Source organism: Cydia splendana, chromosome 7 (genome assembly GCF_910591565.1).
Source record: "Cydia splendana chromosome 7, ilCydSple1.2, whole genome shotgun sequence".
NCBI classification, from domain to species: Eukaryota; Metazoa; Arthropoda; class Insecta; order Lepidoptera; family Tortricidae; genus Cydia; species Cydia splendana.
Window position 1 is genome coordinate 9,354,180 of NC_085966.1, and position 487,587 is coordinate 9,841,766.

At 37.5% G+C, this 487,587-nt stretch overlaps 11 protein-coding genes, 1 long non-coding RNA gene and 1 other non-coding gene across 29 annotated transcripts; 8 read left to right on the forward strand and 5 right to left on the reverse strand.

The window, feature by feature from the left end:
• The first annotated feature begins 5,303 nt into the window (after window positions 1-5,303).
• Window positions 5,304-5,951, forward strand: LOC134792337 (uncharacterized). Its single transcript, XM_063763605.1, has one exon. The coding sequence runs from the start codon at window positions 5,304-5,306 to the stop codon at window positions 5,949-5,951; it is 648 nt and encodes a 215-aa protein (XP_063619675.1).
• A 42,453-nt stretch (window positions 5,952-48,404) lies between these two features.
• Window positions 48,405-55,277, forward strand: LOC134792119 (molybdenum cofactor sulfurase). Its single transcript, XM_063763320.1, has 7 exons — window positions 48,405-48,535; window positions 48,632-48,736; window positions 49,437-50,244; window positions 50,610-50,904; window positions 51,700-52,318; window positions 52,682-53,109; window positions 55,045-55,277. The coding sequence occupies exons 2-7, from the start codon at window positions 48,664-48,666 to the stop codon at window positions 55,264-55,266; spliced, it is 2,445 nt and encodes an 814-aa protein (XP_063619390.1). The 5' UTR covers window positions 48,405-48,535; window positions 48,632-48,663; the 3' UTR covers window positions 55,267-55,277.
• A 5,465-nt stretch (window positions 55,278-60,742) lies between these two features.
• Window positions 60,743-65,312, forward strand: LOC134792485 (ras-related protein Rab-27A). Its single transcript, XM_063763764.1, has 5 exons — window positions 60,743-61,060; window positions 61,829-61,896; window positions 63,257-63,371; window positions 64,218-64,414; window positions 65,122-65,312. The coding sequence occupies exons 1-5, from the start codon at window positions 60,917-60,919 to the stop codon at window positions 65,225-65,227; spliced, it is 630 nt and encodes a 209-aa protein (XP_063619834.1). The 5' UTR covers window positions 60,743-60,916; the 3' UTR covers window positions 65,228-65,312.
• A 6,455-nt stretch (window positions 65,313-71,767) lies between these two features.
• LOC134792116 (uncharacterized) lies at window positions 71,768-318,206 on the forward strand. Of its 15 annotated transcripts, none has more exons than XM_063763309.1 (23): window positions 71,768-71,929; window positions 121,019-121,229; window positions 126,656-126,688; window positions 147,001-147,152; window positions 153,668-153,723; window positions 158,866-159,867; window positions 185,086-185,151; window positions 246,077-246,124; window positions 276,431-276,627; window positions 277,914-278,073; window positions 283,201-283,296; window positions 284,220-284,371; window positions 284,937-285,003; window positions 285,203-285,238; window positions 285,702-285,924; window positions 287,203-287,317; window positions 287,934-287,966; window positions 289,242-289,307; window positions 290,851-290,948; window positions 291,287-291,456; window positions 292,411-297,045; window positions 297,323-297,382; window positions 305,688-306,157. In XM_063763309.1, the coding sequence occupies exons 2-23, from the start codon at window positions 121,134-121,136 to the stop codon at window positions 306,026-306,028; spliced, it is 7,902 nt and encodes a 2,633-aa protein (XP_063619379.1). In that variant the 5' UTR covers window positions 71,768-71,929; window positions 121,019-121,133; the 3' UTR covers window positions 306,029-306,157. The 15 variants fall into 15 exon arrangements, with proteins under 15 accessions (XP_063619379.1, XP_063619381.1, XP_063619380.1 ...); XM_063763318.1 differs by lacking the exons at window positions 71,768-71,929; window positions 121,019-121,229; window positions 126,656-126,688; ... (3 more) ...; window positions 185,086-185,151; window positions 292,411-297,045 and adding exons at window positions 191,284-195,182; window positions 310,408-310,458; window positions 311,208-311,462; ... (3 more) ...; window positions 314,527-314,672; window positions 315,869-318,206 and having other exon boundaries at window positions 305,688-305,848; XM_063763311.1 differs by lacking the exon at window positions 246,077-246,124.
• Window positions 191,178-487,270, reverse strand: LOC134792123 (abl interactor 2). Of its 3 annotated transcripts, none has more exons than XM_063763330.1 (9): window positions 487,124-487,270; window positions 486,589-487,028; window positions 484,816-484,986; window positions 474,578-474,702; window positions 473,974-474,049; window positions 473,575-473,642; window positions 472,807-472,920; window positions 471,710-471,788; window positions 470,558-470,880 (listed from the first exon to the last, which is right to left on the reverse strand). In XM_063763330.1, exons 2-9 carry the CDS (start codon window positions 487,019-487,021, stop codon window positions 470,717-470,719), a joined length of 1,230 nt encoding a protein of 409 aa, XP_063619400.1. In that variant the 5' UTR covers window positions 487,022-487,028; window positions 487,124-487,270; the 3' UTR covers window positions 470,558-470,716. The 3 variants fall into 3 exon arrangements, with proteins under 3 accessions (XP_063619401.1, XP_063619400.1, XP_063619399.1); XM_063763329.1 differs by having other exon boundaries at window positions 471,710-471,812; XM_063763331.1 differs by lacking the exons at window positions 470,558-470,880; window positions 471,710-471,788 and adding an exon at window positions 191,178-191,330.
• Window positions 319,955-335,449, forward strand: LOC134792133 (centrosomal protein of 290 kDa-like). Its single transcript, XM_063763349.1, has 32 exons — window positions 319,955-320,166; window positions 320,310-320,382; window positions 320,919-321,184; window positions 321,601-321,736; window positions 321,987-322,123; window positions 322,242-322,343; window positions 322,438-322,725; window positions 322,805-322,992; window positions 323,118-323,387; window positions 323,550-323,695; window positions 323,798-323,972; window positions 324,108-324,940; window positions 325,030-325,192; window positions 325,266-325,404; window positions 325,508-325,617; window positions 325,697-325,873; window positions 326,121-326,382; window positions 326,797-327,037; window positions 327,155-327,824; window positions 328,002-328,136; window positions 328,595-328,700; window positions 328,780-328,953; window positions 329,366-329,565; window positions 329,744-329,893; window positions 330,020-330,154; window positions 330,357-330,511; window positions 330,704-330,879; window positions 331,092-331,252; window positions 331,504-331,631; window positions 332,153-332,250; window positions 334,536-334,676; window positions 335,321-335,449. The coding sequence occupies exons 1-32, from the start codon at window positions 319,984-319,986 to the stop codon at window positions 335,384-335,386; spliced, it is 6,384 nt and encodes a 2,127-aa protein (XP_063619419.1). The 5' UTR covers window positions 319,955-319,983; the 3' UTR covers window positions 335,387-335,449.
• On the reverse strand, window positions 335,917-342,087 carry LOC134792112 (putative sodium-dependent multivitamin transporter). The gene is made up of 9 exons (XM_063763298.1): window positions 341,947-342,087; window positions 340,390-340,952; window positions 340,208-340,304; window positions 339,662-339,826; window positions 339,325-339,482; window positions 338,774-338,978; window positions 338,314-338,508; window positions 337,436-337,609; window positions 335,917-336,071 (listed from the first exon to the last, which is right to left on the reverse strand). The coding sequence occupies exons 1-9, from the start codon at window positions 342,061-342,063 to the stop codon at window positions 336,039-336,041; spliced, it is 1,707 nt and encodes a 568-aa protein (XP_063619368.1). The 5' UTR covers window positions 342,064-342,087; the 3' UTR covers window positions 335,917-336,038.
• LOC134792113 (putative sodium-dependent multivitamin transporter) lies at window positions 351,641-360,434 on the reverse strand. Its single transcript, XM_063763300.1, has 9 exons — window positions 360,299-360,434; window positions 359,526-360,088; window positions 359,332-359,428; window positions 358,720-358,884; window positions 358,174-358,331; window positions 357,110-357,314; window positions 356,121-356,315; window positions 355,644-355,808; window positions 351,641-353,918 (listed from the first exon to the last, which is right to left on the reverse strand). The coding sequence occupies exons 1-9, from the start codon at window positions 360,413-360,415 to the stop codon at window positions 353,898-353,900; spliced, it is 1,686 nt and encodes a 561-aa protein (XP_063619370.1). The 5' UTR covers window positions 360,416-360,434; the 3' UTR covers window positions 351,641-353,897.
• Window positions 368,337-381,780, forward strand: LOC134792297 (uncharacterized). The gene is made up of 4 exons (XM_063763567.1): window positions 368,337-369,351; window positions 371,320-371,416; window positions 371,810-371,923; window positions 381,604-381,780. Exons 1-4 carry the CDS (start codon window positions 368,420-368,422, stop codon window positions 381,778-381,780), a joined length of 1,320 nt encoding a protein of 439 aa, XP_063619637.1. The 5' UTR covers window positions 368,337-368,419.
• LOC134792132 (uncharacterized) lies at window positions 391,743-416,900 on the reverse strand. The gene is made up of 5 exons (XM_063763348.1): window positions 416,338-416,900; window positions 407,567-407,630; window positions 396,842-397,050; window positions 394,674-394,830; window positions 391,743-392,264 (listed from the first exon to the last, which is right to left on the reverse strand). The coding sequence occupies exons 1-5, from the start codon at window positions 416,489-416,491 to the stop codon at window positions 392,180-392,182; spliced, it is 669 nt and encodes a 222-aa protein (XP_063619418.1). The 5' UTR covers window positions 416,492-416,900; the 3' UTR covers window positions 391,743-392,179.
• Window positions 438,161-444,455, reverse strand: LOC134792487 (uncharacterized). The gene is made up of 3 exons (XR_010144432.1): window positions 444,332-444,455; window positions 440,971-441,162; window positions 438,161-438,389 (listed from the first exon to the last, which is right to left on the reverse strand). It is a non-coding gene; the product is annotated as an uncharacterized LOC134792487 (long non-coding RNA).
• On the forward strand, window positions 444,904-466,695 carry LOC134792118 (cell division cycle and apoptosis regulator protein 1-like). Its single transcript, XM_063763319.1, has 16 exons — window positions 444,904-445,684; window positions 446,099-446,250; window positions 449,274-449,499; window positions 449,606-449,901; window positions 450,283-450,577; window positions 450,909-451,065; window positions 451,191-451,468; window positions 452,217-452,387; window positions 452,808-452,978; window positions 453,387-453,530; window positions 456,324-456,559; window positions 457,257-457,359; window positions 458,790-458,904; window positions 463,310-463,545; window positions 464,537-464,652; window positions 465,303-466,695. Exons 1-16 carry the CDS (start codon window positions 445,007-445,009, stop codon window positions 465,475-465,477), a joined length of 3,549 nt encoding a protein of 1,182 aa, XP_063619389.1. The 5' UTR covers window positions 444,904-445,006; the 3' UTR covers window positions 465,478-466,695.
• Trnaa-agc (transfer RNA alanine (anticodon AGC)) lies at window positions 475,297-475,369 on the forward strand. The gene has a single exon. It is a non-coding gene; the product is annotated as a tRNA-Ala (tRNA).
• Window positions 487,271-487,587: the final 317 nt, after the last annotated feature.

The window sequence follows — 487,587 nt, forward strand, 5'->3', positions numbered from 1 at the left end:
GTGGACTTAAGGCCACAAGTCTTGCTAGAACTGGGTTTTGTGGCGCGTTAGACTAGACACAGCTCTTAACCCCATGAGCTAATCAATGTGGTATGCCAAATAGGCCGTCTCTTCATATATACTCATCTTCAAGTAGGTGAATTAAAACATTTATTCTTATTTCAGCAAGCAACGAATTAAGCGAGTAAATCTTGACATCGTGGGACGGAGGTACCAGAAATTTGGATAGGGAAAAATCCTAATAGGACAATCTTGTTGTTTGTTTTCAGATGTATAATTAAGAACATTACAAAACCAGTATGCCCAAACAACATTATGCAAAAATAATCTGCGCTGAAAAATTTTATTGGTGCTCTGAAGATGAACCCAGCGACTTAAACTGCCGCTGGTGAGATTCTTGTCAGTAAGGAACAAGGCTAAGTATTGAAATGAAACAAAATAAGTTTCCTGGTTGCTAACTGTGATGATTTAGCTCTCAATCAATTGTGTGCTGTAACCGGCTATGACAAGCTGGTGTCGCTTTTAAGTGACTCTGACTTTCCTTTGTGTGATTATTATCACTGAGAATCTCGGCTAAGGCAACTGTCCTTTAAATACTAAAGCACAATGCTGTCGACAAGTGATAGTATAAGAAAATCTAGCAGAAAAACTAATGGCTTATAAATTATTGTAAGTCCTAAGAAGATACAGCCCGGTACTTTCAACTTCAAGGGTTCAATTATCAATCATATTTTCCAATATATGTTTTTGCTGTTACTTGTATTTGTTTCATACAATAAAGTTTTTATTTAACATAACAACATACAAAAGCCCTGGTCAAAAGCATAAGGAAGCGGAGCAACACTTTTCTATCTACAGTCACCACTCAGCGACATTACAACAGCCTGTGTTAATTTAGAACAAATTCTTAAAAGCTGTGGTTTATTTAAACACACTCCTTTAACCGCAGTGACATCATATTTGCAAGGATTTTGTCATACAACATTCATTTTTTATTTTTGTCTGTGCCAATACCTATAGGTATTCCGAAATATGATCACTTCTGTGAAATTGATAGTCAAATGCTAGAAAACTATGTGACTGTGATATGTACTGTGTGTATGACTACGATGTTCTTATAAATATAATGTACACTCTATACAACTTTATATTGACTTAAATATTTTCTGTACAAAATCCTAAAGGAAATAAATACAGATATATTTTCAAGACAAGTAAATTTATTGCAACTAAGCAGTTTAAGTCAAAAGGGAATCGAACTGCTATGAAACTAAAGAAGTAATGACACAAAATTGTTACTTATATATCGGCGTTAGCTCAAAGACGTATTTACTTGATTTCTTGAATGTAGGAAACATCTCGGTTTCATATTTAAAGATGAGATTTCAGTTTTAAGTCCTGTCATTAGACTATTGGACTAGATATCTCTCTAGCTAGCTATATGTGTAAGACCTTTCCTGAAGTGTCTAAGATCTAGAGGTCACACAATGAGCAATTGTTTAGATGATATTATTTATATGCTACTTATGTAGGTTCCTAAACAAGATACATTTAATTAGTCTTGATACCATTACCTATATGGAACTTTAATCAAATGGATAGCTCCTTAGTACCTCGTGATACCTCAGAAAGCTGGCTAATATATAGATTTATTTCTTTACCTGATAAGAAAAAAGTCAAAGCTAAATAAAAGATAATGTCCTTTACATATTGGTCACACTTCTTTATAAGTTTATAACATTGCTCATATAAATGGGTTATTTGTATAGCTATAAGTTGGCTAATGAATATGGCTATGTGTATGTTTAAAGAGCTGAAAAGACAAAAGTACATATACTGGATTTAATATATGTCAAAGAAACCTTGTGACATAATTTGGTGGCTAATTATAATAAAGGGTTATAAATATACTTTTTGCAGATACCTATTTATTTACAGTAATAGTTTATCGACACGCTGGGCCACCCGATTGGAAATAAGTTAGCTGTTGGATTTTGGAAGGAGTCTAATAGAATATATATTACATTAATTTTGCTCAGCTTATCGTGGTGTTCTATATGTTTAAAGACCTTTCTTTCTGGTTTACCAGACTGTGAGATAGGTACTTCTGAGAGAAGACAACACAGCTATCGCAATTATTTATAAACCAGTGAAATGAAATACAGTATTTTTATGTCTAGGAACATTAGCAGTGGTGTGAGAAGAGACATTACAATATTATACTTAAATGCTATATGTAGGTATTACAATCAGCTTATGACACTTAAGGCACAAGTGTCATAAGCTGATTGAGAGAAAATAATGTAAGATTTCAGAGATTTAACGCAAATTAAATTTGAAATTTCCTGCAATATTTTGGAAATCCATATACCTACCGAGTTATTGGTTATTATACAAATATCCTGGTGTAGTAACCCAGATGTTTTTTCTACATAAGTAGATGCTTTCATGGATATAAAAAATATTTTATCTACGTTTTCCTTCCAATTGAAATGAAATCGAAGGTATTAATGTTTTAGGAAAAGCAGAAGGCATCAAGGCACGGTCATTGTAACTACTCAGTTTACTAAATATTTATATGTATATGTACATATAATTGTATAGATTAGAGACAGCGTATTATCCTGGTTACCCCAGTGTTATCCAGGAAGTGCCATCAGCCATCACTGAAGGAGAAGAGGAGGAGGAGAAAGGAGTACAGTACGGTGTAATCCCTTGCGCCCAACACCGTCAAGCACACACACACTTGAAATACTGGTGTATGTTATGTAAAAATAATTACATTAATTATTTTATGGCATCTGTTCCAGAAGTGCTTGCCGTTTTAATAGCATTACTTATGTAACGAGGGAGCTAGGTATAGATGTGTAAATAATTGTAATCTGCTCTTTTGTGCTTTTATTGGGGAATAGGCTCTCCTAGTCTCCTCAAATGATAGAATAAAACACTTTATGAGGAACGTTTTTTCGATTACACCAACCTCAACCTTAAAGTGTGACCTAGTACCTACCCTTAATCGGTCTTAAATAGAACCGTTTTTCCCCCGAAGGGTAAAAAACGGATATTTAGGTTCCTGCCGAAGCTTGAACCACATTATGAGATAACACCCTTGTAACTCAGCCCTAATCAAGCGAATTCATCAACTAGTAGCGCCATCTATCGCGCTACCCAAGTACTAATGTCGCCCGGTTGCCAGCGCTCGGCTGCTTTCTCTTCAGTACCACATAAGCCGGCAAGGCCCTTAGGTGTGGTTCAAGCTTCGGCAGGAACCTAAATATCCGTTTTTTACCCTTCGGGGGAAAAACGGTTCTATTTAGGTGTCCATGCCTTCGCTTGAACCACATTATGAGACGTGTTTAAACCTCTGCCGGCGCTGGCCCGGGCGTACTGTGACTGATAATATTTAAATTTATGCAAAAATCACATGATAAGAATATGGGCTTGAAATTTATTCCGTATTGATATACTAAAGGATTGTTTACGTCAAACCTTACTAGATTTTCCTTATTTGTAATTACCGATAGATGAGACAATTGTTAGCACGGACTGGCAACATAAGTTATCCATTGTGACTATAAAACTTTTTATATAAAACAAAACTGTGTGACTATTAGTTGAAAGACTGTCCCTAATATCATAATTAAAGACATAAGTAGGTACTTGTAGGTCGTACAAATTTAAGTGTAACCACTATCTGAAGTAGTAGCTCTGATGCGTGTAACGTGAACCTCATCGAGTGAGTTTTACATTTAACCCGTCCAAACTACCTGATGCTTTCCTTACAATAGCCACTAGGTGATAAAAAGGTTTTGTTGTATGATGTAATGATATTACTACTACTTATCTACTGCTTAACACAAATATAGCACTGCCGGCCCATCCACTGTTTAAAATTTTGTAACTAATTGGAAAAGCTTGGGTCCTCTCTGATTTATTGTATTTTCCAACAATTTAATGTAAATTGGTAAGTTGCATCATAGACCAGATGTAATGTAATATGACTTTTAATGTGGACAAATAACCAAATGTTTGTATCTGTACCCACTAGAATACGATATTAACATTATTTAGATATTAATACATAGTTATTGACTACTAGGTATACCAGGTTTATTTGTTAATGGGCTATACTTACATAAGGACAACATATTCCGTAAATGTGTTAGAAATTATAAACATGATGTTCTTATTTCTTATTTGTGGAAGTAATTGAGATTTATTTCGAATCAAGTACTCCTCTGCCTGAAAGTAGCGTCAGAAAGTGAAGAAGAAAATACAACACTTCATGATTTAATGTATGCGTTACTAGTAACAACTCTCAACAACCTAGCAGTAGTTTCAACTGAGGCGATAATACATTCTTCCTTACTGATTAGTTTTAGGTGAGGGTTGCTTTAAAAACTACCATATTAATAGTAAGCCATGAAAAGATATTAATTCTTATATGAAATGGTAGGCTCCTACTTATTTTAAGTGTCATTTATGCTGCTAAATTTACTACTCCCCACAGATAACTGAAAACTTGCCAATTAGGCTGGTGCCGGGTCAACCAATCTTTAAATGATGTGCTTGTCAGTCATACAAGCGAATAAACGAATGAACAGAATCACTGACACGCAGGTGACAACCGTATGGAGGCGATGATTATGAATTTAAAGTGATGCTGACAACTCTAGTTGTTGTGGATGGCATCTCACCATGATGTTGTGCGTAGACTGAAGATCCGTCTACCAGGTAGGATATTTTAGAAGATTTTTTAATCTTTGAATAATTCCAATGCCTTCACCTATAATTTTTAGGCTAGTTATAATAAAGGCTTGTAATTGTAGGTTGTTTAATGTTCACTCTTTCTGGTGGCAAGCTGATTCCCAAACTGAAGATTATATGCACAGTTTGGTTTCCGTCCCGGTCTTTCGACAGATGCCGCCATATTTAGCTTAAAAAGCACCGTCAGTCACTACACGTCGCGCAAAACATCGATCTATGCGTGTTTTTTAGATCTTAGTCGCGCATTTGATCTCGTCAACTATGACATCTTGTGGGCAAAGTTACGTGCATCCCTAGTGCCTAATAGAGTGGTTAATCTGCTGAAATTCTGGTACGGAAACCAAACAAACGTTGTGAAATGGGGCGACGCAACCTCTAGCAAGTATAGGCTAGAGTGTGGGGTCCGTCAAGGGGGGGTTACCTCTCCGGTCCTTTTTAACCTGTACGTGAATGGCCTGATTGAAGAGCTGAGGAGCACCAAAATCGGCTGTCATGTAGGAAATGTTTGTGTAAATAACCTTAGTTACGCGGACGATATGGTGCTGCTCAGCCCTTCAATCAAGGGATTGAGGAGGCTACTTTCGGTCTGTGAGCATTATGGTAATGCACATGGACTGAAATATAATGTTTCCAAAACCGAGATGATGGTGTTCGCGTCGGGTTCTGGGCCGGACAGCGTACCTCCGGTGTATTTAAATGGGTCGGAAATCAATGTTGTTAGGCGGTTCAAGTATTTGGGGCACTTGTTGACGGAACGGCTGCATGACGATGCTGACATTGAGCGCGAGCGGAGGGCCCTCGCCGTCAGAGGCAACATGCTCGCTCGGCGGTTTTCTAAATGCAGCAAGGATGTAAAAACCACACTCTTCAAGGCATACTGCTTAGGCATGTACACCTCCCAGTTGTGGATAACGTTCACGCAGAAGGCAATGAGCAGAATAAGAGTTCAGTACAATGACGCGTTCCGGGCTCTTATGCGGCTGCCGCGGTGCTGCAGCGCGTCGGGCATGTTCGCGGACGCGGGGGTCCCCGACTTTTTCGCGGTAACGAGATCCCGCGTTGCCTCGTTCTGGAGGAGACTGCGCCTTTCCGACAACAAAATACTTGTGGCTGTTTCTGACGATATAAGGAGTCCGGTGTTTAAGCGCTGGATTTCTGTTCACATGGACCAGAATAGAAAATGACTTGCACTTAAAATGTGCGATCTTGATTTATTTTAACATGAGTGGCACCCCTCTACAGTGTCAGTATAGTTTTAGTTTTTAAATTAGTTTTAATGCAATTTGTATATGGGTACTGCCTGAAATAAAAGCTTTTTATTTTATTTTTATTTTATTTTATTTTTTATATGGTTCGCGCGCTGGTAATGGATTGTGCTTTATTGTTAGACTTAGCACGATTTGTGAGTTTTTAATGCTTTCGTATACATACGATCTTCTAATAAGAGTGTAAAAACCTCTTGACCGACGATGAAAGACTCTTTGAGTAAGAGTAGGGGAGGTGGACCTATCCACTTTAAATTGTAGTGCAACCTTTTCAAACCAATTGCGGAACTTTCTTAACACCCAGACAAATTAAAACATTATTATTATTTATATATGGTCCGAACCAGTAAGTTCTTGGCATTATACCATTGCAGTGGCATAAACCACGGGTGTCTCATGATGTCATGATGTCATCTAATCTCAAGTGCTGCCAGCACCGGCGCGCGCGGGCGATGCTGTGGCACAATTCCTGTCAAACCTTAACACGTGTAGACGCGTTCATTACCAAATATTAATTTGATTACTTAATTTGTACTTTGAAGCCCCAATCCGCATTAGGCCAGCGTGGGGGCTATAGCCCAAGCCCTCTCGCGAGTGAGAAGAGGCCTGTGCCCAGTAGTGGGACGTATATAGGCTGAATTATTATTATTATTATTAATTTGTAGGTACTTTTAGGTATTAGAAATTTAGCAATACAAGGACGTTGTATGTTGTTTATTGGCTTTCGTGCAATTAAGTTGTGTATCATTTGATTATCTTGAGGGAACCCTAGGGTTAATTAGGCATCATGATGCCCACAAATAAACAATTATTTGATGATCTAGGCCTTTCTGCGACATATTATATTTATGTCACTACCTTGACGTAATCATAGTATAAATAATAGTATGTACTATTACGACAGATTTTGACCACAAGGTGGTGCAAGCGCGAGCAGGCGTCCATTCTATAGCGGTGCGCGGCAACTACTAGTGCTAGACACCAAAATTGGTGTGGGCCGCATGTACTTGTAGCGACGCGACGAAATCGCGGAGTGAGCTACGCCTGACGTAACGTTGATATATGTCTACTGACATCTCATATATACTGTATTTAATGATATAAGCATATTATCATGAATATATAAATATATGAATTGTAGTTGTCTTCACAACTAATGCTGTAATTCGATTAGCGGCGCATCTGCCCTATAACCAAGACACGATGATTTTGTAGGGTACTACACCTGGAATTGATTGCATTGAAGATGACGTTTCCAATTACATGCTCTACGAGACCTGTTACAACAGTATGCTGTAAACCCTGGACTACAACCTTTCAGCTAAGCTTATAATACTTAGATCTGGCAATGACTGCAGAACTAGTGTTGATTTTCAGAGTAAATTGCAGGGTCTATTTAACCGGCGAACATATTTGTAGTCATATTTCGCTTAGATCGTGCATTTTGCCTGAACCACCGTATGTTGTTATTCTTCTATAAAATCACGCGAGTACTTCCTTATCTGCAAAGGGAACCTCTCATCTGGAAATCGAAAGAAGGATATTTCTGATCCGTGTTCTTTCAGAATCCGGTATCTGCTATCGGTGACTGCCTGCAAATATTTTCTACATATTACGCATGTGTGTACGTTTACGTACGTTATACGTTTTTCTGTACGTTGGCTTGCCCCGCAGTCCACATGGTTTCAAAGTTTCTGAAGTGACTTCATTTTAATTTGTCTATTTGGAAAAATTTAACAATCATCGTTTAGATTTAAAGCCGTGGACCGTGGCTGTTGGTTCGACAGCTTAGTTCCCTTAGTCGGCTTCACCTCTAATTCAATTCGCGATTTTTCGAAACAGAATCAGTAACACCACTCTAACTACCGAAAAATCTTTTCATAAATTCTTTATTTATTTACATAACTTGAAGGAGCGCTTCATCTTCTACATAGGCATAACATTTACCACTAAAGAAACCGATGTTTCACCTATTGAACAATCATGGGTAACTATGCGGATTGCCATACTAAATTAATATTTTACTAGTTGGTCCTTTTAGACATATACCGCCTGTTTCCGATAGTTATATTACCAGTAAGAGTTCATTCATTTCCTTTGAAATTTAACTATGTAACGTTTATGGTCAACGTTTTATGACGCATGATTGTTATACCAACGGCAGGTCGATAACACAACCGGCTGCTTAGATAATCTTCCGAAGTGGAGCTTGTTACTTACAGCATTTGAACCTAATTTCACAAGTTTCTACCTGACTGATGTGAATGGAGCACTAATTACATTATAAATGCCTTTGTCAGTTCGGTCTATTGGACGGAATGCGATGGAAGGTACTCGCTGTTTTCTACGTGTTTCTCTTAGTTCAGTGGTCTCTGTTTCACAGCTACATAGTAGACGATTTAAAGTAAGTAAAAGATTTCTCTTTGTAACAGGCCGCAATTTTTTAGCTAATGGTCAATATTTAGAGAGTATACAGGAGATGCTTCAGTATTCCCAAAGACACTATCAACCTGACTAGTCATTCATCATTCAAAAGAGGGATTTAGTGCGATGATTTTTCACTAATATATACGAGTATCATAAACTCTATTCTTTTCAGGTTTAGAGCCGCAATAAAGAGATATCTCTTGTTAGCCTATGACAGAGCCGTAAATGAATTGGCATTATACTTGTATTGGTATTCCTATTCAGAAGAGGGAGTTTTAGTTTTCTTTCCTTCTTTAAGGCTAACGTCAATTTTCTTGCCTCCCCCTCTCTCTTTATGGTATAGGATCTAGTTGGGCAAAGTATAACACAAGGTTTTTCACTTTGTACTTTTCCCTTTTCACAGTTTCTTAACTGCTATTTTTCATGGCCAGTCATACAGTTTAGGATCCTCAGAATGTATATTTTTGGTTTGTTTGGTATCTCACGGCAACTGTTTGTTATCGACCTAGACCAACATTTGTACACGACCAAGACGGAAACCTTCCTTTTTTCCTGGCAGGTTGCGACAATTACTGTAACTGCATTTCGTTATCAATATCGCGCCAAACCCGCTAATAGCAATTCTGCTGCTCGTCGTTCTAAAATAAGGTGACACACCATTTGGTCGGCTACAATGATGATAACGCCCACTAAGTCGTGCATTGGTTCATGACCATGCAGATCTTAAATGCGAGGCCGACTGTGCAGACATCGAACGATAAAGCGACCAATAAGACGTCCGCTACCGTATTAATGGTAGACCAAGAGACAACGGTTTTTGTTTAACAAGACAACATCATTTCAATGTCATTTCAGAGGACGATGCGATATCATCTCATAGGACGACGTATTAATGTCTCACGATACGACAAAATGTAGTCTTATGGAACAATGCAATGTAGTCCTATGGGACGCAATATCCTCTCACGGGACGATACCACAGGATGGCGCAATGTCTTCTCACATGATGACGTAACTCATCGCGATGCCTGTCGTATCACAGGATGACGCCTTATTGTTTTACAGGACGACGCTTGATGTCCCACAGGACGATGTCATGTCATCTCACGGGACTGAGTGAGACGCGCAACGATGCTTGTCGTCCAACGGGACGACGCTGTGTGCCATTTATACCCGTAGGTATTCTTTTTATGATGATGGCTATAAGAGCTCACTTAGTCTCATCGCTGGGCCACGGGCACTGAGCGGAATGTCACAAGGTCTTTTAACGAGACGATGCTCGTCGTCTTACAAGACGCTGCCATGTCGTCTGTCAGGACAATACCATGTCGTGTGTCAGGACGATACCACGGGACGACGCCTTGTCGTCTCACAGGACGACGTCTTGTCGTCTCACAGGACGACGTCTTGTCGTCTCACAGGACGACGTCTTGTCGTCTCACGGTACGACGCCTTGTCCTCTCACGGGACGACGCCTTGTCGTCTCACGGGTTGACGCCATGTCGTCTCACGGGACGACGCCATGTCGTCTCACGGGACGATGCCATGTCGTCTCACGGGACGACGCCATGTCGTCTCACGGGTCGACGCCATGTCGTCTCACGGGACGACGCTTTGTCGTCTCACGGGACGACGCCTTGTCGTCTCACGGGACGACGCTTGTCGTCTCATGGGACGACGCCATGTCGTCTCACGGGACGACGCTTGTTGTCCCACAAGACGAGGCCATGAGGCGTAAGTACCCGTGTACTTTTTATGACGGTGCCTGTAGGAAGGTAACTGCGTCTCGTCGCTGGGCCATGGGCACCGAGCGGAATGTCACGAAGTCGGAGGTTTTCAAAATATTTTTACGATTTAAATTTCTTGATCTTTTTAAACTTGCTTTGTAAACGTGTTGCTCGGCTGAGTTACAAAAGCGTACTGAAGAGAAAGCAGCCGAGCGCTGGCAACCGGGCGACATTAGTACTTGGGTAGCGCGATAGATGGCGCTACTAGTTGATGAATTCGCTTGATTAGGGCTGAGTTACAAGGGTGTTATCTCATAATGTGGTTCAAGCGAAGGCATGGACACCTAAATTATTTATTAACAATGTCACCAACTACTGAAAATCATTCATTACAGGCTTAAGAAAAAGTAATAAATTACTTTATCACTTTTACTAGCTGTTGTGATTGTACACAACATGCAAACCCTGTCCTTGATAAAATATCAAACTTTACTGTTATTCTGATTGAAAAATTTCAGCAACCCTTGCTATCCTTAGCATTAATTTTTCAGGAAAAAAACTAATTGTAAATTGAATGAATGATTACCTGTATATATAAATAACGAACAATAATATTCGTGATGGTAGTTATTAACTTGTTAGTGATTATTTATTGCCTTCAAAAATCATGAGAAAATCACTTCCCAAACGATTTGTAGAGGGATTAAGTCAACTCTTAAAGATTTGTATTGATATATTTTTATTTTCACCACCTATTTAACCTGTTATGTGTTGGTGTCAACCGTAAATCGTTTAGGAGTTAATATTGGTGGAAGAAAAACATCAAGTAGGAGGGACTCTTATAATGATTTTGCTCAATTTCATAATCATTGTTCCATCCAATAATTTTGGTAAATCCTTACTATGATAAATGAGAAAATAAGTGTTACTAAAAGTTGTACCCAGCAACACACTGTCAAGAGTTGCTTGTAGTTGTTGTATTCGCTTATAATTGCATCTCATGCTATCCTTTGGTTTCTTTGATATTCCTATAATAATTAAGTTTTTATGTGGTACTTGGTGGTATAAATGAAATACTTACCGATTAATAAGGATCAAATTATTTTTTGTTTCAACTATGATAGACAGTTTGATGAAATGATATCACTAGATCTCTAAATAATGTTGTAAACTAAATATACATATATTTTGAAAATAGTTAATGATAACTAAAAAGGTACCTACTTTAAAATGAAATCATAAATCATTGTTAATCAATGATTTCATTGTTGCAACACAAAGCCAAAACAAACTTTGAATACTTATCTCTAAACATCTACAAGTGTTATTTATCATTGAAGAAGTTTGTGCAGCGTAATAATAATTGGAAATTAAACGAACTTACCTGTAAGTGAAGTTCTATTTCAATTATATTAGCTGCACAAACTTCGAAATGATAATCCCTCCCTCCCAGTACCCACGTTGTCCTGAGACAACCAGGGATTCATGTACCTATAATCCCTGTCAAAGTTATGGTAATATTGGCTTTGCTGAATCGTTGTTCCATCTATTGGCATATTCACTGCCAGCGCGAGCTACGAGCATAGCGGATACCATGTGTTTTTTCCGCTTTGTAGCGATAAGTACCTAAGAATGGAGAACCCCAGAGGGTTACTGGCAGTGAAAGTGTTATGTCTTGGCTTGTTATTCTAAACTAAATGAGGATGACAGCTGACAGCGTCGCCCGCGCTGCGTAGTCGTTGCGTTCAGAAAGCTGATAATTTTTTTTTAATTCTCGTTGAGAATTTTTAACTTTTAACTCTAAAATTTCATGGAAAAGGCTGGATGATAAACCCTACTACAAGTGTTATTTATCATTTCGAAGTTTGTGCAGCTAATATAATTGAAATAGAACTTCACTTACAGGTAAGTTCGTTTAATTTCCAAAAATTATACAAGGCAAAAGTGAATTGGACAAACCCTAATAAATCTAAATCATTCATAAAACTTACCATAAACCTAAACAGTAAATTTATATAATATTGTATCCCTGTCTAACAAACACAAATATCAAAATGACAGATAAAAACAAACGAATTATTAATATATAAACTTACCTACAGCAAAGAGAATAGATAGTATAGAGGGGTCCTGTCATAGTAAATTATGTAGTCACAGTAAATTTACTGCCATCTATCGACACACGACTACAACTCAAAATGAAAACGTATAAAACTATCGAAAAAATTTATACATGGATAAATGGTTTTATTGACCGAAGCGAAGCGAAGGTCTACGTTTTGACTCGGGCATTTTGCTTTCGTATGTCCGGATGTTCTCCTCTACAGGTCGCAATTCTTAACCGATTCTCGTGAAATTTTGTGACCGAATTTTATGACTAAATAAAATTTTTTTGTCAATCCGGTTTTTGGAAATTTTTAAAAATGGCGGAGTCGTGATACCTGGCGCCTAAACAAATAGTCGTATCGATATCATAAGACTTTTTTCTTTTTGAAACATGTTTACAGAGTTAATAGCAAAAAATGCAGAAAAAAATTATCGCTGGTTTAGGCGGTATTTAGATATTTAATTTTAACTAATTTTAATTTGAGAAGGAGTAGCTAAATTTCGTCAACCCATCTAAGAACTATTTAGCTCAGTTAGTAAACGTTCGCTTTTTCTGTTTGCACAGAGGGTCTGGGTTCGATCCCCAGTAATTGTATGCTGGGATATTATAACTTTTTGTATTTTTTTACACATAAATTTCGTATTGTTTTTCTTTAATTTACTATACACCGTGTTTTTATTGAATTCCGTTAACTTCGGGGTATAGTTAAGTACGTTTATAAGAACTAAACGGCATAGTTAATTTTCAAAAAAAAAATTTTTTTTTGTTTTCTTTTTTGTTTTTTTTTTGTTTAAAAAGTAATTAAATGTAGCATATAGCGTTGTTGTAACACGGGCATTACATTTAACTCAACCAAACAATTGAAATCTGTGACATATCAATGTCATTTCGTACATCAATCGACCGAGATTGTACTTAAGTTTAGTAGCAAATGTATGAACTCATTCTAAACACTAATCAATATGTAAGCCGGCCCTAAGGCAAGTGTACACGCTTGTAGAGGCCTTATAGTAAAAAAATAAATTATGGATTATCTCCGAAATGGACTTAATTAGAACATCGGTGTCTTTGAGAAAGTTACTTGATTTAAGCTCAGGAATGCACCCTTGAAATTAACGGAAATCAAAAAAAACACGGTGTATTTAAAGCTCTTAGCACCATGTTATTTCAAGCTCTGCTCGCGAGGTCTACAGCTCACAGAGCCACTAGTTATTTTTATATCATTTTGACCCATGTTCATTCACTGATACCTATGTGTTAAAATTGTTAAATATGAAACGGTGTCGTCAACGCCATCTAGCCGACCATAGGCCAAAGGTGTGTGCGCCATGTATCCGAGAATGACTTTTTCTTGATTTCCGAGGCACGTTTTTTTCTTAGACTTTATTCATCTTATACGGAGTTACATATGTCTTTGCCTACAGCTAAGCATTTGGTTAAAAACAGGTAAAAAAATAATACAAAATTTTAACTTTTACCGGTACTTACCATTATTTACATATATAACTTTTGTGTTCTAGTATAACCAGGGTTGCCAGCTTTAGACGGGACTTGACATTCCAATTTCCGTTCAATTGAATTCTCTCCCGCTACCAAATTTGATTCCGGACGAAACAAAAGCCCTTCCATCAAAATATCAAAAAAACCGTTTCAATAGCGCCTGGCTTGAATAGTATAGCAAAACAACGATAATTGTTAGTTTTTCTAAAGCTACTTGTTTATTTTTTCAGAATTTCTGGTTAACGAGTTATTTTTTGTTTTATTTATTGTTAGTGCTGAAAGGTTTTCACAAATAAAGCTGAGTTTTAAATTCTTTCGTAAATCGTCAAATAATAATAAACTTACGTGTAAACTTTCATTTAAAGATTAGCAAAAGTAATGTTGAAGAGGACTGATGCTGAAAGAAGATGAAGTTACTTAAAAAACATAGGTACTTTAGCTGGAAAATCTTATTAGTTACGTGTTGGTACAGTCGACTTCACAATCATCTTTATAAGCCAACACGTTCCAAAAATATATGTGCTCGTACACGACCATACTAAGCTGATGACAGTATTTTAGAGGCGGGTAAATATATTTTTGAACATTGCCTTGTGTGAACTCCACTGTACCAAAAGATGTGGCATAGCTACTCATTGGCAGAAGACTTGACATTATACGGATGGTGTTTAGCAAAAATGAGTCATCCCACATCCATTTTGCAATAAAATGTCAACTTTAAGCGTCAATTTTTTGAGTTGACATCTTATTGAAAAATTAATGTGGGTTGACATATTATTGCTTAACAGCATCCGTACAGCCTACGTCATTTTCTGACAACACTTGGTAGCAACAGATAAGCGCTATAATATACTCATGGACAAATTTAGAAGAACGCAAAAATAGTTAATTACTGGATTACAGCACCTAGAGTTTTGTGCAGCGATTTTGATAGCATACGCAATGTAAGTGTTATTTATACGTCATAATTTCAGCGAAGTGTGACGTTTAAAATAACACTTACACTGCGTGTGATGCTATAAAAATCGTTGCAGACTTTTCTTGGTCTAACTCGAAATTAATTTCAAAATTAGTAATTAATATTTTTTTTGCGTTCCTCTAAATTTATCCATGAGTGTTTATCAATGTCTCGTTGTGCGCGATAAACGCAACCATACGCCTGTAGCGCTCTCTAAAATTCCATTGCATACAACTTTATCAATAAACGCATCGGCGACAAACGCCGCACGTACGCGTTTCACAAACCGGAGCCGTGTTTCTATTTCGATTACTGAAATATTGGAAATAAAATATAACAGCTATCGCGTTTCCAGGCGACGGCCGGAAATAAAGCCCGCCGACAAATCGCAGCCGTGTCACCTATCCCACGTATAGTCATAGCATAGATTAAACAAATAAAATGAAAAATCTGATCGTTTTTCACATAAGAGGGAAGTATTATAGCTACTGACAAAAGTAGCTTTCTTCATACAATTTCCATTTTTTCCACTAACTAAATCTTAACATATCACTTGTCGACCGCTTCAGCATTATATTCTAGGTTTATAGGTCTCGCTTTAAAAAAAAATTCACAGATTTCGTGCCTCACACGACTATCGAGCACATTGGAAATGAATCTACGGAATTCGAAAAAATATTGTCGCTGAGCGACGAGAAAGTCTGGATAAGGAAAAAGTTACAAAATAAAACTACAACGTTGAATGATAATTATTTTATTCTTAGACTAACACAAGTATCCTGGACATAACGCATGTGAACAAACAAATTGCAAAATTTCCACACGCGTATCCAAGTTTGAATAATTGTCGCCGTGGCGCATAAGTATAGGTACATATTTCATTTTTCGATTAATAAGCAGGATATATTAATGTTCAAAGTACAAGAAAATTATTACACGGCAAATCCGTAGTCAACTCGAGAAGTGGTGATCGGCAGCGGCGCCAGCGGCCCATTTGCTGCAAGATATGAAATTTTCTTGACAGCAGTTTGACGCGACGAGAGATGACCATAACAGCGTTTGTCTATGTTGCACCAAACCTGAGTTCCAATAGGTACTACCAGGATTCAGCATCAGCTATCTTGGGTAATGCTCATCATGACGAATCGGGTGTCCAAAACAGCGTGTGCCTATGTTGCACCAAACCTGAGTTCCGCTAGGTACAACCAGGGTTCAGCATCAGCTCTATGTTGGGTACTACTCTCCTAAGTGCTCATCAAGACGAGTCGGATGACCAAAACAGCGTGTGCCTATGTTGCAACAAACCTGAGTTCCTTTAGGTACAGCCAGGGTTCAGCATCAGCTCTATCTTGGGTACTACTCTCCTAAGTGCTCATCGAGACGAGTCGGATGACCAAAACAGCGTGTGCCTATGTTGCAACAAACCTGAGTTCCTTTAGGTACAGCCAGGGTTCAGCATCAGCTCTATCTTGGGTACTACTCTCCTAAGTGCTCATCGAGACGAGTCCGATGACCAAAACAGCGTGTGTTTATGTTGTATTAAACCCGAGCTCCACTAGGTACTGCCAGGGTTCAGCATCAGCTATCTGCTAGCAGCCGCCAGCAACATGCTGAGGTGAGACCATTTCGTGGCACTTTTTCTTTTTTATGTTTCTCTGTATAAGTTTTTATTTTGTGTTTCTCCCTCTCCCTCTCCCTCTCCCTCTCCCTCTCCCTCTCCCTCTCCCTCTCCCTCTCCCTCTCCCTCTCCCTCTCCCTCTCCCTCTCCCTCTCCCTCTCCCTCTCCCTCTCCCTCTCCCTCTCCCTCTCCCTCTCCCTCTCCCTCTCCCTCTCCCTCTCCCTCTCCCTCTCCCTCTCCCTCTCCCTCTCCCTCTCCCTCTCCCTCTCCCTCTCCCTCTCCCTCTCCCTCTCCCTCTCCCTCTCCCTCTCCCTCTCCCTCTCCCTCTCCCTCTCCCTCTCCCTCTCCCTCTCCCTCTCCCTCTCCCTCTCCCTCTCCCTCTCCCTCTCCCTCTCCCTCTCCCTCTCCCTCTCCCTCTCCCTCTCCCTCTCCCTCTCCCTCTCCCTCTCCCTCTCCCTCTCCCTCTCCCTCTCCCTCTCCCTCTCCCTCTCCCTCTCCCTCTCCCTCTCCCTCTCCCTCTCCCTCTCCCTCTCCCTCTCCCTCTCCCTCTCCCTCTCCCTCTCCCTCTCCCTCTCCCTCTCCCTCTCCCTCTCCCTCTCCCTCTCCCTCTCCCTCTCCCTCTCCCTCTCCCTCTCCCTCTCCCTCTCCCTCTCCCTCTCCCTCTCCCTCTCCCTCTCCCTCTCCCTCTCCCTCTCCCTCTCCCTCTCCCTCTCCCTCTCCCTCTCCCTCTCCCTCTCCCTCTCCCTCTCCCTCTCCCTCTCCCTCTCCCTCTCCCTCTCCCTCTCCCTCTCCCTCTCCCTCTCCCTCTCCCTCTCCCTCTCCCTCTCCCTCTCCCTCTCCCTCTCCCTCTCCCTCTCCCTCTCCCTCTCCCTCTACCTCTATCTCTATTTCTATTTCCACCACCACAAGAATGCATAGATTGTCGAATAGTGCGTTATCTACGCCCGTCTCAAACAGGATAGATAGAGTTAGACCAAGAAAAATCTGCAGCGATTTTGAAAGCCCACGCAGTGCAAGTATTATTCTGCCGTCATAATCCCGATAATTCACAACAAACACCGATAACGAACTCTGCGAAACATGAAGTCATAAATGTCCTGTGAAAAATGTCGTTCTGACTTTTTGACTATTTTAAGGTTAGGCTACAGGGCAAACCCTTAACCCGATCGTCTTTGTTTTAGGCTCAAATTGTAGCTGACTAAATTGCCCAGAGCCGTTTTTCTCAAATTTTTGATATCATTCTTCGTTTCCAAATTATCGAGCACCAAAATCAAAAATTCGGAAAAAATTGAATTTTATTTTCACTATTTCGACCATAACTTTTTTTGTTTTTGACTTTCTCGAATAATTATTTTTGCATCTTACAGCTCTCGTGATTATGCGTCTTTTGAGCCTATTTTTTAATATCATATCTTCACAACTTTCCGAGATATAAGGGGATCGCACTTTTTCGTGAAATCGGACCGTATACTGGAGCGAACGAAAAGACATTTCCAATGTCAAAATAGTTATTGTATGGAAAATTTAGAAAAAAGGAAAACCTATTTGTTTTTCAGTGTGTCGATAACAAACTTAAAAATCATGGAGAATGGAAAATATTTAGAAGTGAAAAAATGTTTTCTCTTTTTGTATGGACGATCACGTGCTATACTTCCCCTTAACTGAATTAATTATTGATTGTGCGTAATATACCTCTATAATAATAATGTATAGTTAGCAGCGTTTTGTCAGTCAAATTGTATCTGTACGAGCGAGAAGCGTTGAGAGTGATGTCAAAATGAGATCAAATGCTAGTCCAGCTGTGGGACATGATGCCTACAGCCCACAAATGTACCTACATCTACTTAAGTAACATAACAAATACAACTTAAGTACATCTACGTAAGTACATGTACTTAAGTTAACAACTAATTTGGCAATTAGCTAAGTCTACCCATCTATGTTTTAAGGGAGTTCCCTCTGCCAACAAACTGTCCTGCAGTTTGGCAGAAGAAAAAAACTGTACAAATAGAGTTTTATTCGCCTGAATAAATGTTTTTTTTTTATCTTTATTCGTCACTCTTAAAAAAATATGGTTCCTTACTAATGTAGTGCGGGAGAGTGACTGATTGTTTAACCTTTTGGCCGCCGGACCTAGTCCGCAAAGACGCTCACTCACACGCCAGAGCAAATTTTAAGTAAACAACTAATAAAAAGTTTAGAGATTGCAAATAGTGATCTCGATATTAACAATTTATGGTAAACGTCTTCTCAATTTGGCTTTGTTCTTAAGCAACTTTCATTTATATCGAAAATGCCAAAAATTAACATAATTTTGACACACGACAATGTTAAAAATAAAGGTCTATAAGGACAATATCGATTCATGACGTAATATCACCGCACTAGGCTGTACGAGAAGTCTTTTATACAAGACAACGGCGCGCATGGACTGCCCGCAGTGCAGACAAACAAGGACTGTCTCCGCGCGGATTAAGTAATAATAGTCTCTAGGTCAACGGCGTAAGCGCTTGTCGGTACGTAAACTTTATAAGCGTAACGTTAGAGGCGCGCATCGTGTGTCGATAATATAAATACAAGTACCGGAACTGCATTGGGGAAAATTACACGTGGGTTAATTGAATTGTCAATAAGTGAAGAACAATAATATTGAAAAAGGGTGGGGATCGGAAATGTTCGGGAATGCATGTTTCACATTCGACATGTTCCTTAGATGAGCTTCTCATTTCGCGTATTACATCCTGCCTAACATGACAATTTTTCGTCAATTTCAAATATATAACATTCTCATAGTTAGGCGACACTGACTAGTTCTAGCGTCCGCCTGTACCATTCTTGTGCGAAGCAGTCACTGCAGGGTATCACTCCCCACTACACTATCATGAAATGAATCTTTTGGTCTGCAAATAAATCACAAGTACAGATTTACTTGTCTGACTCTACTATCAACAGCTGAAGAAGCTCCCTGAACTTCAGCTATAGTTATGCTTGTCTCTCTCTCGTTTTACGTATTCTAGTTACTGGTTACCACCAATTGGCATTTAACAAGTGTTTTAATGCTTAAATAGAACCAGATTTGCGATTTGATATTTATTTTGAATATTCTCATATCGAGTTAACATTCCCATCCCTAGCTAGGAATTGGGGGCTAGGGCTCGTCACCGTTGTCTTTTATACAAGACAGCTGTCTTGTATACAAGACAACGGCGACGAGGAACATGAAAAACGTTGTAATCTGGAGCAATTATTTTCATAGCCTTATAATAATAGAACGAATTTATATAGCTGCTTTAAATGCCTTTTTTTTAAACAAAGACCTAAAACATTAACATGAGTGTAAAAAAAAATACAATTGATATTTTTTCCACATATACCGAGCGATTGAATTTGTGTATTGTATACAAGACAGCGGCGCCAGTGTATCGTTCTATCGCTGTCTTGTATACATGGCAACGGCGGTCAAAGGGTTAAACGCGTCCACGTTTATGACCAGTACATTACAGTATAATTAGACGTTGCAACGGACCACGCTGTACCTACCTAAGAATGATTCAGTATTAGTGTTTTCATCGTGACATTGCCATATCTGCCATCGTGCTTTGTAATCTGTGGTCATAGTGTTTGCTGACACCGTCACGTGAAACGCACTGTAGGTAAGTGCCGGCAATCTTTGATCCGCCGCGGTGTGTGATTGCTAGTTTGATGTGCATTAGGTACTCGTAGCTTTCATCATGATTTAGAGACTATCGGCCGAGTCATTTAGGTTAAGACTGCCATACTTAGGTAAGTAGGTATATTCTGGGGCCCGATTCTTGATTTCGAGCGCTCGATTTCGTTACTCGAAAATCTGTGGAAAACGGCGAAATGATCATTTTGATAATTCGAGCGAAATTGGGAATATAGTGGTTCTATTAGTAGAATTAGTAGAATTAAAATGCCTAGTACCTAGTGGAGATACATTGAAGGGATCCACACAAAATCGTGCGCTCGAAATTCAAAACCGGACAAGTGCGAGTCGGACTCGCCCGCCGAGGGTTCCGTACTTTTTAGTATTTGTTGTTATAGCCGCAATAGAAATACATCATCTGGGAAAATTTCAACTGTCTAGCTATCACGGTCCATGAGATACAGGCTGGTGACAGACAGATGGACAGTGGAGTCTTAGTAATAGGGTCCCGTTTTTACCCTTTGGGTACGGAACCCTAAACTTCGGCCCCCTGTTACTACTACTATGTAGACCGTACGTATAAATCCGTCAACAAAGTTTCTCAACCTATAAATGCGACCTTTAAGAGAACCGCCGGACAATCGAAAGCATTTTTGCGCAAGCTGAAACGGAGGCTCTCTCACACGCTACAGACTCAAAAAAAATCCGGGAAAGATAAGAAGAAACCATTACAACGTTATTTAATTTGGTATCTTATTATTTTGAGACTGAAATAAACATTAGGACGATCACATACATCAGCTACACTGAGCTGTCTGTCAAACCCCCCTGTATGCAAGTTTATGTATATTTAAGCAGGGCTGGTGAAAAAATATTACATTTTCATTTTTCATTCGGCGTTCAGCCAGGCCCGAAGCAATGAGCACGCGTCGAAAAAATTATGATAGACATTTGTTGGCCAATCATTTCGGTTGCAGCATCGACGCATAGGTAGTAGACCAACTGAGGTATAATGTAAACTAGAGTCGACATCTCGAACAAAATGTTTCCGCACTTCATAGAAGTGCATGCACTTCTCTGCTTTTAGTACGTCATCGACCACTGAAAAGATGCCACACATGTACAATTAAAAAAAAAAAGTAAAATTAACTAAAAAGTTAAAAATTAAAAAATGCCTTCGTGCGTGTTGAAAAGTTGCAACAATAGCACAAGAAAATATAATAAAAGCGATGGAATAACATTTCACCGGGAAGCAATCGAATAACTGTTGATTTACGATAATTTAGTTTATCACGAAACGTCACTTTCGAACAAACGCGGCTGGAAGCCATTTTCTTCGGCGCAAAGATTAATTTTCTCAGACGTGACACATTGGTAATACCCACCTACGAAATGGTTGTATAAGTTGTTGGTTAATTGCACAAAAGTTACGAAATATATTTTTTTTTCGTTATTTATTGAATGTTTTAGTTATAATAACGTATTTTATAATATATGTATGTTGCATTAAGGATGGTAAGTGCAAAATTGTTACCGAGAATCAAATAGAAAATGTGATGAATCGTTAAAAAACTGAATATAGTCCATGATACAAGTATGTACTTAGAATATTGTATAGAAATAATATTTTAGGAAAGAATCCTTGTCTTCAGCCGTGCGATATATAATAAAAGTTTATAACTTATATATAAATATTATATGTTGGCTTGACAACATAAAAAAATGGACGAACATGGATAACGCAGCCACGCTGGCAAGAATGGCTAAGAGCAGGAGAGAGATGGCAAAGGTGGTCGCCGACGTCCGTTAGGGCATGGCAAATGAAGAAGAAGATAAATATTATATGTACATAGAGGGGTCCTGTCATAGTAATTTTTGTAGTCACAGTTAATTTACTGCCATCTATCGACACTCGACTAAAACTCAAAATGAAAACGTATAAAATTATCAAAAAAATATATATATATGGATAAATGATTTTATTATTTTTATATCATTTTGACCCATGTTCATTCACTGATATCTATGTGTTAAAATTGTTAAATATGAAACGGTGTCGTCACGCCATCTAGCCGAGCATAGGCTAAAGGTATGTGCGCTATCTATCCGAGAATGACTTTTTCTTGATTTCCGAGGCACATTTTTTCCTTAGACTTTATTCATCTTATACGAAGTTACATATGTCTTTGCTTAGTACCTACCTACAATCAGCGGCTGTCATCATTTTATTAGAGCAAATTTCAATTGAACTCTTAAAAATGTTTCTATTCTACCGGTCTCCTCTTACATGTAACATCTACTAAGAGAGAACAGTCTGTGGAAAGCAGCAATATACGAATTCGAGTGCTGCGACGTGTAATGGCCAATAAGAATAGTAAGCCTGGAATATAAAGGACTGCCATCGGTCACTTTTATTATTATTTCTAACGAACATTTTCGGCCTCTATTGTACTCGGACGGTGCGAATGAAGCTGTTAAATTTGTATTTGGGATTTCCGACTTAGGGCCATTGAAGCCAAACGATTATGCACAATATCGCTTTCGAAACGAAAATAATATATAAATACCCGTATTCCATAACCTTATCCACGTTAATTAACAATAAATTAACTATTATACAATTTGATCTTTAAACCTAAATTGGAAACTAGTCCTTGTCGAATAATATCAATTTCGAGCGGTCAATTTCGTCACTCGAAAATCTGTGAAAAACGGCGAAATGCTAATTTTGGGAATTCGAGCGACCACTCGTTCTCAATTCTATTAAAGCCTGACCAGTAATATATGATCAAGATCATTGTCAAGAGGGCGCTGTTTCTCTCTTTGTATAGGATGACAGTTACTGAACTGTCATCCTGTCATAGGTACTGACCTATAGTATGAAAAAATTAGTTCCAGTGAAATTCCGCAACATGGCGCGTGATCATTTATATTCCTGGCCCCAATTTCACCACGGTGACAGGTGCGACAATTGTAAAACATCACTGTTGCTGACGTCACAGGCATCCATGGGATACGATTACCACTTACCATCGGGCGGGCCGTATTCCTGTTTGCCACCATCATTGTATTATTTAAAATCTTTATTATATCGGAAAAAAACAGATATTTCTCTTGCTAAGTTTATGACGATTGTCACAAGAAACACTACAATTGTCACGAAATTCCAACATATAACTCATTACCTGTCAAGAATTACCTACAATTCTTCTAAATCTTTGACAATTGTCAGAAACTTCGCAAGAGAAATATCTGTTTTTTTCCGATATACTTAATAAAGATTTTTTAAATAATACAATGATGGTGGCAAACACGAATACGGCCCGCCCGATGGTAAGTGGTAATCGTAGCCCATGGACGTCTGTGACGTCAGCAACAGTGATTTTTACAATTGTCGCACCTGTCACCGATGTGAAATTGGGGCCTGGTCAGGCTTTAGTAGAATTAAAATGCCTAGTAGATGGAGATATATTGAAGGGAGCCACACGTAATCGTGCTGCGCTCGAAATTAAAAACTCGGCCCCCAGGTGCCACACGACCACGAGCGCTTCAAACTAGCGGCTCGATTCGGGAAATGAATTAGAGATTCACTAGATATGAAATAGTAAAGATATGTGACGTTCCACGGCAAAAGGTACCTTATGGCGGCTGGCGCCGCGATTCGGGAAATGAATTAGAGATTCACTAGATATGAAATAGTAAAGATATGTGACGTTCCACGGTAAAAGGTGCCTTATGGCGGTTGGCGCTTACGCTATTATTAACGCCGCTCCAATATTATTGCGGCGCTATGCGACGTAAGCGCCAGCCGCCATAAGGCACCTTTTAATCTCTAATTCATTTCCCGAATCGCACCGTGAGTTTATTCACGATAAAATTACATGATGATGATGATGATCTCCTGACCGATTTCGGCCACAGCGACTGCGTGCTCTGGAGTAGGCAATTTTTAACTCGTGTTATTAGAGTGTAGCTGATCCACTCTCTGGTGCGCCCTTAAGTGCCTCACATACCCTATCTTCTTGCTAAATACTCGAGCGCATTATGGGCACGTCAGCACACCACCTATATAATTGTAGGAAATTGAGGCTGGCGGCCGAGCCTTAAGCTCATCTCGTTTTTTGTCGAGCTCACTGCGGCGTTCAGCCTCAAAAACGCTAACTCGATCACGAATGAGGCGCCGCCATTCGGGCCGCTGCGCTGCCTTCCGCTCCCAGTCAGAGGGCTCTAGTTTGCATCTCTTCATATGTCTTTTCAGAACATCCTTATATCGTAAGTACTGGCCACCGCTTTTACGCTTACCATTCTGGAGTTCTGAAAAGAAGATACGCTTCGCCACTCTGTCTTCTGACATCCGAGACACGTGCCCACACACACCACCGCATTACAACCAGTTAAGCAAGGACACGATATGGAGCGTAGGTCTCATTAATTTCATGCGTTATGCATGAGCAACTGCAGTTTAAGGTGAAACTCTCTATAATTAAACGTTGAAGATCATAACGTACCTATTGTTGAATACCTACAATCAAACCTAATGACCCAATTGAAAAAATGAAATGACGTCATAGTTATGAAATTACTCTTAATAAATAATGTACACTACACATTTAATTTCACGTATCAATCTATAGAAAATAATCTTAGTTAAAATTTTCACTCACTCATCATTATTTATAACACAAACGGGTCTACCGCCATGTAATTTCATTGTGTCATTGTGGAATTAAAGGTAAAAACAATGAAATTATATCGCGGTAGACCCTTTTGTGTAATTAAATATGTGTACAAAACGCGAGAGTTTAAAGTATTATACCCTCTGAATACAACAGATGATAAAATACAATAAGAGATTTACGCAGAAAACGGCAATGAAATCACGTTTGTTGTATTTGTTGTTATAGCGGCAACAGAAATACATCATCTGTGAAAATTTCAACTGTCTATCACGGTTCATGAGAGACAGACAGACGGACAGCGGAGTCTCAGTAATAGGGTCCCGTTTTTACCCTTTGGGTACGGAACCCTAGAAACTATAAGCTTCGAGAATTCCTTTATATGCATAAGTATAACGAGGGTACGGAGATACTGTCAGTGGATATCATGCTGTTGTAAAGGGCAATAAATAATTAAACCCCTTCACAATTAGGGGGTTATTTTAAAACTTGACCTTTATTCCCGACCGATCATTACTGTCCCATCCAGCAATGAAGGGCCTGTCGTCCGGCTTACGGCCGCGTTCATTATGTGGACAAAGCAGAGTGTTTTCCACGTTAAATTGAGTGTAGAGAGGCAATACGGCCACTATCCCTCACAACCTCATATCTCTGTGATACGATTCGGGATTACTAACCTTAAAACTAATAATCCAAGATTGTTTTTGCGTCAAAAGGCATAAGTGGTATACGAGTTTGACACAGAAAATGGTGGAATTTGAACTGGACTGCTGTTCGCGACACCGGTCGACAGCGGGGTTTTTTAATTTTTGGCCCGGCGCAGGTAACTCATGTTTGTTTTACTTTTACCTACCCACCCGGTTAGAAATGAATGTTGGCATAACCCGTTTTCCAATTAGATGTCAGAGACATACAGGTGATTTTCTTGTCTGTCCATACTCTGAGGGGTGAATAATTATGTTTGTCATACATGGTCATACTGAACATTTTTTACTATGGACATGGAGCTAACCCCATAATCGCAAAAAAAAAATCAAGTAATGTGCCTAGTAACTGATTTATACAACAAGAGGTATAGTAAAGTTGTGTACCTAGAGGTATAGTCATGTCTTACCTGATTGCATTTTCAAAATATAGAAATAGCAAAATAATTGTGCAAAATTGTGAAAAGTTGTGGATTTTCAGTGTTACTAAATAATTAATTTATTTTACTGGTAAGGCTTCGGGGTAAGGCGACTCTTCGACAACAGACGTTGAAAGTCATCGAATGTCACCGATGTTAACACGAAGAAAAGATTTCGCAAAAAAATACTTTGAATTTTTTAATGCAATAAAACATTAGGTAACATAAATAAAAAAAGGACGAAGACCTGCGTAGCATTACAATAAACTAGTAGTTCGCCCTGAACTGAGAACTCACGGTTTGGCAAAAATTATATACTTAGAGCGATTTTGTTGCACCTACTTACTCGTATAGTGCGACATAAAATAGTAGAAAATAATTTTTAAGAAAATAAACCGGCTTTTAAGGAGGTAAAGCCACCCACTTTTCTAGTAGGTAGCATTTCTTTTCTGTAAGGGTCGCAGTTTTAGCCTAACGAACCCACTTCTGTGATAGCAGTCGGTTCTGTGAGGATTGCAGTTCGAACCTAACCAAACCCACTTTTTTTTTATAGAGGGGAAATGCGTTACACATACCACCCAGGCGCGGGGACGGGCCTGGGTGGTCCCAAGTAACACACAAGCCGGATAATAGAGTAAAATTATCATCTTATTCAAATTATGATTGTATAAATTTTGTGTATATAAGCGGTGGAAATTACTAAATTCGGAATAAGAAAATATGTGGGCCTAGTGGGGCCTATATACCAATAAATGCTGAATAAATTTTGCATAGTATCGGTTTTGCATATTAAAGCTGAATAATACTTATTTCTTACACAGTTAGTCAGACATTATTCAGCTTAAAGCATTTGTGGTTACTAAAAGCTGCATAATAGCAGCATTAGCAGCAATTAGCTGTATATACTGTGTTGTGAGATATTAAGCAGACAATATTAAGAAAAATGTGATAGTGGTTACTAAATGCTGAAAAGAAGCGTCGGTGAAGACTTTCAACTGTATAAAAGCGGTTGCAGTTTCTGTTTTAATGCTAGTTTTTGAATAAAGGTGAACGCTATTACTGGAAGCTGTAATGAAATCCACATATTATTTGTTATTCAATAGCTGCATATATGGGTTAGTTATGGCTTTTATAGACATAACGTCTGAATAATAAATACTAAAACAACACTTATACTTAAGTTATAGCTATTTTAGTACACATATACTATCTTTTCTTGCTAGAAGCTGCAAAATGAACGCAATGAGAAGCGCTATTCAAACTACTGCTTAGTATCAACAAGTGCGCGGTGGAGAGGGTTCCGTAGCTTTATACACGGTCAACAGTGCTACTTGAGCCTGATTCCTTTGAGCTTGAGCGTGTTTTTATTTTATTTTGAACGCATCTTGCGTATTTATTCTTTAATCCAGTGGTGGGCAAACTTTCTTCATGGGGGGCCAGAAAGTTAAGAAAATTTAAGCGGAGGGCCAGAATTGTAGCCAAAATTTATTTTGATTTGTGATAAATTGATAATCGTGGTCCAATGCCACATACTAATTATTTCATAGGACCGACGGCGGGCCGGATGAAATCCATTCGCGGGCCGCAGATGGCCCGCGGGCCGTACTTTGCCCACCACTGCTTTACTCCAACCATTATTTAAAAAATCGAGGTTTAGTTTTCTTAACAATTCTCTTCGATTGGTTATGCACAAGATGCATTGTCATTTTAATGACGTAAAACAATTGCTAGCTACCATCGTAAACACTGTTAACTGACCATTTGCATACATTACTGCAACGAGATAAAGTTTACCAATGCCCATTTAAGGTTGTTGCTAGTTGGCAAACAAGGTGTCCAATGCTAGTTATTGATATTGTTGCATTAAAAACTTGTAGACTGGACTGGGTATGAGAAAAATAAAATAATCATCCCCATTAAAATATAGCGAAATCAATTCTCCTGTCGATTTTGAACAGACTGTTTTTAGGTTTCAAGTGGGTCTACTCATACCCATCCCACACTATACTCGTACTCATACCTAAACAATACTGCCCATACCAAACTATACTTGTACTCATACCCGTGATACCCGCTGCTAAATATACACCTTCGCACCTATACCATATTCATATTCATACCATACTCGTAACCATACCATACTCATACTATACACATCTTCGTACTCACGTCGTACATCTTTGCGTATACCTTTACCTACTACATATTTGTCGGAACTGATAACGGAAAAAATAACTGTGTAATCTGCCGTGCCCCCAGATTTATCATATAACTTAAATATTATATCGCGTTTATAATATTAGTAGGAAGTAGGATTGAATATTGCCCGTGTTACATACCTCTAATGTTTCTCATCAAACTAGTGAGGATCTATGTGGTTTTTACTATTTGTGTATAGAACCCTAATAGGCTTTAAGATTGAGAAAACAATTGCTATTATACAGATGTTACCCAAAACTTGTTGTTTTAAAACCATTATTATCTAACATGTAGCTTAGTAACGCGAATAATGTGAATGCTTATTCAGAAATTTAGCACAATAATAGCTGTGGCAGCAGCTTATATTCAGCACAGTCGGACGCCATTACGGTTGCTCATATTCTAACCTCTACAATTATATAGGAATTGAAAATGAACTGAAAAACCCATTTTTATCATTTATAAAACTAGTTTTATCATAGCATAACTTGTTAAAGTACATTTTCTATCACTAAAACATCTAAACACCGCAAAAAAATTACAAATTTAAAAGTGGAGTAGTAAATTTTCTATATTAACTTTTTAAACAGTGCAATTATTTACGCGGCGCTTTAAAATTTTAAAACAAATGTATATTATATATATATATTAACAGTAAAGTCGCATGCGCAATGAAATTGAAGTTATGTAAACATCAAATAAATATATGGGTGATATCCTCCTTATTTTGTAAGTATTCACTTCAGAAACTACACTTTGACACGAGTTCACAAATTAAAATGGAAGACAAATCATTGATTTAACACAAATATCTGAATATATTTTCTGTAAAAATGCACTTTGGAACCAAAAGCTTCATACCGTGTGAATAAATGATGCATTGTGTACAAAGCTGGATAACTTTGGTTTAAAAGCGGTATAGAAGCTTTTGACAGCCTCTATACAAGTCCCAACTAGCAAAATAGTCGTATAAGAATTGATTTACTCAGCCTGTAATCGTATAACAGCCGAGTTACGGTTGTTGAAGCACCAATATATCGTATAATAGCGGTTAACTCGACTATTTAGCAATTTTCGCTAATTAGTGCTATAATCATGTCGTATAAACGTTTATAGCACTATCTTTTAGCACTTTTATTCCACCTTTTAATAAATGCTGAGTTAGCGCTACTAAATCACTTTTATTCAGCATAATTGTTCTATTAAAATCATATAACAGCTATAGATTAGCTAATTGTCTGAATAAGGCGCTTTAATACAACTGTTACTCAACTCTCTTCTCTGTTGCTATAAAAGCCTATTAAAAGCAATCAAATAACCATTTGGCAACAATGCTGCTGTAACAGCGCGCTTATATCATAATTCGGGTAATGGGGTTCAAACCGCTGTTATAGGAGCTGAAGTGTATTTACAGGTTTTATTCAAAATGTATTCAGCTTAGAGTACTTTTAAAGAGTTTTGAACTACATTAACAGCACAAGTCAGCCATGTCGACGTTTCAATATAGTCCGGTGGCCAACTGCATGAAACCCTACCTGACAAAAAAATAGAATAATCCTACTCTGTAGGGGTAGCTGACTTTTAGTAGCATCAACTGTTCTTGGTCGGCCGCGGTTAAATTTGGAAAATTTTGCGCTAATGGCAAAATAGTGGCACAAAAATTCATTAAAAAAAACCCATCGTATAATAGAATGAAACTTGCATGGTAGGATAGCTGCCTTTGAGGACAGCAAAACAAAACTGGTCAGCTACATCCTGTGTTGGCAGGTTCTTGTGTCCGACCGAATTTGTGGTACCACGTGACAGCTATAATTTACCTCATCGAAAAATAGAATCAAAACAACTGATTGTAATACCTACATTAAATTTGTTGACATATGTCTTGGTCGGCCTCACCTTAGCCTGACAGCGTTTTCAGTCCGTCCGCATTAAAAAAAAAGTCAATGGCAGCTATCCTACCATACAAGTGACATTCTATTTTTCGATGAGGTAAATTGTAGCTCACTTGGTACCACAAATTCGGTCGGACACAGGAACCCGCCAACACAGGATGTAGCTGACCACTTTTGTTTTTTTGATGAATATTTGTACCACTTTTTTGCCATTTGCGCAAAATTTGCCAAGTTAAGCCACGGCCGACCAAGAGCAGTTGAAGCTGCTAAAAGTCAGCTACCCCTACAGAGTAGGATTTTTCAATTTTTTTATCAGGTAGGGTTTCATGCAGTCGGCCATCGGACTATAAATCCATAAACATGGCGACATCATGTGCTATAAGTGTAGCAGTAAACGCAGTTACTCGATTTATAGTCGAATTAATGAGATATAACAGAAACTAGATCGTGTAAGCAAATTTTTACTTATTTTTATTAATATTTTTTTTATTGAAATTTAAGAAAATAGGCAGCCCATGAATATATATGAACCAGTGCCTTTGGTTTTATCAATAAAGTATTTTTCGCGCTGGGTTTTACTGTATTACATGTACTTACAGACAGTAAAAACTTATGTACACAATCACGGTAAAAATAAATGTCATGGATGACAGCAGTAAAAAATACTTAAGTACCTTTTTGTTTTATTAGACACGCGAAGACGATTAGGCCTCAAACTTAATCATGCATATAATAACTTACCTGAGATCGTTTTTAGCACATATTAGTTGAATAAAAGCATTTACTGCACTCTTACACATTTAAAATGCCGAGTAAAAGCAATCCGGCTACCTTTACGAAACATTTTTGCTGAGAAAAAGCAGTGCGGCTGCTTTTATAGAACACTTTTATTGAGTAATAGTAAATTGCTAATGTTTACAGAACAAATAGTCGAGTAAAAGCACTATCGTTACTATTCAAACACTAGAAGTGCTTTTATCCACTTTTACTCAACTCTTACAGCATCGATTTGCTTCTTATACAGCGCTTACTCGATTTTTATAACACTTTTAGTCTGTATAAGTGCGCCTTTTCGCGTTGAGTAAACGCTTACAGGACTTTTACTCGACTGTTTTTACACCGTTTATAGCACTAAAAAGCGAAAATAAAAACGTGCTCTCGACTTTTATAGCACATAGATTTGCTAGTTGGGGTGTTATTCAGCGATTCAATGTGTGGGCACACACTTATACAGCTATTACATTACTGTTATTCAGTAATAAGCGGCGTGGGCACTGCCCACTTTACGCCCAAACCTTCTGTATAACGTCTGTATTAGCGCTTATACAGACGATATACAGCTACCTTATTCAGCTTACAGTACGGCATGCTCTATTATTCAAACAATATTCAGCTACTTTTGTGTTACTTGGGTTATGTGGGACTCCCGTATAGGCTAATGAGGCCCACGGTATACCCACTAAAACCCCTCTTGGCCGGCTCAACGCTATAGGGCGAGGTCACAGGGACACTGCGGCACTCTTCCGCAACCTCGCCAGCGGTCGTCCGGACTCCGGACACAACTCTGGAGGAAATTTAATCTACCCACTGCCTCCCTAATAGCGCGCCATTATTACGGCGTGCTCGCCATCCCAGGGACCCTTGTGTAGGCGACAGACGTCCCCGAGCCTATCGCCCATAGGAACCCTTAAGGGGGAAGTCGGCAGTCATATGCGAGCCGCCGCCGCCCCACGCGCTTGCGAAGCATCGGCTGGGAAGCTGGATCGTCTTCCCTGCCGCGCTCCGCCATCTCTTTCTGCACCATGACCGCCTCGCAGAAGTCCAGCACAGCCTTCCACGACCTGTCGCTGTCCACCATGTTTCGGACCACGGAGGGCAGCGAGAGGTCTTGTCCCACTAAAGCGCTTAGAGTGCGGCGCTCTTCTTCCCAGGCTGGGCACACTTCTAGTGTGTGCTGAGCAGTGTCCTCCGGGCAGTCGCAGTGATGGCATACTGCAGTTATTTCTCTTCTGGCTCTGTCCTTAAGATACCTCCCGAAACATCCATGTCCCGAGAGGATCTGAGTCAGTCGGAAAGTTAAGACGCCATGTGTCCGGTCTAGCCACTTTTTAAGAACCGGGCGAACCGCTTCAATAGTCAGACGGCCTGCGCTAGGGTGCGCCAGCCGCTGCTCCCAAACCTCTAACCTAACCTAACCTAACCTAATCTAACCTAACCTACTTTTGTTCGGTTCAGTGAGGATCGCAGTTCAAACCTAACCTAACCCACTTAACGGCGCGTGCGGTGCGGTGTACGGGGGTTTGAGCGGGAGGGGCTAGTAAGTTTGGCATCATTATACTTTATAAGTACCTACATTTTATGGTAGGTAATCATAGTGGTTTATTTAGTTTAGGTATCAGTGGTTTTCCGGGTCAAGGTCCGAGTCCGGGTCCGAGTCCGGGTCCGAGTCCGGGTCCGAGTCCGGGTCCGAGTCCGGGTCCGAGTCCGGGTCCGAGTCCGGGTCCGGGTCCAGTTCCAGTTCCAGGACCAGGTCCAGGTCGAGGTCCAGGTCTAGGTCTTGGCCCAGGTCCAAGGCCAGGTCTAGGTCAAAATCCAGGTCCAGGTCCGGATCCAGGTCCAGGTCTGGGTCCAGGGCCAGCTCCGTCAAAATCGAAATTCGAAATCGCCAAACGTGTACTATGCGTCGTTGAAGAGTTCCGTTCTGATCATCATCAGCAGTTCCACTTCATCAAATGCGACAGTTTTTAATGAAAATACTTGATTTTCTGATGAAAATACAAAAATATCTATACGCATGCCTTTAAGATTTGAGGAGTTCCCTCGATTCCTCATGGATCCCATCATCAGAACTCGAGCATGACAAAAATGTGGCTTAATAACTTAACTTGCTTAACAAACATAACGAAGAGGACAAATCGCCAAACGTGAACTACGTGTCGTTGATGAGTTCCGTTCTGATCATCATCAGCAGTTCCACTTCATCAAATGTCACTTTTTTTAATGTCTGTGCTTGATTTGTTGATAAAAACAAATAGATCACTATATGTATGCCTTTAAGATTTGAGGAGTTCCCTCGATTCCTCATGGATCCCATCATCATAACTGGGTTTTGACAAAATCGGGACCAATCTGTATGTATATACATACAATCAACAAAAGAATTTTCAAAATCGGTGTAGTAATGACGGAGATATGGAGTAACAAACATTTAAAAAAAACCGGTCAAGTGCGAGTCGGACTCGCGTTCCAAGGGTTCCGTACATTACCCAATTTTAAACAATGCATTTTTTATATGTGAATCTCGAGTGAATTGCCTTTAAAAAACCCGTAGGGGTCAGATCAAAAACTAAGTAATTAGTCCGACTCACACTTGACTGCACATTTATTTATTTATTTAAACTTTATTGCACAAAATATATACAACAATGTACAAATGGCGGACTTAATGCCAAATGGCATTCTTTACCATTCAACCATAGGGCCAAACAGAGATATATATAATTCTAATAGGTTTTCCTGTCATCTATAGGCAAAGAGAAGCCGCCTGAAGATGAAGAGGCCTCCATGATTAAAATTGTGTGATCCTATAAGGGTTCCGTTTTTTCCTTTTGAGGTACGGAACCCTAAAAACACACAATCGAATTGATATCTCCTCCTTTTGAGATTTGGAAGTCGGTTAATAAATGAGAGCGCCACTTTCTACGTAACTGTCACATTTTTGACGTAAAATGCTTACACATGGCAACAATTTTGTATGGACATTTTTGAATTCCATTTTATTTAATTTCTACTATTTTATCTCGCACTATAGGCGGCATTGGATCAAAAATCGCGTGGATTTATTGCAAGGTCTGTGGAGCCCTTAACTGATAGATTTAAGTCACCATATAGATTAAAATAAACTGTATCTGTGGTAAGCCGAAATATTTCCTGTCAAATGTCAAATACCTATATTATGTTTATTTTTATCTTGCGAATTATTTCAAAATTGTAAATTTAAAAACGATATTATAAAAGTGTAAGCCGAGCACTTTCATTTGATACCAAACTCGACCATACTTTCTTGCAAATAAAATGACCAGAATAGCAAGCCCCCTCACAAACAGCATTTTGGCCTTCTAAGCTCTTCTAGCTCAATAACCTCTTGATCGAGCCTGCTCATAATATAATGACTAAAATATAATGCCCTCGACTACATGTTTACCCAATTTCATTTAAATTAGAACAAATTTACTTTAGTTATTGAGTATCAAACTATCTTCTGACAGTTCAGCTTAAAAACATCCAAATGCCGGGACGTGCCGCTAGCCAGCCGCGTGTTCAAAGTTGAATGTAAGAACTTCGTTCGCTTCGCTCGCTAGTTCGACAATGTTTTGAAATTAGTCGTTGCGTTGACATGACTGGGATTGTTATTTTATTTGACTTTACATGAAGTAGGTACGCACATTATTGCCATACAATGTAAGCTGCTTGTAGCGACACTGTCTCAGGTCCAAATCTTCGAGCAACACCGGCTTCCGACATGTCGTCGGAAGGGAGGGGCCCAAGCGATATCTTACCGTACAAATCTTTCTACTATTTTTTGCGGGGGGAAAGGTGCACTCAGTCGCACTTCTCACACACTTACATACAAAATCCAATCTGTAATGACGACACAAAAACATAGAAAATGACACCCTACACAGACAAATCTTGCACACCTCGATCTGTTTTTTGTACGGACGAGTCACAAGTGTCACAACACGCACACTAAAACATTTTCGTCGAAGAATTTTATTGTTTTCTGAGAGATGAGAAGTCGGATTTGTCGCTCGACCGATCCGCAATTTATATCTACTAGGCGAGCCAAATCGATAAATCCAACAATTACATGAGACTAAAATATAATAATTGTGTTTAAATGTAATTAAACGTATGCTATGTAAAAAATATTACATGTGAAATGTAACACCTTCTTTTTGTAAATTTGATGTCACCGACCTCTTTTTATAACAAAAAACCGAGCAATTAGGCATTTTTTCTGCTGCTGTCTCGGTCTAGTTTAAAATCCTAGCGCAACTAGTTTTATTACCCGCGCTAGATCAGTTGATCTTGTACCTAGGCAGAGGGGAAATAGTGCGAATGCCGCCTCCCTTCCGTGTTGATCGAAGGTCCAAATAGTATCTTGTCAGGCTTTATAAAAGAAATTGAAAGATCGATCGTCCCGGTAAAATGACAAAGGAAGCAGGAAGATAACGATTTTTATTGTTTTGCGCATGTTTAATTTAATAAACATCAAGGTCCCTCGGCTTGCGAAATAATTTAAGTGATAATTTTGGCCAACAAACCGTAACAGCCATATTAAAACTCATTTAATTGTTGCCCGTATTGTCATGCAACAATTGTCAAATTAAGTATACGTGGGTGAGTGAGAAGAATAACCCCCTTATTCATAAACGCGCTACAAGAATCAATTTAGCTAATTGTCCTTTGAATTGTCGTCGACTTATAATGTTTTAAGGAAGGGATAAAACATAAATTAACAAATTGAGGCTTATATTGCGTTTATGTATGGAACCGAGTTGAAAGTAGGTAATAACTAATAATATTGCATTATGGAACTTTACTAATATTAAACAATATGCCCCAAATTGTTAGCGTTTTCAGCATCGTAAACGTAACGTAGTTTACCTATTGAATTTTCACATGCTCAGGTATAACATTAATTTAGTTTATGGTCTCATATTTAATTCACTGCTATTGTATAAAACCAATACATTGATCGCATGCGGCATTTTAAGCCAAAATATACTGAATACTAATTGTGTTGTTTAGTACTTAATTATAAAATTAATATTATACCAAACCAGGTCTTTATCGCTATTATTTTTTAGCTTTCATGACTTAATTTATTAATTTAAGCTTTATTGCACAAAATACAAAAATATTCTCTACCAGCCAACCATGGCGCTAAACAAAGACGTGTAAAAAATATGCAAGGAGAAAAGTAAGAAGATATTTATGACAAATTAGAACCATCGGAAACAACTTAAAAACTTGATAAAGTAGGTACATAATATGTTATTATTTTATATTTTATAAAATAATCACTACACCTTATAAATCAAAGTCCCCCGCCGCGTCTGTCTGTTTATGTGTTTGTTTTTGTATGTTTGTTCGCGATAAACTCAAAAATTACTGAACAGATTTTCATGCGGTTTTCACGTATCAATAGAGTGATACTTGAGGAAGGTTTAGGTGTATAATTTGTAAACCCGTGTGAAGCCGGGGCGGGTCGCTAGTATACAAATAAAAATACTGATTAAATTTTATTAAATCTAATTAAAATTGTTAACTATTGGCTAAAATTCTCCAATATTTTACGAAACCTAGTCTGTACTTGAATTATGATTAGGTACCTAATCTGATGATATGATGATGGTAGAAAGGTGTTGTCACTTATTGAAAAGGTTAATTTTATGTAAATTATTAGTGGCTACTGTTAGTTTTAATCTGTTTTAGGTATTGTTGTGTTTATGATCCTTGATCAGATTCGTACTGGGGCTAAGTGTTAATTGTTCAATGATCCGGTGATCGCATAGACCGCATAGTCGCTAGCATCCAAATTAAACCGCCCGACCCAAAGCCTTCCCTCGGGGCGATGTCACTCATGAAATATTTACACTTAGGCACCAAACTTAGACTGGCGCATAGGAGTCATAGCCTGGAGGTATTCCTGTGCGGTAGAAAATACCTTACTAATTGAAATGTATTTTGAGCCGTACAACCGGTAAACTTCAAACAAAGACTTCGACGCCCTGTCATGAGCATCCAAATTCCAAATACAAGCTTCTGTGTTAGGCCAAAGCCAAACTTTAGGGTGGCTGACATCGGACACCTAATTCTCACCTTCGAGCTGCTCCGAGGGCTTAAAACCTGGAGCCGCCCAGTGTGGTGAGCGTCCGAGCGAAGGCGAGCTGCAAAAGAGCTGCCAAGATCGGTCGCGCAATAAAAGACGTTTCACGTATTTATGTGTAACTGATATACCATTTTTCAAAACCTGTTAGATGAAATGATAAAAATTTGACTTGCCTTTAACAAGTTAAACAACAGGTACCTATGCAAATGTAGTAGGTCCCTATCTAGTAATTGATAACAAGAACAAGTACCTAAGTAATTAGATTCCAATTACAATTGATGAGTGAGTAGCGTTTCAACAGTGCTCGTTAGTTGTTCGCCGGAAATAACTACTTCCACTACAGTGTTTTCGTATAAAACTATTAGTCGCACCAAACATAAGTTTCTAATATTTGTAAGTGTAACATATTATTTCAATGTTATTATGTGCAACATGCTGGGTTAGTGATCCAAAAGACTCGAGCCTTTAAGCTCTTTTTTTAGGGCTCGCCTCATCTCTTGACGCCTAAAAGGCTAAAAGCCTATTTTACTAATCGAACGAGCGAGTGAAGCGAACGAAGTTCTTACATTCGACTTGGGACACGCGGCTGGCTAGGGGCACGTCCCGGCATTTCGATGTTTTTAAGCTGAACTATCAGAGGATAGTTTGATACTCAAGAACTTAAGTAAATTTGTTCTAATTTAAATGAAATTGGGTAAACGTGTAGGGGGCATTATATTTTAGTCATTAAATTATGAGCAGGCTCGATCAAGGGGTTATTGAGCTAGAAGAGCTTAGAAGGCTAAAAAGCTATTTATTTGTGAGGGGTCTTGCTATTCTGGTCATCTTTTTGCAAGAAAGTATGGTCGAGTTTGGTATCAAATGAAAGTGCTCGGCTTGCACTTTTATAATATCGTTTATAAATTTACCATTTTGAAATAATTAACAAGATAAAAATAAACATAATATAGGTATTTGACATTTGACAGGAAATATTTCGGCTTACCATAGATACAGGATCAGTTAAGGGCTCCACAGACCTTGTAATATATCCACGCGATTTTTGATCCATTGCCGCCTATAGTGGGACATAAAATAGTAGAATTTAAATAAAATGGAACTCTAAACTTTCCATACTATAGTCGGTCAAACAAGTTTGTCAGTAGAAAAAGGCGCGATATTCAAATTTTCTATGGGACGATAACCCTTCGCGCCTACATTTTTAGCCGCTTTTTTCTACTGACGGAAATAGCTTGACAGACTATAAAATGTTGCAGGTATATGCATACAGATTGGTCCCGTTTTTGTTTAGTTCTCAGTTCGGGGCGCACTACTAGTTAAATAGAAATAGGCTTTTAGCCTTTTAGACGTCAAGAGATGAGGCGAGCCCTAAAAAAAGAGCTAAAAGGCTCGAGCCTTTTGGATCACTATGCTGGGTGTAAGAACTAAACGCTAAAATGTGTATTTTCATTAACCGATATAAATGAACTAACAGTCAATAACTAATGTGACCCATAACTACCAGGCACAGGCATGTACCTAATACCTACCACTTTCGTGCACACAGATAATTAAGTACCTTTCTGCCATGGAGGCTCATACATTGTAATGGCACAGAATAACATTTTCCTAGGGCGTATTTAAGTAGGTACAAACTGGCGGAATGAAATTTCATAGGCTTCGCAGATTCGGTCACCTAGGTGTACGGAAAAAGGGTGGCGAATCGGAGGTCGAGCTTGGATATTAAATAAGTACTTAAAAACTTAATACCTACCTATTGCCATAGCTGAGTAGAAAAACTGGAAGCGCTGGTACGCTAGCTGTAAGAGCGTGCGACTTGCAACCCGGAGGTCGCGGATTCAAACTCCGGCTCGTACTTTTTGCTCGGAGTTTTTCGGAACTTATGTGCGAAATATTATTTGATATTTTCCAGTCGCTTTTCGGTGAAGGAAAACATCGTGAGGAAACGGGACTAATCCCAATAAGGCCTAGTTTACCCCCTGGGTTGGAAGGTCAGATGGCAGTCGCTTTCGTAAAAATGAGTGCCTACGCCAATTCTTGCCCCAGGCTCCCATAAGCCGTAGAAGATGATGATGATGAGCTAAGTAAAAAACTTGCTTTAAATTCGGAAGTAGCTAACTTTACGAGTATTTACTACTAGTAGTTCGCCCCGAACTGAGAACTCGCGGTTTGCCAAAAATTATATAGAGCGATTGACTTTGTTGCACCTACTTACTCGTATAGATCGACATAAAATAGTACAAAATAATTTTCAAGAAAAAGAAACCGACTTCTATGGGGGCCGGTGAAAGATTATTGTATCATATACCATCTATGTACATAGATGGTGCACTATGGGGTAGTTCAGAATCATGTGATCATATTTGGCCTATTTTTGACTCCATCTCCCCCTTGGTGATATTTGGTGATTTTAACGCAAACCCCCCCCCCCCCTGCCACAAGATCACGTGACAATTATAGAATATTTTTTATTGGGTAAATCCGGATACAAAATAGAGCGGATTATTTGATCTGATTAAATTTTTGAGTAATATTGTTGTTTTTGGCTTTCCCGCTTTGAAAAAAAAATTACACGTGATATCTGCTCTGACCCCCCCTCCCCCATCGTGGTCATTCGTGATATTTTTCCTACCCCCACCCCCCTCTAAACGATCACATGATTTCTGGACGACCCCTATGTAGAAAAGGACGTAAAACCACCTACTTTTCTAGTAGGTAGCATTTCGTTTCTGAAAGGGTCGCAGTTTTAGCCTCACGAACCCACTTCTCTGATAGCAGTTCGGTTCTGTGAGGATTGCAGTTCGAACCTAACCAAAACCATTTTTCTAGTAGCATTTCGTTTCTGTAAGGCTCGCAATTCTAACCTAACCTAACCCACTTTTTTTCGGTTCTGTGAGGATCGCAGTTCAAACCTAACCTAACCCACTTAACGGCGCGTGCGGTGTGGTGTACGGGGGTTTGGCATCATTATACTTTATACCTACATTTTATGATAGGTAATCATAGTGGTTTATTTAGCTTAGGTATCAGTGGTTTTCTGGGTCAAGGTCCGAGTCCGGGTCCGAGTCCGGGTCCGGGTCCGGGTCCAGTTCCGGGTCCAGGACCCGGTCCAGGTCGAGGTCCAGATCTAGGTCTTGGTCCAAATCCAGGTCCAAGTCCGGGTCCAGGTCCGGGTTCAGGTCCAGATAAGATCCGGTTCAGGTCTGTCTCCAGGGCCAGCTCCGTCAAAATCGAAATTCGAAATCGCCAAATGTGTAGTCATTGAAAAGTTCTGTTCTGATCATCATCAGCAGTTCCACTTCATCAAATGCGACAGTTTTTAATGTAAATTCTTGATTTTCTGATGAAAATATACAAATCTCTATACGCATGCCTTTAAGATTTGAGGAGTTCCCTCGATTCCTCATGGATACCATCATCAGAGACCTCGAGCTTGACAAAAATATGGCTTAAAAACTTAACTTGCTTAACAAACATAACGAAGAGGACTAATCGCCAAACGTGAACTATGCGTCGTTGAAGAGTTCCGTTCTGATCATCATCAGCAGTTCCAGTTCTTCAAATGCGACGGTTTTTAATGAAAATGCTTGATTTTCTGATGAAAATATAAAAATCTCTATACGCATGCCTTTAAGATTTGAGGAGTTCCCTCGATACCTCGTGGATCCCATCATCAGAACTCGAGCTTGACAAAATTGTGGCTCAAAAACTTAACTTGCTTAACAAACATAACGAAGAGGACAAATCGCCAAACGTGAACTATGCTTCGTTGAAGAGTTCCGTTCTGATCATCATCAGCAGTTCCACTTCATCAAATGTCACTTTTTGAATGTATATTATGCTTGATTTGTTGATAAAACACATAAATCACTATATGTATGCCTTTAAGATTTGAGGAGTTCCCTCGATTTCTCATGGATCCCATCATCAGAACTGGGTTTTGACAAAAACGGAAAGAAAGAAAAGAAAAAATTTGCATGTACATACAATCAAAAAATAATTTTCAAAATCGGTCTAGTAATGACGGAGATATGGAGTAACAAACATTAAAAAAAATCACAACCGAATCTCCTCCTTTTGAGATTTGAAAGTCGGTTAATAAATGAGGGCACCACTTTCTACGTAGCTGTCACATTTTTGACGTAAAATGCTTACACATGGCAACAATTTATAGTCTGTCAAGCCATTTCCGTCAGTAGAAAAAAGCGGCTAAAAAATGTAGGCGCGAAGGGTTATCGTCCCATAGAAAATTTGAATATCGCGCCTTTATCTACTGACATACTTGTTTGACCGACTATAGTATGGAAATTTTAGAGTTCTACTATTTTATGTGCCATTATAGGCGGCAATGGATCAAAAATCGCGTGGATATATTACAGGGTCTGTGGAGCCCTTAACTGATACTGTATCTGTGGTAAGCCGAAATATTTCCTGTCAAATGTCAAATACCTATATTATGTCTATTTTTATCTTGCTAATTATTTCAAAATGGTAAATTTAAACACGATATTATAAAAGTGCAAGTCGAGCACAATCGTTTGATACCAAACTAGACCATACTTTCTTGCAAAAAGATGACCAGAATAGCAAGACCCCTCACAAATAGTTTTTTAGCCTTCTAAGCTCTTCTAGCTCAATAATCCCTTGATCGAGCCTGCTCATAATTTAATGACTAAAATATAATGCCCTCAACTACACGTTTACCCAATTTCATTTAAATTAGAACAAATTTACTTAAGTTCTTGAGTATCAAACTATCCTCTGATAGCTCAGCTTAAAAACATCGAAATGCCGGGACGTGCCCCTAGCCAGCCGCGTGTCCCAAGTCGAATGTAAGAACTTCGTTCGCTTCGCTCGCTCGTTCGATGATTACGGTTCTTGCAGTTATATCTTAATAGTAACATTTGTTTGCCACCAGGTTCACAGTATCCAGACCAAATTATGGAGCAAAGGCGTGCGCAAGGTAGGTAAACGTGCTTTACACATACGTGTAACACATACACGTGTATGGATACCCATTGCGTCTCAGATCTGACATTCCTTGGCTTACATGTTTGCTTGTGAATTCGTGCGCATGTAGACGTCGTTGCGTATACACTGGATAGTTACCTTACTTGACTCATAAAACTATTAGTCACGTCTGCAGGCCCGTACCAAAATAACTTGACCCCTAATGGCACAAACTATACACAGTCAATAGTCAGGCTTATGCTGGACAATTGTGGCGAAGACGATAAACGTTATGAACGACCTCTGTGTAAACTTGTTAGAGAACCTTCGTCATAGGCAATGGCGGAGCATATCGACAGAATTTGAGTTTGCTCTGGCCACAGGTTTCTACGGAGGTATTGAATGACAATTAATAAACCTGTATAGATACCTAGTAAATGTAAATATTTACGATAGGTATGTTGCATGTTGTTTAAATGTGTTTAGTTACGATTATTTAGGTACCTACTTTATAACAGTTACCAAAACACCTAAGAAAAGTAAAACATATTTTTTAGGTTTCGCAGTTTTCATTAAGTAGGCAATAATATTATAACTAAATAGGCCATAGGTGTTCCAAAATTGAAGCGCTTAACTACCTTGTACAAATTGTACAAGTTGCTTTTAGTCGCGCCTCGCCTAGCGGCGCGATTCGGGAAATGAATTAGAGATTCACTAGATATGAAATAGTAAAGATATGTGACGTCCCTCGGGTAAAGGTACCTTATGGCGGTTGGCGATTATTAACGCCGCTCCAATATTATGCGCTATGCGACGTAAGCGCCAGCCGCCATAAGGTACCTTTTGCCGTGGAACGTCACATATCTTTACTATTTCATATCTAGTGAATCTCTAATTCATTTCCCGAATCGTGCCGTAGGCAAGCGAGTAATGTGCACGAGCTAACTAGCTCCTGCACACCAAAATAGAAAGCTACAAGCTGATGTTTAACAACGAGTATAAACAAGATGGATAATGCGAAAATTTATTTTTGTATTCCATATATGAGTATACCTAACCTATTGTAAGTAGGTGACAATGGTCAATTGAATTAAGTTAACTCGTAGAAGCGCAATTACCTGGAGTCCTAGACCAAAGCCGTAAAGAATTTCTCTATCATTATTGGAGTAATGGCATCATCAGCATAGTTTTATTTAATTATTGGTTTCTGGGGGCACGGCAGTGCCCCCGCCAAGTCGAGCAAAACAAAGAGGCACGGCCGTACCATCCTTTTCTCGAAGCGATTCAGGCCATTTTCTACGGCCTGTAATTTTGTGCTGGCTGAAGCTAGAACCCTGAATTTTCAGTGACATATAGGGCTTAACATGCCTTAGATATATTCTCAAAAACATTAAATCTGAACTTGTAGTTTAAGAATTATTGTACGTCAAAGTTCCTTAGTTTCGACACTGACACACTCACTCACTCACCGATCATCACAATTCTAAGGTACTTTTCTAGCATACCCACACGCTTCAAATTTTAAACATAAGTAGATTTCAGCTTATCAAGCCATAGAAAATATAAAAATATTGCAATATCAGCCACGTTTTAAAGATCTAAGAACTGCATAAGTAAGTTTGTAATTCCATATATATATATGCTATTACAAAGTTACTGTTGCAGTTCCTACAAATAGTAGGTAAAGTAAAGGTACACTACGATGTACGATGTGAGTATGAATGAAGATGTGTTTAGTTATGATATGTGTATACATATTATGGGTGTGAGTACCCGAAAAGAAGGACTGCCTACAAAAAGAGATGAGATCCCATCAAAAACATTACATGTAAAAAGGTGCAAGTCTCGCAACGCTTCTACTACAAAAAAGTTTTGAGATGTAATGTGAAACCAAGTCGGTTATTTTAATCAGTGCCAGGGGGTATTAAAACAGTATCAATAAGATATCTTTAATTTGTAATACATATAATGACTTGGCAATCGCATATAATGCTTTACTCGTACCGTACTCGTAAATATGTGTAATACTCAAACTGCAATGAGCGCTAGCGTTATGTTCAATTAGAATTATTTTTAATAGGTCACGATTATCCTTATGTCATTATGCAGCCGTGCGATGGCCAGGTCATTATATGTATTACAAATTAAAGATATCTTATTGATACTGTTTTAACACCCCCTGGCACTGATTAAAATAACTGACTTGGTTTCACATTACATCTCAAAACTTTTTTGTAGTAGAAGCGTTGCGAGTAGTGATGTGCCGTTCCCGGGAAAATTCCCTTGGTGGGAAATTTCCCATATGAAGGGAAAGTAGGGGAATTTTGAAAAGGCGCATAGATATACTATTTTATTATTAGAAATTCAATCAACACTTAGCATCTTAAACTTTTTTTAAAAACATCATAAACTGTATCTCATCCGCCTACAAAAATTCCTTATACTCCCGGGAAATTTCCCATTCTTCCCGGGAAATTTCCCATTCTTCCTGGGAAATTTCTTACAATAACACGCCATTATTCAACAAAATCGATACAATTCATCACAGTTTAAACAGGGTCAAATAAGTTAGGTACTAATAAGAATAGTGGAGTTCCGTAAGCTTTTTACCAAGAAATTCTTCTACATACGAGTGTTAAGGACGGGTTCTTGTGAATGTTTTTGCATTACATTATCAAAATATCGAATAAAAAAAATTCTGTAGCCATAATTTTTTGGAGATTAAAACAAAATTATAAGTATCTATTTGTATGGAGAAAATTTCGAAATGATCTGACTTCGCATTCAGGTACATCGGGGGCTTAAAGTGATGCCATATATTTTTTTGAAACATCCAAAGTGTCGAATGTTGTAAGCAAATCCACTTTCCAAGTTTTTTTTTTGGGAAGCCACTTTGCATTTTACGGTTTTTGGCTACTTTATTTTACTAAACGCAGTTACTTGTCGTTATAGCTAGCTTTAATTAAAATTGTAATACACTTAATCTGTTTCAATATTCCCCTGTTTGGGGAATTTTCCCGGGAACACTGGGAAATTTCCCAGGAATTTCCCATATGGGAATATTCCTTGTTCCCGGGAAATTCCCACGGCACATCACTAGTTGCGAGTCTTGCACCTTTTTACATGTAATGTTTTTGAAGGTAGTTTGATTTCTCAAATGACCTTCCATTTAGGTATTGGCCTTAAACTACCTAATACTTACATTTTTTCCGTGAATAGAGAGACTGGAATATTTTAATTAACTGAAATAGTTATATCTATATTAATCTGATTCGGATGTGTTAATTACATTAAAACCGTAATTTGAATTAACCAGTATTGTATTCTATCGCACAAATTAAATTAGTGGTTTAATATTGCCCATAACAACAACATATCCCGAACCAGTCATCCTAATAATCTGTATTATTTTGTTTGTGTACAATTACACTATTATTTATTTTAGTAAAAATTACTACACAAACAATAATGTTGCATCGATGAATAACCATAATGATATGCAATCGAGTTATACTCAGCAAAGCAGATTGGATGGCAATTGACGATATGTTAATCAATAGACAATACCTGCTGGTATTATCCATACATAGCATACCAGCTGTTAGTACACAATAGGGCACTAGTGACCTATAAGTAGGAGCCACTTGATAGGGGTAAATCATTTACTATCGGAGTGGAAAGAGTGCAGTGTGGTAGGCAAAAGTGAATAGACAAGTTAATCAATAACGTTTCATTTTTGTTAATATGGTGAAATAAGTAAAGATCATACCATTTTTATGTGTGGATTTAAGAGGCAACAAAGGACTAAATAAATAATCTTCCAGCTTGTTGTTGTTCTAGCTATTACCTTATTAATCTCCTTGTGTATCCTTTGAGTGGTGTGTAATTTTTTAGAAGGACGTGAATTTGTGATCGTTTTACAAAGTGAACCATTTACCCCCGTCTCTGGATCGCATTTTTGATCCTGTTTACGATAAAGTGTGGCCTTACTTTTGTACGAATTGTGAAATTACTGTGGTAAGTTTTTTAAAATTTTATTTTCTGCAAAAAAGGACGAAAGTCTGCAAGAAAGTCTTCATAAAAAATGTTGTAGGCAACTTGTTGTTTAAATTGTAATTTAAAAACTAATAACGATTGAACGCTAGCCTAGACACATTAAATGCATTTCGATGAGATAATGATACATATCACCACCTTTTTGCTAAAGAAGAATGTATTGTGACTAGATATAGATACATTGGATTTTGATTTTTGATACATTGCACTAATCTGATAAAGGCAATAAGACATTCCTCAGAATGAGCGAGTATCAGACAGACCAAAAATATACACATGCAACATGCAAACACTAGTTACATGGGAATCCTACTAAGAGCGAACGTCCTCAGAGATGCACGCAAATCTTAAAAAAGCCATTTTAAAGACATTTTCCGAATACCATACTCCCTTTATCTATAAACAGGGCAGCCCGGACGTCAATTCACTTAAGGGGAGTCGATCACGCCACCGCTTGCTACTAAAAGCTACTAAAAGCCCTCCATAAAAGCAATAATTAAATTGGTGTAACGCAATTTAGTAAGGATGCTCTAAAGGTACTACGGATATGTGCGCTGCAGCTAAATCGTAAATGAATACCTTTAGATAGATACGCTATTTGACTATGTCTTACCTACGTATTTTCTATCTGCATTTAACAGGCAAGTCATCCTTCGTTGTATAGCATAAGTATTATTGCAGGTGACTGTACACCGTAATAATTAGTTGGTATTCGGACCGGACTGTAGATTGATAAAATTGCAATTGCCGTAACAGACTTATTACTGGTCATTACTGTCATTAGGTATTATTAAGTACCTAATTATCGAAATTCTGGCTTCGTGCTCATTGTCCATGTCCATGACAACAAATAACCTAGCATTATGTCATTTGTACTTCTCTTGTACCGAAAATTCATACATTTTAACTAAATGTACAGTCGAGTTCACAAACATCTTTACAATAAGCTAACGTTTCAAATTATTACCCATTTACACGCAACTAAGATACTGACAGTAATGTCTTGGAAATATAACGATGGCTTGTAATGCGTGCGAGGCATAGCTGCTGTATTAGCTGTAGGTATACGCGTGTAACTGTGTGAAATATGTACCTACCTATACTACGATCTTTAAATAAAAATAAACAAAATCTACCCTCAAATGGCTCCTTAACCCAGTTGAGTTGAGGGTAGATGAAAACATTAGGTACATGATCAAATAATGTACCCATGGTATAATAATATACTCCGCCTGGTACTCCATTCCCGTCTTTTCTAGGTCACCTAACTGACACGGGCTTACGTCATCATGCGACAGCCCTATATGATAATATGCGATAGCGCTATATATAGCGGCCATGTTGTTGTGACGTAGCCCCGTGTCACTCTGGGAATGGAAGACCATGTTTTATTAGACTATGAATGTACCTAGGTTTAAAGTCAGGTCGTTCAGTGACTGATCCAGGCGGTTTGTATTTGGTTGGTTAGCCAATAAAACTTTTGTTAAAACTTAAAGCTATGCTATAGGTAAGTACATATATACATACCTACGTACCTAGTTACCAAACCGAACCGAACAATGGGGTTGGAAACTGTCAAAGGTTTGTATAGATGGCGCCAGCATACTTAGGTTTTATAGCTTTGGCAAGCAAGCTTTGTCAAAGAACAAGGCGGCAATTTTGAAAAATGTATGCGCCAAGGTTCGATCTCCCACACAAATTTGAATATCGCGCATTTTTCTACGAACAAAGTTGGCTTAGGTACCAGAGTATACCAGTCTCTAGTTTTGATCTAATTGTAAGAGATTTGGCTTAAAGGGCTAGCATCCAAGCTATACTTAACATTCCAAAAAGAAACAAAAGTTTAACATTATTCGTAGGACTGACAGGTAAAACCTACGCTGGCGCCATCTGTAAAATACTTCGACCGGCCCAAACCCACTGAATGGAATACCAGCAAAAATGTGCAATTAAACTGTGTAGGTATCTACCTACTACTTTTAAGTGCGTGCCTATTCAATCTTTTTTTCACAAAATAAATTAAAATAGCTCGACGTCCCGTAGCATTCACGTCCAGTATTTTTTTTAAATACATTCAAGGGATTACCCGAACTGGGGCTACCGCGAAAACCGAAATTCGCAAATTGCGGGGATCTTACTCTTTTACTCCAATGAAGGCGTAATTAGAGTGACAGAGAAAAATGCCCGCAATTGACGATTTTCGGTATTGGCGGTAGCCCTACAGTCAGAAGCGCTACCGCGAAAACCGAAATTCGCAAATTGCGGGGATCTGTCTCTTTTACTCCAATGAAGGCGTAATTAGAGTGACAGAGAAAAATGCCCGCAATTTGCGAACTTCGATTTTCGCGGTAGCCCCTCTGAGCCCGAACGCCCGAACAACTAGTGCTGCCTTGTAGCAGTCGCTGTTTTACGTTCCTATCTGTCAACTTTGATTCATTTTATAATAGACCTTATTTATAGATAGCTTGAAGAATCATTTTAGAGTGCTTTAAGCTTAATTTATTAAAGAAAAGTATCTAGTGCTAAGTTATCACATGTAAACACATACTTAAACCTGCCTGCTCGTATGCGTATGTCATTTATGATAATAGATACCTAAGTCTGTGTTGAATTAAATGTTTACTGCAAATACAAGGTTGCAAAACAACAAGAAATTATATGTAATGGTTTCATCAGTTAAACATCAGCCGCCGCCGCTGTCAATCGTATGTTTGGTCCCTGAATTAATAAAAAAAAAGAAAACAGTGGAGTGAAACTAAAAAAAGAATGTGTGAAGTAAAGGTGACTTTATTTTGTTACAGAAACCGTTAATCAATGCCAAAACAGTGCCAAGATGACGACGTTAAGTAAAGTATTTAGTAACGATCAGATGCAAAATATATGTGGAGAGTTTAAGCGATTAAAAGGTGAGTTGCGCACATGCGAATATTATGTAAACATCTTTCATTATAACTTCACTTTATAATTTATTACTTAAAATATTTTTAATCACTTGTTTACATAACTGTTACCATAACTTGAGTACAAAATACATGTAGATATTATTTTGTTTGACTTCAAATTCGTTGAGTACTAGTTATTCTGTGTATTGCCCATAATATGAGAAATTCAGAACCTTTATTAAGTAGGTCATTTACTGAATGACTATCAATGTCCGTCTCAAATGTCATTGACATTAGAGATTTTTCGGAGTCGGCAAGAGAGTAATATCATTTATAACTTAACACACTTACATATGACATTTTAAAAAGTATAAAAACAATTTTTCTTCTCTTTTGCTAATATATTTATTTACATTTAAAATTCACCCAAATAGTTCCTATATTATTTTATTGGAGGCCAATGGGGTTGGCCAATCGAAGAATTAGCAGATGGCGCCAGCATAGCTTGCCCTGTCAATCCCTAGAATACAGTCAAATTTTTGACTTTTTAATGGAATTTTATGCCCTTTAAGCTAAGCTTAATGCTTGCATCTACAGATATTTTTTCCTTTTATAGCCCATGGATGATTTCAAAAGAATTCAACCTCTTACTGTCTAATTTTATCATTCACTTGTGTAAACATTATTAATATTTTTCTCATGACTGTTATTATGCTAATTTCAGGTAGATGTTACCTCGACAATGCTGGCGCTGCTTTGTTCCCAGAAAGCCTTTTGCATCTTGTCAATAATGACTTACTAAATAATATGTACATGAACACACATACGGACAAATATACAGCAGACTGTGTTGAGCAAGTGAGATGTATGGTTTTAAAGCATTTTAATACAGATCCGTCAGAATACACTTGTATATTTACCTCGGGCGCCACTCAGTCACTCAAGTTAACTGCAGAATCATTCCAATTTGCTAGTGATGACGACTGTGGTTCATTTGTATACCTCCAAGAAAATCATACTTCTGTTCTCGGACTCAGAGAAATTGCAAAGAGTAAAAATGCAGATGTGATTCACATTTCACACGAAAGCTTCATAGATGCTTTGAACACTTCAAAATCTCAAACCTGGGAGACACAAAATAAAAATACCGGCAACACTCTTCTGGCATACCCGGCACAGAGTAATTTTAATGGATACAAATATTCTATAGACTGCATTGACGATATTAAAAATGGCTGCCTCAATCATTGTTTAAAGAAACTACTATGTACTTTAAATAATAACTGGTATGTGCTACTTGATACTGCATCATATGTGCCTACAAATAAACTAGATTTATCTAAGATACAACCTGATTACCTGTGCCTATCTTTTTACAAAATATTTGGCTACCCGACCGGGTTAGGAGCACTATTGATAAAGAATAGTAGTGCAAATGTTTTAAATGATAAACAGTACTTTGGCGGAGGTACAGTGGATATTGTGTTGAGTACTGAAGATTTCCATATGAAAAGGACAGTCCTTCATGAAAGGTATTCAATACTTACTTTACTGCATTGCATGTTAGAAAATGTTGTACCTATCCGAGAGGAACTACTTCAACAATAATATGGACTCAAACTCAATATTATTGTCTAAAGGAGATTAAAAATGACATCTCATGACCCAGGAAGCAAATCCTAGTCATTTAGATGTCAATCATTGACCCTAAAATGATCCTTAAATGACAAAGACTAAAGTGACCTGTGAGGTCAGTCAATGTGACGTCACTTTGCTACCTGATTTTGCTTAAATTCTTTTCAACTCAAATTAGTTTTAACTTGTGTAGTCGGTACTTATACAGTAGCTCTATTTCGACATATTTGCATTTAAGAAACTAACATCTTTGTTTTTACAGATTTGAAGATGGCACTGTCAACTTCTTATCAATTCTTGCCTTGAAACATTGTTTTGATACAATGCAAAGCTTAATACCAAAAGTAATAAATAATGACATTATGGATTCTATATCATATCACACATTCTTCCTGGCTCATGACCTCTATGAGCAACTGAAGAATCTCAAGCATCCGAATGGCGCACCAGCAGCTGTTTTATATATGGATGACCAGTTTATTGATATTAGAAAACAAGGAGCTATTGTAACATTCAATCTGTTGAGAGAAGACGGAACATTCATTGGATATGCAGAGGTAAAACCATATTCAAAACATTCACTATAAATGGTATGCAGAAAAGGTCAATAGACACGGATACACAACAACATACAACGTTTTTTACTCTGAAGTAATAACTAGCTGCGCTCGCGGCCCCTTCCGTTTGGAATTTAATCTACGTCACTTAAGGTATAGTTTCATTGGTCGATATACAGCGTGCGGTGACTCTGTAGGCGGTATAACAACAAGTGAAACTCATGCGTTAATGCGCAACTGCTTAAGTATTGCATGCGTTATGGAAATCGCCCGTAACCCTTATATTTACCAATGAAACTGGGCCTTATCTTTAAACGATAATATAGGTAAGCTAGACACACCAACACCTTTTATACCACACCACACCACACACCAATATATTTTAACCAGTGTGTAACCGCCATACGATAAATAAATAACCAACACCTTTAACTACCCTGTAGACTGGACCTTATTTCTTTGCAATAAGCTATGTATATGAAATGTCAGTTAACATCAGTGCATAACCATCCACACTGTTAAGTTAACCATGCCCGGCAACAATCCGACCTTATACGAAATCTTGAAATTAATTGATTTCATTTATTTCGACCTCGATTATTGCTTTCTGTTACTCCATCACAAACTTCGCGCTGCATATTATGTTTTTGCACGCCGCGCCTATCATGTGCGGCGTGCCATCGTGAACCTTGTGGGAATGCACCAAGGTTGATATTGGGCTGTAGCCGCGCACGTCAGTTACCGTCATTGGCGTACAAAGGTAACTTTTTATATGTGTTTTCATTTATTTTTCAGTTCCAACATATGGCGGAGCTTTTCAACATAAACGTGAGAACTGGATGTTTCTGCAACTCAGGTGCCTGCCAACGCCACTTGAAAGCATCCAACAAGGAATTGAAAGACATGTTCAAAGCTGGCCACAAATGCGGGGACCAAGTAGATTTACTTCACGGCAAGCCTACTGGAGCTATACGAGTTTCTTTCGCGTATTACAACACGTATAATGACGTCGATACGCTAGTCCTAATGATCTGCCGTTGCTACCTCCAGAACAAATACAGGAAACCAAAGCGTTACGCTACCAAGAATATCATAACTGAAAAGAATACACTGTACAAAGACGACACTTTGAAAATTCCAATTGAACTCTTAGAAACTCGTGATGTTACTGATTCTCCTGAATTGGAATCTAAAATAAAATTAATAGAAATGAATATATTCCCCGTAAAATCATGTGGGGCATTCAAAGTTACAGACAATTGGGAAATGGGGCCGAAAGGCTTCGAATATGACAGGGAGTGGATGATTGTGAAAGACAATGGAGTATGTTTGACTCAGAAACAGAATTTGCTGATGTGCATGATAAAGCCAATAATAGACTTAAATAAGAACTTGTTGATATTGAATTTTAAAGGTAAGTTTTAACATCTTTCTCTGTAATAAGTTTTTTTTTCAGAAAAATTCTGGCACCAGCCTTTTTGGCTAAGAGTAGGTAGTGTAGTAGGGAGTTCATTCCGTAAAGAGTCTGTGCTGAAAGAGAAGAGTCATAGAATGTGTGGGCTCCCTTACATTCCACCACTCTTCTCTTTCCGCAAAGACTAAGATCAGGTGGAGCAAAATACAAAAACGTACAGGCCTGTTCTAATTAATACACGTATGTATTGTATTCCTTTCCATAATAACTCCTACGAAGCATTTTTTTCTTTTTATTTCACGTTCTCTCAGCACACCTAGCATACAAGTTTGTGGCTGACTGTATCTTAAATTTCTGTTTCAGGCAAGGACCCCATTTCGATACCTCTGTACCCCTCACCAGAAAGTAAACTAAAAGAATCCAGGATTTGCAGCTCCAAAGTCTGCACAGACATTGTCCAAGGCATAGATTGTGGAGACGAAGTGGCTGACTGGATATCTGAAGCTCTAGAAATCTCTTACTTACGCCTAGTGAGACAGTCAAATGACAGAAAAATAAAAAAGAAAGGCGAATCAGTAACCAAGCTACTGTCTCTAAGCAACCAAGCACAATTCCTTCTTATAAACAAGGCAACAGTCAGATGGCTAAAGGGAAAAATTGATGATCCGTGTTTCACTGATGACGTGGATCATTTAACTGATCGGTTTAGAGGAAATCTGATTATAGATATGGATGAAGAGCTGGTTGAGAGGGAGTGGAATCGAGTCATTATTGGGAGACAGGAATTTAAGGTAATAAAAATTGCCTACTGCGTCATTGTTTCTTCGTTTCTTGCTTTACACATCAACAGACCAAGGCAAACACTGTTTTTAGGCCATTCTTAAAAGTTCTCGTAGGTAATAGTCTCTCATGGCTATGGTGCATTGAATTAAAATATTCACATCAGCCAAAAACCTTCGTGACCACTGGCTGACGATAGCTCTTCATATAATGTTTTTTGCATAATCAAGTCACAAAAGTTGTGAAAGTGAAAGAAACACAAAATCGATGATTTTAGAGAAACCTTTAACCTTTTGAACGCCAAACGGCGCATCCATTTGCCAGGGGTAAAATTTAGTTTAATGAATAAATAGGTAATGCCAACCTAAAAGTGGGGTTCAGTAGATTTTCATCAAAAAACGATCGACGTCAAATGCCGTCTTTGGCGTCGTCATGATTTTGCGTTGACGTCAATTGCCGTCTGTGGCGTTCAAAAGGTTAAGTTTGCTGAACATAGGTATGAGTACTATTGAGTACATGTGGGGTTAAATGAGTAGTACGGTAGTAACGGTTAGTTACGATACAAGTGCGAAAAATGGGAAACTTAAACACGACCGAAGGGAGTGTTTTAAATCGACAGGAGTTGCGAATTACCTATTCGCACGTGTATCGTACGTTTTACAGTACCCTGGCCCTTAAAATTTTCGACGTAGTTACGTAATGTGTTTATTATAACACAGGGTATCGTAATGGAGCACCAGATGTACTGTAAAGTATTTAACCCTTTACCAGGCGAAGGGATATATTCCTCCCACATCTTATATCGGTTACCGTTAGGGTTGCCAGATCGAAAGGCGCTATTATCGGGAAACAATATAATTTTTTCGGGATTTTGGGACTTAAGTCGGGAAAAAAATACATTCAAATTAAAGTAATTGTATTAAAAACAACGATATTTTGCATTATTGGGACTACGTCAGCTGGATCGCTCGACGACAGTTCGGAACTTGAAATTATTCTTTTATAACGTGAAGCTGTTTTTCGGGTCACTTTTCACTTTGTCGGGAATCGGGAACACATGCTAAAAATCGGGAGAATCCCGCCAAATCCCGACCATCTGGCAACCCTAGTTACCGTAGTCAGGTTTTAACTCCAAACCTCCTACAAAATATTTTGTCAATCCCTGAAAATAGTATTTAATGATCTTCATTCACAACACGTTTCTAAATCGCGTAAAATATCTTTGGCAGCCGTTTAAATTCACTTGAACTCTAATTTCAGTAAACTACGGAGAAATTCGAACACTTTCCTTAATTTCTATGAAACAGAAGTACATAGGTCGAACAATTTTTTGATATTTTGTAGATTTTGAGTGTTGAAAGGTAATGTAATCGTAAACATTGCTAAATATTCATGCATTATTGTGTATGGCCAGAATTAGGACGTGGGTTGACATTATCCCATGGCCTTATTAGAGTCTAACTGTGCGGGAGCTATTCTTCCCATGGCCCGGTAAATTGTCTTGTCATGTCACTTTTCATGTCATAAAAACTCACGTAAGTAATAAAACTGTTTTTGTGTTCAACCTAGAGCGATGCAGTGATTGATATAATGTTTCGTAGTAGATTTGGAGTTAAACCTTGACTATGATAACCGATTTAAGATGTGGGAGGAATATATCCCTTCGCCTGATCAAGAATATAATAAGACAAAATCGAGTATGACAGTTAATTACTTAGACAGGCGATGGGATAACCGTAACCCACCATTTTTATTTCTGGTTTAAAGGAACATCTCCGACTTTCGTAAATACATTTTTTACAAGGCGTTCAATACGGTTGTAACAGTATATGCAGTACGTATGAAGACACGCTAGTTCTTAGGGGCCTGGTAAAGGGTAAAGTGGGCATATAAATCACGTATTCAAAAATGTTTTGAAATGGAATACCAATCTTGTTTTTTTTTAGGTGGAAGGCCAATGTAACCGCTGTCAAATGGTCTGTATAGACCAGTCTACAGGCGAGAAGACTGTGGAGCCCCTTAGAACAATCTCAAAACAATTTGGCGGGAAACTGCGATTCGGAATATATTTAACATATATTGGTGCAACTGACGGGTCTAATGATAGCACACTGAAAACACAATCACCAGTTAAACCAATAATCAATGATGATAATATAAGCAGGTGAAATTAATTAGGAAATTATACCTACTGTGAAATTAGTAATTAGTAACACAAATTAATTTTACAGGTAGATATGTTTGTATGCACTTTAGATATTTACTTGTGATAAAAATATGTGGTCTTCACTAGAGTTAACTCAAAGGCACTAAAACAGGTCAAAGCTAAGAAAACTGGCCTCCGAGTTTGCCAGCTAAAGGAGATGGCGCTGTAAGGTAATTTAGGGTAACTGATGTGTCAAAACATCAACGTATACTCCTAAGGCCCGAGGTCCTACCTATAATACATCATCAGTTCGATGAAATTTAAATCCTATTCAATGGGAACAGAGTCGCTTTTGCTTTGTGTCGTTCAATTTACCAACAACGCAAAATCAACTCTATTTCCTACACTATAGGTTCAAATTTCAATAGCAAATTTTGTATTTTTGCTGGGCTGGGCCTTAGGAGAGTATGACATTGACAACCGCATAATGTATGAAGCTGTACAGTTGTCATCTGCATAAGCTGTCTGACTCAAAGCCCTTTGTCTTAGGCTTAGAACGCACTGCGATTAATTTCTTGCGGTTTCAGTCTAAGTTCTTGCGGTTTCAGTCTTGCAAGCGTGCGCTTATGAAGCATGTCGTACATTTTTTGCGGTTCTGAACAAGAAATTAATCGCAGTGCATTCTAAGCCTTAGACATTTTATAAATTATACAATCATTGAATCTCTAACTTGGCCTATTTTTATTGCACTTGAGTGTATTTTTATGTAAGTATGTTGTAAAGTTTGTAGCAAAGAGAATTTGAAATAGTCCTGGTAAATTATGTAGCTACAGTACATTTACTTAACTGCCATCTTCCGACAGAAGATTAAAACTGTTAGAACGAGAGTAGGCTGAAGGTTATAGCGCCATCGCTCGAAAAGATTGCACCATACCTTTGGCCTACAGTCGAGTAGATGGCGCTAATATTAATATTTAACAAGTTAACACATATCAGTGAAAGAATAAGGATCAAAGTCAAATGGCGTTCTAACAGTTTTAATCTTCTGTCGAAAGATGGCAATAAATTTACAGTGGCTACTACTTTGACAATCCGCCTCTATACACTCTGTTCTCTTTGTTTGTAGGTAGCTCATGTTTAGCCTTAATATTTTTAGGTATATATGTGCTAACAAATATGCAAGTCTGATTTATATAATAAATGTTATATGGATTAGTGAGTGGACTGTGATTAGTGAATAAATAGAATATTTAAACTGGACAAGCTCTGAAGACATTCCATGTTAGAAGCAAGTTTGCACATGCTATGACAGTTTGTAGACTATTTATTACATCATTGCACCTCATAGTATTTTTATATTTGGTCTATTATTGTTAGATAGTTTATGTAGCAAGTAGCTAGACTCTGACCACGCATAATTTTGCACAAACTTCGCAATAAGGATGCATATTAGGACAGTAAAATTAGATTTTTTCCAGGGATTCATTCACAAGCTGGAAATCGTCTTAATACCTTCATTTGGTTCTAAATTAGTGTAATCCGAGTTTGCTCCATTCCAGGAGTTGTAGAAAAATATTTGCTCTTTACAGTTTTTTGCTTGTAGTTCAAAAACGGTACGTCCAACGGAAAATTTGCTCTTATCCGAAATCTGATGATCCGAAAAGTACCTTAATATGAGTTAGTAGTCAAAGATTGTAAAAATAGCCGCCACAATAATTGTGTTAAAATCTGAAAAAAAATTCATCAGTGTCTGATCCACAACAACCTTGCTGGTAGTGACATTTTAATTAATGATGGCTTCCTTCTGCATCGAGTGGTTTTGTCAATCCAAGGTAAAATGTATCTCCCAAGGCTCCCAAAATTTATCCACATTTCCTGGGATGGAGCCAACTCGGATTATACGCATTTAGGACCAAATTAAGGTATTAAAATGATTTCCAGCTTGCTGGGAACCTTTTGAACGCCAAACGGCGCATCCATTTGCCGTGCCACTGACGCCACGGGGGTAAAATTTAGTTTTGTGAATAAATAATGTCAGCCTAAAATTGGGGTGTTTTTCAGTAGATTTTCATCAAAAAACGATCGACGTCAAATGCCGTCTTTGGCGTCGTGGTCATGATTTTGCGTTGACGTCAATTGCCGTCTGTGGCGTTCAAAAGGTTAATTCCTCAAAACGCTTTTTTTGGATCTAATTTTACTGATATTCATATCATATGCATATGTATATGTCGTAGTCAGATCGTATAATCCGCCGTATTACATTACGGCTAGCCGTTATCAAAAACAGGGGCGTTTTGAAATGCGGCGGTTCGACGATTAGCCGGATTGTCATTGCGATACGTTCTTCAATAAGGCGGCCAACGTTTAGCCGCATCGTACTACTATTTTAGATTGTAGAGTGACCAGTTCTTTCGGTCGCCTACGTAACCGGAGCTTGACAATGTTTGCAATTTAATTTATTTTTACCATGGTCCCACCGCACTACATGTGTTTCTTTTCCAAAACATTTCCTTCACAACTTAAATAGACGGAGCCCCGCAAGCGGGGCTCCTATTTCTGGGCGGTTTGCCCTTCGGGCATCTGAAGCTACCTAACGAACCTAACCTACTTACCTACCTACGCTTTTTTCCCCAAAGTGTAATGTTTTCACGGACGTCTCACTAAATCAATAGGTAGGTAGGTTAGGTTCGTTAGGTAGCTTCAGATGCCCGAAGGGCAAACCGCTCAGAAATAGGAGCCCCGCGAAGCGGGGCTCCGTCTATTTAAGTTGCGAAAGAAATGTTTTTTGAAAAGAAACAGTCCGACGAACTCCAGATTTGATGGACACCCCAGCGTTTGTCAGGCAGCGCCACGGGTGTTAAAAATGGGAACTAAAAACTGTCAAAGCGGCGGCTAATGACTCGCTGTATTACATTACGGCTAGCCGTGTTGAAGAACGTATGGCGCCGAATACATTCCGGCGGATTCTCATTCAGCCGCATTCAATCCGGCTAATCGTTAAACCGCCGCATTTCAAAACGCCCCTGTTTTTGAAAACGGCTAGCCGTAATGTAATACGGCGGATTATACGATCCGACTGCGACATATACATATACTTGATATACTTAGGGCATACTGAAAATTCCTGGACTGGCCACTTAAAAAAAATAAGTCGTCTCATATATCAGAATCCAGAAACTTTCAGTATGGCCCATGTATAAGCTCCATACTTGATGTAGCACTTGACGTGAAAACTTAGCGTGGTCCGACTATAGTATTGTTACATATTTATAAATACATAGCCTATATTCTATATATTTTTCATCCTGGATCAGCTATATTTAAGAACACTGCATATTGTATTACTTTATTTATGCACATTTTGTGTAGCTCTAAGATTTATTGCTATTTTATTTATAATACAAAAACTATCTTATATAAGAAATAAATTATGTATTGGGTAATTTTATAGGGTTCCGTACGTCAAAAGGAAAAACGGAACCCTTATACGATCACTCGTGCTTCCTTATACGATCACTCATGCTTCTGTCTATCTGTCCATCTGTCATAGCCTATTTTCTCGGAAACTACCAATTAAGTTGAAATTTGGTACACACAGGTAAATTAGTGACCCAAAGATGGGCATTAACATAAACAAATGAATTTTAAACATGAGGTGCACTTTTGGGGGGTAAATGTGAAAGTTAAAAAATAAAGTTTTTCAAATTATATCTTGTTACATATCAAATAAAAGAGCTGATTTTGAGAATTTCTAATATATTTTTTTATAATTTTAAAATAAATAGGTTAGAAGTTATTTAAGAAAATAGCCAAAAAATTACCATTCCCCCTCTTTTCTCCGAAACTACTTGGTCTATAATTTTGAAAACATTACACAAAATAGTTCTTTACCTATAGATGACAGGAAAATCTATTGGAGATGTGCAGTCAAGTGTGAATCAAACTTAATGTATGGAACCCTTGTTTTTTGTTATTTTCACAGATGTGTATTTTATTCTATTGATTTTATTGCAAATGTTTGAGTAAATTTCTTATTTGTTTACAGGGTCAAATATAAGTTGCTATGTATTTCATAGCATAAGGTACTATTATTCATCAAATACTTTGGAATGTCCTTACTATGCATGGATTTTTTGGATGACAGTAAAATGAAAATCATTCCTATTAGATTTGAACTTGCCTTATTATTAAGATGAATTTAAGACTAGTTTGTTACAGGGATTTTCAGAGTTATAGCTAAATATATACATTATATATTTTATAAATACATATTATGATATTACACAGTTGATTGGTTGTTGTCCTTTTATCTCCCTTGGTGCGTTTCCATTTGATACATCATTCACTACTTGAGACACTTCATTGTAATCAGGTAAAGCCATGGTTTGGAGTTTTGAATATACCAATTTATCATTTATTACTACCTCAAAACTGCCTGGAAAGTAAGAAAAGTATTTTAAGTCCAAAATAAAACAAAAACACTTGGACTTTTACAGGGATATTTTGCAAGAATTATCTTATCATAAGTGAAAATTGTCCTTTTAACATTAAACTTCAGAAGAAAAAAAAACACCTTTAGGGTCAATTACTATAGGTATGTATTATCCCAACCAGTAATAACTAAGAACAGTTTAAAATTAATTTTACTGAACAGTTCATAAAAGCTGAACCACAACAAATCTCCCCTACGAAATCCCCTAGTGTTGCTAGAGATGCAGGAGGTCTGTGGCTGGAGATGATGATTACATAAATACATGGTTTAAAAACAAACCTTGTCGTCCTCGCTTACAGAAGACTGTAGCATTTGGAGTACTTTGTCGAATAGTCTGAGCAAGTGCAAGGCAATGTCCCCCATAGTCACAGACACCGCTGAAATAAAACAAGCATTAAACATACCTTATTGTATTTTATGGTATTTATGACAAGTGTAAATGTACCTAATAATATGGTTACCAATATTCCACGTGGACATTTACACTATGTGTAGTATTTGAGGATTCTTTTTTTGCTAATCCTGTCATTACTGCAAACTTTTAAATAAAAAATGCAAAGATTTTAAATATTGAAAGTGGTAAATGATAACAACCAAAACAAGACAAACTTCAAAAAAAAAATCATATGAATATGACATTTCGATTTGAGCACGTTCATAATCAATCATATTTTTACATATTTAGTCCGACTTGAGGATACCGAAGATTAACGAATTGATGTACAGCCATCTAAAAGCCAGCCATTTATAAGTAAAAATATAGAATTAATATGTAGAATATGATTTGTGAAGTAAAAGTATAAGCGGTCAATTTGTGATTTATTTCTTAGCGAAAACTCTTTTCTGGACTTGATAATAATGCGACATTGCGACTTCCCGATGTAAACTGTCAAGCAGACACTGATGCTACACAAAGAGAATATAATCACTACAAGTCATCTACAAGTGCTACAACTGCCACAAAAAAAAAAGCTACAACTGCCACTGTCATTGTGACAGTCTTTGCAACGAAACTGGGTGTGTATGTTGTTGTGATTTTAAGTTTATCATTTAAATTTACAATTTCAGTGAATTTTAAACTTACAAACACTAGTAATTCCGTGAAAAATACTATGAATCTTATTTAGTGGCAGATTAAACCCCTGCATTTACCTTTGGCTTAATTGAAAATTCGTTCAATATGGATTACGACTATCTTATAAAACTACTGTGCGTTGGCGATTCAGGAGTTGGAAAGACCAGTTTCCTGTATAAATATACCGACGGCGTTTTTCACACTCAGTTTATCTCGACAGTTGGTATTGATTTTCGGGAAAAGTCTGTGGTAAGTATGTTACATTTATTTGTTCGATGGTAAATGGCATACACTTAATTTCGCGGTTTAATTTCGTGATGAAAATGAATACAAACAGGCAGACAATTACTTTCGCATTTATAATATTAGTAACGAACGAAGAAAAATATATAATGAAGCAATACAAGATCACAACTTGTCCCAAAAAAATGTATGTAATTTTCCGTTGAGTTACAAAATACCATACTATATCGTAACTCATTGGAAGATTATTTAGAACATATTATGGTGATATTGTGCTTATATTGTACAGAATAGGGAACTCTATCTATGGGGTTGGCCAATTGAAGTATTTAGCAGATGGCGCCAGCATAGCTTGCCCTGTCAATCCCTAGAATTGTGTCAAATTTTTACAATACACTACTCTTTATTGCACACCTCACATACTCGTAGTTTACAATAAATATAACAGTAACATAAACAAAGACAAATTGAATTTTGAATGAATTTTTGTTCGGTTAATGGAATTTTATGCCCTGGATGCCAGCCCTTTAAGCCAAATCTCATAGAAAAAGCGGCAAGCTATGATGGCGCCATCTATGCAAATCTTTGACATTTGCCAACCCCATTCACAAATTTTGTTCAGATCTGATGAAATTTTTTTTTTACTACAAAATAAATATTGGCCTTAATAGGGATGTGATTTTTGTCAATACTCAATATCTGTATTTCAATATTTTCAATCTAGAACAGTGATTTTAATATTTTACATTGTTTATGAGTATGTTGAAATTGCAGATTTATCAACAGAATGGAAGGCAACACAGAATACATCTGCAATTGTGGGACACCGCAGGGCAAGAGAGGTATGGGGAAATCATTTTTACTTAAATTTATTTACTTATTTTAAACCATACAAAAAAGTTTCATCTACAATGTAATAGTTTCATATCATGGCATAGTAACATTGCATGTAGTGTCACCTGCATTGCTGCTTGGTAAATTTTCATAAATTTGTTACCAAGTGTCAGTTATGAGTAACTTCATAAATCCACCTATTTAACATTTATATTACTAAAACCTTTCTTTGGTAATTTTTTTGACTGTATTGCATTTACACCCTGCATGTAAAACCTGCACAACCGTTGATTTGTATCATACCAGTACATGTTGCAACTGTAACATATTCCATGAGTATGGCATGAGTTTTTTTTATATATGTTAATGTGTTGGCTTCATTTCTACTTTTCGACATATTTTTTCTTAAGCAGTCACATAAAGTCATGGATGTCATAATGCACTGGCTTAGCTTCCGTGTTAGTACAGGTTTGCACCCTTAGACTGAAAAATATATCTCTAGAAACATGACTGTAACCTACTTATGTCAAGAGACATGGAATATATTTGTGGTATTCTTGAACTTAACAATACTTCCAGCACACCAAAATTTAAATGTGAGTTGAGAGCCTAAGGGCTGATATAGACGGACTACAACCCAACTACAAATAGCAGTCTGTCTGTACTGGCTAGGGCCGGGCCGGGTCCGGGGACTGTATTAGGATACAGTAGCATATTTTTTAGCGGTTTTTAAATGATTAAAAAATTAAATTAAGCAGCATAGCCTTCCTTTATTAACAAGCTTTTATTAGGTCAACCTGTATGTAACTAATTGTAATGGAATCTAAGGTAACTAATTTAACCATCTTTCAAGGATCGTAGCGTCATGAAAATTGGCAGCTGTATGTAGTTCTGATGACAATACAATAATATGGTACTGTCGAACTGATCTGATGATGGAGACAGGAGGTGCCCATAGAAACCCTGTGATGAAACAACGCAACCTAATTGTGTTAGGGTTTTTTAGAATTGTCTCGATGAGTATTAGTTGTCTGTCATATGAAAAGTACAGTCAGCGATAAAAGCTTGTACCAAACATGAAATTTTTGTCAAAAACTTATTTTCATTGTTCACTCATTTGTCCATTATCTGCATTTGTAAGTCGTCTGATGTGTAGCATGTTTAAAAAAAATTACAGAGAGTATTGGTAAGTACTTTGCCTATAATATAATAATCTATTTAAATCGATGTATCCATAATATCATAAGCATGTTTATTATTTAGCATGTATAGGTTGACAAATTTTTTGCAAAAGATTTTGCATGAACAAATTATATAGATACAGTACAGATAAGCCAACATTGAAATTTTTATTACAATTAATTTCAGGTTCAGAAGTCTAACAACAGCCTTCTACCGTGACGCAATGGGTTTTCTGCTTCTCTTCGATCTGACGAATGAGGCCTCTTTCCTGGAGGTCAGGAATTGGATTGAGCAGTTGAAGGTAATGTTCAGTACCATTATAAATGTGAAAGTTGTGTGTATTTGGACTGTATAATAGGTTACATCAAAAAAAAAAGTTTTCAATAATCCGTAATCATGCAGCGGTATTTTAATTTCTCTCAATTGTTCACGCGCTCAGCTTATGACTGCTTGAGTAGCAGCCATTAAGGCACGGTCTCATGAGAGAAAGAGAACGTGTCATAAGTACGACTTTTGCTTTAGAGAGAGAGACTACGTCATTCACTCTAAAACATCGGTTTTTGTCGGACCCATGCTATACAAAAATATTTTAAATACATTTGCGTAAATCTAAGCTTTAAGCTTTGGCCAGATTAAAACTGCCTGTGATTATTATCCTTAATATAGATGGTCAAGCAAATCTTGTCAGTAGAAAAAGGCGCGAAATTCAAATTTTCTATGAGACGATATCCCTTCGCGCCTACATTTTTCAAATTTGCCGCCTTTTTCTACTGACAAGATCTGCTTGACCAACTATATAATATTTGCAAACGGGAACCAACCCACACCAAAAACTCATTGATAATCGAACCTTAATGTGAAAACAATGTAGTAAACATTTGAATGAGTATTTGGTGTGGGTTGGTCCTCGTTTGCATAAAATACCTACGTCCAATAGTCGTTGTATTGAATACCTCACTATAGTTATTGTTTTTAGAGCTCCGCACAAAACTGTCCGCGGAGCTCTTATGGGATCACTTCGGTCTTGCAAATCAGTTAAATGCGTTTTTCTCAAAGACCGTTTGATGTAGATACCTAAAATTTGGAACAGTTATAGCGTACCATCACTAACACTGTGTATAAGTCAAAACCGCTTCTTTAATTCCAGACACACAGTTTGAGCGAGGACCCCGACATCGTCCTCTGCGGGCACAAATGCGATCTCCAAGAGAAGCGCTTGGTCAACCAGAATCGAGCTCGGGAGTTCGCTAAAAACTACAACTTGCCTTATTTAGAGACCAGCGCTAAATCCGGACAGAACATAGACCGGGCTATTGAGATACTGCTAGACAAAGTGATGATCAGGTAAGTGTATTTATTATCGTATCAAACAAAAAACTAAGTATAGTGGAGTTTTTGGCACGAGTCACTGGAGCATAGACAGAGAGTATCATAGGTAAGGACAATGTGAAGAAGACCAGCATATAAAAATTGATTGCAGGTAAGAACGTCATATAGATTGCGGGCCAGGAGCATATATCGTCAGTCATCGCCTCCCGGCTGATAGGTAGGCTGCTATTATGAATAAATAAAATAGTCAGCCGGTTGTATCGCGGTGGAAAGATCGTCAGTTGATGACATGATCATGTAAGAACAAAAAAAAATTCAGTCATCGCCTCCCGATTGATATTGTGTCAGATGATAGCTAGCTGATTTTTCACCTGGTCAATGTTTGGCAATGATGATTCATCAGTGATGACGTTAGCGGGTGTTTCCTAAAATGCCTTGACGTTATAAATCAACGTCATCTTGCATACAAGCTATATATTGAGCTATGGCTATAATGATAAGGATGGCTATGTGACGCGAGTTTTGTGACACTGCTGTGTCGTGCGTGTCGTGTGTGAATGTGGCTTACGCGGTCATAACACAAGTGAGGATCCGCACGCAGCTCCGGTGTGAGCTAGACAGCGCTATGCACGTATATAGCACTGTCCCGCTCGCATACCGGATAAGCGTGCGGGTCAGCATCCTATGTGCAGACGCCTAATATTTCGTACCGTATCTTCCAGAATGGAGTCGTCAGTAGAGTACGCGATGCTGTGCGCGTCGGGACGGCGGCGGCAGTCGCTGCAAAGACTGCAGGCCAAGCAGGACAGCAAGCCTTGCTCCTGCTAGACTTAAGGCGGTCCCACTGCGACGCACACTACAGAAGCTACTAGAATGACGCACGAAGCTAGGTAGGGGTGTGTAACGCCAGCCGCATATTGCACATGTTTACATACGAAATTTGCGCAACCGTAAGGCTGCCGCGCTAAGCATAGGAGCAGGAACTTATTTTGAAATATCTTTCAATTGTAGAAAGGTATACGATTGAATGACATTTCGAAATGAGTTACTGCTCTTAGGCTTAGCGCGGCAGAAGGACGATCAAGACGTTTCGTAGAACATGAATGCGCCCTCGTTTAGTTAAGTACTTAGGCCTTGAATTTGTTTCAATGTGCCACCGGCTAAAGAATAACACTAATGAAAGTTGGAGAAATCAATCTTCATTATAATACTAAGAGAATCTTTAAAATGGACGTAGTGTGGCTGCGCGCCGCAGTGGGTTTTCGTATTTATTATCTGTGATTTTATACACTCCTAATATTTTACAATCATTTTTGATTTTTTGTCCTAAGTGCCAAAGACACAATTATCGTGAACAGTTAAGTTTCAAAATTTTAAATGAGAAAGATATATTTTAGTTTAGCCATAAACAATATTGGGACTAAATACAGTATGTGAGACTGATTTTGATTTTAATAGTACAAATGAACTATTTATTGGCAGGCAAAAACGGTCATAGGTAGTGGAAAATACTTGAATACGGTAATACTACTGCTAGTGTTGAATACCTTAAAGGATTTTTACCTGAGAGAAACTTTTACCTGGTCGCAAAAGGCTATATGGAAACTGGGTAAAATGCGCTATTTCTGTCCACTCCGAACTATTTGGCGTTCGCCATCTCCCATCTGTTATGTCGTATCGCTATACACCTACCTATCAAAGCGACCCTGCATTTGAGAGGAATACACATTCCACACACTAGAGCCTCATTCACTCCCTGAGACTATTTAGGTGTAAAGATAAATGCCGTACATAGCGGGAAGAAGTTGATAACTCGAGATATTCTGTTGAAGAAATTTAAACTTAAAATAAAATTACATAAGGTTCCAATTTCTTTAATTTTTTCCCGCTAGTTATCATCTTCTTCCCGCCGTGTACGGAATGAAAGGTACACGGAAAGATCATGTCTAGTCACTTTTTCAAAAAAATAGTTATTTATCTCAAAAGGTAGAGCTCTTAATGAACTATTAATTATATTTTTTGCTACCACTGTATAATATATGTAACACAACTTTTTTTTGTAGCTAAAATAACCTGCTCACGGAATTAATACATTTTGACCTAGTTCCAAATTTTAAAATCGCGATTAGGTACTACAAATGTTAGTAAAGTGACTAGACATGATCTTTCCGTGTACCCTTCAAACAGTGCATCCTTCGGAGTTCTATTAAACCTAATTTGCTGTAGATTTTTTTAGAAAGTTGTATTATATAAACAATTGTTGTATAATATGCATTCCAGATTATTTACTTAATTAAAAAGGGATCTAAAAGTTCAATTTTTTAAGCACAAGTAGGATTTTGTGGAGTTGTAAGTGGTGTTTAAAAATACCCTCTATACTTATTATTTTTTTTTACCTTATTGTAACGATACCAGGGTTTTTTCTGAACCAAATTATATCTAGTCAATTTTTTAGATACATACCTACCCTTAATTATTTTTTGTGGCACAAAGTGTTTTTATGATACCACATTTTGCACGATATTGTTTTATGTGCATATAATTGTATACATACATATTATATTAAAGTAAGTATACGTAAGTGAAAAGATCTCTAAACTTTTATGTATTTTAATAAAGCTAGTCGATTTTAATAATCTTTTTCTACGTATAAATACATATTTACGACCAAATTATTCCTTTGTCAGGCCTATGTACAGGTCCATAATTTAATACAAATTTATTATATGAACACAATATTTAATTATACTGTAGATTAGTACCTAAGATAATAATTATCTATCATCAAGTCAACTATTTTTTATTGTATTACTTATTCGATATATTTCATCAGTATTCTAACTTTGACAAGGTTAAAAACGAATGAATTGAGGGTAAATGAAAAATAAATATAAGTGTGCACTTATCAATACCCATATCAAGGAAAGTGAGTATAGTACGTTTTCTAAAGGTATTTATTATTGTAATATACCTACTTATTAATAAAAGTATAATTATGACTGTTTTGAGCAGGAGAGTCGAGGTGGATGATTACACACACAGCGACGAGTAGGTACTAATTGCACAAAAGCCAGAACACAGAACGAACATGGGTTAAGCCCATCAAAGGAATATATAATAATACCAAAGAGAATTTAGACTAGATGGATATTGTCAAAGTAAATTATGTAGTCAGTACATTTACTGCCATCTTTCGACACAAATATGATTACCTAACACTTTTAGAACGCCATTTGACTTGGATCCTTATTTTTTCACTGATTCCGACGATAGGCCAAAGGTATGGTGCCATCTTTTCGAGCGATGGCGCCATACCTTTGGCCTACTCTCGAGTAGGTGGCGATACTTTTTGACATTTAATAAATTTAACACATCAGTGAAAAAATAAGGATCAAAGTCAAATGGCGTTCTAAAAGTGTTATTCATTTGTGTCGAAAGATGGCAGTAGATGTACTGACTACATAATTTACCTTGACAATATTATATTCCTCTAGTCTAAATTGTCTTTGATAATACGAAGCTCTCAGTGCTTTTTTGGCCTTAAAAAACGATCCATAATTGATGGCTCTTATCTGACAGTTATCTCTTCTCAATAAATATACCCCACGCGCAGCTTTAATTATTACCAATACACAATTTCCCGCGATTAAAATAAAATTGTAATTGGTCAATAGAAGTTTTGATCAGTAAAAAATAAAATTCTATTTTCAAACTTCTTGTGCGGCATAACAACAATTTGATGTTGTCAAACTGTACAATTCAGTCGCTCGCGTCGCGGCACAATACAAGTGAGGTCATTTTTGAGCTCTGGACTTCTATAGATACTCTAGTTCGTTGGTTAAGATTTGAAGAATCTTTTTCGTCAACATTGTATTCGGCTGACAAAAACTGTGTGATCTCAATTCTGACCTGCTAGTATGAGTTGCGTTCTCGCGCGCGAGTCCATATATGGAGTCGCGCTAGATGTATGGAGTCGCGCGCGAGAAGGCAACTCATGCTGTCTGGTGCCGATACCACCTATCTCTATACCTACTTTAAGCTGTTTATATCCTATCCTATCCTAGTGATTTGAGTAAAATTTTATGAAGATTTGGTCACTGTACAGACAAAATCTTTATTTTACAGTATTTTGACTGATCACAAGTATTTCTACAATATAAAATTTTATAAAATCGTATAGTACCATTGGATATTGACATGATATGTATTTGTATGAATGTAATAAGCGCCTATATCTTCTAAGCTAGATTAGTTTATGAGAAGAAACGTTTTGAATATAGGCTTATATTTATGTAACTTTATTGAGGGGGTGTTACATATTAATCCGTATTTGTTAAATGCACAAAGGAAGGTGATAAGAACATGATTTTGCTACATTTGTTAAAATTTACATTCGCTATGGGCACATACAGTTTAGAACATTCCGTTTATAATGTTAAGTTAACGCTATAATTTATTGTTTGTGATAACCTCCTAAGGCTAAATTTCAGTGGCTTTGGATTTTTCATTTGTATGTCTGGGCCTTAAGAGGATAAGACTCGGTTGTTGGTGATGATTTAGACAGTTTAGAACTGTGTGTGTCGATTGTGGGTGAAATCATCAGTCATTGCTACAAAATCTCAGGATTCTAAGGGTTTATTATAAGGAACTTTGTGTCTGATTAGATTTTGTACAATCAACCATTTATTTTACAAAATCAAAATTAGGTCAACCATGACCAATATGATAAATCAATGTGTATTTTGTATATATTATTATTTCCACTGTATACATAAATAAGATTGTATAAAAATCGGCAAACAAAGGGCGCTGTTGGTGGAACTATATACCATTATGTTATTTATGTTTCTTGAAATTCACGAGGAATTTTTTTATGCACGCCTAATGGATTTGTAAGTGCTTATTTATATGCATTGTATCTACCGATTAAAAATCACTTGCAATCAAATTCAGTTTTTTTTCTGATCGTGATAGTTGATTTCGGATTCCTTAGCTTGAAACATTTTGCATATCCAGATAAATGCACGAATCTTGCAATACTGCACTTGGAATAAATGAATTTTAGGAACAAGCCGTAAAGTGGTTTAAGTAGTAACTGTTAGTTGAGCGAATCAACTTTTTGACCTACAGTTTTGAGTGTCTCTTGCGTTACTCAAAATGTCTCTGGGGTTACCAAGAAATCGGGTTTCTAATATACATAGGTAGTTTATGTTTATTAGACTTAACAGTTGGGGCCTTGAATGTTTTACACCGCCATTGTAGGTATAAAGGTAAAATTTTACAACGAAGTTTAAAAGTTGTGGACAGATTTGTTCGGTCAATAAGTTGATTCGCCCAGTTACCACTCAAGGGGCTACCCGAGGTTTTCATCGGTTTTTGACAAGTTTTGAATCGTATCTCCTTTTTTCGCACTACAGATAGAATTATAAGACAAACGGTTATTGGTTTTTCAATCTTTTATCTGGTTTTGTCCACCGGATTTTGAAAAAAATTAATACTTATTATTTTATTGTTTTGTGTTAAACACTTTTTTCGTATCTAGTTTACAGTGAAAGATCTTACATGTACGAAATCTACATATTTGGGTTCGTCTTTGACGTCTCGAAAAACGTGTCCAGGGTTTTAATTTTAAACTAATTAACACAAAAGTTATGGCCAGAAAAACAGTTTTTAGCCTAAAATTGTTCAACTTTGATGCCAAATATCTCGAAGACAATGAACTTTGAAGTAAAATATGGGATACTATATTGCTTAAAGCCGTTGCTGTTAATATAATAAGCTACAAAAAACATTAGAAAGCTAAGGGATTCAGATCGAAGGTCATTGGCGTGGGGTAGCCCCTTAAACCTCATATCAAAAAAAAAAAACTGTAATTTTAAGATTATTTTATTCCATCCAGTCTTATCCCATACTTAATCAATGTAAAACCAAAAAATACATTATCATAAAAATTGGGTTTCGTATAACCAATTATAACGTACCTATTAAACGGATTGGAATCTAATTGGGCAGCTGATCAGATAGGTAATAGAATTTTTTGAGAGCCATGGTTTTAATGGAAATGGAACTAGGTATTTAGTGAAATCGTTGCATTCAATGAAACTAGTAAATAATTATTATGGAAGACGGATAATGTAGATACCTAACTAAACTAGTGTTAATAGCAGAAAATTGAATTTAAAATTAGAATTATGAATGAAATACTAATTTTATTGGTGAGTATGTATGCCCAGACATTTTAAAACATTTCTAAGCAATGTTTTGTCTATTGCTTATACATTTACGAACTTAACCCGTAGAACCAAATTAAGCCCTAAACATTTAACAGATGAATAAATTAAAATTCATTCAGAGCATAATGTAGGTTAACTACAAAATTACAATTTCCTTGAAACTAATATAATTCCGCAAACCGGCATAACACATGTGAATGCAATTGGAACTTTGTAGCTTTGTACGATTTATTTTAAAGCCAACCATATGGAACGGGGAATGCAATATATCTCATCTCATGAACACACACGGTTTTATTTAGTTAGCAATCCGAAACTTTTAGGGGCTAGTTGAAGCTCTGCACTGCAATCATCTGGCCCCTCTTTAAACGCACGTGATATACACCTACGAAATGCGGGTGCAGCATTTTTTTCACAATCCTCAAGCGAGTTTCGACCTAAACGTGACGTCATAAAGTTGTTTTTTTATTTGGTTTTATCTCTTGCGCTGAAATATAGGGTGACCATGCGGCGCGTCAAATATTGCGTAGACTTTATTAAAGGGGCGGATGGTATAAATTGGCGTATCGAAAATTGCGAAGCATCGGGCGACCCCAACGCGCATCGCGCAGACGCGGAAGCGACGTCACTGTAGCGCTAATCTGGGGCCTACCCAATGTCCCGGTTGCGTATCGGTGTCGCTAAAACTGCATATAGACACATTAAAGCTTATAGACAGAAATAATCAATCGAAAATGTTTGTGGCTCTGAGAATGTTACAAGAAAAATATTTCATCTGTGCGAATTTCTTGTCATAGTGTTTTTGGAACTGTCCATTTCAGTTAAATAGTCATAGTATTTATTCATGAACAATATAGGCTTGAGTTTGAAAATACATGAAGAGAGAGAATAAAACAACAAAAAAGAACTTATGGAATATTACAAACAATAATTTTAGTAATAAAACACTGTTTTTTTATTTATGTGCATTGAATATTTGGAGAAATACGACCAAACAAATTGGCAGACTCATAAAAACCGCACTGTTGTACTATCATTCGGCATCTCAGTTTCTAGCTTCAAATACAGTATCTCGACAGCAGAATTCGTGGTAGCCCCTCAAACGCTGCTAGCTTCAGTCCGCTCTGAGTTTGTTTATGTATTGAAAGACAACAGATTGGTACAGCCGCCGGCTCCAGGCACGGATGTAAGATGTTCCGATTTCATGTGCGTTTAGTACGGTGTAATTATAACTGAATAGTGTCGTGACTCAGTGCTGTGTTGACGTTTTGGACTGTGTTATAGATAGCGCATACAGGTAAGTGTTGCTCGGTTTAATTGTTCCATATGCGATGTTCACTGCGGTGTAAGCTGATGTTGTGTACTTAACTTCAATTTTTGGGGCCCGACCGGCTTTTATTTCAGCATGTTTATTGTGTTTTGAACAATTCTTAGTAGGAACCAAGTGTTGTATCAGTTATTTGGTTCTTTAGCAAAAAATAATAATTATTATACGAGCAATTAAATTAAATTTAAAGTCAATGTGTATTATGCGCCTAGTTATCTTGATAAATACAATTCTTATTCGAAAAACATTGTGTGAAAACCGTATACTTTATTGACAGACACGGGGGTTAAGATGATAATGTTTCGGTATTTTATCAGTAGATCTAGGTAATTAAAGCTACATAATAAACTTTAGTTTTAAGAGTTCTGTAGAGTTCGTTATTATCAAAGCCCGGACTAATTATCGCAAAACAATTGCAACTGTGACCAAGCTACTTATGACAGAAATGATAATACCTACAGGCTGGCTAAAAAACAACTGCGTTCTCGTTGCCAGGGAGGTTTTGGGATTATACTGAGCAACTTTTACTATGGGACCAAACCCGTCATCGCGAAAAAAAATGTACCCTCCCTTAGAAAATGGACCAGCCAAAATGTATGAAACAGCCAAATTTTTTTTGCGATTTCTGGGTTGGGTAAAAGTTGCTCAGAATAATCCCAAAAACTCCCTGGCAACGCGGGAATGCAGTTTTTTAGCCACCCTGTAGATATATAGAATTGCAATTAAAATAGCTTAAATGCTTGTTTTGCGATGATTAGTCCGGCTATGATTATTTTATTATCGCATTCTTACTAAGAAGCGGATTATTTTCTTCAATGGCAGTCCGTTTCAAGTATAAAGTATTTTTAGATTTCACTACTTTTCAGTTAATTATGTAAAAGAAAGTTAAAGTCTTAATCGCAATAGTCTATTTTCGAATCGATAACGTTTTATGAACTGGGTGTCGCTAAAGTCGATACCTAATATTTCACCCTGAAAGGAAGTGTTTTGTGTTAAGTACATGTAGGTAACGTTACTCTGCCCGTCATTCGCAGCATGTGTAGAACCTTTCCCAAACTTGGTTCGGAGCCGTTTATTAACTTGAAGGGGAACACAAACAATTAGTTCCGTCGTGTTTAGCACTTTGGCGGGTTTATTCATGTTTGAGGGTAAAGATAGATGGGTATAGTTTAAATAAGAAACGTTTGAATTTCATATATGAAGCTAAAATACACTTTAAATAGTTTGAATAATTGAAAACCACATTGTCCAAGTTATGTTGTGGATAAATAAACCTACTAAAATGTTAACCAATGTCAAAACCTGAATAAAATATGGTAGGTAACCTTGGTACCTACCATCTTCATGCTCGACAAATGGTTGTAAGATTCATATATCGGCATGACCCGTTTCTGGTAATTTTCAAAGTGCGGTAGAGACCCCTAAAATGTCGAATAAATCACAGTAGTTATTTAGTGGCCGACACCGCAGAGTAGGCACATTAAGCGGTTGAAACGTAGATGATTTTAATTTCAATGAAATTTAAATCACCCTAATAATCGATACAGAATAACATTAATTACTTTTGAAATGACATGATATGAAAAATGGAATGAAACGAACAAATCGAAAATTACTATTTTACATGAAATTCTTAATTACACAAACGGGTCTACCGCGATATAATTTCACAAAACAATTTTTTTTTATATGTGTACAAAACGCGAGAGTTTAAAGAGTTATACATGAAATTCTTACTCATAATGCCTGGCTCTTGGGTGTATGGCCTACAGAATAGGGAATATTACTGAAAACTCTGCGTAGAGGGCGTCAGTAACTCAATCACCCATGTGATTGGTTGAAACACGACAATCGGAAGTTCGGTTTCTGCCTCTCTATCACTCTTGCGTATTCGATCGATAGAGAGGCAGATAACGAAATTTCGATTTTCGCGTTTCGCGGTAGGCCACCTGTAAACAAACCGCCTTGATGCATCAATGTTATAGTAAAAACTTGTCAAAAAACTGTTTAAGGCCTAATATGTACCTTTAAGTTACTCTATGGTTTACTAAACAAATTAGTGCTGCACTCTGGCGGCAGAACATTGCAGTAATACTCCCTATTAATAAATAGGTATCTAAGTAGTTGGGGGCTGTCCATAAATTACGTCATCGATTTTTGACGATTTTGGACCCCCCCCCCCCCACCCCTATAATCATCCAAAAATCATGCTTCAAATGACCCCATTTCCTCCTACTTCATGCTACCGTCATCCGATGTCCAGACCCCCCCCCCCCCCCTAATTTGAAATGACGTAATTTATGAATAGCCCCTTGGCAGCAAAAACTACGAACACGAAGTACCACAACTGCCTACAGCCATATGAAATTTGCCTCATTTTCTTCGATTATCTGTTACATAAAGATTAAAAAAAAACAAATAAATTACTGTCTGTGTAGCTTCCGCTGTCATAGGTACCTATCCAGTGTTAGAGTTAACGGTCAATTAAACAGTCTAAATTATAATAATTATGATTGATGTCTCGGCCCTGAGTTTTATTTTGAACGGGTTGGCGTCTCTGTTTTATTTAATTTTTTATAACCTTTACTAAGATTATGGAGTAAATAAACAGACACTGTAAATCACATACGTCGTGTTACTATCTGAATAGATAGGAACATTAAAATTTGAGTTACGCACAAAGTTTCAGTCCAAGTTATTAGGCAGTGATGTTCAGAAATCGGTAAAAGTTTAATGTTTCCGGCCACGTGTTTCGATAAAACAAGTAACCAACTGACCCTAACAATATACCAATTAGTAATAACAAACGCTTCTTTGTGACTGACATATCGCAACCAATATAAATGTCTTATCATTTTGCACAGATGCACTTCTAAAAAAGGCTATATACATACATATGTAGTTAGGTTTCTTAGGCTGCCTTTCCACTGAGGCGGAGACGAGCGGAGATGAGATAAATGAACCAATAGGATGGGCTGTAACTTGTAATCCAGCGGAGCGGAGAAGAGATATGGATGCTATTCCTCTCATCTCTGCTCGTCTTTGCTTCAATGGAAAGGCAGGCTTAGTCAGCGCACACGACATTTGCCGCGATTCAGCTGCAATACAAGTACCAGGTCAACCGGGATAAGTGCGCTTACAGGCGGCTACTCTAGATAAAATTGTAGGTAAATTAAATAAAACGTTAACATAAAGACCCTCCGACCTCCGACCGTGACCACAATTTTCCCAGTACACCTGGTTTGTTAGTGCACGACACTCCACTAAATTTTTTTTTTTTTTTTTTTTTTCGTATGGCTTTTGTGTACTCTACTTCAGAGATTTACAGATCTACTCCACTAAATGAGACGTGGCTCTCGATGTCTACCGGTCTGTATCTGCTCAAGACCAGCTAACAATCAACTGTGCCAAGTTTCAGCGCATAGTCTCAAAGTGCAAGGTCCCCATACAACGGTGTGCACTAACAAACCAGTAGTAAGAAAATTAAGGGAAATTTGGTTAATGGCCACTAACTCTTTACTTAACTCATAGGAGCGCACTTGATCCGACAGTCCTGCTTATACGACCATCTGTTTCGTGTACATAGCCGCCATAGGGTGAAAACAAATAAAATCATACTTCAGTACGGAGTTTACATTACAAGTTCAAATTACAGGCACATTCCAATTTTAAAAATAAAGATTATTTGATATTGGTTCCAGCCAGCGTATATAGAGGTATCTCGCTCGCGCCTTGCGAGCAAGATGCACTGAGAGAGCAGCGCCACTCGTCGTATAGGGGGAAATACCTAGACACTTGAAATGAGGAGCTGAAAATGTAAACTCCGTATTGGATTAAGATTTATTTGTTTTCTCCGTACGCTGGATGTTCAGTACTGAGCACAAAAGGAAATTCCACAAAAAGGTCGGGGACGGGACGCGTATGGCAGTTAGTTTAATAACCTGCAGGAATCTGTATTATATACCGTTGAATTTAAAGCTAAGTTATAATATATAAAAACAATCACGCCAAATATCTGCTTATTAGCTTTAGGTATCAGAAGTACGAAACACTTCTGGGATGCCCTAAAGACAGCCGCTACTGTCGCGCTACGTCATGTGTGCGATGACGGCAGTGAATCAGAAAATCTTCAATCAAATTAAATAATCAAGATTCAGTACCTCAAGTAATTAGTTGATAGAATTAGTTGATTCAACGATTTAGTACCATTATAAAAATAAGTTTTTGGCAAAAAATTTATTTTTGGTACAAGCTTTTATCGCTGACTGTACTTTTCTTTCCACAGGCAACTAATGCTCATCGAGACAATTCTAAAAACCCCAAACACAATTAGGTTTCTTTGTTTTATCACATAGTTCCTATGGCCACCTCCGGTCTCCATCATCAGATCAGCTCGATGACACCATAATATTGCATTATCACCCGACTCAATCGGAAACCGGGAAGTGGATCAAATTTAACTTGCAAGATTTGATTACAGACAACGGTCAGGTGAAACTAAATAAAAGCTTGTAATTACTCTCTATTTTAGAACCGCTTTGATGATAGAAAAATTCGACAATCGTGCAAGTTCTTATAAAAGAAAAGACAATAAGCTTATTGAGAAAAAAAATCTACACTGGATACTGTTACCAAGTCGGTTTTGTACACTCATAAAGGTTCCCCTGAACAATAACCTCGTTTTATGATCGGTATCAAATGAACTATAAACTGAAGAATGACGTAAATGTATCTAACAATGAACAAGTGTTCGTTCATCGACCTGATATAGACTCTAATAATTACTAATTGCTCATTTTTTGTTTAAGAAGCAAATAGAATAGTTATTTACGATAGAAGTGCGGAAAAGAGGAAATTCGAAACAAGTGGCGATAAATTAAAACACGACCGAAGGGAGTGTTTAAATCGACACGAGTTGCGAATTACCTATTCGCACGTGTATCGTACAACGTATTACAGTACATATAACTTTTGACATACACACGAAAAGTGCTATTTTACGCACTAGTGCGGGAAAATAGGGCCATATGTACTGTAAATGTTATTTGTCGTTTTCTAGAAAATAGGTTTTGTTAAACAATACCTATTGTCGTAGATAATTATTGAGGTAGACAATAAGGCACGACAAGAATAGAATAGGCACGCAATTAGAAATCGATCACTAGAATGTTAATGTCTTTTAACTTAAAACGTCGCGTATTTACAGCACTTAATTACCATTGGATAATAAACCCGATGTTCAATTCCTGGCTTGTGGTGTACGCTTTTGGTTCATAAGGGATGTCAATTTGCACGACATTTGCTTCGCTTCAATATTTCTAATGAAGCAGGGTTTCCTAATACATAGAATTACAGTGAATGAAAACCGAACTGGAATGTTCCGACTGTCCCTGCTTGTCCCTGCTTGCGTAACCAAGTTTCCTGGCAACTATATATACCTACTATACCAGGTATTAAACTAAACGAAGTTTACATATTTCACATATTTGGGAATAAAATCGAGAGTAGTAAATTTTCCAATCTGTCATTTGTTGAAAAAGTAAATATGTACCTACTTACCTAGACTTAAAACTCTCGCGTTTTGTACACACAAACGGGTCTACCGCGATATAATTTCATTGTTTTTACCTTAAATTTCGACGTTTCAGCCGAGATGCACCAGCAACAACAACAATGAAATTATATCGCGGTAGACCCGTTTGTGTAATTAAATAAGTGTACCTAGACTTGCTTCCTGACCTTCCTGTTCGTTTCATGTTCTTATATATAATTGCTTACTTCTGCTCGTGGCGGACCGAGAAATAAAGGTCGTTAAGTATTCAAGTGCCTACTTAAGTGCTCTATTACTAAAGGGCATCACTGATAGGAGTCTCGATCGATAACTACGGCTTCGTCGTCTGTTTCAGGGTTTCTATTCGGGATTTATTATGTTTATTTTCTTTTCAGTGACAAGATAAAAAGCAAGTGTGGCCGCGTCATTACAAACGTCATATTTTCATAAATCAATTGACATTATTGTTGACATTGACACACTTTGTGATTGCACATGCCATGAAGAGTTCAATTGAAAACGCTTTTTAAATATCAGTAACTATTTACTTATGAAAGCAAATCGTATGATTCATAATTTTTACATACATATTTGCCGTGACTTATTTTTAAAAAATGTTTTTCAGTAAAAAGACAGGTGAAGATTTTTTACCTTTTTTTTTTGCAAATAAAACTAACTAATATTATCTGAAAACGATAAACGATACTATCTGATAGGATCGAAAACGTAACAATGCTTGCTAGCTTTAGCTTAGCAAGGAGATATTTTTTTAGTCAAACATAAGTCGATAAATAGATATAGAAAAATCGATGTCCAGCGATTTTTTACGCGCATTTCAGTAGGTAGTGCATCCATTAATCCAACAAAATAATTCAAACGTCTGTCTACAAATTCTACATGAAGGAGAATGCGATTAAAAGCAACTTAAATACATAATGTAATTATTTGGCAAAAACAGAATAGGAAAGACAATATTCATATTAATTTTAATTTTTAACAAGCAGAAACGTCTGCGCCTGCTGGTCGTGAGTTCAAGTCTCACCCAAGACAGTAATTTTTCCTCTTTTAAATTTATTCTAAGCTTAATATTCATATTATTAGTGTAGCCAACCAACCGAGTTTAAACTAATCTGCCAATAGTGCAAGTTAAAGGAAGACTATGATTCTGCGTGACCCAGATACTCAGTTCCAATATCCGCAGAACCAAGCTAAGCAAACGCCCCATTTCCCCGCATTATCTCTAAGCTTCATGGAAATCATTTCAATATGCAAAAGATTTGCGATAAACGGCTCCGGTGATAGCTTTACGATCCGTCGACGACCGTCCGGCGTTATCTGTCCCAACCCTTTTCACTGCCACTCATTTAAAACGTACCGTATAGCTCTCCACTTATCTATTAAGAACAGTAGGCGCCACGTCAAAGATTAGGTATATTTTTTGGTGACAGGAATTCTGACAACTCTGACAACAAAAATCTCTAGATCACACCATGCACTCGATATTTTAAGGAAGATTACTAAGAAGAGAATATATGTATCTATTCAGTAGGGCTAAGATGGCCGCCTTTTTATCATCTGTCACCATGCCTGTCACGTTCTAACAAGAATGAAAGTGCGAAAGTGACGCATAACATGACAGGTGATATGCGACCATGATATCCGTGCTGGTCGAAGTCGAAGGTCAATTATGATGACTGAACAATTTGTTTCGACCGATTAGTCGTAGTGTTGTTTTATATTAGGTATTGTGCCGTAGTATTGAAATGGTAGGCTAAAAAATATATTCTACTATTTGTAGGATCTTTAATATCTTTATAATCGATATTAAGTTCGCTTGTTATGAAAACAGATATTTTCTATTATAAGAGTAAGAAGCCCAAATAATGTTATGGACGCAATAAACTATCAATAAAATGAATTAACTTACACTGACACTACTCTGATCTAATCTGAAATAAATATTTGATTTTGTATTAATACCTATTTCGAGTATTACTCGTATAAGTAGGCTCATAATAGATAAAGATAACATCAGTACTATATAGGTAGGTACCTAGTGTCTTATCGTGGACATACTTAAACCCCGAAACCCGTAATTCTTGCCACTTTCTTCCCTGCAGTCTAGTAATCTGCCGCGCTTAGGGTTGCCATACGTCCGGATTTGTCCGGACATGTCCGGATTTTTGACCCTTTGTCCGGATTGCGGCCGGACTTGGCATGTGTCCGGATTTTTGGGAATGACCTGATAAAAATAAAATGCGCGCCCGGGGAGGGGGCTACGGGATCGGGCGAAGGGAAAGGGAAAAGTAGATCCACGATACAGTACATCGCAGAGAGGGCGTCGGGCCGGGGCGTCGTTCAAGTTACGCCAAATCTCTGCTACAAGAAATGTCCGGATTTTTAGGGTGATGGTCCGGATTTTTATCAGGACTTTTAATTCTTCCATATGGCAACCCTAGCCGCGCTAAGCATATTCTACGCATTTGCATTTGCAAACTCATTAAATTGTGTGCCTTGTTACCATGCCACAAGTTACATAGCCAAACGAGTTTTAAAATGCAGAAACAGCGAATATTCTTTACGGGGCAGAAAGTAAGGAACGTTGCAGGAAAACTAAACGAAATAATTATCTACTCTAGTCCAAAACGAAGTTTGCTAGCCGTAAGGCTAGTAGAATTAGCACTTCGTGAAATGTTAGCAAGTAAGTTAACAACGAGCTAATTAGGCAATCCATTCAGGGCATTGAACGAGATTCTTCGTTAATTTCCAGGTGGACTTGTAGGTACGTAATGTAAACTTTACTAAATGTCCGTCATTGTTTAGATTGGAATCAAATTAGTATGTCACTTACATACTGACAACTATTTAGTAAAATGTCTCAAGACAATTGTACATCGACAAACTCAAAAAGAAAATCAAAAATGTTTCGGGACGACAAATGCTTCGAAAATTGAGGTGATTATTTCCATAGCAAATATAAAAACATGATTTTCGTAATCGAAAATACAAATATATAACAGCATGAAAGTAGTTAAATAGGACCCAACAAATGGGTCGCCGAGGGTCGTATTGTTACACGGTCAACTACAGATAAGTGAAAATAAGGGCATATAGCCCTCATAAGTTTTACTACCCGTTGAACGCTATTGTCGTTTATTTGTGACTCACTTAGCTGGGATGCGAAAGGGTTAAAAGGAAACGGGCAGTTTTCATCTTCGAAATCATTGTCAGATCTGAATCCGGCAATTGCGAATAATTTTGCAATTGGGAGATTTGAATGAATGATTGGCAAAATTATGACTGATGACTAGTGATGACCAAATTCAGTAGGGTGACTAAGTTCACCTTACGGACGTACTTATAGCAACGAGCTGCTTACTCTAAAATCCAACTTCAAAGATCAATCTAACAATCATATGATAGATACCTTTTATGTCATATGTGCCTACGGAACAGCGCTTGAAAGTTTTTTGAACTGAAACCGCAAACTTAAGATAAAAGAAAAATAGCTTAATACTTAGGGCATACTGAAAATTCCTGGACTGGCCACTTAAAAATAAGTCGTCTCAATCATATATCAGAATCCAGAAACTTTCAGTATGGCCCACGTATATTAAAGGTGTTTGAAGACATAATCGTATTTTTGGAGCAATCAAACTGCTGCTTATGCTTATTAATTAACGCGTTTAGTTGTTAAAGACGGTCTCTCAACAAAGTCTCTTTCGTATTCACAGAATTTCTCCTATTATCTGTCCCGTTTTATCAAAGTAAGTAAAATCAACCACTACATTTTAGAGGAAATGTAGGAAAGTAAGTTAGACTCACATTAATTAAACGTGTATACGCCTCCGAACTTTTGCCAATCAGGTTTCGCTAAGTTACCAGAAGTATTTGTTTTGTGACGTTTTCTTACACAAGTCTCTCACCGAATAGAAGTTTTAAAAGCGTAACACGATTTTTCTTATTTAGTTAGGCACTCAAGAACACGTTACTTAAGCAATCCATTTTCGGGGAATGTAAAACTACTACTACTACTAGTTTCTCGTTTTATTTTCCATTAAATACAATTGTAGACTAGACAAAAAAATTCAAAATCGCTCTCCTTGATGCGACCGGCAAATCATATTACTTTTAAGCAACCGGGTTTTTTAACCTAATTAGACCCCGCTGAATCCGAATTTGCCGGTTGCTTGATCGAAATCTTGACAGGAAGTGAGATATTTGACATTAAAGGTCCCTTTTTTAGTTTTTCTTAAATAACTCTTAAACGGTGGGGCATAACAAAAAATGTTCTATTACATAAGTAATCTGCATAAAATTGTCTACAAGAAAGGTTCAGTACAATTTTTCGCTAGGATCAAAATTCAAGGAGATATTAACGCGGGAAATTTAATTATAATCACTTCTAAGGTACCTTTTATAGTTTTTCGTAAATAACTCATAAACGGTGGCCAATATCAAAAAATGTTGTTAAACGTTAATAATCTACATAAAATTTTGAACAAAAAAGATTCGGTACACTTTTCGCAGGGATCAATATTCAAAAAGATAATAAAGAGGGAAAGTTAATTATAATAAATTGTAAGGTTCCTTGTTTTTTTATTTTTTCGTTAATAATTTGAAAAGTATGACTCATAGCAAAAAAAATCTTATACATAAATAATAAATATAAAATTTCCTACAGGAAACATTTAGAACACTTTTCGCTAGGATCAATATTTAAAAAGACAAAGCAGCGGGTAAGTTAATTATAATCAATTTTAAAGTTCCTTTTTAGTTTTTTGTAAATAACTCGTAAACGGTGTCCCATAGCAAAATAGGTTTATAAGAATAAAATATCTACATAAAATTTCCTCGAAAAAACATCTGGAACACTTTTCTCTAGGATCAATATTTAAAGCGATATTTAAGGAAGAAAGTTAATTACAATCAGTTCACAGGTCACTTTTTTTTAGTTTTTCGTAAATAACTCTTAAACGGTGGCCCGTTGCAAAACAATATTATACATAAATATTAAACATAAAATTGTCCACAAAAAAGGTTCTGTACACTTTTTCGCTACGATCAATATTTAAAGAGGTTTTAAAAGGGCTGTGTTAATTATAAAAAAGTGACATGTGAACTGATTGTAATTAACTTTCTTCCTTTAATATCGCTTTAAATATTGATCCTAGAGAAAAGTGTTCGAGATGTTTTTTGGAGGAAATTTTATGTAGAGAATTTATTCTTAAAAACCTATTTTGCTATGGAACACCGTTTACGAGTTATCTACAAAAAACTAAAAAGGGATTTTAGAATTGATTATAATTAACTTATCTGCTGCTTTGTCTGTTTAAATATTGATCCTAGCGAAAAGTGTTCTACATGTTTCTTAACGAAAATGTTATGTTTATTATTTATGTATAAGATTTTTTTGCTATGAGTCATACTTTTCAAATTATTAACGAATAAATAAAAACAAGGAAACTTAGAATTTATTATAATTAACTTCCCCTCTTTATTATCTTTTTAAATATTGATCCCTGCAAAAACTGTACTGAATCTTTTTGGTACCTACAAAATTTTGTGTAGATTATTATCGTTTAATAACATTTTTTGATATTGGCCACCGTTTATGGGTTATTTACGAAAAACTAAAAAAGGGACCTTAGAAGTGATTATAATTAAATTTCCCGCGTTAATATCTCTTTGAATATTGATCCTAGCGAAAAATTGTACTGAATCTTTCTTGTAGGCAATTTTATGCAGATTACTTATGTGATAGAACATTTTTTGCTATACGCCACCGTTTAAGTGTTATTTACGAAAAACAAAAAACAGGGACCTTTAATGTCAAATATCTCACTTCCGGTCAAGATTTCGATCAAGCAACCGGCAAATTTGGATTCAGCGGGGTTTAGTTAGATTAAAAAACCCGGTTGCCAAAAAGTAATATGCTTTGCCAGTCGAAATCGATTTTATGAAAAATATGACCAGTCTATTGAGTTTTTTATGTTCGATTTTCAACTTCTGATCTGTTATGTCACAAAGGTTTACAAGTTTGTTATAATAAATGAATTTATTCATTATTTATTTACAGTTGTGACCAAATAATCAAACAAGATTATGGCCAAGAGTAACGTAACTTTAAAATGAACTTAACTCTTAGTTTTTACTTGGTCGCGGCCGTATTAAATATAATGTATTATTCGTTTACAAACCGTTTTACAGACGGTCGAAGATTGTGACCGTAGGTACAATGATTCACCCAATCTTTGAATTTAAACAACGCATAAAAAAGATAATATGCCTATACGTTCTAATACTTCTAACACCTAAGCTCAAATCAAACAACCAAATTTTATAGAAAAAGATTTTCTTAAAGAGGGGTGTTAATCTGAGACTGTACACCAAATAATTGAGGTACTATTCTTGGTTGTTTGAACTGAAACTGTGTTTTTCTCGCTTATGAAATAAAGGAAGAAGGTTGCTACGTACAGCGACAGCACTGGTATTTATCTGTTTTAATTTTTCACTGCGCTATTGAATTCTGCATTTCCAGTTGGCACAGAGCCAAGCAATTTTTTGGCTGGAATTTACAGATCCTTTGGACTTAAATGAGCCAACTGAATAATGGTTTTACAATTTATTTTATACAGCGTAGCCAATTTAAAGAGATCGTTATTAAGCTCTTTGATAACCGTAACTGTATCTTTTAATGGTTTTGTAAAGCCGAACAGAACTGTTTTAAAGCTACTCGATGTTTGTTCCAATGCTGAGTTTGTGGGAAGAGTAGGTACCTACTTTTTTTGCTTTAGTTTAAAATGAACGTTTACCTCTGATCGAATAATTGTCTTTGCCAATGGCTACCAAGCCGAATAGAGATACTTAATAAAATACCTTGAAATATTGCTAACATTTGAATTCTGATAATGTAACCATTGTTGTTGCATATTTGCCTCTTCAACTTCAACTCTTACTCTTGGCAATTGAACGAAGGCTAGGTTAAGGCGATGATATAAGGGTTACTTACATTTTAACATTTTATTTTACCAAGATAAAGCAATTACGAAATGTAAATATTTTTGGTTGAAGAAAATGTATTTTTGTAAATGGTTTAAACCTCAAATTAATAGTGTCAACTTTTAGTCTCTTCTTAATCTCAATAACAGTAATAACTATACTTGGTCAAGCAGATCATGTCAGTAGAAAAAGGCGGCAAAAATGTAGCCGCGAAGGGATATCGTCTCATAGAAAATTTGAATTTCGCGCCTTTTTCTACTAACAAGATTTGCTTGACCATCTATATATCGAAGATCACAAGTTTACTACTTATCGAAGCTATGCGATTGGAATACCCTGCGCTCAAGGATGTCTGTAGGGCCTACAGTGTAGGCTTTTACTTACAAATGTCAATGGAAAGAGACAGTTGTCAAGTGTACGATAAATTTGATACGGTCGCGCCTGAAACACCCTCAAGTCTTCTAGTACCTATTACCTAACCTGATGGTAATATGAGACAAAATGGTGGCGTAATTCCTACTTTTTTGAGGTACCTACATAATTTCAGAGTGACGTGACGTGACATTTGGACAGACGCACGGACAGTAGATGATGTTGATGATTCATACACGCTCTTATGTAAGTTGTAACTAGTACCTAACTTAACAAGCAACGTAGGTAGAAATTTTGTTATGAAAGTATTCCAATTTAATAAACAAATGTTTTATGCAAACGCAATTGGAAGGCGAACCACCAAACAGCTCATAAATCCTCTTAAAATATTCAAAATGCGAAGCTGTTTTCTTTAACTGTAAGTTCGAAAACTTTCACAAAGAAAATGATTGATAAGTTCTAGAAAGACCACTTGCATTTAATATTAAAATAGTTTGAAACGTCGTTCTCGTCCAAGTAGGTGCCACTTCAAAGACTTATTGTGAGGGTATTGACCGCAGCCTCTTTGTACCACAGTGTGGCTTTGTATGCTGGTAGCATGATCGATTACAGATATTCGTTATCATTTACATAACAATATTAAGTTATAGGGTTAGGATGATATCAAGTGATGTGTGTGCAGCTCGGCATTTTTCGGATAGGAATAGCTGGCACTTTTCATCCTTATAGGAGAAAAAAAGTGTCCTAAAATTTCCATACATTTTTCAAACTTTCCTTTTTGTTACCGCCATACAAAGTATATGGGGAAATATATTAGTAACACAATAGGAAAAAAAATCTGGGTCATTTTTTTATGCCATTAAGATCGAAAGAGCTCGTGATTCTGAGTAGAAATAACACAAAAGTGGCAAAAAAGGTCTCAATATATAAAGATGGCAAAAAAATAAAAGAAACGCTCTTACATAGAACACTTTCCCCCTACCCCACCCCTTCTATGTGCCCAGTTCATAATTTAATAACCAATTTTTTAAAACTTATTTATACTTTGCACGGTGTTTAGACGTAACTTCAACTAGCCATACTCAATAGTATTGCGTTGTGTTATTACAGAATTGCTCCGGCTACATTATCAGACCAGCTCTATCCCATACTTCGTATTTGTAAGCGGGTTAGTATAAAATTACGGGGGATTTTTTCCTTTTCCATATTTTCATAACTTTAAAGCTATTATCGCTTGCAGAAGCGAAACAGATTACCATTTCGTAAAAAAGGTATGCTGCCAATGTAATATATTATTCAGAGTGAGCGTAAAGAAACGTACCTATGCAAAAGTAAAATTGTAAATGTATGCTTCGCAGCTCTGCGCAGAATTCCGCAAGTTTTCCGGTCGACCAGTTGCTGGACTTGCTGGAGAATTTTTAATAGAATATGGCCTAAATAAATGGATCGGTGTTTATATTCTCGTATCGCGATAGGATTCTTGCCGTAGGCATAAGTTAGTTATAGAGCAACTATAGGTACTGTCTGCGCCGCTGCTTACAACGTCATCAGACGACCGCGGGGGGAGGAACCCCCGCCACCAGCCGCCGGCGCGCCCGCTACTCATCCTATTTGCCTCAGGTCGCCGGACCGAGCACACGCGGCCGCGACCCATATTTTCCATACAATTTTTATACTTTGTAATACCTAGCTATTAAGAGCGCTCTTACAAGAAAAGTCGAAATAATGCAAAATTGATGATACTAGTCGACGAAATTCAGGACTTTGCGCTCATTATTAGAAACAATGAGTACTTGTTCCAGTAAAAGCGTCTTCTTATCTTTATAAATATCGTTGTAAATATTAGAAAAAGGACTTATTAAATTAGTAATGATTTTTTTTCTGATGGTCGTTTCCGAAAAACCCCGTGAAGCACTAAATGGCGAGCTCTTATTTGGAAATGTTGAGAATTTTACTCTGCTAAACCTGGCTATTTTGTATTACTAATACCCTGTACTTTAGGCATATCAAACTATATTTTTCCTACATACCTTTGAGAAAGAGAAAATCAAAGTAAAACGAACTCGATTTTCTCTCCGAAACAAGTGTCAATTCCTACGAAAATCTACTTAATATCGAAGTCATTTTCATACTCAAGCAATCTGCAACGTTTGCTTATACTGTTGGTATACATTAGTGTTTATGAAATTCTACTATAATTTTTTGGCAATTTTTTGAAAACTACTCTATATTACCGATGACGCGCGCTGCGCCAGCTCAGTGCCGCGGCAGAGCTTGTAGAGGCAGGACGTGTGTCGGTCGGCTCCGCACATTTTCAACGGCGACGACGAGGTTTTTTATCATTGTGTGCGGCGGGCGCCGTGTAAAACGCTATACTGTGTGCGTGTAAACCGCAACGAGAGACTTTGATCCTAGCACCGTTTTTATAGTATTATAATTTATAATGGTACAGTTTAATAAACTACCGGACAGGATTAAAAATATTTGAAACGACCTGACATTCTATATGTATTTATTTGACTCAAGATAGTACTCAGGGTCTGATGATGGAGCCGGAAGGTGGTCACCGGTACCAATCAACCATGCAACTAAACCACTTCGTGTTTAGGCTCGTTTTATTCATCTCAACAAGATCTTTGACACAAGATAGTACTCAGGGTCTGATGATGGAGCCGGAAGGTGGTCACCGGTACCAATCAACCATGCAACTAAACCACTTCGTGTTTGGGCTCGTTTGATTCGGCTCAACAAGATCTTTGACTTAAGATAGTACTCAGGGTCTGATGATGGAGCCGGAAGGTGGTCACCAGTACCAATCAACAATGCAACTAAACCACTTCGTGTTTAGGCTCGTTTTATTCGTCTCAACAAGATCTTTGACTTAAGATAGTACTCAGGGTCTGATGATGGAGCCGGAAGGTGGTCACCGGTACCAATCAACCATGCAACTAAGCCACTTCGTGTTTGGGCTCGTTTGATTCGTCTCAACAAGATCTTTGACACAAGATAGTACTCAGGGTCTGATGATGGAGCCGGCAGGTGGTCACCGGTACCAATCAACCATGCCACTAAACCACTTCGTGTTTAGGCTCGTTTTATTCGTTTCTATAAGATCTTTGACACAAGATAGTACTCAGGGTCTGATGTTGGAGCCGGAAGGTGGTCACCGGTACCAATCAACCATGCAACTAAACCACTTCGTGTTTAGGCTCGTTTGATTCGTCTCAACAAGACCTTGGACACAAGATAGTACTCAGGATCTGATGATGGAGCTGGAAGGTGGCCACGGGTACCAGTCTACCGTGTAACTGAACCACTTCGTGTTTGGGCTCGTTTGATTTGTCGCAACAAGATCTTTGACACAAAGTAGTACTGAGGGTCTGATGATGGATCCGGAAGGTGGTGACCGGTACCAATCAACCATGCAACTAAACTACTTCGTGTTTGGCTTCGTTCGATTCGTCGCAACAAGATCTTTGACACAAGTTAGTACTCAGGGTCTGATGATGGAGCTGGACTGTGGCCACGGGTACCAGTCTACCATGTAACTGAACCACTTCGTGTTTGGGCTCGTTTGATTTGTCGCAACAAGATCTTTGACACAAGGTAGTACTGAGGGTCTGATGATGGATCCGGAAGGTGGTCACCGGTACCAATCAACCATGCAACTAAACCACTTCGTGTTTGGCTTCGTTCGATTCGTCGCAACAAGATCTTTGACACAAGTTAGTACTCAGGGTCTGACGATGGAGCTGGACTGTGGCCACGGGTACCAGTCTACCATGTAACTGAACCACTTCGTGTTTGGGCTCGTTTGATTCGTCGCAATAAGATGTTTGACACAAGATACTACTCAGGGTCTGATGATGGAATTGATGATGACAGACAGGTACCCGTCGCCACCTTCACGCTCCATCATCAGACCCTGAGTACTACCTTGTGTCAAAGATCTTGTTGAGATGAATAAAACGTGCCTAAACACGAAATGGTTTAGTTGCATGGTTGATTGGTACCGGTGACCACCTTCCGGCTCCAACATCAGACCCTGAGTACTATCTTGTGTCAAAGATCTTGTTGAAACGAATAAAACGAGCCTAAACACGAAATGGTTTAGTTGCATGGTTGATTGGTACCGGTGACCACCTTCCAGCTCCATCATCAGACTCTGAGTATCACCTAGTGTCAAAGATCTTGTTGAGACGAATCAAACGATCCTAAACACGATGTGGTTTAGTTGCAGGGTTGATTGGTAATGGTACCTTCCAGCTCCATCATCAGACCCTGAGTACTGTCTTGTGTCAAAGATCTTGTTGAGACGAATCAAACGAGCCCAAACACGAAGTTGTTTAGTTACATGATAGACTGGTACCCGTGGCCACCTTCAAGCTCCATCATCAGACCCTGTGTATCTTCAGTGTCAAAGATCTTGTTGAGACGAATCAAACGAGCCTAATCATGTTACTACATGGTTGATTGGTATCCGTGACCACCTTAATCATCATCAGATCCTCAGTACCAGTTCGTTTTTAAACCCTCGTTGATACAAACTTTACAACCTATAGGTACCAAATGCAATGACGAAACATGTAAATAAGCGAGTAGGTACCTATAATTTCTTTCGAGTAATATACCTTCATAAGTACAAGTATGGGGCTATTCATAAATTACGTCGTTTCAAATGGGAGGAGTGGGGGGGTCTGGACATCGGATGATGGTAACATGACGTAGGAGGAAACAGATTCATCCGAAGCTTGATTTTTGGATGATTTGAGGGGTGGGGGGGGTCAAAAATCGTCAAAAATAGATGACGTAATTTATGAACAGCCCCTATGTACATTTGCACTGCATTTAGTATTTTCGTACTTACCAAATAACAGTTTTAGAACTTTAAAAGTTAAGTACAGTTAGTGTTGTTATGGTTGATTTCAATATGCTTCGCGAAGGATCAAGAATGTTTAATCCATCATTGTAGTGCGAGTGTGGTAGAAGGGATCGGCGTACTGAGCTCGCACGGCCTGCCGCAGCGCGTAAAATACCTAAACTCGCTCAACGCCGAAATGTAATAGCGCTCTTAAAGGCTAAGTCCTATATTAAATCTTCGTTCTTCATTTATTAACCTTATGTGCGCTCGCACATAATTTGGCGCCCCCGGGTGGGCACGGACATCAAAACGCCAAGCCGAAACGTAACCCGCGCCGCGACGCCCGCGACACGCCACGACACGCCCACGTGTCGCCGACCTGACTGCGGACTTCCAGCCAAGAATCTTCCTTCCTAACTGCCCTGAAGCTCGTCAATCGCGCCAACAGCTACAGCGGTCAAGAATACGACGGGAACCTAGACGAGTTAGCAACTACTTTAGAAGAAATTCGTGCGCCGGAGACGTGGCGTCTACATACAAAGGTCGGCCGGACGGTGGACACTGCGCCGCACGCTTGGATCATCCTTACAAGGAGAGTGCCGTGAGCTTACCCATCTTTTCCTTCTTTTATTCCCCCTCAATTTGAGCATATAAAGGCGATAGCACTTCATCATAACGTGTGTGAACTTAGTACATCTTTCTTGCATCATTTATGACCATATTATCCATCTTCTTTGATTATTGCATCGTAATTTAATCCTATAAACTATAAACGCATCTTATCAATTGTTATTTTGCATAAAAACGCTACTTTGCTTCTTAAGCTGTTTGCACCGCCACATGTGCTTAATGGCAGCTCTTCTTTGAAAAGTAGCTACATCGTGATTAATCTGTACTTTCTTACAGCATCTTACAATTTAAATAGCGATTTATTGCATCCTATGTAGTCATCTGCTTGTCCATTTATTTATTTTTGCGCAAATATTTTCCTTAAACGTCTTATCCAAGATACCTATTTTCTGCCTGCCAATTCTACGCCGTAGCATACTTTTTCACGCGCCTTTAATTATAAAGCATAAAATCAAGCCTTACGTCTTATTTTTCATTCATTTAATTGCACAAAGCCCTGCTTCGCACTTCGCTTCATGCTTACGCTCGCATAGCCAATATTTTCTTCATACGCATTTCAGTGATTCCGTGCCCCGGGAACGAACCCGCGTCGAGCCGGCCCTGAGGTGCATCACCCCAGCGCGTGCGCGATCGGCGCAGTGCTCCGCCGCCACCTGGTCGGCCGCATTCCAGAGCGCGATAACAATAAGGAGCGTAAGCCGTTTTTTGCAATTTTAGTTATCTTACATTTTAACGGTGATTTATTCAACTTGTTTACTTATTTTATTGCCGCAATAAGTTTCTTCATTGATTGCATATTTTTATTGTTTGACGTTTATAACTACATTTAAACATGGCGAATCATACAACTAAACCTGTTTCACCACTGTCCCTTACGATACCACAGTTAACGACGGAATCCTTAGATGTTCTCAAGGTCAAACGGAGTTCCGTAAAGGGACAGATAACCAAATTCACGCGGTTTTTGGATAATTATGATAGGGAAGCCACATTAAGTTCTGTTCAAATCAATGAATTAACTTTAAAGTTGAATAAATTCCTAGAACTTAGCAACAGATTTGAGGTCATGCAAACTCGTATAGAGGTCCTGAATGAAGGCAACCTTGCGGATGAACTTGCCGAAAGGGACAGTATTGAGGAAAGTCTTCATCTTGCCATCGCCACAGCCCAATCTATCATTGAGGTATGTAAACCTAGGGAGACTTTTCATGATGCCGACCAAGATTCATCTTCAAATTCGCATTCCAATTCACACCGGTGTCATGATCACGACTCTTTAGGTTTTAAATTGCCGTTAATTCAAATACATAAATTCGATGGAACCTTCTTTAAATGGCTTGAATTCCGCGATACCTACGAGTCTCTTATTCATAAAAATGACCGAATCAAGGCAATACATAAGTTTCATTATTTGACATCATACCTTGAAGGTGAAGCAGCGCGCGTCATTTCGAATTTAGAAGTATCAGCTGACAATTATTCTGAAGCATGGGACCTTTTGTGCGATCGTTATAATAATAATCGTCAACTTATAACTAATCATCTTAACTCTTTATTTAGCATCGAACCTTTGCAGCGCGAATCAGATAAGGCACTTAGGTATCTTAGTGACCATGTGACCAAAAATTTGCGGGCGTTAAAGACGCTCGGACAGCCTACCGATCAGTGGGACACTATCATCATACATATGGTTACAACGAAGTTGGACCAAGCTACTCGTACAAAATGGGAAGAACATCGTAATAATTTAGTCGAACTACCCTCTTTAGATGAATTCAAAAAATTCTTAAAATCTCGAGCTGACGTTTTGGAATCTTTGTATAGGTCCAAAAGGGATAAACAAGTTACGCCTCAATTTAAATCAGAAATGCCTCAAAGCAAATCCTTTGCCATTTCAGCTACCGAAAAGACACCGCGGCCGTGCGTCGTGTGCCAGGGGAAGCATCGCATCTTCGATTGCAAGGTCTTCAGCAGTCTGACGACCGACGAGAAATGGGCCCAGGCTGCAAAGCTCAAGCTCTGCTTCAACTGCTTGCGCCCGGACCACGACACGGCGCGCTGTCGACTGGGAGGATGTCGCGTATGTAAGAGGCGTCATAACACATCACTACACAAACACACCACTGACACACTCACATCACCAGCTTCTGTTAGCCCTTCTGGCGACAACAATGGTGGTGCTGAGAGCTCTCCCTCTTCTTCTTCGACTGTCATGTCAGCAGTATCCTCGTCTGCGGTTTTGCTAAGTACTGCAATAATAGATATTGTTAATCCGCGGACGAATAAGGTAGAAACAGTGAGGGCAATGGTTGACAATGGTAGTATGATCTGTATGATCACTAATGACTTAAAACAGCGTCTTCAGCTGACTTCTCATCGTTCCAATGAAAACATCACGGGCGTCATGGACACCCCTATTAACATCATTCCAGAACGCTGCTCTGCCCTTATAAAATCAAGGCAGAGTACATTCGTTAGCGAGCTCGAATTTGTAGTAGTTCCTCGTGTAACTCAACTTCTTCCTGAGAACCTCATGTCTGTAAAGCATCTTAATATACCATCATCAATTAAATTAGCAGACCCGACATTTAATCAGCCTTCGCAAATTGACGTCTTATTGGGCGCTGAAGTTTTCTGGGACATCATCGGTACAGAAAAGCGCCGTCTAGGGAACAAACTTCCCATTCTTTTCAATTCCGAGTTTGGTTGGTTAATAGGTGGCCGCATGCCAAGTAAGGGCAAAACTGTAAATAAAACGATTTCGTGCAATTTCGTGGCCAGCCAGAACGATACTGACCCAGACTCACAACTTCAAAAATTCAGGGAGTACGAAGACTTTCCCAAGCATCACGAAGCTAAACCTATTTTAACCGAAAGTGAATCGCACTTTATTGAGAACACAACTCGTTTAGAAAATGGCCAATTTTGTGTTAGGTTGCCCCTTATTGACACTCCCGATTGTCTGGGCGACTCTTACTTCTTCACAAAAAAGAATAATATTAATTCTGAGTTAGGAAATATACAAAATGATAATCTCGTACTAAGTCAACCACTTCATACGTTAGGATTGTTATGGAGTCCTACGCAAGACACACTTCATTTTAATATTGACGACAATAGTTCTTCATCAGATAAAGTGACTAAACGGTCTATTTTGTCCACCAAATTTAAGATATTTGACCCTTTGGGCCTGTTGACCTTGTGCACTGTCAAACCCAAAATTCTCTTACAGAAACTTTGGTCTCTTAAATTAGACTGGGACACTCCAGTGCCGCCTGAAATTCAGCGCGCCTGGGCACACTTCATAGATAACATAAAATACCTAAAGCTTCTTACTGTGCCCAGGAACATATTTGATACCAGTGACTCATCTTCATTTATTGAACTTCATTCCTTCTCTGACGCCTCGCAGGCTGCGTATGGCGCTTGTATATATGTCAAAGCCACTTTTCCCTCGGGCAAACAAACTGTAAATTTGCTTTGCTCTAAATCACGCGTGAGTCCGACACGTTCTGCGACTATTCCGAGATTAGAACTTGCTGCGGCGCTTCTTGCCAGTCGCCTTGCTTCGACGGTAAGCAAAGCGTTTCGCAAGCCTATAGCACGCTGTACTTACTGGTCCGATTCCAGTGTAGTATTAGCATGGATTAATACATGCCCCTCAAAATTAAAAACGTACGTCGCAAACCGTGTCGCAGCTATTCAAGAGCTCACCGAGAGCTCGGCGTGGCGCCATGTCCCCACAGCTCAGAATCCTGCCGATCTTGCATCTCGCGGGATCGACCCTCAGCATGTACAGTCTCAACAGTTGTGGTGGCATGGCCCGTCCTATCTTCTAGAGCCCGAGGAAAATTGGCCAGTTCTTAATACCAACCATATGGCCCATTCTTTACCTGAACTTAAAACAACAAGCTCTTCATTTCTGACCAACGTAGTAGAACACAAAGAGGATGCTCTCATAGATTTCCATAAATACTCACAATTAAGTAAACTTAAAAGGGTTATTGCCTATGTATTACGCTTCATCAATATTAAATGTAAAAAACAATGTACAAGGGGCCCGCTAAGTGCAATAGAGCTTGAAAAGGCTTTATCTGTTTTGGTGAAGTTGTCACAACAACAATCATTCTCTGTAGATTTACCCGCACTTGTAAATAACAAAAAACTAAGCCCTAAATCACGTCTCATGTCATTAGCTCCATTTGTTGACTCTCAGGGGATCCTGAGAGTAGGGGGCAGGCTAGGTAAATCTAGATATGACTTTTCGGTAAAACATCCCATACTTCTTTGTTCTAAACACACACTCACAAAACTAATCTTCACTTATGAACACAAACGCCTCTTGCATGCGGGACCTCAACTCATGTTGGCATCCGTGCGTGAGCAGTTCTGGCCCATTGGGGGTAGGGACTTAGCACGACGCACGGCTCACAAATGTGTCATTTGCATTCGGCAATATGGCCGAACAATGACCAATATAATGGGCAATTTGCCATCACAACGAGTCACGCCCGGCTTCCCATTTTCTACTGTAGCTGTCGATTTTGCAGGTCCATTTTTGATCACTGATCGGCGAGGCCGTGGCTGTAAGATAACAAAATGTTATCTATGTCTCTTCATCTGTCTTAGATTTAAATGTGTACATTTGGAGGCAGTGAGTGAACTTTCTAAGGACGCCTTCATATTGTCCCTGCGCCGCTTCATTTCGCGTAGGGGCAAGCCAAAAGAAATGTACTGTGACAACGGCAAAAACTTTGTTGCCGCTGCCAAAGAAATTACTGCCTTTTTCAAACAACATTCTGGCCCTATTTTAGAGTTTGCAGGTGATCACAATATTGAATTTAAATTTTCCCCGGCTTACGCTCCTAATTTCAATGGCTATGTAGAGGCTGGCATTAAATCAGCAAAATTTCATATTAAGCGCATTTTAGGGAACACGCACCTCACCTTTGAGGAACTTTCGAGTTTATTTGCTCAAATTGAGGCTGTCCTTAACAGTCGTCCTCTCTGCTCCCTTTCCTCATCTCCCAATGACTACGCAGCGCTCACACCCGGGCACTTTCTCCTTGGCAGGCCACTGACGTCGCTTCCGGCCCCGGACCTGACAGAAGCCAACACTCGCAACCTGGACCGCTTCAATCGGCTGGAGCAGATAAGGCAGCACTTTTGGAAGCGCTGGCAGGCCGAGTACGTCATGGAGCTGCAGCAACGTTCCAAATGGAAAACGCGAGCCAGGGATTTGCAGCAGGGAGACCTAGTACTAATAAAAGACGAGAATCAACCCCCACTGCTATGGCGTCTGGGCAGAGTGGTGAAGCTTCATACAGGCTCAGACGGAGTACCACGGGTTGCAGATATTGACACCGTGCGGGGAGTTGTCAGACGGGCTCTGAACCGCATATGTCTTTTACATGATTCTTGAAAGCAGGGCTTTCAAGGGCCCCCAGCATGTCTGCGCCGCTGCTTACAACGTCATCAGACGACCGCGGGGGGAGGAACCCCCGCCACCAGCCGCCGGCGCGCCCGCTACTCATCCTATTTGCCTCAGGTCGCCGGACCGAGCACACGCGGCCGCGACCCATATTTTCCATACAATTTTTATACTTTGTAATACCTAGCTATTAAAGGCTAAGTCCTATATTAAATCTTCGTTCTTCATTTATTAACCTTATGTGCGCTCGCACAGGTACTTATGATATTCTGTAACTAACCACAAGCAATTTTCGTTAGTAGTGTATGTAATACTAAGTACGGTATTAATTTATTGGTAGACTACAGCATCAAAAGTAACGGATCAGACTACGCTTCAAAAGTATATATCATTATCCAATTATAATATATGAAAGATTTCACAAAATTGCAGACTTGAAATTACAGAGGGTACCTACTCTCTTCTGTAAATTCAATTGATGTCTTTTGATTTTGTTATTAGTATGTATATTTTTACTCTGTCAGTAATGTGTTATATTGTATCTTCGAATTTTAAGTGTGTTTTGTATTTCTGAAACAATCTGTTTACCAAGTTGTTGGACATTTCGCCGGGGTCAGTGACGAACTATTTTAGATTTTGATCCAGTTCCCATGTTGCAATGATCGGATGCGGTTATAAAGCAATTGCAGCATGATTCATACTCGGCCGGTATTTGCGTACAACGGCCCGTTCATGCTGATGACCCAATAGCAAATATGGGCCGTTCCGCACGTGGTTTGTACTGGGAGTATGCACATATTCTGTTATATTCCTTGTTCAAGACCGAGTGAGGATTGTCGAGATCCGACGTCGCACCAAGGTGCAAGACGTGGAATACGTCTTTACCATACTAAAATGGAGTTCGGCGGGTCATGTTGCCACTGTTGCCAGGCAGAGGGATGGCAGGTGAACCAAAATGTTAACTACATGCTGGTAGATATGGTTATTCTGGTCTGGACGACACTCATTCAATACTAGCTAGATTAGCTCAGCCGGCCTAGCCAAGGTGACAATCGCTATCGCTACGACAACGAAACTCTTTGTGTCTATCACTCTTCCATATTAGTGCGACAGTGACAGTTGCGTTTCGATCGCTACGGAGTGAGATGCGGATCGGAAGAGTGATAGATAGACAAAGCGTTTCGTTGTCTTATCGCAAGCGGTTGTCACTTTGGCTAGGCCGGCTGGACCGTGATAAGGCGTAGTACCCTAAGAGAGGCTGAAGGGCTAATTTAGACGATGCGAGAACTCGCTTGCCAGTTTCATACCATTGCGGGTTTTCATTGGTCGGTTGAAATGGACGTAACCAACAGTCCGCAATGTAACTAAAATCGCATGCGAGTTCGCGCGCCGTCTAAATCAGCCTTAATGCTCAGCAGTGGGCAATAAAACGCTAATATGAAGATTCGTTGTTGACGTTATGGTGATGTGAGAATTCACTAATTAATTAAATATGCTTGGTGTTGTAGGTATAATAACCTCTGTATATTTGATTTTGATTGTTTACGGTAAACAGATCTGCTTCACAGGAGAGAGCACAACAACCTTATGATTTGTAGTGACTTCTACTTTGAAATTCTTTAAACTTTAAATGCTTTTGTTACGCCAGATCAGAGAAAGATGCGTTGCTCGCTGCGCTTTAACTTCTTTTGTTTCTACTTTTGTTTACTAAAAAAAATACTGCATTTATATACAATCTTCGAGCAACACGGAAGGGAGGCGGCATTCGCACTATTTCCCCTCTGCCGAGGTACAAGATTAGCGCGTCAATCTAATCTAGCGCGGGTAATAAAATTAGTTGCACTTGGATTTTTCACTAGACCGAGTCCAGACGCGCGCGTGAACACTGCTGCACAAAAATGCCTGTTTGCTCGGTTTTTTGTTATAAAAAGAGGTCGGGGACATCAAATTTACAAAAAGAAAGTGTTAGTTACATTTCACATGTAATATATTTTTTTACATAGGGGCTGTCCATAAATTACGTCATCGATTTTTGACGATTTTGGACCCCCCCCCCCCTATAATCATCCAAAAATCATGCTTCAAATGACCCCATTTCCTCCTACTTCATGCTACCGTCATCCGATGTCCAGACCCCCCCCCCCCCTAATTTGAAATGACGTAATTTATGAATAGCCCCATATCATACGTTTAATTACATTCAAACACAATTATTATATTTTAGTCTCATGTAATTGTTGGATTTATCGATTTTGCTCGCTCAGTACAAATTGCGGATCGGTCGAGCGACAAATCCGACTTCTCATCTCTCAGAATACAATAACATACTTCAACGAAAATGTGTTAGTGTGCGTGTTGTGACACTTGTCACTCGTCCGTACACAAAAAGAGATCGAGGTTTGCAAGATTTGTCTTTGACGTGTGTCATTTTCTATGTATTTGTGTCGTCATTACAGATTGGATTTTGTATGTAAGTGTGTGAGAAGTGCGACTGTGTGCACCTTTCCCCCCGCGAAAAATGGCAGAAAGATTTGTACGGTGAGATATCGCTTGGGCCCCTCCCTTCCGATGTGTCGGAAGCCGGTGTTGCTCGAAGTATCATCATCATCTCCTAGCCGTTTTCGGCTACAGCAACTGCTTTGCTACAGCTGAGAGCGTCGCTGGTGCGCTCTCAGGTGACTGACGTAGCCAATCTTTGCAGCAAATGTGCGGCCACATTCGCTGCATGTCAGCACCCCTCCGACGTAATTATACGTGATGGCCACAGGTGGTCTGGCCTTTAGCTCGTCACGCTTAACGTCGAGCTCTGTGCGTCGTCTGGCTTCAAATTCACGCACCTGCGTCTGCACAATATGTCTCCACTGTGGACGGTCACCAGCTAGTGTCTCCCATGTTAATGGCTGTATATGAGCTCTTTTCATATGCCGCTTCAACACATCTTTGAACCGCAGAAACTGGCCGCCTTGCTTTCGCTTACCAGTTTGCAGTTCGCTGTAGAAGATGCGTTTCGCGACTCGGTCTTGGGACATGCGGGAGACGTGACCGCTCCATCGTAGCTGTCGTCTCATTAGGTAGGCCTCTATTCCGGCGACATCAGCACGTCTAAGGATCTCCGTGTTCCGAACACGGTCAGACCAGTGGACGCCCATAATGTCGCGGAGGCATCTTAGGTGGAATCCGTCCAATGAGCGAATATGCTTCCGATATACGCACCACGTTTCTGAGGCATAGAGGAGATTTGGCAGGACAATAGCCATGTATACAGCAACCTTTGTAGAGAGCTTTATGTCGTGCGACCGAAACACCTTGGAACGAAGTTTTCCGAACGCTGCTGCAGCGGCTCCTATTCTGCAGTTTATTTCATTGTCAAGGTGGCACTTGGCTGTAATAGTGCTACCCAGGTATTTAAACTGCTCTACATGCTTAAGCGAGTCCCGGCCGAGTTTAATGTCAATCTGGGAATTGGCAATTATGTCAAGGGCCAGAACTTCAGTCTTTTTGACATTTATTTTTAGGCCAAATCTTTGACATGACTCATCAAGACTCGACATAAGCTGTTGTAGAGCACCTGGAGATTCGGCCACAAAACACAGGTCATCTGCATACATCATCTCTGTTATGACTGCGTGAGACACCTTGGTGCGCGCTTTTAGCCGGGCTAGGTTAAATATGCCACCATCGGTGCGATAGCGAATACGAATGCCATCAGAAGAAATTTGTAGTGCCTCCCGAACTACTACTGCGAAGTACAAGGCGAATAGAGTGGGCGCAAGCACACAGCCCTGCTTCACGCCACAGCTAACAGAGAAAAACTCTGATTGTTCGCCCTTGACACTTACGCAGCATTGCATGTTGTCATGCAATAGCCGGATCATCCTAACAAACTTTTCCGTACATCCCAGTTTCGCCAAAACCACCCATAAAGCTTCGCGAGGCACGCTGTCGAAGGCTTTTTCTAGGTCAACAAAACACAGATACATTGGTTGACCTTGCTCTCTACACTTCTCTTGCAGTTGCCGTATAGAGAAAATAGCCTCGCAGGTGCCTCTATCTGGCCGGAAGCCAAATTGGGTCTCAGGTAGAATGCTTTCCGATAGCGGCATCAAGCGGTTTAGTAGAATACGGGCAAAGACCTTCCCCGGAGAAGTTAGAAGGGATATACCTCTGTAGGAGTTACAGTCAGCGCGGTCTCCTTTGTTCTTGTATAAGGAACAGATGCGAGAGACTCGAAAGTCAGCAGGTACTCGCTCTTCGTCCCACATTTTAGAGAACAGCTTCCAGACCGCCTCATGAAGCTCCGTCCCTCCGTACTTTAATAGCTCTCCAGGTACATTGTCGACGCCCACCGCTTTCTTGTTTTGTTGTTGTTGTATGGCAGTGACAACCTCACGCAATAACAAAGGCTCATCCAGTTTTTGTTCAGTAGGCAGAGCTGGTATCGAGTCAATATGCTGCATATCTGCAGCACGGTCAATATTTAACAAGCTGTTAAAATGTTCTGCCCACCTCTTGAGCACGTCAAGCTTATTGGTAACAAGTTGAATTCCGTCGGAGGACTTTAACGGTACAGAACTTCGCTTTATCGGACCAACAAGCTGCCGGATCTCATTATGAAACGCACCCAACTGGTTCGTGTCAGAAAGCCATTGTATGCGCGCGGCTTTGTCATGCCACCACTTGTCCTTTACTTCCCTGATTTTTCTCCGAAGAAGAGTTCCATTCTGCTTGACTGCGTCTGCTTGGTCACTATGATTCAAACGCAACAACAATACATAAAGCACGTAAAATGTCATCGAATGTAGAATAAAGTCTGTTGGCTCCGATATCGATATCGTGTCGGATTATGTGAAACGGTTTGAACAGGCGAGGATCGGGGACCGAGCTTATGTGGTATACTTAGATCACTACTCACCACTAGATGGGGCATTCAACTCGTGTTCATTACTAGCACGAGTTTCGTATACGTATTAAAAGACGCACCGCAAGCTGGCGTTCACTTATATTCCGCAGTGTTAGGTATGCTTTAACTTACGTCTATCCTCGGAACAAAATTTTATTATTGATAAGAATTTGGATTTCAACTAAAATATCATTTGATAAATATCCAACAGACCAACAGTACCCCTTCGGTTAAAGAAAAAAATCGTGTCTGAACCCGATCATTCAACAACTTCTAGTTTCTCTTTGGTCAAAATAAAATACAAGATCAAATAGCAGTAGCTAGATTCTGTACTAACCATCGTGGTTAGATTGCCAAACGATCCTCCAAACAACAAACAGATAAACCTCAAAGGTAGAAAGAAATTCTGGCTTTGGTTTAGTGTTTATCAAAACAAATGTTTCAATGAAATATTTTAGATTTAAGAAGATTTAACTGTTCGTTGTTAAATAAATTTAGTTTTGTTGTAGGTACTAACAGGATCTAGTGTGAGGTAATCTATGTTCTGCGGTAAGTCCACGCTGTCAGCCTGATTTATACCGGTCGTATATTCGATTCCCACATACGTACGTACTTATTATTTAAAGTGCATCCCAAGTACGTAATCCATAACGTCACTGAATGCCGATACATTTTGGTGCATTTAGCATTTTCTATTTTGCGTTTCTGTTCGGTGGTATATTCTGCCCTCCTAAGCCGAATAGCGCTATCTCAAAAACAAATGATTTTGAAAATGGAATTTTCAGTAGGTAATAGAAACTAAAGTATAAGTTAGCATTGAATTTTCTTTTGAGATAGCGTTCTTTGGCTTAGCAGGGCAGTAATGACGTCACGAAAGTTCTTGGTTTTCGCTCTACCAATAGTTTAGTAGTTTCATAATAGTGTAAAGAATCTCATCTGTTAATTCACTAGGTAGATTTTTATTTTACGGCAGGAGCCAGGAAAGTTTTTCGCCCGTGGGCCACGGCCACATTTCCTCTTCCTTTTAGGAGGCCGGCCTATATGGATGTGGAATTTGGGTTAATTAGCCGGCCCGTAGCTTGGAGTACCTGCCGTGATTTAGAGGGCTTCATCGTTGTCGATCTACTTTTGACAAACTTGTCGGGGTCGTAGTTTCAGTTACATTACTTTAGGATGGTCCTCAGATAACTGTTGTTCTTCTGCATGCATGCATATCTCTTTACCTAAAAATAATACCAGATTTCAAAGAGTGCCTCAATATCCTTGCCGCCCCAGCTTATTCCCGCAACCTTCACTCATATTTCATCGAATCAAATTGTGGATGAAGGGTATTGAGGTTACGGGACAACCTGCCGAATCGACCCGAAGCAATGGAAAAATGCCGCTATGTCGTCAAACTTGAATTAGATGTTAAATGATGAATAAAATATGAGCCTCTGATGCCTGAAATAAACGATTTCATTTAAATTAAATTCAAAATCGTTGTTCCTTTACCGTCTAAAATCCAAACTAACTATTTTGGCGAAGTGATCCTAAAATAATCTTGGCCTCCGAAGTGAAATCTAAAATCCAAAGTTTACAAAACTTCTGTAAGCATTGTTATACCACAATACACTCGGGTCATTTGTTTCCAAAACTTCGCAAACTCTACTGATATTGTTAAAGGTACACTGAAAGCAAATCAAAGTACCTTCGGCGTGTTCTTCATAAACTTATTACTAACAACAGGGAATAAACTCGGTCCCTTTATACCGACCCTTTGCCAGAACACTAGGTGAACCGACCAAGCAATAAAATACCAAATTCTTGACAATTTCGATACAATTTCATACAAAATTGGCGACTAAAGTGAGGGTAATAAGGGTGAGATTGGATTGGATATTGTTTGTTCATAGATGCTTTCTGCGCCCGCGGGTAAGGGTCAATTTAATTAATTACAGGAACCACGACATGCCTCCTATTAAACCTTTGTTGCGCAGTATTATTTTGCTGTCTACGACCAATAATCTTATTGTTATTGTATATATATTGCGGAGCAAACGATAACAGCTTGGATCTCTTTTAATTACCTCAACAAATGATAATTGTAACCCCTGGGGTTGTTTGAATTCAGTAAAATCATTAGCAGACATCGGCTTAGATGTGGCAAAATTTATCTAGACCAAATTATCTTGGTCGAACTTTGTCTATAAGTACTTTTTCTATATATTAGTGATCGATTCAAGTTTTCTCTGATCATTAGCTTTTAAAAATAATGTATTGTGCTTCGACACAAATAGCTATAAATAATGTAGTTTCTTCCAAAGACTTCTGCAAGGTTACCTTTTAAATATAATTTTTCTTATGGTTGATTTCAAATAACCGCAAAGGTTTCAAATAGTTCCACTCGGCGGTATTGCATTACAAAACTATTCAATATTCCAGAACGTTTTCCATCCATAAAACATCGACTGAAAATTAACATTGAACCGCGGAATGTTTGAAATTCATTCCGTATGATGCAAGTTTAAAACTGGACCGCGTTCTTTTATAAACGTAACGTAATATTGATGTTATATTTAACCTTCGATTAGCCAAATGTAAGGTGAGTCAGCTTCTATTATGAGCTAGCAACGTCTTTGTACTGACACTTGGTTTGACGCAGGTCTATTCACGTCTCCAATAAACATGGCGATCCGTCAGCCATTGGACAGGTACCTGTATGTGTAGATGTTCGCTATTTCGACGTTATTACATGCCTCTATTTGCTTTCACCTGTCCCGGTGTTTTCGAGCACTCGGAAGTTAGATTATTATTTCATATATGGGCTTGTAGGAATTGTATGAAAGTCTTGATGTGGTTAACTGCGCCAGTACAGTCTACAATAAAGGCTCGCGACAAAGTTATAAAAACTTAAGTTAGCAGGTACAATTTTATGACGTTGGTGGAAAAATGCCTCATAGAAAGTGCATACTTACTGTAGCATATACATACTCGTAGGAGTACTAGAACTACAGGGGTGTTACATGCGCGTTGCCGACTCTTTAAAGTCCTTTTTTGAAGAACCTCATATGTACTGTAGTCCCTCGAGAAAACCTCGGCAGGAAGCCCATTCCACAGCCGGAGCGTTCCAACAGCAAGATAATGTAAAGTCAAGGTGGCGAAGACCGTCTTTCAGGTAAGACTGTTTACAAGCTCGTTCGTCGCTTCTATTTTTTGCGTTTGTATTGTACACATACAGATCGTCGGACAGACTGGAGGAGGAAAGCCCTTCCTTTCTGTTCTGACGGTGTCTGAGCGAAGTATGTATGTAAGTACTTATACAAACACGAGAGTTCTTGCCATATAACGGTCTTGTCCATATTAACCTTAGAGGCTAGACTCGTTACTGCAGACTTGCAGAGTAAGAAGCTGTAAGTCATATTCTTCAGATCTCTGTAAGGAGGAGGTACTTCCTTGGACAGCTCCATAATCGAGTGTGACTTCACTGCGCTGCACATTTTCTATGCAATGCAGGGAACAAAAGCTGTACCAGTTGGCTTTGTTAATTTAGGAGCTTCGTACTGAGGCAATTACTCACGCAGAGTTCTCGACGTGTTGGCAACAGTTTAGCGCAAACTGTAGGTAACCTTATTTAGCGAGTTAGGTTTTTGTGCGTCAGTAATTAAATTAAGGGTCCTTTAGAGAAATATAGCTACTTCCTCATCAATCTTCTCAAAAAAAGTAGAATTAGATTGCTTATATGGCAGTTGGCTGGCATTGGCTGTACAAATTTGGACTAAATTACTTCCAGCTTACCATCAGATTTGTATGACTCGCCACTGGTTCTCCAGATAGCTAACTTATCATGAATTGAGCACGCCTTTTTGACATACTTAGAATGAAGGCAATCGGATGTTAATGTCACAAATACAATTTTGCCATGACGTAACTTTTCCCACTTCTACCCATTCCCAAAGGAAACGAACAAAGTTTAAATAAAGGTAACTGAACGTGAACAGGATAGTAGCTTGAAAAGGCCATTGTGGGTGACACGTCGCGATGGGTGACAGGGCCGATTCAGCCGTCACTCGCACGCCGCCATCGAGGCGGGATGCAACGTACGGGCTCAAAGAGATTTCCCAAGTAGTTGGGTTTTGTAGAAAATACTGCGTCACAAATTGGGGTCATATGAGTGAATTGACAGTTTCACACGTGTCTGATCGAGAGATGAGGAAGAAATGTGTAGTCAGCATCAATACTAGTCTATAGAATATTTTTCCAAATAGAGAGATATGTATACCTATCATTGTGTATGTATCAACAGTACGCGTTCAAAAGTATTTACAACAATTTAATTGTTCTATTTACAGGCATATTTCTCTTTGTCAAGCTATCAGAGAACGGCAGACACTTTTGCTGCATAGTTTTTGATACGCCTCTTTTGATGATGCTGACTTTTGTACCTACGTCTATTTATTTGACGGCATTGAAGCAGCAAGCAGTTTGAGGAAATCTTAATCTGATATCTGAGAAGTCGTTTTTTAGTGGGTGAGAATGTATGATACGAGGTTTGAAATTTTCTTTCATTTGTACTTCAGCAGTTTTATGTTATTGTTGGAGACATCATCACATCACATACGACATAAAAGGAAGTTATTTGTCGAGGCAAGAAACGGAGTTAGAATGCAGAACTATAAACAAAACATAAAATAAAATTATGTGCAAACTGCGGGTAGGTTTAATTTAAAAGACTTAGACGGAAACGAAGCAGTTCCCGACACGCCTTTTTAATAGTGCCGCCTCAAGCAGTTGCATTTACTTGCAGGTGATTGCTCTCCACAAGATACAGCATATAGAGCAGTGGCTCTTAACCTTTCAGTGATGAGGGACTATTCGGCAATTGTCTTTTTGCCAGACCACCAACTCTTTGGTACTTGCACTTGCACGAACAGCTAATGTAAAATATAACTTGACTTGAGCTGGTTATCTAAAATCACATTAACGAACAGTTAATGGACAATTAAATTAAAACTATCCTTATTATTCCTACCTACAGAACGTTATGTTAGGTTTTTTTTACCATCGTTAAATAGGTACGTCATCAGACCTATTTCATGGTACATTTTGACTATCTCTTAGTACTTACTAAAATGTACCATGAAATACGGGATTTTGATACACGTTCTTTTTCCCGGTCAAAGCTTGGGCGTGATTCGACCGCTGAAAGATAAATGTAGCTGGAGGTTCACCCTTTTTTGGTACGGTAACGCGCTTAATAATTGCGCCGCTTATTGTGCTCATAAAATGCTATCCCATGAGCGATAGATTGAGTTGCATCGGACAATGTTTTACAACGGTTTATGTATCTGTCTGAAACCTAGATTTTGTTGATAATAATTTCCGCTACAAAACTTATTACAGCTATAACATTAGAGGATAATTACCCATGTAAATTTGTTGTGATGAGTTCCCAGTGCTGCAGCACTGTTACAAGTGTCCCGTTCACGAAACTGACGACATGAAAGTTAGCCATTTCCATACACCATTTTAATGTGAATTAGCGTGTTAATTCAATTGTTTATTTCCGCTATATGAGTGCGAGTTCCGCGCGAGTTGTCGTAGACTCTACATAGTACGAAATCTAGTGGGAAGTTATCTGTACTTGCACCATAAATTGAGCCTTTACTATCACAACGTCTGGTATATTGTAGGTATAAACCAAAGTCCGCGAGCGTCGGTGTGCCTGCTTGGGATAAACTAGGAAAGAATGAAACTGACATCAAATAGATGTTACCTATCAGTTTGATACCTGAGGGTAAAAAAAGGACCAGCGCTGTTTACCGACTTTCGAAATAAAAGCGGAGATTAAGAAATACGATCTTTTAACGGAATTCTATTATTTCTTAAGTAATCATTATGTCTTTTGTGGGCTGGTGGGTTTATAGCTGTTTTTTATCCGTCATCAATGTATAATAAAGTTCATCTGAACGCTATACTGATCCTACGTAGTGCTCAAAGATACGAGTATGATTGAGTGCAAAGCAGGGATGTTACGGAGCTCCGTTTCCGTTTCCGTTAAGGCGGAACTTCCGTTTGGTATTACACATCCGTTTCTGTTCCGGTTCCGTTATGTTTGAAACGGAAGTTATAACGGATGTCAATGCTTCGCGCGGCGGCGGCGTACATCAAAAACAAACAGGTTCATACCAGTCATTCGACTCATTCGCTCATCGCCCCGCTTGCCACGTGCTACGCTAATTTGTTGTTTGTTTGTATACTTTGTTTTATTCGTGTTATTAAAATTAAAGTCGTATGTGTTCTGTTGTGTACTGACTACTGACTGTGTGTAGTGTGTATGGTGAATGTTAGTGTGTAAAAAAACGCACAATGAAGCCGAAATCAAGTTCGATTTGGAACTATTTTGATGAAGTTAGTGGGGACACGGCTAAGTGTTAACTTTGTCTGAAGGTTTATTCTAGAAAGGAGAAAACGGCTACATCGTTAAAAAGTCATTTGAAGTGTATGCATTTTGCAGAATATGATTAATTTAACCAATCAGAAGTTGAAAAGATAAATAGTTAAATACGCAGCCTTCGACATCCAAAGACACGCCGCTTCAAGAGGCGAAAATACAAATGACCCTTAAAGAGACTTTGCTAAAAAATCAAAAGTGGTGCAATTCCAATCCAAAATAAAGGCCTGGCATAATAAAGGCTGATTAATATTTGGAATTTTTGTTTTTAATAGATCTACCCTTAACATCTCGTCCACCTATCACTCAGGCTCCGATTCTGGTTCCGGTTCCGTTTCCGTTTTCGGTTCCGTTTCCGTTTTCGGTTCCGTTAAACTAAATTGAAAACATCTGTTTCCGTTTTCGGTTCCGATAAAACCACATCCGTTACATCCCTGGTGCAAAGTATCCGAAAACGACGTCGAGGATAGGGCAAAGTGGAAGCGAAAGATACGGAAAGCTGACCCCATCACCATGTGACACATAGTCATGTCATGGAGTAGTCATGCGCGAGTGTTATTAGATTTAGACCTATTTTAGTGCCAAAATTAAGTACAGAGTCTATATCGCCACTTTTTTTTAAAGCATAAGCATCCAAAGGTGAAATTATACTCAAGTGATCAGTGTAGCGTTCTCTCCCTCTCTCTATATATATATATATATATATATAGAATAACACTCGCGCATGACTACTCATAAGTTAGATTAAAATATAAATTTTAACGCTCCCTGTACATTTTAATATTCTGCGCCATACGAGACAAAATTTAATTATAATCTAAACCCGATAACGAAACCCTATTAAGATAAACACATTAAGTACTGTTACGTTAAGGCGTTTAAACTTTCATGACGTTACTATATGCCTAGTCAATGAAACCATGCACTACCCAATCAATATCATCTCGATCCGTTTCAATAAAAAATACTTCACCAAATTGCAACTCGGGCAACATGAATGATTGATACAGAAATATTTTTGACTGCAGAGCTGTTATTCCTAGCGCCTCGCTCACACAAGCATCGACTCAGATGGTTCAGTGTACGATACTCGTAATTAAATCACCGTTCATCATCATTCATTAATTCATTCGCTGATTTATCATCAACGTCTTCATCATCGCCATTAGCAGCATATTAGCCAATTGTCCGATCCGATATCAAATATCGGATGACCCCTTGGAAAAAGAGCTGCTAGAGAGTGCCCCGTGGCATCTATTAACGCTTTTTTATATTTTACTTTTTGTGTTCATTCGATATCGGCTAGGATAATATGAAAACGCTCTTTACCTCCTCCGGTGATCCCCACGTCACTCGGTCTTATGCTGCCCTTATCCAGCGCTCGTTGATCTTATATGTATATCAAGTCACGTCGTGCACGATAATAAGCTTCAAATCGTCTTATCTACGCCTACGTTTTCCCACCCACGTTGAGCTTTTCGGAATTGCTTTTGTAATATCTAATTACTCATTATTACTGGTTCTCTATATGGTTCATATGTTTACGTCTATTTCAATAATTAGGGCACAGAAAAATGTCCTCTTCCTCGAATCTAGAGCAGCCTCACATTAGGACAAGTAATACATTACTGAAGACCACACCGATAATAACTAGGTACTTACTTTTACATTGTATATTTTTTTGTTTTCTAGAAAATGCAGCGTTGACGCCGTTGACGACAAGTGACTTATTTCAACCTCTATCAACTCAAATAATCCTCGTATCTCCTGTAAAGGTTTGACAACGAGTTAGTGACCCTTTGTGGTAAGCGTTCATAATTTTAGGTTTCCGCTTACCACCAGACGACCGTCCGCTGGTTTGCCCACCGGACCGGGGTATAAAACCTATAGATTTGCTTGCGTCGATCACTCGCTGGCAATAGGAATTCTGAAAGGGTAGTGGCGTAAAAAACACATGGCTACAGCTTCACCGCTCTATAAAAATCATTAGCTTTATAAGGATTTATGTGCCATTGGAAATGTGATACGTTTTCATCTCTCCTTACTAGTATAAAAGTATACAGGGCGGACCCAAATAACTCTACCAACTTTTCGGTTGATTTGCTTAATTTATTAGAGCAATACTTAATGTATCATCTATGTTCGTTTAGTTAGTATAGGCGAAAAAACGCTTAGATTTTCGAAATGATTTATTGGGAAACTCATGCGATGCTTGCTGTAAGTATCAATTGTTATTAAGGCGATATGTTTAAAGAGCTACCTACTTGTTTTTTTATTTTATTACTAGGTAAATTGAATATGGAAAAACTTTATCTATGTTGATATATCATTACCTAATCATAATTCTGTCAAAGAATAAGGGTTAATCATCATCATGTTCAATTGTATTTTGCAAATGCTCCTTTCGGTATTTCGATATACTAATGGCGCCCACCTTGTATTTAAGCAAATATAGTTACAACACTTACAACCTTTTACAATAAATGAGTTCATTGCACCGGCTTTGTTTAATTTATTTAGTTTTCCGCTCGGTAATTTATTGTTACAATTGTGATACATGATAAATGACCCGGTCAAGTGCGAGTCAAATTCATAAATATTGGGCCGAGTTTCATTTGTAATTGAATTATAGGGGTTAATGCGTGTTAGCTTGTCACTTCAATATAACAACTAGCTATTAGTTCAATAGTCTTTAGACATTATTTGAATAAGGACATCACTACATCTTATAAATCAAAGTCCCCCACCGCGTTTGTCTGTTCACGATAAAATCAAAAACTACTGAACGGATTTTCATGCGGTTTTCACCTATCAATACAATGATTCTTGAGGAAAGTTTAGGTGTATAGTTTGTTAACACTTTCCGTGCCGGGCGACCTGTTTCCAGTACAAAATGAACACACATACGTGTTCTTGTCAGTGAATGTGTTAAGGTTTTGTGTAATCCGTGCGAAGCTGGGGCGGGTCGCTAGTATAGGTATTATTGGTTAAGTAAAGCGCGTTATCCTTAAATTCTAGATATTACCTAGATCACATATCCCATAATCCCCATATAATATATAATCCCACACCTAGTGTAGTAAACACATTTTGTTGTCTTATACTTAGAGTATACTTAGAGTTAGATGAAATAAAAGGTCGTCCTTTAAAATAATATTTATCTCCACGTCTGCCTAATTGAATCTCAATTAAATTGGATTGGGCAAATGTTTTGGTGAAAACGTACACCTATGCAATCTGACAGGAATAGATCTATGTATAGGTACCTATATATACGCGATTACGCACAATACGGCCTTGTCCCGCTGACCGATCGTAACCCTAAATAATTCTGTACGGGCGTACTGCAAGTAAGGACACGCCTTACATTGAGCGTTTATATATAAATACATTTCGGAGTGAATGCATAGTAGGTATATTACAGTATTGTACACGCACATGTTGTTTCGTGGTTGATCGTAACTTTGTTATAATTTTGAACGGAATCCGGTAAAAACATATTTCTTCAGTTATTTTTAGGGTTCCGTACCCAAAGGGTAAAAACGGGACCCTATTACTAAGACTCCGCTGTCTGTCTGTCGTTCTGTCTGTCTGTCTGTCACCAGGCTGTATCTCATGAACCGTGATAGCTGGGCAGTTGAAATTTTCACAGATAATGTAGGTATTTCTGTTACCGCTATAACAACAAAAAGTCCAGTCATTATATCCAAAAAACCGACCCTACCCGTGAATAATCAGTTCTTGGATTTTTTTTGTAGGTCCCTCGGGGGGGTCACTGGGAGTGTAAATTCAAAAAGTAGACTGAATCAGGGTCCTGTGTATATTCGAAAAACGGTTTTTCTTGAATAACTCGGCCATTTTCGTCTCGTTTAGTCCTTTTCATTTATGCCGTAACGTTGAAAATAAACGAGATGATGAAAATATTTTGAATTTGTCGCTTTTTTCAAATTTAATTTCCAAAATATCGATCCTAGAAGAAAAATTGTGAGGACCAAACTTGTAGAGAATCAAATTTCATACAATTTTTGTCCTCACGGTTTTACTGTAAAATCAAAAATGGCCGAGTTATTCAAGAAAAACCGTTTTTCGAATATACACAGGAGCCTGATTCAGTCTACTTTTTGAATTTACACTCCCAGTGACCCCCCCGAGGGACCTACGAAAAAAAATCCAAGAACTGATTATTCACAGATCAAAATCTATAATGACTGAACTACCAATACTAAACACAAACAGACTATAATAAATATTTTAGTGGGGCTCCCATACAACAAACGTGATTTTTTTTCGTTTTGTGCGTAATGGTACGGAAATCTTCATGCGCGAGTCCGACTCGCACTTGGCCGGTTTTTTTAAATTAAGCCCTACCAAATGAGACTTGAGAAGGAATTGTCATAGGGATAGGGACCATTATTCGGCGCGAGAGGTATAGTGAGCGAGAAAGAAAACGCCTTACGCGAATCGTGATGCGTTTGGGAGGGACGACGTGATTTTAATGTCAATTACGTGAATTGTGCTATTATCTATTCTATGTTAAACGTGCATGTATACTATGTATAGGATAGGATACCTATATATATAATTAGACAATGTAACGTAATGTTCTGAAACACAATATAACGAGAATAGCCTACGTGTGACGCATACAACACGGCGGCCTTGTCATGCATTCTGTTTATTTCAAACTTATACATATCTAATATCAATCTGATTATGTTATGCGTCGCGCTCACATTCACAATCTGTATGATGCCATAGTTCTTCTTTTTCCTCGCGTTATCCCGGCATTTTTGCCACGGCTCATGGGAGCCTGGGGTCCGCTTGACAACTAATCCCAAGAATTGACGTAGGCACTAGTTTTTACGAAAGCGACTGCCATCTGACCTTGATTGGGATTAATCCGGTTTCCTCACGATGTTCTCCTTCACCGAAAAGCAACTGGTAAATATCAAATGATATTTCGTACATACGTTCCGAAAAACTCATTGGTACGAGCCGGGAGCCGGGGTTTGAATCCGCGACCTGCGGATTGAAAGTCGCACGCTCTTACCGCTAGGCCAGCAGCGCTTTTTTTTATGTTGCCATAGTTACTCGAAAATAAATATTTTTTATTGCATTTCATATATTAGGTTCTCACATAGGCGAAAACGGTTGCACATTGCACATAAATTAATAAGATCTGCACGGAGGTCGTACCTACTTGTCTACGTGACAGCGTGATGAAACGGTATTCGTCACTTTCTATCCAGCGGTGTCAGGCCTGGCTCACTCCGCGATTTCGTCGCTTTGCAACAGATAGCTAAAGTACATCCGTTCCACACCAATTTTGGTGGCTAGCCATAAGCCGCGCGTGGCGCTGTCCCCACCTAGCGGCCATATCTGTCCTGATCGTAACAGACGCGTTTTGTTAGAGAGTGAGTCTTCTGTACCTAGTACTATTATTTATTCTGTGGCGGTGTTAAAAAGTGTCAGTTATTTTATCACGTGGAAAGCCATCCATAATACGCCTGAATCGCCTGATGTTCATGCCTACGTCAAAATATTTGAGAAAAGGAGCCCAATTCAGATTTAAACAGCTTGTTACGCTTTTGAACTGATGTTGACACAAAAAAGAGCGTACTCACATCTTAAAGGCCGTCAACGCACTTACAATCCTTCTGGTGTTGCGGGTGTCCATAGGCGGCGGTAATCGCTTACCATCAGGTGATCCGTCTGCTCGTTTGCCTACTATATAATAATAAATAAACCCCCAGGGCAGCTTGTGGCGAGCTGAATGGGAAGTGACGTCCCTTGGGTCCCATACCCCAGAGAGTCGGTCAGGCCCCTCTCTCCGGCTTGCCTTAATTGGCCGGCTGGAGTGAACACTGAGCAGGGGCCGCAGGACTCTCACCTCTGGCTTGCCTTAACCGGCCGTCCAGAGTGGGGTGTCAGAGCTATATGCTCGCAGGGCGGAAGTGAAATATGCCTAAGACGCGAGTTGGCACAGTGGCTGCTTACAGCCACTGGGTAGAAAGCGGTGCACACCTCTCCACGTACTGAGCCGCTCACGTGATGTTGTCCCCTTGTCGCTCCGTGCGAGCGGCCGTTTTCGGGGACCCATATTGTGAGTTGGCGAGTCACCACCTGGCCCATTTTTTCATGTTCGTTTTTAACATATGAGCAGGGCAGGTGCCATAGTCTCCTCCATAGTCCCGGTTACTAGTCCACTAGCAACTCAACCCAATAGCCCGGTTTCTTTTTGTACCTTTTTCTTACAATAGTCCTACACTAACCGGGGCTTGTCCTTGGGTGCACTACTATAGTTCAAACAGGGATAATCGTCGGTTGGTGTCACATTACATTTAGAGTAAATTGTCTTATTACAAGGGGCCTGTACGTGTTGGCTTCGGCCCCACGCACGCCTTCCAAATGCCCGGGACCCCATGGTCCAGAGAATTTGTAAGAGACATACAAATAATAATAATGATTCAGCCTATATACGTCCCACTGCTGGGCACAGGCCTCCTCTCAAGCCGACCACTGACTAACAGTCCGCCGGACGATATCGGCCGGTCAGTTGTTCGGAACTGTCAAATTTTTGTTCTAACTGACAGGCCGATATAGTCCGGCGGCCTGTTAGTCAGTGGTCGGCTTTACTCGCAAGACGGCATGGGCTGTAGTCCCCACGCTGGCCCAATGCGGATTGGGGATTGGGGCCTAACTATATCATAAAAAAAACCTTGACGATCGTGTTTGGCGTGTATCACACCTTTCACTTCATTTCGCATGCATCAATCAGCGGGAGCGATCTTTAAGGTCGTATTAAAATAAAATCAAACATTTTTGTTAACTCTCTGGTCTCCTGCTCTGGTGCCCGATTGTAGACTCAAAATAATTTAACCTTTTGAACGCCAAACGGCGCCACGGGGGTAAAATTTAGTTTTGTGAATAAATAATGCCAACCTAAAAGTGGGTTGTTAGGGTTCCGTACTCAAAGGGTAAAAGCGGGACCCTATTACTAAGACTTCACTGTCCGTCCGTCCGTCCGTCCGTCCGTCCGTCCGCCCGTCCGTCCGCCCGTCCGTCCGTCTGTATCTCACGAACCGTGATAGCTAGACAGTTGAAATTTTCACAGATGATGTATTTATGTTGCCGCTATAACAACAAATACTAAAAACAGAATAAAATAAAGATTTAAATGGGGCTCCCATACAACAAACGTGATTTTTGACCAAAGTTAAGCAACGTCGGGCGTGGTCAGTACTTGGATGGGTGACCGTTTTTTTTTGTATTATGGTACGGAACCCTTCGTGCGCGAGTCCGACTCGCACTTGCCCGGTTTTTTTTTCAGTAGATTTTCATAAAAAAATCGATCGACGTCAAATGCCGTCTTTGGCGTGGTTATCACGATTTTGCGTTGACGTCAATTGCGGTCTGTGGCGTTCAAAAGGTTAAAAGTAATGCGCCTAAGGTTACATTCTTACATATGTACAGCGTTTTACTATAAGTACCATTTTTTCCTAGTAAATAAATTGGACATTCTTTCTGAAGACGAATATGTTGTGCAGTATTTTTGTAATTATCTTTTTTTATATTTGTGGGTTTTACTTAATTACAAAAATAAAGTATCTTACCAACTTTTAACATGTGCTTAATGAAAATAGGATAAAATGACTGCATTTACATACAATATGATTATAGAGCAATCATTAATCTGTCAAAAGCATACTTGCACGAGGGGTGGAGGGACTTAACTTACATAATGCCAATAGGTACCACATTAAATGCCTTTGACGTCACTTGCAAAGCGGAAAGTTGTAAAACCCTTCGAACTGCTTGATAGACTCTCCTTTCACTAAGTCTAAAGTTTGTCATATTTGTATACGGTTTGTGAATCTGAAACCAACTATCAGGATCAGAACGCCTATTCTTTCAGCGCGTTTTCTAATTTACAAGAAAATACTGTCACTGAAGTGTGAATTAAACTATACATACTTATATTAAACAATATTACAGCAAGATTTATTTTGAATGAAGCGCTTTAAAACGGTAAAATTATACCCTTATTTATTTATTTATTTACAGACTCGTTGACGATGATATGACTCTCATTTTAACAGTTATTTTGCCTAAAGGTTTAACTGAACTATACTTCTCCCTTCTATAGTCTGTTCGGACAGAGAAGAGTCGTGGAATGTATGGGGCTCAATACTAGTATTTGCAGCACTGGCAACAAACACATATTTGATCGAATATTACATAACCGCTTTTAGCAAAATATTTTAACATTTTCCCTCTAAGAGCCGGTTGCACCAACCACGGTTGACGGACTGACTGACGTCACTAATCAGTGGACTATGAGATTTCCCATACAATAAAATACTCTTTAACGATGACAGACAGTTTGGTGGTACCCGAAACTAATTACCCTCACACTCGGCAAGCCTTGTCCACATTACTACGATTTATACACTGACCGCGGCCGTGTATTCAGATTGGTTCCGCAAGCACGGGCGATTCCGGATTAGATTAGTGTGACTCGTGTGTGACCTGACCTCGCGATGCGTAACAACGAGATGGAATAAAAGAATACTCGGTCCGGGTACCCTCAATGTGGGTTCATGATGCTCTTTTCAGGAGGCCGTGCTTCCACTATAAGGTCACAACCAGGCGTTTAAGATTGGAGTACGCTCATTTCTTGAAGATTTGAAGGTCGTATCTATTTTTTTGCAACCGGCTCTAAGGTCTCGTTAGCTCTCGTGATGGTGCTTGTATAGCGTACCCACTCAACAAGAGCCTACGCTCGCCAGTCTCAGGGACCACAGGGCGTCTCTTCCAGTGTGTACAGCCATTATACTGGGTCCCTAGAGCAAACAGCACCCACGAATTCAGAATGCGATTGGAATAACATTCCTCCTGAGCTGTGCTTTTAGAACCGTGATTATACTGTTGTTTATGCAGTAAATTAGGACTTGATAGCGTTAAAGTGGCCTAGAAACCAGGTGGGTGAATGAGCGAGTTAAACTAGATTAGCTTTTGGAAATACGTAAGTTAGGCAAGCATAAGAGTTTTGTGTACAAAATGTATTTAAAAATATCACTTACGAGCTGTCGAGCTGTTGGTGTCAAAACATTTCCACATGTACATACTATAAACACAACACAGCAAACATCATAGGAATCAATACATTTTTTAACGTATTATGGAGGTGTTATGACTCCATGCAACTCAAAGTCTTCATGACTCCACCAATAATAGATAAATAACTCACTCGAAACTCGTATCAAACGCACTGACACAGTCATAACATGACAGTCTGAAGGGAATAGTCTGTGGTTGTATATTTTTGGCTGCCAATATCAAAGAGTAAGTAAAGTTTGTCAAAGGACTGTCTCATTTCAATCATAGACAGAGAGAATCATACTATCTTTGTCTTACACTAGTACTAGCACCCAAAATAAAAGGATGAGTATAGTTTTCCTGGTTCTTACTGAGGGACAAATTGGTTTGACCAACTATATAATATTGCCAATATTTATATCACTACCTGCAAAATAGTATTAAAAAAAAGTTGTTGCCCACCAAGCTTTGGTGATACTTTGGTGTGGAATAACAAGACGTCTAGAGTTAGACCAAGAAAAGTCTGCAGCAATCTTGATAGCCCACGCAGTGCAAGTGTTATTTAAACGTCATAATTTTATAGAAGTTCGACGTATATAATAACACGTGCACTACGTGGGCTATCAATATCTCTGCAGACTTTTCTTGAAGTTAAAAGAGACTGTCACAAGCTTAGTGGATATAACCAACGGAGACGCCATGTCTATAATTTTCGGTACAAAATAGTCTGCCGTTTTTTGCGGGGGAGGGGCACATCAAATGACACGTAACGTAAACATAGCCATGTCAGATAAACGTCAGTCCATACATGTGGTTGCAATGTGGTTGACCATTGGCCGCCTATTTTCGACAGAGGGGAACGCCTGTTAATGACCACTCCGTTTGGTTATATTCTCTAAGGTCACAAGGACATACAATATACAATACCTAATAGCGCTTTCTCTGCTACTTCTCTTGAAAGTTCCATAAAGCCGACCACTGACTAACAGGCCGCCGGATGATATCGGCCTGTCAGTTAGAACAAAAACTTGACAGTTCCGAACAACTGACCGGCCGATATCGTCCGGCGGACTATTAGTCAGTGGTCGGCTTAAGACTATCCCGTCATCTCCCCCTCCCCCTTGTCTTCTTCATACTTCCTTAAGTTTTAGGTAGGTACTTTTCCAAAGCGGTGGTAGCCGAGTGGATATGACGTCCGACTTTCAATCCGGAGGTCGCGGGTTCAAATCCTGGCTCGTACCAATGAGTTTTTCGGAACTTATGTACGAAATATCATTTGATATTTACCACTAGCTTTTCGGTGAAGGAAAACATCGTGAGGAAACCTGCATACATCTGCGAAGAAATTCAAAGGTGTATGTGAAGTCTCCAATCCGCATTGGGCTAGCGTGGGGACTATAGCCCATCAAGCCCTCTCGCGCATGAGAGGAGGCCTGTGCCCAGCAGTGGGACGTATATAGGCTGAAATGATGATGATGATGACTTTTCCAAAAGCGTGTTGGAATTTACGCCCACGTTGTCGACCTTTGCGGACCTGAACTTTCAATGTTGTGGTAGTTCTGCTAGTTTTGAATACAAGCTCAGTCTGATTTGCTAGTCTTGAATAGAAACACGTCTGATGATTACCAGAGGAATAAACTCACACTTTCAGCTATGCGCTATGTAATCAGTCTCTGGTTTTCTTGTAGGCGTTCTGAAGCAAACATTTAAAATAACCGTCAATGACTTTGAGTCATAATAATATAAATACTTAAGCATTAAAAGTGTACCTTTTGGATTTATGGTGTATACTTCAGTCGTTTATGAGGTAGGAATCCAAGAACAAACCAGCTGAGCCATAAAACTATATATACACTTGCCACCCATGCATTAAGTGATTTAGTAGCAATGCGTCATTTAGTTCTCAATTCATAATTAGTTACAGTAATAAACTACCTAAAGTTAGACCATGAAAAGTCTGCAGCGATTTTGATAGCCCACGCAGTGCAAGTGTTATTTTAAACGTCAAACGTCTATGAAATTATGACGTATTAAATAACACTTGCACTGCGTGGGTTATCAAAATTGCTGCAGACTTTTCTTGGTCTAACTCTAGTCAACTGAAAAATCGTAATGAGAAAAATATTTTCGTTGCTGGTAGATCGATCACTATTGTACTTCTTCTTTCTAAGAAGTAGGTGCATAGATGGTGCATAGTGCCTAGGTCTAAACCAAGGTACTAGGAGGATATATCCTCCAACCCTAGAGTTAGACCAAGACAAGTCTGCAACGATTTTGATAGCACACGCAGTGCAAGTGTATATATACGTCATAATTTCATAAAAGTTTGACGTTTAAAATAACACTTGCATTGCGTGTGCTATCAAAATCGTTGCAGACTTCTCTTGGTCTAACTCTAGGTGCATAAGTGGTGCATAGTGCCTAGGTCCAAAGAGTATAATAATATATGTATAGTAAAAGAGAGCCAACTCGCGAGTAAATGTCAAAAAACGTCGACACTAACGCTCCTAGCGGATTTCTGTTACAAACCTTTACGTATGTGTGCGTGGCACACATGCATAGTAATAAAGACTATGGCGCCTTTTTCCTTGACCGTCTACAGTGAACTACAATGAGGGTTCCATTCTTTCACCTTCTTGCAAAGCAATCACGTGAAAAATGAATACACCTCCTTGTAGTGCACTGTACACGGTCAAGGAAAAAGGCGCCAATATATTATGTACTATAATACCTATTCATTCAGTGACGATTTACTACCTAGACCAGTATTTTTATAAATGTTCATACCAAAGAATAGTTTAGTCGCAAAAGTAAAAACACGATGTGCAAAAATATCATTTATTTTTCATTACTTACATGCGTAACAAACCAAAAAAATATTTTCTAAGGGGTCCACTTATTATAATAAATTAGTTCGAAATAATACAAATCCACTATTAAAACTTGGACTTAAATTTGACTAGCTAGCACGAGCCACGAAGCATTGATGCGTTTTGGAGTCATGTTGTTTTAATTCGCACAGCCGAAAAGGCAATAACATTTCTTTCTCCCAGGCGCACTCATTTTCATCAATTTATAGTGATTATACTTTAAATTATTAATTAAAATTACAAAAAAATTGAATCTTCTGTTTGACTTTTATAGTTTGACGGTTACTATGTTTTTTTTTTGTTTTAACGTTTCCTTTCACGTAAGGCACTTGGCGAAACTATTTAGTTAAATGTTCTTAATAAAAACGATTATATTATTTTAATATAAATACAATTATATTAAGACGATAAAAAAATGTGAGGTACCTAAATTACTGAAAATTTTAAACGTTTCATACTTGAAACGGAATTTGTGATAAAAATGCAAACACAAAGTTTTTTTTCTTTTTAACAATTATGGCCTGGATTCGTGTTTTTTTAAGACACCACAGACAAAGCGGTGATACCATCTAGTTGATTTACATGGAAGCATCAGGTGAGGAAATGTTGCTGTAAACATAATGTTGACTGCGCTAGTTTCCATGTATAAGGTACCCCTCTTTGAAGTTTCGCCCCCCTGCCTAGGTCTAAACCTAGGTAAGTACTAGGTAAAAATATATCCTTTTGACATCTTTATTATTTTCATAGGTACCTCCAAAGAGTATAATAATATTATCTTGGGTACCTCTATTATTTCTGCTTAGATGCAAATAAAATTTAATCACTACGTCAGTGTCATAATATCCAATATTTGTTGGAAGATTTATTTTCTGAAATTGGTATTAAAAACTTGAATACGAGGTTAATTCACAATGATACTAATGATAGTCAGTGGCGTCTGCGTGAGAAGCGTTGGCAATGTACCGACTTTTAATTTACACCATGGTCTAATAAAACATGGTCTTCCATTCCCAGAGTGACACGGGCCTACGTCACAATAACATTGCCACTTTATTTCAACATAACATGTTACATGGGTACATTATACCTATGGTTAATAAGTTAAAATATTTCTTTATAATTTTATAATTTTCATTTATATGTATTTTAGCTTAAATTTTACAATAACACGTCATTTTTAATTACTCGTTAGCAATATCTTCCGATTCACGAAAGAAATTTCAGACTTTCGGGTAATTCTGTTTATACTACTGGCAACACAGGATAGCGCTGTGCACATTTGACAATTCGGATCTAGATAACTTCATGCCCTGACCGTCATCCTTGTCGAATGCGTGTTAATTGTTATTTCCTTCTCGCTCAGTGTCAGCAGTCGCAGTGTTTTCCAAAGTTTTCACGTCGTAAGCTTGGTAATTAATGTGTAACTGTGAATTAGTTTTTTAAACGTTTCTCTTGTATAGATAAATAAAGTTTAATTTAATACATTAGATTTGTTTTATTTTACTATGTTTCTACATGAATAACTTAAAATTAATGCCGTTTAAATAATTTTCACCGTTGGTTAAAATTCTCCCACATTTCAAAGTTTGAGAACCTGTAAACAGCATGATGACGTAGGCGCGTGTCAGTTAGGTCATACGCGAATCTCGGAATGGAGTACCAGGCGGAGTATATTATTATACCATGATTTACACTGGTAAATGCACAGATCTAGAATGACGCTAATGCTTGTTTATATGCTTACATTGTAGTTCTGTGGGCAAATAAGTACTTGCGTAAATGCGTATATTACTTTACCTTAATACCTAGATGTCATCTAGATGTCCTAAATCCTGTAACCACCTACCAAATTATATATGTACCAATACTCAGTAAAATTATCTTTCATTATGTTTTATGTTTTGTTACAGATCATCAAAGTATGGAATCTGACATCACAAACTAAGCGACAAAATGCGCGCTCTGTACAAGGAAGGTTTTCATCAGCAGTGAAAAGGAATTTCGGGACAGCAATGGTTTAATAACATGACGGCGCGCGAGGTTGAGTTGACGGGCGGGGCGCCTTGGGGCTTCCGAATGCATGGGGGCGTTGATCAGAACCAGCCTTTGAGGATATCACGGGTAAGTCAGGCTTAATTATAATATAGTACCAATGTATTGTACAGTTGCATGAACACATTATTAATGGAATTCATTCACAAAGTGGTCATGCACTTTTGCAGCGCATACAGGGGCGTATTTTGAAATTTGGCGCCCCGGGCCAATACGTTTCGCCGCCGCAGAAGTCAAGGAAGAAAAACAAAATGCAATCCGCCAAGGGCGGCATATGCCGCCCCATGCCGCCCCCGGGGGTTGGCGCCCCGGGCCATGGCCCGAATGGCCCTAGGATAAATACGCCCCTGAGCGCATACCGTAGCAGTATTATTTTAACATAAAATAGCTCGGCTGATATAGCCGCGGGACCTGTCGAGCAAAATTTTATGCCAAAGTATATTTTCTAAGGAATCGAGGTACATAAAACGTTAAGCCCGCGCTATAGCCTGATCATCCGTCGCAAGATTCGCGCGGCGCGCCATAATTTATTTGTTTCCTTCTTTTCTGGATTTACACCCCCTCTGATGTCGTGGACGGTCTGGCAGACACGAATATGACGAAGCTGCGGCTCCTAGTTGACTACGGAACCCTAAAAGCCTAATATGATTTCTCATTACTCAATGAACGTCCTTTTGGGGCTTTGAGCTCCTTTGCCGTAAACGTAAAAAGCCTAACTGCACTGGTGACGTGCCAGAACTCATCTTCATTAACCCAATCAACCTGAATAGTATCATCATGGTACAGGTTCTATTCCCGATGGATTAGGAAAGTTAATTACTTAGAGCGTGCTCCGATCGCATACTGCTTTAAATTTTAAATGTCCACGTCCGTACATTTATTTGAGGCAATTTATATTAGCATTACAAACGTTTCTGTTACATATATTTGAAAATATTAATGTGCGGAATAAAAGGGTTAGGTATCTACATTAGGTGTTCATATGTGAAGGCTATTGAGAAAACTGAAATTACTCGTTCTATATCTAGAATTAGATTGTAGTATAAATCTAATACTTTAAACAATTTAAATTTTTGAAGTGAAAACTTCTTTAGCGGCGCTGTGCACTTTTTGTGATGGGGAAAAATGTTAAACTCGCGACAGGTCACGTGACCGACAGATTGAAAATTCGTAAGACGGACACGTGACCTGATCGAAAAACTGTTACAATGTCATTGAGTTTTCACTTCTGCCGGCACTCTCAGAGTACAACCCGTTGTTTTTTAGGGTTCCGTACCCAAAGGGTAAAACGGGACCCTATTACTAAGACTCCGCTGTCCGTCCGTCCGTCCGTCCGTCCGTCCGTCCGTCCGTCTGTCTGTCACCAGGCTGTATCTCACGAACCGTGATAGCTAGACAGTTGAAATTTTCACAGATGATGTATTTCTATTGCCGCTATAACAACAAATAACAGAATAAAATAAAGATTTAAGTGGGGCTCCCATACAACAAACGTGATTTTTGACCGAAGTTAAGCAACGTCGGGCGGGGTCAGTACTAGGGCTCCCGGTATCCGTGTTACACGCCGAAACGAATACCCGTGTTCTTAAGACCGGCGGTGCTAAGAACACGGTTTACACGGAACCGCCGGGATCCGGATACGTATCCAAGAACCGTTCCCAAGAAACGTTTCTCAGATACGTATCTCCGTTTACACGGGTACTTAAGACCGGCCCGAACGGATCCGAAACAGTTTGAGCCAATCAATGCTCTAGCTCTGGGTATGCAAGGTCTAGTATTGAATGTTGACTTCAGATGAACTCGTTTAGCGTACGAATTTTTTTTAAATTATTTATATCAGTTTAGTTATGTGTTAATATAACATATTTAACAACTATACAATACAGGGTCATTTTTGGACCGTTAGCCATATTGTGCGAGGTGATTAGGTAGGCCATACTGAACAACTTTTTGTATGGGACCAACTCCGAAATCACCAAAATTTTTTTGGCCGTTTCATACATTTTGGTCGAATGGATGTCGATGTCGACGTTTTCCATGGGAAGGCCAAATTTTTTTTGGGATTTCGAGGTTGGTCCCATAGAAAAAGTTGTTCAGTATGACCTACCTAATCACCTCGCACAATATGGCTAACGGTCCAAAAATGACTGTATATGAATGGAAGTAGGTGTCCCTATTCTATATAGTCTACTATTTTTAATTTTGAACTAACTCGTCCCTAGTTTAGAACCTTAATTAGGGTTCCGTACCCAAAGGGTAAAACGGGACCCTATTACTAAGACTCCGCTGTCCGTCCGTCCGTCCGTCCGTCTGTCACCAGGCTGTATCTCGTGATCTGTGATAGACAGCTGAAATTTTCACAGATGATGTATTTCCGTTGCCGCTATAACAACAAATACTAAAAACAGAATAAAATAAAGACTTAGGGTTCCCATACAACAAACGTGATTTTTGACCGAAGTTAAGCAACGTCGGGCGGGGTCAGTACTTGGATGGGTGACCGTTTTTATTGATAATGGTACGGAACCCTTCGTGTGCGAGTCCGACTCGCACTTGGCCAATTTTTTTTTACTATTATTGCTTTTAAGTTAATTTCATTACATATTACATTTCAATCAAAGAAACACATTTTATATATAATGGTGTAAGTTATATAGTTTCGCGAAGAATAGGTATGCAGACAAATACTACCTACTACTACTTTGTGGTTATTTGTTATTTTTATCAATTACCTAACTGTTAGATTAGTTACTAATCTACCAACGAAGCAAAAAAAGTACAGCGGCATTTGAAACGCAGGATTTCACGCGAGAACCATAAAAACCCATGCTACCTTGGTTACCTTGCAATTATATTGCTAAATACATTAAGATAGATCTCAAAATTGGTAATCATTCATGTTGACTGGAGTCACTTCACACTAGTGCTCAGGTAATAAATGCTGGCCGGTGGCGTTCCATTCATTAGAACGTGTTGTTTTCCAATACCCTTTTGTCTGATATCGCCGAAAACAAGAAGTCCCAAACCATTATCAGAACTGCCATAGCTAATTATAAGCTTTATGTCGGTGTAATAAGGAGAACCTGTCTACACATATATGAAATTGTAACAAATGCAGCGGCTAAAATTAAAGAAGCAAATGTATCTAAGCAAATGAACACGAAATAAATATGACTTTTAAGATATTGTGTTTAGGTAAGTAGGTATGACTCCAGTTCGCCACTTAGTCGGCCAATTCGTAAAATACAGTCTTTCCAAGTTACTTTAATTTAAAATCGTTTTGTTGTTTTGTTACTAAAATTGTAAATAATATTTATTAGTACAGTCTTAAAGTTCATTTTATATGATAATAAGATAATGAATTTAAGAAAAGTCTTACTTTTCATAAATTCATACTAAATTATATTAAAAGTTGTAAATACATTACTTATTGGCAGATACACATGATTACAGTGTAAACTCTTTATAACGTCACTCGTTTTAACGACAAACTTAAAATGTCGAAATTGCTTGACTTTGGTTGGTTTACCTTGTTTTCTATACAGTAATACACTCTATATAGCGTCACGCTCACTCTATTTAACGACAACAATACGGCATAATACATCATTAAGAAATACTTTCTAAGTTGCCGAAATTGATAAAAACTGCAGCTGTGTACGTTTTTTTGTTTGCTGTTTTGTTGTTTTATTATCTAGCACGTGTTTACTTCGACTGACGTACCGGAGATTCTAAGAAAATTTGTCTTTTGTTTTTGTATGATCAACTTGCACATGTTTACCTCGGGCACTAGACTTTTGACAAGATGTTACACGTTATAAATTAATAGGCGTTGTTATTTGTATGAAATGAATGTTCTTCTTGTGCAAAATGTGTCCTAAGTATATTATAAACAGATACATTAGAATATTTAGAATAGTAAGATGACCTTTTTATTTCACTCCATTTAACAACCGCTCTCTATACTTAACGTCGAAAAATCCGCAGTCCCTTCAGTGTCGTTAATGTCGTTATATGGAGTTACACTGTATTTATTAATTTTTACATGGTTTACTATAATATTACTAAGATGTCTGGCTTACGTAACTTAAAAAATAATTAGATTAAAAAATATACATTTCTTATTGACAGAATATATTCGTAAAAACTCACCCATACAATATACAGAATACAAATTATTAAAAATATAAGAACTGTTTAAAAATATGCAATTGGTAAGAATATTGTATACTTACCTACCACCACCTACCAGATCATGCATGGCCAGATTTTAACGTAAAGTCTTTATACTCTTTATTGCTTTTAATTTTTTTAAGCACTTTAATTTTATTGCTATCAAGTTATATTAATAAACCATAAAGTATTAGTATTTGAAGTCTTATATAAAATACTATTTTGATAAGTAGCATAGGTATTTCTAATTTTCTATTCGTATTGCAACATTGCAAGCAAAAACTACCTGCTCAGAAACCGTTTATTGAATTTCGACTCTATGAACCACGGAATAAGGTTAAATATGACGGAAACTCGTCATGAATCTTGCGTCTACTTGTTTCTAACTCTTGAGTACGCCGCGCCGGTTCGTTCCTTCGCTACTCTTCAAGGACGTGTCCGGAGCCACGGGTAAATAAGATCCGTTTCTCCGAATACCCGTTTATCCGTGGAGACGGATCTTAATTACACGTTTCTTAATTACACGTGCGGAACGGGCCAGAAAACCGTGTACGTGTTATTCGGAAACGGGTATTCGAAACGTGTAAACGAAACACGGACTCGACCGCGAGCCCTAGTCAGTACTTGGATGGGTGACCGTTTTTATAGATAATGGTACGGAACCCTTCGTTTGCGAGCCCGACTCGCACTTGGCCGGTTTTTTATTTCATATAACTACGGCCAACCGATTTTTTCCATTAGAATGCCTAAATTAAAAAGTTTTCAGTTTACTGATTTTACATATCTACGAATGTAGGTTTATATCTGTATGACCTGTAGAATAATAATTATTCTCCTCTCAGGCTCTCATCCTTAGAACCTATTTTGTACGCAAGAAGATCCAGAGTGTGATAAACCACGTTTTCGCTGCCTGACGAGTACCTACCTATTTATTGTATCGATAAAGAATCACTTAAATTGATAATCGAAGTAATTGATTGGTGTTTTAGAAACTTCATATAAGTACATATACGAGTATGACTATCGCTATATTAAGTCTAATAAGCATGTATTACTTGACGAATATAATTATAATTTTAGATGAACTCAATCGTCATAAGGATACCTAGAGTATCGAGTTCAGATATTTGCGAACACTTTACTTCGACATACAGTCTTGGTGGCTGTACTGTTTATTCCAAATAATTTTATTATTTGCTACCAATTGTAAGTAGGTATCTAATGTATGTTTACGTTACGTCGCAATACACATTTATTTTTCCATCAATCTCCTTGTGTTTTCCCTCGGTAATGAATTTTCTACATAATTTATTTTCTTCCAGAGCTTGAGCGATACTCCGCGGCGCACATTTGATGTGAGTAAGATCGTGACGACTGTTTATTCGGAAAACAATAATCAATCATTTCGGAATCAACCTGCTTTATTAAAATTAACATATTAACCGCGATGAGAATGAGAGAGGGAACTTTATTGCCTACTGAATTAACTGCTATCATTGTTATTGTCTATAATATAATAACATCTATTACGCTTTATTCATTCGATGTCGATTCTTTTTCTGGATTGTTTGTATTTAATTAGGTAACGCTTTTGTTTTCCGCCATTACACTTTTATAATGAAATTAATCATAACCAAAATTAAAATGAAAAGTTATAACTTTTGCTAAATGATTTTTGCTTATAACTGCTTGTATTAGGTAATACCTACCTATAATGACATTAAATTTAGATATTCCATTAACTACTGGATTAAGTGCCCATACAATTTCGTAACTGTTTGATTTGGTGGGTACCCAACCTAATCTATTTAGTTTATTTTATTTTATTTTTGGCTAAAAATGTGATTTGATGAATATTTATTACGAAACATTTTAGTCTGCTAAATGAGTAAATAGCTTTATTTTAATAAACAACGTATTGCACATTCTACAGGAATATCCATAAATCCTATAACTAAAACAAATTACGTTCATTCCGGCATGGTGTACACATTTTTATTACAAACTCCTTCATCTGCAATAAATAGCGAATACGAGAGAACAATGTTAATAAATCAAAACAAAATAAATACGAAAACACAAAACTGACGCCCAGAATAATCTGCTAGGCGGCGGTAGTTCGACAGGCAAAGTTTTCTTATAAAACTTAAGTATGCAGGTGCCATTTAAGAATTTTCTAAAGTGGCTCGGGGACGCTACTTTTAAATCGCTTAAATATTCCTTTTAAATGCAAAACTTAGTTAACGATTAAGTAATTCAATTAGTATAAAAACATCTGGCCCCGAAGGTTGCCTTAGTTGTAACAACGACTAATGACTAGGGCGGGACAATCGCTAGAAGTGTTTATTATACGTAACTAAGCAATTAAGCTTATTTGAGTTAATTGATGCTTGTTTATTTCATCAGTGGAGTCGGTTTTTACAAGCTATCCTTCAATAACATTGTTTGTTTTTGTTGGGTCATTACTCATTATTATGTTTAGACTGAAACTGTCTTCTGAACTACATTAAACCATTGGTTTTTTAAGGCAAGAGAGGTTGATCTTATTAATGGACCAGTGAGCTACAATAAATAGGTTCAATATTACATACTAAATGGATCGATTGTTGGTGGTGGAACGAGGGTTACTTTGATTCCTAAGTATCTACGGTAGGTATCATAATAAAAATCGTTTCTTAATAATATTTCGAACTCTAAGATTTTGACATGTATTATCTATCTTGTATATTATGGAAATACTATCACAAGTCACAACTTTTAAGTCAGTTAGAGGAAGAAGAAAACTACTGACATGTCCAATTCGTTTAGGTACACACAAATACCATCTGTGCGCTATATCTTTAACAAAGAAATAAATGTACTCGTATGAATGCTAGCCTTTTTCCTTGATTACCTAAATGTCTCTAAGACGTCCGAGCGCGGTTAATCTGTCCGATCAAAGCGGTTAATTTGGATTAAGGGCCTTTCCATCTACCTCACTCAGAAGTTGCTAGTACTAGTATAACTTGACTTCTCTTTCCGTAACTACTATTCGTTTTTGAATGGCACATTTATACTGAGTCGTCTAAAGAGAGGCTAGTATGAGAATACAGGATTCATATTCCCGTTGTTTCCACGAGTACGTTAAGTTTTTGTAAATTAAAATAGATGTCATATACCTACGAAAGAAAAAGTGACCAAAGCCTTCTGTGCCAAGGGCTGGAATCGAACCAACGTCCTCTGCATTCGAAGCAGATGCCTAGAAAGGCCTCCAGTGCTCCCAGCACTGGACATTTTTTCTTTCTTATTATATTTATGACATCTATTTCAGTGTATATTTATATATTATATACCTACTGCTTCTACTTGAGATAACGCAAATTAAAATATTTTCCTAATAGTAAATTTATTAAGTTATAATAATACGTATAGTTTATTTAAGTTTGAATTTTTCAAGTTCATATGTTTTGTTTAATATTCAAATGAGATTAAAAGGAGACAGTGACTAGGGTTGCCAGACATACTATAATATATAGTATTTTACTTTATTTGGCCTCCGTATACTTTAATAAATACGAAACACATAAAGTATGCTAAAATACTTTATTTTAAACTCTTATACTTGATTTTTTCTGCGTATACTTTATTTTTTGATCCTTTAAAAGTTTAAACCACCAAATACTATATATCTCAAAAATCTAGCAACCCTATCAGTGACCGTCAAACACGTTACCGACCTCCTCGTAAACCATCATACGAGGCGTTTAGAGAGCCAGGAGAAAACCTTACCCTAATTTGAGAATTTCTTGTTTTCATACATTCATTTTGGCCCAATATAAACATTTTATGTTTAGAGGAAAGTGCAGTGTCGTCGCATTTAGTTTTTTACCACCACACACTTCGCGTGACTTTGTGGATATCTATTGGTTGGTCTTCTCGCCCATTGTTGCAGTATGCGACTTCCGCGTACTGATATTTCTCGCATCGGAAAACTTCCCTCGCAACATACTTCGCGCTTAGCTAAATACTGGTGGTCGAGATTATGGGTTGACACTGACATCAGTATTGTGAAATTTCTATCGCTATTAATAGTTTCCTCGGAACATAGATCTTGCCTAGATACTGGTAGTTGTGATTTTGAGTCTTCATGTCTCGGTAAGCGGTTACAATGACAACAGTCCGATCTCCGCGAGGTCATAGCCGGGCATCATTACGTCGAGATTGCGGGTTGACAGTGCTTTCTCGTGTGACGGCGCGTTAACAATGCCAAGGATTCGTAAGACGGATCAAATGAGCTTCCGTAACGGATGAAATAAAATATATGGTAGCAATTATTTGGTATATCATTACTTGGACATCGCTTATGTCTCATGTGATGGCGCATTTTCTTATGTTGTCTTTTGTTGGCCAGATTTTTGTCATTATATTTATTAATCTTTGCTAATGTACGTACGTTGCCTCGTCCGTTAAAATCTGACTAAATGTATGTACAGTGTTCAAAACATTGACATACAAACATTTTAAGACATACATCCTTCGCTTCTCATATTTTTCTCTAAACTTTTATCAATCTTCTCGGCCATCAAAAACCAAATCTTCAGGAATTTACTACGTGTATAAATATCTGATACAAGATTAAGTGCGAAATACGGAATGCCTTTAAATAAATAGAATAAATTGGGCATGGGATTTCAGTAGATACGGGTTTATATCGTATAGGCAACCCACGTGCGTCGCGGAGTCACGCGGCAAACGTGTCCCGCCTGCTAATGCGTCCGAACATAACTAGACCAGATATACTTGACACCCAATACCTCACTACAACCCTCTTTTCACACCCTCTGCACTTTCACACGGGACGCCCGACAGGGAGCTACTAGCGATGGTCGTGTAACGCTGCCTATGCCCATACAATGCGACAATATATTCCCTATCCTATCACACATAGGCAGTATTACATTAGCACGCAGAGTTTCCAAGTAAGCAAATATTATGGTCGCGTAATCACCTCTTCAATCGTGACATTTTTAGCAATATAAATTCAATAAAGATCTCTATATTTATAATTGTTTCTATTATCATATTTTTGCAAAGACACCGGTCGTCATCTTGGTCGTCCAAATTTGCAGTGCAGTATCACATCTCGAAAAATAGAATTTAAGATTATGTATAAGTACCTGAACTAATTAAGATTTATAAGCAATCATGAAAAGTATTTATAAACATTTTAACGCCCATAACATGATCCCATATGTAACTTACAAACATCCTGTCAGGACATTGCCTGTCTGTGCGCTATTCGTATTTTTCGAAAAGCGCACTTCAAGGCGTGGCTCACCTACTACAATAATTTTGATTAATTATCTTTTGAGAGTTTCGTCTAATTGCACTAATTTCTCAACCATACATATACTTACTTAGTTTACTTAAATAAGGTCAGCCAGGGCAATTGCAGCTATGGGGCAAACGCAATTACTCTAACATACAACATACAAGAATCGAGTCTAGTGCTATAGTTCGTTTTTTTAGCATTAGAAAGAACTTGAAAGAAGGTAAGCGATCTTGACACGTCTTTTAATTGAAAAACGCTTTTTAAAAATCAGTAACTATTACTTATGAAAGCAGAAGAATATAAATGATCGTATTAGATTCATTATTGTTACATATTTGCCGTAACTTATTTTTAAAATGTGTTTTTCAATTAAAAGACACATCAAGATTGTTTACCTTATTTCTAATGCTAAAAAAACCGGCCAAGTGCGAGTCGGACTCGCACACACACGAAGGGTTCCGTACCATTATCTATAAAAACGGTCTCCCATCCAAGTACTGACCCCGTCCGACGTTGCTTAACTTCGGTCAAAAATCACGTTTGTTGTATGTGGGGCTCCCACTTAAATCTTAATTTTATTCTGTTTTTAGTATTTGTTGTTATAGCGGCAACAGAAATACATCACCTGTGAAAATTTCAGCAGTCTAGCTATCACAGATCACGAGATACAGCCTGGTGACGGACGGACGGACGGACAGCGGGGTCTTAGTAATAGGGTCCCGTTTTGCCCTTTGGGTACGGAACCCAAAAAAATGAACTATAGAGCCACATATTTAACCATTGGTGAATCTTTTTATGACTGGCGAAAGTGTGGCATGAAAGTAACTCTATCTCTAGACTCACTTCTTGTACTTTTAGAGTACCTACTTGCATTTGTGTCATAGTTGCAATTGTCCTGGCTGACCTTACATAAAACATGGATCACTCAGAAACTTAAAATACGCTAACGCGTGACGCAACGTTTTCACAGTCACTGCGTCAAGTTTCGGTGTGGTCGAGTCGAGCCTTTATTGATTGAATTAACGGCAAACTTTCCTTTGGTAGCAAAACAGTTTGCAAACTTTCATTTAAAAATATTATTTTAACAACAACTTATTTAAGTTATTTAACTTCAAAGGCACCGGAATGCGGGGAATGGCGCAGACGAGCCTCTGATCTAGTTTTGAGTTAAAGCAAGTGACAATGGCGGAAACTTGCGCATTTCATTACTTATAACTGTTCGTAGTGCTCCGAGGAATTAGCTAGCATTTTATCCAGTTAGCTAACGGCTTAATTATGATTGCTACTTCAATTTTCCGAGATTTAATGGATCTTTGGAAAATAACGAGACCGTCTAGAATTGTATTAAGTTGGAGAGTAAGTTTTAACCTGATAAAATTAGTATTCATTAGATACTACAACAGTTTAATGGGTCATTTTATTTGAAGTTGTATAGGTACCATCTTTAAACAGACTAACTAACTAACTAACTAACCTAACTATTTTGGCTCAGCGATCCAAAGAGAATCTTGGCCTCCGAAACGAGAGCGTGCCACCTGTCCCGATCCCGCACAACTTCCTGCCAGTTACTGACGCGAAGCTGAAGCAGATCCGCCGCCACACTGTCTTCCAAGCGATACCTGGGCCGACCCACCGGACGGCTACCAGTCGGTCGTCCCAAGAACGCCAACACAGCTCTAAAAAAAATGACATTCATGTCTTCTTTTTGGTGTCCCCACTAAAATCTTAATTTAAAAACGTATTTTTCCCATTACATCAATTTCTTGTCAACTTGGAATTCGTTAAAAATTCCCATTTTGCGGGACCAAGAAGTGACATGGTTAAGCTCTTTGTTGGAGAACTTACTTACACTTGGGACAATTGCACTTGCACAATTTGAATTTCCTTTACCGCGAAAGCCTTTCTTTTCCATATTCAACGGCTGGGAGCTCCGATGTGCTGGAGGACGATTTAAAACATTTTCTAAAGCCTTAAAGATAAGTATGCAGACGGTTTTCTCGTTAATGACTTTCAAAACTAAATTAGCACGGTAGATAGACTACAGATAGGTCCCGAACGCCCCTCAGGGCTTGTTTAAGCTAAATCAAATCAAATCAAATCAAAAATATTTATTTGCATAAATAAGGGTACAATGGGTGGTATACAAAGTTTTCAGTCTCATTCCTTATTTTACCATAATATGGCGTACAAATATTCAATACGTTACCCATAGAGCTATATTCTGGCTATATTTACATACATGCATTCTTATAATCTAAGTATATGGCACAATTTTACACAAAGTCAAAAAAATAATAATTTAAAATTAAATTGATAATTAATGTCTTACTTGGTAAAATGTCTAATAAATATAAAATAAATAATTTCATAATCAATAAATACTTTATCATGCTTACAAATTACAATTTTTCAAAAACTCATCGAGTGAATAATAGCAATTTTCAATTAAATGTGTATATAATTTTTAACAGTTTATTATAAATTCAAGTCATAAAAGGCTTACAATAATCTCGACAATTTTCTGATCGACTTTTAAAATCTCCAAAGTTACTTCTACAATTTTTTGTTTTGAAGAAAAGCTAAAGTATCATCTTTAATTTTTTTTAGCGAGAACATCTGTTCTAATTTCTGTATCTGACAGGAGCAGGGATAATTTTTTATAACAGTTTCTTTAGGAGTATTCTGCTCTTAAATAAATTGCCAGTTTTTTACTTTTTACCTATCGAAATTTTCCCAAGGACGTGTGGAAGTATCAGAATCTCACAGGATCAGATTCTGCGATTACAAGTTCATTGGTCTAGGTACTATGTCTCCTGGACAACACAAGCTCACGGAAACCACCGGTGGTGTCATTTTGATCGCTTATCGGATACTGGCGAGTTTACCTGTGGGAGTACCAATATAAGAGCTCTTTCCGATTATGCATATTTGCTACAGATCACGAGGTCTTCTTATTCTGGTTTGCACAAAAACTTGTGCAATGACAATACACGATTCCTCACTCAGCTTAGTGGAGATTAATATTCGACGTGAGTACTAGCCCCCGACATAACAATGGGTGTGTGTCGTCACGAGGCGCATGCATTTTCGAATAATGCCCATACGATGATTCGATAAAATTGCCTATAACACACCTTGAAAGCTCAGTAGCGCTTCGAGCTTTCTTACGACCAGTGATTTGTGTTTTTTGTAAAACGTTGTGACAATCGCGTGTTTCCCTTAATTATGCCATCAGAGTTAAGTCATTAAGTAGTTAACTTTTTTGCTGTGTAATTTGTGTGTCGTTAGTCTCCGGATCTGTTTTGTTTATATTGAATTAAAGTCATACTGTGAGTTGCATTTGTGATTCGACCAAACAAAATAATGACATGACAATTTAGAATATGTAACAGCTAATTGTAATAAAACCTTGAATCGGAAATTTTTGTGTAAATTTCTAGATGCCTCGGTGAAAATGCTGCCTTAATATAGCTTTATATTTATCGGAACTATGTTGATCGTGCCGGCGCGCTCAGCGATCTAAAAGATTAAAAGACCTACCTCAACGGTTTAATTGTGCTCATGTTAAAGCACATTGTGGTGTGCTAAGTGTGAACCGGTGTGGGTCGGGGTGGCCACAGGCAGGAAGTGGGCGGAATCCTTTCCGGAAGGGAACATGCTGAAGTTTTGCTCTCCGGCGGCTCGGCGGCGGGAACCCAACGCGGTTTGTAAACGTCATACACATTTGCTTATGAAAGTGGGAAAATGTTTCGTAAATTATACTTGAGATAAAAATAAATTCACTCCGAGTGTCCGATACGAGGCACGAACGTGATCAAAGTGAATTCAAATATCGCACCGTTACTCGCATACAAATGCCGGATGTTTTTTCGCTTTAAGCCAAACAAAATACCTATCCACGGTAAAACGTATCGCTGGGATTAGCTGGTGTTTGGAAAAAAAATATTGTTATTAGTATTTTATAAAACCAATTGATGATACAATTTTGTTAAACAAAGGTGTTTCAAAGATTTATCATATGCAAATGTCACATATTATATTGAATTATTGTACCTACGGATTATTTAATATTTATTCGATAAAGTTGGAGTAAAATAGTTGAACATTTAAGATATAATTACATTATGTTACTTAATCTGTCTTCTATTCTACCATACCATATGGTAACCGTACTGAAATCTTCCTTATTACCTTATTAATATGTATAATTTAAGAAATGTTGGTAAAGAACCTTTTTCCAATGAAAGGGGCTGCCCGAGCCCGACCTTACAACCTGAAAAAGGAATATTATTGTAATTAAGTTTCTGGAGTTTGTCAATTTGTTATTTACGGCGTATAGGTACTTAGGCCCGGTTGCACCAACCACATTTAACACACCGATTAACTTCAAACAACAGTACCGTAAAACGGGGTAAATAGGTCCAATATTCACATTCAACTGGAATTTTAACCATCTTCCGTAAGTCATAGAGTATTTTATAGTACTACATAAACATGTATGGTAAGCTCTTTTAGATGCTGAGTAGCCTTAAATTCCCGACTTATTGCCATATTTTGATATATTTTACAAAAACCCTATCGGATTCCAATTTACCCCTGACGGGGTAAATAGGTTCGAAAGTGAGGTTAATTGGAATTTTCACTAGGGTTGTCACTCAATCTATTCAAAGCTAGATAGGTACCTACCATCATCATCATCATCAGATACCTTCAAAACTAGTCTTGGAAAATCTTTACAATAGGCACTAAATTAAAAATGCTTTGTGAGATCATATTTTTATCAAATATTTATTAAGAAGTATTACTTATGGTACCTATTTTTTTATTCAAATGTTGGATACCTAATAAGCTAAACATTTTTTTAAGTAATTATGTATCTAATTACAAGTAATTATGTATATAATTAACTAAACATTTTTTAAGTAATTATATACATAGTTACTTTAAAAAAATGTTTAGCTTAATAGGTATCAAACATTTGAATAAAAAACAGGTACCTACCTAATCTGGTAGATAACATTAAACAAAAACAAAACTTAAAAAAATCTTCTTATATAAATCAATGGCAAAATAGCTTAACTTACTTCCTATATTTTTGGACGGTAGAGATGAAAATATCTTCATATAATATTTTCAAATTCTTTCGTGTCTTTTAAAACACAGTCTTCTTTCTCTCTTTGGATTAAGTAAATAATACCTACGAGTACCTATATACTAATATTAAACGTTTCTGATATAAAATCACATAACTTAAAAAAGTCTTCAATTTAACGAATTTTTTACTCCCTGTAACTTGTAGAAATAAAATTATTCTTCCTCTAAAATTTTTAAGATTTCTTCGGTGTCTTTGTAGCAATTCAGAATTCTACCTCTCTTGGGACGGGTAGAGATACTTCTTTTGTGTATGTTGGTATTACTATCTTTCTTCTTCAAAGGCAATGGTAATTTAAGTTTTACATCTGATATTATTTTAATTTCTGACTTCTGTATGTTATTTGATTGGCGATTTTCATTTTCTTTCTTATAGTCTTGCTTATTTTCTTTTTCGCATTTTTGGTCTTGATCATCAGTTCTCACAATAACTTCTTGACAGTCAAGATTGTCAGCAAAAACAATTGGCATATCTTCAATGCAAAACTCAAAAGGTTCCGGATTCACTATTACATCAACTTTGTTTAATCCCACGGGAACATCAATTATATTAAAGTCATTTACTGCTTCACTTTGACCGCATATTTTTGTTTCGGAATCATCATTTTTAACGTCATCTTCCTTCTGCACTTTGTTACTTTTAGGTTTTGTTTTTTTGCCGATACCTTTTTCTTTTAAAGGCGTAAGTTTTGAAGTTGATTTATTTGTTTGCTTTAGTGTCCTTTTCCTTTTTTGGTTTACAGGTTGCTGGTCTTCATTCGAAAGGTTCAAATCAGAAGGTTCCGGAGTCACTACATAAAATTCATTTAATCCCAAAGGCACATCATTTATATCACAGGCATTTACTGCTTCACTTTGACTGCAATTTCTTGTTTCGGAATAGTTATTTTTAACGTCATCTTCCTTGTGCATTATGTTATTTTTAGGTTTTGTTTTTTTGCCGATACCTTTTCCTTTTAAAGATGAAGTTGTTTCATTTGTTTGCTTTAGCGTTCTTTTCTTTTTTGGGTTTACAGGTTCCTGCTCTTCTATTTCTTCAAAACTTACACTTCTTCCGGATACTACCTCTAGCTTTCTCTTCTTGATAGGTTCTCTTATATTTATGGATCCATAACGCATATCTTTTAGCAATGTCACAAAACTATTATCCACAGCTGCTTTTTTCGCTTCTTCATTACCTTCCTGCAAAGGAAGTCTGGCTAAAACTTGATTGCAATCCAATGGGACAATGCCACATTTTCTAAATCCGGCTTTAATATTTTTTTCAGCATTTGCCTTTAGTTCATCCATTAACAATTTTAGCAACGATGGGAAACAACCCTTCGGGACACAAGCTTGCATTCTTCCTCCTTCGCTTTTCTTCCATTTGTCCAATAGGCACCGCCAAATCATCTTCATGGGTCTAAATACTGCCACGTCTAAGGGCTGAGTAAGGTGCGTCGAGTTTGCGGGCAGAAAAATAAAATGGATGTTCTTTTCTTGGCACAATTTGATAATATCAATTGACAAATGTGACGATAAATTATCACCTATTAAAATTTTTTTACCATCTTTTCCTTCCAGAAAAGGTATTACTATTGTCTTTACCCAATCCTCAAATATGTTGCCATCAAACCAGCCAGATGAGGACCTGTTATACCTCACATTTTCCGGCCCTCTCGTTGTCCACGAATCGTATAAATGAAGTGCCTTGTAAACGACATAAGGCGGCAGGAAATTACCATCTGCTGTGGCTGCCATCATTACAGATGTTGAACCTTTAGAATGATTGACAATACGTTCAGGATACTTGCAGCCTCGCCTTACTATTACCTTCTTGCGGCCGGGATCATCCGTTAGATTGGTTTCGTCGTAGTTAATTATATTTGCGATTGGGACGTTCTCTAAAGACTTTTCCAATTCGCCAAAATATGTCTTTATCGTGTCTGAAGAGATTGCCGCCCTTGATCGTTTAATGTTCTGACATATTCTTTGAGATATTTTATCTGCATGTCTCTTCAAAAATGCGTTAGCATAGTCTTTGCCAGGGAAGTTATTTTTGAATAATTTGTGCTTGATATTCAATGAGTCTAGGTACATTTTTATTATATGCCTGAGATCTGTTGTATCTAGCGGGTAGCCCCAGTCGCCGCAGACATTTAAATTTTCTACTATATATAGCTCTTCTTCTTCGGATAGTGCCGTTGGCCTACCATGTGGTTTCATTTCACGGTTTTTATGGCGGCATAGTACTGATTTTGATATGTTGTATTTTTCAGCTACATATTTTAAGCTTATATTGGTAGATGCTATCTCATCGAGAGCTTGTTTTATTAGTAGATTATCATATTTTTTATAACGCTTGGCTCCTGGCTTGGGTACGTAGTTGCGAGGCATCCTGAAAAACATTAAAACATTAACTGATTTCATAAATAAATGTTAACATCGCGTGTTAAAGAAAAAATCTAGGAATGTATCTAGGTAGGGGCACAGTAGTAGGTAGGTACCTACCTAGGTATTATATGTCTAATGCAATGTTCACTGTTATATACCGGGTGTTTCCTGTAATAGGAGCAATAAATCAAAACGTAGATTCTACTCCTCAAACCAGACAACGTTTGTTCAGCGACTTTTAAAAATAACTTATGGTTTGATACGTATCCAAGCCAGGAGCCAAGCGTTATAAAAAAATGATAATCTACCTACTAATAAAACAAGCTCTGGATAAGATAGCATCTACCAATATAAGCTTAAAATATGTAGCTGAAAAATACAACATATCAAAATCAGTACTATGCCGCCATAAAAACCGTGAAATGAAACTACATGGTAGGCCAACGGCACTATCCGAAGAAGAAGAGCTATATATAGTAGAAAACATCGGTGTCTTTGAGAAAGTTACTTGATTTAAGCTCAGGAATGCACCCTTGAAATTAACGGAAATCAAAAAAAACACGGTGTATAACAGCAAACATTGCATTAGACATATAATACCTAGGTCTCTAGGTAGGGGCACAGTAGTAGGTAGGTACCTACCTAGTAGGTACCTAAATAAAATTTCCTTAAATTTACTAAGATTTTAATTTTTGACAACCCTATTAGGCAATGCCAATTTTCCCCATTAACAAACCAAATAACCCCCACGTTGTTCCAATTAGACCTGTTGACGTGCCAATTTCCCCCTTCACCGTTCCTATTATCTCAAAAATAACCTAAAAACGAGTGGTTATCGAAAAACTAAGATTTATAATGAAATATTACAATTATTTACTTACTTTTTGATTTATATAAACCACAATACACTATTATGATCGATATTACACAAATTTCAACACTTTTCACAATATTACTTACCGTAAAACGGGGTAAATAGGTCCAATATTCACATTCAACTGGAATTTTAACCATCTTCCGTAAGTCATAGAGTATTTTATAGTACTACATAAACATGTATGGTAAGCTCTTTTAGATGCTGAGTAGCCTTAAATTCCCGACTTATTGCCATATTTTGATATATTTTACAAAAACCCTATCGGATTCCAATTTACCCCTGACGGGGTAAATAGGTTCGAAAGTGAGGTTAATTGGAATTTTCACTAGGGTTGTCACTCAATCTATTCAAAGCTAGATAGGTACCTACCATCATCATCATCATCAGATACCTTCAAAACTAGTCTTGGAAAATCTTTACAATAGGCACTAAATTAAAAATGCTTTGTGAGATCATATGTGACGTTCCACGGGAAAAGGTACCTTATGAGGGTTTCTAGTTTCGGAGATATTAAATGTTTTGTAAAGAGGTGAAAAAATGCTCAATTTTTTTTTATTGTGTGATCTGAAACCTTAATGCCTAACGTTTGTTTACCTGTTTTTATTTTTGTTATAAGTTAGTTATAAGCCTAGTAATGTCGTCTCAGAGTTTAGTAGAAAAGGTACCTTATGGAAAAAAGATTGAAAATTCCCAAAAAAACTAGTCAATACGGGAAAAGAAGTTTGGTAGAGAACTGTATTAGCATTCTGCAAAACTAATTTGATAATTTCAGTTCTGGTTGGGGCGCCTCGCAAATATTATAACCGTACATAGACCGACATCACAAATCCAAGTAGACTGCTATTATACCAAAGTTACTCTCGTCAAGTCTTTCTTAACTAGAATAATCTTCATTTGGTTTGGTCGCATGCAGTAAATCAGCCATTGGTTTGCTGAAAAATGCCAATACCCGACGCATTACCTTATGGAATATCTGAGGTCATTGAATCTCAATGCCGCTTATCTTCAATAGCAACCGAAATATATTATTGATAAGAAATAGACGATTTATACCATCTTAACCCCAAAATATTATTAGTTTATCCTAACTGTTCCATCATCATCATGCCTCATCATGTAACTTGACCACAAGGTACCTTTTCATTACATACAAATTATTGGTCTTTTTTAAGATTATTATGACGAAGAACTAATTAAATTGGGGGCAGTTTAATGTAAATTAATATTTTCTATTCATAAAAGCTAAACTATAATATGATTGATATTTTGTAGTGATGTATTATTAGATTTATTTCCATAAGGTACCTTTTCGTAAATGTATGGAGCAAATACTGTTATTGTTATGTAAGTTTAAAGTGGCATAAGGGGTTAAATATAGTATTTAGTTGGGGTTTTAGTATTTATTTCATTTGAATAACAGAATTTCTTTCATATGTGCTCAGAAAAATTGATTGTGTGTCACATTAAAAGTAAAAATATTCAATTTTGTGATTTTATATGAAAAAGTCAGAAAATACATTTTCACCTCTAAATCGGTATTGTTTTTTGCTTAAACTGTCTGTCAGTGTCGTTTTCTAATAGATAAAATTTAAATCTTGAGAGCTCATTGCAATCAATCGTGAAAATGAAATAAAACTTTATTTTCAAGAGATTGGTTAGTATACACATAAATCAGTCGATATCAAAAGTTTCTATTTGCATTACAGAACAAGTCGCAATATTTTTTTAATCTCAGATATATAAGGCATTATTATTTGTAGTCAACTATGTAACTTACTTCAGGAACATAGTTTTTTAGGCGGCTAAACTTAAAACTTCTCTATCGTAAAGTTGCTCATTTCACAACATTATTTTCAAAAAATCATATCTCTGTAACTACGCAACCTAGAAGGTTGATCTTTTGTGTTATCGATAGCTTATTTATTGTAGATTACTGGGGTATGCATAACTCCATACCCGCCATAAGGTACCTTTGACCGTGGGACGTCACATATTTTTATCAAATATTTATTAAGAAGTATTACTTATGGTACCTATTTTTTTATTCAAATGTTGGATACCTAATAAGCTAAACATTTTTTTAAGTAATTATGTATCTAATTACAAGTAATTATGTATATAATTAACTAAACATTTTTTAAGTAATTATATACATAGTTACTTTAAAAAAATGTTTAGCTTAATAGGTATCAAACATTTGAATAAAAAACAGGTACCTACCTAATCTGGTAGATAACATTAAACAAAAACAAAACTTAAAAAAATCTTCTTATATAAATCAATGGCAAAATAGCTTAACTTACTTCCTATATTTTTGGACGGTAGAGATGAAAATATCTTCATATAATATTTTCAAATTCTTTCGTGTCTTTTAAAACACAGTCTTCTTTCTCTCTTTGGATTAAGTAAATAATACCTACGAGTACCTATATACTAATATTAAACGTTTCTGATATAAAATCACATAACTTAAAAAAGTCTTCAATTTAACGAATTTTTTACTCCCTGTAACTTGTAGAAATAAAATTATTCTTCCTCTAAAATTTTTAAGATTTCTTCGGTGTCTTTGTAGCAATTCAGAATTCTACCTCTCTTGGGACGGGTAGAGATACTTCTTTTGTGTATGTTGGTATTACTATCTTTCTTCTTCAAAGGCAATGGTAATTTAAGTTTTACATCTGATATTATTTTAATTTCTGACTTCTGTATGTTATTTGATTGGCGATTTTCATTTTCTTTCTTATAGTCTTGCTTATTTTCTTTTTCGCATTTTTGGTCTTGATCATCAGTTCTCACAATAACTTCTTGACAGTCAAGATTGTCAGCAAAAACAATTGGCATATCTTCAATGCAAAACTCAAAAGGTTCCGGATTCACTATTACATCAACTTTGTTTAATCCCACGGGAACATCAATTATATTAAAGTCATTTACTGCTTCACTTTGACCGCATATTTTTGTTTCGGAATCATCATTTTTAACGTCATCTTCCTTCTGCACTTTGTTACTTTTAGGTTTTGTTTTTTTGCCGATACCTTTTTCTTTTAAAGGCGTAAGTTTTGAAGTTGATTTATTTGTTTGCTTTAGTGTCCTTTTCCTTTTTTGGTTTACAGGTTGCTGGTCTTCATTCGAAAGGTTCAAATCAGAAGGTTCCGGAGTCACTACATAAAATTCATTTAATCCCAAAGGCACATCATTTATATCACAGGCATTTACTGCTTCACTTTGACTGCAATTTCTTGTTTCGGAATAGTTATTTTTAACGTCATCTTCCTTGTGCATTATGTTATTTTTAGGTTTTGTTTTTTTGCCGATACCTTTTCCTTTTAAAGATGAAGTTGTTTCATTTGTTTGCTTTAGCGTTCTTTTCTTTTTTGGGTTTACAGGTTCCTGCTCTTCTATTTCTTCAAAACTTACACTTCTTCCGGATACTACCTCTAGCTTTCTCTTCTTGATAGGTTCTCTTATATTTATGGATCCATAACGCATATCTTTTAGCAATGTCACAAAACTATTATCCACAGCTGCTTTTTTCGCTTCTTCATTACCTTCCTGCAAAGGAAGTCTGGCTAAAACTTGATTGCAATCCAATGGGACAATGCCACATTTTCTAAATCCGGCTTTAATATTTTTTTCAGCATTTGCCTTTAGTTCATCCATTAACAATTTTAGCAACGATGGGAAACAACCCTTCGGGACACAAGCTTGCATTCTTCCTCCTTCGCTTTTCTTCCATTTGTCCAATAGGCACCGCCAAATCATCTTCATGGGTCTAAATACTGCCACGTCTAAGGGCTGAGTAAGGTGCGTCGAGTTTGCGGGCAGAAAAATAAAATGGATGTTCTTTTCTTGGCACAATTTGATAATATCAATTGACAAATGTGACGATAAATTATCACCTATTAAAATTTTTTTACCATCTTTTCCTTCCAGAAAAGGTATTACTATTGTCTTTACCCAATCCTCAAATATGTTGCCATCAAACCAGCCAGATGAGGACCTGTTATACCTCACATTTTCCGGCCCTCTCGTTGTCCACGAATCGTATAAATGAAGTGCCTTGTAAACGACATAAGGCGGCAGGAAATTACCATCTGCTGTGGCTGCCATCATTACAGATGTTGAACCTTTAGAATGATTGACAATACGTTCAGGATACTTGCAGCCTCGCCTTACTATTACCTTCTTGCGGCCGGGATCATCCGTTAGATTGGTTTCGTCGTAGTTAATTATATTTGCGATTGGGACGTTCTCTAAAGACTTTTCCAATTCGCCAAAATATGTCTTTATCGTGTCTGAAGAGATTGCCGCCCTTGATCGTTTAATGTTCTGACATATTCTTTGAGATATTTTATCTGCATGTCTCTTCAAAAATGCGTTAGCATAGTCTTTGCCAGGGAAGTTATTTTTGAATAATTTGTGCTTGATATTCAATGAGTCTAGGTACATTTTTATTATATGCCTGAGATCTGTTGTATCTAGCGGGTAGCCCCAGTCGCCGCAGACATTTAAATTTTCTACTATATATAGCTCTTCTTCTTCGGATAGTGCCGTTGGCCTACCATGTGGTTTCATTTCACGGTTTTTATGGCGGCATAGTACTGATTTTGATATGTTGTATTTTTCAGCTACATATTTTAAGCTTATATTGGTAGATGCTATCTCATCGAGAGCTTGTTTTATTAGTAGATTATCATATTTTTTATAACGCTTGGCTCCTGGCTTGGGTACGTAGTTGCGAGGCATCCTGAAAAACATTAAAACATTAACTGATTTCATAAATAAATGTTAACATCGCGTGTTAAAGAAAAAATCTAGGAATGTATCTAGGTAGGGGCACAGTAGTAGGTAGGTACCTACCTAGGTATTATATGTCTAATGCAATGTTCACTGTTATATACCGGGTGTTTCCTGTAATAGGAGCAATAAATCAAAACGTAGATTCTACTCCTCAAACCAGACAACGTTTGTTCAGCGACTTTTAAAAATAACTTATGGTTTGATACGTATCCAAGCCAGGAGCCAAGCGTTATAAAAAAATGATAATCTACCTACTAATAAAACAAGCTCTGGATAAGATAGCATCTACCAATATAAGCTTAAAATATGTAGCTGAAAAATACAACATATCAAAATCAGTACTATGCCGCCATAAAAACCGTGAAATGAAACTACATGGTAGGCCAACGGCACTATCCGAAGAAGAAGAGCTATATATAGTAGAAAACATCGGTGTCTTTGAGAAAGTTACTTGATTTAAGCTCAGGAATGCACCCTTGAAATTAACGGAAATCAAAAAAAACACGGTGTATAACAGCAAACATTGCATTAGACATATAATACCTAGGTCTCTAGGTAGGGGCACAGTAGTAGGTAGGTACCTACCTAGTAGGTACCTAAATAAAATTTCCTTAAATTTACTAAGATTTTAATTTTTGACAACCCTATTAGGCAATGCCAATTTTCCCCATTAACAAACCAAATAACCCCCACGTTGTTCCAATTAGACCTGTTGACGTGCCAATTTCCCCCTTCACCGTTCCTATTATCTCAAAAATAACCTAAAAACGAGTGGTTATCGAAAAACTAAGATTTATAATGAAATATTACAATTATTTACTTACTTTTTGATTTATATAAACCACAATACACTATTATGATCGATATTACACAAATTTCAACACTTTTCACAATATTACTTACCTAAAACTTGAAGTTAAAACGCACCATGCACACGTGTTGACGACTACCCTGACTTTAAATGTGTTTTTCTTACTGAAACGCCATTGGCTGATTTAAATGCTCAGTGTAGCCAGTAGCAAAAAATACCATGTTCGTTCAGAAATTAATAAGTTGACCTCCTGTCTGGTTGTAATGGAACTAACAGACCAGTTTAGAAAAGCAGACTTTTATTCCAATTTACCCCGCGATTCCTATTTTCCCCGTTTTACGGTAAAGTATGAAATTTCCCACGCAATAAAATTTTGCGAACGCTTTAACGGTGACAGGCGGTTTGGTGCAACCGGCCCTTAAGCGTTAAAATTACCACCGACCTTTCGATAACGGCATTAATTGTCCCCGTGGTCTCGGAGAAATAGGTACGAAGGAAAAATTCCATTATCAACTAATCCCCCATCTCGCACCGAAAAAAATAATTTTCTACAATACTACCAGAACGTATAGTAATTAAAAATATAGTTATACCTACTAAAATCCGGTAGTAATAACAAAAAATGTTGTATCGTGTAAAACTTGTTTTTTAAACATCACTATTTAATTCTAGTTAAATGCAATTTAGTACTGCTTACAATTTCGTTGTATATGTAAAGATGCAAGTGTTGTAAATATTAAACGTTTGTCTCGTTTAATATATGCATCGTAACACTAACTATTGATATGTAAAAATAAAGATACGAGTGTACACGTTACAAGTTATTATGTTGTGGTTACTATAATGCATTGTAGTCTGAACGAATCAAACAGTTGTGCCAACACCACGGTGTATGCGCGGGTGGCGGGGGGCGGAGAAAGGAATTGCGCAATTCACAGAACGGCAGCCATTACGCCAGCGTCTTACGTTCCGGCCGGTCGATGTTTTATTTACGTAGATCCTGTCCATAATTTTATTGTAAACTAGTACAAGTGTATAGTATAAGTGCGTGTTGTTTGCGTGTTGCTGACACAGTGAAATGTGCGGGTTCCGATTAAGGAAAAGTCCTCCCGCACCGATGTGGATAAGGAGGGATTCAAACTGGTGGAAAGGAAACGCAAGGCGCGCAGGGCGCCTCGTAAAACTCTGTGTGGCACTGCGGAGCCGGTTAATTCTGGCCTACGAGTTGCGACACCGAGTAAGGCGCTCTACGTGTCTCGCCTGCATTACTCCGCCGGGGCCGACGAGGTGGTGGAGTACGTCCGCCGGAAGACTGGCTACACGCTGAGGGTGCACCACCTACAGTCGCGTCACTATGTGCACTTCAGTTCATTTGTAGTGCGCGTGCCGCGGCCTCTGCAGGACACCATCGCAAGCGCGGACTTCTGGCCGAAGGGTGTGGTGTTTCGGCGGTTCCGGGGCAACCTGCCGAATCCTACGCCGAGTCAGACGACGCTACGGAGCCACGCTGTTACGTCGTCGCCCAAATCCAATGTTTAATTTGTATGTCATTTTTGTGTCTATTGTTTTCTTTGTGGAGACAAAATGTTTTTTTCTTTTGTAGTGTCACAGTGCCTTGGTTTTACTGTAATGCTGTGTTACTTATTTGATCAATAAAATAAAAAAAAATAAGTGTGTAAAACTTGTCTATATTTACTAGAAGAGCAGTGTACTGGTTATATATTGTTCACGTAACCAGAACCCACTGTGCTGAAGGGACTTCTAAACGGGCCATATGTTCACTGCAATATGTGGCCGGCAACTATTAGTGTCCCTCTCTAACATGTGAGTAAGAGGACACCAATAGTTGCCGGCCACATATTGCAGTGAACATATGGCTCGCTTAGAAGCCCCATTAGCGCAGTGCGTTCTGGTAACGTGAACAATATAAAACCAGTACACCGCACAAATCGTTCAGTTACATATACTGAATACCTTGTTATAACAACAGGACAGGAACGTATATGTTACTGTATTATTTAGTAACCATTAACAGACCGGCTAGTTGGGTTTACTAAAAGTCTTATACCCACTACTATACACTTCATAGAATTAACAAATTTAATTTAACAAGAATGGTCTGGTTATGTTTACAAAGTGTCCTGTCGTCACATATACAACAAGACAATATAGTACAGCTAACCAGATTCTGGTTACCAGTACCAGGTTTTTTTTTCAGTGTCTTGTCCGATTTTCGTGACCTTACCTTACTTACTCTGCGATGAGCAATGTTAGTCTTTTACAGGTGCCAAAAAAACCACGAGCTCATTGACCATCATGGTTAATGATTTTTATTCTATTCCAGGTGAACCCGGGGCGGAAGGCTTCCCTATGCGGCGTGCGGGAAGGAGATGTCATCTCATCCATCAACGGGCGAGCCACGCGCGGCATGAGCAACGCCGACGCGCACGCCATGCTGCGCGGAGCGGGGCCCGTGCTGCGGCTCGGGCTTAACGAGTAAGTGAAGATGTTTCTATCTTCGTCAAAGCTATGTGGTGGGAGGGAGACGTATCATTTATCAGAGGGCCAGTCACGTGTGGCATGAGAAACGTTGATGCTGCGCGGAGCGGGGCGCGTGCTGCCAGTCCATCAACGACTCGACCTGGCCACATAGTGGCATGAGCAACGCCGTATTGGCTGATATGGGCCACAAATAATAATTTTAATTAAAATAATAATTGGAAGTATTGAAACATACTAGACGAAGTAAATATTGCAATGTAATCCTAACTTGCCGACGTAGCCCTGACAGTCGCCAAGCTTAAATGGGACTGGGCCGGACACATCTGCCGTATGCCAAACGACTTGTGGGCCGAGAAAACTACCGAGTGGACACCAAACATAGTGCGGCGTCACGGCAGACCTAAAAGGAGGTGGCGGCACGATCTTGACGTCTTTCCGAAAGATTGGCCTAATATTGCCATATAACAAGACGCGTGGAAGAAAGAGAGGGAGGCCTTTGTCCAGCAGTGGGACACAACAGGCTAACAAATGAATAAATAATAATTCTAACTTTATATAAAACCATAACTTCTGTGGATAAAATAAGCGACCACGCCGCACTATTTACCACCACGTAACGCCCCCGTTTTTGCCCTAGCGCTCCATAATTTATAGCTTACTAAAATCTAACACGACCCCAAAGGATGCAATCCGAAAAGGGTAGATAGTAAAACATACAACGTCAAATAAAGTTAGAAATTAGTTGAAATCATAATATGATGATGCTGCTTTGCACTATGCACCGATTTAATGATACAATCGGACATTAGTATTTAGAGCAGCGCCGAGAACCGATATTCGGACCCCGGCTCGTACCATTAGGTTTCTCGACTTGTGATGTACCTACGACATTTCTTTTGATATTTATTTTACTTGAAGTGTAAATAAGCCTACTTATTCCCCTCTATTGAAAATTTGGTTAGCAGTCATGTAGTAAAAACTAGTGCATGCTCAAATTTTTGGGTTTACCAAATGGACTCCGGCTTTCTTAGGGTGCAACCGAGAAATCGTTAATATGAGGCACAGGCCAGGCATCAATATTTAGAAACGCTGGCTCTTTTGCCGAGTAATTTAATCGAAAAAGTTTTCAGAGTTTCCTCGTAAACAAAATCACAACGAGCGTTTTTGTTTCCAGGCCTTATTAATTATTTTCACATACGAAGTTTCCGCTTTAAATGCGGAAGATTGGTTCGCGAAAAAATAGAGAGTAGAATAGAATGGGGACGGAGAAAAACAAGGGAAAAGAATGCGATGAAAGCCATAAATGGAACGTTATTCGTATACCTGATGGAGAGCTTTAGTACGGAAATGTAATACAGTAGAGTCCGGTTATAACGACGCCCAAGGGACCGCTGATATTACGTCGTACAAACCGGACGTCGTACTAAACAAACTTCAATAAAAAAAATCAAAATAATTACATTATTTTGTATTTCTTACAAACTTATGCGACAATCAAAGTAGAAAAAAAAATCATTTCATTTATATTAAAATATCTATTTACGTCAGTTGTTTAAACAGCAGTGTGTTGTTTAAGTTGTTTTATGACACAGTTCCTATGGCCACCTCCTGTGTTCATCATCAGATCAGCTCGAAGGTACCAAAATATTGCATTGTCTGTCACCCAACTTACATAATTATGTATGTGAAGTTTAAGCTCAATTGAATAATGGGAATTGGGTTTTATTTAGTTTGCAATAAACGGTTGTACTTTTATAGTAGCTCATACTAAAACCAAACAAGTACCTATACTTACGCCTCTATAAGCGGTTGGTCGCTATATGCGAAGTCGTACTAATCGGACTCTACTGTATTTCCAATGATGTTGATTTTTCACTTGCTTTTAATACCTAGTTGGAACTTATTGTGTAAATTGAAAATCGTGTGGTACATACACAGCTACGTAGAACACAAATTGTAAAAATAGGTACATACCTAGTGAATAAATAGTGAATACTGTATGTTTAATATTATTAAATGAATATCATATTCATATAAAAATATTTTTAGGGTTCCGTACCCAAAGGGTAAAAACGGGACCCCATTATTAAGACTCCGCTGTCCGTCTGTCCGTCTGTCTGTTTGTCACCAGGCTGTATCTCATGAACTGTGATAGCTAGGCAGTTGAAATTTTCACAGATGTATTTCTGTTGCCGTTATAACAACAAATACTATAAACAGAATGAAATTAATATTTAAAAGGGACTGCCATTACAACAAACGTGATTTTTTTGCCGTTTTTTGCGTAATGGTGCGGAACCCTTGGTGCGTGAGTCCGACTCGCACTTGGCCGATTTAATTTTAACAATTTTTATATGAATATGATTTAAGTGCACGATATTTAACCTCTTTTTCTCAAACATACTCCGAAATGTATGCGTTAATGTCACGAAATGAAGACATGAAGTTGCTCATTTATGGCTCCTTACATTAACTTCTTGACCAAGAAGTAATGTAGGGTAGGGAGTTAGTATGAAACTAGGGCTTGCAATCCGGATATCCGGATAACCGTTTTATCCGGATATCCGACCAATTTACTATCCGGATTTTGAAGAGGTTGATATCCGGATAAAACGAATAATTCGAATACCATTTATGACAAAAATATCATTCAAATTTTTAAGAAAACTATTTCAAAAACGTTGGAAATTATAACATAAACGATGTCGGTTGATTTATTTATTTATTTAGATACATTTTTACGATATAAAAACTGATTATTTAAGTATTTCTCCTTGATTGTCGTCTACTCTCTTATTTTTTTTTAAATATTTGGGAACAATCTCATGCAGATCGACCTAGCTCCGTAAAAAGTAACAAGTAACTTTGAATGTACTTGTACCGTGTTCCTGTCAAACGCGCTGCGCTGCATTATTGTTAGCGTCTGAATACATTGTTAATAACGTGCGAAAAGAACTAAAATGGGTCCAACGGAGGAGAACTTTGGTTGATATTGAACTGCCGAACGAGATGCAGTAGCTGTTCAGATATGATAAGAAAGTTTTAGCATTCTGCATTTGAATAAATCTGCAATGAAAGCCTTGATTGACCTTAAATGCAATGTAATATCTCAGCAGTTAGAAGACGTAATCGATTCTCTAAATATGATCAAAACCACGGCCAGTATATATCAATAAGACGCCAATTTCTTCACTGAAGAAGACTTTGACCATAATTATATAATTCATGGTTGTAAAATTTTAATGAATTAAACGTCAAATATCTTGTGATCATCTGAAGTAACTTAAGAAATGAATTTCGCAGCGCAGGGTGCCAATATTAAGCGGAGGGTTGAACTATCTCCATAAACTATATATTGTTAAAAATAAAATTTGCCGAAGGTTGATTGTCATGTCACTGTAAAGCTTCAGAGAAAATTTTACCAAGTAAAATTCGGACAACAAAATTTCGACGAAAAGGTAGATCTCCTAAAAATACCTCAGCATTTGCTGTTACGCAAACTTTTATACGTAAAATTTGATTCTATTAAATTTTTTTATAAAGTTCGTGTGAGTTTTGTTAAATAAAAAGCAAGTATTCGAATTATCCGTTTTATCCGGATATCCGAATAGTAAAATTATAAATATTCGAAATATCCGGATACAAAAAATAGACGGATAATGCAAGCCCTATATGAAACGTACATTATTGACCGCTGCTCTAACTTTTTAAATTTGCTCACTAAGATTAGACTGACAAAGGAAATATTACATACAGCCAACGACCACTCTCTCTGTAAGGATACTTGCAACATTAACATTAAAAAAAAAAAACTATGGTACTATATTTATAAGCCGTTAAACATGGTGCTCGAATAGCTTTTTCAAATGTCAAGTATAAAAAATAAAAAAGGCGGCCATTTTATAAGCTGTTAAACATAGTGCTCGAATAGCTTTTTCAAATGTCAAGTTTAAAAAATAAAAAAGGCGGCAATTTAAACATTTTTAGGGTTCCGTACCCAAAGGGTAAAAACGGAACCCTATTACTAAGACTCCGCTGTCCGTCCGTCCGTCCGTCTGTCACCAGGCTGTATCTCATGAACCGTGATAGCTAGGCAGATGATGTATTTCTGTTGCCGCTATAACAACAAATACTAAAAAGTACGGAGCCCTCGGTGGGCGAGTCCGACTCGCACTTGTCCGGTTTTTTATTACTTGATTACTTAGTAGTTATTTTAATTGAACGAGCGAGCGAAGCGAAGTGAAGTTCTTATCAAACGAGCGAGCGAAGCGAAGTAAAGTTCTTAAATTCAACTTGGAACACACAGCTGGCTAGGGGCACGTCCCGGCATTTCGATGTTTTTAAGCTGAACTATCAGAGGATAGTTTGATACACAATAACTTAAGTAAATTTGTTCTAATTTAAATTAAATTGGGCGAACGTATAGTTGAGGGCATAATATTTTAGTCATTAAATTTTGAGCAGGCTCGATGAAGAGGTTATTGAGTTAGAAGAGCTTAAAATGCTAAAAAAGTATTTGTGAGGGGTCTTACTATTCTGGTCATTTGAATTGCAAGAAAGTATGGTCGAGTTTGGTATCAAATGAAAGTGCTCGGTTTACACATTATTTTTTTTTTAATTATGATGTTAAAATAATTAGCAAGATAAAAACGAAATAAAATAAACTTAATATTAGTATTTGACATTTGACAAGAAAGATTACGGCTTACCACAGATACGGTTTATTTTAATCGGGTGTCATTCTGAATCCCTAACAACGTTTGTCCTAAAGTCACTTGCCCTAACTGGTTTGTCCTAATGGGCACATGCCCTAACAATCAATTGTCATAACGATTATTTTCCATAATGTAAGGTTCTGAAAAATGGTTAAGTTTTAGAACTTGCTGCCACAAAAGTGGGTTAGGTTAGGGTTAGAACTGCGACCCTCGCAAAAAAGAAAACATGATTAATAACATTAGGATAAGAAATCAATAATTAGGGAAATCAAACTTAGGGATTTTAGTGTTAGGACAACTGATCATTATGACAAACAATATTAGGGAATGCAAAGATAGGAGAAAAGACTTTAGGGATTCAGATATAGATCCATTTTAATCTCTATGGTGACTTAAATTTATCAATTGAGGGCTCCACAGATCTCGCAATAAATCGCACGCGGTTTTCGATCCTTTGAAGTCTAAGTAGCACTGCATTCAATTGATCTTTTTGGCGAACCGTAAGTTCTCAGTTCGGGGCGAACTACTAGTTATAATATTTTCTTACATTGTTTGAGAAAAGCACTATACAATCCTTGGCCGGAACAGGGATTGCAAGACTCGCTTTATCCTACCGCAATCTCGTCCTGCAATCCCTTACTTCACCTCTGCAGTAATGTACTATTATTTGACTGTTGAACTTACTATAGATACGTAAAATGGCGTTAAAATGTAGTCAACTTCCAAAACAAAGCGACGTTGAACTTTGTAGATATGTAAATTTATTGAAGTTAGAGCTTATATAAAGGGAAATAAATTAATTTGTTGCTATAACATTAAACGAAATAACTGTAACCATACCTGGCTCGTGTATTTTGTAACACTTCATAACTTGTATCCGCGAGCGAAGCATTGCTGAAGCTTCTATGCCTTCCTACAAACTTTAGGTACTGATACGTTGGCGTATTCAGTTACGCATCAGTCCAGATTTAATCCGATCACTCTTCAGTGTTTCACGGGCACGGACATCGGCATCGGCCCATTCGCAGATTAGCCGGGGCCGCAAATTGAAGCACTTAGCCTAATCTCTGTATGACGGGCCAAATGGACTTTCTCGTGTTACTTGCGTGCGTCTGGCGATGGGATGCATGTGAATCTTGCGATAGGGTACGAATTATGTGCAGTTCAAAGTAGTTTTAATACATGTACCTATTGAATACTAGCTACTTATAACTCCCAGAGGTGATGACAATCTGGCGGACGAATGTTTGAAATGTCATTTTTCTTCGCAAGTGTGATGAAAAACATTGTGTGTAACTTCGGGGGTACGAATATTCCAAACTCGAGTCTTTAAAAATTCACCCCAGCCTACCCTCGTACTGCCCACCATACTCAGTTTAAGCCATTGATATTTAAACCAAATTATTTTAGAAAATAGAGTTGATTTTCCTTTGGTTCACGTTTTAAGTAAAAAAAAAGAATTATCAGTGTCACCTCAATTATCAGTCTTTTTATTCATAACTTGCTAAAAATGGCATATGTCCTTTAAACATCACATTGGGCAGGACGACGCTATGGCTGTGAATCTAAAGACTCTCGTTTACAATATTTCACTTACCCCCCCTCGTTACACAATGTACCTACCTAATAATGCGCTTTTGTAAACAAACAAAAATATGCAAAAGGGTTTGACTGACCTAAGTTTATGCTTATAGTATTTATAAATATTGTTATCAATTAACTGTCATCTTTCCGGTGTCCCACGTCAGGTTCTGTCATAGACAAATATTTATTAAAACAAGTTTTTCCCCACAGGGACCGAGAGATGTCACCTCGGCGAAGATCAATAAGCAGAGGCAGCGAGTTGAAAAGTAAGTTGTTGAATGAATGTTATTTGTGTTGTTTACCGTTTGTGCAAATAAACACGATGGTCCCTTTTTAACCTTTCGTATTTTACTTTTGAAATAATTACCACATTGTACAAGTTTTATATGGAAACGACGCGCATCGAATAAAGGACTAGACACACGAAAGGTTGAAGACCAAACGCTGAATTTGATCACTGCTGTATTTGCTCAAATGGGTACAGTTACCTACAATAATATGTTACTCTTCGAAGGCCGCAAAAATAGTGAAACGCAATTATGGGTGGGTGTGATATCGTGTCAGATATTTCTGCGGCCATCGTTGTGTAACTTTGACTGTACGGTTCTGTTTTTTTTGGTATTGTATTATACATGCTGCGCCAAAGTTTTGGTATTGCATCTATGTAGTTTAAGTATTTTATTTTGACATACTTAACACAAAAAAAAACTGTCTTTGAGAAAAACGCATTTAACTGATTTGCAAGACCGAAGTGATCCCATAAGAGCACCGTGAACAAAGTTTTGTACGGTGCTCTAAAAATCAGTAGCACACAGCTAAGTCTTCATTACCTATCCTTACCACGAGTTTGATACTGACATTCGCTAGCCACTGCATAAACTAACTCAAAATGCATCTCCCCCGTACTGATAGTCAGTACGAGGATGAGGTCGTTAGCGTATAAGGCCGCGTTAAACTCATATAGTAAGGGTAATAGTTACCCAGTCCGTAGTTAACTATAGGTACCTAATACATTCTTACCAACTGCTCCAGGATAAATGGTAGATATAATTTGAAACATCAGCTTGCGAATCTAGTGCTCCACCTGGGCGTGTTTCTATTAGTTTCGTAAATGAACTCAGATACTATTAAGTTCCCTGCACATTGTTGTTTCTCACGGCGCCGGTTACATACAAACTAGGACACTGACACTACGTTCAATGCACGGAGCCGTCGCTACGCCGCCGGCGAGACACGACTGTGGGCACAGAATTTTAACACGTTCATTGGCAATATCCTCGGTAATGGCAATTGGAATCGGAATGTGCTGTTAAATTCCAAATTTGATGGCAAATAAATACCATAGCTATTCAATACAATAATACACTCATACCTATATCGTGAGCAAGGGGACTTAAATATCTAGTATGTATCGTGAGCAAGGGGACTTAAATATCTTTTCGCATGAGAGGTATGGTATACTGTTTCCAAGTACTTACTGCTCTATAGCGGTGCGAGTCTTTATTTGAAGGCTCGAGTCCTTTTAAGTTGCGTTTAAAAGACTCAAGAAAAGATTTGACTTGTGATTTAAGAGACTCGGATTTTTTTAAAGCGCTAAATCTCGTAAAAAAGAGTCAAGTTCTTCAAATTTATACTCAGAAAACTTGCAACAAACACTAAACCCGTGCTAATAGCTACCATTTTATTGCAAAGTGCAGTTGCTGCTCGTTAGAGATCGAAACGGTGCTGGTCTTAGCAGCTTTACTTTACAATTAAGACTAGAAGAGTTTTAATTGCGATTTTACACAACAAAGGTCGTAAAAGAAATTGAACTAAAGATCACACCGAAGTAGCCCGAATAGGAAACCAAATGCCTATAACCGACAAAGGAACGTGTAAATTGCGAATGATGACTTTTGCTGCTTTTACCAACTACCCTACCTTATTCCTATTAGAAAATATCAAAACACAAACAATAAGAACTAGTCGCAGAAGCTTTCTGTTTTAGAAATGTAAAATTTGTTTCCCCAATTTTCGCATACGGAAAAGAAAGATTTTTTCGAAATTTTTCTACGCAATTTTAGTAACTTTCCATCGATCGTTCCGTTAATGTTTTAAGGCATTGTATAGGTACCAATCATCTAAAGGGACAAACAGAATCGCATGAAGGATTAGTCGAGAGAGTGAGGAAATATAGGAAGCGAACTAATTATCGCTAGATAAATCTCGGACTGCATACAGAGTTCGATTGCAGCGGTCTGTCAACGCCATCGGCAAGCTAAGCGGGGACCTATTATCAAATACTGCATTATTATTATTTTTTTTAACTCTTATTTCACATTTGAAAAGTACGGTTAACTCAAGCACGAGCATCTGTGACCATGCATACGAGGTATACTCGTATGCATGCTCACAGATGCATGCTAGTTGAACAAGATATATTTTCTGCAAGCAAAATCTTCTGCCTAGTTTGGCTTATGAAAAGCCGTCAGACAATGGATGGCAGGAGCGACATAGATTATATTTGTATATAATCTGGTTGACTGACGCCGTCCGCCGAAACTGATCGTAAAAAAACTCAAGATTTATCACCGTTATTGCTTTGCAGAAAACCCTCTTACTTACTAGGAATAAAACCAAGCTACAATCAAGAACAGATACAATTTTATATTGCATTTCCAAACAAACTAATCTCCGTTTTTCACATCCAATATCCAAGTATGTATGGAAAAAGCGTTTGCTTATTCTATTTCTTACAATTTTATCGTGTGGTATGCAATAGCCTCGTAAATCCCCGTGTACTTGTACAAGTACAAATTAAATTCGAGTTTTGAACTCATATAGAAATAAAAGAAAGTTCCAAATTCAAAAGCGCCAAAATTGCCCTGGGTCTTACGAGGATAGCGTCCGTTCGGATTCCTCTCAGCGCTAGCCGCAGCACGATGAGATTAGTGACAATCTCCCGACAAGACTTCCGATTGCTATACGAGTACTTACCTTGGTTTATTGTTAACAGTTGTATTGGATTGAGTGACTGGTTGTTATTTTTTATCGCTTCCTCAGATACTTCCTACACTAACGGTTCTCTAATAGATGACTCTTGACAGTTGTTTGATCGATTACTTATCCGACTGTACCTCATTTTGCAGGGGCGTATTTATCGTATGGCCAAAAGGGACCATAGAACGGGGCGACGCGTTTCGAGGGGCGGCGAAAGTAGAACCTCGCTCTCAGTTTTAAGGTCCACACTCCAAAACTTTAAATATACCACTGTTGTTTTGATTGTCCGTGAGAAGGTGTACATGACTATGGGAGCGTAAGATGTGAATAAGTTTATATTGCTAGTGTATTTAAAATTTTGTTTATTATTAGATTCTCCCAATTTAATATTGTTAGAGATAATATTGTGAGATTTTTATATATATCGACTGATTTGCAATAGCGTCCGGTCGGATGCATCCCAGATTTGGCCGCGGATGAGATTAGTCGCAATCACTCGGCTTGACGGAGACTCCCGGCTATACTTTACTTGGCTTATTGTTAGAGATTCATAGTGGCCCCAGTAGCAGGATTATGCAGTGTGGTTCCTTATGTTTAGCTAATGAAATAGCAGAACTTGTACATACATGTGGTCATATCTATCTGTATGTATTAAGATGCGTGATCAGAAGCACAACTAAGAAATTAAGTGAAATGTTGGCGATAGATGGATAAGTTTGCCGGTTGTCGCTGCAGTTATCAATCCAGTAGTAAATCATAGGTAATCGCGCTCATTTTGTGAATATTTTGTCCAGTTACCTGCAACTGAGATGAACCTAACGCCGCTTGGGCTGTAGTGTAGCCAATTCCAAAGAATAACATTAAGTATTAAAATTTTACTCTCTTCTTTTATCACTCAAGCAATGAGTAGGTAAATAGTAATGACTATATTTCTGTCACGAGTTTATATTATTCTGGTTAAGTATTTCTTAAAACCGCGAGCCCCGTTACGGCCACAGTTCGATGCTTGGGTCCGTAAACATCAGGACCCGAGATAAACACGAGGATGTATGGTATTGCCTGTATAGATGCGAAATGTCTTTGTCGTAAATTTCGTAAGATCGTGAGCGCGAATGTATTACTGAATTGATAGTTGCCGTACTATGTGAGCCGGCTCGTTATTATTTTTTAAACATAATCTTCACAAAATTATTGTACATAAAGTCAGGGGCGAAAAGAAACAACGCTCCTAACTGAAAGCAAGTTGGCAATATGTACCAAAATATACAACAGTATGTAGGTACTAAAATAAAGGATTTTCCTTTCGCACAGTAAACCTTATTGTAATGATATAAGGTCTAAAGAAATAGACAATTAGGTATGTGCTACGGCATATTCCCAGGGTACCTAGGTTTATTTTTATTACTTTTGAGACTAATCCAGTCTAGAATACTCCGCGCACATTAGTGCCTAGCTTATGAAAATCCTTCACGTACGCCCGTCTGTTTTAAATAATTTAAATCGCAATATGAATCTCTAAATATTCACAAGAAACGTATAATTCATATACCGCCTCCTAGTGTATTTCCTTTCGTTGTTTGCTCGTACTTATCTCAAGTCCGCATATGCCATGGTGTTTTATTCCGATTTATCTGCGAACACGAGCGAATTGAACCAGTAACTACTTATAAATATTCTCTACGATTAGGCATACTTACCTAATGAATTAAAAAAAAGCCTATTTAATGGAGTCGCATCATGCATATTTACTCCAGTGTCCTCCTTAAGTGTCTATTACGGGCCCGACACTATCATGAATAATTACAGCGTTTGGTCCAGTCCGGTCATGACATTCTTAAATCTACGGTAGCAGCTTACCATCACGCATCAGGCTTTAGGCTTATTTGCGTTGACATAAAAAAACCTTTTAGAAGATTTAAAATCTCACCATCGTATTCATTGACAATAAGTTCTCGCGGCCGCATACGATTCGCGACGTTATATTTCGCGACTTACGACTAAAAGTCACAAGTACCTACTCTTGAATCAACTATGCATATGCCTCCGTAGAATAACGGCTCTATTACAGTTTACAAGGCGGCGACTTTATCGCTGTTTGCTTGGAATGTTGGAAGGAAATATAACTATGAGGACGAGTTAGCGGAGGAACTTCCACAATGAACGACTAGAGCAATGCTCAAGTTTATGTTAGATTAAACTTTATGATATAAAATCGTTCCTGTACTTTGGAAACTAAAGTCTCTGCCTGTATTTACTCTTGCTGTATATTTGCAACTACACAAGTTTATTTTAAATCAATTGATAATGTAAATTGAGAGTTGTTGTATGTTTTTTCTTAGGCATCTTATTTATTTATTTTGTTATCGATGTTATTATCATTTATCATCTTAGAACAGTTTAGCAATTAACATATTTGTGTTTGGTTTCAGGGCCTTCACAGTTGTTGTCATCAACAGAAGAAGCCACGCTACAAGAGCCAGTCTATGCAACCATCAAGCCTCCGATAACGCAAACCTGGACCCCGTCATCGCCCCTTCGCTCGTCACTAAACTCATTACCCTCTCTCAACTCCACCCCTCTGGTGAAATCGGCCGCGCCCGTCGAACAGCCTCTCAAGTTCCATCCAACCAACCCCTTTTATACAACATTGCCCTCGAATTATACAAGTGCTTCCAAACTTCCTATATCGAATGGGAAATCGTCAATATCTACTTTAGATAGAAATAAAACTAACAAACCCAATGACTCTAGTCCAGATTTAAAATCCCCTTCGTACTTTGCCTCAAACGATTTTGGATCCAGTAGTCACCAAAATTCCTCAAATTTTACTGAAATAATTAATGGGTTTGGATTAAATGCTAACTATACTGCCAATGGTAAAAGTGATAATTCTTATGATAACGTTAATCGAGACAATCCAGGTCTTCCAAATGAAAATGAAATGAAAAACCCATTTAGATCCAACCGAATAAATAGTGACCCATTTGAAAAATACTTAAATCCACAGCACAAATTTAACGGAACATTTGAAAGTGAGACTAAAAATATGACAAATTCCATGAGCGATAATAGTTTTCATAAGTCGAAGGAAATAACGGAGCGTTCGACGATCACTGAGCATAAGATAAGTGAAATAGAGGAAGTGAAGACTATTCAAAAAATTGTTTTCAACGGATCAGGAGAGGAAAATGATCGAGAGGCAAAAAGTTCGTATATAAATGGGGAAAGAAAAAGTTTTGGTTTACCAGAACCGCAAGCATCAAAAGAATATTATCAAAGCTCCGCACAACAATCGACAAGACACGAACATTTCCCGACAACGCCTACTCAAAACCGATACGATAATTTGAGAGCGAATAATCAGGAGCAAAACTCCGCATCTTCAAGTGCTAAATATCACTTTGTGCATCTGAACAACGATGTCGCTGAAGGTAAGTTTAGCTTAAGTCCTTAAATAAGTAGATTTAGAAAAATGTCGTTACGTAAGTGACCTTTTCGTGGAATGCCCCTTTTAATGGCATGGATGCTTGAGCAACATTTTTACAACAAATACAATTGATTATTTATAAGTATAACTCATTTAAATTTACAAATGCAATAGCATATTAAAATATCGATAAAGGCAAAGACAAATGTAATTTTGACCCTTAAATTAAAACTAAATAAGTAGTTAAAGTAGTTGTTGTCGATGTCAGTCAGGAATCATGATACATTATGTCAATGATGAGAAGCTCCCCGGAGGCCTAAAGCATCAAATATTACATAGTTCTGCCGTAGTCACGTATGCAACGCAGTTAATTTTGAGCGAGACGTATTATGCGGAAGGAAGGGGCGGTTGTTAAAGCCCCCGGTTCCGATACGACGGATTTATGTCGATGACTTTCCTCAAGCCTGAAGCATGTCGCGTGTACGCACGTTTGTGAGTGCTACTCGGGAATTAACGCTTGTAGATACCTGCGACACAATTTATAATCGGTGATACGAGGCAATACGTATCTTGAACTATAATATACGTTTACACGGCTCCAGTACGGCTACCACCAGTTTTGACATTGACAGATTAACTCGCGTCTACGTAAATTACTTTCTATACATCTCGCTTGCACTAATATGCGAGTACGAGCGAGATGCATAGAAAGTAAGTTACTTAAACGTGAGTGAATATGTCAATGTTAAAACTGGTGGTAGTGCTTCAGGGGCGGCAGCAATAATTTACCTTGGCGACACGCCCGTACACATTAAATCATGAGAAATTGTACTGTTAAATTATGGTGCATGCCTCTTTTAAAGCGCAGATTTATACTCAGTGCTTTAAAAGGGGCTTGTACGAAACATGTAGATAGACCGCACTAGAGTGAAAAGTTTCAACATTTCGCACGGAATTTTTCAAGATTAATCGGAGCGATGAATACGAGTCTTCACGAAATTGTATAAACTGAGCTTAAATAAGATAAACAATTACCTAGAATAGTTTTGGTAACTATACCGGTTTGTAATACAATATATAGCTGAAAGCATATAGACACGCGGTAGCGTGTCCAGCCAAGTTCAAAGATATAATTTAGGGTGAGAATAGTTTCCGTAAAACATGATTTTGAAGGTTTAGCGACATACCGCAGTCTTTCGGGACCCAGACATCACAGACATGGGTACTTGCCTAGTATAAAGCTGATTATGACATAATAAAGTATTTCTAGCGTTTTATAACCCTTTGAATACCATACGTCATAATTAAAAATGTCCCTCACATGCCAAGATTATAGGCGTAAGTGTTAACGTAACGTTATAACACTTAAAAATGTTCTTGGTGTTTATGGCATTTGATATCGGCCGCTGTCAAAAAGGGACTAGTTTTGGGGAAGATATTACGATTCGAATAAAACATTACTTAATATGTGATAATTTTTAAGACATTTGGCTTAGACCTTAAGACACCTACCTATTGGTAGGGTCAAATGCCTTTAAAATTATTGAAATATGTGTATGATTGACCTGCTTATTCTGATGTCATGTTTTCACTATGAACTCATGTAGTGTAGCGCGTATTAGCTTCTAGAGAACCTATCAAGTTGTAAGACTCGCATCATTAGTGGAACTTTAAGAAAGTTCCTTCGCTAAAACCTCCGAAGTTACGAGTCACGTGTGAGTACGAGAACTGTTCCAGACTTGTTTAAAGAGCTATCGGAGTGGCTGAGAGGCGCGCCTGAATGCAGATCACAGCATTTGTTTTCAGAAAAAAAAATCCTACCTACCGGGTAAAAGGCATTGAAATATTAATGAGTTCTCTGCATACTGCCTTTGAAAGTAGCACCGGTATTTCGGACAGATTTTGCCAATTTGCATCTATGCATTTACCTATTGCTGCATTTACAAATTCTATTAGGAATTGCCATTCGATTTTCGAGAGATGAACGGATTTCCACCTGATTTCTAAAGTATTTTCTGGATAACCCTAATAATTACGAATGCAATTTTGTTTCTAAAATATACAATACCGGGTCAAATGGTCTGGTTTACGTTTGCAAGTATTTTGACGTATTTAAGAAATGAATATATACAGACGCCTACTGGAGTTTTTATAGCAACAGATGATACGAACGATTGCCTTCATACTGCTTACAGGCGTTACATAGGAGTTGAATAACTACATATTTTTAAGAACTGTAATTTTATTTTATTTTGAAGAAGGTGGTTTGGTTAGGTTTTTATTTATCTTTGGCACTTTCGTTTACATTTTGGACTCTGATTATATATAGGATTTTCGGTAGGAAACGCAATAATAATCACCCCACAATACGTGATCATGATTAGATCAGTGAACGATTAGATAAACAACTACGAGTATCAATTAGTGTGACATTGGAAGATTTGACGTGATATAGAAAGATCTAAAAGCTATTGTATTAAAAATTTCAGCCACTTCTGTTTACATAACGCCCAAAAATAAAGCAGCGTCATCCGTCCACAAAGACCTCATTTATCCCAACGAATGCTGTAATAGTTTTTTTTAAGAAGTCATTGAAACGGAAATCATTCCCTCGAGGAAATCTATCTTATCCGCGTCGGGGCAGAAAATTATCTTCACTCCTGCCTAATTACTTTTTCGGCTGTAATGTTTATTGTTTCCTTTTGTTGTTGTCGACACTGTTAGCATTCTGTCGGTTTATGGCTTAACTCTGAAATTGCAGATAACTCGAAGACTTGAAATGAATAAATTTGGTATGAGGTTTTATGTCTTGACTTAGGAGAGTATGTTTTCGAGGATCAACACATTTTAAGAAACAAATAAATGATAGATTCAAATTGGAATCTGAGAAACCGATACCTTAACGGTGAATGAATACAGACGCAAATTGAAACAAACCACCTCTTTCTTGACATTAGTTAAAAATGCTACGTAAAAGATGTGCCGGACGACGACCAGGCACACCAGCAATCTTGCCTGTTTTTTGAAGTTGTGTTTACTTAACTGTCTTTAGAATGGGCAAGCCAGTGAATAAAGTTTTGTGAACGCTCCATCACTGACACATAATATACGTAATATACGTAGGTACTTATGCATAGATATCCAGTATCCAGATCAGTTTGTTATGCCGAATATGTTGCACGCCGGTGAAGGTTTTGCTGGAATACACCATCTATTTAGTTGCTATATTAATATCTATTTAAGGGATAGTGTATCTCTATATTATTTATACTATCAAAATCGTTACATCATATGAGCTCTAATATTTGAATTATCGCAATCTGTCATAGAACAATGCCATTAATCGTAATGAACAAACGATGTAGGACCAAGGTGCGGCCGGGAGCGCCCGCCACGCTCCACAGGCCAGCCGGGCTAGCGGCCCAATCTTAAGATCGAGTGTCTTCGCCGACTTTGCCCTACAATCATCTAGACTCTGCTCAGTTTGGTTGCTCCTTAAATCCCTGTGTTTCCTACTTATTAGCACCTTAGAAAACAGTGTCTCTCTGTTAGAATAGCGTTCCCCCGGTTGCATTTTTGCTAAAATAGTGTAGTGTATTAATGTGCCACCATGAACTCTCCTTGTTTCTCAAGCAGCCCTTACATTTTCCATCCAGTATCAGACTCCTCTGCCACCGAATCTGACGAAAGTTCGCACTCGGGCCGCGAAAAAACCGTCAACGGCGAATCACTAACGAAAAAGTACATCGATCCGAAACGAAGGACTATTAATAAAGTCAGCAAAAAGATACTGAAAGCTATCGAGAAGTTAACCTGTAATATCAAGAGGAGTAAAAAAGGGAGGAAAGTTGTTGAGCCCACGCCCGTGAAAAATGGTAGGTATTTTAATAATTTAATATTACCTTAAAATATTATTATGACTTTTTCAAAGGTTGACAGCTAATCTGGTTCTTCAAATATTACGTAATCCCAGGAGAGATAAAAATGTATTTGATTTTTTTACGTCTAGTTACTTACGGATTAAAAGTACCTACTTATTACGTACCTAATACTATATATGAAATGAATTATGTGGTGACTTTGGAAAATTTAGGGTTACTTTGATAGATTTAAAACGGCCATAGAATTACCATTATTCATTATTTACTGAAAATGTTCCTGTAACTAGTTAGATTACTACCTATAGGTATATTCATATTCACCTACTGTAAAAAATCTCGCATAAAAATATATTATGGCATAAAAACTAGAATTTTAAAGTCGCCCCTGCATTTGAAAGTCACCCCGTTCTACCGTACCTGATGTGTTTTTCTGAAAATATTTGGATTTTGATAACTTATCGAGTCTTAATAGTTTAAGTGAACTGGTGAAGTTGTAAGGTAAATTACTCAAGTTGTAATGTTCAGAAAAATCTAATATATATACAGGGTGGAAAGGCACGACGATCCTTCCCGGAAGTATTAGGTCGTTTAAGTGATACAGAGACTATTGGTAATGGTAAGAATCGTTAATTGAGTAAAAAATAAAAATTGCAAAAATACTACTTTTTAACTGTGGTGATAACCCTATAGCATGTGCACATGACGGCTAGATTAAGGATCTCCGTCGGGAAAGCTCGGGACTTTACACTTTTTTCCGATCGTTGACAGTATCGCAATGATGTATGAATGACGCATAAATGTCAAATAAATCAAATGCATGCAAAAATATTACAAACAATTTTATTACTTTCTTAGATAATTACTTTTTTCCAATATTTAATACTATCTTCTTTTCACATACGGTGTTCAAATGTACCTCCGTGTATTACAACGCCGCCGCAGCCCGTACCCGAGTATGTCGATGCACATGCGATATAGTGTATGCTCTTCGTCATTTATCCTCCGCAGAAAGGACCAATTAGCCTTTGTCTCATTTCGTCCGCAGTTTCACATTCCGTTTGGTTTGGTACACCATATCTTTTACACAGCCCCACAAATTTAAATAGCCACGAGCATCTAACATTTTTATTTGAAGAATATGACATTCAATAAGTATAGTTCAATGAAAATTTAATTTCAAACATCAGACGTCTTGTCTATTTCCTACCACGCAAGAAGGTTTGTTAGTTTGGTATTGAAGAAGTATTTATTCTTGATTTATTCTTAGTATTTCATTTTTGCAAGTTCATTTGGTGCAACTAACACAACCTACATGTAATTTTTTATTATTTTAAATAGTTTCCAATTATTCGAAAATAATTTTGTGAAACGTGTTAAGAAACTAAAACCTTTTTATCAGTCAAGGAAACCAGAGATATTTATAAGACGATTGCGTACTTTTGAGTGGTTGTCAATGTCACCATTTGAACTGTCGTTGTAAACAATGTTGTGGTTAGTATTATTAATATTAAGGAATAACATAACTATTTCATTCAAGTATTGAACAAGTGGAACCACTAAGAAAGCGAAAATCCTGCAATGATTCTTACCGTGCTGTAAGCAGACCTAAAAATGGTTAGATGGCAACAAATTAGCATAATTTCCTGTCGAATACTGATTATTTACAAGTAAGTTCATTGACCCTGTCACCTGTTAGGGTTAGAACAAAGTAGTTTTTTGCGTGGATGTTTAAAAGGTCATAATTTAGAAACGGTTGCCCATATTAACATAGTTTCTATGGACAAAATATAGAGCTTAGGCTAAACTATCTCCCATTTCCGGAAAGGATCGTCGTGCCTTTCCACCCTGTATATCTGCAGCGTAAAAATATCCTGAAAGAAAATTATATATCAAAGATATTTTTAGAGCATGCTTGAAAGGTAATTGTGTAACTTTAATATCCCAAAAATATCATGTCACGGTTTTCCCTCGAGAGTTGGCGGAAATTCTTTTATGGGCGCTTGTAAAAAGGCGTAAGGGTCGTAAAGTCCACACATGCGATAGCCAGATTGTGTCGGTAATAACTTGGCGATGATGGAGGTCGCATATAACTAAGTTGTATTAAGTTTCCTATATAGCGTCGTTAACTGTAGGTGGTAATTAATAACAGTCATGTCCGTCGGACCACCAGTGTAACTACGGATACGTACCTACCTATATTATTAAAGCCCGAATTGATGTTGTTAATATAAAATGTGACGGGCTTATGACATACACGAAAGGTTTGCACATATATTATTCAACTGGCATGGCGTTCCTTTCTGTTATATTTAATTTACGAATCCACCTCCTTAATCCTTTATCGAAAAATTTTATAAGTAATAGGTAGGTAAGGTACATAAGTAGGTCAATGAGACGTACCTATCGAACTTGTAAGCTTTATGGACTTATTAGCCGGCCTTTTCAGCTTAGCTGGTAGCGAAGATTTATTTAATTTAGATGACTTCTAAATTCTAACAATTCCTCCTAGTTAATAATCCTCCTTAGTTGTTCCCAATCCTTCAGTTGTTAGTGACCTGCTTACAACGCTTGTGTACGAATTATATAGTTCGTTTTTTTAGCATTAGAAAGAACTTGAAAGAAGGTAAGCGATCTTGACATGTCTTTTAATTGAAAAATGCTTTTTAAAAATCAGTAACTATTACTTATGAAAGCAGAAGAATATAAATGATCGTATTAGATTCATAATTCTTACATATTTGCCGTAACTTATTTTTAAAATGTGTTTTTCAATTAAAAGACACATCAAGATTGTTTACCTTAGGTATTTCTAATGCTAAAAAAAAACGAACTATAGTAAAGGGAATATGTTTGTGCGATAAGCAAAAGGTAATCTATGTTGCCATTTCTATTGAACTGTAGTTAAGATAGGTAAGTATTTTAGACACTGACTACACACACACACTGAATATACATACCGTCAAACCCAAAGATATTTTTACTTATACTTTTGCACCTTGGTAATAAATAGTGAATAGAATCAGGCGTTACTTTGCGGAAATCCATATTAATTAAAACGAAAATATTACTTTGCTAATCCGCGAAAAGATAACGTGCTAGTCAATCAGTGCTAACCCGTTATACCTACTTACTTGCGTATTTTTACATGCAATTAATATTCCCACCCTCCCACCGCAAAAATAAATACGCAAATAAATATAACAAACCACCACCAAAAGAATAAACTTCGACACGTGTTTCGCCTCTCTACGAGGCATCCTCAGGAGTTGTTGACGGTCTGACGCCCGGCAACGGAAACCGTCCGTTCCGTAGCTTAGCACACCTAAGCTAAGCTAATAGTTTTGCTGACTGTACCTATCTATGACTTACAATAATTACAGAAATTTTTATTATTCTCAATGTCTCAAATTAACCAAATAAAATATACATAATACTAAACGCGATAAAATATACGGGTAAAAGTGGGATAGATGCCCCGGGGGTATAGTTGCCTTGATTGCAATTACTCTAGTTTCGCGAATGAAATAAATGTTATTTTATTTATCTATCGACAGACTCTGCAACTACAACTAAGTTGACCGTGTATCTCTATGCAATTGCATGGGACGGCTAGGTGCGATCAAAGTTTTTGCGGGATAAGTATCCTCTTTCTCGCCGCGGCATCTATCCTAAACGTAATTATTAGGCAAGGTTTGTTATATTTATCCCATATAGGGGATAGTTGTCCCAAAATTTAGGGGTCCCCAATAATCGCCAATACTCTGGAAATATCAAAGATAATGTTTATTCCTTTCATAAAATTAAATATTATAAACCTAACTACCTACCCGTTTTACAAATAAGGCATCTTGCTTTTTGTACTAAGAGATAACAAGTAATTTCAAAAAGTGGGGCATCTATCCCACTTTTACCCTACATAATACATTAAGGGATATTTTTCTTTAGAGCAAACACATAATAATGTTAATGACCAACCTTTTTCTAAGAACTTGAGTATACAATTTACGATTTTTTTTAAACAATACTCTCTTAGCGTATTAGCTTAAGTGCTCGTTTTTCATTGGCCTATTTTAATGTACCATTCGGGACAATTTTGCAACTCTTTTCTTGTCTTTCTTCACATTTAAATTACACAAACAAAATATTTGATAAATAATAATTTGTTAACCTAAAATTATATTATAGTATCTTCTCTCTAAATGAACAAATGAATAAATGTGTTATGAATCCTTTTCAAAAGAAAATAAAGTAATGCTTTTAAATTTTTCGCGTATTAAAATTTCAAACTGAGTAAGTAGATTTACGTTTGTTATTTTTAAAGAAAATATAATAATATTATTGCTTACTAAGTACATAAAATAAGCTCTTAAATGTTAATACTCAATTACGTAAAAGAAAATATGCAAAAATGCAAAACACTTAAGTACAGGATTTCTCAACAAAATTCCTATGATAGGAGCCAGAAGCCCTCCCTTCTCGTGTATGGGGAGAAAATATTAAAATTCTTAGCCATATTTTCGTTACTGTTTTTATTATGGTGAGTGGTAACTTTTACGATATTTTTTATAAGCTTGTAAAATAGGTACACCCAAGAGTAATGAATTGATAACTGATTACTTTGTATGGATATTTCCATACCTATTTATTAATAGGTATGGAAATATTACATTACATATTCTCTTTTCCTCGCGTTATCCCGGCATTATGTCACGGCTCATGGGAGCCTGGGGTCCGCTTGACAACTAAACCCAAGAATTGACGTAGGCACCAGTTTTTACGAAAGCGACTGCCATCTGACCTTCCAACCCAGAGGGGAAACTAGGCCTTATTGGGATTGGTCCGGTTTCCTCACGATGTTTTCCTTCACCGAAAAGCGACTGGTAAATATCAAATGATATATTATTTCGTACATAAGTTCCGAAAAACTCATTGGTACGAGCCGGGGTTTGAACCTGCGACCTCCGGATTGAAAGTCACACGCTCTTACCGCTAGGCCACCAGCGCTTCATATTCTAATGAATAAAAAAATATTAAGTCTCATTTTATATTTTGTCACTGCTGCTACATTCCGCTCAGTGGCGTAGCGTGAACTAATCTAGCCGTGGGCGAAGTAGCATCTGCGAGGCCCTTTTCTTTCACTGTGCCCGATGGCGGCTCGCGCGAGGCTCCCCTTGGGGCGCGAGGCCATAGGCGACGGCCCACTTCGCCCTAAGTCTAGCTACGCCACTGATTCCACTTTTTTTAGGATTCCGTTGCCAAAATGGCGAAATCGGAACCATGCCATCGCCATGTTTTTAATTTTGACTTGCCTACTGTTTTTATAGTCTTATTTATCTATCTATGTATCTAATTATCATTTATTTATCTGGTTGTTACGATATTTGGTGTTCTATTCGTTTCTATATGTTCTGATTGTCACGCGGTAAACACTTTACATATGACATTCGTTGCTTTGTTATGGTTATGACATTCCATCAGTATATTATTTTAACCCTATATCCGGGCTGATAGTTCAAATTTTTGCCCGTAGTGTACTTTTTACGAGACCGTTTTGACATGTGCTATAAATAATGAAACCCCGTTATCAAGTCGACCCACTGCTGCACTGGAGGCTTTAGACACTTTTTCCTTTATAATATGTGACATTTATTTCGGTCTATTATTGTTGCAGTGCAATTTAATAAGGGTTCAATATCAGTATAGTAGTATCATATACAGACACTATAAATTGTATCATATGGTTCAAGGGCATATTTAACATTGGGTGAAGTTAGGCGTTATTCGGGTTCTCTACGGTAAATACTTTTGTCAATTCTGAATGGCCAAAATGTAGGTATAACGTTAGGTAGATATGTACATATTAGAATTTGAAACACGTTGGCAATTCAGTTACGAAGTCTCAGTAAGAACAATAGTTCTATAACTAGGTGTCAGCCGGGAGCCGCTGTGGGACAGAAGTTTATAAACTGAATCGAATCGAACGTCAGGATGAAGGGAAATTAGTAGTATATCTCGGACCCTTTAGGAGGTACCCGTAAATAATGCAACTTTTCAGAAACAGAGCTTCATATGATCTTCATTTTATTGTATTTACCTATTAAATATAAGAGGTTACTAAATGTAGTGTAGGTGATTCTGAGAGAGCATTACCCAAATTAAATTTCCACACATTTATAGGTAGTACCTACTTAAATTAAGATAGAAATTCTAACCTCTTTATTAAAACATGATGTCTGTGAATGTTGATTGGACCATTGAATATTTTATTTAACCCAAATATTTTGAATAGGTATCTTCGCTTAGTTGGCAAGTTTTGTGCCGACGTGCGGGTTTTGCGGTTCGGCCCTTTGGTATTCGCAAAGATTATGATAAAGAGACCCTCTCTGAAAGATATTGGAATATTATTGAAATATTTTTTTTTTGTCCTCCGTTGAATCATTTATGCTGAGTGTACAATCGGTACAGAATTTAGAAATATTAACTGCTTTTAGTTTTATTATTTTGATTAAAACTTACGACTATTGGTGATACGTTATTTTTTTAATTTATTTGAAAGCCGCCGGCGTTACCTTTTCATAGTTCATATTTTCGTGAATCCGCTTAAAAGGCTCTATAATCTTATTAGCGATCCTTTTAGGGCAGCTATGGCTCCGCCGCACACAGGCATTATTTTTTCATCCTACCCTACATCGTGTGTTAAAAAGGAGACGTGCAATATTGAATGAAAATGAAACACCAACGCGCAGAATAAGTAATAGCCAACGTTAAGTTTCCAAGGAATTATGAAATGTTTGGGCATTTAGTACGACTAACAAAACGGTAAGCAAAAGTCTTACTCTGGTAAGCTGTTTGCAAAGAAAACTTGAACATTGTTATTGTAATTTATATTATACTAGCGACCCGCCCCGGCTTCGCACGGGTTAACGAATTATACTACACCTAAACCTGCCTCAAGAATCACTCTACTGATAGGTGAAAACCGCATGAAAATCCGTTCAGTAGTTTTTCAGTTTATCGCGAACATAAAAACACACGAACAGACAGACGCGGTGGGGGACTTTGTTTTATAAGGTGTTGTAGTGATGTCGCCGTAAAAATATAAGAATATAAATTAAGAATTTGTTAAATACCTAGGTATTTAGCAGATAATCGTTTCATGCGTTTCTCCAGAAACTTCCTGCCTCGCACAGCTAAACTGTGGAATGTACTGTCGCCTGCGGTATTTCTGGACCGATACGACCTTCAAGAAAAGAGGTACTTTTGTACTCCCATCTTAAATTCCGACAACGCACTTACAACCCTTCTGGTGTTGCGGGTGTCCATGGGTGGCGGTAATCGCTTACCATCAGGTGATCCGTCTGCTCGTCTCCCTCCTATATCATTAAAAAAATTAAAACAACTGTTAATTGTACTCAAAATAACAGCTATTAAAAGCACTTCAAGTACAACCGTTCCTAAGTAAGACGTCTACCCGTAAAATGTGCTTACAATAATATTTACCGTAAAAATACATTGTAAGTTGTTCGTGAATGATCGAAAGCACACGTATGGACTATTTGTTTGTCGGGTCAACGCTCCCGGGCTAAGTTGCATATGGTTGTAATGTAGAGAGCACAGTTCACTAGGCTTGCATTTGTACATGAATGGTCGCGTAATGCTGGCATAAATAATGTTAAATTTAATATGTCTATTTTTCTCGCGGTCGAAGTGAAAAGCAGCAGCAACTAGAATGTTATCCTCGACTTCTGTCTGTCCACGTCTTCTTGTTCTATTTTACAATGTACCATCTATGTAAACTTTTATTAATGTTTTGTGATGTTTTTATTTTAAGAAAAGGAAGCGTACCTATTTATTTATATAACAAATATTAAAAAGTAACTTATCTAATTATACAGTAATTTACAAATTTAAAAACTAAATATAAAAATTAGGGATACTATGTAGGTATATACTAGGTCGATAGGTACCCGGGTTAATGTACCTAATGATTACTTATTAATATTTTTTTCAAAATAAGATGACAATATCTCGACAACTCAAAGAGGCAAAAACTGCGAATATGCTGTTATGAACACACATGCTGTTATGAATGTTGCCAAGTATTTTCTTATATCATTTATACCTATGTCACTTTTTAACTAAGTTTTATATGAAAAATTGTTGAGTAAGTAAGTATTATGAATAGGAAGTATAAAACCCAAAAGTCCCTTTATAAGATTACATTGAAGGTTGCTTTGAGGCATTGAAAAGCTTTCCCTATTAAATTTTACTCATATTCCATTACTGAACGCAGTGGACAAAGAGATTAACTACCTGTTTGAAATACAGAATATTTGATGTAATATTCAAATTGCATTTTTATCCGTCTTACTTGGCATCCAATTGGCATCATCATAATGGAATAAGTACTAGAAAAGTTGACATACTTACATAAGTGGGTATACGGAGATAGTAAAAAATACAGACCGACATCAGAAATCTTAATAAAAGCTACTAAAATCTATCTAATAATAATAATAATCTATAAAGTCCACATTCAAATATTACACATGCCATGCCTTCTAGCAGGGGATATGTTGATGTACCTATGTATGTAGTTTATTGTGGCGTCGATTGTATCTGAAATGCCTGAAAATTTTCGCAATTTACCAAATGTGAAACCAACCAATGAAAGAATCAATGTACACATTGCAAATTACTCCACCGGATATAATACAATAGTACACACGGTACTTTTCACTATCGAAAATATAAAAGGTGCGTCCACGCAATGCGTTGCCCTGACAGGCTCAGTTCCGTCCTTTTGATTGGTCCAGCGATTTCCACGCTCCATTGAAAACGTACAAAATAGTATTTTGTGTTTGGACAATCAGTGTTGCATAATCAAAATCACCTATGCATTGATGATGAGTATCACCAGTTTACATAAGCCTGTACAGTCTATGGCAAAATGGAGTTGTTAGGATCAGTTTGTGCTGGATAAAATTTAGGCTGATTGTGTGAATGGGGAGAAGGAACGCCACACATCGGCTTCCCACGCGAATTTTATTGAATAGTAATGATGCAATTTGGTCTAGTTACGGCTGGCGGTATCGTTATTCATTGGATATACACTTATTTCCATTGCTTTCAGAGCTCAGACAAGCGTTTGTCTCGGGCATAACACTATAAAGTATAATCTCCAATGATGAGTTATTGTGGTTTCTGTGGTCACACTTAAACTGGATGTCCCCAAGCGCACATTTAATTGCGCTTGGTAAGAGAATAGGAATAATTCTGGCAGTTGTTATTTGCACTTCTTAGTTTATTTTCTTCGCTAATATCGCCTACGCCTCGATTTCGCAGAAGCGTCACAATTATAATTTATTAATGAATTGACTACTAAGATATTTGTTTGTGTGCTGCTTAAAAAAACGATATTATTTATTCGCAATATTGCGTCGGTTTTAGAAAAAAGTTTTCCTTTTTATCTGAAGCTCGTGCATTAAATATATTTTATTTAATATAATATAAATTAGGTATAAAGCGTAAATCCCACTCTTATTTCTTTTGATCCCAACAAGTTCAACCGGTTTTCCGAAATAGTCTGGTTGCTCTCTTTCCTTAACATAACGCAGACAAAAAACGCCATACTTTGAAAGCCGTAAAATGTTTTGCGGGCATGAAATCGCATATTCTGTACATTAAAATGAATAATTTACTTTTTACGCCTTAATCCCGACGCGTTCTCAATATTGGCTATTTTCATAAAACCTGTCAACTTAACTTTGACCCGGAATTTCTTCGAAGTCTTCATTGTGAGCCAGCTGTAGCCGGTCCCTCAAACTGAGCTTAGTGCTTAAATCGGCCAGGAAACTTCGTCCGTCCTGAAAGAGACCGCTTTAATCCGAAGCTCGTGCTGCGGATATTATTGCTTTTATATTTTATTTTACTCACAATTCTGTACTGTTTTTTACACGTGAGGCTGATCAAAGGGGTTTTAGCGTCCAAGCATAAGTAGGTAACTAGGTATTATTGAAATCGATCAGTAACCTAGCCTATGCCCGTTGAGTTGAGAAATTCATGAGTTTCAGAAGATTTTTATTATTTTTGTTTTGGAACTCTCTGTTAACCTATTGTGTATGATGATAAGGAAACTGTTAGCATTTTTTCGAGAACTGGTTTTTCTGCTTTACGAACACAACCGATTCCGAGCTTGGAACCCACGATTTTTGACCACCACACACATATGAAATGTTAATAATAAAAATAAGTAATTTTAACATAGAGAAAAAAACATAGAGTGCTCACTCCATACATCAATTTTGGTAGTTACCTAAAAGACTATTATTTTCATAGTCGACATCTAGCATCGAGTAGCGGAATTATCAGTACTGCTACTTGACAATAGACGTTGTACCGACCGAAAAGTCTAATGCTCAACAATTTTCAGCTAATATTAGACCAGAAGGAGTCGAAAATAGAGTTCCGGTTAATCCGGGTATAGGATTAACCGGAACTCTATTTTCGACTCCTTCTGGTTTCATATTAGTTGTAAATTGTTGTTCAATACAATTTTCGTGAGTCGCACTTACAAGACATCTAGTATCAAGTAGCGGTACTGATAATTCCGCTACTCGATGCTAGATGTCGACAACGAAAATAATAGTCTTTTTGGTACCAAAACTGATGTATGGAGTGAGCATTCTATTCTAACTATATTTCTGTATGATTTTAGCTAGATCTGATAAAAGTTTTGGTCGCTTTAACTCCGTGACTCTTTGTAGGGATATATATTATTATCTAATCTCTGTTTTCTGTTTAACTCGAAACCAAAGTTCACAAAGCTAATAACGCCGCACTGACAACAAAACAAGACCGTGATTGAAAACTTTTAGAGCTTCAGCGTATACCTTAGCGAAGCATTTTCACTATGACTCCGTTTAGAAATTCAGAGTTTACAGTCACCTAATTATCTTTTCAGACATTTGGGATAGGTATGTAGAAAGAAAGAAAGAAAATATTTATTTTCAGGCAACTATTGGCCCATAAATAAATACCTTAAAACTACCTTTTTTTTTCTTAGCCTATTTGTGTGTCCCACTGCTGGGCAAAGGCCTCTCCCCTGGTTCTCCATGACTCCCGATTTAGCGCTTCCTCCGGCCAGTTGTCAAGGAAGGCGTCAAAACAAACATACCTACATATAATTATAAAACATATCTTAAAACTAAAAACACACAATAATGGCTGCGATGTAGTTCTCAACCCCGCAGTGTCAGGGAGCCGGCCGCGGAACCGTCGGAACTTGACACTCTTCGGCCAAAACTCCTCCTTGGTGAAGGTCGTGATATACAGGGTGATTCATGAGACGTGAGCAGGACTAAGCCTACACAATCAGTAAATGTTAATGAATCATTCACCACAATATTTAAGTAAAACAATCACGTTTTTTTCTGTTGTTAAACTTTTTGGTAACGACAAATTTATTTATCTACAATCACGGAGACCCTACAACATTTAATTAACAAGGGTGACCGACCATAAATGTCGTAAATAAATTAAAACTTTTTTTTAAACAGTATAAAATAAATTAAAGTTAATCTCACAAATACTGGTACGAAACAGTTGCTTAAAATAACTTACTGTATGCGTAGGCTTGATCCTGCTCACGTCTCATGAATCATCCTGTATGTTCATGGTATATGTTTATATGTGATAGTATATATACTGTGATGATATATGTTTTGCTTATAGATTTTATCTTGTACTTACTCTATTTGTTACGTTCACATTTCTGCAGGACTTTTGAATCTAAATTAGAAGAATTCGACTAATTTTTACGACGCGCCTAAAAAACTTGCGAGACTGTTTTTTAAGTCCCGAGTCGAGTCCTTTACTACTAAAATAATATGATTCAAATCTTTCGTAATTTAGTTATTTATTTATTTAAAATTTAAGTCAGGCAACAAGGCCCATATTACAAATACCTTAATTACTAACATACATATGTATTTGAGAAACTTAAAACTAAACACTATTTATGCGACAAAACGGCGTGGCTCCGATGAATCGAGCTCAAACAATATATGATATCAGTGTACATTCGAATAGGCATGTAGGGGCCCGATTCGGATTTTGAAATAGACATCTATTAGAATATCTTTTAGACATCACCAAGATACGATAACGATATGTTTAAGATCTAACCTGTCAAATTTGACATTTGCGCGATTCTGGAGATCCAATTCACATCTAATAGATATCTTACTCTATCTAACGTAAAAGTGACATTGGTTGCCCGAATTGCGCTGCAAAAGAGAACTAGTTGATATCTAAACTATAACGTATCTAGAATGGATCTAGTACGTGTCGTCTCTTGTGAATATCTCGAAGTTCGAATACGGCAGTAGGTATGTTATCAAGCTGCAGACTTACATTAAATCAGGTTCCAGAAGATCATGCCCTCAACATTAGAGAACAGTCGATTAATTTTTTCATTGTATACGAAACTGCAGTTGACCTGTACGGATATGACGGTCATTCTTGTCTACGACGTGACAGCGTGATAAAAAGGTATCCGTCACTTTCAATCGCGCTCTGTTAAAAAGTGACGGATATTTTGTCACGTTGATAAAGCCACCCATAATAGGCCTGCCGAAGGACTATTTAGCTGCAATTCAGCTAACCAATTGAAACTTTTTCATTCGCAAGGCGTCCGTGTCCCACTTTAAGGTCGGTCAGTACCGCTGAATGCGTGCGACGTGGATGACGCGGGTGATGGATGGATGTTTGGACCCGGACAATTAGCCTGACAGCCGCCACACCTCGTCTTTGGACAATATAATTGTATGTCAATCACGGTGCACGGAACTGCGCATTATAGTGACTTAACAAAGAGACTGATATACTTACAGGCATCTATTTTAATGTAACCATAGCGTTGACACATTATTTGAATGAGGTGCTGACATATTTCTAGATCTGCGTCCAGATGATGGAACGCATCGCGAATAAGCATGGGGGCCTAGCTGAGATAATAATGATTGCCGTTTTATTTATTATTTATTAATACACAATACAGAGCTTAAATCTATACAGAGTGCAAAACTGTATTTACAACGATTGCCATCTTGACTAGGCCCCCTGTTTTCGAAAGGCCTTGAACTCGCGACTCCAGGATACCGCTTTATCAACTGAGCCACCGAGACTTACCCTTTGACAGCGATTACAGCGAATATTTCCACTCTGTCCTTCATATACGCCTTAAGGGGGCGCCTATTTTGCTATCAACGGGTAAGTCCCGGTAGTCCAGTTGGTAGAACGGTGGGTACCAAGTCGCTAGTTTGAGTCTGACCCGAGACAGTGAGTTTTTCCACTTTTCCTTGATTTCTAAGCATTAGGTATATTTTTAGGTTTCGTTTGCAGACGTTTCTGCTATAAAATGAATCTTGGAAAAATTCACAAGTTCCCATTTCTTTTTAGTCTCATACGCACTAATATCTTATTCTTATAATATACTTATTTTAGGAGCAGAGTTATAAGAATTGTTTTGGGTTATCTAATTTACCTATATGTTGTATTTTATCGGGGTGTTAGTATATAGAGAAGCGTCGGTGGAACTGCAATAACATTGACGATCTGTGAATGTTATTGCAGTTCCGCTATATAATTATATCATACATATGGGTTGCTATTAGCATATTAGAATAGATTATTATTATAAGTTTATAAGCAACACGATACTTTTGTCATTGCAAACTTTTATTTAGTTTCACCTGTCCCGTTGTCTGCATGTGGGCATACAATCAAATCTTGCAACTTAAATTTGACTCACTTTTCGGTTTCCAATGAAGCTGAAAATTTACATACATATTAAATCAAATCAAATCTAAAACCACGTTCAAATATGTAAGTCGGGTGACAATGCAATATTTGTGATGGTACCATCGAGCTGATCTGATGATGGAGACAGGAGGTGGCCATAGGCACTCTTTGATAAAACAATGCGACCTAATTGTGTTTTAGGGTATTAATAATTAAGTATTAAGAATTGTCTCGATGAGTAGCAATAAAAGCTTGTACCAAACATGAATTTATTAGAAGCTTTTATTTGGTTTCACCTGACCGTTGTCTGTCTGTCTGTCTGTCTGTCTGTCTGTGTGTAATCAAATCTTGCAAGTTAAATTTGATCCACTTCCCGGTTTCCGATTGAGCTGAAATTTTGCATACATACGTAAGTCGGGTGACAATGCAATATTATGGTGTCATCGAGCTGATCTGATGATGGAGACCGGAGGAGGCCATAGGAACTCTGTGATAAAACAACGAAACCTAATTGTGTTTAGGGTTTTTAGAATTGTCTCGATGAGTATTAGTTGCCTATGGAAAAAAAAGTACAGTCGGCTATAAAAGCTTGTACCAAAAATGAATTTTTTGCCAAAATATTATTATTTCAAATAATTATTTAACGATTTAGGATTGTAAATTTCGCGCATTGGCAAAAAATACACGTATCTTAATAACATAACTTCCATGAGACCTAGTTACCTATTACATATGATTTCAAAAAAATCGCTTGTTTTATTGTTAAGCTCATGCAAAGATACCATCGGCCGCAAAAGTGCATGGCCACTTTATCAATGAATTCATTCATAATTTCTTCATGCAATTTCGCAGCTCCCTGTACAATCGCCATATCTTACATCTTCTAACTTCTAACTACACTTGTCTCTTCCTCATTGTAAACAATAAGCAGCTTTGAAAGTTTAACTCAGCAGTAGCGCTGCACCGAGACAGTAAATACTATTGTCAGCGTGGGAAACCCGTATTGGTCTTGTACAGACAACTAATATGGATTTATGTTCGTTCACTAAGCCGAATCTGTATTAGAGGATAGTAGCTCGTGGTTTGGACAGCTTGTATTTGGACTTAGTCCAGGAATATCGTTTGTTTCACTATGAATAATCATATGGAATTATTATAGCAATTGTTAGCCGCGCAAAAGCCAACATAACCAACATAGGACACAAGTAATTATGTTTTATAACACTTTAAACTCTCGCGTTTTGTACACATATTTAATTACACAAGCGGGTCTACCGCGATATAATTTCATTGCTTTTACCTTTAATTCCGACGTTTCATATATGTAATTATGTTCCAACATAATGTTTTTAATATTTTAATTAAAATTAAAATCTTTTATACTCGCAAAACTGTAAATGTTAATTGTGCTTAAAAAGTAGGTACTTTCCCTTTAGAGGCAGGATAAAGCTTAACCTTTTAACGCAGAATCACATGTGTTCAATAATTTCAATATGTAATGTGCAAATGGTGCAATCTTATTAGGCACATCTAAAGGCCAGTAATTAATTCATAAAACTCGCAATGTTCACACGCAAAACGAAACCAAAATGCGTACCATATTAGGTGTACTGTCATTTGATTAGTATACACGAGACCAGGACAGTCGGGTGTTTAGCCCACCATGTCGCAATCAGTGTACAAAGCGGGTATTTTATTGTGATTTACATATAGAACTCCATTGTGGGCGCGTGCCCTGTGACAGTCGCCCCCGACCTCGCTGCCGGTGCCGTGGTCTCTGACCTGACCATTTTTTTACGGATTTGTTAGTGATCTTATAGAAAACCTGAGGAATCATATACAGAGGTATGTTTTAAACAATTACTTCTATTTTCAGTAAAGGCTCGGCGTAATCTCTACAGCACACGTAATATTTGTTTGTAAACAGTAGACGCGATACGTACAGACTCATACAGGTACTCAATATTTGATTTTCTGTTATAGGTATACTGTTTTGTTATGATAATTTCTTTTAAAGGCATTCGAAGAACACACACTCTACAAATCAGTATAAAATTATCAATCAATCAATCAATCAATCAATCAAAAATATACTTTATTCATGTAGGCCTAGCAACAAGCTCTTATGAATCGTAATTAATCTTAATCTAATCATAAGAGCAATTTATTGATGTTAATATTATTCAATAATAAAATTGGATTATTATACATATCAAATTTAACACTAAGAATTTCACAAAAGGATCGTCAAACATTAAAAAGATTGTATAAAAAAATACTAGTCTAAATGTCAAAAAAAAACATAAGTAACAAAAGAAGTAGATAGTATTACATCGGAATATCCATTTCCTCATCAATAATCAAATATACCTAATAAATAAATAATCATTTCGAATAACAATTAATCCCACGTTGTAATATCATTCATGTAGTAATTCATGTAGTTAAGAAGTAAATTACATTGACATCTCTATAATATTTTGTTTACGCTATCAAAGTGTAACATAATGCAGCGCATAGAAGTGCACGTAGCTGCTAGCAACACTAGCAAGTCGATTAAATTGTGCCAAAAGTTATAGGTACAGTCAACGGTAAAAATAAACCAATAACTCTTATGTCAGTGAAGTAAGAACTATGGGACATATTTTTGAGTAAGTTGTCTACACCCATATTTTTACCGTTGACTGTACGTATTGATTCTATGGTAAAAGAGGAATGTTTTTCAGTAGAAAATACATATACCTATTATATGAGTTTTCAAAATACCTGCTCGTCAAATTTATCGATATGAAAACTAAAATAGCAAACAGATTGCAATATTTACTCCGTAATTAAGGTACAGCTATATATAATACCTGAAGCTAATTGCTTCAAAATCGAGCGTTGTTTATAAATAGCAAACTACGTTTAAAATTTCCTTTTCCACTTTATCTGTTAGAAATTTAAAACTAATTACGCCTGCAGCGTACGGATAATCTGATTTCATTGAAACAAAGTGCTACCGGCCCGACCCTAAATACATTATTTGCAAATTTCTCCGATATCTGGAGGAGTCCGCTTGATTTCTTCTCTAACGTAGCGAGAGTTGAGGTAGTCTGTTTAACGATCGGCGAGTATCGTTTATACTTTGAGTTCATGTTTATTTATTTACAGACTATTTTTCTGACAAGTAGCTCTACGTTCAAAGACATGCGTATTTAGTGACAAACTTTCAATTATTACTAATATAAGCTAGGGCGTGTTAACATAAATACCTACTACATGTTTAAGTATGTACCTATGTAGGTACGTGTTTTTTCTTATCATCCCTGTTCCAGACAAGATTTAGGTTTTATTTAAAACAAAATACTTACAAATGAGTTCAAATTAAACAAAAATCAGCAATTCAGATTAAGAAAAGGGCCACTAAGTCAACTGAGCCTTTTCCTTACTACACACAAAGGGTTAGCGGGGAAACAGCGCTTTTTCCGTAGTCAATGGAAAATAGGCTTTTGAAATCTTACTACTCGTAAAATTCCCGCTCCTCGTGGAGGCATATTCCACTTGCTTGTCAGCCGCAGGCAAGTCGAACTCTCAAGAGAATCAGTATAAATAATGGCTTCTATTTACGCATAGTTGTTTTGGATCTTAAGATTACGGTTACAGTGAATGAAGTGAGTGTTCGACTCGCTTGCGGTCGATAAGCAATGAGAACACAAGCCCAGTGCTCTCAAAAATCAACCCATCGTTTTGTCGAGACTTGAGAGATATCCTTTCATTAAATTATTGAGTTGTAATAAAATTTCCTTTAGATGCTTCGCTGGAGCTTTAATTAAGACTTCGACAGATTTAACAGTGATTGAGACAGACAACTTTATTTGAAAATGTTTGCCGCTCCTAAGGGCTCTGTCAATAATGTGGGCAGGGATTTTGGGTCGCTCGGGCCTTGCGGGACGAAAACAAATTAGAAGTAATTGCTTCAAATAATTTATGAAGGAGACTTGTATTTTAGGAAATGGGATTTAAGCAGATTTTTATTCCGGATCTTTGAATTCGTTCATCAGGCTTGTTAAGGTAAGTGATAATTCTTAATTGTTATGAAGATGTGTCTTTATAAACACGCCGTTTACTCACCGCGCATATGAACTTTTGAATAGAGCTCTTATAGTATAATATTTTTTAAAGCCCTCTCATTTTTGGTCAACGAATTTGCAACGCAATTTTTTGGCACACAATGGTTACGAGTTGCAGTCCAGTAGCGACAATATCGTAAAAAAGCTGACATGTTTATTGACTTTTCGATACTGTTGCCATATTCCAAATGTCAGTCGGCGGGGTAGTTGGCCGCTCGCCCGCAGCTACTCCGTAAATCATGTCTTTTTGTAAGTAGGTACAATTTACCTTAGTAGAACTGAAAAATATATGTGTCGCTTAACTTCAAACTCGGGTAAATCCATTCGACCCTCTCAGCAAATATCTACCCTATTGCCTTTTCTTAATACCAAAATCGCATAATCTGACAATTGGATTTACCCGAATTTGAAGTTAAGCGACTCATATGTAGTGAAAATTAATATACCTACTTTGGAAAATACGATGTCCTTTCTCATTTTATCTGTAGGTTACTAATACAGCTATCGATATGGATACGTGGCACGTGTTTAAGCCATTTTAACTTTAAAATTTTCCAATAAATTCTACTGCGCCAACCATAAAACTAAATTGACGAATTCTGCACTTTTACGATTGCATTATTTCAAAGCGCTCAAACTTTTATTTTTACTGAACTAACCCGGTGCCCGAGAGCCCTGGGTTCTTATTTAAACCGCTTGCCAAGTGTTTCGCCTCACTAAACCGTTTTAAGTGTGAACTCCGACTAGTCATAATTGTTAAAGAACATAAAGTCAAGTTAGACAGGTCAGTCGCGATAAAATGTTTTGTGAATTAGTTAGCAGTTAAAGTGCACTGGCTCGGCCGCGGCCGTGCCAAAATGTTAGGACAGTACTTCCTGGTTACGACTGTTTCTACTACAGGAACCCGGTCTGAACGCACTTTAGTACTGTCAACTGAACGGCTCAAACACATTCGCCGAAAGTGTCAATTCAAAAGTGGTTGCATTATAAATTTAGACTCGATGACGTCTTAATTTAACACCCAGCTGTGGCCCAGCGTCTATTCAACAAAAACAACGAGCTAACTAAAATATGTAATTTTAAACTGATTGGTTTCGCAAATGTTTTGCTAAATGTTTACAATTTACACTAAATTCACGGTGAGTGTTTTTGTATCATAAAATTCATAAAATAATCAGGCGTGTGTTGAAATTGCAAATGTGGTAACTTTTTGCGGACTATAAACATGAAGTTGGACTTAACTGAACTTTACGCAACAGATAAGAGTTGGGTCATAAATAATAACAAATTTAACGGAAAGGCAACCGAAATATTTATTTAAATACTGTCAGTGATTACGATGATAAAGTGCTTTTTAAAATCATTGCAGCCTTGGGATCGGGAATGCATTAACATAAAGAAATGTAACAACATCAATCTTATTTTCAAAACGAGGCATAATATATAAATAGTTACAGTAAGACAGAATTTCATTACTTCTTCTTCTTATGATAAAAGTACACAGTCGATGCTGGCAAACAAATACAAACGTCATAAAACCCTAATTTTCCGGTGTCAATGGTGCTTATTCGTTTGCTATGATAATATTGTTAAACAAGGATTGAAAGCGACCCTTTGCTCCAAAGAAAATTGTTTGTTGTGTCTAGTGAAAAGTAGGTAAGTATATGAATAAAATGTGCTTTCACACTAGCGTCTTAGAACAATAAGAACCTAAGAAGCATAGTGGAAACGCTGACGAATCATAAACAAAGCGGAGCGAGCATTCCTAGTTATTGTTTGCCAAGACGTCGCGACGCGATATTTGTTTTGTTTGGGTAAATATTTTTACCATACTTTTTTATTATAATTTCCTCTCAATGAGAAAGCATCGACTTCTTTGTATATGGCAATCCTTGACAGATGCATTGATTTCAACATTTGTTATTATTTGAAACGCAGCATTGCATCGTCAGCATTTGACAGGGTTGTTTAATACGACGACGAATAAGACGGGTTTCCTATTTAAAATATCGCAAACAGAACAACAGAACAATAATAAAATTGGCAATGTAAGTGGAACAATACCACAAGGTAAATTCTGTCCATCGAAGCTTACACAAATCATTAATGAAATTATACAGACTGAAAATGGCCGCTATTAACTTTTGCGAAATTCCCAATGAATTTCATTGTATTCTTTAACAAAAGATAAGTCGCACTGGAATCAGCTTTAATAGATTTTCGTTAATTGAGCTGAAAAGTAAAAAGAGGTTGAGAATTTTCTAAATTGTCGGCTGCAACTTTGTTTCGCAACTTTGACGTGATGCCGCTCCGGAAAACCAACTATTTAACCTTTAAAACTCTTATACGACTCAACTTTGACATTACAAAAGCGTCCTTATTCCTTTCATTATATAGTTCGTATTAAAGATAACGATAATATTTATATGAAGTTGAGTAAATAAGTATTCAAAATGGATTCGCTCGACGTAATTAATTCCTCCCGCTTTTCAGTTCGTCGTTCATATATTTTTTGCTTTGGTCTTTTGGTGAAATTAAGTTTAATAAAGTTTACCTATGCAAGTAATAAAATAGCTCAAATTATGTACTTGTCCTTTTCTTACGAGTGTATGTCTCTATGATCCTTTCAGAATTTGTTTTGAACCTATCGAATGGTGTTTCACATGTTTATATTTACTTATTGATATATTTTTCACTTTTAGTAACATAAATTTATGAGTGCCTAAAAATAATTATTTTATAATTTTAACTTATATACTTAGTAGCGGTACACCTACGCTACGAGTATATTTCAAGTTTCATTAAAATATACCTACTTATACTTATAGTGTACTAGCGACCCGCCCCGGCTTCGCACGGGTTACACAAAACCTTAACAACCTAAACCTTCCTCAAGAATCACTCTATTGAGAGGTGAAAACCGCATGAAAATCCGTTATTAGATTTTGAGTTTATCACAAATATACATACACACACACAGACGGACGCGGCGGGGGACTTTGTTTTGAAAGGTGTAGTTATACTAACCATATATTTAAGCTTTATTTTTAAGTAATAACAATAATAATCTCAGTTGGTCTCTGAATAAAATGAAATTGAAAATTGAATTAGTACCTAGTTGTAGTTTATGTTTTATTAAGTAAAATGGCTGTGACACATACGGACAGTCAGACGGACGGATGGATGGACAGACGGATATGACATAAATAAGGGTTCCGTTCTTGCCAGTTTGGCTACGGAACCCTAAAAATTGGTTTTAGACCTTTATTTTCATCCTTTGTATCTGTATAAATAGAAAATGGCTTGACAGAGTTACCATTCTACTTACATCGTGACTCGTGACATACATACTGTTCAATAACAATATCTTTGCTCTGTAAAATATGATTTAAGTAATATAGGTATTTGACAGATGTTCTGTTTCAGCCGAGCCGAGCGAGCCGGTGACCGCCAAGCCGCCGACGCCTGCGCCGGCACAGAGCTCCGCGAAACGTGAGTACTCATTTGTTTCTTTTTGGCTCGTGTTACCGTTCCGTTTGACCCCAAACCCTTTGTTCAATTGACTTGTTTTCACAAACTTAAATAGAAATAGATGCCCTTGGAGTGTAATGTGTTTAACGGATACTGTGACAGGATAGAACTTACTACGGTTACGAGGACTGGTACATTCTAGGCTTTGATATCTATGCTTCAATATAGTTCCCAAATTGTTCTTCTATTTGCCAAAATTTTTATTCTAGCTTCGCGAAACTGTCATTAGGTACCTTAAAGTTGATTTATCGTATGAGTGTCAATATTTGCCAAAATAAAACTTGAAAGCCAAATGAAAAAAAGCTCACAAAGAAATGTGCCATGAATACTGGTATTAAACCCATATTTTCAGCTCAACAATATTTATATAGCCTTAGAACTGTTTAAAATACGGCACATGACGTATAAACATACACAAAGAGACACGGCGTATTATGCGGCCGTATTAGCAAGTGAAATGCCCGATTGTGATACGACGACCTCCCGCTTGGCTTGTCCGGTCCTGAAATCATGTGCCTTAGTTTTGTCCGACTGTACGTTGATGATGTAAAGTTATTCGTATTCAGGTGTGATGGCAGTAAACTAACCTATGCATTTGTTAGCATTGTAGTCATATTGTAGACGGGGAATAGTTTCAACAATCTGTGGATATACTCACTGTGTTTATCTCTTATCGTAGCTTATATCCCAGTAGAATCGTCAGGTACTTTAGAGTTCAGGCTCCTCTTTAAGGTATCATAATAATGTATATTTAAATGTGTGGTTATCCGGGAAAATAAGGTTGTTATCTCGGAAGCTTAATTAGGTCCCAAGGCGTCGCTTTGTTATTAATATCATTATGCATCTTGACACAGCATCTTCGCCATTCACATCGCGCCTTTGTCTTCAACACAGATATTACATTTTTTTTTCTGTGTATTTAACACACGTTTAGTCAAAAAGTTTGATGTTATTAGCTTCGTATGAAACTTTTTCTCGGAAAATCGTTTAAAAGTTATGAAGGCTTTAGTCAAGTTTAGCTTGTTTTTACATATAACATTTCCAGAAGTACAGATCAGACAGCAAAATAAATTGAGCTTGATAAAATATCACTAAGTTCATAAATAGGTTATAAGATTAATGGAGATAGATAGAAGAAGAATAATACAAAATAAAACTCTTATATCTAAATCATTCAACTACTTACGTATGTACATATGCTCTTACAATGAAATGAAACATCATATTACGTAAACATTTTACGATACCTGAATAAGAGTCAAAGGTTTTTTAAACATTAGCTTTCGTGACCGCAGCTTACAATGTCAAAGCTCTTGCAAGTTCATTGTTTCGTTTACCGACGGTTAGTTTCAGTAAGCTTCGCCTTCCTTGCAACAAAACATTCGGCGGCGGCTTGGAAAATTAATAAATCTTCAAGACATGTTGATGTTCCTTGCTGAAAAATAAGCCCTAAAAAGCCGTCGAACCAATCTTCCCAACTACCCCTGAAGATTAATCACGGCGCGATTCGGGAAATGAATTAGAGATTCACCAGATATGAAATAGTTGATATATTATCTTAACTATTTCATATCTAGTGAATCTCTAATTTATTTCCCGAATCGCGCCGTGAGTCCCTTTCGTCCAGCGATATGAGCATTGTGATTGAAGTTCATTCATAAGATAGCCATAACACTTTTCAGCTCTATGTAGGTACATAACAAGTAATAAATTACGCAATAGGTAACACGAGTATTGCGCTCAAAAACAAATACAATATCAATCATATTCCAGTCACGTTAGAATTGTCACCCTTATTACACGGATCGACGGATCACATCCCAGACTAATTGATGTCAATTAATGGAGTTGATACTAATAATATTGTCAACGACGTTCCGACTTAAATAATGTATCGGGAAAACATTTGAGTAACCCGTAATCCGTAATCTCTGTCAAAATATTAGAGAAAAAGAATCACCTACCAGATGTTTCGGCCTTGTGAAAATGTCGCGAATGTTTTGCGCATTGCTTGTTAATATCATTGATTTCAAAATACAACCTCCGACACTGCAAAACCAAATGCAAAATTGGAAAAATATTTTTGTTAAAAGAAATGATGCTGCCCTTTTCAGAGTTTTAAGAAAATTGTATTGTAATAAATGACTAACTTTATTGACTCTACAACAAAAGCTTAGTCTCGTAAAGCGAAAAAGAGCGACCGCGGCAACCGCCATTGGTGACCCTTTCGACCGTCAGGCCTAGTTCACATAAAGTTGCTGAATTTGATGTTAAAATTCAATTGTACCCATAACTTGCCACTATCCCAGCGTTAAATAGAATTTGTGATTGTTTTCGCAAAAGGTTTCACAGAAACAGTGCAAATGCTTGCATAGGTACCGGTAGTAAAACTAAATTATGTAAACTTTTCGGCTTGTGCTGGTGGAGTGAAAATCATCTGATAACTAGACACGCTGCAACTTCGGCCGGCATGAACGTCTCTTTAAAACATTATTTTTTAAATCTATAATATTAATTTTCAATATCAGGACCACTTTTGTCGAACGCAGGCCTGTCTCACACAAAACACATTCACCTTATAACCCCTTGACTGCGTGCCAAAAAAGCGGTCGGTGGCAGTCGATTTGGCACAGTGGCCCGGATCCGTGCGGCGATTATGTCATGCACCATCCGAACGTGCGTTTGTTTTTTCACGGCGCTAACAAATAACCAGACTTTTTATTGCATTTCGTATTTATAGCAAAGGTCGTCCGTTGGAATGCAGCTGCAACTGCAGTTAAAGTTATTGGTCTATGTTTTCAGTGTCACGATCTCACGATTTGTTACAATTTTTTCATTTGTGTCGCCTGTCTTTTAATATTTGAAATACGTCAAATCTCTAATGTCGAAAGGCCAACTTAAATAGCGGTACGTATACATCAAAATATTTTATTTTTGTTTTAACAAAATAGCGGCTGTTTTTTCGTACTTTTATGCAATTTTAAGGTTCTTATAGATCACGTCATTTTAGGAGCGTAGTTATTAATACCCATTACATGCGTAAAGAAATAAAGCTATTTATACTACAAAAACTAAATTTAGATATCATATAAGATTATTCACGAGTAAAAAGAACAATCACTGAAAACTGAATTGTCAGTGCTTGGTATATATTGCTTGCCATAAAGTTCGTACTTGACCTCTTTTCTTTGAGAGCAGGGCTAATACATGTGTACACTGTACAAGTGGACTGAGGAAAGTCATTGTCTAAAAATAGTTTTCATACATATTTGTCTTGACATAAGTAGTATTTTTGTGATACAAAAGTACTAAACAGTCCACTCGAAATACTTTCATATAGTCGAAGTCGTTGCATATTATATTTATAATAAGGGATCGGTATAATGTACACAATAATTACCCTCTAGATTTACAAGCATATCTATACAATTGCGGTATCTGCTTACCATTAGGAGGGGTGTCGTGCATTCTTGTTTCATATCAGCGTGTAATAAAATGCAATTAAATTGATTTTTATTATTTTACACGGGCATGCATATAAACTACCTATATGTTTAATAAAATTCATGTAACGACTGCAACGGACGAATGAAACAATCATAATCTGTGGAACAGTCACCCACAATAATATGTTACACAACGAAGGCCGCAAAAATATCTGACACGAACTTATTTGTAGAGCCATAAGAGCGAGTCACATATTTTTGCGCCTTTCGAAGAGTCGACAAACGATAAACCTAAGACGTGATCCCATAGGTCTTTCATTTTTATAAATTTCCACGGGATAAAATGATGACAAAATGAATATAAATCGATTATGTATCGAGTGTGTCGCCACTCAAGTTTATTTATACCTCTGACGGAACGCGCAAACATCTCGCAAACAAAGCTGATTCAGATTAACTCCAATTTCATTAAGAAAGTTTACAAATCGGAAATTGTCCATATCCATAATAATGGCAATTATTACATTTTGGACGGGTTCATACGAGTATGAAGCTTAATGTCGAAGTTTTTACTTTCTAATAAGTGAGTTTACATAAGTAGACTTATCTGAATGCTTTTTCGTATGTATTCATTATGGGGTGGGGACTAACGAACTAGGTACCTATACGTTCTGCGTGCAATACCAATCTAAGCTAAGCGGGTTAGTGGGAGAGCGCAAGTAGCCTTTTAGGCCCACTTAGACCATCCCACTAACCCGGGGTTAAGCGGTTAAATCGTTAACCTAGTGTCAAATTGTACTGGTAACCATGGCAACTCCAGGTTTAACCGGTTATCCCCGGGTTAGTGGAATGGTGCAAGTGGGCCTTAGTGTTTTAACGAAATCATTTATTTTTAATTATTATTTAATATTTTAGATTTTCCATCATTAATAATAGGTATTCAGAATTTGAAAGTTCCTACTAGTTGCATTGTGTAAATAGATAGCATTAGACATGTTTGTTGATCCAGGCATCATTCCAAACTTTACTGACGTTATTTCTATGTACCGTTATTGCTTTAATTTCCTAGAAATCCTGCAAATGCGTTGTTGAAATTGCAATCAAATTTGATTGTATGCGGTTTTAAATTCCTCACCTACATTTGACTCAATGGTAAATGCAAGCGTTTTTGTCGTTTAGGTATTTTTTAATGTATTATTATGAAATAAAACCAGAGCGTTAGTGCTATAAATATCTTTAACATCGACATAAACGTTGCAAGCGTGGAAGTGTTCAATCAGTCTAGATGCAGGGGCTAGTTACTCTAGTTAGTCCACTTTAAGTCTACGAGTACCTGGCTACGTAACTATATTTCCTGAGTAAGCAAGCCGCACCTACGTCCAATAACGTTTCTTTAAAAATAACCAGGGCGAGTGTGCGGCACGGCCAGCGTCAAATATATCTACACGTATTTTCACCTTAGTGGTGCGAAATAAGGTGCAAAATAGTAAAGATATTTTTGGTGCCTACGTTACGAGCATTTTTAAGTTTCGCAATTTGGCCTAACTTCGTATGTAGCTTTTTATAAATAAACTGAGTTTAGTGAGCGTGAAATGCACCTCTAAACGGTCTATTTCGGCAACTCACATACCTGTTGTATAAACTTTGATTAAGGTTATTGCACTCTCGTGATACCTTTATACGAGTACTTAGGTCTTAATTCTCGTTAGTTTTACTCCTCAAAACATTGTCTATTAAAAATCATTATGAAAATTGTATCGCTAATTTGAGTGAATACGGGGAAAGGGATCATTAAATAAATCGTATTTTTAATTAAGTTATGTTACCGGCCACTGCCTGTATGTAAAATTAATAAAAAAATTATAGGTATAACTAAAATATGAAAAGGTTTAAATTACATTTTGTTGGCTTTAGCCGATGATTCTTATCAACAACTCTGAATAATCATAAGTACTTACCTACTACATAATTTATTTATGAAATGTAACCGTAATTCTTAAATTAATAAATATTTGAAACTGTAATTAAAATTGTATAAATTATTCAAAATGTTTATCGTTTGATAACATGTATTATCAATTCGATAACCGCAAATCGGTAATAAATATATTTTATCTCAAAAGGATTTCACAAGCAAACTTATAATCTCAGGTTAATATCCTTACAAGATTTTTAAGAAATATTACAAGACTTAACCTATTCTCAGACGTCGGGAACGAGAAAACGCTCAAAGAGTAATTTCCATATAATTGCGGAAATAGGTCGGAGCAAGGAAATAAAGCCTTAAAGACTTTTTTAAACCCCCGCCGTCGGTCGTTCAAGATAATGCATGGTCTGGATAAGTAGAAAACTACATTGTGTTAAATACAATGTACATTTTGTCTTACACTTTTTTTGTTTACTTTGTGTTCATGTTTGGAGTGTCAACCTTCACAAGTAAACTAACATTACTCCAACAAAGCCAACCCTTATACGTCCTGCAAAGCCTATTGTTTTGAATGTTATGCCCGTTAGGCGTCCCTAAATAGTGGAAGTGTGTGCGTGCAATATTAATTAGCAATATACGATTTACATAGTGTACGATAAACCCGGCGCGCGGGCGCAAGTGGCCGGCGCGCTCACTCCCCTCGGCCAGCGTCGGCGCGCGCACCGCTCGTACGTCCGCGTAAAAATAAAGTCCACGGCGCTCGTGTACTCCAAACATTTATAATTATCAGTAAATCGCCGCGAGAGCACACGACTGGCACGGCCAGTGACCGCTCGCTGAAAAACCGCGATCTGTCTACCCGAGCCCTTCAGCCCGCATACCACGAAATCCCTATACGCGACGTAACTAACCCGTCAAAATCGCGACTCCTACGCAGACACCGGTGTCGGGGGCGCGAGCCGCGTTTGATTGGACGCCGCGTGTGATTGTGTGATAACGTTGTGACAGTGATAACGATTACAATCCGTATTTAAATATGCCTGAAAAACCTAAACGACGCAAGCCAAATAAAAATCAACGCAATAGGAATAAAAATAAACAAGAACAAAATAAAAATAACAATGTAGAAAGCGTTTTGAGCTCTGAATCATGTAGTGCTGATGTTGAAAACAAAGAAACTTGTTCAACACTTAATGAATCCAAACCTGAAATTACAATACCTTTAAATGACAAGGCGACAATAAAAGATGAAAAAAATTCTAAAAACACTTCCGACAATGAGTTAACCACGAATCAAGATTTGAATAGCAATAGTACTGAATTGCCGGACTTAAACACTGTCGACAGCATGAAACTCACAGTGGACAGCGTTACTAATGACCCGCAATACGTCGTGGAATCTCCTGAGCAGTCACTTAAAGGCAAACCCAAATTAAACGCAAATGTAAAAAGCAAGAGCTTAGATAATGAGGAAGCTACGAAAATTGTTGAGATAACCGAAGAATGTGGCTTACAGTCTGATGATGAAAGTACATTACATTTAATTGATAGCAGTAGTGTTTTAGTATCTGATGTTGAGTCAGATATAGAATGGGAAAAGACAGATGATTTAGAAGAAGGCTCGATGGTTTCACGTGATTTAACTAAACCTTTAACAACTTGTGATATTCCTATTACATTTACACCAAGTGAACAAAGCAGGACGTTGACCCCTGAAGAAGAAGAATCTTTGCGCAACTGTTTACAAAATCTTCCACTGACTAATTCAACTTATGATTCATCTGAAGTTATTGTTCAAACCGTACAAGTTGTAAATCATGGAGTTAAGCATAGACTACGCAAAAAAGCATCTGCTGATGACTTGATCTTTAATAGACTGGGTCCTCCAAGAATACTAGACGTGATTGATGAAGAAGGAAGTGGCGAGTCGTCAAAAAGCTCAAGGCGCCAATCATATTTAAGCGAAAGAAAAAATGTCAATGACGATTTAGACGATGATGTATTTGAAGATAAGACAAAAACTAATAAGTTTGTTACTAAAATGAATCACAATAAGTTTGGAAGGCAAATTCAACAACAATGCATGCTTCTTGATACCAAGTTAAAAGAACCGGAAATCAGTGAAGCACGAGGAGACTGGTCAGTGTCGAATGTGGAAAAAATGACTGGAGCTGAAATTGTATATTTAACGGATACGTCGAGTAGCACAAGTTCAATTTATGATAATAGTGAAGAAGGGGATGACGGAGTTGAGACAGATGCTTCAGTCAGAATGATAACGCCAACAATTGAAGTAACGGATACCGAGACCTTGCTTAAGGAAACATTTGCTGCAAGTCAAGAAGCATCCACGCAAAACATCCCTCAAGTAATTGAAATACCAACAGAAATCAAACAAGGCGACAATCAGTCAGTTCTTCACTCCCATGAAATAGTAGTCTTATCCACTGATCAGATAAAGACTAATTTAACTGTCAAAGACGTTGAGTCTGATAATAATGTAAATACAACGTGTGATACGAACAATACTAATATCAGTAGCGATTCAGAAACACAAAAATCAAATAACGGATACGACCTAGAAATGAAAGTTTTAAAATGCGAATTAAATGATGCTATAAATACTTTAATAAAGGAAGTTTCGTCCGATACTGAATCCTCCGAAAAATATGGAAAAGAAATGTTAAATAGACAAGATTCTTCTAGCAGTGTTGGTTCCTCCCAATGCACGGCCAAATACAACCCCACTTATTCATCCCTTAACGATGTCTCTAACATTGTGCATGATGACATGAGCGAACTCCCCATCAATATTCAACACACAATTGAAACTAGTAATACAAGTCATGTAAACGATGTATTTAAATGTGTTACAGGGAACGCCTCACAAAATAAAAAAGGAACTTTAGACGAGCCATCCACATTGAAAGATCTATGTGTTCAAAAGATCGCAGCATTTCCTTATGGTGATAAAATACTAGAAGAATTGGCATCAGTGTCAAAACGACTCCAAAATATAACAATTTATAGTCAGAACTCTAACAGTGAAACCAAAACAACTGCTGTTGGTTCACAAAGAATTCCACAGTTTCAGTCTAAAGAAAATATGCCTTATTATCCTTTGCCTGATGTTTCATCTATTGAAAGGGTAACATTATCTTCTAAGAATAATGATCATAATCCACCTCCAGTGCAGCCTCGCAATTCCTCGTTGAAATTGTCTCAAGATGAAAATCATTGGGTAGGGGTGCCAACAGAAACGGAACCGGTTTATGTTTGCTTATCACCATCTCAAAAAATGTTAATGGAAAAAACAAACACAGTAATAACTAAAGAAGATGCTAGTCAACTTGTTGATATGCATAAAAAGTATGTTGATAGAAGAGGTTATAACGAATATTATGACAAAGAGCTCAGAAAAGAAAACCAACGGCCAGATAACGCTCCTGTTGTGCCATTCAAATCCCAAACTGGGTCTCGGTTACTGGCGTTGATACGTGACCCAGCTGTCACTGATAATATTAATTCTATGAAATCAAAGAATCAACTAAAAATATTAGACCAAATAGAAAGTATTGACAAAAAATCTCAAGCCATGTTTAAAAAACAAGACCGATACAATTCGGCCAGAAATTTTACAAGCAACTTAAAACCTGTTCCTCCCCCTAGAACTCGTAAATTTTCGTCATCAATATATGAAAGCGACGAAAGTTCTGATTTTACAGATAGTTCATTTCGCTCTTTTAAAAATGAGAGAAAATCATTTCACTACTCAACTGGTAATTTAAGTAAAGAAATTGAAAATGATATATCTTCAATTCAAAATATGCATCGATATTACACAGATTTTAGAGATCAGTTCAAAGAACAAAGTGCTCCAAGAAGACCGTCTTTGCCCAAAGATTTGTGTGACCAGCAAATGGAATATATACGACAAAAAGAAAAAGAAGTAGAAGCTGAAATACGTCGACTTGAAAATGAAAAGCTTAGTTTCCCTGTACAGCTGAAACAAGGGCCCAGGGCTCCGCTACTATCAGAAGCCGAAGTCTATAACGAAAAAATTACTCGTACTAGTAGTCACAGCATGCTTCTTAAAAAAGATTCGGAGTTAAAACTGTCTGCTCTTAAATCGCCAAAAGTACCAGAAAAACCAGATAAAGGAAAGTTGTCTGTTTTCAGCAGTAGTCAAGAAGAACTACTACGTGAGAAAATGTATTCAGAATATGTCAATCAAATGGCAGAACGCGAAGAAAGAAGGCAACAAAAAGTAATTAAAATAACCAACAATAGTAAACCTGTGGCATCAACTTCGGAAAACCCTTTTTCTAAAAGTATGCCAGCCTTAGATTTTCTTGATTCTAAAGTAAATAATAGAATCGAAAAAGAATTTATTTGGAAAGCAAGAGAAAGGTGGAACAAATTAGGTATTAAAGATCCCGAAACAGAGGATGAGAGAGATGAGAATAATAAAGATGTTTATAAAGAACCAAAAGTAATTGAGCACAAAATTAAAGTTATAGAAGGAGGTGAAGAAAAAGATGTCAAGAAGTTGCCTAGCCATCTGCAAGACTTCGTTCGTTTCACTGTGAAGGACACCGATCAGGGAAAAAGCAGTCCGGGTGAGTCCAGTAATGGACCAGCATCCCCGCACGTTATGATATTGTGTGCAGTGATTATTCTAGTGATAGCTGTTGGCAAAATGTTTTTTCGATTGTTGCGAAACAAGTGAATACTAACAAATCTTTAATAAGACTTAATTTAACATTTGTATATATTCGTTTGTGTGTAGACGCTGTGTGTTTTTGCATGAGTGTAGTTTGTGAATGCGAAATGTATTTTTAGTTCTACATGTGTTCAGATAACATCAATCAAATCTGTGTACTTTATTGGAGAATCCAAATGATCAGCTCTAAGTGGTGAGTATTTCCCGTTTATGCATTTTCCCAGTCCCAATGTATTGAGCATGAGTCAGTATTTTACGTCAGGATATACATCATATCAGTATTGGATTGAAGCAGATTTATTACAGACGTGAATGGAGTTATCTAATGCAACATTTACAGTGAGCTTGGTATCATCGATTTTATATGAACATGAATAAATAAACACACATCTGTGTGTATGTATTTATGCCATATTATTATAGGTCGTTAGTGCAAAAAATCAGGCGGTCGAAATTTATTGTTTTGATGTAGGTCATTTTGAATTGACTTCTGCAGGCGTATTATGGATGGCTTTATCCACGTGATAAAACAACTGTCACTTTTTAAAACCGTGGGATAGAAAGTGACGGACACCGTTTTATCACGCTGTCACGTCGACAAGAACGACCATCATATCCATACAGTACTAGCATTTCATAGTAAACCTATTTTTGTAGCGTGACGTAGGATACTTCCGATGAAAAATATATATGTAATTGGTTCAGACTAGCAGCAATAGTGTATCAACCCACGGCCACTTGCGACTGTCAAAAACTAGAGCAGCTGGATTAATCGCACGACGTTCGTATTGTTCATAATAGACTGGACTGACATTACGTATAAAAACATACGGATTATACTTTCATATAGGAACATACAGGTATTTATTTATCAAGTAACTGAGTACGGCAACGAAATACAAAGAAAAACATATCAACCCCCTCGGGCTTGAAGCCACATCACTCCGACTCGGCTCTCCGGGTCACGAGGGCTTCATCAATTCATTCACAGCTCAAGTTGGTGTTGACTATTTGGATAAAAATACTGTTTGGTCATTGCCTTAATACCCTATATAACAAACTAGTTGGTTAGCCAATTTTAATCATAATAGTGCAACATAAGGAAACAAATCAAAATGAAAACGCATAAAGTTAATGACTTATACTTCCACGATGCGAAATTACCCTACACATTATAAGCGAAAATTGCTAAAGCCAAAGAGTAAAGCTACGTAATCGGTAGCAGATCAAATTCCCGTCAATATTTTCCTGGAGGATTTCCACCCGTAATTGATTTCTGACAGCGGCAACATGTGTTTGTATCGACGGCTATGTGACTGGAATTGGGACACGAAACACCCACTCAGTAATCGTATCTATTAGTCTATCTCATATCTTTGTTCGTATATAATCGTTTTTCATAAGCTTACCTAAGTATTTAGTTTTTTCGTGAAAATCATCGACTTTACTAGACAAATAATATTTTTTATGTTTCGGCCGTTACAAAACAATACGTAATCTTAATTGATAAGATAGTTAGAAATGCTTCAATTGAGTGACTGATAGAGCTCACTAGATTAAAAAGTAATTAGAAGTACGTAAGCAAATTGTAAGGTAATAAAACATAATATATAATGAATTGCTGTTACCTATGAATGTCGTTAAATAATTCAAAATGCACTGCCGTGACGGAAAATTATATGAATATGACTCGGATAAAACAATGTTAATGCTCTAAAGGTTGTTTACAATGTCAATGATTATTGTGATAATGATACAGTGTAGCAGGTGACAGCCATTGCCCCTGCGGCCCGGAGATAAATGCCTTATCACGTGACACACACTAACAGTGATAAACATGATAATTGGATTAGAGCTAGCACCAAACCGCGTTAATTAAGTGATTAAAGGAGCATTTCACCTGTCGATAATGTGGTTTTGATTACAACATAATTGGATCTTCGAATGGCCCTAAAATCAGAAATCATATATTATTATATGGAGGCGCATTATAATATTTGTTTGTGCGACGACGTACGGCTTAATAAACACATTAAAAATACATATCCTTTGGACTATGTTGGTGTTTGAAACCTAAAGAAATACAAAAAGGCTAAAATTACTTAGTCAAGGACAAATAATTCTTTCAACAGCAAAAAGTGATGATGACAGAAAAAAAAATATACTAAGAAAATGAAATTTTTAAACTACGTTTATTTCAAACTACTCGTAAGTGTTGTAGATTTAGTTTAAAGTGCAGATTCAATCCTCACAACTGTACTTTGAAGTCTGTGAAGAACTAACATTTGGTCTAAACCGAAAATGTTGAAGAATTCCTCTTGAGGAGTCAAGTGCATCGTCCCTGAAAATATTTAGCCCGTCTAATTCCGTCCGGTATGGCCTTTGGTGACGTGCGTACATACTCCGCGTATGACCACCGCTCGATCTTTCACTCCGGCTATTCTTACCTCATTCATTATGGCCTAGTAAACATAAACTAGCTTTTATGTCTAACGAGATTTTGGACTAACTATTCTACTTTTGTCTCCAGTTCGCACTTATGTCATAACTCATAATAATAATGTTATTGTGACGACCCCATCGCCCGCTGGTTTTACCAGTGCAATCAGTCAACGCAGGGCAGCTTGTGGCGAGCTGTTGGGGATTAGCGACCTCACGTACCCGAGTGCTCCTGGAGAGTTCTGTTACCCGCAAGGAGGGTGGGTGGGACAGGATTCTCTGCCTCTGGCTTGCCTTAGCCGGCCGGCCAGAGTGGAGTCGTTAGAGCTATAAGCTCCAGGGGTGGAAGTGAAATATGCATAAGACGCGAGTTGGCACAGTGGCTGTTAACAGCCACTGGGTAGAAAGCGGCGCACACCTCTCGACACCCCTGAGCCGCTCACACCGGTGTTGCCCTTGAGCCATCCTAGATGTCGCTTTTTGTGGGGGCCCATCTTGTGAGGGCGAGTCACCGTCTGCCGGAAATAAAATTGCATACCGTTTTATTAGGCAGGCGTCCGGTTTTTTACCCCATAGCTCAGTTCTTAGTCCATCGCTTTCACCCAATAACCTAGTTCATTTTAGATTCCATCAACTCTCAATAGTCCTTACACCCTGGCGGGTGCTGCCTCTGCGTGCGTCCCATGACACGGGCAAGGGCAGCCTCCGCTCGGTGTACCCCTTACATTTCATTAAAGTGTCAAAAGGGCCTCTACGTGTTGGCTTCGGCTCCGCGCACGCCTCCCAAAGGTCCGGAACACCATTGTTCCGTGATGGGAAAGACATGTTATTGTTATACCAAGAGTTGCAGTCTTTGGTTCCCATTATACTCATTCTATTTAAGTAAGATATAGATGCGAAAAACATCATTTCCTTCGCTTAATATCACTTAAACTATCTAACTCATTGGAACATACTTAGACGTGTATCATTTTGATGCCAGACAAATGTTACGATGCAATCATCACAATTATCACAAACAAGTTTTTTAAACACTAATGTACAATTTTAGCACAAGGTCATTCGTTAAATACATTGCCAAATACCATTCGAATACATTTCAAAAGCAGTCTCAATAAACAACCGGGCTTATTCCACGTTGGGTTGACTTTATAAATCGACCGAACCAAAGGAATAGACGGCGAGGCCAACCTAAGGTTTATTTAATAGAAATTTTATTGCTAATGCGTCTCTACTCCGACACAATGACGGACCGAGGGGTCCGTAGTGGCACTATCTAAATTTATCAATCGCAGTAAATTAAACTGTTCAGAACCCCTGACCCGGGGCCAATAACGCAGGCATTTCAATTAACTTCGCAGACGACTTCATAATAATGTAGGTACGCTGTAGGATTATTCTGAAAACAAAAATCAATTTAATATTACTATCGAACAATTTGAATCCTGACTCCTGATGTTATTGACACAATGAAAAACTAGGTTTATAGGTTTTCCTTTTTTTTCAAAATTTGCAATACAAACTCATTTTATGTAAAAAAGTGAGGCATATAAACCTACAGTATATTATGTTGAAGCGATCGACATCAAAATCAAAGTGATATGTTAGGATTTAGTTAGTGGAAAAGGTTTTCCCCCGTAATGGAAATTGTATGAAAAAAGTACCTTTTATCAGTAACTATACTTCTATTTTAACTTTTAAACCGTTCCCTGGTTGGTCATAGGGCTTGCAATATCGGACGGTTTCCAATTCCGGAACTGATTTTCGATATTCGGTCCTTATTCCGGAATTCCGGAACTGGTTCTGGAATTAGGGTTAATCATATTTTTATTAGATTTTTTAATAAAAAAACAACAAAAAATGTGAAATTCTGATACTTTACGTTTATTAAAGACAGTATTGTTTTAGTGGAATTTAATTTGGAGTAATATTAATCGAAAAATATTAATCAATTGAGTAGTGCCGTCCTGCACTGCACCTCTTATTTTAGCATCTTATTATATTACTATGGTCACTTTTATTCACTTCAATGATACGGCGTATTTATTTGGGGAAACTACGACTGCTGGCAAACCATTTGATGCCTATTTTTATATAATGCCTAAATATAACGGCTTCGTAGCCTACCTAGGGACTCTCTGTTTACGAAGATCAAGGTCCCGATGGGGTTCCGATCTCGGTAAGGGCATTTATTGTGTTAAGGTACCTATAACGATTATTTATTCCTGAGTTAAGGTTGTTTTTTTATATATGAGAGTACATTTTATAGTTTTATATATGAGAGTGTATTCAGCTATACTTAACCTTTACATACACAAACGTTACGCTTTCCAAGTTAGGTTTTTCCTTACTATAGTTCCTAATTCAGAATTTAATGTCCTGCTACACTACAAAAGCCGAAATCTTACATTGAGGAAACTTCTTTCTGAATTGAGAATAAAATATCCAAATATTTATAAATTTTAATTCAAAGGTTTCGTGTAGGTAGGATTCTGGGCAAGTAAATGCAGTTTTGTTTCTTTTTAAAAATAAAGGAATGTCTCCTATAAGTAAAATGAGCCAGCTTAAGGATTTAAGGTAGTTTCCCTCCAGGGCCCGACTTATCTTTCCACACTGTATATTTGGCGACAAGGTTAAGCTGTATAAATATTTTTATTGTACATTCTACCAGGGGCTCGTTTTTCAAAAACTTGTAACTTGTAATACAAGCGGATGCCACTTTTTGACAGCTTTTGTTAGAAAGGGACTTCCACTTGTAATACAAGTTACAAGCTTTTGAGAAACGGGCCCCAGGCGTTCTGTTAGCTTAGGTATTTGCCATCATAAACCATAAAACCAAAAAACCGGACAAGTGCGAGTCGGACTCGTCCACCGAGGGTTCCGTACTTTTTAGTATTTGTTGTTATAGCGGCAACAGAAATACATCATCTGTGAAAATTTCAACTGTCTAGCTACAGCTACAGATACAGCCTGGTGACAGAGTGTCTTGCACAGACGGAACTGCGAGCAAGTGCATATGCACCAATAAAATTTCGATATCATTCTGATACGTCAGATGCACATTCGAGAATCGGGCCCCAGATCCGCTGTCGGACAATTTAAATTTAATCATCCATTATTTCGCGGAGGCCTGATTAATAAAATGACAAATATTCATATCGGTATTACTCGCAATAAAGCACCTGCGTATCAAGTGAAGCGGCAGTTGTTGACAGGTAATTATTTAAAGGGCTATTTTATATGGCTACCACGAGCCAACATTCAGTTACATTGTTTTTTTTTTGTAGTTACCTGTAATGATATGTTACACAAAAAAAAACCCAAAAATATATGATAGGATCTTAGTTCGAGACTTGGAGAGCCATAAGAGCGTGTTACATATTTTTGCGGGATTCGAAAAGTAACATACTATTGCATATGACTGTACGTGGACTGTACTTACTAACCTAGCCCCGGCCATCGTTGAACGCAAGTAATAGGTAGCGTAGTAGAAGTAGGCAATGATATTTATAAATGTGATAGTTCAGGTTATAAACTACCTGGGATAGGTTATAGAAAGTTATGCAAAATTTTACCCAGTTTTAATTCATGTTTGTGATTGAATAAAAATCGTGCACAATATTCACAATTTCAATTATAATGTGTGTAAAGGAAGTCAAATAGTTCAGCTTCAATCTTAAACTGACTTTGAAGATAATATTGACATTATATGTTATGATAGTTAGTTATGACGCCCCTAACCTTGACTTAAGACTCGCATTTAACATGTTGGTTATACTTTATACCTACCTTATCTGTGATCGTCTATTGCATTATGTAGATATACTTAATATTTATTATTTATACCTTCTACAGAAGCGGTTTCTGACGTCTTTTAATGGCATCTTGTAATTCGGTGACTTGTATCCGTACCATGAGTCACTAACAGTGTCAATATTCACATAATACATACGCTAACGTCTACGTAATTTACTTTCTACTATACATGTCAGTATAGTTAATTGTTTTTTTTTTTTTAAGCTGACTGTTTAAGACTATGAGAGCTCATAGTTGTAAACGGTCAGCTTAAACAATTTCAACTATAGATACGAGCGAGATGCATAGAAACTAACTGCCGTATTCGAACTTCAAGATATTCACAAGAGACGACACGTACTAGATCCATTCTAGATACGTTATAGTTTAGATATCAACTAGTTCACTTTTGCAGCGCAATTCGGGTAACCAATGTCACTTTTACGTTAGATAGAGTAAGATATCTATTAGATGTGAATTGGATCTCTAAGTCATATCCTGTGGAAATCGTTCAACAGTATCTCCAGAATCGCGCAAATGTCAAATTTGACAGGTTAGATCTTAAACATATCGTTATCGTATCTTGGTGATGTCTAAAAGATGTCTAATAGATGTCTATTTTAAAATCCGAATCGGGCCCTAAGTCACGTTCACGCTAGCGTTTACGTCAGTGCCAAAATGGTGGTAGCCGCACTGGTCAGTTATTAAATTTTATATTTCGTCACACTCATTTTATGGTACGAGTACCTATGTAATGGTCGCAGCAAATGTTTCAAAGAAAAACGGACTGAGTTCAAAGTCACTGAAAGTGAAATCCATTCATGTATCATACTTTAGTGATGTCAGAAGTTGACATAAACAAATATACGAATACAGCTCCAGCCAAACGTATTTCTGATGGCGTAAATAGCTTCCTTCCGTTCACGTCACATCGCGAACGTCAGCAGAGAATGATACAGTCAATTTGCGCCCATAATGCATATCCATTAGCGAACAATATGCCATGCCAATGGCAGTCGTAAAAATGAATCTGCGTGCTCGTATTGTATAGTCACATCTAATAATATATGTTTAGATACGTTCCGTAACTCGTGTCTGGGGAAATATTACGAAGAAAATATAGATACACATTTTTTACCAGTCCAATCAAGACCTTATAAAACAAAGTCCCCCGCCGCGTCTGTCTGTTTGTGTTTTTAATGTTCGCGATAAACTCAAAAACTACTAAACGGATTTTCATGCGGTTTTCACCTATCAATAGAGTGATTCTTGAGGAAGGTTTAGGTACTTACATATATAATTTGCTAACCCGTGCTAAGTCGGGGTGGGTCCCTAGTTGAAAATAAGGATATTTATTTTACAATTTTAAGGAATCTGGAAATAGCGCCATGAATATTTAAACTGGCGTGGCGCACCGTTTATGTCTAATTACCATCGCTCGACTTTATAAAGTAACAAGTTATAATTTCACAAGTCTAATAGCGTCATTCATAAATCATAAACGATTGTCAAGTCTAACAAGCCGTTGCTAATCGTTTGTCCTTATCTGTCATTTTGACATTTGTGTTTGTTAAAAAGGGACAATTTAACAAATGTTTCCTAAGTCTTTTTTGAATAACTTGAATAAGGGGAGGAGGGGGGGAGGGGGGTTAATTGGCAACTCTAGTCAAATTAATGAAAATGTGTTTCACCTTTGCTCACGTTGCCGGTTTACACTAGGTAGGTACACTACGAAATTGCTCTTTTGAAGCTCTGGGGTCCTGGGATTAGACTCTGTGATTGGACCAGGGGCCCATTTCTCGAACGGTGTTAGTCTAATATTATAATATTGGTGTCTTGCCATGGTAACCCATATGATTTGACAGTTCGTGGACCGTTCCAGAAATGGGCCCCTGATGTGGCCACCATAATTTATTCATATATTTTCTGATACTTTACCTATGTTTAAAATCACTATATGTGACGTTCCATGGAAAAAGGTACCTTATGGCGGCCGGCGCTTACGTCGCATGGCGCCGCAATAATATTGGAGCGGCGTTAATAATGGCGTAAGCGCCAACCCCCATAAGGTACCTTTACCCGTGGGACGTCACATATGTGAGTATGTATATTATGAAACTAGTGATTTGTTATGGTTTCGGTTCGGTTTTTATACGACTTTGACGATCGCTTAAGCTGATTGGTGCACGTGGAATATAATGAATCGTGTCATTACCTACTCATTGACTATCTCGCTCGCACTTATTGGTGCGCGTGAGATGAATGACGTTCGTCGAGGTCGTGTCAAAACAAGATAAACCGTAACAAATAGAAACGTCGGAATCAGCCTCCATATCTATTCATACTGCATGTAAAACATGTATAAATGTATGTGTATATTTATGTGACTACTACATCATGAAAGGCAATAAAATAAAAGTGTGGGTTTATGAAACGAGCTGAAATTAAGTTTCATAAAAACATCACACGAGTGTTTTATAAAGCGTAATTATGTACAGTTACATACACTGCTTTATCTACACACATATTATAAGCTCTCTATGATGTGTTCAGGAACCGCATGTTACGACCGCCATTGCGGCATTTGATCACACACTGAATAAAACGTCTTCTCGACTGATATAAAAAATAGTAGGGTCAAAATGAATTCCTTTGTTTTTCAGAGTAGTTTGAAATTAGAATGTCATTATAAAATCGATTTTGATGTTATTATCACGCAATAATACCATTCTCACAGATAAGAAATTTGTAATAAGTAATAACAAAACAATTCCCCCCTTATTCATAAAACTTTACGGGCTTGATTTAGTTAAATTAAGTTGTATCCCTTTCTTACAAATACATAAGATAAAGACGAACGATTATTAACTAATTGAGGTTTGTAGCGTTTATGGTGGTCGTAATTTGCGATATTTGAACGCATCATAGAGGATCTACGTATTTATGTGTACCTAGATAATAATACATTACCTATTCGCACATGTATTGTACAACGTTTTACATTACTTACATAATATGGCCCTTTAAATTTTCGACATAGTTGTGTAATGTGCTAATTATCGCACTAGTGCGGTAAAGTAGCCCCATATGTACTATATAAATAAATTACAATATTTTGCTGATAGTCAATTGCTGCCGCTGTTGTCGTTTGAGTGCAAAACAAGACAATAATAACAATATTATTGAATCATGTTACCTAGTTACAAGTCTTATCTTAGAAATGTCGACAAGGTTTTTCTTATCTGTTTATCATTCTATCAGCTATTAATTCCATACCTATTTGTTTTTAACTTTAAGTCTATTTAGCTATTATGGCATGATTAAATAAAAAACATCCAACCACAAACCATAATATTAATTTCGTAGGACAGTAACACTTATGCAGTAGCATTTATACTTTAAAATATCAAAACAATTTATTCCTACCTGCTTTAAAGCGAACTTCACGTTTATTTAAAAAAAAGCAACAAAAAAGACACCCGTATTTTTACAAAGTTTATAGACTAGCTATTCGTCGTAAATGCTTCATTACGAAAAGCCGTTTTATACTCATTACCTTACGTTTATGTTTTAAATCGTCGATATTTCAATCTGTGTGACCATCACTTTATCCTTACACTTCGGATAAAAAAAAGATACCTAATAATAATATATAACTGCCGTTGGTGACATCAGCGGCTTGTAATACTTGTAAAATTGGCAAGGTCGCAAACTCTTAGTCTTGCCCCAGATGCTACTTACAGCATCCACCTTGATTTTTTATCACATACAGCTTGGCAAAAAGAGTTGAAATTAAAAAGTGGCAACACTGTAATGTCGTCCCGTTTTCTTATATACTTAAACTGGTTTAAAAGGGACAACACTACAGTGTTGCCACTTTTTAAGTTCTACTGTTTTTTGCCAAGCTGTACCTTGTTTTGTGACTGTCCATTTTAAAACCTAATCAATTTCAAATATCAGAAATTGATAGTTGACGAAACAGTAATTTAAATGGTAAATGCCTACTTAATATTTCCTGAGAAAATAAATGTCAGGCATTCATAGGCCGAAAGGACAATGAAATACAAGGCTCTACATATGTATGTACCTATTTATATAAATACGCATTTTCCAAATGAAACTCATTTTCATTGCTTGAAGTATATTTGTCTTATTTTCCTCAAAGTTCAATTTCTAAACCATCCAAAGACTCAAACAAAACTGTGCCTCAATGCCTTTGGGCTTGTTCCACAATGGTGGAGCACAATGAGCCCCACCGGCGTGTGACGTCACATCCGTGGCCAAATCGCTTCCGGCGCGCCCGCGGGCTTTTCGACAAACTCTTTGTTGGATCCCTGACGCGTCATGTCGCGTCCTGGCGACACGTCCGATTAGGCACGTGAAAAATTACTTTACAAATTGGGAAAATAGACACAGAAGGTGGATTTCCAATTTTAGGTAGAGTTGTAGCTAGCCTTTATGTCTGTTTGGGATAGCGGTAAAGGTAGATATGATGTTCGACCTAATGCGATTTCATTATAATTATTTGTATAGTGTTGTAATAGTTATAGAGCTCAAGAAGACTGCTTAAAAGTCACCAAATCCAAACGATCGAAAGGTATCATTTATATTAAGGACTTTTTTTTACAAATAGAAGGTTGTAATATTATATCTAATATTTTATGCAACTCAAGAACAAAGGTAGCAAAGGTTGTTTCCATAGAAAAGCGCCCTCGTCACGTTAAAAAAGTAGGAAAAGTTTGATTCGATAAATTGAAATCAACGCTATGAAAACAATCGAAAACTGTTATAAATGTTATAATAAATCTATTATTCCACAATTTCTCATACCATTTCCGAGTTTTTAAACTTTCCTTCAAAGATTTCCCAGTAGGCTGCCAATATTTTTCATCGTTGACATCGGCTACGACAACGCCATCTATTTTCGAAACACCGCACTCGGCGACGGAAGTTCGCCTCGCCGCCACTAGATGTCTAGTGACCTAAATTTGAAAGGAAGTTTCTTTTCTCGCCCGATGACTAACAGTGATAATTTTAGTTTCCCAGAAGAAAACTTGCCAATATTATTTTTTATAACAAATGACAGTCTCTTTGGCAGACTCGGATGCGTATTGTATAAGTTTCGAAGCGATGAGTGGCCTTGGCCGTACGCTGGATAATATTTGTATCAGATTTTAATACTGAGAGTAACTGTTCACATTCATATTAATACACATTTAAAACTTCCATAAAAACCTAGTAGATATTTAATTTTGTCTATGACTAACTAATAATTGATCCAGTATTTTTGTCCAACACTTATATGTATAGTTATAATTTTTAAAGTGTGAGAGAAAAACAGACCTGCTTATTGAGAGACTAATATGTGACTTTAGTAAGTCTTAAATTTTTTTGTTGCTTAGATATTGTATATAAACCAGAACTCCGAAAATTCTCATTTAAAAGTGTTCTGTTTCGGAAATTTCGTACAGGATACTTAAAAATAATTTTCTAAACTTTGTTCGGCGAAGGGTTTGTTAACACATTCCGATTATTAGAATATTCAGAAGCCCAGTTGCCTGTGGGGGATCCAAACGACGCTAAGTTTTGATTAGGTGCCCCCAACAACGGAAAGTCATGTTTGAATTCCCGGACCTTGCCCTCAATTTCTAATAGTAAAATTATTTTACCCTGTAATTATTTGTGCTTTCACTACTTGGAAACATTTTAATTATGTTTTTACAGTAGGTACAGTTTAATTACATCCCTACGTTCTATTAGGGAGCAATTGCTAACACAAAATGTACAACTTACTTAATTAAAACAGGCGAAGTATGAAAAATAAAGAACCCTAGTTTTTTAGGGTTCCGTACCCAAAGGGTAAAACGGGACCCTATTACTAAGACTCCGCTGTCCGTCCGTCCGTCCGTCCGTCCGTCCGTCCGTCCGTCCGTCCGTCTGTCACCAGGCTGTATCTCACGAACCGTGATAGCTAGACAGTTGAAATTTTCACAGATGATGTATTTCTGTTGCCGCTATAACAACAAATACTAAAAACAGAATAAAATAAAGATTTAAATGGGGCTCCCATACAACAAACGTGATTTTTGACCAAAGTTAAGCAACGTCGGGAGTGGTCAGTACTTGGATGGGTGACCATTTTTTTTTTTGCTTTTTTTTTTTGTTTTTTTTTATATGGTACGGAACCCTTCGTGCGCGAGTCCGACTCGCACTTGCCCGATTTTTTTCACCATTATTACTGTGTGCGAGGAAACAATAACCTGTAATATTATATATCATGTAATTAGTACAAAGTTAACGTTTCTCGTTATGATGATGTTAAAAAAAAAACAAATGTAAAATGTCTATGGCGCCTACAGCAAGGCACTGAGCACGTTCTTGCTAAAAACAAACAGAATAGAAACAAAAAACTGGCCAACTTCAAAAGTTATGGCATTATTTTCTATTCTTCAGCCGCAAATCTATATTTCTGTGCCATATTCATAATAACACCCGTTATATTAAAAATGGTATATCTACGTTTCTATAAAACTGTCTTTGATGTTCCGCACATCGTATAACGCTTGCAAATACTGGACCTTTCATCACGTACAAATCCTTGCTTAGTTTAGTTTTGTTCATCATGTGAGTAGGGATTATATCCCTCGAAATGGTTTAGCTTTAGCGACGAATTTTGTGGCTCATACGAATCTTGTTAGGTATATGTAGGTAATGTAATGTAATATACCTACATGAATGGGCATTGCTGCGTCTTTTATGATGTATTGCGCTATATGTTACTGATAACAACGAACGAAACTACAACAACGAAAAAATAAGAAATCTTTGTTAAATAAAGTACTTACATATTTACAAATACACCAATTTAACTATCTAAGACGTAGGTTCAGTAAAATTATATAAAACGTATAAAAAAACAAGACGTTCTCGGTTAAGGTTTTGACCTTTATTAATGACAGAATAAGTTAACAAAAGGGTTCGTTAGGATACACAGTTAGACTGTTGATTATTATCGTAGGGTTTTGTCAACACAAATGTCTCCAGGCAAATTATAGTGTCAGCCTGTTTGATGTCATGTCGGGGGAATAGCCGACATTTATTGGACGCGAATGTTTACCACATTACACATTACCAAGAAAATTACGTCATAAAAATATAGTTTTACTGTTTTTCCTTCGAAGTGACGAAAATGTCCTCAGGGAGTTTAAGACAGGTAACTGGTCCCGTGGCGTTATGTTCAATATTAAAGAGTATAATGTTAAACAAAGGGTAAGTATGGCGATGCGAAGATAAGTGGTATCAGTAAACGAAACAAGCGAGTGGTTACGAAATAGGACTGCGATGAGCTATTTGGGCATTTTCGCTAATTTAAAAAAGGTTTGGTTTTGACTTAAAAGAGGTTATTAGTAGTTATTTATTACATATTTCCTTTCGCTGATCACTTTTCACTATCTTGCTGTTAAGAAGGACTGGAAAACAACACATACCATTCTTTGTTCTTCTTATCAGAAACTGTCTTAAATAAAATTAAGGAAGGAGTTAAATAATTCTTGATTGATAACAAGTGAACCTAATTGACAGCGCTGTTCATTGTAAGGGTACGTAGATTTACCGGTAATAAATAATATAGTTTGAATGCAATGTGTATATCATAATTCATAATGTTTTGTTGCAAACAATGTGTTTTTGACCAAATATCAATAAGTCAAAATCACATACGAAGTAAATCAATTCGAAAATGGACATGGCTATCCGGCTTTAAAGAGGGCATTCTATACTATCCTTGCTTTGATGTAGTCGAAACCGTACCGCGTATTTACTTGTAAACCTCGGTTCAAATACGCCTGATCCATGCTGGATCCTACCGTGGGAGAGTCCGCAGCGGGCAAGATTAATTAGGTCTGCGGTTAAATTAATAACACAGCCGACACGCACCCTGGACGCTGGGCGAAGAAGCTCTGTGCGAACCAATTGTATTGTCTGAAATTGGAACGTGAAATGTCTTAAGTTCTAACTCCTTTCGCTTGAAAACAAAATGTTAAACATATGTAGGTACTTAATTAATATCTTTAGTCGAAATATAATATATAAAAATTTGATTATTCTTATTTCAAAGTATGTAACCAACCGCTATCGGTTAGGTTAAATTAATAGAGTTCAATTAATCATAAAATGCGTCTATATCTATATACCTATATGGCTACTATTAGTGTTGTTTCGATTTATAAGTAGCTAATACTGTATTAACCTATGACGACTTCATATATTACTAATACTATTTATTTATAAATATCGTTTGATATACCTTACTGCCAATTAAACGTCAGTAAGTACAATACACATTTTTTCCACATGACATCTCCATCAACGGAACAGCTTAAATTACTAGAGTGGCGTCGAAACGGCAAAACTCCGCAAATAAAACGGGGACTCGTTTTACCAAACAACGCACCTATTTGCCGCTGAACACCCTGTAATCGAATATGTCAGATGCACTAACCCTTATTCGAAATCACCGCTGGCCGCAGAAAACAATAGCTACCTACTACAAAAACTAATGCAGGGATTATAGTATACCACATTTGCATTATATCTTTGCAGTGGCGGATTTGCCCTAAGGCCCAGTAGGCCCGGGCCTAGGGCGGCAAGATATTGACAAATTGTGACAAAAAATTCGCTGATGATAACAAGAAATAACTCAAAATGTAGTCAATATATGATGGGTGCTGGGAAAGGGGCGGATACAGGGCCTGGGGCCTAGGGTAAAGACTGCAAATCCGCCACTGTATCTTTGGCAAAATATATCCGCATGTTTTGCTTTCTCCATAGTGTACAGTAATCGTTGTTTTAGTGGGCAGAACATGGAATATTTCGCTTGTTAATTAGATGCTCGCACATGACGGGACTCGTGCCGGGCGTCTCAATGAGATGCAAATCGCATTACCTCTCTATTACGGCCGCTAATGAGCTGATACCGATAAACAGCCGACATCTGACCTGGACCGTTACCATTGCTTACAGAGTTTACTGGCGTTTTTTACTACTACTACTACTACTACTACTGCTACTTTTTTACTTTTTTGGCGACGTTTACTGTGACCACGAGATTTATAGCAACTATTCGTAGTTGGAGAGCGGACTTAGACATACTGATTCATTTTTAACACCCGAAGCAAAACGAGGAGTGTTATACGTTTGACGCTCAGGTCTGTCTGTGTTTGTCTGTGGCATCGTAGCTTTCAAACGGATATACTGATTTCGATGTGGTTTTTTTACGCGAAAGCTTGCAAGATTTGTTTACATAGGTACACACAACGGGGCAGGTGATAATGATAAGTAAGATGGTAAATATTTAGGGACAATCTTATACAGATCGACCTAGTCCCAAACTAAGCAAATCTTGGATGTATCTACCTTCCTATTATTGGTACTAAAGTACTAAGCGACGATATACCGAGACGAGTCACAGTCGTTTTTAGGTAAATATAAGTTTCTGCGAAAAGTCAGGCACTTCGATCACGTTGTATAACCAGATTTTCCTGAAAAGGCATATTTTTAAAATACGGCTTTTATTCGCCGAGCGGGTTTTACGAGAACCATCTGCAACCATTCGACTGGAGCGCCGTTGATGCTCATCTGTTCTGGCATTGCGCGCGGATGGGCACGAGTGTGATCCTGCCGCCACAGATAACATAAGAGACTCATCACATTTGTTGATGTGGAATCAGCTTAGACCATTTGCGTTGTTGTTATAGGTAGGTAAATGTAAAATAAAATAACTTTAATTCAGACAAACGTCCATAAATACATAACGACAGTACAATACAGAATAAAAGAAAAGAATCGAGCGGTTTAAGGCATCTGCCGCGATTGCAGAAGACGCTGGTTCGATTTCAACCTTAAGGCTCGGCACTGGAGGCCTTGGTTTTTCTTTTATATACCTACCTATGACATTTATTTCAGTTTTTAATTTATATAGTAGTGTTCCTACTTAAAATAACAAAATAACACAAGCTAAAATATTTTCATTGAAAGTAATTATGTATGTGTAAAGTACATATGTAAATTTGTAAATTATAATACATTTAAATTAAACTTAGGTATACTGAGAGATTGCTTCAATTACGAGTATATCTTCGGCGTCATATATTATATATTTATAGACAATTAGACACGAAGGTGCATGTTCTCAAATGAGTTCAGTTGTTCATTGATATACAGCTTTTTTGTATCGGTAGAAACCGATTCTACATCAAAAAGTATATCGATTCGTTAGTATTCGACCCCAATTTACATTGTTATCGTAATTTGCATTCTTTTGCCATTTCTCTTTTAAGCTAAAATTTACATTGATTGTACGCTCGTCGAGAGAGAGATCACTGATGACGTGAGGTGATAATAGTTCATAAGCGTATCTGCTACTATAGATATTGTATAATCTGGCCCGCGTGCAGTCTGCCGTACAGGAAAGTAAACAATAGTACTCCTTCACAATAATCATAAGGATCCACATACGTATACGACGAACGAGCCATAGTTCCGCATACAATTATCAGAGATTACTATCCATACGAAAAAAGAAACAATAAGTTCTTCGCGCAAAAAATACTATTTACTTTAAATTCACAAGCACCTACAGGGTACAATAAACTGGTATTTTGAACTTTCTGTCCTCTCGTTGCTATTTAAACTAAGTGATATTCTGTCAATCTTGTCCATCTGGCGCCGAAGGGTCAGGTATTACTATGTATTTGGTGCGGGATGTTGCGGTGCTAATTGAAGTACGGAAGTACTATTAAGTACTTATTCCGTACGTAACATTTCAAAATACCTAGTGATGTTTTTATAACTTTTTTAATTAAAATATTTTCATATGTCTCATGTTGCTGTAGGTATAACAACTACTTACTTGGTATACTTCCATCATACCAATACGTCGGAAAGGGACAAACGATTATTATCGGCTTGTCAACTTTAGTAAACGTTTATGGATAAGGGGTAAACATATAAAATAAATGTTAAAGAGCCATAAATGTGGTGGTAACTGTACGTTATGTATTTGAATAACAGTAAATGTGTTCTCTGATTGAGTAACATCGATTTTGCTCGAGTAACGTTGTTTAGTCTGGCCGTTTGTTCCCAACAACAGCTCAGCAATCTCTTAACAATGAAACCTCTTGCTCTTAATATATCAGAGCCCTTATTACGTAATGTACGAGTATTTCTGATTTATATAAGCGTGAAATTGACGACAATACGGCACAATTATGGGATGACTGCAGTATCCATCTTTTTTGTGGGTTCGACCGGTTTTTTATTACATTACTTAATTGTTAATGGTTGTGTAAATAAACTGATAACTATCTGACAGAAAAAAGTCCGTGAGTATGTACAGTCAAGTGTAAAAATATGGGTGCACATATCATACTCAAAAATATGTCCCATAGCTTATGTCAGCGAATTAAGAACAGCGAATTAACCTAAACAGTATTAAAACCTTAACCCGCCATGAAAAACCCTATTTCATATAAAAGCTACTACTTTTTGAACGTCGCTAAAATGCATCTATCACCTTACTTCAGCCACATAAACGCACCGATTGACACCTCACACATACATTTTACATTTTTTACACATATGCCCCGTTCTAGACTGAAGGAGCAAAATTTCTGAATTCTTGTACCTACTGTTTCTTTCTCTGAATCAAAAGTTCTACGGAACACATTGGGTTTTGGGTTGCATAACTCGGCTAATTAGATCACTTTAGTTTTGTATTGAAGCCCCGCTTAATTCAAGGGTCAATTGGTTTATAATTATATCTTCTAAACTTGAACACAAATAGCATTAGGTACTCAAAAATTGTCCATGTAATAACCACACAATTACTTATTTTCAATGTGGAAACCTCGTTTCCCTCCTTACTTTGTACTTTTTCATTTAATGCGGCTTAATGTTGGCGAGGCTCATAGTTTTTAATCAGTATCCTGAAGTAATATTACGTCGCTGTGAGACAAAATCTCTCAACGAAAATGTGGGGAAAAATAGAAAGGCGGTTTAAGTATTTTTTTCTATGAAAACTTTCAACCTAAGTGAAACAAACTTTTACCTACGCCACTGTACAAACTAATCTGGATAAAATTCCCATGATAACTCAGATGTGTAAATTAAGCTTTACCTCTTCGATCAATATACGTTAGGCATTTCTATTTGCCTTTTCTCAAAGCACGGCCAAGTCTTGTGTGAATCACGCACATTATTTGCTATTTGGCAAAATACCTGTGATGCATCACTCACGTAGGAAGGCGTAGGCCGCGGATGTATCGGATTGAGTTACTTAAACTTCCCCGGCGTTATAAGTGTTATAACTTATATGTTTCGATAGCTACTGATATAAAACTGTACCGTTTCTGACGATAAGATCCATGAGGAATCAAGGGAACTCCTCAAATCTAATAGGAATAAAATTGTATAGTGATTTTAATTTTATTTTCATCAACAAATAAATGATTTAAATAAAAAAACTAACAAATATTTAATGAAGTTGAACTGTTGTTGAAGACCAGGACAAAACACATCAACGACATGACCGTAGGGCCTATTTCAGTTACTGGCTAACCCTGTATGGCCCAAGTAGCCCTTAAAGGTCTCTGCCACTACACCGTATCATACCATGACCGTAGTAGGAACGTGTCAGGCAAAAAAATATTCTTTGTATTAAAAAGTATGAGACTATGCCCACTAGCCCGTTCCGTCACCGACCATGCACGGACCGTTAAAAAATTGTCGGCGAGGATATTTCGCCGGTGCCAAAACGCTCCGTGCACGTTGCCAGAACGGTGCGTGCAGGCGGCTTAACGGTGAGCATACGGGTTATAACCGCTTATGGTGACCGTTCTAAGCCCGTTATAAACGCGTTGCCATATTTCTGGCTCGCTCTTGCCAGTCTGATAAACTATTCGCTCGCTCTTTCTGACGAGTCTTGCTATCGCGAATAAAACGCGGGTACCTACTAAGGGGATGAAACGCGTATGCTACGGGGATTATAGGCGGATGCTATGGGGATGATACGAGGTTACTACGGGCACAAAACCCGGTATGTACGGATATGAAACAATGTGGACACGGTGTAGTGGGCATAGTAGTCCGTATCGCGTTACATTCCGTGCCCGATACGTTCAGAGCACGATCATGGTATGATACGGTGTAGTGGGCAGAGACCTTAAGAGTTAATAACTGACTTAAAGTATTCAATCGTAAACCAAAATTTTGCCTTTCCTATAATAAATTTGAGAACAATTGTGAAAGTTTAAGACAAAGTATACAAAGTAGCTGTCACCCACGCTTAACTGCCTACCACGGAAATATTTAACAAATTCCAAGCGAGTATTCCGCGAGTCTGGTTTGCCTCGGGACCTAATTCCCCTTCTGGGATGTCATTAAAATCGCTTATCGTGCCGTGGACTCAGGCAGACCAGTATAAAATGCTCTCCGATTACATAATATATAAAACAAAATAAATAAATACAATGAGGTATTAGAGTAAGTTGTACCAAGCTTCAACTAGTCACTAGAGCGCGAACTGTTTTCTTGCATTTTATTTCAATAATTATGAAAATATACCTCTGTTCAAAATGTTGCTCGTTAGATCCCTCGGCTATATAACTACCTATTTTATACTAAAATTATACTTACTGCTATGTTATGCAGCGGAACGAGAATCTAGAACTGAAAATAAAAGAAAATTTGACATAACTTCGCGATCTTTTTCTATCAAGTCAATTTTATTGTTTAAATTTTTGGTTGAAGTCTGGGCTTGCAAATACATATAGGTATAGTATTTTTCCGTGTGATTTTTTTCATGGCATTTGCCCAATTAACAATGCTATAAAAACTACAATTTTGCGTTAGTCTTAACAGACAATTTAAGTATAGATAGTAAATACAGCGCCGCGGAAATTTTTCCTGGGTTTTCCCGCTGTAGTGCGATTACTTTATCACCTTGCGAGTATGATGAATAACATGAAGCGTTGGTCTCAGGCTGACGCCGTATGCTGCGCAGCGTCATATTTCCTGGGAAGAAAGCAACGTTTTTATAGACCGTAATGATGTCCTCAGCGCTCGGTGTCAACCGTAGACCGACATAGATCTATACTGTAAGCTAAAATATGTTGTCACGCATCTATAGGCCACGTTATACTGGCTAGCCTGAGAAGTCGACTCGCTTGCTCTTGGGTAACCAATGGTAACCCACGGCCTGCAGTCCAAGTAGGTACCGTAGTGGACTCCGCCTGAGTTTATTTCGAGATATTTTGTTTCGGTCTATTCTCGGCCCTTCCTGTCTCGACGAACGACGTGCGAATTTAAGGGCGACTTTAATGTGAGTTTCAGTCTATTATTTGTTCGACTGCTATTTTATTATATTCATCATTACGCTGGCCTCCGACGGTACCGTCGTTTGCTTGTCAAGGAGATGCTTTATTTCGGCCGATGTGTTTTGAAGAGTCTTACAACGAAACATTTTCCAATTACACGTTTATCTATTTATTAGCTTCTCCTGGAGTGATTTTATTCTTAAAGAGGATTTCAAGCGATTAATAATTGTACACTGTTCTTGAATTAATTATTTAAGTAAGTATAATGGTAGGTAATTTAAATAATTTCTTCTTAACTATTCCAACGGTATAAAAACTGCTTAAAATTCCTATAGTCATCCAGGTAATGGGATCTCTTTATATTCCCTATGGTTCGTAGATATAATTAGAACAAAATTAATTGCTGGTACTCCTTTAATTAAGTTGAACTATTCCAACGGTATAAAAACTGCTTAAAATGCCTATAGTCTTCAGGTAATGGGAGCTCTTTATATTCCCTATGGTTCGTAGATATAATTAGAACAAAATTAATTGCTGGTACTCCTTTAATTAAATTGAACTATTCCAACGGTATAAAAACTGCTTAAAATGCCTATAGTCTTCAGGTAATGGGAGCTCTTTATATTCCCTATGGTTCGTAGATATAATAAAAACAAAATTAATTGCTGGTACTCCTTTAATTAAGTTGATTTCAAAAATCAAGCACTGGCGTATATTTCATTACATAATCCCAGCGGATCAATTCTAGCCGCAAAAATAATAAAACCAGACAAGTGCGAGTCGGACTCGCTCACCGAGGGTTTCGTACTTTTTAGTATTTGTTGTTATAGCGGCAACAGAAATACATCATCTGTTCATAAGATATCACGGTTCATAAGATACAGCCTGGTGACAGACAGACAGACAGTGGAGTCTTAGTAATAGGGTCCCGTTTTTTTTTACCCTTTAGGTACGGAACCCTAAAAAGGCAGATATTTGAGAAACCCGCAATATCAAAGGGAATGAGAGCATTACGGCAAGATAATTCAGTCAATAGGGACTCGGTCGACTCGAAGTGACACACGGCCCGATTCGAACTTTAAGATACGTCAATTAATAGATTTTAAACGATATGGATTAGTTGTGTCAGTGTCAAAAGTAACGTTTTGGTTTGAAGAAACGTCACAATTGACACTGACATATCTAATCCATATCGTTTCTAGATCTATTAATTGACGTATCTTAAAGTTCGAATCGGGCCGTCGGTGGACTCGAAGTAACACAGTATTAGGTAGGAATAGAGGCAATCCAAATAGAAAAACATAAAGGAATAAAGGGAATTCTTAAATGGACTTTTATTTTATCTACTGCCCTTGGGACGATTTATATCCGAATACGTACGAGTATAATGGGTTATAATGGTTTCAACTGTAAAGATAATCTAGAATATACACTGCTTTAAGATATGTCTAGATACCATAATGGGTTAGATATATCAGCGCCACTTGCACCATCCCACTAAACCGGGGTTAACCGGTTAAACCGTTAACCCAGTGTCAAATAGTACTGGTAACTCCAGATTTAACCGGTTAACCCCGGGGTAAATGGCGCAAGTGGCCGTCAGTGTCAAAAGTGACGTTTTTGTTTGAAGAATGTCATTTTTGACACTGACATCTTGTCCATATCGTATCTAGACGTAATATTTGACGTATCTTAAACCGAAATTCACCTAAATCTACGATAAGTAAGTAATATTAGGCTGACTCTAATAAATAAACCCTGTCTTCACAATAGAACCAATCAAAATAACATCGAAAACGTATTGGTAGCGTAGATACATACGTTGACGACGATGTGCATAGTACTGCTTTAAAATCCTATTATTTATATGTTTTTTCTGCATTGGTGGGCCATTTTATTTAAAGTTGTCCGCTACACTTTTTTTTCAAAATTGGGATTTTTTATGTTATTTCTACTCAGAATCATGAGCTCTTTTGATCCTAATAGGAGAAAAAAAGTGTCCCAAGATTTCCATACATTTTTCGATCTTTCCATAACGAAACCGCCATACAAAGTCTATGAAAAAATGGTATCGGAATGGGAAAAAAACCTTGGGACACTTTTTTTCTCCTATTAGGATAGAAAGAGCTCGTGATTCTGAGTAGAAATAACATAAAAAAATCGCAATTTTGAAAAAAAAAAGTGTAGGGGACAACTTTAAATAAAATGGCCCTGGTATAAATTGGAAAAGTTTATAAAAGTGAAAATAATATTTTCCAATAAACAACAAAATTGTTTACGTTTTGGCGAGCGAATTAAGTTATGACTTATGTCGTAGCGTTATATACGGGTAATTTTAGTAGGAATATCATTACCTTAGGTTAGAACCTAGTTCTATATGCACTAAAGATCTAATAGATTTCTAGGCTTTATTATTCTGAATAGATACGCTTCGATGTCCTTTAACCAATATCCGAGGAGTTTCCCTAATACTAATACACAATATGGCAGGGGGCGGCACGATAACATCCAGAGGGGTAATCGTGGATAAATATCGTGACCCCATTTTTAAAACAGCTGGATTTTGGGGGATGGGGTGAAGGAAATTCATTAATATAAAATCAATTTATGACTCATCTCCTTTGTAAGAGTTATGAAATTAGGGATGGAATGTTTTTATGTGAAAACATCACAATTTTGCGGCGTGTCCGGCCGTATGGTATATTAGCGTTTCATACTATCTGATTAGGTTATGTCATGTGAAAGGAAGGTGTTTCTAATTGATTTATCAAAAGGTATCTATCATCATTAGTCAATACAGTAGCCGTGCATCCCAGCGCGGCATGGTCACTGGGCAGCTGGTGCTGGTAAAGTTGACGAAATATAAAGTGAGCCGATCTTGTTCAAACTTGTTCCAGAGATCGGCTCACTTTATATTTCGTCAACCTTAACTACTCGACTCTGTAGAGTCCTTATAGTTTAAAACACTCGACTCAGTTTTTAGCCGACTTCAAATCAAATAAGGAGGAGATTATCAATTCGACCGTATTTTTTTATTTACTCTAATAGGTACTCATTTAGTCAACGGTATTGATCCTTGTATTTCTAGCCTTCTTAAACTTACCTATATCTTATTTAAAACTTGTTAGACTGTAGTGCTTTATAGAGAGTTGTTATAAGTAGGTACTCATATTTATTATACTTACTATTTTCATGACGCACTTTCAATGCCTACAAACAAAGCCTTTCATTAACGACGATTTTCTTTTTTCTTATTTAGTTTCTATATTAGATAGAATAGAAATAAAAAGTAATTGATTGTCTACCAAGTCTTTTTGATGAGATTTGTGTCATTTTGAGTAACGTATTAATAAGTATCGTTTCAGTAACCAAATTTTAGGCGCATAGCCACAGAAATGCTGAGTTCATAGAGTCCTTAAAATTTAGCCTCGTATCATTCGAGTTAAAGAACACTATGGTGAGCACGGAGCAGTAACCAAATGCTTACTATAGGTAACATTTCATAGCTTTATTATACGATTCAAGTAACTTTTCAACACGCCTTGAATAACGTACTCCGACTGAAAGAACGACTGTCTTTTCAGCGCAGAATTGTACAATTGAGTACAGTTCTTCAAAATTAGCCTTTTACCAACTATATAGTGAGCAGTCAAAATGACCATTATGTCGAATTTCCATTGTTTTCCATTTTCCGCGTCACATCGTTATCACAGCCCGCCAGTACGACCGCGGCCGTCTAGCACGACGCACGCCGCACACGCCCCGCCCCCCTCTACCCGCCGCTCCTCGACCGTGACGCGGAAAATGTCACCGTGATATAACCGTGTATAAACAAATAGTGATCGTGTTAAATGTGATCATCCCGGGCTAAAGGATTGTTATTGAGAAAGTAAGTAGGCAATTTATTCGATTTTTATTGAGATATTTGTTTAGATTAGCGATAAGATGGGAGGTCGCGATCGTTTTGTTTATCTTTACCGTTTATTTTGAATGACGTTATCTCTTGTTTCTAATTCAATGCGCGATTTATAGAATACTTCAATGTTATTGATAACTATCGTGACACGAAATTAGGTGTTTTCTCGTTGTATTGATATTAATCTGTGATTAATATTAATGAGGGATCATTGGAGTAAATTAACATAAATCTGAATACTTGTGACGAAACTGGAATTGCTTATTTTACTATCAATGAATCGAATTATTTGGTTTCTATGAATGTCAAAACGTGTATTTAATTATTTATTCACATATTATGCGAGTTACATATTCATTTCAAATTCCTTGTACTTCATAAATTAGTACTTAACATTTGAAATAATATTGACATACCTAACATTGAAATTATTTATACTTGGGTGGGTATTCAATATTCATACGCTTACATATCAGACTGAATGGCGAGACAAGTGCGTATTATTAATGTACATAGATCTAGGAAAGTCGAAGACACAATTCCACATATTTTTTTGGTAATTTGAGACATCGGAAAGTTGCACCATGGCGGCCATATCACTAAAAGCTCCTTTGTTACAACTTTCCTCGAATTAGTTAGGTAATTGGAATAGCAAAGTTGGGCAGGCAGTCCACCGGTGACATCGTAACTTTCCCAAAATCTAAACAAATATTGGCTATGTCACGAGGTAAAACACGTTGAAATATCAATGCTAGTATGATAATACTATGAAACAGGAATTAAATTATTTTAATGTAAAAATTAAACTGTATTCTATGCATACGTTGGTTTAGTATTGCAACCAATAAACCGTAATTCATAAACCGCATTAACTATTTTGACATTCACCTACATTATCCTGTCTCAAGGCGCACATTAAATCACTATTTAGATCTATCTGGGTCTAGACAATATACTTTACTATACTCTTTGGTCTAGACTCAGTCCATTGTCATGTTCAGTAGTACAATGGAACTATTGAAAATCATATTAATGCTTTGTCATAAATACTAAAGTTTCAATTTAACATACAACGACATCACATTTAATTTTTTTTCGGCAATACAAGATAGGTATATATTACTGTGAGCAACTTTTGTTATGACACTTATGACGGTAACCCTGAAATCTTACTATACGTCTACCACCAGTCTTTACATTGACATAACGCTCACGTCTACGTAATTTACTTTCTGTACATCTCGCTTGCACTAATATGCGAGTACGAGCGAGATGCATAGAAAGTAAGTTACGTAGACGTGAGAGTATATGTCAATGTCAAAACTGATGGTAGACGTACTAAAGTTCAATTCGACAATTGTATGGAGACCGGAATGTATTTTGTGTTTTCAAAGTTGCTGTATTATGCTAAATATTTTCGTTGATAACTGTGTAAACTGTAAGTAACCTTATACCTACCTTTATAATTGACCTCAAAATTCAAATCAGAACAACTTCTACCTCCTTGAATGAACAAGTGAACTGTAGGAAAATACTTCAAAATTTTCGCTGAAACAATTTTAGTTGGTTTATTCTGACTGAAACAAAGATTATTTTTAATCCTAGTGGCATCACTAATTAAGCGTAACGGTACGCGCGTGGACGACTGGACGTACCAAAAGCCATATTGTTAGCCTTTTTCAAATTGGAAATGCTCATGAATTTAAAATATTGCCGGCCGCAATGTATTCAGCAGTTGAAACAATGAGGCACCTTCAAAACCTTAAAATATGGTACCTACTAATTGGATTTCGATATCGGCGCATCACATTTGTATAAATACATGGGAATGAGCGAGATGCACTGATGCATTTTGAAATCAAATCGGTATCTTATTTCCGAATACGTCTCTAAAGTTGAATGAAATTTCCAATATTACATTCATAGAATCACATTATGATTGGTGGATGAAAAAAAATGTAAAAATGTTTTGTACAGTCAGCAACAGAAGTTGCTAAGCGAGCGAGGTGTTCAAAATTATCTTGACACGCTCTTATTCTCTTAACAATAAAGTCGTGTCAAGATCATTTTGAATACCTGACCCGCTTAGCAACTTCTGCTGCTGACTGTATATGTATAAACTAAATGTGAAAACCCTCCCGGAAAATTCTCACAAATAAAACTAACTTAACGTCATTTTCATATCATACGTCAAAAATGTACGAAAAAATACCTGAAGGCATAAAGATGTTAGCCAACACTGTCAATATAATCACATTGATCGCGTAACATATTAATTCAATTGCATAATAGTTATTCTGAATTGTGCAATAAATTAGTATATAAATTGAAAATGTGGGCGCGATGACTAATCATAATAATAATAATAAAGCGCTTGGATGACGCGACACTTGATCGGCTTCGCCAGGAGGCTCTCTCTGCTCGCGCGGACCCCACCTCGGTGCGAGATCTGCCCGCCACGTCGCCGGATCCGGTGCCCGCACCCGACCTGGCACCGGGGGCGCCACGGGTTGATTTCAGTACCGACGAGGGGAACTTCGCGAGTCAGAATGTGAGTACAACTGCTAATGAGCAACTGAGGAGGACTTTGGAAGAGGCGATTACGCAGTATCGCGCCACAACAACCTCTAGGCCCCGATTACCACGTTTGCCTATGAATAGACGCAATCTAGCGCTAATGGGAGCCCTAAACGCTTTACTAGAGCCATATTTACGGACTAGTAAAGATTTAGATGATACGCACTCGATCATGTACTGCGGAGCCATCGCGGCGTGCCGTGTTGCTCGCATCAAGTTCCCGGACGCTGAACGTGCACCTAGGACCGCCGGAGGTGTCCCTGCATGGCAAGCTCGGATCGAGCGACGTATCAGCTCGTTTAGGACTCTCATCGCAAAGCTGATCTGCTTCAGGGGGGGCAACAATCGCCCCCGAGTAATGCGCTTTGTGAACCAGGCGTTCGCGGGGACGGATATCAGGCCCCGCGACTACATGGCCAATGTCACAGAGCGCATCGACTTTCTAAAGCAGAAAGTCTATGCATGGGCAAACCGTATTCGCCGCTACAGAGAGCGTGTGGATCGATTTCAGCAGAATCGCCTTTTTCAAAGTGACCAAAGGAAAGTGTACCGAAGGTGGGAGGAAACCAACCTTCGTACGCCCGACACGCAGCCGCCGGATGCTACTGCCATGACCAACTTCTGGCGTAGCATCTGGTCGGTGCCTGTCGGACACACCGAGGGGAGTTGGATGAGTGTTGTCGAGCGTGAGTGCGAGTCCATCGAACCTATGGGGGCAGTCACCATCAGCCCCGATGACGTCAGTTGTGCCATCCGCACGGCTCAGAACTGGAAAAGTCCTGGGCCGGATGGATTGCACAACTTCTGGCTAAAGTGGTTCCGATGCTCGCACTCGCGCTTGGCAGCACAATTTCAACAAGCCCTCGAGCTTGGTTCTCTCCCACCTTCCTTAACAACTGGTGTCACCTTCCTGCTCTATAAGTCCGGTAGTACCACGGAAGCGAAGAACTACAGACCCATCACATGCTTGCCTACACTCTACAAGCTCCTTACATCCATTTTGAGAGCAAAAATCAACGCGCACATTGTCGCAAACAACATTCTGGCTTCCGCTCAAAATGGATGTAGGGTTGGGTCCCGTGGTGCTAAAGAGCTCCTCCTCATAGACATGACCATTTGCCAACAAATCTGGCGGAACAGGGGTGCCCTCTCGGCCGCTTGGATTGACTACAAGAAGGCCTATGATTCGGTGCCTCATTCATGGTTGGGGAGGGTCTTAGAGCTGTATAAAGTTGATGCAGCTTTGAGAGCCTTCCTAAGCGCGTGTATGAGACAGTGGACCACAGTCCTTCGTCAACCAGGAGGCCGGGATGACCGCCCTGGCCCGCAGGATTCTATAAGGATTGAGCGTGGAATCTTTCAGGGCGACAGTCTGAGTCCCCTGTGGTTCTGCCTAGCTTTGAATCCCCTCAGCACCCTGCTGAAGGATTTGGGACTAGGTTGCCGGCTTCGGAGAGAGGGTGAAGTCATTTCTCACCTTCTGTACATGGATGACCTCAAATTATTTGCACCAAATAGCCAAGACTTGTTGGAGCTACTGAAAACCACCGAAGTCTTCAGTAGTGCCATCCACATGGAGTTTGGTGTCGATAAATGTGCGGTTATGCATGTACAGCGGGGGAGGGTTGTAAATTCAACAAATTTACAACTTTCTGAGACAATGTCTTTCAGATCTATCTCTGAATCAGAAACCTATAAATACCTTGGTATGTCACAGTCGTTGGGTATTGAGGACGAGGGTATTAGACGGTCGGTGAAGGAGCGCTTTTTCAGTCGGCTCACAAAAGTCCTTAACAGTCTTTTGTCAGGAGGCAACAAAGTGCGCGCCTTCAACGCCTGGGTAATGCCCCTACTCACATACTCCTTTGGCATACTAAGGTGGACTCAGACCGAGCTGGACGCCCTGGATCGGAGGGTCCGGTCACTGCTCACCACACATCGCATGCTACACCCACGCTCGTCAGTTATGAGATTGTACATCCCACGGAAGTGTGGAGGCCGAGGCTTCCTAAACGCCAAGGATCTCCACAACCGCGAGGTGTACAATCTCAGGAATTATTTCCTTAACAACGAGTGTGGGATGCATCGTGATGTGGTGGCAGTAGACAGGAACCTCACGCCGCTCTCCTTGGCAAACGAGAACTGGCGCAAACCTGTGGTACTAAGTACTGCGGATCGCAAGGCGGCATGGGAGAGTAAGGTGCTACACGGGCGGTTCTACAAGGCCCTCACGGGACCCGATGTGGACCTGCTCGCGTCGGTGAACTGGTTACGATTCGGGGACCTCTTCGGAGAAACCGAGGGTTTTGCCTGTGCAATTGCGGACGAAGTGATGATGACGAATAACTATCGGAAATATATCCTGAAGGACGGTACGGTCGACATTTGTCGAGCATACCGCCGTCCCGGAGAGTCACTCAGGCATATCATTTCCGGTTGTTCTCATCTTGCTAACGGCGAGTACTTGCACAGACATAATCTCGTAGCCAGAATTATTCACCAGCAACTTGCTCTTCTATATGGCCTTGTGGACCGCGAAGTACCGTACTACAAGTACTTACCTGCGCCTGTTCTCGAGAATAATCATGCCACGCTCTATTGGGATCGATCTATCATCACAGACAGGACTATTGTAGCCAATAAGCCTGACATTGTGATAATAGATCGATCGCAACGTCGGGCCGTGCTCGTTGACATCACCATCCCCCATGATGAGAAACTCGTGAAGGCCGAGAAGGACAAGTCCAGTAAGTACCTAGACTTGGCTCACGAGATAACCGCCATGTGGGATGTTGATTCGACGATCATTGTCCCGATAGTCGTTTCAGTGAACGGTCTAATAGCGAAGAGTCTCGACCAACATCTTGAGAGACTCTCGCTAGGTGGTTGGATCAAGGGTCAGATGCAGAAGGCGGTGATCTTGGACACGGCGCGGATAGTCCGCCGGTTCCTCTCTCTGCAGCCCTGACCACCGGTAGCTTGGGCCTTGCCCCGCTGCTGGCGCCACCCTAGGTTAGGTTTTTTATAATGTGTTTATATTCATTTTTATTGTTTTGTATATGTTTTTATATTTTACTTTTATATTCATATTATAAATAACCTAACTTAAGATGAGAAATGAATAAAGAGAATAATAATAATGATCAATAAGACTAAAAGATCCAGACTGCATCGGGTCACGGTCGAAATACTTAGCAATAACAAAAGACAAGACAATAATAAAAACTGTCAATCTCCATATAAAATCTTCTACTTTTTCATTTCACGGAACTACTTAGAGAATTTTTGACTTCCATTTTTTGGTACGGAAGAGTAAAAGGGAAACAATGAATGTGTTAGCAGAGTACCGCCAACTCGTATCATATTTGTGAAAGCTGAAATACTTTGATAGTGCTTCGATGTTAACCGCCTATTAACGTGCCTTACATTACAATACTACAAATATCACTAATACGACAATTGTTTGGCTCTATAGCTCAGTATAATAACACTTAATTTCTCAAAACTATTAAGCACATTATTTATAAATAGAAAATTACAATGTAGGATTCTAATATGACCCCAAAGTCGCCAATGAATGAAACAAGTTTGTAAACAGACTGCCAAACTTTACTTTTTTCCTGTCTCTACCACTAAGCACTCTATCTACATAGTCATCAGAAGTAAAAGACAGGCGTCTTTGTGGACACTCTCCTTATCTCCTTAATCCTGGGAGCAGTTCTTTTGTTACCTTCAAATTACCTATAGGGAAGATTAAGAAGGTAATCCCGGGGGATTTTCCGGGAATTTGTTTCTTCTAATCTATCCGAGACTTTTATAAATATAATGATCATTTTGGAGAGTACAAATTAGAGTAATCGACTTGAATATTTACTGTAAGATTCTGTAACTTTAGTTGTATCACGTGATGGCTAAAATAGAAAATAATGTTTGTTTTTAATTCCTCAATTTTTTTTTTATTTATCACTTTACTCTTTTGCTCGCAACTTTTTTGAACTTGTACCTAATAGGATAATGAATGACACTCCCATACATACATTACATATCATCGCCCTTTCATTAAAGATTGATTCCTAAAATAAAAAAGTATTTTAAGTCTTAATACAAATTATAAACTCTTAGGCCAATTTTGATTCCAATATCATTCTAATATCGGTTTGATGTGAACGTTCGCATTGTCCTGTATGTTGTTTTTATGCAAGTTGCGTTTATATATAAACATCTGTTTAAATATAAGGTCACTGTGGGCAAGTCCGTCTACAAGGCAAGTCCGTCAACACGTTATAACTTTTGAATTTGAAGGCGTATGCGACTTTGGAGTCCAGTCGATTAACCAATTTTTCGCGCTAGTTCCGTCACTGTAAAACAGATGGCGCTGTGACAACCAACTTCAGAGCAATCCGCCTCAACAAGTAATTTCGTGTTTTGAACTCGAAGTCATATAGTGGAGTAAACGAAGCAAGATGTTGTATGGAGACCCATGCATTAATTCCTCAGTCGATGAAATTTTGCTTGGTTATTGTATAGTATGAGCCGAAACTAACATATGAAATATCCAAAAAAAAAAGCACTCCTAAGTTAGGTTTTTATACGTAAAAATACAAATCTGTTTATATATTGAACCGAGTAATTCCTCCGTCCAAAATTATTTTACCAAATAAGTTATTTGTATCAGTATGTGATACTAGAAAAAAATCTAAAACTTTTGTCAAACATGAGAATATTTTTTTTATGATAATTCCTTTTTTGACGCTCATTTTCATCGGAAAATTGCTCTGCCATTTTTTCCTTCTTATATGATCTTAGAATATAATTTGGCGTAGTGGGTAAGAAAATCCAAAAAAAAATGCATACCCAAGTTTATGTATTTTAGAACTATTAAAAACTGAGAGTGGAAAATTTCTCAGCCTGATTTATTTTTAAATATATACTAAGTAGTCACGTATATACTTAAATCCAAAATATCCATAAGAAATATCATCCCTTGTACACCCCGCTCCCTATATACTGCTCCCGATATGTTTAGTTTTTAATACGCTCGTTTTTTTTTTTGGATGTTTTTATAGTTGAATGGAAAGAAAACTGTGAACTTAATTCAATAAATAAAATGGATAGAGAAATTTTCCACAGCGAGTAAAAAGGCAATTTCTGAAAAAAGTATAGTTACATGGTAACTTTTTTAGATTTTCAATTTGTAGGTATAAATCGGCAATAAAATGGCATTCCAGTGAAAAAATTAGACTGAGCAATTTTCCGGTCCAAGACACGCCAAAAAATTATATTTTGTTAATATTGGTATTTCTACGGGGATTTTTTTTTTGATATTTCATATATTGTTGCAATACGTTACATGAATATGTCCGGAGAAGAAAGTTTAAACGGAGCATTTTTCCGTAAAAAGATATTAACGATTTAAGACTTTAGGTATTTACTTAAATCCTATTATTATTATTCTTTGGAAATTTATACAATACTTTTTATTTATTGATACTTTATCATACTGTAAAGTTTTTTCTGGCTGAGGAATTACTGCGGGGTCCACTACTTTTATTTACTACACTAATAGTGCAACAGCCGTTCGAATAAAATTTGTTAAAAATAGTTTTTGAAAAAATTGTGCATCAGAAAGTAACTACGTAGGTAGCATAAGAACCAGTTATCTTTATTCTATTTTTAAAATATCAAAAATTAGCTTAGTTTTGTAATTATGTGTTCCACAATTTATCATATTAAAATTTGACTAAGTTGGAAAGTCCGTCTATTATGTTCAAGGCAAGTCCGTCATGTGTTGCCGACTTTCGTTAAATCAGAGATTACCTACTGTTTTTGCGACTTTAATATTATAACGATTTGATAAGGTATCAAAAAATCCTACTGACTTTGCGCATGATGTTACTTTATTAAATTTTGATCTCAGTAAATTAAAAGAAACGATTAAAATTCATTTTAAAATTACTATTGATCTTTTATTTCGGAAATCAAAAAAATAATTATGTTTAATTATTTACCAAAAAAGGTTTACCACCCCATTTTGGTAGACTTGCCTTTGTTTTAGAAAAATGGTGTTTATTTCGAATCTGAACCGTATATTAACAAGTTTAAAATACACTTTTCATTGTCTTGATCCGTTCTTTTTAGGAATTTGACTACGAACATATACGCACCCATAGATTGGCAGATATCATAACTAGACGGACTTCCCTTAAACTGCACGGGAAGTCCGATTACTCGCCGAATTTTAAAAAATGCCATTGTTTATGCTTAATTTGTGCTTGAAATGAGCTGTCACTAAGGCTAAACTTTTAATTATTAAATTCTTCATCGTATGCGATTACAAGCAGTAAACATAGGTGAATAATTAACGGAACTAGATCACTCCAAAGTCAAAAAAAAATAAAGTATGCCGGACTTCGCCACAGCTCAGTGACCTTACATCCATTATTTATTATTTTCACATAAAAAAAAACGAAAAAACTTAAACCTAATATTTGGCCTGAGAAATAATCTAGAAACGAACATTTATAAACAAAAATATCTAACTTAAGCATTATTTTAGTCATTTAAGATTATATTTAAGGAAGTTTCACAGTAAGTCCTTACTGCAAAGCTAATTTACACAAACTCAGCAGGATGTGAACGCCTCAGTTGCATGACTGTTTTCATTTAAGCAATTAATGTTAATTAGGACTAGTAACGGCGCTTTTCATTAGCGGGATGATATTAAATATGCAAATTGGACGCATCATGATACATGTGGGATGCATCAAATTAGGATTAGAAAACAATCAATATTTTCCTGCTAATAAGTAAAATTTCACTTATTTTTATTTGCATTTTTTCTTTTTAAGGTGGTTCGGTTTCCATACAAAAAATAATTGCGTTATATTAAGTAAGTGAAACTTTGTTCTTTACAGAAATCACGCAAAAAAACGTTTTATTTTTTATCACTGCAATACCAAAATAACATATTTTGCGTGATTTCTGTATAAAATAAAGTTTTACTAACAATTTAGCGCAAATAAACATTCGAAAGTAGATAGATACGCACATATTTATATATTTATTACGTAGTAATAAATAGTGTGTAATTACTTAATATAACGCAATTATTTTCGAATGGAAAGCGAACTACCTTAAACCTATCGTATAACGGACAACTGTACGGTTACCATCAGTTTGTCACTGACATAAATACATCTCGCTCGCACTCGCATATTAGTGCAAACGGGATGTATAGAAAGTAAATTACGTTCTCGACGGCGTTTATGTCAGTGACAAACTGATGGTAACCGTACTGGTGTACGATAGGTTCCCCGCTACACCGTTAGTAATCAAAGAAGTTGCAATCGTAAATAGAGAATTTGGGCAAATGCCGAAAACTCTGCTTGTAATTAAAGTCGTAATTATTCGGTGCCCCGAAAAGGTTCGATAAACGGCCGACAACATCGAAGTGAAATTAAATACCTGAATAAGAAATTACAATACGGCTTTAAAATACAAGTACCTATCTATTTTGTGTAAACGGAATTTTGCCCATTGTTTAAACGTGATTTTAACCATTTGTTCACTCGATACAAAATATTTCATAAAATATTTAGTACATAATAACGAAAAACACAAGTTTAAAGTATTCTATGTATTTTAATTTATTCCAAAAATGCATTAATTTTGGTGATTATTTAATTAATCTGTCAATGTAGCTTTAGCTTTGATATTTTATTTTATACTCTGCCACTCCTTTCGCCAGTATCAAAGCGGCTATAATTATTAATAGAGCTTTTTTCCCTTCACACGACCCATAGAGCACTAGACATAGCCGCAAAGTAAACAACGCAAGCGTTTCCAATCGCTTACCTAGCGTCAGCAACTGTTCGTCACAGAAACACTAGGTAGTAAAATTATATTCTAAGCGTACTTACCACATTTTATTGAAAATTTCCAATAATCATGAATAATTAATATGACAATATCACAACAAAAAATACATAAATTTACTTATTCTTATCTTACGAAAGATTTTTACAAGTTTTCAGTTATTACATTTTTAAGTGGTCTCTGTATCTCTCTTAGTCGGTGTAATCAAATCTTGCAAGTTAAATTAAACGTGCTTCCCAGTTTCAAATTGTGTTCATACTTACGAAAGTTTGGTGACAATACAATGTCATATAGTAATAGCTCATATACAATTATACACTCATGGACATATAGTAATATGCTCATATATACTCATGGACACATTTAGAGGAACGCAAATAGAAGTTTAATTACTAATTTTGAAATTACTTTAAGTGCTGTAATTAAATAATTAAACCTTATTTGCTTTCTAATTTGTCCATGAGTATATAATTATAGTGGCCATAGGGACTCTGTATCAAAACTACGCAGCATAATAAATGTTAAGCTCGTTACTGTTATATGGACGAGTATACTAGTAAATTTCCATCTGAAGAACAAGAAAATCTGATAAAATTATTTTTAACAAGTATTGGATCGGAATCGTTATACTTAATATACTTACTTAATACACTATTTTTATAACATCCCAAATGTGGTCAATAATTGCAACAAAATGTTGAGATCGTAGTATACTGGTTAGTACTGAGTGGATTTGTCGTCTGTGGTCGTAAAGGAATACAAGGCAGCTCTGCGGACGATGACGATATTTAGGTCAGGGCTCGGACGCCGCCTTGCGGGCATTACACTGATGACTGATAATCTTCTATTACACAATTAGTGTCCGATAATATGTGATTAGGATGTGACGTTAACCTGAAGTCTTGCCCGGTAAAAGTTCCAATAAGATCCAATTATTGCAGTGCTGTTGCTAATAGAAAGGATTCCTCGCTCTACTAGTTTGAACATTTTCCGTTTGGCGATACAGCTGTTAATAATGGTTGAGGAGACCTAGTCCTTATAAGTAAATTACCTACTAGATGTACTTAATGTCTTTCCTCACATATTTATTTGTGTATTAAATTATTTAATTAAAATTAATACACCAACTCTTGGAATTAGTTACCAAGCGGATCCCAGGCTCCCAAAAATCCGGGAAGTTAGAGATGATACATTCAAACATAGAAAACCAACTTGTGATTATGATTACTTTCTACGTTGCACGAATTATGTAAGCAGTTTTTTTTTTTAATTAATTATTTTTATAACAGAACGCTTTAGGGATTACCTATTGATAATATCAGTCTTAGCATAAAATAGTCATATTGCCTAATTAAACGTTGGCACATTAAACAAGTTTTGATTAAATCTCGTGCCATTAAGCTAAAACAGTAGGAGTAAGATAAAAAATATAGATAAAGTTACAATAAAAATGTAGTAAAAGAGCGCGTAGGCGTGAGATGAATCGTTCGTTGTATCAAGTACTTAAGAGGGCTCTGGCGTTCCTTCCAAACAAAAACTTATATTTTGAGGTTTAGTTATTGACCGCCGCGGTTTCCATAACGAATGTAAAACATATTATTATTTTTTTACAAAAAAAAACAAGAAATTAATTTTATGAATTTTTAGTGCTCCGTACAAAGCATTTCTCACGGAGCACTTATTATGGAATCACTTCGTTCTTCAAATTGGATACTTAAATGTCTTTTTTTTTGTATTTAGGAAGGACTTTAGTACGGGAACTGGACATCGATGTTTTGTACAGATGGGACGTTCGCTCACAAAAGTCACAAACCCCCTAAGACCTCTGATCTCTTGAATTGGTACCGTGAAATCGACGAATCAATTTCCACGAGTGCATCTTGCAACTAACGTAATTGCCCTTTGAGGCGCCGCTTATGGAGTGCTATGTCCTAGTCTCGAGCCCCACGCATGGTGCCGGCTCTTTAGATGTAGGTACGTGGACAGGTTGAGTAATACTGGCTCTTATGCTTGGTTTACACGAGTATAATTAGTAATTTAGTACCTATTTTTAATTCAGTAATCATTGGTAACACAACTATAAATTTACTTATCGTGCTATTTGCGCAAATTTTTAACTGTCCGTACAAATACCTTCCTGATTTGAATTTTTTAATGCATATACATAAACACAATACCTAATTTAACATTCTATGTGTTTATTTAACGTAAATAATACAATCGTAATACTTATAAAATAAAATAACTAAAACTAAACCTAACCAAAATACAAAAATCCCTAAAAACTACCTTCAAAGCCTAGGTCCCTCGGCAAGGTGCCCATCGCGCATACCTAATTACTTTGTATGATTTGAACGTCAAATATCTACGTAGATTTGTTCACATTCAGCCTGAGTTTATCCGTATAATTCACCCATGTAATACATTATTAATTACAACTAATGGTTAACTACATACATAGGTACCTAAATAATAGGTAGGTATACTTGTCTACACGGTTATAAGTATAAGTAAATAACTACTAAGCACTTTAACTTTTTTTTATTGTGATTTAAGCTTAAACATACAGGATACTACATACATATATTTCCTTCAAATTGCTTTTTTTTTTTGCAATATTTTACTATGCTTACACTATGGTCTAGTCTAGATAATGCTTAGTAATATGCCTATAGAAGAATAAAATAAAATGTTCATTTTCTACCAAGCGATAGCAAACCTCATGTTAACCCAGCATTAGAGTTAGTACGTATCTAAGATATCTTCTTAGATACCTATTGGTATCTACATAGCAGTATTATGACTAATCTTAAGACTCAAGTCTAAGTGCCTTGTTTGTCCAACTATTAACTTTGATAATAGCCAGTTACTGAATTTCCTTACCTAATTAAGCTTTGAGAATACTCGTCTACAACAAAGTACTGAATATTTTTAAAGAGCGACTCAATTTTTCTCTTGACAAGTTTTAACGAACATCGTTATCTATGTTTACGGAGTTGGTAATATAACTCTATTGCTTTTTCATACGAATGAAAATACAAGCCATTAAAAGCATTAGTAGTTTAAAAGTTTGAAACTTTGAGATGAACTAAATATGTATAACTTTATTAAATGGAAAAGAAATATGTACAATACAAATCGTGAACATCCCAGTGCTTGGTATGCTAATGCCCTATAGTTGATACCATCAGTGTTGGCCGAAAGTTAATGCGAATTGAAAATGTTGGCCATTAACCATTATAAATTGAACCTTAAACCGTAACGGACGATTACAGATTACGGTTCAATTTATAATGGTTAATGGCCAGCATTTTCAATTTGGATTAACTTTCGGCCAACACTGGATACCATGCTGTCACCTCTATTGATAATGACATAAGTTTCAAGATGACATGTACTGGGACAGTGACGAGCACTCTTTTTAATATAAGAGGTGATTTTTCAGTCCCCAGATAAACAGACGGATAGGATTTATTCCATCGATAACACAATTTTCATGTGTTTATTCTCATAACTGAATTCGTTGGAATGGTTATCGGACAAGCTAAATAAAACATTCCGTCGCTAATAGTTATTATTTATTTATATTAAGTACTTAATTTAGTAACACAGTATTAGGTAGCATTAGTAAAACCAAGGCACTTTGACACTTTATGGACAACAGGTACTTAACAGTTATGGACATTTTGACATGGACATGCGACCTAGACATTTATAATACACCTACCCTACCTACCACCACCACCTACCTAATTACACTACCATCCATTATTATACCATCACCATTATACTGCCATCACGGTAGAATATGATGGAACTTTCATTAATTCTAATTAAAGATCACATAAATGTACTATATTGTGACAAATGAATACATTTCATTTCACCTTCGTGATTTATCTTTCGAGAAAATCTTTTGAATATAAAGTCCAATGGGATCTCTAGGGTAATCTTATAAGACTTGCCTAATATAATAAGCTAGGTAATCTCAGTGGATATCGTGCGCCAAACCTCATTTACAAAAGTACACAAACTATCAGATTCAACTACAGCGTAATACAAATTCAAACTTGTCTGTACAAGTTGCAGTAAACATTTACAGTATACATAAAGGTATACGTGCTCTAACTGCAACACTGCATCTGCAAACAGACCAACAAAGCCAACTGGGGTAGTCAACTCCGGGTAATTCTGCTAATGCCGCAAATTCGACACTACACTGCCCTGCCTTTAGCTCGCTATGTGAAAAGTTCGGTACGACGTGGCAATTAGGTGAGAACCGAAAATCCTCATGGAGCCAAATTAGAAGCTTGGTTTGCTTCTATGAGGGACTTCACGTAAATTTTTATATTCATGTCAATTAAAACACATTCATAGTTTTGTTTTGGTTTTTATCAGGGTTTTGTCTCCAAATCGAGTAGAGGACAATCATTTTTTTTAAATAAGTTCCATAACGTTTATACACACCTCGTGATTTTTAGAGCTCCGCACTAACTGTTCGCGGAGTTATTTTTTTTATACTTTAAGGTAGGTTAGGTTACGTAGGTACCTACATCCGCCCATTCCGCTTACTAGTAAGTTATTCTAAGTCAACTACAGGGAAAAGTCCCCGCTTTAAAGCTGACTTACTTAAGTAAACAAATAACTACGCCGTTTCTGCTCTGCACTGTTCACATTATACCAGATCTGAGATCACTTACTAAATAATGACTTTAATGACGAACGTATTAAGATTACCGTCTTTCTAATTACATAAATAGTCCTCGGGTAGTCAACATCTATACATATTCAATTATTCACTAAACAGTAAACGAATGAATTGGTTCGAATTAAAGGGAAAGTCAATTGGCGCCGAAGCCGTATAAAAGCCATAAAATTGGTAATCTATCTCCGTAATAATCTCTTGTAAGGATTGCTTACTAAATTGCGTCTACAGATTACCAATTTGTATATTAGGTACTTGAACAAAATAGCTTTAACAATTTGAGATAATTAAGTTATGGAATTTGAAGATTTATCAATATAAGGTTGATTATGTTAAGCCGTTTAGGCTCTTAAATTAATTATCAATTAATGAAGAAATTTTATCCATGGATGCCCAATACTTAATCATATGATTAGATGCCAGTAATTATTAAAGTCATTTTAAATCATAACATGTACCTAAGCATTATTTTGATAAGAGAATTATTATATTTTACTGAAATAAGTTTTTTACTGTCATTATTTATACATACAATGAAAAAATCAAATGTAGGTATGTATGTTTAAAATACATGAAAGCAATATTCGAGTTTCAAAGTAAACCAAGCATAGAGTTGGGATAGCTGGAAATGTTTTTATTTATTTACGGTTCTCTAATGGATTCACAGAAATCGTGGTCTTTGTATGCTCATCTAAAATGTATTAAAATAGATGTGTACCTGGTTTTGAGGTCCATTATTAGTATCGACTTTATAATTTATAATGCTAAAAGCTTAATGGTTTTATCGAACATCTACAGTCTGTTTTTTTTTTTACTTCGAAGTACTGCCCATAGAAAATAGTAAGTATCTAACGTTCATTTGTTTCTTGCATAGAAAATGTATGGCGTAGTACTTTATAGTTAAAAAAACCGGGCAAGTGCGAGTCGGACTCGCGCACGAAGGGTTCCGTACCATAATGCAAAAAAAAAAAAACAAAAAAAAAAGCAAAAATAAACGGTCACCCATCCAAGTACTGCATGACCACTCCCGACGTTGCTTAACTTTGGTCAAAAATCACGTTTGTTGTATGGGAGCCCCATTTAAATCTTTATTTTATTCTGTTTTTAGTATTTGCGTATTATCGTTTATTTTTGTGTAAAGAAATACATCATCTGTGAAAATTTCAACTGTCTAGCTATCACGGTTCGTGAGATACAGCCTGGTGACAGACGGACGGACGGACGGACGGACGGACGGACGGACGGACGGACGGACGGACGGACAGCGAAGTCTTATTAATAGGGTCCCGTTTTACCCTTTGGGTACGGAACCCTAAAAAACACAGACTCTAAGTACCTTCTTCTTCTTCATTGCTCTATTTCAAGTTTTTTATTGCTGATACTTCAGGAATATTTAGGGTAAAATATCTATTTCTCGTTTATCAATTGTAGGATGCTATGCCAGTATTGTGCGGTAGGATTGTTATAGTTACATGGTACCTATCGAATAGTCCGTGGGTGCGGTACAGTCACAGGATCTGGGCCCTATTGATGCGTCGCTCGTGCGCTCATGTGAAACGACGCGCCCAACTCAATAACCCACGTGTCCGCTGGGGTTTCTTTGTACAAACAGCAACACTCCTAACTGTACACCGGTGGACCTTATTACAAAAGGCATAAGGTCCACCGATGTACAGTTAACAGTGTGGGCGATGGTACTGATGCGAGGTTTTTGATTAAAATATTAGTGTTATAAGATATAACAAATGTAAAATTTATTTTGATGGAGGACATTACACTAGGATCCAAACTTCCGACATAAATAGGTACTTTCCGACCGTATTGGAAATTTCGTTTTATTTTATGTATGTGAAGCCTACAGTTGTTAATAAACAAGCTATGTGATTACATAACCTAAAACCGTGTATGTATATTAAATACAAAAATATTAAAGTGGGTAGGTACATAAATAAGTACTAGTAAATAATAGCCATTTAATGAAGCTAGCTCTTTGTAGGTATAGTCGCTATTTGAAAATTGTTAATTTACAATTGGTCCAGTTATAATAATTTAAAATTTAAGTAGAAAATTAGAAATACCACACATAGGTACACACTCGTCGTTGGGACGACATATTGGTTTACTCGAAAAGGCCCCTTAGTAAGAAAAAAAAGTATTCTCCATAGGTATTGTGGATAATGTGGATACTATTTAGGATCTTAACAACAGAAACATATTGAAGTATTTAATGGCCGCGGCATTTCCAATAATTTATTCTGTCAGAGAATAAAGTACCTAAGAGGTTGTAGCCATAATCTCATAGGACACTTACGTCAACAGTATCTAGTCAAGAGTATTGGAATACTAATTACCTGTTAATTAGTGCATCGACTATGCGGTTAGTCTATAGTCTATACTAACTAGTAACAGTAGTAACTATGAGTAAATAATTCTAGGATATCGCATAACTAGTTTAGTCACAGATCGCGGTAAATACTTACGTATGTGCAATATTTGTTGTCCTTATGATGAAGTGAGGAGAAAAACTAGATTTCGGGCACAAGGGTTATTTTTATAGACCGACTTATTGTCGAGCTTATATAAGGTGAACTCCACTCCACTCCATCAGCCGAGCCCAAAATTATAAATAATATCCGATCAACTCAATAAATACATAAAAAAACTCAGCCGTGTCTTTACTTTTTCACTGCCCGCATGGAAAACTAAAGACACGACTGAGTTTCAAACTATTTCGTCAGTTCAAGTAATCTCTTATCATCCTTAGTTAAAATAAGGATTAATCCGTTAACTTATTATCTTAGCCATGATTCATCTCCAAAATAGCACAGTCCTTGATGCTAAGCAACATGTTAACATTCGATAATACGTATTGTAAACAAGCGACAGTCGCTGTTAAGGGGGCGGTATATGACGTTTTCGATTTAGACCTCACTTTGTAACCATAATTTGTTCAATAAATGTTTAATAATTGCATTAAATTACACGTAAATTTGTTCACGAAGAAACCGTGTACCGACTCTTTGTGCCATTATATTTTTAATTTGCTGTTATTCTCTACAAATCGACACTAAAAGTATCAAAAAATCAAAATATGGAGTTCCGTTTGAGACAGAAGCAAATCAATTTTGTCTTTGACAGTAATTGAATTATTGTATGATTCTGAAAGCTAGATAATTCAGCTACCAATTTATTATCGATTTATATTTTTACTCACAAAGACAACACAGAAATTCAATCTCAAATGTAAACTTTCGACCAATTTCCATACATTGACGACATCACTCAAAATTCTTCTTCAAGTCAGATGCCCGTTGGGGCTACACCGGAGCACACGTGTACTTCTTCAAATGAAAATGACAGCTTGATTTTCTTGCTTTTGACAATTATATTGACATTAAATCATATACGCACACGAGAAAGTATACCAGTAGATAAATTGTATTTCAAAAAATAGGGTACATAAATATCTGCTCGCGTCTCATTTAAATTTGATTTGCTGTTATAATGGTTGAAACCCGCAGTAAACTATCTTAAAACAATACGATTACAGTCGAATTTAAGTATTATGTTCCTTCAAAACTCGCTTAAAATGAAAAAAGTTTAAAGACTCATCTTTACTGATTGGGATAAATTTTTATTATGCTGGTATCATTTTGCGTCAGTTTAAAAACGTATTTGACTTCTGTACGTCAATGAATTTTGATGACAATTGTAATCTTGTATTATATTATACAAGTTTTATCTTAAAATATTGCCTATTAACAGGAAGAGTTATGTAATTCGTATAAGTAATACCTGAAAGTCTTGTACCTAGATCTGTAATACCATGGATTGCGACGAATAAATGATAATGATTATGCCGTTCGTTCCGTCTATATGTATAATGCGTGTACGTGCTGTTCTCTGAAAGTACTAGCGAGTTTTTGCGGCTTTGGAGACCGAGATGAAGCTTACAGGCCAATGGCGCTCTAGTTATTGTTATGTATACCTATGTATCGAATGTTTTATAAATTACCTATAAAAAGCAATGTTTTATTTCGATTAGGTCTACATTTTGTGCATATTGCATATCTGAAGTATTTTCGTACTAAACTTGAAACTTTCGTTGAAACTAAATAAAATAATTATTCCAAATGTACAGTCGCCTGCAATTTATGTTACACAACGAAGGCCGCAAAAATATCTGACACGATCTTATTTGTAGAACCATAACAACATGTCACATATTTTTGCGGCGTTCGAAGAGTAGGTACCGTCATTATCACCAACTTTGCCCGCTTTTTTTTTAAAACGAATTTCTCAAAAAACATCACATCATATGACTTTTTTTGCTCAGCACGTCCATTGTGATCAAACGCATCAGTTTATTTGAAAAAAATATATTTTTTACCCATTTTTTTGCGTTTTAGAGGGCGGGCAAAGATATCCGGGGTTTTCGCCAACATTGCCCACGTCAATTTGGTATTCAAATACAGCTCGTATGATGATGATGTCTAAGGATCACTTAAAGGTTTTGGGCAATCCTACCATTCCCTGTTAATAACTTAGCGATAAGTGTAAAAACTTTAAAATAAATTTGCTGGGCAATGTTGCCTACCCGTTTTTGCCCATTTCCAAATAAGGCTCGCCTAAGCATTTTACAAAGGCTAGGGTTGTCACTTTTGAGAAAATCTGTTACAATAGTTTAATGGCCAAAAATATGATTTTTGTTGTGTTTTTCATTCGTTAACGGGATAAAACATCTAAATAAAGGATAATAAGACAAATTAAATACAGTATATATTTATAAACTTATTTTAGTGTACAAACATAACCTTCTTTTACTTGCGAAGTTGGGTAAATTAGATGAAAGTGACAACCCTAATCCGTTTATGGTGGTGGGCAATGTTGGTATGGATGCCAAATTACCGGATTACTTTGCCCACCGCTAAAACTTTTGTGTATTTAGGCCTTTTTAGTTTAAATCTCAATAGACATAATCTATGCTTCATGTGTTATAACTCAAACCCGGAAATATTTGTCAAAGGGTTCTCAATTTTTTTTACTTGCATTTATTATTTATAAATTTTTTGCCCGCCGAAATATACCCTATATTAGACAACTAGCTCAAACTCAAAATTTCCAAGTCAAGTTATGCACAAGTTTGGTATATAGTTTTGTCAGAAATATAACCTATATTCTACTAAAAATAGCAGGGTGGCCATAACTATTATATTCTTTTCTACATTAACGAATTTGTTTAAAATTGTCGTTTTGGGCAAAGTTTCCCTGGAGGCAAAGTTGGCGCTAATGACGTAACATATTATTGCAGGTGACTGTACATAAATGTTTCGGTGATTTTGAGATTATTTTTCAGGTTAGTTTACTAACAATCAAGTTATGCAGATACCGATTTCGTGAACGTATAAGCAGTAAGGTACCGCTATTGTTTAGCGATACCGATTATTTTTGAAGGTAAAACTATACCGGTTGAAATATAAAGATATTAAAATTACAGCTGGGACAACCATTTTTTATAGGTGTACCTAAACCATCATTGGCCGAGCGTTAGCAAAGGTCTCCGTTTCAGCTTGGGCAAAAATGCTTTTGTATGTTCTCCTTTGCAGATCACATTTCTCAACTGATTCTCGTGAAAATTTGTAAGCAGGTTCGATAGAACTATTCTGTTTCGCTTTATCCGCCAAAATGGAATTGCCACCCTGCTGAAACTTTATTTATTTAAATTCCTATTGAATGGATTTTGCACCTTATGAAAAACCGTATAGAGTAGTAAATAACATTTTACATCTGACTTAATGACATCTTGTTTTATTCGCTTTAATTGTACAAAACGCGTATCTCGACAAAGCAATATTAGGTAGTAAAACAGTCAACAATCAAATGAATTAAATAGGTACGTCACGTGTGACATGAACAGACAAGGAAAGCAAGATTAAATGCTCGGAGTAATTAACAATGGAGCCGCCATTAACAGGCGTTCCCCTCTGTCGAAAATAGGCGGCCAATGGTCAACCACATGTCAACCATATGTATGGACTGACGTTTATCTGACATGACGTACCTATACATTTGATGTGCCCCTCCCCCGCAAAAAACGGCAGACTATTTTGTACCGAAAATTTTAGACATGGCGTCTCCGTTGGTTATATCCTCTAAGATTAAATGCATTGTTTCTCTTTCATCTTTCAATGGAACGCTTTTACCCTCAAAGGAGGCTAGTGGTCAATACTAAACTAAAAGTCCAATCTTAAAAAAACACTCGAAAAAACATGATGGGTCACTGACCTGTCCCAGTAAAGTGAGGTAGTGTGCGTGAAGTGCGCTTGTGTGTGAAATGGGGTAAATTGACAGAATCTGAAATTTTACCCACCGCTACCGTCGCCTTAATGCGCTTTCGTGAAGTACGGATATAATCGATTATTAACTATAATAAATTGATTATTAACTATAATAACGATTATACGCTAGAGCTTGGCTTGATCATCATATTTATTAGTTATGTCTAGGATGTTGTCGATATTCTGTATTGCGTCAATGAACGACAGGACATGTAATTTAATTAGGTATTACATAATTATGTCGATAAATTACCTCTTATGCGGGCTAGATGCTATCAGTACGTATGATATTGCTATTGACATTGTATTGCAATGAAATTAAATTGCAGGAAAATTAAAATGAACGAAGGAATAGATAAAAAATGGCAGTGTCTGATCTGCTTTTGGAAATGTGGCGGGATATACATTTACCACTAACTACCCTTCAAATCAATTTGAAATTTTCCCTGACATGCTTTAGACTTAATCTTACTAGGCTTGCTTAGATAAAACGTAAACTATTAGTCATTAGTGATGGTCGTATTCATTGGACGTTTGTCGGTAACTATTTTATTAATTAGGTAGCTAAACTCTTGGAAGTTTCGAACTCCAATTCAAGTCTAACAACTTTAATTTGGGAATCACTTAAAACAGAATCTCTCAATAAATTTGAGATTTATCTCTTAAGCCTTGTTCCTATTTTTGAGATACCTCTACCCCGTAATGTTGATGATAAACTCTATACCTATGCAAAACCGCCTATGGATTTCCAATCATACCGGACCCACCCAATCTGAGTTTAGGTGTTAAAAATCGCTGTTTTTGTTGTTGTTTCCAAAACACTTTTATTTTGCACATTCATGCAATTGTATGTGTTAGGTACGAGTTTATCCAATGGCTGATTTTACATAAGTAAATAAAAGTTAAATGTCGGAAATATCCTAATGGGTACGATGACTTTTGATAGAAGCTAAGACAACAAATATACATCCAAATTTAGCAATATAGTAGTATGTTATTTTGGCCGCGGTATAATTTTTTTTTTTGTAGATGAGTACCTAGTAAATTTGCCCTTACACGCCTGATTTAATCCTGTACAATATTTAGGCATATTTTTCATTAGAATTTTACAACGTATCTTAACCTGTTGCCACAGCTGTTAACTACCGTTAATGTATTATGAAGGACAAGATTAATAAGTATTACAACTGACTAAAATACAAATCCGTTTGCACGAGTTTCGAGCTCAGTTCATTAAAATGAAACCTCGGCTCGAGAGTCTTGTTACTAATATGATATTACCACTATTTTCGTCTCTGACCGAGGGCCAATTCGATTTCATGGACCAACTGTGAGCGCCAACTGGCAAGCTTTACCTGGGAACGATTTAACTACGGTCGTACGTTTTCATTATAACGAAACTAAAAGTGTGTTATGTAATTATTGTATTTTGAATCATTGAGAACTTATTTAATTCAGTATAATGTTCGCAAAGACGTAAGTGTAAATAATATTATACAAAATAATAATGCAATTCAATTTGTAGGTTATACTCGAGACTAACTAAAGCTGGGCAATCAAACTTAAAATCGCCTCGCTATGCGACGGCCATATTTCTCGTCCGTCCACCGCGGTAAATTCCAGGTGTGAGCTTGTTTAGAGAGCCCTTCCCTAACGAATGGAGGGTCACTGTCATGAATACAGAGAATCCTAGATAATGGAACCCGCTTTAATCCCCGTAATAGTTTCACCATCACGATTTCGCCGAAACGGATGAATAAATTCATTTCGAATCGTTGGAAATTTAACTGACCCAAAATTTGTTGATTGCTTTTGATACAAAACAAATGATTTTTTTAGTATGCAAATTTTGTTAGTGCTGTGGGCAGTAATTACCAGAAACGTACTGGTTCAAAATATGCAACAATACTGTTTTGATTGGGTGTCGCAGTTTTTCCGTGCGTGCAAACGCATTTGCATGTAGATGAAAGACACGATATTGAGTTTATGTTAAGGGCTGTTGTTTTATTATAGCGGAACTTAATTGTCTACCCCGCCTTGTCTGCGTCGTAATAACCCGTTGTGATAAATAAAATCAAAAGGCATCTTTTCTGACGACACATCAAGTAACGTTTAGAAAGTATCTTACCTACACCATAACAAACCATCAAACATATTATTACTATGTTTTATCACCCTTATAAAACAAAGTCCCCCTATATGTTTGCGATAAACTCAAAAACTACTGAACGGATTTTCATGCGGTTATCATCTAAAGTCAGACCGTGAAAAGTCTGCAGCGATTTTGATAGCCCACGCAGTGCAAGTGTCATTTTAAACGTCAAACTTCTATGAAATTATGACGTATAAATAACACTTACATTGCGTGTGCTATCAAATCTGCTGCAGACTTTTCTTGGTGCGACTCTATCAATATAGTGATTCTTGAAGAAGGTTTAGGTGTATAATTGGTCTACCCGTGCGAAGCCGGGGCGAGTCGCTTGTAAAATATATAATGAAATGTATTATACAATAAACATTTTGCAAATTAGGTAATAAAGCTATGAATTATCAAACTTAACCGCTCATACCAGACGTCATAGCGTAGGTCCATGTAGTAAACAAAGAATTTTATCTAGGTAAATACCTTATTTAATTAGAATTCAGTATTTACTCACGCGGCATGTTTCGGCATATAGAAGGATAAAGGGAACGTACCTACAGTTGGACAAAATCGTTTCATGTTTATTTTAAATTTGTACATCCAAACCAAATTTTATTACAAAATTTGAGATTTAGCTACAGATAACAATGTACCAAGATTACAAATGAAAACAATATTATAAATAAATCATAATTTTAATAACCAGGTCTTGAGTAAGTACTGGAGAGGGAAATATATAAATATTTATTTTATTTAAGCTAATGCTTAATGGGTCAATAGTACTTAAATCGTAACTATATATTAATTACTAAAAACATAACCAGATGTAGCTATTGCAGATGCAGTCTAGATAAATTTCCAATCTGTTGAAACAGATTGGAAATTCTCTTGATCCCCTCACATTACCCGCAGGCTTCTATCGCAAACGCGAACCCTGACTGGTCACGTTCTAAATCCAAGTTTACAACAGCAAAACACATCTAAACTAGAATAGTAGACGTTCTAAGTTGAACATGAATTCATGACTTTATATAGGTACGTGTTGTGACTCGTTGATTACATTATTTTACGATGGTTTGATTGTCAAGCGACAATTCACGAATCGTTGTCCGAGTTCGCACGTCTATTGAGCCTGTTGTCTATGATTCCACTCACGGATCGCCCGTCATTATTTATGGTGTTGTTGACACACTGCTGCCGGGGGAATCTGAGCTTTCTCCACAATTATTCCGTACACGTTAATTCAATATTTGCCTAGCACGCTCTCGGCCGACGCGTCCGTCCGTTTGACCCACATCCCTCACCTTAACCTAGACTGACGGTTGTGTTTACCTATGATTTTTGTTACTGTACGAGTATACTGACATTCAGTGTTTGGTTGGCTTTTAATTATATTTAAATGACACACAAAATATTTCTCGAAGATTAAACTCGTGGTTAGAAAGGAAAACTAATACTTATACCTACGTATTTCCATTGGAGCCAGCCACGAACCACAAACCGTAAACCATAAAATTTATGTAGTTTATACCTCAACCCAATATTAGGCAGCAATATTATTATATTATTACTTAATATGACTGTGTTTTCTAAACGCTTGTACTGAAATGACTTTCAAAACTTTTATGCAAAAATATTTATTTACACTTAAAATAAATCCTTACATACTTAACTTTATGTCCAATAAACATCGCAAATTAAATATTACACATTTTATTTTATAAATGCAAGTGAACTTGCATCGCTCCACACAATATTAGTCCAGAATAGCATTTTGTTGAGCGTATGAGACAGTGCTCTCGCTGTTATTAGGTCTCCATGGAGGAAGAATTCCAATATGTACGATTAAAACAATAGTGGACATAGCGTGTGTACATTATACCTCTATAGCGTGATAATATATCTGCGCATATCATATATCTACTACATACTACATATTTAATTATTGCGCTCGGGTATGGTTTCAATTTTGCACTGCATCATTTATGCACAGTATTTATGTCCAGTTGTAAATTAACTTCTGAAGTGAATACATAGTTGGGGAGCATGTTATAATTTACAATTTTACATCAACAACATTTCCCAAGTATCAAGAACGCATGTTCCAACGTTTGCCCCTGTTTTGTAAAGTTCTTAAAGTAGTTGAGTAGTTTAGACTTTAGTGAGTTATCTAGTTTAGATCGTTAGCGTGTATCGCTTTAAGTTCGTTTTGTGAGAAATAACAACAATCTTATGTTTAAAGTTTTGCAATTTCAATGTGTACCTACTGCTAAGCTAGGAATCCATAATAAAAAATACTTTCTCTTAATAACTCTTAATAAAAAATACTTCAAATTCGATCAAAAAACTCAGAGTATATTATCAAGATATGTCCAAACAATTTTGAGGCCAAACCGTAGTTTGTACTTATTTAGGACTAGAGGTTTCAATGATAATGGTAGTCAGACACCTCTATTGGTTGAAAGTTGAATTAGGTTACATAATTTAATTTGTATCAGCCTGTGCTTCAAGGGTTTATGATACCGGTGCTAAGTACTCGAGTTGTTCAAACGCGGCCTTAACAGTAGAGGAGCTCTAGGTAAAGCTGATTACATTTCTAAAGACTTCATTATTTTGATTGTGATTTCCAGAGACCGTCATGATCGCACCGCGGTTTAAAGCGCGCTCCACGTCGCCAGGTATTATCGTGATGTGTGTCCATCTGTTTATCCATCTGTCCACCTTGACTTGTAGGAAAATGGGCATTCATGACCTAACCTAACATTTTTTAGAAATTCCTGATTGTTTTACAATAATCTGGTTTATCGCATCTCGTAAAAAACCAATACCCGTTTATGTGTGAAGTTTGTCAAGTATCGTTTGTTCCAAAATTAGTCCGTACAATTTTGACGACCATTGATCTCATATAATTATAAATTTAATATTACAGTTGTTAGCGTAAATTGAGCCTTTGTTTCATATTTGCTGAATAATTCAAGTATAAACAAGCTTATTGAAAACAAAACGTCTAATAAATAACCGTTTTCAGAAACCTGATTCGTATTTGAACGAACAAAACCTATTTCCAAAAGTAATAAACGTTCAGCATAAAATATATTTGCATACAAATAAGGGGAAGGCATAAACTGGGTATTATATGGCATATGAATGTTCTGTAAAATTAAAATATCAAGCTACGCAGGTAGATGACAAAGTGCCTCATGATATATTAACATAAGAATTGTATGAATTTACCTTGAAAATATTTGTTCATTATTAGGGACAGATGAAAATTGTTTGTTCGCTTGTTTGAGTGTCGATGTTCTAAGGAATGAGACTAATAATAACAAGGTTTTTAGTTTGGTTTGCTGTGTGATTACGTGATTATCTGACCTACTAATTATAGACTAATCAACCTCGATATGTTCTTGCTGGAGTGGCTTATGCCCATGTTTACCTTATTAATTATTTTTTCTGTCATTATGTGATGCTATAAGTATAATATGAAGGTGTTCTACATTAGTAAAGGTAATAGTTACCTATAATTAATAGGTAGTGGTTGTTTTTTTCTGTTGATTAGTAACAGAATATGTAATAAAATGAAGGAAAGGTAGGTAATTTCCAGCTTTCCCGCCGTGAATTTCATCAGCAATTTGAACAAATGTTGTAGATAAACTTAACGATTTTTTGTTAAAACCATCCTCTTATTCAAAACGCGAGTGAACAATGCCTATAAAACAAATTTAACGCGTCGTGCGTAAACGTTTATAAGGAAACTTCTTTATGGGTTGCTCGACAATCATATCCGAAATAGCCATCAAAAGGCGCCGTAAAGCGAGCATTAGTACCTTCAGGAGCCCTGATGTGGCGCTTTTTGTCAGCGATAGCTGAGAACGATGGGAAATTAAGATGAAACATAACCTCGCATTCTAACAATTTCTAAGTTTTTCTCTCGACGGTTTCCTCTTCAAAAGTAATACATTTTTTTTTTTCATATACAGAATAATGATTGTCAATGAATTGCTGTGGTGCGAAATATATAGCTACTATGCTAAATATAAAACTACCTACCTACTTATGCTAAATATAAAACTGACTTAATCAGAACCTACAGGCGTATGAAGTAAAATAAAAACTAAACGGAACGACAGAAAAAAGCTCGTCATAATCTCTATAGGTACGATATCATATAATTACTTAATTAGGAATTCTTTATTTCAAATGAGGAAACAGTCAGGGAATGGAAACTTGAAATCGAAGTATGAATGAAACGCCAGCTCACCTTACCCCTTAAGTAAAATCCCCTTCTATTTTTGTTGGATAGGTACTAATAGGAAAAACCACGGAAAAAGCCCTTTATTTTATTTGTTTCATGCTAATGGGAGGTTTCCTCTTCGGCGAAATTCTTTAACTATTCTGTCCCCTTTTGATGCGATTGTTAGACGTAATTTCTAACTTAACCATTAGTGGTACGGAAAAAATTCGTAGTATTTGAAATATTACGAATAATGGTAATAAAATGTTTGTAGTGATATTCAGGGCTCAATAAGCCTAAGATGGTCGGCTCTTTATCATTTGTCACCATGCCTGTCACGTTCTAACTAAATATGTAAGTGCGAAAGTGACACATGGCATGACAGGTGATAAAAATGCGACCATGATACCGCTGCTGGGCAGGATCCAGGTTTTGATAATCGTTTTCTTTAAACAAATATCATTTGGCTAGTTTCTCTGAGGGACGATTCAGATTTCAATTTCGTTTTATGAAACGGTCGGTGTCCAGAAATGTCTCTTTTTGGTTCAGAAATGTCACAACTGATAGACCAAATCCATAACTGTAAAATCTTCGCTGGTCTGAGGTGTTGTAAAGGTGGTGAAATAATGAGTGGACTGTAGTATTAACGCTGCTGGTTTACTTTCTAAATTACAAAAATACAAAGAGTGACAAAGTGGTATAAAAAGTAAGTTTTTGAAAATTAACTGTCAAAGCTTTGAATCAAAATTGCCATAGTTAAATTTGAACATAGAGTAGATTTGAAAAATTGAGCTTAAGAAAAAGGATCAAAAATTAATTCATTTTTGAACGTTTCTGAACAATAACCGTTTCATAACAAGAAGTTAAAATTTGAAACGGGGTCCTTTTCGGAAATCTCAAAGCACCCTTAAAACATTTATATATAATGAATGCTTTAAATTTTTCATTATAAATAATACAATATAGGAATAACTTTCATCTCACATTTTTACGACCGTGTCGAATGGTGCTGTCACAAGTCACAAGTATTAAGCCAGTTATTTTACAAGGTCATAAAGTCAGCTACGGGGCTTTGAAGTCGGCTGTTACATGCATCAAACGAATTAATTAATTTCACCAGTCGAATATCTCTGTTTGGCTTCAGTCTTGATTTGACGATGTCGATCAGATGCCAAATCATTTAGTAAGGATTGTTGTTTTTGTACCGCGGCAACCTAGCGTGCGATAGTGATAGTAAGGTGGTGTAATTCAAAAAGTGACACATGGGAGTTACCTATTTTTATAGTGGCTTTGCTGCATACTTATACAGGGTGACCGTAGCCATTGGACAAACCCTGAAATCCCACGTAGGGTTACTTAGAAATGCTCTAACGGTAATATTTTTTTAATTAGAACAAAAGATTAAAAAAAAATTATCAAACAAAAGTTATCTCCAATAATCGACAACAAAAAGAAACATACTGTATTAATCATTGGCAGTGCTTTTGACAATTTGTTTGAAATTGTGCTGCAATGATGACGTTTGTCAAAAATCAGAATCTTATTAATGTCATAAATAATAAAGATAATCAAAATGGTCGAAGAAGGTTTCATACTACCTATTTATTACCTCAGGAGCTACTAAAACATATACGAGTAGGTTGCTCCAAAGTAAAAAAATCGTAATTTGTTAATTTCTTCGTAACCGCTACACCGATTGTTATGATACTTTGTATACTGGTTCTAAATACCCTAATGCATATGTACATTTCGGCTTTGTCCAATGGCTAGGGACAACCTGTATAGGTTTATTGTCGTCAACAACTGTGTATTCGTAGTACCTAAATACTTTTTAGAAACGTGATCAAATAACAAATAAATAAATATTTATTATAACATTTATAACAATAGTAGCTCCTAGCTATTGTTAAATTGTTATATTTTTGAATATCTTTCATTAGCCAATTTTTTTAGTATTTTACGCTTGGTATTAATCTTTGTGCGGTTGTTGATGATCCAAATAAATACAATAAATAAAAATAGATACTTAAATAATAATACGAACACGAACGTATTCACCGCACCGGGGTGCGCGAAGCAGCTCAAAAACCGAGAATAAACGTGTTAGCTCGTTCGACGAAATTCCCACTGCCGTCAAATAATTTTAAAGAGAATAGTCAAATTAAGCATTATTTTGAAGAGTCCTAGGTCTTTAATGCCGACTCGTAAATTACAGTAATTATACTCCTAGCTTAACCCCGCGAAGCCCTTGTAATCCTGGTAATGCGAGGATAATTTGCTGGAGCAAAATACCCTAGATCCTCTAATATATTAAGAGAACCAAAAAGTACAGCATCATTGAAATCTGACGACATGTTTTGTACTAATGTTAGGAGTAGGGACCAAGAGATTTTAATTTTAATTCCTTTTAATCGAAGACTACAATTAATTTTTGACTCATGTTACATTGCAGACGTGTTGTGTGGATGTTAGCAAGGTTACAAATCAATCTTATCATAATACATTGTCCAAACATAGGCCAATAAAATTTTACATAAATTAAGCCCTATTTTTCACACCTACTACATACAAAGCCGTATCTACCAAAAGTTTCGCAATGGTACATTTAATGGGCATCGTAAAATAAAACGCAGCTGCCATTTAACGTTGAACTCTCACAGTCCAACGAGTCCGGATTACGACTCTTCTCTTGTTTATGGTGTCGCCAGACGTATGGACCAGATTAATCTAGCCAGAACATAAGGTAGGAGTAGGACTAGTAGGTTGACAACGGCAACAGAGTCGTAAAACTAGAATCAGGGTCAAGAAATCGCTTCTCAAGGTAGGTACTGGATCGTTTTAAATTCTGGACGACAACATTAATAACGACATAAATGATGTACTATCCGAACTTCGGAAACATAATTTTTAGGGTTCCGTAGCCAAATGGCAAAAAACGGAACCCTTATAGATTCGTCATGTCTGTCCTGTCTGTCTGTCCGTCCGTATGTCACAGCCACTTTTTTCCGAAACTATAAGAACTATACTGTTGAAACTTGGTAAGTAGATGTATTCTGTGAACCGCATTAAGATTTTCACACAAAAATAGAAAAATAAATCAATAAATTTTGGGGGTCCCCCATACTTAGAACTGAAACTCGATTTTTTTTTTCATCAAACCCATACATGTTTTCATAAAACCCATACCCAGGTTTCTAATATCATTTTTTTCTAAACTGAATAGTTTGCGCGAGAGACACTCCCAAAGTGGTAAAATGTGTGTCCCCCCCCTGTAACTACTAACATAAGAGAATGATAAAGCTAAAAAAATATATGATGTACATTACCATGCAAACTTCCACCGAAAATTGGTTTGAACGAGATCTAGTAAGTAGTTTTTTTTTATAGGTATAAATCGTAAACCGCAATTTTATTATGTTACTTGCTGCTACGGAACCCTTCATGGGCGAGTCCGACTCGCACTTGGCCGGTTTTTTATTGAATCATTTGAAAAAGAAACTGAACTTGATCGTCCTTCCATTTCCAAAAGTAAATTGGGGCAAGATAGGCTGTAGGTAATTTAATTTCCTCGCAACGTTCATTGGTAACAATGAGCTTTACAAACGGTTTTCATTTGTGGAGAATGTAGGTATTATATCCTTTTATTTAATGCCCACGCTATGTATTTAAATCCGCCGCAAATTGCATGGGCTAGCACTGAATTAATTTTATTAAGGCTTCCCGTAGGGGATTGAACTACTAGTGGTCGTTTAAGCTGCTTATAGAATAATTGCCCATACGCCTATTCTTGCGGTTTTCAGTGCGTGCGCCACTTTTGTTTTATAATTGTGTCAAATAATGATATAATTTGAGCTGACATTTTCAACTTTAGGTAGCCGTTTAGCTATTATTATTGATTTTCAATAACTTACCCGTATATAATATTTTTATTTTTACTATATTCTGTGTGGGTAACAAAGTAAGTACAACCTCTATTTGATAAGTGCTTTTATGAGCCTAATTAACATATTCACGTGCTAGTAGTTTTATTTATTGCACTAAACAACCTTGTTCTACCTGGAATTACGATTAGTTTGCACGGCAGGTTATTAAGATATGATGGGGAACAAAGTTAGTCAGTTTTACACTTATTATCGGATACAGGTGCCTACCAAAGTATTTATTATTTAACTTTATAGAGTTGGTCGTGTCGAGCGTCCCGTCAGAATATTAATGGCACATAATAGGTTCTGAATACTTATTACAACTTTTCCCATTACGTCGTTCAGATTTAGGTGTACAGAGAAAAATGTCTTTGACGTAGAAAGACGGTCGAGCCAACTCAATGAAAGTTCGTCGTGCGACGTGAGAGCAAGTTCGGAGTCTTCCGTAACCGTCATGCTATTTATGTTTATTGCCGACGGCGGAAAGTTATTAAAGAATAAAGTTAAAATTTGTACCCATATTTTTAAAAGAAAATCGTGGTGTCGTATGATTTTCATATGTTTGAAAGTGGAATGTTACGCTATATTTGGATCAAACACATTCTAAAGAAGGTCACTTCTGTGGACAATATAATAAAAGTTAACGACTCTGGTACATAATAGGTACATGTATCCCGTTTTTCTTATTTGAGTGTAGAGTACTGAAAAAATTTACCCCGCCTGTAAAGGTGCAGCATAAAAATTAGCTTAAGGTTCCATTAACTATGCGATGTCTACAGGAAACAAACGAACAAAATATAAGCTTAACTTTAGGTATAAGTACTATAAAATGTGTATGACCCATTTCTATTATTTCAATACAATAAGAAATAAAACACTTTACAGGATTTGAACTTAAAATAAATTATCCGGCTCGGTTAGACATGAGAGAGATGTCATAAATGATTTCAGAATATGTACTTGTGTGGTAATGAAAACTTTTCTACGTAACTTGAAGATCGTGCGGGCTGCAATGCCATTAAAACAAATGCGTAACAACTTAATAGCTTACTATTAAGTTGTTAAAGGGTGGATTTCATCACCAAAAATTTCACCATACAAAAAAATATTTTTTTTAAATGTTTAATTTAACACGATTCTAGCTGGGTACAGTAATAGGGGGCTGTATATTGAGGATATTTATGGTATTTATACAATCATTTGTGGCTTATATTTGAAGTTATCGCTTTCGGAAAATAAAAACGCAAGACGGTGATGACAATCATGGTATGGTAATGACTCTTTTATAGACGGTAATGACACTGCATGTACGGTAATGACGATTTGGGAACTAATTTATATATGTATTAAAAACGTATTAAAAAAACAAAAACTTTTTTTAATTGTAAGGCTTTAGAACTTTAATAAACATTACAAATAACATGTTTTTGAACATAAGACTAGCTACATAAATTATTTTTAGAAAATTATAAAAAATACATTTTATTCATATAAATAAATATATAACAAGTATTTTTATTGTATAATTTTAAATAATTTATATTCAGAAATAGGCAATTTAAGTATTCATTTATTTTTTTGGGTTTTTTCAATGTTAAATCATATTAACAATATTGTACTCTTATTATCAGTTTAAACCCGCATCTTCTTTTATCTACTGCATAATTTGGTATTTATATCATATTATAAAATTGCTGGCTTACCAGTGAGCTTAATTTTTATGATATATTACTTTTTTTTGATAATTTGATTCATTGCATAAGTTTGTATTTTTGTTGTTTTATAAATTAACTTTAAAAATAGCTATAATGATTTAAATCCATATATATATTGTTTAATAGCTAAACATTAATATATAATCAGTGTTTTATAAGTTGCAAGACCCCTACTTGTAATGCATGTCATAAGTTACAAAATGTTAGGTATTGGGTCCGGTGACTACCCAATGGTATAATTATTAATTGCTGTAATTATATACATCAATTAATATAATATTATCAAAAAACATAAGGCCATTACGATAGTGAGCCAGTACCGTAGCCTATGGTCGCTTAAAACTTAATATATGTTGCTTGTTTAAATACTTTGTTTTAACACGACTAACATGCAATTACAGACTCTAAGTTGCACGATTTACATTATTAGATAATAAAAAATAAACATTTGTATGTTCTAAGTTCTAAGTGACCTAAATTTTGCCTACTTCAGTCAAAATGTTATTTAAAACTAACCATCCTCTAGTGTGAAAAAAATAGTCATATCTTCTTCTACATTTATAAGGTAGACATTATATAGTGTTAGAAGACATAGAGAACGTTTTTCAAACATACAGCTTAATTTCATAATGAATTATAGCAAAATAACTAGAAAAGTTTCTGAGAACCGTCATCACCATACACATGAAATCATCACCGGTCGTCATTTTTTCCCGGTGATGATGGGTATGGTGTTGACGATTTGAGAGTTTCTTGTTTTTATTTCTAGAATACGAATAATAGTAGTTAATGTCTATGCTACACAATAAACTTCATGTAGTTTGCCATTCATTTCAATAATTATTTCTAATCTATCATTTGTAACTTTTTTAAACCAAAGCATAACGGCGATGATGCTCTGTTGTGACAAACTACGTTTTACAAATTTGTTCGTAATATTTCTTACGATTCAATGATGTGACTTTATAGTGAAATCATTTTTGGCATTCTATATTAAAGTGAAAAATAGGACAAGGACCTTTAGCGGTATTTCGTAGTTCATACACGGAGATAAGCTCACATTGACATTACCATGACGGTGTTGACGAATATTCGTGACAAAATTTTAAATATTTTTAAATGTACTTTCTCGGTGAAGGAATTATTGCATATTTTCCCATGTGTTAAACAACAACATGGAAAAGATATAAGTAAAAGAAAAATCGCAATCGTACGATAGGTATGCTATAATTTTCACTGCAAACAATAAGGTTCAGATTTTTCCGGTAGACGGTGATGATTTTAGACACATAAAACATTTTATATAAAAAAAACTATTAAGTTATTGGAGATGGTAATTGAAGGAACATGAAGATAATAGTTCTTAAAAACATATAAAAAAGTCGCAACTCGCACAACCTACTAGTTTTTTTTATAAAGACCGAACCATAAGTTTTCGCAGGATTTTGAAATCCACCCTAAAGTCGTTACTCTCAGTTTAATAGCATAATCAGTTTTGCAGCTACTTTAAATGGTATACCTTTTTCGCAGATAGCTAAGTCCGTTTTTTAATTGATGTACGAGTAATCGAGTAATAAAATCTAGTAGGTAATATGAGCCGTAGGTACCTATTAGAAAATGGCGCCATCTAATAAACTATTTCACTACAACTTATAAAAACAAAGTCCCCCGCCGCGTCTTTCTGTTTGTGTGTTTGTATGTTTGTTAGCGATAAACTCAAAAAGTACTGAACGGATTTTCATGCGGTTTTCACCTATCAATAGAGTGATTCTTGAGGAAGGTTTCAGTGTATAATTTATCAACCCGTGCGTAGCCGGGGCGGGTCGCTAGTCTTGAATAATACTCAGTCACTCTCACTTTAACTGCATAATTTAGTCTTACATCTATTTTATACCTGTGTTCCAGTTAACTAAGTGCATTATTTGATTAATGTAGTAGTTAATAGAGTCTAGTAACAGGAGCCCTGTCAGTCCGTGTTAGGAAACGGCGGTATCTAATAAACGGCGCATCGCAAGTCGGTAATTTAATTTGCAAGCGCATTCACGTACATTCATGAGGCAGGACGTGGGGATGTGTGTGTCCAGGTATTAAGTATATGGAAACTTAGGTACATATATGTATGTATGTATTTGATATGACATCCGAAAGATCATGTTAATATTTAAATAGTGGTTACATTGATAAAATTACTCCGAGTTGTCTATGTGACAGAATTATTTCAACTTTAGCGAGATAATTTATCTGGCTTGACGAAATACATAGGTACAAAATTTCTCTAACACATGCATAAATATTTCATATTCAACATATAAAGTTTCACTGAAGCCAAGTTAATTAAGCTGTTACCTCATACCAATAATACATATACTTACACTTAAATATTTATGTTGCTTATATTATGAAACTTAATAGACTTCAGCCGGGTACCGTAGCGTAAATGATGACCTGTAATGCACTTATATCGGACGTGCATGCAACCAGTCCAGGTGTGGTGCCTCCATAACGTGCTTATAAGAAGGCAGTCCCACCCCGCGGGGGGACAAAAGAGTCAGTCTACCTGAAAGCCCCATTGTACTGTTATTGTTTACGCGAATCCACTAAAGGAAAGGCAATCGTGAACTTTGGCCCTTTCTTATGTAAAGTAACTGTCATAATATTTGTTTTCTTAGGTAAAAGGTACAACTCCAAAACGCTCATAGCCGAAAGGGCTCCTAAATTATTCCGTAAGGGAAATGAGTTAACTGTAACGACGACTTATTTTAAGGACATTTCCTAACTCATGATTTTGCTATATTTATTAACAAAAAACTTCTGCTTTTAACGCTAAGTGCAAGTTGATGTTCGAATTATTTATATATTTATTCGTGGGCACTACGCACTTATTTACCGTTTAACGTAAGTAAAGTGGAAACTGGATAAGTGGAACCTAGGTTAGTGGAAAACCTCTTTAAGTGGACCCAAGTTCTCGGTTCCAGTCCCTTGGCAACGAATTACCTCTATAAGTGGAATTTTGGGACCTCTATAAGCGAAATCCATTTTTTCGAAAATTTCTTATTTTTACCTCTGTAACTGGAAGCAGCCGTCTCCGAAACCTCTATGAGTGGAATAGCTCGGCGTTATAAAATTTGTATTTTTAATAAACCGTCACAAGGAGGGTAGTTTGTTTCGTTAACATTATGGTTCGTGTTTTAACTACGTATTTTGTATGAGATCACACATCGTTCAGTTTTTTTGCATTAAAGTACAATCGGTACATTGATTTATTTAACCATACTCGTTTCTCTTGCATAAATAAATATTAGGAGTGATTTTGTTTTTGTAAGTTTGAAAATTGTATGCGAGTAGGTACTGTGGATTATTTACAGTATTGCTTTTTTTAAAGTCAGGATTACATACCTATTTTTGTTAATACATACATATCTACATACATATTTAATAAAAGATGCTTATTTAAGTCTTGATCATACCATACGTGACCTCTATAAGCGACATTACTAGCATCCACAACCTCTGTTAGCGAGAGCCTCTGTAAGTGAGAAAACGTTTTATTTGAACCTGGTTAAGTGGAAAACTGGATAAATGGAAAACCTGGATAAGCGGAACTAAACAGCCGGTCCCTTGCGATTCCACTTATCCAGTTTCCACTGTATATATTAATTAATTTCGGTTCATTTAAATATTCAAACGGGTGTAAATGTTGAATTAGCGTAGCCAATAACAAAATACGACCCGTATTTTAAGTGCGACATAAACCACAATGCACATCAAAATTTAACACGAAACAACAGAACGTTTTAACGCTGTAAAATAAAACGGGGTGTTGGATTAGGCAAATTAATAAAGCATTTTAAAGCGCTTGTACAGCGTCCGTAATTAGTGATATCAGTTCAGTGAATGGTGGAGATAAAAATAGCAAAACACATGTTGTTCGTGCCAGATGCCCTGCGACCTTACGTTGCTCCGTTTTATAACATTACACATTTTACTCGTCGCCTTCAAATATCGCTGGTGTTTCACACAACATTAACGTTTATTGTGGCATAAACGATCATTGTCTCATGCTGGTGGCTGCCTCACCTTGGGACGCAACAAAGATACTATTTATCGATACATTGTATGTTTATTTTATTTACCTCTATACCTACTTTACGATTATTCGCTCCTATACTTAAAGCTACTGTTTGGACATTGTAGCTAAACATCCGTTAGTAAAATGGTTTCTGAATTCAGACTAAGTTTTGATCTGAATGCTAAACATCTGGTTAGAGTTGTGATTAATGGAACGTTATTAAGCCGGCCTAGCGGATACCTAATGCACTATCTTAGCATTGTAGGACTGAATGGGCCGAATATCAAACACTGATCACATTGATCGCATGCTCGCTGACGTTCAATAGCTATTCGGTATAGTTTGCCTGAATGCATTAGCAATGTTCGATTCTCATTGGCTCGAACCATGGTTAATTATTCACCAAAATGTTTGTATCGACAAATGAATTCAATTTTCCGCGGCTATTGTTCTCCACCGAGTTTTTCATCGGATTTAATTAAGAAAGCAACTCATTCGACTGAGAGAATCGCAGCAGCGCCGCTATCTATAATTACTTTTATTAATTTGCTAAACCCTTATTCATCCCCAGTTTCTTACTGTCTTTTTAATAGCATAATACATCACAATTATGACGAAGCGAGTGCGGTAGGTAGCTATAAGTTATAAAATTATTATGATTTAAAGTCGGCGCATCTGCCGACCGAATTATTTATAGGACCTACTTTCATTCATTAGTTACCTATACATTATTCTTTGCCGGGCGAAGACGAGGATTACTTTACCTCAAAACCAATGCTGACTCTTTTTTTTCTAATCGATTTATTCGCTAACCATATATTTTGTAATCAAGGAAAATAGAACAGTTACATAGTTTCTATCTAATACATTATATTTTATTACTTTAAAAAATAAACATATTTTCCTTATTATCTTCATTCCATAGATCGGTAACGACATTTTAGTCGAGATTAAATCGTGAAAACTCCTTTCCAATATCCGACATGACATTCTAAATCTAGGTATGCCAGTCTTTTGAGACTGACATTTCGCTGAATTCCAGACGGGAGTGCCTAAATCCTACATTAGGTACCTGCTCCGTCCTCAAACGAATTGAGGGAGACCGGCGTAACGTGCTCGTGGCTGAAAAATCGGAATTACATACTGATTGTGAGAGACACAAAAAATCTGTTCACTTTGGTCGGGTAATTTGTTAAACAGCAGGCCTACTTACAGAAGGTAAAGTGGATTTGATGTGTGATCGCCTAGTCATTAAGAGAGTCGAACGACGGAAATAGCAGTATCTATTTGAGAAGCACAGATGTGTGTCAACGCCGTAGCTATTTTAACCATATTTCATTCAGAATATAGTCACAAAAAATAGCATATTACTTACTACACAAAAAGTAAAACAGCATATTTTACTACAGAGTCGTTTCTGGTGTATTTTGATTATTTTAAAAACAAGAGTCAGACGCTTCTTTTCTGTGACTTGTCTCACCAGGACGCAAATAAATGTGGAGAGACTGTTTAAATCTACTTCCCGATTGATACGTGAATTTGAACATATTGTGTTAATTGTCTCCTCGATTAGATAAGTAAAGTGTTCCACAAATGATTCACAAGGTGGTGTGTCACAACCGCCACGGAGGTCAGAACACCTGAGCGTTTGGCGCGTTGACAAGTTGCATAATCCTCGGACACGTTTGCCGCGAAAACAGGAAACGAGAAGGTATAAGTTTAGATAAACAAAATCATCACTATTCTGACGTAGCTAGTCAGCTAGTGGCTACGCTATTAAACGGGGAATACAAATACATATCGTTTTTTCGCAGTAATATGGTTACAATGGTCTTAAAGTACAAAATAGATCTGCTTACATATTATAACCTTTTCTGGCTTTCTATATTATTACAGTCAAGTGTACATCTCATTAATGTATCCCATAGCTATGTCAGCGAAAGGGACATATTTTTGAGTAAGTTGTTTACTCCCATATATGTATATCAAGTATTAAATAGGATAAAATGTTAATTAATTTAATAAGGTTTCACTTCTAGGAGTTTTTTTCTGTTTTGACAAGCAATGTAGACAATTGTTAAATTAATCAACAAATTATATTTAGTATTATAATATTAACATGATATACCTGAGTGCTCAGTATGTACGCAGGAATAAATATGTGTATATAAAATATAATGTCCATTCTAAGCTGGTTCGGTGGCCCAGCTATTCATAGTTGATATTTCTATAAATAAAATAGACGTAGAACTGCACCCGGAAGAGGTAATATTCAGTGGATCTATCTGGAATTGAAACGCAGTCAATTCCTTGATAAGATAACTTGGCTTTCTGAACTGCATTACATCAAGTAGATAAGATAGCGGATGAAAATCAATTTACTATATCAAGAAAATCCAACATCGTTACAGATCCAGGTTGATCACATAAAAGACAAAAAAATGATTGACCTGCTTCTTGATTTCTGTCTGATCAGTTGATATGCATTACAATATTAATTCGAACATTGTCAATATAAATAAATGCTGGTTCCTGCTGGTTCTAAATATTACAAAAAGTCAAAGTGTTACGAAGGCACATATTTACTCATTTTTATGCATTCGATGCCACTTTTACGTCGGTACGTCGGCAACGGATAAAAATGCACTATCAACATTGACAGGCTTTACCAACGCGAGCCAGTTTCACCAACAATATTCCCATCTACAGGGATTTTCACGAAAAATCGTGCTGGAAAATCGTGGCCACAGCGCACATCTCGACGCAGAAACAAAAGCTGTGTAAATATTCACATAAAATATCCGATTCTTTGTTTCACACTAGATTAAGATTTATGAGGCTCGCAATGATAAAAGTTTCCATTCTTCTGAGTCGGCGGACAAGAAGTAAATTACCTGACCGATATTTTCTTTACATAGGTATACATAGGTAATAAGAATGTATCAATATCACAGAATAAATAATAGTACTAGGTACAGAAGACTCACTCTCTAACAAAACGCGTCTGTTACGATCAGCACAGATATGGCCGCTAGGTGGCTTTCCCCAAAATTGGGGCGGAACGGATGTACTTTTAGCTTCCTGTAGCAAAGCGACGAAATCGCGGAGTGAGCCACGCCTGTCAATATAATAATTTGACATTTATATATTGACTACTTTATAAAATGCCTGTTTTTAAGCGGAAAGTGTTAACGAGTTTGCTTATTAAATATTCGGATAAGGATAACTAAAAATGTACGTTGACCTTGACTTAAAAATGATAAGGTATATTCGTTAATTAACTCTTAAAAAACTCTTATCGATTTCGTGCAAGCCATAATTAACCTACAGTCAGTGAACAATTAACGTCTCGATAAGGTTATTGCATCACAGTTCTAAAATCCAGACCAAATTTGTTAAGAAAATGCCGTCCGCAATGCGGTGCCGTAGAGATTTCCAGACTAAGTGCAAATTAAATACTGTGCCCTCCTTAAATACTTGAAGAGTTTTAATAAAGGGAGAATGACTGAGAGCTGTTTGCGCATATTTCACTCTCAGATATACAAATGTAGGGCGGAATTTCTGTTCTCACATTTTTCAAGAAAATGTCCTCGCCTTGTTGTCGCTCCGGAAAGAAATATTTTGTGGCATAGCATTTTATGGGCGCTCCAGGATTACGTTGCAGTGTACCTATAGACTAGCGGTATGCTGCGTCATATTTCCCGGAGTGAAGTTTTGTCGCCTTTTTTATGTAGTACCTGCATAATAGTCAATACATCCTGCAATTTACGTGCAGGGTTTTTTATATTGCCGTGCAAATGTCGAGGGGGAGTGATTTTGGGATGACGACATGATGGATTGTTATAAGAGTTTTGGGTGCTCGTGACATTTACGGTTAAAATCACCATAAAGCTCTAACTAAACAATTATAACATCAAATCCACCATATTATATCCATTCTACTTACTTGTCAAAGTGAACTTTATTGAACAGTCAGCGTCAAAAGTACAAGTATCTAGTATTCTCTAATAACTTAACAATAGAGGCATACACTCGTATGTAGAATAAATAATTAGACTGCAGCAAATCATGTTGAAAAGTATTCGAGGGTTACTTTTGGCGCGTTGTTTCATACGCAACTATTGATGCCCTTAAAAAAACACAAAGGGTCGGCAACTCGCATGCGATACAAGCAGCGTTAAAAATAAAAGTATCTAGAGACTACGTTAATCGCCTTTCACTACCAAGCAAAAATTAAAAAGATGTTTTCATAATAAGTCCAGGTGATGGAAACAAGTCTCCGTCTTGCGAATAATGAGGCTCCTCTTTGCAATTTTTTGCCAGTCCTCCAAACTAATGGCCCTATTAGCATCTTCAACACAATAATTTAATTTTGCTCTAAATCTTTCAGAAAAATAAACTGCCGACCTCTTTGTCATTTTGCCCCTTGCTGATTCTGCATTGTCGCCTAAATTTGTAAGCTTCATTTATTTAAACTCATGATATCAAACAAAGTCTTTGAGTTAATTAACCTTTGTTGTTATTTGTCTTTTAGTACAATGTGTTTATTGTTATTGTTGGTGGCAATCCATGAGCAGTGTTAACGTTGATCTTTAATTCGATATTTGAACAGTAGGTAGTAGGTACAGCAGCCCTTTATATATGTATTTTTAATCGTCTGTTAAACGTTTAATATAAGGTGAATCAAAACCAGTACATACCTACCTATTAAATAAATAAATTTAAATATTAAATAAATATTATAGGACATTTTTACAAAGATTTTTACACACATTTTTACACAGATTTTTACACACCTATGTTTTAGTTACACTAGTAGGCAGGTATTTTATTATATCATAATTATTTAAAAGTCTTATAGTATTATAATTATTTAAAAATACTTATCTACTATTTATAATTTCTGGCCTCTCTGTGTTATGAGACTATTTTCTGGATCTCAGCAGTAAATTTACACTTTCTATTTCTGTGGGGCTTAGTCAATTTGTGTAATAATCTAATAATGTCCCATTTATATTTGTTTTGTTGTTGTTTGTATTTATTTATAGACATGTATTAGTTGTTTTTAAGTAGGTAGCAAAATTCGTCTCTAAATAATAAATAGACCGGATTAAATATTATGTTATTTACTCTAAATAATGCGCCCTATTATATAACATTGTACTACCAAAAACAAACACGTCTACATACAAAAAGAGCACTTTTGTAACAGCTATTCGAGTATTTAATTACCTCCCAGCTGATATTAAGGCACTTGAAGGTAACCGATTCAGGGTAAGGTTGAAAAACTGGCTATTAGATAAAACATTTTATAGTCTGAAAGAATATTTTGAGCATTCATTGGTATGTAATTATCTTTGCATGTTATTTAAGTTTAGTTCATGAGTTATTTAAGTATTGCAACCCGAAATGGGTAACTGTTGAAACAAATTGTATCATGATTACTATCTACAAATGTACACAGTACTGCAATAAATCATTGTTATTCTTATTATATTCTTCTTAACAAGAAATACAATCTCAGGACATTAGATGCAACTTACGGAATCGACTCTAACATCATTACGGTCGCTATTATGAACCCCCACGAGTGGTCGATAATTAAATTGCCTCGGCAGACGAGAACGGTTAAAAACATATCGGCAGACTACCCAATTTCGAACCAATTGAATTTCGGCAATATTTAAATTGAATTTGATGCTGCACGGCTATGAAATTGTGTGATGCTGATGTTACTTACGTATTTTTGATGCAATTTTGCATCCGCCATCCTAAAATGATGTCAAGCTGTAACTTTTAATTTTTCTTTTATATTTATTTATTAAAGTAAATAAACAAACAATCATATTTAATGTCTACACTGTGTTTCGTCTTATGTAATAAGTGAATGGTGCGTTGACCGTGGACTCTACAATGTCATTATTATGGTAGGATTCATGGATAACTAGTAACAATAGGAATATGACACAATGTACGAACATGCAGTATGCCACGCGAATGTGGGTAATACTCGTAGCAATTAGTTGTGTTCATTCATTCAGTACTTGCGTTGGTCAAGTTTAGTTCGCTATTTTTGAAGTGAAAACTTCTTTAGCGGCGCTGTGCACTTTTTGAGGTGGGAAAAAAATGATAAACTCGAGACAGCGTAAGGCGTAACGCGTAAGGCGCCTCTCCTCTCTTTCTACCGCACGGCGAAAATGTATGCCTGAGCCTGCTGTTTCATGTAGGCGGCGCAGGGCGCTTGCGTGACGTTATGTTATGTGTTATGTGTGACGGACAATGTCATTGTTTTTTTATTTAAATGCCATCTAGTGAGTTTCCCTCAAACTGGTATTAATATAACTGCAGTACCAGTAGTACTCACAATGATGTGCTTAGGGGTTTCAAGTAATGCGACGATACAACGCTAGATGGCGTTAACCTAAATTATACCAAAGATATATGTAACTCCGTATAAGATAAATAAAGTCTAAGAAAAAAACGTGCCTCGCAAATCAAGAAAAAGTCATTCTCGAATAGATGGCGCCATATACCTTTGGCCTATTCTCGGCTAGATGGCGTTGATATTTAACAATTTTAACACATATCAGTGAAAGAATATTGGTCAGTATGGAACAATAAAAATTAAAAATCATTTATTCGTATACATATTTTGATTAATTTATATATTTTCAATTATATTTTAAGTTTTAATCGTGTGTCGATAGATGGCAGTAAATGTACCGTGACTACAAAATTTACTATGGCAATAGCCCTCTATACTATCTATTTTCTTTGATTATACATAGTGCTGCAGACATTTTGCACTATATGGCGCTGTTATTAATATTTTGAGTTACAATGTCGTTGAGTTTTCACTTCTGCCGGCACTCCCGGAGTGCAACCCGTTGTTTTTATTTCATTCAAAAATATAATCGCTTTATGGACTTTATACTTCTTTTAAAATAAGACCGGGACAAAACTGAAGGTTTGATCTAAGACACCTTAGGAGTATCAATTAATTGAATTGATTCCCCATAGTGTTTTCAGGAAAATCAAGTTTCTTGCAATTGAGTACATGGAAATTGTCACCCCTTTTGCGAAATGCGAAAGCAACTGCCAGTGAGCCGGAAAATTATCGTGCTAATTTTTTTATTTCTTCATCAAGATCCTTTGCTTCAAATTTGTGAACTGATCATTTTTACTTATTACAAAAAATAATCTGGGATTTAGACAAAGACACAATGTGTTTATAGCAAGAACAATCTTTCAAAAGAATTTTCACTTATACTCACCAATGAAACTAGCGTGGAATTTAGAAAGAAAACAAGTAGTTTCGGGTCATCTCCGGCGTTGCCCAAATGCTAACATTGGAAGGAGTTTCATAATTAAATTAGGGGTGCCGTAAGCCGTAAGTTAGCGAGGCGGCGCGTGCGACGCCAGCGCGCGGCTAGAATGCGTAATGCAAACATCCATCAAAGGAAAACAAGCAGTAATGGTATACGAGTCACATACTCGCTTAGGACGTTTTTCATTTGAAACGTTTCTCTGTGCTTGAGAAAAATACCGCCTGTGTACGGTTTGTAATGGTACGTGATCTATTTTGCTAATGATTATATGCATTAGCCCTGGGGACCTCTTAATGACTCGCTGAGCGACTTTAAAATGGGATTTAAGTTGCACTAATTTGTAAATTGGACGTTGATTGCAGATTGTGATAACTTTTAAGGCTTACTGCGTATTAACTGTTGGGGTAAATACATATAATATATTTCTATCGCTAAATTATGTGCTGTAGGAAAGCCAAATACGTACAGAGGTAACCTCCTGTGTTTTATTCATCTAAATAGTCAAATAACTCTTAAAATAAACGAATTATCACTAAACTACGAAATAACTAATATTCCATATTCCTTACGACATCCAGTTTAGTTAAACTATGCGTTTGTCAGTGTTGCCATCACTGCCTTTTGTATCAAATGGGTTTGCTAGGCAAATGAGATTTCTATTCTACATTTCTGTATTTTTACTCATTTTGTGTGAATGAAGTAACACGCGATGAGCTTTCGGATCCAACTTTTCCCGGCACATTATCCCATACACGGCTCGCTGCTGGACACAATAGGAGCACTCTTCAACTTAAAATGTGGATTTTTCCCGGTCTGACCTTAATTGGATTCACTTTTAATTTATTTGCGCGCTTATTTTGATGTTGGCAGAAGCTTTTAGATAAATAACCAATTATCCTGATTCGATTAAATCCCTGCTACCGTGTCAAGTGATTTGTAATCTGTCTCTAATACATCAACGTTTTAAGGCTATTTTTAATTATAATTAGGCATCGTGTTACACGTGTAGATATTTAAATGTGTTTCAAGAGAAGTACTTAATTACATTCGATATGCTTGATTTGAATACAATTAGTGGCTTACATTATCGAATATTTAAAATTGGTTAGTATGTAGGTAGGTACCTAAAGTTTGGCATTTTATTGGTTTCGTGTATAATTCGTTGTCTAATACAAAAAGTAGTTACTATATATACCTGAAAATATTCATTTAATTCCGAATGAATAAAAAATGTATCATTCACTACCTATGCAACACTAATATTGTCTATAGGTACATATTTTGCGTGCAATATTTCTTTCTGAACATATTGTGTGGCTTTTTCCGCCAACGTCGAAATAAGCGCAAGCAAACTAACGGAAAAACTGATTCCCTTCCATCCTGATTAAAGGATTCCACGTCGAGTGACGTATAGTGAATACAAATATTGATGTTCGGATTCGTGTAGGGTGTGAACTGTGATCACATCACAGCCTAAATAGGCTTTGCGATTACGTCGCTAGCTGGGAGTGCCGCTAACCCAATTTGCTGAAAACGACCGGCTAAACACTCCACCTCGGAGCCATTGCGTCGAAAGTATCACTAAAATTACAATACTTTCGACCTATTGCTTCTAAAGTACTAAACATACGTCCATTCTACGCTCCGCGGAGATTTATTGTCGAATCGTAAAATGCAGCACTATGGAAAAGCACCCAAATTGATTGGAATTGACGCGACCGAGCCTCAAATTTCAATTATCATGTTGATATGTTTTATAAACGGGTCGAATATCAATATATTTCCCTGTCTGTTGTTAAGTTGACTGTGAGTCATTGTATATCACGTGTCTGTCAGATCTAGATATTTATTGTGTTCTGGTCTAGTAAACTCCATTATTTATGACCTTCATGCTGCTGATTCAATGGTTATACATGGACAGTTTTAGGTATTGCTAATGATTAATTTGCAGTTCTAGGTTAATGCTAGCTCGTTAAGTACTACTCGTGTATGGAGCTACTTTCATTCTGACTGATGAATGAGTTATTAATTAACCGATTGTTTTAGTGTTGATTGAAGTACAATACTGACTTATGCCGAAATAATAAAAGTTTAATACTTAAATTGCATCATTTATACTAACACAGACATAAGTCTCATTTATCACACAACTGTCGGAGCAGTAAATGTGCTTCCATTCTTTTTAAAAGTTGTGCCGCGTTTCTTCTGAAATCACAATGGGTACTAACGGGATGCATTAAGATTCTTGGAAACCTATTCTGAGCACTAGGATGCGAGCGGTAAACAGTGACGTGAAACGCCTGGAAATCCTGTTCCTGGATGTTTGTGACTACAATAAATTTTACTATGATATCATTTTATGCGGATGCAACAACGAAGCGTTGATTGATTTCAATGGACATTGTGATTTCAATAGAACGAATCTTCTTATTTTAAAATTGAATCGGTAGTAACTTTTCCACGAAGGTGTTTCCTACTCGACCCTACGCTACCCATTACGCTATTTATTTTATGACGAAGGCTGGCACGAAAGGAGTTAATAAAACTATATAATGTCGTATCTTCAAATATACTTATATGACAACCTGTACTGAGTTACATACAGGTGGCATACTTCATTTATCCTAACTGAAATTAATTTTTTGTGAAATAGCTAAATTTAAAATTAAATAAGTAGGTACAGTCAGCTTCAGAGTTATGTGACCCCCCCAAGAATAAGGCATTTCTACGGTTCCTGGTTCAAATCTCATAAAGACCATACTTTTTTTTTTATTAACTGAATTGCATAATTTAAACAAACATTTAAAAATTTTGTATGACAACTATACAAAAAAAAGATGACGATAAAGGTAAGTATTAGAAAGAAATTTAAAAAATCCTTCCTGCCAGTCATACCTAGTACAATAATTTCGTCAGAAAAGCAAACGGCCGTGTGGCTTAACGGTTAGCAGCATTGACTATGAATGGTAAGGTTAGTAGTTCGAACCTTGGCCTGGGGAATTTTGATGTTTATTTTTTATTTGATGTTTTATTTTTTTTTATGCATAATTATGTTATATTATAACATAATTAAAAAAATATATGTCTTATTATATGTAAATAAAAAATCTATAGATGATGATCATTTTTTATTAATTTATAAAAATATTGTTTACAAAATCAATAGTGCGGGTATCACGCGGGTATAGATCGCTACATCCACGAAGACGCGCAGATTTGTCAAATTTAACCGTTAATAACATGATAATAGGAACCAAGGCGCACGTCTTCGTCAATGGCATGATCTACAATAGTAAATTGGTTTCCTGTGAATTAGAATTTTGAGATAGTTTTATTTTATTAATATGATCTGGCCAGCTAGCAGATGATTACATCACAAAAAACAAGCTTGAAATAACAGTGTAAAAGTGTTATTGTTATACTGTATATCTTATACAATACATATGTAGATAAGCCAACATCTGAAGGGGTTTTAAAGCAATTTGAATTATGTAAAATTAAGAAGTAAATACCTTCAGCTTTTTAATCTTCAAAGTAACAATGTCTCAGCATTTTTTTTGGTGTGTTAAATAAGTAACGTGGTGGTTTACCAAAGTAATTTTGTTTATAATGTATTGATTGTCAGTTGGCACGTTGGTCGTTTACTTTCTAAAGGTGCGACCACACACATTTTTGATCGCATGCAAAAGTATGGAAAAGACATGACGCGAACGGCACGCGTATATTGATTTTCATACATCTGAATTTCCGGACCGTCACCGTTTTTAGGGTTCCGTATTTAAGCAATGTGTGGTTGCACCTTAAATACCAATGTCATGTTTTCTTACACCTATGTAAATATGTGTTGAGTCTTGCAAAAAACGCATAATAATTATTATATATAAACAAATCCGATAACTTCAGTACAGTATAAAAAAAATACTTTCAGTTACAATCTTGTTGACAAAAGGAAAACTTGTAGACGTAAATTAGAATCAATTTTAGATTGGACCATATTATATAACAATATACCACAACGTTACTTTTCTTTCTGATTGAAATAATCTAAACGAACTTTGACGTTACAGCGAGAAACCACATGTTATCAAAGATAACAATATTCATCTCTTGTAACCGTCGGCACTTTAAAACAATTATAATACAAGGGCTTTCTCCACTAAATGGGCCGGATTCGATACAGTTCCCTGTTTAGTTAATTTTAAATTGCCGATAAATTAAAATATGTATTTTATAAAAAAAAAAAATGTTTGCAACCGTAGTTGCTAAATTATATTACTGTCTAAAATGTGACGATACGATTGTGCTTATGTTATTTTAAATTACAGGGAACTGTTTTTGAAACCGTGGGTCTCTTTTTAGGGTTCCGTACCCAAAGGGTAAAACGGGACCCTATTACTAAGACTTCGCTGTCCGTCCGTCCGTCCGTCCGTCCGTCCGTCCGTCCGTCCGTCCGTCCGTCTGTCACCAGGCTGTATCTCACGAACCGTGATAGCTAGACAGTTGAAATTTTCACAGATGATGTATTTCTGTTGCCGCTATAACAACAAATACTAAAAACAGAATAAAATAAAGATTTAAATGGGGCTCCCATACAACAAACGTGATTTTTGACCAAAGTTAAGCAACGTCGGGAGTGGTCAGTATTTGGATGGGTGACCGTTTTTTTTTTTGCTTTTTTTTTGTTTTTTTTTTTTGCATTATGGTACGGAACTCTTCGTGCGCGAGTCCGACTCGCACTTGCCCGGTTTTTTTTGTTTAGAAGACTATTATTATCCAGGCCTGTTAGTTAGGGAAAAAATAATGAGTTAATATTTGAACAATCTGACTCATCCATAAAGTTAACTGTAGGTATTTAAAAAAAAATGTGATTACTTTCTAATAAGTTTAGTTATTTTAATTTATTTGAATACTTACATAGAGTTACCACGTCATTAAAGTCGAAATATGTCGACCTATTTTCGACCTTATATAATTTCAACATGTCTTATTAAGGCGACGGTAGCGGTGGGTAAAATTTCAGATTCTGTCAATTTACCCCATTTCACACACAAGCGCACTTCACGCACACTACCTCACTTTACTGGGACAGGTCAGTGACCCATCATGTTTTTTTAAGATTGGACTTTTAGTTTAGTATTGACCACTAGCCTCCTTTGAGGGTAAAAGCGTTCCATTTAAAGATGAAAGAGAAACAATGCATTTAATCTTGCTTTCCTTGTCTGTTCATGTCACACGTGACGCACCTATAATTCATTTGATTGTTGACTGTTTTACTACCTAATATTGCTTTTAATGTAGTAAATAAAGGTAGTGGACCCCGCAGTAATTCCTCAGCCAGAAAAAACTTTACAGTATGATAAAGTATCAATAAATAAAAAGTATTGTATAAATGTCCAAAGAATAATAATAATAGAATTAAAGTAAATACCTAAAGTCTTAAATCGTTAATATATTTTTACGGAAAAATGCTCCGTTCAAACTTTCTTCGCCAGACATATTCATGTAACTTATTGCAACAATATATGAAATATCAAAAAAATATCCCAGCAGAAATACCAGTATTAATAAAATAAAATTTTTTGGCGTGTCTTGGACCGGAAAATTGCTCAGTCTAATTTTTTCACTGGAATGCCATTTTATTGCCGTTTTATACCTACAAAATGAAAATCTAAAAATTTTCCACTCTCAGTTTTTAATAGTTCTATAATACATACATTTCGATACGCATTTTTTTTTTGGATTTTTTTAGCCACTACGCCAAATTATATTTTAAGATCATATAAGAAGAAAAAAATGACAGAGCAATTTTCCCATGAAAATGAGCGTCAAAAAAAGGAAGTATCATAAAAAAATATTCTCATGTTTGACAAAACTTTTAGATTTTTTTCTAGTATCACATACTGATACAAATAACTTATTTTGTAAAATAATTTTGGACTGAGGAATTACTCGGTTCAATATATAATCAGATTTGTGTTTTTACCTAACTTAGGAGTTTTTTTTTTTGGATATTTATAATGTTAGTCTCGGCTCATACTATACAATAACCAAGCTAAATTTCATCGACTGAGAAATTAATGCATGGGTCTCCATACAACAACTTGCTTCATTTACTACCCTATTTGTCGAGATACGCGTTTTGTACAATTAAAGCGAATAAAACAAGATGTCATTAAGTCAGATGTAAAATGTTATTTACTACTCTATACGGTTTTTCATAAGGTGCAATATCCATTCAATGGGAATTTAAATAAATAAAGTTTCGGCAGGGTGGCAATTCCATTTTGGCGGATAAAGCGAAACAGAGTAAGTAGTTCTATCGAACCTGCTTACAAATTTTCACGAGAATCAGTTGAGAAATGTGATCTGCAAAGGAGAACATACAAAAGCATTTTTGCCTAAGCTGAAACCGAGACCTTTGCTAACGCTGGTTTAGGTACACCTATAAAAAATGGTTGTCCCTGCTGTAATTTTAATATCTTTATATTTCAACCGGTATAGTTTTACCTTCAAAAATAATCGGTATCGCTAAACAATAGCGGTACCTTACTACTTATACGTTCACGAAATCGGTATCTGCATAACTTGATTGTTAGTAAACTAACCTGGAAAATAATCTCAAAATCACCGAAACATTTATGTACAGTCACCTGCGATAATATGTTACGTCATTAGCGCCAACTTTGCCTCCAGGGAAACTTTGCCCAAAACGAAAATTTTAAACAAATTCGTTAATGTAGAAAAATTGATAATAGTTATGGCCACCCTGCTGTTTTTAGTAGAAAATAGGTTATATTTCTGACCAAACTTGTGCATAACTGATATACCAAACTTGTCCATAACTTGACTTGGGAATTTTGAGCGAGTTGTTTAATATAGGGTATATTTCGGCGGGCAAAAAATTGATAAATAATGAATGCAAGTAGAAAAAATTGAGAACCCTTTGACAAATATTTCCGGGTTTGAGTTATAACACATGAAGCATAGATTATGTCTATTCAGATTTAAACTAAAAAGGCCTAAATACACAAAAGTTTGAGCGGTGGGCAAAGTAATCCGGTAATTTGGCATCCGTACCAACATTGCCCACCACCAAAAACGGATTAGGGTTGTCTTTTTCATCTAATTTACCCAACTTCGCAAGTAAAAGAAGGTTATGTTTGTACACTAAAATAAGTTTATAAATATATTCTGTATTTAATTTGTCTTATTATCCTTTATTTTAATATTTTATCCCGTTAACGAATGAAAAACACAACAAAAATCATATTTTTGGCCATTAAACTATTGTAACAGATTTTCTCAAAAGTGACAACCCTAGCCTTTGTAAAATGCTTAGGCGAGCCTTATTTGGAAATGGGCAAAAACGGGTAGGCAACATTGCCCAGCAAATGTATTTAAAAGTTTTACACTTATCGCTAAGCTATTAACAGGGAATGGTAGGATTGCCCAAAACCTTAAAGTGATCCTTAGACATCATCATCATACGAGCTGTATTTGAATACCAAATTGACGTGGGCAATGTTGGCGAAAACCCCGGATATCTTTGCCCGCCCTCTAAAACGCAAAAAATGGGTAAAAACACGACAAAATTTTTTTTTCTATAAAACTGATACATTTGATCACATAGGACGTGCTGAGCAAAAAAAAGTCATATGATGTGATATTTATTGAGAAATTCGCGTTAAAAAAAAAGCGGGCAAAGTTGGTGATAATGACGGTACCTACTCTTCGAAGGCCGCAAAAATATGTGACATGCTCTTATGGTTCTACAAATAAGATCGTGTCAGATATATTTGCGGCCTTCGTTGTGTAACATAAATTGCAGGTGACTGTACATTTGGCATAATTATTTTATTTAGTTTCAACGAAAGTTTCAAGTTTAGTACGAAAATACTTCAGATATGCAATATGCACAAAATGTAGATCTAATCGAAATAAAACATTGCTTTTTATAGTAAATTTATAAAACATTCGATAATAGGTATACATAACAATAACCAGTCCACAGCGCTAATTGGCCTGTAAGCTTCATCTCGGTCTCCAAAGCCGCAAAAACTCGCTAGTACTTAGTGCTGGTCTAGCCGTTATTTTTTCTTGAAGATTTTCAGAGAACAGCACGTACACGCATTATACATATAGACGGAACGAACGGCATAATCATAATAATTTATTAGTCGCAATCCATGGTATTACAGATCTAGGTACAAGACTTTCAGGTATTACTTATACGAATTACATAACTCTTCCTGTTAATAGGCAATATTTTAAGATAAATTTCTATAATATAATACAAGATTACAATTGTCATCAAAATTCATTGACGTACAGAAGTCAAATACGTTTTTAAAATGACGCAAAATGATACCAGCATAATAAAAATTGATCCCAATCAGTAAAGATGAGTCTTTAAACTTTTTTCATTTTAAGCGAGTTTTGAAGGAACATAATACTTAAATTCGACTGTAATCGTATTGTTTTAAGATAGTTTACTGCGGTTTTCAAGCATTATGACCCGTAAATAAGAGCAAATCAAATTTAAATGAGACGCGAGCTGATATTTTAGTACCCTATTTTTTGAAATACAATTTATCTACTGGTATGCTTTCTCGTGTGCGTATATGATTTAATGTCAATATAATTGTCAAAAGCAAGAAAATCAAGCTGTCATTTTCATTTGAAGAAGTACACGTGTGCTCCGGTGTAGCCCCAACGGGCATCTGACTTGAAGAAGAATTTTGAGTGAAGTCGTCAATGTATGGAAATTGTTCGAAAGTTTACATTTGAGATTGAATTTCTCTGTTGTCTTTGTGAGTAAAAATATAAATTCGTAATAAATTGGTACCTGAATTATCTAGCTTTCAAAATCATACAGTAATTCAATTACTGTCAAAGACAAAATTGTTTTGCTTCTGTCTCAAACGGAACTCCATATTTTGATTTTTTGATACTTTTAGTGTCGATTTGTAGAGAATAACAGCAAATTAAAAATATAATGGCATGAAGAGTCGGTACATGGTTTCTTCATGAAAAAATTTACGTGTAATTGAATGCAATTATTAAACATTTATTGAACAAATTATGGTTACAAAGTGAGGTCTAAATCGAAAACGTCATATACCGGCCCCTTAATTTGCTTTAACTTATTTACACAATTATTTCGCCAATAGTGGAGAAAGACCCAGAACACAAATGGAAACACAGTAGGTATATTTTTTTCATTAATCAATAGCGAAGAGGGGATCCATCACTTTCTTCGACTTGTTTGAGTCGGCTTTTCATGCTCGCCACCATGTTTGAACAAGTGTTCGAGTTCCTCAACAATTCCCAGGTCCTGTGAACTTCGTCGTCTAGGTTTTTTTTGGATCAGACTTGGGTAGGGTCCCAGTTAAGCACCATTTGACCCCACAAGTTCTCAATTGGGTTCAGGTCAGGACTTTTAGAAGGCCAATCGAAGACTGTAATGTCCGCCTGAGAAGACAACCAGTCTTGAACTATACGCGAACGATGCACGGCACTATTGTCTTGCACTAAATAAACTTGGCCCTCAGGGTAGGCGACGCGAACTGATGGCATCATTACGTCACGCAATACCTCAAGGTATCGCTCACCGTTCATTCGTCCTCCTACTTCTACAAGCTCACCAGGGCCCATGGAAGACATCCATCCGTAATACGCTGAAAATAATTTTTGTGATAAATATCATTTACTTATACCTATAAATATCTACTCTCATACCCATAACATAAAAAAGTATATATTTTACCTAACGTTATCCTTCCGCTTGTTCTAAGGTCTAGCACATTTTTGGGGTTAAATCTCTCCCCGCTTCTCCGCCACAATATTTTTCGGCCATCTTTGTCGGACTTAAAACATTTTTCGTCCGTAAAAATTACGATTTCATTCTCCCAATCGAAATTTTCGTATTTTTGTGCGAACCCTACACGTTCGTTTCGATGAGCTTCTGTTAACTTTATCTTTTTGGCTGGTTTAAAATGGTGTATGTTAGCAGCATGAAGGTGTCTTCTAACCGTGCTAAGTGACACTTCAAAAGTTTCCGCAGTGGAGCGAGTGCTGGTAAACGGAGCATCAGTATGAATTTGCACTATATTACGATGCCGCTCAGATTGTTCAGTGTAAGCCGAAGGACGAGGGCCTGGTTTCTCACATTCCACGTCTCCCTGTTTTTGGTAACGTCTTACCCACCTACGAACCGTGTCTCTCTGCAAATAAAAATACGTATAAAACAATCTATAGTATGTTTCTAATGCTGTGTAAGAGGAGAACGTTTCATTATAAAAAAAATATGAGAGAAATATTTAGTGTATATATTTTATACCGTTTTGATTGAAATTTGTTGAGTCTATCTTGCATATATTGTAACTATACAATTTTACAAGTTTGTTGTTTACATGTTTAAAACAACTGCATGTAAAACCGTCCTAAATATGCAATAAAACATCACATGGACCCCTTTTAAATTTTATAGGTATTAATATTATCTTATGTAACAGAAAAATACACTGCGAAGATTTTAACTATAATGTTGCGGTTCATAAGATACAGAAGATGGGACAATTCTTTAAAATAAAGTTAAAACACAATTAAATAGTAAACCGAATTTTTAGCTACGACTAACTTACTTTCACAAAAAATACTCCCGATGTGTTTTATTTGTTTGGGATTTCTCTAAACAGCCCCAATTCAAAAAACTCTTTTTATTATATACCCACACACAATATATCTGTTGGTTTATCTTATTAGGTAATACAATATGCTACATTCAAACAGAAAAAAAATCATTAGTCACAATAGTTACTTACCGTAATATTCAACTTTCGTGCTACTCCTATTCCGTGCTATTTCCTTGATACTTTTGTTATCTTCCCAGAGATTTACGATTTTGGCTTTAAGAAAAACTGTTAATCGCACCATATTGTTGTTCGAAATTAGAATCGGGCGTGGGCTATTAAATTAATTGATTAAGAATTCAAAGACAAAGGTCACTAAATGTAATTGCTTTGACACACGGTAGGAATCACTTGGATCGTAAATTATTACTTGCCCTCAAATTGTATTTTTCTACACGAAATCACAAAACTGAATTACTCCAGATCTTCAACCTTAAATATAATTACTTAAAGTCGTTGTTAGTCGCCTTCGAAAATAATATGAGGGCAGGAAAATATTGATAAACCAAGACAATACTATATTGTAACACAAGCTTGCTAAACAGGGACGCATATATAATAATAGTTGGAATCATTTGCGTCTACGGCGCCGCCTGCTACTGGTTCAAATTTTCACATCCTTAAGCAAGCGCTCCCGTAGCCCAGTGGAATGAGGGCCGGTCTAAAGTATGGCATAGTAAGGCCAGACATATCGCTAAGGTCCAAGGATCGATTCCCACTAGCGGACGTTGAATAGCATCGGAGAAATACAATTTTTGTAAGAATTGATTGGAATACTGAGTCTCGGCCTGCCGAGCGGCGAGTTAAAGTTTTCGATTCAGGGGGGTCACATATCTCTGCAGCTGACTGTACATTGTAAATATGTAACTATTTACTTTGATTTTCTCATGCTTGCTTCAGTCAATCGACCTTTAGTAACATACTCTAAGGAATGAACACATATTCGTGGGCTTAAACTAGTAACTATTAATACTGTGTGAATTTCTGCTTCAGTAAACTAATCGGGCTATTTTTTTTTCATCAGCGGTGTGGAGGCCAGGCGCGCCGACGCCGCCGCCCGCGCCCGCGTCGGTCGCGCGCTCGCCGGGCGCGCCGCCGCCGCCACCGCCGCCGCCGCCAGTGTGGACCCCGGGCAGCGCTGGCGCTTCGCCCCAGACGCCAAGGAAGTCCTTCAGGCCTGTGCACTTTGAGGAGACGCCGCCTATTCGTAGGAAGTTTGGGGTAAGCTTCTATCAGTGCCAGCGCGTGCTACGCGCTACGAGCGTAGCCGTTAACATCCGAAAACCCGTATGTAGCGAAAAGCGACTACGAAAGAGAACCCGCCCGGCGGAACGCTGAAAGTGAAAATGGCAAGCAAGCACTTTGCAACCTTAGTTGCTCCGTACCTCAAAATGAAAAAATCCGAACCCTTGTCACTCGTGTCTGTTCGTCCGTCTGTCACAGCCAATTTGCTCCGAAACTACCTGACTATAAGGTAGGTAACGGTTGTATCGATTGAGTTGCAAATTGGCACACATATGTAATTTGGTGACCCAAAGACAGTCGAGTAGCCCTTCAACGAACGAGATTATAAGAAATCCTCAAATCAAGCGTAATGCCACCTTATTAAGGTAAAAAAAAACTAATTTAAATTATTAATACTTTCATATTTCAGAAGCAATTAACTATTTGAGGTATTACAAATTGAAATACCTACATAGCAACATCAGTATAAGCGACAGCCTGTACCCATCCTATCATACACATAATATCGTAAACATTAAGTATAGGTACCTGAATAAACCCCAACTATTTACGTTTGTAGAATTTAAGTACTTATCTACTTACTTAATTACCTTCTTACTCTAAGGTATGTATAATACTTAACACAATAAAACATCTTATTTTAATTAAGACTAGAAGAAAGTCATCGATTTACTAAAGTTTCAACATTTCTCTTCAACGGTGGCAAGTGCTATAAGGACTGAAAGTTTCACTAGGCAGATTAAATTACCTTTAGTAATGTAATGACTATAATACCAGCCAGAATAATATGCTTAAACGAATTGAGCTGAGAAGTTAAGTTTATTTCGTTAAAACCTTTTGAAAAGAAACTGTTTCAGGCTGAATTTGCATGACTATTATTTAGGTCACCGCTTTTTAAATTCTAAGAAACTTCTTAGTACATACCTAACAGCATTGTAATGAATTTCTGAGTTAGCATGCGCTTAAACATTTACCAACCCAGGTCGACCAAAGAGGTCGTTCATTATTTTTCGATGGATAGAGATAAACTGGTTTGGGTACTTAGGTAATATTATAGACGTATGCACAGTCAGCATCAAATACGTTGCGACGGCCAAATTGGATTAAATATATCGTAAAATACCTTTGTTGCCATAGAAATAAGGATGTGTTCCGATATGCTTGGCCATTTTGACCATCACTGTATATTTGAAGCTGAGTGTACCTTACCTAGTCATCTATGCTTTTATATATCTAATGTCCTTTCTGTGTAATATTTTCAGAGTTCGGAGCAGAACGGCTGCACGAGCGGCTCGGAGAGCGAGGGACGCCTGCGGACCAGCCACAGCGCCCCGGCCACCGGCCTCAACTCCTTGGGGAACTCGTCTAGCCGTCTTCCTCGTGCACAGAACCCCACCGTCACTCTTCTGCAGAAAGCTAGAGGTAGGAATCACTTACTCTAGTAATATCCGAATAATTTACTTCCTAAGAGATCCAGTTTAACTGCGTCAATGCTGCTACTCGGAATAGCCACATCACTACCGACCGGCCTGAACTCCTTGGGAAACTCCTCTAGCCGTCTTCCTTGTACTCAGAACCCCACCGTCACTCTCCTGCAGAAAACTGGAGGTAAGAATAACTTGCTTGTAGTTATAGCCATCTGGTTCTGGTTACATATTAAATATGTAGCCCGCGGACGGAAAGGTGGCAAATCCCTGTAACTAGAGTTCGCAAGTGGGCACAAAGGGCCTTAATATCGATCTATAAAAGAAGGTCATAAATAATCGCACCGAAAATATGTCCATTTATCACATCCTAAAAAAATAAATTAGGTATCAAAACACAGGTAAAATTTTGAAATCGCTCAGCTTAAGTGCGTTCATCCTAATCTATGTTAATCTTATAACAAACAACCCTTAGGCGTTTGTCAAGCAGTTGTTAGTATTCATAACATAACAGTCTAAATGTTATCTAAATTGGTCGGAGGTGTAGAGCCACCGGCATTCTGACTTCGCGGATGTTCATTTCCATCGCTGCTCACTCTAGTAAACCAGCATAAGTGTGATCTCCATTTACACATAGGTGTTTAGAATTTCGACGTCCCTTAAAATCTGGGTATCATGCCGAACGCTGCCTACGCTAAGTAAGCGGTCTGAATCAGCTCATGTCTCCCCCATGTCATTAGGATGATGTTCGCTGCCGTATAAAACCAATTTGATACACTACTTACCTACAGATTTTCCTAAAAGCAAAAGTAACTTTAGGTCGTCGCGGATAGAGTTGAAATTTTCGTGTTATGCAAAGAGATATGAATTTGTTTTAAGATGCAGTTAAAGTTTACGCGGGTCAGATTCAAGATTATTTGGTAAAGTGAGAGGGGTCCCTCTTGCACTTTTACGTTTGCCTATGTAATAGACAGGGCGAATACTTTACCTTAGACTTTTTAGTCAGCAGTCAGCAAGTCGCGACCTGGGGTATTATTCCTCTCGATTTCCATTTACTAATACCGATGACGAAGAAGAATAGACATATATAGAAATGTAACAGGTTCGTCTCTAGAACGCGCCTAAACCGACTGCAGCGGCTTTTGACATCAAAAAAAAAAAATTCACAGATTTCGTGCTTCACACGACTATCGAGCACATTGGAAATGAATCTACGGAATTCGTTGCTGCAAGATATGAAATTTTCTTGACAGCAGTTTGACGCGACGAGAGATGACCATAACAGCGTTTGTCTATGTTGCACTAAACCTGAGTTCCAATAGGTACTACCAGGGTTCAGCATCAGCTATCTTGGGTAATGCTCTACCATGTGATCATCATGACGAATCGGATGTCCAAAACAGCGCGTGCCTATGTTGCACCAAACCTGAGTTCCGCTAGGTACAACCAGGGTTCAGCATCAGCTCTATCTTGGGTACTACTCTCCTAAGTGCTCATCAAGAGGAGTCGGATGACCAAAACAGCGTGTGCCTATGTTGCAACAAACCTGAGTTCCTTTAGGTACAGCCAGGGTTCAGCATCAGCTCTATATTGGGTACTACTCTCCTAAGTGCTCATCGAGACGAGTCCGATGACCAAAACAGCGTGTGCTTATGTTGTATTAAACCCGAGCTCCACTAGGTTCTGCCAGGGTTCAGCATCAGCTATCTGCTAGCAGGCGCCAGCAACATGCTGAGGTGAGACCATTTCGTGGCACTTTCTCTTTTTTATGTTTCTCTGTATAAGTTTTTATTTTGTGTTTGTGCTCACGAATAAAATTATTTCTATTTCTACCTCCACCTCCACCTCCACCTCCACCTCCACCTCCACCTCCACCTCCACCTCCACCTCCACCTCCACCTCCACCTCCACCTCCACCTCCACCTCCACCTCCACCTCCACCTCTACCTCTACCTCTACCTCTATTTCTATTTCCACCACCACTGGAATGCATAGATTGTCGAATAGTGAACACGTTATCTACGCCCGTCTCAAACAGGATAGATAGAGTTAGACCAAGTAAAATCTGCAGCGATTTTGAAAGCCCACGCAGTGCAAGTGTTATTCTGCCGTCATAATCCCGATAATTCACAACAAACACCGATAACGAACTCTGCGAAACATGAAGTCATAAATGTCATGTGAAAAATGTCGTTCTGACTTTTTGACTATTTTAAGGTTAGGCTACAGGGCAAACCCTTAACCCGATCGTCTTTGTTTTAGGCCCAAATTGTAGCTGACTAAATTGTCCAGAGCCGTTTTTCTCAAATTTTTGATATCATTCTTCGTTTCCAAATTATCGAGCACCAAAATCAAAAATTCGGAAAAAAAATAATTTTATTTTCACTATTTCGACCATAACTTTTTTCGTTTTTTACTTTCTCGAATAATTATTTTTGCACCTTACAGCTCTCGTGATTATGCGTCTTTTGAGCCTTTTTTTAATATCATATCTCCACAACTTTCCGAGATATAAGGGGATCGCACTTTTTCGTGAAATCGGACCCTATACTGGAGCGAACGAAAAGACATTTCCAATGTCAATAGGTGACAAAATTATACAACTGTAATTGATATTTATTGTGGCGTTTCGCTCATATTCTGTCGCTTGCCAAGTCGGTGTAGAGTTAGCTTATACGGACTCTATTAGTAGGCATTTTACAAAACGTCTAGCCTTCTCCTTAGGTTTGAAAATACACGGTCTGGATTGGAAATTTTGAACATTGTAATTTATTCCCGGGGAAGAGCGGGAATGAAGACTAATTGCCTCCAAACTTGAAGTAATTGGCTTACGCACTGATGAGTCGCACCCCCTAATTAGAGATTACCAAAAACCCGATAATTCACCGCATTATCTTTAACGGCAATAGAAAATCGATAGGATTATCGGCCTACTTGTGACTTGTATGTCAATTAAGTTTTAAGTAGGCTCTTAATAACTTAAGAACAAACTATTACTTGCTATGCCAAAATAAAAGCTAAGAGCTGCTTTAAATTTGGGCAAACAAAAACATGCACTATTAAAAAAAACCGGCCAAGTGCGAGTCGGACTCGCGTTTCTAGGGTTCCGTACATAAGTCCGACTCACGCTTGACTGCACATTTCTAATAGGTTTTCCTGTCATCTACAGGTAAAGAACTATGTATTTTGTGTATTTTTTTCAAAATTTTAGACCCAGTAGTTTCGGAGATAAAGGGGGGAATGGTATTTTTTTGGCTATTTTCTTAAATAACTTCGAACTTATGTATTTTAAAATTATAAAAAAAACATGTGCATTTTTGGGTCACTAATTTACATATGTGTACCAAATTTCAACTTAATTGGTCCAGTAGTTTCCGAGAAAATAGGCTGTGACAGACGGACAGACAGACAGACGCACGAGTGATCCTATAAGGGTTCCGTTTTTTCCTTTTGAGGTACGGAACCCTAAAAAACGATATTCCATTAATACCTATGATATTCCATCCATACCTAATTCATTAGGTAACTTCCAGGAATCGAAAACAAAGCCTTAGATGGCTTAAATGCCACTATGAAGCAAAGCAAACATGTGCAAAAATATATATTTTGGGAACAAAAACTAACACTTAGATAGGCTTTGTAAAGTGGATGTAACTAGCTATCTAAGTATCTACCTATAGGTACAAATATAGATTAGCTTAGCATTAGGTCTGTAAAGGTATTCGAGATATTTCATATACAGTATACTGTGATACTGTACTATATAATAATAAATAGGTACTTATTTCGTTGAAAACTTTCCGCATTATTAGTCGAGGAACACCTTTTACAGACATATGTCACCCAATATTCGACTTAACTTTGACCCACGTTCGAAAACTTATTCAGCTGTGCCCCTGTACCCAACTATAAATAACATAAAGGCGTAAAAATATGTGACAAGTTATTATAGAGCGACAAGGGTCAGATAGCATTTAATACTTGATGAGATGACAGTTGTCGGGTACGTTGCGATATTGGGAATTGTTGCCTACCCTAATTGTGTTTTTTACCCGATGTTATTTAACAATAGGGGACCAAGCATGGTCTAATAAAACATGGTCTTCTATTCCCAGAGTGACACAGGCCTACGTCACAATAACATGGCCGCTATATATAGCGCTATCGCATATTATCATATAGCGCTGTCGCATGATGACGTAGGCTTGTGTCAGTTAGGTGACCTAGAAAAGACGGGAATAGAGTACCAGGCGGAGTATATTATTATACCATGGGACCAAGTACAAGTAACATAGTTATGGGCGTATGGAAGCAGGAAGATGAAAATAGCATTAAGTAAGAGAGTATTCTGTGGCAAGCCAACTTTATCGGTAGAAAAAGGCACGTAATTCAGTATCAATCCTTCAATTATATTCGCGCCTACATTTTTCAAATTTTCTTCTGCCAAAGCTGGCTTAGACCTACGTAATCTGTCGAAGAGTGTTAAAATATGGATTTAGTAGTAGTAGTAGTAGTAAAAAAAGTGTAAAGTGGACGAAGAAAAGTTGGGTAACGTGGGTGAGAACGGCATGAAAGGGAAGAAAATGAATGAGCACGTGTTGGGCCATAAAAATATAAAAAAAAATTCGCTGCGCCAATCTCAAACAAATTAATAGGAACAGGACAACAAATTGAAGAAGCATCGCCCTTTGAGTTGTCACTTCATATCCTATGACAGCGACAGGTAGTGACTAACTAACTAACTAATATGGCTCAGCGGTCCAAAGAGGATCTAGGCCTCCGAAACGAGAGCACACCACTTTTCCCGATCCTGCGCCGTTTCCTGCCAATTATCGGCTTGAAGCTGACGCAGATCCGCTTCCACACTGTCTCCCCAGCGGTATCTGGGCCAACCTACCGGGCGGCCACCAGTCGGTCTTCCCAGGTACGCCCTCTTGGCAGCCTGATCCTCTCCCATTCTTAATAGGTGACCGAACCAGCGAAGTCTGTGGGATTTCGTTTCGCCGATGATATTGGGTGTAGGTAGTGACTAACCTATTAGAAATTTACTAACCCGGTTTTTAACTGATGTTATAAGTACTTGGTATTATGCGTATAATTAAATTCGTGTTAATGTATTTTTCAGAGGGGCAGTTCTCGCGAGGTTCCAGCTACCTGCAACAGGAAAGAGATAGCGCGCGTTTGCCGCGTGACAGAGTTTCTCCACCGAAAAGCGATCCCAGTAAGTATTTTTGACACCAAAGTTCATCCGTACAAATAAACTTATCTACTTCTAAAATACCGATACTTTAAGGGTCGGTTGCACCAAACTGTTCGTATCGTTAAAGAGTTCGCTAAATTTTTATGTATGGAAAGTTTCATAGTAAAGCGCCGGGGCGCGCCGGCTGACGTTGATCAGTCTGTCAAATGTGGTTGGTGCAACTGGCCCTTAGACTGATAAAAATGATGCTAATAGGATCCTACATGTTAGACTAACCTTTCCAAATCCGACCGTCTTTGGGAGACAGCAATTGTGGACTTAGATAGAATTTTTTCACCACACCAGCTCGGAAAGCCTTACTTTCCACTTCAAAAACTGATAGCAAAGTTGCATTTTATTCACATGTGAGGCAAGTATTCAAAAAGTAAAGTAAGTAAGTAATCAAATGCAAATTTAGAGTTGTTTTCTTATGTTTACTGGTAGAATTGACTTTTAAATGATGATTTTGGATGATAAATATTTATTAACATTCATTTGGATTTGATTTGGTTTGATTTTGTTTGATATTTTACATTTAATATTTGCTTCGGGTTGGTGTGGTGAAAAATTTTGTGTTTCACTCGGGGGCAAATTTTGTTTAACCCTCGTGCTTTGAAACCCTCGCAACGCTCAAGATTCCATTTTTCGAACCACTCGCTACGCTCGTGGTTCAATTCTGGAATCTTTCGCTTGCTCGGGTATCAATATTAGCACGAGCGGTTAAACAACAACTTTGCCCCCTTGTAAAACATATACTTAACTATTTTTCTCTCAAACTTTTGGCAGTTGTTTTATGGTTGAAAGTGCCACTAAACATTAAATTACTATGAAAAAATGATGTGTAAGTAAAATAACCCTCCCTACTGTGTCACTGCAAAGTCTAGTCAGTTTTATTTCATTTTCAGTTCACGCTCTACGCAGAGAGTACGCAAGTGAGGGAGAGGCGGACAGGAGCGACTACGAACGCGGAGGGCCACGTAAAATGGCACATGCTCATGAAAAAGTTGAAGGAATCGGACCCACGACCAAAGACGGCATGCCAGTAGCTCTGAGATCTGTAAGTTCACAAAAAAAGAAGTTTGAGGTTTACTTGTTTTTTTCAGTGTCAGAGAGAAAAGAATACTTTTTTCTCATAAAGCGCGGGATTAGATTTAAAAAACATAACAAGTTATTTTTACGTCTCAGTAAAGTCTAAGCACATGGTTCGTTTTCTTAATTTCACTTATAATACATCAAGTTATCAGATTTTGTTTAAGTTTGTATAAATGGAAAATTTAACCATATTTATTATTAAAAATAAATGCTTTCTTTGATCTCATTAATTACACAATTTCAATTTATTAATGCTGTAAAATGTAATTAATTCGTTTCTTTGCCTACGTGTATTGAAACTTTATATTTGCGTTCCGTTTTACCATAATATTTTAGTACCTATTACCTTAGGATTAAAAAGTTTACTAAACGGATTTTATTTGTCATCTACAAGCGTAGAAAGAGCACGAAGAGTAACAAAATTGTTTCGTTTCTTGGCAAAATAAAAATAATTTAATTTATATTTAAAGTACAGGAATTGATATTTTTTCAAGAAAATCGAGGTATAATGGGAACTTTTAAAATTGCAGGAAGTCAAAGACCAGTCAAAATGGTACAAGAAAATGTACGACACCATACACAAAAACAAATACGACGGTAAGTTTTGTTTAGGTATTTATATTTTGCGTAAAATATTTTGCTTTTGAAATTATTTCAGGTCTCGAACTATTTTACAGATCCTACGTTTTGTTATTTTTATTATTTTCCTTTTATTAAAACCCATTATTTTATTATTTCTCAGTCGAAGGTGTTGTATGTCGGACGCTGTCCCTATTTTATACATTTTCTTTTTCAGACGATTTTGTGACTATTCGGTACAAAAGCCGCCGAGGTGATTATTTCACACTTTTTCCAAATTTTCACACAACATCGGTGGCTGTATAACTCCACAAAGAAATGCATTATTACATTAATTTAATTGCTTTGTTTAACTTTTCTACATCTAGTGCTTTCACACACAATTTTAGTTTAGTAATAATAAATATCAATTGCAAATAACTAATACAGTTAAGACACTTAATGCAATAGAACATTAGCTAACCGTATCATATGAAACAAAAGGCTAAAGGTGGTTCTCACTTATACAAGTATGCTTTCTAGTTTTAAGGCAAGGTTTTAGATGTGTGACAAGTCTGGTTAGTCAACCATATTAGTAGAAAAATAGTTGCAAACATAAGACATAGTCAGAAAGGAAAGACAAGCTTCTGCCATATTTTCTACTGACATGGTTGTTCAGCCAAACTATACTATCACTGCTATGTTAATACTATGCTTAAACAAATATTTTAATTCAGGTCAACAACCGCAGAGGGTGACCAACAAGTCCCAGTATGCATACTTCGATCCCCGCTCCGGTTACCTGAGTGAGCCGGAAGGGGGCCTGAGCCGACTGGGCTCCAGCACGTGGAGCGATGCATATGACAGTGATGTTACTAACAGCCCTCGGAGAAGGACCACCTCTGTTCAGGAAGAGAGACGCCATGAAGAAATCCCTTCGCCATATCTACCTAGTAATAAGTAAGTATATTGTTATTTCAATATTATCCAAACTTAAACTACTAAACCGATTTTGAAGAAATTTGGTATGGAGATAGTGTGAGGATTGGGGAAGGACATCGCATAATTTTTGTCAATTATTATCATTCCACGAAGATGAAGGCATAAGCATACAAAATACATTTAGTAAGAACTTAACAAACTTATCAACTTTATAACCAAAAAAATAATAACCTGGCCACCCACTAATAAAAACCTACCATTCCATAGCCAAGACAAAATATGTAGTTTTAACTGTCTGAATAAAATATTCAAATATCAAAAGATTTTATTATTGATTTATAAAACATTTATAAACAGTGATCGTACTTTTTCCAGCATTCTTGGTGCAATGACGTCAAATGACACACGACAGCGACCTAGGGTTGTCGACGTGATGATTGACGTTTAAAATTATGTTATATTATGTTGTCACGCAAAATAGGCGCAGGACGTCGAGTTGCGGAAAATCGCCCGTACTACAATACACAATACAATATTATGTTGTCATTGAAAATGAAACACTATTTTTTTTACGTAATCAGTTATTATATTTGTGTATAACATTTATTACTGTAACCCACAATTCCTCAAATTGTGTTTAATCAGTTAATAATAATTGCTTATTTTCACACACAAAATCAACGCAACTGTTCTTAGCACTTGACGGGACGTCAGTGAAGAAACAAAATGACTTCTATATTTATGCACTGCCATTACCTACGCATTATACTGTCTATGCTAATATATAGTTAGTATATCAATTCCTAATCATAAATATGAACTATAACCTGAGATAAGGATTTATTGCAACTGTATTACATTTTCTCATATATTCATAGTAAATTAATCCTTCATTTCATTATGCATATTGGGTTTACATGTTCTGATAATATTTTCTGTATTTCCGATTTGTTTAATACTCTATTTTATTTTATTTTTGATTCTATTTGATTCTTGATCTCCCAATTTAATTTAATATTGGGCACTACTGACAACCCTAGCACTGCACCAAAAATGCTGGAAAAAGTACGATCACTTTATAAGAAAGGCCTTTTTTAGTCTGTAGGTGACTAGAGGTTAAATTATCAGCTTGCACCGCATTTGACATATTCCAAATTATTCTCTGCTTTGTATAAAAAGTGTCATTAAGAAGGACACTAAAAAGTTAAAAACATTGTCATATTAGAATACTATATTGAATTTAATTTTTGACCAATCACGGCATCTCCTTTATAAACATATTTTCTTTTATTCCAGGTATAGTACCTTAGCATCAGCAAGAGCTAGCCAAGAAGTGTACAAAAATCAGCCCGGCAAAATAGAGAACTATGTCCCTGGCAGATCTTCAGTTGTTGACAAAGAAGCTAAACAGGTATAATTGAAACCCTCTTAACATTGCTACCCAATGGTCATCCATGGTGTTCATTTATGGCAATAACCTCATTCATCCCTTGCACTAGTATGGGTAAATAGACGAATGTTGGTGCAAATAGAATTGAGAAAACAAATGGTATCTATCATTTATGGACAAATAAAACAAGAAGTGACAGTGCCCATAACAAAGTCGTGTTAGTCCAATATTTAGCGCCATCTATTGAATGGAAGGTGAGTTATTTAACCAGAGATCTGAGTGCTAAACAAAATATATAGAATTGAGACCTGCCGCGTTAGTGATGCCATCTGGAAATAGCCTTAATATTGGAGATTGCAGAAACGTGATTTTGTATACACGTTGTCGGTTTTCTTGGTTTAATTGTCCACGGTGCAGTGCTGTTTCACATGTCAACCCATGCTTTTATTGCCAACTTTCCTTTTACTTCTTCAATTTATTTGTGTAAGCATTCGTCAATTCTTAATATTACAAGATTCCTGAACCCTGTAGTATGCAGTTCGTATAGAAAAATAGTAGATTAAATAATATCATATTTCATTATATTACACCCACGAAGAACACTATCAAAGAAAAACAATATATTTCTCTTTTCTAGTGGTGGGACGAGGTCATGGACATTTTTGATGGGGTACGAAATCTTTTTATTATCTATGTGTTTGTGATAAGCCTATTGTACTTTCACCCATTTAACACTGTATTTCCGTATGCTAAGTAAGATGTGGGTTTCGAAAATGTCTGACTTTAATTAATTGCTAAAATAATCCTGTATACTTACTGCTAAAGGAAATTAGGTACACAAGCACCTATTTATACTTATAATGGAGAAAGGGAGATGACAGTTAACTTATACTAATTTTAACTTAGGGGCTATTCATAAATTACGTCATTTCAAATTAGGGGGGGGGGGGGGTCTGGACATCGGATGACGGTAGCATGAAGTAGGAGGAAATGGGGTCATTTGAAGCATGATTTTTGGATGATTATAGGGGGGGGGGGGGGTCCAAAATCGTCAAAAATCGATGACGTAATTTATGGACAGCCCCTTAAACGTGATGATGAAATTTGGTCGAAAGTGGTACATACTGCAACCATCTTAAAAAATTCGATAGCGGCATCGGCATGCAGAAACTGTATACCTAGTGTCTAAACTACAGTCATCTGTAGATGTTACGACGAGAAGTTTTTCTAAGAAAGAAGGCGCCAAAACTAGGCTCCATAAATTGAAGCCAAAGCTTCTAGCAACAATGAGCCCAGATTAACAATATCAGCTATTCAGTGTTCGCTAGTAATAAATAATAGATTAGGAACTAGAATTGGTAGCATTTTGATTTCATCTTAAAGTTTATACCTATTATGTATAAAATTAGTCTCCTTATTACAAACAATCTGCCCCCCTTTTACAGACAACTTTACTAATACGAGATTATTCTGGGGTTTTAAATGCAAAGATGGATTTCACATCTAATACTAATACGCTTACAATTTTTAGAATATAGGTCTAATATTATTTTGTTTATAAAAAACTAAATTCCATCAACAGCAATCATACGCGTGGCCTGTCATGCTATAAACGTAACTTCTGCTTTAAACAAACTATTTTTTGCTTAATGAAATGGATAATATGGATATCACACAAGCTATTAAAAATGGGCGTAGACTAATCGTTTAATTTAAAGAGTAGAATCGTTCATCGTTCGTATTTGTAAATATATGTGGACCAGTTTTAAGATTAAATCCTTAGCTGATCATAATAATCTTACCAACCGCCTCAGATAAACGTCCTGTAGCGACGCTATAAATTCTCAGTCAACTTTTATAAATGTATTAGTAAAGCTGTCTATGCCCCAATATGCACTAACCTGTTTCCCATCTCTCGGTCACTAATCGGTGGCGGCACTAACAGTGGCTAGACGACAACTCACCCCTGCCCCCTTACACCACATTGCTCGCTCGCGCGATTCAGAAGAGCGTAAGGACCTTAACATGTCTGCCTGTATGCATTTGGTGTCTGTCTGTGATATTTAAAAAAGTAAAGATAATGTCTTATGCGCTCAAGAGTGATGCGCTCAAGGCGATTATCACACTGGATGCGATGCGCACGTCGCTCCGATGTTTGAGCGATATCCCGCTCGCACATCGGAGCGACGTGCAAATCGCATCCAGTGCGAAAACCGCCTAAATTGAAACAATTGACACAATTTTTTGTCGTTGCGCCTAAACTGCGTGAGCGTGAAACTCAAAGTATTTATTCCGCTCATTATGCTGAGTATGACATATCTTCACTTTTAAATCTAAGTACCTATATAGTTGCCTGTAGCACACAGCATGACTAATTCTGTAGAAATGTGTAAATTATAAAAAGTGTTGTTTCTTAGACGAAGTTCGTTAGATCAAACTACAAACCAATATTGCACCAGCAGATACCAATATTTTCCATACCTTCAATAAAATTTAGCGAACTTTTTGACTGTGATAGATGGTTTGGTGCAACCGACCCGTATTTATTTACTTTGACACGAACACGTCCGATAAAAAAATGTAAGCGGTAAAAAAGTTATGTGAAATACATTCCTCTGAAAGAAAAACTTTAACGAGGTATAAATATAATTTATTTAACAAGCTCATAATATATTGCGGCATGCTCATAATTTGTATGCCTCAAACGTCAATTTACTCGATTTAATTCCAAAGAGCACTTTATTGGCTCTAGAAAAGCCGATCTGTTTTTGCGTTGTTTGTATCTGGCATGATATATTAATTGGCTGTCTTAATTATCATTGTCTAACATTCTGTATTTTTTTATTTGTACAGTTTTTTGTTATTGCTAGCATGTTCATTGACTAATTGTCTTTTTTATTTTAACCTGTTGTGTCTTATTTACTTGATATTTATGTAAATATTTCTAAAACCAATTTACAAGTTGCTTTGACTGTGAACCGTGATAATGACTACATTTCCGTGATAGCATGAAAGCACGATACTTTCGTCATGTGAATCCATACTGTTTTATTATTTTATATGGATACTTTCATTTTATTACTTCAGTGAAACCTGGATTATTAAAATCCCAATGTTCAATTATCTTCAATATATATTAACATTCAAGTAATGTTTTTCTGATTGATACCAGCGTAGGTATCTCAATTTCAGAGATCCTGGCGAAAGGTTCCTTGCAATAGTGAATATTGCCATTTATTTTGTAGGCAGGTACTGTTCTGAATGAATATAATAAAAAAATAGAGATGCCGTTTTCCAATAGTACTTTAAAAAGACTTATTTAATTATATTAACCCTTTGAACGTCACGCGTATGGTTCGCGGCGCGTCACGTCATTGTGAACCTTGTCGGAATGCATGAAGGGAATGACGTCTTTCGCGGTCAAAGGGTTAAATTATTTGGTTCCAGTCATACAGGGCTTTATTTTATTTAGATCCCGTTTGTCCAGGTTTCACTGTAATTATTTTTCATATTTGTACCCTACATTATGAATAAAACTTGATTACTGTTTGCAGCAAATATCAGCACAAAGCACGACGTCACTGCCACAAGCATCGCCGAAAGAGAAGAAAGATATTACGTCTGCTATTTTATCTAAATCCAATATGGCGCGGTGAGTTTCTTTGCCGTTGCATTCATTACAAAACCATAATTAAAATTATGGTGAATTGGGATTTGTAAGAGTGAATTGCATTTTTAAGAATCAGTGATATATCTAGGGTCCGTATTAACCCTTTACAAGGCTGACATTTCAAAAATAACAATCGAATCGAATGTCAGTCTTACTCATCGAAAATAGAACACATGTTTGAAGTGCCGTATGTGGGAAATATATATCCCTTAGCTTGGTAAATTATCTAAGGTATATTTGTTCTCTGGTTAGCATTTAAAATATTTGGCTACAAAATGTGATGTGCTTGTAGCAACCCCTCCTTTTTTTACATTCAACAGAGCCCTGAAAGAGTCAGGCTACGAGTCAGACTCGACGCTAGTGTTCCGCCGTCGCGACGACACGGAAGGCCCGCTGTCCCCCGCGGAGCGGCGCGCGGCCTACAGAGACCTGCAGGCCGGCGGCGAGCCCCCGCTTAGAGGGTTCCGGTCGCCCGCGCCTCCTAGGACAGGTAACTAATCATAAGGATATATCGAATTACAGGCGTTACCTGTAAGTTATAACAATAGGTATGTGGCGTTTTCAGGCATAAGATAACTTGTTATCTACTTATTGTTAGAAAGGCGCTCCTGCTTTAAGGATATAATTAGAAATTGTTGTTGTTACCAGTACCTATCATTTCCCGAAAACGTCACATTTATACAAGTATATATTTAAGTAATAAATCGCAATACGGAATGATTGCTTTTAGCAATAAGTAAATTAGATCAATTTCGCAGAAATAATCCAAAAGTACACATAAACTGCATGTCAAATTTAGAATAGATTAATTGGTGACGGTGGTGGTGTTAACTGTATTTGCGGCAAACTTATTATGTTACGTACAGATTGTATTTAAAAATAACCTACAGACCAAAAGACGATTTCTACGTCAAAACTAAAGGCTATTGTCGTTATTTTACAACATTTTTCAATAAATGCATCGGTATATTAGATATAAAATCCCCTACAACTCGGTTAAGGTCGACGCATCTGTATGACGCACCCATGGTCTAGTCCACATGTCCACTATTGTTAGTTTTGCTCGCTCAAGGTCGTTTGTAATCACTACGATTCTGTCATTTCTGTCCGCGTACCATATTAGTTCGATACCAAACTCATATGAGGTAAGTCCATATTTCTATTTTAATTCCGCATGCCTAAATTTTATTATAACAAGGTGCTGGGTCTTCGACTGACTACGTTAACAGGTAATGCATGAATTAAACTTGCAAACTCCAAAATTAAACATTCACTCAAATTAAGTACACGTATTTTGTTTGATTCACGAGTTTTGTAGTATCACAATTAGTCGCAAAAAATGGTTTACAGACACGTAAATGCGAAAGCACATCCACGTTTTACCCACGTCTAACTAGCACAATTTACATGAATGTGCTATTGAACGGTGGTTAAAATTCCACAGACGAATCGGAAATCGAATACATTCCGATTTCTCCCACACTGACGAAGATAAGAGTCCACAAGAAGTCGCCTCAGTTACAAGAAGTTATTTGCTATCCGGTCACCGGCATTGAACGAGATACCAAATACAAGAAGAAAGGACCTTCGTTCATTAGTGTTGATGTGCCAACCAGAATCGCAAACTATCCTCCCGCGCCTCCTCGAAGGATATCTTCCAAAAACAGTCGAACGTTAAGACTTGTGACGTCGACAAAGCCTGCGACATCATCAGTTCCAACTACAGTACACTCTCAATCTAATGTAGATTTTCTGAAAAATAAAATTAGCCATAAACTAACCAGACAAAATACGCAAATACTTAGTAAAAGAGAACCTGATAATAAAACTCCCACTGATAAAACAACACGAAGTCGAATTATGTCCATGTCTGCACCACCAGCTATCAATAGAAGAAACACTGTTTCAGTTACAAGGAGTCTGCCTAAAAATTTAGCAAATGAAATTAGAGCTACAGGAACAAGTAGCTTTGGTTCGCCAAGAAATACTTTGTTGCCCACAGAATATGCCAAACCGTTACACAGCAGATATAAGGACTCCCAAGCATCTATTGTCATTGAAGGTGGTGCTGGCAGAAGAACACCTATTTCAAATATTTTAGACAAAGTAACCCCAATAGACAAATTATGGAGTGCTGAAAAACGTAATGAACGAATCGAAATATCTAAAATAAAACCAAAACCCATAACTAAATCCAGTGTTAGTTCGTCTAGATTGAGCCCTTTAAAAGCTACATCAAGTGTATCCAATTTGAAGTCTAATGCAAATTTGCCTTCGCACAGAAGTCGTGACATGATGCGGACTGCTGAAAAAGTGCAAAAATATAAGTTGTCAAATCAAGCTAAATCAAGCCCATGTTTGACTACCAAACCTAATGCTTACAGACAGTCGAAACCACTTCAAGTGTCGACCGTTTCCAAAGCTTCAGGTGACACAAAAAATCAAAATCAAATTAAAACCGCGACAGTGACTAATTTGAGAAAGAAGAAATCTCTTGACAGCATAATTTTAAGACCTCGTAGTGTTCCATGTCATGAGTCATGTAGTAAAAAGTCGAAAGAAATTAATAAGCCAGTGAAAAAACATTCCAAAATAAAAGTGTCGAAAGTAAAAAGTTGTGCCAAGTCATCGGACGATTGTGATTCTGTTAGTCAATTTGGGGATACATCTAACGACGTGTCTAATTTCGGATCATTTGAAGACTTGAGAAATAATAAAATAAGTGCCAAGGACATTAAACAAACTCGTGATGCTGTTGTATCGGATTCATTCTTTCAACATCTTTTCTTAGGGGGTACTCATATACCGTCAATATCACAGCTGTCTCCGGAAGAAAAGACGTCCGTCCTGCAAAAAGCAAAAATGTTCCAGTCTTTTCCTCAAGACAATTACTCCACGAAGTCATTAAATACATATTTGATACATAGGAAACCAGTATCCTTATCGCGTTTTAAAATGTGGGATAGATATCCTAGTCCTGCAAAAGTTCAAGCCCCGCGCTCGATATCTTGGCCCGGAAGGATGTACAAGGAAGTACGTAAGTTCGATAGCTTGTCAAAATGCGAAGAGTTTGGGTCAAATTCTTCCCTTGCTACGGTCAGAAGTAGAAGTGAACCTCCAACGAACAAGTTATATTTCTCACAAACATCTCGGCCTAAATCTCCTACTGTCATATTTTACAAACATGAAAGGCCAAGCAAGCCAGACAAGCCAGGTTCCAATAGAGATTCTTTGTCGCCTTCAAAATTATTTTTTTCTCAAACATCGCGGCCAGTTTCGCCTAAAGTTACTCGTAAAGAAACACAGAGTCAAAATGACCAGGGTTCTAAGGTCAAAAGGCAGTCATTGTCACCAACAAAAATAATATTCACTGAAACTTCGCGGCCAGTATCGCCGATTATAACACATAGGAAACCCAAACCAGAACGAGAAGAAATGCATTTTGAAGAGAAATTGCAACCATCGACTATTTTCTTTTCTCAGACTTCTCGACCTGTATCACCTAAAGTTCAAAAAAGGAATACTTTAGGAACGTCAAGTAGAAGCCAATCGACGTCACCGGTTTCTTTTAGATCCCCATCGTATAGAAGAATACATAATGCACGCATCCAAAGTGTGAAGCTAAATGAGGAAGTGGAGCCCAAAAAAATCATTCGTACGAGAAGCGCAGATGATGCCAAGAAAAGGCACCCTGTAACTATTAAAATTACAAAGACCAAAAGTAACCCAAATATTCCTTCGGAGGACCCAGATTATGACGAATATATTCGTGATATGGAAAATTCGAAATCTAGATCCGAGAGATTTAGAGAACTTAACAGATATTATTCATATTTAGAAAGAGTTGGCGAGTTGGAAAGGGCTACATCAACAGCTGATTTACGCCATAGAAAAAAATATGAAGAAATTATAGATTTCGATCGTTGGAAAAAAATTAGAGCTATAGAAAGGGCTGAGGAGGAGTTAAACAACCTTTATCACAAGCTAAGAATTGCACAATCAGAAAAGGACGTTTTATTTTATCCCAGAGATGTAAAGGATTTTAGGTGGAACTATGACAGTGATCGGGGACTGAGAATTAAGGAAAAATCTGTAGAAGATCTCAAAGAACAATTTCAACAAGGAAATGAATTTGACTCTTTGGAATTAGAACAGTCAAAAGATACATACAAACCTTTATGGAGAGGCACTAGTGTTGCTGAAACCGCTTTCAATATTAACAGAAAGGATGAAAATAAGTTAAATCGAGACTCTATCGTGTATGTAAAACCTACAGTAATGTTGCAAGATGCTTCAATTACAGAACTTCGAAAAAGAATTGGTCTTGGCAACCGTTTATGGAGCAGTTTATCGATGGAACAAGTAAATGCTTTAAAAAACCAGTTGAATGCTATATACAGCAAAGAGCTGGAATCTAAGTCAGCGAAAGATAATGATAAATATTACGTAGAAGTAAAGGACACCAAAGATGTAAAAAACTCCACTTTACACGTAAGAAGTAATTCTCTTAACTCTACTTGCTCATCCCCTGTCAAAGAAAACGAATTAATCAAATCAGACTCAATTGCTGCTATAGCATGTTCAGTGCCATCAGTTAAAGATCTCAAAAATAATGTTAATAAAATACAGATGAGTCTCAGTGAAAACGAAAAAAGAAAAATATCCCAAACACTGAGTAAAGAAATCATGAATAGAATAAACAAACTAGATGGGTCAGTGTCTGAAGAAAGCCCAAAAATAACGCCCCAGCCCTTACCTGTTACACAAGAACATCAACTGGTCCCTTCAAATGCTTCATCCACTGTGGGTGTTATGGATGAAAACCAAGAAAACGAAACTATTGAGAGTAAGCAAGCCGCCCTTCAGGCCGAAAACATTGAAACAACACATCCGTCATCTGCAAGCGAAACTGAAACAGGTAGTTCGGATGTTTCTAATAAGACTGTCATTTACAGAGGACCCAGCAAAGATGTTAAGAAAAAAGTGGAATATTTTGAATCGCAAAATACCGTCGATCAAGCCAAAATAATTTACCACGCAAGAGATAGTTCTGATGATAAAGAAACTGCGAACAAATGTAAAAACAACATAGTGGAAGATCAAAAAGAGGAACCTCAAAAACCACAAATATTTCAATCGCAATCGTGCACAAATTTTAAAGAATTATTCGGTGAAAGTGAAAAAAATAAATTTATGTCGCTTCCGCCGAAGCCCGGAATATTATCGAGGTCGCCTTCACCCCATTCGGAAGTGTACGTGACAGGACGGCGTACACCAGACACGCTACTGTGCTCGAGCGATGAGACGATCTGGCGCAGTCGGAGCCCGTCGCCCGACCCGGAGCGGTATTGGCGCGCATACCTCAACCTGGCTCGGGCGGGTGAGGTGCGCCGCCTGGCGCGGCGCTTCGACTCGCCCACTGCGGCCGGCGCGGTGCTGCGGCGACATCTTAGTGACCCTGAGATATCACGAAATGTCCAACATTACGATAGTACCCGAAGGTACAAGCAAAAAACGGTTCTTCCCGTAGCGCGAGTCCCTCTTCGACCAACTAATCGTTACATGCCTCACATCGATATCATATCAAAATTAGCAGCTCTTCGAAGACGTGCCACACCACGCTCTAGATCAGCCGAAGAAGCGTTAGAATGCCGCCCCGGAGAAGTGAATCGTATTCGACGCCGGTTCGAAACTATGTCACTGTTAGGGCAAATATACGCTTCCGCTCCTGACATGAGCGAGCTGCGAGACATCGCGCCGTATCTAGCCGGTCCGTGGATAGCGCATCGTTACCCTAAACGCAGCGATAATAATAGGTCCATTAAAGATACTTCTAGTTTGGTTAACGGGAGGAAATCACCAATAAAAAAAGTGATCAAGCCGCATGCCAAAGATCCGGTTAGATTGAGTTCGATATTAAAAAGCGATGTGTTCGCAAAACAAGAATTTAATGCATCGGCACATAGACCGGCGAGTCGCTACGAGCCTCCGCGGGCGCCCCCGCGACCGCCGCCTGCCTCGTGGCCGTACCGCCTAGCGCCCTTCGTCACGCCTTCGCGTCACACGGTCACATTTCAAGGTTAAATCTCATTTTACTTTATCATTTACTTATTGTTTTGTTTAATTTTGGAGCTGCCTTTTGTAAATATAATTTCCGGGTTAAAGAATTTATTGACTGTCACATTGCGTGCCCATCTTCCATTATCCCACTTAAAGGATGCTATTTACGAAACCTTTTTCATTTACGAGAAAGAAAATGTGATATCAGTAAATTCTTTAGCTACAGACTCATTTGTTTATTTCTGTTATCATTGCATTTTTTTGTTTTACCTCATCATCGTGTTTTACTCTGGTAGAAACCGACTCCACTCCGGAACCACCGCGGCGTACACCAAACGGAACCCACTCTGATTCCGGTAAGTTAGATATAATAAGTGTCGTTCGGTATAAAAACTATGAGTTAATGGAATCTTAGAATGGTTGGCGCTTACTAAGGCTAATACTAAGGTTAGTTGTTAGTGCCGAGCGCCCAAAAGTATGTTTTATGCAGAACGACACATGTTTCATATGAGTAACAGAGTTTAAATGTTGTGTCTACCATGACTTCATTAACTGTATCTAAACCCAGATAACCTACATTAGATAATCTCAGTAACCGTACTTTCATTCCGGAAAATTTTTAGCGAGCGTGATTTGTACTTAATATTTAACTGTGCGAATAAAAAACAATAGCCTTTGTTCAAAACAATCGGGCTCTCAAGTTTTGTCTGACCGCCGGCGTTAACATACGTCTTGACTCGCGATTAAGACCTCGTATTATAAAATCAAGTAACCAAATGACATTCACTAGGTTATCAACAAACTCGTATCTTCATTTCAATTATATACATTCCTAAGATCAAAGTAAGACGCCGTATTACACGGTCGTATTTATGACCCAAACGCGCAAAAAACTTGTTGGTTCGGTTTTTCGATTGTAAACAGTGTGTGCGGCCTCCACTCAATTTAATGGTGATCGTCAGACAAGCCGGTGTTACATATATTAATAATGAAGTGCCGTGTGTTTGTTATAACATATCGACAAGTGTTATCTCAAGTTCTTCGCTGATAAAATATCCATATCTCTATTATCTTGACTTCAGTTTTGCGCTGACAACCATTGTGTTAAGCTTGTACAGTGTGGTGCAAAAATGGATACAAATAACTCTGGCAATTCGCCTCCGGGCGGATACATACGGAAACATGAAACAAATTATGAAGACGATGGGTTTTTCAGCGACGTACCGGCTTCAGGATCTTTATCTAAATCGATTATCGCCATGAACAAGTATGTGAAAACAAATTTGCTTTATGATGAGAGTGAAACTGACGTAGATGATGGTGCTTACTTTTCCAAGGAAGGCAGTCCTAAAGAAAATGCCAAATATGACACGGACAGCAATAGGAGTAATGAATCAAGCGAAAAAGGTAGTAATAGTCCACCGCCGGTGCCTACAACCGTAAAAACGGAATCAAGTACCGAAAATGACGTCACCAATACCGATAAGCTTACCGATGACTATAAATCGATGCAATTAGAAAAAAATAAATCGACCTCCTCAAGTTCTGATGCACCTGTTGAGACTATTTATAAAGACGATCAGTTCCAATTAAAAAAACTCTCAACATCCATACATAATTTATCAAGCGACGAGATCGAAAGAGAAAATCTTCAGGAAAAACCAGTAACGCTCGGAGGGAAAACTGGTGGTGCTAAAAACACGCAAAACAGGCATACTATGCATGAATCCAGCGATTGGGTGAACAGGACTAATATATATCCGGATGTCTACGCTCCGCTGCCGTACAGTGAGTACTTGCTCGTTAATGTGCACAATTGCTCTTTTTTGTTGAGTTTTCAATAGCCGAAGTCGAAATTATCGACGATTGTTCGCGTATCGTGATTATTTTTTGTTTGCATTCCGTATTGTGATTGTGTACAATACCTTCGTGTGACCGGCGTTCATTCATAAAGAAAAGTAGATTGAAATATAAAATTAGTCATAAATATAATCGAAACTATTCTAAAAATCCAGTTAATTCTGCAGTTCAACGTTGTAAGTTTGAAGTTAATAAATCCTTGTTTGCAAATACATTCTGAATAACTAATAATGTCATTGTTGGTCACATATTTGTCCCAAATTATTTGTAATATTCAATTATTTGTAAATTATGCGTTAGCAAGTAGAATTAGTATTAACATTTCATAATGCGAACGCGGATTCACGTTAGTAAGTATTGAACTCTACCTAATTAATAATTAATTAGATCCACGCGAATACGATAGGTTAAAGATACATTCCATTACAAAAATAAACGATTATAAAAAAAGTCGACTTCCAGAGGTTCAATTTTAAAGACAATTCTAAAACTAATGAATAGGTACGGAAATATTTTTCGAAATCTTATTTCTATTATCTGGATATCGCGTAACGTAAACTAAAACAAAATATGATTAGGTGAATGCCTTCACCTTATCAATGGCTAACTGACCGCGGCGTGAATGTAGTGACCACTACGGTTTCGGCGGGAGACTGGCCGGCGCTATGGACGTGGAAGTAGCAAGAAAGCAAAGCATCTGATCTATCGTGCCCGTCGGACGACAGTCGCGGCGGTGACAGACGGACAACTAGACAAGACGGATTGTGCGCATTTGTTGTGAAGTGAAGTGCCGAGATGGGTATTCTGAAGCAAATTAAAAAGATGACGGCTCACGGTGTGTTATTATAATTTGGTGATGTAACGTGATTAGTTATTTTTTTTGGATGTGAGATTTGATTAATCAAATAAAATAGTGACAACCAATAAAGATATTTACTATTTCATTCAACAACTAATGATAAAATCGATAGTGGGATTTTAGTAACCTAGATAAGGTTTATGGGCTTTTGTAGTCAAAATGGCAAAAAAGGACTAACGTCAACACGTGACATGCCTTTTACGTGTAGGTCTTCAGACAGGTCTTAAAAAATATTTAACGGTATACAGTTAAATAAAATTAGTTTTTTGATAACGCAGTTAAATAGTTTTGAAAATAGACGCTCCTACAGTGACAAATAATTCGTTCCCTCCCTCTATCTCTGATACCGTGGACCAAAAAAATAAGGACCTATTTTAAACAGTACTATAATTATAATTAAAATGTTTTGAACAAGAACATAAATATTTTAAGATCTCTCATTTTACCCTTAAGTATTTGCTATCCTCATTAGAACAAAATCTTTTGGTTTGTTAATGAACTATGAATTTCACTTTGTGTACTTAAGTTTAATTTGTAAAAAAACGTGCTTGAGATTTTCATGGTTGATTTGTCTCGCTATGCTTTAGTGGCAGATTACGAAAATTAACGTAGGTCGTGCTGCTACGAACAAATTGTTACTTACCGAAATTGTACCTGACAAATGCTAAATGATTTCGTCAAATTAATTTTGCGGTGAAAACGCGGTATCGAAATATTATTGCAAACGACTTGAAAATTGTATTCGTTTGAAGTTTTAACAATCTTAATAATTTAATTAAGTTTTAATCCACACTAAGATATCTGAAATACTTTATATTAATTACTATAGATATCCTTCCGACCGCACCGACCTGCGTTATCATATCTGACTCAATGCTTTATCTTTTTATTTTCTTAACATTCCTGTAAATAGCTCTGAGTACAGTCATCTCACTGAGATGATCTCAGATAATTCTCTGCATATCTTAGCGCTCAATAATTTGGATATGTTTTATGGCTTCGTATATGTCAATATAGATCTAGAATAAAGATGGCGTTGAGTCATTTTGCGCTTTTTGATGTGAAAGGTATTATTGCAGATGGCTGTACAAATATGTATAATTTTTAATTTAATCTCAACGGATCCACAGATTCTTCACCGTGCAGATGATTGACCAAACATAATCAGAATTGAATTCTATTACTCGTTTAAGTTCGTGCTAATGCATTTTAATATCTAGTTATTACTGTCAAGTCTTTATGAGATACAAGCATTATGTCAATGCCGAGATTAACTCGACCAACATTAAAAAGTCATTGCAAAGTCAATTGATTTCTTTGGTACGGCTAACCATAAAAAGTACGCGTTTAATTTTATCTTATTTACTCTAGCGAGTGCAGTTCGCGAAAGTTCATTTTGATTAACTCTTTTACGCAATTACGTGAGGAAAGTAGTAGAAAGTACGTTTCGTAAATTTACCTCATAATACTAATTTGGTATCTAATTTGATACGAATGAAATCCAATGATCAAATTACAAAGATAAAGAAACTAAGTACTCGTAGATGTAGACAGATCATATGTCAGTTATGAAATTATTATTAATCCAATCGGATTATAATATGGAGCTGATGCATTACGAATAAAATAATGAATTTAGCATTTTCCCGGTTGCATCCTAGTGAAGCCATTAGGATGTATGCTTCATTAAAAAAAAAAACATAATATTGTTAGATTGTAGCAAGATTTTAGTAAAACTAGCGACCCTCCTCGGCTTCGCACGGGTTGACAAATTAAACACTTAAACCTTCGTCATGAATTGATAAGTGAAAACCGCATGATAATCCGTTCGGTAGTTTTTGAGTTTATCGCGAACATACAAGCACACAAACAGACAGACGCGGATGGGGATTTTGGTTTATAAGGTGTAGTGATTATTATATTAGTGGAAACTGTTATTAAACGCAACAAAATTATTAGTTAATTCTCAGTGAACGTACTTGGCGCTATCAAACATTCCTTCATGTAGTTCGTATAAAGACAACAGTAAGATAGTGAAATAGGTTTCGCCATGACATAAAGCTCAATCTTCCATTCGAGTTATGCCTTATCTTTTCGTGTGGAAATGTCCGTATGTGACGCAAGCACGTGCCCGGACTGACAAGATCGTGAAAGTTGTTTTACGTATTCCGAAGGGCCACCCGAATCGTATGCTTACAATGTTGACTAAAAACTTACAAACAATGGTTTAAATAGTTAGGAGCTGGTTAAAGTGATTTTATATAACTTACGTGTGCTTTGGAAGTACATCAAAAACACATTTCCTAAACATAGTTTTAAAAAGTTGAAGTTTCAACATTACTTATACGTTGTCCATACCTTATCTTGAGATAAAGTGAAATTTTGTATGTTTATTTTTGAACTTGTACAGTATTCTAGTCTTTTTGTATTGAAGGGAAAGCGTTAGATTTAAGATAAGCTATAACTATCAATACATCTACGAAACATTGTATGTACTTACGATTGGTGCCGTTACATCTCGAGCTCATTCCTATTGAACAATTATAAAACAGCTGTTACTTAACAAGGTGTGTAACGACCACTTTTTTAATATAATTGAATTACAGTCTTTTCAAGATTTCTATAGAAAGAAATTGGTCAAAGATTGAACTTTTCGTAACGCCAAAATGATGTAATTTCCACACCGCCTAATCATTCCTTTCGGTTTTAATTACTTCCGCTTATCTTACGCTATTATGAGCTGTAACGTCTTGCATCAGTGGTTATATTCGAACGTGGCATTTAGTGTTGTAGATCAAACCATCATTGTCATATTAAACTACCCAATTGTAAACCTTATGGCAACGAGATAAGATCGACCAGTGGTCAGTGAAACGTGTTGCACAGTTAGGACTGGAATTTATTTTAAAGCTGGTAGTAAAACCAGTTCCGCCGCGTGTAAAGTTATATCTCATCACATAATCGACACAAATCATCAATAGCCATGTTACAGCATAAGTTGAGACGCCATAACATTACATCCGAAACTTTCACTTTTTTTTATTTCCGCTCGTATGTTTTACCCGAAATATGTTTTACCCGAAGTACCTCACTTAATTATGAAATTAAATTCTCGCGAAAGTGGAATAATTATAATTAATTAATACTTACTGGTGTTTACGTTTCGTGTCACAAATTACAATAATATTTAACAAGGAAATAGTGTTTGGCTATGGCGATTCAGTTCACGTAGCATATTCATAGCTAGTATAGTACCTAGCTAAGCGTTAACGATGAATTCACTACATTCTTCAAACATGGCTCTTTAAGATATATAATAGATATTAGTGGAAACAGTTATGGATCGCTGCCATATATGACCCAAATTTTTTTTTATTAAGCTTTGAGCTTCATCACATATGATCTTTGAGTAATTCTAAGCATTTCTAGCCTGGGAGGCAATAATTTTGCAAAAAAAACGTAAAAAGATGAAAATTTAGGATGGAGATTTTTGCTTTGAGAGCTAATAATTTTTGTATAGTGGCCAAAACTATCATACAAAAAATACTATAATAAAGCGCAATTCATGCAGATTCTAAACATATACACGTTTAGTAATATCCTGCTGCAAAAAGATGCTGAAAAAATTATTAAATGACCGCAGCGCGGGTAGTTGGACTCTCGATAGGCGGCGTTTATCTTACAAAATGGTCGAGTACGAGTATCTACGTAGGTATGCTTACTTTGCTACATTTTATGATGACGAATAAAATGCTTTCTGTATATTTAATGTCCGCAGTTTCCAGTACACAGACATAATTCTGTGCACTTTAATTTTCTTTTTATGCAGTTGCAACGATTTTTGCAACCTGCCTTGCACCGGCAACGAGTGAGTTCCAGGCACACACTTGCAACATCGGATAAATCTGACCAAACAGGAGTCCATTCACTGTCTTCCATTCTCCAGCCCCAAGAAGGACTCGGAAGCTTTTGGAGAGGCACTAAGGCCTGTCCCCAGACATGGACTCCTTGGTATATTGCCCGAAGTGTGTGCTGGCGAAGAGCGGCTTCCGTTGGAGGGATATTTTCTAGCTGTCTGTCCCTCTTCGTAAATAAATATTTTCTGCACTCGTTGACTGTCGTGCAAGGGCTTGAGCTGAAAAATAAAATCATGGAGTCATTCTTAGGTCATTCGCTACAAAATAGATTGTAACTATTTTGTATTAAAACAGGTACACTGAATTTGTATCAAACTAGTTTATACTTACCGATCGTACATTGTTATAATAAATTTTTGAATAAAAGTGTCCGCTTCTTCTAATTTTGCATCCAACAATGCCTTGAATCCGCAAGTTGCTACAGGGTAGGCATTCCAGGCATCAAATGCACTCTTTTTACCTTTCCCATTAAAAGAAGACACCGTGTTGCATCCTGTTATAAAGGCATGGAAAATTATTGTGAAAATAAATATTTTTAGTGTTTTAATATTATCAGCAAAAAAAAGAGCGCTATTTTATTAGAATAATTTCATTTATAATAGTTATTTCTCGGACCCAATTTTGGACCCGGGTATATCCTTAAACTACGTTCAGAAGAGAGATATGGGCACTGTAAATGTCATCTCGCTTTGTGTGGTAGGGCACAGCACAGCTGATGTCATTCCAGATCTATCCGAGCAGAGCCCAACTGGGGAAGTAAGTACCTACGTACTTACCTTACCCACCTTACAGAAAACCCCGGTCAAATAACACTAGGCCGTGGGGCCAAATCGTTTCAACTGCATTAAAATTAAAGTGCACAAAATTATGTCTGTATGATGAATTATGTCTGGATGAAAGTATTTTATTCGTAATCATAAAATCTAGCAAAGTAAGCATACCTACGTAGATACTCGTACTCGATCATTTTGTAAGATAAACGCCAGTCCGCAAGATAAACGAGAGTCCAACTACCCGCGCTGCGGTCATTTAATAATTTTTTCACCATCTTTTTGCAATAGGATATTACTAAACGTGTAAATATATGTTTAGAATCTGCATAAATTGCGCTTTATTATAGTATTTTTTGTATGATAGTTTTGGCCATTATACAAAAGTTATTAGCTCTCAAAGCAAAAATCTCCATCCTAAATTTTCATCTTTTTACGTTTTTCTTGTAAAATTACTATGAAACTGAAAAAAACAAATATCAGCAATGAATTCTACGTCCTCGGTTTATACGAAAATGATACCAAACTTGCCCTAGTAGCCACCAGGACCAGAACAGATTTTTTTGAATGATGACGGGTGGCGGCCATCTTTGTACCCCCCCTCCCCTTATTGCCTCCCAGGCTTGAAATGCTTAGAATTACTCAAAGATCATATCTGATGAAGCTCATAGCTTAATAAAAAATTTTTGGGTCAACTTCATAACTGCTTCCACTAATATGGCTTAAAGGACAATAACAATCATTGTTATAAGAATGTTGTCAGTGACAGGCATAACTTCTCTATAAGCGCATCGGCGGATGTTTATGACTCATCGTAGAAAATTTCCTATGTAATGCTAAATACATAAGTATTCACGTACAATGGGATAGGTATCAAAACTCCATTACATTTATAATAAACAAGTAATGTTTAATATTTAAATGATAACATTTAAATTATACAACGTGTATATGTAATTAGGATTCAATAAATTTCTACTAAAATAATTACTTTATCTTAGAAGGTTATCTCTGGTATTCACGAAGAGATAAATGTATCATTACAAGTTAGGTGAACAAACACCACCGTAGCTGTAAAATCATATAATAATTAGGTAGGTCAATAGAGCAAGGTACAGTTTGTAAGATGCTGTTACCACCCAAATATGCAAATGCAGTCTGATCAAAACTTACAAATAATAAACGAGATATCGATTCCTAAGTTATGAACTCAAATCGCTTTACAATAATTTACTAATTACTGTCCTCCCTACAGAGTCCCCGCGGCGCTACGTAGAGAGCGACGTGAACATCCACTACAGATGTCCCGTACGACACGACCCACTGCCGCTGGTGCCCGAGCGGGAGCTCGCGCGTCAGCAGGCCGAGCACATGAAGCGGCTGTACAGGGAGCAGAGGCGGCACAAATACCTGCAGGTAAGGGGACTGCAACGTAGAGAGCGACGTGAACATCCACTACAGATGTCCTGTACGACACGACCCGCTGCCGCTGGTGCCCGAGCGGGAGCTCGTGCGCCAGCAGGCCGAGCACATGAAGCGGCTGTACAGGGAGCTGAGGCGGCACAAATACCTGCAGGTAAGGGGACTGTATCGTAGAGAGCGACGTGAACATCCACTACAGATGTCCCGTACGACACGACCCACTGCCGCTGGTGCCCGAGCGGGAGCTCGCGCGCCAGCAGGCCGAGTACATGAAGCGGCTGTACAGGGAGCAGAGGCGGCACAAGTACCTGCAGGTAAGAAACTTAACCATGTAACGCACTAAATCAGTGGTTTTTAACCGCTGGTCCCTGGGAACACCTCAAGTGGTTCGTCAATGTTTAAAAAGAACAACTCCTTAACTGGACTTTTCTGTCACTGTTGCTCTTGGTCTTATTACATAACTTCACACTAAGGTTTAGTTTAAAAAATAGCCGATCTAAAAAAAATGCAGGAAATTTTGCGTTTCTACCACAACCTAAGCAAAGCGAAATATTTTTTCTATATTATAATAGGTACCTAAGCGAAATATTTTTTCTCAAACAAGCAAATCGGTTTCTCGTTTGAAGTCTTTAAATAGCGTTAGTTTTACTTTAATTCGATATATCATGCTCATACCAGTAAAAGCGTGTGACGGGTTAAAAGGTTGAACTGTTTTCGTAAACAGAATAATGACGGTGAATGATTCGCTCCAGTCACGCGATTTCACTGTATCGAACTACGCTAAACCTCAGGATTGGTTTATTGCCATGGTTGGGAATATCGCTCGTATTTTAAATTTACGAGTTACGACTGCCTCGCATGATTATTTCGTTAAAAATACAGTTGGATCGTATATACGTAAATTGTAAGCTAAAGAGGTTTAGAGAGCTAGGACAGAAAATATCGTCGTAAGGAAAAAACGACGTATCGTCGTATGTAACGAAAAGTAGTCGGTAAAAAATCAATAGCGATGATGGACTTAGTAGTATTAGTAGGTACATTTCGTTTTTTAGAAAAGTTTCATAATTATGTTCTGTAGATGTAAAACTTCGGTTGAAAATAATTGTACACAATCGTTTATTTTTATTGGGTTTTCTAGTTTTATAAGAAATGCTACTAGCAAGTAAATAAGCTGATTTCATGTTTTTTTAACTTGCACGTTTCCTTTTCCCTTAACCTTCATTTTCTTACCGACTATTATATTATTGCTCTTTATTGCACACAGCTGTAAAACGTTATTTTTTATTATAAAACTAGTATTTAAACGCGTTCCTTTAACAAGTTTCCATTTTCAAGAAAGCTGTTTAGTTGGAACCTTTAATCACAGCAGGAGCGCTACTCTAAATTTTAAATCTGTTAAAGTTTTTATATTGATATGATACGATCTGTACTGCAAGTCACGTCATTAAGCAACTCGCAAGTACTAATAAGTTTGAGCGAGATGTGCAAGGCGTGTTAAAGTCCTATCATAACAATATCAAAACATTAACAAAATGTAAAATGTGAATAGCTCTCTAACACCGCGGTATCAGAATACCATTAGCGCGTCAGTCAACGTTCGCGCGGCGATATGTTTAATCTCGTTAAGCCAGCACGCCATTGCAGTTTGATCGATACCTCCGATCGTCCAATATTGAAGGATTTCATGGTGTCAGGTAATATTGTCAAACGTTATTAGCCTATGGAAATATTTGCTTGTTATAAAAAAAAAACCTTTGAAATGTTTTGTTCTTCAACTATATAAAAATTTGAGACAAATACAAAGTACATGCGGAAGTAGATGTGTACATAGAAAATTGGGTCATTTAGGTATACTTTAAGATTTCGTTACTAAAAATAAAGAAAAAGTACAAACGTATGTATGTATGTAATAAAACTTATAGCATAGGTAGGTATCTTGAATTTGTTATGCTGGAAATCTTTTTAAAATACCAGCATACCGAATACCAGCACGTTATTATTTTCTTATTTGTATTAAATACCTAATGAACCAAATTCGTGCCAATTGCTGTAGGTATTAGTATTAGAAAAGACGACTAACGAAGCAAAATATCTACTTCCTCTAATAAAAATACGATCTTCTAAATAACTTTATATTTATAGTGATGTAACTATTGTAACTTAGTGGACGCACAATCGCCATTCGAGATAATGTATATGTAGATTAACTTAGTTTTCTACGCATGCACGACAAGAAACATTATCTCGTTGCGGTTTCTCTCGTATCGCCTCCATTCCAGTTTCCACCGCAAACACATGTTGGGAAACGACATTCATGTTATCGAACTAAAACTCGGTTACGGCGTTTCGTTCGAGGCGTGGAAACGTGCTCGTAGTATTGAGTGTTTACATACGAACGTGCGACGAGACTTTTTTATTTGCTACCGGCGCGTGCGTTCGAATCACGTTATCGCTGATTGTATCATCGTTATGTCGTAGGCCGATCGTAAGATCAGGCATATCGTGAAATTCCTAGGCATATCGTGAAACGTGAAAATCTTTGGCTCGATACCTGAGTTGACGGAGCCCCGCTACGCGGGGCTCCTATTTCTGGGCAGTTTGCCCTTCGGGCATCTGAAGCAACCTAACAAACCTATCTTACCTATGTATTGGTTTAATGTGACTATCGTCAAAACATTACACAGGAACATTACGATCTGCCTGATCTTACGATCGGCCTACGACAGTTACATTCAGTTGGCCGGTAGTAAACTTTATTGTAACGAAATAAGATGTATCAGTGTTTAGTTAAAGTGTTTTGCTGTTAGTGACTACTAGAGTTATTGTTATTTTACTGGAGATGCTTCCGAAATCAGTGAATTTAATGTCTAGAATACAAATTGGAGTGAAGTTTTATATAAGTAAGAGATAGCGTGTATTTTAATATCACTCGTGGACTGCATAATGTGATTGTTATTAAAAGTTATAATCTCATTATTTAGACGAAGGCACCACATCAATGCGTTTATTATGTATTTATTTGTTAGCCATTCTTTAGTAGGTAAATATCTTCCAACCGATTTTCATAGCAGCATCTAAGGGTTTTGGTACAGGCATTACATTTAGAGAATCGTTTTCTACCAATCCAACTTCAACACGACCAATACCATAAACACGTTTTCAATTATTGTCCATTACTAGTAAACACACCTGTCATCTACTCTTGTTTTCCCTCGTTAAACCGGCGGATGTGGCGCCGGATGTTGCATAGTACTGCAGATAAGTTTTCACCGAGTTTCACCGCGATTATTGTCTGTGGAGAAATTATATGCCAATTGATTGCGGTCGGAGTTGCTTTGAGAAATTGGAAATCGTATTTTATAAGTGAATTATCAATCATATTCCTTTGATATCTAATAAAATTAGCCATTTAACACAATTAAATCCTTTTACTGGGCTGGTTGATTAATGTGACTACCAAAAATATGACCAAATTTTAGGGTTCCGTAGCCAAAATTGCAATAATTCGTTATTGCTCTCCTAGCTGCATCTTATAGCCTTATTACCAACCTGAATGCAATCATAAACAGATTCAAACTTTTTGTTATTCTACGTTACTCGTATTTTCTTAAATGAGGTAATTATAGTCTTGTGTTAACGTAGATTTATACCTATTCTATTAACTACGTTTGCTTTTGTGTTTAATATAATTAGGGGCGGAGAGCGTGACGCCGAGAAAGCCATGAAGATTTGTGAATAGAGATGTAATTCCATTCCCGTAGTTATGCGTACCGTAACAGTGTTGGTCGTCAGGTAGTAGGTACATAATTATATGCACTCTTCCGTCTTTTTTGCACTGTGCAAAAGAGGCGGAGGAGATTGTTTCACGCGAATTAAAAAATCGTAGTTAATTCGTCCGTAGATATACTATAAAACTATGAAAAAGTGAAACTGGTAAAAACGTCTTTATATTCAGATTACAAAAGTTCTCAAATAATTATTTATCATTTTTATACCCACTTTTATTTCAACCTGTGCTAATGTTACTTCGTATGTGAAAATATTCATTTATAATTTTGGACAAAACAAATAAACGTGCCCATACATACCACGAATATATTACAAACGAGATGCCGCAAATCCGGTAATGTAGCGACCTTGAGTAACAAAAATCCGTTGACCAACTGACCGCACAATATTCCAAAGATTCTAAAGCCGCTGTTTTTGCGCGAGCCATTGGAATTTCGCACCTAGCCTTTAATATATAGAGGTCAATAGTTACAGTTATAGTAAAGTCCAGTGAGAGCTAAATAAAACGTGAAGTTTTCCCATCAGTGTACACGCAGCGTGCGACAGAGGCGATCATTGCGTGCGCCGGTTTTTGTACCAGTTACGTGTCCTAAACAATGTGATGTGAATAACTTTGAGTGCAACTCAGTGCGTGATATCGTTGTTGATATAATTATATTATTATCATGTAAATTAGGCTGCAATTTTACGGTCCTGATTATGGTTAGTGTACGGATTTTTTTGTGTAGTTTCCCTTCTTATTTGTACATGTATGTTGATTACAGGAGAATGATATACAACCTCACGACATTGAAATGTTTGATGGCGCCATAAAGGTGACGTTTGAGAGATGTGTGGCTGATGTATTTATTCTATTAACTATATATAAGTAATAATAAAAAAATATCGTGCTCTTTAACAGATCGCTATTTTCATCGTTAATATTCATCATTGTAATATCAAAACGCTTTTAAAACGTATTTTCCCAATTTTCTTTATGCGTTATCTTATCATGTTTTGTAAATTGATTTCTCGTATTATTAAATCGGTTTTCGCTTCGCATGGTGTTATGGCAAATTAAAACAGCCGCTGTTCGTATTTTCTTTTTTCGTATTTACATATAACTTACTGATTTCATAAACCGTGTGAAGCGATCAACTTAAGTACTAATTTTAAATATTTTTATTGTGTACGTGACGCTCTAGTGTTCTTGATAACGCCCCTTTTCGGACTACGGTCACGATACTCATCGCTGTGTACATCTAAATATGTTTGCATTAAATTAAAACGGACATCGACCTTTGCTGATGTATTATTCTAAATCAGCCTTAAGCCAGTAAAAAATCGATTGTCAAACTTCTTATTTAAGTATATAACGTCTTTCAATACTATGGGGGCGTAATGAAAGTATTATTATATTTTAATAAGCCTGTAAGCCTGCTGAAACTAGACACTGGCTTGAAATAATCAGAATTTATACACAAATACTGGTCATCAAGTTTAACCAGGTTTTTGTTTCTCGCCTTCATTGGTATTATTTTTTCTCTCACAGCCAAAAAAATCACTACCAACTTCTACTTTACAGGAACTACAAGATATGCAAAACAGGCGTCATCAAGACAACTTCACACCATCACAAAAAAGCGTTGTCCCCCTCAACCGATACGACGAAGCGGAGAGAATCGTCGCCCGCGCCCTGTACGCCTTCAACGGGCAGACGCAGAGAGAGCTGAGTTTTAGGAAAGGGGACCTCATACATGTGAGGAGGCAGATAGATAATAATTGGTATGAGGGCGAGCTGCACGGGAGGATAGGACTGTTCCCCTATAATTATGTTGAGGTGAGTGTTATGTGGGCATAATTAATTAAAGAGATGGTGTTGGTTTATAGTGATCATTAGATTTTTTTTTAACATTTATCTTAATTAAACGAACAATGCAGAAGTAAATAAATGTAATTTTCTGTTTATGATACGCTTTTTTTGGCCTTGTGTTTTTCTAGAGTATGATAATTGATAAGTATGTCTAAAAAATAATACATTTTATTGGGTCTTCATACTTCTTAACATATACGATTTAATATGTTTGTTTAGGCAGAATTTGACTAGCAAAGGCGAGATTATCTGAAATTATCAAAATTTACATATTTCCGGCTACTTTTACCTGACAAAATTAATCATATCGCAATTTCCAGTGATTAATTTTTTTTATTAAATATTCTCAGATACTTAAAGGCGACGTTGCACAATCACCAAAGAAGCCCGTCGCCCAAGAGGGCAAAGCTCGTGCGAAGTTCGACTTCACCGCCCAGACCAACCTCGAACTGCCCCTCAAGAAGGGCGAAGTGGTCGTGCTGACGCGACGCATCGACCACAACTGGTGGGAGGGCCGCAACAGCAACAAGACCGGCATCTTCCCTGATAGCTACGTGACCATACTGCAGGAGCCTAGTCAGAATAAACCTGGTAAGTACCTAGACCTATGCCGCTATTCTAACGCGATCGAACTTCCTCTAAAGAAAGGTGGAGTGGTCGTACTGACGCGACGCATCGACCACAACTGGTGGAAGGGCCGCAACGGCAACAAGACCGGCATCTTCCCTGATAGCTACGTGACCATACTGCAGGCTGAGCCTAGTCAGAATAAACCTGGTAAGTACCTAGACCTATGCCGCTATTCTAACTCTTGATCGAACTTCCTATGAAGAAAGGCGGAGTGGTCGTACTGACGCGACGCATCGACCACAACTGGTGGGAGGGCCGCAGCGGCAACAAGACCGACATCTTCCCTGATAGCTACATGACCATACTGCAGGAGCCGAGTCAGAATAAACCTGGTGAGTTTCTAGACCTGACGCTATCCTAGTGCTACCATCATAAACTTTAACGGTCAAGAATAAAGTAGAATTTTGAAAAGACATGTCGGTCGTGTTTAGAAGGCATGTCGCAAAAACCAAGGAAACGGCCTATTCATACTCAGCTCGGATTTTTGCTATAGTAAGGCGAAATGTGCAATGCAATGCGAACAAAAATTTTATAATAGCTACAGCCTAAGTTAAAGCAGCGGCCTTCGGTCACAAACCAGAGACCACCCAGTTACGACTGTTTCTCTTAAAGTGATTTTGATCTCAAATCAATCCATTATTTCAGAAATCCATTCAATCGCGCCGTCGGATAAGCCGGTGGCGTCTCCCGCGGCGCACGGCCTCCTTAACGGCTCCGCCAAGCGCAGCATGGGCGCGCACAGCTACATGCCGACACCCAACAACCCCAACCTCGCCAACGCACCGCCTTCCACGCAACCGCTGCCAGGTGCGACTATAACTACCAAAATAAATAATAGTACTAGGTACAGAGAACTCACTCTCTAACTAAACGCGTCTTCTACGATCAGGACAGATATGGCCGCTAGGTGGCGTCAGCGCCACGCGCGGCTTATGGCTAGCCACCAAAATTGGTGTGGAACGGATGTACTTTTAGCTACCTGTAGCAAAGCGACGAAATCGCGGAGTGAGCCACGCCTGCTATAACTACCAAAATAAATACTTAACTACCAAAGAAGCTTTATTTTTACTGAATGGCAATATTTAGAAAGGGACAGAGGTCTGATCGTGCCATTACCGTCAGTAGAAAAAAGCGGCAAATTTAAAAAAATGTAGGCGCGAAGGGTAATTCTCATGGAAAATTTGAATTTCGCGCCTTTTTAAACTGACAAAGTTGTTTGACGGGCTATACCAAAGAAGCTTTATTCTTCTTTGATGGTAATATTTAGAAAGGGACAGAGACCTCCCTCGTGCATCGTGCACGTTTTACTTCTCCTTACAAAGCGAAAAACTTTAACCTATTTTATTTATGGACTTTTTTGACAGTACCTAGACTTATATAAACAATCCTTGGGCTGGATAACGTTAAGGTTGGAAAGCAATTAAGATATTATTTTCAAGGCCACGGTACTCTTAAACATCTGATCCCTTTTCGATTTACGTAGCTCTACATTTACGTGCTAAGGCGTCAGAGTACATGTTTAGATATTTTGTGCCGCTCTGACATACTGACGGCAATTATAGGTAGAGTCACCACACGGGATTGTTATGCTATTTAGGGTTCTTGCTAAATTGGAAATTCTATAGCGTACGTATTGAACATCCAATTTAGCTAGGACCCTAAATGGCGCAACAATTGCGGAGTGAGAAGCGTGATGGTACCACATATCTATATACATCTCACCTTGAGTTATTAAATAAAACATTATTTATATTTCAGGGTACACGACCAAAACAGCGCAACCAGCCATGACCCCATCGGAACGCGGGTACGGGCCACCCACTGGTGCTGGAGTGGATCTCAACAACACCGAACCGCTCTACGTTGATACCAATGCTGAAGCTGTGCCGTAAGATATACTTACATATTTTTTCTTCAAACGAACCAGCTATTAAGATTCTTAAACCGATTAAACTGGCAAAGAGAAACCTGATTACAAACATCCCGCCGTTTGTTGAATGTCGTTTTTAAAGGTGTCATATCTGCAATATACAAAGTTCAATATCATATTCATCTCTGCCGCATAAGGGTGAATCAACTTTTAGAACACTAGCAAAAAAAAACGATTTTTCAAAAACCATGTTGAGTTTTTTACTTTTTTGTTTACACGGGCATTATTAGATCCATAAGTATTTAATTGACACATTGAAATTAACAACTTGACCAGATAAAAGTTACATTTTGTATGGTAACGCAGCAGAAAATAGCTTGCTCCCATACAAAAATGGCGAGTCCCTCCTATTCCGTGGGGAGACACGAAATCAGTGTTCTACAAGGATTTACCCATGCTTAAAATTGGTTCGAATAAATACAAGATGAAAACTAATATACAATTATACATACTTGTATGCGTAATTTTCAGGTACAGAGCGATGTACAAATACCGACCCCAGAACCCCGACGAGCTGGAGCTGAACGAGGGCGACACCGTGTACGTGCTGGAGAAATGCGACGACGGCTGGTACGTGGGCTCCTCGCAGCGCACCGGCCGCTTCGGCACCTTCCCAGGTATGTGTATGCAATGCCCATAGTTAGTTAGTTTTGCTGGGCCTTTTCCTCAAATCGGCATCCATTGTGTCTATTTTGCGTGAAACGAGGTAGCGCTACTCTAACCACCCCAGGCTCCTTCACGAAACCTAGTCTTCAGGGTGCTAACTGCCTCCTTCAGCACGGATTCCCTAGGTATTTGTTCCTGTATACTTGTTTCTCGGTGTTTTAAGCAGTATTTTGGTGAGCTTGTGGTTCAGTTCCGGTAGAATATCTTTGGTTTGCCTACGTGTTTTCATTCCGTGCTGTGCCCATGTTCGCTATCCTTACAACTTTTACATTTGCGTTTCGGTAGCCAGGGTGTCGAAGCAAAAAAAAACATTATGGTTATATTGAAAAACAATATTTGGAGGCGCATATTTCGTTATTGAAACTAGGCTTCTTGGTGTTACTTTTTTGAACATTAAAGCGTGCGGTTGTTTTATGCACTAAACGCATGCGATCAACGGAATACAGGGAAAACGTGGTAAACGCAGTGGTAAGCGCATTGTAATTTTTCATACATTACGCATGCGTTCAACGCTGCGTTTATCGCATAAAACAACTGCGAAAAAAGAAGACTTAAGAAAGCTGCAAAGGTGTCATTTGATCTAAAGCGTCAAACTCCAATCACATATATTGCCGGATTTTAACTAACGATTAACTTTTAAGAATGGTTTATATCAGCTTGTTTTAGATGTCAGCATGTGAATGATAGAATTATGAATATTATGGACGGTATTGAAAGGATTGAGTCTTACCGGGATTAGATTTAGCTGGACCAAAGACATATGTAACTTCGTATAAGACGAATAAAATCTAAGGAAAAAACGTGCCTCGGAATTCAAGTAAAAGTCATTCTCGAATAAATGGCGCACACACCTTTAGCCTATCCTCGGCTAGATGGCGTGACGACACCGTTTCATATTTAACAATTTTAACACATAGATATCAGTGAATGAACATGGATCAAAATGATATAAAAATAATAAAATCATGTATCCATATATATACATTTTTTGATAACTTTATACGTTTTCATTTTGAGTTTTAGTCGTGTGTCGATAGATGGCAGTAAATTTATTGTGACTACAAAATTTACAATGACAGGACCCCTCTATACTATCTATTCTTTTTGGCTGGACTAACATGTTTTAAACATTTATCTTAACTTTCAGGAAACTACGTGGAGCGCATCTGATAGCGGCCGACGCTGCTGCGGCGCCTGCGCAGCGCCACGCTGTGCGCGCGCCGCCCCCGGCCCCGCCACCCGCGCTGACACACACACACACACACACACATACACACACACACACACACACACACACACACACACACACACACACACTACTACTACTACCGTTGTAACTTACATTATGCCTAATTAAGGGCCAACCCACACTAGCGTCTCCCGAACTTATGTGTCTAGTCAACTCTATGACTGCTGCTCGACGCAACGTGTCGCAACTGCGCAATTACGCCATTTTCCACAGCGCTGACTAGACGCCGACGCTCAAAAGACGCTAGTGTGGGGTGACACTAACCCCGAGTCCCACGGACGCGATATCGCCCCCGCATGACGATCAATCAAATTCGAAATTTGAAACCTTGAGGTCGAGTTATGGGTGATAGATTACGATCCGGGACTCATAGGTTAATGAACTTATGTTTTCATGGGATTTCGGAAGCGAAAAATCTTTGTAAGCTATAAAAGTGGTAAATTAACGTCGAAAGCGAAAGGCGAATTGTGAATATTATAAAAGGCCTTTTTCTGTCGAACGATTCGAATTATGAAGGAAACGAGTGAAACACTGAGTATGACAATAAAGTGGTTTCCCCCGTAGGATTGTACCTTATTATAGGGTTCCGCACTCGTTTGTACCTTAAATGCCTGTCGAGTGTGTCAGCTTGGATTGTAGAGGGTGGACCGGACGCGATGTAATATAAACATAGGGTATACCAAAGCTGTATAGAAAACGATATCTGTATCTGCCCTTAAATTATAGCCGAAGAGTCGAGCTATTCGATAGTTGAGCCAACACTTGTCAAATTGTATGTAATGGCGCATAGTACGTCTTGACTCAACTCTCTATAGTGAGACAAAGCAATAGGTCTTGTTAAATGCTTTAACACAAAGAAGCCTTGTTGAATGAGACTAACGCCAGCGGCGCCACACACAGTTACAGCTTAGTTATAAAACAATATAACCTGTATTACAGACGTGGCATATCTTACAGTGTAAAGAAACCAAACTATACCATGACTTTTTATAACGTTTTTGTATATTTATCTATACTGCCTCAATCCGTAGTCTTCAATAATCTTGTATGGTAATATTGTATCACATTCATGTTTAACTTGGCTGTTGGTATATACGGTGATGTTCGACGGGTTTTGTTGAGTAGTTTAGAATCTCAGTTCTAACCGTAACGTGTGCTAACTCCGTGGATGTTAAGGCTTCTGTCGTCATTGTCTATTTAATTGACTAAATCGTAATCTAACAGCCCTCAGCTAATGTAAGCTATCCTAAGTTGTGCGTCCCAAAGAGTATGTTAAAATGAAAACGACGTTGTATAATTGTGTAAAGAAATTAATAAAAATACTTATATACTTGTATAATTATTTAGCATAGTTATTTATTTACGTGTAGGAGTGAATTGAGCTTGTCTTTTAAAAGTGACTTTTTAAAAGAACGAAGCTGGGCGTTCGGTACTAATACTTGTTACTAACAATTTTGTACGTATACATATCCGCAAAAGTTAAACTTTGGAATGACGGTAACATGCTAACAGTATCAAAGTTTAAACGTTTTGACGATTGGCCACAGTAAAAGCGACAAAGATTATCTATGAAATGAAGTGTAAGGTTTTACCAAAAATATTAGTTACCGCATTAAAGTTAATCACTAATCGTAATACTCAAATAAACACCCAGTAATGTATATAGGGCGAGGTATATTCGGAAACGGTTGACAATACAATATTTATATGCTTAATTTTTAATTAGGAGTACTTTGAAGTGTAAAAGAATTAAATGTACCTAAACGGAGGGATTTTAAAATGACCCGCGCTGCAGGGGTGATCGTTTTCCTTATAGTTGTGTCTATTAAGTCTAGTCATGAATCAAATTTTGTAAGTATATTTTTACATTGTGGCCTAAAATTCAGCTTCCTTTGTGACTTGTGTAAAGAATATGATATTACTTGTGGTACATGTCTAGCTAACAACGCATACTATATCTGTATTAAGTTATATCAATAATATATATTTTGTAATCTTTACTCGTAATGTTTCTAGTTAAGTTCGAAAGTGAAGCCCTCTCGCCCTATGTCATGCTTGTTTTATGTAGTACATACCAAATGCTTTCATTTATTTTTAACCTATTTGTTGTATTTACTCTTGTTAATTTATTTTTAAAAGCACAAATGGTTTATTTTGTTGTTGACACCACGACATAATGGTAACAGTAATTGATTGTTCAAAATCATCACTTTAATAAAATAATCCTTCTATTTAATTGTTGTTTTTATTTTTATCGACAATACTAGCAGGATACCTACCTCTCCATTATCAATAATTATCATCATTGTACAGTCACCTGCAATAATATGTTACACGATGAAAGCCGTAAAAATATCTGACACAATCTTATTTGTAGAGCCATAAGAGCGTGTCACATATTTTTGCGGCCTTCGAAGAGTAACATATTATTGCAGGTGACTGTACAGATGTAGTGAATAGGTAATCCTTTCCCATTACATTTTTACAAAAACGTACGAAGTATGTATCTATCTATAGTCTAAAATGATTCAGTACAATAAAGTATACACACACCATTGTCCTACTTTGGACAAATATAGCTGCGTCGCTTTCGATAGCAATAAAAAGGAAAGAGAAGAGACAATACGAATTTTTAGACAATGTGTATTTCGGAATTATTTCCATATGGCAATTATATACATTGGGGGCAATCAGAGGGAACCTCAAGGCTTATATTTAGTGATGTACCGACTATTGATTTGGCCAACTAATCGGCGCTCGGATGGCTGATTAGTCGGCCAGATCATTAATTTCGTTTAAGTTCGGATGCACTTAAAAAACAATCGTTTTACCCCTTTCGTCGCGCTATTCATCATAATTAGGTATAAATAGTAATGCCGAAAAATAGAATAATCCTAAGGCTATATTTTATACCACGAATCAGACAAGAAAGCGATCACACCTTCGAGCAACACCGGCTTCCGACACATCGGAAGGGAGGGGCCCAAGCGATATCTCACCGTACAAATCTTTCTGCCATTTTTCGCGGGGGGAAAGGTGCACACAGTCGCACTTCTCACACACTTACATACAAAATCCAATCTGTAACGACGACACAAATACATAGAAAATGACACACGTCAAAGACAAATCTTGCAAACCTCGATCTCTTTTTGTGTACGGACGAGTGACAAGTGTCACAACACGCACACTAACACATTTTCGTTGAAGTATGTTATTGTATTCTGAGAGATGAGAAGTCGGATTTGTCGCTCGACCGATCCGCAATTTGTACTGAGCGAGCAAAATCGATAAATCCAACAATTACATGAGACTAAAATATAATAATTGTGTTTGAATGTAATTAAACGTATGATATGTAAAAAAAAATATTACATGTGAAATGTAACACTTTCTTTTTGTAAATTTGATGTCCCCGACCTCTTTTTATAACAAAAAACCGAGCAAACAGGCATTTTTGTGCAGCAGTGTTCACGCGCGCGTCTGGACTCGGTCTAGTGAAAAATCCAAGTCCAACTAGTTTTATTACCCGCGCTAGATTAGATTGACGCGCTAATCTTGTACCTCGGCAGAGGGGAAATAGTGCGAATGCCGCCTCCCTTCCGTGTTGCTCGAAGGATCACACGGTCAATAATTCGACAAAAGTTTTCGTACGCACCCGAAATAGGAATTTGGGTAAAATAGGTGAAAAGCTTATGGTAAATATTTGCTGTTTATTTATTTTTGCCCTGTTTTTCTGTCACTTATAAAGTGCCGACTAATCGGCCATTTTTGCCGACTAGTCGCCGACTAATCGCCGACTACAAATGAGGCCGGATAGTCGGCTTTCCCGACATCGGTACATCCCTACTTATATTTCTATATAGCAACACAGATACGGTTGCTTAGCAACGGCGCGAACTTCAAAACATTAATCTGCGTCACGCTTGTCATGTTGTCTCTTGTACTGCAACAATAAACTGTTATTAAATTATACATTTTATAACTATTCCCAAATGAATTAAACTTTCAAAATGGCAGAGACGGACTGGAGAGAACTACTAAGTTTCTCTCAAAAGGAACTCAAAGAAGCTGACAAAGAGAAGCTTTGCGAGTCTTTATCATGGATGGAAGCTGACGATATTGAACTAAATTTTACGGACCTGAAAACGTTATTTCGCCTCGCACAGGATATTCTGAAGTTTAAAAATGAACAGGTATGATATAAAACTACACACAAACTATAGTATTTACTTGACAGACCCTTGATTATATTTTTAGTTAACTACCCAGACAAAAGAAATCTTGCTACTTAACTATATTGAGTTTGCTAACAGAAACTTGTTTGATTTTTGATCAGGTAAACAATTTGCTCGGCCAGTTAGAAACTCAAAGAAAAGGCAGCAAAGGGAAAGTGAAAGGGCAGTATGTGGGTAAGTCAAAGTAAACTTTAGTCGGCTATAGGTAGTTCGTTTTTTTTGGCATTAGAAAAAAGGTTAAACAATCTTGACGTGTCTTTTTATTGAAAAACACTTTTGAAAAATAAGTCACGGGACACACTTATGAATTTATGAATCATTTACGATTAAATTTACATTCTTTTGCTTTCATAAGTAGGTAATAGTTACTGATTTTCAAAAAGCGTCAAGATCGCGTAGTCTTTTTCTAATGCTAATAAAACCATGAATCTAGTAGACTCGTCTGGTCTAACACCAATAAAAGTCTGCAGCGATTTTGATAGCCCACGCACTGCAAGTGTTATATTTATACGTCATAATTTCATAGCAGTTTGACGTTTAAAATAACACTGATAGTAGGTATAGTTGTTAAAATAGTATTAGGGGAATAAAATGAATAGGCAACGGTTTAAATAAATAATTATGAGGGGACATCTTACACAGATCAACCTAGCCCCAAACAAGGTTTGCGTCTTAATCTTCCTATATGCCGGCTATGCGTCTATTTATAGCGTCACCAACAAGAAGCAATGACAGTGTGTTAGACACCATCGCCGACCAAGAAGAAGTCATCAAAGCAAATAAAGAAATACTCGAGCAACTCTACGCCGACATAGCCGAGCTGGAAGGAAAAAAATCCAAGCTAGAAGAAAGGAAAAACGATGATGACACGGACTCCAGTAGAGACGTGTTGTCTGAAATGAATGCTGTAGCCCAACTCGAGAACGAGATTACGTTGAAGAATAGACATATCAGGAAACTACTCGGTGATGTCAAGGTACAATTTTAGTATAAATATTATTACATTTATTACAGGATGGTCGGTTTTGTCACGTCTATCTCTATCTGAGCCTTATTTAAATATCGACATCATAAAACATGCTTTTTTATAATCAGTCGCTAATCATTAATACAAAATGTGTTCGATTTCCCTATTGTTTTAAAAGTAGGTTACTAAAAACCTACAAATTAATGTGTTTTCACGGCGGTCCCACACTGGCTGTTAATATACATAACATATAGTGTGACAGGGGCGCCATGATAGTATTGATAGATTTTTATTATGTTGCATCTGTCGCATGATGTCATATAATATTTTATAATAGCCAGTATTATGGGACCACCATCAGAACCAGAATAGAATTTAAACGATTTTTCGATAAATTTGTATTAGCTTGCCTTTCTCTGTTTAAGGTCTTAGAGGATGACAATAACAAATTAAAAGAAAAGCTGTCAGTACTAAAAGATAAACTTACAGAAGCTACGGTAGTTATCGAAAATCTAACCGACCAAATCTACGCCATGAACGAAGAATGCACCAAGTTAAAAGGTAGGTCAATTCAGTAAAGAATTTTCAAAGAGATTTCGTACGTTTGAAACCATTACAATTATTACACAAGAAATTACTCCCAGTAAAATTTTTACACAATTTTTTTAAGTAGGTACTATAAAATTAAAACCTACACAAACACAAAAAGCTCCTTCACTTCTGAAAGTTTTTTAGTTTAGCATTGCCAGAAAGTATGATCGAAAAACACTGGTCAATACTTACATTTCCTTGCTCATTCATTTATTCACAGAAAACTTAGGGTACACTAAACAATCAAAAACACAGCTCTCGGTTGAGATAGAGACTCTGAAAAAAGAACTACAAGAAAGTGAAACGAAGAAAGAAAGCTTTTTGGCAGACATCAAAGCAAAGGCTCAACATTGGAAGGTAATTAACTTAAATGAGATACTATTCAAAAATATCGTTAGGGACAACTTACTTTTGGTCCCTACTATAAGTACTGATTACTTATACGACCATTTCTCAAGCAAATTTATTTTTTTAGGACGTAGCGCGTGCAAAACGAAATGAAATAGAGGCATTGGAAAACGAAAATACAAAATTGAAGGAGGAATTAATTCAAACTCCTAAAATGGTATCTCCTAAAGTAAGTGTTTTCTTTTAAGTAAATACAAAATAAAAATAACTACATTATGAATATTACGTATAAAGCATTATTAACCAACAAAATCACTTTTTAGCGCAAATCAAATGCAGAAGAATACAAACTAAAGGAGTTACAAGAAAAATTATCAGAGGCTTCACATAAGTTACTGCAATGTGCAAAATTAATAGAACGTTTAAAATCGGAAAACGAGCATCTAAGATCAACTCTAGATGATACAGCGGAGTGCTCTAACATTGAGGTTAAAAACGAAAGTGATGAAGGAAAAGAAAGGATTATCATTAGCAAACTCATGAAAAGGGTTAAATCACTGACTAATGCATTATCGGAATCTGATGACTTAATAGCTTCTAGGGAAAAAGAGGTACGAGAGCAACAATTCTTTCCCAGTAAATATTATTTTAATATTTTTTTTATAAAACTACCTTACTTATTATTTTCAGTTAGCTGAAATTACAGCACAATTACAACTGGTTGAAAAAGACGAAGGTGTTAAGGCCTTAGTTGATAATTTGAAACAAAATAAACAACAGTTAAAAAATAAGAATGAACAACTTAAAAAAATTGTTAAGGAATTCAATTCGTTAAATGAAATAGTGAACCAGTTACAACTTGAAAATGAGACCATGAGGTAAGTCCTTCTAAATAGTTTCTGATTTATGATTATTGTAACTTTCGGATTTAGTGAATCTAAAGATATCGTGTGAAATACTGCCATCGAATCATCGTTACCAAGTTTGATTTTTTTACGAATAGGCAACAACTAAACATTCCTCCTGGAGAAGCAATCGATTCCAAGGACATTGTAAGTAAATATCAGGCTATTGATAGCCAAAACATGATACTAACGAAGGAATTAAGAGCAATTGAAAATAAACTCGTTTCTGTGGAGCTTGAAAATCGCAGTTTGATTACAAAACTAAATAAATTGAAAAAGTTTATCGTTGACTCTGGGCACGGGGAAGAACAATTTGAAGAAATATGCCATGATGAAATGCCTATGGATGGTGGAGGAGAATCGTCTCGGTAGGTTTCTGTATTTTTTACGCGAGTAGGTTACCATTTTTATTCCATATTAATTTATATACTTTAATTTTATATATTACCGATCTTGTCATAAGGCTCGCCGTCATTTTATTCTTGAAAGTAGTTTATGATCAAATTGTAATTGCTAATAAATTATCACAGCTATTTAGCTACAGTCGCTCGGAAAAATGCAAATGAAATTATGAAACGGAATGAAGATAGAGACGCCGAAATGCAAGCTATAACGGAGGAAAATGAGGGTCTTCGTAAAGGCCTACAAGACATATTGAACTTCTTAAAGGATAATAGTGAGTAAAAATCGAAAATCCTCTAAAAATTAACAGCACAATTTCAACTACACCACATATTACACGACGACCATTTCACGTTTGGATTTCTTCGTATTTCAGGTAAAACAACGTCTGGAGTGTTAGAATTGCAATGTCCGAGTTTGGAAGCGGTCTTGAATTCCATGGAAGCTCGGCACTCAGCCGGTTGGTTCGCGCCGCACATGGCAGCCGTTATGGAACTGAAGGCAGCTCTAGGTGGTAGAGACGCTCTACTTAGCGCATTGCATGAAGCGAGGTAAGTGCAACTGCAGTAGGTACCTATGTGAGGTTCCGAGTGTATTTATAAGCTGAATCAAAAACCCACACAACATTAATAAAATTGATATTATTATGTTCCTTTCCTACGTATTCAATGATTTAATTTTTCTAGGAAAGAGACATTTGATGTTATGGATAAACTATCTAAAGAATCTATGAAGGCTACTAAGCTAGAGGAAAAAATATCTCAAATGGAATCGACGAAAAAATCAGATGCGAAAGATACTATAAATGTAACTTCTGATGCAGATATAAACATTGGTGAATTTGGATCTTGGATATCTGAAGAACACGATGCTATAGATTTAAACGATAAGGATGAAATTATAAATTATATTGCTAAACGGGACTTTGTGTATGAGGATCAATTGAAATCTGGATTAGCATATTTTCATAAAAAACTAAACGCACTATACAACAAAATAACGGCACTAGCGGTTCAGGCCGCTGATGATCGAAACAATTGGAGAATAGAAGAAGAACAATACAAGGCTCAAATAGAGAACTTGAGGTCTCAATTAGTAGAAAACATGGACGATAGTATAAGTGAAAATTCTCCAGGATTGATCAACATCCCTGATGCTGCTGTTTTAGAACGTAGATGCTCCTACTTAGAAGAAAATTACAGGCATATTAGAACCGTGAATGAAAATATAAGGAACGAACTTTTAGATTGTCAAAGAGATGCTATGTTAGCAGCGTCACAATACGAAACTCAAATCAACAGATTTATTTTTACTATAGCAGATCTTACAGACAGATTGAGAAAATCCATATCGATTGATTTATTTTGGAAACAAAATAATACGTTATCAGATGTCATTACAAAATATCGAAAATCATTAAATGATAACGTAAACGCTCAAAATGAACCGTTTAACTTAATAAAGCGATTAGAAAACGGCAAGATTGAAGTATTAAATTCAATAAGAGAATATATCCAGGGTAAGGATTCTAAGGATACAAATAGCAGATGGTAAGATATTATATATTATAGGTACTTAAGCATCTTCTTAGCTTTTTTTTCTTTTTAGAAAGCAGTGATAAAGGTGTAGCAAAAGATATAACTTCTACACCATCGGATCTTTTTGAAAAACAGATACAACAGTTGTGTAATGAATTGAATGAAAAGGAGAAAGAGATAAAATATCTGCAAGAGAAGAATATGGAATTTCAAACATCACAATCCAAACTAATGTGAGTCCAATCTAAAAGTATGAATAGTATTGTCAATTAGAAGCACAATAACATGTCGTGTAATATGTTGCAGAGATGATAATTTGGCTACTCTACCAAATAAAGACAATGATAATTTAAAAAACCAATTACTTAAAATAATGGAAGAAAACAAGTCCCTCAAGGAACAAAACCTACATACCACGAGCCAATTAAACATTGCATTATTGCAAGTAAGTTGATAGGTACCTGTCGGTTGACTAGAACGATTTGGATAGATCTTAACAGGAATAACGTCGAGTGCAAGAACAAGCCTTAAACAGTGATTATTTTTAGTTGCAGGATATTCAACATAAGAAACTTGATAATGACGTGGAAATCAATATGTTAAGACATCAAATATTAGATTTGCAATCTACTGGAGACAATAGAGCTATTGTGGCCAGGTAATGTCCGAGTATCGGACGGAATTGTCATTATTATAATTTGTGTTGTTGCATATAGCTAAATTGTTGTTGCTTACAGGCTCAGTGGCGAAATTTTGGTTGCCCACTTGCAAGCCTCAGAATTTCAAAAGAAAATAGACAAATTGAACTTAACATTGACCAATGAAAGGCGAATGCGGGTTGAAGCTGAAGAAATGTTCAAAGCGCGGCAAAATGTTTTTAATTTATACGCACAGAGATATGAAACTAAATTTAGGTTAGTGAAATTTACTTTAAACGTTGGTTTCTAAATGTACTCGAATCCGTTTAGACGACAACGGTTTCACTCACTTGAATTTTTAGTCGCTATTGGCGACATGTTTCGGGCCCTTCGGCGGTCCTACCTCAGGCTCGAGTGCTCGCGGCGGCTGCACTTGCCGTTGTCATCTAAACAGTTTAAAATATGTCTCACGAAAGTTTAATTTCAAGTACTCGAATCTGTTTATTGTCGAAACAATTTTCAGATATTTGTACGAAGTGATGCAAGTTCTGCGTCAGCAATATCAGGGATGCATACCTTTGACCTCTTTAGAAAAATATCATAACAACTTGGAAGAATTATCCAGAAAAACATACTCGGTTAATGCTAAATTGAATGAAATAGAAGACTTACAAGCTAACCTTATCATAAAACATAGCGTATATGAACAAATTTTGGATATATCTAAGAACAAATGTTTGGAAGAAGATGATGCGTGCCAACATAAATTACAACTACTTGTGACGGTATGTATTTTTGATATGTTCTGCCTTAGATCTAGAATCACAACCCATCCAGTTCCCAAATGCCTCACAGAGGGCCTTTGACCATTAAAAAAATATGAGGGTTGGACTGTAAGTTGTTAGCTGCTCCGGCTTTACTCGTGCGTTTGAATATTATTTATACTTTAATGGCCATGAAAAATATAAAAATAGTCATGAATATGTATAGGTACAGTCACCTGCAATAATATGTTACACAACGAAGGCCGAAAAAATATCTGACACGATCGTATTCGTAGAGCCATAAGAGCGTGTCACATATTTTTGCGGCCTTCGAAGAGTATCATATTATTGCAGGTGACTGTACACTTATGTGTAGAGGAATCCATAAAAATTTATTAATTAATGTTGACTTTTAAAAGTGAAATACATTTTTAGAAAAGCAAGTATTCCCGAGAAACGGATTATTTGAACAAGAAAATGCATACACTCGAGCAATCCATCGGCGATATTACCAAGCATTGCAATTATCTAGAAAAAACATTACTGCTAATAAATCATGGCGTAACCAAATCGTCCACTAATGGTATTATTAGTACAACACATTCCAATGAAAACGTCAACGCGTCAAACATGGAAGTTGAAGATCTTATATCAGACGATGACTCCGCTTCCCGAAGTAAGCACAAAACCTAATTTTAATACATTATTGTAATATAAACATTCAAATACCTAATTGTTAAACATTCAAATAGTTCAAATACCTAATTGTTAAACATCTATGTTTATCTTTCAGGAAGCCTAACGATAACTTTACCAAAGCCAAAAGTTTTAAAACCTTCAGTCGCAATTTCTAATAAAATAAACACTAATTATGAACATTATGCAGACGTTTTGCCTGGCTCTCCAGTTAAAATACTGGATAAAAAAGAAACAGTAAATGTTCTCATTCAAACCAATTTAGAGGAAAAGAGACGAATCAATAAACTCGCACAAACAGATGAAGATCTTCAAATCTCACATTTGAATAAAATAATAAATGACCTTAAAACGGAAAACGAGAAAAAGAGGAAAGAAATTGTCGATGGTATTACATTAGCGAAACAACAAACTATACATATTTTAAATTTGAACACTGAAAAAGTAAGTCTAGAAACAAAAATCAAAGATTTACAAAAAGAAAATGATCTACAAGACACATTGATTAGAACTTTGAACGCATCTGCAGATGATTTGAGAAGGCAACTTGATAGTAAAGAAATTAAAATATCACAGACAAATGAAATAGAAGATTCTGTTCAACAAGAAAATAAAGCACTTTTGATTTCGCTTAAGAAAATAGAAAAGGATAAAAACACAATTGTAGAAGATTGCCAAAAGTTGATAAAAGCTGAAAGAGATGAATATGCTAAATCTACAAAAGATCTACAAACTAAGATTTTTGAATTACAAACTCAGCTAAAAAGGTAATCATTATTTTTTATAATATTATTTTAAATGCCACGCCTTCACTATAAAATAATTACGTCATATTACTTAGCAACGTCTTCAAAAAGTTTGCTGAAATCAATCAACCTAACAAGATAAGATTAATCTTTTGTAAACATTCTCATTTACCTCAAAACATAACTCCTTAATTACAGAAGAGGCAGTGAATCAGATGCCTCCTACTCCGAAAAATTGCAAGAAGTAGTTGCAAAATATTCACACAAGATTTTAGAACTTGAAGACGAGTGCTTTAATTTAAGAAACAAGCTGGATGGAAGTAAGACTGACCTGTAAGTGATTATCCCTTTTTAAACCGACTTCCAAATCTCAAAAGGAAGAGGTGATCAATTCGGTTGTATGTTTTTTTTAAATGTTTGTTACTCTATATCTCCGTCATTACTTTGACGACCGGTCTGGCCTAGTGGGTAGTGACCCTGCCTATGAAGCCGATGGTCCCGGGTTCGAATCCTGGTAAGGGCATTTATTTGTATGATGATACAGATATTTGTTCCTGAGTCATGGTTGTTTTCTATGTATTTAAGTATTTATATATTATATATATCGTTGTCTGAGTACCCACAACACAAGCTTTCTTGAGCTTACCGTGGGGCTTAGTCAATTTGTGTAAAAAAATGTCCGTAATATTTATTTATTTATTTATTTATTTATTACTGGACAGATTTCGAAAATGATTTTTTTATGTTCGGCATTGCAACTATAGATGAGTAACTGGAGTTTATTTTTACAGAGTTTCTTACCAAAATGAAGTTGACCGTTGGAAAAATTTAGCGTCAGAAAGACTGACTAAAATGGAACAGTTAAGTTCGCAATTAGAAGAACGTCATTTTCATGAAGTGAGTTTAATTTCGATTGCTTTGCAACTTGGAAATATCGATACACATTTCCTTTTTTTAATTTTTTTCTGCATATTAGGTGGAGTCATACAAAGCCGAGAATCAGCACTGGCTGGCGCAACTAAGCGAGACTCAGCGCGAGCATCTGGGATTACGGGCCAAACTGTCCGAGCAAAAAGCCGTGCATATCAAACAATTAGCTGATAAGGACGTCCAGATTGAGCAACTACGATCTGCCATTCATACTCTGAAGGTTAGCCTATTGAATTAATTAAAATTATTGGAATATTTATTTATTTAAGATTCGTATATTTGTGTTTTATTTATTTATTTTGATCATTTTTGTCCAAAGGCTTTGTTTTTTGTACTAACAGACCAAAGAACACTTAGGTCTTCTTACCTAATAAGGTAATACCTTATTAACCTATTAAGGTTGTTTCACCAAAGCAGTGTTTTGTTGCACTGATTCAACTGCTAGTGTATTGTACCTATAAGTACAAACACGAAATTTATTGTAGCGGGATGGTCTGGCCACAACAAACGGAAAATTTGTTCAAGCTTTGGTTGAAACATGGATAGATTCCGACCTATAAGTGTTTTTCTGATTATTTTCTATGAACGGAAAACCTGTAGTCACATCTAATATGTTTTAATTAATATTCCAGAGCCAAATAATGAACATGCAAACGATAATGGCAGTGAACGACCCGAGTTTCGATTTGTCTGCCATAGTGGAAGTAGAGGAAGTTAGCGACGGGGTGTCCCAGCAAGGATCAGAGCGTTTAGAACTTAAGTTCGATTCTGCACTGGATCTGCAAGATATGCAAGACGACTCTAGGCTGCCAGCTACTTCGTCAACAATTTGGTATATTTTTAGCGTTTTATGTTGTGATACCGAATAAAATGCCATTTTGATAAGATTAACATATCTACCTACGTAGAATTTCCAAATTTGTATGGCCACCGAGTAGCTAGATTCGTCTAAGTTATAAGTAGCTTAATATAATAATTTTATAGTTTGGAGATTTTTTTTTATATTCAAGGCAAGAGCCGATAATAGAGCGTCTCCGTCGAGAGAAACAGCTAATCAGCAAGCAGAACGGGATGCTGCGACGGCAGATTAAGGCACTCGCATCCAGAGAAAGGAGAGCCCGTCTCGACGCACATAACTTGAAGAATCAAGTGTTTCGCATGTAAGTAGAACTTATTGAAGTACGGTTGCATTAGCAACTATAATATACGCATGGAAAAGATTGGTATAATAATATTCAATATGCATTAGATACTGCTCCGAACTAACTTTGTTTTACTATTTGCAGTAGTACATCAGGCAACAGGGTGGCTACTGCAGAAACAGCAAGCCTCCATAATAAAATTGCATCGCTGACTGCACAACTCTCTAGTGCGAGACGGGACACCAATTCCAGTGTCGCGCTTTGGGATAAATGGAAGAAGTAAGACCACATCATTTTCAGTCCTTTTATGAAAATCGTGATTATGTAACTTTAAGTTGTAACAAGGGATGGTTGGGTGGGTTCCTGGGATCAAGTTGTCTTTGTACTTCTCTAGTTAGATTACGTAATGGTAGCTCTAATGATTGATGACTAATGGAACATTTTGTTTAAATTTAATTATTCGATATCATTTTAATTGTAGAGCACAGCAATCTTCAGATCGCTGGCAGACAAGATACGAAGATAAATGCCAAGAAGTAAAGAAATTGGAAGCCAGCTTGCACCTGGCGAAATCAACGCTTTCAAGACTAGAGAAGGAAAAACGCGTCTTGTTGTCAAGACTCAATGAACTAAAACGTAAGAACTTACTTACTACCGATTATTTAGTGAGTTTATATTTAGTATATTAAATAACTCACAGAAGATAATTGTCAGGCTTGATAAACAGCTTATATAAGCCAGCTAGTTATGGATATCCTGTCACACTATACGAGTATTTAGAGTATATTAAAACTAACGAGCAGTAACATCTATTTATATTAATTTCAGAGGAAAGCAAGGTTCTGGTAGAGAAGCAAGAAGGAGAATACTCGGAGAAGTCACTTCGCGGGCCAGAGAGCGATCGTTACGATTCACCATCACCGCTGCCTGTGTCTTCTAGAGCACTCCTTGATAGGGTGGAGGCTCAACAGAGACGGATCGCTGCTCTAGAAGTTGCGGAAAAGGTTAGTATTGGTCATCAGAGTTATTCTTGTGACGTTGGCGTATCTTTCAGCTTTCTCCTACTTGCGTCAACTTTTTTAGACGTGACCCCCACTTTTTCTTTCACTTGGTCTATGTAACCGCTTATTGGTTAACCTTTACCTCCCTTGCATTCTATCCTCCCTTCCGAAATAGTTTTAGAGAATGCTACGTTATGCTCCTTCTTACGTTTCAGGGCAACGAGATCCTAGTCTCAGAATACGAGAAAAGCTTAGCCGAAATCACTGTTCTAAAAGGACAAGTTTTGAAGTTGGAATCATCGCTCTTAGAATCACAGATTCGAACGCCGATGAAGACAATACGGGAAACGCAACCGGAATTAGACTATTGGAAGAGGTAGCCTTTTTGTGTATCCTTCCTCTTTGCATCCTCCCGTTTGCAACTTGACAATGTCACTGTCTACAGTTATTTTTAATTCTTACGCCGAGTACATATTGGGCCAACATAGGCCAATCTAAGGGACGTAGCTATATGGAGTAATGAGATAGCAATATCGCATAGCAGACAGGATGATCGAAAAAAAATGAGTGCGATAGGAAAAGCGGAGATTAATTAAGCGTTTCTTTCTACACTAACTGGCTTTTCAGCTACTGCGAGATGTTGAAGGAAGAAAATATGAACCTGACTATGAGGATCAATAGTATTGAAACAAGTCCGACCAGCTCCCACCAACAGCGGGTTAATGACCTCGAGCAAACAATACTTACGTTAAGAGGTAGGTATCTATCGTTTTTTTAGCATTAGAAATAAGGTAAACAATCTTGATGTGTCTTTTAATTGAAAAACACATTTTAAAAATAAGTTACGGCAAATATGTAAAAAATATGAATCTAATACGATCATTTATATTCTTCTGCTTTCATAAGTAATAGTTAATGATTTTTAAAAAGCGTTTTTCAATTAAAAGACAGTCATGTCAAGATCGCTTACCTTCTTTCAAGTTCTTTCTAATGCTAAAAAAACGAACTATACTTTTAGGCGATTCACACATCGCGACTTTATGATTTTAAACGTAAGCTGCATGCGTTTACGTTCCCCTTCAAAGCAACTACGTTTACATCTAAAATAATGTTATTGACGCACCATGCACAAACACAACAAAAGTTTTGCCGTAATAGAGCGGTGTCTACAAAATTACATTAAATATGGGCGTAGGTAGGTGCTCTGTAGAGGGGCATTTTAAAAATGATTTATCTTTACTGATAATATTATATAAGTATTTCTTTTTTCTGTTAGGCTTAGTGAGTAAACTCCAGTCTGAACAGAAGTCTACGTTGCAAAAGCGGACAGAACCCAGCTCAAGACCCAGCAGCGGGCATAGTGGAACGGATAAGGTAGAATTATTTTTATAACTTACAGTTACAACGTTTTTATTTAGGCAGATTGACGACATACACGTATGACCATGTACATTTTCATAAATTCAAATAATTGAAGCAGCTTAATAACTATAGGATTTCGTGACTCATTCTCGCTATGATCTGTACAACTACGTCAATGATTTATTGTTTAATGTGCTTTTGCACCAGTGGCACCTAATGCGAAACTGAATAGATACACAGACCTCATAGTATAAAAAAATGTTCACATTTTTCGTCCTCATGCGTGATCTTCCATTTTTAGGGTTCCGTACCTCAAAAGGAAAAAACGGAACCCTTATAGGATCACTCGTGCGTCTGTCTGTCTGTCTGTCTGTCTGTCTGTCTGTCTGTCTGTCTGTCCGTCTGTCACAGCCGATTTTCTCCGGAACTACTGGACCAATCAAGTTGAAATTTGGTACACATATGTAAGTTTGTGACCCGAATACGGACATGTAACGTAAACAAATGAATTTTAAACATGGGGGCCACTTTTGGGGGGTAAATGAAAAAATGAAAAAAAATTTTTTTCAAACTATATCATGTTACATATCAAATGAAAGAGCTTATTGTAAGGATTTCAAATATTTTTTTTTTTATAATTTTCGAATCAACAGTTTAGAAGTTATTCAAGAAAATAGGCAAAAACTTACCATTCCCCCCCCCCCTTATCTCCGAAACTACTAGGTCTAAAATTTTGAAAAAAATACATAAAATAGGTCTATACCTATAGATGACAGGAAAACCTATTAGAAATGTACAGTCAAGCGTGAGTCGGACTTAATTACAGTTTTTAATCCGACCCCTACGGATTTTTTAAAGAGATTTCACTCACGTTTCACATAAAAAATACATTGTTAACAGTGCCGGATTACTTAGAGTAGTAGTTTTCTTAGAGTAATTGGTGATAATTTTCTGATAAGATAATCATTTTAAATATTTAACGGTCTTACCTACTTACGAGTAATTGTAAGGTCAAATTAAAAATAATGTTTAAAAAAAATGTTAAATTGAGAGCTAGCTTAAAGTTTTTTGTACTCGTCGACTTTAATGGTGCCATTAATAAAGACTTTGTAACCAATAAGCAAAACAAGCACGTTCAGGAGGGGCACCAAAATGCCAGGTTGAAAAAGGTGAACAAATTTTAAAATTAGGGACTGACACATCGTTTTTACCACACGATTTTTTTTAGCTGTCCAAAAGCTAATTTGCAAAAATAATGGCGCGTAATTCTTTGGGAAACAATCCGTAGCAGTAGAAGAGTCGTGATTACATGCATAGATTCGATTTCAACCCACTCTTTTGCGGTTCGGCGTTAGGTCTTATGCGAGGCCTTCTGCCTTAATTACACTTGGGCGTGGATCCAAATCCAAGCTTTCCTCTTTCGCAGCTAGGCCTACTGCCTTTCCCACACTTCGCCAATTCAATTCCAAGCTCTGCTTTCTTACATATTTTATGCATGAAAACAACCTCGAATATCGAAAGCCTAAGAAATATCGAGCCCTATGCGAAGCTAGGCTGATAGAAAACTGTCCCATCCCTTCTCTGTATGAAATCCTGGATTCGCGCCTGGTTGGGACTAAAAGTAAAATTGCGTTTGATGTATATCGAAAAATTTTCGCGCTCGCTTCGCTCGCGTTTTCAATAACTTTATAAGGTATGATAAAGGTGACATTCGGGTGGCGACTGCAGCAACATTACTCTGTTGCAACGTTACTGCTGCAGTACTGTCAACTTCCGTGATAAAATGATGTGACTGATTTCCATACTAAAAGTAAAAATTTACAACTGTCTATCATATTGCGTTTTTATATCGAAAAATTTCCGCGCTCGCTTCGCTCGCGTTCTATTACTTTCTAAGCTATGATAAAGGTGACATTCGGGTGACGACTGCAACAGCATTAGGTACTCTGTTGCAACATTACTGCTGCGGCACTGTCAATTTTCGTGATAAAATGATGTGACTGATTTCCATTCTCAGCTGTAACGCGGCAATGAACTTCTCTCAATTTACCAAAAAATCAATGTAAACTTGATGACTCGAGGGAGAGGGGGCACCTAGAAATCCTTAGGGCATCAACATATCTTAATCCGGCACTGATTGTTAAAAATTGTGTAATATACGGAACCCTTGGAACGCGAGTCCGACTCGCACTTGGCCGGTTTTTTTAGTTCCGTGCACTTCGCATATGACCATATCTTATCTAACAATGTAGGTATTTCCAAGCTTGCGAAATGTAATTGGCATTAAAATATTCCAGACTCGTCAGCTCGAGACGAGCCCGTACCGCGTCGAAATAGCCAATCTGAAACGGACCATTCAAGACAAAGACCTGCTGTTGGAGAAGTCCAAGGAAATGCTGAAAATCGCCGCTGAAAGAGAGGAGGATCTGCTTCAGGAGGTATTTCTGAGTGACCAATTAAATAAAATTCTATGAAAATTTATCTTTATTCATTTCGAGTCTTAGTTTAGGTTTTTTACTATATGAATATAAAAGTAAAATATAAAAACCATTTACAAAACAATACATATAAACACATAATATTTAAAAAACCTAACCGAGGGCGCCGCCAGCAGTGGGGCAAGGCCCAAGCTGCCGGTGTTTAGGGCCGCAGAGAGAGAGGAACGACGACTATAAGCGCCGTGTCCAAGATTACCGCCATCAGCATATTATTAATATTAATATATCCATAAAATTGTAAATAGTACTTACTTACCTACCTATTTTAGAAACCATGTTTACATTTATTTGTTCCTTTTGACTCTTCGTTGTAGCATTGTGACATTTTTGACAAGAATGAAATGTATATAGGAAAAGGAGCGAAATTGTTATTTTTATAACCTTTAAAATTTAAATAAAAAGATTCCAACGTTTTTTTTATTTGGTTATAACAACTTTAGAGGTTTTTTTTTTAGTCTTACTCACAACGGTGGCAGGAATCCTATTTTCGAGTGTTCAGCTCTGCTAGTAGCTTGGAATAATCTAAATAATAGTGTCCATTAAAATATACATGCTAAATCAATTTTATTTTTCTTTTGTTTTAGAATACATACTTACGTCGTCGTTTAGAGGAACTCACCAAACGCCCTGAAGGATTTCTATCTGCTTAACTTAGTTACTTTTTTACTATTGCACGCTGCATTCAAATAAATGTAAACCTAATTAATGATTAAGGTAATATATTTAGGCATTTTTATATTTTTTTATGAATAACTAGTTTTTTTTTTCATGAGTGTGTAACAAGTTACAGATATGACCTAGAATATTTGCAGCATAGATATAATACGGAAAACTACGAGTATTTATAACGCCTTGTTACCCAGATAACAAATAACAATATGAAATGCTTCATAGCCAATTTTGCATTACTTGAGGTACCTAAAGTTATTAATATTAGACAGATATCAGATAGATACTCGTACCTAACGTACTATAGGTATTCATATCGTAAGAACGTAATGTCAGAGACATACATATCAAAGCTAGGAACTTAATAAAAACAATGTCGCCTTTCTCCGAGATTAAACTTTATGTAGATAGCGAACCATTGAGATAAATATTGGTAGATAAAACTGAGTATTTATTAGTGTAAGTTTGCGTCCGATAAAGAAAACAAATACTTTTTATAAATTAATATTTAATTAAATTTTACCCTATATATAAGTACTAAGCTTAAGCATAGACATATTCACATGAACAAGACGAGAGAAAGCGCACTGGTACACTGGATCACTGGTACTGGCACTGACTAAGAAGTTAACCTTACTTTGACGATGCTGCAGCTGACGCGTCGACCTATAAAATAGTTTTTTAATATACATATTTAACAAATACCCCAGATAATTATTTTCTTTGTCTGGGAGGATGAATGGATGATGGACGTGAGGTTTTTTTCAGGTAAAATTACCCACTGAACTAGTTCTGTTTTAGGGCAGAACTGAACTTGGTTTAGCCCTTGCTAGCTTGGTATAATATACCTACACTTTTAAACGATTTAAATGATAATTTTCCTAATGGATTACATTATTATATACATACTCATGTAAAGACGGGCCATTTTATTCAGTAACAACTGTCCGTCACTACGTTAATATCAATCTGGAATTCTGGAGCAATTCATGGAGGAATGTAATATTTAATGCGGCAGTTGTTTTGCCAGTATTATTGCTTTTAATGGCTCAATACGCTGATATAAATTAATAGTATCGGTATCTAAAGTTGAATTTAATTAGTGATGAATTATTCGAACAGGATCGGTCGGTCTGCACAAGACCTTCGACAAATTGTAGGCTAGTGATAGCAATATCATATCATATTATATAACCCTCGGCGGTCCAGCGCGCCACTCAACATCGCAAGCGGGATAGCATAAAAATGCACGAAACAGTTTTTTAAGCTTGACGTTCAGAGCATGGTCTAATAAAACATGGTCTATTCCCAGAGTGACACGGGCCTACGTCACAATAACATTGCCACTTTATTTCAACATAACATGTTACATGGGTACATTATACCTATGGTTAATAAGTTAAAATATTTCTTTATAATATTATAATTTTCATTTATATGTATTTTATCTTAAATTTTACAATAACACGTCATTTTTAATTATTCGTCAGCAATATCTTCCGATTCACGAAAGAAAATTCACACGTTCGGGTAATTCTGTTTACATTACTGGCAACACAGGATAGCGCTGTCACATTTGACATTTCGGATCTAGATAACTTCATGCCCTGACCGTCATCCTTGTCGAACGCGTATTAATTGTTATTTCCTTCTCGCTCAGTGTCAGCAGTCGCAGTGTTTTCCAAACTTTTCACGTCGTAAGCTTGGTAATTAATGTGTAACTGTGAATTAGTTTTTCAAACGTTTGTCTTGTATAGATAAATAAAGTTTAATTTAATACATTAGATTTGTTTTATTTTACTATGTTTCTACATGAATAACTTAAAATTAATGCCGTTAAAATAATTTTCACCGTTGGTTAAAATTATCCCACATTTTAAAGTTTGAGAACCTGTAAACAGCATGATGACGTAGGCCCGTGTCAGTTAGGTCATACGCGAATCTCGGAATAGAGTACCAGGCGGAGTATATTATTATACCATGGTTCAGAGTAGGTAGTTCGTAGTTTTATATCATTCAACAAAACTTACTTGATGTACTTGAATATCTGACTTTTCCGCCTGACTTCGCCGAAGCCTTTTGGCGAGCGGAGGTGTGAAGAGCGCAGGGTCAGGATGGGTTCGCCCAGCACGCTGCCACGGTTGCTGGTGTCTCCACAGCAGGGACACCACAGAACCCACTACCAGCACGCAAACCAAACCGATCTGAAACAGGGGAACCTGATTGCTCTACATTTTCATGCTTTGACAGGCAGGTATACGCATACCGACCTCGGAAATCGCTAAATCATTTGTCGTACTGTAGCGAAAAATGCTACGGAAGGTTGTACTAAAATACCGATGACACTGGAATTAACGTAGCGTATCGTATATCTACTATGTACGTGACGTGTTTTATGCTTTGCAGTTTTGCCTTACATTTTGCCGCATAAACTGTTCAAGCCGATAATAAGTATTTATAAGATGTGAATAAACGAGCAAAACAAGTCTTCTGCTTGAACTTGAATGAAGCAAGATGATTTTTGTAAGGTTATGATCTTGACGTAATATATATGACGCGAATCTTATCTAAATGGGTGAAGCGTTACATAAAGACTTTAAATCCCAGAGCAATGAGTTATCTTTGTAATTGTCGAGAGGAGTTAATTAGCAACAATTAATTATATAAATTATAAAGTTCAGTATTAATTATATAAATTATAAAGCTGCATGCTCCAAAAGGAAACTTAATAAAAAAAATTAAACACCAAGTACACACATTTATCGTATCTATTATTATAAACATAATAGCTCTACTTTTGTCTCGTATTTACCTACCTGGACCCGGATCTCACTCATCTGTCATAATTATGTAGTCACAGATATGGGTTTGTGTAATTTTCACGAAAACGACCAAAATATAAACTTACCGGACTAGTCCACAAGTAAGACAGCCGGTAAAGGTAGAAGTAGTCTCCAGGATTGATTTCTGGCACCACCGGTAGAGTGGTGTTACTGACACAATCCTCCACACTAACAGGTAGTCGGGTAGGGGAAGGCCGAGGTCTGCCAAAATTGATCCACAACGTTAATGCCAGCCCGCTGATTAAACCTGTGCAGGCTCCCTGTAAATTATGAAACTTGTTTTAAAATAGATTTTTATTTTCTGAAAAAATATAGGAGACATTTAAAATGTGACTCGTGCTAACCCTGCGTGATATGGATAGCTATTTATCAGTATGTAAAACAGATAAAAGTTAAATTTTATCTGATGATATCTGATAAGCAAAAAAAAAAAACCATATTGCAAATCGCGCCCTCGTTGGCGTGTGACATCAGGACAATACAAGATAAGAAACAGTAGAGGAATTCATACATAAGGATACTTACGGCTTCGTTTGCGAAGGTAGTGAACATGCCAAGCGTAAACACACCCAGCACCGGGCCGCCCACCACAGCAAAGATCGTCAGCGCCGCCTGCAGCACGCCACCCAAGTGCTCGGCGATAAATGCTACGCCGAGAAACACGAGGCCGTACACGCAGGCCGCCAGCTTTGTCAGCCAGGGGATGTAGGACTTGCGGACGTGGCAGCATCTTGGGAAATAATTTTATCGTAAGCTTTACTTTTCCTAAATACAAGTCTTACAGATGTTTATGAGGATTCTCAGACAAATTTTACCATTTGCAATTTTATAATATTAATTTTCCATATTAGGTACCTACTGATCAAAACGATAATAACGAGCCCTAATGAAGAATTATATGAAATATTTATATTCGATCTTAACATCAAAGCTTAGTTTATTATATTATATCAGGTTTATTTAATCTGTAAGTATGTGTATGTGTTTTGCAGCGGCCGAATAACGACTGTTTTCCGGAGAATTTATTTGGTTCAGCCAATCACTACTAAAAGCGATCTGAGAAGACTATGCCTTACTTGCCCATATAGTCTATCAATGTGACAGCAGCCAGGGAGTTGCAGGAAGAAGACACAGTAGACAGAGTGGCGCTGAATATGCCGGCCACGAACAACCCTAAGATGCCCGGTATTCTTCGCATAGAGTCCACCACGTAGTATGGCATAAGCTGATCCATCTACAAAATGTTAAATTATACATGTATAGGTTAAAACTGCCGTGTATAGTTTTACAGAGAGGCAGGATAGAGTAAAGTTCAATGATCACGTTTCGTATTTCTATGAGTTGAATTCCTAAAACACCTGTATTGTAAACATTCGTTATGCATTCAGATTTATTACGCATTATGCGACTTACAGCAGTGATACTGCCCGACGACAGCGGGTCACAGTCCTTATACACGGCGTACATGGCGATTCCAGCGAGACAACTGGAGAAACTCATGAAGGCCAGCACCGGCCAGCTCCACCATAGGCATGCTTGCGAGCGCTTCAGCGAGCTCACTGTTAGCAAGCGTTGGACCTGGAATTTACACAGATTTAGGACATTTTAGGGCAAAGGTACCATTTTTCAGTTATTGATAAGTTTCATTTTGTATTCCATCAGTGGCTCAGTGAAAATTTTTGGCCCACCCTGTACTAAAAGACCGATGACACTGGAATCAACGTAGCGTAGGTATCGTATACTAGATACGTGACGTGTTTTATGCGTTGCAGTTTTGCCTTACATTTTGCACATAAATAGTTAAAAATTGCGGATTTGGAAATAGAACTGTCACTTATAGCGGCTATTGTAGCAATACAGCCGCTCTGTGATTCCTTTGAACTTCTAAGACTTCTAGCTACCGTCTCACGATTTCAAAGTGCAAGAAACGATAAAAGAAAACGAAAATTTACTTTAAACCTGTGTCTGATTGACTGCGTAGAGCGACAAATAGTTGATCAGACCACCGATGTTTAGGGACCACCACGTGTGTCTCTCCGTTGGTCTTATGCTGACACTGAAACGAGGAAAGATTGTTTTCATTAAAGTCCAAGGAAATATAATCGGATCTTTAACAGAACTTAATAATGCAGTGTTCTTACTTCGAAAAATCCAGACGTCCACCTTCTCGAGCGATAGTAAAAATTTTGTCAAAACCTCCAAGCTGTATGGAACAGAATGCAGTAACGCTCAAAACTGCTGCAAACATTAGCGCAGACTGCAGAACGTCCGTGATCACCACAGCTTTCATTCCTCCCAAAGTTGCGTAAAGGGTACAAGATAACCCAACTACTAATATAGATATCAATCTGTCAAGTCCCGTAACTGCCTCTAGAGCAATAGCTGGCGCGTAAAGAACAATACCATTATATAATACCATTTGCAAGGTGTACGTTAGAGATGTAAGCATACGTATATAACGTCCAAATCGCAGCTCCAAATACTCGTAAGTACTTGTTTTTTGAAGCCCGAAAAATACTGGTAAGTACAGTTTTGTTACGATTGGTGTGCCGTAGCCGTAGGGTAGGTTTATTAGTATAAACATCATGCCATAAGTGTAGGTTTCTGATGATCCTCCTAGTAAGGAGATAGCAGACATAAAGGAAGCCATCAGAGATACTGCAACTGGCATTATAGACATGTTTCGGTCCGCCAGTAAAAATTCCTGAAAATATATATGACAATAAAATTTTTGGTAAAATGAAATTACACGTTTTGATATTGAGTGTTGAAGCAAAGTCAGTTAATAAGATAAGTATGATTATCATGTTGTAGGCATTACTTCGATAACAATTTTTATTGGTGTGATGTTTATTAACAGATAAATAGGAAAAGGCTTAAGACGAGGAAGAGATAACTTATGACAAAGAGAAATAAATAGACTATAGAGTGGTTACTCTATAACAAAAAAAAACATTTGTAATAAGTTTTAACCTTTTGGACGCCACACCAATGACCGATATATCCGCACCGCAAGTCCAACGCCAAAGACCGATTAATCGGTCACAGACCACAGAGCACATAGACCTACGTGCATATGCATAAAGTTTAATTTCAGGTTTGACACTTCGGTGACGTGGCGTCCGAGTGACAGCTTTTGTGTCTGACACGGCGTCGAAAAGGTTAGCCCTTTAGTCCGTAGCGGCAACATACTTGCCATCATACTTAAAACAAAAACGCATCTCTACATAAGAATTTCGGTTCGAAATCGAATGACTAGAAAGGAATGTCAAATGGTTAAAGGGTTAACTCACTTTTGCGAAAATTTTCGCAATTTTGTAATTTATAGTTTTATTTAAGCTTCCTAAGTATTCAGTTTCAAGCAAGTTTTAATCTTATTAATTACACCTACGTTTTATCATACCTCCCATACAATTTATTATTATTAAGTAAGAAAACTAAAGTGAATAGAATCAGGCGTTACTTTGCGGAAATCCATATTAATTAAAACCAAATTATTACTTTGCTAATCCGCGAAAAGATAACGTGCTAACAAGTTAATACTTACATGCGTATTTTTTGTAAAATAAGTACATAAGTTTTTTGCAAGTAAGTATTTAACGGGTTAGCACTGATTGACTAGCACGTTATCTTTTCGCGGATTAGCAAAGTAATAATTTGGTTTTAATTAAGAAAACTATGCAGAATATGCTGTTAACCTCATTCGTTTTTTGTTTCCCTCCACTGAAGCGGTAGTACACTCCTATAGCGGTAGACATTATTAAGGTTGCAGCAATTATGACATAATCCCATGCCCCGAAGACTGAGTGCTCCATTTTTCCTGGAAAATAAAGCTAGATTTTATAATTATAACATTTATAACTTTGTAGTAAATATTTACAGTTTAGAAATCTGTCAGCTGTCATAGATAAATAATGAATTTATTGAACTTAATTAATATAATTAAGAATTTATTGAACGTAATTAATATGTTATTCGTAATTTATTGATTGTTTTTGCTGTTGTAATTGTAGCACCGCTCACAATCTCTCTGCTTAGCCTTAAGGTTGACTGGTAGAGAATGCCTTATGGCATTAAGTCCGCCTTTTGTACTATAAGGTTTTCTTTTGTGCAATAAAGATTAAATAAATAAATAAATAAATAAACTGATACCTACAATCGGACTCCTGCAGTCATGGTTTTTCCTGATAGAGTTTGTTAGGTAAGAGATGAGTCGTGGAATGTATTGGGCCCCATACATGCCATGACTCTTCTCTTTCCGCACAGACATCACTACACCTTATATAACAAAGTCCCCCGCCGCGTCTGTCTGTTTGTATGTTTGTTTGCGATAAACTCAATAACTATTAGCAAAGACATATGTAACTTCGTATAAGACGAATAAAGTCTAAGGAAAAAACGAGTCTCGGAATTCAAGTAAAAGTCATTGTCGAATAGATGCCGCACTCACCTTTAGCCTATCCTCGGCTAGATGGCGTGACGACACCGTTTCATATTTAACAATTTTAACACATAGAATAGATATCAGTGAATGAACATGGATCAAAATGATATAAAAATAATAAAATAATTTATCCATATATATACATTTTTTGATAACTTTATACGTTTTCATTTTGAGTTTTAGTCGTGTGTCGATAGATGGCAGTAAATTTACAGTGACTACAAAATTTACAATGACAGGACCCCTCTATACTATCTATTATTTTTGCTATTAGGTACTGAACGGATTTTCATGCGGTTGTCAATAGAGTGATTCTTGAGAAAGGTTTACCCTTTACCAGGCTAAGGGATATATATTTCCCACATATGGCACTTCAAACATGTGTTCTATTTTCGATCAGTAAGACTGACTTCGATTGTCATTTCTGATCTTTCAGCCTGGTAAAGGTGTAACTCCCCCCTTACTTTAACTAACTTAACCTACCTTAATATAACATCCCCTTTCGATTTACCCTTAAAATATGGCCATGTGATCGTCTAGCTAGTGGTTAGGACCCCTTGAAGTGAACCGCGGCAACCTCAAATTCTTTAATGAGTATCAGCTAAATTTTGGACTCTGACTTTATTTATTATTACCTAGATTTTGAGAACAGATATTTATGGTAATAAAATAATTATTTATGCAAGTAAGAAATAATTTAAAGAAAAATGAATTACAAAAATAGAAAATTATTAGAATTTATTAGTGCAATGTAGATGATGGTGTAAAATTTACTATAATGTATTTAAGTATTACAGCATATATGATGATATAAATATATAAAAATGTTGTTGGTAAAATCCTGCCACACCTATTAAGCTTCCGGGATAACATAGAAGCAGCACTCCTGAGATAAGCTCTTTTACACCCTAGCATATCAAGGATATTTATAGTTAACTATCATCTTCTAAACGATGTGTGATTTAATCACACGTGCTGCTCCGTACGCCCGATGCAGGTCTGGAAGCTCTTAGTCCGATTTGCAAGTATTAATCGGAACACCTACCCTACCAGTTTAGCCAGACGGGCTATGACCAACACTTCGTAACCTAAACGCACCTAGATGATGATGAAAAGAAGTGTCAAAGTATCCATCAATCATCATAATTACTTATCTTTTTTTATGTTCAAAAGCTAGAGATGCTAATCCCTTAGTCCCATTCCCCAGAGCTGATAATCTAGACAGAATTCCTAGTTTTCTAGATGTATAAACGAAGTACCGAGTTTATTTGTTAACTATTATGTTTAGTAGAGGTCGAAATTGAGTATTCACTCAATAAATCCTTTGTACTGCTCTTGCCTGACAAAGGTTCCCTAAAACAAACCGTTCTTCAATCCCAGAATAGTCTGTGTTCCTAAATCCAGATTGATAATTAAGAGTTTATGTTGTAAATACCTGATTTTATTACTCAGTACCTCGTTCCTACACCAGACAACCAGAAATGAAAAGTAGAAATAAAATTTTATAGAAGCACTAATTCTTTCCCCATATAAATGAGAAATTAGAAAGATTTAGGCAGTTTAAACTCTTTACCTTTTAAACACACATATTTTAGGATTAAGAAACTATATTTTAAAACCCTTAAAGATAAATATATATATCAACCATTTCAAATTTATAGACCCTAACTAAAAATAACGTTAATAGACAACAAACAAGTGTGTGATTCTACCCTAATCCTACCCTTTGTCCCTAATCTAGTATATTCAAAGCATAGTTCGTTCTTACCATCGACCTAATGCCTTGTAATATACGCAAGTGTGGTCCCTACGAGAAGCTGTAAAGTTCGGCAGGCGAAACCGATAAGGCAACCTACAGGCCAGTGTATTTGACTCCCTCCTTATCGCCCGCGGGCATGGTGGATAAGAATAAGTCGCCCTATTCCGTGTCTATAAGTGGACCAGTACCCTAGCACACACACGCACTAATCACGAGAGAAACTCTGCCGCAACAAAGACTAAGTGTAATATCAGTCACGACAGAAGTCTGTCCCCGCAACCAGCACTAGCATGAACCGGGGCACCGAAATATATAAATAAATTTAATAGGAGACCTAGTCTCAATTACTGTCGACTTCAGTGGGCCCAGATTACTCCGGATGACGCGCACGTGACGTCCCCACATCCATCTAAACAGCTGGGCCTTGAGACTAGTGAGATAATTCGTCTCTTATGTTGATATAAAAGAGACGCCAAGTCCTCTCAAACTTGGAGCAATAGACTCCTAACCATCCAATCCTTTGGCACCGTTAGGCGGAGTGAATGGTTAGCTGGACAAACTGTCAGTCCAAACAATGATCTGGCTTTTAAAATAGCAAAAATACCCCATAGAAAAACACTAAAATAACTAAGTTATCACTAACTAACTCAACAGAAAAGTGAAATTCCCTTAAACACTGTCATCTATATTTAACGTTACGAGAATTTCTTCCCGCAAAACCAAACACAGACAATATTCCTAGCCCCGGCTATGCATTGACATTGTCCCTGCATAACATGACGGCACTTAGAACACACAGCGTAAAGAAAACTTCACAATAACTAAAAACCCACACATGGCAGTAAAGAATCTCCACAACAGTCTAAACTTAGCGTTACGACGATTAAAATCCCCGCAAAACCAAGCACAGACACAAATTCTAAGTTTAAATTCACTAGGATAATTCCAAGTAAAAAACAAACACAGAAAAAGTCGCGGAGAAACTTCACCTCCCCGCACTACGTTACACCCGAAAACCAGAGTCACTGCTAGCCCGGTCGAAAAATGAATGAATCTCCCAACGCTCCGCACCGGCCTTTTATACCTTTTTACTATGGCGACATAACGGCGACATATTGGCGACATAACGGCGACTTAATGGCGACATAACGGCGACATAATAGCGACATAACGGCGACATAATGGCGACATAACGGCGACATAACGGCGACATAACGGCGACATATTGGCGACATAACGGCGACATAATAGCGACATAACGGCGACATAATAGCGACATATTGGCGACATAATAGCGACATAACGGCGACACATTGGCGACATAACAGCGACATATTGGCGACATAATAGCGACATAACGGCGACATAACGGCGACATTAGCTAGAAAGACTTAATGGCGACATAACGGCGACATAACAGCGACATATTGGCGACATGAATCAAAACAAAGACAACTGGCGACATAACAGCGACATATTGGCGACATATTGGCGACATAATGGCGACATAATAGCGACATAACAGCGACATAATAGCGACATAACAGCGACATAACGGCGACATAACAGCGACATATTAGCGACATAATAGCGACATAACGGCGACATATTGGCGACATAACGGCGACATAACAGCGACATAACGGCGACATATTGGCGACATATTAGCGACATAACGGCGACATTACGGCGACATAACGGCGACATAATAGCGACATAACGGCGACATATTGGCGACATAACGGCGACATATTGGCGACATAACGGCGACATAACAGTGACATAACGGCGACATATTGGCGACATATTAGCGACATAACGGCGACATATTGGCGACATAATAGCGACATAACGGCGACATATTGGCGACATAACGGCGACATAACGGCGACATATTGGCGACATTACCTAGAAAGACTTAATGGCGACATAACGGCGACATAACAGCGACATATTGGCGACATGAATCAAAACAAAGACAACTGGCGACATAACAGCGACATAATAGCGACATATAGGCGACATATTGGCGACATAATAGCGACATAACGGCGACATATTGGCGACATAACGGCGACATAATAGCGACATAACGGCGACATTACGACGACATATTGGCGACATAACGGCGACATATTGGCGACATAACGGCGACATAACGGCGTCATTACGGCGACATATTGGCGACATAACGGCGACATAATAGCGACATAACGGCGACATAATAGCGACATAACGGCGACATATTGGCGACATAATAGCGACATAACGGCGACATAATGGCATAAACATTATTCCAAAAGTACCAGGATGGCAGAATTGCAGAAGAGGTCGTTTGCCTCGGGCGGGTAACTGACAACAGGTGTCTTATTGAGACAAACGTTTACCAAAAGTACCAGGATACCAGAACTGAGGAAGATGTCATTAACCTCGTGGCGTGTAACAAGGTTTGATTCAAGAAGAAAGATCATAAGTTCCAGGTTGTTTACTAAACCATATGTCTTAAATATTAAAGTTCACTATTGCTTACTTCAGAATATAAATCATGTCCTTTTTACTCACGCAGTTTAGAGAAAGACGGAGCTATTTTTAATGACATCTACGCACACATTCATAGGCAATAGTCGAGTAGTCAGTTGGAGTAGACTAAATTATGATAAAAGGGAACGTTCGAAAACTCATCACGTACGAATTTGTAAGCATTATTTTACTTTGAGATATTTTTAGTTTACTTCTGAAAAACGTTCCTGTATTGATGTTTTTTTTATGTTTATTAGTATCTAATATATTATTTAAGACATCCGGAATTTAGAGAATTAATTATTTTAATATTTTTATTTATCTTATGAATTTTTAGATTTTATGTTTCGAAATTGTACTAGAGCATCAGCGTAACGGAACGTCGAACTGTCTTCATCAGTTTTATTGTCAACGTCAATACCAATTTGTTGTTGATTATTTCCTGAGGGTTTATTTTGTTTATTTCTAAGTTAAAATAAAGATTTTAAAAAAAGAAAGTCACGTGATAAGTATTATAAATTACCATGGAATTGCTTCAAGTTTCAACTGTCCGAATATTCGATGGAATCATGAATGAAATATGCGACTGAAGAGGTCTTTAGTTTTACAAGGTATTTCCTTTTATTTTCTGTGTTTCAATGAAAAATGTGGTTAATACTAGGCAATAGGCATACGACTAGTCACAAAGGGATAACCCTGGTAGGGGTATTTTATGTATGTATAATTATATTGTATAAGTAAGTATATTATAGCAGTATGTATATTTGAAATAGTATGTTGTTCAACATAAAATTTATGCTTAATATTAAATTTTTCGTACTTTTAATTTTTCTTGCACCTATTACGACTTGTTCTCTGTTTGGCCCGAGGGTTAACTGGTAGAGAATGCCTTCTGGCATTAAGTTCGCCTTTTGTACAATTTTTACTGTGCAATAAAGTTTAAATAAATAAATAAATAAATAATTTGTTAACCCGTGCAAAGCCAGCGCGGTATGTATAATTGACATGATGACACCACAATACTTTCAACTACTTACTCGTATTGCCTCATCAATGTGACACCAATTTGCTAACAAGTCACAATTGTCAGCAAACACAGCCTGATTGAGATTGTTTAATGTTTGGGGCCTTCTCATTTATACCAGCGAGTTAAAACTTTAGCGACTCGCGTTCATTATATATGTACCTATACATCTCTTTACCTTAATCCATTGCAATGAGACAAAAAAAATATATAAATATATTTATGAACACAACGTGCGTTAAAAATGAACTTGAATTGCTAACAATTTTGACCGCGAGTTGCCACTGTAACCATGACCCTAATATTTGAATATGAATAAAACGTCTTACAAAATTTCTGAGCATTTGTATCACGATATACTTTAGGAAAATAAAAAACAAATAAGAGCACTTCATAAAGTATGACCCAAATACTCGTCGTTATTAATGAAATATTCCTAGCTTAGTATTTCTGGTAATAAATACTTACTACCTATGCTGGTGTCGCTATTTTATAAAGAAAATAGATGTTACAATCCTATAAGTGATAACATACACTACACTTTCACCGACTAAATATATTCAATCCCTTAACGCATCTTTAATATTAGCAGATATTAGCTAACTCGTCCATATTCGTTTAAATTTCCATTGAATTAAAACATTATGAAGATTATTTTTACGATAAAAACCAACACGATCGTCGCCGTCCAAACGCACACGTATACTGGAGAGGATTCTGCTATCGCTATCTAATTGACGGACTCAAGTATAGTATAATTGTCACTGATCAGTTGATCACTGATTACAGAACAGATGTCATATCATAGAGCGTTTATAAAGTGTTTCGGGCTTAAGGGTGTTTTATTTACCACCACCAGCTCGGTGATCAAACCCCATAAGAATAAAATAGCATAAAATTATTTTATAAGAGCGATGGGAGCCTAAGAGGTAAGAGCGTGCGACTTTCAATCCAGAAGTCGCAGGTTCAAACTCCGGGTCATACCAATGAGTTTGCAGGGACTTATGTGCCTACGCCCAACTAACATTAGGCGCTAAATTTAAGGGTTACAAGAGATTTATATAAGCGCCTATTTACTCTTTAGGTGTTGTTAGTACTCTGAAAATAGGAGTTATAGCCGGCTATAACCCCGTTTTAACCCCGGATTGGGCACAAATTTTATCACCGTAAGATTTATAACAGTGCTACAGTAGGGTTAGGGGATAAAAAAAGAGACATAAGAGCGGTATAGTGGAGCTACAATAGTGTTAATTAATTCTTTAGGAGCTATATGGGTTGCATATAGGTGACTACAAACTGTTGTAGTAGAAGAGCGCTAAAGTAGTGCTGTAATAGCGTTGATTAACAACTTAGGATTTAAAAGGGTGCCAAATAAGCGACTACTAACTGTTTGAGTAGTAGTGTAGAGCTATATAGATGATACTTTCAGCTTTAGATGGTATATTAGCATTTAAAGTCAATATTTGTAACACTCAAGAAGGTAATTGCACATTTTTTCCTTAGCCCTGACTGCTTTGGTTGCAGATGTTTCCATTTTGTATTATTATTTGTAAGCTTGCACTGTGACAGCTTGAAGTGAAATGTAATGGCGGATAAATAAAAGCAAATAATTATTTTAGTTCACCGATGCCGGTGTTATCTGCGGATTTATGATGGCGAAATTAATTACACTGTCAATAACTATATGTATTACTAACAAAATTTTAAAGGGCCTCTGATCCTTTGCATATTTATCTGAATATAATATTTTTTAAATTGTGGTCCACCGTATTTAATTTTCGCAAAATTACACAATATACGTGAAGTCCGGTTTTAAATACAACAATACTAACATTATGTCTATATTGAGTAAAATTATCGATTTTTATTAAGTATTTACGTTCTAATTAACAGTTTTTGTTTTGCTTATTGATTCATCGGTCATATTAACATGGCGCTATAGGCTTAGGTTGTAAGTAAGACTCTAATAACACTATAAGATGTACTAAGGTATTGAATAACGCCCGTCTGCGACTACATGATCTATAAAAGTGACTCATAACTTCTCTTTTCAACTGTAAGTGAGACAAGAGAGTTAAGAAGCGATTGCGAGTAACGGAGCTATAAAAGAGTTTTTATCGCCTGTTTAGAACCTTAAGTGAAAATTGCAGCTGCTTATTACTCATATAGATGTTAAGGTGGTAGAATTCACTTTGAGCTATAACACTAGCTGCTTAAGATCCATTATAGCGGCCAAAACGGCTACTGTGGATCTTAAAGCTATACATGGACTTCTTAAAGACCTTGATGTCACCAGAGCCTGTAAGCTTAGAGTATATAGCTATTCTCCAGCCGTTATATGTCATTAGGTGATAAAATAAGTGCTAAGTGTCGCCTAATTGTTTGTTGGGCGATATATCATTTGATATTTACCAGTCGTTTTTTTTGTAAAGGAAAACATCGTGACAAAACCGGACTAATCCCAATAATACCTAGTTTCCCCTTTGGGTTGGAACGTCAGATGGCAGCCGCTTTCGTAAAAAATAGTGCCAATTCTTGGGATTAGTTGCCAAGCAACCCAGGCTCTCATTAGCCGTGACAAAAAACCAGGACTCCGCGAGGAATATGACACAATTATGTTGCAAAAAAATATAAATATCGCAAGGTTGTTAAAATAATTTAACAACTTTGCGATATCCCTTTGCGAGACCCGCCTTATGCCTATGCCGCTACTGCTGCCGTATCGACAGGCCGCGCGACTTGCTCTCCCCAAATGCACTTATCACGTGTAGTGTGCGTGTAGCTGTAGTGGATAGTAAGCAAAAGACGATACGTAACTACCTACAACTGATATTCGTAATACCATATTTGGAATAAAACCGCCGCGCAAACTTATCGCTACTCTTCGGAGTAGCGATAAGTTTGCGCGCCGGTTTTATCTTCTTCGGAAGATAAAAGTTATCGACAAAAAAGAAAAACCTCCAGGCAACCTCGGGCGATATGTGCGGCTGCCGTTTAAGGACCTATACTATAAGTGCCGTCAACCGGAGTGAATAGGGATAGCTGGAGTGAATAGGGATAAAACTTAAAATGTGATTTACCTAGCAATTAATAATTACCCACACAAATCGTAGCATAGGTAATCTAAAATTATTTTAATGTAGTTATTAGGAAATTGTCAGGTAAATCACATTTTAATTTTTATCCCTAGTCACCCCAGCCATCCCTAACCCGGTTGACGGTACTTCTTGGCCTTCCCTTTATATATAGTTAGTAATTTTAAAATATGGAGTGTCATGTAGTTATATATATTCAGGCATGAGATGTGTTTTAAAAATAAAAGAATAGCATTTTACTATAACATGTATTTGTATATGTCCTTTATTTATAAATAATTTTTCAGTTTATATACTGTTTCTATGCATAACAGCTCTATTAAAAATAGTCCACCTCGTGTTCTAAATATAAACTTTCTTGATAGATTATTAATAAAGTGAGTATGTAAGTACTATGATTCTAGCTCTACGAGTATATGATGCTCTAACTAGATGATCAGAATAAAACTTTCATAGATTGTTATAATAACAAATTAATTGAGATTGATCATGTTTAGAATATAATCTACTTATCTATAAGTACGTACCATTAAAAATAAAACAAAATCAATAAACATCCAAATTTCATTATATTCACCATAAAACAACACCTAACAACATTCACCTAATTATCTAAACGAAATTAATATATAAGTAGCTAAAAATGCAACATTTATCATTCGAGGTTCACTCTTGTAACGTACCTAATACTTAAAATAGCAATATTCATTACAAAACTTATATATTAAAAATACAGTTTTACACCTACTATTCAATAAATAACTTTACTTATAAGCAATGGAAGATCGGTTTCTCGTAAAACTATCACAGCTGTGCAGTGCCATTGCCGATATAACTCATATAAATTTTTTACCGCAAAATGTGCCTACTTTGCTTTTTTGTAACACTTAAATGAGGTTGTGATATAGTTTTCATATAACAAAACTGTTGGAGCCCAATTACTTAGTGGGAAGCAAAGTAAAACTTATAGTTCGTTCATTTAACATTAGAAAAAAGGTAAACAATCTTGACGTGTCTTTTTATTGAAAAACGCTTTTGAAAAATAAGTCACGGCAAATATGTAACAATTTATGAATCATTTATGATTATTTACATTATTTTGCTTTCATAAATAATAGTTACAGATTTTTAAAAAGCGTTTTTCAATTAAAAGACACGTCAAGATCGCGTAGTCCTTTTCTAATGCTAAAGAAACGAACTATAGTTATTTCTTATTTACGATACAATTGCGGAAAGTAGGAAATGCGCAACGAGTGGTGATAATTTAACGCACTCTCTTCGGTCGTGTTTTAATTTATCGCCTTTCCGCACTTGTATCGTAAATAACTATTATTACGTTACTCTTAAATGGTTATTGTCAAGCACAATTACTACCGTACTACAAAAATAAGTACCCTAAGTAATAACATTGTCATATTATTATACAGGGTATTTTTTCAACCTACCCTTACTATACAGGATGTAACAAGAATAGTGGGGATCCGTTTAACGGCATGTTTGGTATCGTGTTCTGATTAGAAAAAAGTAGAAGAAAATTTTTATTACTTTTACAAAGGCATAATTTTTGGACTTTGTATGAAGGGTATTCGCGGTAAAAAAAAATCTAGGTAATTTTTCCTAATCAGAACACGACACCGAATATGCCCTTAAACGGATCCCCGCTATTTTGTTATATCTTGTATAGTATAACAAGACCTCAAAGTTTCGAAATTTACAGTATTTTATATTCCTAAAAGAAATACCTAAGGTGCAGCGGAGCAATTTCGACTGCGGGGTAATTTGAACTAATCGAAATATCTTCCATGTTTTACATTATTAACTAAAGTCACACACAACACATCTTTTTCGCTATCAGGACATTTATTGCACTCTAGTTAATAATGTAAAACATGGAAGATATTCCGGTTAGTTGAAATTACCCAGCAGTCGAAATTGACCCGCTGCACCTTATATGAAAAATATCATGAAATATGCTACCTTGGCGATTTACCCTGGCTTTTCTTCGAATTTACTTGGATGCTACCGTTAATAAATCTATACTTAACAACTCTGGACCTTTGAGGATATGGTGAAATTTAAAAATTTCAATTACAACTATTAAGTACTTGAGTTATCATAAGTAAATTGGTAAATAATAGAGACTGTCTAAGCTAACTCTGCACTGACTCTACGTACCTAGAGTTAGACCAAGAAAATTCTGCAACGATATTGATAGCACAAGCAGTGCAAGTGTTATTTTAAACGTCAAACTTCTATGAAATGATGACGTAAAAATAACACTTGTACTGCGTGCGCTATCAATATCGTTGCAGACTTATATTGGTCTACTTACTTTCTATTGGTCTATTTAGGAATGTGACTACTTAAGTACCCATTTAAGTCATTACACACTGAATAACAATTACAGTATCCGCATATATGCCGTTTTACTTAGAAATAGACAAAGGATTAGCCGTTCGGGGCCAGCTACAAATCGAACGACTATACCTACTATTACGAGTGTATATATAGGTATTTTCACTAAGATATAGGTTTAACAATCACAACAAAAGCAATAGCTTTAATTTATTCGAGACTTTCGTGTTACGGCCAAATATCGATTTTATAGTTTTTTAGTTATACACTTACCTAACTTAAAAAAAATTGTCTGTCTAGCTAAAATATCACTGAAAAAGGACAAGAATATCATATACTTAATTTTTTTAGATTTACTACTTTTTTTTACCATTCGCTACTTAATTATGAAATAAATCTAAATTCAAAATACAAAACATAAATAAATTACGCTACGTAGCATGTTCGGTTGCTCACTGCTTCAACAGCTCGCACTGAAAACAAAAAAGAAAACGTTGTATATGGTAGTCATTTCTATATAAATATATTGTATATAAGTTTTGGTAATGACAACTGTAGATCATTTCTTATCGATAACCACGACATTTTTGCCTTTCATCTTTTCGGTCATCGTAAATTTATAACACCCATACATAAATAATAGAGACAATATCAAAATAATAACACCATTTTATAATGAAACCAGAGTAAATACCTATATACGAATACTTAAGCAATTTTATAGTATCTAAATTCAAATTGTAAGCAAGCATAAAGACATGCAGTTAAATGATGTGATTAAAAATAATGAACACTACTTGTATTGTAAGACTTAACAAATTATGACATACCTCTTATATTGACAAAAACCCGACGCGTAAAGCTGGCTCATAGATAGGAGGCATCCATCTATAACAGATTACTAAGAAAGCATGGACATGCAAGGAAAAATAGCAAACTAAATGATAAATAATAAAAACTGGAAGCCCACTGCAGCGCACGGATTAAACACGCCAGTAAAGTTGTGTTTAATTTCTGCTAAATGTTAACATGTAGCTTTACATTTAATAAAATCCCACAGTGAAGTATGGCCGCGTGAACTACTTTCGTGTAGGTACATGCCAAACATGCGCTACAGTTTTAATGCCAAAACTTCCGTTAGACCCAGACATATTAAATATATTAAGAAAGGGTCACTCACGTATCGTAAGTCTAAAAACGCTCGACATGTCACTGCTCGGCATGTTCACTCTATTCTATAGGTACCGACTGACTCCGTCCGTCCGTGTTGAAGATGTGTAAACATAATTATAGTTTCCGAACGGACAAACGTCAACTAGTGTTCAAGTATTGCCACTTGGTGTCGCTACTGTCAATGCGAAATTGAAAATTACAATTATCATTGTTGTTAACTTTCTTATATTTAATTAAAACTATTAATTAACTATTCTATTCGGCGTATTGTTTCCTCAGTCCGTATGGACTTAAAATATGTGAGTTACCCGTTCTTAATATATTTAATGCGCTACTAACAGTGTTGTAACATGCAAAATATAAATAGGTAAGAAAACATAAATAAAAGGTCATTGTAAGAAAACCAACAAGCAATTTTATTAATAATTTAAGGAATAAAATGCATCGTTATTATTTTGTGTCCAGACTCAAGAGCAACGAAGACGTAAAATAATATACAAATAACCTGTTTCATGCGTTTGAAATTCATATTTAAATATATACCGTAACGTCGGGTTACATTCATCCAACCAACTTTGGCCCACATGAATAGCACGTATACCTACCTATAAGGGTCTAATAAGAAATATAAAGAGGTACGTATATTCTATAATTTAAATGCAATAGTTAAACCTGCATCGAATGAATCCCAATGTAACCCGACTTTACGGTACATCAATCCATATAATTAGTCAAGTTACACAGCCCCACCTTAGAGACAAGCCGTAGAAGTAGAACCTGTGCAGCGTGCAATACCAGGAACCCGATTCTGATTTTAATTTATTATTCTGCGACTTTTGTGGATGTTTGAGCTCTCAGCTGCCAACAGTGACATTTCTGGTCCGAAAATATCACCTTGTCAGAATTATAAGATTACCAGCTCAATTGGAGAGCTGGCTAGGGACATGCCTATTGCCTTATTTGGATACCGGTCAATTTCAGCTTCTTGGCATACACCCGTATATATTTCTCTAAAACATTCATACCTGTACATCAGCTTTCGTCTCCTGCGTGTGTCGCAACCGGCGAGCGAGAGGCGGTGTGAAGAGTGCTGGGTCGGGATGCTTGCGCCCAGCTCGCTGCCACGGGTGCTGCCGCTTCCACGCTAGCGACACGAGCGAGCCTACCACCAGCACCCATAATAAGCCGATCTGAAAATGACACCAAGTGTGTTTAATCACTGACCAGACCAGAGAGGCGGAATATCTGGATGGAATCAACACCGTTCTGTTGGTATTGTTCGAATAAAATATCCGCAGTCTGCGACGCGTCGTAAAAGCGAACAAGTATCAGCACTATCGGTGCTCAATTTAGGGCCTAGCCTCTGTCTGTTCTGTACTTTATTTGCTTTTATTTAGGCCTTGGTCTTCTCATGTTCTACTTTAAAATTGTAAGAGACAGAGACCTAGAAAAATGGTTTTAATTGCAAGTTGTTGGGTGAATAACAAGTTATTTCTACTCACTGGGCTAGTCCACAAGTAAGACACTCTGTACAAGTAGAAGTAGTCACTAGGATCCGTAGTCCGAGTCTCTGGTAGGGTAATGTTGGCTGCACACCCAGCCACGCTGACCGGCAGACTGACAGGCGTCGGCCGCGGGCCTCCGAAACTGATCCACAGTGTTACAGCCATCCCGCTGAGCAGGGCCACGCAAACACCCTGGAATTATAATGAAAATATTTTTTATCATTATCACTGCTGTAGTAAACAGTTAATAGGTACGTGCGATTAAAATTATTCGGTTAACTTAACAGGGCATCCAAAGAACATGAAATGAAAAAAGTGTATACCATCACTAATCTACAAATCTGTGTGCAATTCTTTTCTCGTAAACCATTAATTATTTCAACGAAATCTATCATCTAGTAATTGATTTGTGTTCCAGTATGTACAACATGAATTACATGCAACGTGGTTCTAGAATTTCAGCCAACCGTAAGATTAACTACGTATTTATTTATTTACTTTTTTGCTCTGAAGTAGTGACTACTTAGTACGTAGGTACTGGTATTGCGTAACCACTAGGTATTTACCTAACGGCTTTTTTACTAACAGCTATAGCTCGGAATACATATTTATTTAAGCTAAAGTCTTTGGTTCTTCATTAACCGTAAATGTTACTTGTTTTATAAGATCTGGTAAGAATTATTAGATTTACATCTATTTAATATCTTCTCTATTTACAAATAGAAATTTACTTTTTCATTTTCATGTATGCCGTAAGTGACTCCGTACGATTTAGCTTGAATTATTCATGCCAGTTTACATCTTGCTTGCTTTGCATCCAGATTCAGACCTTTTTCTACTTTTTCATTTGCGAAGGTAAAAAACATGCCCAAGGTAAAGACTCCAAACATCTGACAGCTCCAAAGATGGTGAGCGTCGCTTGAAGCAAGCCGCCCAGACGTTCGACCACGAAGGCCACAGCCAGGTACATGAAGACTTTCACTTACGTTTTCATTAGCGAAGGTAGTGAACATGCCCAAAGTGAAGACTCCGAGCATTGGTCCTCCGACAGCTCCGAAGATGGTGAGCGCTGCTTGAAGCAAGCCGCCCAAATGTTCAGCCACAAAGGCCAGAGCCAGGAACACGAGACCATATCCGCAGGCAGCCAGCTTCGTCAGCCAGGGGATGTACGAGTCACGCACGTGGCACCATCTTGAAATATACAAAAAAAAATTGTCTAGAATTTAATTTATATTCCTAAATACACGCGTATTTGGTGTCGCATGTGCATCCTTTGGCTTTGATGCTATAAGTTTAATAGGTACTCAAAATATTTGCAACTGATACATAACGTGACTACCTAGGTATTTTTTTATTCTTAAGATTTAGGTACAAGAAGTAGAATTATTTGCATATGATTGATGACACTTAAAACTGTGTAATATGTTCAACCTTGCAAATTACCTTTGTCTAATGTTGCATCTTATCATGCTAAACAATGTTTCTTATTTGCTGTCTGTGTGTTTATTTACTTGACATTATTCTATAATCCTTTTTAGTGTAGTAGGCGATTAGTTAGGTATATGTAATGTTTTAAAATACTTATGATAATATTCCTCTTGAGTAGCATGGAATATTCAAAGGTCAGATTGAAAATCGCCTTTATGTTACCTATTTTATTTAAGTTAGTTTCATCCCTGAGAAGTACATTCCTAAAATATTTTGAATATAGTATGTAGCTTAATTTTAATTCATCGATATCGGTATCAGTTATTAATCCAGGCTGAAGATATTCTTTATGTATAACCGCCCATCAGTCTGAATATCATCGCACCGCTTAGCTCGTTTTATTTCCAAATCAATCAATAACCGCAAAAATTTACTCAGTGACGCGGACTTCATTATGTTATGCTAAAGCTACCGTATCACCAGGATAATTATGGATCGCTTTATCCACGTGATAAAAAAACTGTCACTTTTTAACTCCGCGGGATAGAAAGTGACAGGCACCGTTTTATCACGCTGTCACGTAGACAAAAACGACCATTATATCCATACTGTTCTTACATACTTGCCAACGTAGTCAGTGAGCGTGACGGCAGCGAGAGCGTTGCAGGCGGCTGACACAGTGGACAACGAGGCGCTGAAGATGCCGGCCACGAACAAACCCGCCAGGCCGGGCACGGATTTCATCGCGTCCACCACGTAGTAAGGCATTAGCTGGTCCATCTGACATGCAACATAACACAAATTAATATGAGTATTGTAACCCTAGTGATAGGTTTTTATTCACGCCATTGTCATCCAATGTCAAACAGGTTAAATTGTCTGCAGAATTGCAAACAATTTAACCTACCTGTTTAAACAAAAATAAAAGTTTATCGCAAATATTAATATTGTGCTTCAATTATCTTTACGATGTCAAAACAAAGTTAAATAACATTGCCCTACCATCCATCTTTACACTTAATGAAGATAGAGTTCCAGTATAAAAAATATATAAAGACGCATACGACACATTTTCATTTTAAGTCACACGCCTTTTTAACGCATGGTTCCCGTAACTCACAAATCCTTAGTCACAAGTCTGATAGTGGCTTTCCAGACATTAGTTTACCTTAGTGATACTGCCAGCCGCCAGCGGGTCGCAGTCCTTGTACACGGCGAAAATGCCGAGCCCGCTCATGCACGTGCAGATGCTCAGCACGGAGAGCACCGGCCAGCTCCACCACAAACACGCCTGGGAGCGCTCCAGCGTTCTCACCGTCTGAAGACGCTGAATCTACAAAGTAGCAAAGTATTCAAACGCACGATTTCTTAGTCTATATAATTGCTAATTTGAAGTTCGTTGTTACAAAAGAAATGTGATACAACAGACCTAGTACGTACGTTTTATAGTTTTACCAATTTCTTAAAAAGCATATTAAATATATTAAGAACGGGTCACTCACGTATTTTAAGTCGAAAAACGCTCGACATGTTTCACTCCGTACCGAGGAGACAAACACAAGCAAGCTCCTGATGACACTCCTCGGTACGGAGTGAAACATGTCGAGCTTAAAATACGTGAGTGACCTGTTCTTAATATATTTAATATGTCTGTGTCTCACGGAAGTTTTGTTATTAAAATTCTTAAAAAGTATTTGATTAATTATTCTTTGAGGATACTTTCCATGGTTTATCATCTCTTGATTAAAATATTGCTAGAATAAGTAGTAGTAGTACTTACCTGAGTATGATTAACCGCATACAGAGACAAATAGGTGATCAAACCTCCGAAGTTCAGTGACCACCAAGTATTCCTTACTGTCGGGTCGAAAGTAAAACTGAAAAACATAATAATAGTATACGAGTTCACAAGTTCAAGTTCACACATACATTACTTTGTTTTCTTATTAAAGCGTTAGGTATTAAAGAACATACCTGTCAAACTCAAGCCTTCCTCTCTCTTTCGCAATTGTAAAAATTTTCCCAAAGCCTCCAAGCTGTACAGAACTGAATACAACTACGCTGAACACAGCACCGAACATCAACAGGGATTGTAAAAGATCAGTCCAGATTACGGCTTTCATTCCGCCTAAAGTTGCGTAGAAAGTGCACACCAATCCAACGACTAGTATTGATATCAGTCTGTCCAGGCCTGTGACGGCTTCGAGGACTATAGCAGGAGCATAAAGCACGATACCGTTGTAGAGCACCATTTGTAAAGTGTATGTGAGGGAGGCTAGCATTCGTATGTGAGGCCCGAAGCGCAGTTCCAAGTATTCATAAGTACTCGTCTTCTGTAGTCCGAAGAACACTGGCAGGTAATACCGACTTGCGATCGGCGTGGCGATGCCATACGATATGTTGATGACGACGAATTGCATTCCATAGGAATAATTTTCTGATGACACCCCAAGAAGCGTAATGGCCGACATGAATGATGCCATCAGGGAAACTGCCACGGGCAGTATAGACATGTTTCGATCTGCGAGAAGATACTCCTGTAAAATATATACATATTTTAAAATGAAATAAGTGCGTAGGTAAACGCATCAGAAAATAATTACTTAAATCATTTCGAAACAATAGAAACGGTAGTCGAAAAAGTTTTTTTAAGGTAAATTGAACCGAAAAAAACAAAAGATATTTAATAGTAAAGTTACTGAATAATGACTGTATTATACTAGTCCTTAGATATTTATTAACCACACCTCATTTGTTTTTTGTTTTCCGCCGCTGAAGCGAAAATATAGTCCAATTGCGATGGATGCGATCATTGTTAAGGCCATTATGGCGTAGTCCCATACTCCGAATACTGATTGCGCCATCTTGTCCTGAAAATAAAATAGCTTACACGTATATTTGACTGAAATTTCATTTAGCAGTCATCTGCAATCTTCTGCAAAAATTGTAATGACATTACCTATGATAATTATTTGAATTAGACCAAGATTTTGCAACGATTTTGATAGCACACCCAGTCCAAGTGTTATTTTAAACTTCTATGAAATTATGATGTATAAATAGCTGTCTGAACCTATAATAATTAAGGAACTTTTTGTCGCCATCCACAATCAGCTTCAGGTCAAGATTATTAATAGTGGTCAATTATCAATTGCAATAATTAACCATGTCATATGAAGCAATTTGGTTCAATCATTTCTAAAAACTAAGAGACGCGGCTGGTTACTACCTATACCTACGAGTACAATAATTAATCTGTTAAATGAAGTATTTTAGTAATAAGTAGTGTTGTACCGACTATTGATTTGGCCGACTAGCCGACTAGCCGACTAATCGGCGCTCGAATGGCCGATTAGTCGGCCGACTAGTCGGCTAGTCGGCCAGATCATTAGTTTCGTATAAGTTCAGGTGAAAAACAATAGTTTTGCTCCTTTGGTTGCGCTATTCATCATATTAGCTTGGCTAAAAGGTGTCCTCTACAGGTTCAAAGACCTATCACAAGAATCCTCGTTCAATTTCTGTCTTTCTTTTATTTTGCGATCCTGAGCAGACCGTCAGTACAGCTTGTAGGAGGTATTTCCAAGGCTCTATTTCGCCAATTAAGAACCTATCCCCTGTGGTCAGCGTATTTACGAGCAACGTGCCCTATCTAAGTCTCTAAATTTTGCAATAACATTACCTAATAGTTCCCCATGGCTCCACCATTAATAAAAACAAAAACTGACTAATAATAAAATTATTTAACTATCGAACTTGCATATGAAATTACACGAGAATCAGTTGAGATCGACCTGTAGAGGAAAACACCAGCCCACCAACATAACATAAGATAACGATCAAACGGTCAATTATATGAACAAAAGTTTTGTTATGCACCCTGAATATGTAATTTAGTGAAATAGACATAAAACATATGGCAAATATTGACAGTTTTTTTTTTCTGTTTTTTTTTCACTAATAAAGTGCCGACTAATCGGTCATTTTTGCCGACTAGTCGCCGACTAATCGCCGACTACAAATGTGGCCGGATAGTCGGCTTTCCCGACTAGTCGGTACATCCCTAGTAATAAGACATCGTTAGTGTCGTCCGTTTTTCTTAGATTGCTTTGACGACACTACGATGTTGCCACTTTTTAATTTCTACAATTTCTTGTCGGCCTATAAACGGTAGACCTATAATACTTACCTGCTTAATAAAATTTGGTTAGATACCTCAACTATCTACTTAAAAATAATACCAAACCATTCTATAAAATTCAAATCTCAAAGCAAAGTTTTTTGTCAAGTTCAATGGCTTTGCCACGTGAGTATCTGATGATAGTCTAACGGGCAACGGTAGGTAAATAAGGCATTTTTGAGTAGTTCGCTATTTCAAATCAATTTTATGCTGAATTATACACTTTTATTTTTCGCTAGTCTTGTAGCAAAACCTGCAAATCGCAATATTGCGTCCGACATAAATTACGTTCTGCAACGCAACGTGCGAATTTCTACGTCTAGGGGAAACATACCTGTACATGCTCGTATAAGTAGATACCTATTACCTGGTGATTGCTAAAATATTATGCATCGAACTCAATCGGAAATTACCTAGCTATACATTTTTATAAACATTATTGCTCATGGAGATATGTAGATAGGTATTTCTTATAAAAAATATTGACACATTAAAATACTATCCAGGGATGTTGCGATTATTCGCATCCGCATCTGCATCCGCCGAACATCCGCATTATTTTCAACATCCGCATCTGCATCCGCATCCGCATAAAATCGATGCGGAGCATCCGCATGATGCGGATGTCGACCACGTCGGTAATAGGAACGTATTAGCGGCGGCGCCGCCGGCGTAAGTGCTAGCCACTCACTTGCTTTTGGTAACTGTAGCTACCAGCTGTCACCCTTATTTTATTATAATAATAGAGGTCACTGAAAAATATCAATCATGTGAGTGGGTAATTTCGTCATTATATATAACGAAATCGTCTAGATCCCGAAAAGTCGGCCAAGTTACTGTTTATTAAATAAAACGCACCTATATTCTTTCTCAAATACTAAACGTTTCGTTTTTTTTAAATAAAAAATGCTAAAAATGTAATATTTGACGTTTTTTAAGTACCAAATCTTGACATCCGCATCTGCATCCGCATCCGCGGATGTGAGGCTTTAAATATCCGCATCCGCATCCGCATCCGCGGATGTCAAAAAATCTGCATCCGCAACATCCCTGTACTATACCTACAGTTTACACATGTTTAATTACTTCCTAATTAAGTATCTATCAAGATGAAGAAGAAAGTTAAGGATAAAGTATATATACAGGTAGGTACTTATAGTAAAACTAAAGGATACGCAGAAGCGCATTCCTGTTATAAAATATGATCATTATTATATTAGACAATGATTTTAAGTATATTAGTAGGTAAATAAATAAATACTTCAATGCTAATTACTGCAAATTACTTAATTATATCAATTTTGTACAAAGATGATATTTGTAATATTTGGAAATACAGCCTTGTGTAGCGTTTTAAAAATATACTATTCGTTACTTAATAAATAGTTTTGAAAAAATCTAGGACCATTGCAAAAAATATGAGTAAGTACAGCGAATAAATGAGTTCTTAAAATATACCATGTTAAAGCAGTACCTACTTTTTATTTAAAAATATGAATAAAAATCTTAATATTAGGTTATTTTTTTATAAAATACGTACCTAGTTTAATTAAAATTTATTTAATAACTTACTTGTTATTAAATAAATTCATTACAAAAAAAAACAGTTAAATGATCATATCATATATCAACAAAATCATATAAAACATTTAATAATCATTTAAAATTAAAATATTGTGCACACTATTATTAAATAATTTTACGGTTTAGACTCACTTGTTTGTGCGCGAGTGACTAAAAACAAGTGAGTCTAAACCGTAAAATTATTCAATATTAGTATGTCTCACAACAGTTTAAATTCGATTATTGTGCACACTTTTAATTGATAACTAAACATCGTTTTCTAATTCATATTACAAAATTAAATTACATTTTTAAGTCATAAATTTCTTACACCATTGGAATAGCATTATTTAGCCTTGATTATACTTACCAAGTCTCACTGGAGGTCGTCGAATTCAGAATAAATATTTTTGTTTGTTAATTTTAGAAATCACAATATCACTTTTCTTTGAATTATTTGTTAACCTTACATTTATTTTCACGATCACATAAACTTAACCCAAAAATATTAACATTACGCGTATTATTTATGAATTATATTGTGTAACGCTACATCAGGTCTGATTAGCACCAGTGAATCTGGTGTAATGTCATTATGTCACTTTAATGTATATAATACTGGGTTTTAGATGATGGCAGCATTGCTTTAGTCAACTGGCTGAAGCTTATAGGTTATGTTTTGGGCGATATCGTACGATATCTGCCAACACGTTGCCCCTTTAAGCGGTTTAAGCGCTTTACGTTACACTGTTCTTGTCAGATTGACTTGGTAAATGTTCTTATCAGAAAACAAACTTTGGTCAACCACACGTTCTTTTACATTTTCTTATATTTTGCATTTAAGCAGCCATCAATTCCGAGCGCAGACGTAGAAACGGTGAAACAAATTAGGTACGTTTTTATAGATTGCTTTGTTGGCATTTTTTACACCCTATCCAAAAAATAAATTAAAGTAATAAAAGCATTGTTACTTATCTATTATGATTGCTTTCGAATACGAAGTCTGTTTTCTTAACGTCGTCAGAAACGTTTTGCGCCTGGAATAATGCAAGGGGTCGAAAACTGGTTTCGAGCTGTAGTCTCTGGAGCCCGATTGTGATTTTAATTTCTTATTTTGTACAAAACAGTGACGTCAACCACTTTTTGCAATGGATGGCTATCAATGTAACGTAAATTTGCCTAAAAAAAGCTACGTTTCATAATTTCAAAATGCTTAAAGAAATTTTGTCCACGCTTATTTTTTGACAATTTTATGTTATTTGTTCTCAAAATCACGAGCTCTTTTGATTATTATGAGACGAAAAAAGTCTCAAATCTATTTCCATTCCGTTATCACTTTTCATAGAATTGGTACTACTGTAACAGAATAACGAAAAATGATATGGACATTTGGGAATACTTTATTCTCCTATCAGGATCGAAAGAGCATTAGATTCGTAAGAAAATAACTGAAAACGTATACATACCTCCTGAAAAAATAAACAAAATCTTCGTCCTACTTCATATCTAAAACCAAAGAGAATAGATAGTATAGAGGGCTATTGCCAAAGTAAATTTTGTAGTCACGGTACATTTAATGCCATCTATCGACACACGATTAAAACTTAAAATAAAATTGAAAATGTATAAATTTATCAAAATATGTTTACGGATAAATAATTTTTAATTTTTATTGTTCCATACTGACCCATGTTCTTTCACTGATATGTGTTAAAATTGTTAAATATCAAACGATGTCGTCAACGCCATCTAGCCGAGAAGAGGCCAAAGGTATGGCGCCATCTATTCGAGAATGACTTTTTCTTGATTTCCGAGGCACGTTTTTTTCTTAGACTTTATTTATCTTATACGGAGTTATATATATATATCTCTGCTAAAACTAAAGCGCTTTACGCTGATAACGTATGCGCACGCATATTACCGCCTTCGCGAAGTTTACAAAACAATGGCCACACCAACCAATAGATTAATGATACTTTTAACCTTGTTATTTGAACACAATATCACTGCATTTGCATTTTTAATGAAGGCAAGTAATAAAATTATTATTTAATAGGTATTTTATCCTAGTCATTAATCAATAATCATGGATCAGGTATATAGCCTACTGCGCCATCTATACGTACACAAGCAAAGGTACTAACTGCAGTCATGGGGCTTGGCGTGTAAATTATTATTTTCTATGTTCTTAGTTCTATTGCTACTCACTAGGTGGCGCTATTGAACTTGTATGTCATTCATCCATATACAAAGATAGGGATATATAAACGGTGGCTAAAAAATAACTGTATTCCCGTTGCCAGTGAGGTTTTGGGATTATACTGAGCAACCTTGGAGCATTTAATAACTGGAGTCCAACCCCGAAATCGTGAAAAAAAAATTCACCCTTCCATAGAAAATGGACCAGCAAAAATGTATGAAACAGGCAACTTTTTTTTGGGATTTCGGGGTTCGTCCCATAGTAAAAATTGCTCAGTAGGTATAATCGCAAAACCTCCCTGGCAACGGGTATATATATGTATGTACTATAGCTACCTTCCGCCCAGACAAACACGTATAGGGATGCATTTTTTTTTGCTGTATAGCATTTGTAAAGAATAGGGGCTTTAGGGTTCTTTACAGGAGAAAATGATTATTTTCGAAAATAATCGCCGCAAAAGTTAAAGATATATAGGGTGTTTGGTACATCGTTTGCCAAATTAAAACGGCAGATAGGTTGAGTCATTTGCTATCTTCCCAGGCCTAGAAATTTTTAATTTTTACTTGCGCAGTAGTAAAAAAACCATGGCCAATTTTTTTTTCTATACATGAGAAGATTGCAAATGACTCAACCTATCTGCCGTTTTAATTTGGCAAACGATGTACCAAACACCCGTATAATATCTACAAAAAGTCCCCTTAAGTTGCCTATTCAATTGTGACGGACGGTAAACTACAGAAACCTATACTTGCCTATACTGACCCTGACATTATCGTGGCCGGTTTATTCAAATTATAAACATACTGATTTTAAAAAAATTACCTTCTTAGCAGTCCGCTTCTTTTTTTGCTAAATATTCCTTTGTTGAAATATACTAAGTACTACTAATAAATATACATAGCTGAAAATGTATGAAAAAAATTGCCAACAAGCTAACTAATCTAACTCTCATCAAACCTTTCGAAGTCATTTTTTTTTACTTTGAAGAAATAAATGCATGCATGGATGCAATTATTTTTGACACGTGTAACGTCGTCACCTGTCACACGGTCTTCGTGTTAATTTAATATAAATGGTCTTTATGATAGCCGAGTTGGCTATTCAGCTTCAGCCATAGATTATACCCAACCGCAGATTATATAGCTCTTACGAACCCATATATATATTTAAGGAAACGAAAGTGTGTATAAATTTTTTTAGGCACCCAAACTTTTATGGTCACCAATACTTTTTAGGCCAATTAAACATTCACCGAAAATTAAACCTACCCAATCCCCGAAAACATCACTAGAGGAACTCATCTCAGATTCAGCAGTTATGTATTCCACGTATTTTACCTTCGCCGTGCTAAATGAGGTCACGGCTTGAAGCCCGTTTGTCTCTACAGTTTGCATGAATAAAATACTTGTACTTGTACTGAAGTACCTACTCAGTAATTTGAGTTGAGTAACGGACCACCATTTGCCCCACCGTGCATACTACGAGTACTTATAAGCGTTTACAGCTGGTGTATTTTTGATACAAAAATTTCAAATATTAAATTAATTATGCTCTTGTGGTTAAGAATAGATAAAACATTTCTTTCGTTTGAGTTTGCAGTTATATCAAAAGTACACCCAGTGTGACATTCAAAAACTCATTCAACCGTTTATTTATTCTCATGCAATAAATTCTAAGTTCAAAATTACACTTACGGTTTTTATGTATGGTACATACAGCAGCAGTGACTTAAAAGGGTTGAAAAAAAAGAGAAGAAGATTAAAAGGAGGTAGGTATATTAATACATTAGTTAAAATGCAATGTTTTTTTAAAGTACATTTTCAGAAGTTAGACAAGTTTTCTGGCCCGCTTTCAATTTCTTTTAATGGGTTTGCAATAGTAACTGCAAAAAAAAATTAAATTAACTTGAGATTGTGACAAGACATGTGAGATTGATACAAAGTAGATAAAAAAACAATGTCGACTAAGTATACAAATAATCCCCTCCTACAAAAGTTTACACAAACAAAATAATAATGACAATACAAATATTAATCTAGACTTGATTGTTTAACAGTAAATAATATACCACAAAAATGGATGTCCCTACTCGTAATATAAAACAAATGCACTTCGCTGTATAAATGGCCCTTACTTGTATTTTTATGTATATTAAGCACATTTAACATTGAGAGGGCAAGGTAACATTATATTATAATATGTAAATTTTAAAGTAAATAACACCTTTTCGGCGTCATCGCAACCCATTTATTACCACAATTACGTTGTCGGGATACAACTAATAATTTTCTAAATTAACTTATTAATATTAACTAAGATTACTAATACATGTTAGATCAGATAATGGTTTCTGTTACAAGAGAAAGCGCGTTATTTGTTTTTGACGTTGATCGTCACGTTATTAATTGTTTTGCTATGGTTTTTATATACACATGGACAAATTTAGAGGAACAAAAAAAAGGTTTAGTTACTGGATTAGCACCACAAAGTAATTTTAAAATTAGTTCCTCTAAATTTGTCTATGAGTGTAGGTACTGATACTTATAACGATGCCTATCGATTTAGGCAAACATTAATTAACATTTAATAATTTTCCACAATCTTGGTCCATGTGTTTTAAGAAAGTTGTGAAAACATACATATTTTTTACACGAGTCATAATAAAATTTCAAATATCTTAGATTTTAAATTCATACTCAATTATGTACCTACATTTGCCATATATGCAACTACCTATACTTTTATTAATTTTATTCATTTCCGCTCTCGCTTATACCTACTGCACATCTACACGAATAAAATAACGGCTGCGATGAAGCTATAAAGGAAACCTCTCAAACTTGATTAAATCAGAACGTGTTAGCGTTTTTCAAGTACTAGTCGAACTAGCTAGTAGATTGGCTGATTAAAATTGGTAGTATAATAAAAATGTCAAATATAGTAAGCTCTGATCGCCCTAGGCGTTACTTTGGCGTGCATTACCGCCTCTTGAGGTTCTTAGGGCTAGGCTGGTGGCATCACCCGGACGAAGGTGATTTCAGGAACTTTCCGAGCTGGTACCTGTACTATTCCATTCTCACTCAAGTCGTTTGGGTGGCGGGTTTCGTCGGTCTCGAAACCATCGATCCTTTTGTCGGCGAAAAGGATATCGACCGATTCATGTTCAGTCTCTCATTCGTCATCACCCACGACCTCACTTGCATCAAGCTTTACCTTTTCTTTTTCAAAAACCGTGCTATCCAGGAGATCGTGCGCACCATTGAAATCGACGTTTACGATTACTATCAAAATGTTGATAAAAATCGCAGAACAATCAGAATTACAAAAGTCATGACGGCGTCTTTTGTTTTTTTCGGGTGGATTACTATTGGCAATACGAATGTCTACGGCACTATAATGGATTTAAGATGGAAGAAAGAAGTAGCTCTTTTAAACCATACTGCCGTAAAGCCGCCACGGACGCTCCCTCAACCTATTTACATACCATGGACATATCAATCGGATGAGTCATATATCGCGACGTTCGTGCTGGAGACAGTAGGTTTGCTGTGGACGGGACACATCGTGATGACTATAGACACTTTTATCGGGTCACTCATCCTTCACATGAGCTCTCAGTTCTCGATACTACAAGAGGCATTCATGACTGCATATGAACGCGCTCTATCGCAACTAATCTCAGACATGCCGCTTGATATTTATACGCAGGAAGAATCAATTAATGAGAATATTGACATTCTTAAAGATCGTCTGGATGAGATAGAAGCTAAAGTTAAATCATTTTACACTGACATTCAAATTGAATCTGCTATAGAAAAATCGGTAAAGACCTGTCTTCGTCAACATCAATTGTTGATTAGGTTTGTACTATGAGTAATTGAGTATATTGTAGTACTTATTACAGTATTTGATGCGAACCTATTTCAGTCTGCACATTACGTGACGCGGCAGATTCGCCAGATCTACAACTTTTGGTTCCAAATATTAAAAAAAATAATTTCACTAAGGAGATTTCTCTGGACTAGTAAATTGTAGTACATACGTGTCTACATTTATTGTCAATGTTATCTTCATTGTATTTCGTTGCTAAATCGTGGAGGCTTAGGTAGCAGCTCGAAACTTTTTGGCAAGCAAACATCGGTTGGGCCAACCGACTGCGTTAAATTGCCATAAAGTGCACTGTGAATTAACTGGAGGCAGGCGGTGCCAGTAAGGGAGCCAAACTTCGGGAACTTGGGATAAATAGCCGGCTACAAAGGGGATTGAATGGCATTGCATGTATTTAGCAGATGACTGGCACACATTTAGGTATTTAGAACTAAGTTGCCAACTCCTGTGACAAAGCGAGGCAATCGTCAGACTGCAAACGGTGATCAGCAATAACGCAAATTTAATATGTATGAAAAGATAAAGAAGATTAAATTGGAACGAATCGAAAACTAATTAATCTTATTTTGTGTTTTCTTTTATATTATGTATTGTATCGATTGTTTTGCTTACGAATAAATCAATTCTATTCTATTCTATTCTATTCTAATTCTATTTATTTTTATTTTGAGCTAGCCTTCGTTCGTAGGTAAAAGAACAGGTATAAAAATACAATACATTAACAGAGCTTTAGCTTGAAGCTAAATAAAATAAAATAAAAATATAAATAAAAAAGCCTTTTATTTCATGCAAACTAGTACAAAGTCAACTTAGTTTAAAGTTTAAAGAGGAATAAACATTATAATTATGATAGTTAAAATAATTCGTAATGTCATTATTTTCACAAAAATTAAATTAAAAATTGAATTATAATTAAAATATATATTCCTACGAAGCAAGCACCCCTTCTCGGGTAAAGGCCTCCTCCAGAGAGTGCCAGTTAGATCTGTCTTGTGCTGTTAGAGTCCACTTTTGGCCAGCGATTTAGCTTGGAGCTAAACTATATAAAACCATATAAATAAATATACTTACTTAAGGAAATGTTTCTAATAAATCATCCCGCATTATTTACAATTGTCAATAGGCGGATCTATGTCGATATGAAAGCAAAGCGGGAGTCTCTGTGTGACGACCGGCAATATCTCAGGATTACCGCCCTAATATTGTCACTCAAGCTTTTTTTACGCCTATATCAACATAATACGGTTCTTTATACAACTTTCCAGAACATCGAAATGAAGTTCACAAAATCTTTCTGCTTGCCTTTGCGCTTTGGGCGGATATTTTATTTTTATTTCTAAAGTTCGCTAAGTATAACCATCGTTATTACTGCCAAAATATGGCTTAAACACTAAATACACTTTACTATCACTGTTATACCCAACGGCATATTTCGCTATGCTACAGTGCTAGTCATTTAATAACTAAATGCTCTAAGGTACCTACCTACAATACCTACATTTTATTGACAGATGTCACCGATGTGTATACCTCTCGCGTCGAATGATGGTTCCCATGACAGTACAGTTCATTTGCTGCTTCCTGTTTATATAAGTACATACTAGAGACCTGCCCCGGCTTCGCACGGGTTAACAAATTATACACAAGTCTTACTCAAGAATCACTCTATCGATAGGTGAAAACCGCATGAAAATCCGTTCAGTACTTTTTCAGTTTATCGAGAACATACAAACACACAAACAGACATACGCGGCGGGGGACTTTGTTTTATAAGGTAGTGATGTGGAGTTGCTGTTACGTAAAATTATTGCAAAAGGAAGTTTTTGGGAAGTTTAGCAGTGGAATATATAATTATTTCTTTTTTAATTAAGGCCTACCAAAAGAGTTATAAATGTACAAAAGTTAGACATATATATCTACATATTTATATATGTTTCCAGCTGCGTGGAAAAGTTCCGAGTGACTTACTCCTACGGCTTCATGACTCAGCTGCTGTCCAGTATGGCTGCCATTTGCGTCGTAATGGTGCAAGTTTCGGTAATACAACTTCATTTCTAATCTGGAAATATTGAATCGCTGTCTGGTGCATTAACAAGTTTTATTACTTGTGGTTGTAGAGAAAATTCTATTGTTAAACTAGACTTCGTCTGCGTAGAAGTCGTTAAAATCTTGCAACCCAATTTTCAGCCCTTGGGGTTAAATTAAAAAAATATCGTTTAAGAAAAATTGTGGAGGAATATTTTTATATTTTTAATTATATGTCGGGTAATTGTTTTAAATTTGAAGATCCTAACTTCAATGGTTAGATTTAGACAGTGCATTGTCTCTCAGTATCTTAAATATAAAGTACTTAAAAAAACGGAACTTTTTTTATAAAAAAAGATGGTAGGACGGCATCATCATTCATTACACCGAGATCTTTTGTTTTAGCAAGATGCATCGAGTTTCAAGTCAATTCGTCTGGTGACATCCTTGGCGTTTTTCATGGCAATGATCATACAACTTGCCATACAATGCTTCACGGCGAACGAGCTTACGCTTCAGGTTTGTCCTTTTATAAATGAATACTATTTTAGGTATACTATACAGGGTGGCCCATTTAGATCAGTCAGTATGGGAAAATCTGAAAGTATAAGATATACACCGATCTCTTCTTAGGAACCATGTCATCGATTTTAGTAACAAGAAAAACTGCATTCATACATTAAAAAAAATGTATACTCAGCTCGGGAATCGAACCCCGAACGTTTTGAAAAATAAAACTAAGACTATTTCTATTCAGATATCGATTGTATAGGTCTTAAGTGGTAAATGTTACTATGAAACATGATGTCTGAAATGAATAAAATGCATTTTTTTTCATATCCTATTTAATTTATTTTCGAAAGTTTTCGAAAAGACCACCATTTTTTTCAATACATTTTTAAACATTTTTTTTTTAATCTATGAATGCAGTTTTTCTTGTTACTAAAATCGATGACATGGTTCCTAAGAAGAGATCGGTGTATGTCTTATAGTTTTATATTTTCCCATAATGACCGATTTAAATGGGCCACCCTATATAGCTATTTTAATGTTATTATGAAGACAAAAGCACATCAAACACATAGCGCCAATACAGAACAAAAACAATCATTTAATGGATGCACTATTTGACGCGTGAGTAAAACCATTAAATAACAGAGAACAAGGCACGAGTAGAGATTAGAGATGGGTCGCGGGTATTTACCCAATTTACCCACCCAGGTAAATACCCATCTACCCGGTATTTACCCGTATCTACCCAAATGGACGGGTAGATTCATTTCTTGTTGCACATGTCGATTTGTGTTAAAGTGGAGATATAAACCGAGTTAATGGCTGTAATTATTGTGTGTCATTTAAAATGAAATGGTTTAGTTGCAGTTGCAGTTGTAACTAAGGAATTTTTAGTACAATTTTGATAAATATTAAAAAAACGCCGTCATAAGAGTATTTTTTTTAGACTTGAGTAAATTATCGTACTTATACGTTGATAATACACATTCCAACTTCGGTCGGCGGGGGGGTGTGGTTGGGGGGAGGGGGGCAAAAGTGAACTTTTTCATATTTCTTGGAATCTGTCATTAATATCGAAAAGTGTTGTATGTACAAACTAAAGTAGACATAATTTTCTACAAAAAAGGTTATATACATTTTTGTCCTAAAACTAAATGTGTTTGACTTATAAGCTTCCCAAGTTGGGATACTGCACAATTTTTTTTTATTATCATTCATAAGTATTCTTTATTTTCATCTTTCTAATGTATATTAAAAGCATTTTAAAACATTTCCGGAAGCCAGGGAATGATTTTACACGATTTTTCTAATTGGACTGATATGTTAAAATCGAACTTCACCTCATAGCAACCTTTTCGTAATTAGTTTGAACATACATTTTATGTAACATTATAAAAAAATACTTAAATTAATCTTATTTATACTCACATACCATTAAACACATCAAATTTAGAAGAAAAACGAAAATACCCGCGTATTTACCCGCGGGTAGGTAAATATCGGGTATTTACCGGGTAAATACCCGCTCTCGGGTATTTACCCGGGTAGTTACCCATCTCTAGGCACGAGTGCACAAGAATTGTGCAGGTTAGGACCACACTTATGGTTCGCGGTTTCTCTCGTGATCCGCAAATTAAGTATGTGTCGAGTGGGATTTAGACGTATGTATTTTAGATGACATTTTAGGTAGAGTTAGAGCAAGATAACTCTGCATCAATTTTGACACCACAGACTGCGCACTGTTATTTATACGTCATAATTTCATAGAAGTTTGATGTTGCACAGCCTGAGCTATCAAAATCGCTTCAGACTTATCTTGGTCTAACTCTACACGATATCGGTATCAGCCAGACATCACTAATTTAAAAATAAATATCGGCCCATATCTCTTAAAATTAACATTATCGTAATCTGCGCTTGGTCTTATCTGTAAAATGCTTCATCAGTGAGAGTGCACAATAAATTGAACTCGCAGAACTTTTAATTAAAAGAGATAAAACGAGAATATATAGTTAAAGCTCCATTTCGTACCAATCCAATATCGGAATTCGGAAAGCTTGTTTCGTCAACATCATAAATCACAAAATAACCGAGTGTTCAAAATTACATGCGAATTTAATTCGTGTGCGAGCATTTCATGAAAATATTTTTGATGTTAATAGCGGATAGTTTTTGTGACGTCGTAAAACGGAATTTAGTGTCGGTATATCTATTTCATTTAAATATGTCAATATACTTATGATTTTTAAAATATATAGGTAATGGATTTATTTTGACCACGGTAGATACTAACAAAATAGTTAATCGAGGAATTCTACACAATACACAAGTTATTAAAACGTGGTAATAAATAAAAATACACCTTTAAGGGCACAATCATATTTACAAACTGTATCTTAAGTCTATTTTCGCGACTTACAGTGACTATTTTCTATTGGATATGCCTCGTAGATGTAGATGTAGAGATACCTAGTTCCTAGTTGGAAGAGGATTAGGATGAACCCGATGAACAATAAAATGATTTATACTAATCTCAATACGTGACACACGCCAATATGAGTGCGCAAGTATTGAAACAAATATTCCTCTAGGACAATTTTTATTGAAGTCTGTCAAATATACATTTGAAAATACAGCAGTCATATAGAAAAGTAATGTACCTGATGGCCAGTTCCAACACTCCCCCTACATCAGGGCAGGCTTAATTGTCATGCACAATAAGGTGCGTGCTTTGAGGAAGCTTTCCTTTGGCAAAGCTTTTGTCAATGTATCCGCTACCTGCTGTTTAGATGGCACGTAGTGGACATCCACCTTCTTTTCTTGGTGAAGTTCTTGCACGAACTTGTACCGTGTGTCGATGTGTTTGGTCTTAAAGTGGAACACAGGGTTTTTAACCAGCTTAATCGCACTTTGATTATCGACAAACAATGTAGGTATAACTTCGTATCCTCGCACTTCTTTATACAGACGATTGAGCCATATTACCGTCTGGGCTGCTAGGCTGGCTGCAACAAATTCTGCCTCGGTCGTTGAAAGGCTCACACATCTTTGCGTTTTTGAAGACCACGACACTGCTCCCCCTGCGGCCAGACATACATAGCCAGAAGTCGACCTTCTTGTAGCCTTGTCTCCGGCGTAGTCCGCGTCGCTATATGCTACGAAAGAATTTCCTTCTGCTGACGAATACTTGTATAATATACCAAGGCATTGGGTTCCCTTCAAGTATCTCAAGACTCGTTTAGCGATCGCATAGTGGCACGTATCGGGTTTTTCAACATGTTTCGATAAAACATTTACAGCAAAGGAAATATCCGGTCTACTCACAACCGATAAATATAATAATTTTCCGACCAATTGTTTGTTTATTGGAGAAGTGGCAGCCTCATGGGCCTTTGCCAAAATACAGTAATAGATCACAAGTAAAATATTTCATAATACAAAGTATTATTGCATGATGTACGGTGATAGGCCTTTACGATGCACTGGAGGATAGCTGGAGCAGCAGTACAAAGCGTAATGGCGGCCGATACCACGAACCGCCGAATGATGTCCAAGAATTGGTTGCTTATTCGTATTTCCAGAAGAATTCTTCATTAACTGCACCCGTCACACTTGCTATTCACTGCATAATATGCTATCTAAATTATACATTAAACAGCAAAATGCAAAAAATAAAAAAAATGTCTGGAGCACGATCCGCCATGTTCCAAGGATCATTCGAAAGTCCCGACCAATTCTCTGTAATGAAAATTATTGACACTCGTGTCACTGTCGAGTTTCAAATTTTCTGTCATCTGACTTTTGTCTATCGGAATGACAACAGAGTTTGCATCACACATGTTATAATGTTTCAAAATAGTTTTTATGTAGGCTTCTTGGTTAATAAATATTGACCCGTCAGTTAGGCGATTTATTTCTAGACCAAGATAGCAGCCAACTTCGGAAGTTCGTACTTGAAATTCTGCCGTCAGGGCACTTAGGAACTCTTCCATACATGTCTTGTCTTGAGATAGGACTAGTCCGTCATCCACGTAGATCATGACAATGAGTTGTCGATCTTGGCTTATAAACAAGCATGGATCTGAGTCACTTTGCTGAAGCTTATATTTCAACAGGAACGAACAAAACTTCTTGTTCCAGCACCGTGGTGCTTGTTTCAAGCCATAAAGGCTTTTGAGAAGCTTGCAGACGCGGCCTGATCCGTCGTCGAATCCCACAGGTTGCTCCATATATATAACCTCGTCGATGTCGCCGTACAGAAAGGCAGTCTTGACATCGAATTGAGTCATGTGCATTTTTCTAAGAACTGCTTCGCTAAGCATAGTCCGGATCGTGTCCCAGCGAACAACAGGGCTAAAAGTTTCATGATAATCGATCCCGTGCTCTTGACTGAATCCTCTGATGACTAGCCGAGCTTTAAAACATTCAATAGAACCGTCAACATTCTTTTTGATTTTATAGACCCATTTGTTGCTAAGGGCCTCTCTATTTTGAGGTAAATCAACAAGAGTCCACGTGTTGTTTTCTTTGAGAGAATTCATTTCCTCCTTCATAGCATTACGCCATTCATTATGATTCTTTGAATCTATTGCTTGCTTGTAAGTCTGAGGTTCTTCTTCTGAAAGACATATACAGCAGTTAGATCGGGAACTTTGAAGTAATCGTCTATCTCTTAGATTGTAGCGATTTACTGGTTCTTCGATAGGGTCAGGAGGAGTTTCAACTTCGCTATTTTCGGGTATATCGGGTAATTGAGCTTCATCTGGAAGAGCCTCACGATAAGAATCGTTTTCTGCTTCATTAATCTCAGTTGTTTCTTGATCTTCATGCTCGCCTATAACACATGGAAGCTTGCAGAAGTCGGAAGAAACTGTTTCTGATCTAAACAGTACATCTCTTGAGATGATAACGTCATTCTTTTCAGGTATCCAGATACGATAGCCATCTTTATCTCCGCAATATCCCACCAAATATCCTTTTATCGAGCTTCTTACGTTTCTGCTTAGGGATATGTACAAAACATTCTGTGCCGAAAATACGTAGATGGTCAATACAAGGTGTCTTGTTATACCAGAGCTCATAAGGTGTCTTCCCTTTAATCTGTGTTGGTCCAGTCCTGTTAATTACGTAACTCGCAGTATTAATGGCTTCAGCCCAGTCAGCTTTCGGTAGGTCTTTATTGTATAGCATGCTTCGTGCTGCCTCAACAAGAATCCTATTTTCTCTCTCTGCTCCGCCATTTTGTTCTGCCGTGTACGGCATACTCATGCGGTGGTGTAAGCCAATGGCCTCGGTGGTACGATGAACTTCGACATTGTTAAATTCTGTTCCACCATCTGTGAGTAATTATTTAACAACATGACCAGCCGTTTTAATTTCAGCAAGAAATTTGGGTAGTACACTGGCTACTTCGGATTTTTGTTTTAGGAAGTATACTCGTCTGAACTTTGTAAAATCATCTTTAAATACAACGAAGTATCTTTTCCCGCCAAGTGATAGTTCTGACATAGGTCCACAAACGTCAGCGTTAATTTGATCGCCTGGTTTGTTGCCACGATGTTGCCTTGTACCGAATGACAATCTAGTCATTTTTCCATATACACAGCCATCACAGTCATCTTTCTCTGGTGAAAATTGTATACCGTTGCGTGTAAAGACTTCTTTTACATGTCTTTTGTTTTGGTGACAAAGCCTTTCGTGCCAAATTTGTAAATTAGTTCCTTCTTTGACGACACATGCATTTGCAGTTACTACTCTCATTAGAAGTTTATACAGATTACCATCTCTGATGCTGACAGCTTTAACCTGGCCGCTCTTGGCTTTGAAGATACGCTTATCCTTATCGGCTACCTCAATGTAACCGTGGTCTAAGGCTGAACCAGCGGAGAACAGGTGTTGTCCTGCTTGCGGTACATACCACACGTTATTTAAGTGAGCACGATTCCATTTGCCATGTACAGACATTTCTACGTCAATAATCACAAACAAATTAGATTTAAACCCTTCTAAATGTTCCACAGTAACCTTCTCTCGTAAATCAAATAATATATATACCCCATATTCACTTAAAAATAACATTCTTCAGCGAGTAGCAACCATGAGAGATTTGGGTATTATTCATGACTCCAAACTTATTTTTAGTGAGCACATTGATAGTATAGTAGGTAAAGCTTCCAGGTCACTTGGTTTTATAATGCGTAGTTCAGTCTGTTTTACCCGTCCCAAAACTCTTAAAATCTTGTATTGCGCTTACGTGAGAAGCAAACTAGAATACGCATCTCAGATATGGAATCCTCAATATCAAATTTATGTTGATAGGGTTGAGAGATTGCAGTTAAAATTCGTCAAATTTCTCTGTTACAAAATGCGAGTTAATTATAGTTCTACCAACTACCTCAAGCTGTGTAAGAAACATCATTTGATCCCACTTGTTAAGCGCCGTGAAATTGCAGATATAGTTTACTTAGTAAATATTATAAAAGGTAATGTAGATTGTCCAAATTTGCTTAATAAGATCTTTTTTAATGTTCCGTCAAGGAGGCTTAGGCATTTTCGTCCCATTAGTAATAACCAAGCTGCTGCTACTAGGTATAGGAAAAACAGCTTCATATGCAGGGCAGGCATGAGTTTAAATAAAGTTCTTACAAATTGTGATATTGACATATATAGTCATAGCATACCTGTAATAAAAAATAAATTAATTAGATACTTCATGGGTGACAATAATTCTGGCGCAGGTCAGGGCTCGGTACATTATTAAATGTGTACTATCCGTAAAAGGTTTTCTTCTCTTTATTTATTTTTGTAAACATAGATCATATACATATAGATCATCTGTTCTTGTGCTTTGTGAACTTGTATGTGTAACTAAGTTGGGCAAAAACTTTCTATAATTTATTATATTTCTATAAGTGAGAACCTATAATTGGCTCTGTGATTCTATTGTAATTTCTGGATATATATAGCGCTGTTGGTTTTCCATGTACTAAAATAAAATAAAATAAAATAAATAAAATAATTCCTTGGCCGTAAGCATACATAACCCGATCATCTCCAAGGCGCAGGGCTCTTGGCTTATCGAAAGGTGTATAGGTTCTGAACCAATTTGTGCTAGATGTGACATGATGAGACGAACCAGAGTCGACGATCCAGTGTGGACTTGGATCGCTAAGACGAGACAGGAACGCATCTCCATCAGTTTGAGTGGACTCGTTACTCGCAGGTTTCTGTTTATTGCTTCGCTTCTTAGATTTCTTGAGCAAGAAACACGCTGATCGCTTATGTCCGACTTTGTTGCAATGTGTACATTTTACAATCGGTTTACTTGATATGAGAGCTTCATCAGACGTAGATGTAGAAGGATTAGTACCAAGATCTCCAAGGCGCTGCTCGTGAAGACGCAGACGTTCCATAAGGGTAGAGATATTTCTACTATGTTTAGGCACCGACTCCCAAGCATTTTTGAACTCGAGGTATGTTGAAGGTAAGGTATTCAATATCCTGTTCATAAGTAATGATTGAGGGAGTGCTCCTTCTTCCTTTAATTCGTCGTTGAGTTGTTGCCATAATGTATGTAGCTTAGAGATGTGCATAGCAATATCATCAGCTTCATCTTTCGTATAGGTAAACAACTGGCAGTACAACAAATCGAGTCTTCTCTCATTCTTCTGCTCGTAGACCGAGTGAAGTTTATCCCACATTTCCTTACCAGATTTAGCAGTGAGGATATGCCGTTTCGGTTCGGCGGACACGCTACATCCTATGATGCATTGCAATAGTGAATCGCGTTCTTCGTATTTGATAAGCTTCTTTTGATAACTTTCGGTTTCGGCAGCCGGCGCGTCATCACTTGGCGGAGCAGGAACAGTCTCGACGCCTTTAACTATACCTTGCAGTTTGTGCATAGTTAGTTGCAGGTTTATATCGAACTTCCATTCTAACCAGTTGTCTTGACCGCGTAGCTTTTCAATATTAAAGCGGTGTAAATCTAGTTTTTGACCATTCATATTTTATATGAAACACAAAAAACGCTCAAATGATAAATCTCATCGGGAAATAGAAGATTAAACTCACTATAAAAGGTATATTTGTAAATATTTAACCATAACCTATTGAAACAAATATTCCTCTAGGACAATTTTTATTGAAGTCTGTCAAATATACATTTGAAAATACAGCAGTCATATAGAAAAGTAATGTACCTGATGGCCAGTTCCAACAGCAAGCGGTATGCAATGAGATTAATATAAAAAACAATATCATATCTTTAAAATCAGAATTCGCTTCCTAACTCCTACCTAACCTATATACGATGAACTTTGCCGAAATTTAATCTAGTACGTAGTCTTCTACGACATCCTGAAATTAATGGTTCAAGTTAAGCAGCTAACTTTATGAAACATTCCGTTAGTTGCAATCCATGTAGGTTAAAAATCCTTAATTTACCTAAATAATGCATCTTATGTAGCATACCTGTAGTATTCATTTCGTTTTATTTTTGAAATATTACGTCGGTTATATAGGTACGAATGTTAGATGTAGTTGTCAAAGTCGTTGTATAATAAATGTTTAGTTAAGTGTCGCATATTAAGTAGGTATCAAACGTTAAAACTAACTCAAATATCATCTAATCTAAATATCAGTAGATAGACAACTAGAAAGACAACATTTAATAACTACAAATTAATAAAACTACTTACCTACAAAAATTTTAGTAGTTTAACTATTAAAACCCGTCAATCCCGTAAACGGGATTAAGTCCCGTTGTACGATTTAATAAAGTTTTACTATTGTAATAAATGATGATAAATGTTATGTTGTAGTTAGGTAACTACACTAGAGTCGTGTATCCCATTTGTTACCAGCATTGTTTATTCGCGTTCAGGTTTGAATGTTCAGAGTTCACTTTTGACATACTGACGTTAATCCCGGCTCAAGCCGCCATATCAACGAGTGTCCCGGGTGGCCGCCAATCAATCTCGCAAATGCTGTCTTTAGCGAGGCATGTGAAATACACCACCATTAACAATAGTTTACCGCGGACGTAGTCGTAAGTTACGTAAAGTCAGTTGGGAAAAATTAATATCAAAACAAAATTCACATTTGATAAAGTAATAAAAACGTATTTTTAGAGTTTATATTTTATCAATGAAAATTTCTTCAAGGTTTAGCGATAAATATTGGGTCATTATTTCTTTATTTTGAGCATCCGACGAAACGGGAATGTGTTATTTCGGGAGTGAGCGTACAAAAGCAAAGTTCATTTCTACTATATTTTTCTCTGAGACTAAATATTTTAAGTAGCCACGTGTAAGAGCCAACTGCAACTTTAACATAATTATGTTTTGATTGAATCGACCGTTTAGCTATTTTCTTTTTTAGACATTATGTAATCCTATCTATGATAGTCAGAATCACTAGCATGAGAAGTACTTTTTATGTGATGTGACTAGCTACTTACTATTATTTATAGATTACTTATCAGAAAAAGTAACCCCCAAATGGAAAATTCTCAACTGTTTTTTTTTTTTAATTTTCGGATTAGCAAAGTAATATTTTGGTTTTAATTAATATGGATTTCCGCAAAGTAACGCCTGAATCTATTTACTATTTAATTTTCCAGGGCAGGGTAAAAATTATAATTTACATATAAGTATTATAACAATGAGTAATCGAATATATTCCAGGCCGAGTGCGTATCGGACGCGGTTATGCAGTCGAAATGGGAGCGTATGTCGCCTCGCATACGTCGGTACCTCCTGATAGCAATGATGCGAGCACAACGGCCTCTCAGGCTATCAGCCGCCGGCTTCGCTTACATGGACAACCGGTGCTTCTTGGCAGTAAGTATTCTGAAGAAGTAGGATGCAGTCGAAATGGGAGCGTATGTCGCCTCGCGTACGTCGGTACCTCCTGATAGCGATGATGCAAGCACAACGGCCTCTCAGGCTATCAGCCGCCGGCTTCGCTTACATGGACAACCGGTGCTTCTTGGCAGTAACTATTCTGAAGAAGTAGGATGCAGTCGAAATGGGAGCGTATGTCGCCTCGCGTACGTCGGTACCTCCTGATAGCGATGATGCGAGCACAACGGCCTCTCAGGCTATCAGCCGCCGGCTTCGCTTACATGGACAACCGGTGCTTCTTGGCAGTAACTATTCTGAAGAAGTAGGATGCAGTCGAAATGGGAGCGTATGTCGCCTCGCGTACGTCGGTACCTCCTGATAGCGATGATGCGAGCACAACGGCCTCTCAGGCTATCAGCCGCCGGCTTCGCTTACATGGACAACCGGTGCTTCTTGGCAGTAAGTATTTTGAAGAAGTAGGATGCAGTCGAAATTGGAGCGTATGTCGCCTCGCGTACGTCGGTACCTCCTGATAGCGATGATGCGAGCACAACGGTCTCTCAGACTATCAGCCGCCGGCTTCGCTTACATGGACAACCGGTGCTTCTTGGCAGTAAGTATTCTGAAGAAGTAGGATGCAGTCGAAATGGGAGCGTATGTCGCCTCGCGTACGTCGGTACCTCCTGATAGCGATGATGCGAGCACAACGGCCTCTCAGGCTATCAGCCGCCGGCTTCGCTTACATGGACAACCGGTGCTTCTTGGCAGTAACTATTCTGAAGAAGTAGGATGCAGGCGAAATGGGAGCGTATGTCGCCTCGCGTACGTCGGTACCTCCTGATAGCGATGATGCGAGCACAACGGCCTCTCAGGCTATCAGCCGCCGGCTTCGCTTACATGGACAACCGGTGCTTCTTGGCAGTAAGTATTCTGAAGAAGTATGATGCAGTCGAAATGGGAGCGTATGTCGCCTCGCGTACGTCGGTACCTCCTGATAGCGATGATGCGAGCACAACGGTCTCTCAGACTATCAGCCGCCGGCTTCGCTTACATGGACAACCGGTGCTTCTTGGCAGTAATTATTCTGAAGAAGTAGGATGCAGTCGAAATGGGAGCGTATGTCGCCTCGCGTACGTCGGTACCTCCTGATAGCGATGATGCGAGCACAACGGCCTCTCAGGCTATCAGCCGCCGGCTTCGCTTACATGGACAACCGGTGCTTCTTGGCAGTAAGTATTCTGAAGAAGTAGGATGCAGTCGAAATGGGAGCGTATGTCGCCTCGTGTGCGTCGGTACCTCCTGATAGCAATGATGCGAGCACAACGGCCTCTCAGGCTATCAGCCGCCGGCTTCGCTTACATGGACAACCGGTGCTTCTTGGCAGTAACTATTCTGAAGAAGTAGGATACAGTCGAAATGGGAGCGTATGTCGCCTCGCGGACGTCGGTACCTCCTGATAGCGATGATGCGAGCACAACGGCCTCTCAGGCTATCAGCCGCCGGCTTCGCTTACATGGACAACCGGTGCTTCTTGGCAGTAATTATTCTGAAGAAGTAGGATGCAGTCGAAATGGGAGCGTATGTCGCCTCGCGTACGTCGGTACCTCCTGATAGCGATGATGCGAGCACAACGGTCTCTCAGACTATCAGCCGCCGGCTTCGCTTACATGGACAACCGGTGCTTCTTGGCAGTAAGTATTCTGAAGAAGTAGGATGCAGTCGAAATGGGAGCGTATGTCGCCTCGCGTACGTCGGTACCTCCTGATAGCGATGATGCGAGCACAACGGCCTCTCAGGCTATCAGCCGCCGGCTTCGCTTACATGGACAACCGGTGCTTCTTGGCAGTAACTATTCTGAAGAAGTAGGATGCAGGCGAAATGGGAGCGTATGTCGCCTCGCGTACGTCGGTACCTCCTGATAGCGATGATGCGAGCACAACGGCCTCTCAGGCTATCAGCCGCCGGCTTCGCTTACATGGACAACCGGTGCTTCTTGGCAGTAAGTATTCTGAAGAAGTATGATGCAGTCGAAATGGGAGCGTATGTCGCCTCGCGTACGTCGGTACCTCCTGATAGCGATGATGCGAGCACAACGGTCTCTCAGACTATCAGCCGCCGGCTTCGCTTACATGGACAACCGGTGCTTCTTGGCAGTAATTATTTTGAAGAAGTAGGATGCAGTCGAAATGGGAGCGTATGTCGCCTCGCGTACGTCGGTACCTCCTGATAGCGATGATGCGAGCACAACGGCCTCTCAGGCTATCAGCCGCCGGCTTCGCTTACATGGACAACCGGTGCTTCTTGGCAGTAAGTATTCTGAAGAAGTAGGATGCAGTCGAAATGGGAGCGTATGTCGCCTCGTGTGCGTCGGTACCTCCTGATAGCAATGATGCAAGCACAACGGCCTCTCAGGCTATCAGCCGCCGGCTTCGCTTACATGGACAACCGGTGCTTCTTGGCAGTAACTATTCTGAAGAAGTAGGATGCAGTCGAAATGGGAGCGTATGTCGCCTCGCGTACATCGGTACCTCCTGATAGCGATGATGCGAGCACAACGACCTCTTAGGCTATCTGCCGCCGGCTTCGCTTACATGGATAACCGGTGCTTCTTGGCAGTAAGTGTTCTGAAGAAGTAGGATGCAGGCGAAATGGGAGCGTATGTCGCCTCGCGTACGTCGGTACCTCCTGATAGCGATGATGCGAGCACAACGGCCTCTCAGGCTATCAGCCGCCGGCTTCGCTTACATGGACAACCGGTGCTTCTTGGCAGTAAGTATTCTGAAGAAGTATGATGCAGTCGAAATGGGAGCGTATGTCGCCTCGCGTACGTCGGTACCTCCTGATAGCGATGATGCGAGCACAACGGTCTCTCAGACTATCAGCCGCCGGCTTCGCTTACATGGACAACCGGTGCTTCTTGGCAGTAATTATTTTGAAGAAGTAGGATGCAGTCGAAATGGGAGCGTATGTCGCCTCGCGTACGTCGGTACCTCCTGATAGCGATGATGCGAGCACAACGGCCTCTCAGGCTATCAGCCGCCGGCTTCGCTTACATGGACAACCGGTGCTTCTTGGCAGTAAGTATTCTGAAGAAGTAGGATGCAGTCGAAATGGGAGCGTATGTCGCCTCGTGTGCGTCGGTACCTCCTGATAGCAATGATGCGAGCACAACGGCCTCTCAGGCTATCAGCCGCCGGCTTCGCTTACATGGACAACCGGTGCTTCTTGGCAGTAACTATTCTGAAGAAGTAGGATGCAGTCGAAATGGGAGCGTATGTCGCCTCGCGGACGTCGGTACCTCCTGATAGCGATGATGCGAGCACAACGGCCTCTCAGGCTATCAGCCGCCGGCTTCGCTTACATGGACAACCGGTGCTTCTTGGCAGTAACTATTCTGAAGAAGTAGGATGCAGTCGAAATGGGAGCGTATGTCGCCTCGCGTACGTCGGTACCTCCTGATAGCGATGATGCGAGCACAACGACCTCTTAGGCTATCTGCCGCCGGCTTCGCTTACATGGATAACCGGTGCTTCTTGGCAGTAACTATTCTGAAGAAGTAGGATGCAGTCGAAATGGGAGCGTATGTCGCCTCGCGTACGTCGGTACCTCCTGATAGCGATGATGCGAGCACAACGGCCTCTCAGGCTATCAGCCGCCGGCTTCGCTTACATGGACAACCGGTGCTTCTTGGCAGTAACTATTCTGAAGAAGTAGGATGCAGTCGAAATGGGAGCGTATGTCGCCTCGCGTACGTCGGTACCTCCTGATAGCGATGATGCGAGCACAACGACCTCTTAGGCTATCTGCCGCCGGCTTCGCTTACATGGATAACCGGTGCTTCTTGGCAGTAAGTGTTCTGAAGAATTAGGATGCAGTCAAGGTGAGAACGATTGATGTCGCTAGTACAGTCAGCAGCAGAAGTTGCTAAGCGGGCGCGTGTTCAAAATGATCTTAACGCGACTTTATTGTTAAGAGAATAAGAGCGTGTCAAGGTAATTTTGGACACCTCGCCCGCTTAGCAACTTCTGCTGCTGACTGTACTTCAGTAGTTTTTAGTATTATGGCGATGATGCGAGCATAACGGCGAGACTAACTGATGCAGGCTTGGCTTATATGGACTACCAGGTGCACAATTAGATATTTTTGAGCACGTAGCTCGACTGCTGCGATATCTCTGATGGCAACTGGACCTTACCGCTATCTACAAAAAATAGGTTGTCTTTGAGTCACAAATCTATTCGACTATCTGGCACCGGGTATTAATTATACAATGAGACCCATTTTCATTGCTGTAGAGTGTATTTTAAACATGAATGTGCGTCGCTATCTTTTAATGGCAAGGCAATGACTTGAGAATAGCGTCCGTAAGCTCACCGTTGCCAAAAAGCTGCCACACAGTTGTATTTTAACATATTTATTGTATTACAGACACCATCAAGTATGTATATCGGGGCAGCCAAGGTGCACACAAATATTTAAAGACGCTTCGATATTTGATAGCTAGTTTTAAGCACCACGGCGACTCCGATACATCTGATGGCGATACTTCATAGTATTTGTGACCAGTGACCAAGGCCGGCAGACGCCGCGAATGCAAGAGACGCTGGTTCGAGTCCAGCCTTGGGCACTGCAGGTCTATAATAGATACCCAATAAAGGTGGTCCCTTTTTGTTGGGTATCTATTGTTTCCCAAAAAGTTTTAAGTCATAATGTATTGTTTGTCCGCATTTTCGTTAGTCATAATTTATTTGTTTCAGAAACGCGTAACTTTTCAGGATTGCCATAAAACAAACCTAACCTATCTATAGGATAACCTTACAAAAGAAAGAATAATAATATTTTGTACGGTGAGTAGGCACATGACGTGTTGAGTATTAGGGTCAACACGTCATGTGACATTTAAGGTGACATTTAATAAATAGAAAATATATTTAATAAAATAAACAATAATTCTAATTACATTTTCATAAAGGTCACCTAAATGCCACTCACGTAGGCCACTAGTATATAAGCACCAATTTACTCAATAAAGATGTTCAGTATTCAGCAGACTTTCATAGTATTCATTATCTACCCGAACGCCCCACATTACATGGCGACCCTGCCAGTGGAACTGCTCAGCAGTTCTGGTATCACCACCTTCGGAATCGTCTAAGTTGCGCCGCCCAGCCATCCAGCCAGCCAGCCAGCCACCCAGTCACCCAGCAAGCCAGCTAGCCAGCACCACTAAGCACAGCACTAGACCGCGTCGCGTAGCTATGACCCTGAACAACTATGGAACCGAGCACAGCTTCAGGCCAGTGCGGCAATACAATCACAGTAACAATCATATTAAATACTGAGGGACAGCCAACAAGAACAGCAAAATGGACAAGGAAGCAGCCACACACCCGCCGTCGAATAAGAATAATAACTTATCTTGAAAAGTTAACGGTTTCAGTTTTAGGAATAATGATAATATGACAAACAATACATTAACACATTATTATTACATTATAACTTCAAAACTTGATGTGAAACAAAGGGACCCCCTTTTTATTCGTATATGACATTTATTTCCCCACGCTTTTGTATTTCACAAATACAAAATAACGATAACGTGTTCTCATTTCATATAACGAAGCGATCTCTTTCCAATATATCAATAGGGGTGCACTATTGGAGCGACACAAATGATTGACCGACTTCCTTTATGAATTCGTGGGTCTTATATCGATACCAATACAACGATATCCTTTTACGTGTATAACAGACCCATTATTTAGTTGGTATACACTCTATAAATAAATAAATAAATAAATAAATATTATAGGACATTTATACACAAATTGACTAAGCCCCACGGTAAGCTCAAGAAGGCTTGTGTTGTGGGTACTCAGACAACGATATATATAATATATAAATACTTAAATACATAGGAAACAACCATGACTCAGGAACAAATATCTGTATCATCATACAAATAAATGCCCTTACCAGGATTCGAACCCGGGACCATCGGCTTCATAGGCAGGGTCACTACCCACTAGGCCAGACCGGTCGTCGAATAGCACTCTATAGCACTTATATACGGTTTTATATGTATGCACGAATGAAGTAAATATTCCAGGGTATAAATAAAGTTTTAAATAGTAGCTTTTTTATATCTCCTATTTATGAAAAGGCATGCTTCGGGGAAGGGATCAAAATAGCCGTTTTCTAGGGTTCCGTACCCAAAGGGTAAAAACGGGACCCTATTAGTAAGACTCCACTGTCCGTCTGTCTGTCGGTCACCAAGATGTATCTCATGAACCGTGATAGCTAGACAGTTGAAATTTTCAAAGATGATGTATTTCTGTTGCCGCTATAACAAAAAAATACATTTAAAATAATGGAATTCAAATACCTACTTAGGAACATTGAAATTACTAGGTAGGTATGTATATTCTTCAATTCGTTGAGGCTTCCCTCTACCTCGCTGTAAATTTACATACTTACCTAACATTTTGGTTCCGTATGAAAAAAGTATATTATTATATATACTAAGTATATTCACCTACTTCAGATGCTTGTGATAAACTTGTAAACCGTTTTCATTAATACATATGAAACTATCTCAAATAAAATGGCGCTATTCCATTGCTTTCCAGTAAGTAATAAAAACTTCACCGTGCTCTATATGTCGTAAGACGCCATCGATTCCAAACCGGTTAATTGGCTTGGCACAACTTGGCAGTAGCTCAAAGCAACCTATTATGGAAGAGAGAAAATAGACAGGTTCGACTGGGGTGAAACCTGGTTAAATCAAACCTGGGTAAATTGAAAGTCTAAGTTCAACTACTGCGAACCCGTTTTGGTTGCCAATAACTTAACTATAAGTTATAGAGCATTATTCCAAAGAAATTTAGATTATTTTAGTTTTGGTCACACTCACATTCAAAGCTTTTCAAATCTACCTTACCTGTCTATTGATTTAATATCTCCAAATATCAAATTACTCAAGTTTTACGACATGTTTTAAGCATTAACATTTTAATGTCTAAATATTTCCGTGTACCCAGGTTTTACTGTAGTTGCAAGTCGGCTCTGATATAGGTCACAGTTTTCATCTCTTGCAAAGCTGAGTGCCGCGGGAGAAATGAACAAACGGCCTGCTCAAAAATTAAAATGTGACACAGATGTCGGCATAGTACCAGCTACTAAGGGGAAGCAAAGGACTTTTGTTCTTATAAACGTGCACTGCTTTTTCGTAAATGTGTCTATGGTGAACATACATCTTTTCACTTCTCATGCTCTGAAAGAGGGTCATTGTTGTTCTAAAAGGTGTGCAGAAAATGATACGTTTCTGCACTTGAGCATTTTAGGTGCCAAGTACGATTTTATTTAATTTTTTACGATAAGCAATTAAATTTTGGGTATAAATGGATTTGTTATACTATTTCCATTCTGATATTTGACTCCCCATTCTTTTGCCTAAGCTCACGATACTTTTGCCTAAATTGTTAATTGAAAGTACCCTCAAAAAATACTATAAACATTTATACTTAGTCATGTTTTTAAAATAATAAAAAACCGGCCAAGTGCGAGTCGGACTCGCAAACGAAGGGTTCCGTACCATTATCTATAAAAACGGTCACCCATCCAAGTACTGACCCCGCCCGACGTTGCTTAACTTCTCTAGTCTTTAACTTGTCTAGCTATCACGGTTCGTGAGATACAGCCTGGTGACAGACAGACGGACGGACGGACGGACAGCGGAGTCTTAGTAATAGGGTCCCGTTTTACCCTTTGGGTACGGAACCCTAAAAACACATGCATTTTACTTTCCTCGTATTCGAAATGAAAAGTAGAGTGTTTAACTCGGGTGAAAGGCATCATTTCAGCCTCGGACTATTGGCGTTCTCACTGCGTTCGAGCGCCAAACTACCTCGGCAGAAATGAGTGCCTTTCATTCCTTGGTTAACAGTATACTATTAAAACTAGGTCGCCATTTTCACTTTTTTGTATGTAATTGTAGGGAAGGTGCATTTGTTTTATGAATACCGGGTGTGGCCTGTAATACGAGCAAAAAATTTTACTGGAGGCTGTACTCCTCATACAGACCAACATTTGTTCAGCAACTTTTAAAAATAACTTGTGGTTTGATTTTTAATACACTTTTAAGTTTATTCTAAGACGCAATGTATTGCGAATTTTGTTATGTTTAAGGCGTAACAAGCAACGTCAATCACAAATGATATGGCATGGCGATGGCGTCCATTAAAGATAATATTTATTTTGTATGAAAAATAGGAAGTCTAAATACTTTATAATTTTTAAAAGTTGTGGATCAAAAGTGTCACCGTTTGAGCAGTACAATCCATGTTTTAATTATTTGCTCGTGTTACAGGCCACACCCGGTATAACATGTACCTATTTAGGTAAATTACTTTCAAGTGACAGAATATGAAAGATTTTATTAATGTTTCTCGTAACTTTATATTTCCCTAATTAGAATTAGTTATAAATGGTACAGGTAAGCTTAGGTTAGGTATGCCTGTACTGTCCTAGATTGACTATAAAATACTTACCAGATAATATATGATCTATAACACTTTAAACTCTCGCGTTTTGTACACATATTTAATTCAATCGCCTCTCTCACGATCCGCGGATAATAGTGTCGCTCGTTGGAGAGGACTTTGGGTTTATGTAGCTCAATCCAGTGATTCGTTCCTGTTGTCAGCAAGTGCTCAGCTATTGCGGATTTGTTTACATGGCGATTTTTAACAGCTGCTATGTGTTCCTTCACCCTCTCTTGAACGCTGCGCTTAGTTTGGCCAATGTACGCACTTCCACAACTGCATTCTATCTTGTAGACACCCGGATTCTGATACGGAATGACAGCAGCGGGTAGCTGCAAAGAAATTGTCTACCCCGAACATTTTTATAAACTAATTTCGGGTAGTTTAGTGGTGTTTTATTAATATCTCCGTTGATATTTGTTGGGACGTCAGTCTTTCCGTGACCACAGCTGGTGCAACTCAGCTGAAACGTCGGAATTAAAGGTAAAAACAATGAAATTATATCGCGGTAGACCCGTTTGTGTAATTAAATATGAATATATGATCTGTATGAACCAATGTTTACTCAAAATGTCCCGGAAATCTATTAAAAAAAAAGGTTTTTTATTTTATAACGTACTAAATCGAAGTCATTCCCCTCGAAGGACAAATTGAATATGTTCAGTTATGCGTTATGTCAGTAACGTTAAACCCCGACCCCAACTTGCCGGAAACGTGACTCAAATAAAAATACGTTTTTCATTTTCAGATAATGAAGGCCGCCTACTCGTACTACGCGGTCTTGAGCCAGAAGGAGGTGCAGACATAGATTAAAAAACTAGGTATACAGTCGACGTCAAAGATATGTTTACACTTTTGCACCTTTGTAATAAAGCGAAAAATGTAAACATATCTTTGACGTCGACTGTACATAGCAGATAAACCAATTCAAGACATTGTTTTTAGCTCTGTGAGAAAATGTGAGCCATCGCTTCTTAATACTAACAGGATGTAGATTAAAAAGTGGGTTATTCTTGTCTATCTATTATTATTGAAGCATATTTTTACTGAGCTATACCAAGCAGTATAGCTTTTCTTTTTTCGAAGCACCTGATTTATATTATAAGATTGCTTCCTCCAGTTGTTTGAAATATATACCGTATTTTATTTAACGAATAATAAAAAAAAATATGACAAACTTCACAATAAAATGTTATTGTTGCGTTTTTAACGAGTTTAATAAAAAAAACACATAATTATAAAGAAAGTAGGGACGTCAAAGCTTATGACTCTCATACCAATTAGCAAAGTTTACACTTACATACCTAGTAGCAAAGTGTCGAATCTGCTATAATGTAATCTGTGCACGCGGACCCTCTACATAATATCAAAGCCTCTAGTCCCTCTAAATAAGATTAAAGGATATTATAAGTACGTTCTAGAAATAATACAAACAACTTGTGTTTATAAATTTTATAAACTTAGTACAAAAGTTCATTGTAACCTTACGCCGTTGTAACATTTTAAGTGATATTAAGTTAACATTATTCTAGGCTATCACAGTTGCTCGGTAGGTTAATAATAAATACCTAATTAAGTATTTCTAGATTCTTTTTACCATAGCTTTACTACCTACCTTTCCATCTAAACTCATACATTTAGACAAATTTAATCTTACGCCAAAATCCTACATTTGAGTCATAACATATTGTTACAAATCTTTCATTTCTATTTTCGATATCAATATTATGTCAATAAGTAAATATGTACATATTTGTGTATGTAGAGTTGTAGACCATTTATGACTCATATACTATTTAAGAAGACAAATAATTGCGTGGAGACTTGGCAATGAGAAAAGCATAAATTCATAGTAACGATTGAGCAGAATTGAGTCATAGCTCTAGAAGGGGTGGCTTGGGCGAAGGCGAGCGGTTCCGGTCGGGCACCTTTAGATCCAACACGGTCATCTCTTCACATCTGTGAACAAGAAAATCTGATGAGTTCGAAAACGATACCATATAAAAATAAAGGTGAAGTGGAAAACTCAGAGACTAGAACTCGCGACTCTGTAATACCAGCCCATCACTCTACCAACTGAGCCACCGAGACTTACCCGAAGACAGCGAATATTTCCACCGTATCCTTTGTGACTGACGCCTTAGAGAGGCACCTAGCGACATCTACCTTATTTGTTTTGGTATGAAAGCGAGTTCGTATATCATATATGTACCTAATAATAAAATTAATACAGTTTGTTTCCAATTTATACATTATTAGAAATGTGCATGAACAACATGCGCCAAAGGTTTTCTTTCATACGTTTTCTTTTTCTTAAGGCTAAACATAAGTAATAAGTACTCTAAAAAAGACAATCTTTCAAATGGTTAAACATTTTTAATCACAATAACTATTTACCTCTACCTCCATAATACCCTTCTAAAACATTATGACGGAGGATAGGATACCGATTGAATAGTTCCCAGAGGATGTAAAACTTGGCGTTCCGGTTATTTCAATGTAAACCCGGCACTTGTAGGGACTTATTTCTATATTATGCACGATGTTATCCCACGAATTATTCATAAAATATACATTTGCGAGTCGCTTGAAGGGTGGCAGGGGGTGTTGGAATTACGAAGTAACAATTTTAATCTAAGCGCCATTGCCATTCTTGTCATTCCATACCTCTGTAGGGTTTATAATGAAAACACTTAGTTGCCTAAAATAAAATAAAAATAAAATAAAAAGCCTTTTATTTCCTTTCATTATACATAAAGTTTGTTAATATAATTTTATTAATTTAATTTGTAGGAACCCGTTAGGTGAAGGCCTCTTCCAAAGACGTCCATTTTTCACGGTCTTGTGCTATTCTTTTCCAATTTGGACCAGCCATTCTTTTCATGTCTTATGAATGGCTTTATCCATCTTTATCCACGTGATAAAATAACTGTCACTTTTTAACACCGTGGGATAGAAAGTGATTGACACCGTTTTATCACGTTGTCACCTAGACAAGAACGACCATCATATCCGTGCTGGTATTTTCTCAAGCGCAATGTCGAAAAATATATCATGCAGAAAGCAACAAACACAAAAAAATCCACATAGAAACTAATACAAATCGGCATGGGATATTTTCACCAGAAAATATTGCGGCCTGTTAATTTGTAAGTAAGTAAATACATATAGGAACTTAATCGAAATACGCAGCCTTGCTTTGAATACCTTGGCCGCTTCGATATATCTGATGCCGACTGTTCCAACGAGCTGGTGAAGTTCACATGGAACCGTTGGATGAAGACAACGCACAACCGTATATAATGACTATGGAAATCTTTAGCCTAGTAGTCATTGTGAATGGTAAACATCCTGCAGCATGTTGAATGTCCTTTTAAGAATGTAAAAAATCATAAAAACTTTTCGCTGTCGGCAACAAGACAATACATATTGCCGGTGGCAATTATCCAATGTTCCCGGCGATACAATCACTAAGTGAGAAACGTTCACGAAACAAATAAAACAACATTTCCACGCTTTGTTTAACTTGAACTAACGTTCAAAGAGGCCAGGCATTCAATTAACCTGTCTTTAGCAGCTGCGGAAACACCGGCAAGTCTAGCCGGAAGGCGGGATAGGCTGGGAGTAGAAATTAATAAAGTTGTTGCTGTTCATTTAGATTTTTTTATTGTTCAGATCGAACATTAATTCAAAATTGAATTTTAATTTTTATTGTTTAGTTTGTATTTATTGTCTCAATAAAATGTAATATGTCTGTTGTCTATTCTCCACCAGCGATAAGTCAAAGATGACATTTACTGTCACTGATCTGTATCCGCTCTCTTTTAAACATGGCTTCCACCTACTAGCTGCCCAATTTTGTGTTGTCCCTATATTTTATTTTAATTTATTTTACCTATACAATTTTATGTATACAAGTGTTTAAATGATTTTTCATTCAAAATAGTTTAAGTAACAGTACTAAAACTATTTTGAATTCATGTTAAATTCCATTTACAGATTTTGAAATGAGAGATTCTCCACTCCAGTTTATGTGAAAGAAGTTTTAATATAGATGCTTAGGTCCGGTTTCATCACAGTGAATAAATAAGTAAAAATAAGATAGAAACGCATCTACTTTACAACCTGTGTGTAGAACACATCAGGCAACGGAAAGTCCAGCTGACTGAGCAGAGAGCTACCGGCGCGGGGTGAGTGCGGCTCGTCCGTCGCGTATGGTGAGACTGTAGAGACTGTTAGGTATAGGTACAAAAACATTACCTCTCTTTTAAAGCCGGTGAGTGCCTATAAAACGCAGGCAACGATCCACTGTACAACTGATCTGAGCAGAGAGCTTTGTGAGAGTGAGAAATAAGAAGAAATAATCACCTCTCCTTTACAGCCTGCGAGTAGAACACATCAGGCAACGGCGAATCCAGCTGACTGAGGAGAGAGCTACCAGCGCGGGGCGAGTGCGGCCCGTGTGTTGCGTTAGGCGAGAAGGGTATTGCGGCTCGGAGCGCCGCTAATACCAGCAGCATGCCACCTGGGGAAGACACAAAGTAGGATTTTATCTATGTAGCCATAGGTCAGATTCTATGTTCTTTAGCTAATCAGAATTAGAACGCTTCCCAGAAAGCGCATGGCTACTCCAACGAGTTTCTCTTCATGCAATTTGAAATCCTGGACGTCTTCAGATTGCACCCATGGAGGAGCTTTATTTGTTTGTGTCATTGTGGAGGAAACCAATATTCCTCCAAAGCCTGTATCTGGTTTATTTTAAACGTTTCTTTCTTTTTAAAAAATGCTAAGGGCATGAAGCACGATCTGCTTGATCGCTCTACCTGCCACCACCGTTTTACCCGATACTCCATAATACTCATTTATTACCTACCAACATACAGAATAAAAACTGGAACTAAGAAATTGTTCATACCGCAATTTTTACGATCACGGTGTTTTTATTACCGACATCGTAATCTTTTAACAGCCCACTAATAACGCTGTCACGTTTTGTAATAGTTATGTAAGTAGACACTGTAGTTAGGTGCGTCACGGATATAGTAATGTTACTGCAAATATGTTTGCCTAAAATAATCAAACAAGAACTGTTTCAATTTTGTTCCGCGAATAAAGCTCTGAGACAACATTTTCTGTCATTTATTTCCAATTGGGCTTTTCTAGTGATTTCACTTCTACCCAGGATCATGAAAGAGACCAACTTAAATAAAGAAATTACATATAAATCTGCTTTCCGGGGAAAAAAAGATGTGTCTGTATCTAACACGTTCAATTCTACCTCTAGAGAAATTACGGGACTTAAATATTTTTGTACAGTGGAAATCTGTGGAATTTCGGGAAATCTTTAAAACCAATTAAAAACTCGAACTCTTAGTCGATTTCACCATTGGAGTAGGTAGGTAAGATAAACGTACTACTGCTCGACATGCTAATGCCTCATAGATAACACCTTGCTGTCATCTTTATTGGCAATGACTTTAGTTTCAAGATGACATTGTACTGGGAGCGCGTCGAGCACCAGTACGTTTACCGTACGTAAATATATTCATTGAAGACCAATTAGTTTTCTTCAAGTTAGAAGAGAGCATTAAACAATATTTCCTGAAGAATTTCCATAGCTCAGTAACAAATTTTTCAATTTCCAATTCTGATTGCATTCGGTTATTTCGTGCTTACCGAGCCCAAGTGAATGACCATGCTGTCTGTGACCTCGAGATCCGTAAAAACTATGGGAAATCGAATTATCCACATAGATTGGTTCGAAAGAAAACAAAAGCTCGTCTGCGCTCAGTTGGCACCAAAACAATCAGAATAACAGTCTAAGCTCCGCTTACAGTTTGAGAAAAAATATATCGCCGGGAATATCGGGATGTGTATTTCTTTTATGTTTCGAAATCCCCAGTGGGTTTTAACTTCACTGAAATTTTGGACAAGCAGTCTTTGAGGTTAGTCGGTATGTAGTTATGAAAAGCCCCCAAACTTTGCCGTATATACGAAGTCTTTTGCTTTTATGTGTAGCGGTATTTTATTTGCTGAAATATTTCAGCTTTTTTCTTAACCTTTCTTGGAAAAAAGTACCTACGTATTATATATCATGCCGTTGCGAATATAGTTTAGAAAAGACACTTTATAAATTTGGATTGGTAGTTACAGTGCTGTAAAAATGGTTGCCATAGCGATGGCATCAAAATAACTCATTATCATTACATACAGCAATCTAGTAGATGATCTACTAAACCCAACTTGTTTAAAAGAAAAAGGATGAGTTAATTTTGAAACTTTAGATTTTACGAGACAAAGATAACATTTTTTCAAATCTCCTTATCAGTAATGTATCATGATCGAACTGCCTGCGGACGATCTCGTATCATGATTAGCGTTTCGCGCTAGTGCACGCGCACCTAATGTCGGCCTACAACTCCCGCTGTTGTGTTCAGCGAACCGGTGCACGAGTATAATCTCACATCCCTGCGCCAAAAAGTGAGGCACAGCACATTCATGAACAGTGTCGCTATACCCATATCCCTTCTATATACCTGATATAGTGGCCAGCAGCGTAAGGTCAGCGAACAAAAGCGCGGTGGCGGCGCACGCGTATGCTGGAGCGCGCGCGCGGCCGCACGACCAGCGCGTGAAGTCCCAGCACCGCAGCGGCAGCGTGTATTCCCCGCGGCGGCATAGCACGTCCACAAACAGCGCCGCGACCCACATCGTCTCCAGTATCAGAACGCATGCTGATCCGACGCTGCCAACAAAATTAAGTTATTAGCCCGTAGCAAGCAATTAACGTAGGGTTGCCATACGTCCCGGTACGCCGGGACATGTCCCGGTTTGAAGCACGGTGTCCCGGCGTCCCGGCCGATAAGAAAATTGTCCCGGTTTAAAAATCATAGTTATTTAGTAGGGGGCTGGACTTGGTAAATAATAATATACCTACATTTCTACGTTTCATATGGCCAAAATTAAAAAAAAATGTTTTATGGTACCTACTTTTACCTAATGTCCAATATCAGTTTCTCAGACACACAATAATTAGATGATTATGTAAATTATGTTATTTTATAGCTTTTAAAGTCTGTAATGTAGAGCTCGAATTTCAGGCTCCCAAGGGCCTAAAACCTCATCAAAGGAACTTCGGCCCTCCGAGTAACTCTTGTACATATGACACATATTATTGTTGAGTAACACTAGCGCTGCTTTCTTACAGCTCGACCTTCAGCGTCGCTTAATTTTTAACAAATATAAAAATTTGATTTGAGAAGCTTGGCCTTTTGCCTCGCATGAAAGCTCACCGCGCTGGTTATAAGTACGCTTCGGGCTTATTAAGTAATGTGGAGATTTCTGAGCTCGACCTTCAGCCTCACATTTTACCTAAATTTTTGGTTTGTCTTCCAAATCTCGTCTTCATCAGCTTAGCCTTTGACCTCGCTGCGCCAAGCTCGGCCTACGGTTTCGCTTTTTAATACAATGGACATTGGTTGGCGTCTATGCTCTAGCTGAGCTTATCCTGAAGCACGGCTTCGACCTCGCATGAAAGCTAGCCTCACTGGGGAACTTCGGATTTTTAGGGCCGGCCCGGCCTTTTTAACACGCTTTCACAATTTTGTCAAAAAAATTTCGCGCTCGCTTCGCTCTCGTTTTTTGCTGGTTGACCCTGAATCCCCTGAATCTACATGGTAGCTTGACTGGTCAATGAATAATCATTTAAACACATGGAAAATTTATCTCCGAAACTACTGTGCTAAAATTTTGAAAAAAAATAACAAAATAGTTCTTTACCTATCTATAGGAAAACCTATTAGAAATGTGCAGTCAAGCGTGAGTCGGACTTAATTATAGACATTTCACTCAAGTTTCATATGAAAAAATACATTGTTACAAATTGTGTAACCCTTTAAACGCGACGCGAGTCCGACTCGCACTTGGCCGGTTTTCTTTAAATGTCCCGGTCTGAGTCCCCACACTTATGGCAACCCTAAATTAACGCGAAGTATTAGTGGAACCTGGTGATCAATAGAAGGACATGATGTCACGATCCTCAGCATTGACGCACCGACTGAAGAAGAAGAAGATTAGCTAAATTATATGTTAAATATCAGGTGAAGCTCAAGCCCAATTTTCACCTACCTTGAGAGGTAGGTACCTCTACTATAATTTAAGCTTCGCCTTTTGTTTAAAAAGTTGTCTTATTTACAATCACTTTCTTATGAAATTTGTAGGTATAGGTAATTTGCTTACTTATGCTTCCCAAATTAAAAGTTATTAGCAGTAGGTTTTGTATTGCAATTTTTAATTATTTATTGTTTAAATATTGAAAACACATAATCTAAACATAAAAATAATTAAAAATTAAATTTCACATTACTTCCTCTTCATTTATTCAAGTTTCGACTTATTTGGGCTGTGTTCTGTGGTTTCTTTAGCTATGCATCTAAATATGTAGGTACATAGAGTGTCCTCCAACTATCCCTGTTATTGTGCCAAGATCTCGTATTGTTGAGTTGAATGTAACCAGACAAAAGGCAGATTGGAATGTATACAATTTACAAACTGCATATGTGTTGATGATTTTGATTTGCGACCGGCTACAGGATAAGACTAGTTGATATGTATAATAATAGATTTTTCACTATACCCGTTTGTTTCCATGACTAACGTCATATTGTTATAAAGTCATTATTTATTTCTCGTGCGGAGTGATTTTGTTTTCATTAAAATTCATTTTTGAGTAGGTTACAAAATACATATTTAAGAACAACAACAAAATCTCCAGTTCAATGTCACTGAAAAGTCATACGTGATGTCGAAATCGCCCGTATCGCGCCACAAATGTTTGTTTTAAGAAAAACAAATAATACGTCGACAGTGCGTCATTGGAGTTAACAACAGACGATCACGGAAGATAGATATATAAGGTGTTCATTTATTAGTTGCAGATATTTTAACAGATGATACTTTACTTTAAACCAATTAACTTTAAATAGAAATTAAGATTTTTTTTCATTTACCGAACAAAAAAATAATTGTAATTTCATCTAAAAATAATCACTATGTACGTATGTAACTGACAAGACGATCAGACAGCAAATAACATGACATTGACAATCAAGTATTTGATTTATCGACGTGACGTGGCCAAACAGTTAGGTGTTAGGTAAAATAGGTACTAGAATCGTTTCAATGAGTTCACATTTAATAATCACATTGTTTTTACGTAGCAAATTTGTTTTTCAGTTTTCTCCAAAAAACATCGTAAAAGCTATAACGTTTCATACTTAAATATATATACTCCAGGAACCGAGTACTATCAGCTGTAAAAATATCTGGAACTAATAAGTTAGCACCTTATACAGGATGTCCCTAGCCATTGGACAAAGCCGAAATGTACATATACATTAGGGTATTTAGCACCAGTGTACAAAGTATCATAACAACCGGTGTAGCGGTTACGAAGAAATTAACAAATTAGGATTTCTTTTAATTTGGAGCAACCTGTATGTGTTAGTAGCTCCTGAGGTAATAAATAGTATGAAACCTTCGACCGTTTTCATTATCTTTTTTATTTATGACATTTGACTTTTGACAAATTGTCAAAAGCACTGCCAATGACTTATACAGTAAGCATGGTCTAATAAAACATGGTCTTCCATTCCCAGAGTGACACGCGATTACGTCACAATAACATTGCCACTTTATTTCAACATAACATGTTACATGGGTACATTATACCTATGGTTAATAAGTTAAAATATTTCTTTATAATTTTATAATTTTCATTTATATGTATTTTAGCTTAAATTTTACAATAACACGTCATTTTTAATTACTCGTTAGCAATATCTTCCGATTCACGAAAGAAATTTCAGACTTATCGGGTAATTCTGTTTATACTACTGGCAACACAGGATAGCGCTGTGCACATTTGACAATTCGGATCTAGATAACTTCATGCCCTGACCGTCATCCTTGTCGAACGCGTGTTAATTGTTATTTCCTTCTCGCTCAGTGTCAGCAGTCGCAGTGTTTTCCAAACTTTTCACGCCGTAAGCTTGGTAATTAATGTGTAACTGTGAATTAGTTTTTCAAACGTTTGTCTTGTATAGACTAGCAAAAAGCAGAGCTTTGTAAGGGCTCGCGGAGGTTTTCTACCCTAACGTACCGAACCGGTTGCTGTCCGGTAGGTACGCCTGTCTGTTACAGCTTTTACTTTGTCCTTTAAAAACGTGTCCAGACGACAAAATCGAATTGCCAATATCATCCACACGTAATATACAATTTCATAAGTGCATTACATCCTACACGGTCGCCCAATACTTTTTGTAAGGAACCCAACTGGCTCTCCTACATAATGTTGGGTCAGCGAGCCAATGTTCTTGAATTTATTTTTGCGTCCACTCCACACAATTGATCGAAAAACTATCCCGTCTGGACACCTACTGGCGGTAATCACGCTGCTCCGCACATAAACTAACACACACAGTTCCACTAGGTACAGCCAGGGTCCAGCATCAGCTCTATCTTGGGTACTGCTCTTCCAAGTTCTCATTAAGACGTGTCAGATGACCAAAACAGCGTGTGCCTATGTTGCACCAAACCTGAGTTCCACTAGGTACAGCCAGGGTTTAGCATCAGCTCTATCTTGGGTACTAATCTCCTAAGTGCTCATCAAGACGAGTCGGATGGCCAAAACAGCGTGTGCCTATGTTGCAACAAACCTGAGTTCCACTAGATACTGCCAGGGTTCAGCATGAGTTCTATCTTGGGTACTGTTCTCCCAAGTGCTCATCATGACGAGTCGGATGTCCAAAATAGCGTGTGTCTATGTTGCATCAAACCTGATCGAGTTCCACTAGGTTCAGCCAGGGTTCAGCATCAGCTCTATCTTGGGTACTACTTTCCTAAGTTCTCATCAAGACGAGTTGCATGACCAAAACAGCGTGTGCCTATGTTGTATAAAACCCGAGCTCCATTAGGCACTGTCAGGGTTCAGCATCAGCTATCTTGGGTACTGAAAGTACTGATCTACCCAGTGATCATCATGACAAGTCGGATATCCAAAACAGCATGTGTCTATGTATGTTGCATCAAACCCGAGCTCCACTAGGTACTGCCAGGGTTCGGCATCGGCTCTATCTTGGGTACTACTCTCCTAAGTGCTCATCAAGATGAGTCGGATGACCAAACCATAATGTGCCTTTGTTACACCAAACCTGAGTTCCACTAGGTACTGCCAGGGTACTGGGTCATTTTGCTGAACTGCACGCCGACGTTTCGATTGGCGTGCAGTTCCCATACAAGTTGCAGTCGGGTTGTAGTCCGTCTGTATCGGCCCTAAGTCACTGAAGTTTGTATTAATTATGCTTACCTTTATTTATAATTTTAGCAGTTCCAAGCAATAGTAACACTAAAGGCGCCATTCATTAATTACGTAAGACAATTTTTGCCAGCTTTTGACCCCCTCCCTCCCCTATGTAAGAAATAATAAAGAATAGGCTGACCCCGTCCAGCCACCAATATAATTTATTTTCAAAAAAATATTTTTATGAATGTTTATTTGGACCTGTACAAAGGTACTTGAGCTCGTTTAAGCTAACTCTGCACCGTGTTTGATAGCATAGAGTGTGGAAGTATTATTTTAAACGTCATAATTTCATAGATATTAAAAAAAATATCACATCTTTGTGATCTTACTTAAGAACTATGAAAACCCCCTTGTAAGAAAAAATAAGATATGTTCGACCCCCTTGCACCCCAAAATCGTCTTACGTAATAAATGGATGGGCGCCAAAACTGTATCTCGAACTGAAAATACCCGATTTAAGTTTGCTAACACAACATGACTGATCATCACATCGTCAGCGTCACAAAACATACGAGTAAATTGACCTCCGCAGTAAATATACAGCAAGATTGATTGTTCTAGTAGGTATTCACAAAAACTTAAGTGCTAAAATGGGAATCAAACCAAGTGAAGCGAGGTGGGTTGAATCCAAAATTGTACCCACTTTGGTATTCATCGTTGTTAATGGTGTAAGCGCCATCGACATTATTGAACTTGAAAACACCACATAGGTATCGTATTGTCTGAATACCCACAACACAAGCCTTCTTAAGTAGTCAATTTGTAATAAGAATGTCCAATATTTATTTATTTATTACTAACGCCATCTGTTAGAGAAAGAAATAATTAACATTAGCACGAATGTTAATTCATCATTTTGCAAACAGATGTCGCTAGTAGTAATACAAAGTGTTATTACTTTATTTTATTTTTTTAGGTTTATAAAATGATATTTTTATGTTTGATAACACATCTAGACATGAATTTAAATTACTATGTTAAATTTCAAACCTAACAGTGCAGTAGTTTTTCCGTAAAGTGTACCACAAGAATGCATAGTTCGTCGATTAGTGATAGGGCTCGCTTCGCTCGCCCTAATAAATAAAGTTTAATTTAATACATTAGATTTGTTTTATTTTACTATGTTTCTACATGAATAACTTAAAATTAATGCCGTTAAAATAATTTTCACCGTTGGTTAAAATTCTCCCACATTTCAAAGTTTGAGAACCTGTAAACAGCATGATGACGTAGGCGCTAGACATGTGCGCCGCGCCGCCGCGCCGCCGCCGCCGACGATTTTTCCACGCCGCCGCCGCCGATTAATTTGACCGGCGTATAATCGGCGTGGGAAATTTTGATACCTATCGTGTCTCATTCCATGTTGCGTAGTGAGTAAATAGTGTCAGAGATATAATTTATAGATCCTTATGCTTTTTCGCTTATTATTTGCCAGTGAACCAAATTAGCATCATTTTTGTCGTTGCGGTGTTAGCTGTGATAACGATTTAGCGTTAATTTAAACAAGATCTAGTTTCTGGATCTCAGGTTATTATTTGATATTTTATCGCATAGCTTTTTTGTAGAACGCATTTTGTTTTACATCAATAGTATCTTGATTGTCAATTTAATCAGTGAACTAAAGTCAAGAAAATAGCAGGTTCATATCCTAGGACATATACATGCTATTTTCTTCTTAGAATCTCCAGCAAGCTGTCACCACGATTATAATTGCGTATTTTATGATTTCTCGTATGATGCTGGTGACACGCATAAGGGTCATTATTTACAGATATTATTTGATTTATTTTAATACTTTATTTGATTTATTTATCACATAAATTACAATTTCATTTAAAATTACACACGACCAATTCTTAGTAATTTTATTGTGATCATCAGCTTCTTTTACTTAACAATATATTATATTTCAATCAAAATTATAAAAGTCAGGATAAAGCTTCGTAATAAGCTATACCTAAACAATTATACCTACTTATAGGAACTTAAATCACCAAGTATCATCACTAAGCTAGCAGTAAAGAAAACAAAGTAGACCTTAATATTCCATAAAACGGGACACTTCAAAGACATTCTGTTGAGCGAATCAACCTGCCAGAGACGTTTACTTTCGAAAACGATGACATTATTCTAACATACATTTCTGTTAAACTTCAGTTCAGACATGTAGTAGATGTAGATATAGTTCATCATTATTTCGTAACAAATCCTAGGTCATCCAATCAAATCCATGGCATCGGGGTCTCCTGTCGAAGTTACCATCTTATGGATTGCCGGAGGGACTATGCAAATGGATCGCTAGCTTTTTGTCCGGCAGACGCATACGAGCCGTAGTAGACGGAAGCTGCTCCGATAGCATGGTCATTAACGCTGGCGTTCCGCAAGGTTCTGTGCTATCCCCTACGCTGTTTATGCTGCACATCAATGACATGTTGTCTATCGATGACATTCATTGCTATTTACCGGGGATGCCTATTACACAGGCCGTGCCAATATCCCTCGTTCTGTGGTGCTGGAGAGTTGTGAAAAGCTTGTGTCAGACATTGAGAGCACTCTATCCAAAGTTTCGGTGTGGGGTCGGGACAATTTAGTGCGATTCAACCCCACCAAGACACAAGTTTGCGCGTTCACCGTTAAGAAAACCCCATTTACTGTGGTCCCACAGTTCCAAGGCACAGCCCTTACCATGTCAGGGAGTATTGGGATCCTCGGTGTTGACATCTCCAGTGACGTCCAATTCCGCAGCCACCTGGAAGGTAAGGCTGCGCTGGCGTCCAAAAAACTCGGTGTGCTCAATAAAGCGAGGCGATACTTTACTCCGGGGCAAAGACTGCTGCTTTATAAATCGCAAGTCAGTATGGTGCCATATGGAGTACTGCTGTCACCTTTGGGCAGGAGCACCTGGATGCCAGCTTGGACCCTTTGACTCAGTCCAAAGGCGCGCTGTGCGAATCGTCGATGGTCCCAAACTCACAAGCGGTATTGAACCTTTAAGTCTAAGGAGAGACTTTGCCTCCTTGTGTGTGTTCTACCGCTTGTACAATGGGCTGTGCTCTGAGGAACTATTTGACATGATGCCAACGGCTGCTTTCTATCACCGCACGGCTCGCCGTCGGCAGGGTGTTCATCCTCACACCCTAGAACCTAAATGGTCGCGTACTGTGCGAATTAAGAGTAATTTCCTCCCGCGGACGCTCCGGCTGTGGAATGAGCTCCCTTCCGAGGTTTTCCCGAGGGTCTACAGTATGGGGTTCTTCAAAAAAGGAGTGTACAGGTTTTTAAAAGGTAGGCAACGAGCATGTAACACCTCTGGAGTTGCAGGCGTCCATAGGCTACGGTGACTGCTTACCATCAGGCGGGCCGTATTCTTGTTTGCCACCGATGTGGTATTAAAAAAAAAATAGGTGAGGCGACAGCGGCTAGGAAAAGTCAATATAGATTTAAGACTTAACTTATAAAGATTTTTTTTTGTGTTTTATTTGTATTCCGCTTACAAAGTAAGTAAAAATACCTTTTTACTTTCATATTTAAACATGCCGTTGGTAACCGTTAGGTTGGTATTGGTAATAAATGGTTGCCAAGTGACATGATGGGATATAATTTTTGGCAATAATTTAGAAAACACACATAATATGTTTTGGATAGCCTAGAAAATACTCAGAAAGCTTTAATGTAGAGTTTCTACAGCCACGTTCTCATGCAGTATCAAAAATAATGCCACGCCGATTTCACGCCGATCACGCCGCCGCCGCCGATCAAAAAATCATCGGACGCCGCCGCCGATGATTTTGCCATCGGCGCACATCTCTAGTAGGCGCGTGTCAGTTAGGTCATACGCGAATCTCGGAATGGAGTACCAGGCGGAGTATATTATTATACCATGACAGTAAGTATGTTTCTTTTTGTTGTCGACTATTGGAAATAATTTTTGTTTGATAATTTATTTTTTATCTTTTGTTCTAATTAAAAAAATATTACCGTTAGAGCATTTCTGAGAAGTAACCCTACGTGGGATTTCAGGGTCTGTCCAATGGCTAAGGTCATCCTGTATATGGTACCCAACCACTCTTAACAAGCCATTGAAGAATGAGTAAACATTTTGAATTTGTTGCGCGTGAATACGGTAAACAATTCAATGAGTTTTCAAATACGTAGTCGTTATACATTACGCTTGCATATTCAACACACATCTGAATGAGAATAAATCTTCGTGCTTATCCCATCTATAAAGACCATATAACTAATTGTACCTAATTTCACTGAATTCCGTTTGGAATATTATATTAATAATTTGATATTTTTTAATGATAAAAAACCGTTTGCGTGACTTGATAAAATATAATTCATGCCACGGTAAAATAATCTATTATTCGCCTTGTTAAAATATTCATATAATATATGTACCTACTTATAAATATTAGAGTGATATTTTTATGCACGTTTTGATCCTACAATGAGAAAATTTCTATACTAAAATATCAGCGACCGATGTCGTCGATAGGAGGTTAATTTGATGATACACTATAGACCTTTTGCTTTCTGCTCTCTGCAGTAAGTGCGTGAAAACACGTGAAAACGAATTTTCGTAAAAATGCTAATACGGTTTCACACCTAACTACCTATACGTATTTTTGACAAAATTGTTTTTGACATTCGAGACATAGTTAGAGTTAACTACCCTTATAGGTATGTAATAGGTACTTGTTATAAATATATAACATATTCGCAAAACCATAGGATAGGTACTGACCTATCCTATGCTCTACCACAGAATAAATAATACTACTAGGTACAGAAGACGCACTCTCTAACAAAATGCGTCTGTTACGATCAGGACAGACATGGCCGCTAGGTGGCGACAGCGCCACGCGCGGCTTATGGCTAGCCACCAAAATTGGTGTGGAACGGATGCACTTTTAGCTACCTGTTGCAAAGCGACGAAATCGCGGAGTGAGCCACGCCTGGCTCTACGCTACAACGCGAAGCAGCGTCAACAAAAACTAGGTGCTTACACAAACACTACAAACAGTTCATTTAACTTTTGCCGCCTGATTTCCACGCAAACATTCGTAGAATTCGGTCTACTGAAGCAAAGATAAGTAAAATATATAGACTGCTGAAATTATAATTGTTTCAGATAAGTATAGTATGTATATCGCACTAAACAATATTATACGGTCGCAAGCGAAAATTAAAGAGCAATGGATGTTCACGTTTATAGACGTACGTCTCCTCACTAAATGGAGTGAAGTGATGCGATACATGTACATTTATATTTGATGAGGAGTTGGTATGGACATTGACAGTATTTAAAATTAACTTATCTCTGTCCATACTTTCCTATTTTTCAGATTAGAGTTTCAGTGAGCTGATATATTATACAGAATATCTTTGCCTTCCTGCTTTATGCACCCGCAATGAATAATTCCTGGACGACGTGAAGTGTACACCAGCCTGCTAAGCATATAGACCGCAACCGCATTTGAAAATTCATTCAATTGTATACCTTGTGTTTGTATAATAAGGTACGCTTTTGAACAAGTTTTCAATTGTGACAACTGTGGATAAGTATTCTGAGCACGGCAGCTTTTTGAGTTCGCCATTGATACCCGGTAGATCCTTAAAAGGGTGTCAGAAAGTGGTTTGCGTTGGTAGCGCACATAATTAATTGCGGCCAAGTCGAATATGTACTATTAAAGTTCAGATCCACCAAAATTACAAAAAATAAACTTTTGATATCTATCGGACTAGTGCCTATGTTTATTCATAAACCAGGTAGGTAAAGTACCTACAAAAGACCCGTTTTTGTGTGTGAACTGACACTGACAACAACAGTGCTTTGAAAACATTTAACACCATATATTTATATTAAAGTTAAATATGAAAATGACGTACTCACAGCAAGCCCGGCCCTGATGCCCCTCGCCCTAGCACCACGAGTTCGGAACCGGCGCCACTCATCACTGAAAAGAAGAAAATCGTTATTGTAACTATGCCACAATGTTCAGTTATTGATTTTACTACATTGATTGAACCTACAATTAGTGGTTTGTAACTATGGGAATCATTAATTAAGTACTAATAAGCACTCAAAGTGCCACCCTAAGTTACGCTCATTTGCTCAGTTTCGCTTCGGTGGACTGGGATTACCTTGATACGTGGGGTAATTTTGATCATTGAGTTTAAAAGCGCGTTCATTTTTAGGGTTCCGTACCCAAAAGGTAAAACGGGACCCTATTACTAAGACTTCGCTGTCCGTCCGTCCGTCCGTCTGTCTGTCACCAGGCTGTATCTCACGAACCGTGATAGAGTTGAAATTTTCACAGATGATGTATTTCTGTTGCCGCTATAACAACAAATACTAAAAACAGAATAAAATAAAGATTTAAATGGGGCTTCCATACAACAAACGTGATTTTTGACCAAAGTTAAGCAACGTCGGGCGTGGTCAGTACTTGGATGGGTGACCGTTTTTTTTTTGCTTTTTTTTTTCGTTTTTTTTTTGCATTATGGTACGGAACCCTTCGTGCGCGAGTCCGACTCGCACTTGCCCGGTTCTTTTATTCCGTTTTTTTTTTCATTATGGTTCGGAACCCTTCGTGCGCGAGTCCGACTCGCACTTGCCCGGTTTTTTTTTAAGTCTCATGTCAACTACGTAAATAATTTCATAAAAATTTCTGTAATAGCTTAAAAATCGCTGATATGTTATTCCATGAATGAAAGTAACTCCATTCTGCGGAAATCCAAGAATGCATTTTTTATATACTGGGTCAAGCAGATCTTGTCAGTAGAAAAAGGCGGCAAATTTGAAAAATGTAGGCGCGAAAGGATATCGTCCCATAGAAAATTTGAATTTCGCGCCTTTTTCTACTGACAAGATTTGCTTGACCATCTATATTTAACACTCCGCTTGTAACACTGCCACCGCCGCTTCCAACACTACTAAATATTCACTTCAAATCTCAGTCTGAGATTATACAAATAGGTAAAGTGTCATTCTATGGAACTTTCTTACTATGTAAACAACCCGCCAAACTGAAATCATCATTCAGTGACAGTTTCAATATGGCGGTTTGTTTACATAGTTAGCAAGTTCTATAGAATGACACTTTAAGTATAAATTGTCTTCAAAATTTAGTTTAAAAATTTTCTCGAAGTATATTAATTAGTAATATTAGAACCCATCATGAAATATTTGCATAAAAATTTTGCTACACCTGTCCAGTCCCGTTAGCGTGCACTCCTCCCTAAAAGATGCGTCTTGAATAATAACGATGATGCCAAAACATTTGTCAAAAACAACGTGTGGTTTATTTTCCACGCTGCCGGGCATGTTTTATTTAAGTACGAGTAGGTATTCCTTCACTCTGATTTATTCCTAAAATGTTGGACAAAAAGCTAATCTTACGAATTTGTGTTTGGAAGAAAAGTCGGCAACGATTTAGATAGCACACGCAGCGCAAGTGTTATTTTAAACGTCATACTTCTATGAAATTATGACGTATAAATAACACTGGCACTGCGTATGCTATCAAAACCGTTGCAGACTTTTTTTGGTCTAACTTTAAACAGTTTTTTTACATACCTAGTCATACTACAAACCTTTTAAATTCCAAGGTCGTTATTTAATATGGTATTGAGTTCCCATCAATGATCATGATCACATCACAAAAGAACCTAGTCCAAGTTTCAGCACAATCAAGTGAGGAACGAAAACACAATTTAAAAGCCATATTTAAGTCTATCCTGAAGTGGCTGAGTAAAACTTCGAGCGCTTTAGCACCCAGCACCGATTAAGTTTGTCAGAGACAAATGCGTGGAAAATAGGAATCCAACTGACCGCGCCAGAAAACTAGCACCCAACTGTGCAAGCTGTTAGTCTTAAACTCTTTAGTTTTAAAACCAAACTACTACAAACTACAATTAAGGCGAAGCGCTTTTAAAGAACAGAAGTTGCTTCAGTAAAATCAACTGTTTTTGGTTTGGAAGGGAAACTTTTGGAATACCTTAAATTTCCAACATGGGGCCAGCGTCACGTTTTATAAAGTAACAAGTTCGCTGTTTGTCTTTCCCTCTAACAACCATATTTGTCCTTGTTTGTATTAAACGTGAGTCGGTTCTATTGTAAGAAATTGGTTTTTAATCACGGCTTTCATTAGACATGGCGATTCTGCTGTTAGGTAATATCTAGGTATTAATTCCCAGGATATTTAATTTCCGGGACAAACCTTACCTCGTCAATCATACAAAAACACCGATAACAATGGCCTCTCGCAGTAAAGCTGCTAATGCATGCGTGAGACAGACATAAGGCGACGTTCGCTACTTTTAGCAAGTACCTATAATGTGCAAGTGCGATATCAGATATGATTGCATCTGTGTCGCAGCATTGTTTTTCTTATAACGCATCAATTGACTTGATTCACTTGATTGGTCACATTAATAGGCCTGATGACAAATTTTGAAATCCCTTTTATTATTGTCGGTACACTTGTATTGGTTCCGAAAAACACAATATTTCAGCTATACTCATAAGATTTAACATAGATAATTGCATTTTATTATAGCTAGTTTAAACATCGCGCGAAAACGCCTCGCATGCCATTTGTGACGTCATTATTTAGTTGGTGGTAGGGTGGTAGACATTGTTTACATACTTACAGTTACGAATTTCCCTTGAATCCGAATGATATTGTTAATTCAGCACCATATATTACGATTAGGGATGATAAATACATTACAACAATTTATCACAATAACTCATTTTACACAAAAACTCTCACACGGTTGCAGTTTAAGATGAATTATTTAGATACATGTAAATTTTGAGTGAAAATCACCGAGCGCCGGTTTTACTTTTTAATTTTTCATTTTTTCTAATTACGACAGCCAACAAGGCAATGATAGTTCCATTCAGCCAAATAATTAAAAGTTTGTTGTTGAAATATCGTATTATTTAGCATTTTATTTAAATAATAACAAATAGATATCTATTTTATATCGTGTAATAATATTTATTGTACGTAATAAATGTTTAGTGGCGAAATAATATTTTTTTTGCACCTTTCGAACTCTTTGGTGAGGACGTATAGATTTCGGTCAATGAGGTTGTCTATGTTGCTCTAAGAAATATGTTATGGATTGATGACGTCACTGTTTGGAACGCTTCTGATTGGCGTTTCAGTAATAATGGCCGATTGGAGAATTTTGCACTTTTATTTTATTGAATATCTTAATAATCCTTCAGTTTATACTGAGATTAGGCCATTTTTTAGAATCATATTAACATATATGTTTCTTTGAAACCATTATTTCCATGATTCTTTGTTACTTGCAACAGGCCTATTGCAATGATCATCGTTTCAATCTCTTTGGCAACGTCAGCACTGACGTGCAATGTTCTTTATTGTTTACGAGTAGGTTACAGTCAAGTGTAAAAATATGGGTGCACACATCATACTCAAAAATATGTCCCATAGCTCTTATGTCGGCGAATAAAGAAGTATGGGACATATTTTTGAGTAAGTTACATGCACCCATATTTTTACACTTGACTTGCCAGTTGATCGTGTTGATACCGTAAACAAAACTGTGCTGTCGCCAAAGTTTTACAGACCAAGGTGAATTTTTAAACTGTACTTAGATAGATTAATAGATATATTCAAAGTTTGTCTGCTAGTACGAGTCTCTTGAGGTGATAATTACCTAGTTGGTCACGAGGTGATAATAAATAGATAGGGTAACAGAAAACTATTTAATAGGGCGTCCCATAGTAAAAGTTGCTCAGTATAATCCCAAAACCTCCCTGGCAACGGGAATGCAGTTATTTTTTAGCCACCGTGTATAGATAGCATGTATGCATAACCTACTAAAAACAACTACAAACATGATGTAGAATGACCTCTAAGACTTATTTTTACAAGCTTTTATTTACTTTCACCTTACCTTCGTCTGTCTGTAATCAAATCTTGCAAGTTAAATTTGATCCACTTCCCGGTTTCGGAATGAGCTGAAATTTTGCATACATACGTAAGTCCGGTGACAATGCAATATTATCGTGTCATCGAGCTGATCTGATGATGGAGACCGGAGGTGGCCATAGGAACTCTGTGATAAAACAACGAAACCTAATTGTGTTTGGGGTTTTTAGAATTGTCTCGATGAGTATTAGTTGCCTGGAAAGAAAAGTACAGTCAGCGATAAAAGCTTGTACCAAAAATGAAATGTTTCCTAAAACTTATTTAATATTTTGCATGGTGTGGAAACTAAGCCTGCCATTCATTAGGCGGCCAAAAAATAAAAATGTCAGCGACGTGACGAGAATTCAATCAAAGAAAATTAACCAAAATGTCGCTTTCGCGATACTGACAGTGCATAGTGATAAAAAGCGAAATTAGGGAACAAACACTCTGAAAAAATGCTACACAAAGCTACTTACCTATTTTTTGTGGGTATAAAACATTCTTAAAAACAAGTGTAGTATACTTATTATTTAATAGCGTTAGACCTAAATCCTAATTTAACTTAATTTAATGTCAATTCAGTACGGATATGATGGTCGTTCTTGTCTACGAGATAGCATGATAAAACGGTGTCCGTCACTTTCTATGCCATCGTGTTAAAAAGTGACAGTTATTTTATCACGTGGATAAAGATGGATAAAGCCATCCATAAATACGCCGGCAGGGCGTGGTTACTTTTGCGATAAATGGGACGGTCGCCGTTCAAATATGAATTTTTATATTTGAATTGCAAATAATAATATAATTTTAGTGATTGACATCATGACAAGCAGCTATCAATCCTGAAATTGCTGGCAATTATTCAATATTTCCACCAACGGCTACGATATTCCTACTAAAACAGGAATCCGGTACTGATTTAACAATATGTTACGGTTTTGATATTATTTTGATAAGACTTTGAAATCGCTCATGCTAATTGGTACAGGTGAAATGAAGTAAAAGTCGTGCGTATAGGCCGACAAGAAACTGTGAAATTAAAAAGTGGCAACATCGTAGTGTCGTCCCGTTTTCTTAGATTGATTTGAACGGGACGACACTACGATGTTGCCACTTTTTAATTTGTCACGTTGTCGGTCTATCGGTCACCAATCACCGAGACGATTAAATTAATAACGTCGTATCAAAACGAGTTTAAAACCGTAATAAATTGATAATTAGAATCAACCTTAAGTCGAATGTTCGTGTAAAACGCAGTGGCGCCTGTAAACTAATTAATTTAGCATTACAGCGCTATATTTCCGCTAAGTGATGCTATAACTTCCAACAGATAACTACTATTAACTACTATTACAACGTACAAATCAATTTTACTAGTATAACATTTATTGAAACTCATATAATGTAGAGGCCCAACGGAGCCGACATGTCCCGTTTGATAAAGGTTCCTTTTAAAAACGTAGATAAAAAAAAAAAAAATCAATGCTTGGGTACTGTGTGTAATAAAATGCCTGTGGCTAGTCAAATTAGATCCAAAAAATCGTTTTGAAATTGGAATTTATTCCCAGCAAGCTGGAAAGCATTTTAATACCTTCATTTGGTCTTAAATGCGTATAATCCGAATTCGCTCCATCCCAGGAGGTGTGGATAAATTTTGGGAGCCTAGGGAGAAAATCACTCGATCACTCAATCACATCAATTACAAACACCAGCAAGACCAGATCAGATCAGATCAGATTATACCAAAAAAAAATATCTAAGTGGCGGCCATTGTTAACAATCTTTGACTACGAATTCATATTAATTAAGGTACTATCTTTCGAATCCTCAAATGTCAATTTTTATCGTTATTAGAGCAAATCCGTCGGACGTGCTGTTTTTGAACTACAAAAAACCGAAAAAACTAAAAAAAATCCACAACTCCCGGAATGGAGCAAACTCGGGTTACCAACACTAATTTAAAACCAAATGAAGGTATTAAGACGATTTCGAGCTTGCTGGGTATTAATTCCTGGAAAAAATCTAATTTGACTGGCCTAAATGTACAAATATAAAAGTACAATATATATCTAAAAAAATACACAAGTATTTAGATAAAAATAAAGAAATGGCGCTCATAAAAACTACGGAACCCAAAAACGTTACTCATGCCACACCAAGCGAAGTGGCTGGTTTTGAGTAAAAAGTTGCCTTCTAACTGCCACACAGATTTAGTGCTCTCATTTGTCTTTTCTGCTCCCGAAAGTTAAGAAGGTTGGTAAATGGTAAATGTGAACCCACAATTTTGATTCACACGGAAACTACGGTATGATGGATGGTATTATCCACATCTCGCGATTAGAAGAGACAGACAGACAGACAGTCATTAATAATCACACTGTCACGTCAGGAGCCGTCATATCCGTACATAACCTATCTGCGACGACGGCGAAAAGTTATAACCAGAAAATTAGACTCCAATAACTTCACTAAAGCCTTAAGTAGACGGATCAAAAACTTTGTAGGTATGCGATATTCGTTACATTGCGGTATTAGGTCGATCGACTGAATTAATTGTACTATTTAGTGACAATGCAATATTGCATGCAAGTTCTTGATCCGTTCGTGTATAGAGACAAGTTTTGTATTTATGTATTTTTATGACTTAACGAACGAATAAGTTAAAAAAAAAACGGGCAAGTGCGAGTCGGACTCGCGCACGAAGGGTTCCGTACCATAATGCAAAAAAAAAACGAAAAAAAAAAAGCAAAAAAAAAAACGGTCACCCATCCAAGTACTGACCACTCCCGACGTTGCTTAACTTTGGTAAAAAATCACGTTTGTTGTATGGGAGCCCCGTTTAAATCTTTATTTTATTCTGTTTTTAGTATTTGTTGTTATAGCGGCAATAGAAATACATCATCTGTGAAAATTTCAACTGTCTAGCTATCACACTTCGTGAGATACAGCCTGGTGACAGACAGACGGACGGACAGACGGACGGACGGACGGACAGACGGACGGACGGACGGACGGACGGACGAACAGCGAAGTCTTAGTAATAGGGTCCCGTTTTACCCTTTGGGTACGGAACCCTAAAAACTATGATTAGGAATTTAAATATCGGTGCCCGTGTCACGAAAGCTGTCTTGTAAAACAAACTGAACCCTCTTTCTAATGAAAGGACTTCAATAGGGACTTCCGTTTGTGGATCACAAGTGCCCCTGAAAAGTGCTTGTGAAATGGGCCCCTGAGGGCCCTACCACATACCACAAACATCTAAAATCGTAATCTCCCTCTCAACCGTTCTTGCAAGTACAAAAGATAAAAGTGGTTCCCGACTATCGCACCGAAAATACACGAGTGACACACACGTGAGATACTCAAGACAGCTCAAGATAACGAAAATTACGATAACGTCGGAAGTGGCGCGATGCATTTTTCTTATCAGTTTTCCTTTATACATTTCCACAATGTATGAACATATGTAACTACAATAGGTTGGTACAATGTTGGTAGGTACGATGACGCGCGCTGATAATTAAGGGACAATAGGGATGATTACGATCTTTCGTCACCTCTTATGACAATATTTGCTGTAGAAGATAATGATGAAAAACGCCTTAAAACGCTCATTATTCAGCCTGCTGATGATTATGACAAAATGCTGTTTTGCATATTATGAAATTACCCGCTTTGAAACAGAGAACGATAAATATACCTATAGAACGATAAATAGATAGCAGTCGTTTTCGTAAAAAGCGAGCGGATACCGAACTCGTTATGAATTCAGAATATAACTGGGAAAACGCTGAAACGAAAAGCAAAAGCAGTAAATTATGATAAAATTTAAAATAATATTTATGCAGTTTGGCAAGGCTCACTGCAATCTGTTCATGTCTGTCGAAGGTGCGCGGGCTTACGGCGATAATTCAGTTAAAAAGCTCTTTCCCAAGTAGACATTTTAGTTATTCAAAGAGTCAGTTTGGATGAATGAGCTAGGTATACTCTCTATAATCTAAAAGTGCCTGAGAAACTTCCGGGTGAACGTTGTTAAAATAAATAAGTTGTAGCTATCTCTTTATTCTTTATCTTTTTTCGTCAGATTTGGATAAAATTTGATAAGTTTGAAATGTTCCTCTTCCTGATTATTCTAAATAAAAAGGTATGTAATTTTCCGCTGAGTTTATATACGAAGATATCATACTTATGTTTACGTAACTTAGCGGAAGTTTGGACATACGATGAAATTGCGCTTATATTGTACAGAATACGGAACTCTATCTAACCACTAAATTTTAATAAAAATCTGAAGGAAACAGGAATTCGACAACAAACACAAAAAATCGGCCCTAATTTTCAAATCCAATTTCTTTATATAAGTAGGTACCGACTTATTATGTTTTATGGATTTTATTTTATTTACCTACCTAGATTAAACAAAAATAAGAAATAGGTAGGTATATGACGTGGAATCCAATGCGGTCGAATAACCTAAATGGAAAGCATATTGTCATTAGAATTAGGTAAGTAATTAAGAGTATCATAGGTACCTAATTACCTAATTTATAATTAATTATAAAAAGTAGGTAAGAATTAAAGAATTATGTAAGCACGTTAGTTTTTTGTTTTTTAAGTGCTATCAGTAGGTAGGTAGTTCATACGTAGAATACTGATCCCAGTCAAAAACTGTCATAAAGGGTCCTCCTGAAATATGCCAGTATCTTACCAACAGCCGTGATCAATCCCCAAAACCTTGCCAGTGGCTGCAGCAGGCTCCACAGCCTCAGAGCCAGTGGGATTTTAGGAACAGCCGCTCTCCTGCCAGGACTGGCAGCGTCAACACCAGCTGGCTCGAGCTGTTCCGACGAGGACATCTCCATCTTATCGCACTATAGTTTCACTGAGCGTCAAAATCCGTGACCGAAACCAGTCGGGCGTGCTTCGTACCAATTAATTGCATAATATTGACATTATCATAATTAACCGGCAGTTCTCCGCTTTTTATAACTTTTTATGTGTTTTGTGTGCTACATTTATTTAAATTTAGGCTATTTTTTATTACACACGCCTTAAATTAACAAGTTACTAAAAGTAAACTGGATACGTGTCTAATTTGTATTATTTACGTGATATTAGTAAAATGCATCATGCTGTTGATAGTGTAAAGACAATCTGGCAGTTTGCCCTGGTACCAAAATATCACCGCCTTGAATATTCAGTTTAAAATCAATCTTAAAGTTAATGTCAATATAATTATGATCTCCTTGTTTGATTTATTTTAGAATTGAAATCGGCTACACATGTTTTTAAACGTTTTCTCGTCAAGTATTTTCTCCGTAAGTTATTTGGCGCGTTATATCTCGGGTGGATTTGTGTGGCGCGCGCGTAAACACGACAGTGGTTGGCAGACTACTGAGAGATGAGAGAAACATTTCAAGCAGTGATTCAGTGAAGCAATACAGCTTCGTGGTCTTTAATATATGCACAAAGATGACAAGAATTTCTCACCAATCTCTAGTAGAGGTAGTTATTAGAGATATACATAGGTATGTAAGTACCTACCTACCTATTCATAGATCAGTTTTGCTGTTTTGTTGAAACGCAAATTATTATTAAACTTAATGATAGATTCTAACCAACAGGTTAAGTACCTACCTATAGTTAATCCATTTAGCGATAAGAAATTATGACATTACATTATATACTTATGTACGTAGGAATATACAAAATTTAAGACCATGTTTTTGGTATTTTATAGTTGTAAAAAAATATGACGTTCATAATGTAATAAAAGCCTCCCTCATTTTGTGTTCTATTTAAATCGGTGCAAAATCTTTATTACCGCACACCTGACATCTGTTAATTGGTGGACTGAGGAATAGAAAGTTCACTGTGCACCTACGAATGCCGAAAGGTGCTATTATCACTGTACAGCCCTTGCTCGAATCGACTCCTATAAGTAGGTAGATGTCATGAGACGAAAATAAGTAGGCAAGTACTAGATAGAAACGGAAATTAAGTTTCAACCTAAATAGAGCCGTTAAATCCGTCAAGACAGCTCTGCTATCTTAAAGCCGTAATAGATTACCGCACCGCACCGCGACCTTGCTCCTCATTATCCGGCCGTACTATTCTGGCTGTACATTATTGTAGGTGACATTCCGACTTCCGGTCGATGAATCATAGACAAGATACCCATACCATAGACACGGACACGGCTTTATTTTATTGAGTCCGGTTAATACACGACCAAATAATGTACAGCCCAATAATTGGCGTCCACTTTTTTGGATGCGTATTATTGGGTTGTACACTACTGCCCTGTTAAAAGAGTGGCTTCATATTATTGGCACGGACCGAGCTTGTACACCCTGATAACGCTCAACCCAATAATACACGACCCAATAATACGAATCCATTTAGTGGACGCCGAATATTGGTCGCATATTATTGGCCCGTACCGAGAATGCTCGACCCGGGATTGCTCAACCCAAGAATGTACAGCCCAATAATTGGCGTCCACTTTTCGCTCCACGCCACAGACTATAAATATTTGACACATAGAGTGATATTCTAGGGATGGGCGACGATTTTTAAGTTTACGATTCAATAATGTTGCCATGCGCAAAAAATAAGCAGATAATGGTAAGGTTAAGTAGCTAACATATTATCGCACCGCACCGCGACCTTGGTGCGTCACACGCATAAGTAAGAGCGAGAAAGAGATATATTTTTTTTCCAGACGGAATCAAATTGTCCGATCCATGAAATGTATACTTGGTCAAGCAGATCTGGTCAGTAGAAAAGGCGGCAAATTTGAAAAATTTAGGCGCGAAGGGATCTCTTCCCATAGAAAATTTGAATTTCGCGCCTTTTTTTATTGATTAGATTTGCTTGATCAGCTATAATTAGAATAAAATGACAGAAAAAGGTGCCTGCAATTTGCGAATTTAAAGTAGTAACACACTATCGCACCGCACCGCGACCTTTCGTACCGGTAAGTGAGGGCGAGAAAAAGATATCTGTTTCTCGCTCTCATTCATGAGTGCGACGCACCAAGGTCGCGGTGCGGTGCGATAGTGTGTTAGCTACTTTACAGGATTTTAAATGAGTATAGTTTTCCTGGTTCTTAGGCCCCGTTCGCACGACAGCTTTTTCAACGCGCGTTAAAAAAGCGTTTGAATGACACAAATGGATAACCAATTATGTATTCACACGACAGCGGTGGCGCTTTTTATCCAGTGTTGTTGGATTTTAGACTTTAAGCTTTGGTCGATAAGTCGAATTTAGAGTGCGAACAGATTCAAGCGCTTTTTGAACGCGCGTTGAAAACGCTGTCGTGCGAATGGGGGCTTACTGACTGTCAAATTGGTTTGACGAACTATAATTAAGTCTTCGTCACACAGGAGCGTTTTACGGGTGGCGCGCGAGCGGGGCGTGAGCGTTTTATATGTAAAGTAGCTATAGGTGGTCAAGCAAATCTTGTCAGTAAAAAAAGGCGCGCAATTAAAATTTTCTATGGGACGATATCCCTTCGCGCCTCTATTTTTCCAATATGCCGCCTTTTTCTACTGACAAAGAAAAGAGATATACGTTTCTCGCTCTCACTTATGGGTGCGACACTCCAAGGTCACGGTGCGGTGCGATAGTCTGTTAAGCCCCCCATTCACACTCCTACCTTGTAGTCCGCCTCGTAATCCGCCTCGTTGGGTAGGATTGTGTATGGGGGTTGCGGACTACGAGCCGTCCTACAAACTCAAGTAGGATGCCACTTGGGTCCTACAAATCCTACAAGCCCCGCCCACCGCTGTAGTCCGCCGCGTAGGATTGTGTGTGGCTTGTCGTCCTACGTTGAGGACTACCGTGTTTGACGTAGGTATAACAACAGTGCGCGCCATTTTGTTGAAATTTGTAAAGGAATCGCTGTTTTTGGACCAGAAATCACCCAATTACTCCAACAAACAATGGAGGAATAGGCATTGCAACAATTATTACCAATACTTAAGAAATATGACGTTCTCTGGCGAATTTTTAGCAGTTTCTTTTCCCACACTCTTTTTTATTTTTATCCAATAACAAGAAAATACATAGCAGAAGAGCTATTTTCTTTTTTTAAATTGCACGTAAAGCCCCCTCCAGACTATGCGCGTGAATAGCGGGCGAAGCCGCGAACGCGAGTGTGGAGTCGATTTCGCTGTCTGCGAAAATCGACTCCACACTCGCGTTCGCGGCTTCGCGCCGCGATTCGCGCACGAGTGTGGAGGATTAACATTTTCAAGAGTAAGTAGACCGACCACAGACCGACACTTGTGAGAAACGAATCAGTACTGGTGATGGACGGCAAAACAGAGGGCCTACCGCGAACCACGTTCTACGTTTTGCCCCTCTGTCGCGCGTGTAAATTCGTACGTAAGTGTGACAGGGAGGCAGCACGTCCAACGTGGTTCGCGGTAGGCCCTTAGTACCGTGTGTGAGCTATTTCTTGCTCCGTAGTCCTGCGAGGCGGACTACAACGTAGGATGGTGTGTGAGCTATATCTTACGCCGTAGTCCTGCGAGGCGGACGACAAGGTAGGAGTGTGAATGAGGGGCTTTAGCTACGCGGCGCGCCCCGCTCACGCGCCGCCCGGAAAACGCGCCTGTGTGACGAAGCCTTTACAGAGAATTCTTATTAATAGTTTTTAACAGAAGTAGACCGTTGGAGCTGACCTAAGTTTCTGAGTTACACACTCTCTTTTTGTATTATTTAACGAAGACTTCCTTATTCCTTCGGGACTGATCGAATCGGTCGATTTGATCAGTAATGAAATTGGCGTCAATCTCCAATTTTAGATTTATGGTGATATTAGAGCCCTCTAAATTGAATAAACGGGTATGTCCTTAAACCACGTCCAAGACCATCGGTGGACGGGCAGCAGCGTCCCTCAAATTCGGTGTACTCGACTGCGATCGCCAACCCGCTTGCCAAGCGTGGCGATTATGGCATTCACCCCCCAAAAAAGGGGGAGGCCTATGTTCAGCAGTGGACGTCTTATCGCTGAGATGATGATGATGATGATGAAACTGAATAAATGCCCCAGAACGAAAATACTGACCTCACAAATTGGTATTCCTTGCGTCCGCACCTCATTTTATCGGTAATATCGGTCATTATCGGTGGTTGAATTTGTGAGCCAAATTGGTATTTGCGTCCGCACCTCCTGATTCGATCGGGCAATTGAATCAGATTGGCGAAAACATGACTAATCTGGATATGCCTTTAATTGACAAGAGTTTAAAGGATATCATACAAATACGACGGAATAAAAATAAACTTGCTTATACTGTTGTGTATTGCTATTGAATAGCTTGGATTGCTCATGATAAAATTAATCTTGATTGAATTTCTTTCAGATCAAAAATCAAGCCTCAACATCGCAATCCCTCAACTCAAAAAAAGATTCCGATTGTTGACGCCATAGATATAATTATTTCCAAAAAGCGTGCACAAATAACAGATGCACGTGAAATATTAGCTGAACTAGCTCACAGATTAATAATATGTGTCTACGGATTAGTATAGCCGCCCGTCATACTTTTTTTTCTATTTATTTTTAGAGCTTGTCACCGAGGTGAACTTGTCGCTCCATAAAAAACTACAAATTTATACATTCTTACAACTAACTTATTCTATATACTAAAGCCTTTCGTACAAGCTGCAATAGCGCCACGGCAGCATCCGACGAAGGAGCAGCCAGGACACTATTGCCAGAGGCGTATTTACAAATTTGGCGCCTCGGGCCATTTTGATTTGCCGCCCCCCTTCATCAGTGACGATAAAGTATTTTATTTAAGAAAAAAAAACCTGCAACAAGTACCTTTGGGGTGTGAAATAAAAAAAAACTAAACATTTACCATATACTCACATAGGCATTTACATTGTTTTCCTATGTACAAATTGGTTGACAAAATCATCAATGACGCTGTCGTAATTTAAAACGTTTGTCAGCTCAGCTTCTATATTAAGAAGAGCTAAGCTATTCAGGCGCTCTTCGCTGATAGTGGAACGTATATAATTTTTTATTCTTTTGAGTGCAGAAAGGTGACGTCACTAATGTCACTATTCTCGATACAGATTTATATGGGCCGTTTTTGTCACTAAATGACGATGCGACCTCGTTATATTTGCCTGATCTGATCGGCGACCGGTGGGTACTGCTGGGTTTTGGCCATTGAGAATTAAGGTGAGGCATTGGCAGTCAGGCTGGATATAGCTAAGGAGTTCGGTCGGGTCTGGCATCGAGTCTGCGCGAGGGACTATGTTATACAAATGGATCGCTAGCTTTTTTTCCGGTAGACGCACATGAGCCGTATAGTAGACGGAAGCTGCTCCGATAGTGCGGACATCACCGCTGGCGTTGCACTAGGTTCTGTGCTGTCATTGCTGCATATCAATGATAATCATTGCTATGCAGACGACAGTAGTAGGAATGCGTATTACACAGGCCCTACCATTATCGGCATTATCCCTCACTCTGTGGTGCTGGAAAGTCATGAAAAGTATTGTATTTGTATCTGATATCGAGAGCACTCTATCTGTACTGAGTTTCGGCATGGGAATCATGGGATCGGAACAATTTAGTGAGATTCAATACCACGAAGACACAAGAACCGCCCAATGTAGTGAGATGGGTCAGTAATAAAATAATGTAGGTACGTAAATGAAAACTCGAGCGTAGCGAGCGCGAAATTTTTTCGAGAAAATAGTAGGTACATTTTTAGGGTTCCGTACTTCAAAAGGAAAAAAAACGGAACCCATATAGGATCACTTTGTTGTCCGTCCGGCCGTCTGTCTGTCTCAATATAAAGGGTCTTGACATGACAGAGGGCGGCAAAATCGGCAAATAATGCTTGTTATTTAAATTTTACAAATAAATAGGGGAGCGACAAAATTCTGGTCGACCCTATCTGAACAGCAAATAAAATATTTTTTTGACCCAAATTTGCCGCCCCCTAAAATCTGCCGCCCTAGGCTTCAGCCTGGGTGCGTGTCATAATGAATACGAACTTTTGATATAATTTCAATTTACAAACGTTCAAAACGTATACTAATCTTATGTATAATGCACTAAATCTATATTTTCAATTAGTATAACATAAAAATAATATAACATACAATATACATACCGCTGTTTGGTATAACATACAAATAAACTAATTACATTTAATATAAAATTCATTATGCATATAAATTAAAATAATGAATAACATCTCATATAAGTATCTGAACAAAACATCAGTAAAATTATTTGGATAGCTCAGTATTTCATAGATCACCGAAACTAATTACTATCAGAAAAGTAGGTTAGGTTAGGACTGTGACTCCCCAGAAAAAAAACTGCTACCAGAAAAGTAGGTTAGGTTAGGTTAGAACTGTGACTCCCCAGAAAAAGAAACTGCTACCAGAAAAGTAGGTTAGGTAAGGTTAGAACTGTGACTCCCCAGAAAAAGAAACTGCTACCTGAAAAGTAGGTTAGGTTAGGTTAGAACTGTGACTCCCCAGAAAAAGAAACTGCTTCCAGAAAAGTAGGTTAGGTTAGGTTAGAACTGTGACCCCTCAGTGAAAGAAACTGCTACCAGAAAAGTAGGTTAGGTTAGAACTGTGACCCCTCAGAGAAAGAAACTGCTACCAGAAAAGTAGGTTAGGTTCGGTTAGAACTGTGACCCCTCAAAGAAAGAAAGTGCTACCAGAAAAGTAGGTTAGGTTAGAACTGTGACTCCCCAGAAAAAGTAACTGCTACCAGAAAAGTAGGTTAGGTTAGGTCAGAACTGTGACTCCCCAGAAAAAAAAACCGCTACTAGAAAAGTAGGTTAGGTTAGGTTAGAACTGTGACTCCCCAGAAAAAGAAACTGCTACCTGAAAAGTAGGTTAGGTTAGGTTAGAACTGTGACTCCCCAGAAAAAGAAACTGCTACCAGAAAAGTAGGTTAGGTTACGTTAGAACTGTGACCCCTCAGAGAAAGAAACTGCTACCAGAAAAGTAGGTTAGGTTAGGTTAGGTTAGAACTGTGACCCCTCAGAGAAACTGGTACCAGAAAAGTAGGTTAGGTTAGGTTAAAACTGTGACCCCTCAGAGAAAGAAACTGCTACCATAAAAGTAGGTTAGGTTAGGTTAGAACTGTGACCCCTCAGAGAAAGAAACTGCTACCAGAAAAGTATTAGGTTAGGTTAGAACTGTTACCCCCCAGAAAAATAAAAGGTTAGGTTTATTGCGTGGTATTTGTTTTGTATATTATATTATTTCAACGTTATACCTTTTTATACTTATCATAAACGATATTATATGTAAAGTTCATTATACGTTATAAAATTATAGAATTCATTGTTATACGTATCGCGCGTTATACTTATTGCACGTTATGCCATTCAAAATTATACTAATTGAATTTATATATTCTGAGCAATATATTATAGGATTGTATACGTTCTATTACTTACCCCTTCAGCCTACTCAGCCTAGTGGTAAATCCGGCACTGCGACGTACTAATACTTCTTGAACGAAAATGTTGCTTAATTTAGGTACTTGTTGGTAGATATTTTAAGCAATTGGTGGGGTTTGAAGCGTTCGTTTGTTTATTAATTTAAATGTCAATTAAAATATAATAAAAAATATAGCTAAGTTTGATTATAAAAGGCGCCCAGAAAAAATCGCGAGGGTGCGGCTTCGCCGCCCCCCCGCGGCCTTCCGCCCCGGGCCATGGCCCCCTTGGCCCTAGGGTAAATACGCCCCTGACTATTGCAGCCCCCAACATAGCATTATGGCTTACGCCCGTCATACTGGGTCATACTGAACAACTTTTTCTATCGGACCAACCCCGAAATCCCAAAAAAAATATTGGCCTTCCCATAGAAAACGTCGACATCCATTCGATCAAAATGTATGAAACGGCCAATAAAACTTAAGTGATTTCGAAGTTGGTCCCATTATAAGTGTCATAACTGAAAAATTTGAATTTGATTCAATCAGGTAGCGGTGATTGCTAAAGGGGCTTATACTCGGCTTAAACATAGAACACGGACCTAATGTAACGATGCATTTTTACAAATCGGTCGTTACAGCCGGTCGCAACGACGGACCCATTGCACGAGAGCTTTTTCAACGCGCGTTAAAAAAGCGTTTGAATCTGTCCGCACTCTAAATTCGATTTAACGACCAAGGCTTAGGTAAGTCGAAAATCTAACAACGCGTGATAAAAAGCGCTACCGCTGTCGTGTGAATAAATACACATGTATCTATTTGTGTCATTCAAACGCTTTTTTAACGCGCGTTGTAAAAGCGCCCGTGGGTATGGGGGCTAAAGGCGTATCCTGACCAGATCCTGACTAGTAAATTTTTCGCCAATCTGATTAAATTGCCCGACCGAATCACGAGGTGCGGATGCAAACACCAACTTGGCTCGCCGAATTCAACCGCCGATATTGACCGATATTACCGATAAAATGAGGTGCGGACGGTTGAATACCAATTTGTGAGGACTGACGCCACACTGTGGGCTGAAATTAGGCTTTCTTTGACTTAGAAACCGTTTTTTTTTTTTTTTTTTTTTTAATGGCTTCGGGCTCCGGGCGCATTCAGCCAAACGAGTAAAACGGGGAAACGGAACTAAAGGATTACATTATAACGGATAATTCGGAATTTTGGACAAGGATCAGGATAAGGTAACGTATAATAAATTATAGTTTTATATTACGACGTGAATGGTTTATGTTTTCTTGATTGAAATAGGTTTTGCTAGGCATTGTTATAGTAACCTATGAATTTTAGACGATTAGGAATGAAAGTTGTCGAGTTACGAATTAAAAAAAAAATCGGGTTGCACTCCTGGAGTGCCGACAGAAGTGAAAACTCAATGACTAGTCCAAAATGTCTGCAGCACTATGTATAATTGACCCATCCTCCTTTCTATTGAAAAACTTTAGTTCCGAAATTGCTGGCCAGTGAGCTTAAATTTATAGCGTTAATTGTTTAAAATTCGAATATAAATTGTAAAGTTACCTTGCAGACCTCGCATCTAAATATATTTGGTCATGATATTTTGAGTTTTCACTTTTATTAGCGATTTTATCAAGATGTAGCTTTATTGAATTATGTTGGAGTGATATAAAGTTAGAATGTAACTGTGAGATTCTCGTATTTCAGCCCGTACAAGATTTATTGCTTAATATAAAAGTTCCAGTTTTAAATAATTCACCTGATTATGATACGTTATGACTAAAGTTCTTTGGTGAATAACATTGTGCGTGACACATGACGTCAGCGTTACGTTACGCGTTATGTGTTACGCTGTATCGAGTTTATCATTTTTTCCCCACCTCAAAAAGTGCTCAGCGCCGCTAAAGAAGTTTTCACTTCAAAAAAATGTATGGAGCAGGAACAAGAAATCATTATTACTTACTCAAGAAACACAAAACAAACCGTAATATCTTCGCAGGTGGTTATACTACGAATTATTTGTGATTTTTTGGCATACTACATATATCCGTCACGGGTGCGGCTTTTTTTAAAATCATTAATTGTTTCTATGGGAAAAGCACAAAAACCAAAGTCAACATATTAAGATTTTTTTGACTGAAATGGGTTTTGCCCAGTATGTTTATGCTAAGTTGTAAGTTTCAGACGATTTGAGTCGAAAATACTAGTTATGATTTTTTTTCAAACAAAATGTATGGAGCCGGTACAAAAAATCAAAATATCTCAACAGTTGACTTTGGTTTTCGTGCTTTTTCCATAGTACCAATTAATGTTTTTTTTAAAAAGCCGCACCCGTGACGGATATATGTAATATGCCAAAAAATCACAAATAATTCGTAGTATAACCATCTGCGAGGATATTACGGTTTGTTTTGCGGTTCTTGAGTACTTAATAATGATTTCTTGTTCCTGCTCCATACATTTTTTTGAAAAAAATTCGTAACTCGACAATTTTCATTCCAAAGCGTGTAAAATTCATAGAGTCGGACCAAAAAAAGTCTGCAGCGGATTTGATAGCCCACGCAGTGCAAGTGTCATTTAACGTCATAATTTCATAGAAGTTTGAATAACACTTGCTCCCTCTAACGCACAAATGCGTCCCTTGGAGTGGCCGGCGCTGACCCATTGTGTATAGTTCGTAGTTTTGTAACAGAGCCCGGCGGCTAATCCTATTGTTTATTGTTGAGTAAAACCGCACGTGCTCTTACCTGCAAAAAAGGGTCATACTTATTCTATTTGACACCTGAGCGCGGGCTAGTCCAACGCTCAAAAAACCAGTGTAGGTGCGCTCTCCGATAACGCGCCTTTGTTACGCATCTCGATGACACATTTTAGACTGGCTCTGTAGTGTTCGACTCGCCAGCACTCAGTAACCGAAGTACGCAGGTTTTATGCAGGTGGTTGTGGCACGTGGCACGAGCGGTTTTACTTGACAATAGACAATAGGATTAGCTCGGGCTCTGTTACAAAACTACGAACTATACACAGGGTTGGGCAAAATACTGGCTTCCACGTATTTCAAATACAAATTACAAAATACATTTTTAAAAGTATTTGAAATACCAAATACAAATTACTTTGGTGACTGGTATTTGAAATACAAAATACAAATTACAGTGTTTAAAATAATGTATTTCAAATACAAAATACTTTTCATTTTTTTGTTTAATCATTTAGTTTTTTTAACGAATATCCTTTCCTAAAAACTTATTGGGTCATTGCGCTTGTTTTCGTCCAGCTCTAGTTTTCGTCCACTTGACGAAATTTGAATATAAATCTACATTGCTGCACAAATTTGGACTGATTTCAATCCATAGCTAAACAATATATCTGTCCACATATAAAAAATTATATTTCGCAAATAGTAAATTAAAACTGAAATATATTATTTGCTAATCTGTCAAGTGGTCGAAAACTAGAGCATGGACGGAAACTACTGCAATGACCCTATCCCCTGGCTGTTGACGAAAAGTTCCGCGCACAATAGCTCGCTCGCGCATTGTACCTATTTGCCCTCGTACAAGTTGTACATTATATTTAAAAAAAAAACGTTCCATTTTAGGATCATAGAATTTAATAAAATGTATTTCGTAGAAATGTATTTTGATGCTTGAAGTATTTGAAATACAAAATACTAAATACATGTGAGTTCAGTATTTGACATACCAAATACAAAATACTTTTCCAGGTAGTATTTGAAATACAAATACAAAATACTAAAATGTATTTCAAATACGTATTTCAAATACATGTAATTGAAATACTGCCCAACCCTGACTATACAGGGGCTTTAATTAATATCACCATAAATCTAAAATTGGTGATTGAATTGGAGATAGACGCCAATTTCATTTCTGATCAAATCGACCGATTTTATCAGTCCCGTCTGGATACCACTTAAGGCTGGCGTTTGGTTTCCAGGGGGCCCACCGCGAAAACTGTAATTCGCAAATTCTTTAGGTGCCATATCCTCTATGGATGTCGGCTACCACAGTCCGGAACTCTTCTCTATTCGCAGCTTTTCTGCCATGGGGGCTAAAAGTTTCTTTAGATGTAGTTCAGAGTACGCTGGAAACATAGCTGGGCATTAACTCGTTAATCCGTTAATCGTTAATTAACGAAGTTAAGATTTCGAGTAACGGATTAACTTTTAAGTTAACTTTAAAAACCTGTAACGGACTTGTTAACTTCCGTTAACTTTTCTTAAGTCCGTTAATCGTTAATACCTAAGTACCTACTCACACCAAGGCCGCGCGCTGCCTCAAATATAATCACTAGTATACCTTCGAGTGCTGCTGTGGAACGCCTGTTTTCGGCGGGAAAAGATATTTTTTCTCCAAAACGGGCGTCGCTATAAGACGACAATTTTAATATGCTCATGTTCATGAAGGGGAACATGCACCTTATGGCAGATGCTAGCGAATAATATTTTTATTGGCTATGCTATTATTAATTAGTAGATTAGTCTTTAATAAAAATCAAAATTTATGATTATTTCTCCTAGTTTTATTTCTTATTGCGTATATTTACGATTTCGAGTTAACGATTAACGATTAACTTTAACTTCCGTTAAAACTTTTGAAAAGTAACGTTTAACGTTTAACGAAGTTAACTTTTTATTTAACGGATTAACGATTAACGAAGTTAACTTTTTGATTAACGGTGCCCAGCTCTGGCTGGAAAGCCGCTACACCGTTGGTGACCCCGAACTGATATACCATGGTACATGGTACCATATAATTTACCGTTTGCTTCAAACGCGGTGTATATTCGTTCTTTTTGTAGAATAGGTACTTATACATACAGGGTGTCCAGTAATTAATGGACAACCTTCCAACCATCGGCAGGGCACCTTAGGCTGGTCCAGAAAATGCACTTATAGGTCTAGTAAAAGTTTCGTGGTTTTCGAGATAATCACACTTTTATGTCTTTTTTATTAGTTAGCACCATACTTCACTTTAATCACCATCTAGGCCATATTTTTGTTTGTAGAAATGTAAATAGCATGTGTGATACCATTTTAGAATCAGTATTAGATAAACTATTTTTAAGAAAGTTGGGCACTCTGTTCTCCATACATTTTTTTTCACCACAAGCGACCAGACTTCTTGAAAATGTTAGAGTACAATGTAATTTTTTGTAATGTAATCGACAGGGCCGATGGTTAGAACGTTGTCCATTAATTACTGGACATCCTGTATACTTGAATGGTGATAAGCAATTTGACTGAAATAATTGTATTGTGCTGCTTTTGCGACAATTGTTTCTATTTTTGGCAATGGGAATGCATCCAATTCAGTATAGGGTCATTGTGCTAGTTTTCGTCCGGTGTCAGTTTCCGTCCATTTGACGAAATTTGAATATAAATAAATATAAATAAATAAATAAATAGTGAGTATTATATTCTTTGATCCTTAATACCTAAACAATTTATCTATCTACATAAAAATATATTTCGCAAGTAGCAAATTATAAATAAATGAAATTTATTATTTACTAATCCGTCAAGTGGACGGAAACTGACACCGGACGATAAACTGACGCAATTATAGTCGCACCAATAAAAGTCTGCAGCGGATTTGATAGCCCACGCAGTGTAAGTGTTATGTATAAGTCATAATTTCATAGAAGATTGACGTTTTAAATGACACTTGCACTGCGTGGGCTATCAAAATCGCTGCAGACTTTTTACGGTCTAACTATACCCTATTTGATAATGGTTTGAGAATAATCGATTACCATCCTCTTCTTATGTAGACCTCCACCGGCAATTAGAACTTGTGCCCGCCAGGGAAATACACTGTGTTCGATGATACCGTCTTCGAGTAGTTTAGAGATTTCAGTTTTTATGAATAGCTCGTCATCGTCACTATGGCGCCTGGACCGGACCGCAATGGGTTTTGTGTAGTGTCCGACCGAAACTACTAAAAAGGGCAGCAAAATTAAGCCTACCAAAAATAAACGAAGTATTAAACACATTGCCTGCCCACCATCCTTCACCTAAAGTGTATCTCCCACGCCCCTTACAAATTTAGTGATCCCAGCATCACTATATTACTGAGGTCAATAAAGAGGTAACGAGCTTTCGATTCCACTGGTGATGCTCATGGGCACACAGAGAAGATTACGTGATCCCAACGGTGATGTTCAATGTTCATGGCAGCCAACGTGTTAAAAGATTAGCCTGCCAGGCTTTCCAGTTATATTAGGCTATATTGGTGTGCATATAAGTGAAACAACGACATATGTGCAACGTCTTGTAATATATTGATAATGATAGTAAATATATTTATGGAAGCATAGATTAAGTACATTTAATGTAGGCAATGACTAATGACATTCATATATTTATACAAATTTATAATAAAAATATCATTTAAAGTACATATGGTCCTATTTTCCCGCACTAGTGCGTAAAATAGCACTTTTCGTGCGTATGTCAAAAGTTTAAAGGGCCATGTACTGTAAAACGTTGTACGATACACGTGCGAATAGGTAATTTGCAAATCTTCGGTCGTGTTTTAATTTATCGCCACTCGTTCGAATTTCCTCTTTTCCGCACTTGTATCGTAAATAACTATTCGCCGCCCTAGGCCCCAGGCCCTGTATAGCCGCCTCTTTCAATAGCACTTGAAAGAGGGTTCTATGAGGTTCATGTTGTTCTAACTAATCAGTGATAGTGATACGTTTCAGCACTAGAACATTATATTTTTCACCACACCAGCTCGGAAAGGCTTACTTTGCACTTCAAAAACTGATAACAAAGTTGCATTTTATTCACATGTGAGGCAAAGTAATCAAATGTAAATTTTGAGTTGTTTTCTTATGTTTGCTGGTAGAATTGACTTTTAAATGATGATTTTGGATGATAAATATTTAATAACATTCATTTGGATTTGATTTTCTTTGATATTTTACATTTAATATTTGCTTCGGGTTGGTGTGGTGAAAAATTTTGTGTTTCACTCGGGGGCAAATTTTGTTTAACCCTCGCGCTTTGAAACCCTCGCAACGCTCAAGATTCCATTTTTTTACCCACTCGCTACGCTATTGGTTCAATTTTGGAATCTTTCGCTTGCTCGGGTATCAATATTAGCACGAGCGATTGAACAACAACTTTGCCTCCTTGTAAAACAAATAACTATTACTGCGGGGCGGGGGCGGGGGCGGGGGCGGGCGCGGGTGGCCGAGCTGCGCCCGCCGCTGCGGGAGGGGGCCTGACAATAGGGCTGTCGACATGAATCGCGAATATATAACATGTTATATGTTTACCATAGCATAATATTAGAATGCTGCAAATTATATTTGCAAGTGTAAATATGCTTAACAAATTATTTAAAAATATTAATAAAAAATTATCATGATAGTATTAAGGTTCAAATCTATGTAACAGCTCATACGAGTTAACATGTTTTGGTAATGTATTTAGGACGATCGACCACCTCAATGTAGACGAGTTGAATCTTAATACTATCACGATACAGGATACGGATTTAAAGGACATTGTTGCTTTAGCACGTGGCTAGGTATAATAGAGGTAGGTACGGGAGCTAAACCGCCCGTAGGTATAAAATAAATAATGGTTTTTGTTAAAAGCTTATAGGGTCTTAGGCGTAAAAATAAGGCATAGGTATATACTATAATAGTAAATGCAAATAATCCAATTAGCTCCAGGATGGTAGTGTAATATGTGGTTCGTATGCGTGCATGTGCCTCCATCAATTGGTTGAACAAGACAGATTCGAACTGTCGACCTCCGTCTGTGGTGATGTGAAGAGCATTAAGCATGCCAAACCGAGAGATCTACCAAAACCAAACCAATCTACTAAAAGTTTGCAAAGCTAACCGTTTCTACTACTGTTTTAACATTGTTCTATAGATAAATTACTTGGCTATCGGTATGGTATTTGCGGATTTCTGAATTCGACGCCACTTTTATTCTACACGTCGTGAAAAATATTGCGGCGTCGATTTTGGCTTCCTTTGTGTGACGTAACACAAAAAAAACACATACATTTTCTTCATTTTGTGTTACATTCTTGCATATTTTTGTGAATATTCCATTGTGTTACCTACACTTTTTTGCAATTCACTCGTTTACGGGTTTTACTAGTGCTGCACTCTGGCAACAGAACATTTTATTCTCTATCGCCATAATTTGTGACGTTTTCAACCAAAAGGTTAACATTGTCGGTTGTCGACGAGGCTGATTTCAAATTGAAGCTTTATGGAAATACTTAGCGCCTTATTGACAACAGATAATAAGTACCCCTTTGGTTGAAAATGATACATTTGTCCCTATTAACATAATTTAGCCATAATTATAAACGTATTCATGAAAGCATTTTTCAGCTTTAGATGTGCATATACAGTCATGCACATCTAAAGCTGGAAAATACAGACTTATAAATCGAAATGTAATAAGTGACTTATGAACATATTCCGATTGATCAAACTTTAATTATTCTATGTGCGGCAATTAGCACTGTACGTAAATACATACCTATTTCGAAAATTTTACCGGCTATATGTAAGTACTTACTGCAACTACAAAACGTTGTGCGAATAGTTAAGGTGGTTCGCTTTCCATACAAAAAACAATTGCGTTATATTAAGTAATTACACACTATTAGGTACTTAAAAAAAGAGAGGGCGCTGGTGTCGCACCGCCATGACGTTCTATATTTGTGCTCGTGATTTTATAGCCAGAAAAAATGAAAATTATTATCAAAAGTGCCGAAAAATGTGACCATTTGATCCAGATCGAAGAAAGAGACTGAATTACTATAAAAACTCAATGCCAGTGTTATAATCAACAGTGTTTCAAACGAAAACAGTGAAGACAAAGGACTAACGGTAAATCTTCAAAGTTCAACCGAATAGACGTATATAGTGATCTTGACTAAACTAGTGTTATACTTATCCGAACTCAAGTGCAAAAATAGGAATTATAAGTGGTGTTATGCGCAATAAAACTGGACAAAGCGATCAAAATACAGTGAAAAAATTTTAGAAGTAGAGGACTACCCACACCCAAAAAAAACAATATTTTACTGCAGTGATACTGAGTTAAGAAAATCAATAGTGACGAAGTTATATATAATTACTAGACAATAATTAATCATGCACTCTGACAAATTATCGGATAGTAATAACTTAAATATAATTTAATCGACAAAGTGAAAATACAGCGCCATCTAACAACACCCACTAAAGAAAACAAGCTCATACCGGGCAGCGCCACCTGTTTTACTTACTTCAAACTAATCAAGAACCGCTTCACGGCCATACGGCAACTCACACGACAAAGCAGCGCGCTACCTACAGGAAAATTGGCACAAACTAACGAACTCTGTCGGCAAAACAGAGCAAAGACATTGACATTGTACAAACTTGACATTTATAAGAATTTAGTAATTAATTGATAATATTTATAGATCGATATATCTTTCTTTAATCATGGACGAAATGAAAAAGATATTACAGTCGATTCAAGATCAACAACAAAAGCAAAGCGATGAAATAAAATGCTTAGGAGACACGGTCGCGCAAAAAGTGATAGAAAGGTTAGACCACAGATTAGTCGCAATCGAACAAAAACAATTAGACCTCGAAAATAAACTAGTACTCCAAGAAAATCATATAGAAAACCTAGAACGTCGTCTCTGGCAGAGAAATATCATCTTGTTCGGCTTAACGGAAAACGAACGAAGTTATTTTGATTTAGAAAAAAACGTCCTCCAATTCATCAACAACACGATGCGAGTACAATGCTATGAAATAGATATAGAAGCAGTGAGAAGGATAGGCAAGAAGGGAAACAAAACCAGGCCGGTTATTATCACATTCACAACGCTCGGCAGGAAAATTCAAGTTTTATGGAAAAAGAAAAATCTAGAAGGAACAAATTGGCATATAAAAGAAGATTTCACAGAAAAAGTATTGGAAAAGAGAAAAGGGCTTCAAGAAGAGGCGAAACAAGAACGTGAAAAGGGTAACAAGGTGATTATTAGGCAAGACAAGCTAATTATATTAAAAAATAAGGACAACCCCAGCCAGCGTAGTGAGAAACATTATAACAATACAGAACACAACCTGAAAAAACGAAATATTAACTCCGTATACTCACCTCCAAGGCCTCCAAGCCAGAGTTCTGACAAAGAGAATGAAATTAATGTTCCCGATACACTAAGCGTCAACCCGCAAGCCCCCAAGAAAAACAAATACACAATCACAGACTACATGACATCACCTATTGGATCAGCCCCAGCCAACGCAGCAAGTACAAAATCAGCACAAAGACCACCACCAGTGCAGATGCCGCCAACACCAGCGCAAAAACTGCCAACACCAGTGTATAACAACAACAGCGAACGAAAAAACTTATAACTAGAACCCCTCTCCGCCTCCCACCACGGTTGGTCACCGAGGGAGAGCTAGACCGCCACCCTCCAAGGACACAAACAAGTAAGACTTCCAAACCATCTACTAAGAACACTACTCAAAACAAAAAGCAAAATTTACTCCATATAGGAACATACAATGTTAGGACACTTAGGACATACGAGAGATTGCTAGAACTTTCTGAAGCGCTAAAAATTATAAAATATGACATTATAGGCTTATCAGAAGTCCGTCGACTAGGCACTGAGATTGAAGAACACAGTGAGTTTATATTCTGTTACACAGGCCAGACACCAGGACTCTATGGAGTAGGATTTATAATAAAGAAATATTTGAAAGGCAACATAGTAAGCTTTCAGGGACTATCAGAAAGAGTAGCTCTATTAAGGATGTCGATTAACAATCTCAAACTTTCTATTATTCAGGTCTATGCCCCAACTGAAAATGCCTCCGATGAACAAATAAAGATTTTCTACGAAACTGTCAACAAAGCATATGATCAGGCAGACAAGCAAGTGATCATTATGGGTGATTTCAATGCCAAAATTGGACAGCCTAGACCAGAGGAATACCTGATTATGGGAAAGCATGGCTACGGCTCACGGAACCAACGAGGCGAACTACTAATAGACTATTGCTATGAAAAAAAAAAAAATATTATGAACACATATTTCATGAAAAATCAGAATCGTAGATGGACATGGATCTCACCTGATAGCTCCATAAAAAATGAAGTTGATTTTATCCTAACAAACCATAAGAAAAATATAAACAATATTGAAATACTCAACAGTGTTAAGTTTTCATCTGACCACCGATTTGTAAGAGCAACATGGATACTTAATCACCCAAAAAAAAGCAGACACAACTATAGAAAAAAAAAATGAAAATAGCTTACAGACTGAAACTGAAATACAAGACTACTTAACCTGCCTTGAAGAACAGAGAGGACCGCTGATGACCCTAACACAAGAGGATTCAACACAAACATTCCACGACAAACTGATCAGCTGTATCCAAACCTCTATAAGGCACTCTCAGAAAAATACCAACACTAATCCCAAAAGTATACTATCAGAAGCTACAAGGCAACTAATAATAAAGAGAACTGAACTACAGAGCATAAAACCCAGAACAAAGGAGACAAGATCTGAGCTAAGTTATATCTACAAAAAAGTAAGTAAAAGCATAAAAGAAGATTATAAAAAACACAGAGAGTTAAAAATAGAAAGCCACCTTCATGCAGCTGGTAGTTTGAAAAAAGCCTATAAAGAACTCAGAACACATAAAAATTGGATACCAGAACTACAAAGCTCAGAAAAAACTGCACAATCTCGAGATCAAATACTGGAAATAGCTACAACCTACTATAAAAATTTATACAGCTGTCAAGACCCAGAAACACCACAAATAGACTTACCAAACATAAGTACCAGTGAAGTCCCAGTAATAGACGAAATAGCTATACTGAACCACATCAAAAACTTAAAGACTGGCAAAAGTCCAGGGCCCGATAATATCACTAATGAAATGCTAAAGACTGCCACTTCTTTGATAGCTACACCATTGGCACACCTATTTAACCTTATTTTAAAAACTGGAATTACACCTAAAGAATGGGCACAGTCAAATATAATTCTGCTATACAAAAAAGGAGACCCAAAGGACATAGGAAACTATAGGCCCATCAGTCTGATGTCTTGCATATATAAACTATTCTCATCAATCATATTATCCCGAATAAGTGAAAAAATTGACAAACATCAATCTTGTGAACAAGCCGGATTCAGGAGTGGTTACTCAACAATGGATCACATCCACATTCTGGAACAGCTTATTGAAAAATATCAGGAACACCGTCAACCTTTATATACAGCATTTATAGACTATGCAAAAGCATTCGACACAATATCACATACATCTATATGGAAAGCTCTGAGTCAGTGCAATATAGAACCAGCATATATAAAAATAATAAAACACATTTATGAAAATAGCACTAGTAAAGTTCAATTAGACAAACTTGGGCAAGACATACCAATAAAGAGAGGTGTTAGGCAAGGCGACCTGCTGTCTCCAAAGTTATTTCTAGCCGTACTTGAGACCGTATTAAGCAGCATTAATTGGAAAAAGTTAGGGATAAATATAAATGGTAATTATCTAAACCACCTGAGATTCGCCGACGATTTAATATTATTTTCAGAAAAAGGAGTCCAACTGGAACACATGATACAGACTTTACACGAAGCTAGTGCCAAAGTAGGTTTAAAAATGAACTTCCTAAAAACCAAGCTTATGACCAACAGCATACAAAAGGCTATAACAGTCGACAACACACCTCTGGAGTACGTCGACAGTTTTACTTACCTAGGCAAACAGATATCTTTCAACAGTGAACGGCATGAACAGGAAGTTGACCGTAGAATAAAAATTGCTTGGAATAAGTTCTGGAGCCTAAAAGAAATTTTAAAAAGTAATATGGACATGAAAGTAAAAAAACAAGTTATGGATATGTGCATTTTGCCTTCATTGACATATGCTAGTCCAACCTGGGTGCTTACTACAAAAATAAAATCAAAAATAATTACATGTCAAAGAGCAATGGAAAGAAGCCTAACAAACATTAGAAGAGTGCAAAAAATACCGCACATAAATATAAGAGCAATAACAAAATTAATAGACGCTTTAAAGCATGCCAAAACTCAAAAATGGAGATGGGCTGGACACGTTGCCAGGCTTTCAGACTCTCGATGGACCTTAACAGCTACTACCTGGAAGGGGCCCACAGGAAAACGCCGTAAAGGCAAACCAAATAGCCGCTGGGCGGATGACATTAAGAAAATAGCCGGTATAAATTGGAAACATACTGCATTAAATAGGGAAACCTGGAAGTCCTTGGAGGAGGCCTTCACCCGATGAGGGGTTCTGGTCCGACTAACTATATCAGTGTAAATACCTAAATAAAATGTAAGCTTTTCTTGACATACACCTTGTACTTAATTATAACTTTGACATAAGAAACAATGCAATGTAATACTAAAAAACTAGATAAGATTATGTAATCGATGAACCTTCTTACATTTCTCTACAAATGACTAGAAATAAAGGCTTTTTTATTTATTTTTTATTTTTATTTTTATAGGTACTTAATTGTTTTTTGTATGGAAAGCGAACCACCTTAATTGCCAACGAGAGGCGATAAATTGAAACACGATCTAAGGGAGTTCTACTTTTCGAACATGTATGTTTGGGACTGCTTCTAACTCGACCTAGCAGAGATACTATTTTCTTGCGCATGATTGCCAGAAAACTTCTAGCTTCGCAAAACATGCCAGATGCACTACATCTACGAGGTAAGCCCAACAGCATTGTGAATGCATTGTTATACTGCACTTTTAATGCATTGTAGGCTCGCTTCGTATAGTTAACCCACAGGCCGCTCGAGTAAAAGGAATGGCAATATTATCTAAAGAGCGTTGTACCTTGACATTACTGATATTATTAACATAAAAGGTTTACATTTGCTCCATGTGAAGCTGTTGGAGGAAAGAAAATTATAAAACTCATGAACATTCCTTTTCAATATTTTACTGACAGGTGAATAGGTTCTAAAAATGTAGTGCAGTTTCCTTTACCTTCGTATTTTCACGGATACGTCCGAACGTCTCATATATGCTACTTGTATTTCAGTCAATACAAACAGTACTGAGGCGAGGTTGACTAAAGTAGCTTTTATACCTAACTATTCGTATCTTCTCCTGCAATTGGCGACTGACACGAAGACGTCAGACGCCCGAGGCGCGCGACGCACGTCCGGCGCCGGCGACTCAGCAGAGACTCATTCTGGCTGCTTGTATCAGCTCCTGAAATTTGAGAATAATTATATTTAGAATATTTGTTTAAAATGATTTTATCAGTGCAACATAAACTTTAATTCACTTTCATAACTTTCCTGGCTTATTTTATATAGGCCCTACATACACAGATGGCGCTAGAAATAGGTACGTAACTTTTATGAAAACCTAAATGTTAAATGTTTTAAAATTATGCCTGCTTATATGACCTTGTATTATCGTAGTTTATATAAACTGATATGTCGTTTTTACAAACACTCCCTCAGTGGACTTGTTGTACAAAGTAGCAACAAAGGTCTTTCAAATTCTGAAAGTGTCATTACGGGATTGTCCATATGAGTATGACACCAACGAAACGGCCAAGCCGTACTGTTTGACCAAGATGTTGGCTTTATACTGTTAGAGCTTATAAAGTTAGGAATGACAGAGTAAAAGTCTTGGTACCTACTACGGGATCTGATAACTTTTTAGTGTAAAAGCTTTATGCAACTAGTCTTGGCAACACTTTACATTAAATGTTTTGGTGGGTTGTTCTAACCTCAAAAGTAGTATACTAGAGGTAATTGAGGTAATCTGAAAAAAAACCCGCCAAGTGCGAGTCGGGCTCGCGTTCCATATATATGTATATTACACAATTTTTAACAATCAGTGCCGGATTAAGATATTTTGATGCTTTAAGCATTTCTAGACCATGGTGCCCCCTCTCCCTAGGGTCATCAAGATTACATTGATTTTTTTGGTAAATTGAGAGAAGTTCAATGCCGCATTACAGCTGAGAATGGAAATCAGTCACATCATTTTATCACGAAAATTGACAGTGCCGTAGCAGTAATGTTGCAACAGAGTACCTAATACTGCTGCAGTCGCCACCCGAATGTCACCTTTATCATATCTAAGATAGTGATTGAAACGCGAGCGAAGCGAGCGTGAAATTTTTTCGATATAAAAACGCAATATGATAGACAGTTGTACATTTTTACTTTTAGTATGGAAATCAGTCACATCATTTTATCACGGAAGTTGACAGTACTACAGCAGTAACGTTGCAACAGAGTAATGTTGCTGCAGTCGTCATCCGAATGTCACCTTTGTCATACCTTAGAAAGTTATTGAAAAGGCGAGCGAAGCGAGCGCGAAAATTTTTCGATATAAAAAACGCAATTTTACTTTTAGTCCGAACCAGGCCCGAATCCAGGATTTCATACAGAGAAAGGATGGGACAGTTTTCTATCAGCCTAGCTTCGCATAGGGCTCGATATTTAAGGCTCTCAGCGAGGTTGTTTTCGTGCATAAAATATGCAAGAAAGTAGAGCTTGGAATTGACCAAGTGAATTGAATTGGCGAAGTGTGAGCAAGGCAGTAGGCCCAGCTGCGAAGAGGAAAGCTTGGATTTGGATCCACGCCCAAGTGTAATTACTTAAGGCAGAAGATCAACTTTGCCGTAAGGCAGAAGGCCTCGCATAAGACCTAACGCCGAACCGCAAAAGAGTGGGTTGAAATCGAATCTATGCATGTAGTCACACCTCTTCTACTGCTACCGATTGTTTCCCAAAGAAATACGCGCCATTATTTTTGCAAACTAGCTTTTGGACAGCTAAAAAAAAATCGTGTGGTAAAAACGATCTGTCCCTAATTTTAAAATTTGTTCACCTTTTTCAACCTGGCATTTTGGTGCCCCCCCTGAACGTGGTGCCCTAAGCACGTGCTTGTTTTACTCATTGGTTAATCCGGCACTGTTAACAATGTATTTTTTATGTGAAACGTGAGTGAAATCTAACACTTTAAACTCTCGCGTTTTGTACACATATTTAATTACACAAACGGGTCTACCGCGTTTGGTTGGCGTTTGTGGGTTTGTTGGGACGTCAGTCTTTCCGTGACCACAGCTGGTGCAACTCAGCTGAAACGTCGGAATTAAAGGTAAAAAAACAATGAAATTATATCGCGGTAGACCCGTTTGTGTAATTAAATATGTGAGTGAAATATCTTTAAAAAATCCGTAGGGGTCGGATCTAAAACTGTAATTAAGTCCGACTCACGCTTGACTGTACATTTCTAATAGGTTTTCCTGACATCTATAGGTATAGAGCTATTTTATGTTTTTTTTTCAAAATTTTAGACCTAGTAGTTTCGGAGATAAAGGGGGGGGGGGGAATGGTCATTTTTTGCCTATTTTCTTGAATAACTTCTAAACTGTTTATTAGAAAATTATAAAAAAAATATATTTGAGATCCTTACAATAAGCTCTTTCATTTGATATGTAACACCCCCAAAAGTGGTCCCCATGTTTAAAATTAACTTGTTTACGTTACATGTCCATATTTGGGTCACAAACTTACATATGTGTACCAAATTTCAACTTGATTGGTCCAGTAGTTCCGGAGAAAATCGGCTGTGACAGACGGACAGACAGACGCACGAGTGATCCTATAAGGGTTCCGTTTTTTCCTTTTGAGGTACGGAACCCTAAAAAGGACTATAATTATTAAAATCATTTAAATTAATTAAGGTAAATGTGTGGAAAACTGTCAGGTAAGACGACAAGCTCTTTCAATCCTTCAACTCTTGCACTTGTACATTCTCTACTTACAGAAGTTTTGTAGAGCAGAATAAGCGAGGCATCCATGTAGAGGTAGTGTAGGGACGCTCGGCAGGAAGCAGGTGGGCTGTCGATCACGTGTTGCGTTCATTTAGCCCAATTCCCTAGAGTTGGAGCTGCAGCTAGGTTACTGTCCCGGCGGCATTAAGTGCCACACCATTCTCCTCGAATCTTCTTGTTTTCCTGCAGAACAGAACATCTTTAAGTTCGTTTTCTTTCAGTGTGTCTTTACCGAATGTATTATATCGCGGTGCCGCATACATGAATTACATGATAAGTTCGCCTTTGTACTAATGATGTGTGTTCTTTCATGTTTTATGTTTCTTTTTGTACAAGGACTATACCAATTTTAATAACAAAACTTCCGTGAGACACAGACATATTAAATATATTAAAAACGGGTCACTCACGTATTTGACAATAATGCCATAAATGAGGGTAGTTTCTCGCCCCCCTTGCCGCCACCGGCGCCTGCGCCGAGTTATCGGGCGCGGAGAGCTGCGGCCCGCAGTCTGCGCCGGTCCGTCACCGTAAACGCAAGCTCCTGATGACACTCCTCGGTACGGAGTGAAACATGTCGAGCGTTTTTCGACTTAAAATACGTGAGTGACCCGTTTTTAATATATATTTAATAAGGACTATACCAAACAAACTTAAGAATATCCACAAATGGCTCAAAAACAAATGAAGGGACCGGATGTGGTGTCTTCTCGGAGGACCTGAACATATACATCTCAAAACCCCTGGGTTACACTGGGAACACAATACAGTATTCCAAGCTGAATGTGTAGGAATAATAGAAGCTTGCAATGCGATAAAAAGACGAGAAGTAAAACAAGAAAATATAGTAATACTGTCAGACAGTAAATCAGTACTGCAAGCACTAGGTAGCTACAAACTTACATCGGAACTCATACTTGAATGTCATCGAGGCCTCACTGAAGTGAGCAAAGAAGGCAACAAAGTAACAGTATAATGGATAAAGGGGCATAGTGGATCAAGAGGAAACGATGCAGCGGATGAACTGGCCAGGAAAGGTTCAGAAATCAGCTAGACCAACATCACAAACAGCTTCACAATAAGTACTGGACTAAAATGAACACCTGTAGGCAGACCAAAGAACAAAACTACAAGCTTACACCAAAATATTACTAAAAACACCCAGACACCAACTACGCAAAATAGTAGGATTAATCACAGGACATAACAGACTAATCCAGCGGTCGGCAACCTTTTAGCAGCCAAGGACCAAATAGTAGTTACCGAAGTTGATGCGGGCCGCACTTTGTTAATATTTATGACTTTATCAGACATTGTCGTTTGTCAATATTACATACAAAATAGCCTAGGAGACTCGCGGGGTGCAAGTGAGAGGTTTGCGGGCCGCTAGTGAAAGGCTCGCGGGCCGCAAGTAAGAGGTTCGCGGGCCGCTTGTTGCCGACCGCTCCACTAATCAAACACCTACATAATATGGGTAAAACAGACAGCCCCATGTGCAGAGTGTGCATGGAAGAAGAAGAAACAGTAAAGCATATTCTCCTACACTGTAGGTAGAAGGTAGAAGTATACAGGAACCAATACCTAGGGACTCCGTGCACATTGAAGGAGGCAGTTAGCAACCTGAAGACACTGCTAGGTGTCATGGAGGAGCTGGGGTGGCTATAGTTCGTTTTTTTTTGCATTAGAAAGAACTTGGAAGAAGGTAAGCAATCTTGACATATCTTTTAGTTGAAAAACGCTTTTTAAAAATCAATAACTATTACTTATAAGAATAAGAATAAGAATAATTTATTTCTAAAAACTGTTACAAACATAGTTACCAGGGGCCCCCGCACTAGGTTACACCTGTATCGCGGGGAACCAATTACACTTGTATAACAGAGTTTCGTTATCGTGTGCAGGTCATACTATTAATATAATATCACATAATAACATTAAAACTTACATTTAATACTTAAAACTAAAAATTAACAATTAACATAGTCTAAGGTAAAAATTACAGTGAAGTGACACTTTGCAAAATAGCTTCTGTCTCTGTGTAACTCAGTGATTGAAGTAGCTTATAGGTAGTGTTTTTGGCCTCATTTGCAGTGCTATCTTTTAAATCACAGTGCTTGAGAATGGCGTTGTAAGTTGCTGCCTTTATGTAGTCCCCGAAACGTTTAGCAAATGCAGATGATACTTTAGGTACCGGTAGATTAAATATGCGCTTTTTAAGGAGCGAATTGTAACAAGTCAAGTGTTTAGATGATATATGGGTGATCACAACTATTTTATGCAGAAACAGTTGACGAACGGTAAGAAAGCAGAAGAATATAAATGAACATATTAGATTCATAATTGTTACATATTTGCCGTAACTTATTGTTAGACTGTGTTTTTCAATTAAAAGACACATCAAGATTGTTTACCTTATATTTTCTAATGCTAAATAAAACGAACTATAGAGTAGTGCTACCTCGTTTTCACTCAAAATAGGCCAATGGTTGTCGATATGCGGAAAATGCCCAGTATAACTAACTAACTAAGGGGATCCACCAACATAGGTATGTATCCTTTTGTAGTTTTGCTGAACCTATAAACACAATTTTTTTGCTCTTAAGTAGTAGTTTTTGATGGTGTTTGATCCATTGATCAGTGACCCAGTCTCAGTTTTTCTGATAAACAGCTGTCTTAATGGACTCACCGATATGTTTTGCAGAAACCTGCACCTTGTAGCATACACCTTGTTTTCTCAGTCAATCTCAATATAAATAAATACATTGGGACATTTTTACACAAATTGACTCCCAGTAGCCCCAGAAGTCCCACAGTAAGCTCAAGAAGGCTTGTGTTGTGGGCACCCAGACAACAATATAATTATTCAATATACAAATATCTGTCTCATCAAACAAATAAATTCCCTAACCAGGATTTGAACCCAGAACCATCAGCTTCACAGGCAGGGTCACTAGGCTAGGCACCCACTAGGCCAGACCGTTGTCAAATATAACCAAGATATTCTTTTGAACAAACTGCCATATCACTGCTGGTTTCAATCTGTGCCCTTCATAATCTACATACTTACTGCTGTCTGTCTCTCATGCAGTCTAAAAAAATTAAGTGTGGGGTACAAACTTTGTGTCGCTCGAAAGTCGAAACCCTCTTGCCTTATCTCCTGATCCACCTTTCAGTACTGGTCATCACTCAAGTAATTTTCCAAATTTCTGGGAATACTTCTAGCTCGAGACAGAGGTTAAATATGTGCCATAGCGGCTCCGCCAGCACCATGCTGTACAGTCCATACGCACGAGGGAATACCATGCGGACACGAAGATTTTTTTAGCTTAAGTTGTTGAATTGCGGCACTTACCTCCAACTTCGGCTTCTCCATTAATTAATATTTTTTCAGTACCTCGTACCTCTACTGAGTCTACTGTTTCTTTTATTAGAATTCATTTATTGTATTTGTAAACCAACAAGTGTCAATACTGTCAATGTGACTGAAAGATGGCACTAGAAAAAACCGATTATTTTTAAATTGTCAAGAGCTAATGTCAGAACGTCCCTACTAATTTTGACAGCTCCCTTAAAAAAAAGAATGTCTCTGGTTTTTGGCTTCCAATTATTGGGTCGTACATTATTGGGTCGGGCTTTCTCGACCTGTACCAATAATGCGCAGCCCAATAATTGAAAGCCAAGGGACTCAAATTAGTGGACGCGAATTATGGGGTCGTACATTATTGCCCTGTGAAAAGAGTGGCTTCGTATTATCGCCCCGGACCAATCTTGCGCGGACCGAGAATGCTCAACCCAGGAATGTACAGCCCAATAATACGCGTCCACCATGGACGCCAATTATTGGGCTGTACATTCTTGGGTTGAGCATTATTTGGTTGTACATTAGTGGCTCCCATTTTATTGTATTGTTGCTGCCTGCCGCCATATTGTGGCTGTGCAGTGTTACGCATCCGTGTGTAACGTTTTTTAAGAGTGTTATTGCTATAAGTTACGTTAAAAGTGCTAGTTTTTATTGATCTAAGTGAAAATGCAGACCGGCAGCGGGGCTAAAAACCCGCCATGGGCGCGATCGAACGTGAATACAAATATGACCGGCATGAACACGCAAATCATGGACCCTAACTCTATGATGACACAACAGGGTATGATGCCATTCCAACAAACCCCGGCTGTGTTTAACCCGAGTATGATGCAAGCTCAGAGTGGCATGTCCATGCCAATGGCAGGGCAAATGCAAATGAATCAAATGACTCAAGGTCAAATGTATCCGGGCAATGTTGTCGCGTACCCAACACCACGTGCTATGAACCCGGGAATGTATCAAAACAGCTCATCCGGCGGAACGGCGCCATCCAGCGAACAGAGGGTGTTCACAGGAACTGTAACAAAGACTCATAACGACTTCGGCTTTGTCGATCACGATGTCTTCTATCAGACTTCCGTGTGCGCTAAGGGCATCATTCCAAAAGTAAACGACAGAGTTCTGGTGGAGGCAAACTACAACCCAAACATGCCGTTTAAGTGGAACGCGACCAGAGTACAGGTGCTGCCTAAAAACGGGCCTGTTAACCAGAAGCAGAACACCCCAAAAAGCAACAACTATAATGCTGTACCACCACCTTCGGGTGATAGACAGTCTAACAGGAAGGACCGTAATATCCAGAGAGCCAGAGACAACAGAGAAGTCAGAGACAGAGATAACAGGGTAAATTATATTACATTTTATTTCTTGTTCTAAACTCGCAACCGGGTCATAAGACTTTACAAGCCTCAATTAGTAAAATCATGCATCATTTATGTTTTATTCCTTTCTTACAAATACATAAGTCAGACTGACAAACAATAAAATTAATAGCAAATTGAGGATTGTAGTGTGTTTATGAATAACACCAAGCAAAAATCACCATGTGCATAGCAATTTTATTTTGTAAGTATCTTTGTCGGTACCTTAAGTTAAATTTAGACACATGTCAAAACTTATCCTCCTTTTAGGGCTCCTTTCCTCCACTCAACCCTATTGTTTGTACTTTCCCACTAATCTGGATAAAATGCGTCCAAGTCGTCCCGTCATCTCTTTTTCGATAAATAAACAAATTATAAATTAAAATGGATTGTTCAGAAACGCTCAAGAACCAGAAGCCGCTCACGCTCAAGGAACATCCATGACAACAGGGTGAACAGGAGAGACTCGCCGCCCCGCAAGCGCCCCGTGATTCACCAACCTTCTCCAGTCAAATATGTAGTCAGGGTGCCACGTATGCCATTGGACATGTAAGTGTTTTAAAAAATTTGGTAGATTTGCTAGAGGCTTATAGTCCAGGTGTTCCCAAACTATGCAGTAGACAGTAAAGAGGGGTCCTATGACGCAGTTCTCCTCACCATGTATCTATTTCGAATAACCTTGCAAGTGCGCCGTGGGCTGAAAAAGATTGGGATCCCTGCTATAGGCTATTTGTTGTTCAGATTATAAATTTTATAACCTTAAAAGTAATGGTAACTCTTTGCCTCCAATTGTTGTACATAGTGCAGGTAGATAAGTCCATAAATTAACACAGACTGTATTAACCTTATATGGATCACATTTAGCGTCTGGTAAATCAATAAGGTTTAGACCATGTAGTTAACTGACTACCGAATCTAGTCTTAGTAATTAAAATAATTAAAATAATAATTTGCTCTAAATCACACTTGACACTACATACATTACATGCTAACCACACTCACACTTCTACATCACAACTATGTGCACACATTTTAAATTGTCATTAGTTAAGTTATTTATTGGTAATTTGGTAAGTAAAATCTTTTCATTATTTCATATTTTTCACTGATTTTATTGGCGTGATCTGGTTCTGGCAGAATATCAGTGCCTCTCCCATAATAGGGTGAAGCGTAATACTGAGCCAGAACCATTTTGTTTTGCTGCGACGCACACAACATTCCTTCTGTGTGAATCAATATTTATACGTATATTTATTTCTTATTCTATTTTTGTAAAAATCTGTCTTACTCTTATTTGTGCTTGTATTTTCTGTTTTTTCTAAATATTGACTGTTTTTTTTTTTGTTCTTTTTTCTGTCATTTTTGTATTTGATTATTCTGTGTGTATTGTGGCAAACAAATAAACAGATTATCTATCTATCTATCTATCTTAAAGTTACATGTATGGAATTTGAAAAATAACACCATACATTGTTTATATTATATCTTATGTATTGTGTAATTGTTGTGTGTTGTGATTGATTTGATGAGATAGGACCTGAATTTATCATCAATTTGTGTAGTTATCACAATCACATCAATTATGGATGGGGTACGGGTCATTCTAAGTTAAGAGGTAATCGCTTATATGAAAAAGTGGCACAACATAAATTTAAAAATTTTGATCTAATTATACTATATTTTTATTGAAACAACTCTTTTATGTATATTTGTAAGCTAATCAGTCATTTTTTACATTATTTACCATTTTAGAAGGCACCAGGGGAGAGACCGTACTTTTTCTATGTAATAACAGGCCTCCGTCACACGCTCAAGGCCACGCGCTATATGCCTACCGCTCGGCGTATCGTCGACGATACAACCGACAGAGGGCCGCCGAACGCCCGCCTCAGCGCTCGCACTGCATTGCACCGCGCGTTTCCCGCGCTTATGCTTCGAAATGCCGAAACCACGTAATTATTGTGCAGTAGATGGGTGAAAAAGTCAAAAAAACAAAGGAAAGGCCTATAATAAAAATTCATCTTTTTAAAGGTCCCACCTGAAACGTTTAATAATTATATTGAAGGGTTAGAAAAAGTATTTTTAAATAATTTTGACGACGTAATAATTAATCGGCCTGGTAGCACCGTATTACAACTTTTAAAAACCGTTGATTGGTCGTTGCTTTGCTCCTGGATATTTATTAAAATTATTTACGCGATTTAGGATACATATTTTCAACTATAAAATTTTAATAACAGAGAATTCCGAGAAGTGAAAAAATTATAAATCATTATATTAAAACTAAAACATATTTGATTCGCAACATTCGTTTTATTACAATAATCATCATAGGTAGGGTAGCTACAACCCTAGCGCATTCTTACGAAGACGCGTTGGCACGTGACTCGAACGGCGGGCAACACAGTCTCGACTCTTTGTGCGCGTACTTATGGTACGTTTCTTGTTGTCCTGAGCAGCATGTATTATTATTAAGGTTTAGTAGGCTATTATAGCGTAGGTATTTTTGCTTTTGTTTGGGAATGAAGTATCTGTTACGTAGTAACTATTTATTAATCTGTGGTAATAAAGAGAGAAGGGTCTCTCCCCTGATCTCTTTAAAAACATAAACAGAATCGAAATTCTGACCAGCCGTCTTACAAATTCGAGCAAATTAAAGTGTAATGATTCATTTAAACAAGAATTCATACCTCCACTGTACATTTTGTAAAATTATGCGCCAGGGGAAAGACGCCAGGGGAGTGACATTTTCATGTCAAATCAGATATAATTGTAAAAATATTTATTGTAAATAATTAAAATAAAGTATTTATATAATCTATGCATAAACTATAGTAAATATACAAATACAATTAAGTATTTATATCAATAATTTTGAAATAAAACTGACCAGGGGAGATAACACTTTCATAAAACAACATTGTCAAGTAAAGAGGTCAATGATCAAAATGACTGACAATCAGAACCAAAAGATGACTGTCGCAGGGTTGGTCGTTAGTATTGAATGAAATGCATTGCTATTGGGATTAAAATGGCAATAATTAAAATTATAAACCCAATATTTTTACATTTACATAATGGCCAGGGTAGGAGACATAGAATTTGCGGGACAAAATTTAACATAAATATTTTTTATGAAAAAGAAAAGTTTAAAGGATTTTATTAATAACATTACAATCAATATTTGTTTTAATTTATGAAGTATACTAAATTTAACGGATTTATGGGAATTACATCTGTATAAAATTACTGATTAATTGAAAAACCTGCAAAGGGACAGGCCAGGGGAGGGACATTTTGCATGTTTGAGGTGCAATTGTGACAAAACTGAATTAATTAATAAATTGAAATTGACTGTCTATAGAGGAAATGCAATCTTTTAAGGGAAATTACCATAATTTATTTAAATTATTTAAGAAAAGTATGGATATGTATCATGGACACCGTTAATACCTCTTAACTTAGAATGACCCGTACACCAATTTATGCATACCATGGAAACATATCCACGGGCAGCATTTTGTAGACTTCAGACTTTCTTCAACATGTAACATTGTTTTTTATTGTGACAGTGAGAAGCTAGATGTCCCCGCGCTGTCTCAAAGGTACACTAACATGTACGTGCCGTCTGACTTCTTCAATGCCCATGTGAAATGGGGCGAGACATTCCCGCCGCAGTCTCCGCTGTCGCTCAACAACCCGTGCCAGTACTACATCATGAACAAGGATATTGACAATCCTCTTGGCAATGACGCCATTTTGGAACCTCCTGATGCGGATTACAGATTTTCAGCAAAGGTAACACCATATTTTATTCACAACATCTCAATGATCTCTTAATTCACAATCTGAAATTAAATTTTACATAAGAAACGTTTATTAATTCTGTGTTGCTTTGTTTTAGGTGATGTTAATCAGCATGCCAACACTGGAGTCACTTTACCAGAAATGTGGGCTGACTAAAGTAGATGAGAAAGACAAACGCTCCACCAATTCCAAAACTCCCTTGCACCCTACCCGTCTGATCAAGTTCCTTGTTGGCCAGAAAGGAAAAGGTGGTGAAAATTTTGCTATAGGTGGACCATGGAGTCCTTCTCTGGATGGCGACAACCCTCAATCTGACCCCAGCGTCCTGGTCAAAACCGCCATACGCACATGCAAGGCCCTGACTGGAATTGATTTGTCTAACTGCACCCAATGGTAAGTCTCTCTTTTTACGTTCGCCACTTTCTGGTCTTCTGCCCTGATGCTGTTTTTATGCTGATTCCATTAACTTTAAGAATTAAACTTCTTATTTTAAAATGTATGAATCAGCTTTCGTATGCTACGCGTAAGTAGAGCCGTGCCCTGAAGTGAGATAAGAAGTTTTAAAAGTTTTACCATTCCGTAAACTTAGTCATGGTCAAACACATTCCTTTTGTGAGAGTATGGAGGCGTTCGTACATCACGAATGGCGATCGATCGGATGCAGTATCGATGTACGACCTATCAAAACGGCAGTTTTGACTCTCCGGATGTGTCGCGTCCATGCAGTGATCGCGGTCTTGTGAGTATGGTACTATAACTGTGTTACCCGCGCAGGTACCGAATGGTGGAGTTTTACTACTGGCGCGAGGGCAGCAACGGCAAGTCGCGGCTCGAGTGTGTGGTGTTGTTCCTGCCCGACGTGTGGTCGGCTCAGCCTTCGCGTATCGAGTGGGCCAACGTTCAGGAGACATATAAGACAGCCTGCGACAACGCGATAAGGAACCTCGACATCGTCGCGGCGGAGGTGGCGGCCGCGCCGACACCAGCAGCCGCCGAGCCTGCGGCGCCACCCGCCGAGCCTGCTGCTGCTCCGGCCGCGGAGGCTGCGCCAGCGGACAAATCCAAAATTGTTTGTTCCCAGTTTTGTTTGGTTATTTCCGGCCGACTCCCGTTGCGCGATGCCTGCGCGTCCTGCTGCCCCCCGATGTCATGGAGATGCTACAAACTACAATATTCTCTCATTATACTTACATTCCTTTCATTTTACTCAATAGCTCTATAAATTTAAAGACCATAGTCCCGTAAACTTTATTTTATTGGAATAAAAAAGAAGTTCCACACACAGTAGATTCATATTTTACAACAATCTTGAACTGAACTATTAAAGCCAAACATTTCTTTATACTTCTTAAACGCACCCTGGGAATTTTACATATCCTACAATGATTGCTCGTTTTTAGGATACGCCAAGCCAGGATGACAGTACTATAACCATAGATGAGAATGATGATGACGAGGACAGGCCTGAGCCAACACATTATTCCAAGATCGATTTGAGGACCATTAAAGTGGACCAACTGCGCCAAGAGCTGAGAGCTCGTAATGTCAGCTGCAAAGGTAATAAATATTCAAATAAAACTGTCATAAGTTCATTAACCTTACAAGCCGCGTATTTGTAGCCTTGATATTATCGTACATGTTAACTTAGCTGAGTTTTGAAGTTAATTTATATTATTTCATAGGCCTGCGTGCTCAACTCGTGTCCCGCCTTTCTAAACTGGTCAAGCAAGAAGAAGAAAAGGAATCCAAAGGTGACGAGGTGGAAGTGTTGGACGACGACGCAGAAGAAAAGAAGGACAAGCCTAAACAAGACGACTCCATCGAGATAACCGATGACAAGGATGACACGCCTAAAGCGGAAAAGGAAGAAAAGAAAGAGGAAAAGACAGAGAAAAAAGAAGAAAAGGAGAAAAAACCGGTGCAAAAGTCTGAGAAGGAAATTGAACAGGAATTGAAAAGGGTAAGTTTACTAGAAATCAATAAATTTAATAATAGGACTGTGTGGACGCTCGAGTTGGGCGTGCAGCGGGGCGGGGCGTGCAGCGTGCATGCATAAACAATTGCAACAAAACGTATAGGAGCGGCCTTAGTGCACGCTGCTCAAATCACTTGTGAGCCCGACGCCACGCTGCACGCCCCGCCGAACGCTCCGCTCCGAGTGTCCACTCAGGCCTTACACTAAACTGTACTTGTACAAAATATTTTCATCACATGCAGACTATGTGGAATTTCAGTCCCATATGTGTCTATCATATTCTACTATAACCTCGCGTCAAATGATAGTTGCTTGTAAATCTTTTTTGTTGCTGTTAGGCTTAATTTAAAAAAATAACCATAAATATGATTTTTCAATATTTTATTTATTACTTAAATGTTAGATTTATAAATAAATGAATGTGCTAAACTTAAAAAAAAATCTACAAACATTTTATACGACAGTTACTCCATATAAAAGTGAACTATCATAGGGACTATCATTCGACTCAAGAGGTATGGCTACTGGCTAGTCGAACCCTTTTATTTAGCGTTATTCCACAAGGCACCATTGCCAACAAAATTATTCAGTAGAGCCCAAAAACTGTAACCGGTTTAGTGGTGATCCATAAACGGCATCTTCGAGTGCCGATTCAAACTTCGATTATATTGTGTTTTTTCCTTGTTACAAGCGTTCTTACAGAAGCTGTTACTACATATTTTTTGTTTTGTAGCTGGAGAAAGAAAGGCAGACTCTAAAGTCGCGTTACGAAGTGCCGAACACGCCCCACATTCTCGTGCACCCGTCGACGACGGCCAAGGGCGGCAAGTTCACCTGCAACATCGCCACTCTGTCGTTCCTGCTAGACTACCGCATCACCGACAACAAGGAGCATAGCTTTGAGGTAATTATGGCTTACAATACCTGTCTGACACATTCAGCTGGACCAAATGTATGAACGGTGCGTCCAGTCCATGGAATAAAGATCAGATGACAGTGACTTGTAGGAAAACGTAATGCCTATTAACTCTGGAGGAGCAATGTCTTTAAATGTCACTGCTCTTCCCAATCATAGGAATGACAAATCTGTATAAAATTAGTACCTATGACAACATTGAACGCAATGTCATCTGGTATTCTGGTAATGACTGGTATTGATTTAATTAAATGAAAATGTTAAGTGTTTTTTACATAAAACAAAAATGTCACTCTGAAAATTCAGAGTTCAGCTGGACTAAGTGATGTTAAAAGTTGATTAGACTATATTTTCGGCCATTATTGGCCTACATTTTAAACAACAATAAAACATTGTTTTTCCTTACAGCTGTTCGTGTTTGCCGAGCTCTTGAACGAGATGCTTATGCGAGATTTCGGCTTCTACATTTACAAAACGCTTTACACCTTGCCCGAAAAGGTAGAGGAAGTAAAGGAAGTCAAAGAGAAAGAGTCGAAAGAAGTTAAAGACGAAAAGAGTGCTGACAAAGCAGATAAGAAGGTATATCCTATTAATTATTATTTGAAGTAAAATAGTTTCTAGGGTTTCGGTAGGGTAGGGTAAAAACAGGACCCTATTACTAAGACTGCTGTCCGTTTGTCTGTCCGTATGTCTGTCTGTCTGTCCGTCACCAGGCTTTATCTCGTGATCTGTGATAGCTAGACAGGTGACATTTTCATAGATGATGTATTTCTGTTGCCGCTATAACAACAAATATGTATTAAGAAGTAAATATTTAATTGGGGCTCCCATACAACATACGTGTTTTTTTGCCGTTTTTTGCGTAATGGTACGGAACCCTTCGTTCGCGAGTCCGTCTCGCACTTGGCCGGTTTTTATATACAAAACATTGCTAATGGATAATGTAATTGACTTATATGAAATAAATAATTTTATTCTTAATTTAAGGATGACAAAAAAGAAGATGAGAAGAAAGATGACAAAAAGGAAGATAAAAAAGAAGAGAAGAAAGAGGATAAGAAGGACGAAAAGGACAAAAAAGACGACCGGCGCGATGACAAACGCGAGATTTCACGGCGGCGAGACCGACGGGTAAGAAAGAGACCTTAAACTAACAACAATTGGGCATGGTATAATAATATACTCCGCCTGGTACTCTATTCCGAGATTCGCGTATGACCTAACTGACACGTCATCATGCTGTTTACAGGTTCTCAAACTTTGAAATGTGGGAGAATTTTAACCAACGGTGAAAATTATTTTAACGGCATTAATTTTAAGTTATTCATGTAGAAACATAGTAAAATAAAACAAATCTAATGTATTAAATTATACTTTATTTATCTATACATGTGACAAACGTTTGAAAAACTAATTCACAGTTACACATTAATTACCAAGCTTACGACGTGAAAACTTTGGAAAACACTGCGACTGCTGACACTGAGCGAGAAGGAAATAACAATTAACACGCGTTCGACAAGGATGACGGTCAGGGCATGAAGTTATCTAGATCCGAATTGTCAAATGTGACAGCGCTATCCTGTGTTGCCAGTAATGTAAACAGAATTACCCGAACGTCTGAAATTTCTTTCGTGAATCGGAAGATATTGCTAACGAATAATTAAAAATGACGTGTTATTGTAAAATTTAAGATAAAATACATATAAATGAAAATTATAAACTTATAAAGAAATATTTTAACTTATTAACCATAGCTATAATGTACCCATGTAACATGTTATGTTGAAATAAAGTGGCAATGTTATTGTGACGTAGGCCCGTGTCACTCTGGGAATAGAAGACCATGTTTTATTAGACCATGTAGCCCACAAAATAATCTAAAACGTAGAAAATTAGTAATTCATTAATATATCATTACCGTTTCTTTTTACGGGTTTTTAGCATGATAGAACGAGACATACATATTGATAACGTACTACGGGTACAAAAGACGTACTACGGGTACAAAAGACTTGCTTTACACAGTGGCGAATGGTCGCAGACGTTCGGAATTTTCCGTACGGAATGACATGTGCAAGCGAGACAGCATTACGCATTTGTAGAGCGACGTCCCGTGCCATCCAAGTGCCATCTGTCATTTCCGTTCGGAAACCGAATGAAAATTCCAAACGTCGGGTTGGTAACATCCATAGATATAATAATATACGTATCATCAGAGGGCCTACCGCGAACCACGTTCGACGTGTAGTCTCTCTGTCGCACTTATGAAGTCGTACTTAAGTGTGACAGGAAGGCAACACGTCCAACAAGGCACGCGGTTCCCTCTGTTCTATGAAGTTCTGGTTCTGTCAGAAACGTCAAAATCCATTGTCTTTGGCAAAATGACATTTCATTGATTACATTTTCTATTTGCTTGCTACATGCCATGGTATAATAATATACTCCGCCTGGTACTCTATTCCGAGATTCGCGTATGACCTAACTGACACGGGCCTACGTTATCATGCTGTTTACAGGTTCTCAAACTTTAAAATGTGGGAGAATTTTAACCAACGGTGAAAATTATTTTAACGGCATTAATTTTAAATTATTCATGTAGAAACATAGTAAAATAAAACAAATCTAATGTATTAAATTAAACTTTATTTATCTATACAAGACAAACGTTTAAAAAACTAATTCACAGTTACACATTAATTACCAAGCTTACGACGTGAAAAGTTTGGAAAACACTGCGACTGCTGACACTGAGCGAGAAGGAAATAACAATTAACACGCGTTCGACAAGGATGACGGTCAGGGCATGAAGTTATCTAGATCCGAATTGTCAAATGTGACAGCGCTATCCTTGCGTTGCCAGTAATGTAAACAGAATTACCCGAACGTCTGAAATTTCTTTCGTGAATCGGAAGATATTGCTAACGAATAATTAAAAATGACGTGTTATTGTAAAATTTAAGATAAAATACATTATGAATGAAAATTATAAAATTATAAAAAAATATTTTAACTTATTAACCATAGCTATAATGTACCCATGTAACATGTTATGTTGAAATAAAGTGGCAATGTTATTGTGACGTAGGCCCGTGTCACTCTGGGAATAGAAGACCATGTTTTATTAGACCATGCAATTGGGTACTTCCCTCTACTTAAAATAAATTATTTCACACCGTGCACGAAATAAAGCACCAGATCATTATTAGAAAAACATAGATAGCAGTTATTTTTAAGCTCAATTTCTATTTAATAAATCGGATGGAAGTATAAAAAGTAGGTGAGTTGACTGTGACGTCACTACACACGTTTTCATATAAATTCCATATTAGGCAATCGTTTTGACAGTTCTAAAAAAGAAGCTGATTTTGACTAGTAGGAAAGTAGCCAATTAACAGCTGATTAGATAGGATTATTAAAAAAAAATACAAAGTACTACCTTAATGAGACACGCCTTGATAATTTTGAACCAATAACATATTGAAATTGTGTCATACAAAACACAAGTTCTGTTATTCACAGTTACACGGTTTATTTTTGATAGAAACTGACATAATCACTACACCTTATAAAACAAAGTCCCCTGCTGTCTGTTTGTGTGTTTATTAACTCACATTTATAGACGGGTCTAACGCGAATTTTATTCAATTACCTTTACCGACGTTTAAACGACGTTAATATGTGTTCAAAACGCGAAAGTTTTAAATATTGTTTGTGTTTGTTCGCGATAAACTCAAAAACTACTGAACGGATTTTCATGCGATTTTTACCTATCAATATAATGATTCTTGAGGAAGGTTTAGGTGTATAATTTGTTAACCCGTGCTAAGCCGGGGCGGATCGCTAGTTATTTATATCTAAAGCGTAATATAGACCCATACCGCCCTGTTTTCATAAGGTTCTTCATGTGGTTTAATCTCCCAGGGCTCTGTGAGCGACGACGAGCGCAGCACCTCTCCCCGGCGGCGCAGCCGCGGCGTAGAGCTGCCGCCCGACCCCTATCTGCTGCTGTCACTTGTGTACTTCGACACGGCCCGAGGCGGCAACGTCACCAAGAAGGACCTGCAGAACCTCTTCATGAGCTTAGGACTCCAGTTGTCCCGCTCGCAGATACGCAGCGTGCTCGAGAAAGTCTGCATCAAGGACTCTTTCAGTTACAAGTGAGTTACAGAATAAATGATAGTAGGTACTACCGTACAGAAAGAAATCTTCCTACAAAACCGAAGTATGACAGCGGTTCAGGGTCTAATCATGCCTCCCATCATGTCCCTTTATATTATAATATCACTATCCCTTTTTTGGCTATTTAGGGTTGTCAAAATTCAAGCCATTATCTGTGGTAGTGCACTCAAAGGGACGTCAAGTTGTGTCAACCCTAATAATTGCTCGGAGCAATGCTAAGCCAACGGAGCCGTGTTTGCCCGAAGGGAGGAGTTTCGCACCCCTGATGATAGTTTCGAGGTGGTTGTGGTTGGTGGTGGAGGAACAAAATCTACATGAATATGACTCATTCTGTGGATGTCCCAAGGATTTATGACTTATTATACATTTTTTATAAAATTGCGTGTATATCGAGGCCTTGAGACTTAGCGTCAGTAGCACCAAACCGTCTGTCACCGTTAAAATGTTCACTAGAACTTATTCTATAGGAAGTTTTAGTTCACTTCTCATTGACGTTGATCAGTCTGTCAAGTGCGGTTGATGCAACCGGCCCTTAGATGTACTACATATTACAATATAGTATTTGTACACACTGCGGAGTCCGGTTTGAGATAAAGCAGAAACAACTCAGCATGCCATGACATTATAATTATGTTGAAATTAAATTGCCATTCTAATGTAATTGCTTATCTGCAGGAGCCTTATCCAGTCCATCAAGGATCTCGTGGCCGGCTCACACGAGGCGATGCAAGATCTGCCGCTCGACACCGCGGTCGTTCCTCAGGAGGTTCCTCCTCACGTAAGTTGACGTCAAACACATCTTGTTTAACTTTTTGACAGCCAAACACGGCCACAGGCGCACAATGTTAGCTTAATTTTAACCTTTGTGCATTCCAATTAGGTTATGTTGGCGTTTATCATGAATCTAGTATTAAACTGGATTGGGCATGAGTGGTGGGGTTAACTGAGAGAACGGGATAGTCTTATCTATCTTTCAGTAGGAGTAGCAGCGAAAGCGCTACTATTGTTTGTCCTTGTCACAGTCTCACATATTTTTTGTTCCCCACCTTAAATTTAGTATGGATTATGGTGGGCAACAAATAAATTCGACCAATCATAGTGTCGCATTGCGTATGTTTTGTCCCTCACGGAGGCACGCGTACACCACTTCTATAGGATGCTACCTTCTATGGCGTTTATATATAATAGGCCTGTTGCAAGTAACAAAGAATCATGGAAATAATGGTTTCAACGAAACATATATGTTAATATGATTCTAAAAAATGGCCCAATCTCAGTATAAACTGAAGGATTATTAATATATTCAATAAAATAAAAGTGCAAAATTCTCCAATCGGCCATTTTTACTGAAACGCCAATCAGAAACGTTCCAAACAGTGACGTCATCAACCCATAACATATTTCTTAGAGCCACATAGACAACCTCATTGACCGAAATCTATGCGTGGGCACCAAAGAGTTCGAAAGGTGCAAAAAAAATGTTATTTCGCCACTAAACATTTATTACGTCCAAAAAATATTATTACACGATATAAAGTAGATATCTATTTGTTATTATTTAAATAAAATGCTAAATAATACGATATTTCAACAACAAACTTTTTTAATTATTTGGCTGAATGGAACTATCATTGCCATGTTGGCTGTCGTAACTAGAAAAAATTAAAAATTAAAAAGTAGTAAAAGCGGCGTTCGGTGATTTTCACTCAAAATTTACATGTATCTAAATAATTCATCTTAAACTGCAACCGTGTGAGAGTTTTTGTGTAAAATGAGTTATTGTGATAAATTTTTGTAATGTATTTATCATCCCTAATCGTAATATATGGTGCTGAATTAACAATATAATTCGGATTCAAGGGAAATTCGTAACTGTAAGTATGTAAACAATATCTACCACCCTACCACCAACTAAATGATGACGTCACAAATGGCATGCGAGGCGTTTTCGCGCGAAGTTTAAACTAGCTATAATAAAATGCAATTATCTATGTTAAATCTTATGAGTATAACTGAAATATAGTGTTTTTCGGAACTAATACAAGTGTACCGACGATATTAAAAGGGTTTTCAAAATTTGTCATCAGGCCTATTGGCGTAAGGGTTCACTTTTTATAAATAAAATAAAAAAGCACAGCGTAAAGTTTCAACATTTAGAGTGGAAGGTAATGTGTTCGCATTTGAATACAATGTGTATGTTTATTTTAGATCGCCGAACTAGAGGCCGCAATTGCATCGGGTAATCGTGAGCTGCTGCCGATCTTCAATCGACCCACCGAAGGCGAATCCGCCTCTAGCGAAACTAAGGACGTTAGCGATAAGGGTAAATAAGTTTTTAGTTAATTTTGGAGACGACCTGGCAGCAAAACTAACCGACAAGGGATATGAAAAAAGGCTAAAAAGACATCTTCCCTCATACGTAGACAAACCAAAATTTTCAAAGCTAAATGAGTAGAAGCCCTCGCTGGAGGACTCTCTCGTCATGATATCAATCAAGCACTCAACTAATCTGCTTATATAGAAATATACCTATATTATTACGAAACATTAAAGCGGGCATTACATTATACAATTTGCAGTGCGCTAGCTGAGTTAGCGCACTAATTTAGTATAGTGTAAATACAGTTAGCCAGTTAGTTACTAATCTGCTTATATAGAAATATACCTATATTATTACGAAACATTAAAGCGGGCATTACATTATACAATTTGCAGTGCGCTAATTAAGTGTTGCTAGGCGAGATAAAAAAGAGCTTGTCCATTACACTACACTAGCTAGCGACGCTAGTTAGTGTCTTATTTTCATTTCAGCAGTCATCATCGTTCGAATCGAACGTCGCGATTCGGTGGAAGGTCGCGTTTCGGTCGAATTCTTTGTACATTTCGAGAAGCACTTTGTTACCATCATTTCTAATGTCTTTGTTCTTGTAATCTTTATGTTTTTTATCCCATAAAAATGGCAGGTCTTTATAAAGTTCAATCATGTTTAGCAGTACTTCCTTTTCCCTAGTCTGTGGCTGCGTCATTTTGAACTGAAATGCAATAAATAAAACAATAAAACATCCATACGTTCGAGTGCGTCGGTGGCGTGCCGACAACTGACCTTACACAGTAAGCGCTAAGCGCGCTAAAACTATTTACACTATGCGTTCTAGTGCGCTAGATAGCGTTAGTGCGGCAGAGCACATGCGATCGCACTAGATTGGGTCACTAACTGGCTAACTGTATTTACACTATACTAAATTAGTGCGCTAACTCAGCTAGCGCACTGCAAATTGTATAAAGTAATGCCCGCTTAACTTCTAAGAAACTATTTCATTCGTAATGAAAGTAAAGGGTCATATCATATGTAATGTAACTAACTCTTTTTACACGTTTCCTGTGCACCCAAGTATCCGACAGACATCATCGTGGAAGGACGCCATATTTTATAAGCCGGGTCCACACAGAGCGAGCATACGCGCGAGGCAATTTCCTAGAGTGTAGACGTGCCTCGGCCGAGGCGGCGCGTCTACACTTGCCGTTTTGTGCGCAAGAAAATTGCCTCGCGCGTATGCTCGCTCTGTGTGGACCCGGCTATTGTAGTTGAACATGAACGTGACACTGTTTTTCGACCAAATTTCAACGATTTTTTTTACAAGCTTTTATTTAGTTTCACTTGTCCCGTTGTCGGTCTGTAATCAAATTTTGCAAGTTAAATTTGACCCACTTCCCGGTTTCCGATTGAGCTGAAATTTTGCATGCATGTATAAATTGGATGACAATGCAATATTATGGTACCATCGAGTTGATCTGATGATGGAGACAGGAGGTGGCCATAGGAACTCTGTGATGAAACAACGCAACCTAATTGTGTTAGGGGTTTTTAGAATTGTCTCGATGAGTATTAGTTGTCTGTCGTAAGAAAAGTACAGTCAGCGGTAAAAGCTTGTACCAAAAATGAAATTTTTGCAAAAAACTTATTTTTATTGTGTCAACAAGGACCCGTGAAATTTGTATATAGAGATAAGGAACAACTATTCTTTCTATATTATATAAAGCTGCAACACGACTGATTAATTGACATGCTCGATCTCCCAGAAGGAGGTTCGTGGGGTGTTAGACTTTGACAGTTTCATATAGAGGGCGGTCTGGTGACCTCCAGAAAAATCTGACATTTTGTCTACCGGATTCGGTCAGAAAAATGTTTGACGGCCCGGCCAAACGGTGGGAGGTAGGTGGGGGGTGCTCGACCAAATGTCATAGAGGGACCCTGGCAGTTTTTAACGCCGCCACTTTTTTTCAAAAATTGCCCACTTTTTTTTTTTTTTTTTTTTTCAAGTTTGTCCTAGCGCGCTGAAATTTTGGTAAAATTTTTGGAAAAATACTTCAATCGTTGGAAAACTGGCCACTTTTATTTTGTATGGCAACTTTTAAACGGTGCGAGATAGGTGGGGGGTGCTCGACCAAATGTCATAGAGGGCCCCGAGACAAAACAAAGTGCATTTAAAAATTTTCAAAATGGCCGGCTTTTTTTTTTTTTCAAGTTGATCCGAGCGCGCTGAGATTTGGCATGGCGGAAGATAGAGGCCTCTAGATTCCTATGAAAAAAAATTTTTTTGGAAAAAATCCAAGATGGCGGAAATAATGGTCATTTTAATTTTGTATGTAATTTTGGGCGAGGCCGAAGGCCGAGCTGCGGGAATGACGAACAAAGCAAAATCCTATATTAAAAGTGTGTTAAGCGAGCCCGAAGGGCGAGCTTTAGGCCGGGAGGTCGAAGGCCGACCCTAGCGGAGGGCCGAATGCCCGGAGCCTCCACCCCGACTCCCAAAACGCGAGGCCGAAGGCCGAGCTGCGTGAATGCAGTTCCTCCAAGCGTTCTACAAAGTCAACTGTCTTGATAAGCGAAGCCGGCGGGCCGAAGGCCCGTCGGCGGAACGTTGAAGCTCGTGAAGGCCGAAGGCCGAGCTCCGCGTAGGGCCGAAGGCCCGAAGCGTCACACGAGAGGGGGAAGTTGGAGCTTAAACACGACCCAATAGGAAAAGTGTCTTAGACGAAAGCGAAACGGCGGGCCGAAGGCCGTAGGCCTGACGTGAGCTTGTCAAGACACTTTTACTATTGGGTCGTGTTTAAGTTCCAACTTCCCGCTTAAGCCCCGAAGCAAAACCAACCCTCCCAAGTGTTTTATTTATTTATTTATTTATTTATGTTATGGAGATCCAACAGCTATCTATACAGAGTATGCCAAATTAATAAGAGATGGAAAGCCAATTACAGGATCACACATGTAGCTACAGATTATTACATTTAAGTTTACTTAAATGAAAAGTGTCAACGCTCGGACACAGCAATTACACACAACATAAAGTTTTTTACAGTACCTACATATTAAGTACAATCCAAAAATGACAATATTTTAAAACACCTACAATCAGAAATACAATAGAAAAGTAGCAAACAAAGATTGATTACACATGCTCAATCAAAACATTTTAGCGTCAAATAATGTTTAACCAAAGGTATCTTACAATTAAATATATCTATATCTAATTGGTTTGCCAGGTTGTTTAAAGCTCTACTCGCACGCGACAAGAAACTATTCTGTCTGTATTTGGACGATGAAAATTTAATGGAAATAGGAGGATAATACCTTTTACAACGAGTGGGAGTATTAAAAGAGAGATTGGAAAGTAGTTCAGGACTATCCACCAAACCAGTAGTGATACTAAGTAAATAACTTATGTCAGCTATTTCCCGCCGTTTTTGAAGTGGTACAAAGTGATGTCTTTTACAAATAGATAGATAGTTAGAGGAGCTATAAGGAGATTTAATTTTGAAACACAGAAATTTAATGAATTTACGTTGAATACGTTCTATTCTTTCAGTATATGTAGAATAGTAGGGATTCCATATTTGAGATGCGTACTCCAGCTTGCTTCTGACTAATGAGCAATATAGCACTTTCAATGTTTTAGCTTGCTTAAAGTGAGTGGAATTACGCATTATGAAGCCTAATGACCTATATGCACTGCTTACTATACTATCAATATGCTTATCATAAAGCAATTTGGAGTCTTGGATGATTCCAAGATCCTTCATAAAGGGTATTTTGACAAGAAGTTGACCCTTAAGCCTGTAAGAAGTAACAATTGGGTTATATTTGCGCGAAAATGACATTGAGAAACATTTGGAAGGATTCAGGTCAAGCCCATTAGCCAGGCAGTACTCATCTAGACGTAACAAATCAGACTGTAAGAGACTTGAATCATGGCGATACTTTACTTTTATAAAAATTTTCATATCATCAGCAAAGCATTTAATAAGCGAAGCGGCGGGCCGAAGGCCCGACGCTGAGCTTCGAAACCCAGCGAAGGCCGAAGGCCGAGCTCCGCGTAGAGCCGAAGGCCCGGAGCGTCTCCTTACGAGTTTCCAAGCACGCGAGGCCGAAGGCCGAGCTGCGGGAATGAAGTGCTCGCATGCGGACCTTTTCTTTCTAGCAAAAGTACAACTTCATTTCTTTTTCTCTTTGGAAAACAAAACTACAGTACAAACAACAACACCAACAACAACACCAACAACAGCACCAACATTACCAAAAACAAAAGCACAAACAACAGTACCAACATCAAACAACACGCGCACCGCGGGGCTCTCGGGCCCCGCGCACAGGGCAAAATCTAGTCTTCTTTTTTAAAGAGTCTGGCTATGGAGTTGAATTCCCTCTTTAATCGTATTTTTGCGGTCAGGTGTGGTGGTGTACAAGTCGCGCGTGATCGACCTGGGCGCCTGGGTGGCGGCGGAGGCGCGCACGGCGGCGCTGCGCGCGCGGCTCGAGGCGGCGCTGGACGACGCGCGCGCGCAGCTGCGGGCCGCGCGCCAGGCCGCCGCCTCGCGCCAGCAGGCCGAGCGCGGCGCCACCGCGCAGCTCGGCGAGCTGCAGGACCAGCTCGCCGCCGCCAGGGCCCGCGTCACCTCGCTCCAGGTACCCGTACCCGTACCTGCACGCTACATGCCTCACATTTTCATTATTTGCGTGTGTTCATATACCCCGTGTAGACTTCGCCGTTATGAACAAGAGCGGGAAAATGTTCCCATGTTTATACCGCTGCTGCCGGCCAGACTCGACCGCGCGCGGGATGGTAAACTTTATGTTCAACCTAATATTTTAACAATATATGTATCCTTACCATCCTAGACGGCTTACTGTAACAAACTACTGTGTAAACGAGGTAATAGAACTTAGTAACAATGTGAATACGATCAAATGTATGGCCCGCAGTAGGGTGGTCCAAAAAATGTATTATTCCTTTTTCAGAAGGTTCTTTTTTTATCCAAAATACATAGAAATTATCCATGCCAAAATTTCGAGCAATTAACGTCATTTAGAGGTCGCTATAAATGAAGCAATTCTATCGTACAAAAATGTGTAAAAGTAAATTAACTTATTAATAATCCTGCTTTAGAAATGTTTTTAATGGCTCTTTAGCAGCAGGTTTTATCTATTAAAAGTATGTAAAAATATTAAACGGGTCGAAATTAAATTTTGTGTTAGTTTGTATTAGATTATTGCAAATCATTATTATTATTCAGAGCCCACTATGTCCCACTGCAGGGCAAAGGCCTCCCCCTCTTCTTCCAGTCGTCTCTGTTTAGTGCTATATCTGGCCAGATAATGCACTAAACAGAGTATCACAAAAACAAAATCATAGCGACCACTAATCACATATCAGTTCAAATTTGACACATAATAACTATTTCATAATAGATTAAAAGGAGGCTTGTGGAAATAAAATGTATTCTACTTTTTTCTCCATACAAAGTTGGACCACCCTACCCCGCAACCTGCTGGCGCCCAGACCGCCGCCGATGGGCGATTTCAAATTGCAACAATTAAGGCAATGCCTAATTTCTAACCATGGTAACAAAAAATTCCAACTAAAACACTGTGATTAAAAAATACTTTGTAATTACAGGCCAGCTCCAAGATTTTCCATTCCGCCTTGAAAAGCATCCAGTCTAAAGTAGAAGCCGTCGTGAACATCAAGTACGAGGACGACGACGTCGTCGAAATTGTGAATGGACCGTCAAAGTACGTTGTTTTGATACTCTACAAATTTACATTAGATTCCCAACGTTATTAGGGCTGATATAGACGGCGATTTTAGTTACATTGCGTCTTTTGGTTACGCCCAATTCAACCGACCGATCAAAAACCGCAATGTAATGAAGCTCGCATGCGAGTTCTCGCATCGTCTAAATGAGCCCTTAGGCGGGTTCACACAGAACGAGCCGCGTCGCGAGGAAATTGCTCAGTCTGCGTAGACGTGCCTCGGGCGAGCCACGTCTCCACCAATGGAGCTGCTTCGCGCGGCAATTTCCCGCCTGCCTCGATAATAAAATCTGAAATAAACAGTATGAATGGGTCATGAGGCATGCCTTCAGACATTTTTAGGGTTCCGTACCCAAAGCATAAAAACGGGGCCCTATTACTAAGACTCCGCTGTCCGTCTGTCTGTCTGTCACCAGGCTGTATCTCATGAACCGTAGCTAGGCAGTTGAAATTTTCACAGGTGATGTAATTCTGTTGCCGCTATAACAACAATGACTAAAAACAGAATATTATTTAAGTGGGTTTCCCATGCGTGATTTTTTGCGTAATGGTATGGAACCCTTCGTGCGCGAGTCCGACTCGCACTTGGCCGGTTTTTTGATGTTTATTTCATTGTTTTTATTTGACAGGTATGAAAAATTGCCAAAGAAAGAGGAAATTCCCAAACAAGAAGAGCTAGATGTGAAATCAACTAAAGAAGAACAAGAAATTCCCACAAGTACGGAAGTTGACTCTTCAAACCAGGAAAAAGACACTAATGATATCATTGCCACAGAGAACATGGAAATTGATGATAAGGAATAAACCACTTATTACACTTTTATGTATAATTTGACATAATTATAAACTAAGCTTAGCATTATATAATAGTCGCGTGAATGCAAGTCGTAAATATTGAACTTAAGAATGTTTAAATATTTTTACTTGTATACCAATAAGTAGCATTCCACGATATTGTCTACCGTTTGTCCCGTACAAACGCGAATTTTCTGAAGATATGTGGGTATAGGAGTTTCTTTTTCTGCGACAAAGGTCAGAAATATGCACAGAAAAATAACCGTCGGCACAGATTATGTAATAGTTCTTACGAACAGATACTTATCTCAAAGAAAACGCAAATACCTATCGTTTTGATACCTACACAAAAATACAATGGAATGACCTTCAACGCGCCGCTCCCCGCACCGCGTGCACCGGCACAAAGCTAGGGTTGCCGACGCGACGTTTAGAAATGATTTTACAAATAAGTACCTACCTACTTACCTAAACTATAGATTTCGTAAGGTCGGGGTACTTTAGCTCACCAAAATAACACGGAGCAAGATAAGTTGCAATAAGTAATTAATAATTAAAATAGGTATTCCGCGCGTAAAATTATGAAACGCATAATTTCATTCCGACGAGTGACTGCGAAACATTTTAAAAGGTCATATGTCCCTGTAGTAACCGCAGTATTTACGTCGTTTTATAAACCGCGCAATGAATCAATACCACCTACGTAGCTTGCAACTATCGTAAAAATGATATTTATACCTATTGAGAATGTCTACTTACTTTTTCTAGCTATCGGAAGAGCAAAAACGGTTTTTTTTTTATTAGTTTTGTTGTTTTTGCATCCATTCACACTACAAGCTGTGTTATTTTGTTCGTGACGAAGACATTTCTTTCGCATACATTTTGATATATTCGAGCGGGCAGCGACGCGACGTGCGTGCGTGAGCGCGTGTGGCAACCAACTGGCTTGCTTTTCTACCGTGAACGGGAGTAGTTTCGTAAGTATAAATCTGAGCTCGCGCGGAGAGTTCCATAGGCCTGCCGTCTGCTTTAAACGCCGAAGAAAAAGTTATAATATGTGAAATAAAATGCGTTTGTACGGGATTGCCCGTGGAATGGTCCTAAAGGGTATTAAAAATAGAGATATTTAACTTTATATAAGTTAGAAAGCCTACAGTCATTACAGACCTACATAAAGCTTAATTTATGTGTATCATAATAGCAATAAAATGAATTCCAAGCGGCAAACCTGATGTTTTATTTTCTTTGATCTATACTTCACTGTATAACTTTCTTATAGACAGAAAGCTAGCCCCAAAAAAATGGTCAATGATTTTAAGAGGAGCCAGCTGCATTTCCCTTTTATTACTGCTGTTCATCGTAGTTGAGTGTGCTCAGAGCATAAAAAGGTCAACCACGGCGTTGCATGAACAAGAGATTTCCTTTGGCAGGATTGGTCCTTAGGACCAGGACCCAAGGATGGATTTAACCTTTTGAACGCCACAGACGGTAATTGACGTCAACGCAAAATCGTGACAACGACGCTAAAGACGGCATTTGACGACGACCGTTTTTTGATGAAAATCTACTGAAAAACACCACTTAGGTTGGCATTATTTATTCACAAAACTAAATTTTACCCCCTCAGCGTCAGTGGCATGGCAAATGGATGCGGCGTCTGGCGTTCAAAAGGTCTAAGTATTGAACGCCCCTCGTAAATGAATTTGGCATCCCCGATTTATACGAAAACGATACCAAACTTGGCCTAGTAACTAAAATGATATAGATATAAACTTGAGAGCCCCCTTGTGGCGAGCTGTTGGGGAGTAACGACCCCACGGACCCGAGTGCTCCCGAGAATCTGTCTGGGTCTCCGTCTTTGTCGGTCGGAGTGGACCCCAAGGGGACCCGCAGGACTCGGCACTGGCTTGCCTTCATTGGCCGTCCAGAGAGGAGTCGCTACAGCTATATGCTCCAGGGGTGGAAGTGAAAGAGACAACGTAATAATAATATTTTTTATTTAAAAGTCAAGATATAATAAAGGAGCTCGCTAAATTCACATTATAACCAAATCTGGATACAATATAAAAACTATAATTCATGGGCCAATCTGTACTTCTACCATCAGTTTTGACATTGACATATACGCTCACGTCTACGTAACTTACTTTCTATGCATCTCGGTCGTACTCGCATGTTAGTGCAAGCGAGATGTACAGAAAGTAAATTACGTAGACGTGAGCGTTATGTCAATGTAAAAACTGGTGGTAGACGTACTGTTGCACCTGAATCGAATACCAAAGTCGAAAGGTCGAGGTACATAAGTGTAGTAGCTCATAAATATAAATTAAAATACTATAACTCGCACTGTAAAAGTGAAATAGTAGATTGTTAACCAAGGGTTGAAAGGCACCCATTTCTGTCGAGGTAGTTTGGCGCTCGAACGCAGTGAGAGCGCCAATAGTCCGAGACGGAAATGGTGCCTTTCACCCGAGTTAAACACTCTACTTTTCATATCGAATGCGAGGAAACCAAACAAGACAAGGCAATTTCGCAAAATCAGCAATTGAAGTACCTAATAGACCTACGGCCATGATTTTTTTCATTAGGACTTACTTGCAATCGGAGACTTTACAAGTGTAAAGATTAATAACCCCTAGCGAAAATCATTTAGATTGCAATATTTACGAAAATACACATTTTTTAACAAACTGCAGTAATTTTAAAATGGTTTGTACATTATAGTATGAGAATCAGCGGGATTGCCTCTTACTTTTTAATTTTATACTTTTTCGTTCTAAAAGCCGCAACAGGTTACCGGACCGCACCGCGACCTTGGTGCACCGCACCACGTAATAACATAATAAAAGTATTTTAAATATTAAATAACTATTTCATTAATAATATAACAAAATTTTTATCTTGTAATTTATTTTATTTTCATGAATATAGTGCTAAATAACTTTAAAAACCAATTTAATGTCGTACAAAGGTTTAACTGTGGCTGTATAAGATTTTGCCTTTGCTAATTTACGCAAGTGTAAGGTTTAAAAAAATATTTTTGGTGTATTCCTGTTGGTTCCCGCCTTACGAAATCGAGTAAATAGAATTCCACGAAAGAAACAAGAAAAAATTGTTTTTAACAATTTACTTACATCATTTTTTATAAAAAAAGGATCAACGTGGGATTAGTAAAATTAAACAATTACCAATTGTTCCAAGCGAGGAAATAAAGACACTATTTTTCCATTTTTTTTCCACCCAGTTGTTTGTGGGACGGGGACGCAGAGGAGTACACTACTTTTCTGCGCTAGAGCATAAACGTATCACTTTCTGCGCACCTTTTAGAACAACAACGACCCACTTTCAGAGCATGAGATATGAAAAAGACATATCTACACTCCCACAAGCCTTTGGATGTGTTACTGCACTAATGGCATCTACAAACGCACCGATAATCGCATGCGATATGCTTATACCAGTTATGTAGCATTACATCGATCCTTAGAGCATTTAATAACCGGAGTCGCCTTTAAGGGCTTACCCCTCTGCCGAAAACCTTGCACAATTGTGCAAACTTTTGTATGGACTGACGTTTATCTGACATGGCTATTTGTACGTTACGTACAAATCATGTAGAAATAGCCAAACATTTGACGTGCCCCTGCCCCGCAAAAATCGGCAGACTGTTTTGTACACAAAATGACAGACAAGGCATCTCCAGTTACTAAATGCTCTAAGCATCGATCGATTGAATTCGTGGCCCTATTAGCCAGGAATTACCTACCTGTGTTGTGCATAATTATTTTCCATCGTATTTTCACGGAAACGTACGAACGTGTCGTGCTAGTTCAGTTTTTAGTCAGTCTCGGAACAAAGTACCAAGGTTGACTGATGTAGCATGACAAATACGAACGTTTCCGAGAACAAACGATGGAAAACAATTATGCACTACATCTGTACAATCGTATGCCATTTCTTGTTTCTTCTCTCTTATGCCATTCGTATGCTAAATTGATTAAATTGAAATAGGGCTGGCCAATGACTGAACTCTACTTAAACCTAAATTATATATAATAATATACTTAAACATTCTTAATAACAAAACTAGTTATCTAATCTAAATGCCAATAGAGGTCTTAATACTCTAAAATTCTAAATGCATGTATTTGTAGGTATGCTATACGACGACTTATAATTAATTCCAGTATTTCAGTGAATAATAGCCAATTTCGTAAATAATACGGCATTTTTACGGTTATAGCCAGTCTAGATAAATTAGGTAATTTATTCTAATTATTACGAAATAAACATCTTTAAATAGAAGTAAAAAGTGCTTACTAAATATTTACTCATGAACTAAATTAAATAATTTAAACATGGTATTTTCGATGACAAGAGATAGGCATTGTCAACTTAATTTTAGTACAAATTTATTGACTTAATGGGGTTGGCAACTGTCAAAGGTTTGCCTAGATGGCGCCATCATAGCTTGCCCCTTTTTCTATGAGATTTGGCTTAAAGAGCTGGCATCCAGGGTATTAAAAAAACAAAAAATTGACACAATTCTAGGGATTGACGGGGCAAGCTATGATGGCGCCATCTGCTAAAAACTTCCACCGGTCAACCCCATTAAGAATGCAGGCAGTAGCAATACCACTAACTCCGGTAACCTTGCTACTAATGGGAGGGAGGAGAGGTACCAATTTATTAACTTCATTCATCGTACTAGTAATCCCCTTTATAAACCATAGCGTATTTAAAAGGTAAGTGTACGTTTAATTATCAAAACCAAATAATAGCTGAGTTATCTACGCATACATAAAACTTTATTATGATTGGCGAAGGAAGGAGGACAATTTTTGCTCGAAGAATATTGCTGCGGATTTAGAATATCGTTCGATATTTCCATTTAGTAATGAACTGAAGCAACTTATACAGCTTTCCAACAATGGACCTTATCCCGTCACAATAATATTGATGAAGATCGGGGATGAGCAACCGAATTTTTACGGGCCTGCTTCCCTTCAAGAGCAGGAGGCAGCTACCGGCCAGAGCTAGACAGTACAAAAAACTATTAAACGCAGTGGCTTAGACTTATTAGACGCAGAACTCGACGTAGTTCCCAGGAAACAGTCCCGCTCGCACCAGGCATCGTTTTTAATGTAGTCACTACACAGTCGCGGTCATAAGAAGGAAAACTTCTTAGACGAACGCTGCAAGAGCAGGCTGCAACTATATGCCAGAGCTAGACAGTAATATAAACTTGTTAGACGCAGGGCTCGACGTAGTTCCCAGGGAACAGGCCGGTGACGCCGTCCATGACGCCCTCCCACCAGCCGTCGTCGTTCTTCTTCAGCACGTAGATGACGGCGCTTTCTTGGAAGGAGAGCTCGTCCTCCTTGTCCGCGTAGTAGTCGTAGATCGCCACCACTGGAATATACACAAACAAATTGTTAACGGCAATTTTTTCACTAGTTGCACCAACCACACTTGATGGACTGATCAAGCTCACTCGGCAGTAAACTTTCAAACTTTCCGTAAGAAAATCTAATAGCGAAAGTTTTATGGTAACAACCAACCCTAAAGATCGGTTTTCCTAGGATAGCGGTACCGTCATATAGCGGCCGTCTCCATACTAAATAATATGGCTAAATATTAATGTCGTAGTATTTGTATGGAGACGGCCGCTATATGACGGCACCGCTATCCTAGGAAACCAGAGCATAAGGGTGGTATTCCACCTGTCCAATTTCTTTGTTCAATGTGTATTTTGTCTCACATTTTGCTTAGTGAGAGAGTGAGACGCAATGACATTAGACCAAGATATTGGACCCTTATTGAAGTCATGGCAAACTAAAAACTTTTGAACAAAGTACCTACTAAACGAAAATAGGTGTGCATACTTATGTCGTTTCGATGCATATGAAACTTGCTCCACAAAAACTTGTCCACGTAAAATGGTAACAGAAACCCGCTCGCCGCGGCGGATGTAGTTTTTGGTTGGTTAACCCAATAGTAAAAATATGTTTTTTTTTATTAGCCTATGTGTGTGTCCCACTGCTGGGCAAAGGCCTCCCCTCTCCCTTTCCAATCCTCCCTGTGCTGAGCAAGATCCCGCCAATCCCGCTGGAAAGCATCCAGGTCGTCCCGCCATCTCTTTCTCGGTCTTCTTACCGAGAAAAATATGTTACGGTTTTTTTTTTTACGCTCGTAGTACTATTTGCAGACGCAACGATGATAAACATTACTCTAAACTTACCTTTTTCGATGTAGTTCTTGGGCACCCACCCCGGCAAGTCTTCTTCGTCTGGCACGATAGCAGGGACGGCGTTCGTGTACTGTAAATGTGGACCAAGCTTATTCTGAAAAAAAAAACAATACTTAGTTTAAACTGTTCTTATTGCAGCGGCATGGCCGTCAAGCATAGAACAAAACATTTTTATTTGTATCGGCTACGATCCAGTCTAAGTAGGTCTAAAATATCGATATGGAGAAAGTGCCAAATAATGTGTACACGACATTATTACCTAGACACTAAGGTAATGTATAGATATTTTTGACCTTGATTGTACATTTATCAACTCTACTCGTTCGTCAACAGATACCTAACGAACTTGCCGTGCCTCGGGTGCATTGGCTTCAAGCGAGGCGCAACTTTAGCTGTTTTTTGGAGCTGTTACACTGGGCAATTTCCTAGCACGAAGCTTGTTCTGTGTAAAATCGCCTAGCCTTGACAAATACTCTCAAATAAGAATATGAATAAGATTTATACAGTCTGGCAAAAAAGAGTAGTGTCGTTTCAAACTAATTTATATAAGAAAACGGGACGACACTACAGTGTTGCCACTTTTTAATTTCTACTCTTTTTTTGGCAGACTACGTATAGGTAGACAAGTGAAAAATAGTGTTACTTACATTAGTATATTACTGGTGTAGGCGCTAGTGCACTCGTGTCGCAGGTCTCTTAAAACAAGCAATATGTAAAGTGTTTAGACATTCAAATATAATATGGTTTGGTTTTTCACCCCCATTATTTGTAAATTTTAAGGGCATTATATGTAGTTTAAAAGCCGCTTATAGTGAAAAATCACTTGCCAAACGTGTATAGGTATGTGTATTTTTGTGCATTTATGCTAATGCAAGAATAAAGTTAATGCTGATAACCAATTTTGGTGACACGCCAGGCTGGGTAAAAGTGCACAACACACAAAAAATAAAAATAAAAACATTACAAAAACCGTGTTGTGTTAAATGTATCAATATGTATATAAATAAGTAAATAAATATCTAACTGGCAATTATTAAATAAAAAAACGAAAAATGTGAAAAAAAAAATGTAATTATGTGTGTACGCACGTTAAGGTGGTGCTGGCGGCCGAAGGCGTCGTGCGCGAGCTCGTCGTCGAGCGGCGGTGGTGGCAGCGGCGGCGACACCGAACCGCCGCGAGTGCTCAGCGACCCCGACCCGCGCTATCATAAAAACGTTACATATTAGGCCGGTACCACATTGGATACGGGTTCAAGTCGTAAGCAAGCGTATCGTAGGATCGCTCCGCACCGGACCAATATGTATTAAGTTCAGGGAGCGTTATAGAGTGTCACGCCGGTCACGCGAACCGTCCGTGCGGTTTGCTCCGCACCGGACCAATATGTATTATTAAGTTCAGGGAGCGTTATAGGGTAAAGCTGACGGGTCCGCACGCACGACCGTCCGCGCGGACAGCTTTCTCATACTATTTGGCGATGCGGAGCGATCCGCACGGACGGTCCGCGTGATACTGAAACCAGCCAAACAGATTAGTGTATTGTGTAGTAGCCAAATTAATAATCTACATAATCTAAGTTTATTTGAAGACCGAGCATTATTTATGTTCATTAAAGATGGTAAATTTGTTTACCAACTTTCTAATGTTAATCGTATAAAAACCCCAACAAGTCTGTGTCCAAAATCACAAGATTTCTATGCTTTGCGCACAACCAAGATGTCTTTGCCCTGGGATTAAAAATACCTCCGACTTTTCGAGGACGGCATTGTCCGATCGCATGGAGATAATGCGACCCTCGGAACGTTGAAAGTTTTAATCAGAGTTTCAAAATAGGTTGTCCCATTTCTAGCTTATTTACCTGTCCAGGAAGACTCATGGAATGCTGGCTGTGTTCTCCGTCGGACCCGATCAGTGGAGACGGCGGTGCTGTAAACACAATTCACGTAATACCCTGGATTGTTGGGCGCGGGAACGTTATACACTAACCAAAAAAAATAGGTTTAAACTATAAAACAAAAAATATTTTAACATTTCTAAGTACATTTGGAGCTATCTATTTTGAATTCAAAGAAGGGTAACTATTTCACAATAAACAAAGTTATAAATACACAAAATCATTTCCGCACCCAAAATTGCAGGGTATGCCCATTATTAACAATTTCATCATCGAAGCGCGCTTATTCAGTTGTTTTGATATATAAATACTATTTATAAACATTAAACACTCTCGTTTAGTACGTTCGTATTAGGTACTTACGTGGCATACTGGAATGCATGTCCTGCTGAGAATAGTTCGAGGGCGACTGGTGTTGGTTCGGGTGAACCATGCCAACCTGTAAACATACAATATAATTAATCTATTACCCGACTCACTAATAGCTTGTCCTGTAAATCCCTAGAATTGTGTCAAATTCTTGTGTTTTTTTGGAATATATGGCCTGAATCTGGATGCCAGCCCTTTTAAGCGAAATCGGAACAAATCAAGAGAAAGAGGCAAGCAATAGGGTATTATACTGTATTTAAAATAAATTATTTTACACCATGCATGAAATAAAGCACCAGATAATTATTAGAAAAACACAAATAGGAGTTATTTTTAAACACAAGGTTGTTCTATTTAATAAATCGGATAGAAATATAAAAAGCAGGTGAGTTGACCGTGACGTCACGATGTAATGTTTCATATAAATTCCACATTAGCAAATCGTTTTGACATTTCTTAAAAAAGTAATTGATTTGACCAGTAGGAAAATACCCTATGATTAACCCAGTGTCAAATGGTAATGGTAACCATGGTAACTGCAGGTTTAACCGGTTAACCCCGGGTTAGTGGGATGGTGCAAGTGGCCGTAAAAGATTACCTGTGGTTGAGCGACAGGCAAGGTGGAGTACCCGGGCGGGCGGCGCGGGTAGTTGGGCGCGTAGTGCGACGGCACCTGCGGCGGCGCCACCGCGGGCGGCGTGCGGTACTCGCGCGACGACTTGCCTGACAAAAATATAATCATTGAAACAACAAAAAGAGAGGAAAGGTCTCGTGGACTCGTGGAATGGACACACAAGAGCGGCGATCATTGCTCAAAAACGAAAAGAAAGGTCTTGTGTTATCGAGACAGGAGCGGCGTGTGGTATACCTTTGTTTACTATAACTGCTCATGAGATGGCGTATATTATGAGGCACGCGGCTTTGTATGGAGATTAATACAACTTCAACATTTATTCAGCAACCAGGCCACAAAGGCACACGTCACGTAGGTTACACGTCAACATTAAATTTACATACAAGCAAAAATAATAACAATACATCAACAATTTTATATTCAAGATTAAAGAATCTGTTGAAGGTAGGTAAAGACCTACCTTCAACATACTTGTCACTAGTACGGAGCAAAAACCATAAACATATCAATAAGGTATCATATTATTGTATTTTGTGGTAAATATATTCTCCCTAAATTCTTTAACAATAAAAAAAACAATAACGTAACGGCTTTACACCAATGGGAATTGACGCCTTTAGCGTTATTATAGTTTTAGACTAACTGTACATAGGAGATAACAAATTTCGCACACCTAGTCATCCGGGGGTGTAGCTCAGATGGTAGAGCGCTCGCTTAGCATGTGAGAGGTACGGGGATCGATACCCCGCACCTCCAATAACTTTTTGTATTTTTTTTAGTTTATATAATTATTAGGCTGGCCTTGAGGCTCATTTGTATCATTATTGTAGATAGATAGCGCTATTTGCTATTTATCATGTTTGTACTTTAGCTATGTGATTTCCTCCAAGGCCGATTATTACACGGTATTATTTAAAGGCTTATTATTAACCGGGCAACTAAAAATATTAAACAGGAACTTTGGCTTAAGGCTGTGCATTAATATTTTAGCACCAATAAATTTATATTAGCCTCAAATTTAAGCATCATATTATTAAAAAACTGGCAGCAAAATCAAGCCACCCAAAAAAATTATAGGGAACTTGAATTGATAGGTTGGCGTCTAAAATAATAAGTTGGTAACTAATATTGTAAAGCGATCATAAAATTTGGTTGTTTATACAGCGTGTCCCAAAATTCAACGATAAGCTAGCACCAGAAGATGGACCTGATCATGACTACTCGAGGAAAAAAAAATTTATCTCAATCTATTATGGAATTACAAAACAAAAATGAAAATCGACACCCCTAATGGTATTTTTAACGACCATGTCTAAATTTTTTTTAATATTTCTGTTTTTATTTTTGTATCGGCAACCTAAGTAGCCCTGCTATCCACCACAATCCTTAAAAATACCAGAATACATGTAGTTTTTACACAAAAATTAATCAAAGTTAGTTTATCCTTAAAATTTTAACTTTCAGTCCACTTTCACTCATCGTGGTGTACAAAAAAAGTACTGACACTACTATGGCAAGTATTTTAGAAAGTTGACGCAATTAACCAAGATTCCAAAATAGTATAATACCCGCACCTGATGAGACAAGACAAATCCCAATATCAATTTAAGATTAACTTATGGACTAGCAGGAGATCTAAGGTCCACCACCTTGCATTTTGGAGACAAAGCAAACCGCTTGGAACAGGTGTTCCTGGGGGTGATCTGAGCTGATTAAGCCCGGTTGCCAAGAGGTTCCCCCCAGCAGGTGGGCAGGGGAGGGGGGGTAAAAGTGCCTCCGGCGCGCCTCACTCTAAGCTTTATAACTGCATAAATCTCGCAACTGTATCAAGTTTGGTGTCTTTTTCGTGTAATTCGAGGATGAAGAATTCAGTTCTGTGACTAAATTTTCACTCACCCATACAAAAAAATCAAGAAATTCAAAATTCAAAAAAAATCTTTTAATTTTTTTTTTCGTAAATCCTCTAAAAAATTTAAACTATGAGGATTTGCTCTAGAAAAAAAATACCTGTGAATAGCCCAGTTATCCTAATATACAGAATAGTAAACTTGTCAAACATTTTTTTTCATAACTCTGTTAAAAAAAAATGTTTTGTGTCGCGCGGCGTACCTGCATTGTAAGAGCGGTATGCAGCGTTTAGGATTTTTAAGTATGTTTAGATGATTTCTGATAAGTTGTTATTCTTCTGGTTGTAGATTACATTAATAAATTACTTCTGGAAGTGATATATATACAAATATAAATTAAATATATAAATAAAGATGTTGGGAAAACTTTCGCCAACAGAGTTAAGTATTATAAATGTGATAAAATTAACATTATTATTTGCATGTCTTTTCCATATCTCGGGACCATGGGATCCCGGACCTTTGGGAGGCGTACGTGGGGACGAAGCCAACAGCGCAGAGGCCCTTTAAGGCACGTTAATCTAAAAGCAAGGGATACATGTGGTGGATACTATCCCCGAACGCACAATGTGATACATCCGGAGATGGTCCCCGCCAGGTGCAAAGACTATTACAGTGCAGCACTTTTGTGCTGCGATGGGAACTAAGGTCATGGGCTATAGATTTGAAAGTTGGATGGACTGGATAATGGGCTATGGGAGAGACTAGCGGACACCTGCCGTGACAATCAGTCTCAAAATTGTAAATGACAGGTGGTGACTCGCCAACAGTGCGACAACAGGGCAACACTTTGGAGTGGCTGTGAGGTTTTCGAGAGGTGAGTCTGCGGTAGCCAGATCCCGGTAATCCGTTCAGCAGGCCGCCGGCGTTATGACATTTTACACTTCCAACCTGGAGCATAGGTCCCGCTCTTGCGACTCCATTCTGGCCGGCCAATCAAGGCAAGCACAGAGGCGAGGGCCAGATGACAGGGCCCTCTGGAATAGGGGTCCGCGGTGTCGTCACTCACCGTCAGCTCGCCACAAGCTGCCCCCGCGGGACATTATTATTATTATTGTGGTGTTGTGGGCCTTTGAGTGTCGCATTGACCAGCATTGATCTATTGTGACGGCCCTTTAAGTTCATTACTAATGCCCGTTGCATCCAGAAAGTTCCAGATTCTTTGGGCCATAATGTTTTGTACCTCATAGGGTTGCACTACGTGTCGCCCTAGGTAGGTACTTCTTTTTGACATTAGTAGTCCACAAGACCAGAGAATGTGCATTGCAGTCTCCTCTAACTCCTGACAGAACCTGCATGTCGCATCTTGTTTCTTGCCAATTTGAAACATATATGTTTGTTCAACTTGCAGTGTCCAGTCAGTATTCTGGTCACCGCGCAGGTTTTGTGCCTTTTGAGTCTTAAAAGCTCCTTAGCAGTTTTGCTGTTGAACCCTTTGATCAGAGCTTTCGAGTGTTCTTGTCCTTTAACGAACTTCCACCAATCGATTGCTCTCGTTTTTTCTAAGTTGCTGAGCAGAGAATATGCATCTCGTTTTGTGCTTCCACAGAAGGGTTCTGGGCCGACCAGGGGTGTGTCTGCGCCCTTTCTAGCAAGTTCGTCCGCTTCTTCGTTTCCGTTAATGTCGGAGTGCCCTGGTACCCATCTAAGTGTAACTTTGTTGGAGTAAACCAGTGCATTTAGGTTTGTTTTACAGTTCTGGACTAGTTTTGAGTTTGACTCAAGGGATTCTAGTGCCAGCGGAGCAGCCTGGCTGTCTGAGTTGATGTAGATAAGCTGGTGTCTTAGGTTTCTATCCAGGTTGATCACCGCACATTTGTTGACGGCGAAGACTTCTGCCTGGAAGATTGAGGCTAATGTGCCCATGCTGACGCTAGCTCTGAGCTTAGATCTCTCACCATAGATCCCACATCCTACATCATTGCCTTTCTTGGAAGCATCTGTATACCAGATGTGGCTTCCCTCTTCGACGTACATTTGGTTGTTGATCCATTTGTCTCTAGGAGGTATTTCTACTGTGTACAGTTTGGTGAGATGACATTCGTCATCAGTGGGCATGCTAAGGGCTCTATTCGCAAAAACCCAGGCCTTTAGATTGGTTAATGCCTGAGAGCGCCATTTTGGCCTGTTTAGCGTGCATATTCTGTAGACGCACTGCTTGGCCTCCTTTTGCACCTGCAAGTGGAGTGGTATGATGTCCAGCAGTGCATCTAGGGCCGCTCCCGGTGTCAAGGAGTAGGCGCCTGTTACTGTTAAACAAGCCGTGCGTTGCAGGCTGTTTAGAGTGTCTATTGCTGTCTTTTGGCTGGTTTTGTTACACCAGACTGCGGAGGCGTAGGTGACAATTGGCCTCACTACCACTGTGTATAACCACATAGCAATTTGGATCTTAAGCCCCATCTTGGTCCTGCCATTCGACAGCATGACCACATGGCCATTTTCACTTTTTGTATAATGTTTCTCAGGTGAGGGTTCCAAGTTAACTTTTGGTCAAAGGTGACCCCTAGATACTTGACCTCTGCCGAGAACGGTATTATTTGTCCATTAAGTCTTGGTTTTGTGAGTTTATCGAGCTTCCGTTTCCTTGTGAATGGTTAAATGGCTATTACAGTCTTGCTCGGATTAATGGACAAGTCATTTTCTCTACACCATTTGAATATTGTGTTTAGAGCTCCTTGCATTAGGTTGGATATTGTGTTGAGGCAAGGGCCTTTGACGATGACTATAAGGTCGTCGGCATATCCTTGTGTATCAAAGTCTTGGCCTGACATGATTGCAAGAAGTTGGTCCACTGCTAGGGTCCATAATAGTGGGGATAAAACGCCTCCTTGTAGGCACCCTTTAGTGGTATAAAATTCATGCTCTATATATAGTATTGATGGTCAGAGTGGCTACTCTGTTTGAGAGCATGCTATGTACCCATCTGGTGGTTTCGTCTACTCCCTTTGATTTCATACCATTGAGTGTGGTCTCTGTGGGCGTATTGTCGAAAGCACCTTCAACATCAAGGAACGCACATAGAGCGGTTTGCTTTTCCTCTAGGGTTTTCTGCACCTTGTCAACCTGGTTGAAAATTATTTCGGCGTCACGGCGGTTTTGGCGCACGGCGCGATTTGGTATATGTTTGGGGACAGATTATAGCCCCACAGCAACAGCCACCATGCCCTGCTGACTGGGGCTGGTCCAAACAACAAGGTTATTGGGAGCCCATATGGACAAGCCTACCTGCGGCGGCTGCTGCTTGTTTAGAGCTTATTCGTTGCCGCTGCAAAACAAAATGCGCAGGGAGGTGCAACTGCGTTAAAAAAACCTCAAATGCATAGTCCCATGGGCATGTAATGGCAATTACGAACGATATAATATCTTACTTTAACCCGCATTTTTTGTCAAACATCTCCTATGTTAATTTTATCACATTTATAATACTTAACTCTATTAGCGAAAGTTTTCCCAACATCTTTATTTATATATTTAATTTATATTTGTATATATATCACGCCCAGAAGTAATTTATTAGTGTAATCTACCACCAGACGAATAACAACTTATCAGAAATCATCTAAACATACTTAAAAATCCTAAACGTTGCATACCACTCTTACAATGCAAGTACGCCGCGCGACACAAAACATTTTTTTTAACAGAGTTTTGAAAAAAAATGTTTGACAAGTTTACTATTCTGTATAGTAGGAGAACTGGGCTATTCACAGGTATTTATTTTCTAGAGCAAATCCTCATAGTATACATTTTGTAGAGGATTTTGGAAAAAAAAAATCTAAAGATTTTTTTTTAATTTTGAATTTTTCGATTTTTTTGTATGGGTGAGTGAAAATTTAGTCACAGAAATGAATTCTTCATCCTCGAATTATACGAAAATGACACCAAACTTGATATAGTTGCGAGATGTATGCAGATATAAAGCTTAGAGTGAGGCGCGTCGGAGGCACTTTTACCCCCCCTCCCCTGCCCACCTACTGGGGGGAACCTCTTGGCAACCGGGCTTAATCAGCTCAGGTCACCCCCAGGAACACCTGTTCCAAGCGGTTTGCTTTGTCTCCAAAATGCAAGGTCCCCTTAGAAAACGGGACCTTAGATCTCCTGCTAGACGGGCATATTAAATGGAAAAGTAATTGGGCCCTTTGAGTTACAATGAAACTTGAATGGCGATAGTTATTTGAACTTTTTGCAAAACGACTTGCCCGACTTATTAGAAGACGTGCCTCTACGTGATTATTACCAAAACATGTGGCTTCAAAATGATGGTTGCCCAGCTCACTATGCCCGTAATGTGCGAGAATACTTAAATCAAGAGTACCCAGGCCGTTGGATCGGGCGACTTGGTCCTATCTTATGGCCACCCCGTTCGCCCGACCTAAACCCCCTGGACTTCTTCTACTGGGGTTGTCTCAAAGACAGACTCTACTCAAAACCCATTGAAACATTGGACGAGCTTTGCCAAAGAATCACACAGCTAGGCTGCGGATCATATCAATGGTAGAAGATATGCGGGTGGATTTCATCACAAAAAATTTCACCATACAAAAAAATATTATTTTTTAATGTTTAATTTAACATGATTCTAGCTGGGTAAAGTAATAGGGGGCTGTATATTGAGGATATTTATGGTATTTATACAATCATTTGTGGCTTATATTTGGAGTTATCGCTTTCGGAAAATAAAAACGCAAGATGGTGATGACAACCATAGTATGGTAATGACTCTTTTATAGACGGTAATGACACTGCATGTACGGTAATGACGATTTGGGAACTAATTTATATATGTATTAAAAACGTATTAAAAAAACAAAAACTTTTTTTAATTGTAAGGCTTTAGAACTTTAATAAACATTACAAATAACATGTTTTTGAACATAAGACTAGCTACATAAATTATTTTTAGAAAATTATAAAAAATACATTTTATTCATATAAATAAATATATAACAAGTATTTTTAGTGTATAATTTTAAATAATTTATATTCCGAAATAGGCAATTTATGTATTCATTTATTTTTTTGGGTTTTTTCACTGTTAAATCATATTAACAATATTGTACTCTTATTATCAGTTTAAACCCGCATCTTCTTTTATCTACTGCATAACTTGGTATTTATATCATATTATAAAATTGATGGCTTACCAATGAGCATAATTTTTATGATATATTACTTATTTTTTTGATAATTTGATTCATTGCATAAGATTGTATTTTTGTTGTTTTATAAATTAACTTTTTAAATAGCTGTAATTATTTAAATCCATATATATGTTGTTTAATAGCTAAACATTAATATATAACCAGTGTTTTATAAGTTGCAAGACCCCTACTTGTAATGCATGTCATAAGTTAAAAGATGTTAGGTATTGGGTCCGGTGACTACCCAATGGTATAATTATTAATTGCTGTAATTATATACATCAATTAATATAATATTATCAAAAAACATAAGGCCATCACGATAGAGAGCCAGTACCGTAGCCTATGGTCGCTTAAAACTTAATATATGTTGCTTGTTTAAATACTTTGTTTTAACACGACTAACATGCAATTACAGACTCTAAGTTGCACGATTTACATTATTAGATTATAAAAAATAACATTTGTATGTTCTAAGTGACCTAAATTTTGCCTACTTCAGTCAAAATGTTATTTAAAAACTAACCATCCTCTAGTGTGAAAGAAATAGTTATATCTTCTTCTACATTTATTGTACATTTATAAGGTAGACATTATATAGTGTTAGAAGACATAGAGAACGTTTTTCAAACATACAGCTTAATTTCATAATGAATTATAGCAAAATAACTAGAAAAGTTTCTGAAAACCGTCATCACCATACACATGAAATCATCACCGGTCGTCATTTTTTCCCGGTGATGATGGGTATGGTGTTGACGATTTGAGAGATTCTTGTTTTTATTTCTAGAATACGAATAATAGTAGTTAATGTCTATGCTACACAATGAACTTCATGTAGTTTGCCATTCATTTCAGTAATTATTTCTAATATATCATTTGTAACTTTTTTAAACCAAAGCATAACGGTGATGATGCTCTGTTGTGACAAACTACGTTTTACAAATTTGTTCGTAATATTTCTCACGATTCAATGATGTGACTTTATAGTGAAATCATTTTTGGCATTCTATATTAAAGTGAAAAATAGGGCAAGGACCTTTAGCGGTATTTCGTTGTTCATACACGGAGATAAGCTCACATTGACATTACCATGACGGTGTTGACGAATATTCGTGACAAAATTTTAAATATTTTTAAATGTACTTTCTCGGTAAAGGAATTATTGCATATTTTTTCATGTGTTAAACAACAACATGGAAAAGATATAAGTAATAGAAAAGTCGCAATCGTACAATAGGTATGCTATAATTTTCACTGCAAACAAAAAGGTTCAGATTTTTCCGGTAGACGGTGATGATTTTAAACACATAAAACATTTTATATAAAAAAAAACTATTAAGTTATTGGAGATGGTAATTGAAGGAACATGAAGATAATAGTTCTTAAAAACATATAAAAAAGTTGCAACTCGCACAACCTACTAGTTTTTTTTATAAAGACCGAACCATAAGTTTTCGCAGGATTTTGAAATCCACCCATGCACGACTAATCAAACGATCATTTTTAAAGCAATGTCGTGTCTGTATTAATGCCGGTGGCAGGCAATTCGAACATTTACTCTAATTTTTTTTTATTTTGTGCCTAGTTTTCCTAGAGTATTATACCATTTTGGAATCTTGGTTAATTGCGTCAACTTTCTAAAATACTTGCCATAGTAGTGTCAGTACTTTTTTTGTACACCACGATGAGTGAAAGTGGACTGAAAGTTAAAATTTTAAGGATAAACTAACTTTGATTAATTTGTGTGTAAAAACTACAAGTATTCTGGTATTTTTAAGGATTGTGGTGGATAGCAGGGCTACTTAGGTTGCCGATACAAAAATAAAAACAGAAATATTAAAAAAAATTGTAGACATGGTCGTTAAAAATACCATCAGGGGTGTCGATTTTCATTTTTTTTTGTAATTCCATAATAAATTGAGATTTTTTATTTTATTTTTTTTCCTCGTGTAGTCATGATCAGGTCCATCTTCTGGTGCCAGCTTATCGTTGAATTTTGGGACACGTTGTATATTTGGTACATATACAGAATACCTAAGATACCTATATACACAAGCTTTAAATACTCCATTTTAAAATAATTTAAATTTAAAGATATGCATACCTAGTACTTTAAATTGTCAAATTTCCTAATCCACAAAACACCATAAATTTATTTACCAATAATACCCTGCTATACTTGCTATACTTATAGTCGAAATTCCTAATCATGAAACACCTAATGGCCATTATACCATTAGGTCTTTAAATTTTTAATTACTAATTTCAATAGTTACCACTGTGTTCTGCCAGAGACAAAAGATAGGTGCGACGACGAGCGAAGCGAGGAGGAGCGTGTTAGGTTGACCGTGTAGTGACTAAACAAAATATATTAAAAGAACTTCATCTTTAAATTAATAGATAGCCGTTTTCTTTTTAAAATGTGCTTCATAAATAGTCGCCAATATAATAATTCAGTTGCCAAATAAATATTTGGTACCTGCCTAAAAATAAACAAAAGCTGTAACGGCATTAAAGTACAACTCATATATATTTTAAGGCTCCGTTTTTGTTACCAAACTATTAATTTTAGTACCCATTTCTATTATTTTAAACTACTCAAATTCTATTAAATAGTTGACCGGTTAAATACATGCCTTATTTAAATAAAACTGTTGTTTTTGGCTACAGGGCTAGGGGCATCCAACTGTCTAACAAACTAATTATGAATGGGAGATTTAGTATGTTTCGATGTTGTTTGCTCAATCACGCAAAAACGGCTAAACCGACTTACTTGAAACTTGGTAGGTACAGATAGTTTATACCCTGGAATAAGACTTGTTATCCCGGAATATTATAACCCATATAAGTTACATGAGTTGATGAATTGTACAGTCGACGTCAAAGATATGTTTACATTTTTCGCCTTATTACAATTAAAGGGGTAAGGTGCAAAAGTGTAAACATATTTTTGACGTTGACTGTACCCCATCCCAGCGTGCCAGTGTTGGGCTGCTGCGCTTGAGCAGCAGGCAGCGGTGGTGGCTTGGTGGTGGGCGCGGGCAGGCGGAGGTGCCGGTGCGGCCCAGCGAAGTACATGTAGCGTTCCCGCGCTGTTCCATCGCGCGCTGTGACCAATTTCGGTCTAATACTTTGTATAATGTAACGTTACCGAGTGTGCCCCGCCCCAGCGTGCCGGTGTTGGGCTGCTGTGCGCGAGCAGCGGGTGGTGTTGGGGGCTTGGTGGTGGGCGCGGGCAGCGGCTGAACTGGTGCGGCCGAGCGGCGCGCCCGCGGCGTGCCTGCGCTGCTCCAGCGAGCGCCGTGTCCAATATCGTCCAGAGCTGGCAAGAAAAAAATACTAATCAGAGAGCCAAATTCACAAGCCATTCGTAAACTGCTTGTTCCCTGCATGCTTAATTAAAATTGTACAAGAAAAGCCTTTCATCAGATCGGAACTGGATGCATAAAGAAAGAAATTTGGTTAGTCTCCAATTTGTAATATGACTCAAAGTTATATGATATAATTGTGTTATATCTAGGGCATGCAGTACTGGTCCGGGTACCAAGAAATTCATTTCGTTTCGTTTCATTCGCGGTTCTTCCCGGTTCTCAAGGAATCTTTTGATTACTTTTAAGAAATTGTTTGTGTTAGCGTACAATCTTTATGAATGACTTATTTTCATATAAATAATTGCATAAGAATTAATAAATGACTTATTTTTTGTAAACAAACACTTAATTGGCATTCGAACCTATTTTACAAAATTAACCGGCACACTTTGCCTCCGCCTGGACCAAGCCGGAACTTAGTTAGTCGGGTTATTTGGGTCCGTCCCCCGTTTCATAGCACCATTATTAAATGTTATATAATGTCCCGAGCTAAAGGAATAAAACATTACTAATATTGAAATGGGAATAAATAGTCATATGATGAGAACCGGGAAGTACCGGTACCAGGTCTTCAGTACCTTTTGACACTATAAACTTCCCGGGAGCAAGCCCTACTTATATCACATTATAAATAATAGTACTAGGTACAGAAGACTCACTCTCTAACAAAACGCGTCTGTTACGATCAGGACAGATATGACCGCTAGGTGGCGACAGCGCCACGCGCGGCTTATGGCTAGCCACCAAATTTGGTGTGGAACGGATGTACTTGTAGCTACTTGTTGCTACGCGACGAAATCGCAGAGTGAGCCACGCCATATTATGCTTTTGTTTTGTATTATAATGCTAACACCATATTTAAATGAATAATAAGTAAATATTATGGGACAATCTTACACAAATCAACCTATTCTTGCTGTAAGCTTAATAAGGTATGTTTTGTGGGTGCTAGACAACAATTTATATAATAGATAAATACAGAGAAACCATCCATGGCTCAGGAACAAATATTTACAATGAGCCCAGAAATAAATGCCCTTACCGGGATTCAAACCACAAACCTCCAGCATTGTAAGCAGGGTCACTAATACTTATAATCGAATCAAAGTAATGTGATAGTAATTTCTTGAGTGAGGCAGTGGTTTACCACATAACTAATAAGGTCAGGCAAACAGATAGTATTTCTATAACCACAAATGGCAGTTAGTTAGTCATAAAATTATAATTTATCATGTTATCATTTATTTTGAAATTCAGTTTTATGTAAACTATGTTAAACTACATGATGATTGAAAGGCTGTCTGGAAGATATCGCTTTTTAGCAATAAGAATGCCTGTTGTTTAGCTTTACTTGTATTTCTGTTTTCTTTTGTATTGTTAGCCATGTCAATGTAAATTAAAGTTAGCCATGTCAATGCCGAAAAACTTTAGAATTTCAGACTTGTGCACCAAGACTTAATAAAATTATCAGGTGGTGGCAGCATTTTAAACTTAAGTGACTTTAACTAATGACCAGACTCCCATGAGATGAGATATACAAACTAATAACTAACCTGAGTAATCAATGCTCTTCCTCACATACTTAATAGGTTTCTCTGGATTAGCCGGGGCAATGATCTTATACTGTCTGTTAGTGACTTTATTAGCAGTCAGCACTCCAATCTCCCTCCTAGCCACCTTCTCTTTATGAATAGCCACTGTTTGGGCAATATGATTCATCTGTCCTTCCATTTCTGCCAGTTGCATGGTTTGCAACTCCAATAACTGCAGGAAATTGTAAGCTAATGTGTTTATCTGGTAAGCTACACTAGCCAGGGACTGTGTTGTGTAGTTTTTCGTGCTTTCCAAGGCAAGTCGCTTATTCTCGGATTGAAAATAGTTTGCTTCGCAGTACTCCGCCACACGCTCCAGGTTAGTGTGGCTGTCCGTCAAATGGTTGCGTCCCTCAGGGATCTCCGTTTGCAGCAAAGCCGCTAACTCAGCCATCGTGCTGCTGGAAATGAACGATTTGTTAATAAAATGCGATGACAACATTGACAACCTACTTCCCTGCTAATAGGCGTTGGCTAAGTTTGTTATCAGACTTACCGCTAATGGTATTTGCGAACTAAAAATAGAGTTGGTTGGTTGCTGGCTGGTAATTAGGATCTTCTCATTTGTTGTACACGTTCAGAATATTAAATTTGTTGTTATTTTTAATATTATTCACCTACTCCAACTCCAGTTGCTTGACAAGTGAAGTAGAGGTAGGTAGGTAGAGACCAGTGTTGCCAACTCGGATTTTGAAAAATGCTAGACTAATGTCTAGTTTATGCCAAAGTTTTTAGAAATATGTTAAAAAAAATGCTAAAATGCTACTTGAAAATAGACACTTAAAATAATGTGGTGTCTAAAAATATTCAGTAAAAAACACCGTACTTTGTCAGTAGAAACAGGCGGCAAATTTTTTGTAACTGAAGTGGCGCTGTATGTAGAAGGTTTTTACAATAAATGTCTTTCTTTCTTAAATTTGAAACATGTAGGCGGGAAGGGATATCGTCTCATAGAAAATT

Bases quoted from the DNA above. Each gene is read 5' to 3' on its own strand.
- LOC134792337 (XM_063763605.1), top strand. From the start codon at position 5,304: ATGGTGCTGCTCAGCCCTTCAATCAAGGGATTGAGGAGGCTACTTTCG.
- LOC134792119 (XM_063763320.1), top strand. From the start codon at position 48,664: ATGACGACGTTAAGTAAAGTATTTAGTAACGATCAGATGCAAAATATA. The intron at 50,905-51,699 runs GTAAAACCATAT...TTTATTTTTCAG, and splicing joins CATTCATTGGATATGCAGAG to TTCCAACATATGGCGGAGCT. The intron at 53,110-55,044 runs GTAATAAAAATT...GTTTTTTTTTAG, and splicing joins TTGGGAGACAGGAATTTAAG to GTGGAAGGCCAATGTAACCG.
- LOC134792485 (XM_063763764.1), top strand. From the start codon at position 60,917: ATGGATTACGACTATCTTATAAAACTACTGTGCGTTGGCGATTCAGGA. The intron at 61,061-61,828 runs GTAAGTATGTTA...TTGAAATTGCAG, and splicing joins ATTTTCGGGAAAAGTCTGTG to ATTTATCAACAGAATGGAAG. The intron at 64,415-65,121 runs GTAAGTGTATTT...CGTATCTTCCAG, and splicing joins CTAGACAAAGTGATGATCAG to AATGGAGTCGTCAGTAGAGT.
- LOC134792116 (XM_063763303.1), top strand. From the start codon at position 191,600: ATGCCTGAAAAACCTAAACGACGCAAGCCAAATAAAAATCAACGCAAT. The intron at 287,967-289,241 runs GTACGAAATCTT...CGGCACTAACAG, and splicing joins TCATGGACATTTTTGATGGG to TGGCTAGACGACAACTCACC. The intron at 297,046-297,322 runs GTTAAATCTCAT...TTACTCTGGTAG, and splicing joins TCACACGGTCACATTTCAAG to AAACCGACTCCACTCCGGAA.
- LOC134792133 (XM_063763349.1), top strand. From the start codon at position 319,984: ATGGCAGAGACGGACTGGAGAGAACTACTAAGTTTCTCTCAAAAGGAA. The intron at 329,566-329,743 runs GTATATTTTTAG...TTTATATTCAAG, and splicing joins GCTACTTCGTCAACAATTTG to GCAAGAGCCGATAATAGAGC. The intron at 332,251-334,535 runs GTAGAATTATTT...AAAATATTCCAG, and splicing joins GGCATAGTGGAACGGATAAG to ACTCGTCAGCTCGAGACGAG.
- LOC134792112 (XM_063763298.1), bottom strand. From the start codon at position 342,063: ATGGAGCACTCAGTCTTCGGGGCATGGGATTATGTCATAATTGCTGCA. The intron at 340,953-341,946 runs GTTAACAGCATA...ATATATTTTCAG, and splicing joins GGAAACAAAAAACGAATGAG to GAATTTTTACTGGCGGACCG. The intron at 337,610-338,313 runs GTAAGTTTATAT...CCCCTGTTTCAG, and splicing joins CTTACTTGTGGACTAGTCCG to ATCGGTTTGGTTTGCGTGCT.
- LOC134792113 (XM_063763300.1), bottom strand. From the start codon at position 360,415: ATGGCGCAATCAGTATTCGGAGTATGGGACTACGCCATAATGGCCTTA. The intron at 358,885-359,331 runs GTAAGTACTACT...GCTACTTTGTAG, and splicing joins ATGCGGTTAATCATACTCAG to ATTCAGCGTCTTCAGACGGT. The intron at 355,809-356,120 runs GTGAGTAGAAAT...TGTCATTTTCAG, and splicing joins CTTACTTGTGGACTAGCCCA to ATCGGCTTATTATGGGTGCT.
- LOC134792297 (XM_063763567.1), top strand. From the start codon at position 368,420: ATGTCAAATATAGTAAGCTCTGATCGCCCTAGGCGTTACTTTGGCGTG. The intron at 369,352-371,319 runs GTTTGTACTATG...ATATGTTTCCAG, and splicing joins CAACATCAATTGTTGATTAG to CTGCGTGGAAAAGTTCCGAG. The intron at 371,924-381,603 runs GTTTGTCCTTTT...AATATATTCCAG, and splicing joins CGAACGAGCTTACGCTTCAG to GCCGAGTGCGTATCGGACGC.
- LOC134792132 (XM_063763348.1), bottom strand. From the start codon at position 416,491: ATGGAGATGTCCTCGTCGGAACAGCTCGAGCCAGCTGGTGTTGACGCT. The intron at 397,051-407,566 runs GTGAGTACGTCA...TTTTGTTGGCAG, and splicing joins GCATCAGGGCCGGGCTTGCT to CGTCGGATCAGCATGCGTTC. The intron at 392,265-394,673 runs GTGATTATTTCT...TCTTGTTCACAG, and splicing joins TCGCAGGCTGTAAAGGAGAG to ATGTGAAGAGATGACCGTGT.
- LOC134792118 (XM_063763319.1), top strand. From the start codon at position 445,007: ATGCAGACCGGCAGCGGGGCTAAAAACCCGCCATGGGCGCGATCGAAC. The intron at 452,979-453,386 runs GTATATCCTATT...TCTTAATTTAAG, and splicing joins CTGACAAAGCAGATAAGAAG to GATGACAAAAAAGAAGATGA. The intron at 458,905-463,309 runs GTAAATAAGTTT...TTTTGCGGTCAG, and splicing joins TAAGGACGTTAGCGATAAGG to GTGTGGTGGTGTACAAGTCG.
- LOC134792123 (XM_063763329.1), bottom strand. From the start codon at position 487,021: ATGGCTGAGTTAGCGGCTTTGCTGCAAACGGAGATCCCTGAGGGACGC. The intron at 472,921-473,574 runs GTAAATAAGCTA...TTTTTATGATAG, and splicing joins CCATGAGTCTTCCTGGACAG to CGCGGGTCGGGGTCGCTGAG. The intron at 471,813-472,806 runs GTGCGTACACAC...TTTTTTTTTCAG, and splicing joins GCCGCCAGCACCACCTTAAC to AATAAGCTTGGTCCACATTT.